The sequence below is a fragment of the Schistocerca gregaria genome, chromosome 5 (assembly GCF_023897955.1).
Source record: "Schistocerca gregaria isolate iqSchGreg1 chromosome 5, iqSchGreg1.2, whole genome shotgun sequence".
NCBI classification, from domain to species: domain Eukaryota; kingdom Metazoa; phylum Arthropoda; class Insecta; order Orthoptera; family Acrididae; genus Schistocerca; species Schistocerca gregaria.
This window is the reverse complement of record NC_064924.1, coordinates 246,552,121-247,128,836: the sequence shown is the minus strand read 5'-3', so window position 1 is coordinate 247,128,836 and position 576,716 is coordinate 246,552,121. Positions and strand designations below refer to the sequence as shown.

The 576,716-nt window shown below is 42.2% G+C and overlaps 1 pseudogene; it reads right to left on the bottom strand.

Annotated features, from left to right (window-relative positions):
* Nucleotides 1-440,973: 440,973 nt before the first annotated feature.
* On the bottom strand, nt 440,974-441,091 carry LOC126274413 (5S ribosomal RNA; annotated as a pseudogene).
* Between the last annotated feature and the right edge of the window lie 135,625 nt (nt 441,092-576,716).

Genomic DNA, 576,716 nt, shown 5'->3' with positions numbered 1-576,716 from the left:
CAATACAGGAGTAGGTTTGATAATGAATAAAAAATAGGAACGCTGATAAGCTACTACGAACAGTATAGTAAACGCATTATTGTAGCGAAGAAAGACACGAGCCCGCCCCTACCACATTAGTACAAGGGTATATGCCAACTAGCTCCACAGATGATGAAGAGATTAAAGAAATGTATGATGAAAGAAATTATTCAGATAGTTAAGGAAGACGAAAATTTAATAGTCATGGGGGACTGGAAGAGTAACAAGTGAATACGACTGGGGATAAGGAATGAAAGAGGAAGCCACCTGGTAGAGTTTTGCACAGAGGATAACTTAATCATAGCTAACACATGGTTTAACAATCATGAGAGAAGGTTGTATACGTGGAAGAGGCGTGGAGACACTGGAAGGTTTCATATGGCTTATATAATGGAAAGACAGTTATTTATAACCCGGGTTTTAAATTGTAAGGCATTTTCAGAGGCAGATGTGGATTCTGACCACAATTTACTGGTTTCGAAGAGTAGAGTAAAACTAAAGAACAGCAAAAAAGTGGGAGTTTAAGGAGATGGGACATGGATAAAATGAAAGAACCAGAGGTTATAGAGGGTTTAAGAGAAAGCATTAGGAAACGATTGATAAGAACAGGGAAAAGAGATACAGCATAAAAAAATGGGAAGCTTTGAGAGATGAAATAGTGAAGGCAACAGATGATCAAGTACGTAAAAGGTGAGGCCTAGTAGAAATCCATGAGTTACGGAAGAGATATTGAATTTAATTGATGAAAGGAGAAAATATCAAATTGCAGTAACTAAAGAAGGCGAAAGGGAATAGAAACGTCTCAAAAATGAGATCGACAGGAAGTGTAAAATGGCTAAGCAGGGATGGCTAGAGGACCTTTGGAGAAAAGAGAACGACTTGTATTAACATCAAGAGCTCAAATGGGAAACTAGTCCTAAGCAAAGAAGGGAAACCAGAAAGGTGAAAGGAGTATATAGAGGGTCTATACAATGGCGATGTATTTGAGGGCAATATTATGAAAATGGAAGAGGACGTAGATGAAGATGAAATGTAGAGATATGGTACTACATGAAGAATCTGACAGAGCTCTGAAAGACCTAAGTCGAAACTAGGCCCAGGGAGTAGGCAACAATCCATTAGAACCACTGCTGGCCTTGTGAAAGCCAGCACTGACACAACTCTTCCATGTGATGAGCAAGATGTATGAGACAAGCGAAATACACTCAAACGTCAAGAAGAATATAATATTTTCAGTCCCAGAGAAAGCAGAATCTGACACGTGCAAAAATTACTGAGCTATCACTTTAATAAGTCACAGTTCTAAAATACTAACACGAACTATTTAGATACGAATAGAGAAACTGGTAGTACGCTACCTCGGGGAAGATCAGTTTGGATTCCGTAGAAATGTTGTATCACGTGAGGTGATACTGACCCTACAACTTATCTTAGAGCATAGGTTACGAAAGGCAAAACTATGTTTATATAATTTGTAGACTTAGCGAAAGCGTTTTACAATGTTGACTGGAATACTCTCTTTCAAATTCTGAAGATGGCAGGGGTAAAATATAGGGAGCGAAAGGCTATTTACAGTTTTTACAGAAATCAGATTGCAATTATAAGACTCGAGGGGCACGAAAGGGAAGCAGTTGTTGGTGGGAGAGAGACAGATTTGTAGCCTATCTCCGATGTTATTCAATCTGTACATCGAGCAGGCAGTAATGGAAACAAAAGAAAAGATTGTAGTAGGAATTAAAACCCATGGAGAAGAAATAAAAACTTTGAGGTTTGCCGACGGCTTTGTAATTTTGTCACAGGCAGCAAAGGACCAGGAAGAGGAGCTAAACGGAAATTACAGTGACTTCAAAGGAGGTTATGAGATGATCACCAAAGAAAGTAAAACGAGGATAATGGAATGTAGTCGAATTAAATGAGATGATGCTGAGGGAAATAGATTAGGAAATGAGACACTTAAACTAGTAAATGATTTTTTTTTGTTTGGGAAGCAAACTAACTGATGACTGTCGAAGTAGAGAGGATATAAAATGTAGACTGGCTGTGCCAAGGAAAGCGTTTCAGTAAAATAGAAATTTGTTGACATTGAGTATAGATTTAAGTGTCAAGAAGTGTTTCTGAAAGTATTTGTATGGAGTGTAGTCATGTATGGAAGTGAAACATGGACGATAACTAATGTAGGCAAGAAGAGAATGGAGGTTATTGAAATGTGCTGCTACAGAAGAATGATGAAGATTTGAAGTGTAGATCATGTAATTTATGATGAGGTACTGAATGGAATTAATGAGAAGAGGAATTTGTGGTGCAACGTGACTAAAAGAAGAGTTCGGTTGGTAGGATACTACCTGAGGCATCAAAGGTTCACCAATTTAATACTGGAGGTAAGGGTGGAGAGTAATAATCGTAGAGAGAGGCTAAGCAGATTCAAAAGGATGTAGGTTGCAATAGTTATTCGGAGATGAAAGGCTTGCACGGGGTAGAGTATCATGGAGAGCTGCAACACACCGTCCCTGGGCTGAAGACCGCTACAGCAAGAACAGTTTTTATGAGACAGGTCCGTGTTCCTTTGTGTTCGAGAATTTATCCTGATTTCCTTAATTTGCGAGTGGGATCCCTTTTGCTACATTAATGTTCTTTTACCGATCTTTTCCTCTGTTTCTTCTCTATTAGTGCCGTTAGCGTGATGAAAATTTCTTTCTCTTGTTCATCAATAACGTAACTGTAATCATAACGATTGGGCTCCATGATTCTTATCTCGTTACATTTTCTTGTCCACTACGGACAAATCAGGCTACTGAGACACTTGTTTCTCCCACTAAATATCATGTCGTATTCCAGTAGAACAGCCGTGAGTACCGAGATATTTCTGTGTTTGCCTAAGATCATGTTTCCTTTGTAGTAGAATAGGTCTGAGTACGAAGATTCTCTGTGTTTCTTTCGCAATAAAACGTAATGTCGTTTTACATACTTCTTTTATTGAAATCTACTACAGCAAAAGAAAAGTTTTTCAAGACTCCTGTAATGTTTTTTGCTAGGAAGCGGAATTAATAAGTGATTTAATTACGTAGTCAGTTTTCTGGTCGTTGTACAGATCTCGCATTTCCGTTTGCTAGAGCTCAATGAATTTCCTCAGATCCCTTCCGACTTACGGAAACGCTGACACTCATATTAAATACTTCCCATCCGCATATTGAAAATGTGTATAAGACTGTCACCGCTGTGAAATCTTCTTTATTTGCGCGTTTCGCCCTTCATAGGTATCATCAGATTGGAGTAAAAATTAATACTGAATGCCATTAATTTTTACGTCAATGTTATAATGCCACAAAGGGGAAAAGCGCGTCAATTACTGTCAATGAAAAAGATTTTGCAACCGAGACTGCCATCTTTCAATAAATTAATAACTGTTTGCTGTACCAGGCCGCCAGTATGGAACGGATCCAATTTTTTGGAAAACTGTGTGGGTTTCCTCAAGTCACGAGTAAAATTTTCACTCGACCTGATGAAAGCTAGTTGTTTTCTCTTTTTTGAAGTCTGTAATTAATGTTAGAACTATAGATGTATGAACTTTTATAGAGGCGATTTCGTTAAGTCAGATGTATAAAACCTCAGATGATAATAAAGCTCCAATACCGAAATAGCTCTAGCGCGTCAATTCATCCTATCTGTTGCGAAATATATCCAGACTGTACAACGACCAGAAAACTGACTACGTAATTAATTCACTTATTAAACCACATGAAAGCGCCTTTAAAAGTCAGACCTTAACGTCCCGACGGTTACCCGGTTACTAGAGATGGAGCAGAAACTGAGATTAGGAAAGGATTGGGGAAGACATGGTCCTTGCACTTCTAAAAATAATCATCGCAGCAGTTTCTTTCAGAGATTAGGGAAATCTGGAAAACCTGCATTTGGATGATCTGATGGGGAGCCTAAGTTCCATCCAATCTTTTACGACTGCGCCATTTGTTTCAGTCGGACTGAGTGAAAGTGTACATTAAATGTGCTCGCAATTGTGAATAAGGAGTACCATCAGCTGTAGAATGAAATGTCGACAATGAAAATTTGTGCCAGTCCAGGCCTCGAACCCGGATTTCCCGCTTATAGCGAGTGATCTCCTTATCGTTTTTTGGCTACTGAGTGAAACCCGCAACCCCGTGATCCAGAGGCAGCAATGCTAGCTACTTTTTTATATTATTTTTTATCAGAATGACTTAGCACTGTCATGATACTTCAGTAGACAATAGTCAAATGGGTTCAAATGGTCTCTGAGCACTATGGGACTTAACATCTGTGGTCATAAGTCCCCTAGAAATTAGAACTACTCAAACCTAACTAACCTAAGGACATCACACACATCCACACCCGAGGCAGCATTCAGACCAGCGACCGTAGCGGTCGCTCGGTTCTAGACTGAAGGGCCTAGAACCGCACGGCTACTACGGCCGGCAGACGACAGTCAAATCAATATCCAATAAAGGCTGCAAAAGCGAGATAAATCTATTTATGACAACAGAATAAGAAATAAAAGAAAAAAACCGAGAACGATACCGACAAACCATCACCAAACTCACAAGATATGTATGAACAATTTTTTTTGTTTGGCTTTTTAGTTATTATTTTAGTTTACTTTTTATTTTTTTATTTTATGTTTTTTATATATTATTATAGTCCGTTATTGAATCTAAAAGTAGAAAGAAAAAGAAAGAAGATTACATTCGAAATATGCAAACTAAGTAACATTCCAAGTAGAGTCTAAGGATTGTATACGCTTACGTGTATCTAAACTTCATCGATACACATTTGACAGTAGAACTGGACCGATTCTGAGTCAAAACACAAAACGAACAGGGAAATCAAGACAGGGCAAGCCGGAGCGGATCAGATGGATATATACGTAACGAAGAAAAACACAGAAATAATGTAAATTAACCAACACCTAGCCGACGGAATGCAAGATTCAACATGTTGACAAAGGGATCTCGATATCGAGGCATTCACAAGCATGTCCAATAGGCCGTTATCATGTAGTGCATGAAGTTTATATGATCTTCCCCCTCGCCTTCTACAACATAATGAACGAAGTGTCGAAGAAATCGCATAACGGTATGGGTTTTCGACCGCGGAAAGAAAGAACAATCTTGGCGCATTATGATGTCCGTAGTATAGGCAGTCTCGATCGAGTAAGGAAGGCCAATTGTGTCCTGATCCAAGACCAGTTTGCCATATGAACACACGTAAAGCGATGTCGTATCGTATCGGGAGGCGTACAACGACTTCATAAATCTGTGCCACTTAGCCCATTACGAAAAAGTCGCTCGTTCGTTGCAATCCTGTTATTTACTACCTTATACCACGAGGACGCTAAGCACATTGGCCAACTCGTAAGACATTTTGAACCAAACTGTCGTCCAGGTTGTTTGCCACGAGTCTCTTTCAAAGAGGTTCGGGCAAGATACTGTTTCCACACGAGTCTGTAGGAATTTCATGGTAAGGACAGGTCTCCATAAGATGTCAGCCCCGAAATAGCTCACCGCAAGGTAGAGGTCACGAATGTGTTTTAACTTATAATTTATGCGACCAACATGAATAGGGAGTTCAAGACTAGCAGGATGGAAATAGAGATATTAATGAGACGTGAATGTGTGAGTTTCTTGAGTCATCGTCAATATTGTATGACGCACATATAGCATCTGTGACTTCCTTCGTATATGTCAGGTCTAGCCCTCCCCCCCCCTCCCCCCAAAGGAGCGAGGCTTTGTGATCACCTCATACCGTAAGCGAAAGATATGTCTTTTCCATAAGAAACGGCCAGACAATTGTAGTTTCTTCGCCATCATCGAGAGTAGCAGATAAACTTGGGCCACGAAATAAGTTTTGCTTAAAACATATGTATCCAGTATGCGGACTTTCTGGAGCAGAGTAAGAGAATGCCTTTCATGCTCTAATATCGCCCCCTGAATTTTTTCCGTAACAGACTTCCAGATGAGCGCCACGATTTTGAGTGGACAACGATGAGCGATGATACCGAGAGAAGTATGCCGACCTACCGCAGTAGCCCATGGAAGAACAGCGTCATCTAAATCTCACAAGGGAAGAAGCTTGCATTAACCCTGATTACGTTTAGCACCTGAACTCTTACAAAAATCATCGATGACAGCCTTCAATCGAGACATCCCACCAGGATTGCGAAGTAGAGCCATGACGTCATCCGCGTATGCACGAACAGCTACAGTCCGTCCGAAGAGGGTCCAACCTGTCAGTTGGGATGCTAGCATCCGAAGTAGGAGCTCCAGAGACAACGCAAACAGCGGGCTTTCGTGAGGCGCCCTCCTACGGATATTTATTGGGGGCGTCAGTTGGCCAATAACAACCACCGAAGCCGAAATATCCGTAAACATATTTGAGAGCACTCGCGAAGTGTCAACAGTGAAACCAACTGCCTCCACAATCCGAAGTAGAAATTCATGATTAACACGATCAAATGCCCTATCGAAATGTAGAATAGCAAGGGCACAAGGGATGGACGTTACAGCAGCAACAGAAACCACGTCACGACACTCGACTCTAGGGGTAAGAATGGTACGAGCAGGTTTTGATGTTTTGCAACAACCGCATCCATCAGAGCCGACATCTTTCTATTAGCTGCCCTCGCGACAGTCTTATAATCAAAGCTTAACAAAGTAAGTGGGTGAAGGTGACCAGGAGCATCCGGTCCAACAGCAGGTCCCACTTTGGATGAGGGCGGCACTACTCTACCCTGTAACACTTCATTCAAAAGGAAGGTAAAAGTAGCACCCAACAACAGCTAAAAGCGCACCTAAAACTCCTTTGGAAGGCCATCTAAACCCGGGGACTTTTGAGAAGGCGATCCCAAAATAATGTTGTAAACTTCCGCAGGCTTAAAGGCAGCTAAGAGCGTTTCATTATGTTCAGGTGTAAGTGTCGTATCCAAGATACTGTCAAATGGGTCGTAAAAGGTTTCACTGGACTCATCGATATTGTAGATGTCTACATAGTACTGGTGTAAAGAACACACTATAACAGCTTGCGCCATTACGATACGTCCATCATGTGTCGTGAGAGAATAAGTATAAGCGCGTCGGCGACGGGGCTGATGCCGAAGCAAATGATATAAGGAAGTCAGTTCTTCCGTCACCAAGGAACGCGGCTTCGGTCGTATTTTAAAACCTTCCATCCGTATTCTATTCAAGGTTAAGAATTTGCCTTTACACGCCTAATATCCGCAATTCGCAAAGGGGCGTAATCCGAAGCAGTATAAAGTTCACGCAGCATGGAATAGTAATATTCATAAATTCTTTGAGAGTCTTGCTCTTTGGCAGCACAAAAACGTATCAAAGTTTGCCTGAGTTTCCGTTTGGCAAGCTGTGTCCACCAGTCAAGGGTGGAAGAGTATTTCTCAGTGAACCATAGAGTACGCTCCCACAGGACTCGCATCACGTCATGGAGATAGGGATCAGCAAGGTGAGCGACGTTTAGCTGAAATAACTTCAACATTAGGAATACTAGGGTATTTACATATCCAGACGTCTTTCAGGCGTAAGGAGCGGACTAATTCATATACTTTGCGACAGAAATCAAAATTTTGAGTGTGCCGCAGGACGCAATACACAGTTAAAAACACCACCCAACAGGATACCCCAGGTACTCTTACGCATGAGATAAAGAATATCCTCTTTATAAAAACGCGAACGATCCACTGCCCGACAAGTTAGGTTTAAGTAGTTCTAAGTTCTAGGGGACTAATGGCCACAGCAGTTGAGTCCCATAGTGCTCAGAGCCATTTGAACCATTTTTTGAACTTGGTTCTTAGTTGTCCACTCTAGGCTAGCGTACATATCGTATATTACCCGTCTTTCCCTACAGCTTACCCCTATTTTTCTCAGAATTTCGAACATATTCGACAGTTGCAATGTTTCTCACATGAGAAACGGAGGAGTCGCCAGCACCACCCATAGGGGCCCAAAAAGTCCGAGGAGGGCTTTCACGTAAGCCACAATCGCTAATATTGAGCAGATGTTATTGCGATCTCGGCTGCTTTAGTCAAAGTTAGCACCTGATCGCACCACTCCATAGACAATGTTATCTTAATTTATGAACCGATGCATTTTATCCTACTTTTCATTTACGTTGTAAATGTAAATCTTTGTCTGCTACCGGTTGATGCTGATGTTCGACATTTTCTTTATCTTTGGAAATGTGTATGTAGAGCATAAATAATATGGCTACATGTTCACATTTCTACAATACTGTTGTCCCTGTGTTGTTAAGAAGAACACTCCTTCGCACACTATTCATGTCAGAAGAACAGACACTGCGACTACTACTGCCATTATACGTCCTCGATCCAGTGCCACAACCTGTACTAGGTCACAAATACGGTAATTTTTGTACAGCGTAGGACATTTTAACAGGAAGCCACTGCCTGATATTGGAGAATAAGTACGATATTGCAGCACCTGCTTAGTTAAGACTTCAATGCTTTTATGACGGGAGCATGAATTGGCCCAGATCTTCTGTGGAGGGAACTGTCAACGTGTTGACGTGCGCCATCCCTATTTTGCTGGACCACAAAGGAATTCGTGCCGATCCAGTTCCGCACACGTGATGCGGCGCAGGAAATAGGTCTCTGGTGGCTCTTTACCCCTGAGGAGGCAACGCCTGGTGTATATGTAGCCCCGTGATGCTTCCGTGTCTGAAGGGTTACCTATGCCTGTAAGCGGACCTCTGGTACACGGCAAAATGATGTTCAATGTTGTTGAGCTCTTCTGTCAGAAGAGTGGCTTCATACGCCTCATCACGCTAGTGAATTCTTAGCAGCTTATTTCCTCATAGGTGTGCATAACTGCTCCAACCTTCATGCATTTGAATCTGCTCATTATTTTCAAGAAGTGGTCTCCCTCTTAAGATTTTACTCCCCACAACTATCTCTGTTACCATATCGACAACTTGTCTTAAAGCTTTCCCTGTAAATCAACATATTCTTTCAGATAAGTTTGACCATAAAGTTATTTTATCTCTAATTTGATTCAGCACGTGCACATTAGTTACCCAGTGAGAAGAACGCTCCTTCGGACACCATTCATGTCCGAAGAACAGACAGTGCGACTACTACGCCGTTATAAAATAGATGAAATGTATTTGTAGTTGCGAATTCGGACAACCATCACCTGTGTAAGAGAATGACGACAATGAAAACTTGTGATGGACCGGGAACCAAATTCAGATACCAAGGGCTACCCGTTCACGATTCACGGCCAAATTCAAGGTTCCATACGTCCTCGATCCAGCGCCACAACCTGTACTAGGTCACAAATACGGTAATATCTGTACAGCGTAGGACACTTTAACAGGAAGCCGCTGCCTGATATTGGAAGATAAGTACGATATTGCACTTCCTGCATTGTTAAGACTTTTAATACAAATGTCCTCCCCTGTTCGGTAGTGACTTAATGAGTGTACGAGTATAGGTTGTGACGAAAGAACGAAGACGTATGGGTCTGGTCGTGGCCAAAGCGGTTAATGTGACCGCTTCCGTAAAGCAGGATATCCGGCCTTGGGTTCCAGTCCAGCACAGATTTTCATTGGCGTTACTCCCTTTCAGAGCTGATGGTTGTCCGTATTTTCTATTAGGAATACATTTATTTCGAATGCATTTGCTACGAATATATTTACTACCAATATATTTACTGCAAACACATTTCATGCATTTACATTTCTAGCAAGTAAGGTGTTTATTTGGTAACAGAATTTTCTGTTCACTAAAGAGTTTACTGTGGCGAGTCCCCAAACCATCGGTATGCTAGATTTCGGTTGCCACCCTCGACTGATTTCAGTGCGTGTTTCCATCCATCCACCGTAATTGTCGCACTGGCCGCTACGCGGCTACCGGCGGTATAAAAAGCCCCAACAACTGCAAGGAGGTAAAATTTCCATGAAGTTATAGTGACAGGCGCATCTGCCATGGATGCTAACTGAAATTAAATATCCCAATGGTGAGACGCAAGGGTACTCCCCGAAATCAAGAACCTCAATGATGGCAAGCAAGGGTACTCATCGATATCAAGCATCCGATTGAGAATAGAAAAATATTACACCCACACCGTTGTTCCCGGCTCACGCTAAACGTTGTTTCTAACTAGACACTGAAATGGTTCACAATGCTTTACTATGCAATCAAATTAGCAGCACTAAAGGAACTTTCGAAAGAGGCTATCAAACGATAGAACACAAAGTTTTACATTTAAATTTAAATAAAATGTAGAATAAAGTGCGTCGGTTCTTAACTGCAAACACAGACACACTTGATATGTGTCAATTAAAGCGCCACCTACCACGAATGCAATACAGTGGTTTGAGTAAACCGTACGTTTTTTTTTTTTTTTTTTTTTTTTTTTTTGTAGAATCCGAATAGACGGTAAAATGGGGACTTTCCATTTGAAAATACGAAGTTAACCCCGGCACGCATGAGTAGTGGGTAGGAGGTGGCAAGTTGTAACACAGATATGTACCTCCATTACCAACATTAACTGAAACCTACAATATTATTCCCCCCCCATGAACCATGGACCTTGCCGTTGGTGGGAAGGCTTGCGTGCCTCAGCGATACAGATGGCCGTACCGTAGGTGCAGCCACAACGGAGCGGTATCTGTTGAGAGGCCAGACAAACATGTGGTTCCTCAAGAGGGGCAGCAGCCTTTTCAGTAGTTGCATGGGCAACAGTCTGCATGATTGACTGATCTGGCCTTGCAACATTAACCAAAACGGCCTTGCTGTACTGGTACTGCGAACGGCTGAAAGCAAGGGGAAACTAAAGCCATAATTTTCCCGAGGACATGCAGCTTTCAAAACTCTACCAGCTGGTGAGCAAGATGTATGAGACAGGCGAAATACCCTCAGACTTCAAGAAAAATATAATAATTCCAATCCCAAAGGAAGCAGGTGCTGACAGATGTGAAAATTACACAACTATCAGTTCAATAAGTCACAGCTGCAAAATACTAACACGAATTCTTTACAGACGAATGGAAAAACTGGTAGATGCGGACCTCGGGGAGGATCAGTTTGGATTCCGTAGAAATGTTGGAACACTTGAGGCAATACTGACCTTACGACTTATCTTAGAAGAAAGTTTAAGAAAAGGCAAACCTGCGTTTCTAGCATTTGTAGACTTAGAGAAAGCTTTTGACAATGTTGACTGGAATACTCTCTTTCAAATTCTGAAAGTGGCAGGGGTAAAATACAGGGAGCGAAAGGCTATTTACAATTTGTACAGAAACCAGATGGCAGTTATTTGAGTCGAGGAGCATGAAAGGGAAGCAATGGTTGCGAAAGGAGTGAGACCGGGTTGTAGCCTCTCCCCGATGTTATTCAATCTGTATATTGAGCAAGCAGTAAAGGAAACAAAAGAAAAATTTGGAGTAGGTATTAAAATTCATGGAGAAGAAGTAAAAACTTTGAGGTTCGCCGATGACATTGTCATTCTGTCAGAGACGGCAAAAGACTTGGAAGAGCAGTTGAACGGTATGGACAGTGTCTTGAAAGGAGGATATAAGATGAACATCAACAAAACCAAAACGAGGATAATGGAATTTAGTCAAATTAAATCGGGTGATGCTGAGGGAATTAGATTAGGAAATGAGACACTTAAAGTAGTAAAGGAGTATTGCTATTTGGGAAGTAAAATAACTGATGATGGTCGAAGTAGAGAGGATATAATATGTACACTGGCAATGGCCAGGAAAGCGTTTCTGAAGAAGAGAAATTTGTTAACATCGAATATAGATTTATGTATCAGGAAGTCGTTTCTGAAAGTATTTGTTTGGAGTGTAGCCATGTATGGAAGTGAAACATGGACGATAACTAGTTTGGACAAGAAGAGAATAGAAGATTTCGAAATGTGGTGCTACAGAAGAATGCTGAAGATAAGGTGGATAGATCACGTAACTAATGAGGAGGTATTGAATAGGATTGGTCAGAAGAGAAATTTGTGGCACAACTTGACTAGAAGAAGGGATCGGTTAGTAGGACATGTTTTGATGCATCAAGGGATTACAAATTTAGCATTGGAGGGCAGCGTGGAGGGTTAAAATCGTAGAGGGAGACCAAGAGATAAATACACTAAGCAGATTCTGAAGGATGTAGGTTGTAGTAGGCACTGGGAGATGAAGAAGCTTGCACAGGATAGAGTAGCATGGAGAGCTGCATCAAACCAGTCTCAGGACTGAAGAAAACAACAACAATATTATTTTCACACTATGTGTTGCTTTCGTGATATTTATAAGTTCCCATTTAAAGAAACGCCATATACAGTGGATTTGTGTCAAGTCTTTACAATTCTGCATTATACTTTTGGGTATCTTAAGAAGTGCGATATCATTGATGGCTACAGTTGGTACTTAGTTCATTAATTCCATTAATCCATTAACTTGGTCCGAACAGGCCTTGGAAGGCCCAACGGCACCGATCGGCCACCGTGTCATCCTCAGCCCACAGGCGTCACTGGATTCGGAAGTGGAGGGGGATGTGGTCAGCATACCGCTCTCCCGAGAGAGTTTAAGAGACCAGAGCCGCTACTTCTCAATCAAGTAGCTCCTCAGTTTGCCTCAAAGGGGTGAGAGCAGCCCGCTTGCCAACAGAACTCGGCAGATCGGACGGTCACTCATCCAAACAATAACCTACACTCCTGGAAATTGAAATAAGAACACCGTGAATTCATTGTCCCAGGAAGGGGAAACTTTATTGACACATTCCTGGGGTCAGATACAACACATGATCACACTGACAGAACCACAGGCACATAGACACAGGCAACAGAGCATGCACAATGTCGGCACTAGTACAGTGTATATCCACCTTTCGCAGCAATGCAGGCTGCTATTCTCCCATGGAGACGATCGTAGAGATGCTGGATGTAGTCCTGTGGAACGGCTTGCCATGCCATTTCCACCTGGCACCTCAGTTGGACCAGCGTTCGTGCTGGGCATGCAGACCGCGTGAGACGACGCTTCATCCACTCCCAAACATGCTCAATGGGGCACAGATCCGGAGATCTTGCTGGCCAGGGTAGTTGACTTACACCTTCTAGAGCACGTTGGGTGGCACGGGATACATGCGGACGTGCATTGTCCTGTTGGAACAGCAAGTTCCCTTGCCGGTCTAGGAATGGTAGAACGATGGGTTCGATGACGGTTTGGATGTACCGTGCACTATTCAGTGTCCCCTCGACCATCACCAGAGGTGTACGGCCAGTGTAGGAGATCGTTCGCCACACCATGATGCCGAGTGTTGGCCCTGTGTGCCTCGGTCGTATGCAGTCCTGATTGTGGCGCTCACCTGCACCGCGCCAAACACGCATACGACCATCATTGGCACCAAGGCAGAAGCGACTCTCATCGCTGAAGACGACACGTCTCCATACGTCCCTCCATTCACGCCTGTCGCGACACCACTGGAGGCGGGCTGCACGATGTTGGGGCGTGAGCGGAAGACGGCCTAACGGTGTGCGGGACCGGAGCCCAGCTTCATGGAGACGGTTGCGAATGGTCCTCGCCGATACCCCAGGAGCAACAGTGTCCCTAATTTGCTGGGAAGTGGCGATGCGGTCCCCTACGGCACTGTGTAGGATCCTACGGTCTTGGCGTGCATCCGTGCGTCGCTGCGGTCCGGCTGGCGACAACATCGATGTACTGTGGAGACCTCACGCCCCACGTGTTGAGCAATTCGGCATTACGTCCACCCGGCCTCCCGCATGCCCACTATACGCCCTCGCTCAATGTCCGTCAACTGCACATTCGGTTCACGTCCACGCTGTCGCGGCATGCCACCAGTGTTAAAGACTGCGATGGAGCTCCGTATGCCACGGCAAACTGCTGACACTGACGGCGGCGGTGCACAAATGCTGCGCAGCTAGCGTCATTCGACGGCCAACACCGCGGTTCCTGGTGTGTCGGCTGTGCCGTGCGTGTGATCATTGCTTGCACAGCCCTCTCGCAGTGTCCGGAGCAAGTATGGTGGGTCTGACACACCGGTGTCAATGTGTTCTTTTTTCCATTTCCAGGGGTGTATGTAATCGCCAGAATGTTGAATTCAAGCATGCAAAGGTGCATGCATTGTGTTGTGTAGGTGCCGGATGTCAGTTTGTGGGATGGAGTTCCATGCCACATGCACTTCTTCGGTAAGACACGGTTAAGATTGTTTGTGGGTGGTGGAGCTGTCGTCAAATGGTATACCATATGTGTATTGGATACAGATGTGGTGATCGAGCTGGCCAAGGCAATCTGTCAACACTCTATAGTGCATATTGGGTTATAACAGCGGTATGTGGACGAGCCTATCCAATTGGAAAGCACGCTCTGTAATGTTGTTCAAGAGTCACAGAGCAAAAGGTCTAATCACCAGACTGACGTACAGATTTTCAGTTGGATAATCGCAAGAGTGCTCCCATTGTCATACGAAACGGTACCGAGACCATAACTCCAGATGCAGATACAGTATGTGTAGCACTCAGGCAGATTGTTTGAAGGTCTTCAATTCCCTTCCTTCCAACATTACATACGGCCACCGCTGGCGCCGAGTCAGAACCAGTATTCATCAGAACACACAACAGATCTCCACTTTGCTCTCCAAGAAGCTCTCGGTTGATACCACTGGAGTCGCAAATGACAGTGGAATTATCGCTGCAGGGTGTCTGCATGGAGGTGGCCTTGAAGTAACCATTTTTAATAGTTTGTTGTGTCACTGTGGTGCCAACTGCTTCTCAGATTGCTGCTGCAGGTGCAGTAGCATACGCCGTATGGTGACGCCATCTGCCGAACACAGTGGTCTTCCGTCTCTGTAGTGCCGCGTGGTCGTCCGGAGCCCGGTCTTCTCGTGATCGTAGATTCTCGTGACCACCGTTGCCGGCAATCATGTACAGTGGGTACTTTCCCGCCACGTCTTTCAGGAATATCGTATAAAGGACATCGGCTCTCGTAGCCCAATTACACGACCTCGTTCAAACTCAGTGAGGTGTTAATAATGACGTCTTTGTCACCTTAAAGCATTTTCGAGTAACATCAACTCACAACTTCCAATCTCAAAGTTAAATGACGCTGAATTTAAAGCAAGCCTGATTTGCTTCGTCACAGTCGCTCAACTAATGCCAGTCTTATGAGACTGGCGCTAAATTTGAATACATATCATCTCTCAGATGTAGAAAGACGACTTTCTACTTTCACTTATGACGCACGGCTCCTTCTTGGTACTGCGATTTTCTTCCTTCTGTGTATTTAGCAAATGCTGCGGAGATATTGGAGACAGATAAGACATGTCACGAAGCAAAGGGCGAGGTGAAACGTTTAAGAAGGGAGACATCTGTGAGTATCAATGTTCAAATGGTTCAAATGGCTCTGAGCACTATGGGACTTAACATCTATGGTCATCGGTCCCCTAGAACTGAGAACTATTTAAACCTAACTAACCTAAGGACATCACACAACACCCAGCCATCACGAGGCAGAGAAAATCCCTGACCCCGCCGGGAATCGAACCCGGGAACCCGGGCGTGGGAAGCGATAACGCTACCGCAGAGTATGAATGTAATTAGCGTTTCCCATCGTACGGAAAGCTGGAGGTTCAGTTCAGTAACTCTTACCACCGAACAGTATTTCTAATATGTATCTACACGTCTATGAACTTTTGTGGATACTGATATAAATTTCATACTGAGTATGACATTTGTAGCTGTCAGTAAGAACATACAGTCCCACTGACTGCTGTTCGCGCGTTACTCATACACCTACGGCAGTCTCCGTCGTACATACTGGAAGGGCGCGAGGCACCGTCAGCACTCCAAATGTGCACTAAGCTCCCTCTACTTCACCGTCCGACCGCCACTTTGCATAGTGCACTGCTGTGGTCAGTGTTAATGCAGCGTGCAGCTGTCAATGAAATCTTCTCCAACACTGAGAACTTTCTGAGTTGCTTAATGAACTAAGTGCCAACGGCCTTGGCGCAGTGGTAACATCGGTTCCCGTTAGATCAACGAAGTTCAGTGCTGTCGGACTGGGCTAGTATGCAATTTTAAATATATTTATGTATCTGCCTTGCGCACTGAAAATGCTCGAAGACAAAGTGCCTTATTTCCCATGGGGAATCGCTTGATGAGTAATAATGAGACACGGGTAAACAAAAACAAGGGTATATATACGTTCATAGTAGGAAGAGTTACTAACAAAGGAAAAATTCTCCTCAGTAATAAATAATACAATTTCTCAGACACTAACATGTATGCGCCTGACACGCTCAGTGAATGAGTGAATTAACGAAATAACCCGTGAAGACTATGCCACAGACAATCCCTAACGATAGAGGCTGAGCGTTCGGCGTAGTTGGCAGACAGGTACGTCTAGGGAAAGTCGTGCGTACAGCTGCGGTGGCTTCCGACCGGGCTCTGACTGACGGGCTACTAAGAGTGGGAGCACGAATTGGCCCAGATCTTCTGTTATTAATGTTGACGTGTTATTAGTGTTGATGTGCGCCACCGTATGAAGCCGGAGCGCGGAGGAATTCTTGCCGTTTCAGTCCCGCAGCCGTGATGCGGCGCAGAAAATAGGTCGCTGGCACGGAAGACCTTTTGTGGCGCTTTTCCTCTGAGGAGGCAACGCCTGGTGCTTATGTAGCCTCGTGAAGCTTCGGTGACTGAGGGGTTACCGTTCCCTAAGCGAACTTCGGGTACACTGCACAGTGATAATGTTCAATGTTGTTGTTGAACTCTTCAGTCCGAAGAGTGGCTTGATACACCTCACTAAGCTAGTGATTCCTTTGCACCCTATTTACTTTTACCTGTGCATAACTGCTCCAACCTTCATGCATTTGAATCTTCTCATTGTATATTACGCCCCACGATTAGCTCTATTACAATACTGACAACTTGTCTTATAACGGGTCCTGTGAATAAACACGTTATTTCATATACGTTGGGCCATAAAGTTCCTCTATCTCTAATCCGATTCAGTACCTGCACATTAGTTACCCAGTCAAGACATCGAATTTCCAGAATTCTTCTGTAGTACCAAAAAAACTTCTATTCTCTTTTTGTATGAATTTCTTATTCATCAAGTTCCACTTTCTTGCACTACAATCCAGACAAATACTTACAGAATAATTTTTCCAACACATAATTTCATATTCGGTGCTAACAATTTGTTTTTTTAACAAATTCTTTCCTTTCTGTTGTCCGTGTGTTTTTAGTATCCTCTCTAATTTGGTCATTAAAGGCAAAAGAAATTTTTCTTCACAGATCACTATAGATTACAGAATAATTTCTGAATATTTAGTCTGTATGTGGTTAGTTAGATTTATTAAAGTTTGCCGCAGATTTAGTTAAAAACCAATCCGTTAGGTAAATGGCCAGTCAGTAACTGTATAGACAGAAAAAAGTCTGTTAAATGTATACCTACTATTTTGCCGTAATTCTATTGTCATCCAGGTCTTCCGCCATGTTTTCACTCCTTGACTGGTCCGTGTCACAGGAGCATACTTTAGCTCAACTCTGTATGTGAACTCTGGTACTAACTCAATCATTTTATTTTCAACAACAGCGTTTTTTCTCTGATTGACTGCTTGGTTTTGTTTCTACATGGGTATTTTCATATTTATTATATGTAGTGTTTACATTGTTTCACTTACACATTGGATCCTGTAGCTCACCTGAACTAAGCAATGTTTGTATTCCCATTGAGAGTTAATTATTAAAAATATTTACTAATGGAACTGATGAGAACAACAATATCATACGGAAAAACGACACGTTTCAGTAAAGAAAATGAAATGAATAAAACACATTTCAACTGGACTTCGTAAATCATAAAAAGATATTGAAGGCAGGTTCTATGATTAATCAAGCAAATTTACTCATAGTCTGCTGCTACGGCGACCAATAAATTGCATCAGCTTATCAAGATTTCCACTACATTCGTCTCAGATTAATGCTGACACAGTCAAATACGCACTTGGACGTAGACGCAGCGATTCATTTTAAACAAGAGCATTTGAGAGTTTAACCGATATAGTGACAAAAAATACGCAACCGTTAAAAATACCACCCTTCCTATCACAGTATGCGTGTGCGTCGTAAGCTAAGACAGAAGAGAGGGAGACGAGATCCCTCACTAAAGAAACTAGAATGAATTTTTTTCGACGGTCATCATTTCACATTTCAATAGCCGCAGATTACGTTTACATAAGTTTCTTAGTGTGTCGCTTCGTTCCATCTGTGGGGCGGTCGATTATCCAATTAATATTTAAAAAAAAGGGATATCATAACTAGCAGAGATTAGCTAGTGATCCACCGAGGATTTTCTCTTCAGGACAGGAAGATTTCCAAAATTGATTTGGCACATTGTAGTATCAAAGATACTCAGACACCTTTCAGTGGACATTAATCTGTGGTGTTTCATAAAGTTGCCTTTGTAACGACTTAAACTCTGCTGGAATACTTTCAATGAGGTGTTTGAAAGTCAACGGAGGAATGACAGCCCATTCCCACGCAAGTGCGGAACCAGGGGAGGTAGTGATGCTGGATGCTGGAGCCTGGAGCGAAGTCGACGTTCTGTCTCATCCAATAGGTAGGTCGTTGACTTCAGGTAGAAAATCTGGACAGGCCAGTGCGTTTCGGGATTGTTACTGTACACAAAACAGTGGCTCTGAAGCACAATAGGTACTACACCATAAATACAAAAATTACCCCTATACCATAGATTATCATGGGAGGTAAAGTTCTCCAGGTTTTCGCAAAACTCAAAGTCTTCCATCGGATTTACACAGGGCAAGGCGTGATTAACCACTCCATATGACTCGTTGCCAGTTATTCACTGTGCAGTGTCTGCACTCTTTATACTGCCTGAAGCGACAGCGCTGACCACACAAATGTGTGGCGTATTAGGAACTGCTCGATCATTACAACTCATTACTATTAACACCATACCCTCAGTCATTATGGTAGCTGGATTGCCGGTAGTATCTTGTAACTCACAGGTAATTCCTTCCGCAGATTTCATTCGATTTTTTACAGCAACTCCCCATAGGCTGCCGGCAGATGTTATGATTATAACATCTTCTGAAACTTGTTGGTGATCAGGAACAGATATTCACCACTATCCTGAACCTTACTTTTGTATCCCGACTGGTAGGCGGTGCGTGGGTCTGCTCCTGTAAACTGAAGGGTAGGCCGAATGTAGAATGTGAGTAGGAGCAGGAATAGGTGAAATACTGCGGTACTGCGTATCAGTTAAAACTCTTTTACTGGTGTTTTTTTTCTTTCTATTTATAGAGTTTCGTTTCCCCGAAGGGGGCGGGCTGGCAGCAGCTTACTATGCCGCTCTTCAGCCTACAGAATCTGTTTTAAAAAGAGGAAGATAATAAACAATAAAAACAAGCGATAAAATCGGAGACATACACGGTAACATGACGGAGAAAATCGTGGAACTTAAAACATAGAAACAAAGTGATAATTATTCTAATAAAATACATATGAAGGAATCAGTCAAAGTAATAGACAGACAAGTAAATAACACGGCGACAGTCTGGTTTCTGTTCGCAAGAGACATATAATTCACACGCAGCGACAGCATGATTTCTCTTCGCAACACTTTGGAAAGACGGAGAACACTGAACATTCATTTGATCACTGCACTAAAAAGCTGGCAAATATGACATACCACAGCCGAGGGCAGGTGGGGGGAACCTGGACAGATGATGGTTGAAGGAGAGGAAAAACGAGGGGGAGGGGGGGGGGGGGTAAGGAGCCGATGGAGGACGAGGACCTATAAGAGGGGGGGGGGGGGGTTGCTGGGCACATGCAACAGTGAGTGGGGAAGGCAGAGGACGGGAATACAAAAGGACTTGGGGTTACTGGTGGTGTATGAACATGTATAAATTATAATGTTATTTAACTCTGGCTGAGATGAGCACATAAGAGCGAAGCGGTACAGGTATCAACGTTAACAGCTACTAGTAGTTGGATAAACTATCACTGAAGTAACTGAAATAAGAAAGTCTGTAATGGCTAGCCCCCTATGAAGTAGAACCTAACTTGTTTGGTCGTCGGCTCGGAATCAAATGGGCTGAATCCGGAGCGGCGCTCGTAGAGGTGCACAGCGCCATTAGAGGGCGTTGTCCTCGGTGTCGGTGTCGTAGTGCCAACCTAGTAGAGCACACCTATGTTGTGGCATCGTAGCTATCGATACCGCACTTACTTTATTCTCTATTCTTTCACTAATTAGATACGCTATCTGGTGAAATATATCTAGGCAGCTCTACGTAGTGCTAAATTGACCACGAGAGGCGGGCGCGCCATGACAAAAGAGGGCCGGGGTATCGACTGTAGAGAAGCAGTAAGAGCAGAGTGGGTTGGTCTGAAGAGCTCAGTGACGTGGAACGTGGTCTAGTAATTAGATATCTCCTGAATAACAGAGCCATCGGGGACATTTCAACTCTTCTAAATCTGGGTAAGTGGACCGTTGGGGATCTGACTATGAAGTAGAGACGAGAAGGAAAGATCACAGCTAAACCAAGACCAGTCAGACCTCATATACTGACGGAGAGGGGTGGTCAGGCACTGCGGATAGTGATAGTAAAAACTGATATGAAATTAACGGAAAGAATTAATCGTGGCCGGCCGGAGTGACCGTGAGGTTTTATGCGCTACAGTCTGTAGCGGAGCGACAGCTACGGTCGCAGGTTCGAATCCTGCCTCGGGCATAGATGTGTGTGGTGTCCTTAGGTTAGTATGATTTAATTAGTTCTAAGTTCTAGGCGACTGATGACATCAGATGTTAAGTCGCATAGTGCTCAGAGCCGTTTTATTTTTAATTAATAATGGGTTCCGACACCCTACCAGTACTCCAATAAGCACAGTAGCTTATGGCAGAGTGTCAAAAGTAATGGGGTACAATGATAGAGCACCTCCTCGTAACTCACATATTTTGGCAGTCAGTGCTAAGCGACGATTGAGGTCGTCTAAAGAGCGACGTCAGTGGATGATCAAAGACCGGAAAACAATCTTTCGGAGTAGTTGAAAACGCTGTACCTGTGACAATGCGATAAAATTTAACCTGGGATTACCAAGAGTGAAGTACGGAAGAGGTATATGGGTGTTTTGCGGGGTGACCGTGTTGTCCTGTTATTGCGGTTAAGAAAGCGCTAAAGGCAAATGGATATGAACATATTTTGCAGCTTTATTAACATATTTCTCGTGCTGTAGAGGAACTCTTTCGAGACGTTGACTGTTTCATCAAGAAAATGCACCGTATCGCAAAGCAGCATCTGAGGACCAATGATTTGTGGACATTAACATTTATGAAGTAGACAGTCCTCGTCGGAGTTAACATATTAGAGATAACTTAGAACGTCTCATTCGCTCCAGATCTAGGAATACTATGTCACTGACAGCTCTGGTTGAGGCTCTTGATGAACAACGAGCTGCCATTCCTCCACAGACATTCAGATTTGCCATTAAATAATCCCATAGACCAGTTCAAGCAGTCATGAAAACGAATGGTCGACGTACCCGTATTAATGTCCACTAATTGGTATCCGGATACTCCAGTTTACATAATCTGTATTACCATTCACAAATAATTAAGTGAGGATTTTGATTGAGCTTCACATGATTTCATTCATTGGCTGCAATATTAATATTTGCAACATTTGTTTAACATTGACTGCTGCAGTGTGAACGAGGCTAGTATATACAATTCGCAACACAGAGGACCGCAACTTAATGGTCTCCTATTGCGACGCATAAGTTATAAATTTGGCTCACAGGTGCCTGCGACATTCATCTGTAAAGATGCGACATCGCGGCTCATTGCGAAGCCACTCGGGCTCGCCGACGCTTCAAACGCCAACGTGTCGACACTTGCAAAACTAGGCCAGAGCTCAGAAGTTCATGTGAGGTGCCAGGTGGGTTAATGATGTCACCCTGGCACCATAACTCTGTTCAACGCAATCATAGATCTGTAACAAAATGGGAAGTTCGTCACGCTCCTCCTTACGTTTAATCCCTTTTTTCGGCCTTTCTTCTGTGAAGCGGGAACCGCGACGCGCAGCCCTGAAGGAGACCTCCGACAAGCGCCGACGAAAACATCTCAGGCACACCTCCGCTCATAGAAGACATGAAAAATCTTAGGTGGTGTCAGAAAGGGCATCATTGAAACAATCTCTTTCCTTGGGGCGTTCATTCCTATATATGTCGCGGTCGCAAACGACAGTTCGCAGTACGGTAAGCCTCAGGACAACGTTCTTGACAGCTGACACCCACTGGACGATTTAGCTCGCTCCCTAGGAACGTTGCGGGCCAACAACTCCACTGAAGGTAATGAAATGCAACGTAACCGCTATGCTGTGTCCACGATGACAATGGGCTACATGATGAATTCTTCTCGGATTATTAGCCGAGTGGTGGCGTCGTCTTGTCACAACGTTTCGATGACTTTGCCAGAAGACGATGGGTACGAAACTCACCGAAACGTAGCGACAAGACGACGCCACCACTCAGCTGATAACCCAAAAGAATTCATCATTGGAGTAGGCCGAGAAAGACTGCAATTGCACATGTTTCACATTTTCGGTAGCATATTGGCGAGGCATTCGTCTTCATCGACGACAATTCGCACCGCCGTCGAGCACTTCTTGTGAATGACTTTCTTCAGGATAACGACATCGCTCGAGTGGCCAGCATGTTCTCCAGCCATGAACCCTATCGAACACGCCAGGGATAGTTTGAAAAGGCTGTTTATGGCTGACGTGACCCACCAATAACTCTGAGGGATCTACGGCGTATCGCCATTGAGAAGGGAGACAATCTGGACCAACAGTGCCTTGATGAACTTGTGGATAGTACGCCACAACGATTACAGGCATGCATCAATGTAAGAGGACGTGCTACTGGATATTAGAGGTATCGGCGTGTACAGCGATCTAGATCACCACTTCTGAAGGTCTTTCTGTATGGTGGTACAAAATGCAATTTGTGGTTTTCATGGGCAATGAAAAGGGCGGAAATTATGTTTATGTTGATCTCTATTCCAGTTTTCTGTACAGTTCCCGGAACTCTAGGAACCGTGGCGATGTTAAACTTTAATTAATGTGTGTATTTTAATCGCTATTCATCTAAATATTAAACATAAATAATTTACATTGAAAGTGTTTATGAGGCACACAATAACCTAACAATAACGTGGAAATTACCAATGAGTAATAGAGCAGCCGCACGTCACGCACATCCCCACACTGCACATCAGACCCCAGACGTAGACCTCAGGGACCCAGTCCCACGACAACGAGCCAAGACAGAATAACTAGTGCACTAAAATATAAACAGCAAGGCTCCCTCAAGCAGTGAACGGGTTAAATAAAACCAATGTCTCTTCTTCTGCCACACAATGTTAACTCACCTCACGGTGCTAGGTGAAGTTAACATGTTGTAATGAGGTACAAAATTCAGGCTGGAATTGCTGCAGAACAAGAACTAAAAATTAGCAGTATCTTAATTTACAACAAATATCAACACAATCATAATAAATTCAGAAGCAGCTTCCGAACTATTATCCACAACAAAATGTATGCAAAGGGCCTTTATTACGTTAATAAGGTTCTCAGCAGCTTCAACTGTCCGTATGAAATTGTTTTCAACTCACTTTCATATATAATTTAACAGAGGCAAGCATCATTTAAGTATCATGATAAAAATCCACATATTTCTCCTAAACGTTGATGTGGCATCTAACGGAGAAAGAAAAATTGGCTGCAAGAAACAAGTTAGTGCCACATAATAAAGCAGATCTGTTTTGGTAAGACTAACATCGTGACAAAATGTGGCTTAGAAAAGGACACTGTCCTGTAGAAGTTAAAATTAAATCACCAAAACTGCAGTCTGGACTTTACTTAAAATTGGTGAACAATATTTTTAAAAAACGTCTAATGTCAACATCAGCAATTTACCCAATTTGGCACCAGCCCTGCAAAATCACATTAAAAGGAAAATTGACGAGCGCAACACAATTTTAAAAAAATTTAAACCTGAGCGGAAGAATAGCGACAAGCTGCTTCAAACGCAACCAACAGGCAAGGGATACAAGAATCTCGAGGACATAAAATGAAGCTCATTGTAAGCATAAGGAAGCAGAAGGTGTTGACTCAGTGGCCGCCAAAATCTTGTGGTGAAGAAGTTACGAGCGTCTAGTCCGTTAGGAACACAACCGGTGTGCTTCTCTGAGTCGCACCAAATTCTGCAGTAGGAATCTGGGTACTCGGCCAACAAGTTCAAGTAGCGAAGGTCTAACCTGCCTTAATTCAGCACGTCAAAAGCGGCACTGCCCTGCACAGAGAATGTCGACCGCTGACGCTTACATCAGGGAAACGGTGCGCTGGCTATGCTGACCAATTGCTGTCCAGGAAAGCACTACGTTCCACCAGACATACCATCCACCGCAATAACACAGTTCCAACTGCTCCTCTGCTTCCCCCCACAATCCACTTCCTCTCTTCCACCACAGACTAATGAAAAGATCTTCTACCCGGCAAAGAAAGTGCTGAACTCGTCGAGTGTGAGGTACCACACCAGTCGCACGACTCTGCCTCCTCACCCTGAAGTGGATTCTAGAAAGCAGGTAAGTAAGAGAAGCTATAGCGCACGGCTTTACGGGCGGGAAGGAGCGACTGGTCCCCGGCACGAATCCGCCCGGCGGATTTGTGTCGAAGTCCGATGACCCAGCAAGTCTATGGATGTTTTCAGGCAGTTTTCCATCTGCCTCGGCGAATGCGGGCTGGTTCAGCTTATTCCTCCTCAGTTACACTCTGTCGGCGATTGCTGTGCAAGCAAGTACTCCACGTACGCGTACACCAACTTTACTGAATCACGCAACCATAGGAGGTATACTCGTCTGGATTGAGACGTTCCATGGAGGAGGGGGGGGGGGGGGCTCAAACGGAAGCCGAATCGCACAATAACGCTGGGTTCGGTCTGGGGCGGCGGAGGGGTGGAGTGGACTGTGGTAGTCGTCGTAGGGTTGTGGACCACTGCGGCTGCGGCGGGGACAGAGCCTCTGCGTCTTTTCTAGGTACCCGGTTAACATACAATACATGAGAAGCTAAAACAATCAGTGAATATGAGCAGGTTTAACCTGACTGACGTGTGCCCTACGCACACGGTCGGAAACCTCGCCATTTACTCGCAGTGTCACCGGAGTGGGGACGTCCAGGAAGCACAATAAACCCACGAAATCATGGCATGAACTAACTGGATAGCTTGCCCTTTTGGGCTCATCTCCTAAGATGCGAATCTATACTATGTTACCTACCTTAAAACTGACAGCCCGGTATCTACAGTAGTTGCACGTTGATTCCCTTGGACAGGCGCTTGCAGTTTTGCTCTCGCCCACCACCAGTTATTCCTAAGGATTTGGGAAGCGGCCTGTTCAGGAATGAGAAAACCGGTTGCATAGTAGCGAATATATAGCACGTTACTCTGCTGGAACACTCCTCTCACCCTCTAGGGATTTTCGATCATATTGTAAGGCGCTTATCTTACATTCCAACGGGCATCGACAACCAATAATTCATCTCTCTAGCCTAAAAGAGGACACTGAAAACTATAGATCTAAAGTCCTCCACTCTGTTGGAGAGATACAATATCTGAGCTTGCAAACGGTAAATTTGCGCGCGAGAAGGAATAGTGTCAGACAAGAATTTGACAAATTTGTCTAAGTCGACCAGGATAGCGGAGCAACTCGCTGGTGTGTAACTAACCCTGCCTACATGCTCCTCTGTTACGTGAATGGGAAGCTTAATCACAGTATGGAGACACTTTCATAACTCACTAACATCACCATCCACGCTTTGGCCCGATGCTAGTAACTCATACTCGAGCTGCTCTTTACTGATCATGGCACCAGCTCCTGTGTTGTGTGGAGTACCTGAAACAACCATCAGGAGTGAACACTTCCACACAATACCAAACATTACACAATTAACGAGGAAATACATAAAATTACAAGAAAATAAACTTTGTTCGTTCAAAATAGTGTAAGACTGGAATGTAACACTGCTCAGCTACCATAGTGCTACAGCCAACGACCCGTTGCAACTTAGGAAGACGCCTACCAACACGTCCTAAATGAGGGTCTGGGAAAAGCAAGTGAACATCAAAACTTTTTAAAAGTTTTTATTGATCAACAACAACTTCTTTTCCTCAACAGCAACGAGATATGCGGCTCAACTTAAAATGCATATTAAAGATTAAACATGGCCTTTCACCTTTCAGGTAAGGCTTAAACATGATATACTAGAAGTGAGTTTAGATATTCTTTAAAGTTTTTTCATAAAAATTCACCAAAACATTAAATACTAAAAATTTATATTGAAAACATACTGAGGATCCCCATGACTTAAACATTTCAATTGAGTGATAGTGCAACCCCATGTCCCACGAGGACACAAACCGGCAAGCAACGCTACAGACCCCAGACGTAAAACCCAGGACCAATCCCCCTGGCGATAACAAGCTAATAGAGGATATTTAGTTCACTACAACGTATTTCCAGCAAAGCTCTTTCAGGCAGTGAACAGATCAAACAAAACAAAAGCCTTTGTCCTGGCTCCAAAGAAATTATAAAACAGATATTAAGACAAAAACGCTCTTGATATTTAATCCATGTCACTGTGTTAAATAATGTTCACAAGTTCGAGTGAGATACATAGAACTGAGATTGCTGGCAGACAAGGATAAAAAATTATTGGTATCTTAAGTTAGAACAAATATCACCACAATCTCAATAAATGCAGGACTAGCCTTCAAACTATTACCGACAACCCAACGTACACATATGGCTTTTTATTACTTTGATGTTCAAATCCGAGGTTCTAAAGAACTTGAATTGTCTTCGAAGAATTTTTTCAGCACAGCTCCCAAATAATTTAACATAGGCCAGCATTACATACGCACGAAATAAAATATTTCTCTTATTACTTCAGATGGTTGTTGTCGTTTCTAAAGGGGAGAAAAAGAGTTACTGGCTATAAGGAAAAAGTCAGTGCCACAAAATGAAGTGGATCTATTTTCTTAAGACCAATTGGGCACTGGACTTTAGTGGTTAAAATTAAATCACTAAACTACAGCTTGCAGTGTACTTAAAAGTGGGCCCCCAATAATTTATTTAAAACATGTACTCTACCCACGGAGGGAGTTGATCATGTGGCACAAGCCCTATCTAAATCACTTGAAACTGAAAATTGGGGAGCGCAACACAATCAATCTAATTTAGAGCCCATCACAAGGCGAGCGCCAAGTTGCTTCATACACAACCAACAGCAGGCAAGGGAGACAAGTATCTTGAGGATATAAAAACGAGGCTTGTCATAAATGTAAGGAAGCAGAACCACGCTCTTTCCAAAAGCAAGGAACTCGAAGAATGCATTGACTCAGTAGCCGGCAAAAATCTATGGTGAAGTCGTTCCATCGTCCAGTCTAGTAGGGGACACGACCGGTGTGCTTCTCTGAGACGCGCCAAATTCCTCAGGAGGAACCTGGGCACTCGGCGAAATACTCCAGGTAGCACACGACTAAGCTGGCTTAGCTCGTCAACAGCGGCACCGCACCGCACAAAGAACGTCGGCCGCTAGCACTAACACCAAGGAAACGGTGCGCTGGCTTTGCTGACCAGTTGCTCTCCAGGAAGCCCCTACGTTCCACCAGACATACCATCAACCGTAACAGCACAGTCCCAACTGCTACTCTGCCTCCCCCCACAATCCACATCCTCTCTTCCACCGGAGACAAAACCGGCAAAAGATGTGCTCAACTCGCCGAGTGCGAGCTATCAAACCTGCAGCATGACTCTGCCTCCTCCCCGTAAGTTGAATTGGCGGGAGATGAGTAAGGAGATCAGAAAGAGAAACTAAAACAAATCAGTCAATATGAGCATGTTTAACCTGACTTACGTTTGCCCTATGCACATAGTAGGAGGCCAGCAGCAAGATGCTCCGACACAGCCAACAGTAGCCAATGCAGACAAGTTTCTAGAGAAGATGCAAATGACGCTCTCCATAAACCCAAGGAAGCGGAATCTGGCTCATTCCTCGACCGAGGAACCCGAGTATATTTTAACTTGGTGCTGCAGTGAAGGCGTTACTACAATCGAATTGAAACATGGTTCAAATGGCTCTGAGAACTATGGGACTAAACATCTGAGGTCATTAGTCCCCTAGAACTTAGAATTACTTAAACTAACCTAAGGACATCACATACATCAATGCCCGAGGCAGGATTGGAAGTTACGACCATAGCGGTAGCGCGGTTCCAGACTGAAGCGCCTAGAGCTGCACGGCCACAACGGTCGGCTTCAATCAAGTGCTGAAACGGACGTGACCTGTGGACCTCGACGAACTGCCAAACCTGGGTACTCCGCGAACATGTTCAGCCAGGGCAGGACTAGGCTGGTTCAGCACGGAACGTCCTGTATGGAGAACAACGTCCTGTACGGAGAACAACAACTACCAAAGCCCACGTCCGAGAAACGGTGCACCGGTAACGCTGACCAGCCGCCCTCCTAGAAACCCCTATTCACCACAGGACACACCATCCACCATAACTGCCCAGCCCCGACTTCTCACAAAACCCACCTCCGCTCTTCCACCACAAAGAAAACCAAAAGACCATCTAACTGGCAAAGGACGTACTCAAATCCCCAGGTGGAAGCTATCGTTTTCGCCAAGTGCTACACTGACTTTCGTGACTGGGTTGCTTTTCGAAATAATGTGTCTCGTAATTGTGACCAAAGTTGTGCTAAATATGCTGTTTGTGGTGCCCATAAAGACTTGGACTGCGTTTCTGATACCAAGTTCGAGGCAAATTACAAGCCTCAGAATGCTGACGTACGTTCTGCAACAAACAGTAGCTGTACGCTCAATAAATGAAGCCTGACGAACTATACAGCAACACATAATTTATATTGAGAAAACACAATAATAAGTAGATGTCACCTCATATATAAAGGTGGTAATGTTCTTTCCTTGACCATAACATAAATGCGAATTGACTATGAATTATTTTCTTATTGCTTTATATTTGAGCTTGATGAAAAGGGGGGGGGGGATAGAGAAAATGGATAGAAATTGCCAGGGATAAATTTAGTTTGCCAGGAATATCGCACAACCGTTTTTTTTTATTTCAGTCCTCTATCACAATATGAATTATTTAGAGTATGACTAGCTTCAGTCTGTAATGACCATCCTCAGATCTTTTTTACACACCATGCCCTAAAGTGATAAGGCCATAATGACATCGTCAAAACATATAAATATAATCAGCACAAAGTTTTACTGATAATTGTTGAACACGCAATTAGGAAAACTTTAAACCAGAAATTCAACGAATAGCCTTTTCAACGTTATTAAAGGTAATTCCAAATTGATAACAGGAAACGCAAAAGGCGCTTTACGAAACAGGTACCAAAAAAGTACCAAGCTAATCTTTTCAAAATTATTTCAGAAACTTCAAAAACAGGGAGTTCGCGGAAGGCGATCACGAACCAAAAGACAATGCAACTTATATACAATCAGTCTTTGGCTCAAGATAGCGGAGAAGGAGACTTCTTGCATTTAGAGAAAAATACACTTATAAAAAGTTCAGTCCAAGTGAATTCACAGTAAGAAAAGAATTTAACAAACATACAAGCAAATTAACAGGAAATACCAGGACTTATCAGCTGAAGGCTCTTAATGTAGTGGAGTACAGTGTTATTCAATAACAACATTGCAACGAATACTATTTTAAAGCAAATACTCATGCAAGGCAACTCCGCTGAATGGCGAGATTATTATTCGAATTGCGCAGAAGCCAGCTTACAGCTTGTCGAAATTGTGTTATGAACATAAGAAGTATCGAAGCTAAGGAAAAGTCAGGCTTCACCGACGTGGATGTTAAATGCGTTACATAAACAGGGGCAGATAGTAAAAATAATTTTATTTCTACTGCAAGGAGGTTCAGGATCCAGTCACCATAGACTGCTTCGCTTATTGTGGACAATTCAAAATTTACAGTAGACTACTCGACTCCCTGACAGTAGCTTTCGTGAGCTTATCCGCTCTAGTAGCACTAGATTAATATCGGTTGAATGGCCGACCAGCCAAAGCCTCAGAACAACAGTAATTACGTGTCAAATAACAGTGACCAGTACTATAGGGGATGAAACACGCAATTAAACACAGGCTTAAAATATACGCAAATATTTTGTGTAGAATTGAGACAGGAATCTGGAGAAGCACATTCAGACTGGCTCTCCTAAAATTCGTCGAACGTATTTTTTCTGGTGGTTCAGCAGGTGTTTGCAGTTTCGTCTTTCCACTGTGTAACTATAATCAGCACAAACAAATACTGTTTATGGCGCATTTCATTCGACGCCCATTGTAGACGGAAAGGAACGAATTTTAAAGCGGAATTTTACATACCAATTCGATGGAGCGATCCCACATTAGTATTCGATTTATATGCTTTAACAGGGATATGACATATGTTACATTGGTAAGTGTTCTTGTACGTCTTTCAGTCATATGCTGTTATTTAAGTCATGGGAGGGGGGCATCGACGTTTTAGTACTTTGGACTGTCTATAAGTCGGAAAATGTGATAATTTTTGGAATTAATGCTGTTGTAATTAAGTGTTCTTGAAGTTAAAAGTATAGTTTTCTTACATGAAGGAGGACGGTAAAATACGGCTGAAACGAGATTCCTGAGCAATTGTCGCCATCACCCTTGCACTTGTATGTCAGATACGGAAATATGTCTCAGACGTGAGGCGAATGCTGCAATTGGTAATCAGCCACATCCTCCATTAATAGGTAAGGTGTAACTTTTGTTTTTGGTGATGTAGGTTACCTCCCTGCATTCTCTACTGAACGCACTTCGTTGCATCAATTTCAAAATGTCATCGGTCTCATCATTCACTGTCGCAGAGGATAAGCCGCAGCTTTAATTGAACAACACGCAATTACCAGATGCGTTTAAACCACAGCCCTTGTTCAATCGGGTTAGCCGTTGAGTGAAAAAAACTGAACACTGTTAATTAAAACTGTGTAATTTGCGATACTCTTGTGACTGTGCTGGATACATATCATTATGCATGTTTTCCAGAATGAATTTTTCACTCTGCAGTGGAGCGTGCCCTGCCACACTAAAACTGTCTGCCGGAGCATGATTAGACCTCAAAAAGTTGTCCTACAGACAGTGCACTTATATGCTGAAAAATCTTCCTTTACAGCACTCTTTTCACTAACCAATCATCGTGTTGACCCCCATTTCTTAATGCAATTAGTCTTCTTGTGAAAAATTCTTATTACCGGTAGTAAAAAATTCCTGGGAAAAATTAGTTCTTTGTGAAAAAACCTATGACTGATGCCTAAACTTAGTTCGTGGAGAAACACTAATTTTTCATGTAACTAGTCCTTACGGCCGCAGAATCTTATCCGCAAGTAAAATGATTTTGGAGAAAATACTTTATTGGAAACAACCAGAAATTCAACTGGGGTATAAAATTTGTGTCAAAACAGTTAAACCAATACAATCTTCTTTACTTATTACCGATAATCGTTCACAGAATAGGAGGTGGTTGTTAAATTGCTGAATCCACTGTCGTTACAAGCGATTCAGTGCTCACAACCCAGTACTTGTTTTCCTACATAGCATCCGTTCTTTGGTTAGATTATTATTTTCCAATGTTAAATTACCTTTTTAGAAAAGCTGTAAGATTATGAAGTCGGATTATTGTATGGGTATAACTTGTATATAGTCTAAGTACAGTTTGCTTTCTATTGTACACCGCACGAATTGCCCTAGTACCCAGTTATTTCTGCTTGTATGGCCCCCTTATCAACCCACTTAGACGTAATTAATGAAAGGTTCGTGTCAACAGTAGTAGACACATTTATTCTATTCCTGTAATACGTTTTGAATTGTGCACTGCAAATTAACTTGTGGAATTGGAGTCCGTAATTTGACCTTCGTTGCATGAGGGTGTTTGTGACAGATGTATACTACGAAATTTTCCTTTTGACGGTATGGTATCGCAAACCACATCGTACCATATTGCCAGCACACGGTTAATGTCCCGCAAACTTTTTCTTTCAGTGCTCGCGTGTTTTTTGTTTAATACATTTGAATGGCGTGTCTTTCATTAATTCCGTAAAAAATTTTCTCTTAGAATTTTGTTTCACTTAGTTCTGTTGGTAACTACAGTCCACTGCCTTGCGTAAAATGAAACCTGGTGTATGAGTTACATAACGATTGGTAGCAAGCAGCTTGTCAACTGAAGTTTCTTCAAAAGCCATTTATTTAAGGCTTCATCGTTTCTTTGTAATGTCTTGCAGGCATCTTGATGAGTAAGCCCGTTGTTTGTGATGTATTATATTTAGTGCCAACACCCAATCGACTTCTTCTAGCGACTTTACCTTGAAATTTATTTCAAAAATACTGCCGCCCCACACTGTTTTACTTCTTTTGTGGTTGTCAGCCTTCTTCGAATTCCTCTCTTGAGCTATCAGCCTCCCTCCAATTCCTGTCTTGTGCCAACTTCTTCATCTTAAAGTAGCGTCCTCAGTTGTTGTGGGAATTATTCCAATCTCTGCATTCCCGTGCCACTTTTACCTTTTAAAGCTCCGTCATATCTTTGTAAATAATCTGCAATCCTTTTCCTCCTTCCTTTAAGAGATTTTCATATGTTTTTTCTTTGCCGATTCTGCAGAGAAACTCCTGATCGCTTATGCTATCAGTCCACCCAATTTTCCATATAATTCAAACCTCTGCTAACAATCTCCTCATTCCTTGTCAGTACACCTAATTTTCATCATATTCCTATACTATCAAATATGAAACACTTCAATTTCCTTAATTTCCGGTTTAGAACAGCTCATAATTCAGTCCCATACACGGCTGTGATGCAAAAGTACATCAGAAATTTCTTCATCGATTAAGGGAACTGTTTGATAATCGTAGAGATTTCCAGGCCGGAAATGCACTCTTTGCCTGTACTAATCGTTTTATGTGCTCTTTGTTCGGCCTGTTGTGTGCCATTTTGCCCCAAAGTAGCACAGTTTCTTAAGTTCGACTGATTATTTTACTAGGTTGTACGAAATGAGTCACGAAAGACATAACAACCCTTTAATGTCGTGAGCAGTTACACGTATCGAATAGTGGTTTACGACGAATTTGTTTAACGTGTCTATCGTGGCTACCAACAGAGGTATTGAAGAAAGTACGTTTTTTTTCGATGGAACCCTGTATTTTTTACAACAGCATTCGATAGCTCTCGAGAAGACAATTACTGTGATATTTGTATAACGTTTGTTGATACTGATATTGAAACTTGTCGTACAAAAACTCGAAAAAAGTCTTAGAATGTCGGAGCACAGTGGCCGGAAACGGCATTTGCAACGTAAACACTGCGGAAATAGGTGTATTAGACAAGCTGCGTGGTTATATACCGTAAGGTATGTCTGCGCTACGATAACATAGCTTTCTTTCCCCTTGAACCAACTTACGACCTAGATACCGGTTCACCTATGAATTTAGTATCCAGACATACGACCTATGCAAGAATCTGGCGTATCACAAAGGGCTTAGGAAAATTATTTGACACTTGTGTATTGAGATTTACTTGTGATGAAACACAGATATCATCTGTTCATTCTTACAAAATAAGATATTATTCGCTGCAAAAAGCAACTGCTGTATTAAATATCTAAATCTTAGAAGGCTGTGTGCTTCTGAGAGGTGAAATACATGCTGTCAGACAACTGGCTATACCTACACTGCACTGAATTGTATCTTGCGGAATACATTCACTGAATTAAACATTTTATTAAAAGTACTATTATCACCAATATACATAACATAAATATTCCTCTTAACAAAACGTCGTTTCATGTTGAACGTAAACTTGTAGTGACTGTGCTGCCAGCTAAGTGCAATACAAGCTGTCGACTTAGTCGACATAACAATCCAATATTGTATACACATAAATGAAATAAACAATTTATTAATAATGATTTGGTAACCACCTAAATCATATGACATAACGTTTTATTAAAAAATCTTTATACTTAATTTCAGTGTGTGTTTAAACTGTTGACCAAGTACTGAAAGAAACATTTGCAAACGTTACTCGAAAGAACAATGAACAGATCTAACTACAGTGGATAATACGGTACAGCACGCACTAGCGACTCTACGACACACATTGTCTGGCACAGTTGAGATTTCGTCATAGACTACATCTATGATAGCTCTCCAAAGAAAGAAATTGAACGGAGTCAAATCGGGGGACCTCGCAAGCCATATGACAACACAAGTTCGTCCTAACCAACGTGCAGGAAAGTTCTCATTCAGTATTTTCGCTGCATAACAGGGCAAAATGGTTGAAATGGCTCTGAGCACTATGGGACTTAACATCCGAGGTCTACTAGAACTTAGAACTACTTAAACCTAACTAACCAAAGGACTTCACACACATCCATGCCCGAGGCAGGATTCGAACCTGCCACCATAGCGGTCGCGCGGTTCCAGACTGAAGCGCCTAGAACCGCTCTGCCACACCAGCCGTCATAACTTGTCAAATGAGGTGAACAGCTGTTATGTTGCAACCATACACGCTGTCTAATATCGTGTGGTACCACTTCCAGAACAAACGGCTGAATATTCGTCACAAAGTGTGAATACGAATGTACATTCAGAGAGCCTTAGATGAAGTAACTTCTTATGATGCCGCGCCATACGTTTATGTTGCAAGGCCGTTGATGTTGCCACTGACGAAGTCAGTAGGGATTTTCGGCTGCCCTTAGTGCATGTTATCCAAATTTACATTATAATGGTTAGTAAACGTTACTTATCTGTTTACAAAACACATCGAAAAGACGAAGGGTCGTCTCTCAGTTGCCAAAGAGCAACCCGATAAAATTCTGTACGACGTTCGAAATCACGGTTGTCGATTACCTGATGCAGTGACAGATGATAGAGGATGTGAACTGCACTCGTCTGGTGGTTTCCATATTCCTTGGCAATATGTCTCGTGCCAATGTGCGGATTCATTAGTGTAGTAGCCAGAAGAGCTCCTTCGTGACCTCTGTCATCTGCAGTCCTCTGTCTTGTCCTCTTTATGAAGTTCAAGCAGGCTGTCATCACTAGCGTCGTAGAAATTCGTGCAGTTGTATGGCTCGTCGTACGTTGGCGATCCGGATAGATAGCCCTATACCGCTATACTCTTTTTACTGTATTTCAGTTACATTCACCGTACAAAAGTAGCATACCCAACTTCCTCTCACTGGTTTACATGTCCGCAGGCAACGAATGATGAAGTAGAAATCAGCGGCCTGCAGTGCAGAGAAGTTAACAGCCAAATGTGTTGGCATTCTGACACAGTGTAGCCCAAGAGCTCTGCTTGGCGTTGTTTGCACCGCTAATGCTGATTCCAGCAACTGTGCTCTTACATTCTAGGGTATATCTCGAATTTTCTTACGACAGGTTCCAACATCAACATTAACAGACGCTATATCACTGTAATTGTCGTCTCGAGAGCTATCGAATACAGTTATAAAAAAGTATACGGTTCCGTTTAGAAAAACATAATTGCTTCAGTATCTCCATTAATACCAGGGCTAAAAACATTAATCAAAAAACGCGTGCCCGTCTGCGTTCTAACATTTGCCAAAAACCGTTCTTCGGTGTGTGTAATCGTTCACGAAATAAAAGGGGAGTTAAGTGTTACGTGACTCACCATGTACAGATTCTGAATTTTGAATGTGATTTTGAAATGTATCTCTCAAATGTTATAGAAGCCCATTTCTGTGGGATTTGCAGGGACTTATAATCCAGATTTTTCCTTTTGCTCCGTATTCATAATCCAATTTTACTGGAATGCTCTGGTTATGTCCAGTTCCAGCAATGAGGTTTCCTGAGAATAATTTTCAGCTTCTGTTTCACTAATATGTCTAATAACTCTCTGTCTGGCTTTATATCATTTGTGTTGTTAACTATGTAACTGAAGTCGTCCGTATACGCCTGGCAAGCAGTTTCGGTGCCACAAATTAATAAACCTGGAAAACATTATGCTGATAACTAACATCTTCGTGTCGAGAAAGTGTCCGATGGACTATAAACACATGAGATGTTCTTTCTTTCGGTTTCAGATGCGGCCTTAGGAAAGACTGTGTTGATTGTTAGGATAAAATGAGAGCCATCTCTCATGGTGCTGTAAAAAAAATCTTTCAAATTATAAATTATTTTATTATCGACAGAAATCTTGCCCAGGTGGACTCCATGTATCGCAGACAGATGAACACTGTCTGTTTATCCGTTTGATATACCTATCATGTAGCGCCTTGTGATTCCTTTCGAGTGATTTCAGCCACAGAAATTTTTAACCTTGTGTTTACAAGAGGCCAGCAGATTATAAAGTCAGCGTTTAGTAAAGTTAGCGACCGATATTCTTTCAGAAACTTGAGCCTTCGTTACTCAGGTTTTAGTACCTAAAGACCTTCAATAATACCCTTTGTAGACTTGAACAGTTCGGTGCACATGTTGGTGAATTCAGTGATTTTTATACCCCATGCCGAGGCGTAGAATTTGATTGGTAGCCTGACTTCGACGTTTTATTTTTCGGTGTTATATTAATGGTGTCACTTATCTTTTGTTTGGTGAAAGGGTCTAACAAAGGTACGAAACGGCAATAGGATTATTTGTAAATTTTTTTTGTTAATGCTAAATGTTCAGAGCAAAAATGTGTATCCATCGAAGCAGTTCAATGTTACAATCAAAAATCCTCGAGGAAATCATCTTAAGTTTTCTCAGCTTGGTATCATGCTTGCCTGCCCTGTCAGTGCCCCAGGTTCCATTCAAAGAGAATGAAAATTAATAATCAGGTGTGCATTCTGCAAGCATTTGTACGCAGCGTAACATATATAAACAAGAACAAATCGATAGCGCTCAAGACTGATAATTGCTGTCTCTCGTTATGTCCATTAATTTATTCGTTCAGTTACAATACCTACGTCATTAAAACACAAAATTAATCAAGTATATACTAATTAAAAGTTATCTAATTTCATGAAAAATAATGATTTAACTTCAAGTTAAATATCACATGCACATTCTAGTTTTCATTATAAATATAATTTAATAAATACGAAACTTTTATGAAATATTTGTATAGAAAATAATTAAATTTAGAAAAAATTATAAATTTTATTTTTGGGGCAAAAATCAGATAATGGTCTTGAACGATAGTGATTTTCTGTTAATTCATCTTCGAGTATTTAACATTTCACGGAAATTCTGGTAGAACAGAAAATTTGCTTAAAAATTGATCCCTCGGAAATAGAACCAGAGCAACTTGCGCAACAGGCACGCATTCTACCACAGTGCCATGTGACTAATCGAAGAACTACGTTGTTTCAGTGAATTAAGAACGCGTGGAGAAAAGTTATATTGACCTGCTTCGGCTGACGTATCTGGGCTCTGAACGTTGCGTACCATCAATATAAAAAAAAAAAAAAAAAAAAAAATTACAAAAATGCGACTACCGTATGGTCACCCTGTAAGAGCGTTTTCCCGTCTTATGGATGAAAATGGTTGTTTATTAATCGAAGGATCTCACTTCCCAGTTCAGTATTCAATTGTATCTCTTCGCACAATGAACAATATGTAGGTATCATACACTGTAGGAAACACTGCAGCCAGCTACTTGTTTCTTCGAATTATTTTATTGTCCCATTACCAGTTTCGGGCCTGAACCCATGATCTGATGCTAGCGTTGACTTCTTTACAAGTTTTTCTTTTGCCTCTTCCTAAAAAGAAGTCAACTCTACAGTCTGACGACGGGTTCACACCGGAAGCTAGTATTGGTACAATAAAATCATTCGGTAAAGTTTGTGGTTGGTTGCAGCAGTTTCTACACTACAATTTACGGAAACAGCTGCGATGTTCTCTAACCAAAATGTTTAAAATAATGTTGGTATCTAGTTCTTTATGTCCGGCTATACCTTTTGCGAAACTCATTGTTTTTCAATTAGTTCTGGATCAATATTTATTTGGCACGTTTGTATTGTTGCGTTATATGGAAAAGAAAGTATGTTCATCAGTTAGTTCGTAATAATTATGATCTCTTCTTCGTCTATCCTGCATAGTTTGTAGAGCTAGGAAGTTCTAATGGTAGCATTATGGTTTCCGAAAGTACGTGAAGTTGTATTCACTAATGCTCTTACTCCAAGCGCCATCGCTGCTTTATATTTCCTTTCTTATTATTAGTTTTGATATTATAAATGTAGGTTTAACGCGCTGTAACCACCAGTATAGTGATACAGATTCATTCAACTGGTAAATTAAGGCTTCTTTTAATTTTGTCTATGGCATCGACGTATTCTATGGTTGAGACATAGTCCTTCATTGGTAATATCATCCAGCGTTGCCTTTTTACCACATACGGTAAGCACAGCCATACCTGACACTATTCATGATTTGGCACCTACAATTTAAGTAAGGGTTATTAATTATACACAATCAGCATGCCGACGTATGCTTTACGAAGGTAACGGCTTGGTCGTTTTTGTCGCAATACTGTTCATGCATCTTCCATATCCAGTCTCTTCACTCAGTTATTTAGAACTTCGATGAAACTGAAATCTTTGACTTAATCCTTTTTATACATTAACCTGTTAAACCTTCTTCTCACAAAAATTAAGAGCTGTGTGGTTGCTAGAACCGGAACTATCATTTCCCCAAAAATTGTCCCCCCCCCCCCCCGTGTTCTATTTTCAGAGCACGATGGCGCGTATATGTTAATAACGTTTCTTATAATTCTGCTATTAACCTCCATTAGTGTTTTTTTTTTTTTTTTTTTTTTTTTTTTTTTTTTTTTTTTTTTTTTTTTTTTTTTTTTACTCTTCTCACTGGTTTGATACGACCCACTACGAATTCCTCTCCAGTGCCGAACTCTTTATCTCAGAGTACCATTTGGCACCTACGTCCTCCATTATTTGCAGGTTGTACTCCAATCTCTGTCTTCCTCTACAATGTTTCCCTCTACAGCTCTCTATAGTACCATGGAAGCCATTCCCTGATGTCTTATCAGATGTCCTATCATCCGGTTCCTTCTCCATGTCAGAGTTTTTCATACATTTCTTTTCTCCCGATTCTCCACAGCCTCCTCATTTCTTATCTTATCAGTGCACGTAATTTTCAACATTCGTCTATAGCACCACATCTGAAATGCTTCGATTCTCTTCTGTTCCTGTTTTCCCACTGTCCATGTTTCACTACCATACAATACTGTGATACAAAAGCACATGCCTACCGCATTCCCGAACTGTTCACAGTACACATTCTCTGCCCTACCTTCCTATTCACAACGGATCCTACTCCCGTTATGCCACGTTCTGTTGCTTTTGATATTACAGTGTAGTCATTGACCAGAAATCCTCTCTTATCATTTCACTTCACTGTCCCTTACTGTAGCCTTTGCATTTCCCTTTATAGATTTTCTAGCTTTCCTACCACCTTCAAGCTTCTGACATTCCTCATCCCGACACTTAGAACATTATCTTTTCGTACGTTATTCAATCTTTTTCTCATGGTCACCTCCTGCTTGGCAATCCTCTCTCGGAGATCTGAATGGGGGTCAATTCCGGAATCTTTTACCGATGTGGAGACGTCATGACACTTTCCCTATTACGGGACACATGTCGTGTGGAGAAACGTTATTTGACTTTAATGTAGCTGTTTCCATTGCCTTTTGCATCCTCATGCCACTGATCGTTGCTGATTGTACTGCCTTTAGGGGAAGTTTCCCACCCTGAGGACAAGAGAGTGCTCTGAACCTCTGTCCACTCCTCCGTCCTCTTTGACACGGCCGTTGACAGAGTGAGGGTGACTTGTTATGCCGACAGTCTTGGGAAGCCAATGTTGTTTATTAATCAAAATTTAAGTAGTGGGGGTTTCGAACCAAGAATCGATGTTTTGATTACTTATCTCTGAAGCTACCCCTAGACCACTCGATCACCGCTGCTTTTCTTTTCTTTTCTCTTTTTTAATTGATTACTCCTGACACCTGGTGTACATTAAATAGTTCTTTGTACCTGAATGTTTCATTAATGTGAGTGAACTTTCTAGTAAGGGAGCTATGTCTATTTCTGCTGCAAATACGTGGCATGGCAATGATGTTGAGTGCTTCTATTTTATAATGTTGAATTTTTATTAATGTAACAGTCACACTATCGATCGAACCATGCATGTGGTTGTGTCCCATCGACTGTGCCAGTGTATGAGGTATCTAACTATTAAACAAAATAAATTGGTGAAGTACAAGACCACTTATTTACCGTAATTCGAAAACACCTCAACATCCAACTCTGAATTGCAAAACTGATAGTCACTTTCAGTAATAAACACCTACCCAGCGATTAAGTCCATAGCCACATCAATGCAGTACGGAGTGTGGTGTTTCTAAACCTTCTAGGTTATTTACAGTACAGAAATTTTCCAATATGGTGGTCCCTAACTCCACACTAACACTGCCAAGGACCGCTTCAAAGACCACTCAAAATTAACCATGGACTGAAGTAGCTGAAGAACAAAGATTGTTCCTCGAAGATTGGACGCTGAAGACTGTTCACCGAATTCTGCTCGCCGAAGACTATCGTGTAATATTCCGGGCAGCAGATTATAGCGCTGTGAATATTGCTACAACGAATCCGAGTGATTGACTGCACGTACTGAAGATCACACACTCCTCAGCCATTGTTTCACAATCTGGTTGGCGATGTTAATGGGCACGACAAAGTTGTCCACCCACTGCACGCGGCCTCTGTGTTTAACCACTGAAGCTAGCGCTGCTCCTGGCTCCGCTGCGATAGATGCTACGTAAACGGCGCTAAGATGGTTGGGAGGCCTACGTGCCAGGGGTAGTAGCGTGGCACCCCACATTTAATATTTTACAGTGAAATGAATACCCTTAGCTGCATACAGGCGTTGATAGAAGTCAACGGGGACAGTTGACCTGGATTCGAACCCGCGATCTCCTGCTTACATGGCAAACGCTCTATCCATCTGAGCCACCGAGGACAAAGAGGATAGTGCTTCTGCAGGGACTTATCTCTGGCACGTCTCCCACATTCGCAACATATTGTCCCGCTCTATACCCGTAGCGCACCTGCCCATCATACTCATTACTCGCGGCTTTACCGCCGATTCCCGTAAGAGTTTGGGCACTGTTTGTGCATCCCGACAGAAGAAGATGGTCAACTGGCCGAAGAGTCTGAACTACATGTATATATGAAGATGGTATCTGTTCTGTCCGAATACATGTATATATAATTAATATTTTGCAGAATCTTTGAATAATATAACTAATTACTACAGAATGTCTTTGTATAATACTAGTAAACTAGTGCTCCTAGCGGTTGGATGTCACGTTCTTCCAGTGTCGTCTGTGTTGGTTGCTGTTGACATTATTGCATCCCTGTCTCTGGCTCCTGCTTCATCTTCCCTTCATTCTCTAACTTATCTCCTGAATCACCTTCTTCAGTAATTTCCTCGTGTTCAATACTCTTTTTTCATGCTCAAGTGGATCTTACTCTGTTTCCTGTGGCCTTCCTAGGTCTTTTGTCTTTTCTCCCAGTTTCTGAGTGTGTGTATGTATGTATGTGTGTGTGTGTGTGTGTGTGTGTGTGTGTGTGTGTGTGTGTGTGTGTGAGTGTTAACGTTTTTGTTTTTATCAGTATCTATTTCTATAATTAGAGAATCTGTGGCTTGCTTCTAGTGAATGTTTTTCGACTTTGGTTTCGAAAAACGTCTTTTGAAATTGCATAAAATTCTTCTGCTGTCCGCATTTATCGCAAAAGTTTTGCATTTCATCGTGATACCGTCGACCTGCTGTAGCAAGAAACGTGATCTATCCGCCCGGATGATACCTGTCGGCTGATCCACGATCTTTCTTGATGATCTCTTTCGCATTGGCCATCGTAATCGGCGATGAAGCAGCATCGACACGAGAACACGTATGGGCCCTCTACTGCTGAGCCTGTTGCCTAGTGGTGTGCTCCAAAATCTTGGAGGCTGCACAAGTGTTGCATTGTATTCAATCGTCACTTTTGTATCCCGCCTGGATAGGCGGCGCGTGGATCTGCCAATGCGAACTGCTTCTACAAAATAGGCTGACAGAGCAGGACTCGAGTAGGAGCAGGAAAAGTTGAAGAACTTGAGTACTGCCTGTAGATTTTACAAGTTTACTATAGTCAAAATTATGAATAAGTGAATGGTTAGTTAACTTTGGCTGAGATGAACACGTAGGTGCGAAGCAGTACAGGCATCAAAGCTAACAGCTACTGGAAGTTACACAGGCAAATTCTTTAGTGGCTCGCCCACTATGTAATAGAAACAGGGTTGCTTGGTCGTCTACTCGTGATCAAATGGGCTGAATGTGGAGCGATGCTGGTACAGATGCACAGCGCCAGCTAAAGGGCGCTGTCGTCGGCGAAGATCTTCTGCCCTCGTAGTGCCAACCTGTGGCATCGTAGTTATCGATACCACAGTCACATCCACCACTAACAGCATTCTGTCATGATTTACAGTACGCTGAAGCCTCCGATCTCCATATTCTGTCATGAGGCTGCACGTCGACATGCGAACAGCTTTGTCGTTTCCGAGACGCTCGTTCCCATCTGCAGGGCTATAAACACATGCCCTTTTCCAAAGATGTTTATGTCATTTTCAGATCGAATTGTCGCTAGAAAGAATCTCCATTCGTCTATACTCCCGTAATGTACGTGGGGACTAAATAACTAACGCAACATATTTTTTTCCTGAAAGCAGGTTGGTTTTATTCAGAATTTCAATATACCATATTGTTTCCCACTCTTTTGGCTTCAAAACACTGTTATTCATCATTCTCTCTTTTCAGTGCGACGGCCCTACGCTACCTTACTCGAAAGGCCTGTATGCCCGCATGGTACCCCTCTACCGGTCGATGTCGCAGCCAACGTCTTTCTGCATCAACAACCTCCCCATCATGTACGATCTGTTTCCCGCGGAGTGCACCCTCCATTGAGCTGAACAGGAGGAACGTCTTTATCGCCTTGCATTACGTGACGTGGAACCCACAGGGCACACACCTTTCGCCCACCGACTCACGGTGCTTTTGTTTATTGCCAGATCTCCGTAGATATTCTGCAGGCGCCTCTGTATATCCGCGATGCCTTGGTTTGCGGCTAAAGGTCTAGTTGTAGCGCGCCTCCGTTGCAGATGCCATTTTGAAGGCTAAGGATAGCGCCGCACCTATCGGAACTACATGAAACTGTAGGGGCTGAAGCGGGAGTATTCCACGATATCCCAGAACAAATACCGATTTTTTTCACCCGAATTTAGCAGCGAAAAAAATTTGTTCTGTGTTTACTGAACGCCCCTTGCATTTCCCTTAAAGCATCACGTGACCACAGCTCGCCGTGGAAGGTAGTCAAATTATATTGGCGTATCTGCACACTTTAATATATTTGACGCTCCGTGACTTCTCCATTTCAAATCTGTTTTGTACGGCAGCTAAATACGTTTGTCATCAAAAGTGAGAGAAGAGAGAAAATTTAAAATGGTCTCCATTACTGTCAATACAAGGTAATTAAAAGCTCAGCTCCCATTGCAAGGAAAAACAAAAATTTCTGAATTTTAATTCTAAAACCAAGTGTATTTGTCCATTTCTCCAGCTTCCGATTGTTGATTTTGACGTATAGTCGGTGGAATAAGCGACTATGGTTTGCCGTACGAGGTAGTCACAGTTATTTCTATTCACTGATTTTCTATTTCTGTCATTTAACTATCATCAGTCCCTCAGATGCGATCATCATGAAGTAAAGGCAAACTAGTAGGTTAACGTCACTTGGAAGGAGGTATCTCATAAATGAACTTTATGGAGGCTATAAGGTACTTAATGGCCACTGAGGTGAACATACATAGTTGCTAAATTGCCTTCAGCGCGAGCTGGACCCATGAATGGGTTTGATTCTGGTTAAATAATCGAAATCGAATGCAAGTGAATAAAACTAACAATTGTGACGAGATATTTAACTACCCTGTAGCCTAATTCTTAGCTTTTTCTACCTGTAGGCGTGGAAGGCGAGCTATAGCTCTAGATGATGTCTACCTATAGGGAGTACTGGATGGGGTCTACTACCGTGTATTTATCGTGTATATAACAGCAACTGCTGGCACAGTCACACCTGAGACACTACCTTGTGGCACATCGTTCTCACTGTCAAACCGATCGACCGTGTATTGTAAACATTATGTTTTAATGAAGTTTAGCAAGGAAGGACCGCAGGACTAGTTAAAGTCCAAAACTGTGCCATTCATGGAGCTGTTCGATGACCTTATGCTTCGAAGTGGTACTCTTTTTCAGGGTCTAAGAAACCATCTATTAAGTGACGCCTGAGCTAGAAAATCTCAAGGAGGGTAAAATCACCGATGACCGACCGATATCTCCGCAACACCTCTCTAATAAACTATCTCGATTCCAAAATCTAGATAACGTGGCTCCAAAGTCTTTCCTACGCCTTCATAATTTTAGGTGACATTAATAAGAATACAAATCTGTCACTTAATTAAATTTCGCTCTATTTAACCCGTGGCTACTCAGCCACCAGCAACATTCTTACTACTGGGGTGAGCACAGCTGTTCCAAACGTTATCGATGACAGCATTATGGACATTCTTTTTAATGTTTTCTGATTTCGCTATGTAATTCAACACTTTTAATTTTTATCTTTACAGTGCGTTATCTGAAGACGGACTACTACAGCAGGCCGGAACCAGACGTTCTTTTAAGAAATGACTGTGCGAGCGATACTATTTTTTTACTAAGTTTTTTAAATATTACTTCCCAGCGCAGTTAGAGACGGCTGTACTACGATACCTATTCGACTATGTGCAGCCCCGCCCAGGCTTACAAGAGAGAGTTAACAAGGCTGTCATTAACAAGTAGGTAAACTGCCCAAATTCCCTGATAAAAACGGTAAGGGCAAGAGGAATTCCTGTCCAGTTCCCTGTGAGGTGTCATAACACGCTTTATCACGAAAAACTATCACGAGCCGCAGACGCTGCTCAATAGATCTTCAACATACATCGCTATATAGTTCGCCATTGGTCGAATTCAAAATTCAACAATTCTTCAATGAGTACTTTCCAATTTAAATTTTAGTGACACTAGTGATCTGGTTCGCATTTCCTCTGATATACGTAATACTATGCTTCAATGGTGAATGCCGAATTGTCACAACAAGTCAGTTCCGTTCAGCCGCGCTAGCGGGTGGACTTTGTTTACTGCTGCACTGCCCTTCCGTTTTTACATCGTTGTACTTGCGCTTCGCTGAGTACTGTCCGTCCGTTAATCTCCGTGTCCGTTCATATTCCCTGTGATCTGATCGCTCCTTTTGGTAGTGCTCCTGCTAATTGGTATTTCGGTTGTTTAACCGAAATTTCGTCGCTGGATTGACCATGGCTACACACCTCAGGAAGAATACTCTGGTATTTGCTTTTGTAAAGCAATCCCGTCCTTTTCCGCCGACATCCCTGAAAATAGATGACTGGATTAAACAGGTAATTGGTCTCAATTCTGAAACCGTCAACACCTGGAAAATGAATCAGGGAAAGTACTGTGCTTTTGTCACGTTATTTAATGCTGCGGCTCCCCTCTGTGGCTGAGCGGTTCTAGGCGCTTCAGTCTGGAACCGCGCGACCGCTCCGGTCACGAGAGTGGAGGTAAGAAGTAGATTTTGTGCATAGAAGGCGTTATAAAAGTAAGGTTTCCATCTACAGAGCTGAAGTTGATTGCCGAACCGTTCGTGTCTTGAATCTTCCCACTGAAACTGAAAATGATAATATTAATGGAGCTGTTTCTAATTACGGGGACGTTAAATCAATTGCAAATGGAAGATGGTCGCCTCGCTTTAAACTGCAATGTTTCAATTGTGTCCGCTGTTAAGACAAATATTCCGACTCACATAACTGTTTGTGGTATAAGGTACAAATCGTTTATACAGGTCAGGAAGCTACATGTAATACGAGGGTTGAATGAAAAGTAATGCCTCCACCTTCGTTATTTGGGTTTGGACTGGCATATATTAATAAATCAAACGCAGAAATAATCTTTACAATGTGTTCTTTGATTACCAATATTCACTTTTCCACATAATCACCAGCCATTTGGATACATTTCTGCCAACGATGAACAAGTTTCCTGAAGGTGTCATGGAAGAAGTCGACACTCTGTTTTTGCAAACACAGTATCCCAGTTCTCTAATAGCCTTCATCAGAAGCAAATTGATGTCCGCGCAGATCGGTAATAGATGGAAGTCAGACGGTGCTATATCTGGGTCCGTGGTGAGCTTCAGTCTCTGAAGTTCCGCTGTGGTGGCACGTGATGTGTGTGGTATGGCATTGTCACGCTGCAGGAAAACATTTCCCTTTTCCTTTCGGACACTTATTAGATATTGTTTCACAGTTCGCAGCGGTGTGATGTAACGCTCTGAGCTTATTGTTGTTCCACGGTCAAGGAAATGAACATGGTTTGGATAACACCATCTGCGTCGCTGTGGCCATAGTTTTTCCAGCCGAGGGCTGCGTCTTGAATTTCTTTTTCTGGGACGAGTCTTTGTGTCGATATTCCATTGACTGACGTTTCGACTCTGGGTCGTAATGTTGTACCCACGTTTCGTATCCTGTCACAACTGAATGGAGAAACGTGTCACCTTCATTATCGTAAGGCGAGAGGAGTTCCTGGCAAATTTAAAGTCTGTGTGCTTTCATTACAGGAGTCAGCATCCGGGTACCCATCGTGGACAGATCTTCCAATAGCCAAGCAAAGCAATAATGTGACACACACACGTCTTTGTGAAATGCCGATTGTGCTTGCAGTTTCTCTCTGAGTAATACGACGATCGTCCTGAATGAGTCAACATTTTACTTCTGAAACTCTGCGTTTGCTGTCACAGGATGTCCAACTCTTTTTTTGTCACGCAGGTCACATGTTCCCACCTCAACAACACAATCACCTTAAAACAGCTTTCATTCTCTGATGTATATCGTTTCGGGTGACAGCTTCTGCTGTCAAGAATTCAGTGACTGCACGTTGCTTAAATCGCATTGACCGACCGTCTGCTCAGGGTTCCACACTTTACACTGTAACAATACAACCGCTCAATGCTAAGGCTTCCCCCCAACTGGAGCTGTAGAGAAGAGGCTACGGAACAAGCCAGTACCTGCCGCATACTAATGCTGTCAACTGTTGAAGAGCTACGAAGATGGAGGCATTACTTTTCAGTCAACCCTCGTATATGTAACAAAAAATGCCCACTTCAGACAGGAATTTCTGCAGCGAACTGTTGTTCTTAAAAGTAATTTGATACAGCGTCAGAAACTTCCCTTAAATAATTTGTTACCAAAGAATAGCCCGGATCAACTGGTTGCGGATGTTAACGCACCCGGCCAAGGTTATGCCCTCTTCACGATAACAGTCAATTCCCCCGTTAACAAAAAAGGGAAATCCTGTTACCACTACTAGTGAAACTGAAATGCAGCCGAAAAAGCGACCCTTGGAGACAACTGATTGTTGTTCAGAGGATGAGCTATCCTGTACAACTCCCTCAGTCCTCAGTCAAAAACAGTGCGATGAACAGGTAGAGGAACCGGAGGTCAGAATGCGAATGGAAACTAATGAACAGAAAGGTAATAAGATCTGTAAGAAAGATAAAACACATACGGTAGCAGAAAATGAAGGGAGAGTAATCAGTGTTAACTTGCCAGAAATGATAGGTGAAGTAGCTGATTGCAAAGATCAGCAGCTATCTGTTAGTAAACAAGTACAGGGAGAGGTTGCACATCTACCGTCTCAATTTGTTTCCCTCGATCAGGAAGTAAGTGATATTAATAAAGAACGAGGAAGCGGTGGCCAAAATGAAATCACGGTCAACACCGCAGGACAGCGCCAACAACAGAAATTGTGAAAGGGTCTGCCGCTGCTTCATATAAACCCAACCAAATGTAAATGTAGCTCGTAACCAAGGGAAGGACGACCCAAGCCCAAAGAATGTTCCGTACGAAACGGTCCTACACGAATCACTGGAGGAAAAATCAGAAAATTTTGCAAGGAAATCCGTCTGCTAGCGGTACAAAAAAAAAAAAAAAAAAAACCTCAGAAGTAGAAGAAATAAACTGACTGAAGTGTTATTCCATATTCGGCCTTCCGAGAAAACTGTTAATAGTTTAACTGAACCCTGAACCACAGGAAACTAAATTAGTTCATCAAAACAACTACATAGTGCCAGTGCAATGAAGCAGTCTTATTATGCCACCACTATTAACATAAATAAAATTACGTCCGGTTCGAAATTATCCGCACGTAAGGAATTTTTCTACAAATTCGCAAATGGTATTGCCCTGTTACAAGAAGTTCTAATGTTGGATTTAGTAGTTCCCGGTTATGTCAGTTACATAAATGTTTCTCACGAAACAAGTGTTGGAACAGCTGTTTTGGTGAGGGAAGGAATTCCAGTAAGTCAGGTGGAGCGACTGGAATCCGGAAGAGGAATAGTACTAAATACCTATGATGTGACAATCATCAACTTGTATGCCCCTTCAGGAAGTTCTCACCGAGCTGACAGGGCACGTTTCTTCAAAGAAGAACTGATATATTTGTTAAGGAAAAATCAAAGACAGTTATTACTTGGAGGTTTTTAAATCGACAAGATCAGTTACGTAATTTTAATTTCTCAAGTGAACTGAAACAACTAGTTAGTGGTTTAGAATGAAAGAATACATGGGAAATCATATATCCCTCCATTATTGAGTTCACTTATGTCACGGCAACATCTCGTAGCAGGATTGATAGATTACATGTTTCTAAAAATCTCGAAACTTTCGTGACAAAAGTAGAACCCATTCCTCATTACTTTCCAGACCATTCTAGTGTCTCAGCTTGCATAAATCTAACAAGACAACCAGTTCGCCGATTCAAGAATCAGTGGAATTATAACGCTTCCTTGTTAGTGCATTATGATTTTAGAAGACCTGATTAGAGAAACATGGGAGATATGCCTGCGTGCTCGTAGTACATATGCCACTGCTATCGACTGGTGGGTTAAAATGGCGAAGCCAAAACTGAGGAAGGTTCTTATTCAATACGTGCCCACAGTCCAAGAGAAACGAAATGCACTGTAGAATATTACTATTCCGTTTTGAGAGATCTGTACGATCAGGTCTCAGCAGGTCCCTCACTTTGAATAGCAGTCATCAACAACGTCAAAGCCAAGTTACTAAATATTAAGAGAAATCAAATGGAAGAGAAAATAAAATAGAAGCCAAATTCAATTTCAGAATGCGAAAATACTTCCCTGTATCGTTTAGTCAAGCATACAAAAAATGGAAGAAGGACTTTTATTGATGAAATTCGAACAAAGAAAGTTACGTTTCTCAGAACCGAGCAGGATATCACGGACGAGATTTATCGCTATTAACGCGAGCTACATCCTGTAAATCAAAGTAGTGATGTATCCTTGGAATAATTACTTGACATCCTTGCTCCACAGCTGACAGAAGATGACAACGAAAACTTTCTCGAGGTAGCCAGTGAAGAGGACGTGTATGAGACTCTGTACGCCTCATCAGCAAAATCCTCCCCACGACCGGATGGTCTCCCAGCAGAGTTTTACGTCCGCTACTGCCCAATAGTGAGTGCAAAAATTAGGACATTGTAGATGAGTTTACGAGGGGAAAAATGATTCCCGCTGAGTTTAGGATGAGTAAATTTTTTCTTGTGCCAAAAAGTAATGGAAATAAAGATTTAAATAATTTTCGACCAATTTCACTGCTGATTTCTGATTATAAATTAATAGCTACAATAATAAAGAAGAGAATTTTTTGCCTTGGAGATAAAATTATTAGTTAATATCAGAACTGCGGACAAAGCAGAATTCAGGGATATCATTGCAACAACTTCTGTAACAAAAATAAAGTGTGCTTTATCTTTTTTAGATTTTTATAAATCCTTAGATGTATTAAATGATGAATACCTCATACAGACTTTGAAGAAATTGTTCTTCAGTGGTAGGGTCATACAGTTTATAAAGAACATAGCAACTGGAATAAATGCAAAAATAGCGGTGAAATGCCAACAATCCAGGCCGATACAAATAAAACGAGGTATTCCTCAAGCAAGTCCTCTGCCCATGGCGCTCTTTGCCATTCAATAGAACTTTTCCTCCGACATGTCCATGCTAGATTACAAGGCTTAATATTAGCAGGAAAGAAAGCAGTTATATAGCCGGCCGCGGTGGTCTCGCGGTTCTAGGCGCGCAGTCCGGAACCGTGCTACTGATACGGTCGCAGGTTCGAATCCTGCCTCGGGCATGGATGTGTGTGATGTCCTTAGGTTAGTTAGGTTTAAGTAGTTCTAAGTTCTAGGGGACTGATGACCACAGCAGTTGAGTCCCATAGTGCTCAGAGCCATTTGAACCATTTTTGAAAGCAGTTATAGGAGCCTATGCTGACGATATGGGGGTCATTATAAGGAATTAAGAGGTAACCACGCTAGCGACAGGGATTGATACATACTGTAGAACATTTGGAGCCTATGCAAACGAGAAAAAGTAAGATGTTAAACCTCAGAGGTTTTGATAATATCAACGTCGAGAAGGCAAAATTAGTCAGACAACATAAAACGCTTGACATCACCCTGACTGCGAGACCCATGGAAATGACGGCTTTAAAGTGGAAAGTTTCAGCAGATAGGGTGCAAGGAGCCATTACAGAGAATTTAACTCGATATATGAACCAAATTCAAAGAACAAAGTATACAAACTGACGCATCCTTGCTACTGTCCAGCTGTTTCCAATACCGAGAATGATAGCGAGGCGAATAATGTCCAAAACTACTAACTTTTTGTGGAAAGGAGAAGTGTTCAGAGTACCTGCTAAGGTACTGACTTTAGATCCTAAAATTGGTGGCTAGGATTAACCGATATAACAGATAAAGTCTCTGCACTTTTTAGCAAAAGGCAATTTAATTTAATAAGAGACTCGGGAGAAAGCATAACCAGTCAACTTTTCGGGATCATTAAGCCTTGAAGCCTGCTTCCCCCGATTGACGAGCAGAATATCACCAGTCGCTTACAGTCTGAGAGTATTTTATATGTTGAGTTCAGTTATGTAAGTGCCGAAATCAGACAGTCACAACAACATCAAAAGCCATAAAGCGGGACCGAAAGAAAAGCGAAGGAAGGTACAAAATAGAACGACAGTTTTCAAACATTGATTGGACTGAGATTTCGAAAAACATTTGTTCTAATGTGCTCACATCTAAATAAAAACGTCATGGTACAAGACAGTTAACCACATAGTTAGCACCAAAGGGAGACTGTACGAAATCAGACTCTGTGAAAGAAATGTATGTCAACAATGCCATTTAGTTGACACAATAAATCATAGCTACACTTGCAGTGGTCACATTAATATCTGGTGGTGGATCCGAAAGCAAATAGCTGCGATTGCATGGTCATCCCCTGAGAGTATTTCGCTGTAATTGATACACAGGCCTGAAACACGCTATTTCCCAGAGGAAAAAATATAACGCTGTGTACTGCTTGCCGGTAAATATTATTAATTATGTCATTAACAAATTAGGATCCGAAAGCACCATAGATTTCAAGGTACACATGCTTCGTGAATACCACAAACTTAGAACGTATTCGAATCACAAGAAAAAGTTCGGTAATATGTTAAAAATTATATTTGAAAGAATGGGCATTCGTTAATTTAAAAAATAAGACTGTATTGACAGAGATGTATTGTAGATACCTTAAGGTTATTATTTAAATCTTTACAGTAAATTTTTGATGTGTGCTTTTTCTACTTCATAAAGTTGCTTTTGAAATTTTATAAGCTAATGCACACAACTTATGTAACAGTCATACTACGTGTCTAATAGTGTCAAAACACAAAACATTAAAGCGGCATTTTGTGGTTACACAGTAAATATTAAAATTCACAGTTAAAAAACATCACCGGCAAAGGGTTGGAAACCCACTACTGCTCCATTTTTTATTAACAATTATCTTTGGTGGCCGACGGTTTCCGGCACAAGAAATCACCACCATTCTACTAACGGCAGTTGCCAAAGAGGGCATATTTGGGGGGGAGGGGGGGGGGCAGAGGTTCAGGGCACTCTCTTGTCCGTGGAGTGTATTAAAGACTGCATTTATGACACATAACGTGTATCCACAGGACATGTGGCCTATAATTAAAAAAGTGTCACGGTGATATGTCCATTGGCAAAATCCTTCTGTATAGGCCCTTTTCGAACCTCCAGGAGGTGACTGCAAAGGGAGATGTTACCGTGAGAAAAAGATTGATTAACCAACGAAAGGATAACCTTCTATTAGTCGGGGCGTGGAATGACAGAAGTTTTAACCTGGTAGGGAAGCTAGAAAATGAGAAAAGGGAAATGAAAAGGCACAGTCTAGATATAACAGGAGTCAGTGAAATGAAACTGAATGAAGTCAACGATTTCTGGTCAGATGAATAAGGGTTATATAAAATCAGCAGACAATGCAATCACGGGAGTAGTATTCGTTGTAGACAGGGTAGGGCAGAGACAGTGTTACTGTGAACATTTCAGTGATAGGGAAGTTCTTATCAGAAAACGATAGATCAGCTATAAATAACGACATCGCAAGCTGAAAATGAAGAGATAAAGTATATGAAGATATTGAGAGAATAATACAGTACGTAAAGGTAGATGAAAATCTAATAGCCGTCGGGGACTTGAATGCAATTGTAGGGGAAGGAGTAGAAGAAATGATTGCAGGAGGTAAGAGGCTTGGGACACGCAAGGAATGAGAGATGACAAGACTAATAGGGTTATGTAATAAATTTGAGCTAGTAGTAACGAATACTCTGTTTAAGAACCAATAGAGGAAGAGGTGTATTTGGAAAAGGACGGTTGATACGGGAAGATTTCAGTTATAGTACATCATGGTCAGACAGAGATTTCGAATACATATGTTTTTGGATGGGATCTACCTTTAGCAAAACGCAATTTTGTTTTATACCCCAAAAATGTTTGACTGCAGTTGCAACATCATCAGTGGGCTTTTACTTTATGGCTGTTAATAACAAAGAATGTTCTTTACTGTTTGTATTCATGTAAATATTAGTTTTTAAATCTTAATTACAAATTTTTGAATAACATATAAAGTTATGTAATCATACCTTTTTACCAAATGGTGTGGTTTTCCTGAGGTATTATGTTTTTATAGTGCCTGTTAGTTTGTCATGTGCATCCATATATAACTTAATGTAGACAAATTATTTAAGCGAAAATTACCACATTCAAACTGTTATGGCTATGCCTGAAGTTAATTAATTCTATGTGGTAGGTCCGAAATCAGATACTGGATAGTAGGGCGTACCCAGGAGCAGGTAGAGGTTCATATTACAACGTTCTAATGATGAAGAATAAGGTGAAGTTTGAGACATTGGTCAGGAAGAATCAATACCCAAAGAAGTGGGATATAAAAGTACTAAGGAATGACTACATATCCTTGAGGCTCTCTAAGACTAATAATGCAGCATTAAGGAATAGCTCAGTAGCCAGTGCAGTTGTAGAGGAATGGACATCTCTAGAAAAGATACTCACAGAAGTTGGAAAGGTACAAAGAAGGTAACTTCCAAGAAACCATAGGTAAGAGATGAAATAATTCAGTTGATCAATGAAAGAAGGAAGTACAAAAATTCTCATGGAAATACAGGAATACAGAAATACCGGTCATTGAGGAGTGTAAGAAATATTAAGTGCAGAGAAGCTAAGACGAAATGGTTGCATGAGAAATGTAAAGAAATCAAAACGAAATGATTGTCGGAAGAGCTCATTCAGCACACGGGAATGTCAAAACTCATTCCGTGGAAAAAAAAAAGGAACATTAAGAGTGGTAACAGTAGGATTGCCACGGGAATTCCACTGTTAAATTCAAAAGAGAGAGCGATGGGTGGGAGGAGTACATTGAAGGCCTCTATAACGGGGAATTGTGTGATGTGATTGAGGAAGAAGCAGGAGTCGATTTAGAAGAGATAGGGGATCCGCCCTTAGAATCAGAATTTAAAAGAGCTTTGGAGGAGTTAAGATCAAATAAGGCAGAATCGATCGATAATATTTCATCAGAGTTTCTAAAATCATAATGGGAAGAGGAAAAAAAAGCTAGTTCACGTTGGTGTGTAGAATGTTTGAGTCTGCGGCATACCATCTGAATTTCGAAAAAAAAGCTTCCACACAGTTCCGAAGACTGCAAGAGGTGCAAGTGCAAGAATTATCGCACAATCAGCTTAACAGGTCATGCATCCTAGTCGCTGACAAGGATAACATACAGACGCATGGAAAATAAAATTGTGGATGCATTATATAACGGTTGCTTCGGATTTAGGTAAGGTAAAGGCAGCAGAGAAACAGTTATGACGTTGCGGTTGAGGATGGAAGCAATAGTAACGAAATAGAAGACACGTTTCCTGTCTTACACCATTTTCAATCCGATCACTTCGTTCTGGGTCGTCCACTCTTCTTATAAACTCTTGGCTCTTGTGCGTATCGTATATTACCCGTCTCTCCCTATATCTTACTCCTATTTCTCTCAGATTGTATATCTTGCACCGTCTAATGTCGTTTTATCATTTTTTAAATATTTGTGGTAAGTTCCTCGGGACCAAACGGCTGAGGTCATCCTTATCTAGGCTTACACAGTATTTAACCAAACTTAACTTACACTATGGGCAACACATACATCCATGCCCGAGGGAGGATTCGAACGTCCGACGACGGGCGTCGTGCGAACCGTGGCAATGCGCCTGAGACCGCGCGGATACTATGCGCGGCTGTGACGTTGTCGATAGCTTTTTACATCTATCACAAAGCGAAAACCGTGGTCTAACTAAAACATTCATATTTCTTTACGTATTACACGAATATGTAATAAAATGGGGGTTACTATTTTTAAAAAACGCAGTTGCTATCCGTTTGATCTATGGCAGCGCCCTCTAGAGGGCCAACCATAACGCCATCTGATTTCCCCCTTCAAGCTAGACAAGTTTCGTTCTTTTTAGTTTTTTCGTTCGACGCTTATTTCGTGAGATATTTGGCACGGTCACAATCGATGAACCACCTCGTATTAACACCAACAAAGCGCAAGCGTAATAGTTATACACTTAAGAATACACCCGACCCTTACAACGTGATAGTTATACATTTAAGTCCCGACGTAACAGTTACAATATTATTGCAATATGAAGAGTTTGAAAACAGATACATAATATTTTCAGCGCTTTGCAAAGGTGCAAGTTACGTTTCTTCTTTTTTGGAGGCAAATGTTAACAGATACTCTTTCGAAGTAGAATTTTATAGAAGTGTCGTTAGTAACATATGGGACAAGAGAGGATCGTGTTAATGACGGGCCTTAGTAGAAAATAATCTCATGTGTGTATTAATGTCCACTTTTTGTTTTATCTTCAGGGAGATGTACTTGGGTTATCGACAGCTAAACATTCTAAAACGATATTAGTAATTTTGTACTACACATAAGCAGAAACTTCAAGTGACGGGAACTCTGTTGCTGACTGGCTACAGATGTCTTCCCTTCCACAACTGAGAAACTTTCCTCACATAATCAGGTCCTTTTGCCGATGTAGTGCAGCAGTTTGACTTGTCATGGACCCAAAAAGATCTTTTTTTTTAAAGTCCCCTGCAGAAATATCGACCCATGCTGCCTCTAAAGCCGTCCATAAATGCGAACGAGTTGCCATTACAGAAATTTGTGCACGAACTCAATTCTTGATTATCTCCGGACAATGTTCTATGGAACTTATGTTGTGTGATCTTGGTAACCAAATTATTCACTCAAATTGTCCAGAATGATCTTCCGACCAATTGAGAATAATTGGGACCGGTGAGCTGACTCATGGTTATATGTAAACATTCTTGTTGTTTGGAATCATGAAGGCCATGAATGGCTGCAAATGGTTTCGAAGCAGCCGAGCATAACCATTTGATCGGCTCAGTTTCATGTAAACATAGCACGCCTCAGAGTGTTATGGATCCATCACTATGTTGCACAGTGCCTTGTTGACTAACTATGTCCTTGCTTTCGTGGGTTCTACGCCACACTCGAACCCTACCATCATCTCTTAGCAGCTGACACCGAGACTCATCCGACCACGCCACGGTTTCCCAATTGTCTAGGGTCCATCCGATATGGTCACGAGCTTTCCACCCAGCATATGCATCAAGTACGAAGAAGAGCAGATAGAAGAGGTTGACAGTCTTAAATTCCTGGGATTACAACTTGATAATAAATTCAGTTGGGAGGAACACGCCACAGAACTGCAGAAACACCTTAACAAATCTGTATTTGCAATTAGAGTGTTAGCAGACATAGGCGACATAAAAGTGAAAAAGCTTGGATACTTTGCCTGCTTTCATTCCATAATGTCATATGGTATAATATTTTGGGGTAACTCTTCAAGTCAAACAAAAGTTGTCAGAGTCCAAAAGCGTGTAGTACGTATTATTTGTGGAGTAAACTCACGGACGTCTTGTAGAAACCACTTCAAAGAACTGGGTATACTAACTACTGCCTCTCAGTATATTTACTCCTTAATGAAATTTGTCCTAAATAATATATCTCTTTTTGCAACAAAGAGCTCAGTTCATACATACAATACCAGGAACAAAAATGATCTGCACAAGGACTTAAAAGCACTTACTTTAGTTCAAAAAGGGTCCGCTACTCAGAAACACTCATCTTCAATAATTTGCCAGCAAACATAAAAAATTTAGTTACAAATAGAGATCAGTTTAAAAGGAGCCTGAAAGACTTACTAGTGGCCAACTCCTACTCCATTGACGAATTTTTTAATAGAAACAAATGGTGTGTTGTATCTATTTATACTATTAGTATTGTTATTTCAGCTTAAAAAAGTAAAAATAAAAAATAAAGTAAAGGTGACATGTTCCACATCCACGAGGAACTCCTCAACACGGATCTATGGAACGAAAACTAATTTAATCTAATCTAATCTAGGTAAAGTCATACTGTTGCCAAAGGCACTCGCGTCGGTCGTCTGCTCCCATATCCCATTAGAGACAAATTTCGCCGTACTGTCATAAAGGATACGTTTGTCGCACGTTCCACATTGATATCTGTTGTTATTTCACGTAGTGTTGCTAGTCTGTTAGCACAACTCTATGGAAACGCCGTTTCCATCTGCCGTCAAGTGAAGACTGCCGGCCACTGTGTTGTCCGTAGTCAAAGTTAATTCCTGAATTCTGACATTCTCTGCACACTGTTGACACTTAGATGTCAGAATACAGAATTCGCTAACATGGAATGGCCCATTCGTCTAGCTCCAACTACTCTTCTGTGTCCAAAGTCTGTTAATTGCCGTCGTGCAGCAGTAATTATGACGCTAATTTTTCGCTTGAATCACCTGAACAAAAATGACAGCCCCGCCTTTGCAACACCCTTTTATGCTTTACGTACGCCATACTACCGTCATCGCTATCCATTGACATTTGTCCCTCGCTGTGTGTTGTATTACTTTGGTTCAAAAAATGTTAAAATGTGTGTGAAATCTTATGGGACTTAACTGCTAAGGTCATCAGTCCTTAAGCTTAAACCTAAATTATCCTAAGGACAAACAAAGAACAAACACATGGTCGAGGGAGGACTCGAACCACCGGGACCAGCCGCACAGTCCATGAATGCTGCGACTTAAGACCGCTCGGCTAATCCCGCGCGGCTTCCTTTGGTTAACCTTTCACTCAACTTACCTAGCAAATTCTGCAATGCGATAAGAATCGCTCGCTTTATCCTGGAAGACTTTGTGATTTGCGGAGACTTTCTTCTCTATGCTGCCAAATTCAAATACAATGTATAAATTTGTGGACAGTTACTCTAGGACGAGCTAAGTATGTCATCTGGCGTCTCATGAAATAAAGATATTAAAGACGCCCTGGAATATGACTTAGTCTTTCTGAGAACTCATTTCTTTCGAGGCTTTTTAATGGCCCGAGAGACCGCGTGATAAAATGTATATGGCTGCATCAGGCTGATGAGCTGCCATAACACCTTCACGACTTTAATCCCATTAAAGCACTAAACAGACGTACTACATCGAGGCCTTAACCCTTGATTCTCAGAGATATCCAACGTTAGTCGTAACTTATATTTTAAAATGAGATCTAATAATTGGACCGCAGTTAAATTATTCGTCAGAATAAGTACGATTCCACGTTTATTTCTTATCCCGTCAATATAATACATTTACAGTAGCACACGTAGATTTTAAGTTGCATTTTCCCATACCAAGACGTTCTGCCATTTGTTTTCTTCTGCAAAGTGCATTAATGCATCCCCAAACCCCGAAAAATAAGTGAAAAATATACATGTTTTAAAAAGCAGATAAAGATTCACTTGACGCCTTCCTGAGAGACAGTCTCCTCTCATTCCAAATAAATAATATAAGTGTAGACCAGATGTGGCTTAAATTCAAAGAAATAGTAACGGCAACAATTGAGAGATTTATACCAAATAAATTAACAAACGACTCTGCTGATCCTTCTTGGTACACAAAACGGGTTAGAACCCTATTGCAGAAACAACGAAACAAACATGGTAAATTCAAACAGACGCAAAATCTTTTACAGAACCTCGAAATTAAGTGCGGACTTCAATGCGAGATGCCTATAACAGTTTCCACAACGAAACAATGTCTCGAAACCTCCTTCGGAGTGGAGTTTCGAACCATCTCATACCAGACGATCCTACAGTGCAAGGTCAGCTTCCACCTCAGATTTCAAATTTCAGTCCCTAGCTGTTTGAACAGGGCAATGATTAGTCAGTGAATCAGTAGGGTTATCTTTATATCCGCTTACGTGTTTAATAAAAAAAAATAAAAAAACTGAAACATGTTACTTTTTATTTCTGACTGAGAATACAAACACTTATTTTTATACATTTAGCTTCGAAAACGCTTTCATGATGAAATACTTTATTAAAAGCTTTCATCCTCAGGTTCACCCCGTTAGTGGTTCAGTTTCCAAAAAACACTGAGACACTTTCTTTATTTCCAGCCGAGAAATCAAATACCAGTTTTCATAGATATAATTTAAAAAATGCTTTTAGCAGTTGTATAAAAATGATGTGTTTTCAAAATAAATTTCACCAATGCACCCCCTCCCCTTAGGAGTTAAATGTCCAGAACTACATTTAATCCGCTAATTCACCCTCTTAGGCGTGGAATTTCGAAAAATCCATTCTTTAACGATACTTACAGTACAAGATCAACACGTTGAAGAATTCATTAATGTTCATGCCACCTTGTATAAGCAATCCGAAACAATTTGAATGTCAAATAAATTTGCGCATCTTTTGTGCAGTAACAAGTAATATGCAACAAGTGATGTAACCGCTTACCGTTTCGTGATTTTTGATTGGGATTCTTGCATTTCAAGGTATATGTAGGTACATGTTTATGACAACATTGCTCTTATTATTCGTTCCATGAATTTCACTTTGTTAACGTACTTTACCGGCTGTCGGATTCTAGCTGCACTGAGAAACATGATTCGTTATTAATAACTTGACCAAGTGTCTCATACGAACACGCGCCTCTTATACTTTGCAAATGTTCGCTTCTTAATTAAAAGATGAACACACTTCCCTAACAATGTCTAGTTTCTATCATTTTACATAAGCAGTTAAGTTTGTTTCACATTCATGCAAAAATAACCATTAATGTGTTTCCGTTTGACATTAATTTAGCAGTTTATCACTGATCACGGAAGCAATGTTTTCGACTAACAAAATTGCTAATCAAAGAAACAATGCTGTTTCGTCTACTACTTTTATAAAATAGCTCCGATCGTCTTTCCGAAAATAAACTGTATTAAACAAACATACTGAGGTTCCAGGTCAGAGGGGTGTTCTTGAACACAATTTCTACACAAAGCAGCTCAATAGGCTGTGGAGTGGAAGGGGTAGGATAGCAATAGAACAGTGCATCACCATCGACTAGACACTCACTTATTGAACACATAAGTCAGGTATTACCCAAAAGGAACAATCAGTACAAATTACAAAATAATATTCTTTTCCTATAAGTCACTGAAACATTTAAATAGGCAAATAGCAATCATTTAACTGAAAGCCTTTTAAGAAAGCAGGACTAGAAAATTTGAATGATGAGTTAAAATCATATTTAAATAGGCTTTGACCGAGCACATATTTTAAAACAAAATACTTCCTTTAAGGAACCAGTGATCAAAATTAATTACATAATCCTCAACAGCCATATTACATCCAAGACATTTAAGATTAAACAGTAATATATAACATCAGAGAGCGGCAGTCCCAAGTTTTAAGCAGCACGTTTGAGATGGACTGTACAGCAATAGTATAATTCAAGTCCCTCAGAGGATCTGCCCCGACTCAGGAAGTTATTGCCGCAATCGACAAAGTATCAACATCATTCCATGTACAGACATAAAACAAACTAAAAGCTCTCTTAACTTTGGTACAGTTAATTCCCTTTCAACATAACATACATCACAAGTGTAGCCCTAGGACGGCACCGATACCCCACAATTTAGCACGCGAAAGACTACAGCGATGCACTCATCACGTATCCTTATAAAATCCGAGAACAGAGAGCCGGCTCCCCTATAGTGGAACATTCGACAACGCGCAGCGTGCGGGTTTGCGGGATGCTGATCTCGCCTTTACCCTCAACACCAGTTCAAATACCAGTCAGCCTACAATCTTGAACCACCATACACATTCCTTCAGTTACTGCATAGGAAGCCAATGTGATAGGCAAACAGACCAGCATATAATAAGAGCTTAAGCAATTTCCTTACTAGACAACCCTTATGAATCGTAGCCGTAATTTTTTTTAAACATGAGCACACACACAATCAAAAGACAAACAACGCCAATCATAAGGACAGTAGCACATAAGCAAGTAGCAATGGTAACTTATGCTTAGATTGGGTACAAATCAGCGCTGATTTAATACACCAGAGAACAGTCTTTACAACATAACCATCAATGCAATAGCAAATTACTCACACGTGTACTCCCCCACGATTTCGATTCACAAAGCCATAGAGAAAACGTGGAGAACGTATCACTTAGACCAACATAATGGTGCCCCTTCAGTTACCCCAAATAACTGACTCCCTTAGTTGCACAGCAAAGAACCAGACCTAATTAAACCACCACAGTTTTCGCCTCTAAATTGTCACAGTACAAGTGAGACTCAATCACAAATGTAATTTTACATCACCAGTTCCCGTATAGTCAATACAAGCGCCTGATTTTCACCCGTACCTTTCTGAGATCGCTGTTATGTACTTGTGCCTGATTTCCTTATCCTGAAGTTTCTCCACTCTTATCCTCCTACATATCGACCTGACCTCCTGCACTTTCGGCCTCACAATCCCAATTTCACTGCAGATTAAATAATGATCAGTGTCATCAAAGAATCCCCTGAATACACGTGTGTCCTTCACAGCCTTCCTGAATTCCTGATATGATATTATATAGTCAATGGCAGATCTGGTTCCCCTGCCTTCCCAAGTATACCGGTGAATATTCCTATTGAACGGACTGAAATTCTTCATAACAGTAGATGAACAGGATGCAGTTTACGTCACCTGACCTTGATTCTCCTTTATGTACTGGATGCTCTTTGGACTGGCCCGATTTTACAGGGAGGAGGTGGTCCGTCTGCAGAATATTTTGATAGGTGGTGATTTTAATTTGTTGTGCCCTGTAGATCAGTCTCCCAGTTTTAATTTCTGTCGGGATTTGGAAGATTTCGTTCGTTCCCTGAAACTGCAAGGTCTTTGGGTCTGCAAGTATCCGACTCCTCCTAGTCCTAGCAATAGAAAAAAAGAAAACAGGTAAAATGCGTACTTGGTAATGAAAACCTTGTGGGATAGAATTCTAGATAGATCGTGAATTCTTTTACCTTTCGTTTTTAACCTTACAATCACCTCTCAGTTTTATAAGGATTCGCCACAATCATTATGTCATTCAGTTCCAACGTTAAAGTGTTGGCCGCCTATTCGCAGTGGGATAACTGGCTAGTGAGATGCAGTTCCCTGAAGTGACTTCCAATTGAAACACATTAGGACACAGAGCCACACGAAAGAATCAATAAATATAGACATACACTCTCATTCTACATCTGTTATAAATTACAGTCCACCACCGCCATTATCTGCTTATATGTGAAGGTTACTCCAGGAAACCGTGTAGAGATGATTACAGATGATGATATAGTTTTCACTTATTGATTCATCGATACATAAGGAAAGTTTGTGTGTACTTTTTTTTTTATTTTATTTTAATATTTGGTGCAACCTTGCTGAACTGTGATGAATTACAGTCCACCACCGGGTTTTTCTGTCTGCACGGGTATATGAAGGCTACTCTGAGCAATTACTGTGCAGATTTTGATGCGACCACCCCATCGACAACTGAGCGGCCGCACAGAGTTTGATGGAAGGCGCAATTGTGAGCGGGTTGCGCTCGGGCAGTCCGCTTGCACATTTAGGCGCCACAGTACGCTATCTACTGGAATGCGTGGCTTAAATTGTTTAGTTTATTTGATAGTAGTGATCTTCTGTTATGTAACATCTGCCTCTGATTTTTAAGCAGTGCCCCTGAAACAAATTTATCGCTACACCAGACCAGCTGCCCAGTTGTAGAGACTCAGTGATACCTGAGCAAAAGCAGGGCGGGAAGCTGGTGTGAACTTAAAGAAGTCTGGACATTCTGGGACAGTGCGCGCATTCGTTGTGTGTTACAGGACAGTTTTTCAAAACCATCATGAAATATACGTAAATTCACATAAAAACGGTAGTAAAGAACCTCATTGGATCTCAATAATGAAGACCTCAATAATTAACTAAAATAAGGGAAATGAAGTGACATTAAATGTATTGTCAGTAATTCGCAGTTTTCGTTCCAATCGAAGACATAACAACATCCTGATTGGAAATAGGGGAATGTTTTGGAAGCACCCCGAGCGACACTGGCCAGAACCGTTCCCCAGACCAATCAGGGACCGTGCTAGTCGTCCTCAGAAGGCAGTGAAGAAAAGCGGTCATTGCTATGTAACGACCCCGCAAGCTACTATGACACCCCTTGGCGTTGCCATATAGTTAGAATGTGAGGATGTGTGAGGAGGAATGGAGGACACTGTTGTCACCCGAACGTGAAAAGCTGACTTTTGGGATGGACGCTGAAGATCACTATCTTGTAGGTGAAAACAGCACTCCAAATTAACACTCTGAACACCATTAGACAACACGCTTGCAAAAACCTCTGCTCAAAACCATAAGATCTTTGGGCATTTTTTCATCTAAACTTTTTCCATTGTGACAGAAGCACAACAGTGTTGGATGGAAGCTGTCATATTGACGACGGAAAGGAACAATAATAGCGAGAAATGACGTTTTTTAGAGGAGGATGGTAGAAAAGAATTCATTAGTTTACTAAGTAAATTATGGCCCAGAGAAGGACCTGCACTCCATTAGCATATTTATGGGTCAGAGCCTGGAAGACTTAGACATCCAGTCATATTAATAATGCATCGAAAAACACGCACAGGAGAGGTTTCATTGTCACACGCTCTTGCAAAGGAATCACTTCATTTCACTTTTTCTTCTTCTTTTTCTTCTTACTTCTGAGTGAACTTGAGAGCTTGTCGCCTCCTCTCTCAGGCAGTGCTGCGACTCCCTCATCTTTGTAAGCCTGAGCCACCAGCTGATCAGATGCATTTGGAAAACTCAGAAAACCAACACGTAGCCCAGGAGTGCGCAACTGACACTGCCGTTGTTTGACGTTGCAGTACTTCAGTCACCAACATCTCACTGAGTTGCTACCATGTGTGATGTAGGTATGCCATGGTGAAACTGAGCCGCTACCATGTGTGATGTAGATAATTTTAAGTCAAATTATAAATTTGCAAACCCATATCCTCACTCTGACGATTTGAGTTTCATAGTCATGTACAGTTTGTTTTTCAAATCCACAACAGGTGTTCACTAATTCTACGTACTACCTCCAATTTCTCTGAGTGTTACCATCAGTAACTCTGTTCTGTGACAACCAGTTTCACGACAGTCATTCGGTACTTGCATTACTTATCCTCAATTTCCATCTGACTCTCGTCTTAAATACATCATATTTACATTGTTGCCAATACTAAATGTGTATTAAGAAGTTTTCACAAGTTCCCATTATTGCGTGAAGAGTTAAATACCAGTAAGACTATTTGAATATGATTTTGCATTAATTGTAAATCGTCTAACGTTAAATAGGCAAATAAATCGTAGTAATTAGAATACATGTATCACTTAACATGTATCGACACCCCCGCAACAACGTACATTACTTGTGCCATAACGATATTATCAGCATCATTGCATGTGGTTTGGCTTGAGTACAACAGTAATATTTCAACACCTGTTGAACATGGTGCTAAAAGTATTACTAGACCTACACAATATCAGTGCATATTTGCAGAATGAGAATTTCACTCTGCAGCAGAATGGGCGCTGATATGAAACTTCCTGGCAGATCAAAACTTTGTGCCCGACCGAGACTCGAACTCGGGACCTTTACCTTTCACAGGCAAGTGCTCTACCATCTGAGCTACCGAAGAACGACTCACGGCCGGTACTCACAACTTTACATCTGCCAGTATCTCGTCTCCTACCTTCCAAACTTTGCAGAAGCTCCACATATTTTATTTGGATGACACCATTAATTTCTGCAAACACTTTAAGAATCGGTTGAATAATGTACTGGACTCAATAAAAGCAACACACCTTATGTAGAGCCAAGGAAAATATCATTTAGTCTTCTCAAATGTAGTGTCGTACCTCAGCTACGTTACAAGCTGAGGTGGAGCAGAATCCGTCTACTGCATCATGCAAAGCAAGCAGAATAGGTTAAATGATGTGACCTTCATTGTACCAGATCAGTTACCATCTGTTGTTTGCGCCTAACTTCAACAAATTCTCAAAGTCACTAACTCATCTGCATAAGGAAGGATCGTTACATACCTTGGGAAGTGAAAAGTGCTGCAGAATAAATAGTTGTCGTCCTGTCATGTGCTCCCATATCTGTCTTATCAATAGCCTTATATTTTGTCATGTCATTCTATTCACATTTGCTATTGGGTACGACTTATCCCAGAAAATAAACGACCAGGAATATCCAGTATCTTAAATATTCAAACAAATTACTAAATGTCATTCCTACTTGTAATGTATCTACGCTGTAGAGACTCAGTGTTACCCGTGCAAAAGCAGGGCTTCATTCAGTTTGAAACATTCCACGAAATATCGCACGAAAGTAATGTTATAGCTCAGTGAATTTAGTTAAAAATTGCAGGAGAAGAGCATAGTTATAACGTGGGTGGGGTGAGTCCATAGGTTTACACAGTGTAACAGAGATTGGTGTGCCCCACAGAACAATACAGGGGCTTGTCAACAGTTTCCATAACGGCCTGGGCTCTGTGCTGACGCCTCAATGTTCCAGCGATAGAAACGTGAAGTAAGACACATGATTCGATACAGCCGGACACAACAGGCAGTGTCCAGTAGTGGTAGAGCAATGGAGAACTGGGGTACTGCGATAACTTACGTACAGCGAACAGACTTTTTCATTGAAAGGCATTGCTACAGAGAATGACTGAAGTTAGTAGACATTTTGCAAATTTTTGATTACGTATTTGTAGACAATTACCCCAGAATATCATCTGGATTAAGTAAGTCGTTACGTTATTGCCAATATTTGTGGTCACCTAGCAATGTCAGCAATTCAGGGCTAACATTCAGATAATGGTGCAGACGAGATGGCAGCTAACTGACTGTTGATGTTTTCAGGCTCTCGAAACCTTTCGTATGCGTCTCAGTATCCTGGGAATCCATAGTTAACTGTTCTTGGCAAATAGAGACCATTCATCAAACAGAAAAGAGTAAGAAAAACAGTCTTTGTAAAAGCTGCTTTACTTCTAATATCCATTATATTAAGGTTGTTTCACTTTCCTCCTCATGAAAGAAATCTTCATCATGAGAAAGTATTTCTTCAGGATGCGTCTTGACTAAACGACAGGAAACCTGAAAGCAGGCCCAGAGAGTTATTGAAGTACTTTGAACAACGTTAAGGAGCGGTTGCATATAAGATGCTACTTAAATTCCACAGGGAGCAAGATTTGCTACTAAAGAAACCACGCGCCCTCAAAGGGAAGATGTAGAATTCCCCAAGTATGGCAGCCCCTGTTAGACGTGGGCCACATACACGACATACAGCAGCTCATACCCTATAGGTTTACATTAGTATGATGTATTTCAATGTTTTATAACATATTTTATTCATTTCTTGCTTGTTTTTTCACGGAATATAGCACTTTACACTTTATACGCCGAAGAACTATCTGAGATGGCATGGCCCATTTCCTGACTGTACGCGGTCCTTACCCAATGAATTTACCCCACATGCATCACAGTGAAAGGGAAGAATGTACTTATGGGGATAGAGGTTGCCCAGAGCACATCATTATTGACTGCACACTTCTCACAATGGCTAGATGAATAAAATACACAAATGACAAACTGGTACAACGCAATTAGAGACGAAAGGACACGGAAATAAATCAACATCACGTAGACTAGTCTCAAAGGCCTTGAACCTTCAGTATGTAAATGAACGACAAGCCAGACATGACATGAAACCAAGGAACAGGGGCAAACATGGAAGATGTTTCAGTGGAAGATGGCGAAACTGACCCAAGAAACAATACAGACGATGATAACAACTTCCTTGACGAAATCATCTAATATTTAAGCAATGACAGTTTATTGTACATAGTCCATTTAAATTTTTACTGCACATATTAGCACATATTTTAGTTACAACAAGAACATCTTCCGCCGTTTATTTTTCAGATTGGCAAATACTATGAACATATCTTGATTTTTCTTTAGTCTTGCTTCCACTACCAACCACAACGTGAGGAATGCCTCTCGAGTGTCTCTACCTTTGGTAAAGTGAAACTGATCTTCATCTAGCACATCCTCGGTTTTCTTTCCATTCCCTGGAAGCATGAGGTGTTAAGCTGACTGTGCAATAATTCTCGCACTTGTCAGCTCTTGCAGTCTTCGGCATTGTGGGAATGGTGATTTTTCGGAAGTCAGATGCTTTGACTCATAATTTCTATACACCATCATGAATTGTCATTTTGTTGCCACTTCCCTCAATGATTTTAGACATTCCGGTGGAATGTTATCTTTCCCTCCTGCCATACTTGATCTTAAGTCCTCCAAAGCTCTCTTAAATTCTGATTCTAATACTAGATTCACTATCCTCCCCTATCGACTCCTGTTTCTTCTTCTATCCGTCAGACAAATCTTTCCCTTCGTAGAGGCCATAATGAACAATGTACAATTCCCGTCGCACTCTCAATGTTCCCACCCTTGCTTTTAATTCCGCCGAAAGTTGTTTTAACTTTATTATGTGCTGAGTTAGTCCTTTCACTAAACATTTCTTTTTCGATTTCTTCACATTTTTCTTGCAGCTACTTCGTCTTAGCTTCCCTGCACTTCCTGTTTATTTTATTCTTCAGCGACTTTAATTTTTGTATTCCTGAATTCCCCTGAACATTTATGCACTCCGTTCTTTCATCGACCAGCTGAAGTATTTCTTCTGTTACCCATAATTTCTTCGCAGTTATCTTTTTTGTACCTGTGTTTCACTTTCCTATTTCTGTGATTGCCATTTTAGATATGTCCATTCCTCCCCCATTGTAATGCCTACTGAGTTATTCCATACTGCTCTATCTATAGCCTTAGAGAACTTCAAGCGTATCTCATCATTCGATAGTACTTCGGTAGCCCTCTTCTTAGCGTATTGATTCTTCCTGACTAACCTCTTAAACTTCAGCCTATTATTCATCACTATAGATTGAGATCAGAGTCTATATCTGCTCCTAGGTACGCCTTATAATCGAGTATCCGAGATCGGATTCTTTGTCTGACCATGATGTAATCTAACTCAAATTGTCTCCTATCAATAACCAGGCCTGTTCCAAATATACTTCTTCTTATAGTGATTTTTTAACAGATTATTCGCTGTTAGTATCTGAAATTTATTTCAAAACTCAATTACCCTTTCTCTATATCATTCCTTGCCCGAAGCTCATATTCTCTCGTAACTCTTCTTCTATTCCTTCCCCTACAACTGCATTTCAGTCCCCACATTAGTATTCCATTTTAATCTGCTTTTACATACTGTATTACCCTTTCAATATCCTTATAACCTCTACCTCTTCATCCTCTTCTGGCAACTTCGGCGTATACACTTGTCGATGTTGGTTTACTGTCGTTTCTAATGAGAAGAGGCGTAACACTTTACTGTTCACAATGACTCACTCTCTGCCCTACCTTTCTGTTCATAATGCATCCTATTCCCGTTATTCCATCATTTGCTGCTGTTCATATTACCCGACACTCATCTAAAAAAATCCTTGTCTTCTTCCCATTTTACTTCACCGGACCATACCGCATCTAGATTGAGCCTTCGCATTTCTCTTTTCAGATTTTCTAGCTTCCTGACGTTCAGCTCCACGACTCGTGGAACGTTATCTTTTTTCTAGTCATTCACTCTTTTTCTCATGGTGACCTCCCCCTTAGCAGCCCCCTACCGGAATCTGAATGTGGACTATTCCGGACTCATTTGCCTATAAATAGGTCAGCACGATTTTTTTTTCAATTACAGGCCACATGGCCTGTGGGTGCATATTGTGTGTCTTTAATGTAGTGATTTTCATCGCCTTCTGAATTCTCATGGCGGTGATTATTGCTGAGTCTTCCGCCTTTAGGGGTAGTTGTCTATCCCAAGGACAAGAGTGTGCTTTGAAACTCTTTCCGCTGCTCCGCCCTATATGACAAGGCCGTTGGCAGAATGAGGGTGACTTCTTATGTCGGAAGTCTTCGGCCACCAATATTGATTATTAATCATAATTTAAGCGCTGGCGTGTTTACAACCCGGGGCCGAACACACGGAGGTCACGATGGTGACGACAACCCTAGTCCACTCCTCACAGTAGACCACAAAGGCTAAAAAATATTGACTTGGGGTGACTGTGGTGACGACGGGAGACGCGACAGTATGTTGTCGTGCTCACAAAACCAACCCTGGACGATGTGAGCTTCGTGTGCGCAGCATCACCATTGGAAACGTGTTATATCGTGGGAAGGACCTGCTCAGTCAAAATCCACGCAATCTTTAGCACTAAAGCGCCGTTGCAGAATCGCTATGGCGCCAAGGAAATACCGCGTTTTTGAGCCATCAGCCCTCTGGACTGGTTTGGGGGAAGAGACCAAACAGCGAGGTCATCGATTAGGAAAGAAGTCGGCCGTGACCTGTCAAAGGAACCATCCCGGAATTTGCCTGAAGCTATTTAGGGAAATCAGGATGGCCGGACGCGGGATTGAACCGTCGTCCTCCCGAATGCGTGTCTAGTGTGCTATCCACTGCGCCACCTCGCTCGGTCATCATCAGTCCTCTGACAGGTTTGATGTGGCCCTCCACGAATTCGTCGACTGTGTCAGCCTTTTCATCTCACAGTAGTACTTGCAATCCACGTGATAAATTATTTGCTGGATATACCCCAGTTCTTTACTTCCTACCACTCCCTCTAGTACCACCGCTCACTCTAGTACCATGATGCCTTAACAGATGTACTATCGCCATGGCCCATCTTCTCGACAGTGCTCTCCATGTATTCCTTACCTCGATGATCTCCTGTGAAACTCCTCCTTCCTTACCTTATCAGTCCACCAAATTTTCAACAGTCGTCGTGCTCACAAAACCAACCCTGGACGATGTGAACTTCTTGTGCGTAGCATCAGCACACCTCAAAAGCTTCGATTCTGTTATTTTCCGAATTTTCCACAGTCCATGCCTCAAAATGTTCAAATGTGTGTGAAATCTTCTGGGACTTAACTGCTAAGGTCATCAGTCCCCAAGTTTACACACTACTTAACCTAAATTATCCTAAGGACAAACACACACACCCATGCCCGAGGGAGGACTCGAACCTCCACCGGAACCAGCCGCACAGTCCACGACTGCAGCGTCTGAGACCGCTCGGCCAATATCGCGTGGCATTCCATGCCTCATTGACATACAGTCGTTTGCTCCAAACGCACAGCGCATATTTCCCGTCTTTCCCTATAGCTTACCACTATTTTCCTCAGAATTTCGAACATCTTGCACCATTTGGCATTCTCTAACACTTTTCCCAGGTCAACAAATTCTTTGAATGTGCCTTTATTTTTCTTCAGATTTGCTTCCGTGATAAGTCACATAGTCGGATCTGCCTCCTTGGTGCCTTTACCTTTCTAAAGCCAGACTGATCGTCATCTAACACATCCTTCATTTTCTTTATCGTCCCTCTGTATATTATTCTTGTCAGCCACTTGGATGCATGAGGAGTTAAGCTTCACGATAATTCTTCCACTTGTCTGTTCTTGCAATCTTGGGAATTTTGTCGATGATGTTCTTCCGAACGTTTGATGGTACATCGCAGTTATCATACATTCTAGATACCAATGTTAATAATCGTTTCGTTGGAACTTTCATAAAATATTACTAGAAATTCCAGTGGAATGTTTTCTATCCCTTCCGCCTTGTTTGATTTCAAGTCTTCCGAAGATCTTCTAAATTCTGATTCGAACACTATATCCCCTATCTCATCCATATCCTGTTTCTTCTTCTTCTATCATGTCATTAAGAAAGTCCTCTCTCTGACACAGGCATTCAGTGTACATTTTCGTCTATCCGGTCTCTCCCCAATATTTTGCGGTAAATCTCCCTTTGCACTCTTAATATTAACCCCCTTGCTTTTAGTTACTCTGAAGGCTGCTTTGACTTTTCTGTACGCTGAGGAAGTCCTTCGACTCCCGATTCTATTTCGATTTCTGTTTCTTTTCGCAATAACTACCCTGCACTTCCAATTCATTTCACTTCTAAGAGAAAGATATTTCTGTATTTTCCTGAATATTTTTCTGCTTTCCTCTTGCGTCGATCACCTGAGGAATTTATACTGTTACTAACGGTTTTTCACAGCTATCTCCCTCGCACCTAAGTTTTTCGCTCCAACGTTTGTGACTGCCCTTTGGAGAAGACCATTCCTCTTCAGTTGAACTGCCTATTGAGTATTCATGATAGCAGTATACATACCCTAAGATAATTTCAAGTATATATCATCATACTTTAGTACTTCGGTATTCCGTTTCATTGCACATTGATTTTTCTTGAATAATCTCGGAAACTTCAGCCTACTCTTCGTCATCACGAAACTGTGACATAAATCGGTTTCTGCCTCAGCATGATTTAATTTGAAATCTTCGTGCCTCTCGCGGCCTTTTTCAAGTATACTTCCCCGTCTTGTGTTTACTGAAGAGATTACTTGCTATTACTAGCTCAAATTTATTGCAGAACTCAATTAGCCTTCCTCCTCTGTCATTTCTACTTTTTTTTAGTCATCAGACTTGTGACTGGTATAATGCAGCCCGCCAAGAATTGCTCTCCTGCCCAAGTCTCTTTATCTCTGAATTGCACTTCCATCCGTCGTCCTCAATTATTTACTGGTGATGGTGCAGCCAACTCCTGGCTCCTCCGTTCCTGATTTCAGCATATCCATTTATGATACACCCTTGGAACAAGTGGACCTTTTCCTCTACCTAGGAAGTATACTGTCATCTAACTGCTCATCTGGAAAAGATGTTGAGAATAGATTACGTGCTGCCCGTGTATCATTTGGAAGTCTTAAAAAGCGTGTCTTCCTGAATAAAGACTTAACACTGTACACCAAACTGATGGTGTACAAAGCTGTAGTCATTTCCAACCTGCTATGTGGTTGCGAATCCTGGAAGTTATATTGCTGTGATCTGAAGAAACTAGAACGCTTCAACAAACAGTAGATATATCATGAACCTGAAATGGGATGACTTCATATCCAACAAGGCTGTTCTTGAGAAAGCAAAAATGTATAACATGGAAGCTCTTATCATTGGGCATCAACTCAGATGGGTCGGACATGTCCAGCGGATGAAAAATGACAGACTTACACGCCAAATGCTGTACAGCGAAGTGAGCACAGGCAAAAGGCCACGAGGTGCCCCCTCAAACGTCGCTATAAGGATAAGTACAAGTAAAATCTGAAAAACTTGAACATCGATCTGAGTAACTGGTTCACAATAGCAGAAGATCGAAGTCGCTGGCGCTCAGTTACCTCAAATGCTCTTCAAAACTTTGACCGGGAACGTCGAAGAATGGAGAATGACAAACGCCGGAGGCGTAAATTCCTCCAGGCTCAGCCAGGTCCTCCACCTTCCATCAGCTGTAATGTCTGTGGCCGCCTGTTCCACGCTAGGATTGGATTGATAAGCCATCAACGACACTTCCACGCCTGAACCGTGACAAAGGAAATCTCAGGAGAGAAATGAAAACTCGGAAACGAGTATCAGCCGATGACGACTATCATTACCAGTCCCAACACCATAACTGCCTCTGTTTACCTGTCCTAAAGCCAAACAGTTCATCATTTAACACATTCTTACCTTCCATTCTTCTGTAGATTATTACTGTCAGCAACTTGAAGCTGTGATTGTGAAAAAATTCTCGCACTTGTCGGCTCTTTAAGTCTATAGAGTAATGTATGATCCTTTTCAGAAAGTCAGGTGGTATATTGCGTGACTCATACATTCTCCACGTCAACATTAATAGTCGTTCTGTTGCCACTTTCCCTAATGATTTTAGAAAGTCTGATACATGCTATCAATCCCTTCTGCCTTCGATATTAGGCTTCCATATCTCTTTTAAATTATGATCATACTGGATTCCATGGCTCTTGTATATCGACTACTGTTTTGTCTGCCCTCACACCATGAGACAGGACCTGCACTCATAGAGGCAATCAATGTGTTCTTTCCATCTATCCGCTCTCTTCCCTGCATTGAAAAGTGGTATTCTCACTGCCTTATTAAAGATATCATGCATGCTTCTTTTTTTAAAATTTGACCTATGGTTTTTTGACATTTTTATATGCTAAGTCAGTCCATGCGACAATGATATCAATCTCTTCACATCTTTCATGTAGCCATTTCGCCTTAGGTTCCCTGCAATTTGTATGTATTTCATTCCTATGCGAATTGTATTTCTCTATTCCGGAATTCCACTGAATATTTTTGTACTTCCTCCCTTTATCGATCAATTGAAGTATTTCTTGTGTTAGCCATGATTTCTTCGCAGTTAGTTTCTTTGTACCCATGTTACTTTATCCAACTTTTCTAATTGCCCATTTTAGAGATGTCCATCCCTCTTCAACTGAACTACCTTCTGAGCTACTCTTTATTAAATCAGTTATAGCGTCAGAGAACTGCAAGCTTATCTGCTCAATCGTTACTGCCTCCGTATCCCACTTCTCCGCGCATTGCTTCGTCTTGATCAGTCTCTTAAACTTCAGACTACTTTTCATCACCACTACACTTTGATCTGAGTCTATATCTGCTTAGGACGTGATTCACAATCCAGTACCGGATTTCGAAATCTCTGTCTGACCATGACGTAATCTAACTTCGTGTGTCTCTCGCCCTTTTCCTAGTATACCTCTTCCTCTTGCGATTCTTGGACAGAATTCATTATTACTAACTGATATTTACTGCAGACGTCAACAAGTCGTCCTCTTCTCTCATTCCTTGTTTCAACACTCATATTCTACCGTTACCCTCACTTTTACTCTTTCCCTTACAACCGCATTCCAATTCCCCTTAACTATTACATTTTCGTCTCGTTTTACGTATTGAATTACCCGTTCAGCGTAATCATACACTTTCACCGTCTTCTGCTTGCTACGTTGGCTTGTACACCTGAACTACTATTGCTACTATTGCTATTATTTTTGTCGGTTCTAATGAAAAGAGCCGTCTCACTGAACTATTCATAGTGACTCACTATCTGTGCTACCTTCCTATACTTAACGAATACACCCGTTACACTGTTTCCTACAGCTGTTGATAATACCTGTCCTGAAATCCTTACCGTCTTTCCATTTCACTTCACTGACTCCTACTATACAGTATCGGGATTGAGAATTTGAATTTCCCTTTTCTGATTTTCTAGTTTCCCTACCGTGTTCAAACTTCTGACATCCACGCCCAGACTCGTAGAACATTATCTTTTCTTTGACTATTCATTCTTTTTCTCATGGTTACCTCCCGCTTGTCAGTCCCCTACAGGAGACCCGACTGGGGGAATATTCCTGATTATTTTGTGAATGGAGAGACTGTCATGACACTTTTTCAATTACAGGCCACATGTACTGTCGATACGCGTTAAGTGTCTTTAATAAAGTCGTTTCCATTTCATTATTCATCCTCACGGCGTTTATCATTGCTGATTCTTCCGTCTCACAAATGCAATTTCCCATCCAACTACAAGAGAGTGTCTGTCCGTTCCTAGGCCCTCTTTGACGAGGCCATTGAGAAAATGAGGGCGACGTCTTTTGCCGGAAGTCTTCGGCCACCTTTGTTGATCAGTTTTATTCAAGACCGAGGCTTTTGTTAGCAACCGGAACCATTTGTTGCAGGTCGTGGTTGACGTTTCACATGTGGCTGAACGCTTCCCGTTTCATTAAATAACGTAACTATCCAGCGCACGGTCCGGAAACTTGGATAATGTCGTTCAGGATACCGAGTAGCATACGTAGCACACTCCCATTGGGCAGTTTGATCACAATAGCCCTACACCGAGAGAATACAGACCTTTTCCGCAATTGGTAAACGGTTCATTTGAACGGGGGTAATGTATCACGAAGCAAATACCGTCAGAACTGGCGGAATTTTACGCGATGCCACGTATTTGTACGCTTGTGACTATTACAGCGCCATCTATCACAAAGCAAAGAAAGTGGTCCAACTAAAACATTTATATTTCTTTACGTACTACACAAATAGTAATAAAAATTTGTGTTCATATTTAAAAAAAAACGCAGCTGATATGCGTTTGACCTAGGGCAGCGCCATCTTGGGGGACAACCATAGCTTCATTTGGTTTCCCCTTCAAGCTAGACAACTTCCGTTCTTAGAAATTTTTTCGTTTGACGCTTATTTCGTGAGATATTTTCACGATCAATGGACCACCCTGTATATGAAGATGGTATCTGTTCTTTCGTGAAGACATTCCTATGCTGAGGTGGAAATGATGGTATCTAGCAGGAGCATAGGTTGTCAACGTTTTAATCTTACTTTGGTTCTTATATATGCCCCTTCTGGCACTGGTCGCGCAGTGGATCGTTCGCATTTTTATGAAGAGGATATTATTTACCTGTTGCTAACAGTCTTCCGAGTATTCTGTTGGGTGTGATTTTAACTGCATATTGCGTCCTGCAGATGAATCTCCCAATTTTAATTTCTGTCGTGGATTATATGAATTGGTCCGCTCCTTACCCCTAAAAGACTTCTGGATATGTAAATACCCGACGTTATTTAAAATTACCCAGTTAAATTTGCCGACTTTACTATGACTTGTAGTAGCAGGTTAGATAGATTTTACTTATCGGACTGCCTAAGTGATAGTATTCCTAATGTTGAAGTTATCCCGGCTTCCTTTACGGATCACTGTGCTGTGGCCACAACTGTCAAATTCTTTCGCCGTTCGTGGATGCTAAACGTCGCTCACCTGGCTGATCCTTGTCTCAATGACATGCGAGTCCTGTGGGAACTACTCTACGGTCCACTGGGAAATAGTCTTCCACGCTTGACTGGTGGACACAGCTAGACAGACCGATGCTCAGTCGTCACAAACGAATAAGTACGTGGTATCACATAACATTCCGCCAGTGCGGACGGTATTTGCTTCGTGATACGTTACCCGTGTTAAAACGGTATCGTGTTGATATATGGCTATTGTGATCAAAATGCTCAACGGGCATGTGCTATTTATACTGCTCGGTGTCCTGGACGACATCATCCAAGTGTGCCAACCGTTCGCCTGATAGTTACTTTATTTAAGGAACAGGAGTTGTTCAGCCACATGTGAAACGTCAACCACGACTTGCAACAAATGATGATACCTAAGTATTTGCTTTAGCTGCTGTCGCGACTAATCAGCGCACCTGTAGCAGGCAAACTGAGCGAGAATCGGGAATCTCAAAAACGACGGTGTTGAGAATGCTACATCAACATCGATGGCACCTGTACCATATTTCTATGCACCAGGAATTGCAAGGCGACGACTCTGAACGTCGTGTGCAGTTCTGCCGCTGGGCACAAATTACGGGACGATGACAGATATTTTGCACGCGTTCTATTTAACGACAAAGCGTCATTCCCCAACAGCGGTAGCGTCAACCGACATAATACGCCCTATTGGGGAACGGAAAATCCACGATGGAACGTCAGCGACCTTAGCGGGTTAATGTAAGGTGCGGCATTATTGGAGGAAGGATAACTGGTTCCCATTTAATCGATGGCAATAATAAATGGTGCAATGTATAATGATTTCCTACGTAATTTTCTACCAATGTTACTACCAGATGTTTCACAGCATGACAGAATGGCGATGTACTTCCAACATGATGGATGTTCCGCACATAGCTCGCTTGCGACTGAAGCGGTTTTGAGTAGCATATTTCATGACAGAGGGATTGGTCGTCGTAGCACCATATCATGGCCCGCACGTTCACCGGATCTGACGTCCCTGGATTTCTTTCTGTGCGGAAAGTTGAGGATATCGTGATCTACAGACAACGCCTAACAACATGTGTCAATGCGTGTGCGAAAATTACGGAAGGCAAATTACTCGCTGTTGAGAGGAATGTCATTACGTATATTGTCAAATGCATTGAGGTTGACGGACATCATTTTGAGCATTTATTGCATTAATGTTGTATTTACAGGTAATCACGCTGCAACAGCATGCGTTCTCACAAAGGTACTCATCATCATGATCATCACAAAGGTACATTTATCACATTGGAAAAACCGAAATAAAATGTTCAAACGTACCTACGGTCTGTATTTTAATTTAAAAAACCTCCCTGTTACCAACCGTTCGCCTAGCTTGATGGGGGAAACCAGATGGCTTTACGGTTGGCCCGCTAGATGGCGCTGCCATAGATCAAACGGATATCAACTGCGTTTTTTTTTAAAATAGGAACGCCCATTTTTTATTACATGTATGCGTTTATTACGTAAAGAAATATGAATGTTCTAGTAGGAGCGCTTTTTTCACTCTGTATTAGATGGCGCTGTAATAGTCACAAACGTATAAGTACGTGGTATCACGCAACATTCCGCCTGTGCGGACGGTATTTGCTTCGTGATACATTACCCGTGTTAAAATGGACCGTTTACCAATTGCGGGAAAGTTCGAATCGTGATGATGTATGGCTATTGCTATCAAAATGCACAACGGGCAGTGTTATGTTTGCTGCTCGGTATCCTGGACGACAGCATCCAAGTCTCCGGGCCGTTTGTCGGATAGTTACGTTATTTAAGGAAACGGGAATTATTCAGCCACATGTGAAACGTCAACCACAACCTGCAATAAATGATGATACCCAAGGATTTACTTTAGCTACTGTCGCGGCTAATCCACACATCAGTAACAGACAAATAGCGCGAGCATCGGGAATCTCAAAAACATCGGCATTGAGAATGCTATACTAACACCGATTGCACCCGTACCATATTTCTATGAATTGAGGATTTGCAAGGCGACGACTTTGAATTTCGTGTACACATCAGCCACTGGCAACAAGAGAAATTACGGGACGATGACAGATACTTTGCATGCGTTCTATTTATCGACCAAGTGTCATTCACCAACAACGGTAACATAAACCGGCATAATATGCACTATTGGGCAACGGAAAATCCACGATGGTTGCGACAAGTGGAACGTCAGCGACCTTGGTGGCTTAATGTATGGTGCGGCATTATGGGAGGAAGGATAATTGGCTCCCATTTTCTCGATGGCAACCTAAATGGTGCAATGTATGCTGATTTGCTACGTAATGTTCTAACGACGTTACTACAAGATGTTTCATGCATGACAGAATGACGATGAACTTCTAACATGATGGATGTCCGGTACATAGCCCCCGTGCGGTTGAACCGGTATTGAAAATCATATTTCATGACAGGTGGATTGGTCGTCGAAGCACCGTACCACTGACGTCCCCGGATTTCATCCTGTGGGGAAAGTTGGATATTTGCTATAGTGATCCTCCGGCAACGCCTGACAACATGCGTCAGCGCATTGTCAATGCATGTTCGAACATTACGGAAGGCGAACTACTCACTGTTGAGAGGAATGTCGTTACACGTATTGCCAAATGCATTGAGGTTGACGGACATCATTTTGAGCATTTACTGCATTAATGTGGTATTTACAGGTAATCACGCTGTAACAGCACCAGTTCTCAGAAATGATGAGTTCATAAAGGTACGTGTATCACATTGGAACAACCGAAATAAAATGTGCAAACGTACGTACGTTCTGTATTTTAACTTGAAAAACCTACCTGTTACCAACTGTTCGTCTAAAACTGTGAGCCATGTGTTTGTGAGTATTACAGCGCCATCTATCACAAAGCGAAAAAAGTGGTCCAAGTAAAACATCCATATTTCTTTACGTAGTACACGAATATGTATTAAAAAGGGGGGTTCCTATTTAAAAAGACGTAGTTGATAACCGTTTGACCTATGCGAGCACAGTCTAGCGGGCCAACCATAACACCATCTTGTTTCCCCCTTCAAGCTAGACAAGTTACGTTCTTTGTAGTTTTTTCGTTTGACGCTTATTTCGTGAGATATTTGGCCAGGACACGAACAATGGACCACCCATAGAATGTAAAAATTAAATTATTTAATTTTTGTTCTGATTGGCATCAAAACCTAGGTAAACTAGAAAATTTTACCTTTCAACTGAAGGCTGAATTTCTTATTGTCTGAACAATTCACGGAGGCTGAAGCGTTGCATTATGTTAAAGATTTGTAAATTCTCTAGTCCAGATGTTGCTACTCTCCGACCAATTGTGTGAGAAGACACAGAATGTCACAGGGAGTCCATTACTTGTTCACAGATGGAAAGTACCGATATGAAGGTGGCTAAATCGTCGTCACATGGGCTGTGCCATTCAACGAACAACACACCGACTTGATCTCTATCGCTCTCCTGAACGCGCAGAAACGACTCGGCCTGACGCATACAGTACCTCTGTGCTCAAGTGCTATGTGCAACCGCAGCAGGCTTCAGCGTCCATTCGCGATGTCAACTGTTCAGTAGACACGAGTTCTCGTAGTGGACAAGCGACAACAAGGCTATCCCGTGGTAGTAGTCGGCTGTATTTGAATGGTAAATCAGACAGCTTGTTCACGAAAACTGACGGGCGTAAAATTCCTATATCATCTATATTAAAACGCAATTTTGTCCCTTGTCCATATGTTAGGTATGTTGGTATAGCCGTATTAAACATAAAAGAAAACTTCAGTATCCATGAACACGTTATAAGGCTAAATGAGTGTTCCATCTCGAATCAGTAAGGACATCAGCTTTTAAATACAAAGTTACAGAAGTCTTCCTTATAAGAAAAATATTATTTTTTAATTCACACTTTTTCGGAAAACCCTAAGATAATTCTTACTTGATTATTGTTTTCACTGAGTAGCATACCTGAAAGAGGAAAATGCAAAATAGCTAACTGTAAGTAGTGCAAACTCTTTTGTAGGTAGTCAATCGAAACAAACTCAGTACTGAGAGTAAATAATATTGAATGTCACAGAACATGATGTTATTAAATTAATAAGAAGGCCCGAAAATCTTCTAGATTTATTTTATAATTCACACTTTTTCGGAAAACCCTAAGATAATTCTTACTTGATTATTGTTTTCACTGAGTAGCATACCTGAAAGAGGAAAATGCAAAATAGCTAACTGTAAGTAGTGCAAACTCTTTTGTAGGTAGTCAATCGAAACAAACTCAGTACTGAGAGTAAATAATATTGAATATCACAGAACATGATGTTATTAAATTAATAAGAAGGCCCGAGAATCTTCTAGAAAAAAGCATTTTAATAAAAGAAATTAGTAAGACGCAAATCAGCTACATACCGCTTCATGATTTCACACCTCCGTAGGTGAACATCCGCAACATTTGGCCTTTTTTTTTAACTTTCATGAAGGCTTCAGTTGATGAAATGGCAGTAAGCTATATTTCATTATAGCTAATCGTATGATAAACAAGCTTTTCTCATGGATCTTGAACGTGACATTGACTGGAACACTCTTAACACATAAGCTGTACTACGGAGATTCTTTAACTACAAATTTGACGTTTGTGGTTATTTTATTACAACTTAAAAATAACAAACCTCAAAGTTCTGATGCTTTGAAACAGTGTGTATACATAGGCTTCAGTTGTAACACATACATCAAAAAAGTTTCGCATCACCTCGGTTCCAAGAGTTCCGGAACCTCTACAGGAAATTGGAATAGACATCTACATAAACATCACTTGTGCCCTTTTTATCCTCATGAAAACCACACATTGCATGTTGTACCACTGAGGTGGTGGTCCATACTGCTGTACACAACGGTACCTCTAACACCCAGTAGCAAGTCCTCTTGCACTTATATGCATGAGTTATGTTATTACATTAATCAGAAGGCCCCAGAATCTTGTAGAAAACAAGCATTTTAATAAAAGAAACTTGTGAGACGCAAATCAGCTATATACCTCCGTAGCTCTATCTGCTACGCTAGGCTGAACATGTCAGCAAGGCACTGTTAGTCCAGATTGTCCCACTCCTCAACGGCGATTCGGCGTAGATCCCACAGAGTGGTTGGTGGGTCACGTCATCCATAAATAGCCTTTTTCAATGTATCCCAGGCGTGTTCGGTAGGCTTCATGTCTGGAGACCATGCGGCCATTCTAGTCGAGCGATGTCGTTATACTGAAGGAAGTGATTCACAAGATGTGCACGATGGGGGCGCGAATTGTCGTCCATGAAGACGAATGCCTTGCCAATATGCTGCCGATATGGTTGCACTATCAGTCAGAGGATAGCAGTCGCCTATCGTACTTCCGTTACCGTACCTTCCATGACCATTAACGGCGTACGTCGACCCCACATAATGCCAACCCAAAACAGCAGGGAACCTCCACCTTGCTGCCCGTACTGGGCGTTCAAGCTGACCAGGTTGCCTCCAAACAAGTATCCGACAATCGTCTGGTTGATGGTATGTGCGAAATTCATCGGTGAAGAAAACGTAATGGTAATCCTGAGCGATCGATTCGGCATGTTATAAGGCCCATCTGTACGGCACCACATAGTGTCGTGTTTGCAACGTTGGACCTCGCCATAGACGTCAGGAATGACGCTGTTCATCATGCAACCTATTGCGCACAATTTGAGTCGTAACACGACATCCTGTGGCTGCACGAAAAGCATTATTCAAATGGTGGCGTTGCTGCATGCTTCCTCCGAGCCATAAAAAATAATTCGTAGCTATCGGCCATCCGCTGCAGTAGAGGTCCTTGGGCGTCCTAAGCGAGGCATGTCATCGACGATTCCTATCTCTCTGTATCTCCTCCATGTCCGAAAAACATCGCTTTGGTTCCCTCAGAGACACCTGGGCACTTCCCTTTTAGAGAGACCTTCCTGACACAAAGTAACACTGCAGACGCGATCGACCGTCTAGGCATGGTTGAACTACAGACAACACGAACCGTGTACCTCCTTCGTGGTGGAATGCTCGAACTGATCGGCTGTCGGACCCCTTCCGTCTAACAGGCGCTGCTCATGCTTGGTTGTTTACATCCTTGGGCAGGTTTAGTAACATCTCTGAAACGTCAAAGGGATTGTGTCTGTGATACAATATCCACAGTCAACGTCGTCTGTCTTCAGGGGTTCTGGGGAACGGGGTGATGCAAAACTTTTTTTGATGTGCGTATGAAACCTACGGAAAATGGATGATAGGCTCCCACTGAAATCCAATACGATGTCTCACAATTCTCTACTGAAAACAGAAGAGGCCCACAAGAGAAGTGGCCAGCGTTATTCATCTCGTTGGTCTACGCTCTAGTGCACTTTCAGAATTACTAACGAACTTGATACGCTGCACACGTTCTCGAAAACTCATCAGCGTGCTTTTTACACGTTATGGTGTCATAAATAGGCAAGCTCAACAATGACGTTCGAATGCATGGCGTGACGACTGACGCATTTGAATGCCCCACAAATCTGGTTATTGTATCATTCGAAAAGCCGGCCGAATGGGTACCCGCAACGAGGAAGCATTCTAACAGCGTTAAATGGTTAGTCTCACTCGAGTGCTTGGGATTTGGTGCCCTTGGCCGTAATCAGTCAACATCTGACGCTGATCACACTCCTTATAAACACTACGAGGCATGGTAACAAGACTAAATACGAACAGCACTAATGCATACTTGTGGCCTTTCTACCAGTCATAGTGAATTGGAACTCGATTATTTTGCCTACCCGCGAGTGGTGTGTATGTGTACGAAGCGACTATTACTTCCTACCATGTGTTCTAGATGTTTCGTTTTCTTGCAAGGCATTGAAGAGTAAGGTGCGATTTAGAGATTAAAATTAACGAATGGTAAAAATGGCTCTGAGCACTATGGGACTTAAATACTGATATCATCAGTCCCCTACAACTTAGAACTATTTAAACCTAACTAACCTAAGGACATCACACACATCCACGCCCGAGGCAGGTTTGGAACCTGCGACCATAGTGGTCGCGCGGTTCCAGACTGTAGCCACACCGGCCGGCTAAAATTAACACCTAACTGATATTTCAGTAGTAAATCACGAGGTCAATATCCTTTTGTATTATTACACTTACCCTTGAATCTCAGCAGCTCTTTCATCAAAGACACGAATTAAATCTTATTGGTGCCCCTCATATCTTTACGTAACTTGTGCTATGTCATATTTATGTGCAGCAACCATTACCATTACTACAAAATACTGTGTATCTGCCTTAAAGGAAAGGGGCTGTGTTAGCATTGGGTAGGAATCACATTTTCTACATAAAACAAAATTAATGTAGCAGTTCACTACATAAACAACATACTTGCTCCACTTCCTCCACTTTCTCCATACTTGCTCCACAGTCCGCTCATTTGCATTGCCTCAGTTCCGTAAAGCCCGTAACCCTAACTGTAAGTAAGGGAGGAGTCAGCGGCTTTAAAAGTGGATTTTGCAATGCTCGCTACTAGTCTGGTGTAATTGCTATAAATTTAAATCAGCCGGGTGCTCCAACGCCCAGATTTTTACTGCTAAAGCTTTGTATATCATGACATGCCATTATCGACGATTTATAACCGTTGGTGAGCCGCATTTCATCAGAATGAAATATTTACATTACAGAATGTTTGAACTTATTGGATAAATTATGAAGCAAGAGTTTCCATTTTATAAATAACCGCTCATTGAGATGAATGTCAATGATTAGAGAAAATGCATTGCAGCATACGTGATGTAAACACTGTTGTATTTACGCTAGATTGTTCATAAATCACATTTGCCGCCATAATATATATCTTGATTCTCTTTCAGAATGTAGCAATCGTTATTCTCCTGACAGCTAATGAAACGAGACGTCTTAGCCCAAAAAGAAGAAAGAAACAGAAAGAAGAAGAATACTGGCTAAATAGAAAGCGGATGTGCAAAGTCTTCCTGAGATAAAAACACGTGATAGGTACTGGGAGCCCAACCTCCGTTTGGAATACGTGTCACTGAAAGCTTCTTTCCAAAAAACACGCAGCCTTTGTGACTTATCGTATCTGTTTCCGGTTCTAGAGATCATTGTTTACTATAATGAACCGTGTTCTCATTGTGTTCATCAAATACCCTGTTGTGGGGCTGTACGCCCTAATTCTCTTGCACAAAATGAGCTGAAGTAGCACTTTATGGAGTGCCACCTGGACGTTTATGTGCCGAATAGCTAGCGAAGTTAGCGTCGATGCAGCAATTCCACTAATAGACTCACATCGTTTCAAAAATCGACGTTAGGGACATGCGGTTCTGTGTTAGCTTCGAGCAGCTGCATTTGTAGCTCATGTTTTCCCTTACAATGGCCTCGGTGACAATTTACTTCCCCTGTCACCTGTAGCTGTGTAGCATTATAACAGGCAGTGCTAAGTTCCGCGTCGCTACACTTACGTTATTGTCTGAGGTATGTAGACAACACGTTCGTCGTATGGCCGCATGAGGAAGCAAAGCTAGGCATATTTCATCAGCACAACAGTTCACATAAAAAACATACAGTTCACGTTACCAACTGAAAGTAACTGAGCAGCGCAAACTAGGACATAAAAGGTACGAGTAAACGGCGCAGAGCAGCACATATCTGCATCAGGAGTCACACCATCATCCATCACAAAAGAATGCTGTGCTGTGTATGCTGACAGCCAGAGCTACGAGGATTAGCAAAGTTGACAACCTCCACTGAGATCTGGAAGATCTCTGGACAACATTTCGTACGAATAGAAAGACAAATACCCATGACAAAGGAACAGAATACCCTCTACCTGTTGCTCGCTTATGTGAGAGGCTTTAGCGACTGTGTACACGAGGTGATGCGCCGCTGAGAAATTAAACCAATATTCTATAGTGCCAGCAGCATCTGAGATATTCTGAGGACCACGAAGTCTTGTGCAGATGTCCTCCACCCTGCAGGCATCTTCCAACTTCAATGTGAGTGAAATGAATTCTACGTTGGTGAGGCAGATCAACATTCACGTGTCGGAGCATGAACGCTGCTTACCATTGGGGGAATTCTAAAAATCATTTTTGTCTGAACACCACCAGGTCTCTTGCCGATCCATTAAATTCATAAGAATCTCGAATGCTCACTCCATCGCCGTGGATGTATCAGCGAAAAATAAAAGAGGACACCGAATTAATCAAACTTCCTGCAAACATTAACAGGGAGGGTAGCTATAACTTATGGTAGACACAGGTGCCAGCTGTATCAGTATAGCGAACAGTGTGCGTTCACCAACCAGCAGCTCCACATGACCCTGGTTCAACAAAATAAACAAGGTGTTACGAGAGACCTGCCGAGCAGCATCAATAACTTGCTTCAGGAACACGCTCACTGCGTACATGCTACCGACTAGCTGTTGCTTACCAACCACCTGCAAGTGTATCACGGGCAATAAGCTACCGTACAACCACCCCTTCTCAACAATTTTTATTCTGAGTTGTTCAATAGCGTCTCAGAGAGTGACGTTTGTAGCCACCTAAAACAGAAAGAAGACAATATATAGATGAAGAATGAAACAGTCACCCTGAATAGGACCGCTGCAAGATCAGTCGAAACTTGGTGGGATTAGTTGCTTTAATGTATCGTAATAACACCGTATTCAAACATTATACCGTATTCGAGAGCATTCCAAGACATACCTGAATGTTTCGGAATGCACCACAATGATACGGGATGTTCTGGATTGTTCGGGAATAGTCTGGAACATTGGGGAACATTCAACAGTGTTCAGGAACATCCCGGAACATCCCACTGGCTATGGAAGTCTACGAACTTACATTTTCTTTATCATTCTGTTCAATATTTTTTACCGTATCATTAAGGTGATTTTGTCCAATGCAAAACTTACTTTTAAAGTTTTCTGCAGCCTTAGGTTCGACCAATTTACCTAACTTTATATTATGCCTTCTTTCGATTTTTTCAGCATTACTTATTTGAACTCCCTTGCCAGGCAAGTTGAATCTGAATGCTAAAACGTACGTTACTTAGCTACAAATATAATTCAGAAGTTTTTCTACTTAATAGTATCTACGTTTGTATGGGCTTCAATCCAGTCAATCTCACAATCTTAAGCTATATACTTCTGCCTTCCTTTCAGTAGCCATTTTATTATTGTTGTGCTTGGATATATTAAAATTACCGCAAGATTGTTTCGGAATCTCACGAAGCCAGTTAATCATTGCCTCATTAATAATTTTAAATTTAATTACTATTCGTTTTTAATATATTTCCTTTGTTTGCGTAAAAACTTATAACACCTTGCAATTCTAGAACATTTTCGTACAGTTACACATTTTTAGTTAACTGCATTTTGTGAAAGTCCCTGGCGACTGCTACTTTGGTCTTGTCTTTTTGTGCTCTAAGCCTAACATTTTCCTTTAGTTTGCGAAAAGGTTCAGCTAGCTTTAAGCGTAATTTTTTTTTGGTAGTAGTTCCTTTAGTTCATGGTTGGGTTTTGAAACGTCACTGTGGGTAGTAGTAGTAGTAGGTAGGCTTAGTTTCGAATGAACAGATTCTATTTTCACAGTAATGTTGTCACGGGTGCTACAGATGTCACACCTTGGACACAAAAGTCAAACTAAATTTGGTGTTAAATATTTCTCTGTAATTTTCCGACGAACAATCCAGAACATCCCGTATATTTTTGAAATACACAGTAGCGACATGTAATTGGTTTAAGACAGAAAAAAACACTTTTTTTTTATCTGTACCCCGGCTTGTTGTGAACAGCAGGTTCACGTTTTGATTCTACCTTCACTGCAGCCTATTGCGTGCCCATCTCTTAAACGATGCACACTGAATTTATTGCACGATAATTTTCAAATAGGTAGGCTTCGTCACATTTGAAGCGAATATATTCTGTATGTGTGAAAGTAACACATTTCATTGTATCATAATTTATAGGTAAAAGATGTACCCTGTTCGTTAATTGTATCTGGCTTCATCTGAATCTACATCTACATGGAGACTTCTCAACAAACTGTACGGTGAGGGACAGAGGGTATGACCCCTAATTTCTCGTACCTTATTTTCGTGATCGTTACTTGCAATATACACTACTGACCATTAAAATTGCTACTCCAAGAAGAAATTCAGATGGTAAACGGGTATTCATTGGACAAATATATTATATTAGAACTGACATGTGATTACATTTTCACACAATTTGGGTGCATAGATCCTGAGAAATCAGGATCAGAACAACCACCTCTGGCCGTAATAACGGCCTTGATACGCGTGGGCATTGAGTCAAACAGAGCTTGGATGGTGTGTGCAGCTTCAACACGATACCACAGTTCATCAAGAGTAGTGACTGGCGTATTGTGACGAGGCAGTTGCTCGGCCACCATTGACCAGACGTGCTCAGTTGGTGAGAGATGTGGAGAACGTGCTGGCCTGGGCAGCAGTCGAACATTTTCTGTATCCAGAAAGGCCCGTACAGGACCTCCAACATGCTGTCGTACATTATCCTGCTGAAATGTAGGGTTTCACAGGGATCGAATGACGGGTAGAGCCACGGGTCATAGGACATCTGAAATGTAACGTCCACTGATGAAAGTGTCGTCAATGCGAACAAGAGGTGACCAAGAAGTGTAACCAAAGGCACCCCATACCATCACGCCGGGTGATACGGCAGTAGGGCGATGACGAATACACGCTTCCAGTCTGCGTTCACCGCGATGTCGCCAAACACGGATGCCACCATCATGATGCTGTAAACAGAACCTGGGTTCATCCGAAAAATGACGTTTTGTCATTCGTGCACCAAGGTTCGTCGTTGAGTACACCATCCCAGGGGCACCTACCTGTGATGCAGCGTCAAGGGTAACCGCAGCCATGGTCTCCGAGCTGAACTGTTCGTACAGATGGTTGTTATCTTGCAAACGTCCCCATCTGTTGACTCAGGGATTGAGACGTGGCTGCTCGATCCGTTACAGCCACGCGGATAAAATGCCTGTCATCTCGACTGCTAGTGATACGAGACCGTAGGGATCCAGCAAGGCGTTCCGTATTACCCTCCTGAAACCTGCCGATACCATATTCTGCTAACAGTCATTCGATCTCGACCAACGAGAGCAGTAATGTCGCGATACGATAAACCGCATCGCGATAGGCTACAATCCGATCTTTATCAAAGACGGAAACGTGATGGTACGCATTTCTCCTCCTTACACAAGGCATCACAACAACGTTTCACCAGGCAACGCCGGTCAACTGCTGTCTGTGTATGAGAAATCGGTAGGAAACTTTCCTCATGTAGGTGTCGCCACCGAAGCCAACCTTGCGTGAATGAGCTGAAAAGCTAATCATTTGCATATCACAGCATCTTCTTACTGTCGGTTAAATTTCGCGTATGTAGCACGTCATCTTCGTGGTTTAGCAATTTCAATGGCCAGTAGTGTATGCTGGCGGCAGTAGAAACGTTCGACTTCTACTGCCGATTCTCTAAATTTTCTCAGTAGTGTAGTTCGAAAAGAACGTCGTTTTCCCTCCTTGGATTCCCATTTGAGTTCCCCAAGCTTCTCCATAACACTTACGTGTTGTTTGAAACTACCGGTAACAAACTTAGCAGCCCGCCTCTGTATTGCTTCGATGTCTTACTTCAGTTCGACCTGGTACGGATCCCAAACACTCGACCAGTGCTCAAGATTAGGTCTCACCAGCGTTCTACATGCGACTTCCTTTCTTGGTGGACCAGTCTTTTCTAAACTTCCTCCAATAGACCGAAGTCGACCATTCACTTTGCCTACCACACCTCTGACATGTTCGTTCCACCTCACATCGCTTTGCAACACTACGTTCAGATGTTTAAACGACTTACTGTATCAACATTACAGGTTCGACCCTCCTGGTCATCGGCATTAACTTACATTGTTCCTTATCTCATTAAGAGCTGGCTGCCATTTATCATACCAACTTGTATAATCTCACAATCATTCAACTTTGACACCTTACCGTACACCACGGCATCATCAGCAAACAACAATAAATAGCTGTCCATCTTTCCCACCAAATCATTTATGTATGTTAAGGACTACAGTCGTTCTATCACACTTCCCTGGGGCACAATAGACTGCTTAATGCTCAACTTCACCCCCGATGTCCATGGCGAGGTCCATCCTTGCAATCACGGCTTCATGCAGCGCAGCACAGATGGGCCCAACAACATGCCGAATGGACTGCTCGGGATTCTCATCACGTTCTCTTCACCGATGAGTGTCGCATACTCCTCGAACCAGACAATCGTCGGAGACGTATTTGGAGACAACCGGCCAAGCTTAAGGCCTTAGACACACTGATCCAAGTGCAGTAAGGTGGAGGTTCCCTGATGCTTTGGGGTGGCATTATGTCGGGCTGACGTACGCCGCTGGTGGCCATAGAAGGCGCCGTAACGGCTCTACGATACGTAAATGCTATCTTCCGACCGATAATGGAACCATATCGGCATCGTATTGCGAAGGCATTCGTCTTCATGGATGACAATGCGCGCCCCCATCGTGCACATCTTGTGAATGACTTCCTTTGGGATAACGACATCGCTCGACTAGAGTGTCCCGTATCGTCTCCAGGCATGAGCCCTATCTAACATGCCTGGGATAGACTGCAAAAGGCTGTTTATGGGCCACGTGACCCACGAAACACTCTGAAGGATCTACGCCGAATCGACGTTGAGGAGTGAGACAATCTGGACCAACAGTGCCTTGATGACTTTGCGTAAAGTGTTTCGCGACGAATACAGGCATGCATGAATACAAGAGGACGTGCAGCTGGGTGTTGGAGGTACCGGTGTGTACAACAATCTGGAACACCTCCTCTGAATGTCTCGCTGTATCGTGCTAAACCATGCAATTAGTGGTTTTCATGGGCAATAAATAGGTGGAAATGATGTTTAGCTCTTTTCCTATTTTCTGTACAGTTTCCGGAATTCTCCGAACCGAGCTGATGCACAAGTTTTCTTGGTGTGTGTATATTCCGAGACATTCGTGTTACCACGATAAGCGGCTTTCTGTCACTATATATTATAGAAGTAAGTGTACAATGTGCGTGCAGCTAAAACTCAGAAAAAAATCTCGGATCATCAAGGAAGTTATTTGGTGTGGTATTCCTCTGCCCCCATCCATGAAAAAGGTTCCAGTTTTCACCTGAAGGGCGTGGTTTTGAAGATATAAGGGCTGGGGAGTTATACTGTCAAGAAATTTTTAGAATATTCCTGAACATTCTAGAGTATTCGAGAACATGTCAGAACATTCTACAGTGTTGGAGAGCATTCCACAATATTCCTGAATGTTCAGGAATGTTCCACAATGATCCGGGATGTTCTGCAATGTAGGCAATAGTTTGGAAAATTCTAGAACATTCCACAATGTTCAGGAAAATCCTGAAACATCCCAGATCATTTTCGAACATGGTGTCCTCAAAAAGCCAGTAATATTTAAAGAGCCAGGGAAAAAAGGATGAGGGTCCTCTTTTTATGAAAAATGAGCTTGCAGCGAATTTGTATAGTTTAACCCCAACAAAACATGTTGAACCACTCCCAGAAGCCTAAAAAGATGAAAGTCTGTGGATACACAGGCAACAAAATATGTGTTTTAGGCAAGAAAGATGAGGGTGCCACTTTATGTGTGCTACAAGGATGAGGATCCACTTAGTTGGCTGTGCTGACTGCAGAGTGCTGTGCCTTCAGTTCACCCAGATGTTGGTGGTTTAATTTATGTTAACCGCTGAAGTGGGCTACCCTAGTGTTAGTTTATTGGTTGGTGTGCCTTGTTTGGTCTGTAACATATTAATGAAAATGTGTGAACATGAAGAGGATACAACCTTGAAAGTAGTTCAAGAAAAAGATAATCCTTTGGCGATATACAAGATGTAATGAAAAAGTTGTGGTTAAGTAGCCATGATACAGAACCAGACTGTAAGTGCTTAAAACTAGAGTGTTTAAATACATAAGTGAGAGTGAAAGAAGTGATATTATTCCAGAGTTTAATCAGATTGAATCACATGAAAAACAGTCGATGCATCTTTGTGGATTAATACAGTGCTCTCCTGTCACTCGTCATCGGTCTACGAAACCAAAATCTGAGGCTGACTTTCACATATATCCATGTAAGGTGAGAGTGATAAGGAATGAACAGCTTTGTGAGACCCCTGTATGTTACAAATCATTCTTTTCCCTTCATGGCATTACAGCTAAAAGCAAAATCTACAACACACTCTTAAAACAAAAAGTTCACCACCATTGGATATGCGAGGAAAACACGGCTCCAGGCCTAATAAGCTTCCTGATGATGTTGTAAGTTCTGTAACTGAACACATTCAGTCCCTTAAAAGCAGGAATCCTCATTATGGTTTAGCTAAGTCTCAAAACCGCTGCTTACAAGAAGAACATAACGTGAATAAAGTGTTTTGTCTCTACAAAGAGCTTTCGCAGACAATAAAATATCACTGGAAAATTACAGAGAAATATCTAAAACCAAATTTAGTTTGACTTTTGGCTGTCCAAGGTGTGGCATCTGTAGCACCCGTGACGACTTTACTGTGAAAATAGAATCTGTTCTTTGAAAACTAAGCCTGCCTACTACTACTACCCAGAGTGAAGTTTCAAAACCTAACCATGAACTAAAGAATCTACTACAAAAAAATTACGATCAAAGTGAGCTGAATCTTTTTACAAACTAAAAAAAATGTTAGGCTTAAAGCACAAAAAGACAAGACCAAAGTAGCAGTCGTCAGAGACTTTCACAAATACCTTCCTCTTCCAAATATCAGCACAAAAGATGTTTACTATTGACGGTAAATATCGTTATACGTGTTTAACGTACACAAATTATCAAATTCTGAATCTATTTTCTACACGTACCCTCAAACCTCAGGTAAAAAGGAGGAGATAAGGTTTGTTCCACGCCGTGGGATTTCATTTTTCATATTGTTAACTCTGAAGTAAAGTAATTTTCAATTGTTTGCGATAGTGTAGTGTTCAAAACGAGAACTACTCTGTGTTTACAATGGTACACTACATTGTACGTAACATCAAACGACTAGATAAAATCAAATGATTTTCTCAATAAGAGGAAATTCGTATTGCGAATGCGAGAAAAACATGGGTTTATTTAATCAGAAGTCTGTGGTTGAATTTCCGTCTGAAACTAGAGAAACACACAAAGACCATTTAAAGTCAATTCTTTTGACAATCAAGAAATATTTAGATCGTAGACCACTTTTCTTTCTCCACTATATTTAAAACAACGTCCCTTTAAAGCACGTCCAGTGAGGAACCTGAAGAGCATCCTTCACAATCCTAGAATGATCTTACATCGGCAAACCTACAACGGCATGTATGATGAAAGTGCTGTCATCATACCGAGGAGGAAAATCTTATCTTTACGTTATGGCAGCTTTCAACTTCCTGAATTAGCATATGATGAACCTATAGCTATTCCAAAAGGAAAGTTTTGTGACTTCCAGCACCTGAAAAAATTTTGTTTTGCCAAAGCCCAAAAATTATATGCAACACTCCCTCATTTGTAAAGTGTGCTGTGTGTTTAAGAAACCTAATATTAGTTTCAGCGGTTCTAGGCGCTCAGTCCAGAGCCTCGCGACTGCTACGTTCGCAGGTTCAAATCCTGCCTCGGGCATGGATGCGTGTGATGTCCTTAGGTTATTTAGGTTTAAGTAGTTCTAAGTTCTAGGGGACTGATAACCACAGATTTTAAGTCCCATAGTGCTCAGAGCCATTTATTAGTTTCAGGTAATGATGTAGGCTAATTGGTATTAAGTGTTTCAAAAACTACCTCACAAACAATATATTCATAGATTTCTGTACAAATGAATGGACAGTCATCCTTTTAGCCTTCATTTTTGTGACTTGAATCAATTACAATGTTATTTTTACATTAATGCAAAAAGTCCATCTACATAATAAAAACGTGCTGGATATGTTATTTATTAGTGTAACATCATAATAATTATTGATTCTTCCTTTAGCATTTAGTAATTTCATTTTAAAATTAAAACTGCTGTTTTCTCAAAACTTTGTTTACTGGACTCTCATCATATTTTCCCTGGATTCTTCATCTCTCCTTTGAGAAGGCGGATATCATTTCATTGTGAAAGAAATCCAACGTGAAACAGGCGTAGAAACAAACAAAAAAATCACTTCCAAGGAGTTCTACGCTCATCGCTTAATGATCAGAGACAATGAAACATAGAATCATATTCTCCTACTATTATTCCGACAACTCTTGGTAGAAATGTATGCAAAAGCAGAATTGAAACAGATGTTTTACATAGACTGAATGAGACGAAATTACACACTGAAGAATGCATGGACCTTCGAGATGCAGTCACAAACGAAGGAAACATTGACGACAATGGAACAATTGTGATCTTATTCTCGTTATACGTAGGAAGTCCGAGACACATGCACAAATACACTCAAGATGCTATGGCCTACATAAGAAAGAATTGACGACCTGACCTCTTCACAACATTAACATGCAACTCGTCGTGGCTAGAAATCAAAGAACAACTGTAATACGGACAAGCCCCCATGCATCGACCGACATTGTAGCCCGAGTTTTCCGACAAAGCCGCGAAGGATCAGCCGAGCGGTCTATGGCGCTGCAGTCATGGACTGTGCGGCTCGTCCCGGTGGAGGTTCGAGTCCTCCCTCGGGCGTGTGTGTGTGTGTGTGTGTGTGTGTGTGTGTGTGTGTGAGTGTGTGTGTGTGTGTGTGTGTGTGTGTGTTTGTCCTTAGGATAATTTAGGTTAAGTAGTGTGTAAGCTTAGGGACTGATGACCTTAGCAGTTAAGTCCCACAAGATTTCACACACATATGAACTTTTTTTTCACGACAAAAACAAATTAAATTTATTGAAACAGTCAGACAATACCACATCTTTGGAACAGTTAGGTGCTGAATGTACACAATCGAATGGCAAAATCATAGGATTGCCTCACTCACACGATCTCATATGGCTACGCGACAGAACTCATCCCATGGTAATGACAAAATCATCCAAGCTGAATTTCCCAGTCTACAAGAATATCCGTCGCTGTACGTCACAGTAGTATAAAACCTATTCACGGACCATGCGGGACATTAAACCCCAATTCCCCTAGTAGGAGTGATGGAAAATGTAGAAAAAATACCCAAAATCATACTTGGATGACACACGTACCAGAGTTGATGGCTATTCCAAATACAGAAGTCGATCATCTAAAAACGGTGGCTTCACAGCTAAAATATGAATACGGGGTAGCTACAAACTGAAAACAGATAATCTGTGTGTAGTACTGTATAAAACCCTGGGCCGGAGGGGGGGGGGGGGGGGGTTGGCGTCGCCTTTAGTATTCCTGGCGCCACTAGCTAGATCTCCTGTGGTGTGATGTCCCACTGGTTCGTGGCCACTACAATTTCTGCTCGAGGTTGTTGATGGGGACGGGGTGTGTGTGGCGTGATATGTTGGGGAGTGGTGACGGAACAAGAATGACGGTATGACAGGTCTGCCCGGCAAGTAAGGTGAGCACTTGCGCAAGCGTCTACGACGTGGAGTCCGGCAAGTGATTGCTGCGCATATTTGCATAAAACAGCCTAGCGGGTTTTCGGTTTCCCAAACACGAACCAACTGTGCTTCATCTAGCAGTAGATGTGCAGAATGTACAGAGATTTTACATCCGAAGAGACACCGCCAGAAAAACTGGAAGCCAACTACTTCAGGAAACAACATTAACAGCTTTTTATCAACGGTGCAAACGGATCTATTGGCGGAAACATTAGTATATTTGTCGACGTCCATACTTATTGTAAGTGAAGCACAGCAAGAAAAATCTTTCAACTACGAAAACAAGGAATTCCAGTTTAAGACCATCCAGAAATCATGAAAAGTTGCTTTTATGCAGAGTACACATTGTGCATCCGAACAACGACGAATGTTTCTCCCTTCGGATATTGCTACATAAAATTGGGGGTACCAACAAGTTTAACAGATCTCAAGACTGTTGACTGTTAGCTATGGCAGAAGTACAGAAAAGCATGCCAATACTTTCAAATACTGAAAAACGACATACACCGGGTATTAACTCTACAAAAAACCTAACTCACAGCCTTAGCTGAACAAATGGGAGACTTATTCGCCATAATTACAAAAATATGTAACCCATCGAATCAAAAACAGCTGTGGGACTCCTTGAAAGAGAGTATCAGTCATGACGTACTGTATCAAGTCCGACAAGCTCATCCTGAACTGACCATCGAATTCAGTGACAACATCTTCAGTGAAACCCTCATTCGTCTAGAAGATAAATGTTTGCCAATAAACAAAGAGACCATCGTAAAACGTGGGATGCAAGCACCACGAAAACGTTTCTTCAGTGTGCCCAACTTGAAATTACAAAGGCAAAAAGCTACAACATTAACTAACTACTTCAATACATTGCTAGCACAGACCATGACTCAATGACAATCAGAGGGAAATTTACAAGCTTACAATGGACTGGATCGAAAAAAGCACTTGAGGAATTATTTATACACTAGGTAGCAACGGGATAACGTTTCTAATAAATCTGTTCATGGCGAAAATACCTGCTAAACAAAACATTTGACTTGCACTGGCATCATCCAGCATTGCAGCACACTTCTGAAAGGAAGACGAACTACCCAGTCCGCCCCGTAACTACCGCTGAATATAGCCGAAGAACAATTCCCAGTTTGTAAAGTCTCAAAAGCAACTGGACGGAGTAAGCTTCTAAAGCAAGCTAAAATTGACCTCTGGGTCTAATGCACAATGGCACATAAAAATCATTCAAAGGCGTGGATCGGACATTACAAGACTTGCGAGGAAACTCTGAAATGATGAGAGGAGCTCTACTCATAATCTCAGAAGACATTCGAAATACACTTCCAGTTACCTCCAAGTCAACATTGGCAGACAAGATCAATGCGTGCTTACCAAATCCTATCTCTGGCCACAAGTACAAATACAGCGCCTAACAAAAAATATGAGACCGAACAAAAGCAGATTTTTCTCAATCAGTTTTACAAATAGGCGAAGGTACGTATCCTACTGACCAGACAACCGGCCTCACTAAACTCAACAGTGATTTCTGCAGCACATCCACTGTTAAAAAACGAGCTCATCGGCCAAATTGATCCAAAAGGTTTTCGAAACTACACTGATCCGGACTGGCTACTGGAAAAGGCAATTTTGGCAGCTAAAAATAATATAAGCTACACAATAAATAAGATCATAAGGGCGGCTGTTGGCGTTTCATTTTCTTACAATACAGGAAAAGGAGTAAATATGGACACCTTCTTTGGTTTTTGACTTAAAGGTACCTTCTTTTGTAACAATTCTAGATTTTATACCTTCATCAACAACTATAACAATTTTAAGAAAGGATGAGAGGCGAAACAGTGATTAGTATCCATTATTTCTATTCGAAAACAAAGATTTACAGAAATCTTGTAAAATGGAACTTGAAGAAATGGAGTACAAAGACCGACATCCTCAAAAAGGTATAAAAAATCTTTTGAAATATTTTAATGAAATGGGTTGAAACAGTATAAATTGGTAGGATCGACTAGAAAAAGTAATTTTCGTACATTTATGAGTGAGATCAAAAAGTATCTACAGCAATGCAAATGTATGTAACTCCTTCAGCGCCACCACAAACACAGTGTGCCCACATTTGGCTCATAACACATTTAATCCACACCTCTCCTGTCTCGAGACAACTTTTCATCACAAATGATACATCTTGCATCACTTGCGTCTGGTGTATCCCCATCGCTCACATCAAGGTCGTGAACGCTGTCCACAAGTTGAGGGCTGCAGGAGCCTGAAGAGTCCGATGATGAATAAGATAGTTTTGTGGAACAATTTTTTTAAGGCCTTTCGATTTTGCACCCTTGTTCGCAGGGCAGCCTCTAACACCAGAGAAACTCAAAGACCTCTTCTTGACAGCAGTCTTGCCAAGCGACTTTTTCAGCTGGTTTTGTATGTCGTTCCATTGTTGTGGCTGCAGTTTGCTGCTTTTCGTCCCAGCGTTGAGGATCTCTTCTTAATGTTGAGGAAAGGAGATATGTCGAATTGGGAAACTGCATTTGTTGAAGTTCCTGAAGAAATTGCTGGTGTTTAATGGTTTGATCAACTGGCACAAGCAGAGCTTCGTGTGACTGTACACCAGGAGAACTCGAAGAGGAAGCAGATGATGTCGATCGTCCAAAGATAACAAGTAGAGGAGCATGCGATACAGAAACATTAGATCTGTGTTCCTCAATGGAGCAAGTTTTTCCTGCAACCAACTCAGCAGCTATGAAATCAGCGTCGGTGAAGGTGTAACGGTTCATAGGGTATAGCCCGATTACATCGAATCCGTTTACTGCTATCTCAGCTGATTGGATACGAACCCTCCATAACGTTGTAAGGTGTGAGGGGACGCCCACTGTGATGCAACCGTACTCTCACTGCTCGCTGCCTCGCAGTTGCACACTTTAAGAGATCCCACGAACGTGTTATCTAGGGGCTGCAGTTTGTGGGTACCATGTGGAGGAAGTAAGACTACAGTCACGTCGTGTTCTTTCGCCAAGTCAGTCACATCTGAATTTCGAACGTGGCTATAATGACCAATCAAGATGAGGAGACAGGACTTTATTCAGTCGGACGTGTTTTCCCAATGAAGTGAAGTAACCATTCGGTGAACAAATTGTTTTGGACCCATCATGGGGCTCTATAAATTGCAGTGTGGCGGGGGTGGGGGGCAGACTTTCGTTAGAGCATGGGGCATGCTGGTGCTAGGGAAAATTATCGTTGATGGGACATAATATACCGAATCGCTCATACATGTGATATCTGTGATTGTAGCCCCTCTTTCTGCAGACGTTAGAGCTGTAATTTGTTTCTTACTTTTCATCATATCACTTTTGGAATTTTGCTTTGGACAATGGGCAGGCCTGTCTCGTCCACGTTATACACTCGATCTACTGGATATGAGTGTTTGTTGAAAGCGGCTGCCAACAAATAAAAGGAAACCATTACATTCTCTGTAGTCAAGTCTAAGGCTGTGGCATATGAAGTTCGACAAGGTTTGCGAATTGACAGATGATCCTTGTGTCCCTGAGAGAAAGGTCACCACAAGTTCCTCCTGCTTTTCCTTCATTGAACAGGATTGTCAAACTAGTTTTCTGAGCAACTGAAAGTGCCATTCTTCTCAGATCCATCAAAGTTCACCCACAGAATTTTTGCTCCATTTCAAGGATATAAGAAACTGTTTTTGGAGGTCTGCATTTAAAATCGATTTCCTTCCAAGTTTTGTCACTTGAACCGCTTACTCAGCGATTTTTTCAACATTAAAAAAACTCTGCGAAGTGGTACGAGGCACTTCAAATGTTCTTGCAGCACCTTTCGCAGAAGCCTACTTTGCTATCACTGCTGCTATGGCACGTACCGTCTGAAATTTATGCCACTGATGCCTCTGGTTCTTACATTCATAGCGCTTCTTTGTTGTCGGCATTCTGGGAGGACGAACAAAACCACTAGTGTCTCTAATCGCAATTTTTAAATTCTATTTGTTTGTTTGTTGCTATTTGAGCTGTAAATATGAACTTTAAACAAAATTTGAGTAACCATATCCCCATAAACTTATTTAAATGTTTAACGTTGTTTAAGAGAACAGATGGTGTAATTATGGGCCCTTACGCCAACCCAACGGGCTCATATTTACATCAAACATTCTTAAGCAACATGGCCACTATCACGTCTAATCTAAAAGCGAGTGTAACGTAAAACGTGCTTCTATAATTATGATTCCGTTATTCCTGACAACACTGAGAAATGGTTTTAAAGCTATCAGAAGGACGTAAAAATAAAAATATTTCACATACCTGCCAGACGTTTGCAGCCCTGAACAAACAGCAATTCACACAATAGCCGACGCTGTAACTATACTGCTTCAAGCAATGCTTCCAACTGTTCACTGCTGCCGTCTGTCAACAACAGGCACCGTTTTCAGTCCCGGTCGCCAGACTGCAGCACTTACCACACCCTCTTCGTGAGGGGTGCCCATAATTACACCTGTGCCCAGTTTTATATGTTAACATTAATATTCAGACGGAGATTCCCAGTGAAAAGAGTATACAAATCGATCGACACTAAGGTAAAAGTTGAAGAACGTGATAACTTTCCTACAGAATTTCTATGCTCGTTGAAAGTACGAGGAACGCCATTAGACTGAAAATTGGATCTCCGATCATACTACCCAGAAATCTCAACTCATTAAATGTATATAATAGGACAAGGATGATCGTCAAACATCTATGGAATAACATCATCGAAGTTGAACTTACGGAACTTATGACTAGAAACTACAAAGCATACACTCTATTTATCCCCAGAATGCCACTAATCTCTGTGAACTCTCATTTGCAATTTAAAGGACTGCAATTTCCAATAACCTTGGGCTACAGTTTTACAATTAACAAAGACCAAGGACAAACTTTAAAATATTGTGGAATGACATCGAAGACTCCTGCTTATCTCACAGTCAACTGTATGTAGCTTGTTATCGAGTAGTAAATTCGAAGAATTATGTATATCCCTAATAAGAAAACGAAAACTGTTGTTTATGAACAAGTTTTGCAAATAATTAAAATATGTTTTCAATAATTTTTTACTTCTTAGACATTAAAGTTTATCCTTCTATTCCAACTGCGACATATCTTATATCAACTCTCTGAGCGATGCCACGTACCTCAGATAGGGATCAATACGCTTTATTGACGATTAGTTCAGTTTGCAGTATCGTTATCAACGCCACATAAAATAAAATTTAAAAATTTTGGTGGAATAAGTTAAATCCCAACCAGAAGCCTTTTCATAGAGCCCACTCTGAGACCAATTCGCATCAAAATCTGTAGAATAATGTATGGTGATCAGTCAGGTAGAGCTCTGACAATTAAGTCAGCGTTGTATGAAAGAAGCTGGAGACTAGGAACGAATGATGCTGCATTTGAAGAACACCTTTTAAAACAAATCGGCCCTTACAATATAGATTTTTAAGTTTTACATACCGTTGAGAAATGGAGAAAGATGACGCTGCTGGAAATACTCGAAAATGTCACAGAACACCAACTTAGTTGAACTACCGAAGAAAATAGTACACCTGGAAAGAGGACGTTGATTTTAATCTGGTGACGTCATGAACATCCTGGAGTTACCAGATGTACTGATAGTGATTTCAAAGTCGTCCACCAAGAGATACCGTAGTGTCATAGCTACCAGAGCGCCATATGTGTCTCCGCTTTAATACGGAATGCTCATAGCCGGAAGGAGTTGCACGTGCTGCGTCAGATGGATAATGATGCCGACAGCAGTGGTCACATGAACATTCTCATACCTGTAACGAGGTTCTGGACATCCACGCAACAAAGACGCCCTCCCCGCTCGTCATATTGTAAGGGCAGTACTAGCAGATCGTACAGATACCACATCACAGGTGAGAGTATTTGTGAGCACAGAGGCGTCAACATGAACTGTTGAGAACCGGTTATTAGCAGTGGGACTACGGACATGCACGCGCATAGGCCGTCTTCCACTCACGCTACAGCATCGACGTTCATGGCTTGACTGGTGCCTCCAGCAGATCACTTGGCACATATGTTGACGAGCCCGATCTTTAGCGATGAAAGCAGATTCTACCTGCTCGCAAGTGGTGGTCATTTGCAGATACGACGTAGACCTGGTGAGTGCTGTCAAGTAGAATGCATTACTACAAGACACACTGGCCCCCTATCAGGCAATATCGTCTGTGGCACTATGAATAGTTACAGCACTCGTTCACCTCTCCTGTTTCTGGATAGGTTGCTAAGCAGCGCTCTGTGCGTCTAGAATTTTGTTAGTCCGTCCCTTCGCCGTTCTTGCAGCAGGAAGGGGTGAGTTGTTTCAGCAGGATAATATTCGCTCACATACAGTCCGTGAAAGTCAATGGGCAGCGATTTCTCTCTCCAGAACGACCTCTGTACTTGTCTCCAACTGAGCCGTTGTGGGATGCGATGGGACTGGAAGTGACTCGTGCGACTCGTTACCCAATCAACTCTTAGAGAACTACGTGAAGAGGTCCAGCGGGCGTAGCGTAACGTATCCCAGGACAGTATTCGCCATCTGTACGATTGACTCAGTGCCACAGTCAGTGGCTGCATTGCCGCCGGTGTACCTGTTGTGGTTGGCAGGAGAGCCTAACGTGTTAGTAAAGGAGGCCCAAATGCACGCGTTTTAGCTCACGCAGGCTAGCGTGAAGTCTGGAACATGACAAGGGAATTAGAATTGAGAAAAACGGACGTAGCTGGTGGAATACTTAACTTTAATCCATTAATGATGGACGTCGCTGTTTATGGTACATGATTCACAATATCCATAGTACGGATACTGGCGCCTCGCTAGGTCGTAGCAAATAACTTAGCTGAAGGCTATGCTAACTATCGCCTCGGCAAATGAGAGCGTAGAGGTCAGTGAACCATCGCCAGCAAAGTCGGATGCACAACTGGGGCGAGTGCTAGGAAGTCTCTCTAGACCTGCCGTGTGGCGGCGCTCGGTCTGCAATGACTGATAGGGGCGACACGCGGGTCCGACGTCTACTACCGGACCGCGGCCGATTTAAAGGCTACCACCTAGCAAGTGTGGTGTCTGGCGGTGACACCACAGTACCATTATGGGCATTTCAGCCTGGGTCGATAATCAGTACCGAAGAACCGCCTGTCCTATTGATCTGTAAGTGTTATGTACTCTACATGAACCGCAGCAAATGGTTCAAATGGCTCTGAGCACTATGCGACTTAACTTCTGAGGTCATCAGTCGCCTTGAACTTAGAACTAATTAAAACTAGCTAAGCTAAGGACATCAGACACATCCATGCCAGAGGCAGGATTCGAACCTGCGACCGTAGCGGTTCCTCGGTTCCAGACTGTAGTGCGTAGAACCGCTGCAGCCGTAAAAGTTGAATGAATTCAATACCTCTGAAAGGGTATACAAATTTTTTTTTGTACTGCGTAAATTAAAAGAAAAGATTCATTTTTTTTATATAAAGTTTCACTTATGCAAATAATAAATGGCAACTCTAAATTCAATTTTATTTTCCATGTCTCGTTAAATGTATCATTAACTACAACAATGTGTTGTTTTTAGTTATATTTAACTCTTCCAGTATGGCACTAAAATGTAATAAATTCCTTTGTAAAAACAATATGACATCATTTTTAGTATCTTTTATATAAGTAATATTTTTGTATGTCAGGTGTGATTTTCTGCATCTGAAACATTCAGCTGTTGTCTGGCGCTGTCCTAAGAAGCCGATAGCACTTTCGTTCCCAAATAAATAACATTTGGCCAGACACTCGGAATGTCTTTCTTATTTAGAATTGTGGTCATAGTCTGTCATGCACTTGCGGACTAACCAGTTATTACTGAAAATTAATTCCGTTGTATGTCAATACATTAAATTCATAAATCCCTTAACAAGCTCCATAGTTTTCAGTTCTGTGAGCTACCTCTTTCAATACGAGCTAATTAGTTTATTTCAGCACAGAGAGATCGATATGCAAATGCGTGATTACGTAATTCAAAATGTTTCTTCACATTTCATTTTAAGTGCCGTGCGTTAAGTTTTCATAGCAAAGAAACATGTCCATAAGGCTACAGTAAAATAATTTTTCGAAATGACCCCATTTCGTCACCGGAAATGGCAGTTATCTAGTTTTAGGGTTCTATTATATTATAAATAACTTCACCTGATAATGCCTTGCGTTTTGGAAATTGGTTGTAAAATTTATATAAAACGCAATTTAGTTTATTTTCTTCATTAAATAATGTTTCATTACTTTGTTCAGACACCATAATTGAAATTTTATGGTCTCGGATGTGATCTGGAGCTGGATGGCCAGCACGCTGACATTAAAACTGTCTTAACTGCCCTGCTCCTATTTCTGGCTACTACCTGACTGTGTCGCGGTAACTTTAACTGTAATTACCAGGAATGAACGATATCGGCAGTCTCCCTACGCCGTATGTAATGCACTGACATCACTAAAACACTTTGCCATTGTAAATACCTACTATTGGCGGGGATCCTTCAAATTATCTACCTTGGCAGGGAAAGCTAGTGTGGGTACATAAGATGAACGGAAATTTATGCAACTGATTTCTTGAAAATGAAATACCGCATACACAATTAAGGCTGATATCTCTTATTAATCTATAGTCAAAGAGTGACAGAGTTCACTAACTACCGCAATAATATTGAAAGGAATGCAGAGCTGCACATTTATTTCACAATAATCCTTACACATAGAGAAAAACTAGTTAGAACGTATGTCTTTCTTTCACAATAATCTACACATGGGACAAACTAATCAGGACGTAAGTCTTGTTTCAAAACAACAAAAGGTAAACGAAGCATTAAAATGCCTCAGTTACACTTAACACAAACTACTGCCAGCAAGGTAGTGCGAAACATAATCGAAAGGAGACGTTAGCTCCAGAGGAGACTGAATCAACATCAAACAATGTGGGAGAAGTAAATGATTTACCCATGGTTAGAGTAGCAGATATTTTCGGGCATGCACAGGAGCTAATACGTGCACTTGGTAAATAAACGTGCTAGTAATAGTATTTACATCTGCATACATACTTAGCAAGTGCGTGACGGAGAGTACCCTACACAAATGGTTATCATTTCCTTTCGTGTTCCACTAGAAAAAAAAAGAGCGACGTAAGGACGACTGCCTATATGCCTTCGTACGAGCCCTAGTTTCTCATGTTTTACTTTCGTGCTCCTTAGGTGAAATGTTTGTGGGCGGTAGTTGAACATGAAACTTCCTGGCAGATTAAAACTGTGTGCCGGATAGCTATTCCAACTCAGGACCTTCGCCTTTCACGGGGAAGCGCTCTACCATCTGAGATACTCAAGCATGACTCACGACCCGCCCTCACAGCTTCACTTTCGTCAGTACACCGTCTCTTACTTTCCAAACTTCACAGAAGCTCTCCCGCGAACCTTGAAAGACTAGAACTTTTGGAAGTAAGGATATAACGGAGAGATGGTTTAGCCACAGCCTGCCCAAAGTTTCCAGAATTTTATTCTGGCAGTAGAATAGTTCTCTATTCAGCTTCAAAATGGCGGATCTCTAAATTTTGTCAGTATCATTCCAGGAAAAGAATGTAACCTACCCGCCAGCTCCCCCCCCCCCCCCTTTTTGTCGTTCGTACCTACCAGTAAAAATTCTAGCAGTTCCCATCTGAATTGCTTCAATGTCTTCCTTCAATCCGACCTGGCAGGGCTCTCAAACACTCGAGCATAGCAGTCGAGCATATTCAAGAATAGGTCGCACTAGGGTCTTGTATGCCGTCCCCTTTATAGATAACCACACTTCCCCAAAATTCTCTCAGCAAACCAAAGCAAAAAACCCAAGATTCACTGTAATGAACATCTACTCGTGAAACGCGAAAGATTCAAATAGCTAAAATAAGAGTTATGAATACGGCTTTACATAATATTATCGCTTTATGGGGGTTTTAAAATTCACACGGTGCCATTCTCTGTTAAATCCAAACGAGAACACTTACAGCCAGGACCGGACCCCGTCCATGCTGCTCCACCCTCGGACCACGAATCCTGTCTCAACTTTTGCGTGTCTCCAACTCCCTCGTCCCACGGGAAAGAAGACCACCACAACCAGCGTCAGCCAACCAAGGAAGCCTAGAGGTAATTAATGAACCACAAGTTCGACAATGGCAAATTAACAGGGAAGGTAAACGTTAACTTGATGGGAGTGGAACTATAAGATTCATATACGGTAGTGTTCATAGTAATTCCACTTGATCTGCAAATTCACATGGCAATGATCAAAGCTCTCCGCTATGGAAAGTTGGAGGTAATACCATTGGTGATAACAAGGGATATGGCACTGTCAAAACAAATGCACTTAAAAAAGTTGATCGAATGGCTCTGAGCACTATGAGACTTAACGTCTGTGATCATCAGTCCCCTAGAACTTAGAACTACTTAAACCTAACTAACCTAAGGACATCATACACATCCATACCAGAGGCAGGATTCGAACCTGCGACCGTAGCGGTCGCGAGGTTCCAGACTGAAGCGCCTAGAACCGCTCGGCCACATCGGTCGGCTCAGTATTAACATTGTTGTTGTTGTTGTCTTCAGTCCTGAGACTGGTTTGATGCAACTCTCCATGCTACTCTATCCTGTGCAAGCTGCTTCATCTCCCAGTACCTACTGCAACCTACATCCTTCTGAATCTGCTTAGTGTACTCATCTCTCGGTCTCCCTCTACGATTTTTACCCTCCACGCTGCCCTCCAATGCTAAATTTGTGATCCCTTGATGCCTCAAAACATGTCCTACCAACCGATCCCTTCTTCTAGTCAAGTTGTGCCACAAACGTCTCTTCTCCCCAATCCTATTCAATACCTCCTCATTAGTTACGTGATCTATCCACCTTATCTTCAGTATTCTTCTGTAGCACCACATTTCGAAAGCTTCTATTCTCTTCTTGTCCAAACTAGTTATCGTCCATGTTTCACTTCCATACATGGCTACACTCCAAGCAAATACTTTCAGAAACGACTTCCTGATACATAAATCTATATTCGATGTTAACAAATTTCTCTTCTTCAGAAACGCTTTCCTTGCCATTGCCAGTCTACATTTTATATCCTCTCTACTTCGACCATCATCAGTTATTTTACTTCCTAAATAGCAAAACACCTTTACTACTTTAAGTGTCTCATTTCCTAATCTAATTCCCTCAGCATCACCCGATTTAATTTGACTACATTCCATTATCCTCGTTTTGCTTTTGTTAATGTTCATCTTATATCCTCCTTTCAAGACACTGTCCGTTCCGTTCAACTGCTCTTACAAGTCCTTTGCCGTCTCTGACAGAATTACAGTGTCATCGGCGAACCTCAAAGTTTTTACTTCGTCTCCATGAATTTTAATACCTACTCCAAATTTTTCTTTTGTTTCCTTTACTGCTTGCTCAATATGCAGATTGAATAACATCGGGGAGAGGCTACAACCCTGTCTCACTCCTTTCCCAACCACTGCTTCCCTTTCATGCCCCTCGACTCTTATTACTGCCATCTGGTTTCTGTACAAATTATAAATAGCCTTTCGCTCCCTGTATTTTACCCCTGCCACCTTTAGAATTTGAAAAAGAGTATTCCAGTCAACATTGTCAAAAGCTTTCTCTAAGTCTACAAATGCTAGAAACGTAGGTTTGCCTTTTCTTAATCTTTCTTCTAAGATAAGTCGTAAGGTCAGTATTGCCTCACGTGTTCCAACATTTCGACGGAATCCAAACTGATCCTCCCCGAGGTCTGCATCTACCAGTTTTTCCATTCGTCTGTAAAGAATTCGCGTTAGTATTTTGCAGCCGTGGCTTATTAAACTGATAGTTCGGTAATTTTCACATCTGTCAGCACCTGCTTTCTTTGGGAGTGGAATTACTATATTCTTCTTGAAGTCTGAGGGTATTTCGCCTGTCTCATACATCTTGCACACCAGCTGGTAGAGTTTTGTCATGACTGGCTCTCCCAAGGCCGTCAGTAGTTCTAATGGAATGTTGTCTACTCCGGGGGCCTTGTTTCGACTCAGGTCTTTCAGTGCTCTGTCAAACTCTTCACGCAGTATCGTATCTCCCATTTCGTCTTCATCTACATCCTCTTCTATTTCCATAATATTGTCCTCAAGTACATCGCCCTTGTATAAACCTTCTATATACTCCTTCCACCTTTCTGCCTTCCCTTCTTTGCTTAGAACTGGGCTGCCATCTGAGCTCTTGATATTCATACACGTGGTTTTCTTCTCTCCAAAGGTCTCTTTAGTTTTCCTGTAGGCAGTATCTATCTTACCCCTAGTGAGATAAGCTTCTACATCCTTACATTTGTCCTCTAGCCATCCCTGTTTAGCCATTTTGCACTTCCTGTCGATCTCATTTTTGAAACGTTTGTTTTCCTTTTTGCCTGCTTCATTTACTACATTTTTATATTTTCTCCTGTCATCAATTAAATTCAATATTTCTTCTGTTACCCAAGGATTTCTAGCAGCCCTCGTCTTTGTACCTATTTTATCCTCTGCTGCCTTCACTACTACATCCCTCAGAGCTACCCATTCTTCTTCTACTGTATTTCTTTACCCTATTCCTGTCAATAGTCCCCTTATGCTCTCCCTGAAACTCTGTACAACCTCTGGTTCTTTCAGTTTATCCAGGTCCCATCTCCTTAATTTCCCACATTTTTGCAGTTTCTTCAGTTTTAATCTACAGGTCATAACCAATAGATTGTGGTCAGAGTCCACATCTGCCCCTGGAAATGTCTTACAACTTAAAACCTGGTTCCTAAATCTCTGTCTTACCATTATATAATCTATCTGATACCTTTTAGTATCTCCGGGGTTCTTCCACGTGTACAACCTTCTTTCATGATTCTTAAACCAAGTGTTAGCTATGGTTAAGTTGTGCTCTGTGCAAAATTCTACTAGGCGGCTTCCTCTTTCATTTCTTAGCCCCAATCCATATTCACCTATTATGTTTCCTTCTCTCCCTTTTCCTACACTCGAATTCCAGTCACCCATTACTATTAAATTTTCGTCTCCCTTCACTATCTGAATAATTTCTTTTATTTCATCGTACATTTCTTCAATTTCTTCATCATCTGCAGAGCTAGTTGGCAAATAAACTTGTACTACTGTAGTAGGTGTGGGCTTCGTATCTATCTTGGCCACAATAATGCGTTCACTATGCTGTTTGTAGTAGCTTACCCGCATTCCTATTTTCCTATTCATTATTAAACCTACTCCTGCATTACCCCTATTTGATTTTGTGTTTATAACCCTGTAGTCACCTGACCAGAAGTCTTGTTCCTCCTGCGACCGAACTTCACTAATTCCCACTATATCTAACTTTAACCTATCCATTTCCCTTTTTAAATTTTCTAACCTAGCTGCCCGATTAAGGGATCTGACATTCCACGCTCCGATCCGTAGAACGCCAGTTTTCTTTCTCCTGATAACGACATCCTCCTGAGTAGTCCCCGCCCGGAGATCCGAATGGGGGACTATTTTACCTCCGCAATATTTTACCCAAGAGGATGCCATCATCATTTAATCATACAGTAAAGGTGCATGTCCTCGGGAAAAATTACGGCTGTAGTTTCCCCTTTCTTTCAGTCGTTCGCAGTACCAGCATAGCAAGGCCGTTTTGGTTAATGTTGCAAGGCCAGATCAGTCAATCATCCAGACTGTTGCCCCTGCAACTACTGAAAAGGCTGTTGCCCCTCTTCAGGAACCACACGTTTGTCTGGCCTCTCAACAGATACCCCTCCGTTGTGGTTGCACCTACGGTACGGCCATCTGTATCGCTGAGGCACGCAAGCCTCCCCACCAACGGCAAGGTCCATGGTTCATGGGGGGAGGGTATTAACATTTAGGTCTTTAATTTTCTTATGTATGACTATAGGAAAATTAAAGACCTAAATGTTAATACCCTCCCCCCATGAACCATGGACCTTGCCGTTGGTGGGGAGGCTTGCGTGCCTCAGCGATACAGATGGCCGTACCGTAGGTGCAACCACAACGGAGGGGTATCTGTATTAACATTTAGGTCTTTAATTTTCTTATGTATGACTATAGTGAGTGCCCTGCCAAAAGTAATTAAAGTCCCGGGATACAAAAGCTGGCGCATTTTACATAACCAAAACTCTTTGGATCCCAAAAATTGGAAAAATGTGACTTAGATGTTTAACAGTTTCGATAGAGGTACCTGACCTGCTTGGCAACAGCCAAATGAACCGTAATAGAATCTGCATCTCTAACGAGCACCTGTTTTCTGATTTATTGCGGGATAGCTGACCGAGGTAATCTACGAAAAGCTTGTTCATTTCACTGAGTGCTCCAACCTATCAAAGCCAAATTTAGCTAAACGGGGATGGAAGTTGTGCATACCTCTCATGCATTATTCTCACTGACCAAAAAATTTTTGGACATCCCCAGTTAACGTAGGCCGGATAAGATGTTCCCTTAAACCTTTATCCATTATGGAGGAGGAACACTGCGTCTGTGATGGATAAGAACTTCCTGAAATTATTGCAACACTGCTGCAGACAATTAATAAATATGCACCATCTTATAATAAATCGCTATGCAGATCGGAACCAGTAGTGGAGCAATAAAAAATTGAAAAACAAAACAAAAGGCGACTGGTTGCAATAATTTCAAGAAATCTTTGGATGTTCCCTAACCTTGATCCGTAAGCAAAGTATTCCACTGTATATTATCGGTCATCCCAAACCCATTGGTCAAACACTCACCTTGAACGGCTTCTGTCGATGGAAGTGAGTGGCTCCAGTATGGAATGCAAACGACGCAGCACCATTGATCAGTAAGCGAAGTAAAATTAAGAAGAAGAGTACTTCCCCTAATAATACGCAGTTGTATAATACGGTTTCCTGTGTAGCCATGCACTTTATGGTGCTTCATGCAAAATTTTGTTTTCATTACTTTAATATTGGACGAGATAAAGATACGTAAATGTGAGGACGTTGATAACAGGAAACGTAAATTAAATATTTGTAAGTCATTCTCCTTTCTATGATAACGTTTGAAACCATTCTAGGTCCAAAACATTGTTGATTCAGAGCGTCCTTTTCGCCTTCTTTGATATTCTTTCTTTTGTTTGTCATTCTGGCCTTCTTTCTAGTACTTTCAACAGCTTTTTCAGATTTAAGTACACGTTGCCTGTCCAATCGTAAAAGCTCGTTTCTCATGTTGACCCCAGTTTTCATACATGGTCTGTGCGTGGTTTTTAACCTGCTCGTTAGCCCATCATTAAAAACTATTATGGAATCCACTACATCAGTCTCAAAACCTGCCATGCCAACAAAAACAGTTTTTCCTAAGCTCTCTCAAATGCAATTATTAAAACTTCCACTTAGATTCAGCGTTTTCCCAAATAAACGTTTTTCGAAGAGTTTACGTCCATCCTAAAAATCTGTGGCATTGGGCTTGTATATCAATGTTTCTGTCCATTTCTTAAACGAAGATTTGGTGTGTCGCAAGTAACGTGACAGCTAGGCATTTAAAAAACACGTGTTACAGCTGCTATACTAAGGCATTTAAACAACAAGAAAACGATGAGGTAATAAATATAAAATACATATGTTTACACACAAGAACAATCACAGAATTTTATTAAATTTAAATACAATTTCCATGTTTTGAGCCCACTTGACGTCCACGATGCCCTTGAGATAAGAGGGCAGATACAGCTTAAAGCAACAAAAATTTGGCAACATTCCAACATCTTTTTCGTTCTACCACAGCAGAGTTACAAGAATAAAAGTTGACGCTTTCAAAGACCTGGCCTTTTTATACAGAGTAAAAATATAATGTCGCATAAAGAATCTATTTTTACTTCGTTTTAAATTGTTTGAATGTGTTGCCTTTGAATAGTACTATTACAGCATACTCTTCATATCTGGTGTAGTCTTAAAGCTTTTAAAATTGTACATAGTTTACTTTATTAGCGAAATACACAATGCAAAACAGAGATATTTTAATTACTTACCATATTGAATAATATTTCTAACTGTTTTTCAAAGTATGAATTGAGCATTTCAAACTTTTTTAAACATTGTAATTTATATTTCGGTTAGAGTAGTATACGACGGAATGACGTGATATAGCTGAATTTTGTTGATAATTCACTCCTGGAAATTGAAATAAGAAGACAGTGAATTCATTGTCCCAGGAAGGGGAAACTTTATTGACACATTCCTGGGGTTAGATACATCACATGATCACACTGACAGAACCACAGGCACATAGACACAGGCAACAGAGCATGCACAATGTCGGCACTAGTACAGTGTATATCCACCTTCCGCAGCAATGCAGGCTGCTATTCTCCCATGGAGACGATCGTAGAGATGCTGGATGTAGTCCTGTGGAACGGCTTGCCATGCCATTTCCACCTGGCGCCTCAGTTGGACCAGCGTTCGTGCTGGACGTGCAGACCGCGTGAGACGACGCTTCATCCAGTCCCAAACATGCTCAATGGGGGACAGATCCGGAGATCTTGCTGGCCAGGGTAGTTAACTTACACCTTTTAGAGCACGTTGGGTGGCACGGGATACATGCGGACGTGCATTGTCCTGTTGGAACAGCAAGTTCCCTTGCCGGTCTAGGAATGGTAGAACGATGGGTTCGATGACGGTTTGGATGTACCGTGCACTATTCAGTGTCCCCTCGACGATCACCAGAGGTGTACGGCCAGTGTAGGAGATCGCTCCCCACACCATGATGCCGGGTTTGGACCCTGTGTGCCTCGGTCGTATGCAGTCCTGATTGTGGCGCTCACCAACACGGCGCCAAACACGCATACGACCATCATTGGCACCAAGGCAGAAACGACTCTCATCGCTGAAGACGACACGTCTCCATTCGTCCCTCCAATCACGCCTTTCGCGACACCACCGGAGGCGGGCTGCACGATGTTGGGGCGTGAGCGGAAGACGGCCTAACGGTGTGCGGGACCGTAGCCCAGCTTCATGGAGACGGTTGCGAATGGTCCTCGCCGATACCCCAGGAGCAACAGTGTCTCTAATTTGCTGGGAAGTGGCGGTGCGGTCCCCTACGGCACTGCGTAGGATCCTACGGTCTTGGCGTGCATCCGTGCGTCGCTGCGGTCCGGTCCCAGGTCGACGGGCACGTGCACCTTCCGCCGACCACTGGCGACAACATCGATATACTGTGGAGCCCTCATGCCCCACGTGTTGAGCAATTCGGCGGAACGTCCACCTGGCCTCCCGGATGCCCACTATACGCCCTCGCTCAAAGTCCGTCAACTGCTCATACGGTTCACGTCCACGCTGTCGCGACATGCTACCAGTGTTAAAGACTGCGATGGAGCTCTGTATGCCACGGAAAACTGGCTGACACTGACGGCGGCGGTGCACAAATGCTGCGCAGCTAGCGCCATTCGACGGCCAACACCGCGGTTCCTGGTGTGTCCGCTGTGCCGTGCGTGTGATCATTGCTTGTACAGCCTTCTCGCAGTGTCCGGAGCAAGTATGGTGGGTCTGACATACCGGTGTCAATGTGTTCTTTTTTCAATTTCCAGGAGTGTATATACTTACTTGCTTTACGTTATTTAGTTTTTGAGGTATGAGAGAAAAGGTTCAGGACAACACGAAGTGCTGGGAACTAGCGATAAACATGGCCAATGCATTTTTCGTACATTTGATATAGCATTAATGTAAATCAAAAGCCATCAGCAGAGCAGGTTGTTCCTGCTAATGATGACTGGTGGTCTACCTTCGTTCTTTTTGTAGCTTTTCCGTTGTTCCTAGCTTTCTTTTCTGGATTGACTTTATATGCATTGTATCCACTTGGGCCAATGCAAGCTTATAAAACTTTCCAGGCTCAATTCCTAACTGCTTAATTGCTTCAAATCTAGCTTTCAAGCCTTATTTGACTGTAAATAATTCATCATTACTTGAAATTTAAGTAATAATTTTCCCACAAAATCCGGTTTTGGTGTAGCCCAAATTTTGCTGTTCGGTGACTCATTAACATGTCTTACTTCAGACACTGCAGGTTGATATGGACATCATTGCTCTTTTCTCTTGGAGCAACACATCAAAATGGCGTCATATCAGTATTTGTGATCGCAAATAGCCCGTATAACTCCCCTCATGATCATCACAGAATCAGAATTTTCTCTCACTGCATTCTCACAATATGAGTTTCTTTCGTTTATGGAAGCGTCTGCAGTCTCGTTTTCCACATACCTATTTCAAAACCGACCTGTTTAAAACCATAAGCATATGTTTTCAATTTTTTCACACAAGATGTCTACATTTATGAACTTTCCAGCTTCCAAACTAATGGCTATATGTATAAGAAATTTGGTTTCGAAACTGTTCGCAATAATATAAGAAACTACATTAAATTCAAATCCGAACATGCAGACGTAATCATTTCCAGTCAATGATCTGTTCAGTCTGATCAGAGGACCCGGAAAATTAGAAGTGGCTGTCGACGGGAAAAAACCGGAGGACACTGCTTTACTATTTAATCGACAATTCTAAAACTAATACAGATATTGCAATAATTCTTACACCAAATGTTCCTAAACATTTTCAATATGAAAAATGGACTCTTTGAAGGTTTTAAGCGCCATCTGTGCCCTGCCCTTCCATAATATGGAAAAAATATGTGCCCCTTGATAATACGTAATGATTTTTTAAATTCCAGTGTAAAAACGTTTACATAAAATTGGATTTTGACATTTCGTCCAAAAATAAAACATCACACTTAGGAAGGTTCTTATTTTTGATTTTGGTTATTGTGGTATCCCTACTTCGATCTCTTTGGACAAATAAATGAGTTGAGCGTTTCCTCGTCTCAGTATGAAAAGGGGAAACGGCGTCCCTCCATTTTAACAATCCGAGAATCATTTACAATTATGTTCACTTTCCATATCAGAAATGTTATTCAGAAGTAGCTATTAAACGAAATATTTTGTTACTTTTACCTTAAATTGTTAATACCGAATTCTTGCATTAGCTTTAATAATACAACTTATAAACTTATTATTATCCAAGCGTGTGGCAAACATAACAAGAAAATCGAATTTTACTTTAAGAAAACTTTCATGAAGTCTGTATTTTTGCTCAGGAAGCATATGAGAACACGCAGACTCAGCTTAACATGCACATAGCTTTTCTTCATCGTTTTTAATTATTTCCTAAATTATTTGTTACAGTGTGCAGTGAGCCTGACGCCCATCACAGTCGGATAATCTACTACTTTTAGTTTAGCCACTAGGTGTACAGTCATGCCACTGTGTCCAATCTGTCTCAAGGAAATTGTCACTTAAATCAAATCTGTTTACAGATACTTTCATTTTATTAGAAACGAACTTCTCAGTCCATTTAGTCATGATTTTTGGGATTCGATCAATTCCCACTTGAATCCTTATATTTTCTTCTGTCGGTTCTGCTTCTCGATGCAGTGTATTGACTGTTCACCAGAACATTAAATACAGAGACTAGGCCCCGGGAACCATAAATGATCTCTTAGTTTTGGAAAGTCCCAAACTGGGTATTTGAGTACATATACAAGTATTAAATGAGTTTTTGAATATAAGAGTGTTTTCATTGTCGTCTGTTGATGGTTGCCTGTGTTCGTTCTGAAGCTCTTTATCACAAGCGATTGGTGATTAAATCCACGCACGAACATTGAGACCCCTTTCAACAAACTACTGATCAGAAACTGGTTATTTTTTCGACTGCATAGGTTTCAGAACAATGATGAGTGAGTTTCCTTTAATTTACGTCTATGGTCACAATCTTTTAACAGAAGAGATTGTGACCTTAGACGTAAATTAAAGGGAACTTATTACATATACGGGTCACTGTGTTTATTCGCGATGATGTTGCAGCTTGTGAAAATGATGAGTGATTTGTCTACAAATTTTCGAAAGATGCCTTGTTTCTTTTCGCTTGTGAAATTCCGACTATCTCGCTGCTCATCTATGTAATTACCCCCGTTGCTGATAAAAAGCTTATAATTTTAAAACGCGGTTTCCCGTGTCTTGTTTAGGAAGTCGTGATTTATCCAAATAAATCTTTATTTCCCAGACAGACTGTATGGCACTCTGATGCGTAGTTAGTTTTTACATCGGTACATTGTAAAAGAAAACGATACTGTTGATTTGACGGATGACAATTTACTTTTAGTGTTTTCGAGCTAGTAATGTACGTGCAAATACGTATTATTCTTTAGAAGAAAACGGAAAACGAAGACTTGTGTTTGACGTCTTTACGACTTTCACTCGGAAGCACAAACCGCAAGTGCATGACAACTTTTGCGGTCTATGCTATGTGGAAAACAGGTTTCGTAATCCATACTTCCGAGCAGCCTGCTCTGGCGTTATCCTGCCTGTCACTGGGCGATCATGTCAGCCGACTAATGCGAAGCTTCCTGAGAGGGCATTCGACTAAGGTAATCGAAACAAACGACCTGTCTACATTAGATAATGATTTATCATGCAAAAGTAATACCTGTGTGTAGGGCTACTTGACATTTTTCAGGAAATTTATCTAAAATCCATGGAACGTTCACAATTTGATAAACAAGGACTTGCGAACGAGTAAAAATGAACTGTTCGGAAATAAGGAACGATCACCGATGAACTATCTCCAAAAGATAAACGAGTTTGTCCAGCTCTGAAGTTGATATCTTCTGTTGTTTACAGTGACTACATTTCTACTACTTAATGATTGTAATAATTCCGGCTATTCGAATGTATTGAAACATTTTGAGTGGCCTGAGTTCGGCGTATCACAGGGTTTCCTTTGTTTACTTATTTTTGTCAGAACATTTAGGTTTTATTGAGAGAGGACAAGTTACCCTCTTACCTATTTTTCAGAAAGATTTTGTTACAACGTTACGCAACTTGAGTCAGAATCTAGAAAGTTAACGGCTTAGGCAGGCGCTATAAGCATAAGGTATTTTTGTGGTTCTTCGTTCTCAGAAACGGCATGTTGGAAGTTCAAAACAAGTGGCGGCGAGCCCATCCCTCACTAAATCTTGCTGGACAGGCCAACGGCCGTACAGGGCAGACAGAGCACCCCCTAGCCGAGACAGGTCTCCATCAAGACAATGCACAGCTATACCTGCATTGGCGACTGCATTGAGAGACAGAATCTTTATGAAAATTCACAGCTAGGACTAACATGCTCCAAGACACAGGCGATTTAGATAATGATCTTTAAAATTGTATCTGTTCGCTTGTTGCCGTGGGAAATGATGCGACTTCGGAGAGAAACTTCTTCTCCCTCTGCGAAAATTTAAAAAGGCCAGTAATTGGCGGTTTCTTTTTTTTTTCAGAGACGCAGATTTTTTTACTCTTGCGCTGTTTCGACATGACTTTGTGCTGTCGTATAGGAGGGGAGATTTAGCGCCTCTAAGGCCCTGTGATTAGCACTTTGCGGGAAAACGGATTTTTTTCCTCTGGGACAGGTGCGAGGCACTCGGGTTCTGGACTGCGGTCTGGAAGCATTTTCTGGTCGAAGCTCTGGCATGTGTGGTAGGTCCTGACTTCACTTGCGAGTAGTCAGACTGGTGATCCTTTGGTGAAGTTCTTACTGAACCGAGGGCGCACTTAATGGTCTTTTTTTTTAACCAGTCATGACATTTGGCATCCTTGTCTGGGCGTACAAATACCAATCGCCACTTGCTCTCAGCTGCACTTATCGAGTCTTTTGTAGATCATCGATTAAGGTCGCTCAGCGTCTGAACAATTCAGATTGCGCTGTACAGATTTTTTGGGCCAGAGTACTTGATTCATTTTTGCCACCCAGGATCCTGGTCCATTTTGGTCTTAAACCGCCTGTTAGTTGTTTACAATATTCTACTAGAATTTGTTTAACTTTAATTATGTCTCTCTTTGTTTTTATTTTTGGGAAAATAAATGTTGACAGTAAACTAAATTTTGCTTACATTCTCAATCAAATCTACAATTTTATATAGTCATCCCTAGAGTTAACTTTCATTGTGGTGCCAAATGCCAGGATAATTTTCGTTCTGTACTATCTTGCTAGGATAACTTTCATTGTGTACGACCCTGTCAAGGTAACTTTTATTGTGTACGACCCTATCAGGTTCTCAATCAATCATTTCCTATACAGCCCACAAACGTGTTAACTTTCATGGTTTCTGTGTTATTTTTCTTCTTCTCTCTAAATTACATTATTTGGTTTGGATATTTCTTATCCCTGACAACCAAAACCTCCTATCGGGAAGAACATAGAAAGTTACCTCCCTCACAGCCAAGCACACTGCTTCCTTCATTCTTAAAGGCTTTCTCTAAGAAAAACACGGAGTAATATGATGACATAGAAGTCCGTTAGAAACTGAGATTTTCTGTATTGCTATCAAAATGTGTCAAATTTTGCTGTACACGTTTAATATCCGTGTTGGATGAACCTGAACGTAAGAAGTATGTCCACAATCAGTGTTTGTGGAATTGTTTCATATGCCCAAACACTAAGTGGAGCATTGTTCGTTCACTAGGTGTGATTATTTAAGTTTCTGTAAGGTGAATTTACAGGCTATGGACTGATACCCTGACCAACATCAGTTCTGCTGTTATTTTGAAACAGTTCAATATGTGCACCAGATTGAGAACTATTACAAGCGCGATCTTTTAAAACCGCACGAATATAGTAATATTGTCTGCATACTCGGAACAGCATTTGCCACACAGCTTCTATACTGAAGAAATTGCTCTGCACAGACATGCATATATCGCAGACTCAACCAAAAAGCAAGTATAGTTTTCTAATTCAGTGGGAAGGGGATTGTTATTGACGAGGTTGTAGATACTGTAATGGGACACGGACATTTGACTTGCCTCAGTTAAACAACAAAGTCCAGATCTCTTACCTTTAATTAGTATCAATAATATTCACGTACAACAACGACAGTTCATCTCTAAATATTTCACAGAGAATAAGGTTATAGTGTTCTCATCGGTGGAACAGAGCAAAGCAACTTTTGCATAGGCAAGTTAATCGATAACATGGAAGCTAAAATGAATGTAGTTCATTAAATCACAGACACGCATTAGCGTGTACACTACACAAAGCACATGTAAGTATTAACACTGCAGTAAATTTTAGCAGAACAGCGCTTTCAATAGAAGCTAATGAACTGACCACAGTTGTGCAATATAACTACATTTAACCACGGATAACTGTACGAAACGTTCTGTAAGTGCAACGCCGCAATTGCATTACTATTCCGATGGTAGATTCTGACACGTGCATTAACAAACCGTATTTGGTTATAGAGTAATTTACGACATCAGTAATTGCTAAAATTAGTTATTCAACAATAGAGGACAGTATAATGGTTTCTCAATTAATGGAAATAATTTCCATGTGAAAATATTCCGTAATAATAAAGAGATTAAATGGGAGGTTATAGAAATTGATAGAAATTGTAATGATGCTGTGTCTTTAACAGCTGGAACGACGTTGGAATTAGTCAACATCACACAGTCGTCTTCTCTTATTAACCCAACAAATGAGTACAACTGTTCAGTTGTCTTCATCATCATCAGGCATCTATCAACTTCACAATACTTTACGATCTTCTTCTTACCGGACCCAAGTTAGTGCTGCTTCTTTACATTGTCGATTCATACACTACATTATCTTCTCAATTCTTAAGGTTGGGAATATAACAAACTCCTATGCCCCTTCTCCCATCATTTGGCCTCTCTATGTTGCCGACAAATTTCTCTGAAAGTTCCTACAATGTCGAGATCATGTTATTTCTGTTAATGCTTTATTTAGTTTCGTCTTATTTCTTGTAAACTTAACATGCATATTTACATTCCATTGCGTATTCCTCAGTTTCGAACATCTTTCTCATTTAATATCGATTTCAGTATTTCATAAATTAGAACCCGCATACTCTTATAGTATATTTTCCGTTTAAACCAAACTGTGCATGTAGTTTCGAATATAGTGTTGAGGTTGCCACATGAACTCAAAATTTTTTCTCCCTCTCTAATACTTAATGTATCCATCCACCTGTTGTTTCCATTTGGACGTGTGCCTCATCTGTTTCTGCAGCTTCATCACTAATCTTCACATTTCTCGTAGTGTCATATTTAATGTACAACGATAGGCATAGAGATTGGCAGGCTCGAATGATTTAGAGTCCTGGAACAGAGCGCTGCGCATGCCCAAGCTCAGAAGTACCCATGTTCACAACTCTGGCGGGCTGTTGAGTTCCAGATTAGAGTTTACATCGTCAAATAGAAGAGTTATAGCAGTTAAGACACAGTATACGTCGAGATTCATTGCAGTTTAACTCATCGTATCATTTTGTTTGCAATTCATTACTCGACAACGTAGAAACGATAGAAATGTAAGAACTGCACGTCGGTAAAACTACTACACCGTGTAGCTTTTCACATTTGTGTCAATGGATGAGTGGATGTGCTGACGGTTCACGAACGTAACAGACGAGCGTTCGAATCTAACTATAGTCATTTTTTTTAATTTAGTCATGTGCACGTAATATTTTAAACCATAATTCGCTAAAAGTTGTGCAGTTGTAGGATTATCTAAGTTCCACATTCTTTCAAAAGATTGCATTTTATAATAGCCCAGTCATTAAACACACAGGAAAACCTCATAATAAATGTACTCAAAATGATGGTATTAATTTGTAATTACATCGACCGTCACCAGATGTTTCTATAGTTTTAAGCTAGAAGAAACGTATCAGCTGACTGGTATACGTCATAGTTGTGCATCAAAATGGCTGATGTGAATGTTCGCGAGCGAACTCCTTTGAAAACGGTTGTGATGTAGATGCTTCCACTGCAAGGAGATGGATTAAACGATTTAGAGATAATGGTGAGATAGTTAGACGTGCAATGCCTGGAAAACCATGAGTCTACACACAGACTACATGAAGAATTGATCAGGACGTCCCAGAATGCTCATTTGTCATTCATCCGTAAACAAAAGACAGATTCACATTTCCCGTTAACGTCGCGAATTGCTCTCAGAGTATTGAAGGTCAATGGACTCAGGTCCCGTTGTTGTCTTGTCAAAGAACCGTTATCAAACGAACAAGCCGTGCATAGACTAGCGATTGTGAGTTCCTGGGAAGATGTAGATTGGAGGAAAGCCATTTTCTCCGACGAGTGCTAAATTGATTCCACGAGTTTACCGAACAGATGGGCAACGATATGGCGCAGGCTTCGTGGCTACACGTGCTAGAAGCGGACACATAAGTGTGAAACATTGGGGCTCAATGTCTTACGTGGGTGCCAGGAACTTAGAACGTAACCAAGGAGAGCTCAATTCAGTACGCTATGAATATTTCCTTGAAAATGTAATCATCCCTGGAGCTCGACTTCGGTACCCCGAAGCACGTCTCATTTACCAGGGTAATAACCATCCGTCACACACTAGCATTAGGATCCAGAGCTGGATTTAAATGAAACAGAATATTATTCAGTGCCTTCCATGACCTCCAAAGTCACCCCATTTCAATCCCTTAGAGCGTTTATGGGCTCAACCTAAGAAGACACTGAGGGACAATTGGCAGAACTGTGAATGCCCTAAGGGATTACGTTCATTCTTCATGAGAGAGAGCTGCCATGGATAAGGACTTTTTCCATAGACTTGTCAATTCATTGCCTCAAAGATCCAAGCAGTTATGGATGCAATGGAAAATGGACAAAATACAGAAGCTATATGTACCCTGATCTTCATTTCATTTCATTTTCCTATACAGCCCGTACATAGTTATTAGCCATACAAAACTAATTTTATAATACAAACCTACTTGCTAGTAAAATATTTACGACTATCACCCTCCAAGAAAATTTTTGTGTTTTCATGGGAGGTTAGGTGAATATAACCATCCTACGATGATTAGTTTCATAGGAGGTCAGACAAATATTACCTTCCAAGGGATATTATTTTTAGACATCAATTTCACAAACAATAATGGGTTACTTACTAAAGACAATACTGAATAAAGTAATAAAAGAAAATATTATTTAATAATAAAAACTAAATAAAGTACGAAACATTTGCAACGCGATTAAAAAGAAAAATAGAGGCTAATGAGAGATTCTATCCGACACATAATACAGCTACCAGTATACTGCGTTGAAGCGCTACCAAAGAGCTACCGACCTCTTCCTTTGAGTATAATAGTAGAATACAGCTTCCGTATCTGAAAAATGAATATTAAAATGGAAAGAAGCGATACTGAAAAGCACATCCGCTCGCTCGTATAAACTCCGCCTAAGGACTTCGAAAAATGTGCCACTCAGCTGATACGTTTCTCTTAGCTGAAAACTGTGGAGACACCACGTAGCGGTCGAGGTAATTACAAATAAATACTTCCATTTTCAGCATGTTTCTACGATCATTTGTCAGTTTCTTTAAAGATTAGACTATTATGAAATTGAATCTTTTGATAGGACATGGAACCTAGAAATTTTTGCGAAGTAAGGTTTAAAATATTACCTCCACAGGACTAAACGATAAAAATGGCAATTGACTCCACTCATATTCGAACGCTCGTCCATTGCGTTGGTAAACCATCAGTCTAACCACTTAAAAGTTGAAACAGATGTAAAATTCTCATCGTTGTAGTAATTCTACCGACATGGTGCTCTTAATTTCAACAGTTTCTACGTGCTCTAATAATGATTTTCGAAAAAAATTATACGATGAGTTGAATTGAAACGAATCTTCACATTTAATGTGTCCTAACTATTATATTGCTTTTATTTGACCATGTAAACACCAGTTTGAAGCTCCACATACCGCTGGACCTGTGAACACTGGCACTTCCTAACTTGGGCATTCGCACTGCTGTGTTCTTGGACTCTACATTGTTTGGTCAAAACAATCTTTTTGCCTCTCATTGTACATTGCTTTCGTGCTGCAGTAACTGATATTCAGGCTTACTGTCGTACTTACTGCATTCCACTGTGTTCCTTTGCTTAATTTCTTCTAGATACGCTCTACATCTTCATCAGGATGCGATGTTGCTGAAGAGTGACTCATAATCTTTCCTATGAATATATTTTATGTATCACTTATCTTGCATTTCTTCTAAGATTACTTTAGTATTAACACTTAGATCTTTAATTTTCTTACCTATGACCCTAGTGAGTGCACGTTGAGGGCTTTTCACTATAGTAAAAGTATCCTGGCTATGGTGCTATCTGATTATCTACCTTCTTCGCACGGCTCGATGTTATTCCATGTCACTTGCAGTTCCAGTACCTATTTCCGATTCTAAGAATCCTACATAAAAACAGCAGGTAGCTCCTGAAAGACTTAGAAACTGATGTGTAAGAACAAACTAGCAATACCTGCCAACGCGACGGTCTATATGTTACTACAAGGGACTTTACGAAGAGATAGAAATCCCACAAGCAGAATAAATGACCAACTGTGAATAAAAAAGAAGTATATAGCTACCTTGGAATTAACATCGACGAAAAGCAAACCTTCCACATAGATATAGAAATCGTATTAAAATCCTAAATAAAATTGCAACAGTTGGCCATAAAGTCTTCCATTTGCTACTAAGTGCAGTAAGGCAACGGCCTTTCCGCAGTGGATACACCGGTTCCCGCTTCCCGTGAGTTCACCGAAGTTAAGCGCTGTTGACGGTGGCAGGCACTTGTATGGGTGACCATCCAGCCGTCATGAGCTGTTGCCATATTTCGGGGTGCACTTAGCCTTGTGATGCCAATTGAGGAGCTACTCGACCAAATAGTAGCGACTTCGGTTAAGAATACCATCATAACGACCGAGAGAGCGGTATGCTGACCCCACGCCCCTCTTATCCGCATCCTCCTCGGAGGATGACACGGCGGTCAGATGGTCCCGGTAGACCACTCGCGGCCTGAAGACGCAGCGCTTTTTTTCAACTAAGTGCAGTAAGAACGTAGCACAATGCAATCTCACTCGCTGTTGTAGGCCACGGGTTCGGCACTTGGGTTTCTAGAGAACAACAGCGACTGAGGCATTACTGGTGACATTAGGCTTACTACCTCTAGACCTAGCAGTAAGAAATATAGGTGCTCAATAATGGCTCAAAAAGTGCGAATATGTTGAGGCAAAGGAGATCCTGGGAAGAAGAGCTGCAATGAATACGGAAACAAAAGCATGCATTGATAGAGAATGGCAAGGAATCTGGAACAGAGCAGAAACAGGGAGGAGAACCCACCAGTTTCTTCCTAATATAAATAAATGAATGATAATCAAATCGAAACCCTAAGCTGCCGTTGGTTTTGTTGATGTACATGAATGCGGACAGCTGAAAATGTGTGCCCAGACCGGGAAACGGACCCAGGGTCTCCTGTTTACATGACAGACACTCTATCCATGTGAGCCACCGAGAATCAAAGAATTGTGTGACTGCAGGACTTTTCCCTTGCATGCTTCGCATGAGACCCACATTCCCAACTGTCCAAAACCTACATTTGTAGTGTTCCTAACAAATATTTGCCCATTCACTCATTACTCGCACAAGACTAAGCTGACGAGTCCTGGGCAAAGCCTTCGCATTCGCACAGAAGAAGGTCAAAGGAATTTTTTCCAAGAGTGACCCTACCACCACCACCACCACCCACTACACTGTCACCTATAAGCTTAGCCAGCTTCCCCTACCCATACCTAATGAGATGCGGGCCATGCCTAGTGAAACCGGATCTACTGACAGACCCAGCTAGCACCACTGGGATGTGACCCATGTCCTCTGCCATCAGCGCCTTCCCCAGCCCCATGTTAACGCGCCTAACAGCCGCATTAAGGTGAGGCCGATCATGACGCTGAAATAGTTGCATGAAATGCACGTTATTGCCAGCAATTTCAGTAGCTGTCGTTACCAGGTCACCACCTACATCATATTCCATGTCTCTGTCAAGTCTGTTCCATGTTCCACCCATTCGTAAAATTCCTACTTAACTGTCCTATGCTGTCAGTCACTCCACCCAACCGTGCACTAGGCTTCACAATGCTGGTGACCTGGTACTCTCTCCCCAACACTTCCTGCAACTGCCTGTCCACACCTCTACCGTGAGAACTACCTAGCTTCAGAACCTTCTTCTTTCTGTTAGACCTGACAACTAACCTAGGCCTCCTAATTGCTAAGGACTGCTGCATGTTTCTTACATCTACAGCTACACGAGCCTCTTCTCCACTCAACTCTGGCAGTTGGTCAAATCTTTTACATATACGCAAAGTAAAACTGTGTGAATACCCCCTCTTCCTAGCTATCTTGTTGCCAACTGCCAGTTCCCATTCACCACCACCTTTCTCCCTCCTCAACCTATCTACTTCCTCCTTTGCGCATTGTAACTGCACCTGAAGGGCACAGTTCTTACGCTCCTGCTCCTCTATCAACTTATCTCTACTATAGACTCTGTATTCCCAGGAGAGGATCTCACTAGAATGCCCACTGGCTTTTCCACTGCATTCCCCCCAATGAAAATAGAATGAACAACTTACACCGTAACCCACTACTCACAAACCTACTACATCGCCCACACTTCACACTCATGGTAAAATTTTACATTTACTGAAAAAAACTATACGTCTACGTTATCAAAGTTCAGTTATACTAGTAGAACTGTTCATGGAACTAACAACATTGGTCGTGAAATACTCTCTCTACTAAGAAAGCAACTATTTGTATTAATACTACTACATGACAGCTAATACCAATACCAACCAAACTTCACAAAATTATTATTGTTCAAATGGCCATTGGAACACCAAACGAAATTAAACAGGAATGAAAATTTTACTGAAATATTTCACTAGAAACAATAAGAAACGTCAGTTGGAAACTAAAACACGAAATTTACTAAACGACTTCAACAGAATACTCTAGAAAACACAGCGGGCGTATGTTTCCAAAAGTTTATTAAATCGGTCTTTCGCCACAAACGGCACGAAACACCGCTGAAAACAATTAAATTTAATAACTGTATAACATTGCACAAATACGTTTGTCACAACTTAGCATTATAACCGCTACAGCTGCAGTGCACTACGCAAAATGTAGACAGACTACTGAGGCGTGAGGCTTAGACGAACGACGTAGGCCCATTGACGAATAATAGATCACTGGAGTCAATAACACACGAAGAAAGACTGAGATTAAGACACTGCTTTCCGGATGGGAAGGCGTGCCGGTCTCCGGCACGAATCCGCCCAACGGAAGAGTGTCGAAGTCTGGTGTACCGACCACTCTGTGAATGGTTCTTAAGGCGGTTGTCCATTTGCCTCGGTGAAAGCGGGCTGGTTCCCCTTATTCCGCCTCAGTTCCAATACGTCGGCGATTACTGAGCAAACACTTTCTCCACGTAGGCGTACACCCTAATTGCTCTACCAAGCAAACAATGGGGTTACATTCGTCTGGTGTGAGACGCTCCCGGGGGGGTTCCTTGGGGGCCGAACGACAGAATAACCCTGGGTTCGGTGTGGGGCAGCTGTGGGGTGAGTGGACTGCTGCAGCCTGTTGTGGTGTTGTGAACTAGATAGTAGGTAACAGGTAACTATAGACATGCCCAGAAATAAGGTAGCTAAATTCAACAGATTTCAATGACTATAAAGTACAATCCCTAAATCAGAAGAATGAAATCTGCATACTATACCCTTAGGTTCTAAAATCATTTTGGGACAGTGACAGCCACAAGCCCACACACATTGACACAACTGGACTCACGTAGTGCCAGGCAAAAAGTTCATAAATAACACATTGAGCTACATAACACCGGTCAACCAGGATACAGACTCAAAATAGCTACCACACGACACCATGTGACGTGCAAACTAATCGCCGAGAGAAGGATGTAACGAAAATTACTGGTAGTCGAAAACCCACGGGTATCATACAGCACAGGCCACTGCGACCAGTACACTCAAAGGTCACATCGGCACCACTATACGTCCTGCCAATGTAGCTTTTAAAGTGCCATGTTCACGACGGCGACCAACACCCGACCCCGCCAAACCCGCCGTCAGCAAAGTCGCCACTCCTGCCAACGGACCAAGGAAGTCGCTTGGCCTCACCAGCAGGCCACCTGACTTGCGGTCTTCGTCGCCCGTGTCAAACTCCCCTTTCCTTCAGGACGCCGCGGCCCTTAAGTACATGATTCTCCGACATGCACTCTACCGGCGACAGTAATGCTCCACACGCTCTTGCGGCCAGAGGGATTCCAAATCCGCGGGAATTTCGGGAAATTAAAGGCGGACACACGGCACAGTCGGCACAGCAACACAGCCTTTGTGAATCCTGAGTTGCACACCTGCGTGTCAGGGCTGGTCTTCCACACAGATGAGACACCCAGCTTCGTTCTAATACAAGTACCGTAATGTAGTATAGCGTTGTGTAATGTAGGTCTGTGTAGTATAGTGTTGTAGTAGTTAAGTCCAGAATTATGAATTACAAAATTTGTGCTGCATAGTGTAACAGAGCAGCAGTGCGTGCCTTCTGGATTCCGGATAAATATATCACTGCGCCAGACGGCTAGATGCTTCTTTTTATTATGATAATGATTTTTAGGTTTTAATGCAGTTATTGTATGTAGATTTTGCCCCCTTAAACAACGTCATGCCCCGTTATTACTAACACATCTGAAACAGAAATCATGTTGAAATACACTCCAGGAAATTGAAATAAGAACACCGTGAATTCATTGTCCCAGGAAGGGGAAACTTTATTGACACATTCCTGGGGTCAGATACATCACATGATCACACTGAGAGAACCACAGGCACATAGACACAGGCAACAGAGCATGCACAATGTCGGCACTAGTACAGTGTATATCCACCTTTCGCAGCAATGCAGGCTGCTATTCTCCCATGGAGACGATCGTAGAGATGCTGGATGTAGTCCTGTGGAACGGCTTGCCATGCCATTTCCACCTGGCGCCTCAGTTGGACCAGCGTTCGTGCTGGACGTGCAGACCGTGAGAGACGACGCTTCATCCAGTCCCAAACATGCTCAATGGGGGACAGATCCGGAGATCTTGCTGGCCAGCGTAGTTGACTTACACCTTCTAGAGCACGTTGGGTGGCACGGGATACATGCGGACGTGCATTGTCCTGTTGGAACTGCAAGTTCCTTGCCGGTCTAGGAATGGTAGAACGATGGGATCGAAGACGGTTTGGATGTAACGTGCACTATTCAGTGCCCCCTCGACGATCACCAGAGGTGTACGGCCAGTGTAGGAGATCGCTCCCTACACCATGAAGCCGGGTGTTGGCCCTGTGTGCCTCGGTCGTATGCTGTCCTGATTGTGGCGCTCACCTGCACGGCGCCAAACACGCATACGACCATTGGCACCAAGGCAGAAGCGACTCTCATCGCTGAAGACGACACGTCTCCATTCGTCCCTCCATTCACGCCTGTCGCGACACCACTGGAGGCGGGCTGCACGATGTTGGGGCGTGAGCGGAAGACGGCCTAACGGTGTGCGGGACCGTAGCCCAGCTTCATGGAGACGGTTGCGAATGGTCCTCGCCGATACCCCAGGAGCAACAGTTTGTCTAATTTGATGGGAAGTGGCGGTGCGGTCCCCTACGGCACTGCGTAGGATCCTACGGTCTTGGCGTGCATCCGTGCGTCGCTGCGGTCCGGTCCCAGGTCGACGGGCACGTGCACCTTCGCCGACCACTGGCGACAACATCGATGTACTGTGGAGACCTCACGCCCCACGTATTGAGCATTTCGGCGGTACGTCCACCCGGCCTCCCGCATGCCCACTATACGCCCTCGCTCAAAGTCCGTCAACTGCACATACGGTTCACGTCCACGCTGTCGCGGCATGCTACCAGTGTTGAAGACTGCGATGGAGATCCGTATGCCACGGCAAACTGGCTGACACTGACGGCGGCAGTGCACAAATGCCGCGCAGCTAGCGCCATTCGACGGCCAACACCGCGGTTCCTGGTGTGTCCGCTGTGCTGTGCGTGTGATCATTGCTTGTACAGCCCTCTCGCAGTGTCCGCAGCAAGTATGGTGGGTCTGACACACCGGTGTCAATGTGTTCTTTTTGCCATTTCCAGGAGTGTATTATGTGCGTTATTCGTGCCAATTCATGTGCAACATTCTGTCTGTTTTTTATGTAGATAAGAGACTGAAAGACAATTGCAAATAAAGAAATATAATCTTACAATTTATGGTCCCTACATTCTAGTGTCGAACACGTTTGTGTAGCAAGGCGCGGTTGTGTAAAGGAAATGCCCCTTGTTATGCATAGCTACACTTCCCCATTTCCTGCAGTCCACAGTTTACAGAACGTTTTAAACCAGGACGAGAATTCACACTGTGAGTGAGTGTGAAACCAAGAGCAGCTAAATACTATGTACGTGTGTGTATAGCCTCCATATTGGGAATTTATGAGAACGGACATGGGTAGCACGAAGCAGTGCAGTGGTCCACGACCACACTGTCTACCTCCATACGAAAAGATAATATACGTCTAAATTTTTTTTATGATAAGGCGGCAGTTGCTTTAAAACTAATTAATGGCACAACAAAATAAATCTCATCAATAATATAAAAAAGCGACTGGTTAAACATTATACCCAATGTATTTCAGCAAATGTTGCGGGTCTCTATCCACAACTCACATAGTGAAATCAAACCCCGGAAAGTTTTTCTCAGTGTTCCATTGCCAGTATGGAAGTCGAGTTCTGTATAACAGAAGCTGTGAAGTTTTAGGAAAGTTGGTATTTCATGACAGTGTTCATAACTGTGGTATCGTCCAGAGATCACAGCACAAGTCGGCTACTCGAATCGATACCACGGACATTAGCGTCGTCTCGCAGCAGCACGCAAAAACCAGTGGAAGGCGTTGGAGGAAACTAGGCCTTCTTTTCAGCACAGCAGCGCCCTCACATTGAGATCAATATAGTGTCGAGTATGAAAGAGCTTTGCTCCAATTCGAGACTTCAGCTACGGCAATCAGCTTAATTGTATAGGACAGTGACAGTTACAGTTTCTGATGAAATGTACTTTCGCATATCTGTGTGTCAAGTTCCGCCGGGGCGATTCCTTTCATCCATTACCTGCACCTCCCCGTGAACTCGTTGCAGCAGATCGCTGGTAGGAAAACCGAACGGAAAACTACAGTACTGCAACTTGCACCAGGATGCGTACAGTGTAACTATTCAATGAATGGGGAAAGGTCTTAATTTTCAATGAATGGTGGAACTACTGGCAAAAGTTTGGTTTACTCTGAACATTGATTTTGAACACGTTCACTGCCAAGCCCGTGCTGATTTTAACACAGTCATGCACAAACCCTCTCATTCACGTTAATAAGATTGTGGCAACGTATTTCCCGAAACCTGAACAGCTACTAAACACTGATTCGTCTTAAATGAAAATGCTGGCCATACTATTAAGTTTATCGGTGTCGAATGCACTCAAGTTTCTAGTCACCGATCTGCTCAATATAAAACAAAAGCACTCCGTCTTCAAGGCACGAGTGGCCTACCGGGCCATCCGACCGCTGTGTCATCCTCAGTGGAGGATGGGGATAGGAGGGGCATGGGGTCAGCACACCGCTCTCCCGGTCGTTATGATGGTATTCTTGACCGAAGCCGCTGCTATTCGGTCGAGTAGCTCCACAATTGGCATCACGAGGCTGAGTGCACCCCGAAAAATGGCAACAGCTCATGGCGGCCTGGATGGTCACCCATCCAAGTGCCGACCACGGCCGACAGCGTTTAACTTTGGTGATCTCACGGCAACCGGTGTTTCCCCCGTCGGCAATGCCATTGCCGATCTGCTCCATATGCCACCGAAATTACTGTCTTTTCTCATACACAAAATTATTTAAAAATCCGTAATTTCTAAAAAAAAATACCGGAATGGATATGCCTCCATTCAGTTTTCTTTAAGGCGAATAGATAAACATTATTCTCCTGCGTTAGTCCGCGCTTTTCATGATTAACCGTTCAACAACTAACACACTTTCGAAATGACTTTTTCCCGAAGTAAATATTTAACATTCTGATATTTTGTTTATACTTTACGTCATTAACTACTTTCATTTGCACTCGAATTACCTTTCCTTTTACCATAAAATTACTTAACATATCGTGATACAAAATTCCCCGTCGTTCAACGTTCATCAGTAGAACAATGATCTACATTTTTACTTTAGACCACATTCACACATCATTCATACTACTTAAATCATATACAAAACTGTACAAACATAAATAAACAAAAAAGACTTCAAAAATAATCAGAACAATTCAGAAAAACATTCTCTTGACCAGTTTCTTGAATATCTCTCTGCACTACTGTCCGCTAGCAGGTGAAAATTAGAACTACGTACTCGACTGAACCCACTTCAGACCATCTATCACTGTGCATGCATGAGTCATTCTCCCGATACACAGGCTCTAGGCAGGAGCGATATGAGGCGCCACGCCTCAGAGTGATGCTTTCATAGTTAATGACTGTTGTAAATTATCAAGCAACCCTGTGTCAAGGTTACGTCGATCGTCACTGATCTATGTAACAAAGTGAACAAGTTTTTCTGGTCTCCTAGTTTGATGAGTCGTTCAGCAGAGCAATAAAAGAACTGAACGAACGTGCATTCTTCTGGACACAACAGTAATAACACTGATATTGGTGTCTAATAATACATTTACCTACATCATCAGCAAAATACTAATTGTGTTTATCTCACTTATTCTGCTTTGAGGCAAGAACTCGAATCCGTAATTTGCACTTATGTTTTTCTTGTCAACATTTGCTTGCACCTTCCTTCATCTTCACTGTTGTCCCTATCACATGCTTCTCGTTCCTATCGTCAGTAAATTAATGACGCTAACAGCAAGCTGTGACAGCTTACCGCACAGTTATTTTTCGTGATCACTTTCATTCCCGCCTTACAGGCTGTCATCACTTGCTACTTTAAAATCGGACTTGACTTTAATTAGTTACCTGCCCAAGTCAATTCCCCTACGACATGGTAATCAGTTCGTCTTGCCTACTAATAATTCACTCGTAGACACTTACATCTATTTTACAAGAAGGCTAAAATGAACGCTGAGTCACCTGCTCATAATTGCTGGTTGCCTCTCTAAGGGTTTTCATGGACAACCACAATTCGATTTTCAGTCTCTCGTATAATTATTAACTACATTTAGTAATTTAAAATGATTCCATAATCTACAATTCACGAACGTTTATTCACGAAATGCTGTCCATAGCATCTGAAGATGGCCACTGTCGGCCGAAACCACATATAACTGTGAAATAAAAATGGACTGTCAAGCCGGCCGCGGTGGTCTCGAGGTTCTAGGCGCGCAGTCCGGAACCGTGCGACTGCTACGGTCGCAGGTTCGAATCCTGCCTCGGGCATGGATGTGTGCGATGTCCTTAGGTCAGTTAGGTTTAAGTAGTTCTAAGTTCTAGGGGACTAATGACCACAGCAGTTGAGTCCCATAGCGCTCAGAGCCATTTGATTTGTACTGTCAAAATAAATAAATGCTTATATTCGACTTATTATAGGTTTATCAGAAGTCAGCTTTTTCAAGTTAGAAGCTATATAAACATGACGAAGCAGTGCAGTGGCCAGGAAATTACCCCAACTATGTGCATCCAGTATTGGAGAAAGAGAGCTTTTAGCAACTTTGAACAAACTTTGCACCTAACTTGAAATCTTATTGAAGTTTTTATCGGTGACATGCCTCAAAAAAAGATCAAAGGAGAAAAGATTATCATTTAATGCATTTTTATTCTTCACGTAGTAGAATTTCAGCATCACGTGTGACGTTTCAACTTATGTTTTGTTCTTAAAATGGCATGTTCGACTCTGTAAAGAATTGGGAGTAGTGTTACTGGTTGTCATCTGAAATATGATATCGGCGTGTATCGGACGTCCGCAGCAGGGAAGTGCCGTCAGAGAGAGCGCAGTGCGGTCGAGCAGGCGGCCGTGCATCATTATCAGCTGACCCTCCCATGGGAGGCGACCCCTATCCAGCGCTGCGGCACCGCGCCGCGCCGCTCCAGCCGCCACGGTGGGGTATACTTTGTGACTGTAAATCAGTACTGCCAACACCCGCAGGTGTGTCGATCACAGCTGAGCGGAATTTACCGTTCGAGTACATTAGTTGTGTTGCATGAATTGTATCTACATAAAAGAAAATCCAGTCATGGGAAAAGAAACCTTATGGAGGATGAAGAAAAGATGTTGTCTCCTACATCAGGTTAATGACAAATGTGGAAAATACTCAAATGGAATATTATCGTGGAACATCAAACACAATAAAACACTGGGGTTTAAACAACTCAGAGATGTCGTGCAAGAAAAATTCAGGTAATTTCCGTCTCCACCACGGCACACCAAATAATACAGCCCATAGGCAGGCTGTGATCACAGCTCCTGCCTACTGCTTGGATAGTATTGTGATCAGGGAGGTTGGCCGCTATAGTGGGTGACGGAACTGGGTAATTGGAGGATACCTCTAGACCGTCACCTCGGCGTGAAAACAGTGAGGCAGTAGTGAATGCCTAATAGACATCCGACGTGTCACTAATATAACAGTATCGTTTTGTTATTAAGAGTTATTACTATTACATGCCTGATGAAAGTTTTATTATCAAAATATAATATTATTATTGCGACAGACATACGGAAATCTGTTTTTGATAGTATAATATTATCTCGGAACTCTTCCATTTGGTCCGAGTTTGCATAAAAAAACAGTAATATCACAAATTGAGTCCACCTTTATGCCAAACACTGTGTTATTTGTTTATTTCAAGGCGGACTCAATTTGTGATATTACTGTTTTTCTAGGCAAACAAATGGAAGAGTTCCAAGATAATCCACATCCACAGGCAGTGTTATCCACAGCTCATCGAACCACCTGACAGTGCACAAATATGACAGTTTCACACATACATGCTCAACACGATTAACAGAATACCTCTTAAACCAGGAAACTACACCCAGGAACTAAACATAATCAAACAAATTGCTGTTGAAAACGACTACAAAACAGACTTCATAAACAAACTCAACAATAAGGTAAAACGGAAACATGCAGCACACACGGACAACACAGCAGACCTCACCACTTCATAAAAAAAGAGAGAAATGGTACATAATAACATACAATAACAAAATATCACATAGAATAGGAAACATCTTAAAAAAGCTAGGGATCCCAATAACATTCAGAACAAACAAAACAGACCAGTCAGAAGAAACTCCGACAAATTCAGCAACGCTGGAATATATCAACTCACTTGCAACTCTTGTCAGGCCCACTACATAGGACAAACAAGCAGAAATTTCCGATCGAGGTACACAAAGCACATGAGAGCTCTAAGAAGTGACAGCACACATTTACCTTTTGCAGAAAATCTAATGAACAAAAACCATAACTCCGTTAATATCGAAAACGATCTATGCATTATGAGAAACGACAATCGTCTATAACGACAACCAACGATAGAAGAAAATTATGATATACAAAAGGCTGTAGTCTAAGGGGAAAATGTAATAAATGAAAACACAACACTCTGCAACAACACAATCTTTACCGGTCTGAGAGAACTGACCAAAGACACGGAACAGAAGGCACACACACGCAAAAGAACCACTTCCCCATCACACACAGAGACATAAATAATGAACAGAAGTCGTCGTAATTCGCACTACAGTTTCTCATAGCCTTTCTCGCCACTTGAAGTACGCCTCTCGCGACACACGCGAACAGCAAGATGGCGCAATATTCCGGATCAGAAACTAAAGTGCATAAGTTTCTTTTTCTGTGTAAAAAGCAGCCACACACCATCCAACGAACGTGAGTACACGAATAGCTAATCAACAGCTAAATACACACCAAAATAACTGTTTTCCACAACACTACCATTACCGGAAGTATATACTGGTGACCTTTCAGTATTTGTTTACTACCAGTCTCTCACAGGGTTGCTGATGACATGATGTTCGTTAAGTAAAAAGACGGCAACAGAAAAAAGAGCACAGAAAATATGTCACAAACAGCGCCAATAATAGCTTAAAATATGATATAGCATACAATAAATATGGTAGTATGAAAGTATCAATATAAAACTATATTTCAAAAGACGATTTGTAAAAATGTAATATTGTTTTACTGTGTTTGTACAACCATACCATTTTCTTTATGTTTTAGATTAATAAACCCCACTGAAGATTTTGATATTTGTCGCCGAAACTAGTTTGGGATAATAAAGAAATAAACAAACAACAAAGTGTTTTGCATCATGGCGGACTCAATTTGTGATATTACTGTTGTAATATACCATGATGTATACTTTTCTCTCAAAATTTCTAGTGAAACTATATTATTCCTATCATAAAATCTTATACGTAACTGTACAACTTGCGTTGCAAAGACCCTTACTCTGATATTCTAGTTTTCAAAAACTTCTGGAACTTCCTAATATCGGAAATATCGGTATTCTATTACAGAACAAAATACAGAAATTAATTACCCTTTGTATAAATCATGAATATTGATCTGACTGTGATTTTTAAAATATTCTCTCACATCTCCTAATAATTATATTGAAATGCTCCTGCATGCAACAGACAACATACCTCGTCCTGCCACTGCATCTACATGAACATTCTTCATCCAGAAGCACGTTAAAATAATTCTAAAGAATGTTCCAGAGAGGAATGCATGGTAATAACTACTGATGCGACTACTCCCCTCTTCCCTTTTTTATAGAAATTAAATAATCAGGAGGGGTTTAGTCCACAAGCCTTAAACGGTGTGTAAAGTGGAAGGAAGCAATAAATCCTTTTAATTTTCTATATTCTTAAGACTGTCCATTCACACATTGACAAACTTTACTCAGACTTTCCTTTTCCTTGGACAATTTGATTAGCACAAACTTCAGTTACTCCAGAATCTCTTTAATCAATAATCCCATATCTAGTCACAACTTTCAGTGTATGCATGCAAGAATCTGACAAAATCCGTCCAGTGTGCAAGCAAGCAATAGCTCCATGCAGCAAAAGGGCAAATTACCAAAATTCCTCGATTAATACAAAACTCTCCTTTGTCACTACTAGCACATTCAGCTCAGGCTGTGACTTCTCCTCACACATGGCTTCTCTCCACGTCAGGCTGTATTTGCCTACTCTCCAAACTGTTCGCCTTTTACCACTCGTGGTAATAACACTCAGAATTTGTGTATGCACGAAACAGCAGAATAAGTAGCAACTGTCCAAAAGAAAGGTACGAACGTCTAATTATCATAATTTCCTCCCAAAATTTTTAAGAAATTTGTGGGGTTCATCCTTGCCCAACATGTTGGCAAGCAGCAAACACAAAATTCTTATGTAACAAAACTGAGAAGAATAGCATCAGATGTCTTACAAAAGCGGTAAAATTCATAAAGAGAATGTACATAACAGGAAAATGATAATCCGCACAATGTAGTGAGGAAAATAATATACAAGTATTATGCTGTGTATGCAAGCACTCACATGCACATGACATTAGCGATGGTTCATGGCAACAAAAAAATTTATTTATAATTCGTCAAGAGTATAAACATCATCCGGCTGGTAAACAAAGACATATTTTACGTGCAGCAGTCTCAGAGACAATTTTCATTAAGTCCACTGAAATCCACATCGAAAATCTAAAACATTTAGGTGAGGATACGCGAGTTTGAGGTGCAAGAAGACTCAGGGATTAATTACATACACCATGTCCACTCTCAACCACATCATAATGATAATATATTCATCTGAGGACACACAAGTTTGAGGTATAAGCAGACTGAGGGAACAGCTGCGTATGCTATGTCCACTGACTGCCACACCCAAATGTTTAAGTGTGTCACTCCTTTTCATATTCTGATAAAGATGGTTCAAATAGTTAAAATGGCTCTAACCACTATGGGACTTAACATCTGAGGTCATCAGTCCCCTGATAAAGATACTGCACAGAATCAGTACTGATTGTATAAAGCACAAGTATACCTTGTTAAGCACCAAAAAATCATTATAAGATCATAAAAGCACTGAAGTATCTCTTTGAGGAAGCAGGCTCTCGTAACTGACAAAGAAGTTCAAAAGTCTTATGTATGAGAAAATAACAGAAATGAATTGTAGTGAATAAATGAATAATAGTAAGTTACATACATTTGAATATAAGATCTGTGTCACTTGAGTAGACACATAAGCACAGTGCTCAGTAAAGGCTCAAAATATGTGTGGCCACAGATGATTACATAAGTATGACAAGTTTCTTGAAATACATTTGAAAACATCTTGTCCATCATACAGTGGCAAACTTCTATGCAAATACATTTTCTGATGGTACAGCATACAGATACCATGAACAACATGTGTCGATCCAGGGCATGCTAAACTATGTCACTGGGTGTGGGGAAGTGCATGTTATTATAGGACAAATATTTAATATTTTTTTAAATTCATAGTAATGTTTATTACTATCATCGAACAGAAAACATCGAACAGAAAACAGCAGGTAGTATCACTAAGTCTATACCGTCAGATGTCAAATGTCAACTTGTCTCTGTGTCGAGTCACAGCTGTATAGCCATACATAGTCATAAAAGCAAAATAAATACAACATTCACAAGACATATCTTGTAAAGCAACTGATGATGGCATAATTTATTTTAAGGTGCAACACAAAAAACTCATTCTAGAACTGCCCAGTAGTAGCTGAAAGAAATGGTTTGTTTTTGGGTCATCGGCCTTCTGACTGGTTTGATTCAACCCGACACGAATTCCTCTCCTGTGCCAATCTCTTCATCTCAGAATAGCACTTCCAAACTATCTCCTCAATTATTTGCTGAATGCACTCCAATCTCTCTCTTCATCAACAATTGTTGCCCTCATCTGTTCTGTATTCCTCACAGTCCATTTTCCACTACCATACCATTCTGTAGTCCAGACATATGTATTAGAAATTTCTTCCTCAAATTAAGGACTATGTGTGACACTAGTAGACTTTTGTTGGCCAGGAATGCCCTTGCCGCTGCTAGACTGCTTTTGATGTTATCCTTGCTCCATCCATCATTGGTTATTTTACTGCCTAGGTAGCAGAATTCTTTAAGTTCCGCCGCGCGGGACACGTGATCTGTGGTGTCTTGCAGAGTTCGGGAGGCTCCACCCGTCGGAGGTTCGAGTCCTCTCTCGGGAACGTGTGTGTGTGGATTGTCCTTAGCGTAAGTTAGTTTAAGATAGATTAAGTAGTGTGTAAGCCTAGAGACCGATGACCTCAGCAACTTGGTCCCATAGGAACTTCCCACCTACCTACCTTAACTTCAGCTATTTTGTGACCATCACTCCTGATGTTAGGTTTCTTGCTCTTCTCATTTCTGCTACTTCTCATTACTTTCGTTTTCTTTGATTTACTCTTAATCCATATTCTGCCCTCATCATCACATTGTTCGTTCCATTCATCACATCTTGTAATTCTTCTTCACTTTCACTCAGGATAGCAATGTCTTCAGCGAATCGTATCCTTGATATCCTTCCACTTTGAATCTTGATGCCACTACTGAAGAGTTCTTTTATTTCCATCATTGCTTCTTCGATGTACAGATTGAACAGTAGAGGTGAAAGACTACATCCCTTACAACGGTTTCAAACCGAGCACTCCACTCTCATTATTCCCTCTAGGCCCTTGTACACATTGTATATTACCCGTCGCTATCTTATAGCTTACCCCTATTTTCCTTAGAATTTATAACGTCTTCCACCATCTTACATTGTCGAGCGCTTTTAGCAGGTCGACAAATCCTATGAACGTGTCTTTATTTTTCTTGTTTAGTCCTACTTCCATTATCAACCACAATGTCAGACTTGCTTCTCTAGTGCCTTTGCCTTTTCTAAAGCTAAATTGAACGTCATCTAGCACATCCTCAATTTTCTTTTCCATATTATTTTCATCGTACAACTTGGATTCATGAGCTGTTAAGCTTATTGTGCGATAATTCTTGCACTTTTCTGCTCTTGCAGTATTTGGAAATGTGTGTATGATATTTTTCTGAAAGTTAGATGATATGTCATGAAACTCATACGTTCAACACTCCAACGTTAATAACGATTTTGCTGCCACTTCCTCCAATGATTTTAGAAATTCTGATGAAATGTTACCTGTCCATGTTGCCTTATATAATCTTAAGTTCTCCAAAGCTGTCTCAAACTCTGATTCTAGTACTGGGTCTCCTATCTCTTTTATATCGTCTCATGTTTCTTCTTCTATCTCATCAGACAAATCTTCTGCCTCATACAGACTTTCAGTTTACTCTTTCCTCCTATCTGCTCTCTCCTCTGTCTTTACAGGTAACACTGGAATTCCTATTACACCGTCAATTGTCCCACCCTTGCTTTTAGTGTCACCGAAGGTTGTTTTGACTTTCCTTTTATGCTGAGTGTATCTTCCCAAAAGTCATTTCTTTTTTGATTTCTTCACATTTTTCATGCAGTCATTTCGTCTTAGCTTCCCAGCACTTCCTATTTATTTCGTTCGTCAGCGACTTGTATTTCTGTAGTCCAGACTTTCATGGAACATTTTTGTACTTCCTTCTTTCATTCATCAACTAAAGTATTTGTTCTATTACCCATAGTTTCTTTGCGGTTTCTTTCTTTGTGGCTGTGTTCTTCTTTCCAACATGTGTGATGGCCTTTTTCAGATATGCCCATTCCTCTTCAACTGTACTGCCTGCTGAGCTACTCCTTTTTGCTGTATGTGTAGCCTTAGAGAACTTCAATCTTGTCATGTCTTAGTACTTCTGTATACCATTTCTTTGCTTATCGATTATTCCTGACTAATGTCTTAAACTTCAGCGTACACTTCATCAGTACTGTATTGTGATGTGAGTCTAAATATGCTCCTGGGTACGCTTTACAATCCAGTGTCTGATTTGGAAATCTCTGTCTGGCCATAATGTAATGCATCTGAAATCTCCTGCATCAACTGGCCTTTTCCCAGTATTCCTCCTCCTCTTGCGATACTTGAACATTCGCCATTACTTGCTGAAATTTTATATAGAACTCAATTAGTCTTACTGCTCTCTCATTCCTTGTCACAAGCCCATACACTCCTGTAACCTTTTCTTCTGCTCCTTCCCCTACAACTGCATTCCAGTCCCCCACAACTATTAGATTTTCATCTCCCTTTAGATAATGTAATACTCTTTTAATATGCTGATATACTTTTTCTATCTCTTCTTCTTCAGCTTGCTTCTTAGGCGTGTATAACTGCACTATTGTTGTCGTTGTTGGTTTGCTGTCGATTCTGATTAGAACAACCCAATCACTGACCTGTAGACCGTAACGCACTCTCTCACCTACCTTTATTAACCCAAGACGAAAGAAATAATTTCTGTTGAGCTTCAGAATTACTGAATGACAAGAAAAAATTATCATGTTATAATCAATAACTTGACGTACTAGAATCGGCACTGTATCACTACTGTAGGAGAACCTGCATCTTCATTCGTCACTATAGTATTAATTCTGAAATAAAATGGTTTCAATAGAAAGACACAAAAATACTAAAGTAATAGCCTTTACACGAATATTTACATCATGCATAAAGATGTAGTAGATAAACTTTCATCAAGGTGCAAAAGTACTACAAGCTGAAAATAACATATTTATATGCAAGTCATGGGTCAATGTTTTTAACACAACCGGGTACTTCTGGAATGTCTAGTTCTCTGTAACAGACCATAGTAAGATTCGCATTGTTACAATATATCTTGCTCGTTACGTATATCACACTCCGATCTGAAAATATTATTAAATTCCTACAGATGCTTACAGGTCTGAAATAGAGAAAAATTCTATTATTGCCATGACTTACACGAAAAATAGAGTACTGTAAGTGTAAACAGCAATAAGTAGAGAAACAAAGTTTTTGACTATGACAGTTCCATTCCACAACATCGCGAAGCTTGAAAATTAATCGCGCACGTACATCACGTAATTCAGCAGTAGAGAGAAAAAAATCTTGATGACACCATTCATGCTCACTACTCGATAGATAAATCGACGTATTCACTCTCGTCTCCAAATAGTAGAAAAGAAAATGGGTCATCTGCAAGCGCAGGTGTTTCATATAAGTAAAAATTTCGTATTTTCTGTAGCTTACAAAGTATATAGGGGTACGACTGGTAGCTCAAACTGTAATTCGTATACTTTCCATCATAGCTCTTACGTCTCATAATACTTCCCGTCAGCAGCAACAAAACTTCAGTAGTACAGTCCTTTCAGATATTCTGACATGACAAAATAAATCTCTCTTTAAAACATCACTGTGATTATACTTTCGAACAAGGTGTGTACAAACAACACGTACATATATATTCAAAGGCTGCAGGTTGATTGGTTTAAAGAGTGTACATTCCTTACCCTTCCTTGTTCCATAAACAGCCCCAAAAAATGTTTCCTTACGAGATCTTATATAATGTTTTGTGTATCTTCCTCAGAAGAACATATTTCATTAACCTTCGGCACAGTCTGCCACAGATTATAATTCACTTCATGTAATATGCCCATAGTTGCATCACAAGGCAATTAATTAAACTACCGCATCATATTCCACTCTACATCGCTCAGTATTTCCAGATCAATCATGTATATGCATACAGCTCTGAAGTTATCTCTCTTCAAGATACTTCCTAGATAGCAGAACAAGTATCAGTCAGAAATGTTCCTAGTAAAATTACTGCCCACCATAAATACCTTTCTCAATTCAGAACCACACAAACACAATTTCTCTGTCAAAATAAAGTGAGTAGTTACGTATACTTTTACAACTGATGACCTATTTCACAAAAGTATACCTACAAAAAAGGTCACCACGTGCACTTTCCTCAAACACAGCGCCGTATTCTGTACGGGTAAAGTAAAACTAAAAATCCACAACTTACTGAAAGCCACAAGAAGCTTCATTAAATGTGCAAACCATCTTCGTGAAAAGTCATATGATTATCTTAGAGCCTCAAACCAAGTCTGCTCTGCTATACCAAGATCTCGAAAGGAAACTTCCAAACTCATGAAATGAGACAAAAGTGTTTCATTTCAATCAGATACTTCTCCAGCATACTTAGAATAATTCAAGCTTAATACAAATTGTTCATTAATGGTTCAGCATTCCATATTGTCATATTGGAAATACAGATGCAAGGAAAAAAGTCTGCTTCCGCTTTATAATCACCTTGCAAGAGTATGCTTAACAAATTCAGAGTACTTTCCTTCAGACAGCACAAATCGTTGGCAGTCACTATTTACTATTACTTCCCACCAAACAGATTGAGAGTAGAAGATATATTAACAGATTTACACTTTAGCTCAAGCCGGTTTGGCAGTGCTGAAAGCTAAAGTAAGCAAATGCACTACAAAAGGTGGGGCACCTATGCTCGCCACTGCATACGTTTATTACAGAATTGTAAGTGAAACTTTATTACCGTTATCATAAAATGAGAAATGCAGCCATAAAACTTGTGTTATGAAACCCCTTATTCCGACATGTTAGTATTCCTACTATCGGACATGCCAGTACTCTGATAGAGAATAAAAAACCGAAATTAATTACTCTTCATATAAAACATGAAGAATCAGTGTATATGACGCAATTTTTAAAATATTCTTTAACATCTCCCAACAATTATACTGTAATGCAACTTACTTCATATTTCCACTGCAGCTGCTTGAATATTCTTCACCCAGCAACATGCTAAAATAATTCTAAAGAAATGTAGCGATAGATGCAGAGTGCAATGCACGCTCACAACTACTGATACAACTAATCCCTTTTTCCTTTTTTACAGAAATTAAATGATCGGGACGGGTTTATCAACAGGGCTTAAGTGAGGTAAAAAATGAAAGGAGTCAATAAAAATTTTTGATTGACTATATTCTGAAAGCTGACGAGTGGTACAGTGACAAACCTTATTCAGACCTTTCTTTTCCTTCTGCAGTTTGATTAGCAAACATATCACGTATGAGGTCACGAGAACGATACGAATATTACTTTCAGTGTATGCATACACAAATCTGACAAAATTCCTCCAGTGCGCAAGCAAGCAATAACTATGCGTAGCAAAAAGGAAAACTACCAAAAACCTTCGGTTAATACAAAACTCTCCTCTGGAGCCACTAGCACAGTCAGGGGAGGCTGCCAATTCTCCTGACTCGCGGCTTCTCTCCACGTCAGACTGCGTCCGACCACTCTCAACAACATTTCGCTCGCTACCACTCGCGATAATCATATCTCAAACTCAAAGTTGGTGTAAGCACACAACAGCGGGATCAATAGCTAACTTTCCAACCAACTTCCAATAAAAGGTGAACATTCGTGGGATCGTACGCTGCGCACAGCCGACGGGGAGGCACTATGGTCACCCCAAGACACGGCGGTGTCCTGCAGGGGAGGAAGAGATGACGCCACCGGTAAGGCGAAGCCGCTAACACCACCAAGCCAACGTCCCACTGCCTGGAGGCGAACAATTAACTCCAGACGAGGCGCTTCGTGGATCAGGTGTAGAGAGGGAAGAGTACCACAACTATGTATTCCCAGAACAGCCAGGAATTTACACGCGCAAGCGGCAGCGGATGAGCGGCGGCAAGGCTGTGCATGTTTGTGTGTTAGGGGCACTTAACAACGATTTTATCAGCACCCGTACGAATTCAGCAGAAACAAATATGGTTAAAATGAAGAAAATGCGAGAAAATAGATTAAAATAAATCTAAGATAATATCGCAACGCCTCTCATCCATTCTCACTAATAATCAACCGCGCATTGACACTAGCTCACAATACGAAAAATAGAGTTAAAATTGTTCATAAGTTGTAACACTGTAAGGAACTCGAATTAAAGCAAGAGGAAAACCGAAAAGATCCAGACGAATATGTGGCTGGTTGATCACACAAGTGGCACGGATGAGTTAGCCACCAAGATACACCAAGAACGTTGCCCTAAAACTTTACAAAACAAGTCGGTCAGTTCTCTTAATCTAGTCATACTACATTCACTTGTCAATTGAAACAGAGGCCAACTCTGTCGGAAGCGAGATGATGCCCTTAGGTTCGAATATGAAACACCGTCCCCAAAAATGTGGCGTACTGTGATCTCTACGCCTCAAGCACCACACATGGAAGGGCCCTCTCGCCGGTGCAAGAAACCATGCGTCATAGGGCTGTGACCGATGAGAAGACGAGTGTGTAGGACCTCATTCTGCCTGTGTGCCTTGCAGGAACAACGCGACATTCTTTCTTTTTTTCAGGCATCAGTCTCCTGACAGGTGTGATGCGGCCCGCCACGAATTCCTCACCTGTGCCAAATTTTTATGTCAGAGTAGCACTCGCAACCTATGTCCACAATTATCTGCTCACGGTATTCTATATTCTGTCTTCCTCTACAGGTTTTACCCTCTAAAACTCTCTCTAGTACCACAGAAATTATTCCCCAATGCCTTAATAGGTGGCCCGTCATCCAGTACTTTCTTCTTCTCAACGTTTTCCACATATTTCTTTCTTCGACGATTCTGCGGAGAACCTCCTCATTCGCTATCGGTCTATCTACTTTTCAATTTTCTTCTATATCACGACATCTAAAAAGCTTCGACTCTCTTCCAGTATTCTCAAGGTCCGTTTTTCACTGCCACACAATGCTGGGCTCTAGACGTATAATTTTTAGAAGTTTCTTCCTTAAGTGGTGGCCTATGTCTGATACTAATAGGCTTGTCTTACCAGGAATGTTCTTCCTGCCAGTGGTAGTACATTATTTCGCATTTTACGGGCAGTTTCCCACCGGATACAAGGGTGTGCACCTAACCTCTGTCCGATCCTCTGCCCTATTTCACAAGGACAAGGATGACTTCGTATGCCATAAGTCTTCCAGCACTATTGCTGATGATTTTTATTCAAAATTTAAGCACATGCGAGGTTCGAACTCAGGACGTTTTGAATGCTAGTCAAAAACGCCAACTCTAGACCAGAGATGCAACTTGGACTTTTGTAGACGCAGGATATTGTCACTTCCAGCACACCTCCAATGTGGGCATCAGCAGCAGGACGGCAGCCGGCAGCGCTAAAGTGTGTGTGTGCGTGTGGGGGGGGGGGGGGGGGGGGGAGGCGGGGTTATCTATTAGAGCCACGTAGGCTCGTAGACTCATGGCTTGTAGACTCATGGACCGGTGGGGCGACGTAGGTGCCTTCTCGGTACTGGCAGACTGCGATACATGTGACTAAAAATTACGAGTATTTATGCGGTCTTTGCCCATCCTCTTTTTGTTGCAGCGTCGGTTTTTATCTACTAATTCCCAACACTCTCTTGGCTCAGGTATGAAGTAACTGGGCCACTGACACTGTAATAGCTCTGCCTTCCTGCTGCGTTTCCAATTTGGCACTCGCATGTCACTAGCTCTGAAGGTGACATAGTGACTCATTACTATAGGGCCTTAGGCCACGTTTTATATTTAAATATCGGTTTTGTACAAATCTTTAGAGTGGCATACTATACGTTGTTGTATCCTGCGTCAGATTTGTGGTATTTGAAAAAAATAATGTCTTAAGACAAGGCCCTACAGGAGACAGCTACTGTTTTATATATTTACATGGCGATTAGGGGGATGACATGCGCTGGAGCCAACTATTCCCTCTTCTAAAGAAGGCGGATTTAAGACCGTCGAAACCACGGTTATGTTCTAATAAATCTGTATTCTGCTAATGCTCTTCTGTTACTGCCAACGAATTGGAGTCTCCGAAGTCCTTCTAAGAAGGCTTATTCTGTGAACAGCTGACTGCACTGTGCTGGTGCAGGATATATAAAAAGAGGAACTGCCTGCAGGAGAAGCAGAACTGCTGCCTCGAATGCTTCCCACATAGAGCGGTTGTCAGATAAACTTGGTGCATGTCCTTCGCATTGTCTACACTCAAGGACAGACGCATGACATTATTATGGCCTAATCCTCTCCTAAGCCAGCCCCTTTTGCCACACCCCTCTCCCGTTATCTATTTAATTTCTTCGAAAGAGGCTAATTCGAGAGCTTGTAAGGCAGTTCCGTTACAATAAAACATAGACAGCTCTCTCTGACACACCTCAGTTTGCACTCATGACATACCATGTCAGTTAAGGAATCCAGTACTTATACTTTCCGGGTATATAGCTTTTAATTCCATTTTCGTTGTCTTCGTTTTGAGACCTAGTTGAGGATTTTTTTAAAACTTCCTCTTTGGGGAAGGAGATTATAATGCGCCACATACAATGTTAGCAAAACTGTAAATGTTGTTTCCTGGCAAATATGGGTTGTTGTTCCCCTGTTTTCGGTACATTCCTCTCCCCAAACTGAAATGAAAAAACTTCTTCTGTTAACGTGTACACATTAATCTGTATATTCAGTCATTTGTTCATTCTCCAGTTTTATTGTGTAAAGTATCCTTGTGTACACTGAGGGAAAAAGAATCGCAATACAGAGAAGGAGTAGTGCTATATAAACGAAAGTCGTTAGACAGGTTTCTAGATCTGAAATATGACGTCTGTTCATATATATCCTTCTAGTGCCATAAAAGTGGCGAGACCACGCAAATCAGGTTTACTTTAAATTCACGGAGCGATGGTCGTGAGAGTTAGTCACCTTTGAGAATGGACATGGTGAGTTGATGTTAGTCAAGAATGCCTTTAAGGCGACAAGGGTGACGTCGAATAAGATCGTGCAATAGGGCTACAAGACGCTGGTTGTTCCTTGTGCGATAATGCAGGAGACGTGGCAACAGTGTAGCCGATGTATGTGATTGCTGTTAGCGGTGGTCACAAGAACGTACGGTCGCAAGGAAAACGGGCTCGGGGAGGTCATATGACACTGCCAAGAGGAAAGACCTGCACGTTCGGCACTTGGTTCTGGCGCACTATAAGGCATCTGCAGGACCAATTTTTGCAGTAGTTGCACCACAGTGACACAAAGAACTGTTACTAATCGGTCACTTGAAGTGCAGCTCCGAACCAGATGCCTTGTACCGTGCCTTCCACTGACCCCAAGCCACCGCCATTGGCGACGTCAGTGGCGTCAAGCGAGAGCTCATTGGAGGGCAGGGTGGAGGTCTGTTTTGTTATCTGATGACAGCAGGTTCTATCTCGGTTCCGGTGATGGCAGTGTCTTTGTTAGAAGGAGGCCATTTGAGGGCCTACAACCAACCTGTATGTGAGTAGACACACTGGACCTAAACGTGTAGTTATTGTCTGGAATGCGATTTTGTATGACAGCAGGAGCACTATCGTGGTAATTCCATGCACCCTGACTGCAGATTTGTACCTCACCTGTTGTGCTGCCATTCATGAACAACATTCCGGGGAGTGTTTCCCAACAGGGTAATTTTCGAGCCCATAGCGTTGTTGAAACCCAACATGCTCACCAAATCTGTCTCCAATCGAACACGTATAGGACATCATGGGATGAATGCTCTGGCGTCATCCCCAAGCAGCATTATCCTTCCCCATATTGACCGACCGAGCGCAACAGGCATGGAACTCCATCCCACAAGCTGGCATCCGGTACCTATACAACACAACGCATGCACGTTACTATGCTTGCATTCAACATTCTTGCAGCTACACCCGTTATTAATGTACCAGCATTTCACTTTGCAGTGGTTTATCTCGCGCCTACATTATTCCGTGCTCTTACAATGTTAATCACATATGTTACCTACGCGAAGTTATTTCCATAATATCATTACTCTACATTAATAATTTTTTGGTGTTTGACCCGTGTGTGGCTCGTGTTCCTGCCGTTCATAACTTGGCCCCTTGTAATAGAGGTAGTGGCGTCTTGTTTCCTTCTTGTTTCAATGGCGACACTGAGTCTGCTGGTATTGTTTGTCCGCGAGTGGCACCAGCACCGGTTATCGATAGCCAGTACTGTAGTACTTTCTTTGGGGAGACCGTTTGTATTTCCAGGTCGTGGTGTGTGTCAGGCAGTTCGGCTTCTGACGGAGCAGAGAGGAGGTCCGCATCGCGAGGGCAGGCCAGGACCGCTGGCAGCGTGCAGCACTGTCGGATTGAGGGGCTGTAGCCGACGACCGAGCCCAGGATGTTTGATGTTGAGTGAGCCTTATCCAGCAGTGAAACCTCCACTGTTTGAGATCTCGCTGTTGTTTGCGTGTTGCTGCTCCCAGGGTCGGTGAGACCAACCACAACAAGTGAAGTCTGTGAGGTTGGCGGAAGCTATTAGCCGCCTTCTACTGCTTGATATTGGTTTGAAATTGGTGTTATTGGTAAAGTGCAACCAGTGGTATGTTACTGCCTAGTGGCCACTAACGCCCAAGTTACCTGCCCTGGAGGTTAGCGTATTTTGCAGCTGTGTACTTTTCCTCACCTTGCTGATGCTGTCCGCATGGCGTGTAATTTGACAGCTTCCTTGATTGGAATATGGATAATTGTTTTCTTTGTCTACCATGGTTATAGTGGTTCCTTCTGCCTTTTGGTTCTTTAAATACCAGATTCTGGAGCCTCAGTGCTATCTGTCACTTCGGCCTCCTCTGAACTATTCTATCGTTGTGCTGGTTATCTGGCGTTGGTTGGATTTCGTAAGAGGGTTGATCGGCGTTCAAACCGTCTCTAGTTTGAGCTTCTCTCGTTACGTAAACATTACTCTTGGCTGCCAGTCTCACCACTTTTGTAGTGACCTTCCTCAGGTCCATCGGTGGAGCTCTGTCTGTGGATACTCCGCCTTACTTGGTGAAGTTGTCATAATGGTTCAACATTTACCTTAATGTCTTAACGTGTAATTGCCTTCCTCACTTGTAATTCAGGCCTTCAGCCGTTAATTGTTTATGACATTGCTTGTGGCCTTCAGCCGACAAATAATTTTCAATTCTGTCTTAATAAGGCCTTCAGCCGTCACTATGGGTTGTTACGGTTTGTTAATATTGTTTAAAAAGGTTTCAGTATTTTTAACATGTGATTGCCATCCTTACTTGTAATTCACGCCTACAGTCGTTGAGTATTCTAAAATTGCTTGTGGCCTTCAGCCGACAAATAATTTTGAATTCTTTCTTGGTAAGGTCTTCAGTCCTCACTGTAGTAAATTTCTTAAAATCACTGATGAAAATTCTTTCCTCAAATAAAGTTTATCTGTTTACTGTAGCCAACGGTAGCTGCGAACTTAGGTGGTGGGTTACTCACTTCTGACACAACTATAAAATTTATCGCGTGGCTTTGGCTGTATCAGGTGTATGTGCGGGTATATGCCGACGTGCTACGTGAATAGTTTGATTTGACGGAGATTTTTTGGTACAATATTTAAGCTTGTACTGTGAGTAATTTCGGAATTGGTTCCGCTAAGACCATGTGACTGTACTTGGCTGACTAAGGTTCGACCTGCAAGCTGTGGAATAATAATTTTATACACCATATTATTATACAAATGGAGGTTACTTCTGTGTTGAAGCTGAAGATTGTAAGATCACATTCGTGGAATTTGAATTCTGTGGGAGGGTTAAGTTTAATAAGTGATAAATCCTCATGAGAATTGTGCAGAGAATTGAGTGCAGAGTGCTCACCGACTGTATGGGTCATTAGCGCATTTCGTGTGTTATTTTGTTTTGGTTTTAATGTAAATGTCCACACTCTGGTAAAATAAATTTGGAATGGGCGTATACTGTTTGTATTAGCAATGTTTCACCGGTCTCAGCATACTTCCATAACTGCTGAGACAGAACTTCAAAACCCTGAAATTTTATCTACTGTTTGCTAATGTAAAACTTTGGAGGTACGCAGTAATCAATATCGTCTGTTTTCCCTTGTAACGGCGGTCGCTCATTTTTTTGCGGCGTCAACGGAGCCACGTCATTCCACAGCGTGTTTTCTATATCTCTCATGTTTCTCATTGGTGACAAATAAAGACAATGAAGTTACTAAGTGCCTTGAACGTCAAAGTTTATTTAGTAGCATAAATATTGCAACAACTAAAGTAGAATCAAAATTTAAGTTAGTAAAAGAGAGAAAGTTAACTAATTTCGCGAAAGATTTACAAAAAATTAAACCTAAGGTGAGGAAAATGTGTTAAGTGTTCAAGTTTATTAGCTTACGTACTGAAATTAATCTAATTTTGCAACGAAGGTGTTATTTGATTCTCAGCTTGGCAGTAGCATTCCGCAAACTTCTGAACCTAAGGCCATTGATATTTAAGATATTATTTCACACAAGTAACTAAAACACAACAGGAATCAATTAATGTTCAAGAAATGATTATTAGACAGATGGACCAGAACAGCTACTTATAATTATTAAACTTTATTAACGACGGACTGTATATGCATTTATCGCCATTGTCAAGCAAGTCTAGATTACGTCATTAGTGAACTGTTTTATAATTGTCAATTTTATAACTACATGGTAAATGACATAAATGTATGGAAAAGATGCCAATAACTGACATGTTATGCTGATGGCCCCAAAGAAAAAAATTGTTTATCAAGCGGTTCTGACTCCCAGATTCTGACTGTCCAATGGAATTCCTTCTCGCAGTTGATTGGCACCGTGTGTCAGTAATGCAACCATCTTTTCTATCACGTCAGGTTTTTTCGCAAAAAAGTATTTTTGGGTATAATTACAAAATACAAGCAACTTATCACCTTTTTTACAACGTCATAAGTCATGTTCTAAACTACATATCCAGTACACTTCAATTTCCCTTTAAGCCCGCTATTGCTTATAATAACGCTTTTGCTTTCTGTTGAAGCTTCTCTTATTGCTTTTCTGGCTGTGAACACGTTGACGATCATCTCGTTTTATCATCCAGCAGTAGTCCGCTATCATCTTGACGTTCCATCTTCCTTGATATCTTCTTTCCATTTCTTCGATGTCTTGTTGAAATCTTTCGCCCTGCTCTTCATTTACATCACCAAGGTTTGCAGGGAAATAGTGAACGTGTGACTGGGAAAAATGAACTTTAATGCTCATGATACAGCCCAGCTTCTTAATGTTGTCGAGCATGTGTGCGACGATTGTCTTGTAGTTTGGATCTCTTTTGTTTCCTAGGAAACCGGTAACAACTAATGTCCATACTGCCTTTTCTTTTGTTTCCATTTTGTCCACAAAATTGGGACTTGTCATTAGTTTTCTAATGTCTGTGCCAACAAAGACTCCATTCTTTAGCTTTACCTCGGATAAACCAGGAAACTGTCCACAAAGGTATTTGAAACACTCCCCTTTCTTTGGCAAAGCCTTAAAAAATTGTCTCATCAGCGCCAACTTAACGTGAAGTGGTGGAAGTGACACCTTTTCGGGATCCACAAGGCTTTTCCTCTCAACATTTTTAACCCCTGCCTGTTAGAGTTTTCTCAAGGGCCAAGCTTTTATGTAGTGTTGCTTTCTGTCTCTACTGTCCCATTCACAGAGAAATCAAGGGAACTATATATAGTCACTTTGTTGACCAAGGAGCATTAAAATCATTTTTAAATCACCACATAGTGTCCGGTTGTGGTCTGAGTAGCAGAGTTTGCTTGAAACCAGTTAAAGGTTTCGTAACATTGTTTTAAGTGAACCGAGTGTCCAACTAGTACAGAAGCATACTTATTGCCATTGTGTACAAATACTGCTTTAAGGCTTCGTTTTGAAGAATCAGTAAAAAGTCTCCACTTATCAGGAGCATATTATAATTTGAAACGTGCCATATGTACAGGAACATCACTGCAAAACACCAGGTCACCTTCTTGAGAGAAGAAAGATACAAACTCCTTTTCCCTCGATCGATACCAAGAAAAGGATGTACCCGGAGCCAACATATATTTATCTTTCAATCTAGATCCTAAAACCTCTGCCGATTCTTTAGAAAGGCTTAGGTCTCCAACTAAATCATTCAGTTCAGATTGTGAGAATGGAATGGGATGCGTTGTGCCAGGATCGTAGAAACCTCTGTCTTCTTCACTATCACCTTAATGAGCCGATGGCTCATGATCATCTATAGCATCCAAAGAATCTGGAGGAGAGGGTATTGGTACTTCAGGTCCATAAGGAACAGGGTGAATGGCTGATTGAATGTTAGGTTAAGAAATATCCTTTTTGTTTCTGAGATTGAAACCTCGTGCGTTGCAAGAACAAAAATAGGAGTCATCACTATGCTTTTTGGGCTCCCTCCAAACCATTGGTATTCCAAACGTAAGGACTGCTTTTTACGTTGAAACCATTGTCTCAGTTCTTCAACACACACTGAACGAACTTTATGTGGGTCCCAATATTTATCTTGATCACCTAAATTTGTACCAAAACAGACAAAATAAACTTTTTCAACAAAATCGGAAATGTGTCTTTGCTGCTTTTTAACGATACAGTTATCACAAATGTAGCAGAAGCAATCTGGCGATTTTATACATCCTCTGGTAGCATTTGCCCATTGTCCACGAAACAACTTCACAACACAAGAAAACAGTCACTACTTTAAAACTCCAGTAACAAAAACCCGTGAACAGCACAAAGTGAAGAGGTACTGCGAACTGAAGGACAACATCAGATGTTGACTACTTGGTGATGGCGGGGGGAAGGGCAGCGCGACAGGCAGACATGAAAATACTGTTGGTTTCTCCTAATTACTCTTTGTTTTACGTACTTCTAGTATAAAAACGGCTGAATAACAGTTTATGGAGATCCTAAAAACTAAAATTCAAACTCACTAGACTGCTTGACTGCTGAAATATTGAAAAAAGCTAAAACTAGACTAGCAATTTATGAAATAAATGTACGTGATGGCATTTTTTTCTCTATTTTTCCCGAAAGCAGTGTTGAAGACATTATAAAAATCACTCAATAAATTCGATACAGTTTTTATGTCGCAGACCTGTGTTATCAGACACTCCACTTTATTTCCAATAAGGAACGCTTCTGCCTCGCCACTGGCTGCTCTGGTAGTAGAAAGAATAGATCCGCGACTCTATAGTGAGCCGGATACAAAAATACCCTCTTCTACTGCTAAAAATGGAACGACACGTGAAGGGAAGGAAAAGAAAACTTCATTGCTATGACCTCTGTACATTTTATTTAGTCATTTACTGTGCATTAGTCGAATATTTGTCACACCGTCTCGACAGTTATTTTGTACACTTTTACTTGAGCTCAAAATAGGGCTTTCTGAAATTCCCCTTACGAAGCTCTAGGATATGTAGATGGGAGTGAGTACTCAATATATTGAATAGGAACCCACGTACACAAATGTGACGTTTCCGATAGACAGCTTCAATTCATATGTGTAACACTTCCACTTTTGCCGAGGGAAAGAAAAGTCTCACAGTTGCTTGCCCTGGTGTGCAATACGATATTCAGAATGAAGTGGTGACTTCTTGGAGGGTCGTACGCAAAGTTTAATTTACGAGACACCTGTAGAAACAGAGGTATGTGTGCTGGAACCAATTCTGACCGCTGCACTAGAAATTGTATAGATACCTGGTGGGATGGAGAGTGTGTACCCAAACATGCTTCATGGGTAAAATGTCCGTAACAACGAGCCGCTGTTATAACGCATCAGTACTGTTTTGTAAGTACAATATGGTGGGTTCCTTTTTTATTTTGGAATACTTTAAACAGTTTGTGGTTCAGTGTTAATACAAACAATTGTGCTTAGGTGATAAATGATGTGTCATTGCGCTTCCTTTCGAATTGTTACCTAATAATTCCACTGCGTCAGGACTAGTTCAGTTCACCAACTAGGAGTGGATGAGTTAAACATGTGACCTGAAACCGTCATGGAATGGAAACGGTGTGTTTTCAGACATGTGTTAGTATTCAAAATATTAAGGACTCTCCTCTCTAGCAGTCCTGTAACGGAAACTTCCGAACACCATCTATACTTACATCCTATTCTTAATGTATCTTTTACTTACAAACCGTGAAATGCTAGTTGAACTCATTTTTGCGTAGCATGATTTAGAGCTTATATGTGTATGGCGTGTGTGTTTGTGTGTGTCTGTATGTGTGTGGGTGTAAGTTACGTTCTACGATTGCCTACGACAGAGAGTGAATCCACAAGTTTTGCTGAAAAGTCGCTAATATAGCATTCTGTAATCCAAGGAAAGGTTAGTCAACTGTCATAACAAACTAGACAGTATAGCAAATACATTCGGGAGATGGGATCGAAAGATTAATTTCTCTCCACACAGCCTTCGTGTCCGTTAAGCACATAATATTGTCAGGTTTCGTGCTCAGTAACTGCCTTAACCATCTTCCACCTACTTTCTTTGCGCGGAATGTTCTCTTACAGAAAATGTACTTTACAAATAGCAATGTGAAACCCTTATTCACGCGAACGTATCGTCCTGTCTTTTTTGTAGCCCACCACATGTGCCGTTCAAATGACTAAGGTACCTCAGGTAGCAGTTAACAGAGACAGCTGTGAGCGAGATTAGCTGCCGCCAATGTAGCTGTTGTGATTTCTTTCCACACAGTGATCTGTTTCCTTTTACTTTCTAATGTGACGCTTCTTCATTAACTGAGCTCGGCGAAGCTCTAAGAAGTTTTCTTCGATTAGGGATAGTGCCTCTGCTCTAAGAACATGTCATCTCTATGAAATCTTAATGTCTCTAGTACCTTAACATTGTTGATACAATCTTCTACACATTACACGACTGAACATTAATTCGATCTTCTTTATGCGGGTATGCAATTTCCATCAGGTTTAGGAAAACTTGCTTATTTATAATAGTGACCACTTAAATGGAAACACTATGAAAGCTTCATGCACCATGGTAATAAACAGTGGCTGATGCAATGAGTTAAAATTTGCACCACGATCAGTATCTGAAATTAGGTCCCTGGGTCAACCACAAAGCAACCCTGTCACTGAGACTAACAGCTGCACAGGTTACCCTAGTACGTCTCTCTCACTGATAAAAATTCCAATTCACGCCTGAGACCACCTTAATGTTCCTCTTCTTAACTCCTATCAGTATTGCAGAGGCTCTTCAAAATTGGAGTAGCACCTGAGCACTGAACGACATTGGCATAATCCTTATGGACCACTGGTGTAGTTGATATATTAGTCATATGAACTTACTTGTTCCAGAGACAAATTAAATCTATATCTGCGATAAAGAATTCAGACATATTCAATGTTGGAAAGCCTTTGCAATAATGCTACAGTGAAGAACGGGAACATCAAGAAGACTTATGTATGAAATGGAATTTGTGTTAGGGAAGGAGTTTACAAGGGTAATGCGTGCAGCTGTGTTAGCTGAGGTGCCAGGACGGTGCAATGACGTATGCCAAATGATAAAGAGAAATAGGTTTGATTCCTGGGCTTGAAACAAATTTTCATTCACTGATTCAGCGTATATTGGTTATCATAGACACATTTGAGACTTAATATGACTCTGTGACAAATAATTTCAAATAGTTAATACTGTTCAGCCCAATTGTACCAAGAAAGTAGGAATAACGTCATTTACATTCAGTACATAAGGAAAGATATCATAGTGTATTTCTCAGAACACGAAGAAGAAGACGGAGAACGAGGAGGAACGGAAACGTCTACCAGTATGCGTACGTAAGGCTCAAATGGCTCAAATGGCTCTGAGCACTATGGGACTTAACATCTGAAGTCATCATTCGCCTAGAACTTAGAACTACTTAAGGGGGTAGGTCATCAAACGGGCTCACTTGGACCACAAGAGTCACCACAGGACATTTTAGTTTTTACTGTCTATACTTTTACATATAAATTCATAAAACTTTGTCACAATGACCAGAAAGGATTGAGGACTCACATTCATCGCAGTGGAAGTTCAAAAATGAAGCAAAATACCTTTTTTTTATACATGTGAAATTTCATAATTTTTTCACTTTTTACTGGCTGCATTTGTTGCTATAGGGACACTTTTCTTCCTAAGTAAGAGAGATTCTTCGATGAGATTTCATAGCATACAAACAGTAGTTACTGGTGTATAAAACTCTAGAATTTTTCGAATCTATTCAAAACTGTGGAAAAGATTGAGGTAATCAACTATAAAACTTGAATTTTTTCTAAACATGAAGTTTAAAATGTAACAGTTCATTCACTTTTTCATAAATTAAATAACTTCTAGAGTTTCATACACCTGTAACTATGGTTTTTATGTTGTGCAAAAGTCATCGAAGAATCTCTCCTACTTAGGAAGAAGAGTGTACCTATAGCAACAAATGCAGTGAAAAAAATGATGAAATTTCTCATGTAACAAAAATGTGTTTTGTTACGTTTTTGTGCTTCCACTATTATGAGTATGAATCCTGAATCCTTCCTGGTCATGCTGTTAAAGTTTAATGGATGTATTTGCATAAGTATTGACAGTGGAAATTATAATGTCTTGTGGTGCCTCTCCTTCTCCAAGTCGGCCCGTTTGACGTCCCACCCCCCTTAATCCTAACTAACCTACAGACATCACACATATCTATGCCCGAGGCAGGATTCGAACTTTATGAAGTACCTCCAAGAAAATGATTTATTGAAACATAGTCAGCACGGTTTCAGAAAATTTCGTTCTTGTGAAACACATCTAGCTCTTTATACTCATGAAGCAATAAGTGCTACGACAGGGGATGTCAAATTGATTCCATATTTTTAAATATCCAGAAGGCTTTCGACACCGTTCCTCACAAGCCTCTTCCACCGGAAAACGCCTCAGTTGTGATACTGGATTCGTGATCTCCTGTCAGAAATGTCACTATTCGTAGTAATAGACGGAAAGTCATCGAGTAAAACAGAAATAATATCCGGCCTTACCCAAGGAAGTGTTACAGTCTCTCTATTGTCCTGATCTATATTAACGACATAGGAGACAATCTGAGTAGCCGTCTTAAAATGTTTGCAGATGATGCTGTCATTTACCGTCTTTTAAAGTCATCAGATGATCAAAACGACTTGCAAAATGATATAGATAAGATATCTGTAAGATGCAAAAAGTGGCAATTGACCCTGAATGGAGAAAGTGTGAAGTTATTCACTCGAGTACTAAAAGAAGTCAGCTAAATTTCTATTACACGATAAGTCACACAAATCTGAGTGCTGTAAATTCAACTAAATTCTTGGGGATGAAAGTTACAAGTAACTTAAATAGGAACGATCACATAGATAATGTTGTGTATAGAGCAAACCGAAACCTGCGACTCATTGGCAGAACACTTAAAAAGGTGCAACAGGTCTACTAAAGAGACTGCTTACACCACACTTGTCCGCCCTGTTCTGGAGTATTGCTGTGCGTTGTGGGATCCGCATCAGGTCGGACTGACGGATGACATCGAAAGAGTACAAATAAGGGCAACCCCTTTTGTACTATCGCGAAATAGGGGAGACAATGTCACTGACATGATACGTGGATTGGAGTGGCAATCATTAAAACAAAGGCGTTTTTCCTTGCGACGGGATCTTCTAATGAAATTTCAGTTGCCAGTTTTCTCCTCCGATTGCGGAAACATTTTGTTGACACCTACCTACATAGGGAGAGATTATAATCGCGATAAAATAAGAGAAATCAGGGCTCGCACAGAAAAATTTAAGTGCTCGTTTTTCCTGCGTGCCGTTCGTGAGTGGAACTGTAGAGAGACAGCTTGAAGGTGGTTCATTGAACCCTGTGCCGGGCACTTTATTGTGAATAGCAAAGCAATCACGTAGAGACCGTATCAATCGATCGGTTCCGGACTGAAGCGCCTAGAACCGCTCGGCCACCGCGACCGGCTACATAAGACTGTGGATAGTAGTATTACCTACGGAGGATAAGGTTTATGATAACGAAATATTGGTGCTCACATTAGTCGGGATTCTACATCTCTCACACGGGTGTGGAATCGGTACAAGAGGGCCATACTCCGCATCATGCAAGATTTCAACAGCACAACTGAGTCTATAACCATGGGAAACATCCATATTGGTAGTTCAATTGTGCAGGATCGTAGAGCCACATCAGGTACATCGAGTCAGCAATTAGCATTTCTCAGCACGTTTATCCACACGGACACTGCGACATCATATGTTGCAAGACGGACTATCCGCGCTGCGATCGTCGGAGCGTCATCGCTGGATATGGTGACAGCGAGATCTGCACCGACAGAGGCATTCTTAAAGGCTACACTGTATACGGAAGTGGATCAACGTAGTCTTTTCAGTCGCATTCTCGCTCTGCTACCGTATCATAATGAGCGCAGCCATTTGTGGAGAGTGAGGAGAACCTAACTAACCTAAAGACATCAAACACATCCATGCCCAATTCAGGATTCGAACCTGCAACCGTAGCGGTCGCGCAGTTCCAGACTGTAGCGCCTAGAACCGCTAGGCCACACAGGCCGGCAACGAAGTTTACCAGATTGCATTCGTTGTTTACTATCCTTAACAAAACCTACAACAACGTATTAAGACAGCATCTAATGATGTTACAGACATTTGTCTGAAAACAGAAAGCCAGTAAATTAGAAAGCGGGCTGCGCTCAGTGCAATGCGGTCCAGGTGTAGGAACTTGTAGCTTGTTACGTAGGCTTAGAACCTTGTGCGGACTGTATGCTGCACTCTCGACCGCGGTGTTCAATCTTCTCACACTTCATAATGGTGTACTGCAATGTCTTACGGAAGATTTCTAAATTAAAGAATAAAACCATTCCAGGCGACTCACCATCCCTTTCGTGAAGACAGCTTTTACTAGTATATTCACCATATTCCACAGTATTATTGCGTCACTTCATATAAACATACTGCATTTCTTATGAATAAATACACGTTTCCAGAATGAGATAATCACTCTGCAGTGGAGTGTGCGCTGATATGAAACTTCCTGGCACATTAAAACTGTGTGCCGGACCGAGACTCGAACTCGGGACCTATGCCTTTCGCGGGCAAGTGTTCTGCCACGAAGTTTCATACCAACGCACACTCCGCTGAAGAGTGAAAATCTCATTCTGGAAACATTCCCCAGGCTGTGCTAAGGCATGTCTCAGCAACATTCTTTCTTTCAGGAGTGCTGGTTCTGCAAGGTTTGCAGGTGAGCTTCTGTAAAGTTTGGAGGTAGGAGCGAGGTACTGGCAGTACAGCTGTGATGACAGTGTGTGAGTCTTGCTTGGGTAGCTCTGGGTAGCTCAGTGGTCTACCACTTTTTTTTTTAAAAAATTCTCATTTTGTTCGTTTTCGTTGGTTGTTCTGCTTGGGGCGGACGTCGTGCGACATCCGTTTAAGTTCGTTGTTGATCGACGAACTCAATAAAAAAATCTGAGTTCATCGATCAACAACGAACTTAATCGTATGTCTCACGACGTCCACTCCAAGCAGAACAACCAACAAAACAAAAAAAAAAAAAAAAAAAAAAAAAAGCGTGGTACAGCACTTGTCCGCGAAAGTCAAAGTTCGGGTATCGGTCCGGCATACAGTTTTAATCTGGCAGGAAGTTTCAAATACACGTTTATTGCTCAGTTAACGGAACAAGAAGGGCTTACAGATTTCGTCTTCTTATGATAACAGACACCGTCTCATCTCAAGGAATAAAACAAGGTATATGGTGCGTATACCACAACTACATCACATTCACATAGCGTCTTTCGTCTGTACAGTAGCGTACTTCCAAATCAGTAAACTGTAGACCATTTACTTTATCATACTAAAGTCTAATATTCTGTTAACTCATAAATATGATATTATAATTGTCGTCATAAGCATCTCTCACAATAGCGTCGGTTGCCATTGGGTTCAAACACTACGATCCCCTCTGATACACATAACTAATTGTTTGAAGATCAACCGATAAATTTCTGACATGTTACGAGTGAAGGCTGTGCCACATTTTCGGGGTGTCCTTTATCTTTCTCAAGACGATGCAAAACCGAGTGTTGCTCTTGGCGGCCTGGAGGAGGGTGTGTATCTATAACCTTGACTATCACGCTCTCCCGATTTCTCACTCACAGAAAACACCTGGTCACGGGTTGCCGAGACACTAATAATCGCTGGCCCGGGGCTCAAGCTACGTTACGCGGCGTACAAGGCTCTGTCAACTACGCGGGTTAGGGCTTTTGTTGCTGCAGAAGTGCATCTACGAGTACAGATTTTCACAACCTGTACACCTCCAAATCGTCTGCTGCTATAATAACGTATTCTTCCTACTATTTTGTATATGAAAAATATGTAAAATTTCATTAGTGCCTCTTTTTCTCGATGTTGCAGTTTTAAGGGTCAGTAATTAAAAATGACATTTCTTCCAATAGTTTGTAATTCAAACTTGCAAAATATGAATTACCTAACGGTTAAATAGACGGTTATTGTTATGTTTCTGTTGGTGATACCATCGTATTAAGTAATTACCATTGTTCAACATTATTTAGCACTTCACAGCGCTGAGTCGGAGTATGGATGGTACCACTGCAGATGTCAGAAGAGGAACCTTCTTTTTACGAGAAATTACCTTTACTTTCTTATTCTCACAAACGATTTAATACGCATAAGGTGTCCCATCCATACATACAGATATTAGTAGTGTTGCGAACCTCCGATGTGAACACTTGAACTGGTTCCCGAGGTAATAAAATTTGTAAGATTTTAAGTTCGTGCGGACCTCAAGTCTTATACAGAAGGAAGCCACTTGAGTGGCAGTCACAGCAGCGCGTGGAAGGCAAAACAGCTGTCAGGAAGAAATCCATTTACATAGGAGAGAATAAAGGAAGAGACCATGCATTCAGTGGTATTGTGTCGGACATATGAAACGATTAAGTCCTGGTTATCGAGACTATTAACTACTACTGTTGTGGTCGCAGATATGTAGAGGCATTCCATTCAAATTTTTTGGAGCTCTGCAAAAGACGCCCATTTCATTGTCAACATCCATCACTACAGTAAAAGACAGAGGAAGTTTTATAAATTTATATAAAATTGGAAGACAGCAATTCTCCAACCAAACCATTAATAAAATTATTTTTACTACCAGGAAGAATTTGAAAAGGCTTATACTCCTGCTCCTAACTGAAAAAGTTTTGTAGCGTTAAGACAAACTTTTGCTTTCGTGTGAATCGTTAACATTACTGGTACAAAATTTAATTTCACGCCGGCATGCACTTTTAGAAGCAATCATTTCATCTTCTGCACACTCTTTTTAAAGAACACTTTCCGGCCTTATCTAAAACCGAGCAGCGAATATTAAGAAACACCCGGGTGGCTGGGGCAGACAGTTTGCGGGATATACAGGGACATTAAATGCACATTATGTGGAAAGCAATATGAAACCAGAAATTAAATGCTATTCAAGTCTTGTAACGGCGTTCTTTTTACGATCTAAGTTTAAAGTGCTAACCGTTAAAGTACACCACGGTTTTCCTGAGTCTTTACTGTGTTTCTGCGCCTAATAACTGGATTTTTTTTCGTTCCTACTATAGTCATAAATTAAAGAAATCACCAGAACTCTAGAAAGTTAACAAATCAACTGAATCGGTTCTATAACTCATTTACAATCTTAACCTTGATTCTTTACTTTCTCAAGACGCTGGGATTAAATTGAAAGAAAATGCTGGAGAAACACCTGTGTAATTCATGGCACTCAGGCACTTCGGGCGAATGCGATCAATTTAAGAGGACTTCTCTACATTTTGTACGCACTTCCCCTTCTTTTTCTTTTGCTGGATGTGTACAAGGAAGTCATGGTGGTGACTTGGGGTTATATCTCCCCTACATTACTAATGTATACTGCGTAACAATTTTGTGTTGTTACGTCTGCGCATGTCTCTTACTGAAATATGTCGTATGTGGTGGTATTGTCTAAAACTGTATCTGCAATTCTCACAAAGATTAAGCATTGATGAACAAAAAAGCGACTTCATAAATACTTTTTGGGTTGTCAGATGTTTGACACACGCCAGAAGACCATTTCAGACTTCATGTAAAACTGGCAATTAAATTTTGTTCCCAGCACGTGGAAATAAATGGATGGCTCCAGGTGGGTACGAAGGACACTGAATGTCTGCCGCCCACAGGTAAGTGTCCCTCTGAGAAGGTGCCATCACATGATCCCTAAAGAATAATCTTTCGCAGGTTGATCGGGCTCATTTATTCAGTGGGATTTTTCTTCTTAGGAATGGCCTCGACTTAGAGCCTCCTCAGAGCTGAATTCTTGTCACAGTTTTAGTTGCCGTGCTAGAAGAGGCAGCTGTATTAATTTCTTCACATAAAGCGACTGAAATGGAACGTGGCGAAACCCGTCATTCTTTAAACGCTGGTAGGCACTTCACAATGTTTCGCAAGTTATAGAATTACAGATGCTGTCAGTTGAACACTGATGCAAATACTGACGCAATACCTGTACACTGCAGTCGTTTTGAGGTCCACGCAGCGGAACACGTTCAATAATTGCTCTTAAATGCACTAGGCAATTTCCGCGCTGTTGCAGTTTTAAAGGTATTCATTGTATACATTCGAAATTATTTTGATCGCATGCCGTTGTACATGTAAAGCTCGTCATATTTATTAATAGATATTACAGGCATCGAATAAACAATGAAACATTCGTTCTTTGTGGCTGATAGCTGGGAATCACTCTTACTGAAATTAGACACTGCCCCTTTCCGTGGGCTTGGTGCACAACTTATGTGCATTAACATATTATTGATAAAAGCTCTGAAATGAATGGAAGCGATCACTCACTAACCATTAGAGCAACGGAATCTTTGTCCCGTGCCTCTTACAGGGACGAACTTGCTTCATTCGCTGAAAGGCAAGAAATAAGTAGTTACTTGAGCATGGGACATAAGTCAGTCTGTTACAAAAAGGCGAAATTATCGACATGGGAATGATAGGTCAAGGATTACGCAATATAAAGCATAGAACATTTAAAAGTCATTGACAACAGTTACGAATGAATCTTTATTGAGACCGATGTATCAGGCGCAACGGGGGCTCCAATTACATTTTGAGGATGCACACGACTAATTACTAAAGACATACAATGTGTGTCCATGTTTTACTGAAAGTTATAGCTTGACGATACGGAGATGAGGCCCTATTGGCAGAGGATGATTAGTAAAAAGCGTGGACACACAACCAAGGGTCCACCAACTTATTGAAAAAGACTAATGTGTCATTTATTCTTTTGTAACATAGTAACTCTTGCAGAATTTACCGTAGCAACCATACCACTTCGAAGAATATATCACATTAACAATTACACTCCAGTCCATTTTAGAAAGACAAGGCAGTCGTTGAAACTTTCCCGGTTATGTTATGATCTTAATAACCAGAAACTGTATGGGCCTCTATACCTCGTATAAGGTGGGCTGAGTGGCCGTACGGTTCTAGGCGCTACAGTCTGGAACCGCGTGACCGCTACGGTCGCAGGATCAAATCCTGCCTCGGGCATGGATGTGTGTGATGTCCTTAGGTTAGTTAGGTTTATGTAGTTCTAAGTTCTAGGGGACTGATGACCACAGCAGTTAAGTCCCATAGTGCTCAGAGCCATTTGAACCATTTACAACCTCGTATAGATGCATATACAGCCAATATAATCAAGAGATTACTTATGCTAACTTTAAATCACATTTTAATTAAATCTCATAACCTCCAAACGGAATAAATAAGTTACGCGAGTTAGAATACAATACACTGAAGGGTCGATCAAATCCAGCGAATCCATTGTAACTTTCTATTCATGAAATTACTCCGAATTCACTTACGAAAGCTCTGCTAGTCTGGATGTATTAACTTGGATTATCCACATTTATAAAAATCGAGTCCTAGATCATGTCACAAACAATAACAAGATTATTTTCTGACATAAGGGCAGAGCGTTTACTTAAACATAAATAATTCAAATGATTGACTTACACATCCAGAGACCACTGTTTCGAGACAATACTCTGAAACAAGATACCATGGTCCAATAATTTCTCGCAGTTACTGGAGAAAAGTCGGAAAGACTGTCACGAAAGTGTCGCACATGATCGGTAGTTAGTCTAGACTAACAAGTTGACATACATGTAGGAAGAATCTACAACTTGCACTGCCCTGCACACAACAATAAAATGCAATCAGTGCATAATATACAGTTGGCTAGGTGACAATTCGCACTCATGTCAAGTCCACTTCATCATAACGTGCGGAGATATGGAGCGAACCAACGAACATGCAACCACATCCTCAACATGACTATGGACGCGTCTGTTATGCTCGACCGAGCTCCTATGGATCCGCTCAGGTACAGACGCGCCTTTACAGGTGTCTGTCACACTGCTTCCACCCAGAAGAAAAGGCACTCCCTACCACACAGTCTCTTCTGAAACATAGGCGACTCATTCAAACAACTGCGATGCCCCTGCAGTAGAGGGAGTAAAATATACATCCTGACTGCCCGAAAGCCAATGCTTTTCTGCTCACTAAGCACTCGCGTACTCTCGAGTCGCATGATCCACTCCACATCTCTGCTTCAGCGGTACTAGTCAGCGATGGTTTCAACGTTTCCAACATTTGACAAAAAAGACGGTGAAAAATCCATTCAGAATCGGCGAAAGACAACACAATGAACGAACATGAGAAGGCAGAATGCCCATGTGAACCAGAACATGACCCAAATAACTAATCGAAATCCTTCTCTTACACTTGGGTCATAATTTAATGAAGTAAGTAGTTTTCTCATGAAGTGTCACAGCCAAGTAACAAAGTTCAATGAAAGTTGGACTATACAGGGTGGTCCATTGATCGTGACCGGGCGGAATATTTCACGAAATAAGCGTCAAACGAAAACCCTACAAAGAACGAAACTTGTCTAGCTTGAAGGGGGAAATCAGAGGGCGCTATGTTTGGCCCACTAGAGGGCGCTACTATAGGCCAAACGGATATCAACTGCGTTATCTTAAATAGGAACCCCAATTTGTATTATATATTCGTGTAGTACGTAAAGAAATATGAATGTTTTAATTGCACCACATTTTTCGCTTTGTGGTGCATGGCACTGTAATAGTCACAAACATATGGCTCACAATTTTAGACGAGCAGTTGGTAATAGGTAGGTTTTTTTAATTAAAATACAGAACGTAGGTGCGTTTGAACATTTTATTTCGGTTGTTCCAATGTGACACATGTATTTTTGTGAACTTATCATTTCTGAGAACGAATGCTGTTACAGCATGATTACCTATAAATACCACATTAAAGCAATAAATGCTCAAAATGAGGTCCGTCAAACTCAATGCATCTGTCAGTAAGTTTAATGACATTAATCTCAACAACTAGTCGTTCGCCTTCGGTAATGTTCGCACATACATTTAGAATGGGCTGACGGACATTTTGAGGCGTTGTCGGTGAATCACGATGGCAAATATCCTTCAACTTTCCCCACAGAAAGAAATCCGGGAACGTCAAAACAAATGGTTCAAATGGCTCTGAGCGCTATGAGACTTAATATCTGTGGTCATCAGTCCCCTAGAACTTATAACTACTTAAACCTAACTAATCTAAGGACATCACACACATCCATACCCGAGGCAGGATTCGAACCTGCGACCGAAGCGGTCACGCGGTTCCAGACTGAAGCACCTAGAGCCGCATTGCCACAACGGCCGGCCTGGAACGTCAGATTCGGTGAACGTTCTGGCCATGGTATGGTGCTTCGACGACCAGTCCACCTGTCATGAAATATGTTATTCAATACCACTTCAACCGTACGTGAGCTATGTGCCGGACATACATCATGCTGGAAGTACATCGCCATTCTGTCATGCAGTGAAACATCTTGCAGTAACATCAGTGGAACATTTCGTAGGAAATCAGCAAACATTACGCTATTTAGATTGCCATCGATAAAATTGGGGCCAGTTATCCTTCCTCCCTTAATGCCGCCCCATACATTAACCCGCTAAGGTCGCTGATGTTCCACCTGTCGCACTCATCGTGGATTTTCCGTTGCCCAATAGTGCACAATATGCCGGTTTACGTTAGCGCTGTTGGTGAAAGACGCTTAGAACGCGTGCAAAAGATCTGTCATCGTCCCATAATTTCTCTTGTGCCCAGTGGCAGAACTGTACACGACGTTCACAGTCGTCGCCATGCAATTCCTGCTGCATGGAAATATGGTACGAGTGCAATCGATGTTGATGTAGCATTCTCAATACCGACGTTTTTGAGATTCCCGATTCTCGCGTAATTTGCCTGCGCCGCGACAGCACCTAAAACACCTACTTGGGCATCATCATTTGTTGCAGGTCGTGGCTGACGTTTCACATGTGGCAGAAAACTTCCTGTTTCCTTAAATAACGTAACTATCCGGCGGACGGTCCGGACACTTGGATGATGTCATCCAGGACAACGAGCAGCATACATAGCACACGCCCGTTGGGTATTTTGATCACAATAGCCATACATCGAAACGATATCGACCTTTTCCGCAATTGGTAAACGGTCCATTTTAACACGGGTAATGTATCACGAAGCAAATACCGTCCGCACTCGTGGAATGTTATGTGATTCCACGTACTTCTACGCTTGTGACTATTACAGTGCCATCTATCACATAGCGAAAAAGTGGTCCAACTAAAACATTAATATTTCTTTACGTACTACAACAACATATAATAAAAATGGGGTTCCTACCTAAAAAAAAATAACGCTGTTGATATCCGTTTGACCTATGGCAGCGCCATCTACCGGGCGAACCATAGCGCCATCTGGTTTCTCCCTTCAAGCTAGACGAGTTTCGTTCTTTGTAGTTCTTTCGTTTGATGCTTCTTTAGTGAGATATTTGGCCCGGTCACTATCAATGGACCACTCTGCATATAGTAGGAACAGAGTATTTCACTGTTTTTCGGAAATCTCTTAAATTGTTAATTATGTCATTTTATACTCATTACATGACTTTGTCTTTCTTGAATTTCAGTATTCTCTTACAAAAACGATAATTAAATTGAAATAATCTCAATAAAATCATGTTATGCCTGTGACGTCACTGGGTAACTCGCTGCTCCTTCTGTCATAAAGATAATTTACAGTAATGTCTTGTTTCAAAATTTACATTTCGAAAAATGGATTACAAATGGTATGTAGTACCAAACTTCATAAACATATCCACAAAAACTCTTGAAAAACTGTTTTTGAATGTTTCAGGGAACGAGAAGGTTGCACTCTGCCGACAAAATACCACCATGTTGATGCCTAAAGCCCTTATTTCATTAAAATGTTTGCACTCTCAAGTTAACATCAATTTACTTCCGAGATACGCTTTACCTCTCTCACAAAGGATAGCCTCGGTCGACGAAATTAAACTCCGAGTAAAAACTATCGTTATAATATGTACTCTGCTTCCCAGTGGTAGCTCGGTTTGTAAAGCGGTAGCTTGTCGAATATTAAAAGATGATATCTATAGGTCTCTGGTTAGAATCAAGCCGGCAACAGTATTTTAACATATTTATAAAGCAAATCGAGGTACTTCGTATGAAAACCAAATCACAATTTCAAAACGTCACTGCACCGATTAGAAACAGAGTATTATTAAGTTATCCGTGGTGCTTACATGCACTTAAATTTGCAGTAGCCTTTACACATGCCATGTTGTTGTTGATGATGATGATTATGCATTAGAGTTACTAAACTACTAGGTCATCAGTTCCTCCTTATCATGAGAGAAACACGTAAAACGGTAAAAAAGAAAAAAAACAGACTTTGCTGCTTCAATATACAAGCAAGTCAAAGAGATTAAAGGGGCGTGAAAGTAGTTGTAACGCGATAGTTAAAAGAAAACAGAGATAACTCAGGGAGCACAACACCTCATGTTGATAAAGATGTTTTGTAACTAACGTGTCCACCAAGTTTTTACTGTATTAGAAACAATCTTTTTTATCTTCGTAATGTTCAACTAGAATCCTTATTGTTTAAGCTTTTGAAGTTTCTTCTGCTTCAGACACTGACGTTAGTGTACTCTCACAAACAGCACAGCCCTTAAGTTTGTGTTACCTGCTCGTTTCATATGCTTTATCTCGCTCCGCATACAAAACCTCATCGTCCTACACCTCTTAGTAGTGTGGGAGCATGGTCTTCTCTTCAACATTAGCAATGCTTTCCAAAAAAAGATAATTGCTTTTAAGTTGTTGTTGTTGTGGTCTTCAGTCCCGAGACTGGTTTGATGCAGCTCTCCATGCTACTCTATCCTGTGCAAGCCTCTTCATCTTCCAGGATCTGCTGCAGCCTACATACTTCTGAATCTGAACAGTGTATTCATCTCTTGGCCTCCCTATACGATTTTTACCCTCCACGCTGCCATCCAATACTAAATTGGTGATCCCTTGATGCCTCAGAACATGTCCTACCAACCGGTCCCTTCTTCTAGTCAAGTTGTCCCACAAACTCCTCTTCTCCCCAATTCTATTCAATACCTCCTCATTAGTTATGTGATCTACTCATCTAATCTTCAGCATTCTTCTGTAGCACCACATCTGGAAAGCCCCTATTCTCTTCTTGTCTAAACTATTTATCGTCCATGTTTCACTTCCATACATGGCTACACTCCATACAAATACTTTCAGAAACGGCTTCCTGACATTTAAATCTTTACTCGATGTTAAGAACTTTTTCTTCTTCCGAAACGCTTTTCTTGCCATTGCCAGTCTACATTTTATATCCTCTCTACTTCGATCATCGTCAGTTATTTTGCTCCCCAACTAGGAAAACTCCTTTACTGCTTTAAGTATCTCATTTCCTAATCTAATTCCCTCAGCATCACCCGACTTAATTCGACTACTACCCGTTTTGCTTTTGTTGATGTTCATCTTATATCCTCCTCTCAAGACACTGTCCATTCCGTTCCACTGCTCTTACTAGTCCTTTGCTGTCTCTGACAGAATTACAATGTTATCGGCGAACCCCAAAATTTTTATTTCTTTTCCATGGGATTTAATACCTACTCCGAGCTTTTCTTTTGTTTTTTTACAGCTTACAGATTGAATAACATCGGGGATAGGCTACAACCCTGCCTCACTCCCTTCCCAACCATTGCTTCCCTTTCATGTCCCTCGACTCTTATAACTGCCATCTGGTTTCTGTACAAATTGTAAATAGCCTTTCACTCCCTGTATTTTACTTCTCCCACCTCAAGAATTTGAAAGAAAGTATTCCAGTCAACATTGTCAGAGTCTACAAATGCCAGAAACGTAGGTTTTCCTTTCCTTAATCTTTCTTCTAGGATATGTCTTAGGGCCAGTATTGCCTCACGTGTTCCAACATTTCTACGGAATCCAAACTGATCTTGCCCGAGGTCGGCTTCTACCAGTTTTTCCATTCGTCTGTAAATAATGCGCGTTAGTATTTTGCAGCTGTGACTTGTTAAACTGATAGTTCAGTGATTTTCACATCTGTCAACACCTGCTTTCTTTGGGATTGGAATTACTATATTCTTCTTGAAGTCTGGGGGTATTGCGCCTGTCTCACACATCTTGCTCACCAGATGGTACAGTTTGGTCAGGACCGGCTATGCCAAGGCTGTCAGTAGTTCTAAATGAATGTTGACTACTCCCTTAGACATATTTATCTTCAGGTGGCCATTTCTCAGACTAAAATTAATGGAAAGCTGTATACAATACATCCCGGCACCGGAACAACTGTAACAATGAGTTGTTGCTAACGCTATTTTCCATGTTTGTAACTTTTCTAGAATTCGAACCTGCGTTTCTCCGAAATGCAGTTACGTGCGCTACTGCTGCACCACAGCGTCCGTGCTATTGGGCGTCACTGTGTTGAGTGTCTTATATATAGGAAAGCAGGACTAAGGTCTGGCTGGTTATTGGTTGATTTGGAGGAAGGGATCAAACAGTGAGGTTGTCGGTCCCGTCGGAATAGGGAAGGATGGGGAAGGAAGCCAGCCGTGCCCTTTCAAAGGAACCATCCCGGAATTTGCCTGCAGCGACCTGGGGAAATCACAGGAAACCTACATTACGATGACCGGGACGCAGGTTTGAACCGTCGGCCTTCCGAATTCGAGTCCAATGTGTTAACTGGTGCGCCACCTCGCTCGGTCACTAGGATTTACCAAGAATAATTTTATTGCGTTTTGGGCCGTATTTATGACATGGTCAACAATTTAGATATAGGGTACGGACCCACTAACACAGTTCCTTACTTTTCTGCAAATTTATAGTTGCAGCAAAGAGCATCGAAAAGCATGTCCGTCCTTGCACATACCGCCGCACTAAATGGGTGGAACATAAACGCATCAATTAGAGTAAGGTTTCCACTATCAGCGTTCACAATATCCATTTCTACTGTTATTTAAAAGTTGTAAACGCGTTTTCCATCACAAAACAGCTACAATATTTGAAAAAAAGTACCTAGAAACCCAGTAACAGCGACTAACATTCCTGTAACATACGTGTAGTTTCGTCTTGCTCCTATTCTGTGACGTCACCAGAGCGTCAGCCAATAACAGAGCGTCCCAATCACGTGATCAAATGGTGATATGTAATGATTGTTTTAAGTTTTAAATACTCAAAAATAAGAGATATTTTGTGAGAATATTGCCCGTCAATGCTATTTGAATTTTATAATCACTCCAAATAACAACAAACTGAACCATTTGTTTAACATAGAAAAATAGCCTATTGCTACAGTACAGTACAGTACAGGCCACTTAACGAAATACGGAAGGAGACGAACATAAATAATGATTCTATTTTAAAAATTGCTTTGCTGTTTATGGAGATCCCCTAGACATTATACGAAAGAAGGGACATTGTTCTAAACAGGTGCCTAATCACCACCGATGGCTGTGCTTGCTCTGTAACGCGCTGACACACTAGCCACAATGTTTGTAAGGAGCTCTTGTGGCAGGGCGTTCCATTGTTCCACCAACACTGCTGATAACCACAGAATGGTCGTTGGTCCAACGCATGCGGAATGTGATCAACGGGACTGAGTATCCTCCGTTCCAAGAGTTGTTCCACGTGCTCTGTTCGGTGCGATGCCCACTGCTGTCCATAAAAATGAAGTTAGGACCAAATCCACACCTGAAGAGACGCAAAGGGGGAAGGAGTACAGCGTTACAGTAACTCTGACAGGTGAGTGTACCGTGTTCAACGATTCGGAGGACAGTACCCAGATGCAACATTACGCCTCCTCACATCGTAACGCCTGAACCACCAAACGATTGTGTTCAACAATGTTCCGACGTGTTCCCATCTCTCTCCATACGAGGGTGGGAAAAATGGGGAGATCTCCTGAAGTAAGGAACTTTGGCTAGAGGCAGATTATTAGGGGAGATTGTTACTGCCCGACGCCTGGGAACGAGCATATCGGAAATGGTGATGCTGTCAGCTGCTGTTATCATTAAACCACTACTAGGCGACAAGACGTCGGCGCCTTGCCAGTTAGTCTCAAGACGAAGGGCTTGTCCATTCTGTGAGGCAGGATAGACGCTTCTGCAACCGCAAGTGTACCGGAAATCACCTTTCGGCGCACAGAATTAGAATATTGGGATCCACAGCAACATCCCTTACGTGTTCCCATGTTGATCCAACGACGTATTCACATACGACTGCAATGGAAACGGAATCATAAATATTAGACCGTGGACAAATGGTGAGGCGTCACGTCGTCGAATGAAGTACACTTCTTGTTATGCAAGATGGATTGTTGTATCCAAATACAAAATTGTACAGCGGGACAACTGGTCGAAACAAGTATCACGCTGCGGACATGCATCGTTGGGGGGCAGAATTATGTTGTAGGGGGCATTCACGTGAGCTTCAATGAGAGCTGTGTTAGTAATCGGACCAGCTGTGAAATACGAGAATGTTGTTCCTAATTAAATGCATTACTTCTTTCTTCAAGTCTTCCATGACGGCTATGGCATTTACCAGTAGTGTAGCTGCCCAGTCTGAAGGACAGCGTGTTACAGTCATTTGATGAGGACGATATAAAATTCATTTTGATATCCAGGCCACTAAATTCGTTCTTTCTGAACCGATGGAACACATCTGGGTTGTTAACGAATACCATATCCGCGCCTACAAACCACCGGTTAACGATTTGTGTTGGTAGATTCTTGGTGCAACGTACCTCCAGAAATCAAGCAAGAACTTGTGGGATCTATCACAGGCAAACCTGCTCTTGTATGATGTACCAGAAGTGGACCGATACGGTATAAAACAGGTGGTCATAGATATTTGGATCTTTGGAGATCAGTATTACCGAATTAGCTTTTTAGCGCGGACTCTGGATTCCCTGCCTTACCATTCGGCTGGAAAATGAGTGACGTAGCTGGGTATGGAATATGACTTTTTTTACAAACATCTGGCTTTTTTTGTGTCATTCTTGTTTTTGACTATAGGAAACAATTAAAAATCAACGTTGGTTAAAAGAAAATTATTTGTATTGATCTAAGTTTTCAAAAAGCGTATCGAGGTCTCATAAAAACTCAGCATCACACCGAATTAAAAATGAAAACATAGCAAACTACAGCTGTTCAGTGTGCGTTCAGGGGAGTGTCTAGCATAGACATACACAAGAAGAAAATCATAACTGCGAAAAAGAATCTGTTACTGAAAACGCTGTTGTAGCGTAACTAACATCAGCGACATATGCAACTTCACAGTAATGAAGGGAGCTGTTCCAAGCGAAGCAGACTTCGATTTATGCATGATGAATCAGACGTGGTACGCTTCACAGTTGAAATAAACAATGTACAAGCGACTGAGCTGAGGAGAGGAACAGCGAATTTCTATTCAGTACTGTACTTCACTAAGTTATCGATCACACTGCAATGCACAGATGATTCGGATGAAGCAATAGGCTCTACTAAATACACATTTCCTGGATGTACGTTAATGTATAAAATAACACGTATATTGCTGCATGTCATCCGTTTGAAACTATTTAAAAATGCAGGACTATTATTTCCGTATTATCAAAAGTATCTAACATAACTATACACTTTGACTTTTAATTGTTTGTATTACTGTCAAGTCCTGCAGATTCCAAATTCTGAAAATAAATATAAATTAATTCTTGATTCCATACGTTCTCCAGGAGCGATGTGGCTAGTTTAGATGTGAAATTTTATTGTTTTTGTGTATTGTAACATTGACGAATAGCTGCTGACTTCATTAATTAGAAAATGCTAAGCAATACAATAATTGTAAAATTAAAGTTGCGCAGTAACAGGCCTTCGTTTATTAGTTTCTTAGCCTCATTTTTCCATAATTAGAAACTGTTAAGCAACACAATTATTGCAGAAGCTAAGTTGCGCAGTAATAGGCCTTTTAAATTAGTTTTTGACCAGATTTTGTCGACACATTTAGCATATCTCGTTACGAAGAGTTGACAACACAGACGGGATGACATGCCATGGAATTGACTTTTCACATTTGGTACTTCATTGTATAACATTTTCTACTACCAAAACACCCACGTCAACATTACATGAAAAGATAAATGAACCTTGACCAAATGGCAAATGGTAAAATATGATATTGACGTTTCAAATGAAGTACAGAGAATTTCTAGTACTCTCTCGATTAAGTGGCTGCGAGATATCTCCGCTTCCTGGTAACGTTCCATGTTTCGCTTGCATTCCCAAGGAATATTTGTTCCTGAGTAGGTAATTAAATCTCTGACTTCCCCCCCCCCCCCCCCAGATGATGCATTTCCATCTGTATGGTTGCTGGTACATCTTGTTTCCATTCGATCCGGCATTGAAACTGCGGTATCAGCGACATGATCATATAAAGTTGATCGTTGGTAAAGCAGATGCCAGACAGATTCATTGGAAGAATCCTAAGGAAATGCAATCCTAAAACAAAGGAAGTAGGTTACAGTACACTACTTCGCCCACTGCTTGAAAACTGCTCAGAAGTGTGAGATCCGTACCAGATAGGGTTGATACAAGAGATAGAGAAGATCCAGCGGAGAGCTGCGCGCAACGTTACAGGATCATCTAGTAATTGCAAAAGCGTTACGGAGATGATAGATAAACTGCAATGGAAGACGCAGGAGAGACGCTCAGTACCTCGGTTCGGGCTTTTGTTAAAGTTTCGAGAACATACCTTCATCGAAGAGTCAAGTAGTATATTGCACCCTCCTACGTATATCTCGCGAAGAGACCATGAGGATAAAATCAGAGAGATTAGAGCCCACACAGAAACATACTGACAATCCTTCTTTCCACGAACAATACGAGACTGGAATAGAAGAGTGAATTGTTAGAGGTACTCAGGATATCCTCCGCCACACACTGTCAGGTGGCTTGCGGAGTATGGATGTAGACGTAGATTCTTAGAAATTTAAATAAAGCGTTTTGCTGGTACTATTTTCTCATTGCGTATGTCTTCGACATTTCAGCGTCACTTCTTAAATGTCAGACACAAAACCTCTCTCATTCACCGTCTTTTTCTATTTTATTGACTTCATTCAACTAAATCCCTATCAGTATTTTATCTGCTCTGAACATTTCGCTGGAAACAAATCTAATGGCATCAGATCTAAAATCAATGCGTGTCAGTTGCTATGACGACTGTATCATAAAGTAAAGTACGCGAAAGAAGCGGTAGGACCTAATTTTAAAGATAGATTCTTCGCAGTCTCCGGCGAGTACGCCACAAAACATCAGGTTATCTTATACAGAAGCGCCTTTATATGTCGTCGTTTCTGTGATATTTCACTTCCTGTACTTTTAATTGACATATTATTGCGTCTTCACGACAGCCTGGTTGAAATGTGCATAGTAACGCTCTTTCAGCCCCCGCCTTATACTCATAATGAATAATATTCCTTTTACACCAACATCTGATGCCGCTGATTTTAAATTGTATTCGTCTGATCTATGTAATCAGTAGGAAGAATCAACACAAAACTAAATGATGATGGTATGCACTCTTAAGTTCCCTGAGGCAGTGGCCAACGAGATAAGGAATGCTACAGTAGAAATATTAATTACTCTGAAAATTACAATCACAGAAATAAGATAACACTATTGGTGACAGCAGAGCATTTGCAGTTGGCGGTAGAAATACATCAACATCAGCTGAATTTTTTGACGTTGCTTGACTGAACATGCCAAGCGTCGACGGAAATTTCAGTTAATGTTATGAAGTGTATTAATAAAGTGCTGTTAATAGTCATGTAGAAGAGATTATGGAACAAAGACTAGTATCTTCTGTACAAATAATATCTAAGCCGCATTTCATGTTGATGTCACTTGAAGACGGCCTGAGAAGCCGAAAGCTAGTTCGTAACGAAATAAATACAGGGGAATAGCGGCTAGTATGGACCAGCGGGTTATATGGGCCAGGTGATATTTCAGCTATTCACATCTAGGTAGGAGTCCGGTTCACAGCGTAATTCTTGCCGCTAGCCCCTTTCCGTCATGTGCAGAGACTGATTGCCAGTGTCGTATCGTCTGTGAGTGATTATTGTTTGACTGTGCTGCTACAAGTTGTTATCTCGAATATTTTTTAACATCGCCTTGAATCATTACAGGTAAGAATACATTTATGAAACTAGAGCTGTTTTTACTTAACTCTATTAATATAAGACACTGACAACTGCATTTCGTTAGCTCTAACAATGTTTCCCTTACTACTGTGTTTTCATATCAGCATGAGTCGGGTAGTATAGGCCGTGTGACATTCGGGTGGTATGGGCCACGGAACTCATTTCTCTTTTTTTAGGGTACTATGCAAACAAATAAGAAAAAGCCAGTAGGCGAAGATCGGGGAGAATGCTCAGAGAATGATATCAAAAATGCTGCAGCAAGTGTAGTAGAAAAGAAATTCTCCGAAAGAGCCACGTCTGACTGATAACATGTACCTAGAAGCACTAAGCAGAGAAAGTTAAAAGCTATAGTAAACAGTGAGCCAACTGATATGAACCACAAATTGGGTCTTTTAAGGACACCTTTGATGAAAGATGTGAAGAACTATTAGTAGCTGACTTGATGAATTTAGATTAGAGACTATTGCCCCTATACAAAGTAGTTTTTGAAACAGGCCTATCACCTGGTAGAAAAATTAAGATTCAGTCATAGGTTCAGTGAAAGCACAAAAACGGATGGAAAAGATTTTTATGCCAGTTTTATGAAGAAACACCCAAATCTGACCTACATAAAACTACTATCAACCAGTCTGATGCGGTGCGTAGGGTTTAATAAGCCACAGCTTGAAAGATTCTCCAACCAGTTTGAAATTCTCTTAAAAAAGCATCACTTTCGACCATCTCGAATTTTTAGCGAGGACGAGACTGGAATATTAAGTACACATGAAAATGACAAGGTCATTACAGTGAAAGGCAAACGCCAAGTGAGGAAAATTACTTCTTGAGAAAGAGGTCGTAATATTACACTTCTCTTTTGAATGAGTGCAACCGGATAATACACTCCTGGAAATTGAAATAAGAACACCGTGAATTCATTGTCCCAGGAAGGGGAAACTTTATTGACACATTCCTGGCGTCATATACATCACATGATCACACTGACAGCACCACAGGCACATAGACACAGGCAACAGAGCATGCACAATGTCGGCACTAGTACAGTGTATATCCACCTTTCGCAGCAACGCAGGCTGCTATTCTCCCATGGAGACGATCGTAGAGATGCTGGATGTAGTCCTGTGGAACGGCTTGCCATACCATTTCAACCTGGCGCCTCAGTTGGACCAGCGTTCCTGCTGGACGTGCAGACCGCGTGAGACGACGCTTCATCCAGTCCCAAACATGCTCAAGGGGGGACAGATCCGGAGATCTTGCTGGCCAGGGTAGTTGACTTACACCTTCTAGAGCACGTTGGGTGGCACGGGATACATGCGGACGTGCATTGTCCTGTTGGAACAGCAAGTTCCCTTGCCGGTCTAGGAATGGTAGAACGATGGGTTCGATGACGATTTGGATGTACCGTGCACTATTAAGTGTCCCCTCGACGATCACCAGAGGTGTACGGCCAGTGTGGGAGATCGCTCCCCACACCATGATGCCGGGTGTTGGCCCTGTGTGCCTCGGTCGTATGCAGTCCTGCACGGCGCCAAACGCGCATACGACCATCATTGGCACCAAGGCAGAAGCGACTCTCATCGCTGAAGACGACACGTTTCTATTCGTCTCTCCATTCACGCCTGTCGCGACACCACTGGAGGCGGGCTGCTCGATGTTGGGGCGTGAGCGGAAGACGGCCTAACGGTGTGCGGGACCGTAGCCCAGCTTCATGGAGACGGTTGAGAATGGTCCTCGCCGATACCCCAGGAGCAACAGTGTCCCTAATTTGCTGGGAAGTGGCGGTGCGGTCCCCTACGGCACTGCGTAGGATCCTACGGTCTTGGCGTGCATCCGTGCGTCGCTGCGGTCCGGTCCCAGGTCGACGGGCACGTGCACCTTCCGCCGACCACTGGCGACAACATCGATGTACTGTGGAGACCTCACGCCCCACGTGTTGAGCAATTCGGCGGTACGTCCACCCGGCCTCCCGCATGCCCACTATTCGCCCTCGCTCGAAGTCCGTCATCTGCAAATACGGTTCACGTCCACGCTGTGGCGGCATGCTACCAGTGTTAAAGACTGCGATGGAGCTCCGTATGCCACGGCAAACTGGCTGACACTGACGGCGGCGGTGCACAAATGCTGCGCAGCTAGCGCCATTCGACGGCCAACACCGCGGTTCCTGGTGTGTCCGCTGTGCCGTGCGTGTAATCATTGCTTGTACAGCCCTCTCGCAGTGTCCGGAGCAAGTATGGTGGGTCTGACACACCGGTGTCAATGTGTTCTTTTTTCCATTTCCAGGAGTGTATATTCCACCGCTTTTTATTTTCCAAAGGAAAGAAATGAATGATCACCTCATGATTGGTGCTCCAATCAAAAGCATTAGTTTTCCAACTTCTAGCGGTTGGATGACAGCTGAGGCTTTCCTTAAGTATCTCCTGAAACCGGTATTAGATCGGCGTATTATAAAACGCCCGAAGGACTAAGCGGAACTACTGGAAATTAGGTCTACATCTATATGACTAATCTGCAATTCACATTTAAGTGTTTGGCAGAGGGTTCATCGAACCACAATCATACTATCTCTCTACCATTCCACTCCCTAACAGCGCGCGGGAAAACGAACACTTAAACCTTTCTGTTCGAGTTCTGATTACTCGTATTTTATTTTAATGATCATTCCTACCTATGTAGGTTGCGCTCAACAAAATATTTTCGCATTCGGGAGAGAAAGTTGGTGACTGAAACTTCGTAAAAAGATCTCGCTGCGACGAAAAACGTCTTTGCTGTAATGACTTCCACCCCTTTTTTGCACCCTTTAGATGTCCTCCGTCAATCCCACCTGGTTAGGGTCCCACACCGCGCAGCAATATTCTACCAGAGGACGAACGAGTGTAGTGTAAGCTGTCTCTTTAGTGGACTTGTTGCATAAGTGTCCTGCCAATGAAACGCAACCTTTGGCTCGCCTTCCCCACAATATTATCTATGTGGTCTTTCCACCTGAAGTTGTTCGTAATTTTAACACCCAGGTACTTAGTTGAACTGACAGCCTTGAGAATTGTATTGTTTATCGAGTAATCGAATTCCTACGGATTTCTTGTGGAACTCATGTTGATCACCTCACACTTTTCGTTATTTAGCGTCAACTGCCACCTGCCACACCATACAGCAATCTTTTCTAAATCGCTTTGCAACTGATACTGGTCTTCGGATGACCTTACTAGACGGTAAATTACAGCATCATCTGCGAACAACCTAAGAGAACTGCTCAGATTGTCACCCAGGTCATTTATATAGACCAGGAACAGCAGAGGTCCCAGGACGCTTCCCTGGGGAACACCTGATATCACTTCAGTTTTACTCGATGATTTGCCGTCTATTACTACGAACTGCGACCTTCCCGACAGGAAATAACGAATCCAGTCGCACAACTGAGACGATACCCCATAGGCCCGCAGCTTGATTAGAAGTCGCTTGTGAGGAACGGTGTCAAAAGCTTTCCGGAAATCTAGAAATACGGAATCAACTTGAGATTCCCTGTCGATAACGGCCATTACTTCATGCGAATAAAGAGCTAGCGGCGTTGCACAAGAGCGATGTTTTCTGAAACCATGCTGATTACATATCAATAGATCGTTTCCTTCGAGGTGATTCATAATGTTTGAATTCAGTGTATGCTCCAAAACCCTAATGCAAACCGACGTCAATGATATAGGTCTGTAGTTACATGTATTACTCCTACTACCCTTCTTAAACACTTTCATTCATTTTATTAAAGTCAAACAACAGAGAACAATGGTCAAAGCCCGCATCTCGTGGTCGTGCGGTAGCGTTCTCGTTTCCCACGCCCGGGTTCCCAGGTTCGATTCCCGGTGGGGTCAGGGATTTTCTCTGCCTGGTGATGGCTGGGTGTTGTGTGATGTCCTTAGGTTAGATAGGTTTAAGTAGTTCCAAGTTCTAGGGGATTGATCACCACAGATGTTAAGTCCCATAGTGCTCAGAGCCATTTGAACCATTTTTTGAACAATGGTCAAAGTTCAAGTGAGAAAATTTCTACATGAAACCCATCAGATAACTTTCAATTTCAAGACAACTTTTCAGATGAGAGAGTTAATACGTTTTTAATATTAAAAAAATGAACACTGAACTCCTAAAAGGCTACACTAAGTTCAATAACAGTTTTAAAACCTTGCCCATGTATACTCCTTTAAAAGAAAGAGTAACTTTACACATGGTAAAGAACTATTTTGCATTTAAAAATAGTGAAGAAATAACATTTATAATAATGTACTCCCAGTCAGAACATTTATGCATGAAGCCTAACAGTTGGCTTTAGGTATTAACAAATGTATAACAACTTTTCAATTGAGACAGGTAATGCCTTTTTATAAAAAGTACAAAAGATTGCACCCCCAAAGGGCTAACGTAAGTACACTTACAGATAGTTTTGAAACCTCCCAACTAGACAGGCAAGCGAGAACCTCAAGGTGAGACATTTTAAGTAACAGATTGAGGTCACTTCTACACGTGGTGCTCCCAAAAAACACCAAATTACATTTTATCTTTACGATAATGGATGCCGACATTCAAACCCCCTCACAAGCCTCCCATGCATTTAGGGTACTTTGATATATCATACAGTTAAAAGATACAGCCTGTTGTCTGAAACAAACTAGACGCTCGGTTTTAAAACATTATGCACAATAACACCCACGTCTTGGATGGCAAGGCAGAATGCCAACGCTACTAGACATCAATCAAAAAATACACTCCTGGAAATGGAAAAAAGAACACATTGAAACCGGTGTGTCAGACCCACCATACTTGCTCCGGACACTGCGAGAGGGCTGTACAAGCAATGATCACACGCACGGCACAGCGGACACACCAGGAACCGCGGTGTTGGCCGTCGAATGGCGCTAGCTGCGCAGCATTTGTGCACCGCCGCCGTCAGTGTCAGCCAGTTTGCCGTGGCATACGGAGCTCCATCGCAATCTTTAACACTGGTAGCATGCCGCGACAGCGTGGACGTGAACCGTATGTGCAGTTGACGGACTTTGGGCGAGGGCGTATAGTGGGCATGCGGGAGGCCGGGTGGACGTACCGCAGAATTGATCAACACGTGGGGCGTGAGGTCTCCACAGTACATCGATGTTGTCGCCAGTGGTCGGCGGAAGGTGCACGTGCCCGTCGACCTGGGACCGGACCGCAGCGACGCACGGATGCACGCCAAGACCGTAGGATCCTACGCAGTGCCTTAGGGGACCGCACCGCCACTTCCCAGCAAATTAGGGACACTGTTGCTCCTGGGGTATCGGCCAGGACCATTCGCAACCGTCTCCATGAAGCTGGGCTACGAACCCGCACACCGTTAGGCCGTCTTCCGCTCACGCCCCAACATCGAGCAGCCCGCCTCCAGTGGTGTCGCGACAGGCGGGAATGGAGGGACGAATGGAGACGTGTCTTCTTCAGCGATGAGAGTCGCTTCTGCCTTGGTGCCAATGATGGTCGTATGCGTGTTTGGCGCCGTGCAGGTGAGCGCCACAATCAGGACTGCATACGACCGAGGCACACAGGGCCAACACCCGGCATCATTTTGTGGGGAGCGATCTCCTACACTGGCCGTACACCTCTGGTGATCGTCGAGGGGACACTTAATAGTGCACGGTACATCCAAACCGTCATCGAACCCATCGTTCTACCATTCCTAGACCGGCAAGGGAACTTGGTGTTCCAACAGGACAATGCACGTCCGCATGTATCCCGTGCCACCCAACGTGCTCTAGAAGGTATAAGTCAACTACCCTGGCCAGCAAGATCTCCGGATCTGTCCCCCATTGAGCATGTTTGGGACTGGATGAAGCGTCGTCTCACGCGGTCTGCACGTCCAGCACGAACGCTGGTCCAACTGAGGCGCCAGGTGGAAATGGCATGGCAAGCCGTTCCACAGGACTATATCCAGCATCTCTACGATCGTCTCCATGGGAGAATAGCAGCCTGCATTGCTGCGAAAGGTGGATATACACTGTACTAGTGTCGACATTGTGTATGCTCTGTTGCCTGTGTCTATGTGCCTGTGGTTCTGTCAGTGTGATCATGTGATGTATCTGACCCCAGGAATGTGTCAATAAAGTTTCCCCTTCCTGGGACAATGAATTTACGGTGTTCTTATTTCAATTTCCAAGAGTGTAGGTGCATCAAAATGGTGCAACCGCAACATGGATTACTAACAGATGTTCATAACTCAGTACTCGCTAATAGTTTGTCTCAGGTGAGTTCCACTTGCAATTAGGAAGGCAGAACGTGCTTGGCCAGTAAAGAAAAAACATAACTAGAATCAAATCTTCCAATAAGATGTAATCGGTTAAAGGCCACCAACTGCTCGGCAGCGCATACCATATCAAGACAGCCGTTACAACTGTCGCCTGTAGAGTACCTCTTCAAAACACCTAGTCGACGACCAGGTTACCTCCACTCCTTGGTCACTCACACCGTCTTCTCTCCAACTCCCAAATCACTCGCCCTCGCCTGTCGAAACGCCCCCTGCCGCGCCACATCGCGATAGGCTTACAAGCCCAGAATGGTTACCATTGCTGAACACATATCGATAGCCGCAAAGCCAGCATGGCCCAACATCCTCCACCAAAGCCACTCGCCGTCCAAGCGAAACAAAAAGAAAAAAAAATTAACCACCTTCCTTAACCTGGCTAAGATGCCACTTTTTTCGCGTGGTCAGGTTGCGCACTAGAGTATTCACAGGACTCAGGTATTTAAGCACCCGCCACTGTCCCACAAATCGGGGGCGTAGTTTCCCTGACAAATCATCCTCTTGCTTTGTCCGAGTATCAAAATTCCGCACAGACACACAATCACCAACTTACCTCCTAAAAGGTCGCCTATCGTGATTATACCGATGAGTCTGCCTTCTATGCCCTCGGTCGATCTTCCGTTTCGCCCGTTTCCAATTACCGTGGATACTGTTGGACAGATCTTGTCAGGTAGGATTTCGTCCAATGACCACAAATTAGTCAGTGGAGAGTTAAGCGGATACGCGAACACTAAAGACGCTGGCGTCGCCTTCATGGCTTGATGTTGAACTAAATGCGAAATCTAGCAATGGCACTAAAGCATCCCGTCGTTTTAGTGTTTTGCATGATAAATGATCAACGCGGATTTGAGGTTTCGGCTGACTATTTCAGCAAATGAGGGCTCAGAATAATACGGGGTGGTGGCTATATGGTGCACGACGTTTCCAAAGCAAAATTTCTAAAATTCCCTGGAAGCAAACGCCGCGACGTTGTTGCTCACCAACGACTTAGGCGGACCGAATCCCGAAAATATATCCGTGAGATGTTTAATCGACAAGGCAGCGGTAACCGCGCGGCTGGGAAACAACCAGGTAAAACTAGAGAAAGCATGTGTCGACAAAAAGGACCAAGTATCTCATTACGTACCATGCATGGAACTGCGTGCGTTGATTACCGAAATTGCGCTTCTGGATACCTGGGAACTGCAGCATGGCGACAGACCGGGTTACACGTTTGTAACGGGACACTCGGCGAGTAGACTTGATAGAGTGTATGTGACACGAGCTCTACGGACGGCGATAGTGCATGCCGAAACCTGGCCGGCGGCTTTTACGGATCATATGGCGTACGTCTGTACGATTTCACTAACGCGTCAGAAGATATGGCGGAGTAAGGGTCCCTGGAAAATGAATTGTTCACTTGTACGTGACCTGCGTTCGCCGCCAACGAGCATACACCTCGGTTGTCCAGTGGTGGATCAAATGCGCAAAACCAAAGTTACGGAGAACGTTGATACGATACGGGCAGGAGAAATCGCAGTGGAACCGCACGACGGCTGATTTTTATTTTACAGCCCTGAGGGAGCTGATGACCCAACAACCATCACCGGAAAGGCACACGGCCATGCGTAGGATAAAAGCCAAGTTATTACAGCTGACGAGACAAAGAATGGAAGGTATAATCGTCCAAGCGAGATTGTCGGACACAGTTACTACCGAAACGCCCTCTATGCACCACGTAGTACGTGAACGCCAACGAAGACGCAGGATATTGATCAGGGAACTAATCTCTGAAACTGGGCAGCAAGTTGTGAACCAGCGTGATATTGCTCATGTGTTTACTATTTCCGCCAGTTATATGGACCTGTACAAGTGAACCACGAGACACTACATGATGTCATCTTGGAAATGCCAGATAGAGGACCACCACTGGGTGCAGAGACTTTGATCACAGCGATAACAGAGGACGAGCTGACAGATGCAATTGCCAGGGGGGCTCCGAACAAGTCCCTAGGACAGGACGGCTTCCCAATTGAATTTTACCGCGCTTTGCATACCTCATGGGACGAACCTGGATTCAGATGTACAACGAACTCCTGTTACCACAGACTAAGATGCCTGCCGAATTCACGGAGGGTATCATCATCCCAATACCCAAACCACGTGGTGGCAGGAGGCCAGGAGATTATAGACCACTGACTCTCTTGAACTGCGACTATAATATTTTCCCGCGCATCCTTGGGGCTCGCCTACGGTCTTCAATTTCTGATAGACTCCTCATGGATCAAACTTGCCTCGGCGGTAAGAGTAACGTACATACGGCACTCGGTGACTACCGAGATATCATCGCGTTAGCAGCGGCATGCCGAATGCATGGAGCACTCGTCGCTATTGACTTCGATCATGCGTTCGACAGAGTGGATCACACCTTTTTGCATGCGGTGATGGACAGATTGGGAATCCCACAGACCTTCGTTCTAGTGATCATGCGACCGTTACACGCCGTGCGATCAAAGGTCTCGGTGAATGGGCGGGGCACTGACTACATTGTTATTTCAAGGTCAGTTCGTCAAGGCTGCCCCCTTTCGATATTTTTATATGTAATGGCTTTGGAACCCTGTCTATATGGTCTAAGAAGACGGTTGGAGGGAGTGCCATTGCCACAACTGACCTTTCATTGCCGCGCTTATGCTGACGATGTGATGCTGGTGGCAAGGACAGGCGACGAAGTACGTTCGGCGTTGGCATGGATACAGCGATACGGGATGGCGGCAGGAAGAGTGCTTAATCTACAGAAATCACGCTGCATGAATGTCGGTCGAGGATTACAACCGGGGGAGGAAGGCCCGCTCATTTTAGTTAAGACCATAAAATGTCTAGGTGTTACGTTCCACACGGATGTACAGCGCACAGCAGCGGATAACTACCGACGCATATTGAAGCTGATGCGGACAATGGTGCTGTTACAGAAATTAAGAGCTTTGGATATGATTCAGAGGGTGACCCATGTTAACGTATACCTAGCACCGACACTCACTCACGTAGCGCATGTCCTGCCTTTAACGCGCACAATGGCATCACGGATACAAGCAACTTTCGGAACCTACGTGAGTGTGGGACACCTGTCTACGATCCAATACACAACGCTTACGCTACCACCTGGAGAGGGTGGACTTGGTCTAGTGAACGTCTATGAAAAGGCAAGGGCGTTAGTCGTCAGTACGATTTTCCGACAGTGGCGCGGTCAATTTCGCAATATCTCGGGTGCGTTGGCCGATGTACTAGCGCCCACTTCAATGCTGCCCCCAGTCAATGTGGGTCACATCTCACCCAAAATGTCACATTGCAAGCCTTTTTTTTTATCTTAGCTATGTCAGAGATTCCTTCCCAACAATACGACTACCGACGACGCGAGATGTATACCAACTCTTACTGCGCCGGTGCCCCAGGAATACCCTGGAAAAGAAGTACCCAGACAAGAACTGGCGACAGATATGGCGCGTTATACGGAATGTTTACCTCCCACCGTCGGTACGCTCAACATGGTATGTGGTGGTAAATAGGAAGTTCGCAACGAATCAACGGTGGCACGCTATTCATTTGGCAGACACTCCACTATGTTTAGGCTGCGCAACAGTGGACACTGATCAACATCGTTTAGCATGTAGTGGGACGGCTCCAGTGTGGCACTTGGCGCAACAGATATTGGCGTTCCTGTTACGCTCCGCCCCTCACACAATTTCGTCAGACACACTTTGTTTCCCCCAAGAATCTTATTTTCCGGTCCAAAAAACCAATGCAGTGACATGAGTACGAGGAATGGTGGTAAGCTACGTGTATAACGAATCGGAAAAGGACAAAATTGATTTTTGGCATTTTCTCCTGGATGGACACACGAAGTTGCCACAGCATGAGAGATATGGGCAAGACTTCGCTAATTACTTGCGACTTACATTTACCGACCCGCCGGCCAGAATGGGTGTGAGGGTGTGAGATGGAGATAGACGAAGAAGCCGAGATAGACATCGATCACACTTACGGACCCTTAGTTAATTTCGAGAAGACGACCCAGTCTTACACCAACGTCTGGAGAACGAGTCGATAGATGGCTCTCTTGCTCTATCGAACGTCGGGTCGTGAGCAGATGACGCCCCGACACGAATTTCATTTCATTTCATTGCTACAGGAGCATGTTTCTTTTGTATCTGTACTATCCGCAATGTCTTCCTGCCTTTCATTTGGGCTTTATCAGTTTTCTTCATTTCCTTAATTACTTAATTTTCTAATTAGCTACTATTTGTCAACATATGGACATTGTAGACACCATTTATGCGGTAGTACAACAAAATGTATGTGAGCAAAGGTGGTAAGCCTGATATTGAAGAAAAAAGATCGATAAAAAAATTGTAGAACACTTGCCCGCGAAAGACAAAGGTCCCGATTTCGAGTCTCGGTCGGGCAAACAGTTTTAATCTACTAGGAAGTTTTATATCAGCGCACACTCCGCTGCAGAATGAAAATCTCATTCTAGAAAGTGTAATATGTTGTTTAATTTAGCCCGACATGTATAAGCACTCAGTATACTAGCTCAGTTCTCAGGGTAGTTACGTAATCATCGATAATTAATTGCCCTATACTTATTTACCAAACACTACAGATATTATTTCAGGCTCGTGAGAAGTCGTGTCCTTATTGCAGCAGAGAATATATGCCAAGTGTGTTCGATGTACACTACTGCAATACGTAACTTAACATCGTGGTTTCGCCTCGATTCCCCAATATAACAAGAGTAGCATCTACAAGTGAAATCGTATAACGGAACTGGAATCCAGTGGCCAGACCTTTTCTGCCTGGGATGTCATCTCGTTATATAAAGAAAATCTGTAAGTAAAATTGTTAAATTATTAGTAGCTGCCTCCGGTCTCGTGGGATTTGAAATTAGGTTAATTGTCCGAACAGACGGCACGTCTCGTAGATGAGCAAAAAGAAAAATGTTAAAGATTTTTCTAAGTTGGCGCCTAACAATGAAAATTCTTTGTTAAGGCCCATATCTACTTAAGACAATCTAGGTATCAATCTGCCAATTGATTGACCAAATATACAAATTCTCTTGCCAAAATAACCATTATATTTATCGGGTTTTGATTACAACTTACATTATCACCTGGTACAGCAAAATGAGCTTTACACAAGAACGTCCTCTTAGACCTGAATTCAAGGAAATGAGATAAGCGAAAGACAAAGGCAAGGTAGTTCATGCATATAAGCCAAATTGTCCATTGTAGTTCTCTCTCTTTTTCTTTAGCGTACTTTTTTTTATAAAATTTATCGTAATATTTAGTTCACATTTTTTTTAAATCGAAGTCCACCCAGGAGAAACAGTACATCATGAATAGATATTAATATATCAATGTACGTCACCAAGAATGAAATTAATAGGAAATATCTAAGGGTGCTAAAACGAAATGGATGCAGCAACGTCATGACTTGCATAGTTTCTTTTTAATTTTAAACAGTAATATTTTACTACACTATTTTGTCGAAGGAAATGCTTAATAATGCAGCGTATGTAATAGAGTAAAAAGTCAACCTACAGAAAATGCTCTGAACAGTTTATCACTCGCGACCAGGAAATTGCGGCTTGTTAAATCATTTTTTCGAGACAACTGCGACGGCTGCGTCTACCCAGACACTGCTCAGCCGTCTCTGGGAGTTAACTTTGTCCTCCAGGTGTCTATTGCAGCAAACAGTACAAGAATCTCAGCAGAATGGTGAGTGGGGCTGGTAGACAATGGAACACCCAGATGGGACCAGTATCAGTCGACATCACGTCCTCTTCAATAACGAAAGCAGGGTTCATCTGACACTGGACGATCATAATAATGTAGGAATGGTAGGAATTCTCATGTTTTGAGTGGGTAACATGTACAGGTGAGGAACCACTCTCATCCACGCTAATTTAAGGCAAATGCAGGGCAGGATCCTTCGACTTACCATCGGACGGATGTGCTCGGTTTTCAGGACGGTAATGCTTAATCGCAAAACGCCCAATTCATGGCCATCTTCCTCCAGGAGGCAGGATTTAACAAAATGTAATGGCCTCCGAATCGCGATGAGAGGAACCTGACGTAACATGACTTGAGACCTACCGTAACTGGCAGTGTACCATTACAGGAAGCCATCTCACTTACTGGGTGGTCTCAGGAGGGTAATCACCGAAGAGTGGGGTAGGTCTGAGGAGCAACGACTTGATCTACATGTGTGTAGCGTTACATTAAACTTCAAAGGACATCACAGTACACGGTCTTGAGGAAGATGGTGTGGCCTAGTGCTTAGCAGCAGATTTTGACCACAGACACCATAAAAATTCTGCATCACCTCGGTTCCACCGGAACCTGTGCAGAAAATTGGAGTAGAGATCAACATAAACATAATTTCCGCCCTTTTATTGCTCATGAAAACCACAAATTGCATGTTGTACTACCATACAGCGAGACCTTGAGAGGTGGTCGTCTAGATTGCTGTACACACAGATACCTCCAATACCCAGTAGCACGTCCTCTTGCATTGATGCATGCCTGTATTCGTCGTGGCATACTATCCATAAGTTCGTCAAGGCGCTGTTGGTCCAGATTGTCCCACTCCTCAACAGCGATTCGGGGTAGGTCCCTCAGAGTGGTTGGTGGGCCACGTCGTCCATAAACAGCTCTTTTCAATCTATCCCTTGTGTTCGATAGGGTTCATGTCTGAAGAATACGGTGGTCACTCTACTCGAGCGATGTCGTTATACTGAAGGAAGTAACTCACATGATGTGCACGATGGGGGCGAGGACGAATACCTCGACAATATGCTGCCGATATGGTTGCACTATCGTTGTGTACCGACTTCCCTCCATCTCCACACACTCCACTTCCAGCACCAGCAACGTCGGCCCCACATAAAGCCACCCCAAAACAGCTGGGAATCTCCACCTTGCGGCACCCGATGGACTGTGTGTCTAAGGCGTTCAGTCTGACGGCGTTGCCTCCAAACACGTCTCCGACGATTGCCTGGTTGAAAGCATATGCGACACTCATCGGTGAAGAGAACGGTACATTCGGCATGTATTTGGGCCCAACTGTACCGCGCTCTACGGTGACGTGGTTGCAATGATAGACTTTCCCATGGACGGCGGGTGTGCAGTTGCACACAGTTTGAGTCGTAAAGCGACGTCTTGTGGCTGCACGAAATGCATTATTCAACATAGTGGCGTTGCTGTCAGGGTTTCTCCCAGCCATAATCCTTAGGTAGCGGTCATTCACTGCAGTAGTAGCCCTTGGGTGGCTTGAGCGAGGCATGTCATAAACAGTTCCTTTCTCTTTATATCTCTCCATGTTCGAGCAACATCGCTTTGGTTCACTCCGAGTCTCTTGGACACTTCCATTGTTGAGAGCCCAACCTGGCACAAAGTAACAATGCGGACGCGATCGATGACGGTATTGACAGTCTAGGAGTGGTTGAAATACAAACAACGCGAGCCGTGTACCTCCTTCCTAGTGGAATGACTGGAACTGATCGGCCCTCCGTCCAATAGGAGCTGCTCATGCATTGTTGTTTACGTCTTTGGGCTGGTTTAATTACATCTCTTAACAGTCAAATGGACTTTTTGTTTGGTACAGTATCCACAGTCAACGTCAATGATTATGAATTTTGGGAACCAGGGTGATGCAAGACTTTTTTTGGTGTGTGTACAAAGCCTTGCACTTTCAAACAAACTTAATGTTCGTTACTTCTGTTTTTATTCCTTAATCATTTTTATAAGAGTTTCACGAAGCCTATACTTCCACTCCCTTTAAGCATAACTTATACATGGTTTTGGATATGCATGTAGTGCTAAAATTTAGTTTAGGAGAGTTTACCTCGTTCAGTGTATGCTGCAGCGCAGACTTACAGGCAACGATACTGGCAACATGCAGTATGCGAGCAATGAGCGACATGCATAGAGATTCTAGGTGCTGTTTAAAGAAAATTCCAAATGGTAACATGCGGGAGATAGGATGTATCTAACCGCGCATGTGCCTATATGTGTGCCACATTGACATTTGCATGTTGCTATTCTGCAGTCGGTTAGTGGTGTTGCGCGTGAGGGCGGGACGTCCAGTGGAATTAGGTTCCATTATTCGTCAGTGGGGTCTCGCCTCGGAATCTGCTTGTGCTGCGAATTCTCTGCGGTTGCAGCGCATCAGGAGTTACAGTCTGCACGTGGTACGAACTTGGAGGATTGTAAATCAAGGGTACGGTAAATTACTCCCTGGATACTACTTACTGCCATTTGCATCTGCAGAAAGCCTTGTTTTAGAATGCAACCAAAGTTAGTTTTCTATACAAAACCGGGTTACTATGAAATCATTTATTGCTTGGTACATAATTTATGCTGAGCAGCCCAGGGAATTACTGTAGGACAGTCTTTATGGGAATAATGTCCAGGAATACTACTGTTAGTGGCTTTTGATGTTGTAGTGAAAGAGCATCGAGAATACATCGTACTCGGGACTTCAGATTCAAGAGAAATTGTGAAAAATCAATTGCTAAAACATTGTCCAAAATGCTCTAACCAGTTATCATAGAAATTCGTGTTTTTTATCCTTTTTACTTAGAAAGAAATATGATCAGGTCTACCACATTTCTCTTTGATAGACAGTGTGAATCACTTAATACTTACACCGGCAATGGAAAGTGCTGCTGATGTGCTGTTTTCACAGACTGGATTGACGGCCACCTTGTTAGCCAGTACACTAACTGTAATAATACTAAGAATGTTTATTTTCTGTGCAAACACACACGGTTTTAAATGGAACAATATCTATTGACCTTAACAAACTAAAAGCAGGGTAAATTAGAAGATCAGTGGTTTTCTTTGCAGGATTCTAGCGCTAGTCGTTTACCAGATATCGTATTCTGAAAAGATTCCACACCGACACTTGGTACTGCCATTTAGCTTGCGTAGTTGCTAGGCAAATAGATGTCATGTGACTACGGCCTCCCGTCTAGTAGGCCGTTACTAGGTACACCGTTGTTATTGTTGCTTACAGTGTGCTTGTGTGTTCCCTCAGTGCATTGCGACTTGCTAGTCAGTTAGTGTGTGACAGTCCAAGCAGTAGCTCATGAGTGGACGATGGGATTTAACAGTGCAGAAAAAGCCGACAGGCTCGTGGTGTATGGAGAGTGTAGGAAGAATGCAGTTCGTTTCTGTACTGTGTATGCAGCAATATATCCCAACAGACGTCAACCATTTCGCCAATTATTTATCAACCTCTTCAACCGCTCACGTATAAATGGCAGTGTTACACACAGACGACGTTGCAGAAGGAAATAATTGATTATCTAAGTGGGGGGAATTAGTGTTTTTGCTGCTGTTGCAGTTGTTCTGTACGTTACATCCCACGCAATCTAACGAGGAAGTGGCACGAGTCAGTTAAGCGTCATGTGCATTCTATATCGACATAAGCGCCATCACTATTATATCTCTCTCCATCAACAGCTGCATGGAAACGATTATGAGAATCGGGTAAACTTTTTTTTTTATGGAGGTGGAGCCCCTCCACGAACACACCGGCATGATGGCCAACTCAAAATGTCTACTGCCATCTCTGCATAAGGGTTAGTATTCACTAATGTGAGGTGTCGCAAGATGTGGGTACTGCGATGTGTGCGTACGTCTGGTTATGGTTAACCATTAATACGCGCTCATCTGGAGATAGATCGGGTCGAAAAGCGAACGAAGGGTAGCGGTTTGAAGGGCACAGGAAAAAAAGTGCCAAGGCAAGAGCCATGGGAAAAAAACCTCTGCGATAGTTAGGTCGGGTGGTAAGAGCAGTAGCGGATGTCTTGCTGCCTGCGATAGGTCGTGCAAGGGTAGGCTTTGTTAATAGTGGGTATCATGCTTGTCGATACCTTTACGTAGTGCGTTGCTGCTGCTCGGCGGCTGCCGCTGGTGGCTGCGTTGGGCCCTTGCTCAGCGTCAGCAACCTGCAACAGTTAGGTTTGTCATCATTTTGTGTCCAAAAGGGCATATATCGGAAGCACAGTGTTGGGTGATGTTGGCGATTGTTTGTGCGTCAGTGGGCGAGCTCGTCGGTTTCCCTGCGATATCCTGTTTACCGGCTTTGATAGCATCTGGTACTTCCAGTCAATGTTGCTGATAAACAGGGGCTTACCGAAGTTTTGTTGCTTGTTAGTGTAGGTTATCTTGCCATAGGTGGTTATGCCCTACCTAGGAGTGTTTTTGGCCGTTTATGCTTCCACCTATGGTTGTGATCGTAGTTACCCAGAGTAAGGATGAAAGGATTGTTCGAGTGTCTCGAGTTCCTGTATAGTCGTGTGGCGTGTTTTTTGAATACTTCCTTGAGAGTTTCAAGGCGGTATTCATTGTGAAGGTCCACGTTGCGTGTGTAGCGTGGAGCGTTGCTAATGATTCGTAGTACTTTGTTCTGTATGATCTGCAGGCGGCGCAGTCGTGTAGGAGCCGCATATCCCCAGACGGGAGCTGCGTACGTCATCAGAGGTCTAATCAGTGTCATGTAGATGGACCTCGACACCCTCCTATTCAGTGTGCTTTCCTTGTTGAACATTGGATAGAGCTGTTTGAGCCTCGCGTGCGCTCTGTTGGCAACGTATTCAATGTGGTCCCCCCATGTAAGTTTCCGGTCCAGCCAGACACCGAGATATCTGACCTTCTCTCGGAAACGTATTGGGCGTGCATGTAGTGTTATTTGTCTACTGTCGGCACTAGTACAGTGTATATCCACCTTTCGCAGCAATGCAGGCTGCTATTCTCCCATGGAGACGATCGTACAGATGCTGGATGTAGTCCTGTGGAACGGCTTGTCATGCCATTTCCACCTGGCGCCTCAGTTGGACCAGCGTTCGTGCTGGACGTGCAGACCGCGTGAGACGACGCTTCATCCAGTCCCAAACATGCTCAATGGGGGACAGATCCGGAGATATTGCTGGACAGGGTAGTTGACTTACACCTTCTAGAGCACGTTGGGTGGCACGGGATACATGCGGACGTGCATTGTCCTGTTGAAACAGCAAGTTCCCTTGCCGGTCTAGGAACAGTAGAACGATGGGTTCGATGACGGTTTGGATGTACCGTGCACTATTCAGTGTCCCATCGACGGTCACCAGAGGTGTACGGCCAGTGTAGGACATCGCACCCCACACCATGATGCCGGGTGTTGGCCCTGTGTGCCTCGGTCGTATGCAGTCCTGATTGTGGCGCTCACCTGCACGGCGCCAAACTCGCATACGACCATCATCGGCACCAAGGCAGAAGCGATTCTCACCGCTGAAGACGACACGTCTCCATTCGTCCCTCCATTCACGCCTGTCGCGACACCACTGGAGGCGGGCTGCACGATGTTGGGGCGTGAGTGGAAGACGGCCTAACGGTGTGCGGGACCGTAGCCCAGCTTCATGGAGATAGTTGCGAATGGTCCTGGCCGATACCCCAGGAGCAACAGTGTCCCTAATTTGCTGGGAAGTGGCGGTGCGGTCCCCTACGGCACTGCGTAGGATCCTACGGTCTTGGCGTGAATCCGTGCGTCGCTGTGGTCCGGTCCCAGGTCGACGGGCACGTGCACCTTCCATTTCCAGGAGTGTATATCTAGATTCAGCCTTTGCATTTCCTTTTTCCAATTTTATAGCTTCCCTACCACGTTCAAGCTTCTGACATTCCACGCCCCGACTCGTAGAACATTATCCTTTCGTTGATTATTCAATCTTTATCTCATGGTAACCTCCCTCTTGGCAGTCCCCTCCCGGAGATCCGAATGGGGGACTATTCCGGAATCTTTTGCCAATGGAGAGATCATCATGACACTTCTTCAACTACAGGCCACATGTCCTGTGGATACACGTTACGTGTCTTTAATGCAGTGGTTTCCATTGCCTTCTGCATCCTCATGTCGTTGATCATTGCTGATTCTTCCGCCTTTAGGGGCAATTTCCCACCCCTAGGGCAAGAGAGTGCCCTGAATATCTATCCGCTCCTCCGCCCTCTGTGAAAAGGCCGTTGGCAGAATGAGGCTGACTTCTTATGCCGGAAGTCTTCGGCTGCCAATGCTGATTATTTATCAAAATTTAGGCAGTGGCGGAGATCGAACCCGGGACCGAAGATGCTTTTGATTATGAATCAAAGACGCTACCCCCCTTTTTTTTAAAATCTCATTTTGTTCGCTTTTGTTCGTTGCATTGGCTCGAGGATGACTCCGTAAGACATCCATTCCAGTTCGTTGTTGATCGGTGAACTCAGTTTTTTTATTACAGAGGGCAGTTAAACCCCTAGACCACGGGTCTACATCCAAAAATTCGGTAGAAAGACTATTTATATGCCTCCATATGAGTGCATGAACCACGAACGATGGACCTTGCCATTGGTGGGGCGACTTGCGTGCCTCAGTGATACAGATACCATAGGTGTAGCCACAATGGAGTGGTGTATGTTGAAATGCCACACAAACACGTGGTTCCTGAAGAGGGGCAGCGTTCTTTTCAGTAGTTGCAGTAGCAACAGTCTAGATGATTGACTGATCTGTCCTTGTAACACCAATGAAAACTGTTTCGAATGTCAGATCCCTTAATCCGCAGGAGGGTTAGAAAATTTAATACGCCGAAGTTGGATATAGTGGGAATTAGTGGCTAGTGGCAGGAGGAATAGAACTTCTGGCCAGGTGAATATAGTGTTATAAATACAAAATTCAAAGATGGGTAATGCTGTGGTATGTTTAGTAATGAATGAAAATAGGGACGCAGATTAGCTATTACAAACAGCAGAGTGAATGCATTATTGTACCTCAAGATGAAATGAAGCTCCCCTCCACCACAGTAGTACAACTAGTTTTGCAGATGAGGAGTTGATATTCTTAAGGGGGCCGAAATTTAATAGTCATGGGGGACTGGAATTCTACAGTAGGAAAAGTAGTAGGGGGATATGGACTGGGGGAAACAAATGAAAGAAGAAAATGCTTAGTAGAATTTTGCACAGGGTTCAACTTAATCACAGCTAACACTTATTTTAAGAATCATGAGAGAAGTTTGTAAATGTGGAAGAGACCTGGAGACGCAAGAAGGTTTCAGTCTGTATAATCGTTACACAGAGATTTAGGAATCATATTTTAATTTGTACGACATTTCCAGTGGCAGATGTGAATTCTGACCTCAATTTATTGGTTAAGAACTGCAGATTAAAAAAGGAGAAACTGCAAAAATGGAAGAATTTTAGGAGATAGGACCTGGATAACCTGAAGGAACCAGAGGTTTAAGAGGGTTTCAGAGGGAGAATTAGGAAACGACTTACAAGAATAGGGGAAGGAATACAACTGAAGAAGAGTGGGTAGCATTGAGAGATGAAATAGTGAAGGCAGCAGAGGATCAAGAGGGTAAAAGGACGAAGGCTAGTAGAAATCCTTGGGTAACGCCAGAGATACTGAATTTAATCGAGGGAAGGAGATAATATAAAAATGCAATAAATGAAGCAGGCAAAAGGGAGTCCAAACGTCTAAAAAATGAGGTAGACACGAAGTGCTAAATCGCTAAGCAGGAATGGGTAGAGGACAAATGTAAGGATGTAGAGGTATATACCTCTAGGGGTGAGACAGATTCTGCCTACAGGAAAATTAAAGAGAACTTCAGAGAAAAAAAGAAACATCTGTATGAGTATCAAGAGCTCAAAGGGAAAACCAGCCTTAAGCAATGAAGGGAAAGCAGAAAGGTGGAAGGAATGTATAGAGGGGCCATGCAAGGGAGATGTACTTGAAGGCAATGTTACAGAAATGGAAGAGGACGTCGAGGAAGATGAGAAGAGAGATATGAAACTGCATTAAGAATCTGATAAAGCACTGAAAGGCTGAAGTTCATACAAGGGAGTAAACAACATTCCGTTAGAGCTACTGACAGCTTTGGGAGAGCCAGCCATGACAAAACTCTTGTGTTTGATGAGCAAGATGAATCAGACAGGTGAAATACGCTAAGACTTCAAGAAGAATATAATAATCCGAATTCCAAAGAAATCAGGGGGTGACAAGTGTTAAAATTAGCGAGCTATCAGGTTAGTAAGTCATGGCTGCGAGATACTAACATAAATCCGTTACAAAGGAATGTAAAAACTGGTAGAAGCCGACTTTGGGGAGTATCCAGAGAAATGTATTAACATGTGAGGCTATAATGACCCTACAATTCCTCATAAAAGGTAGGTTAAGGAAACACTAGCCTACTTATACAGCATTTGTAGACCTAAAGAAAGCTTTTGACAGTGTTGACTAGAATACTCTCTTTCAAATTCTAAAGGTGTCAGGGGTAAAATACAGGGAGTGCGAGGCAATCTACGACTTGTACAGAAATTACATGGCAGTTACAACAGTCGAGGGGCCTGAAAGTAAAGCAGTGGTAGAGAAGGGACTGAGACAAGGTTGTAGCCTATCCCTGACGTTATTCAGTATATATACTGAGCAAGCAGAAAAAGGAAGCAAAAGAAAACTAGGAGTAGAAATTAAAGTCCAGGAAAAAGAAATAAAAACTGGGTTTTGCTGATGACATCGTAATTGTCAGAGACAGCAAACGTCTTGGAAGAGCAGCTGAATGGAACGGACAGTACCTTAAAAAGAGGATACAAGATGAACATCAACAGAACCAAAACGAGGATAATGGAATGTAGTCGAACTGAATTAGGAGAAGCTGAGGGGATTAGATTAGGAAATGAGACATTTAAAGTAGTAAATGAGCTCTGCTATTTGGGAAGCAAAATAACAGATGATGGTCGAAGTAGGGGGGATATAAAATGTAGACTGGCTGTGGCAAGGAAGGCTTTCCTGAAGAAGAGAAATTTGTTAGCATCACGTACAGATTTAAGTGTCAAGAAGTCCTTCCTTAAAGTATTTGAACTGAGTGTGGCTATGTATGAAAGTAAGGTGAGGACGTTAGTTTAGACGAGAAGAGAATAAGAGTTTTTGAAATATGGTGCTACAGAAGAATGCTGAAGGTTAGATGGGTAGCTCACATAACTAAGAGTAGGTACTGAATAGAATTGGGGAGAAGAGAAACTTGTGGCAGAACTTGACTAGAAGAAGGGATTGGTTGATAGGGCATGTCCTGGGGCATCAAGGGATAACCAATTTAGTACTGGTAGAAGGTTAAAATCATAGAGGCAGACCAAAAGATTAATACACTAAGCATATTCAGAATGATGGCGGTAGCAGTTGTTATTTGGAGACGAAGAGGCTTGCACAGGGTTCAGTAGCATGGAGAGCTGCATGAAACTAGTGTTTGGACTGAAAACCACAACAAGAACATGTATGAAAATTTCTCGTCTCTGGTCTTTGTGGCCCTTAAGTGACATATATGTTGGCTGCAGTAGAAACGTTCTGGAGTCAGCTTCAGATATCGATTCTCTACATTTTCTCAATAGCGTTCCTGAAAAGGAACCTCCCCTTATCTACAGGGATTCCAATTTGAGCTAACTGGCAAGTGAAATCCATGGATATGATCAATGAGTTTTAGCATGATCTTTCAATCTCGTACCTACACAGGGAGAGATAATAATCATAACATTATCAGCTGTATTACTGAATTTATAAAGTGATATGTAGTATTAATGTAATATTTACAACTCCTCTGTGTAGCTACCTTAAAAGACTTCATAGCCAATGAGGCGTCGGGCTAAAAAGAGTTCGAAAGTGACAAGGCATCCTGGGACAGAGGTAGAGCATATTATTCGCATAGTTTTATGCACCAAAATTGAATTTACTCTTCTAGTCCTATGATGCAGGACGTAACTTTAACTAAGCTGACAAGGACAGATGTTTTTTCCTTGATGAGAAGATACTTAGAGGAATTATAGCCTATGATGTACTTTCGTACACGATTTTCACAACAAATGACCATACATTAGCGGTGTGAAAATTCAAGTATTCCTTAATTTCTTCTGTAATAGAAATTAACTTGTATGAAAGGTAGAAGACTGAATTTCGTGTGAGAAATTCTGAGAAATTCGAGGCTTATGGATAGCAACATCCCTGTCCCGGACTGGGTAAAGCGCATTTTTTGAGCTGAGGAAAGTCTGTGTCAGGAGTTGAGCTCCAGTTTGAGCTATAGTCTGAAGCTGCACCTGCTTGTTTTGCAATATGAGCGTATTCTGCGATTTTTACATGAAAATTTGAGAGGACTATTTGTGATAAGTATTCGTGCTGGACGATGATTCCCTCACATAAAATGATTGGTTGACTGCTTGGTGACAGTTTCTGCAGCCTCTGAACAGAGCGTGGATACTTGGAGATGGTGTTGACGTTGCCAGTATGACCATCAGTCTCTAGTCCTCAACTGATAGGCGCGGACGCAGCTACCCAGGAGTCTGCAAATGGTGCATGCTTTGCGATCGTAAGTGTTGGCAATTGGAAGGCTTTTTCGCCAGATATGTTTAGTGTGTGGAGGAAATGTTGTGGTGGAGGAGGATGCTTGTGTTCTCACACATCAGTGCATAAAATATTTCAGATACATTTAGCACTATGATCTGTTGTGGCGGCAATGTGATTACTTGAATTGTAAGATATTGAAAATGTGTTTTGTTATGAAGAGAAATCATCATAAGGTGGTGGTGAGTGTTCTAAGCGATCTATATGACTCCTGTAAATTGCTAAACAATTAATTTGGTTGGGTAGTGCAAGTGAGCTCTCTCCCTCCATATTTAATATCGCAATTGTTCCAGTTCTCCTTTTGTGCCCAACGTTAGGCAATAGGAGCACATGTTCTGAGGGAGGATGTGTTTGGACGTGTTGGTTGATGCGTATTTTCATACAAACAGGAAGTAACCACTAGGGAGATAGACAGATGCAAGTCTGGAACAAATTAATGCTATCTCCTGATGCTTTATTTGGGGGCAGTGAGAACAAATGGAGGTCACGTAGGCAGGTTGGGGTGTCAACTTGTTCTAGAGGGTGAGGCATAGGTGTAACATACTTGAGGTAGCTACCTGAGAGAGGGAGGAAGTAGTTCTCCCGTTACTGATTATCAAAGGGCACTGACTTCCAATCAGTGTTCACTGGTGTTTGGTATAGAAATCTGTAATTAGGAAATGGGGCGGTTTCGACGGAAAACAGTGGCTAACATGCCGCATATCATTCCAGTCCTTGCTACTTACGGTTATTACACCTTGGAAACTGGGGGTAGGGGTGCAGACAGGAGCTCTACTCAACTGGGAGGGCACTGGTTCATGCAAAGTGATTAAATAAAAAATATAGAAATTGAAATGAACACTATATTGCTGACATTGATTTGAATTTTGTGTAGGGAGACTCTTCTTCTCTAGCACAGAGGGAGTCTTTTTCCTTGCTAGTTTCCAGATGGTGGATGGGAGGGAGATGTGGCAGGAGGGCTGAGGGATTTCCCAGGAGGGAGAAAATAGGCTCAAAACTGATCTTGGAAGTGGTGACAACGAAGGTGTTCCTTTTCTCAGGAGCGTGGGGTGAGAACGAGTGGGAGGGGGTGTGGTGGGGAATTCTCAGAACGACCAATTATCCACAGGGGATCGAAAATCAAGTCTAAGTGGTCATAAATCAATCCCAGGGGTCAAAAATCAGTTAGCAGAACAGTAGGTTAAGTGGGTGGAGGAAGGATTGGAGGTGGTTTAATTGATCAGTTTAATTAATTAACATATCAGTTTGATGTCAAAAGTGTGCCAGAACCAAATTTGTGCCACTACTGACTACTGTATACCATTCAAACACTATCTCATTTGCGGACGAGTCCTGTTTAGAAGAAGGAGATAGGGATATTCCGACTAGAGAATTTCTTGGCCCGAAAAGTGAGTGAATAAATTAAGAAAGCCAATATTCCTTAGTTCCAATCATTTTGGAGCTCTGAATTCCTTCGTAGAAATACAAGAAACTGTCATTTCAGCGATATGAGTAGGAGCACAAACTGACGTGACCATGATAATGAAGATAGCAGATTTGCAAAATCTGCAAAGTAATAAATTTATTGTAACAGGGGAATAATAATGCTAGATTGGGACTCGGTTCATATTTAACTGTTTGTTGCAAGTAGCTTTCGTATATCATAGGTGGAAACATCAGTGTGCACGAAGCCGTTATTCAGCCTGGAAGTGTGTTCAAACACTCCGACGCTTGAGGGGACCGTCGATGAATCTCACCACTTGTACGTAATCCTAAACAGTAAGCGTTTCTGGCCGACAAGTAAGGTTCAAGAGTCGGTTGAGTAATATTTTTATTATTTATTTCTTTTTCACCGTAAAATCTATTGAGTATAAGTCCACAACGTGCTCTCGTTTCAGTTTAAGTCACTCCAGATGGAAAATCCCAAATAATTTCATGTTTTTATTTTCAGTGTTTGATCGCCACCAGACAATCTAATTCTGATGGAACAGTTCATGCGCAGTGAGCTTCGTTTATTAATGTTAAAGTTAACCGCCTGCACCAGCACTGAGCCTTCTTGCAAGTATTTCTAGAGTTTTCTAGGAATTTAAGCCACCAATCAAAATCTAGCATATCATTTCTATGTATCGTGAACAGCAAGAGCTCTGTATCATTCCTTTGCAGTAATCCTGAAATTACATACGTAAACCAGAAAGCAAGATACCGATGTGGTCCCAAACTAAGTAATGGAATCAATTTGTGCTCAAAGGTGGACACGTTGGGAAAATTGCGGGGTAGATCTGCATTTTTCCGTTCTTTATTTTTTTCTGTAGCGCTGTATCAGGATCTGAGGCTTCATGAGGAAACATTGAAGAAAAGCTTAAAAAGGTAAAAATTTCTCAACTTTTTGGTAGTTTTCTGCTTCTAACTTGAAAACTATAAACTTCTGTTATATAATTCCCCATTAAGGTACATAAAATTTCCTACATATTTCACTCTTTGCTTTATTGTCTCCAGCGAATCGTTTGTGCTCATGCGCTAATTGTAAATTTCCAATTTTCCCACGTCAAAACTATAATGTTATTCAAGACCTTACTTTAATGAAGTTTTTCTAGTTTCCAGTTGAATAGACTGTAGACTGATTTTATTTGCAACGCCATTGCGTAATTCCCTTTGTATTTAAATTCTGTGGAAATATAATTCCGTCTCCTACACCTTTTCGTGTTATTCACATTTGGGAGTATTCGAGGACATTCTAAAACTTTCCAGAATATTCTGTACCAAAAAGAACATCGAAAAGTGTTGTTTATAAACAAGTATTTTAAATAGTACATGTTAGGATAAAACATTTTTACCTCTTACACTTTAACAAGTATTGTAAATTATTAGAATATGTTTCCAATAAAATGTTTTATATCTTATTTTTAAAAGATTATACTTTTGATTACAACTACCCCACAATCTCATGTCAATTCACTGAGCAAAGCCAGTTACCCCTGCTAGTCTAATAAAACAATGTGCAATAATTTTTCAAGTTTTTTCTTACTAATTTCTACTTTTGTGTTGCTAAATTTGTACAATTTCGGACTACATTAAATAACTTGAACATTATCTAGTTTTTAAAAATATAACTTGTACCTTAATACTTGGGATCTAAATAAGGTATGTGTGGAGATTTGGTCATAATTCACTCATAGCCTGCCAATTTAAATTACAGATTTTCATGGGAAAGATGTGTGGTTTTATGGAGACAGCCGACATTCGCTAGTTTTCAATAAGCGCTTCAACCCCAACGATTCGTGAGCAAAGAAAAGCCTTAACTGAAATTCGTAGGAAACTTTATTTGCTTTCATTTAGAATGAGGTAGTTATTTATGAAAAGTTGATTGTTTACGAATTATAACAAAAAAAATAAGATTTTACCTTTATCGCAATTTTTCCAGTATTTGTAACGAAATTTTGTTGGCAAACCTCAGATCCGTATTCAGCCCCCCAGAAAAAACTCAGATGGAAGAAATGAGACGACCCAACAACTTACCTAGCAAAACCACGTTTTAGCTGCCGAGAATTCTTCCGGGTTGTATGGCCGTGGTCCATAGAACTCTTCTATCCCTGACGTATTGTCCAAAGCTACGTTGGACATCGTCGGAGGTGCTCCTGGTTGTGTTGAGTCTTTGACTCGAGTAAAGATCATTGGGCAATAGGAGTGGCGAAATGAAAGAAGAAAGTAAATGTTGTGCGGTGGTACGAATAAACGGTGTATTACACTGCGCGACTTTATTGGCACTACAACTGGAAACTACTCCAAAGATGAGGTGCGTAGGACGATACAGTCTGGTGATTTGTGAAACTTAGGCAATGTCCCGTTCAGCCATTATGTAATGGTGCGAAAACTTCGGGCAAGCCTGCTGAACGGAACATCTAGATCATGCATCATGTTGTCATAAGCAGTGCACGCCTAGTGGTACACGAATGATATATATGGAGTTCCGGCAAGAGCAAGACGTTATCAGAGCGTTGCAACTCAAGTTGCCGAGAAACGAGTGGCAGCTGTCACCTACCCTGCTGACTTCTTTTGTAGTAATTTTTATCCGGTCGTTCTGTGCTAGAGTTTTCATCAGAGAAGTTTCCATCCGCAACAACTTTTTCAAGTTATCTCAGTTTCTCCCTCCATCAGATGTCTTCCATCTTCATAAAAGACCAAGTAAATGCTACCTGTGAAGTTTCACCGGAAAAGCTGGCAAAAAACAGAAAGACTAATTTAGTTTAAAACTTGGCGTGAAACATCAAATTAGTACTAAAAATTGGGTGGTGGCCTTTGTTTATCAGACTTTGTCATGATTCTACGAGCGTTATGGAGAAGTAACATGCATATATAGTGGACTTCAGCGGAAAATGGAAAGTGTAAACGGACCTGAAAGGGGGATTTATTTACCACTGACGTCTGTAAGATGAATGGAAAAGTTTCATTATCTCTCTATGGAAATATTTTCTTCAAGAAAGACTTAATAAAATTATGAACAATACTAAAAACAAAACAAAAGAAAAAGATATAGTCTGTAGATGTATCATGTTGTGTTCTTTTAATGTTGGTTCTTTTCACATGAATCGTGTGCTGTCTTTGGAATATGTACAGTGTCATGCTTCGCAAAATATTCTTTACTCGGGATTTCAAACTGAAAATTATTTTTATTTAGTCAGTTTATGTGCTAATTATTCGAAAATTAAATACCTTCAAAGGGTACTCTTTTTTCTACTTTTATTTTCGATTTCCATTCTACTTATACAATAATTTAAATTTTCATTAGAATATTGCGTCAGAGTATTTTATGGACTATAGTTGATGCAATGTCTTACGCCAAGTTTCACTGTAATAGGATCCTGCGATAGAAAATATCATCCAAAACTTTGAAGAAACTTTCTTCCGTTAATGGATCTATACATATGGAGAGAAAAGGTTACTTTTGTAGATTAATATTAGAAATTTACTACTAATTTACTGTTCCCTGAACACAGTGAGAACTGAAATAACAAAACTGCCATCTATTCGACGATGCTGAAAATGCTCTTTAAAGACTCTAACTTAATAGAAGGCTCTTGCATACACGCTTCTTTCGCCCTTTTCTACTGTCTGATGCCTTAAAAGAAGGTTATATCCTTTTACGGGCTACCTAGAGCTCTATAAAACGTTAAGCTGCAATTGTGGACCTAGGCCATCATCTACATGTCACAGTTGCATAGTATTTAAGCAGCAAACATAGTTTCGTTGCTTTACTGCTTTAAAATAGAAAATCTTCATGAAGAAATTATGAAAAATCGAGAACATTAGTTACATCCACGAAGTTTTGCCTGTTACGATTTCCAGCATATTCATTATATTTTATATAATACCATGAATAAATCTATTTCAGATTCTGCTTTACGAATAGTGACTAAACATAAGTACTTCGCTTCCTCAGCAACCATGTTCACACTTCCCTCCCAGATTAGGTTCAATATCATAAGCGAAAATGTCTTCTCATTATCTGCACAAAATACATGACGTACTACAGTGCCACGGAGAGATCTACAGTATCAGATCGTTAAGATGACTCTCTGGAACTAAACGCCCATTAAATAAAAGTTCATTTTCAGTAATGACTTACCAAATATTCTTAGGCCATCCCCGCATAACAAATTAATATTTTGATAAATCTGATGAACGCTGCTCCATCTGTACTTTGAAGCAATTTATAATTTAAACTCGGGAAAGATTAGTTCTAGCATACCTTTAGATACTAATATCTGTTAGTGTCAGTGTTGGAATGGTTACATGTTGTAATGGCCGAAAATTTAACAATATGTTATTAAACTAGCGAAGCCAGCACTGCTTCGCAGATGCTAAATATGTATGGGAGTTGGATGTACGTCTTAATCCTGTTGCTCCTCCCACTCTCTACACCTCTCCTCGTTCTCTGCCCTTTGTCCGTTTGCTCCTCCTCCCCCTTGTCTCTGTTCATCACTTCCTTCCGCTCCCTGTACATCTGCTTTCCCACACACTCTCTCTATGCATTCCCTCCTCCATCCATCTTCCTGACCGTATTCTCTTTCCCTTTATTTATACCTATTTCCTTCCCCCTTCTCTGTTCATCTCCTCCTCCCCCTCTCTCTGATTTTATGTACTGTTATTGCATACGGAACATTGACTGGAAATAGAAGGCAAAATAAACGGCAAATCGATTGGAATCACAAGAACACAAGATATGAGAGAAGCCTTTGAAGCTGCTGGATATGTGAGGACAGTAGCTTTATTAGTGCATGATCTTCATCTACAAACAGGTAGGATTATCAAGTTGACCATAAACACAAGTTCCCTGTAATTGACTCTCCGATCGTGTCTGAACGCCAGACATTCAGTTCAGACTGTCACAATTGACCATCGGTTTTGTCGACGTTCCAAGTTATTTTCTGCCAAGCTCCAATTGAGTGAGTATAGCTCCACCATAACCGTTGTTCCGGACTCATAATGGATCGTGCTTGAGACATTTTCAGTCGATTTGTCCCCAAACGCCGTATATGCGGTTAGTCTGTCTCACAGACTCGAAAATCGTGTAGTTGGCTTGCGTTACATGTAGGTCGACGCCTCACTGGTGGCATTTTTTCCAAAGAAATTAATCACGAACTGAAATAAATCGAATTTTTGCATCACACCGAATCACCAGGAACCCGCATCAATTCAGTATTTGTAATACACCAAACATATAATCCCCACCGATAAGAAGCCGAAATATCGCTTTCAATTCTATCTTTTTTTCTTGCGAAATAACATTATTAAGTGCGGAACTCGTGATTGTTATTGTTATTACATGAGACAGCAAAGGTGTCAAACTGAGCACCATATTAAAAAAAAAAATGAAAACGTGTGGAAACAGAACCGCCAAACTGACCGTCAAATTCTTTCTTTGAGTTGGTCATACAGAGATACATTACAAATTTTCGACTTCTCCGGTGAATATTTTAAAAAGTTTCTTTCATTCAAACTTATCCTGACAATTACGAACACACGCGCACATAAAAAAAAAGATCATCCAAATCAGTCGTGAGCTGAGGCGGGCGGGCGAGTAGCATCTCTGACATGAGTACGATCGATTTCCTAGTACAGAAGTTAGTCTTTTGGCTTGGGCCGGCTCGGGATATAAGCGAGTGCCGACCGCGAGTAAAGGGAGAGAAAAACGTACAACGCTTTGAGAACGGAACGCGGCGGTACGCGAGTCGGCGATTGGTTGGCGGACAGAAGCGAAGACGGCGTGCCTGAGGCCGAGGGGCGGTTGTCACGTGATTGTACTGGAGTTGGCGGGAGTTGGCCGGCGCTGTGCATTCTCTAGCAACCTCGTGAGCTGTGGATGTGCCCGCTTCCTTGGAGAGACACACTGTTATGGTCTTGCGAAGTGATGGTCTGACATCGTCGTAAAATCGCCCCAGCATCAAGACACCCAGGTAAGTTCGTTAATTACTAAGAGTGCTTAGTTAACTGTGATTGTGATAGCTCTTGGTAGTGTAAAAATGGTTCAAATGGCTCTGAGGACTGTGGGACTTAACATCTGAGAACTTAGAACTACTTAAACCTAACTAACCTAAGGACATCACACATATCCATGCCCGAGGCAGGATTCGAACCTGCGACCGTAGCAGTAGCGCGGTTCCGGACTTCTTCTTCTTCCGTATCCGGATGCACCAATTATATCTTCCCTTCCCAGTAATTAGCAACGTAGTTTGCTTTGTCATTGACTTTCAAAATATCATCTTTAGTGCATGTTATAGACATATCAGGGCAAATCAGTAGGTGGTCCAAGTCCTGTATTGCTCCGCATTCACACCTATCGCTATCACTGTAACCCCATTTAAATAGGTTTGATTTGCACCCAGTTACTCCAGTATGCAACCGGTTTAATGACCTCCAAGTTGTAAAAGGTAGTTGAAATCCTGCAGATCCCTCGTCAAGTAGTTCCATTGTGGAGTGTAGCACCATTTCTTCCCAAAGAGATAGCAGCCTTGCGGCGGGCTTGGTGGCGAGCTCTTCAGTAGTTTCAATGAAACTCCTGCGGGATTTCAGACGGACACGTTGTTTTCGGTGCATATGCAATGGGTGTCGGGGATCATTCATTTGTTTTGATCTTTCTATCTCGGCGGCTATTTGTCTGTGGATAGTGGGTGGTGCTATGCCTATGATGGGATAAATGATGTCTGTGGGAGTTAGTTTGAGGCATCCTGTGGCAATACGTACAGTTTCGTTGACGGCGACGTCAACTTGCTTAGTGTGAGCAGAGTTCCTCCAAACTGGCGCCGCAAATTCCGCTGCTGAGATACTCAGCACCAGACCCGTGGTGCGCAAAACATGTGGTTGAGCTCCCTACGATGAACCTGTTAGCTTCCGCAGTATGTTGTTCCTGGAACAGACCTTTTTTTTAGTGTTGTGACAGTGCTGCTTAAAAGTAAGTGCTCTGTCCAATGTTACTCCCAGGTATTTTGGGCTGTTTGTATGTTTCAGCTCTTCCCCTTGCCACATGACTCGGAGTTTCCGTTTGGCTTGTTTGTTCCTAAGATGGAAGGCGGGTACTTGAGATTTACTAGGGTTTGGTTTGAGATTATTGCCGTCGTAATAGGTAGAAAGTTCTGTTAAGGCTCCTGTGAGATTCTCCTCCACTTGTTCAAAGGTTTTATCCTGTGTGGCCACTGCTGTATCATCAGCATATATGAACATTCGTGTCTGATGGCTGATGGGAAGATCATTGGTATAGATGTTAAATAATATTGGAGCCAAGACACTACCCTGTGCAAGTCCATTTTTCTGTGTCCTCCATCGGCTGTTTTTAGATTGTAAGGTTACATAGTAGCGTCTGTTCTCTAGCATGCATTTCACGAACATAGAAAAGGTGTAGTCCTTAGTGACATTATACACTTTCTGGATAAGCAACTTATGGTTAACTGTGTCATATGCAGCACTGAGATCCAGGAATGCGACCCCAGTTACTTCTCCTCTCTGACAGCCGTCTTCGATGTACTGTGTGAGATTAAGGATATGGCCACAGCATGATTTTCCTTGTCGAAATCCAGCTTGTTCGTTAATGAGGGCTTTGTCCACATAATCGGCTATGCGTTTGAGGATCATTCGCTCCAGCACTTTAAATAAATGACAAAGCAGTGAGACAGTCCGAAAATTTTTAACTTCAGCTGGGTCTTTCCCTGGTTTTAGTAACGCAATAACCCGAGCTTTCCTCCACAGTTAGGAATTTGCATTGTTGTAATACAGTGATTCATTAGCTCTAGGATCCATGTTTGTACTCCCGGTCCAAAATGTTTAAGTTGCTCAGGTCTCAGATCATCGAGGCCAGCGGCCTTATTGTTTTTCAAATCGTTGATGGCATCTTGTAGCTCCTGAATGAAGAACGGGCGAGCTAGGAAGCTAATCTCCTCGTTCAGTTTTCTTTTAATTTTGCCATTCCTGATCTTCCTTTTAGTTTTTCCGTTCATGAGTAGTTGGTGAGCTATCTGATCAGGTGTAACTTCACTGTAATTTAGTTGTGGTTCTCTTGGGTCGTTGCTGAGACTTTTGACCAGTTTCCATGCCTTCCTACTGCTGTGCTTCATGTCCGTCTCTTGTAGGAGGTTACACCACTTTTCCTTTCTCGCTTCGGATATACCAGAAATCTGTTCCTGGATCGTTTCCTCTGAGAAGGGGTCCTTATTGTACAGTTCTTCATACTTTTTCAGAGCTTCCTTGCTGCTACCATTGAGTCCAGCGATATACTGGGTGCGGCACCCTCTAGGTATGGGCCGTCGAGAGATTTTCTTGACAAGGTCTATAAAAGTTTCATATGATTGTATCTCTGGTTTAATTTCCAAGATCTCCTTATCAAGGTCCTCTGTGAAAAGTTCCCAATGAGCGTTTTTTAAATTGAAGAGTCTCTTGAAGGGCATTACATCTGATTTGATTAGTGCAGTAATGCAGCAAGTTATTGCTCTGTGTTGCGATCTTGGAATTGGGTCCTCGATTTGCTTTACAGTTTGCAGGGATACCTTTTGGGAGATAAAGATGTTATCTGGATTACATCCTCGTTTCCATCTTCCGCTGTTAAATGATGCAGGCAACTTTGGGTCATGTATCAATTTCAGTTTAGCCTGGTCTGCCCATATCTCCAGCATTTCGCCTTCGTCATTAGTATCTTTATAACCGCATGCGAGAGCGGGACAGTTAAAATCTCCTACTACAACTTTAATGTTTTTTGAATGGAAATTTCCAGGCTCCATAAATTTGAACCTCGCACTGGGTGGTTTGTACACGGATGTTACAGTACATGAATGTACCTCAATAGTTAAAATTTCTATATTTTTTTCGCAGGTCAGAGCACAGGAGCATATGTCTAAGTTCAGTTTCACAAATATAGCACTTCCGTACCTTTCGTGTGGTCTCTCAAGAACTAATTTCATGCCCTGTATTTTTAGTCTATGGTTAGTTGGTGCCCTGTGTGTTTCTTGTAACACTAAAACATCACAGTTGTTTCCTTTGCACATGTCAGATAATAAAATTTCTTTATTTACAGATAAGCCTTCAATATTGCAGGAAGTGGTCACTAGTGATGGTCTTGATAAAGACCTTTTTTGAGTCTCTTCGGAGAGTTGTTTTGTCATCTTTGGTTTTGGTGCTCCGTTATTTGCAGGATTGGCCGACTAGGTCGTTTCCAGGGGACGCCCGATTGCTTGTTGTCCGAGTGGTGAACGCAATCTTCATCGAGGCTCCTGCAGTGTTCCGGACTGAAGCGCCTAGAACCGGTCGGCCACCGCGGCCGGCTTCGGTACTGCAGTGTCGCGGAATACTAAAGAGTTGGAAACGTGGAATATTGTCAAAGTTTCGTTGCCTAAGCCGAGAGCCAGAGGCAGTAGGGTAGCCTAGTGGTAAGAGCATTGCACAAATATCGGAATGTGTCGTCGCGCAGGGGCAATGGCCTGGTTACACACAACAGGCGAAAGAGAATTGCTTAGCACGCGGGTTTGTGTTAGACGGAGACTTTCGTAGAGTGTATGACAGAGGAATAGCGTCAACTGTACTGCATTTCACAACTTCGCGTAAGTCTGCCGTAACGGCACGTAATTCTGTCGCAAGAACAGCTAAGGGGCGAGTACGACAGATGAACCAGCAGTATAAGTGGAACGAATGCAGTCATTACAAACGAGCATGACGTCAGGACGTCGCTCATGCTTCCTTTAAATATGCCAGCTCTGATAGCAACAAGGCACTCGCAGTTAGATGTGTACTGGGTGGCGGCGTAGCGCTCAGCTCGGTGATCGACATGTTAATCCTATTAAGGACATGTTGCAGTAAGGGCGGCCCATCCAGCAGCAGACGTGAGGGGACAGTACCAGCTCTGGTCCTCTGTGCTGCCGCTGTCAATCATCAACCCAGGATTAGCAGAGATCGCGGCAGACTGGCTCGCCGCCAATGCTAACCACATCAGTGAGCCGTCGTCGAGATCGTGCGGGGCCTAGGCCCTGTGCATCAGCCGTCACAACCGGGTGAGCCGACGACGCTGGGGGACTGCAGCCTGTTTCGCCCATCCACCACAGACGATCAACCAGGAGGAGCAGGGAAGAAGGCGGGGTGGGATAGAGTACACTCCGTACTACGAGAACGCCTCTCGTGCCGACAGCGTCGGGACTCCAACCCAGAGCCTCCACGCGCAGCAGCTTGCTTTCCGCAGCCGAGCTGGCCGCCCAGCCGGGCGCCGTCAGCCACGCGCGGCCGAAGTAAAGACATTCCACCGCTACGGCACAGCACGCGGCGCTGCGCTAGAAAGACGTGCGGCCCGGAGCTGGTGTCATCGCTACGGCCGGACGCGGTGGTCTCGCGGTAAAGGCGCTCAGTCCGGAACCGCGTGACTGCTACGGTCGCAGATTCGAATCCTGCCTCGGGCGTGGATGTGTGTGATGTCCTTAGGTTAGTTAGGTTTAAGTAGTTCTAAGTTCTAGGGGACTGATGACCACAGATGTTAAGTCCCATAGTGCTCCGAGCCATTTGAACGATCATCGCTATGAGTCAGCGAGAACTCGGGGAAGGTCGTTGATATCACCAAGCTCAGCCGGCCTGTGTTAGGCAGGCCACATTGTACTCGGCAGGAATAAAGGTGTTATGAAATTAATAATGTTTTTTTGGCATTTCTGACGCGTCCACAGTCATTTCCTAGCATCCTGACAACTGGAGAGGTCACCGCTCGGCCTCCAGTCCATCGTAGGCGACCGGGACCACCCGTTCTCATTTATAGATTAAAAAGAGAATTCAGTCTTTCTTTTCTAGCCAAATGCAGATACGTGCTCTTTTCGTGACGCCAAAGACACTAGTTTACGTGCCAGTCAGGAGCGAATTCTTACAAATGCCATTGAGAAATCTCTAGAATTTCATTAACGCCAGACGGAAGCTGCTCAATGCTGCATGTCGAGTGGTTGTAGTTCAAACCTGAGCGATCTCTCATTTGAATTACAGCAACAGATATACATAACCCATCCCAGTGCAATCTCAAATGTATTATAGTGGAAACTATCATTTATGAATGGAGACATGGACTACACTACATGCACGTTTGGAAAGAAAGCGAAATGGGTCGAGGTTCTAATGAAATACTTAGCATTCCGACTTTATCATGAAAGACCTTAACAGTAATAAAAAGAGCCTTGTGCCATGGTGTGACATCTGTAGGTGTCAAAATAAAAGCCAATTTATTTTGTAAATGCTGCTAATTGAAGTTGTAAAAGGAATATGAGAGAAAATGTAATGAGATTTCTGATATCTGGTTTTATCTACCTGTCATGAGAGAAAGACACCAAGACACCAAACGGAAATTATAGGCATATCAGAAATCGATTTCATATCGTTCTTGGAAATGATTTTTTGATTGGAAAAGTATTTCTAAAGACTTTGCCAACATTAAGTAAGCATTTGCGTTGTGGGCGACTCCTTTTCTTACACTGGGGTGGTACTCTTCGTAGTATCCAATTTTGCATCCTATCTTCATTTATGCTATTGACATGGCCAAACCAAATGAGCTGTTTTTGTAGGATGTAATCACAGATATACCTATCCATTTTAAACCTTTGTCTGATTACGTCATTCTTTAAGTAAGTGACAACGATAAAGATATCAAAACCGGCGTGTGGTCTACTATACGAGAAAAGAGGGCACTCTCACGCCATGACATGGACAATGATCATCATTTAGCAGACCGACAAAACCATCGAATACTTTAAATACATTCATACTGAATTTAACATTCACTAATTCCATTGTCATAGTAGAAGAAGAAGGACATCAAAGGCATGTTTGCTAAATCTCTCTTTGACAAACCGTTGTCTAACCATCAACCTATGTATTATTAAATTTATCTATTTTGAACAATATACTATCTTAAATTACACTCCTGGAAATTGAAATAAGAACACCCTGAATTCATTGTCCCAGGAAGGGGAAACTTTATTGACACATTCCTGGGGTCAGATACATTACATGATCACACTAACAGAACCACAGGCACATAGACACAGGCAACAGAGCATGCACAATGTCGGCACTAGTACAGCTATTCTCCCATGGAGACGATCGTAGAGATGCTGGACCAGCGTTCGTGCTGGACGTGCAGACCGCGTGAGACGACGCTTCATCCAGTCCCAAACATGCTCAATGGGGGACAGATCCGGAGATCTTGCTGGCCAGGGTAGTTGACTTACACCTTCTAGAGCACGTTGGGTGGCACGGGATACATGCGGACGTGCATTGTCCTGTTGGAACAGCAAGTTCCCTTGCAGGTCTGGGAATGGTAGAACGATGGGTTCGATGACGGTTTGGGCGTACCGTGCACTATTCAGTGTCCCCTCGACGATCACCAGAGGTGTACGGCCAGTGTAGGAGATCGCTCCCCACACCATGATGCCGGGTGTTGGCCCTGTGTGCCTCGGTCGTATGCAGTCCTGATTGTGGCGCTCACCTGCACGGCGCCAAACACGCATACGACCATCATTGGCACCAAGGCAGAAGCGACTCTCATCGCTGAAGACGACACGTCTCCATTCGTCCCTCCATGCACGCCTGTCGCGACACCACTGGAGGCGGGCTGCACGATGTTCGGGCGTGAGAGGAAGATGGCCTAACGGTGTGCAGGACCGTAACCCAGCTTCATGGAGACGGTTGCGAATGGTCCTCGCCGATACCCCAGGAGCAACAGTGTCCCTAATTTGCTGGGAAGTGGCGGTGCGGTCCCCTACGGCACTGCGTAGGATCCTACGGTCTTGGCGTGCATCCGTGCGTCGCTGCGGTCCGGTCCCAGGTCGACGGGCACGTGCACCTTCCGCCGACCACTGGCGACAACTTCGATGTACTGTGGAGACCTCACGCCCCACGTGTTGAGCAATTCGGCGGTACGTCCACCCGGCCTCCCGCATGCCCACTATACGCCCTCGCTCAAAGTCCGTCAACTGCACATACGGTTCACGTCCACGCTTTCGCGGCATGCTACCAGTGTTGAAGACTGCGATGGAGCTCCGTATGCCACGGCAAACTGGCTGACACTGACGGCGGCGGTGCACAAATGCTCCGCAGCTAGCGCCATTCGACGGCCAACACCGCGGTTCCTAGTATGTCCGCTGTGCCGTGCGTGTGATCATTGCTTGTACAGCCCTCTCGCAGTGTCCGGAGCAAGTATGGCGGGTCTGACACACCGGTGTCAATGTGTTCTTTTTTTCATTTCCAGGAGTCTATATGTTTATACTGCTACAGTAATGTTATGAACAGTTAGCTTCAAAATATTGTGTTTCTTTTCAGTAAACATGTCAATTATGGCTTAGTGTGTTATGCTCTGTTTACTAACTTCAATCTCATGTGCAATTTCATTTGGACTAATCTTTCACCTTTGGTGTGGTGTTAGAAAACGACTGTTTCAGGTTATTAATATCAGCATGGTCAGCATGATATTCAGGTAATAGGTGAAAGTACGTTAATATGATTCCATGTCTTCCAGTTTTTGGCACGCAGAAATGTTTTTTCTCCTGAAAAATATACTTCATAGAACCTCCATTTCTAAGTCTACGACACCCAGCTTCGCTTGAGCGTCACCTTGAAAGTTATCTATAGTCCCAACATCTATAAGAATAACCATCTGACTACAACGTTAAGATGGCCGCACAATATGAAGCCTAATCTAAATACCAAAAGTCTCAAGAAATTTAAGAGTCTCATGAAAAACTGTTTCCTTTTGTATTCCACGAACATTTACCCCCTATTATTTCCGACGGTATGCCAGTAACGTATCAGAAATCTGCCAAGTCCTTTGGATGAGCATATCAGGTGAGCAATAATTAATCATACCACCTACTCGTACAAGAAGAATTGTTCTTGTTTGTGTGCCTTCCATGAAGTTGGGAACCTATTCCTGAGCGATGTGAAGCTTACGCAATCACTCGCGTTGCTGAACCTCAATTATAGCAATGTAATGTAACACGGCACCAGGAATGAAGCCATTACATACTTATAATTGCCAGTTAGTCCTTAATATACAATGTCTTCTTCTTCGTCTTGCGGATTATCTACTACTAGTGCCGCTTCTCCGCCCCCAGTGGTCGCTCATTTTCCTTGCCTGTATCGCCTCCTCCACATCATTTTGCAGTTGAATGGTGGGCGACTCCTTTTCTTACTCTGAGATGGTATCCATCGTAGTAGCCAATTTGGTATCCTATCTTGATTCATCATATTCACATGTTCAAACCAGATCAGCTGCTTTTACTGGATGTCATCACACATATACCTATCCATTCTCATTCTTTGTCGAATTACGTCATTTCTTCCCCTCTATCCTAGTGGAGCTTGAGTTTCGTCTTAAGAAATCCATCTCAGTGGCAAGCAGATACTTTCATTTTTTCTGACTCCCTGGCTCCCGTTCCGTACAAAACTATACTCTTCTTCGTTGTTCTTCCTATTTTTTTGTTCCGCAGCACAAGGTGCCCTCTTACAGCTATTCCTCTATTAATATACTAAGATATTTTGCCTATGACACACCTACAATTAATTCTCCATGTACGCCCAAATTATTATTTTTTCCATTGCAACAACCAAGTACACTTCTTCATGTTCAGTTTCAGGCCAGCCCTACTGTATTTCTCTTCAAGCTTTCTTATCATATAGCACCGATCACCTTCTGCCAGTACAATGTGGTCATCTGTAAAATCCAGATTACATATCTTGCTGTCCTCTACTTTGTCTGATCAGGCCTGCTTGGCTGAGTAGCAACGTGTTTTCCTATCATCCAGCGGGCCCGGCTTCGATTCCCGGCTGGGATGGAGATTCTCTCCGCTAGTGGACTGGGTGTTGTGCTATCTTCGTCATCATTTCATCATCAACGACACACCACTCGCCTAATGTCACGTCACCTGAAATGACTTGCGACCTGGCCGCCGAACTTGCCCTGATGAGGCCTCCGGGCCATCTGTGCCACACGATTATTTCAATTCTATTTTTTTCTTCTTTCCGTCCCATAATCTGACTTATCTGTGGAAAGTCAGTAGGATTGCTGCTAGACACAGCTTAAAGGGGGTCGATGACAACTCATCTCTCTGTCGCAGACCGTTGTTCGTAGACCCTATTAGCATAGAATTCGTCAGTCCGACTATTCCCAATCCTCACACTCGCTGTGCTTTTTTATATAATTTCATAATAATTTTCAGAAATCTTTGATTTAACTCTGTATGTCTCACCTTTTTCCTCAGTTTATTGGTAGGTACATTATAGCGAGATTTCTCTAGGTCAGTGTAACATGTGTCTCCAGTCCAACCTGTGTGCGTTTTTCAAATATTAGTTTCATGATGAAGATGTTGTCCATTACCAATCTTCCAGCTTAGAATCCTGCTCTCTCTTCATGCCGTTTGTGAATTTTTTCTTTCGTATCAGAGCTTTCAGTATTTTAGAGTACAGATAGAGTACGAAAGGAATAACTACCAATCCGCTATAATTATGCGGATCATTACGCCACCCTTTCGTATGCACTGGCCTTATGTAACACGTTTCTCGTTCCGACGGAAATCCTCTCTATTTAATATTCTTTCAAACATCCTTCTTAGCATCTCCTACAATTTAGGGGGATCAAACTTTATCAGCTCTGGATATATTGATTCGTATCCTGCTTCCTTCTTCATCTTACAGTTCCTCACAGCCTGTGGAAGAACTTTTGTATCTGAATCTCATAAATCTTCTTGTTGCATCTTCAACTCATTTTTGTGGGAACAATCAGTCTGATTTTCCTGGAGAAAATCCTTAACAGACGTTGTCCATTGACCATTATTAACATTACTACACAATTTATTCACTATAAAATATAGTGCTGAAATATTTTACCATTGCTTTTTGATTTAATAACATAAAATGACTATAAAGAAAGGTTTATAGCCGAAATCGTGCTCAAAACTATTTTTACTGACCAGTTTTGATAGGCACAACTGTCGTCTTCAGACCTCATGCCCCTTGAGCGTTATTTAACGTTTTAATGGACAGTATATATCATATACCCACAGGTTTGTCAAAAATAAAATTACAAGTAGATCTGTCATAATTACAAGTACACACACCTAAACTGCACCTTGTGGAGCTTGATATGTTTACATGTGTCGCATATTCTTCATGCTTGTCAATTTTTGAAATCCAAAATGGTTAGTAAAAGTAGGCGTTTGTGGCATTTTTAACGTGTACATAACTTGTGAAGCACGTTCTGGAATTTCCTCACTCGAAATTCTTATTGCAACTTACTCCTTCTCGTTTTTCTTTATGAGAAACTTCCATGAAACTGACTATATTAGCACTTAAAATAACTGGTCGTCTAGTGAGTACAGCCTGGGTGAATGGCATTGAAATGAAAGAAAGACGCGATACTTAAATTAGACTCTGTCTTATAACAGTGACGCCCCATATTTCATATGTAATAGTATCACATACTTCACACTGGGCAAATATTTTAGAGTGAGTACGGAAACAAGTAAGGGACTTACATTATTAGGTAATAGGACTTTTAGGAAACCGCCGGGATGGTAATATGCCAAGATGAGATTATATTCGTAAAACTGGAGATATTAAAGCTTCCATTCCAGAGCTATAAACACAAACCACAATCTGCAACGACTTGAAGATGTTTTAAAATATAAGGAAGGTTCCATATATGGACCGAAGAAGTAGTAAATGCAGTTTATAAAATGATAATCCATGGAAATTTACACACTTTAGGTAAGCGTATGCCTCACATAATACAAACACTTGTCAAAATTAGATTACTAAAGAAAATAACTGGATCACTACAAGTTTCTTTTTTGTGATCAGTTCATCTGAAATACAGGTCATCTTCAGGTCAAGAACCGAAAGACACGCTTTGTCCAAGAATATATCTCGCGCGTACTCAACTTACGCCTATATTTGAATCTGACATAAAATGCAAAAGATTAACTTTCATGTAGGAGAATTCTGTGTCTGTACTTCTAGACCTCAATATTATCTGCATCTCAGGAATATCAATTTTCAAAAATTAATACTGTTGTGATACAGAACGTAAATTTGCAGATGAATTAGTAATGTTCACGATTCCTTAAGACACCTGGTTTCTATTTATGGATGACAGTTTGTTGTAAGCAGCGAGAGCAACTTGGTAATGGGTGGAATGGCCAGATGAATGGTAAAAGTCACTATTCATAATTAAGGAATTAGGCAGGAGAAAACGCAAAATTTGGATTGGGCTAACAAGGGGACAGCGCAATCTTGTCATAACACATTTCGACATAATTTAGTCAAAATTTATGGTAGATTAGGGCATGACCAAAAATGTAATTGACAGAAGTGGGAGTTTCAGATGGCGAAGCGTTCACAAGTAGTATTTTCGGTGTGGATAAGGCGAGGTGAGAGAGACTGTTTCCAGGCACCGTTCGGCGCATCAGAAAGAGTGCTGAACAGTTGTTCTAGTTTCGTGGGGTGGTGTCCCAAGTTGGAACTGATTTATTTCAATATTTTCAACATTCCGTTTCTTAAATTGCCAATAAACTGAAATAATGCTCCTTATACAGCCTTAGTTAATATTTTCATAAAGTGCACGAAAAGGAAAGTGAAAGGAAAGTGTGAGATTGTGAAAAATTCCCAAGATGGAATTGTACTTATAGGGTACATGTGGACTTAGCAAATAACTTTATAAGAAGTAAATAGAGCACATAGGACTTCGTATTCCGTTAATTCCATTTGGCTCTTCGAGTAGCCCTCAGTAGCTTCACAGGAAGAACAGGTTTATGGTGCAGGTAACTACGGCCTACGGTTACAGAACTTATTCTGTTGCTAGGTCTCAACCCAATAACGTGAATACCACGAGAATATTGTGAGAAAATAATGAGAATTTTGTCAAAAACTATCGACTCGATCTAAAATATCTAATAGTACAGGTGGAAAAACTGAAATGACTGGAACAGCAGTAGAAGAAGGCCACGAAACGCACGATGCGTGGAAGCCAAACGGCGCTGGATTATGGTTCTAATCTCTCGGCGGAAGCCGATCTGATCACATCAGAAAGCGCCAGGTAAATAAGAGAAGAACACATGCAACATGGAAGCGAAATAGACAACAAAGAAGTGGATGTTTCATCGGAGTGTGTGCGATGATGAGGTGTTTAGGTCGAAAGAAGTTGACAATCGAGAGAATTGTGAGCAAGTGGAAACTGATTCTTCGCGTAACGTAAAAATTAAAAACAGAAAAAAGGCAAAAATAAAAATGTTTGTTGATGATCGAGAGGAATATGAAGAAGTGGAAAAATTAAAAACAGAGAAATATGGAAATATCTTTCGGCGTATGGCTTCGACCCCTTGATCCTCGGGTTCCCGATCTACACTCTCTCCTCTGTACCAAATAGTACCTGGAAATACAAATAGATTTCCCTCCCTAAAACCGCTATTTCTTCTAAACACTTAGCCATCTGGAGCTTGCATTTCTGTCACTTTCGTTTCTGAACATTCTGTGCATACGACAAAAATTTGGACGAAAGGGAGCCCCTTGTAGCAGCGTTTGCAAACAGAGTAAAGGAATGAATAGATTCAGTAACAAAATGTTGATTTCCTGCGAGACAGAAGTCTTCATGGTCACAAAATCAACAACTGGTGTCAAATTTCTGTTCAGTTTTATAGTAGACAAAAAGAAAAGAGTACGATAATCAATCATAATCAAACACAACTTACATGTCTAGAAATAGAAAAAGTTTTTGGCAGAGTTCGTCGACGAAAGATTCGGCAAATAATGTATCCCTGTCATCTGATGAATGTGATAAACAGTATAGGAGGACGACTGTTTACTAGGATAGTGAAGAGACTGAATATTAAGGCAAGGCAACAGTGCGTCCAACTGAACTTGAATACGCTGCAGCACGCTCACGAATATGTTGCAATGCGAAAAATAGAGAAGGGTAGTTAAACAAGTTTTTTTTATTACAGGAGTTATTGGTGGAGTTTTATGTGCAGATTTTGGAATGCAAGACTAACGTCAAGGATGAAGATCATTATCCAGAATAACGCATTAGAGTAACTCATATATGTTCAATATTTTATATTTAAAGTGACAGATACAGGGAAGTAAAAAAATATCCCTAAACTTCTTTATGTTTGAGTATAATTCTATCTCGAGAGATTGGTGTCACATAACAAAAGTAGGAATAGGGCAGTGAGTTATTTTTCCATAGAGAAAAGGACATATCACTTCGGTTAAATACAACTGTGGAGAGATAACAGGGGATTAAACAGCAATATATCGGTAGACCCAAGTTCATAAAAACGTCTGAGCTGACATAATTAATTACACTAGCCGGCCACTGAGAATTAAATTAAACCCCAAGGAGAGATGTATTTGACATTGCTTGTAATGAGAGAAGTTCATAACTGTTCAATGATTGTGACACTCCACATAATAGCAGTGCGAGCTGGAACCGCAGACAACGCGGTTTCAAAAGGTGGCCAATCTCTTCGTTTCATAAGAGACCTCAAAGTCCTCAATAATCTGTTCGGTGTACACCAGTCTATGTTGTTATGTACCGTTTTTATATTCTACACCGACCTGATCTTAACTCATGCCCTGCCACCATGTCCTTTATTCTTATAGACGTTTTCCACATGTTCCTTTGCTCACCGATTCCGCAAAATTTCTTCTCATTCTATATCAGTCCACTATATTTTCAACGGCGTTCTATAGACACACATCTCAAACACTTTAACTCACTTGTGTTCCGGTTTTCCCATAATCCATGATTCGCTTTCATACAATGCTGAACTCCAAACGTACGTTCTCAGTGCACAGGAGTGCCCTCTTTGCCTGTTCTAACATTCTTTTAATGTCGATGCTTCTTCGTCGGTAACGATTTATTTTGTTTCCAGGGTATGATAATTCTTTAACTTCGTCTACTTTGTGGTCAGCAATTTTAATATTAAGTTTACTATTCCCACTTCTGCTACTACTCTTTACTTCCGTCTTTCTCCGATTTAGTTTCAGTCTGCAAATCGCACTCAATAGGTCATTTCATTTAAAAGGTCCTGCAATTATTCCTCATTTTCAGCGACCATAATAACGTATTCTGCGAATCTTGTCAGTGATATCCTTTGGTCGTGAATTTTAATTCCATTCCGCAACTTTCATTTAATTTCTTTTGATGTTCTTTCGATATGTGGATTAGAAGTACAAACTTGTAGTATACAAGCAAACGACATGTTTACAGGGTGGCAGCCCAATAGTGGGAAGGTGCAAGTAAGACGTAAGGAGGAGGCCGTAACTTAACGTATAAGAGGAAGAGTTAATATGATACATATATCCTAGGCAGGGAAGATGGTTGTTCGGTCGTCTAAAGCGAATCCAGAAAGACGGGAATTAGCGCACTAGTGTGCATAATTTTATTGCTATCATTATTAAAAGAAAAAAAGTGGATCAATGAAGGTACAGAGGAGAAGGTGATGCCATGTGGAAGGCCTGAGAGAGGCCATTAAGAGTAGATTACTGTAGGGGTAATAGTCTACTATCTATAGGTACCAAATTTGTCGTATAATCAACAGAATTAAAAATATTCTAACTTCTAAACAAGTTACGTGATTTCAATTAGATATATGTGTTATACGTCAGTGCAGGGAATGAAATTGAAACGTACTTAAAGTTACACGTGCTATCACTGAAAACCTCGTAGAATATAATGTTGTGCATCTGAGTACATATAACCTTATTTGAATATGAGTCGAGCCCCCCTCCACTCCCTTCGGCTCCTCTCCCCTTGCTCCATACCATGATGAAGATGACTTTACCACCATACGCCAATCATGTTTAGTATTCGATATTTTACGATGGGTACAAATCTTACAATGGACTGGAATACACTGAAGACGCAAGAACAATTAAAAAACTGCTGCAGTTTTCGCACATAGCCCGCTACTGCTAGAAGCATATACCGCATCCGATTCTATGTTATGAAAATTTGCATTAGGAATGACACATTCAATAATTTTTTTTCGTTGTTGTTATTTTCACACCTGATACGGGTAGACCAGCAGCGCCATACTACGTCCCTCTTCGACCACAGATATGACTAATGATACAAAAGGAGACAATCGAAGAACAGACATGGTGGATATACAAACGTAGACATACAAAATTAAAACACACGGAGCCGTTCACGGGTGCAGTGTTCAAAATAAAAACGTTCAAAAACGCAGTCAACACAGTGGATCCATTCCTATGTAGTAATGTTCTGACAGTATACCAAACGAGTACAAATGGTATAAACGAAAATCTAAGCCTTCTTTTCAGCATTTATAGGTGTTGTATTTGGGCAATATAGTTTTTAACAACCTTGTATTCGATTTATGTTGTTGAATATTGATTTACAGAGATCTCATGAACATTTTACTGCATGTCACATTCGCTGTGCAGCTAAGACACCTGTTTCAAACTTTCATCAAATAGTGTCTAGATATACGAACAGTGGCGATTGTGGTTTGCATTTAGACTATACAATTCAAGAAAGAATGGAAGATTAAACTTTTTACATTCTTTTGTTAATCATAGCTCAATTTTTCGTTAGATCAAGGTTTAACATTCCGTTATATTTAATGGAAAGTGATTCAGTGTAGTGTAAGAATTTTTGTTATGTTTTTTTGAATTTATATGCCTCCAAACAAACCTTTTTTTGTATTATGAATGTTATTTGAATTTCCTATTTTAATGTATATAGATTTTTTATCTTAACCCATTCTTTTACAGATGTGCACTAATAATAGTGTACTCTACCTATGACGTGATGTAAAATTTATCATAACAATTATTTGAATTTATTACAATTGCTGTTTGAATTCCCTGTATTTTTATATAGAAGTTCTTCTTCACGAATTATTTTAGATATGAGCAACAAAAGTATAGGACGTTGTCTATCTAGTACGACGTAATTTAACAGCTGTCATGATGATTTTTTAAAATTTGCGTGTATAATCTTTCTTGCTTTGAACCAATCTATTACACATGTGCAATAGACAGAGGGCGTTGTCTATCCAGTATGACGTAAGTCAATGGCCTAATTTGGACTAATGCTTTTACATGACGGAATCAAACTGGAAAATGTTTGGTTATAATTACGTAGAGACTACACGACTACTTAAAGCGGTATGTAATTGTGGAACTACAATTGTGTAAAACTGTGACATGATGTTTGATCAATGTGCTGACTGCGTGTCTGATTCTTGTGTTATTTGTATTTATAGTAGCGATGGCAGATGCACTGTCAGCTGAAATCTACATCTGCAATGCAATAAAAAAAGATAAACGACATTACGACCAATGCAGACCTACCTTCTGCTTTGGATTATATCATGATCATCGGGCACTATCATTCATATAGAATCGAACATAGCATTAATACTTACTTACACACACCTTACGATAAACCTACAATCGAAATCAGCTATTTTCAATGACCAGCACAGAGGACACAAAAACAGTCTCTCTATTAGATGGACCTCTGATAAATAAGGCGCTCAGCGGAGAGATAAAAAGTAACGCATTAGCGATTGTCAGTGACGAACCGCCGACGCACGGCCGTAACGTACTATGATGTACTTGGGTACTCATCGTTTCGTGGGTGCCGTGTTCAGCCGCTGATCAAGCGTTAAATCGGGTGTTCGGCACCGTGAGTGGCCGCTCGATCTCTCTAGCTTTGACGAGCCCGATGACAGCGTACTAGGCTCCGTTAAAGGCCGGAATGGCAGTGCACGTCAGCCACCTACGTTGAAGTTAAATTCGTTATCACTTTCAGCGGCGAAGTTCGCCGCGTAGGCACTGTTGGCGTAAGCTCTCATCTGCAGTGCTGGCGGCAAAATCACACACACACACACACACAAACACAGACACAAACACACACACACTCACATGTACAGCTACCATGTTTACACGTACAACGGATAAAGTTCTGCCATCTTCCGCGCTTATGAACGTGAATTTGCAGCGGAGGTAAGGTCTGTAGTCTCTTCGTTCTCCATGTTAGTGAATTCAGACAGCCTGAGCACGTCTCTCGTAACGTAAAAAACACCGGCCAGTTAATTTCAAAACTTAAGGCCAACCGAAATGTTACTACCACAGTCTAGCGTATTAATTATGGGAAACCTAGTTACTACAGAACACCTTCATATAGACCAAGGATTTGTTGATCTAGCCAAAGCCTTCGACAACGTTGAATTGTGCAACATATTTAACGTTATCAGAATAATATGTGAAAGCTTTATACACAGTACTGCACCATGTTCACCAGGAGGGAACTATAAGAATAGAAAATCAAGGCAGAACTGCTCGGCTTAAGAAGAGTTTAAGCTTAGCATGTAATCTTTCTCCTATGCTGTTAAAACTGTTAATCTAAGAATCAGTCACGGGAATGAAACAGAGATTCCGGGAAACAGATTAAATTATTTGTGAGATGATGTCAATAAAATGATTCGCTGTTGACATTGTTATCCGTGGTGAAACAGTAGAAGAATTATAGGACCTGTTGATGGACATGAACAGTCCATGAGTGCAGAATAAGGACTTAAAGTAAACGAAATAATTGCGGAAGCTGGGAGCGACAGCGGAAATGAAACTAACAATAAACTTATCAAATTAGGGAACTACATAGCAGAAATGACAATTTGAAACCATGTAGTAAATGAAGTGATGGAATTCTAATGACTTTGAAGGAAATAGCAAACGACACACGGAGCAAGGCGTCCGTAATAAGCAGACTAGCGCTGGCAAAGAAGAAATTGGCTGCTGAAGTAAGTCTTCAAGCATCTAATACAGCCATTGATTTCAGAAAAGTATTTGTGAGACTATATACCTGGATTACTACGTGGTAAGAAAGTGAATTACGCACTATTGGAATACCAGAAATGAGGAGAATCAAGGTGTAGGATCTGTGATGTTACAACAGGATGCTGAATATTATGTGGGTTGATACTATAAGGAGTGTGATTGTCTCCCGCATATCGCAGAATAAACGAATACGAAGAAATCACCGATAAAGGAGAGACGGGATGACACCACACTTTTAATGGTTCCAGGCGCCTCAAGCAGGAATGTAAGATAAAAACCTAAGAGGCTAACTAAAATGGGAAACACTGATGTTAGCATCCTTTTATTTTTCCTGTCTTGTTATATGCTTCTTTGTACACTGATATTATACTGATCATGAACAACAGCTCAGCTTTTGTAGCTAAACAGCCTATATCAGTGACTTATGATTTACTTTGATTTTGAAGAGTATGAGCTAATTTTATCACAAATGTTTGGGAAAGCTGTTTCCAGGGAAATTTAACTCCTTGAGCCACACAGAGTACACACACGACTTGCGGACTGCTATGGACGATGCAACCAGTTTCCCCTACTTTTTACATTAACGGATTTTCGCAATTATCATTGGACTTCCTCTTTCTGTCGGCTCCAGTATGAAAAGAACATCGTTAATAATGACGCCTAACACCTATGTAACAGTGTTGTTAAGTGTATTATATAAAGCATATTATGATGTGAAGTGCAATAGTGGATTTCGAAGGAAAACGTGTGTGTGTTTTGCACTTCTTCACAGTTGCTCAGATCTCGAGAATCTAAGAGAGTTCAGTCTGTTTTGATGATTACAAAAGACTCTAGAAAACATTAGAAGAAACTTGTTTTGATGTAAGAGGGTTATTGGGAGAGTAAGGAACGATAGGTCGCGAAGTGGAAACCACAGAGAAAATCAAAACCGTTTTACCTCCAACTGTTACCAACCCCTTCCAGCTACTTCTCTATATAGTCGCCGCTCTGACTTGGACATTTGTCGTACGGTTGTAGCAACCTTCCAATACCCTGCTCCTAGAAGGCAGTCTGCTCTACTTTCCGACAATTTTCTAAGCTGGACCGCAGCTTCTTAACTGTGCCAAAATGTTGACTTCATTGCCAGCGGTTCATCTGAGCAGATATGAATATCAGAGGGAACCAAGTCCGACAGGTGTGGTGGGTGATCAAAGACATGCCATCCAAGCCGCTGCAGGAGCGTCCTGATTGCCCCTCCAGTGTGCGGTCGAGAATTGTGATGAAGGAAATCCATGAGGGTTACGTTAAATGGGCCTGCTTCACATCAGACGAAATCTTACCAACGCACTTTATAGGAATCTTTACGTGCTCATTACCCGCTCACAGCTGAGAAGAGCTACGTGACGCTATCTACGAGCATACTGGAGACACTACCCAACATATCTCATCAGAGCTTCATCGAATTTCCACTGTGGATTCCATTTCGCGTCAGATGATTCCTTATACTCCGAGAAACTCTCGTGTATTAACAAGGCAAGGCATAAGAGGAAATATAAAATATCAATAAAGTCATAATGTACAAGCAAGTGTATAAGAAAAAGAATAGATATTACTGGTATTACTAAGACGTATCAAATATTTGCTCCTCTGCAACTGTCTGTTTAACTTTATTTGTTAAAGGCGGGATGCACGCATTTAAACAGTTTACCAGAGCTATGGTCCCAAATTCTATAAAAACCATATACCAAGGAATATGACCAACTCAGCTCTGTTAAATGTAAACTTAAGTCTTGCATCACTCTCATAACTTGTCCGGACAGTGTTCTTTTTCAAAAATGGTTCAAATAGCTCTGAGCACTATGGGACTTAATATCTGAGGTCGTCAGTCCCCTAGAATTTAGAACTACTTAAACCAAACTAATCTAAGGACATCACACACATCCATGTCCGTGGCAAGATTTGAACTTGCGACCGTAACGGACCCGCGATTCCTGACTGAAGTGATATTTTTATCAGTTACTTAAAACAAATGAAACAGCACGTAAATTATATAATATAGTTGTAGTACTATTGGTGCTAAATTAGAGTGAGAACATCTGTACAAGTTAAACAAATACAAGCCACGAAATTTATCCGTCTGATACATGTTGGGTTATTCCTGGGCGACTATAAAGTTTTGCCCTCAGGCAAGGGAATAGTTGGGAGCTGATAGGGGAAGATTGATGAAATAATGGTACTGCTTGCATCACATGCAACGTAGGAGAGCAAAACAACTTTGAAGTAAGAACCAGTAGGTTTACTGAGACAGGGATGCATCTAGGAAAGCAGGAGAAGTAGTACCGCTAAGCAGCCGTGGCAAGTGTAAACGTCTAAAACCTGATTTAGAGATGTTTATTAACGAAGTAAAATGCAAATTTCAAGTCAAAGATAAATTAAAAAGGAGACGCTAATTGTTGTAAAAGAGTACTGGAAAATGGAAATGCGTGTCAAAACGCAGCTACCTCAAACTAATAAAACAGGCAAAGATCACAATTGTTATCATGATCTATAGATCACAAACAGAAAATGTTCAGGACCGATTTGACTGGACGTAGACGTTACTTAGTAGCTGTGCTTATGGCGGGATGTTAACCATTTTAACTCACCACGTCGTGGAATCATCAGGGTATGAAGGTGTAAGTGGTTGGTGTTCTGTCAGAAGAATGTTCCTTTGAGTCAAAGTATTGTTGCCCGACCGTTGGCCGGCCTTTGTTGCCGAGTGGTTCTAGGCGCTTCTGTTTGGAACCACGCGAACGCTACGGTCGCAGGTTCGAATCCTGCCTCGGGCATGGATGTGCGTAATGTCCTTAGGTTAGTTAGGTTGAAGTCGTTCTGAGTTCTACGAGACAGATGGCCTCAGATGTTAAGTCCCATAGTGCTCGGGGCCATTCCAATCTGACCGTTGATTGACAGGTAGCGAATATTTTCTCCAGATGAAATTTTCTGCGTAGTTAAATACTATGAGACAGTTTAGTGACCATTGTCAAGGAATATAAATGATTTTTATGTCAGTTGGTTTAGTAGTATTATGATAGTTGACACAAAACTTAAACTGCGGATTGGCGAAGTGAAATACAGATTTTCGAAAAAGAATATGGAAATAATACACACTCAACAAAGTGTCCCAGTCGTCCAGGGATAGATGAACGTCGGTTCGGTATGGTTTTCGAGAGAATCTACCATTCTTCATGCAAAATAGTGACCAGTTCAGGTAACGATAAATATGATGTTAATCTCCTGGAAATTGAAATAAGAACACCGTGAATTCATTGTCCCAGGAAGGGGAAACTTTATTGACACATTCCTGGGGTCAGATACATCACATGATCACACTGACAGAACCACAGGCACATAGACATAGGCAACAGAGCATGCACAATGTCGGCACCAGTACAGTGTATATACACCTTTCGCAGCAATGCAGGCTGCTATTCTCCCATGGAGACGATCGTAGAGATGCTGGATGTAGTTCTGTGGGACGGCTTGCCATGCCATTTACACCTGGCGCCTCAGTTGGACCAGCGTTCGTGCTGGACGTGCAGACCGCGTGAGACGACGCTTCATCCAGTCTCAAACATGCTCAATGGGGGACAGATCCGGAGATCTTGCTGGCCAGGGTAGTTGACTTACACCTTCTAGAGCACGTTGGGAGGCACGGGATACATGCGGACGTGCATTGTCCTGCTGGAACAGCAAGTTCCCTTGCCGGTCTAGGAATGGTAGAACGATGGGTTCGATGACGGTTTGGATGTACCGTGCACTATTCAGTGTCCCCTCGACGATCACCAGAGGTGTACGGCAGGTGTATGAGATCGCTCCCCACACCATGATGCCAGGTGTTGGCCCTGTGTGCCTCGGTCGTATGCAGTCCTGATTGTGGCGCTCACCTGCACGGCGCCAAACACGCATACGACCATCCTTGGCACCAAGGCAGAAGCGACTCTCATCGCTGAAGAGGACACGTCTCCATTCGTCCCTCCATTCACGCCTGTCGCGACACCACTGGAGGCGGGCTGCACGACGTTGGGGCGTGAGCGGAAGACGGCCTAACGGTGTGCGGGACCGTAGCCCAGCTTCATGGAGACGGTTGCGAGTGGTTCTTGACGATACCCCAGGAGCAACAGTGTCCTTAATTTGCTGGGAAGTGGCGGTGCGGTCCCCTACGGCACTGCGTAGGATCCTACGGTCTTGGCGTGCATCCGTGCGTCGCTGCGGTCCGGTCCCAGGTCGACAGGCACGTGCACCTTCCGCCGACCACTGGCGACAACATCGATGTACTGTGGAGACCTCACGCTCCACGTGTTGAGCAATTCGGCGGCACTTCCACCCGGCCTCCCGCATGCCCACTATACGCCCTCGCTCAAAGTCCGTCAACTGCACATATGGTTCACGTCCACGCTGTCGCGGCATGCTACCAGAGTTAAAGACTGCGATGGAGCTCCGTATGCCACGGCAAACTGGCTGACACTGACGGCGGCGGTGCACAAATGCTGCGCAGCTAGCGCCATTCGACGGCCAACACCGCGGTTCCTGGTGTGTCCGCTGTGCCGTGCGTGTGATCATTGCTTGTACAGCCATCTCTCAGTGTCCGGAGCAAGTATGGTGGGTCTGACACACCGGTGTCAATGTGTTCTTTTTTCCATTTCCAGGAGTGTATATGGCATGAGCGACTGAGAGGCCCTGAAGGGTAGGTGCAGCTGCCTAATTGGGAAGGTTTTATCTGTCCTTCGCGCCCGCAGGCAGCTTTCCTTCGCTATGAGAACTGTGTGCGTAAGTGTGTCTATTAAGTGTAGGTAACTGTAACGATTGTGTGCGAAGTGTAGTGCCATTTTCGTGCAGGGGGTGGTGAGGGAATGGGGAGAGTGTGAAACCCGGTGCCGGCAGCTAGACTGGTCCTCTGAAAGAACACCAAAGGGGTCGCCGAGCTTCACGATCTCATCCGACGGACGTATCACCATCAGTGTCACAAGCCCCCACTTTACAAGACACTACGGAGGGGTTTGGGATTTAATGCAAGACATTTGGTTCTTAGATTGCTAATCAGGACTCCACGCCACCATCCCGCCTGAATCAGGTAACGGTGATAGAGGAGGATAGCGAGCATGCAATAACATTGAGATCTGGTGACTGTGGGGCCTGGGATGATTCATCAATGTCCTCATCAACTAGCCCTGGACGATGCGGGCTGTGTGAATAGGGTCCCTGTCGTCTTATAACACATCACTATTGAGGAATAGAAGTTCAGATAAAGATGATGGAAGTGCGTACCAATCACGCACCCTTCTGTTCCAGACCATAAAGGCTTAATACAAGACTTGCAAATAATGTCTCTATCACCTAAACTTTCTAGTCCAGGTACGTTAGAAACTCCAGTACCTCCACGTGCAATAGCTACAGTGAGCCCACCATTACCATGATCAAAGGTATTATTAATGTTAATTCTAAAATTAAGTCTACAACCATTACCATGATCAAAGGTATCATTAATTTCAATACTAAAATTAAGTTTACAACCACAGAAAACACAAGGTCCATCGACAAGTGCAGTAGCAGCAACACTCTTAACTCGTATGCGGTTCTTCTTGTCTCCAGCTGTGGTGACGAACTCGATGTTCTCGATGGTTTTATAAACTGTCTGTTTAGAACGGCGACGAATTCTCCTGTAAGGCATCGTGGTGGCGTTCAATGCAGTTGCCTGTGCAGCAGCAACAGCCACCACAGCTGGAGACAAGAAGAACCGCATACCAGTTAAGAGTGTTGCTGCTACTGCACTTGTGCACGGACCTTATGTTTTCTGTGGTTGTGGACTTAATTTTAGTATTGACATTAATGATACCTTTGATCAGGGTAATGGTTGGCTCACTGTAGTTATTGTACGTGGTGGTACTGGAGTTTCTAACGTACCTGGACTTGAAAGTTTTGTTGATAGAGACATTATTACCTATCATACCTGTCATATGGCAGAACTTGCAAATTACACTCCTGGAAATTGTAATAAGAACACCGTGAATTCATTGTCCCAGGAAGGGAAAACTTTATTGACACATTCCTGGGGTCAGATACATCACATGATCACACTGACACAACCACAGGCACATAGACACAGGCAACAGAGCATGCACAATGTCGGCACTAGTACAGTGTATATCCACCTTTCGCAGCAATGCAGGCTGCTATTCTCCCATGGAGACGACCGTAGAGATGCTGGATGTAGTCCTGTGGAATGGCTTGCCATGCCATTTCCACCTGGCGCCTCAGTTGGACCAGCGTTCGTGCTGGACGTGCAGACCGCGTGAGACGACGCTTCATCCAGTCCCAAACATGCTCAATGGGGGCAGATCCGGAGATCTTGCTGGCCAGGGTAATTGACTTACACCTTCTAGAGCACGTTGGGTGGCACGGGATACATGTGGTCGTGCATTGTCCTGTTGGAACAGCAAGTTCCCTTGCAGGTCTAGGAATGGTAGAACGATGGGTTCGATGAGGGTTTGGATGTACTGTGCACTATTCAGTGTCCCCTCGACGATCACCAGAGGTGTACGGCCAGTGTAGGAGATCGCTCCCCACACCATGATGCCGGGTGTTGGCCCTGTGTGCCTCGGTCGTATGCAGTCCTGATTGTGGCGCTCACCTGCACGGCGCCAAACATGCATACGACCATCATTGGCACCAAGGCAGAAGCGAATCTCATCGCTGAAGACGACACGTCTCCATTCGTCCCTCCATTCATGCCTGTCGCGTCACCACTGGAGGCGGGCTGCACGATGTTGGGGCGTGAGCGGAAGACGGCCTAACGGTGTGCGGGACCATAGCCTAGCTTCATGGAGACGGTTGCGAATGGTCATCGCCAATACCCCAGGAGCAACAGTGCCCCTAATTTGCTGGGAAGTGGCGGTGCGGTCCCCTACGGCACTGCGTAGGATCCTACGGTCTTGGCGTGCATCCGTGCGTCGCTGCGGTCCGGTCCCAGGTCGACGGGCACGTGCACCTTCCGCCGACCACTGGCGACAACATCGATTTACTGTGGAGACCTCACGCCCCACGTGTTGAGCAATTCGGCGGTACGTCCACCCGGCCTCCTGCATGCCCACTATACGCCCTCGCTCAAAGTCCGTCAACTGCACTTATGGTTCACGTCCACGCTGTCGCGGCATGCTACCAGTGTTAAAGACTGCGATAGAGCTCCGTATGCCACGGCAAACTGGCTGACACTGACGGCGGCGGTGCACAAATGCTGCGCAGCTAGCGCCATTCGACGGCCAACACCGCGGTTCCTGGTGTGTCCGCTGTGCCGTGCGTGTGATCATTGCTTGTACAGCCATCTCGCAGTGTCCGGAGCAAGTATGGTGGGTCTGACACACCGGTGTCAATGTGTTCTTTTTTCCATTTCCAGGAGTGTAGATCTGGCGGGGGCAATTCATCCCCGCACTCACAATACAAGCCCTTGATGGGGCTTCGTGGAAAAGAGCATCATTATGAGGTGGACCTGATCAACCATAATGGTCACATAATCATTGACACTATTGCGGCCTTGTAAAGTACCTATGGGGCCTATGGAATGCCACAATATGACTGCCCAAACCATCACCAATCCCCAGTCATGTTACACACTTGGGACGGAAATTCATCCAGATCTTGAAAGTGTGAAACGAAACTCATTCAACGGAATAATTACCTTCCAGTTCTCTCAAGTCCAGGTTTTAAGGCTTCGGAACTAAGTTTTTCTATTACGGGCATTTACATAAAAGATGAGTGGCTTTGGAATTCCAGCTCGGCCTGTATTTACCTGCTTATGGAACTTCCTTCGCGTTCTTTTGGTGTTGAGAAGGTTCGCGAAAGCGACAATCAATTCTACAGTGACTTTGCAGCTCTTGTTTCCTAATTTTGCATCGAAATTCTCTTCAGTGACCGTTCGTAGCGATCACTCAATTGACACTTTCGTTCGCGTTGTTATATAGCAGATGATGTTTTTTTCGCTTTTCCTGTATGCGCTATAAATCTTCGACCCGGTACCTCTTGAAGCACTAACTCGAGACACACTTAACAATCCTATCATCCTTACTCTGGGAAACTACGACCACAATCATAGGTGGAAGCATTAGCGGTACAAGGCACTAATAGCTAGGGCATAACCAACTATGGCAAGCTAACATACACCAACAAGCAACATACTTCGGCATGCCCCGGCATATCAGCAACGTTGAGTGGAAATACCAGCTGCGATTAAAGCCGATCAACAGGCTACAGCAGGGAAACCGACGAACTCGCCCACTGACGCACAAACAAATCGCCCACATGACCCAACACTGTGCATCTGATATATGACCTATCGGACACAAAAAGATGATAAACCTAACTGTTGCAGGTTGCTAACACTGACCGAGAGTTCCACACCGTGACCCAGCTGCAGTCGCCGGGCAACAGCACAGCACAACGTCAAAGGTATCGACATGCATGGTACCCACTACTAACAAAGTCTACCCTTCCATGACCTATCGCAGTCAGCAAGACATCCGCTGCTGCTCATACCACCCGACCTATCTATCGCAGAGGATTGTTTTTCCCTTGGCTCTTGCCTTTGCACTGTTTTCCCTCTGCCCTTTGGCCTCTGCCTTCGTTCGACTTTCGACCCAATCTATCAAATGGTTCAAATGGCTCTGATCACCATGGGACTTAACATCTGACGTCGTCAGTCCCCTAGAACTTTGATCTACTTAAACATAACTAACCTAAGGTCATCACACACGTCCAGGCCCGAGGCTGGATTCGATCCTGCGACCATAGCGGTCGCGCGGTTCCAGACTGAAGCGCCTAGATCCGCTCGGCCACAACGGCCGGGCCCCAATCTATCTCCAGATCAGCGCATATTAACGGTTAACCTTAACAAGACGTACGCAAAAACTTCGCACAGGTACCGTTAGTATTCTAAAACTATACTAAAATTGAATATTGGATAACATCCATATTTATGGTCAAGCACGCATTTCTCACGGTGTTTCCATATTTTTGTTCAGATCCTATGTATAGGGGAGAGTGCTCTACATCGTAATACTTGTCAGACTTCCGCCGCTAGTCAGACTGGCAATACAGTCTTTAATATATATCCTTATTGTGGTTTGAAACTGAACCATTCACTTTACCTGCGCTGTGGTCTTTTTCTAAATGTACAAAAACCACTCCATGAAAGTAAGATATCCCAGATATGTGACTAATGTTTCTGAGGTACAGCATGTACCTATGAACAACGATTCGACTAAAATTTAAAAATGTTGCAAACGAAAAAATTGTGTATCCACTAGTCCATATGTTGCATTACTACATGAACCGTGATTTATTTTCATAGAATATTCTTAAGAATTTATTTTATTTACTAGCGATTCATCAAGAACATTAACACATTTAATCACACTATGTAAGCATGGAAGTAGTTGCCAGAGAGTAACTGATGAAATCATAACCAAATTCCTTTTAACAAATGGGAATTTTATTCACTTTAATAGCACCCAAAAGCATTTTTAAAAAATTTTAAAATTATAATCAGTATGCACCCTCTAAAAGTGAAAGTTACAATTTATTCAGAGGCAGAAAAAAACGAGTTTTGACTGTATGAGCTTTCGGGCAGAGAACCTTGCCGCTCCATTTTGACACGACCGCTCACAACAGCCTCTGAAAGACTACACTGGTGCAAATCTGCAACACACCAGAAACATTAAATAAAGATGGTTCAAATGGCTGTGAGCACTATGGGACTTAACATCTGCGGTCATCAGTCCCCTAGAACTTAGAACTACTTAAACCTAACTAACCTACGGATATCACACACATCCATGCCCGAGTCAGAATTCGAACCTGCCACCGTAGCAGTCGCGCGGTTCCGGACTGTGCGCCTAGAACCGCTAGACCACCGCGGCCAGCATTAAATTAAGAGTTTTAACAATTTACTCAAGCACACAAACTTTGCACGCCCCCAAACAAGGGATGGAAATGGTACAAAACACAATTAAAATATTAACCTTGCCACCGAAGGTGCAACTTGATTCTAACTTCTAACAATAGTGAAAGGGTGGCAACTTTATATACTAAAATGATCATTTGTATAAAAACCCATGAAATGCAATCTTATATAAAATTCTACAAGGTTGGCCAAACAATAGTTAAGATGTTCTACAGTACACACATACCGCCTCTCAAGATCATAGGCAAAAATATCAAAGTTTCGAAAGATCAAAACATGCTGCAGGTATTAGGCCGTTACACTCCAAGCAATAAATTCGTTAACACACCAAACCCGACAAACATGACAAAGGCAGCTACTAACGTACGGTAGAATGATAGGGAGATTATCGAACAAACCGAACCGCAGGTTGCTCTAACCCGCCCCTACTCCACAAGGGAAAAACGGAGCACCCAATTAACAAATAACCACATTCCCGCGGGTGGACAAACGGAGAAGAGTGGTGGGACGACTTCAAAGGAAAACGGCTGGTGACCTCACCAGGAAAACAAGTAGAATTATCATGAGTAATTCAAAAAACATATCACCAAACACTTAACTTCTAACAAACGGCGATTCCTTGAGAAGACCTGGCGAAGCGCCCCCAAATCGCTCTCCCGAACCGTCCGCTGCCAGCCGCTTCAACGGACGCAGGAAGGCGCGCCGTCCTGCCGTCTCACGGTGTCGCAGCTCGCGCCGGCCTGACTAATGTCGTGGGTTTACTCCTGTTGCCCTCGTGTCGACCACGAAGTCGACACCCCTCCCTATACGCCGCGGCCCACTGGACTCACGTGGCGACCTCACATGCGCCGACGCTCAAAAAGGACAAATCATCTTGTGTCTCAGTGCGCGACCGACCAACCGATCGATTCAATCGCCAATGACCATTGCCTGAGCAAACTCGAGCAGACTGGCGGCCTAACGCGCAGACTCAGATGCAAGAACTAACCCCCGACCGGGCGACCACTCGCTGAGTTCTGTTACTGGCGGAGTGGAGAGACTCATTTTGCCTGCTTTAAAGGTCGATCCGAACGACAGACATATTAGCACTCTGAACGACAGACTGCCAAACAAATACGGACGAGAGACAGACTAGCAAGCAGGGGACGAGAGGCTGACCCAGACTGACCCCTGGCGAGTTTTTTTTCTTTTACTGTCATTTAAACATCTAACATAAGGTGGGCTGGCAGCAGCTTACTACGCTGCTCTTCAGCCACAAGTTTTGCAATGAAAATACAAAGGCGACACAGAAGATACTGAACAAAGTGGGGGCAAAAGACCGTAGACACAGAAACAAATAACACGAAGCCATTCACACTTGACGAAAAAGTACTGAAAACACTAGGCACTGCGCACAAACACTGATGACTTAGACGGTAAAGGTGAACGAAGGAGCGTGACGGCGAAGAACACTAAACCACAAACATGATGGCACACACAGGAAAACTGATGGCGATGATCTCCGGAGCGCAAAGGTCCACTTAATGTGTGCGAGTCCGGGGACCTGCCAAGAAGGGCGTGGGGGAGGTAGAAGGGAGAACAAAGATGCCAATGGAAGAGGAGATGGTAGGAAGAATGAAGGTATGAGGGTAGGGGAACCCAGGGGGAGGAGTGTGGAGAAAGGGAGGAGGGAGGGAAGGGGGAGAGGAGGGAAAGAGGGTGCCCATAGGAACAAACACAGGAAGAGGGAGGGAGGATCAAAGTTGATAGGAGGGGTAGATGGAGGGGAGGAGGGCACCATCAGGGAGGGGGAGCAAGCGGAAGCCATCTTGGGAAAGGGTATGGAGAGTGAAGAGATGGAGAGCAGGTGGGACGTAGAAAATACAGGCGCAGAAGTGGACAGGGACGGGAGAAGATGGGAGAGACAAGCAGGTGAGGAGGATCGAGTTTACGGGAGGTGTTGAGGATCCGTATCCTTTCGAGGAAAAGGAGGAGGTGGGGAAACAGAATAAGGTCGTACAGGATCTTCGTGGGGGAGGGGAGACGGATGCGATAGGCGAGGCGAAGAGCATGGCATTCTAGGATCTGAAAGGATTTGTAAAAGGTAGGGGGAGCGGAGATACAGGCAGGGTGGGCGTAGCAGAAGATCCAGCCGATGATGGATTTATAGGGAGAGGGTGGAGGGGTCCAGGCCCCATGTACGGCCAGAAAGGAGCTTCAGGAGACGGAGTCGGTAGCGTGCCTAGGCTTGGATTGTCCGGAGGTGGGGGTTCCAGGAGAGGCGACGGTCAAGGGTGACGCCAAGGTACTTAAGGGTGGGGGTGAGGGCGATAGGACGGCCATAGATGGTGACATAGAAATCGAGGAGGCGGAAGGAAGGGGTGGTTTTGTCTACTATGATCGCCTGGGTTTTGGAAGAATTGACCATAAGCAACCACTGGTGGCACCAAGTGGTGAATCGGTCAATATGGGACTGGAGAAGGTGTTGGGAGCGCTGCAGGGCGGGGACGAGGGCAAGGAAGGCGGCATCATCGGCGTACTGAAGAAGGTCGATGGTGGGGTGAAAGCGGGGGCATATCCGCAGTATACAAGAGATACAGATGAGGGGAAAGGACGGAACATTGGGGCACACCGGCGGAGGGGAAGAAGGTGTAGGAATCAGTGTTATGGATGATGATGTAAGAAGGACGTTGGGAAAGAAAGGATCCGATCAGACGGACGTAGCTAATAGTACGGGAGAAGGTTTGGAGCTCGAAGAGGAGAACAGAATGCCACAAACGGTCATAGGCGCGCTCGAGGTCGAGGGAGAGGAAGATAGCGGAGCGACGGGTATTAAGTTGTTCGAAGAGGAGGTGAGTGAGGTGAAGGAGAAGGTCATCGGTAGAGAAGGACGGCCGAAAGCCACACTGGGTAACGCGAAGGAGGCAGTGCTGGCGGAGACGCTGGTGGGTGCGTCAGGTATGGATGGATGCTGAAGATCGAGATAAGGCGGATGGGACGGTAGGAGGAGACAGCGGACGGCGGTTTGATGGGTTTGAGGAACATCAGGATGCGGGAGGTTTTCCACAGGTCGGGTAGTAGCCGGTGGACAGGACCACATTATAGAGCCTGGCCAGACTGGAGAGGAAGGAGGCAGGAGCTTCACGGAGGTGGCGATAGGTGACACGATTGCGACCAGGAGTGGTGTTGCGTTTCGTGTGGAGTGTAGCGAGGAGATCTTGACCAGTGGTGGGAGCATTGATTCGGTGTTTGCAATGTTGTCCAAGTACTGAAAACCAGAGGCTAGGGGAGGGACAGAGGTGTCAGTTCGATCGCGGACATTCGGGAAGAGGGAGTAATCGAACTGGGGATCGTTGGAGATGGTAAAGACATCGGGAATGTAGGAGGCAATGTGATTGGCCTTACTAAGATTGTTAGGGAAGGGTTGATCGTCATGACGGAGAGGGTAGTAGGGATGGGGCTTAGATCCGGTAATGCGGCGGAAGGGTGACCAGTACTTGGACGAGTTGATAGGAAGTGTAGCATTAAGACGGGTGCATGTCTGTCGCCAGTCCCTGCGTTTCTTAGCCGCCCACTGGCGAGCTCATAGCACCGCTTAAATGCACGTGGACAGGCAACCTTTCCACTTTGCAGGCGACCTTTCCGCTTTCCCACCAGAGGGAGACACTAAAGCTGCCATTACCACAGCGGCGCCACCGCCAGAAACGGAGGGCGACTGCTTCACACTAGACGCTGCGGCGCGCTCTTCAAAACAGCAAATTTTACCATGGCTGACTACTCCGGTACACGCTAATACTAAAGAAGTCGAATTAAAAAGTATTGTTAATAATCAGTTAGAAGTTTAAAATATTTTGAAACAGAAACAATTGATCACTAACAAACTTTAGCGTTTTCAAGGCAATTAAAATTGTTAAGATGTTTTCTACTGTGACGTATAATTCGTGGTAGAAGACCCTCAGTTTCAAGGTACAAGAAAGTGCATTCCTGTAGAAAGTATAATGTACCAGTCTCCACGTAAATGTAATTAGTTTGAAGAATACATAATTTTACAAAATACAACACTCTGTATAAAGAATTAACAGTACATTCCAAGTAGCTTTCATATACACTGACGGAAAAAATCGCATCACCAAGAAGAATTATGTGACATAAATTAAAGTTGGTAGGTGCACATCTATATCTGAAAGATGATATCTGTTCATATTTCGTGCCAGTCGCGTAGGAGTGGCGCTGGTAGCGCCCTTATGAGGATGCAAATCAGGTTTGCTTCAAATACACTCTGCAGCCATCATGAGCGTTAGTTACCTTTGAGAACGGAGTTGATGTTAGTCAAGAATGCTTTTGAGGTGACAAAGAACTAATATCAACTGAGTTTTAATAGGATCGTGTAATAGGACTACGAGAAACTGGATGTTCCTTCAGCGCTGCTGCAGAATAACTCGGCAGGAATATAACCACTCACTGTAAATGACAGCTTTCAGAGGTGGTCACGAGAAGGAATGGTCGTAAGAAAACCGGACTCCGGACGGCCTGGTGGCGCTACGAGAGAGATGTCCATCTTGTTCGCCGTGTGGCTCTGGTGCACCGTAGCGGATCTGCAGCAGCAATTTGAGCAGCAGTTGGCACCACAGTTACACACGAACTATTACCACTCGCTTACTGCAAGGACAGCTGCTAGCCAAAAACTGTGTAGCGTGCATTCCACTGACCCCAAACCATCGTCATTTGTGACTTCAGTAGTGTCCAGCGAGAGATCTTTGGAGTGCTGAATGGAAGTCTGTTGTATTTTCTATTGTAATCTAATTCTGCCTCGGTGCTAGTAATGGCTGCGAGTTGGTTACAAGGTGGTTAGTTGAGGGCTTGTGGCCAACCTGTCTGCGTGCTCGACACACTGGACTTTCACCTGGAGTTATGGTCTTACATGCGATTTCGTATGACACCAGGGACACTCTCGTGATTACCCACGCACCCTGACTGCAAATTCAGCACTCTCGTGATTACCCACGCACCCTGACTGAAAATTGGTACGTCAGTCTGGTGATTCGACCTTTTCTGCTGCCATTCACGAGCGGATTTCCAGGGGGTGTTTTCCAACAGGGTAACGCACGTCCGCATAGCGTTGTTAGAGCTCAATATCGCCTACAGTGTATCGACATATTGCCTTTTCCAACTCGATCACTACATCTCTCTCCAGTGGAGCACATATGGGACATCATTAGATGACTACTCAACATCCTCAACCATAATTAACCATGCCTGTATTGACCGACGCAATAGGCATGGAATACCGTCATATAAACTGAAAGCATATTTGCATTGTGAGGGCTACACTGGTTATTAATGTACCAAAATTTCACATATGCAATGCGTTATCAAGCGCTTACATTAAGGTCTGATATTGCAATGCTAATCACATAAATATATTATCTAGACAAATGTATTCTCGGAATCTAATTACTCTACATTCATTATTTTTTGGTGTCATTATAGTTTTTCCGTCAGAGTACTGTGCAGCACGTACAGATATAGAACTCTTACTACTTACAAATAGTGCACAAAGCACAGCCTCATGTCCCACTATAACAAAAAGAGTAACAAATGCTGGGAAGAGCTTATAGTGGCCTCTAATGCATGTTCATCTATGTTTCATTAAACGGTCACAGAGTAGAACACCAAACAAACGTAATATCTCTGAAAGTACACTATTCTGCAGGTACAGTAATGAAGACTGAATTAAGAACGGTGTGATAAGTGTCTTAGTCGCACTGCACACGTGTGGTTGACAGAGTTGTATTTGGCAAAGTATCTGGATTGCTGGCAGTTTAGTTGTCGGCATGGGTGAGGTAAAGGTGGTTACGTTTGTGGTTCTAATGAAAATAATTTACTGATTTCGAGAGGATGTCGCTCGAAGTGCAAGTATCTCAAGGCGGGTTAATTGAAAGAGAATTAGTTCATCAATTTCAGCTATCCATAGTAACATAATCGCTTGCCAGAGTATTCCGTTTGGTCTCTAAGAGTGTGGATAAAAAATTATCACATCCCTTACTACGCCATTTCCCTACTCGCTATTTGTGCTTGTTCTAAAATTTTACTAGTTATAAATTATTTGTGGACCCTGGATATGAATTATGGTATCGCTACCGTCATAGTTATGCAATTCACATAGGCGAGGAAATTCCGATTACGTGAGTTGGACATCGCAGCATGAGACAACATTAAGAAATTGTTTATACATCTAAAGTCTACTTCCAGTGACTCTCTCGTAAATTTAAAGTTTTTGCAGAGGTCTGTGACGACTTGATGATGGTACGAGTGTCATTCAATAATTAAAGAGACCAATTGGTCTGAGAAAAAAGCTGTTAGTATGGCAAGTTTGGTACTTTTATGACTTTAATTTGGCATCTCTGGGATGAGCCCTGATCAGCTAATGTATCAACATAGTTCTTTTTATAACCTCAAAAGAACAGGTACATTTCAAGATGGCGAGTCCACTTGAAACATTCACATTAGTTGAACAATGTTCTGTTATTTGTTTTTTACTTAGTGAAGGGGAGAAACCAGTGAATATATACTGTAAAATGTCGTAAGTTAATGGTGAAGGTTGTATGAATCGCGCAAATTTTTACAAGTGGGTAGATCAGTTCAAAAATGGTCGCGCCTCAGTGACTGACGAGCACCGTTTTGGCCGACCAGTTGCAATTACAGCTGCCCTACTTGAAAGTCGAATCGATGACATTATTCGTATCGGCCGCAGTGTGGCTGTGGAAATGATAGTTGATGAGGTTCAAATTAGTACTGGTATAACTCATAACATTATCTGTAACAACCTGAAGTACCGCGAAACATATATAAGATGGGTCCCAAAGGAAGCAAAGTTAAGAGTGTGCACAGAACTAAAGGAAGGTTATGAAAGAGGAGGTGAGCAGTCCTCGACAAAATTTTAAGTGCTGATGAAACTTGGGTTCACTATTATGGAACAGAATCAAAAAGACAGAGCATGAAAAGGAAGCACACCAACTTACTTTTTAAGAAACAATTCAAAACCCAAGCATCATGAAGCAAGTCATGTTGACTGTGTTTTGGGATGCTAAAGGTCCAGGTTTTTGTGATTATCTCGAAGAGCAGCGTACAATGAACAGCCAATACTACTCGGATTTGCTTATAAACAAGGGAAGCCAGAAGGGAAGAGAGAGAGAGAGAGAGAGAGAGAGAGAGAGAGAGAGAGAGAGAGAGAGAGAGAGAGAGACGTCGTGGATCTCAGAGGAAAGGTGTGATTCTCCAGTAAGACAACGCACTTCCTCATATTGCTGAACTGACAAATGAAACCATCGACAAAGTGGACTGGGAAGCACTGTCTCATCTCCCTTACAGTCCTGATTTAGCACTTAGTGATTTCCAGTTGTGTGGTGCACTGAAGGAGGCATTACGTGAGAAGAGGTTCCAGGACAACGAGAACGTGAAAAGGATTTTGGGAAATTGGTTCAGACATATAAAGAGTTCTTTGCAGCCGAAATATACAAAGCTTGGTAGCCCGTTGGAACAAGTGCATAAATGTTCAAGGGGATTATGTTGAAAATCAGAAAAGTATTGTTTTGTAAAATTTAACGTTTTTTTTTTTTTTTTCTTCTTCAGACCAATTTCTCTCTCTAATTATTGATTGACTCTCGTATAACTTTGCATCCTTCGAGGACATATATTGACAGTGAGTTGCAAACTCCGGTTAGCCTTGCTGACAGTTCGTCCGAATGCTGACACAAGTTGCTGAAGAACAGTGCAGTGTTCCCTGCACTGGGTGGGCGCCCGCTGCTGTGCGGCGGAGCGCCACTTCAAAGGGAAGTCAAGCTGCGCGGCAGGCACGCAGCGCGTTGCTGACGTCACAGCGACTTTTGGCATCGCATGACGCAACAGGGTGGCGCCAGTGCGCAGCCCTGAGTCTATAATCCACGATCTGACACAAACATCAGCAAAAATCAGTTTCCAATTTTTCACGTGACGTGATGTGCACCCAGTTGCATCTGAAATAAATTTCATAATTTGACGCCACACAATACCTCAGCGAACTTGATGAATTAAGGGAAGTTTACACTCTGTTGGTTAAAAATATCAGTATTTTTTTCAAATTGAATTATTGGATCGATAAAAATGTTTAGAATCCACACCTGAAACGGTTTTTCCGAATACGGAACATAAATGTTTGTTATACGCGGTTGAACAAAAAAATGAACGTGCCTGAAATCGGCCTTTTTCACGCACCAGGTTTTTTTTTGCGGAATTTCGACATTGTAGCCGCGAAAAATTATTCTATGTGCTTGCCCATGACTAAAACTGATTAAGTTATCAAGGAGCTTACAACGTACTACGTCTTGGCAATCCGACGGTATTCCAGTTTGGTGGAACAGATAAAGAAGGCAATTTGGGCAACGTATTTCCACAAGTGTTCGACGGATTACCACCCACAACACCAAAATTGTCCGGACACCTGAACGAATATGAACACGACCTTCGCCCTCCAAAGAAGTTCGAAAAGTGATCCAGCCGATCTATGAGGCTCTTTCGGAGGACGAGTTATTGTACTGGTACTTGGGAGGATACACAAAAAATTCAAATTAAAACTTGAACGTGAGTGTTTGGCAGTTAGCCCCCAAGCATTTTCATTCTGGTGCGATGACTGTGGAGATTGCGACTTTACTGACAGTGAGCAGTTTCAACGAAGGGTATTCAGCAGTTCTGAAGACCATGGCAACGATAGACGTCATCCTGGGACTCAATTCGACGCAGTTCGCCAAGCATTCGGACGACCACCGGATTCAAGCGGCCGGAAAACGCTTGTCACCGGCTCTGGAGCAGCGCAGGATGGCCATCTATCAGGAAGAGGAAGGACTAGTTTATGGACCCGGAATAGCTGATTGAACGTAAGTTTCATAACATTGCATTTGTATGTAGCAAAATCTTCAAAGGCGTTTTTCTCTAAATGACATTTCTTTTGTCGCTCGGTATGGTAACTTCAAATCTACTAAACCGATTGGCATGATTCTTTGTTTCAGACGAAGCTAACTAAATTTTCTAGTAGTTGTACCACTTTTTTGAGATCCATCGACTATAAATATTTTTACTTGGCCGACGCAGTCGAAAAATCGATGAAATTTATTCCTATTTTTTTTTTAAAAAAATGGCCTCCATTTTGTTTCCTATGGCCCAAATAACTTAAGCGAGGTACAACTCCTAAAGAATCTTATATAATTCGCTAACTTCAACTCAATTTTGATTTCAGATGAGCCGGATGACCCGTGACCGCGCGTGGAGGTCTACTTAGAAATTTTGTTTCGTTCCGACAGCATTTCCACCTTTGTCTTCGACATTTCCGACAGAAAGAATTCCAGTTTCTAGAGAAATATCAATAAACATTTTGACCAAATTTGACATTCATATCTATAACACATTCCGAGAAAAAATTTCTCAAAGAACATGCTTTCTTCAGGCGAAAGATAGTAAACCTACCCTTAAGTAATGTGACAGTATCGCACATATCAATAGTTACACATAAAAAATCTGAGATAATTACACAGGAAATATCATTCAACTTTTGTTCCTCTGCTTGATCGTTGAAAAATTTCCTTGAATTTGGCGATATAATATTTATTTTAATTTTACATAGTACATGTAAAGATAGTCAACTGCTATTGGTGTTGTTGTGTTCTTCATACTGAAGATGGTTAGACGCATCTCCACAGGCGAGTGCGTCCCGTGCAGGTCTTGTAGTAACTTGTGCTTAAGTGCTTCAATCTACGGACCAACCCAACATCCGTATCATCATCTGCAAAGGGGATCTTCGGGTGCGCTATGGAGGGGCACGTGGTCAGTACGGCAGTCTTGCGGGAAGTCGTTGGGTTCCTTCACCTTGTAACAGCTATTAATCACTCAAGTAGCTACTCATTTTGTCTCACAAGGCTGAGCGCACTGCGTACCAAACCTCCCACCAAGGAAACATCCCTATCACTACCGGGAATCGAATTCGGGTACCTCACCTGGTGTTAGCAGTGATGACCCTTTAGCTACCTACCAAGACGGATCCTTCATTTACAGCGGTTGGACAAAAATACCGAATGACTGGGAGCAACGCATGCTTGAGAATACTGTATATTCAGATGTTAGCTGAGTCTGCAAGTTGCGCTGTTGTACTTGACCACGAACGGCACATTTGCAATGTCCCCAATAGGTTACAAGTGTCAGCTGTGGTGAGAAGAGTGTCCTGTGTAGGTGTGAGTGCATTATGTCGAAGCCTAGTGAATTCCATGTAGTTGTGAGGGAATTGTGCCGGAGTCAAGTTAATTGAGACTTGGGAAAATTGTTGATGCTATTATTTTGAGTACTTCCATACCAAAGGTAGCCGAGGTGTTTGATGTTTCAAGAGTTTGCTGAGTTATCGTGACTGGCGGTCATTGAATAGGACTGTGACAAGATTATAAGACGACAGTTGCTTCAAATGCCACTGCAGAACTGAATGTCTCGAACCATGTCAGTACCAAAAGAAGACGAACCGAGCTCCATAAGCTGAAAATTACATCAGTAACAGAAAAAGTGGTACCAAAGCCATAAAACCTGCAAAGTGGAGCAGTGGAAAGGTCATAATGTGAAATAAGTCTTGTTCCACGCTGGATCCAAATTCTGGCAGAAAATGGCGGTGACGATTTGGGCAGCCATATTTTTGTATTCGGTAGGCCGCATGGTTACTCTGCAACGTCACGTTAATGCCAAGGATTATGTGGCCATTTTGGATGAAAGGGTCCATCCCATGGTACAATTTTTGTTCCCCGATGCTGAAGCTGTGTTACAAGGCGACGCGCCCCATGTTCGCACAACTCTCTTGCGACGTCCAGTACATGTAAAGTGAGCACAAAAATGAATCGTCCTTTCTTCCCTGGCCATCACAATCACCATACCTCAATATCAGTCAGCGATATGACCGTCTCTTGAGAGGAGGATGAGTGATCGCTCTCCACGTCCTCCATCATAATTATCTCAACTTGCCATTATTTTGCGGAAGGATAGTACTAAATTCCCTTGAAAACCATACAGAACCCGTATTTATTCATTCAGGGACGAGTGGAAGCACTTTTGGATGCGAAGAGATGTACTACACTCTATTACGTAAGGTACTGATTTGTATTTCAGTGTTATCATATTTTTGTTCACCGCCTGTCCATGCAGCTGAGTGTACTTGATCTCTCTCTCCAATTCTCGCTCCCCATTATTATCTCGATTACCAAATTAGTTATTCCTTGATACCTCAAGGTATCACAGTGATATGGAGGTAGTTTCTCTTCTATACGATTCAGCTTCTCTTGTCTAGTTATCCGATATAATCTTCTAAACTTCAGTGTAGCGCTGCATATCAGCAGCTGTTATTCTCTTCTAGTCTCTAGTGTATGTTGTCCAGTTTCCCCTTACATCAACCGCAGATAAATAAACTGAGAAAAGTTTTCCTAAAAGCTAAATTTTCATTCGGCGATGTTAAATCTCACTCTTGCCTGTATTACCATCCAAAAACATATTTTTCGAATAAAGATTCTGCCTTGAGCAAACACAGTTCTCTTTAACTTCAGCCATAGATGTAGAACTTTTCATAAGGTGAGGTTCAACATCCATAATGTATTCCGCTAAAGTTGTTTTATGTTGTTATCCTCTTGATTACTAAACTGCTCCTTTGGTGATAATCACACCATTCAGCATAATAAGTGTTGCTTTAAAAAACAAAAGTAATTGGGAAGAGTGTTTCATAGGCACTTTGCCTGCTAACTTGACAGTCTACACAAGTAGATATGGTTTAATTCCGCATTACGGAGTTAGTTATGTGTGCAGTGGCCTAGTACCTAATGTTTGGTATTGGGTGGTAGTTCAGTGACTTAGTGTTTCTGCAGAATAATCAGGTCAAAAATGGGTCAAATGGCTCTAAGCACTATGGGACTTCACATCTAAGGTCATCAGTCCCCTATACTTAGAACTACTTAAACCTAAATAACCTAAGGACATAACACACATCCATCGGCAAGGCCGGATTAGAACCTGCGACCGAAGCAGCAGCAAGGTTCCAGCACAAGCGCCGAGATCCGCTCGGCCACAACGGCCGGCTTCAGGTCGTTACAGATAATCGATTTTATATGTTTGTTTTTACAGGTTTCTTTTAAATGCGTTTATGAAACAGAAATGATCGTTTGGCATAATTGGTTGGGAGACACCTTCTGGAGTCATTTGGCTGCCTGATGCAACTCTTTTTATTCCACGCCACTTCACCAACTTGCGCGCAAGTGGATATGAGACGAGATGATTACGAAAACATAGACATCGAAGCCCAAGCGAACAAAATGGGGATACGACTGAGAATGGAACCCGACACCCTGCGATCTAGAAGCAGCGTTGCTACCCCCCCCCCTTTTCTTACACCAACCGCTATGATATTCTCATGTCAGGCCTCCAATCTCTCCTTAGAGCCGATCCGGTCTCTCTCTAGAAATACATTCTTTGACTATGTTCAAAGTACTTACGGGCATTCAGCCAGGTTGAATTTTCGACAACTGCCGATATTTCGGCGGATGCACACTCCGCCATTTTCAAGGCTTAACTGCAACGACCAGACGAAGTGCAGAAAACACGAGAGCTCGGTTCTGCGAGTCTAACAGAAAAGATAACACACACCTAAACAAAAGCCACCAAAGATGAACGAAGTCAGAGCTATCGATAGTAAGAAACTATGGACTGGTAGTTGAGGAAACGTTAACTCTGTCCCTATGTTTTTTAACAAGTGAAAGAGCAGGATTCCAGGCCGAGTTTAAACAAAAGCCTCCATCCCTATTCACAAGGTTGCTAGCCAATTTAATTTCAACAGACTCCTTAATCACACTATCCCAATAGCCGGACGTGCATGCTAATATCTCGGTATTATTATACCACATGGGGTGACCAGTGTCCAAACAATGTTCGGCAATAGCAGATTTGCTAGGCTGCTGTAGTCGCGTGTGCCGTTTATGTTCAATACACCGGTCCTCCACGGTCCTGATGGTCTGACCAATGTATGCCATGCCACAGCTACAAGGAATGCGATAAACACCTGCCTTACGTAAACCAAGATCATCCTTAACAGACCGCAAAAGCGCTTTAATCTTAGATGGAGGTCGGAAAACACATTTCACATTGTATTTCCGTAAAATACGACCTATCTTGTTTGAAGTGCTTCCTATGTAGGGCAAAATGGCAATAGATTTAGGAGTCAACTGAGAATTATCATCAGTCACCTGGCGCACAGTTGGTTGATATCGCAACGCCCGTTCAATCTGTCTTTCACTATACCCATTGTGGCGGAAGGTAGCCTCAAGATGGGCCAGCTCCGCAGGCAAAGTCTCAACGTCGGAGATGACATGTGCCCTGTGTACCAGGGTACGAAGTACCCCTTCACGTTGGGCCGGATGATGACAACTGTCCGCCTGCAGATACAAGTCAGTGCGGAGCTGGCCCATCTTGAGGCTACCTTCCGCCACAATGGGTATAGTGAAAGACAGATTGAACGGGCGTTGCGATATCAACCAACTGTGCGCCAGGTGACTGATGATAATTCTCAGTTGACTCCTAAATCTATTGCCATTTTGCCCTACATAGGAAGCACTTCAAACAAGATAGGTCGTATTTTACGGAAATACAATGTGAAATGTGTTTTCCGACCTCCATCTAAGATTAAAGCGCTTTTGCGGTCTGTTAAGGATGATCTTGGTTTACGTAAGGCAGGTGTTTATCGCATTCCTTGTAGCTGTGGCATGGCATACATTGGTCAGACCATCAGGACCGTGGAGGACCGGTGTATTGAACATAAACGGCACACGCGACTACAGCAGCCTAGCAAATCTGCTATTGCCGAACATTGTTTGGACACTGGTCACCCCATGTGGTATAATAATACCGAGATATTAGCATGCACGTCCGGCTATTGGGATAGTGTGATTAAGGAGTCTGTTGAAATTAAATTGGCTAGCAACCTTGTGAATAGGGATGGAGGCTTTTGTTTAAACTCGGCCTGGAATCCTGCTCTTTCACTTGTTAAAAAACATAGGGACAGAGTTAACGTTTCCTCAACTACCAGTCCATAGTTTCTTACTATCGATAGCTCTGACTTCGTTCATCTTTGGTGGCTTTTGTTTAGGTGTGTGTTATCTTTTCTGTTAGACTCGCAGAACCGAGCTCTCGTGTTTTCTGCACTTCGTCTGGTCGTTGCAGTTAAGCCTTGAAAATGGCGGAGTGTGCATCCGCCGAAATATCGGCAGTTGTCGAAAATTCAACCTGGCTGAATGCCCGTAAGTACTTTGAACATAGTTTACGCCAGGAGAAGCTCAGGTATCACATTGTTTACCTCTACGGGGAGGAAATGTATCGGTGTTTACGTAAGTTGGATAAACTTCGTAACTGTCGTGTCAGACTGCAATGTGTCTTGTCGTTCTTATTGAGGTGTCGTGCTGAGAATCGTGTCCCAACTTTTGCTAAAATTGTACATCATATTAATTCTCCCGCCGCCAGTCGCATTAAACAACGTGCTGGCTTGGCGCTTGTCCGTGAAAGGATTCGTTTTACTCGTCGACGGTGGGATCTGTTTCCAAAGAATTGTTTCGTTTCCATTTATTGATGGCTAGTAAACTGTCTGAATTTACATGGGATTGGTTGGACGGTGCCTCATGGACTCAGGCTGATTGTGAATATCGTTCTGTCACTGCTCGGCATCTGGCTAAGTTTGAACGTTTCCGTGGCTCGGAGGCTGATCCTATCTCCCGACGTTCTGTGATAAATCTCACAGAGAAATCCCTTGACGACGCAGCGTTATCCGTGCTAGGGAAGGGTTTAAATTTTGCACCAACACCGAAGAGTTTGCCGGTAGTGGATTTTATCAGTTCGATTGAACAGGCAGTTTACAAACTACCTCCTGTTGATGCAGAGGATGTCAGGAGGGAGACATGTCGTGTTTTGACTAGGGCTCGTACACCCAAGAGCAATGTGACATCAGCGGAGAGGGCTGCTTTACGCTCTCTCAGAGCTGATCCAGACATTGTCATTTTACCTGCGGACAAGGGCAATGCCACCGTTGTTTTGAACAAACATGACTATGTACAAAAGATGAATTGTTTATTATCTGACTCAGCGTATCGCAGGATCGATGCTGACCCCACGAAAAGCGTTGAGAGGAAGACCAACAACCTCCTGAAGAAAAGTGGTTTGCCACAGGACACTATCAAGAGTCTTAACACCTATAGTGCTGTTCCCCCCAGGTTATATGGCCTTCCGAAACTGCATAAGGAGGGGGTCCCTCTCCGCCCCATAGTCAGCAATATCGGTGCTCCAACATATCGTGTGGCTAAGCACCTTGCTTCAATGTTAAGCCCACAAGTTGGACGTTGTGAACATCATATTAAGAACTCAGCTGACTTCTTACGGCGTTTGGAGGGAATGCAGTTGAATGACTCTGATATGTTAGTAAGTTTTGATGTGGTCTCGCTCTTTACTCGTGTTCCTTTGTCTGATTCGTTGCGGTTAATTGAAGTGAAGTTTGGAGTGGAACTAACTAATTTGTTTCGACATGTGTTGACGTCCACGTATTTCTTATTCAATGACCAGTATTACGAGCAGACAGATGGAGTTGCGATGGGTAGCCCGTTATCTCCTGTGATTGCAAATCTGTTCATGGAAGACTTCGAGGAGCGTGCATTGGAGTCGGCGCCATTGAAACCTGCCTGTTTTTTCAGATACGTTGACGATACTTTTGTTGTTTGGCCGCATGGCAGGGAGCATTTGAATGCCTTTTTAGAACATCTAAACTCGATCCACCCCAACATTCGTTTTACCATGGAGGTGGAAGAGGATGGTTGCCTTCGATTTCTTGACGTTTTGGTTAGGAGGAAGGTGGATGGATCGTTGGGACATGCGGTTTATAGGAAGCGTACTCACACTGACTTGTATCTGCAGGCGGACAGTTGTCATCATCCGGCCCAACGTGAAGGGGTACTTCGTACCCTGGTACACAGGGCACATGTCATCTCCGACGTTGAGACTTTGCCTGCGGAGCTGGCCCATCTTGAGGCTACCTTCCGCCACAATGGGTATAGTGAAAGACAGATTGAACGGGCGTTGCGATATCAACCAACTGTGCGCCAGGTGACTGATGATAATTCTCAGTTGACTCCTAAATCTATTGCCATTTTGCCCTACATAGGAAGCACTTCAAACAAGATAGGTCGTATTTTACGGAAATACAATGTGAAATGTGTTTTCCGACCTCCATCTAAGATTAAAGCGCTTTTGCGGTCTGTTAAAGATGATCTTGGTTTACGTAAGGCAGGTGTTTATCGCATTCCTTGTAGCTGTGGCATGGCATACATTGGTCAGACCATCAGGACCGTGGAGGACCGGTGTATTGAACATAAACGGCACACGCGACTACAGCAGCCTAGCAAATCTGCTATTGCCGAACATTGTTTGGACACTGGTCACCCCATGTGGTATAATAATACCGAGATATTAGCATGCACGTCCGGCTATTGGGATAGTGTGATTAAGGAGTCTGTTGAAATTAAATTGGCTAGCAACCTTGTGAATAGGGATGGAGGCTTTTGTTTAAACTCGGCCTGGAATCCTGCTCTTTCACTTGTTAAAAAACATAGGGACAGAGTTAACGTTTCCTCAACTACCAGTCCATAGTTTCTTACTATCGATAGCTCTGACTTCGTTCATCTTTGGTGGCTTTTGTTTAGGTGTGTGTTATCTTTTCTGTTAGACTCGCAGAACCGAGCTCTCGTGTTTTCTGCACTTCGTCTGGTCGTTGCAGTTAAGCCTTGAAAATGGCGGAGTGTGCATCCGCCGAAATATCGGCAGTTGTCGAAAATTCAACCTGGCTGAATGCCCGTAAGTACTTTGAACATAGTTTACGCCAGGAGAAGCTCAGGTATCACACATTCCTTGACTAGCTCTCATGCTACTTTCTCCGTTTGTTTCTTTTTCTTTCATTTCTTTCTTATTTAATCTTAATTCTTATACGTAAATTAAATGTTGAAAATTGAATAAAAATTAAGAAAAGAGTCTCTTCTTCGGGATTCTTATACTGGCTCAGGCCCGATGAGGACCATCAGGACCCTAATTGATTGCGTCTCGTATTTTTCGCCGTTGCACAATAGGAGAAGCGATTAATTAATTTGAATCCACTCAACGTATTTTCTGACCCACCTTTGTCGCATGATCCAACGTTGCTGCTGAAGATAAGATTAATCGTGTAATATGTCTGTGGTAATCGAATAGTGAGTGAAGGGAGCAATTAATAAGTATACGAGCGGTGTTATGACCCTGGGAACATGAGCCAGGCGGGTTCAAATATGACGCTTATGTCGACTCTTGTAGGACTCATTCTGGTAATAAAGGCCAGTTTCTCCCTTGTCCATGTAGAAATTGCATTTTGGTCTGAACAAATGAATCTATATGCGAGGGTATCCTGTAACTGGTTGTAGATTGATATGTTGCAACTTCACTCTTATAGCAACCTTCCAATAGAGTACATCGGACCAAGTGGAGTTGACATTTGACGGTAGGAATTTTTGATGAACGTTTCACCAATTTCAGCTCCTGTCTGTCGACATGTAACTTTTGCGAAGTGGATGTACTGTAAAGCGGGTGTACAGTTTAAAAGAGACTTAGCCCAGTGGAGGGATTCCTCCTCCAAGTAAGTTGCCAAAATGAAATGTAATTGCACATAAAGTTGCTGGTGTTCATTTTCACACCTGAATATTGGCGGGGGGCCTGTCCACTAGTTTAGAGGCTTAGTTAAGAAATTTATAGTAGCTGATAACAAACTGGGAAAAATCTGTGGTAAGTAATGTCAGATGATTGCACACCCCAAAACCAGCTTAGGAAATGACAGTGGCTGATGTTTTAGAGGGTGACATAGAAATGTTAGACTACCATTTTGTCAAAGCACCGGCTGTCAGAAATCTGTTTCGCTACGTTGAACTGAATAGGATACACCAATGCCACGTGGCAGAGCTTCGATAAACTATAGATGTTATCCAAAAGGATTGCAATTTGTTCATCCAGTTCTTGTGTAACGCATCTGAAATCGGATATTGCCAAGCCCAGGGACATGACATGGAAGGACTAGACGTCTTTAACTAACATCATTTATCTTTTGGCAACAAACATTAATTTATTTTTAAAGTAGCAGTAGGTCCACTTAAATAAAAACAGATAGAAAAATTAGAAGATAATTTGCCTAGCTGTATTTATAGACTTCAAAGTGTTCGAAATTGTGAAATACAATAATAATGGCCACAAAAATGATGCAAGAAAGTAAGACTTTAACAATAATGGCTTTTGAAAAATTTAAATTAAAAAATGTAAATAAATCAGCCAACAAAAGTAATTAAAACTTAGTTCTATATAAATTTCTTATCCGACTGGAACGAAGTTGGTTGTGTCGGTGTCTCGTTTGGCTGTGCGCTCAGATGTTCGTCTATGGGCATGGGGTGGATGTCCTAACTTTTCTTCGCTTATGTATGCTGTTGTTTGTTTTGTGGTTTCTTGTTGTAATGTGCTGATTGGCGGATTTACTACTTGGATTGATTTGGTAGTCGCGGCAGGATGTGTTAACTTCTTTATAATTTTGTGGATGTCTTCCATGCTTCTGCCTGATGGTAGTTGAAGGGGTCCATTAAAGCGAGTTCTTAGCGCCCTACGTTATCTTCTTTTCCACAAAAAGTACACGTTTTTTGTTGACATTCATACACGGCCAGAGCCTGAAACTCATTCACATTAATGTAGGGCGGGACGTGTTTTCTAAATCACTGCACGCTATTCGAACACGGTTATAAACATTGAAGTTGATATTCGTTGTGCAATATTCTTGACTGATTAGCAGATCCCTGCCATAAGCCATTCCTACCGACTGAAAGTGATCAATTCAAGGGGAACGTTCCATATACTAACGGTGTCAAATCCAAACTTGCCTGCAACATGCATATCTTAATTTTGTCTAAGGGGGTCGTAAAGTAATCAGCTTCTTTAGTCTTGTACATGAGTTGTTAGCACGTTAGTTCTTTTTTGACTATTTAATTCTACGTTTTTAAGTAAAAGAAATTGAAACTTATGTACTGTGTGTCTTCGGAAGGTAAACATAGTTCCACAGTAAGCCAATCTTCAATCTCGGCTAATCGCGACTTAGGTCAACCATATATGGGAAGCTAAATCTGATAGTATTCTCCTGAAGTTCTTCCATGTTCACTGTGTGTTCGCAGGCACTTGGTTATAGTTGCTGTCGTCAAACTACTTAGCCTTAGCATGCCCTGCCGTGTGTCTGCCTAACCCGACCACTGCTTTTCCGCTGGGACGTATACGGTGCATGTCCTCGCGTGACGACCTCCACAGGCCGGCGTCATTTGTTTGTAGGAAATACGTTCAGAGATCACGGTGTATAAACCGGGAACTTGCTCAGAGTGCAGTGCCAGCGATAGCCGATTGTTAGAAGAGATAATACGTAGAGTTCCTGTTTTTTGTTGCCAGTAAACAAACGATACCAAAGATTCTTTTCCTTCGCGTTTGTGTGTAGAGCCTTGATGTAACTTCTGAAAGATGAAACCATTTTAGAAAGCATCGTCGGCTGCCAGTATACTAAAATTTTATGTTGGTTTTAAAATGGCTTCATTATCTGTCATTTTAACGAATAACCACGCTACAGCCATGGCGTAACTCGCTTAATTGGTAGTGTAATGGTCCAGAAAGCACCGTTAGAATATTTCGGTTTCCTTCTAGGGCTGTAGCAGATGTGTATGCTCTGGTAGTGTACAGTGATCGTGAGTGTACAACTTCCATCATTTTCTTCAGTTCTGGACTTGATGAATTGAAAGTGCTTACCATAGGTAAAAAAATAGTTGCTGTAAGCGGAGGCTTCCGATGTTGTTGTCACAGTCAGTAAAATTCTTCTGAGTACGTGTATGGACAGATATATTGTGTGGTTTGGGCGCAGGCGAGCAAGATCTTTAAAGTTCAGGCGAAAATATTAAGGGACGAGTCACACCTAAATACACTAAACTGGAGTAGAAATCAACAACGGAAATTAAATGTAACTAAACTGCACCAAGCCAAGTGGGCACCAACAATGAATCACGGAATTATGTCAGAATGTAAACGTGACTGAAAAGGACAATGTGGTAGAAGGAGTTTAAAACAATATTGCAGACAGCTGTGGCTGACCGCTCACAGCAAGGAGGAGGATGAGCCAGCCACTCTGCAACACTCTAAATCCTCCAGCCTAAAAGCTTAGACCAAAACTTAAAATCTTTGACCACACTCACCTCATCATCAACTGAAATAGAGGGCAGATCGGCAAGGAAATTCTATCCTGCCCTCTCTTCACGATAGAAAATGCACTCAGTTAAAATATGACATACAGTGAATTCCGCACCACAGGCACAGTACTGTAATGAGAAGCCACGTATAAGGACACAGCACCCAATTCGGGCCATGCAATGCCCACTGCATTACGTCTGAGCGACCGCCAGGAGTGGTCAGCGCGACTTTATGTAACTCGTAAGGGACCGGGATCGATTCCCGGCGGGGTCGGAGATTTTCTCTGCTCTGAGACTGAGTATTATGTTGTCCTTATCATCATCATTTCATCCCTATAGACACGCAAGTCGCCGTAGTGGCGTCAAATTGAAAGACTTGCAACCGGCGAACGCTCTGCCCTTCGGAAGGCCCTAGTCACACGACATTTATTTACCGGTACGAGAAACGCCATGGCCGGATATTTGACTCCACCAATTCTAGCTTATCGTACATTCATGCCAATCATTCCTCGCCCCTTAATTCCATGGACCTCTGGCATAACGCAGAGGCAACAGCCTGTAGTGGAATAGCTCAGTGTGTAATGTCTGCTTCAATTCCCTGTGGCAGCCCGATCACCTTGTTCATTGCCCTGAGTCCACACAATGCTCTGCAACCCAGCACGATGGCACCACCTTCTTCCTCCACTGGAGGAAGTACAGTTGGTTATGTATCAGATGCACCAACTGTTCGGCTGTATGCAGGTTCTTCAACAGTTGTGGTGCACCGAGGGAATCGGAGCAGATGCGAAACCATGTGCTCTGAATGTGCCGTACCTGCTTCAGTGCCTTCAGGGTCTCAAGAGGCCCTACTGAAAGAAGGGGTAAGCATGGGGGATCCTGATGGCACGGTCAAAGAACACTGTGAAACAGCCAAGGGTTTTTTTTAGTTTGGAGACATCAGTGTATACCGCTGTAAAACCGTAAAAAAATCATGAAAAGACAAAGACTGAATGCAAAATATAGGGTGCAATCTTTCCTAAAATTCGTCAAGTCTAAAATCAATCTGGGCTTTTGGAGGTGCCATGGCTGAAGTCTGCTCCAAACCCGATGTAAAACTATAAATCCAGCCACACCCATCCCTAAAAGGGAGTCCTACATGTGAATCCCATAGGTCTGTGTCACTCATTGCTGGTTGCGATAAATCCTTTCCATTGGAGCCATACCAACGACATCGTATGCAGTGGTATGTGACGTTTACAGCGTTACATACGCGACGCACCATGAGCAAACCTCGGATGATATGGAGCATCACATTAGCAGCCTCAGCAAAGAGAATCGGTATGTTGCTCGTTCAGTGTCCAGCCAAAACCATTTCATGCAACGTCTTTAAATAAGAGAATCATGTACACCATATGATGCGCGCATAATCAAGGCGAAGTCGCACGAAGGCTTTGTAAAACCGGAAAACGGGAGCACACTAGTCATGTACGCTACCAGTGAAAGTCTCAGCGCCTAGAGGGAATGTGTTTTCTAATCCTTGATGTATGGTAAGCACGTAAATTTTGAGGCCCTAAAATCTCATGTCTTTAAAATACCCAGAAGGTATTGGCGTATACCCATAAGCATGAAGGTCTGGTTAGCGAAGATGGAGCCATATCTCCTAAACCCAAACTGAAAACGAATGAGGACATGCATGTATTCCAAGGTACAGACAAAGCGCTCGTTGACAAGCCACTCCCTGCCCACGTGGCTATTGATGGCAAGACTACGATAACAACAAGGGTGTGTGGAGTCGTTTCCAGGTTTTAAAAGAGGAACTAAAATTGCCTCTCGCCGAAAATCGGGAAAGTGACCAAATATTCAAATGACATTAAAAAGCGCGAGGAAGTTTTTTTTGTTTTGCCCTGTGAGCTGCTAAAGCATACTATAGTGGATCATTTCCTGACCAGAGAACATGTCACTAGACGCAGACAACGCAGAATCTAGCTGCCACTTGCAAAAGGGGCAGCAGTGGACGGAAGTCCCAAATGCTCCTCTCTGCAGCCAATCTGTGGCCCAAAAAATCTGAATGATGACCGATGGTGATAATAACTATGGCAAAGTAAACGACCATAGTGCAGGAAAGGTCTTTTGGTCTGACTGGGAGAGTGCCATTCCCCAGTGCAGAAGCCGATGGGCACCTCTCTGCTCTCCCATAAATCCTGCTGATTGTCTCCCTTACAGTAGTGGTCTTTGTGGAATGTTTAATGATGGTTAGGAAGTGTTGCCACTATCATTTATTTCCCTCTTGGATAGTCTGGCAACATTAAGCACTTGCCATCTAAAATGCCGCAAGGTTCTTTTCAGTTGGCTCACACCAGAACCTTTCCAGAGCCTCCCACCTGGTTCTCCTGGCAGAAGGCTTTAGTTGCTCCATGAAGGTATAGGCTGCCTTTTCAGTTCTCCTGAAAACTGTAAAATGGGTACTTCAGCTGCACAAAGTATCATTTGGGTTAGTATGATCTAACCATTCATGTTCAAATTAGGCAAATCGGCTGTACATTTGTTCAGCCTGTTACACCGAGCATCTATCACTTACGTTTCCTGTCTGGCACTAGTCCATTTGGCAGGCGAATCCACATCATGAAGTAATCACGTCCATGAAGCTCACTGACACCGTCCCAAGGGCTGGAGAGCAAAGCAAGAGATCGACAGCAGAGAGAGACCCTGTAGCAATGTAGTAATGCCTGCTCTGTACTATGCATAGCAAATATGCACACGAGTACAAGGGAAGCCTCCCAATTGCTCTATCCCTGGCTTAAGGTGTTTCAGAGCCTCAAGACACATTATGTCCAATAAAATCACCACAAATAATGAAAAGGTGGGAGATGAATAAGGAGATCATGGAGAGTTATTTCTTAGTGGGCCTCATACAGAAAAAAGGAAAGATATATTTTTTTATGTTATGGAACTTAACTGCTAAGGTCATCAGTCGCTAAGCTTACACACTACTTAACCTAAATTATCCTAAGGACAAACACACACACACTCATGCCCAAGGGAGGACTCGAACCTCTGCCGGGATCAGCTGCACAGTCCATGACTGCAGCGCCTTAGACCACTCTGCTAACATCACACGGCGGGAATGAAAGAGAGCATATAGTCAATGAATGATCGTTGTGCATGGATAATGAGGCAGCTTGTATGCTAGTCATGTAGTGGAGGCTACAACTTAGGGGTTTGAGAATAATTTAATTGCCATCGACATATAGGCACCATGCAAAGCAGGTCGATAAAGCAGGCCCATTTTACTCCAAGACATCATTCTTCTCTTGCAAGTCAGCCTATGGGTTGGCGACCAGTAAACGGTTTCTTACTCCTGACGTGTGGCTTCCTTGCAACACAGGTTCATTTGTTAGGCCGATATTACTTCCACAAGACATTGCTGTCATGCAGGGCAGCCTATACCCCAGGGGCTGTTAAAAATACGTTTCTGCCCGTATCTCCACTTGTATTGGATGTAGTAGTTCATAAATACCAAATGGATGATACTTGTAATACATGCTGTTTCTGTGCCAAATTTGGTTGAAAGTGATTGAGACGTTTTGGAGGAGATCCAGGACACACAGAGATAAACTTTGCTTTATTTACATAACAGATTAGTAGAGGAATATTACAAATTTGGCACATAGATTCCTGTGATGGCAAATAATCAAATCATCCTCATACTAAACTGAGGCATATATCAAGAAACTGGTCCTTACTGTACCATTTGTTGTCTGCCTCTCACTCCACATCTTAAATCACACTTCAGCTGCTGCAATATGAGAATGGAATCTTATGGTGTCAAAGTCAAAAATGTCACTTCATACTGTTGCTTCCTTCCATTCTCTAGGTACTTTCCTTTGCTAAAAGCCTTCATTGAAAAGCATCTTAAAACCTGTTCTTAGCTTCTTCTGGTAGAAATTTAAAAATTTCTTTCTATAGAAGGCTGTAAAAACAGAAAAGCTCATACAAGAAGGATGTTGGGGAACTTTCCGGTTTTTACAGGCTTATTGAATCGATTCTTGACAGACATCTGTTTGTTTCTTCCAGTTCTTGCGGAACTACATCTAGTCCTCTCTATTTATAAGATCTAAATGTGTCACATCTTTCTCATCTTTGTGTAGGTGTCTCAATATTTGCAGTACAGTGTGAGCCATGGCGCTCGTTATTGGCGCGCCAGTCTCTTGGATGTCCGTTATCGGTCCTTCGATGTTTCTTATCTCTGCTTGCCTTGTTGTTTTCCGCATTCGAGTGGCGAGTGGCAGTTGACGTTTGCTCGGGCTACCTGCTGAGATGCCGCGAGGCAACCACGTATATGTGGAGTTGGTTGTACGCGGTCTGCCGGTTGAGCATGGATGGTATGTGTTGGCTGCCTGCCTGTGTGCTCTCCTGATTTTGCTCGCCGTGCCTTGCGACCGCCTTGCCCGGGTTGCTGCCTGGTGTATCCTACACGAGCCATACCGGACGTCCATCAGAAGCCAGCAGAAGTTAAGCAGCCTTGTGTTTCTTTAAGTAAAAGGAGCAAATGTATAATACCTTTTGTAACCATTTTTGTGGCCTCTTAAGCCTTCGTGTTTACACTGCCTTTGGGCAGAGCTAATTCTTTTAAATTTAAATAGTTGGTGTTCCCTGTCTTTTATAATATTTTGGGGGTTTTATTTGAATTTTCCCTTTGGGGTTCCTTCATTGTGCTTGGTTAAATGTTTACTTGTATAGCGAGAAGTGACTCCAGGTTAAAACTCGGAGAAGGTGTTTGATGTTATTGCCACTTCCGGCATTTGTCTTCTCAATTAAGTGTTGTCAACCCTTCGAGCGACCTGGTGTCACTCCTCGTTAATTAATGCTGGTTTATGTGTAATTAATTTTGAATTGGCCATTTGAATTAATATTTTGAAGGGCAAATAGCACTAAGGCAACCTCATTGTTTACCACCTTGTGCCCCAGTCTAGTACCTTAATTTTCAGTGACACGAGTTAGCTCCACTACCAGTTTTACTGATGTGCTCCCTTCCAAATCTTGTCTTGTATAAGTTTGCCCCATGTGTGTCTGGGAACACAGAGATGAGCATTAGTGTGACTTCAGTGCTAGTCAGTTAATGGAATCTTCATTTTGGCTTGGCTTCCACTGAAAAGTTTGAGTGGAGCGTAGTGTGTTTGATCTGTTATTCATTTAATTACTGTAAGTTTGTTTATTTAATGGGGAGCTAGACGTTTAAAGACTGTTATGTTAACTCCCCTAGTTGCGGGATGTTGCTAATTCGTTCCAAATGGCCTACTACTTATTCAATGGCAAGGCTGTTGATTAATTGGTTATTGTGAGTACAAATTCACGCTATTTATTTGTTATCGAAATTGTTGCGGTGTCTGTGTCGTGATTTAATCACTAGCTACGTGTCTGAGCTAAACTGATATAAACCTTACATTGCCCCCTTAAAATATGTTGCCAGCAGAAATACTTAAGACAACTAAGTTTTGTAACTGCTTATGTTAACCTTTACTGGGAGCAATATTTCATGTAGTTAAATTTTGTCTTAAAATGTGTATTTCTCTGATTTAATAAACGAGTGATAAAAGAAGAAGCAAAGCGGTCTAGGCCTTCCCACTGTGTTCGGTTCGTAACACGTAGCACAATGTATGAGTCGCTTAGATGCAAAACTGTCCATGTCCACTTTTTAAAAAAATTGAGTTGGGAACTCTGGATTTCACACATGCTTGAAATGCTATTTATGCTCAAAGCTCCTCATATCCTATGGACAACAGCTCATGAAAAGTGTCGTTACATTCAAACTGTCCATGTCCATCAGTAAGTTGGGTGCAAAACTTGCCTTGTCCCTTTTGACAAATCGCATTGAAGGCTAGGGTCATGTGACTGTAATGCAAGATGGCTACCATAAGCATGTAAACATTGTACTGTGTGGCCTCTTACAGCTGTTTATTCTGAAAATTATACACATTCTCAGAATGCTATAAAAGTCCAAGGGAAGCCTAATTATAATTCTGAAATCAACCTACCAGTGTCCGTATGAAAACGTGGGAAACACTTAGGACACACACTCGAGCTGCATTACGAACACGGTTGTTCCTATTAATGAAAAGAAACTGGAGGATGTTTCAAAACCCCTCGAGAAAAACTATGGTAAGTCCTGGAGGGAACATGAATCCCTGTCGTGGCACATGACATTACTAGGTTCCAGCGGGTCAGGGGTATCAGTTGAATCAGAATGCCTAGCAGGAGAATATGTCCAGATATGATGTATTAAGTGGATTGCAGTTTGTCAGTTGTTACACCGTGAACCACAGTTTTATGTTCACCCCATATCCTCTCCTCATGTAAGACTAGTAAGGTTCAAAACTGTCCATGTCCATTTCAGTTGCATGCAAAAGAGGCCATCTGCAAAGTCAGATGCAAAACTGTCCAAGTCTATTTTTATTTTGCTTATATCTTACGTGCACTGTGTCCTGATTTTTTTTTTTCGATAGCCCAAATGGTTTTGTACTAATCCATACTTATGTATACAACATACAGTGTAGGGGAGTTTGTATTTACCCAGTGAAAACAGTTTTTCCACTTTTTCTCAAAAGCGGGTACGAAGGACATGGACAGTTTTGCATCTAGGCGACTCGTATGTATTAATAAGCGTGTACATATCTTTTTGTCTTCAATATCTTTCTCAAGCTTTTATGATGTAAGTTTTGATATTACTTGCTCTTGTTGGCTACCTGCAGAAGCCACGGTAAGCGTCAGAGTTTGGGACGCCTTGGATTCCGCTCGGATACAGCAAAAAGAAAAGCGACAGAGTCGAGCAGATAGGTCGTGTCATAGCGCAGGCGGCTGTCGGCGCGTTCTGCTGGGACGCAGGCGCTACCAGACCGCCTGTCGACGCATCGGGGCGGCAACGTCTGCATAATGCACGCCCTGTCGGGCGGTGAGGCGAGCCGCGGCTCCGAGCCGATAGCGCCGGATTTATGTTGTGCCGCGGGACGCTGATGGTTTGGCGCGCGCCCAGGCAGCAGGAGCGATGTTGCCGGATTACGCTGCCAGGCCTCAAGGTGACAGCCGGAGATAGCGCCAAACATTCTCGTCGACGGAAGCAAAACGGCACTCTGCAAGGCAAATTACACAGCCAACTGTCAGCGTCAGATTACGTTCTCGACATTCCAACGGAAATTGATGTGTGGAATGTCTTGTAGGATGGCACAGATGAAATCTCATTATACTTGACATATAAGAAGGGTAGTCTTGTAGCATTTTAAAACCAAACAGGAACATTTCAGTGTATTTCCCCACTCTACGACCCATGTCATGATCACCCGTTCATTCCTATTCCACTTATACAGCGCTACTTGCCTCCATCGCCACTGGGCGGTGTCAGGTGTAGCGGCTGGTGCTGGTCACAATGTTTTGACTCATCAGTGTATCTTTTAAAAAGGCATTAACGGAAACAGGCTTTCACATGTGTGTATGGGTATTCGAAAGCGTATGCAGAAAAACCACAAAGGCTGTAGGAGAGAGAACTCAGAGCAAGGTAGCTTTCAACCAACAACAATAACAATACAAAAAAGTGGTTGCAATGGCTCTGAGCAATGTGGGACTTAATATCTAAGGTCATCAGTCCCCTAGAACGTAGAACTACTTAAACCTAACTAACCTAAAGACATCACACACGAATACTTATTCGGACTGGGCGCCTTCCGCTTACTCGGATTTTCCATTGTGGACGATGTGCACCTAGTGTCTCAGCACATTCCTTTTCCTGACATTGATGCTCTCTGTAATGAATTCCAGGACCTATTTTCACCAGCCATAGGCTGCACCAAGGACTTTGAGGCCAACTCCGTCCCTCCGCTTGGCCCCGCTACTTCCGGGCACGCCAGACACCAGTGGCACTACAACAGCCGCTGAAAGAATTACTCCAACGTCTTCAAGATTAAGGGGTTCTCCAGCCCGTGCGGTTCAGTTTGTGGTTCACGCCTTTAGTCATTGTGCAAAAGCCAGGCAACCGCCTTCGCCTCTGTGGTTACTTTAAGTCTACAGTCAACCCTCAGCTCCTCGTTGACGACTGTCCCCTTCCACGACCGGAGATTCTTTTTCGCAAATTGGCAGGGGGCTTCTACTTTACCAAAATCGACCTACCACAAGCATATCTCCAAATTCCTCTTGATGTTTCCTCCCGACAGTACACTTTTATAAATACGCCTTTCGGCTTCTTCCAACTAAACCGACTCATGTTCGGTTTAGACAGTGATCCTGCAATCTTTCAAGGAAACTTTGAACAACTTCTCGCTGATATTCTGGGCTGTATAAATTACTTAGACGGCATATTCGTCACGCAGTTCTCCAAAGAGCATATGGCCATCCTCACCGCCTCCTCGGGATCAACGCCACCTCCAGTTGTACCATTCCATCCAACACCAGTTTTGTGTGGTGGATGGAGTCCTCCTTTGCTTACATTCAGTAGAACCGAGGTTCATCGTTCCAAGATCACTGCAGCCGACGATCCTCCACATTCTACACCAGGGGCATTGGAGGATGGTTCGTACCAAATACCTCACAAGAAGGCATGTTTTTTCGATCGGCCTCACGTAGGAACGCATCCAGCTTCATGGGCCCATTTCTGGGCCACCAATGGCTCCTAGTCACAGATGCATTTTCCCATTTCCCGTACATCGTTCGGTGTTCAGCAATAACCACACACGTTACCTTATAAGCCCTTGCAGAAAATATTTTGCTTGGAAGGATTACCGAAAGCCATAGTCACAGACAATGGACCACAATTTCGAAGCCAGGAATTCCTCTGCTTTTGCAACGACAATATCATCACGCATCTTCTCACCCCGCCCTTACATCCGCAATCCAATGAGGAAGCGGAACGCCTGGTCAGAACTTTCAAGACGCAAATGCTCAACCATACCAAAGACCACTTCCTTGAAGATGCTTTGACGTTATTCCTCAGTTCCTATCGAGCCACTCTAATAGGTGACAAAAGCCCAGCGGAACCACTCCACGACCGCCAATCCAGGACCGTCCTACATCTTCTCTTGCCCTGACCACGAATTCAGATTCCTCCTGGACAGTCTCGGTTCTTCCCTGGAATAACGCTGAAAATCCCTACTTTTGATCAACATTTTTTGGGAGGTTTCCGTTGGTTATTATGCAGCTATCCGAATTTGAACTCGTCTTTCAGATATTCCCTATTGCGATTCCCTGCCCGCCGTCATCCAGCGTTCCCGGGGTCGCCAACTTTTTGATGTCATCTTGGATGGCCACTTAGTTCGTCGCCATCGAAATCAATTGCGTCCTCGCTACCCTGAGATACCTACACCACACCATACGATGACCATCTACTCGTTGCATGGGTGACGTTTCAGGCATCAGTCACCGCCACCGGCACCACCAACACAGCAGCCACAGCCGACGGACCAGCTGTCCGGACCCTCCTCGGCGTTGATGGCCACCGATGAAGACAAACCGATGCCACTGGCCCCACCCATGCCCCCTTCACAACCAGTACGCAGGTCGGCCCGCATCGCAGGACGTTCAGCACCATATCCTCCAAAAGGCCGCCTCCACAGCCTCCTCCGGGGAGACGCAGCGGAGGATCTCGACGACGTAGCAGCTATCGATCTTTCATGCAACTCCCCCACCCCCCTCCCACCTCACCCCCGAAAGGGTGGTGTTTTACGTTTGCAACAGACGGCCCCTTTCACGCAGACTACACTCCAGACACCCCTCTGTACCATATAACATACACAAGCACTTGCAGGCACAACCAAGAGGAAAACACTTCTTCGAAACAAACAGAATTTTCTAGAGAATAATGCGAACCTTTTTCTGCAGAGTTCGCCTCACAGATACAGGGAAAGATGGAGTACTCCGCCGGCTTTATAAAGCCAGCGCAGCAGCAGTACAGGCAGTTCCTCGCCGAGCTAGGACCTGTTCCGACGGATCTCACCAACGCTCTACAAGTTATTTGTTTTGTGTGTATACAGTGATTATTCGAGAAGTGTAGTTCAGTTTCAACAAAAGACATAATACTGAGTGTTCTACAATAATGAGTATTCTTCAGAACACATATTTAGGACGATCAGACGGTAAATAAACCTGTAAGAACAGGGCTACGAGCACACGACGACAGGTTTTCCCAACAGGGAATACATGCTGTTCCACAACTCAGAAGTAAGGCCACCGAACATGACGGAGACTGTGTACAAAAATAGTGCAGAAATGTTAACTTCTTGAATAATCAAATTCTAACCGTTAAGAACAAAGAAGACATGAGTAAGCGATAATGGGATTATTTACTGAACGACCCATGTAAATACTCCGGAGAAAAATTCCTGAAATTGGTCGTTTAACATTTTACTAAAGAGTGTAATTTTTCTCACGGAAACTACACACGCCAAAAAAAAGTTTTGCAGCACCTCTGTTCCGGGAGTTCCGGAACCAGTACAGAAAAATGGAATAGAGATCACCATAAACATCATTTCCGTCATCTTTATTGCTCATGAAAACCACACATTACATGTTGTACCACCATACAGCGAGACCATCAGAGGAGGTAATTCAGACTGCTGTACACACCGGTACATCTAATAACCAGTAGCACTTCATCTTGCATTGATGAATGCCTGTACTCGTCATGGCATACTATCCACAGGTTCAACAAGGCACTGTTGTTCCAGATTGTTCCACTCCTCAACGGCGATTCGGCGTAGAGTGGTTGGTGGGACACGTCATCGATAAACAGCAATTTTCAATCTATCACAGGCATGCTCGTTAAGATTCATGCCTGGAGAACATGCTGGCCACTCTAGTCGCGCAATGTCGTTATCCTGAAGGAAGTCATTAAGAAGATTTGGTCGAGCAGAACGCGGATTGTCGTCCATGAAGACGAATGCCTTGTCAATATGCTGCCGATGTGGTTGCACTGTCAGTCGGAGGATTGCATTCAGCCATTACGGCGCCTTCCATAACCACCAGCGGCGTACGCCCCCACATAATGCCACCCCAAGACAGCAGGGAACCTCCTCCTTGCTGCACTCGATGTGCAGTGTGCCTAAGGCGTTCAGACTGACCGGGTGGCCTGAAACATGTCTTCGACGATTGCTTGGTTGAATGCATATGCGACACTTACCGGTGAAAAGAACGTGATGCCAATCCTGAGTGGTACATTCGCCATATTTGTTGGGCTCTTCTGTGCCGCGTTACATGGTGTCGTGGTTGCAAAGATGGACCTCGCCATAGACGTCGGGAGTGAAGTTGCGCATCATGCAGCCTATTTCGCACAGTTTGTGTCGTAACACGACGTCCTGTGGCTGCACGAGTGCATTATTCAACATGGTGGTTTTGCTGTCAGGGTCCCTCTGATCCATAATTCGTAGGTAGCGGTCATCCAATGCAGTAGTAGCCCTTGGACGGCCTGAGCGAGGCATGTCATCGACAGTTCCTGTCTCTCTGTATCTCCTCCATGTCCAAAAGACATAACTTGGGTTCACTCCGTTACGTCTGGACACTACCTTTGTTGAGGGCCCTTCCTGGCACAAAGTAGCAATGTGAACGCGATCGAACCGCAGTACTGACTGTCTAGGCATGGTTCCATTACAGACGAGCGGTGTACTTCCTTCCTAATGCAATGACTGTAACTGACCGGCTGTCGGGCCCCCTCCGTCTAATAGGCGCTTCTCATGTGTAGTTGTTTACATCTTTGAGTCGGTTTAGTGACATTTCTGAAAAGTGAGACGGACAGTGTCTGTGATACAGTACCCACAGTCTTCAGGAGTTCTGGTAACCGGGATGATGAAAAACTTTTTTTGATGTGTGTTTAATACCTCTTCTCACCTACTTTTTGTGATTCAAGAGTAGCGTCTGTGATACAAAACTGTTTTGTTCTGAGCACGTGCAGTTGGGCATTTTGTGGGAATCTTATTTTAACACGAAGCTTCGAACTATTCTCTAGAACTTAGAACTGTTAAGCTATTCATTACTTACATTATTCCATACTTATTGGATTCGGCGTTCATATGCGGAAGGACATCGACCTTTTTTCAGAAATAACTGCTCATCCACATTTAGGAATTCGTATGGTTTATGACAAAAACGCGGTTATCTATAAACCTCTGCCATATTTCTTATGCTAAACAACGGGTGTTGCTTTCGTACGCTTCTGAGAGTAACTCTGATGTCAAATCGAAAAAAGCGCTTAATATCTAAGAGGATTTTCTCGCTAGTATTTCAATAAAACTGCAGGGCCTCACTCATGACTACATAAATCAAATTCCTCATACACAGATTCCGCTCCCCTCCAGCGTAAAATGTAAGTGTAAACACCTCCAGGTCCTCCAAACTCGAGTTACAGAAATTATTATTGGGTGCTCCGGTTTCAGTGAATTTTTTTTTACCAGACACGAATTATTTTCACCACTAAACACGCAAACTGCATTATCAAGTGATTTTCCCATAACTGCACGCCTTCGATGTCCTGTAGGTCCAGTAGAATCTTGAGTAACGTTTTGGTGACTCTTCCGTCCTGCACATTTTGTAGGTGCAATGCGCATCCTTGATCTTCCATCAACCCAAAATCTTTGTGACAAATATCACCTCTCATCCAGAATTTTGTACTGTAGCACCTGCAAAAGTTATATGTTATGAGAAACACCTACGTAAACAACATATAAATTAATACATATTAATAATATAAAAGTAAATTTTTGTTTGTTTGTGTTATATTAATTGTAATATTTTACTCACCTCTTCCTCTCTCTCTAGCACAAGGAAGGTCAGAAACTGATGCCAGATCTACCTACACAAGTTACATCAGCAGTCAGAAGAAACACGTGGTTGGTCATTTACATCATTGCTTTCCAATGTGGCTGTGCTTGAGTCTCCAAGATGATTGTATTTATTGCCCGATGTGTCACTTTGGTTGCGTTCTCTCTGAAACTCTTATACTGCGGATTGATTTGAAGATACTCGGAGAACTTCTATAATATCAGATTCAGAAAGGCCGTGACTGCGACAACCATCCATTATAGTTACCATTCGAACTGTTAGTGACAACAAACAGATGTCCAAAAACTGCTACACGCAACATTGTATGTTCATCATTGATGGCTAACAAAAGCGCCAAATAAGTCACGTAAAATATAAGTCTGTGAGAAACGATCAGTAAATCGCCGAAGGGAACCAATGGCAAATGCGTAATTACCTTAAAAGTTTACCTGTAAAACAAGTCACATAGATAAACCTACTCTAGAACAATTAAAAGCAAAAAATCATAGGAGCAGACTACTTTACATATTGTAGAAATTTGTATCTAAAAATAAAAAAGAAGACAGTTGCCAGATACGAGTTGGACGCATGCACTGAGAGATCCATACAAAAGTAAAAAGTTTGTAGACAGTTCATTCATATCAGAAATCAAGAACCTCGACGATTTTTGCCTTTCATCGACATTGATCCTGCCAAAATATCGGTCCCGGAAATTCCCAAACTTTTAAGAATATTTTGATTTTAATTTTGAAGTCTAAAACAGATGATAAAAGACCAAGACTTTTCTAGAATCTTTGGATTTTAATTTTGAAGTAGAGTGATGAAAGGCGTGATATAATTACAAATTAACTTTTTTCAGGTTTTTTTTCTTTACATTGTGGAACTTTCTTTTTGGCCGGCCGCGGTGGTCTCGCGGTTAAGGCGCTCAGTCCGGAACCGCGTGACTGCTACGGTCGCAGGTTCGGATCCTGCCTCGGGCATGGATGTGTGTGATGTCCTTAGGTTAGTTAGGTTTAAGTAGTTCTAAGTTCTAAGGGACTGATGACCACATATGTTACGTCCAATAGTGCTCAGAGCCATTTGAACCATTTTTTGAACTTTCTTTTTGACATATATGACGCCTATTGGTCAGCAGCACGCATCCTACAGGTTGGCCGTATCTTTTCATTGCATTGACTTAGAAGCTTAGCTTATTACATCGTGAAGGGAATGTAAATCTCATTGTTTAACGTAAGTTTGAACTTGGTAACTTTATCGGTTCCTGAAAGAAAAAGACGTCTTAACAGTATGTGACACAAATGTCAACCCATACCTCTACCTGTTCTTGAGAAAAAGGTTTCACCAGTCGAACTGACAGACTGACAAACAGACGAACAACGAAGTTGTCCCATGACGGTTCCGTTTTTGCTGACTGAGATATGGAACCCGAAAAATGTTTAATTGACCTCCGCCAGGTGTTCTGGTATAGAGGTGTCTCTAAGGTCGATTTTACTGGTTCATATTTGTATATAAATTAGATACCACAGATGAATGATTCCTATTTGTGGAATCAGCACATTTTAATTCAAGGGGTGAGCGTACGTAATGGGTCGACAGGAAAACTTCCTATTTACAGCTGCAAACGGAGCAAAAACTGTAAGACTGTTCACAAAAACACAAGGGAGCACGGGTGCACAGTGCGCATTGTTGCTTTTGCAGGGTGACAACTCCTGTTATGAATGTTTCCGTGTCACTGACACTGTGGCGCCATTTGCGTGTGTCATCCTTCTCCGGCGGAGGAGAGCCGTTAGTGGCGCGAAATTCCATCTTTGTGGCGCACGAGATAAACAAAGAGCGGTCGTTTAGCGGCTGCTATCTGTGTCGCGGCACCGTGCTGGCGCACAAAAAACCTTAATTAAAGTCGTCGGCTACTCGGCGAGTGAGCTGCCTTATCTGTGGCGTCGCGCGGGGCTGCGGCCGCCCCTAAACTACTGTCGACGTTTCAGCCAGCGCCACTGCCACACCACTGCCCTTTAATCGCCCGTGAGGAGTGCATCGGCCTCCTGCTGCAGGTTATACAGTGGGCCACCACCTACCAAAGACATTAGATACGAATACGGATAGATTTTCTTGGCCGGTTCGAATTCCACCTGCTAGCTGATAGATCTACTGTAGAACTTCTTAGATTACCACTGAGCAGCAACCTGGCTCCAACCAGTTGTCAGTCAAGTGATCACCGTCATAAAATAAACAGCAATGATTTGCTATTTGGAGAAAATGTGCGCCATCGGTGAAGTAAGGAATGAAGAAATACCACGTTTTATCTTCCCCTTGAAGATAATGTAACTGGAGGCAGAGGATAAGTTCAGGATAGTGAAGGATGGAGCAGCAGAAATCGACAATGCCATTTCCGGGGAACTATACCGTAAGTAACGGGTGCAGTCAGTGAGGCTGAATAAAGTTGTCTCCACACTTCTGAATCTTCGTCGGCCGTACTTTGAGACTGGGTATCGTAAAAGATGTTGCTCACTTATAGTATTTCGTCATAAATGTACAAAGTCGGAAGTGTCTGCAGCAGGATCAGCTGCAGTCACGTACGGGTATTATACATTACAAAATACAACACTGTACTGCAAGACAACTCATAAACAAAATCTATGAAACTGTAGAATTTCCTGAAGACATTTTGGACGCCACAATGGTTACTCTTGAGAAGAAAAAGCAAGCCAAGAAGTGTAGTGATTATAGAACAATTAGTCTGATATCGCATGTGGCAAAGATCATTGTAAGAATACTAAATAGACGGTTGGAGACAAAATTGAAGAAGTGTTGGGAGAAGACCAGTTTGGCTTCAGGAAAGGAAAAGGGACCAGAGACGCCACTGGCATGATGAGGATGCTGTCAGAGAGATTTTTAGCCGTTAACGAAGAAGTTTGCGCTTGTTTTATAGACTGGCAGAAGGAGTTCGACAGAGGCAATTGGAATTTATTGATGAACATCCTTATGGAAATAGGAATCAGCTGGAGAGGAGACTTATAAGTAACTTGTACGTGGGACAAAGGGTAAAGGTACCACGGAACTATGGAGAAACGAACAGCGTGGAAATAGGAAGGGGAGTGAGACAAGGATGTTGTCTTCGCCAAGTCTCTTCAACTTGTATGGAGAAATGCTGGCGAGAGAAGCGCTGAAAGGATGCGGAAACTTCAAAGTAGGAGGACGCCTCATCAACGCCATCAAGTATTCCGACGACCTGGTAGTGCTCGCCACAAATCAGAGGCAGCTGCAACACATGATGAACAATTTGGTGGAAACGGTAAGAAAATACGGCGTGAAAATCAACATCGAAAAATCGAAAGTGATGCGCATATCAAAAGGCGAGAAACACTTGAAGATATCTGTCGACAATCGGGAACTGGAAAATGTGAATCAGTTCAAGTACTTGGGAAGTTTTATCACAAAGGATGCCCACTGCACCAACGAAATCCGAGCAAGAATAGCCATGGCCTAAGCTGCTTACAACAAGAAGAGGACTCTGCTGACCAGCGAGTTGAGTTTGGCACTGAGAAAATAACTGATAAAGTGCTACATTTGGAGCATTGCACTGTATGGAGCACAGACATGGACCATGAGAAATAAGGAGAAAAAATACTTAGAGAGCTTTGAAATGTGGTGCTGGAGGAGAATGGAAAAGATCAAGTGGACAGATGGCATAAAAAATGACGATGCACTGCGAAGAGTAGGAGAAAAGAGAAGTAGTCTGCGTACAATTCTTCAGACATGTACTTAGACACTTACATGATGTCATCGAAGGGAAACTCAGAGGAAACGCAGGAAGAAGAATTCAACATCTGGACGACATCAAAGATGGAAGGAGATACAACAGACTGAAGGAAGAAGCTGAAGGGAACAGTGGAATCAGAAATTCTCCGTACAAAGACATGGGCCTGCCACGAAGCAGAATACTACATGATAATAATAATAATAATACTGCAAGGTGAGACAGACTGGCAGGATGTGGAAGCTACACAGCAGTAGATGAATAATAAGTGTCAAAGGCTTTTCCCACCGACGCCCACCGAAATGTTTTGTATAAATGCAGCAAGGCATAGCAACGAATAACAAAGTACAGCTCAAGAATGTATAAATACCTATCCATTTACACAAACGTCATTTCCGCAGTTTCATAGTTCTGCCACCACAGGGCAGCGTCACTTGAGCCTCATTTGGAACGCTGTCTGTAGACCACAGCTCACACTTCATCTGGGGAGTCTGTTGTGGCTGGCAGGAGAGCCAACCACTTGGTACTAAAGGAGGCCGAGATGCACGCGTTTTAGCTCACGCAGGCTGGCGTGAGGTCAGGAACACGACAAGGGAATTAGAATTGAGAATAACGGAAGTAGCTGGTGGAATACTTAACTTTCATCCATTAATGACTAAAGTCGCTCTTTATGATACATGATTCACAATATCAATAGCACTGACTATGGCGCCTTGCTAGGTCGTAGCAAATAACGTAGCTGAAGGCTATGCTAACTATCGTCTCGGCAAATGAGAGCTTAGAAGTCAGTGAACCATCGCTAGCAAAGTCGGCTGTACAACTGGGGCGAGTGCTAGGAAGTCTCTCTAGACCTTTCGTGTGGCGGCGCTCGGTCTGCAATCACTGATAGTGGCGACACACGGGTCCGACGTATACTACCGGACAGCGGCCGATTTAAAGACTACCACCTAGCAAGTGTGGTGTCTGGCGGTGACACCACAGAGTCCACTCGGAAACCATGGGATCTAGAGCCGCTGCCACTATGGGACAGCGCTAGTCCTGGGAAGCAGCTTGCTGGACACCGAGTCAGGGTCAGTGGGTCATTGCCACTACATAACATGTCTGCCGCATTCTGAAGAGCGCACCCTGCAATGGTTGTGCGGGACCACACATGGTCACAACTAGCCAAGGCTGCTCTCAGCTTGAGTCACCGCTGACGGAAGCACTTGCATCAGGAGCACTGCCCATCCCACGCTGTGCTCTGTCAGCATCGCGGGACGACAAAACACAGGAGGCGAGTGAATGCCGCCTCCAAGCTGTTGCTTTCTGAACTGAGCTACGGCGAGGCGCCATAATGAGGCAACAATGAATTACAAGCTGTGTAATCGGCTCTGCACGGCATCACCCTAAACCGTCTCCACCAGTCGTCGTAAAACAACTGATGTCGGAATACTGGCGTCCCCTTTTCACTGCGGTCCATGAACCCGTATCCTACGTTATGTTCAGACGATAAATTAAGTTGTTGCGGTCAGAGTGTATCTGTCAAGGATAGCAAGCTTGACCGCGATGCTTTTCGTTAAAAGTAAGGGGTCTATGGATTTTTCACACTTCGGTGGTACTGGGGGCTCGATTCGCTACCACCTGTCGAATGTATGCAGTGTAACTTAGAACGTCATTAAGCGTCAAGTACGGAATCAATAGCAGTAGTGTGTGTCACACATAAGCATTACAAATGGCTAGACAGGAATCAAAATGGCTAAGACTAAGTATAAGAACGAAGTTGGTACAATTTATTTTCTGTGTTTTGTAGTTTTTGATATTCTAAAGCTAATGCCAAGAACGGCAAGACTTTGGCAGTAGCAGGGGCACAAGGTTTATGAGAACCAGAGGCAGTATTTATACAGTCATAACAGGTAGCGCAATTGATAGCATCTAATAATGAGTTATGTGATCTATTTAAGGTGAAGACACACACCGAAATTTAGATTTATCGGCTGGAAATTTAGTTGCTTCTTTCTCTGTTAAGTCAATTGAATGTGCAAGCGTTTCTGGAGGATCTTTGGAATTTTTCAGAGAAGGAAGGATGGTCTGACATGTAGCTCTTGTGTGTACAAAATGGAGGTTAACTGGAGAAGCAATGAGACTCTCGAGGGAGCCGAAAAATTTTAATACTTTAAAAGGGGGCTAGTCGAAATTTATAGGAGGCGGAACAGTGCCAGATGTTTTACGACACATTTGGGGATGATAACAAAGAAACGTTGAGAATCTATAAGCGGATTTGCATACTGGATAAGGAAGGTCAATTGTTGTAAGTATGAGTTGGAGCAGAAGGTGTGATTAATGAAGTAATTTAGTTGGAGGCTGAGCAGAGGGCACGGAGTTTGGCAAATTACACCTCAAAGAATTTCTAGGAAAACACTTACTTCGAACAGCTTGACCCCAGACCTATTCAGCATTCACCATTTAATTCCACACACACGTTATATATTAATTATAGCCATTCAGATGACAACCAATATAGCTAAACAATTAATAAGTAAGAGGAGAATGCCTTAAGTCATCAGTTAATTCAGAATTTGTTTTACCATTTTCAAAACGTTGTAATGTGACTAATTAACAACATCTAAATCAAGATTTACACATTGGTTAATTCATAGCAGTAAAGGAAAACAAATCAAATTCGTTAACCACAAGGAATCAGGACTTTGGCAAAACTAGAGACATAAGAAAGTTTCACCCTTTAAGAAATGTTTGAAGTTTATAAGGGTAACTAACATTTGACTAACAATATTGCCTTAGAAAAGTACGACCCAGAACAGCATATTATCAAGGAAAGACCAGGTGCATAAAACTTAAACAACACTGTTACAGACACGCAGGAACTTTTAACAGTACAGTAAGCAACTTCATTAAGTATTGAAGGCACCAGGCCAGCCTCAAACTACAACGAAGAAAAACTTAGCTTAGCCCATAACTTCCGTGGACTAATAGTGAAAGAAGCGCGAGCCTCTCATTGACCCAAGCATCACAAGCAAGGTAGGCCCACAGAAGCAAGTACATACACCTAGGATGGGAGGCAGACCTAGGATAGCAAATATTTATTACACGAGATAAATGTAGCAGGAATCAATTAGAATGTTTAGACCCAGACTTCAGAACAGTAGTACCATCACTTCCAGAAGATCAGCTTCATGTAGCTTCATGCTCCGGAAACACAGGTTTAATGGGCAAACGGAACGCCCCCCCCCCCCCCCCCCAGGATCCAGAATCAGTTCTGCCTGTCGACTATTGTGCAACCAAAATGTGGCACAACCCATTAGGATAGTTACCAAGTTAGCACTGCCTAATTGTCATGCCCTACCACGCATGGAGCTACCACTGGCGTGCAACACACCCAATAGCACATACTTCCTTACAAGTGGTCTTGCCTTACTGCCCCTGCACCAACTCTCCTACGCTTTGCTCGCCTTTAGCCCTGGAGAGACAACTAGCTACACTGTGCAACAATGAACCAAAGACAAGCAAGCAGCGATGGGATGACTCAAGACAAACCGCCATGGCTCATCCTCCCTCACCAAAACCAGTAATTCCCTCCACCTTGGCCTGATAAATAAGGACCCTGAACCTCTGCCTGTATGTAAGTTACGAACTAACAGATTGCCTGGACTCAAGTAGATTAATATCTGACATGGGCCTAAAAAGCAGAGAACCAACTGTCTAGAGACAACAGCCCTGAATTCCGTGCCAATAGTGAAGTTACGAAGAAAAACATGATCACCAATCTTGACCTTAAATTCGTGCCACCCTTGATAGCAATGGCCTGCGAGCTTGCGATGCGCCAACTCGATGTTGCATGTGGCTCTTCTCCAATTACGATTGATAACCTGAAGAGTCACCCTATCAGGAAGTATCTCATTTATGGACCATAAATTAGCCAAAGGAATATTGACTGTGGAAGCAAACCTTAGAGAGGCAGACATTGCCTTAATCCGCTTCATCCTGAGCGGAATTAAAGGCGAAGTTGATCCAAGGAACTAATATGTCCCATTTCTCCAGCAAAAACAGAGATTTAAGGTTTCGGGTCAACCTCTCTGTAAAGGACTCCTGTGAATAATAAGAGATACTGGTAATGTATTGGACAGTGGTATAGAAACAAACACTCTTAAAGTCCTTAGAAATAAACATAGGAGCACTGTCGCTCACCAGAAACTGGACGGACCAAATATAAAAAAAAGTCTTAGAAATATGAGAAACAGACCTTTCTCCAACTGCGTTTGATAAATTGAGGAGTCACAGTGCAGTGACACAATTGAACTTAAACTTAGAAGTCCACAGGACCAGTACTACAACACAGCAAGAGTTCCATTTGTTTCAGTACAAATAAATATACGTAAGAAAATCTCTCACATGCCAGTTTAACCATGTCACATTGAAGACCGTAGGGGCCAAAGTAGGTGAAGACAGTCTTTTAAAATACAGTCTCTATCAGGCTCTCAGCCGTGTTGGTAATACACATGAAACAGGAATTAACTTCATTGCTTGACGGAACGATCACCTCAGATAGGTCGAAGTTGGTCGGCTGGCGGGGTCGAACTGTCCTGCGGAAAGACCGTGGAACAGCCGGTTGGCTAGAACGTGGTGCACGTGCAGGCCTCATCACAGGACGTGGAGATTCGCGGCTTGCCCAGTCTGTGAAGCAGTACAGACGGCGATCTGTGGCAGATCCGACTACGGAGTACAATGTTTGTGCAGGCACAAGTGTTTCAGAGAACACCTTAGGTGTACGTTGTTGAATATGTGAATTCGTAGAAAACAGACTATACTTGTTCCAACGTTTACCCAGCGATGTTATGAAAATTTCTGTCTCCATGGGATCACCGTGTACCGATGGTAACGTGTCACCTTTCAATATGAATCACATTTATTGCTGAACCAGACCGTTGGTCGTATCAGAATACTCCACCATTCTGCTGAACGTCTCCTCGAAACACTCTAAACATGTTCAACGTGGCAGATGAAGGGCGGTGGTGGCAGTGATACAAAGGGTGACCAGAAAACCCGTTAACATTTGAAAATTCTCTGAATAAGGTTGGTAGAGGCGTAAAAATTTACACACGTGCTTCAAATGAAATAGGGTTTTATCAAACGGGTCGTAACACATCTGAAATGTAAGGTCCGCTGTTCAAAAAGCCGTCAATGCGAGCAAGAGGTGACGAGACTTGTAACCAATGGAACCTCATACCATCACGCCAAGTGATACGCCAGTATGGCGACGACGAATAAACGCTTCCAATGTGCGTTCTCAGCGATGTCGCCAAACACGGATGCGACCATCATGATGTTGTAAAAAGAATTTGGATTCACCCAAAAAAAATGACATTTGGCCATTCGTGCGCTCAGGTACGTCGTTGATTACACCATCGGACACGCTCCTGTCTGTGATGCATCGTCAAGGGTAACCGCAGCCATGGTCTCCGAGCTGATAGTCCATGCTGCTGCAAACGTCGTCCAACTGTTCGTGAAGATGGTTGATGTCTTGCAAACGTCCCCATCTGTTGACTCAGGGATCGAGACGTGGCTGCACGATCCGTTAAGCTATACGGATAAGATTCCTGTCATATCGACTGCTAGTGATACGAGGCAGTTGGGATCCAGCACGGCGTCCGTATTACCCTCTTGAACCCTCCGATTCCATAATTTGCTAACAGTCATTGGATCTCGACCAACGCGAGCAGCAATGTCGTGATGCGGTAAACTGCAATCGTTTTAGGCTACAATCCGACCTTTATCAAAGTCGGAAACGTGATGGTACGCATTTCTCCTCCTTACATGAGACATCACAACAACGTTTCACCAGGCAACTGGAGTTTGTGTATGAGAAATCGATTGGAAACTTTCCTCATGTCAGTACGTTGTAAGTGTCGCGACCGGCGCCAACCTTGTGTTAATGCTCTGAAAAGCTAATCATTTGCATATAACAGCATCAACTTCCTGTCGGTTGAAATTTGGGTCTGTAGCACCTCATCTTCGTGGTGTAGCAATTTTAAGGGCCTGTAGTATATGTTTGTATTTAATGCCACCCCGCACATGTCTACGCTATTCTTATATTGGTATCTTAATTTTCATGTTTCACTACAACAAAACAGAACAGGTGCGTACTTGCTATGAAACATCAAGTTTCTTATGTAACTCCTGGAAGTTGAAATAAGAACACCGTGAATTCATTGTCCCACGAAGGGGAAACTTTATTGACACATTCCTGGGGTCAGATACATCACATGATCACACTAACAGAACCACAGGCACATAGGCACAGGCAACAGAGCATGCACAATGTCGGCACTAGTACAGTGTATATCCACCTTTCGTAGCAATGCAGGCTGCTATTCTCCCATGGAGAAGATCGTAGAGATGCTGGATGTAGTCCTGTGGAACGGCTTGCCATGCCATTTCCTCAGTTGGACCAGCGTTCGTGCTGGACGTGCAGACCGCGTGAGACAACGCTTCATCCAGTCCCAAACATTCTCAATGGGGGACAGATCCGGAGATCTTGCTGGCCAGGGTAGTTGACTTACACCTTCTAGAGCACGTTGGGTGGCACGGGATACATGCGGACGTGCATTGTCCTGTTGGAACAGCAAGTTCCCTTGCCGGTCTAGGAACGGTAGAACGATGGGTTCGATGACGGTTTGGATGTACCGTGCACTATTCAGTGTCCCCTCGACGATCACCAGAGGTGTACGGCCAGTGTAGGAGATCGCTCCCCACACCATGATGCCGGGTGTTGGCCCTGTGTGCCTCGGTCGTATGCAGTCCTGATTGTGGCGCTCACCTGCACGGCGCCAAACACGCATACGACCATCATTGGCACCAAGGCAGAAGCGACTCTCATCGCTGAAGACGACACGTCTCCATTCGTCCCTCCATTCACGCCTGTCGCGACACCACTTGAGGCGGGCTGCACGATGTTGGGGCATGAGCGGAAGACGGCCTAACGGTGTGCGGGACCGTAGCCCAGCTTCATGGAGACGGTTGCGAATGGTCCTCGCCGATAGCCCAGGAGCAACAGTGTCCCTAATTTGCTGGGAAGTAACGGTGCGGTCCCCTACGGCTTTGCGTAGGATCCTCCGGTCTTGGCGTGCATCCGTGCGTCGCTGCGGTCCGGTCCCAGGTCGACGGGCACGTGCACCTTCCGCCGACCACTGGCGACAACATCGATGTACTGTGGAGACCTCACGCCCCACGTGTTGAGCAATTCGGCGGTACGTCCACCCGGCCTCCCGCATGCCCACTATACGCCCTCGCTCAAAGTCCGTCAACTGCACATACGGTTCACGTCCACGCTGTCGCGGCATGTACCAGTGTTAAAGACTGCGATGGAGCTCCGTATGCCACGGCAAACTGGCTGACACTGACGGCGGCGGTGCACAAATGCTGCGCAGCTAGCGCCATTGGACGGCCAACACCGCGGTTCCTGGTGTGTCCGCTGTGCCGTTCGTGTGATCATTGCTTGAACAGCCCTCTCGCAGTGTCCGGAGCAAGTATGGTGGGTCTGACACACCGGTGTCAATGTGTTCTTTTTTCTATTTCCAGGAGTGTATTTCGAGGGCCTGTTGATGCATCCATAAAGCTAACTGTTGTCACACAGATATAATGAAACCTATTCACTTAAACGAAATTACTACCACTTCCCATTGACCACTATTTTCTGACTCCCTCCCTCTTACTGTCTCTTCTCATCTTTTATGATAGTTTAAAATCCTGTACACATAATTTTCAAAATCCGCTGACAATCCCTGTTATTTATGGTCAGACTTATCGTGTATCCTAACGTACGCCTTTTCAATTCATCGCTTTCCAATCATGTCCTTTCTACGTGCATGTAAAACCTTGAAAGTTTATAGATTGCATTCCAGTGTAAGTGTACAAAGCATCTAAAAATAAAATTTAGAATGAATGAAAGAGACTCCTGAAGTTCATAAGAAACTGAAGCATGCTATTCGCTATCCTAATAGAACATATTTGGTTAGTACCCACAGTGCCATGCAACACACCATTGAGTGGTCTCGAACATTTAAAATAAGTTATGGAATGGCAGATATCTACCGAAAAACGTTCTTGCTTTTGCACCGTATTGTCTGCTAGAAGGTGCTAAGCTACGATCACGGTCCTGTTTTGTGTGGGTTGCTGATACAAAAAGTGCCTTCAGTAGCTAGATTACACGTGTCCGGCGAACTCAGAAAGCTGAGCCTCGCTTCGCAGTATTGAGTCCTCCCGCGAATCGGAAGCCATTAAGTTAATGACTGGGCTACTAATTGCTGTAGCCCAGAACGTTGTCGCTAACTGCCAACATCGAACTCCCCCTTACCCCATTCCCCGTGCTGCCACCCTCGGGCCAACTGTCCCCAAGGGGTACAAACATCTTCCGCTTATGGTGTCGGTGGCCTCGCATCTTCATCCGAAGGCAGTCAAATAGCTTTTGTCTAACTGTGTTTCGGCCGTTTCCCACCGTCAGACTGGAACTGTAATGCAGCTGCCAATTCAATCCAGAAAGTTTCGGGAGGCGTCTGACCTGTACGTGCGCCGACTATCTACAAAGTCGCCGAAGGCCGAAACACGAAAGCATCGTTTTTCCGCCGCCGTTACCTGTAAACTCTACAGCATAGCCGTTTAGCGCAATATCGCGTTCCTTCACACTTACTGACATTACCCCTATTATCTATACGCTTTATATGGAAGAGGCAATTAGAAAAGAGAAGTCTCAAAGACATCTACATCAAAGCATACATTAAGATATGCCAATGATATTGCTGTCCTAACTGAAAGTATACGAGATCTTGAGGCCATGTAAATTAAAATGAATCTGGTTTGAGGTGAATATAACATGAAAAGCAATACCTCAACTGATAGTGATAGTTCAAAGAAAAGAAATCCAAAGTCGGAATTGACGTATGTAACGAGCTACTTGAGCAAGCTCAGTCATTTACTTATTTAGGAAGTAAGATCTGTAAGGCTGGACGAAGCAAAGTAGATTGTATTAGTAGAACAGCTCGAACAATAAATGCCTTTAAAACGAAGATGATTTTAACTTACGAGAGAAACACTCTTGTAATCAAGAAACGGTATCTGAAATCCTTTGTTATGGCTGTGAAACTTGGTCTCTGGCGATTGAGAAACTGCAAAACAAAATTCTTCCGAAATATGGTGCTATAGAAGCATGCTCAAAATAAAGTAGAAAGGCTTGGTAACAAAAGCGGTCTCTAAAAAAGGTGTCAGAAGAGAAGTCTGTCGAATTCAGTAGCCAAAAAAGAGTGCAAATTATTGGACATCTGACAAAATGTAATGGACTCCTGAACAAAGTAATAGAGCGATATGTTAATGAAACAAAAACCTAGAACTTGATCACATTAAAGCCCATTAAACAGGTTATGATGGATGCTAATTGTAGAACTTAAGAATATATTTATAGGACATCGAAAAGACACGAATTAACGTAAAAACGCTCCTATAGGAGCACAAAAATTGTGATATTTTCCTCTTTATTTAAAAGACTTAGACCAAAAACAGTAGTAACAACTGCCCCATTCTAACTTCCTCAACACCTCTAACAATTTTCCAAAAAAATTTGGCCTTCGAACATATTCACTGTCTTTCTAACATGGAACTCACTTCTAACTCGCACAAGTTATCTTCTGTAGATCGCACACACGCTTTAGTCCAACGCTGTAAGTCATACCCATCCACTATCCCTTGCCCTTTGTCATTAACTCATTCAGCCTAACTGATTCATCTGTGTCTCTCTAACTGTCACTGTCTCCTGTATCACGGCCACAGCCCCCTTCATCCTGTCCTACTACTACAGTCTCCTCTGACAGTCTCCTCTAGCTCTCTTTTGGTGTTACCACCTCATTCATTTCTTCCTACTACTGCTGTCTCTTCCCACTGTCACTAGCTCCCTCTTCCTTTTGGTCTTTCTCATAGAATCTGTCCCTCATAATCACTGGCTCTCAAACACAACCACTTTCTCCTCTTTATAACTCTGCCACTCGCGCTATCTTTTCCTAGCACTGTTCTGTCACTGGCAACACCATTCCACTGCCACAGTGCCTGTGTCTTTCTCTCACATTGCCATTGTCTTCTAAGTTCTGTGTATAGTATCTTCGAATGTTTATTACTTTTCCGTCTGTGGATACGAAATTTAGCTGTAGGATATGAAAAAAAATAGTTCTCTTAAAAACTGTTTTCAGTTACAGCTTAGTTTTGTGTCATTACGCACTGCATCGAATTTCTTGTTGGTTATTTTGTGAAGCATTTCACGTTTATAGCAGTTGGTGTATAAATGCGAATTTCTGATAATAATTTTTGTCACTATTATTTTAATTCATCCATAGCTGGAATCTCACAGTTCTCACCGCTGCCCCGCAGGAAACAGTCACTGCAGGCCCAGTGTGAGTATTGGGATTTGTAGCTTCTTAGTAGTCACAGTACGAACTGTAAGGAAACATCTATAATAGTTCGAAAATAAGCAAAACTAATCTATTCAAAGACATGTATTGTTAATGCAAAGACATAAAACATCAAGTGAGCCAGGACTGATTTTAAACGAAGTACTGTAAGAGAATAAGGATATTACCAGTTACTTCTGCGTTTTAGATGAGATTTCAAGAGGAGATTCGTTGGCTCTGTGATCGATAACTGGTATTTCATATTTACTAGAGCTTAATGTTTCTAAATGAAGGAATCTTAGTATTTGAAGTCGCGTCGATGTGAATTTTATTAGAGATAGAATACTTCCTCGAAATATATGTAGATGAATAAAGAATTAAATCATGGTCTTATGTACTGAACCACCGATTCGCCTGAATATTTAGACACAAACCATGGGAGGCATATATTATTATGGCGTTACTGCAACGGGATCGCAGCTCTTCTGTATTACATGTAGGCATTGCATTATGTTTGTTACACAACCATACGCTCTTCAATATTGGTGGTTACAAATTTCTATAGTTTGGAGACTTCAGCTGAATTCATTTTTTGGTAGACGCATGACTAAACACTTAATGCCCCACTACACGCTAGTAAAACTACAAGAAATTAAGTACCAAAACAACAACTACAAATATTAATCCCATACTGGCCCGGAAGGGGGCATTAGTGAAATAGCATCTCGTGCCTATGTAATAATTACCTGCGCTCTACATACGTGAAAGAAATGAAGCAGTAATAAGATGAACTTTCTGCCACCCACTTATTACGGATTCGTAGAGATTAAAGTGTATGTCAGGTGTAGTACTAAATACTTAAGGAGGTGGTAGTGTACACTAATTCAAACAAAACTTTTGTATAACATGTGCCAGTTTTTATTGGCTACAGAGATTCAGCTGTTACAATATAATCTAAACGCACACGCAGAGAAGATGGTAGGAAAGAAGTTGATATTTTAATAAATTAATCCTGCCAATCAACCTTCCGCGATAACGCTAGTTTTAGATGCTGTGTCACCTGACGAATAGAGCGGCATTGGCTCCACCGTACTGAAAGGACGTATTCAGAGCACTTTCGAATGCCTTTCACAACACCACATGTAACTCACTTGACGTCGTTTTGGTGTTCGTTCATTGATGAAGCCATATTCATAATTTAATATTTATTTGGAAATGTCCGCCCTAAACGTCTTGGTGGCCGAGAAACGTAGACATTTCTGCCGATCTATCTTCCGGGGCATCGCTAGTTTTAGATGATGTGTCATCTGTGTACTAGCATGTGCAGAGGTTCCATCACACTGAAAGAACGTATTCATTCATGTAACTGTACCACATGGGGTAAAAATGTGCGGAATAACAATTTGATACATTTATTAACAACAATACACACACCAGAACAAGAATTAAAATTTTTAAAGTGAAGAAATTGTGCACATATTCCAAGTAACGCTCGACCAGCCAACTGTACAGCTGGTTAATATGTAATTAAAAAAATAAAACAACCATAAAGATTTACTTCTTTAAGAAATAACATTAGAAAAACTGAAATATGATAAAAGGTTTACTTCAACGGCCACTCGTTTAAAGCGTAATTAGTGAGGACATATAAGCTTAATGCTTTGCTACAATCCAAATATAACGAGTATATAAGAATGAAATCAAATAAGAAACAATAGCCTAATCTTAAATTAGGAGAGACTGCTACTCAGTGACTTATAGTTTATGCAAACACAACAAAGCACGATTTAATAAATGACTAAGTCCAACTCGCAACTGAACTAATGAGCTGAAATATCCATATGCACCAGATGTATCTGGCAAATACAATGCACGAATCATTTAGAAAAATTCTAGCAAACAGTGAGTCTATTGCGTCCATCTAGAGGACACCTGGCCAACTGTTACCACACGGTACGTAATATTAGTAACTGGAGAGAATTTTAGGCCATACAGTTGAACGCACAACTGGCCTGGCTACATAGTTATTTACGCAACAAAAGTATCTCAGGTACCCTGAAAAAAAAATCTCTGTGTTCACCAATAATCGCTATAATTGTTTTGTACCAATCTGGGTTGGCTTTATGATGTTTACCCTGAAAGAACCACAACGCTTAGCAATAACCAACAGGAAAAGACAAGTGTTCTTATATTTAAAAGACCAAGTTCATTTAACTCTTCGTGAATTGTTATAGCCTGTAGTATACACTGATCAGTCAGAACGTTATGACGACCTGTCTAATAGCCAGTATGCACATTTGGCGCGGGAAATAACGGCGACGCGTCGTGGCATGGAATTAGTGAGACCTTGATCGACTGCTGGAGGGTGTTGGCACCATATCTGCACACACAGGTCACCTAACTCTCAGATGTGTTCGATCGGGCTCAGATCTGGAGGTTTGAGGGGACAGCACATCATTTGAAACTCGCCACTGTGTTCCTTGAACCACTCCATAACATCTCTGCCCTTGTGACATGGTGCATTATCTTGTCGAAAAAATTATGGTCACGCAGGGGTGTAAGGAACCTAAAAGCCAGTTAGAATAATCAGTAAGATGTGTAAATCAAATATAATAAACAAAAGATGCCAATTACGAAAACAATTCCCATCGAAGAAAGATTGTGGTACCCAGTCCGGAAAGGTAAAAGGAACAACCAACGATTGGCATTTGTCCTAGGGGGGCAGGCACAACGGTGGAGAACGGGTCGCTAGACAAGAGGTAACTATGATGAATGGCGGGCGCATTGGGTCCTGGGCAAGATTGTGTTTGCCTCTTAATATGAACTTTTCTTAGCAGTTACAGATTGTTTGCGTATCATAACATCAGCGGGAGTTCGGAGGTGCAATTGTGCGCTCTTTCGAAAGCAAATTACATCGCATGAAATGTTCGCAGTAAGTTGCACACATGCTTCGCAACACTGTGAACTAATTCGTAGTGGTAGTATGAAGCCTGTAATATGCTAAGGACTTTATCGAAAACATCACATGCGGTTCGCTTCAACTATGGGTATTAGTTTATGTATCTACAGGGGATGTCCCTTTTGATTTGACATAGACCATTTTTAAACTGATTATAAATATTGCCATCGGTCCGGTTGAAGCTATCCCACTTGGTTTTCCGCCTGCAAACATATCTTAAAGTGACTTTGCAGTATACAGATGAAATAATTCCTGTTATGGTTTAATGGAAAGGCAGAGAGGTGGTGGGAATGAGGTAGACGACAGTCACTGTGGGCGAGGGTGTTGCGTCATTGAAACGTCTAGCGTCATCAAGCTAGCTGTTCTATGACGTTTCGACGGATATGCTGTTGACCTGAAGTGTTTTGTGGAAGTTTTTTTAAGAATCTGAGGCGCAACATTCAGGGAGAAGCTGTGTGTAAAATGAGTGCGGATTCATCTAGACAAACTCAGTGGTTAACTTCATTTTTTCCTTGTAAAAGACAAGGACACGTTCTTTGAAACCAATTTTGTTACTTTAGTGCCGGCTGCGTTAGGCGTAACTATCTTTCTTGTAGTACCTCAACAATCTTTAGAAGCTTTGTACGTTCTTCGTCATCTATTTCTTCAGTGACGTTCCTCATATATTCCAACAGGTAAGTGTAGACAACAATTCACCTACTCCGTAAGCCTAGTCTGCTACTATGAATTTAGGTTCATACGTTCAAACAGAAGGATTGGTACTAGTTAATCGTGTATACGTTGTAGTGTATTCCTCAGCTATGCTTTGACTTTTAGAGGTGGTAAGTATAATATATGATAATAGTGCAAGACTTTGGGCAATGAATATCGAAACGTTGCGTACAAATAGCGTCCTCTACAGTCTGAAAAGAAGCAGACGTATTCTGTAACGTTAGAATTAGCCCTTCTATCTCATCGCTGCACACTATCACTGTCAGAACAATTCCAAAACAAGTATTTAGTCAGTGTACGAGACTGAGAAAACAAGTTAGTTAAATGATTTGATCTCTAACTTATGCATTTATAACGAAAAAAACACTGAGATATCTAAAAATCGAACATAAAACTTTCTTCTGAATAAGTATGTGCTGAATAATGCAGCGACTAGCTGCATCATGATATTCAAGCAGCTTATGGGACTGGTCGCTGTTTTTATTCAGATCCTGCAAGTTTTTTAATAGACACTGTGTATCAGAATCCCTAATAATCATGTATAAATCACTTATTATTAACAGGAGAACATGTTACCTCCGGAAATGCCTGTTTGCAGCAGCAATTGTACACAAAATTGTGCTACAGAAATTCCTTCTGGCACTTCGTTGTAACGTTTGTCATACACTGCCAGTCCTTTGTACAGAATCTAGTTTCGAATATTGGCTCATCATTTCTTGGTGTATGCCCTCTGCATTAATGAACCAACCATCCACTACAGTCAAGACAGCACACATCACTACAGTAAGTGAAAGCCTACATTTTGTTAGGGCGCTCCTTTCAATTATTTATCTTCCAGTGCTGGTTGCTTTCAGCAGGCTGTCGTGTCATCGTACAGCGAAGAACGTGTCTCGTCTGGTGTCTGTTGTTGTAAAGTGCTACCTGCACATGTGCTACTAGCTCTCACCCCTCTGCCCCTCTGCCTCCCTTCTGTCCTACTCTCTGACGTCAGAGAGGCTATTACAGAAGCACCTCTACTGTGGTATACCTGAACTGAGCATGCGAACCGCCTGACATCTGCTATCTAATGGAAACTGGAGCGGAGCCAGGGACAATGGTACAGAGAGGCTTCCTCGTTGAATAATTGTGTTACTCTGTGATGGGATGCAGGTAATGTAGGGCACGCATAGGGAGATGGGCAGTATATTGGCGGGCTCATGCTTTCCGAAATTCAAGCGCTGACACCTCGAATGGCGTCAAGCACAAACACTAATATCAATAAACTGTTGAACCCAAATCGATTACAGAATCAATAGTGTACATACTATTAGCCAGTTAGATTTTTAAGCGACGTATAACTCTGTGGTTAGTGTGATGAGATCTGAGTTAAATAGTACTAAAATTGATTACATTATAAGTTAGAACAATTGTGAAAGAGAAGCTGGAACCGACTGCTGAAACTGGCGACCATGGCAGAAGCGTATAGTAATTAAACTGTTTACCTGTAGAAACTTTTTGCATACGTTATACACTTACAATTGTTCATGAAATGTTAGGGAGCCTGGGTCTAACAGTGGTACGGTGCTGGTGTACAAAAGTCAAACAAATTATACCACTTTTAGTTCCAACTTTTATTAAATACGAATTTTTAAATCTGAAAAATTGTTTAGAATAATATTTTACAATGGGACATAAAAAAAAATTGCGGAATTGAGAAGGCATTTAATTCAAACTATACATTAACTCGTGTAATCGTAAGAAACTGAGGATTAAAACGAAAATTCACAATTCGACATCTCTGAAAGAGAATTACAAGGAGGTCGAAATGAAAGGATTGAGCAACGTAAAGTTATCTGCCTGAGCTCAGCCTAAGCAAAATGCAGTTACTGGGCTCAGCTAGTACTAATAAAAACATGGAAGAAACATTAAAATTATGTAACAGAAATAAATTGTGGTTCAGATACGGATCTTGGCAGATGTATAATAAACTGAAGACAAATAGACTATGCCCCTTTGACACACACCATGTTTAATGTAAGCTGATAATTGAATACGCCAACAATTGAAGGATTTGAACTAATCTGAACACTTGAATATTAAGAATAAAATATACGCACTATTTTAAACTTTAAGTGCATGAGTGCTTTAAATACAAGAGAGTTTGTAGGAATTAGAGTACATGACCATGATAAGGCACATTTACAGTTTTAAATATTCAATCTCTGTGCTTAAACAGGTGATAATAGAACTAGAACTGGCCAAAATGTCTGCCCATTTATAACTATCATAGGAATGTCTTTGGTTTGTTCCAATTGGAAGTGATGCTGATGCGCATCAAAGACTCAGATCAAAATAACGATCTCTAGCGAAAGGTACACTAAAATATCATTGAAAACCTGAAAACTATAAATAAATTTTAGTGTCAATGGCTCAACAAAAATCAGGTGTTTACCTTAATCGCTTCCAACATTTTATTACACGTAAAACAAAGCATTCACAATTATTTTTAAGCCAGACCTTTGTGAACTGACGAACGCTAACGGTACCACATCCTCCAATAAAAGGAAAAAAAAGGGAACTGCGCAAACCAAAGATGGAACCCATGGTCATAAAAGTAGAGGGACGCTGTCATTCTTTAAATTGTGTACTCACACGCTTTGTGGTAAACGACCACCAACCACAATTTGGCTACCAGACCACCGTCCTCAGACAACGAACCTGAACAGAAGACAACCCCTAGCAGAGAGCCATGCAGTGAAATGCCTTAAAAACACAGCCAGGCTGCCTATCAATGAGAAACGAAGAACAAAGAGGATAGAATGCCTAGAATCTTTATGAACACAAGCACGTCTAAGTTCTGCAGAGGTTTAGTGCAATTTAAATCCAATATTACTTCAAGATTATAATGGAAACTAAAAGATATGAAATTTGTTACAACAATTGTTGGAAGCTATGAACTTAGACTCAGAATCTTCGAAATCAGAAACGAATACATAAATTCAGTCTTTCCAATCTATGATACCAAACAATGGTTATCTGAAATAATAAATAGATTAGTTGAAATCAGATGAGACTCTGAAACCAGAAATGGGATCAGAATATAATAACTCCCTGAGATCAGAAATGAAATCGAAATTACACTCCTGGAAATAGAAAAAAGAACACATTGACACCGGTGTGTCAGACCCACCATACTTGCTCCGGACACTACGAGAGGGCTGTACAAGCAATGATCACACGAACGGCACAGCGGACACACCAGGAACCGCGGTGTTGGCCGTCGAATGGAGCTAGCTGCGCAGCATTTGTGCACCGCCGCCGTCAGTGTCAGCCAGTTTGCCGTGGCATACGGAGCTCCATCGCAGTCTTTAACACTGGTAGCATGCCGCGAAAGCGTGGACGTGAACCGTATGTGCAGTTGACGGACTTTGAGCGAGGGCGTATAGTGGGCATGCGGGAGGCCGGGTGGACGTACCGCCGAATTGCTCAACACGTGGGGCGTGAGGTCTCCACAGTACATCGATGTTGTCGCCAGTGGTCGACAGAAGGTGCACGTGCCCGTCTACCTGGGACGGGACCGCAGCGACGCACGGATGCACGCCGAGACCGTAGGATCCTACGCAGTGCTGTAGGGGACCGCACCGCCACTTCCCAGCAAATTAGGGACACTGTTGCTCCTGGGGTATCGGCGAGGACCATTCGCTACCGTCTCCATGAAGCTGGGCTACGGTCCCGCACACCGTTAGGCCGTCTTCCGCTCACGCCCCAACATCGTGCAGCCCGCCTCAAGTGGTGTCGCGACAGGCGTGAATGAAGGGACGAATGGAGACGTGTCCTCTTAAGCGATCAGAGTCGCTTCTGCCTTGGTGCCAATGATGGTCGTATGCGTGTTTGGCGCCGTGCAGGTGAGCGCCACAATCAGGACTGCATACGACCGAGGCACACTGGGCCAACACCCGGCATCATGGTGTGGGGAGCGATCTCCTACACTGGCCGTACACCTCTGGTGATCGTCGAGGGGACACTGAATAGTGCACGGTACATCCAAACCGTCATCGAACCCATCGTTCCACAATTCCTAAACCGGCAACGGAACTTGCTGTTCCAACAGGACAATGCACGTCCGCATGTATCCCGTGCCACCCAACGTGCTGTAGAAGGTGTAAGTCAACTACCCTGGCCAGCAAGAACTCCGGATCCGTCCCCCATTGAGCATGTTTGGGACTGGATGAAGCGTCGTCTCACGCGGTCTGCACGTCCAGCACGAACGCTGGTCCAACTGAGGCGCCAGGTGGAAATAGTATATCAAGCCGTTCCACAGGACTACATCCAGCATCTCTACGACCTTCTCCATGGGAGAATAGCAGCCTGCATTGCTACGAAAGGTGGATATACACTGTACTAGTGCCGACATTGTGCATGCTCTGTTGTCTGTGCCTATGTGCCTGTGGTTCTGTTAGTGTGATCATGTGGTGTATCTGACCCCAGGAATGTGTCAATAAAGTTTCCCCTTCCTGGGACAATTAATTCACGGTGTTCTTATTTCAATTTCCAGGAGTGTATGTTGTCGGACCGCAACTTCAGAAAAATGGAATGAAAAAAGAAAAAAAAAGTGTACGAGTAATATCATTGATTTACTGAGGAAGTGCGTAAGAGATACGAGAACCGATTTAGGTTCTAAAATAATGCCAGTTATGAAGGGGACTAACCCTAATAAGGATATCAATAAATGCACTGCGACGGCGGTAATTGAATAGGAAGGAGAAACAAGCAAAACAGGTTTTGACGACCTCATTAGGTCAAAAATATCGCGAAAGAAAGGGAAAAGAATATGATCAAACGATGGCAAGAAGTGTAGTGCTAGATGAAAATGAAAAAGGCAATAAAGTTGATAGTAGAAACGAGTCAGATGAACGATTCACACGAGGATTTCAGCAAAGACTGAAAAGTGGAGTACTGATGGGGTCAAAATTAACGAAACGAACAAAGGAGTATGAACCAATGTCACTGAGTGAAATGTGGAAAATAAGACTAGAATATTGTATAAAAGGAAGGACACAATAGGATCTGCAACAGATTCAGTCTGAGAGGCGAAAAGTTACCGAATAACACCAAGACTGGACGGTATTGAATGAGAAACTATGGAGGAAGAAAAACCAACAAATAGTCGTAGTAGTGGTATTGGAGAGGTGATAGGCATGAGAATTAAATGGGGCGAGGCATTTAACAAACTAGTGGACATGTGGGCGGCTTGCGCCATCTTCTGAAGCTGTTTGCAATTTCTTTCTTTTTCGCGTCCCAAACTGTCATCGCTTAACTCTATTACTATTCGCGAAATCTGTTAGTAATCCTTTATTATGGAAACTGACAGAAGAGTTAGCAGTTGGGGAATAATTGTCATCTTCAGCCAATCCAGGGTTAGGTCTTCTTCTCTTCTCCAGCAACACCACCTTTTCCTCTACATTTCCTTATTTCTTCATTTCTTATCCTGTGCAGCAATTCATGACCTATGAAACTTTGTTTTTAGAGTTTAAAGTTATCTTAGGATGTTTGATCTTAATTCCCAACTTTCGGCTCGTTGTACTGTTGTGAGTAGTGCCACGACTATATAAGATTTTCTCTGGATTACTCTTATCATTGCACTCTTCCAAGGTTTCGTTATCAAGCCAAAGGTAAGTTGCTAGGTATAAATTAATATTTTTGTTTGTGTCTTTCTAATCATCAAACGTTAAGTCAAATCAGAGATACTGCAAACGGGTAACGTATTCTGTTATTATAGTAGAGATGATTATCGTGGTCCTTACGACAAATTACCTTATAATTTCCATTGTTTTTGTTTCAGTTGTTAGTATTTTAAAGTTATAGTTTTGGTACACATTGTTTAATCAATGTACCAGTGTTTGTAGTATGTCTTCATTGTCTTGTATAATTACCTGGTCGTCGAAAAATAGTTGTATTATTTAGATATTTATTTGTCCCAGTTCCTGTAGCTGGGGCTAATCTGTATTTCATCCATCCTCTGATAATGTTTAATAACGTAAATTAAATACGGCACCCTTTCCTAGCTCCTAGATTTATCTCTGTTTCTGGTGTCGGCTCTTGGTCGATTTTTATTTTGGTATTTTTGTATAATCTTTGTCATAGCCTCATTACGTGCCTGTGAAAATGTCTTTTCTTCATTATTGACAAGAGTTTTTTCTACGGATGGTGTCAAATGATTTTACTTACACAAAAATATCGGGCCTTGTACCCATTACAACGTTGTTTACAGGTACATAAAAGATGATTAGAAAGTAACAGCACACTCTTCATGGGTGTAGTGTATGCATAAAAACTCGAATGTTACATAAAATTTTGTTTGGAATTGCTTTATTTCCGAGTTACGTTACATTGCGTTACTGGTGAACGGCAGTCAGTAAGGCATTTACCGCATTGTGTTCGCCTGAATTAGAATGATTTTGCTTTGTACACCCCTGTACACACCTTAATTGCTTCTCGCATGAAATGTCTTTGGTTACTTCGGTGTTGTCCATAGTACTCTACAGTGCTTGTGTAGCGGCACGAGATATACTGCATACATTTATTCTGTCGGTAGTTCATAGACTGCAGTCATTGTGTAAGGTGTGATGCGTACTCGGACGGTGGATATGTGGATATGTACCTACTTTATGACACAGCAGAAGGCAATGTACGATCAGCAAGACGACGTTATATGGAAATGTTTTCCGAACAGAAGAGTGCCGTCGGCATCAAAGGATGGAGTGGGTATTGATAACACTTTGGAAATAGTGGAATTAACCAGATCACAGGTACCCGCCATGTAAGTGCAACTATATGAGTTCCTCAACCGTATGGCCCTTTCGTCGGAGACACTGTTGGACTCATTTCACTTGCAGAGTACACCTGTAGGCTGCCCTATACGTCAAAATTTTTGTTAATTCTTGCTCGAGCGCCATTCTGCTGATCAGCTGTTCGGTAGTTGGGTATTATCTACATCCTCACACCGTCAATCATTGATGCTTCTTCCACCATTTAGGGGCAGTTATCCACCCTAAGGGCAAGCGATTGTCCTGAACCTCTGTCCGCTCCTCGGCCCTCTTTGAGAAGCTCGTCGGAGAACGAGGATGACTTCTTTCGCCAGAAGTCTTCGACTGGCTTAGCTGGTGATTTTTATTCGAAATTTAAGCAGTGGAGGGGTCTGAATCCAGTAAGGAGGACGCTTAAATTACAAATCAAAGACGCTACCCCTATACCACGGGTAGGGGCATTAGGAGCATCAGACGCTTTAAAATATGTTTCTTGGAAACGCAAGCGCAGGGGCCATTCTTACACATCTGTCCAGAAAACGTTGATGTTCCACTGTAATATAATAGCCAATTATCATGGGGATCACCCTTTCTTCCAGGCATCACAGCACATAGTGGGTGGAGGCTTGGTCTTAGGGTGAGAAGAGTGCCCAGGCCAACACCAAGGTCCATGATCTCTGAAGATACATCAGGGACAGCGATGTGGACATCGACAACAGGCGGGTCTTCAGTCGTGCTTGGGTAGCTCAGCCGGTAAAATACCTGTCTGCGAAAGACAAGTCCCGAGTTCGTGTCTCGAGGCGGAATACCGCTTTAATCTGCCAGGAAATTTTAGTGTCAGACTGCTTACTTTCCGCCTCCTTCAGCACTTGATTATTTGATTTCGACTTAATTTGTTTTTGCTTGGGGACGTTTCGTAGTCACACCTACGGAAGTGACCGCGTCAGTGCTGGACGGTGGACCAACATAAACTTTTGTAGAGGCAACAATCAACACAAGATTGGTAACCACAGCCTTTTTTATGTTCTGGTGGTAGGTATGGGGTTCAAAATAACTGCAGCAGCACAAATGCATTGAAATTCACATACTAGTGCTTACTCTAGCATTGTCCTTTTGTGTGGCAGCATCGGTTTTCTGAACTGGTTGCTGAAGAACTTCAGCAAAGGCGGTAGCGAACGTGAGGGCTGTGTGGCCTTTTGGATCCTTCTGGACTCACTACACTGGATTGTTGTAATCTCCTGTACCTTTCTTCAAGGAAGAAACTGCAATCCCTACTCCAGATAGAGTGATCCCCACAGCAATTTACACATTTCGAAGGAGATGAAAAACCGACGCCTTCGTGGGCAATGCCACACTCGTCACAAGTAGCTTCGTCTTTAAATCCTATGGCGGAGTGTGCGGAGTGTTTGTGTGTGTCTGCATTCTTAAGTGAAGGAAACCTGCCTTCATGCTCTGTAAGTCTTATGCAATTGAAAGTAAGGATAAATACGTCTGATTTGACCATTCATTTTTATTATGTTCTGGTCATCCTCCTTCGTCCTATTTAGCCTTTAGCTACTCCTTGGGGATATCCACAAGTTGCCTGCATGAATGTGCCTTTGCTACAGTTCAAGGTAGGCCTACTACATAGTTCTGTTCCAATACCATATCCCTGAGGCATCCAGCTTCTTGCATTATCGTTACTTGCTCGGAATGAGAAGTTTCCACTAACAGTGTCCCATTGTGCAAAAGTGCAAAAATGCCACTGATTCCTTCTAAACCATTCTGGATACAGAAAGGCGAAACCTTCTCAAAACTGCCCTCTTACAGTACGAGTTAAAAAAAATCATTCTGGCCGGCAGCATGCCGCACTCTGGCATGGCGTCACTCTGGATAATTGCAGAATCAGGACCAGTGGTTTCAGGAGACCTCTTGTAAGACTAGGTGTTGATATCTACCAGTGCTACTAGTCGCCCCTTCCTTCCGCTGGGAGGTGGAGGAGATAATTTCGAAGCTTTCATCTTGGACCCATGAGCACCTAGGTAAACAAGGTCCACTAAGAAAGAGCCCCATTTGTTTCCGTAAGCTTCATACATCTGAGATGCGTCCGTTTCCTCGGAAATTGCGCAGTAACGACTGTCCCACCTGAAAAGCCATCGATGTCATTGGATCGCAACACACGTTGTCATTGTGGCTTTTTTAATGAGGGTCCTACCATCCTCGTGACCCAGTCAAGCCGAGATCCTTCTTCCCTGTGGCATACAACATTCTTCTGCTGCGCTATATAGTAGCTGCTGATACATGTCCAGAGATTAGTGTGACAGAGGTCTAGCACATCTTATTAATCCGCAGCCTAGAGATCTCTGGGATCACCAAGCCGATACCCAGCAAACGAATGCCGATCTCCAGACCAAATGAAAGACTCCCTCATACCTTGCGACCTAATACCATTGTGTTTGAATATTCAAGATGGCCAAGAGGTGTCGAATGGACTGAAAACAGGGGAAGTCTCGCACAAGTCTTACAGCTTCTAAGCTCAAGTTATGATATCGTAGCTGTGATTAGTAGTGTAGAAGGTCCGAAAATTGCTCATTTTATTTTCCATTGCCTGCACTGTCTTGAATGGAGAATGAATGGTATAAGGGCTTCGTTTTAAACTGTTATGTTAGTGTTTTTTACTCGTATTTGCTTATGAAGGGAGACATTGGTATCAGATATTGGTCAGAGAAAGCAGATAGTAGCCAAGCAAAAGTCTGACATTCTGCACCCGCATGAGTTTCAGACAGAGGTTTCCGACCGCCATAGCGTGTGACCTGAGGTACGGTTTATATGAGGCGGGAGGATCGTTACCGCCAGCCTTAGCTACCGCAGAGACTCAGACTACTGCCTGCAGAGTAGCGAAGGGATTTTGGGACGGGGGAAGGGGGCAGGTAGTTAAGTGCCTCCTGGGCCTCCTAAGCCTGCCCGAAGGTGCCCACCGTGGTCAACTCCATTGATCTCCTGTGGGAGAGCTGTTACAGGTGGCGACTGTTTCAGTTTGTGGCCCGCAGATGATACGTTGGGCTTCCGAATCATTTCAGTATCTTCCACAGTACCGCTTTAGCTCTACCGAAGCTGTGAGATAGACGGACTATGTGGCTGAACTGTGAAGCATTGCTGTTCGTGAGCTCAAAGGCACATTACAGAGCCATCAAGCGTGTGTGATGCAGTCAACGTGTCATAATGATGTCAGGTAGAGATGAAAGTGCATGTACGGTGTTGCTGTTATCCGACCGCTTCTTAAAGGAGTCAGCTTTTTAATGGAGTTCAAAAAATTATCTCCCTTAAGATGGTTCTGAAGTCACTCGCTTTCCCAACCATTTCCTCACGTGACAGAGCAGTGAACGTAGAATACATCGCCTGCTTGCTCCATCCTTTTTTCTACTCCCTTTTGTAACCAGTCAGTGACTTCTTAAAGGAGTCACCTTTTTAATGGAGTTCAAAAAATTATCTCCCTTAAGATGGTTCTGAAGTCACTCGCTTTCCCAACCATTTCCTCACGTGACAGAGCAGTGGACGTAGAATACATCGCCTGCTTGCTCCATCCTTTTTTCTACTCCCTTTTGTAACCAGTCAGTGGATATAATGATTGCCAATAATCCTTTGTACTGTCCTAAGTTTCTGTACTTTTCCTGTCATTTTCTGACAGGACAAAGTGAGGACCTTGATTGGAAGCCATTTTAAGGGAGAAGTTTGTTCTATGAAATTGAACAATAAAGCTTCAATAGGATTTCATAAATAGGATATTTGAAGTTTCCAGGCATATGAAATGTGATTTTATATTCACGCAGTCATTATTTTCAAACGTATCTACCCAACAAGTAACATATAGTCTAACATTATCCCTCCCCTCACCGTAAAAACCTAGACCATCACATCATATTTGAAAATGCTAGACGTACCCTATATAGCGAGCTAAGTGGAGACACATAATACACCCAGGAACATAGTAAAAAGTGATCGTTCTGGAAGTCCAGTCATTTTGATGTCTTATTGCAGTACGTGTGCATGCTTCAACAACCATCTAGCAGCTGCTGTAAACCGCGCTAGCGGAGGAATGAAACGACCCACAGCAAGAAGTAGTTACCATCCTCGCTGCCAAAGTGGGAGAACATTGCAGAGCGTGCATTGCCGCCTGTGGTGACCACTCACTCTGTTAAGAACTATGTCCCACCTTTCGTAATGTCCAGGAGACCATCACAACTCTCGGTGACTTCAGTGTAATTATTGTCGTAGGATGAAAATGTCATTTCTTTTCGTCTCATTGTGTCATTCCTTCAGTTACTTTCCGTACTATACAGAGACAGTGCTTTCTATGTTCCGTCTCACTGTCACAACTCACGAAAGTTAGTTTGGACGATGCCATTAACTGTGCACATTCTGTATTTTATTATTGTGTTCTATTTAAAGTAGTGTGGTATGCGCGAAGTTCCAATACGTTAACATTCTTTGGTTACTTGGTTCACATCATAACGCAGCTGGAAATGATTCTTGGGAATGTGCTGCTAATAATCTAATAGATATCTTGCACATCAAAACATGTTTTATGTAGAACTGCAAGAGAGGGGATCTCTCCTTCCTACATCGTTATAAAGAAGTCGGCCACAGACACAAAATACTCCACCAAACAATAAGTTAATCTTGAAGCGAGTAATTATGAACCCTATTCAAGTGCGTAGTACGTCATGAAACCACTAACTATCTTGCAACATATGATCGTTCATATTTTGCGTGGTAAAGGGATGAATCCCTGTCATTATTCACTAACTCAGAAGCGTCCTGAAGGTAGTCTTCTAAGGATGCAGTTCTGTACAAATAGTTGTTATGAAATTTAATTACCAGCTACAAAAAATGAAATAATGAAATCAGATTTTTTGGTTAGGGCTAACAAGTTTTTTTCCACGGTAAGCATTGAGATCCCTACGTCACAGTACCGTACTAAATGGTGCAAACCATAGTAAAGCGAGGTGCCGTACAGTAGCCCATTTTCCCCATTTGAAGGGCAACAGTGTTGCAATAATACATCCTTATTTTTTGTGGAGGTGAACATTACGCCAACATTTGACATGTGTTGGCGCTTCCTGTGTGCTCAAAAAAGTTTGAATGATGAAGGACGAAATGCCATACCATTTCACTATGGGGAATCAGAAGCCGCCAGAAGACTCGCTGTATCACCGTCTGGACAACAGTGGGAAAAGAATCATCTATAGATTAATTTTGAACTTACACCATCTTTTAAATATGGGAAATGTAGCCGACAGATCAGTAGCGCTCCTGCTCACTCCAATTTAAAATGCCCTCCGAACCGTGGAAAGCATTTCCCCAGTCGAGACCTGACCTTCAAAGAGAAAGTCCCACTAACAACCGAAGCGCAGTCTTTTACCACCCAAGGTGGCTGCAATGCTGTTCATCGTTAGGAAGAGTAAGTCATGCTGAAGTGTAAATATGAAGACACGAAGTTTCATGGTCGCAGCTTGATTTATTCGAGTCCATAAATGGGGTGGTCGAGCGGTTTCTTGGCGCTACAGTCTGGAACTGCGCGACCGCTACAGTCGCAGGTTCGAATCCTGCCTCGGGCATGGATGTGTGTGATATCCGTAGGTTAGTTAGGTTTAAGTAGTTCTAAGTTCTAGGGGACTGATGACCTCAGAAGTTAAGTCCCATAGTGCTCAGAGCCATTTGAACCTTTTTTTTTTTTGAGTCCATAAGTAGAATTTTATGAGTAGCTCTCTTAATTCTTACAAACGACAGGCCTATGAGGTTTAAGAAAAATTCTGATATCATGTGATGAAGCTGCGTGCATTCGAGAAGGCACAGTGCTTACCATAAATGTGAAGATAACTGAGGACCACAAATATCAAGCCAATCGTACATTCTAGAAGGCATAATGCTTAACATAATGAGAAGATAACTGAGGACCACAAATATCAAGCCAATCGTGCATTCTAGAAGGCATAATGCTTAGCATAATGTGAAGATAACTGAGGACCACAAATATCAAGCCCAACGTAGCATCGAAGTATGTGCCGAACCACTGGTAGAACGAATTTTCGGTAGTTATTTGATACTCAATAGCTTGACTGTATGAAGACATTGTGAAAAGCAGGTACAAGTTTATGTGGCATACTTCTGCTGATTTATTAGCTGCTTTATTAGCAAAGACAATCGTTCCAACACGATGATGTACCTCCACAGTTTGGAAGGAATTTAAAATAGTATTTAAATGGTGCTCATTCTGGACATAGCGAAGTTCTGTTTTTGTAGCCTGAAAGTTCACCTGACCTGAATCGCTATTTCATACTGCACATTAAACTGTACGCAAGATGCGTGTAACTACTTTGTCACGTCTTATGGTACTTGACGCAAGTCGATTAACCCTTCTGCTCCTGCACAACTCTAACACTATTTACGTAATCTTAAGAACATAGACACCAAAGTACCTCTCAAGTAGAAATTGCGTACGCCAGCTTTCTCACTACAATTCTGGCATCTGTGCGTCATTATTTTGATTTATAATACAGATGTTTTTTTCTGTTAATTATGTTGATTAATCTTTATTTCCTGGGACTCTCCTACAACACTTTATGTAATCTTATGAATGTACACATTTGACTACATCTCACCTACGCTCTGTGCTAAGGCTCATATTTCTAAGGTATTTATATCTGCATTACTCACTAAGTAAGGCTCTAATGATTTGTGTTCCAGCGTTCGGTAATTACTTGTACCCTAGCGTTCTCGGATTTTCAATGGCATGAGGATCTAATAAATCTGTATTCAAATTTTCACTGATTTTGTTTGTATTGCTGAATGAACGAGGCTAAACTGACGGAGGAACGTTGTGTACGACATACCTTGACTATTTACTACGGATTAACTATTGAATGCACTACGTCGGAAGAACCAAGTCTCTCTACTACGAATGTCCATTGATCGAACGTTGTTTGTACTTGTTATGGATATTTTTGCTTATGTCTGATGTCGTACGTGCCTTCTTCCTTGGGGTTACAAGATACAATACGGATATTACAATCACTCATCTCATCTAGTCAGTTTTATCTTGTGTGTCTTTAGGTAACAAGGCAGCACCGAGCGAGGTGAAGCAGTAGTTAGCACACTGAACTCGAATTCGGGAGGTCGACGGTTCAAACCCGCGTCCACCCATCCAGATTTAGATTTTCCGCGATTTTCCTAAATCGCTCCAGCCACATTGTTCCTTTGAAAGGACACGGCCAACTTCTTTCCTCATTCTTGCCAAATCCGAGCTTGTGCTCCGTCTCTACGGACCTTGATGTTGATGGGACGTTAAACCCAATCTTCCTTCCTTCCCTTTGCTACCTAGTTTTTATGCTAAACGAAAATTTTCACGAAATAATCGTACTGTCATAAACTTCATTTGGGCTTCCAATTATGCGGCATCTACCAGCATCTAGAACCCCACAGAAGACGAGCACTTACTGCTGGTAAGGTTGTACATTGAGTTAAGAAGTTATTTGCCTCCTAGGTCTGTTATTACCATATATAGTTTAATTTCGCTTAATATGTGAGACGTAAACATAATAGACTTTATTTAAAGTATGCTTAACACAGGACACCTAGTTGTTCTGTGACGCCGAGCGCGTAATATCAGTCACCGTGCTCGCTGCTCTGGGCTGGGCACACGTCACTGTTAATGGCTGATGATACGTTACAGCTGCAAGTCTGTTCAGTGCTCTGTGCTGGGTAGATGACCCGCCATTATGTTGCATAGTGTTACTCCTTAGTGAGTGTGCTGTTTTACGTATTACAATAAGAAAGGCTTGTCTTCTTGAAATTAAACTGGTGTAATAACGCTTTATATTACGGCTTTTATTACTTGTTATATGTACATTTTTATTTATACTTTTTGTGACCTTTCAAAGAGAAATAAAATGCAAATGTTTTCCTGTGTACCATTACGTGCACAAGCATATATTGTATTGATTACAGTGTGTCTTCACGCAATCTTCGACGAGACACTACACTCCAACTGGTATGTATTTGCTTTCATTTACCCCTTGTTAAATTTGATAGCGTGTTCTACACTACTTTCACCTTTAATAGCAGTTTTTTGTAATGTTTCAGATCTTAAACTGGTTTACTGTTCATATAAATCCAGTTACCAGTGACTGTTAAATGATTGCGATCTGGGCTACTAAAGGATCCTTCATAAAGAAAATATTTAACGCTTTATCTAATTTCGCAAACAGTTCATCCCGTGGACGCAACTGAACGATTAGATTACTTTATAATTTCCCTAATAGTATGGCAGACCTATTGCTATCCTTCACAATAACGATTTTTATTTCTTGGAATAGTCAATTTTCTTTAACCTTTCCATATTCATAAATTTTAGATTCATTTCGGTCCTACTACTCTTCATAAATATTTACAATTACACTGACAATTTCTTATGTTAGTCATTCAAAATAAAGTAACTCTTAATCACCACAGAAACTAAGACGCAGTCTGTAAGACAGTATTATTTGGACAAAAGCAGAGTAGCGTAGAACTAAATTTGAATTCATGTTTCTAACCAGCCAATCTAGCCACTGTTCTACATCTTCTCACAATTTTCATTTATTACACAATAATGAAACATACCTTGATAATATGAGGAGTTTTATGAAGTTTTAATCACTTCCAAAATGAATCAGAGTGTACACTGCTCTGAATCGTTCCAGCAGATTAAGGCTGTGTACCAGACTAGGATTCGAACTCAGAATCTGGTTTTCGTCGACTGTGCCCTTACCGACAACCCTATCCAATGCATGTAAATGTTAGAATATTTCTTAAGGACTGTAGAAACATTTTCAGTCTGGGGTTACAGATTTATATTGAGGACATGAAGACTAAATTTTCCTCTGACTGCAAAAGTGATTTTCAATTCGTTTTTATTGTGTCTTGATTGATTTCGGGAATACCAGCCGCATTCTCAGATGTACCCGGTACACACACGTCTCATAGGTACGAGGTATGGTTTCCTAGGATTACGGCTTGCTCTCATCACCGTCCGAGGAAGCTATAATCTAAGGAAAAATATACATCCTGTCGACTAGACGTGTATATACCAGGTACATCTGAGGATATGGCTGGTATTCCCGAAATCAATGAAGGCACAATAAAAAAATCTGAAAAGTATTTTTGCAGTCAGAGGCTAATTCATTCCTAATCCGTGCTTATTAAAGGACTAGGAGGAACGATGGAAAGTTTAAATATACAAATATATTTCATTGTTAAAAATTATGTAAAGGATGGTACATTCGTGAGTAAATAAGTGTTAATTTCTGTGACTTTAGACTTACCTGAAATGAGTTTGTTAATCGGATATTTCTCTCACAAAACCATTACAGCTAGTGCCCTATATTGGTGTGGCAGGGTCACATCCACTTTCTTAATGAGCGATTGTTGGTGTCTGTGTAATCTGTTTCACAAAATGACCGATTTAAGTACCGAGGTAAGTCTATTGAGAAGCAGACTTGATTCCCGGCTTCGATGAACCGTGGAAATCCACATAAAGTACCTCACATTTTGCGCAGTTTCCAGAAACTCGTCCACTTGCTATATGTGTATGATTTTGCAGCCGACTACCTCCGTTCATCCAGCAACACAACCGCAATCTTGTCAGTTTCCGTAGTGCTGTTCCATTAACTGAATGAATATTGAAATTTTCTTTATTTTTACAAGTTCAAAGTATTCAAAAATGTGGTACTAGCATTAGTATAGGAACATTATGCTTATAACTGAACTACGTTTGAACAAATTATGGGACAAATACACCAAGTGTGAACCATTCAATTTAAATATTATGAATACAAAAGGAGAAAGAAATCTATGAGAGGCGGGTAAAGAACGCTAATGCAAACTTTATAGTTAGCAGCGCTGATGGGAAGTGATTATGTAAGACAACTTTGGACCACTACTTAGATACTTTTTTTATGTACCTCTGCTCTGTAGCTAAGGTAAGTGTGGCGTTCGCTGTGTTATTAAGTGGTTTGGTATTTAACAGATTTGTAAATGAAAATGATATCATTACAGTGAGTAATTAGTAAATAATTTATCTCCCGGCTAAGATTTGGTCAAGTTGCTAAAGAACTCTAAGTTAAAGTTGTGTTAAAGTGTTGTCTGTAAGCTGTGTAAGTGTCACTAAATCACAGTTCATACAACAGATTCTATACAACTATTGATTATGATGGAAACAGTTATCTTCAAAATGATCGTTAAAACCACCGAATATCACCCGCGCACAACACTGACGTATGTTACCTGAAACAATATTCTTCGCAGCTCGTGCGTAATTAACTTCGGCTCGATACATCTGCAAGAAAAGTATGTTATATGGATCGTGCTATGGGCACTGTTTTTAAAGAACCAATCTGATTCGAATTAGTTTCATTAAAACGAGTTCGGGATCACCGGTGAAAATTTATTTTTACAGATTTTTATTACCTTCGGCATTTATGTCTGCAGAGTAGCAGAATTTGAATTTGCCGCTGAGATAATTGTTAAGATGGCGGCAGACAATTGATAGAGACTTTCTATTGTTAGAGCAAATTTCCTTTTAACAAGATAAGTACTTGGAATGCTTATTAAACTTTCATACTGTGCACTATTTAGACTAATTTTCAAAAAGCAAACCTTCGATACCTTCGTAAGAAACACAGATAAGAACGCAATACAAATCGCTAGCACCAACGGCTGCGCTCCTTGCAGCGGAAAGAAATAATTAACACAGATAATGCTTTTTGAGAGAAGAATTAAAGTTGCAAATAATTATTCAGTCATGTTTATAATAATAATGAACTCTGTTTCCAAGTAATAATTAACAAATAATTACAATTTCTTAACAGACCTCAGTTTGATAAGGGTCTTGCGTCCTCAGACTACAAAAGCCAACCAACAAAAGGTAAAAAAAAAGGAAGACAAACGCAGGTCATAAAATGAATCTACAATTATCATTGTCTATGAACGATACACATCGTTATGTTCAATTATATCATAAAATATTAAATAATAATTAATATCTACCATCGTTTTATTTCACTGTTTTTCCATATGTTGGATAGATAATGTTTATATCCGTTACAGGCATAATTTCCTCTCATCGCACTGTAGCTAAAATTTATCTCGTGGATGTTACGGTAGTCGTTTATCAGAAACATGTTTGTTATTTACGGATAGCAATGCAGAGGTTTGGAATAGGTGATTCAAATCCACTGCGATACAGCACCCTTGGTGATGTACTGTTATTGGTCCGTCTGAGACAGGTGTTTACGGTTGTGAAGTACGGACTCGTGTGCACGACAGGCAATCTACGATGCGTGCTTGCCATACGCATATGTCGCACCGCAGTGTCCTCGTGTGAGACTTTACGGGTTTCGCTGAAAATGACAGACAGCTTCTAACTGCACTGAAACGGATCAATATAGGCAGACATGCTTCTGTGTCATTGTCGGTCAGCTTTATGTCTTCCTGTGTCGCAGCAGAACTGGAGGAATTTTTTAGTTAATGACATAAAAATATCGTAACCCTTTGCAGGTCCATAAAGGAATCGAGAACACGATGAAATGAAAGTCAGAAAGTTTGTGAAATTTCGTGAAGCTTCAATCTGGGAGTGATAAGATGCTAATAAGGTAATTATTTTCAGCATATTTATTTCATCAGAAATTATGAGTAATATTTATTTTCCGCAGAACGAAATTTAACATAAGACATGATGAGCAGTGAAAAGGAAACACCAAAATATGTTAGTAAAACTTTAAATTGGAATATTTCAGAGAATTCCCTTTTTTAATTCGTAGCATAGCAAAACCTTAAAACATAATAAAAATTAGATTATCATCCTGAGGGGCACTCAGTGGTTTTAGCAACTATGTTGACTGCTTGAAAATCGATATTTCAATAATCACATACAAATGACACTTTATGCATTAAAATCATTCAGGATAGCGGAACATGTGACTTATATATTGTCTTTAAAACACGGAGAGAGAGCACTGACAATTCAAGAAGCAGGAGAATTTCTTCACAAAAGAAACCAAAGACAGATTATAAGCATATTAAAAGGCTGAAACATGTGGATTAGCCATAGCATGATTACTGGCTTGAGCTTGACCGATGCGCCACAATGTTGCTCAGTTCAGTAGAAATTCTAAAATACGCGCATAAAATATACATTTGATTTAATTAACAAATAAATGGTAAATAACACAAGGCCTCCCACCACAACATAGGAAATGAGGGGAGGCGAACGAATCGCTTGACCCGCAATTGCTTAAGGTTCCCAGAGTAATATTTACATTTGAAGCGAAACGACAACATGTAAATGGGCCATTTCATCCTAACTAAGGAACCCAAAGCAAATAACTGAGCCCATTTTACCCGCAATTACTTGAAGTTAACTGACAATGAAAAATATTGAAGTTACCTACGACTAGAAAGCACACGCACCAGTAGTACACGTAAAAGCATATCTTTCTAGATCAGTTACACAAAAAAACGACAAAAAATACAAACCGTTTTACAATTGAATCAACGTTTAACCAGCGCCATTCTTATTACCAGGATGCTGATCCACATCAGTTGCTCCGGTCAAAATAACGGCCAGCTTACAGCAGGAACATCAAACAAATCTCAGCAGCAAAAGCAGAGTTGTTTCCAAGGTGCTCACAACGTATTACTGCAACAAGCCTGGGATAATTAATGACAGTGTGTTTGGCCAAGATACAACAGTGAAATTAAATTCAAGATCAATGGATGAAAATGATAAATTTCCTGATTAGATTGCTATCCTTAGTGAAAGTGAAGAAGAATTGCATGATCTGTTGAATGGAATGAACAATCTAATGAGTGAATGATTGAGTGAAGAATACGGGTCAAGAGTAAATCGAAGAAAAGTGAAAGCGACGAGAAGTTAGACAATGAGGACAACGAGAATCTTAAAATCGCAGTTGGTGATCGCGAAGTAGATGAAGATAAGCAATTCGGCTACCTAGGCACCAAAATAACCTATGACGGACGGAGGAAGGAGGACAAAAGATGCAGACTAGCACTGCCATACAGGGCATTCCTGTCCAAGGGAAATCTACTAGTGTCAACCACAGGCGTTTCTCTGAGGGAGAAATTTCTGGGAATGAACGTTAGGAGCTCGGCATTTTATGGTAGTGTAACACAGACTGTGACAAAACTGAAGAGAACCGAAACATTTAGGATGTGATGCTACAGACAAATGTTAAAAATTTGGTGGACTGATGAGGGAAGGAATTAGTAGGTTCTGCACAGACTGGTTGAAGAAGGGAATATTTTGACAAGTCTGAGAATGAAAACGGACAGAATAATAGGTCATTTGTTAAGACATAAGATAAAATCTTCCATGGTATTACGCAGAGATGTAGAGGGTAAAATCTGTAGATAAAGAGAGAGATTGGAATACATTCAGTAAATAATTGAGGACATTGGTTGCAAGTGCTTTTCTGAGATGAGGAGTTTGTCACTGGAGAGGAATTGTGGCGAGCCACAACAAAACCGTCAGAATGTGATTAAAAATAGTGGCCACGTCTACTAACTAAGGCAGCAAGAAAGAGGCCTAGTCTAACTCCAAAGTACGACACGCCATCACAAACTCTTGGGGAAGCGACGAGTGGGCAGTAGGTGGGGGCATGCTGCACAACATTTGCAATACCAATGCGGCAAAGAACCAGCATGTTTACCACATTCAGGCTGCAATACAGACAGACAACTTCACTGAAAGTCAACAAACGACAGATTCGACGGTGGGCTGCGCATGCCCTTAAATCACTTGGTAGGCACGGAAAGGCCCCCACCTACCGAGAAGGCAGTGAAGTCGTATCTAGGTAACGAAACCAAAAGAAGACCTGCGTGACCGAAAAGCTCATATTGATAGGCGGTTTGAAACCTTTGTATTATGCAACCCAACTGTCATTTTCTCTACACACGGTATTTTGACTAAGTCTCTATTTGTCTTCGACAAGATCCAGGCGAAAATTACTTTTCTGGTTTTTTGGACTCCAACCACACTGTGAATGGGAAACGCCGAGTGTCGCCCAGCGCTGTGAAACAACGAAGCTGTCAACATAATGTGTAAGCCAAGAGGAAGGCTTTTCCAAAATGCAAACATATGTAAGGTGGAGGAGGAGAGGGGCGCGGGGGGGGGGGGGGGGGGGGGGGGGGAAGGTAGGAAACTGCTCTACGGAAGCTGAAACTGCAACCAAAGACTTGTCATTCAGCATATTAAAAGGGATCGCAAGGTATATGAAGGACAGTGAGCCATGGAGGAGTCGGTGGCGCCAGTGACTCTCTTATATAGCACGGGCAGTAATCTGGCTCGTTCTCACATGCGCGTTTTCTCTCTGGTTTTCGTCTTACGGCAGCCATTTTCTCGTTTTTCCGCTATGTAGCCCTAGTGGTCGTGATTGCCGGTGGCTTGGGCATACGTTGTGTTGGTGTCTTGGAGTGACCGTTACGGTGGAGCGCTGGTTGCTCGCGGCACTGTGTTATGGTTTGAGGAGTGTGTCGGCGGCGGGCTGGTGGTGATGGCCTTCAATCCACAAGCAAGTGTGCATACTGTACTACCCAATGTTGGGTGCCTATGTACGCTATGTGGATCCTCGTCGTCTGCTGCTACTAACGGTGGGCATTTGCTATTTCTGTTGTGATCAATCTGATCGTAATTTGTGTTCACAGCGGGAATCAGTTACATTTATGCGATTATCCCCGCCGTGGTGGGGATAAGGAATGTTGAGCAGTAGTGTTAAAGACTGTAAAACACTGCTCAGTGATGGGAGCACTAAGCGTGAGTAGTATGAATGCTGCATGAGTCATTCCAGGATAGTGCGCAAGCCATGTTTAGTGTTAAGACAGTGCTCTTGTAATGTTTGTTTGAGTATCTTGCGATTTATTCTGTGGTCTCCTTTTGAACGGGCTGTAATTTGGAGTCTGGTATTATGGGTTTTCATGCTCTTGGTTCGGCAGGCCGTTAACTTCTCCAGACGTTATGCCTGTTACTGGGGTCTGCCTGTATGAGTAAAGAAGTATCAGCTGTAAGAAGTGAATGATTTTCATGCTATCTGTTTGTTGCATGTGTTAAGGGTATTAAATTTAAAGGTGGGGAAGGGAGGAGGGCATAACTAGGAAATAAGAGGGTTTCTGTTGTGTCCTTTGGTTTGCTTGTCTGTCTTTTTTTTAATGTTACACTGTACAACTTGCGGCAGGCACAATCAGTTCCGGACTGACCAATACATGGGGCGGAGCCTTGATTGAAATATGTTTGTACGCCGTTAGCTCGGACAGCTGCGTTTTGGTGACGCTCGGCGGTACTTGGCTGTTTCCCGTCAGAGTCGCTGCAGCTGACAGAAGTTGAGTATTATCTCTTGTAATAATTTCGAGATTCCTCTCGTTAATGTGTTCGGGCTGCGCCAAGGTGCGTCCGCTGATCCCAGTAGTTTGGTCACTCTTGTGTTAGGGTGGATCACCCGTTGGGATGTGCCCGCTGTTGCGTGGAACTTAAACTGACTATTAAGGTAACTGTCTTTTCTGCTTAAATATTGTTGTTATACTTGAAAGGGATTTCTCGGGTGAGTACAGTGGAATACGTCACTATATAACTGATGGGATTCCGTTGTTCTATAATCTGTTTATTGGTCTAAGGTTCCTGTTGGGGAATTTGTTCTTTCAATTAAAATTTGTTATTTAATATTCTGCACTGTTGCTTGTTTTATCAACTGGGATCTAGTCCCAGCGAATTCCTGTTAAATTAGTGGGCAATTATGCTTGTCAACTGTATTTATCTGGAGCTACTTGATATTATGATAAAACGAAGAATCATTACATTACTTAACTTGATACATTCCATGTACTCCTGTAAAGAACTTGTAATTATTGTAATTTGTTATTGGTGGCTATTGGAAGGCCGGATTTGCAAAAGATTTTCTAAAACTGTTGTGGGGATATGCAATAAATCTTTGTGAATTACAAGCCTGTGTTGGCGTTTTCTTGTAATTGCCGTTTGTGACTGGTTTGAGAATTATCACGTTTCCCGTCTCAGACAGAAATCCGATGCTTCTTCATCTCAAAAAGTGCGTAATTCACAGTGAGATGAATGATGAGCCAATGGGAAAAGCTAGCAATATCTCACCAAAATTAAGAACGAATTTGGGTTAATTTTTTCATTTCACTAACGAAAGACAAAGCAATTAGATTGTTTTATGTTAACTTAAGGCTGATGAGGGAGAAGGAACTACTGACATCACCAGCATAGGTACTTCATGGAGAATCAGTGAAGCCGAGAAAAAATGCGTGCTCTACGGGGATTTCAACCCGAGATTTCCTCCTCACTACCCTCTCCATTAACCACTGTGCCACGTGGACACTGTTAATCGCAACTGCTCCTCGTATCTCGGCACGCCTCGCGGCCTACCCAGATTATCACCTAGCGTCACCTACCCTGTCCCAATCCATGTCCTCCACGCTCCAACTATCAGGATTCCACAGGAGGCTGAATGTAATTGTGCACCGGCACTGAAGGTGGTGGATTCATTATCCACCGAGGTGAATCAGTTACATGAACGCACAGTGCCTGGTCTTTCGGACAAATATTCGCATAACATGTAAAACTACATTGTAGCGGATTTGCTGTAAGACGACACTTCTCAGAAGAAACTTCGTACTTGGCATTTATCTATGATCAGAAATAAAGGGGAGGTGTTTCGTTGCTTGATTCCTTTTGAAAAAAGAACCAGTGCCATTCTGTATGCTGAGGACTAGCGAGAAGGAGATCCCAAGCTCTAATCCCAGTATGTGCGAGGACAGAGTCCATAGCATACAAAACATCACACAATTTCTTCTTAAAAAAGCGAGAAAGAAACCACTTCAACTTTTTCTGATCACAGAAAACTGCCCATTATATAATTTTTCGGGAGAAGCATTATATTCCTGCAATTCCAGAGTAATCACGTTTTACATTTTATGCAAATGTTGGTGTGTTTTCTCGGATGTATCTAAAGGACAGACACCATGTTTTCATGTAATTGAATGCACCATCTTCAGCGCGGGCGCACAATTATGTACGACCTCCTGTGGATAGGTGGAGCTAGATGGGAACGTGGGTCAGCCGAGAGGTGGGCCGAAATTGTCCGCACAGTTGCGACAAACACTTCCGCTAGATGGGCAATAGTCAACAGAACTGCCTAGCGAGGAGGAGATCCCGGGTTCGAACCCAAACCGAGTATATCTTTTCGCTCGTCATCACTGATTCTGCATGAATTTTTTCTATGCTGAGGACTCTGTCCTTGTTTACTAAGTTACCTGCCTCATTTATCATGATGCCCCAGGTGTTAGAGCTATTAGCAGAAGTTACACATTATGTTGGCAGACCAAGTAAGCTTTACTGAATTCTGCACTGCTCTTCCGAGTGGTACAGTTACAACACCATTTCCTGCTTAGTCACCTAGTCACTACAAACAATGGTTGGAACGTTTTACCAATCAATTAATTACTCGAATACATAAATTATCTCCCCCGTTGTTGTAAAACCTCTTTCAAATTCCAGATGTTCTTCCTCCACTGTCTTGAAACGGTTGCCTTCCCGGTCAGCGTCACCATGTACGTGCGGCTTTGGCCAAATTTTTCACACCATTAAACAGTGTTTGGACTAGTCACAGCACATGGTCCGCATACTACCAAAATTTCAGGGTGAATATGTGTAATTTAGACGTTTTTCCTCACAACAGTCATGCTGCCCTACTTACTTCAACTTCTGAGTTGCCGCAGCGTTTGACTCGCACACGTTGTGCACCTGATATCCGTTGATCAGCAGAAATGAGAAACTTCCTGGCAGATTCAAACTGTATGCCGGACTGAGACTCGAACTCGGGACCTTTGCCTTTCGCGGGAAAGTGCTTTACCATCTGGGCTACCCAAGCACGACTCACGCCCCGTCCTCACAGTTGTACTTCCGCCAGTATCTCGTCTCCTAATTACCAAACTTCACAGAATCCCTCCTGCTAACCATCTGCGAGGAAGTTTCATATCAGAGCACACTCCGCTGCAAGGTGAAAATCTCATTCTGGCTCCAGCAGAACTGTGTCTACAAGATATTTGGAAAACTCTTTCCACAGTAGGACACTGTGTTGTGTAATGGTCGTAGCGTGGGATGACATGTGTCTGAAATCTTTACGTATCACCGAATTTAATTTCGTGTTCACGGGTGAGGAAATGTTAGACTAAGAGGATTTATCTGACCTCTTTAGTTGGATTGTAATACTAGGATTCTTTACATAATTGTTCAACAGCTTTTTAACATTGACCCTTACTTGTAATTCTATATTCACACATAGACAAAATTCAACGAGTTTCTTTAACGTTATTGTTTAGACGTAACGAAAAGTGGCGGCACGAAGATGAAGGACGCAGGAACAGAGAAGGCAGCGAGACGACGTCAGCCAATAGCACGCTGACTGGGACATCACCACGACAGGAACAGCCTCTACCCGAAGACAATATAAGCGCCGCTCCTGCCAGCCTAGGCCGGGCGATAGAAGACGGACACTAGCAGAGGCATTTGCAGAGAGGCCTAGAATACCAGTGATATTAACGACAGCAGTGACTTATGAGAGCGTGTGAATGGCTTGTAAGGCCACTGATTACAGCGAAGGACACTGATTATCTGATTGTCGCCCATTGCTTGCGACAACTCATTGTAAACCAAAGTTATGTATGATATTATAATTAAATGAAGACCCTAAGCTGACGGCAGGTGTTGATTTACATCAACAGGGACAGATGGAAATGTGTGCCCCGACAGGGACTGGAGCTCCTGCTTACTCGAGCTGCTCTATCCATCTGAGCTACCGAGAGCAAAAAGGACACTGCGACTACAGGGGTTTATCTCTCGCACGCTCCCCGTGGGACCCACATTCCCAACTTAATGTTCACGCATTACATTCGTAGTCGCCCTGTCCATTACACTCATTACTCGTGGCAATGCGTGTGCATCCAGCACAGAAGAAGAAGGTCAATGGCCAGTTAGCCTTAACTGTATGAAGATATTATATCTGCTCTTTCGGACATGTCCGGGGAGCGTGCAAGAAATTAATCCCTGCAGTCGCACTATCCTCTGTGCCCTCGGTGGCTCAGATGGATGGAGCGTCTCCCATGTAAGCAAGAGCTTCCGAGTTAGAATCCCGGAAAGATTAGCACTGGAGAAGAATGCGTGGTGAACCATTTGTAGCGGTTAAGACGATGACACAAAAACAATTCAGCTGGTGCATATCCGAAGACCATGATCCAGTTTTCAGACGCTTAGTTATTTCAGACGTCTATCACACTCATATTCCTATTATTGCCCCAGATACGGAATTAGTAGGTTTTTGCTTTTTCCCATACCTAAAATCTCCCTTGAAAGACATGCGACCTAGATCCTTTAGTGACATTCAGAAGGATATTACCGCCTACTTAAACATTAATCTCTAAGACCTTCGTTGTTGCCTTAAATTTTCTCGAAACATAACAATACGAGATAAATTAATCGCAAATTTCTCGTTTTCATTTAATTATTCTGCGTTCTCTTCAAATTATTGAGAAGTCGACAGGTGTCGTAACGAAGTGTAAAGAAAACGTGCAACATAAGAGACTAAGAGATGTAAAGGAAACTGTGTACTGGAAGACTTGTCTGAGATTACATTGTGTAATAGTACTGATGTGTTCTCTATTCAATCCACCGTTCCAAGCGAAGCTAATGATAGGGTATGAATTACAATGTACAAAATACCGTGATTGCCTTCCACAGGCTCTAGGCGGGACATGATCACATGGAGTCAGCTTAGTAGTGTTACTCGAGATATGTCGAACCAGGCACCATATTCAGCGATTTTCGTCATCTCATTCAATCAGATCTTAGTTACTGGTGACATCAGTTCCTCATAGGAACTGCCATGCTGTTTGTGTTCCTCAAAAGTAACAATGACGCTGATTTCATGTGCTGTTGTGCCATTACATGCTAATAAATCTTTATGATAATAGGCAGCTTAAACACATGAAGACAATTGTGGGTCCTTCCCACCCGTCTCTTATAGTTTGCATTAAAGATGCTGCTTTCTCGGATAGCTACACAATGATTCAAGCAATTCACGTTAATGAGCTTTATTACAATAAAGTAGATTGGCAATACTTAACTTTATGAAGATGATATCTGTTCTTTCGGACAAATGGTTCACCACGCATTCTTCTCCAGTGCTAATCTTTCCAGGACATAGTAAAATCTGCCAACAACATCCTCGTTTATTTGTTGTAATCTCTAACTCCTTCTACAACTTTGGTTCTATTTGGCACCCTCTAGTAGCAGAACTATCATCATGTCCTTTCTTCTAGCTGGCCGTGGTGGCCGAGCGGTTCTAGGCGCTACAGTCTGGAACCGCGCGACCGCTACGGTCGCAGGTTCGAATTCTGCCTAGGGCATGGATGTGTGTGATGTCCTTAGGTTAGTTAAGTTTAAGTAGTTCTTAGTTCTAGGGGACTGATGACCTCAGAAGTTAAGTCCCATAGTGCTCAGAGCCATTTGAACCATTTTGACCCCAGCCCCCTGAAGGTGAGGAGGGAGGCAATTTTAAAATTTCAAATGGGAACCATCGTTTTTTATTGCAGAATCAGGTACTGCATAAAAAATGCATACATTTTGTCATAAACATTTGTTTTCATTCTTGGTAGTTGGCGCTGTAATTCAAGAAAATCAGTGTCCTCATTTTTGCGTGGAAAATGGTTACGGATGAAAAAAAACACTTATTTTCTTCGTAAATTTTGATTCGCTAAAACTAAACCTCTCCCTCATTCCCCATAGAGTGGAGTTTGGGAGAGAGGAATTAGAGTTTTACCACGAAACAAACAAAACTTATTCGAATCTGCAGAAAAAATTAAAATTTGGGTAAACATTTGTAAAGCTGTAATTTATCTCTCTCAAACAACTCCCTTTGGGGAGGGAGGGAGAGTTTTAGATTTAGCGAATCAAAATTTACAAAGCAAATAAGTATTTTTATGTATCCATAACCGGCTTCCACGCAGAAATGAGAACACCAATTTTCTTGAATTACAGCGCCAACTACCAAGAACCAAAATAAATGGTTATTACAAAATATACGTAGATTTTTATGTAGAATCTGATTCTGCAATAAAAAATAGAGGTGCCCGTTTGAAATTTTTAAATTGCACCATGGAGAAGGGGTGGCGGGCTAATTTTAGCACCAGCAGATGTCCCCCTTGAAAATAATCAGCTTTGGATTCTACACATCTTTTTGTGTGAAGCTTACTTTTCGAGTTATTCTGGTTTATCAACTTAAAATCTACACCCTGCATATCACATCAGTTGCCAGCATAACTGGATACGCAGATAGTGTGTCAGCACTCCAACTATCAACTGCCAACTGATTGAAGAAACATGTTTCTGTAGCCAGTTGGCAGCTGATGGTTGGACCGCTGACACATTATCTGCGTATCTAGTTATGGTGGCAACTGATGTAATATATGTACGGATCATATCAAACCGTACCATATCAACAACAGCCTGAAGATGACCCATTGAAGCCGGCCGTAGTTGCCGTGCGGTTCTAGGCGCTACAGTCTGGAACCCCGAGACCGCTACTATCGCAGTTTCGAATCCTGCTTCGGGCATGGATGTGTGTGATGTCGTTAGGTCAGTTAGGTTTAAGTAGTTCTAAGTTTTAGGGAACTAATGACTTCAGAAGTTGTGTCCCATAGTGCTCAGAGCCATTTGAACCATGGCCCACTGAACCGTTGAAACTGGTTGCATCAAAATAAAATAGAATCATAAGGACGGCTGTAGGTGTTTTATTTTGTGACAACAGTAAACGTCCGTCTTCCCAAACACCTCCTGCCAATACGATGGACATACAAAAACAGTATTCCGTATGTCGTCAGCCATGTGTCTGCATCCTGTACACGTACAACCATTATTTATAATCGCGTACGTTGGACACATTTTTCTTTAAACTCGCTTGCCCAGTGTCGGCGGATAAATATGATAGTAGAGTGCCTGTGTTATTTCGAATTACAGTGAAAAATTCCTTCGGACATGCATGCGTGTCCTAAGAAACAGGTGTTTCGACAACTGCAGCCATTATGAAATACAAGAAATTTATTCACAGTTGCGTATATGGACGACCACCAGCTGTATAATAGAATTACGACATTGAAAATCTCTGCCTGAACGGAACTCAAAGCCGTACTTCACGCTTATCGCGAGCGGTCGCTTTATCATTTGGCTATCCAAGCACGACTCATGGCCAGGCCCGAACTTCCATACATCGTCAGCCACATGTCTAAATACTGTACTCGTCCGTCCGCTATGTACGAGGGTCATTCAGTAATTAAAGATACAAATTGATCTGCGGACAAACTGTTAGTAGGGCAAGTTAGATACTTTTTTGGCTTTAAGTTGGCATCACTGGGATGAGCCTTCATCAGCCGATGTATCAACAGTGTTTGGTTTGTAACCTCAAAAACACATTTCAAGATGGCGAGTCCGCTTGAAACGTCCACATTAGTTGAACAACGTTCTGTTGTTCGTTTTTTGCTTGCTGAAGTCGAGAAACCAGTGAATGTGTACTGTAGAATGAAGTTTATGATGAAGGTTACATAAATAGTACAAAATTTTACAAATGGGTAGAGCAGTTAAAAAATGGTCGCGACTCAGTGACTGATGAACACTGTTCTAGTCGACCTGTTGCAGTTTCAGCTCCGTCACTTGAAAGTCGAATAGATCTCATTATTCGTGCCGACCGCAGTGTGACTGTGGAAATGACAGTTGAAATGGTTCAAATTAGTACTGGTACTGTTCAAAACATTATCTGTAACAAGCTGAAGTGCAGCAAAACATGTGCAAGATGAGTCTCAATGGAGTTGACGAGGCTACAAGGAAACAGGGTTTATAATGTCCACAGAGATAAAGCGACTTTATGAAAGAGAAGGTGAGCACGTCTTCAACAAAATTTTAACTTTTGATTAAACTAGGGTTCACTATTACAATCCAGAATCAAAACGACAAAGCATAGAGTGGAAGAACACCGACTCACCCGTCAAGAAAGAATTCAAATCGAAGCGTCAGCAAGAAAAGTCCAGTTGACGGTGTCTTGGGATAGTCAAGGTCTAGTTTTTTGTGATTATCTCGAAGAGCAGCGTAGAATGAACAACCAGTATTACTCGTATGTGCTTTTAAACGAGGTGAAACCAGCCATGAGAGAGAGACGTCGTGGATCTGAGAGGAGAGGTGTGATTCTCCAGCAAGACAACGCAAGCCCTCATATCGCTAATCTAACCTGTGAAACCATCGATAAAATGTGCTAGGAATTACTGCCTCATCCCCCTTACAATCCTGACTTAGCACCTAGTGATTTTTATTTGTTTAGTGCTCTGAAGGAGGCGTTACGTGGGATGAGGTTTCAGACAACGAGGACGTGAAAAAGTTTGTGGGAGATTGGTTCAAACATCAAGATAAAGAGTTATTTGCAGCCGGAATAAAAAAGCTTGTATCCCGTTAGAATAAGTGCATAAATGTTCAAGGGGATTATGTTGAAAAGTAGAAAAATATTGTTTTTTTTTAAATCAGTTGTTTTTCTTCAGACCGTTTTGACTCTTTAATTATTCAATGACCCTCGACTATTCCCATACAAGGAGACATTTTCCTTGAAAGTCAGTGGCTCGGTTCCGGCGTATAAATAAGATATTGCAGTGCCTGGATGCCTGGATGCACGCATCCATGTCCGAAGATACACGATCTGCGGGGACTACAGCCGTTATGAAATACATGAAATATATTCGCAGTGTATTCTCGACAACAAATATGTTCAGTGGCTGTCTGGAACGTCAAGATGTACTCACATCAAATACTCGTTTCTTTATTGTAGCTTTACAGAGAATTACAGCCAGGTAGCGACGATCGCTAATTCGGAACAGCATTAAGACCTAAATTGTAAGAACGTATCGGACTGTTGGTAATAAGCTCCTGATATGGCTACATAGCTAGCGACAATAGAAATGATCGAAGTATATCCATGGCACAGACAACGATAGACAGGAGATGCCATCTACTTGAGTATCACTGGACCCACGTCATCCCACCATTCGACAGCAGTTTATAAACCACAAAATAGTCGGCGCAATATGAGGGAAGAACTTACTTCTACATCTGCCAGTAAGCTACATTATGTTGTGCGGCAGTGGGTGCATATGGTACATACATAACGTTTTAGCGGTGATCACTTCGAGAGGCTTCTCTAAGAGAAAATTATATGACGCCCGGCTCTTCTTGGAAGTACATACTCTAAATTTAAACAGTGAACCTCTTTGCGATGCACGACACCCCTCTTGTAGCTCCTGCCAGTGGAGTTTGTTGGCTATTACGGTAACGCTGCCGCTTACCAACGACCCTTGGTGAATCGCGTCGTTCTTCATCGAATGATCTGTACTTCTTCTAATAATCCTACCTGATAATGGTCCGACTTCTCTGCTTCTCTGCGACAATTTTTAGTTGGTCTTGACTCTTTAGTCCTTATAGGATAGCTATTCTGAGGTATTATCCGGTTGTTCTTGTATCCAATGTCTTACGGCCAAACTCTTCACCTATGCACGTGCAGTACGATACATATAATTACGTGTAGTGTCAACTAAGCCAATCGTGAACTGTTTGCATGTCTTCCTGCATTTCGATACGGTTGTCTGACGTTTCAACTTCCCTGTAGACAACAGCATCGTCTCAGAACCCCCCCCCCCCCCCCCCCCCCTCCCGTGGAACTTACGACGTTATCCACTACGTCACTTACATACGGGGTATTGCATTTATTAATTGCCCCGTACAGCTCCCCTGGGCTACGTGTATCGATTTTTGCCCTTGAGTTAAACCATTCTACAAGTCACTGTTTTCATACACAACTTTCACAGTTCTTGATTTAAAATTCCACCTTGAGTAGGAAACATGGCAGAATTTCCTGCTCAGTATATCAGACACTGTGAAGAACATGAGTAAAAACTAAGAATCTCACTGAGGTCAAAGCAATATCTTCTGACGTCCCTATTCCGACTCTCTGCACAGGTTAAAATCAGATCTTGCGTTTGGACATAAAAATAAACTACACAGGCATGTTCAAAATGTACAACACAAGAGTCTGTGCATCTAAAAGACGACCCTCATGACACCCGTGAAATTGTAGCTCTGAGAATTAACTATATTTCGATATCTCTAAGCGATTATCCTAAAGTTTTTGGGCCCTGTTCTCGTGGTGTCACGAATGTCAAAGACCTTGCTACAGAATTCCCCTTAGAGGTAACACATCTGAATATTATGATAAACAGTGAAATTGTTGAAATGTCATTGTCTTATCTGCGACAACTGGTACAGAATGAGTGACAGTAATTTTCTTTTCTACTCTGCCATAGTAAACCTGCATCATACAAGAAAGAATAAAATTTTGAACATGTTTACATGTGCTTTTGAAAACAGCAACCTTAAAAAGATGATCATTAAATACAGTATCAGATCCAGCAACGAAACCTGAATTAAATCTAGAAGATGTTGGGAAATTCCTGGATTTGATGAGTTGCTACATCCATACTTTCCACGAATTGAAAGCTCAGAAACACTACAAACTTCAACAGATTACTCAGTTTTAGAGAGTGTGTAACGATATTGGCGAATCTGATCATTGTATCTAGAACCTGTGTATCGGAAGAATGACTCATGTATGCACAGTGACAGATGGTCTGAACCTGGTTCATTTGATTACGTAGTTCTAATTTTCAGTAACCAGAGTGCAGTAGTGCACAGAGACATTCAATTAACAGGTCAAGAGCATGTTTCAGCGAATTGTTCTCTTTATTTCATGAAGGATTTTTTGTTTATTTATCTCCGTACAATTTTGTAAATGCCCTTAGCAGTGTGAATGATGAGTGAATGTGGTCTAAATTAAATATGTAGGTCATTGTTCTACTGATGAACGTTGTGAGACGTGGAATTTTGTAACGTAATATGTTAAGTACGTGTATGGTAAAAAGAAAGCTAATTCGAGTGCAAATGAAAATAGTTAATAACGTAAAGTATAAGCAAAATTCGTAATGCTAATAATTTGTTTAATGAAAAGTACAGTTCGAAACCATGTTATTTGTTGATTGAATGGTCATAAAAAGCGCGTACTAACAAGTGAGAATAATGTTTTTCTATTGGCCTTAAAGAAAACTGACCAAACAGGACGGAATATTCTTCGTGCGTCTTTTCTCTTGGAGATAGAGCAAGCTTACAGCTGTCTAGAGTAGTCGGAGCCCAGCCTTTCAATGAAACAGTCGTGTTTAGTATGAGCTCCGAAGAAAGTTATAATTTGCTTGTTTGCGTTGTGCTACAAGTCTCAAAATTTCTTTAAACTGAAGGCAGTGTTTTTTTTTTTTTTTTTTGGAAGTCCCCCTTTTTTAAGCAACTTTGTGTATGAGAAAAGACAGCAATTACTCGTGGTTAATTGAGCATATCGGTGAATAACACCTCGAGCGCATTAGACACCGAAAGCTTAATAGCATGGCTAGCATATTACCATAAAATTGCTAACGTGCATGAAAGCGTCTGTGCATACCCTGTTGAGATTACCACGGGTTTGGACGTGAACGTGTAAAATATCAAGGTTAAGAATATAGCCAAGTTTTTCCAGTACTTACACCTCTCATTCAAAATTAAGACCTTTTCCCGACTTTTGGAATAGTTACGTTGTATGCAGCCTGGTGCGAGTTGCAGTACGGTAGGTTTCTGCACAGCTGCAGCGAGTTCACTGGTAGCTGCAGATAAAGGACGGAAGGAGCCGCACCGCTGCAGTGTCTTCCCATTGGATGCCTACAAGCTCTATCCAGTTGTTGTGTAAAACCCCTTTCCCTAAAAATTGAGATCTGGACCAATCCGTTTTTGTTTTTTTGGTCGTCTATGATAAATGACTGACATCATCAATGACTTCGTAGCATCCGAATCGTTTCTCGCTCAGCATTTTCTTTTGCAAACGACAGTTACGAGAAACAATAAAAAATTTTTGTGATTCCACAACCAGATACCCAATTTACTTTCCTGTAACTGTCCGGTCTGATAATCCTTCTTTTTAATAATTGTTAATTTTCTTGCCTAACTTGATTTTCGTCGTCATTCTCCATAAGTCCTTGATACAGAAGTTATATTCAAGAAACTGGAGAAACAGTTCTGTACCCTAAATCTCTGCCCTTGAAAAGTACAAATATGGATTTACTGTTGTAGACGCTGCACGTCTGAGAACTGATATCTTCAGACTTACACATGGAATCTTCCCGCGTGACAAACAGTAAAACCTGGTCACAGTACTGATATATTAACTGTTGCAAACAAGAGAAATTTCCTACCTGCCGTAGCTGAATTGAATCCTATTGTTACTTCAGTTTCAAAACCATCATTTTCGACAGTGTTCTGAGACACAACAGGCATCATAAGTTACAGTATAGCGGAGACATGATTTAGATAGAAAATCTGCTATTTATGTGTCACATCGGTGGAACGACTGGGTCGGAAGAGGAACCACTCTTCGGCGAGGTTCAACTGTAGGAGGGTCCTGGTGCACACACGGCGGAGCGTTGCTCCAGTGCTTAGGACAGGAGACACCTGCTGCCCTCACTCCCTTATCCGCCCCTAGCAGACCAACTCAGTTGCTGGAATGTGGTCTTCGGTGTTGCAGAATCGGATTTTGCGCATGCGTCGAACCGAGCACATGAGAGCTGACCACTAGTTTCAAGAAAGACTGGGGACGTCGTCGAAGAGGTTCATTATATAGCTAAATATTTATTTGTCATAGAGGCAGGAGAATGGATTAATTTAAATTTAAAATTTTTACGCACTTAAAAGTTCAGTCAGGTGAGTATCTCTGTGGGATCCACTGTTCCGCTCGCCACACGACGAACCGCCGTTGCTTGTAATTTTTTCTCTAAACGAGAGTGCGACAGTGCGAAGTCAATGAAAATAGCATTAACCTGGCTGTCGATCTCTTCTGCTCTAAATCTTTTCGACCATGAAATTGAAGTGAATGTAGCTGAATGTCTGTTTGTGGAATCCATAATGATTTTTGTAGAAAATCTTCCTCGATCGTAATGCGTGATCATTAAACATGTTCCACATTTCTAGAACCTAACGGAGTCAGTGATATGGGTCAATAACTATGTGTGTTTTGTTGAAAACGTGGGTGACCTGACCATTTTTCCAGCCGCTTAGTGCCTTTCGTTGCGCCACCTACCTACGAGAAGGTGCTGTTAAAAGAGCAGCTATGACCACTGCTTCTTTCTTCGGCTGAGATTATTCCTGTGTGTGATTTCTATTCTAGAAGTACTAGAAATCTGCATACAGGAAAGTTATCCCTTGGCTCATCAAATGTAAGTTCTCATCGCTCTTCACGTTGGTAAGGAATTGGTGCCATTGAAATTTGGCATTTATCTTAGACTGGAAAAGATACTTTGGCTACTGCTTCTTGAAGTATTCACTTGTTAGTAAGTTCGCGACACCAGGAATCGTTGCACGAACAGCAGAATTTTGCACAAAAGCAACAAAATTCAGATCTTAGCGCTGCGTGGTGAATAGAGAAACTAGATTAAGCGCATAGCATCTTCCGACAACTTGAACCAAAAGCGAAAACTTTGGGAACGACAAAACTGCATAAGTCTCGGCGGGACACGTTTTCCTCAACAGATGCCTCCCGTATTACAAGCATGGAGATGTCTAACGAAACAGGAGGAAACGGAAAAGTGTATCAACTGCAGTGACTGGTGGTTATTTCAGCAGACAACATTCTGTCTGCACGAGACAGTCATCCCCAGTGACTGCAGTGCTTAGTTGCAATATTATGGCGTAAATTTAACAAGTAAAATAAACTGACTTGGGAAAGAGAGAATGCAAGTGATATGACAAAATAGTAATTGCCTCACACTGAAACTTCGATATCGCCTGTCACGCTTGAGCTGTAAAGTATTGGTGTTGCGGCGGGTGACGTCATACGTGTGCGGAACGTTGGTTTGTTTGACTTAGGGGCGCTTGTATTGTAACCGTATGCTGCTTTTGTAGTTTGTATTGGATATATACTGGGTGTCCCAAAATAATGTATACATCGCGCTGCAAATTTTAATGGAGTGGGCATGTTACTGAATCCATGAAATTAGTTACTTAAGAAAAAGACGAGTTTGGGCTATACTCCGCTTACACTCCAAATGAACAAGAGTTTAATCGTTATCTTTGGTTGTCTTGGTAACGTGAGTACACAATGATTACAAAATATGTGACCTTCTACACATATTTGTTTCAAAGGTGAGCCGGTAATGTCCAAGGATTATTACGTCTCATAGTCGCGGGGTCCAAACGATACGAATGGAATGTGCGATCCTAAATCGATCACGCGACTCTGGTGGCGGGCGTTATGAGTATATTTACGGTGGTCACTACAGCAACGACAAAAGCAGAGCGTTACAAAAATACTTGTAATTACAAAGGAGACGACTTACCTTACTCGTAGTCGGTATTGTAATCATGTGAAAGACCTTGATATGTGTACGCTACGCGAACAATTCCATTTTTGCTATAAGTTCGCGCAGTTGTGTTACTTAGAGCAACTAAGGGAACGACGGAAAACAGATTAAAATAACAATCACAAATAATTGATCATAACGCCCGCCAACAGTGTCGCGTGATCGATTTATGATCGCACATTCAAAATGTATCGTTTAGACTCCGAGACTTCAAGAGACTATCTTTCTTGGGAATTACCATCTATCGAAGCTGCGGGCTCCAAACGATAGATATCGAACGTGTGATTCTAAATCGATCAAGCGACTGTGGTGCCGGGCGTTATGATAAACTATTTGTGACTTTCTAGGTAAACCCAAACGATTTAAGTTGATAGTGAGTGGGATCTATGGTATTGTAGACGTTTGTTCAGCCGATTGTCTCAGGGGAAGAATCTAATTCCATGCTTTGTAGAAAATTCATTGAATTTGTCGAAGTATGGACAAATACCAGATGACAAAAGAAGGGACTGCGTAGACTGTGTTGGGGCGAAGTCTATAAAAGTTCGCAAGGAGATATCTAATAGTGAAATACCTTTACAATTTCCTTGCGGAAACTGTAGTAAACGAACGACTAACAGGGAGAGTACATAGTATGACTATTCCAAATTATCAATCCAGACCAGCATAATTCTTGTAGCTTGCTGGACTAGGGACCACACCCTGCAAGCATCAGTACCGGAATCTGACTTATCTACCAATACCGTGTTGCGATTATTTCGGGTTTTGCAGAGAAGTGTGTCATGTAATAGTAACGAACGACCGTGTACCGATCGGTGTACCAAATAAAGTTGTTTAAGTAGATGAGTCGCGCATAGCAACGAGGAAAAACGAGAGAGGACTCCCTTTAAGGAATGAAGTCAAATACATTTTGGTATTCGGTGGTACAGAACGAGAGACCCGAAAGTGCTTGGAGGTAAAAGTGTTGCCCAGAGACAAGGTAACTTTAGTCGGTTTAAGAAAGAACTTTATACTACCCGGTAGCAAAGTGATTACAGGCGGCTTTAAGTCCTACAAGACACTGAAAACAGAAGGATTCAACCACGAGTTGGTCAACCACGCTGTAGATTTCGTGTCTTCCGATGTCGCCAGTGTGCGCACGCAGAACATCGAGCGGCTGTGGAAATGAGTGAAATCTTCCATTAAAATAGAAGGACGTCCAGGAGGAAGAGACGAACTCAACTTCTTTCAGTATCTGTATTTCCATAACTTGCGGTTGCAAGGCAAACTTGAGGTGCGTCACACTATAGAAATAATTTTGTGTGACACTGGTAGAGTCTAGCCACATTACGGCAAAAAAACAAATGCTTCCCGTAGCATACTCATCAAATGGACTTTCTCTTGACGACAAGGTCGACGACGGGTGAGGTAAGTCGTTGCCTTTGTAATTTTAAGTATTTTAGTAACGCTCTTCCTTTGTCGTTGCAGTGGCGACCATTATAAAACGCTCATAACGCCCGCCACCACAGTAGCGTGACCGATTTAGACTCGCATGTTCGATATCTATCGTTTGGAGTTGGAGCCCAGGGCTTCGATAGGCAAGTATTCTTGGAGATTACCTTTAAATTCTACGTCTTCGTGTGCTGTGTTATATTAACGTCGCCAGTTTCAACTTTTGATTTAACATATCAGAGTCCTCCGGATGGGTTAGTGTCTTCCCAGATAGTGTTTGCAAACTGAGGGGATCGTTGAAGTTTTATTCCTAGCAGACGTGAATATCTTGTGGCCGCAACATGTTTCTAGTGGGGCGTATTAAATTCTATGAGTATCGAATGAAGAATATGTAAAGATGCATCCGTTTATTTGTTGTGGTGGTAATATATTTAGAAAAATATGAAAATGGTACATGCTGAACGAAATCAGAAGAATAAATAAATTTAGGATCTGTATACCTAACTTTTTCATAGCTATGTAGAAGAGAGTTATTGAAGTGTACTAGTCATGGTGCTGCTCAAGGAAAAAAAAGGAGACTATGTTTGTTTGTATTCAGCAGTAGACGGATTTGCTATCGCATTATTCTGGAAAAAAAGATATTGCGCTGTGGCCGACCTTAAGCAAAGTGTAAAAAAGAACAATTTGAAAGTTATTTGGAAAATTGTGATGAATACAATTCACATTACTATTCCATTACTATTCCATTACCGTACTGCATAACACCGACACAATTTAGGAAGAAAAATTACTTGTTTAATATTACTTTTTTCCATATCTATAAACTATCAAGGTCATTACTGAATTACCTAGTAATTTTATATTATGTTGACTTATCCTAATTTTTTGTGATGTAGGTCGGGAGTTATTAACTGCCATTTCGATTTCTTGCATATTCCTTCTATTGTAAGCATTAACTAAAATGTCTACCTCTATGTCTACGTCAACTTGATAACTCTGCCATTCACAATAAAGAGCCTGGCAGATGGTTCAATGAACCACTAGTTTCTCTACCGTTCCACTCTCGAACGGTGCGCGGGAAATTTTCTGTGCGAGCCCTGATTTCTCTTATTTTTATCGTGATGATCATTTTTCCCCATGTACGTGGGTGCAAACAGAACCTTACCGCAATCGGAGGAGGGAACTGGGGATTGAAATTTCATGAGAACATTCCCTCGCCACGAGAAACGCCTTTGTTTTAATGATTACCACTTCAATTCACGTATCATTTCTGTGTCACTATCTCCCCTGTTTCTCGACAGTACAAAACGGGCCGAACGTCTTTGAACTTTTTCGATGTCATCCGCCAGTCCTACCTGATGCGGATCCCACACTGCACAGCAATACCCCAGAATAGGGCGAAAGAGCGTGGTGTAAGCAGTCTCTTTAGTAGCCCTGTTGCACCTTGCGAGTGGTCTGCCAGTGAATCACAGTCTTTGGTTTGCTCTACCCACAACATTATCTATTTGATCCTATCAATTTAGGTTATCTGTAATTGTAATTCCTAAGTATTTAGCTGAATTTGCAGCCTTCAGATTTGTGTGACTTACTGCGAAATCGAAATTTAGCGGATTACTTTTAGTAATCAAGTGAATAACCTCAGGGTCAGTAGCAACTTTTCGCAGCATACAGATATCTTATTTAAATCAATTTGCAATTCGTTTTGGTCATCTGATGACTTTAGAAGACGGTAAATGACAGCATCGTCTGCAAACAACCTAATTGTGCCTTATCATAGTGATAAGAGAATTTTCCGTCCGTTACAAATGAATTTACGTGGGTGTACGAAACTTTTTCACCTAATCGTGCTAGGCACTTCAGAGGTCTATAATATACAGTATATCTGTAATTGGTTTTTGTCGATATAATAAAGCAAAAGCACAAATCCTTATATCTTCATATTAACTATGCAACAAACCATCACTATATTACGTTTGCTCCTTTTGCGTTTGCGTTATTGTTCCATGTAAAGTCCTTAGGAAGTTGGGAAGTAAATTATTTATCATTGTTACCTAACGAAATATCCTAAAATTCCCAAAATAGTCTTATTCTTTTTCATTACTTTTTATGGCACAAAATTTTTTTCATTTTGAAGTTACCAATACAGCCTTGAACGTTACAGAATACTCCAAAGAGTGGCAAAATCTTATCGTCAAGATGATCCAGACGTATATTCCACGCATCTGACTCATCATAGTCCCTACATATCTCCCAAAAGGCTTTTCTGTACTTTTTGAGAAATAGAATTTATTTTTAAATAAATAAGTACCTCCTGTGATAACATATTCCTCTCTAACATTGCTATAGAACTGAAAGTAAAAATTAACTTTACAAGAAATCGCAGGGGATAGTGCCCACGATATAATCAGCAGTGGGCATGAACTCTCTCTGAATTCTGAGTAGTTCTCAAGGTTGAGCTTACGTTCGTAGCATTAATTCCTTCATTTACTGGTATGACGTTGCATCCACTTGATAATCAACCCTTATTCGCCCAATGGAGTTCAATGACATGAAGCATCACTGTTATAACACTAAGAGTCTTTAGTTTATGTGTGGCACTTGCAAAGCAACTCGTCACGCTCCTGTTACTAGCAGATGCTGTGTCCACGTACCTATCATATCATATTCACGTATGCTGATCAGCCAGACTATTATGACCACCGACCTACTGTCGATCAGTTCTGGCACAGGAGGGGAACACAGAGCTGAGTTCGAGTTGATGTGTTGGCCGTCCCATCTCGCCACAGCTGAACCCGATCGAATAAATCTGGGATGTGTTTCAACGTGGTGTCAAGCTCATTGCCCCCCACCAAGGAATATCCTGGAATTAGGCGATACATTTGTGCGTAAGTGGTACCAAGTCTCTCCAGTGACCTACTAAGGCCCAATTGTAGCCATGCCGTGACACGTCAACGCTGTTATCCGTGCCAAAGGCTGACGTAATGGCTGTTAGGTAGGTGACCATAATGTTCTGGTTGATCAGTGTAGTGCAAGTATAGACAGTCGTTAATGAGAACACTATCCAACTGCTGATTGCGTCAAATGTTGATTACGTTTTAGTTCCTGTGTTATGTAGCGCTATATTACATGTGGTCAGTGAGGTGAATTTACAGAAACTAATTTGTTATTCTTGAAAGCAGCGATTTTTAGTCACTCTAGTCTTTTAAGTATTACCCTTAGTGCTAATGATATTGCAGGTAAACTTAACAAATTTTTAAAGGGTAGTCTGTGGGCTCCAAATGTTTCCAGTGGTGAACCGTCAGCACAAAGGTCCTAGATTTTGTTTATTCTTTGTTTTTTTTTTTTTTAGTTAATGTTGCTGAGATCAGTTTCCTGGTCAAATAAGGATAAGAAGAAAGAATTATTAAGGACTAAACCACCTCCATCGACGGAGGAGTAATGACAGATGGAGCTCGCATTGGGGACAAAATCGATCGAGTTTCAATCCGAAGGAATCATCCTTGTGTTTGCCTTAATCTATTAAGAGAAACCAACGGGGTCTAGATCTTGGTGGTCGGAAGAGAACTTAAGCCACAGTCCCCTACATTACCACAACGGCGCCACTCCAAATAATACTAATAACGAGACAATGTTATCTCAATAAGCCGAAGGTTTATTGGATTGGTAACTGTGGTTACAGGTGGTATTGGCCGCGGTATCGCGGTCGACCAGTTTGGCAGCCGTACGGTTCTCTCCAGACGTCGCGTTGATGGCGACGCCTCCACACGTCCAGCGTCTGACATGGCGGCTCTCAAGGGCTGCTCCGTGTGAAGTACAGACCTCCATGGATGGCGCGGAGGACACTGGGGTGATCTGATGACAGATATAAATTTCAAAATTAAAAACGTCACCCTATTATGGTGGGTTGATATAAGATCTTTAAAGAAAAGTTCATTATCGTAGGACCGAATGCTAAAAATTGGTTTTCTGTATCTATAGAAGATATGTTACTGTCGCCCCAACTCGTCAGCACTAGGATACTAACTATCGCAAACACTAATTTATCGGTGAAAATTACCAGAAATATCGCAAACACCAATTTATCGGTGAATTACCAGAAATGAATGTATGTCTTCCTGAGTGTGGTCTATTGTGGTGAAATAGTCTACAAAACTGTTGTATCTTGATGGTAGATAGTTGTTACAAGTGTCAGAATATTGTTTTTTTAAAAGTTTCTGCAACATTTTAGGATAAAATTGTTCGTGTGAAAATATATAAATTTAACACTGAAGCGTTATTTTCAACTTCTGCTTTCTGAGGTAGTCGATATCTCACGCAGACTGATGTATTATCCTGAACTGAGTTATACTCATTAAGGAACGGAGAGAACAGTGGCTGTTGGTATATGCATCCATACCAAAATAGTACAGTTTCTTAAAACAAGTTGTGGAAATGTTCAGTTTAAATTCGGAGAGATTCGTGGATAATTACGTGACAGAAAAATAATCGATCGTGCAACATAAAAAATGGGTTCAAAATACCAAGTATAATCGTAGAACACCGAACGTGATATTGTGATGAGAACTTAACTATTTTATTTGCAGGAGGGGACATAGAAGAATGTCTTCTGAAAGGCTCTCCATGATATGAAAGTGTAGCAACCATATTGCACTGCTGATTCTTGAGTTTTAGTGTATCCTACCAATATTAGAACGAAAAGAAATGTATGTCGTGAAACGACTACGTATCTGAACACAGTTCACAACTGGTATAAAAGAAGAGCAGATTATGGGTACCGACAACATTTTTGGGGCTACCAAGAATTTTGTAGCTATGGTGACGTACCTAAGCTGACAGCATTTCAGTTATATTAAAAATCGTAAATCTGTACACTAGAAAAAATTATGATTATTCTGTTTCTGAAGGGAGCTACCATGTGGTCATGAAACGAGAAATACACTTAGAAGCCAAAATCTGTTGTTGTCTGCAGAGATCGAAGTACCACTCACCGAAACAGCACGACTTTAATCCTCTTCCTGCAGCCGTTGCTGCAGCAACTCCACGAAAAAGGCATCCAGCGTGAACTGACGCTCCTGTTGGAAAAGAACTTATTAGTTTTATGTTATCCAACATGTGGAGTAATTCAAAATTTTTGCTATTTCCTGTCACATCAAAGCGTTAAGATGTGTTAAATTTATCACAAATTTAGCAGAGTATATATATCGAAATTAAGTACGTAGTAATTCATTTTAGTATGGAAGTAACACAATTCGTTTCACGTCTTAGAAATTATTAACACTAACAGATAACTAATATCCCATTATCTATAACATTTTCTGGGGACGACTGGTTAATGATGTGCTTCTGAAGTTGAGCCGTGTTGTTCTTTTTTATTCCCAACATTTCAATAACTGACCGAGACATTTTCTTTAGGTAGTGTGACGTTTCCCGACTGGTTTGAATCCAAGCAGCAAGTACCATTACCGCAGAGTACGCAGCAGATGAACTTTATGGCTGGTATGTCCGTCAAATTATTGTGCTCAAAATGAACACAACAATACGGCGTAACAGCCGGAAGCAGACCATCACAAGCATAATATTCGAGAGTTAGTTATGGTGTACTGACAAAACGAAAAATTCACAGTGAAATCAAGTGCTACTATTTCTTACACTGTTCGAATTGATACTAACCGGAGCAGGACGGACCTCTTTCTCTTCCTGCAGGCGCTTCTGCAGCAACCCCTCGAAAAACGCGTCCAAAGTGAACTGACGCTCCTGTTGGAAAAGAACTTAATACTTTTATGTTATCCAACATGTGTAGTAATTCAAAATTTTAGCAAGTTCCTATCACATAAAAGTGTTACGATGTGTTTCATTTATCAGAAATTTAGTAGTATCCAGGAATCAATATCAAACATATAATAATTCACCTTAGTATCCAAGGAACACCAGTCGTGTGATGTCTCAGCAACAATTAATACTAACAAATAACTAATATCCCATTAAATTTAACATTTTATGGGTGCGACTGGTTATTGATGTGCTTCTGAGGCTATGCCGTGTTGTTGTTCCTGCTTTATAATTAACATTTCAGCAACTGACCGATTCATCTTCTTCAGGTCGTGTTACGTTCCCTGACTGGTTTGAGTACAAGCACCGAATACACATTACCGCAAAGGTCGCAGCACATGAAGTTGATCGCTGGTACGTCCGTCGAAGTATTGTGCATAAAATGAACACAGTAATTCGGCCTAATACCCGGAAGCAGACCAGTAACTAGTATCATATTCGAGAGTAGGTTATCATGTAGTGAGAATACGAAAAATTCACTTTGAAACCAAATGCTACTATTCCATAATACTGCTCCAATTTACACTAACCGAAACAGAAAGGACTTCTTTCTCTTCCTGCAGCCGCTTCTGCAGTATCTCCTCAAAAAATGAGTCCAGGGTGAACTGACGTTCCTGTTGGAAAAGACTTTATCAGTTTGATGATGTAGAGCATGTTTAGCATATTAGAGGTGGCGCTAGTTCTTTACATTTACACGTGTTACAAATTATTATATTTATTTCGAATTTTTGGCCTAGAGTTACTGATAGTGAGTATTCACTGATTGGCTGTAGTTCTTCCGACATTCACTACCATTATCCTACGTACGATGAGTTAAACTGGTACGAGAGAGGGCTACAATGGAACTACCTGGGCCACGATATTTTTATTACAACTTACTCCTTGTTCTTTCTCAGGAAACGAAAGTAAGTGGGACTGTAACAGGTTTTGCTAACAGTTCCTGTTTCTCTGCTCTCTGACTCAGCCGTACAATTAGTTAATCTCATATTCCCCCCGTCAGCAGGTAACTGGCTGGGCAACCAGATGGTCTGCAATGTCGTCTTCAACCAGTCGTTCGTGTTGGACGCATTATAAGTAAAGCTCTGGTCCTAGAATATTGTTCAACATAATTCTCTACTAGTTGACAGCGATGTTTCTATTGTCAAGCTCCTCACATTATTTGTTTAGTGTTAACAAACACCACACCCAATTTCCTGCCATGGTAAATCATTTGGTTAGAATCAACTGTCTATGTCTTACATCAATGTTAAATTTAATGGCCCTGAATAACAGTTGTTAGAATTGTTTATTCAGCGTTCGGTGTAGATTATCAACATTATCTTGCCTGATGCGAATATAATGTGCTAATAACACGTATGAGAGGAGCTAGGGCCAGTGGGATCTGGGGGAAAGAGCGAGTAAATAATGTAGCCAAGGAGGCCTGTAGGGAACAGCGAGACACAGAGAACATACGAGTTTGGAAGTTGGTATGAATGGTCAAGCATGCGGCAAAGTCTCATACACGTCGCTTTGACACGCTGAAGTCACCCTGTCACCATCCGAATAGGACACATTTTTGATGGCTTCATACGCATGTTAAACGACCACTAGATCTGTGACGCATGTAGTATTAGAATTCTTATACTCCAAATTTTACGGCGCCTCTGTGAGGCAAAAGTAAATTTAAGAGGACTCCAGCTCTTTGTTTTACTTGAAGTCGAAACGACTATGGCAAATTTTTAAAAAAAAAATGTAGGTCTGGACCAAGTTCAAGTTTTAGGATGAAGACGTTAATGAGCTCCAGTGATCAACAAAACCATCCATCCACCAGTGACATTCGTAGCTGCCGGTATTTATATCTGATCACGTAAACTGACAACGCCCGGAAGAGCAGTATGCTGACCACATGTTCCTCCATACAGCGCCGTCTGTCGGCTGACTATGTAGAGGCGGTCGACCGGTACCTTTGGAACTTCAGAGGCCTGTTTGGACGGAGTTAGATAGTTAGCTGGTATTTTATATAATCGTCACGATCATCACTCGAGCAGAGATGCCTATCTAAGACGTGTTATTTACTATCTCTAGACACATGGGATGTTGCTAGCAAATCAAATATTCATTTACAGTAAATCGTGACAGTCTGCAGTATCTACTGACCATGTTATGTACAATCAGGTAGCTCTCAGACTTGACTGCTTTCCATGTTACGTCACCAGTGAGGAAACGTGACGTGACTCACCTGTACAGTACCCCGGACAGCGACCAAGTTCTTCTCCCCTCCCACACACCGGGAGAAAAACTTCTTCATGCGTCGGAACATTGCTGTAACGATAACAAACAGTACGTTAGATATGGCCAGACAGTGTCCATGAGTAAGTTTTACAGCAGTTTCTCACAACTCTATCGCAAGAAAAACCTGGGTCCGTGACGACACCTCTGTAATCTTAACTTTTGTGACATAAGCAGCTGTCAGTGAAATAACCGACATATACAGTCCATATATTTGATTAAGCCTATACATTGGGTACTAGTAGAGATTTAGTTATTTTAATTCTTTTTTCAAAAATACGTTCTGGATGAATCAAAATATTAGGTCTACATTTTTGCTTCTGCCGTTCTTCAATAGGCGGCAGTAGCGGCAAGTGGGTTTCGGGTGCTTGGTCATAGGTGTAATACAATGAGTTTAGACATATGTAAACATAATGGCATAAAAATATTAGTCAATTTGTGATTGCATCATAAAGTTATTCTCGATTAAGAACGTCAACTTACGTATTCATTTCTCGCCATTTGCGGGAAGTCTTAATTTTCTACTTTAACATGAAGAAATATGCGGCTGTGGCTCTTAAAATGCTATGGTGAGGGAACTATTAGTGGAAGAACGTGCAGAGAATGATTTCAACGACTTAAAAACATTGATTTTGATGTCAAAGACCGGCATGTCGGTGGAAGACAGGACGCTTCCGTAGCTACTGAAACAGACGAAGGCAGTCACAGCACATCATTATCGAAAGCAATTGATGCGTTCCAGCCCAGCACTGAAACACAAACGGCCACAATACAGCGACAGACACGTAAAGGGAATTTTGCAGCAGGTCAGTGCTCGACCCCATGTCGCAAAACCCGTTGAAACGAGAAGTCCTACCCCTCTCTCCGTATTCTCAATACATTGCTGTCTGTGACTACCACCTTTTTCGATCAGTGGCATACAGTCTGGCGGACAAGCACTTCTGATCGTATGAAATAGTGCAAAATTGAATCGATTCATGTAACCCCAGAAAAACTCCTAGTTCTTCCGTCACTGGATTGGTATGCCATCCGAAAGACGTGGGAATGTAGTGGCCAGGGATGGGCAACTTAAGAATCATAATTTATTGTAAAGCTTTCACAACAAAGCACCGAACTTCGTGAAAAAAAACGGTGGCAGCAGATTTGTAGACCTGTAACAGTTCTTCTCAGTAATGCAAAGGCGTTCTCATTACGCGGTACTTTTATTTGGAGAGGTTAAATTTCTTTTCATAGCACCTATCTGAAAGCATAGATATTAGACGGAACAGTAAATAGCCAGAAGTACAACACTCCATTAGTCTCAGATATACACCTAGTTCAGTTTTTACAACTTTGGATTTGCTCACTTGTTACAGTTTGACTTCATAACTATCTGACTCTGAGGAAGGAACATAAATTTGTTTTACATGTATGTACCTCATTGTGTTGGTCTTGGAATAAAGTCACTAATTAATAAACTACGCTACAATCTCGTGGATTGAATCAAAAACTCTTTCGCGGTTTATGACGAGAATACGATTTTTACGGCTATCCATGTTACCGAGTCAATGAATCCTCACCTTGCTGCACTGATCCTTCTTTCTGTCAGTCATCAACTACTTATGTGTAACCCTAAAATATTTTTGCTATACTGCCATGTCAACTCAGTATAATCCTACGCAACTGGAACCTATTTACGAGCTTTCTTTTTCACAGACGGCACGAACCAACAATGACAAAAACCATGTGCATATGTAACAGAAAACGAGAGAGAAGTGACGCGGTTCTCATTTTGAAACTAAGCTATAAATTTGAGAATACACTATTCTAGCACTTGAACTTTGTCAACAACTCAATAGAGAGATCATCCTCTAAAAGTCAAGCATTATAGGAACCTTTTGAAGCTGCATGACATATTGAAACAAGTCCTGAAATGTAAATTGGAGAATGTTTCCCTTTTCAAAGGCAGCACTGTTACTAATAACATGTTGCGAAATCAGATCACTCTACATCGTTATGCTTCAATTTCCCAGTACTTCTCCACTACATACTCATTCGACAAAAAATTATTCGATATTCTAAGTGAAGAGGTATACGGTAAATAAGTAGGTGACATATAAACCAATGGCTCTTGCCCCTCGGCGAGTACATTGTACCTCACTTTTGAAGCAGGGAATTCGCTCTGTTCAAAGCTTCTAAAGCATCTCAAGAACTTCAAAATATTTCGTCAATTATTCTAGAAACACAAAATCCAACACTATAACGCTTCAGTCAAAATTAAAAGTCCCTTTACTCAATAAATTACAAAACGAATTCGTTTCGAAACTTTAAGTACTCGGGAGAATATGATAGTAACTGTTACGCAACGGTTCACCACGGTTAAGGTGTCATAGGAAGGTTGTCGGAAAACCCTGTAGTCAGCCTTAAACACGACCTCCGTAACGGCAGAGCGCATCATTGTACGGTAACGTCGATATCAATAGTTAAACAAGAACTGCAATAAAACTGTAAGTAATTTAAATCCAAACAGTTGGAATCAGTATACAAAGTGTGTTCTTCTTCGTAGACGGAAGAAATTCCAGCAATATGACCCTAAAAAGATCACAGGCAGTATGTATGTGTAATCGACAACACAGGAAATTCTGTTACACCGTGCTCATTGCGAAAGTATGTAATAAAAGGAAACAGAGTCTACCATGACAACCACAGATAACATTTAATAATAGTCCGATTATATTCATGAAAAGAAGATCACAAGATAGACCATTACGGTTGAAAACAATCATCAAAAAATATTTTATAGGGGAGTCGTTGTGCACATTCCAATAGAGACCATCGATTTCGGTCTAGAATGAGGCCGTCATCTGGTTCGAAATTCGTCTCAGCTATGCCTTCGCGTAATTCCAATAGCAGTTATCAAAGGTACATAATTATTGATATTATTCGCATATACATAACACTAGGAAAAAGGTCTATGATATTAAATTAACGTAATGTAACGTACATACAGTTAATATCAACGATGGAACAATGTAAATCCGAAACCGCTATTTCAGTTACGTAAATTCATAGCTGAAATCGTTTTTGGGCTTGATGGCGGTCTGATCCCCACCGGTATCGATACTTTCTAATAAAATGTACTGCTACAGTTGCGTATTGCATAATGCAGTTCTTTACAAACATAAAAAAGCACTCGAATTTATTAGAAGAGCACATAAAATCAAAATAACGGGACAGTTACAGGAATGAGAGAGTTCTGGACAGCAACAAACTAAAAAACGGAGTTTGACAACGCTAAGATCATTCTAACCAAAAAATCTAATAATATCTCACACGAATTCATCTAGAATAAGCCCAACGAAAACATAAGGAAAACACAAAATTGGATTCGAATAATTCGCTTGATCTACGCAGAACAAACGAAGTCAGGGATGCCAGACACACATCCACAAAACAAGAACATAATACAAAAAACACACACACTAATTTTTTTCAGAAAAGATACTACTTATTCCACAACAAACATACAAAAATACTAAAAAATATCACACAAGTGGTATCACAGTGTACAATGGACCTATATAAAAGGTGAATCACGAAGACATGCAAATTAAAGAAAGAAGTTTATCATAGGTCCGCAGACGTTTAGTTACGGAGTTACGTCTAATAAAAAATTGTGACTGAAATTTAGCAATTTTGCTGATATGAAGGCATCGTAAAACAGTATGAGGTTAAAGTAAAGCACTATTTCCATTTATTTTTTTGTTGTTGGTCTGGTGAATCTAATAAAACATTTCCCAGACGTGCATGTGCAATAGTTTGCCAGAACATGCAGAGAAGCAACGATTATTATACAAGTAAATTTGTTTACTTTTCATTAAGAATGTAGAAAAGTTTGCCATTATTGGCAACCGTTAGTGAGTTTTTTCTGTCGTTTCCTAACCTTGTACGTACACTGTAGAACTTCCTTAACACTAAGCTTTGTTTTTGCCAGTTTAACATAAATTCACGTGTGCTATGGTATTAACGAAATCAGATTATCTGAAAATTTAATACTGTTCTAGTTAACATTATTACCATCATTTTTCCAAAATTCACTACTACTTCATTTGGAAACTTCGTGCAATTGTCTGGAATTAAAAAAAAAAGAAATTTGGTCAAGTAATTAAAGAATTAAAAATCTTATGGAATTACTCCTGTGCTTCTCTGCTGGATGTTCTGGAAAACTACTGCAGATACATGTCTGGGACATGTTTCATTACATTCACCGTATCAATAACGACAAAATAAATGGAAATCGTGCTATACCTTTAACCTTGTACAGTTTGCAATGGCTTTATATTAGCGAAGTTGCTAAATTTCAGGCAAAAACTTGTTTTAGCCGTTTAACTCCATAACTAGACATCTGCGGACCTATGTTTACATAAACATTTTTCTTTAGTTTTACTTGTACAATAATATATCAAAATATTTGCATATCTTCGTGAATCACCTTGTATATCAACGGAGAACAGCAATACCACACACACACACATACACGCACACACACACACACGCACACACACACACACACAAAGAACAAGACGCACATGAATTTATTCAGAAAAAGCCGAAAAAAGCGAAAGAGAAAGTAAATTTCAAGTAAATTCTATTGCTTATGCGAGAACAGTGATACAAGAGAAAACTCCACGTTACAATGACTTAATAGAAAAGTAACCAACACAAATTCTTCCAGAATAAACAGAGAGAAAATAAACACTAAAATTTGGAATCACACTATAAACGAAAATAAACAGGTGAAAAGCCGAAAACATGTAAGTGACTAATAAATACCAAAGACTCGATCCCATTCACCTAAACAATTACTATGTACCACAGCACCAAAACAATAATACACCCAGCCAGCGGTAACAATAAAATGAACCCTATAAAAGAGTCGACTCCATACACGCAGATCCTCAGCGAAGTCATAGTCGAAGAAAAAAACCGGCCAATTATTAATAAGTTAAAGACTACGAATAGCATTACCACTCGTTCATCTCAAGACGACTTCAGCAATGAACTTATGTTCCTTGCTAACCTATTCACACACAAGTCTCCGACATACAGCTAAATAATTGAAACGACCAGCATGGTAATAATTATATCTAATCACTTCAGTTGCAAAGATTGTCTTCCGCTCTTAAGGTAATGCCGACCCTCACACTCGTAAATCGTGCGGAATACAGAGAGAAACAAGTAAATCTTTGTCAGCAATCAAAACAAAAATATAATCGCAACTAATTGCTCCATTGACAATTTAACCTGTCGCAACTAATTTTTCCATCGACAGTTTAACCTGTGGTCTCAAGTTGCTCCTCCGCCCTGCCCCCGCCCCCCCCCCCCTCCCCCACCAACAAACAACACATTCGTATACCAAGACATATTTGGAATAAAAAGCATATTTTACAAACTTTGTAAATTACACTAGTAACTAATACAAACGCAGATAACATTTAATAACAGGCCGCTTACACCTTTCGCAGCGTAAAGTCATCACGTCACACACGACGTCTAGGATAAAACTAGACGAATAGAATCGGACAGAGCACTTGATATTCTTGTCATTGTTAAACTAAGCAATTAATTTGGGAATACCCAACGAAATCTCATGAACTTTAAGAAAAATTTGGTATAAATGTCTACCTCTATAAGTAACCACATGTCGTCTGAAACTCCATGAAAATTTGAAACAAAGGCTATTTCACGTTATATACCATTAATAACTGCATTTTCTGAATTAATACTACTTTCCTCCACACGCTTCAATTTTCCAGTACTTCTCCACTACATACTCAATCATTTATAAGGTCTTACGATATTCTGAATCCAGATGATTGTGTATAGTCAATAAATATACAGCAGTTAAGTCAATAGCTTATACCTCTTGCGGGTACGACGCACCTCGCCTCTGAAGCTGGGCGTTCGCTTCGCTGAAAGCTTCTTAAGCTCCTCAAGAACTTTAAAATGTTCCGCTAGATGTGCTCGAAACACAAAATAAAACCAAGCAGTACTTAATTCACAACTAAAGCTTCTTACACTCAATAAGTCGCAGAACGAATTCGTATGAACACTTCGAGTACTCCAGAGAATACGGAAGTAATTGCTAGGCAACGGTTCTCAACGGTTTACATGACATGGCATTGTTCTTAGCATACCCTGTGATCAACATTAAGCAGCAACCCCGGTAACTGCAGAGCGCATCATTGTTTAGGGTCGTCGATAACGATAGTCAAACAAGCACTGGAGTTAAATTAAAAAAGAAATTTAATCTATGTAAGACGAAATATATTTTTTGGGATTGAAAGATAGCTAGATGTATCTAAATAATGAAAACGCCCAAACAGCCGATAAACTCCCAAAGGATTTAATAGTTAACGACGTGAAGCACATGAGAAAAGTAATGAGACTGACAAAACACCGAGCGATCTGGCATCGCCTTATTCTTAGACTTGTGTAGAGCTGTTTGTCATCTCTTCTATGTGCTTAGTACGGGTTTCAGATCAGTACAGCCGTCACGTGATTTTTGAAAGTGACATCAGGGAAGTTGTGATTGTTTTTTTGTTTGAGTGTTACGAAAGTGATTTAGTGTGTTACAAATTAGGAAGACCAGAATACAGAGCAACGTTACGGCATCGAGTGTGAGGTCTGAAAAGCTGAAACAATTCCATGGGGAACATTCCTTATTAACAGCCCAAGTTTCCTGGTGGCACAAATCATTTCTGGAAGGCCGAGAACACTTTGAGATGAACCTCGTTCAGGGCGACCTTCAGCTACTAAAACCGACGAATATGACTATCATGGATGTTCTCTTGTGAGATCAGACTGACGTGTAACACTAAAGACGATGAATGACATGTTAAACACTTCCATTATACATCAAACGTAGACAATACCCTTGCATGTATGACAGATTTGTGCCAAATGGTGCTGAGAGACCTCACAACTGAGCAGGAGGACGATCCCAAAAACGAGTTCGTTGATCCTCTTGAGAGGAGTGCCAGTGCCCACGAATGGTTCAGTCGTGTAATCACAGTTAATGAATCCTGGATTTCTGAGTACGGTCCTGAGACAAGGCGGCAAAGTAAGGAGTTCTACATTGAGACACATCCTCCACCGAAAAAAGCTCGAATGAGCAAATCAAAGATCAAAGAAAAATTGATTTGCGTTTTTGACATATTTGCTTTTTTGCATAAAGAATTTGTTCATCCAGGATAAACCGTCAAACAGCTGTGTTACAGCGATGTCGTTGATAAGCTCAGGAAAGAAGTGAATCGAGTGAGACCGGACATTGCAGATTGCATGCTACATCAGGATAGCGCCCCATGCCACACGACCATTCCACCACCGAGTGTTTGACCTCAAAAGGCATTCCTGTCTCCCACAGTCCCACCCTCTATTCACGTAATCTTGGTCGTTGTGACATTTGTTTTCCATTATTGAAAAATGTCTTAAAAGTACCTCGTTTGAGGACTCTGGAGAACACTTAAGAGCATTTGACCGAAATGGTAAAGGCCCCACCAGTTGTAGGCTTTTATCACTTCTACCGATACCAAAGACTTAGCCGGCCTATTGCTGCCCAATCGCACTACTTTGCAGGGGACATTATTGTCAAAAAATGGTACAAATGGCTCTGAGCACTATGCGGCTTAACATCTGAGGTCATCAGTCGCCTAGAACTTAGAACTAATTAAACCTAACTAACCTAAGGACACCACACACATCCATGCCCGAGGCAGGATTCGAACCTGCGACCGTAGCAGTCGCGCGGTTCCGGACTGCGCGCCTAGAACCGCTAGACCACCGCAGCCAGCACATTATTGTCGATTGAAAGAAATAAAACCTTGGTATATTAGAAATCAGGCTCATTGCCTTTCTCACACACCTCTTACGCCAAGATATTAATTCATATGTCTTGTGCAACAGAAGAGAAAAACTGTTTTGTTATGGTGCCAGCTTTACTCAGTACGATGCAGTCGACTTGGTACGAGTTCCAAAATAAATTCTTCTTCGCGCACGCAAAAATTCCAGTATATCTAACCTCCAACATCGCAGAGAGTACGTGTGAATAATCCGTGAAGGAGAAGGATTGATTACACCGTTATCATTGTGGAACTAAGCAATTAATTTGATAGCCGGCCGACGTGGCCGAGCGGTTCTAGGGGCTACAGTCTGGAACCGCTTGACGCTACGGTCGCAGGTTCGAATCCTGCCTCGGTTATCAATGTGTTTGATGTTCTTAGGTTACTTAGGTTTAAATAGTTCTGCGTTCTAGGGGACTGATGACCTCAGAAGTTAAGTCCCATAGTGCTCAGAGTCATTTGAACCAATTAATTTAATAATACATGATGCAAGACCATGAACATCGACAAAAACTAAGTACAGAAATCTGCCTCTACAAGTAAACATCCACCCTTTGAAACCGCATAAAGAAGTAAGACAATAAGCTATTCACGGTATCGTTAACAACTACATCTTCTGAAATCGTACCAATCTCCACCACACGCATCAATTTGCCAGTTCTTCTCCACTACATAGTCAGTCATTTACAAGCTTATACGATATTCTAACAGCAAGCGTTTCTTTACTATAAATAAATAGGTGGTACTTAAATTAATGTCTCATACCTCTTGCTGGCACAACGCTCCTCGCCTCTGAAGCTTGGCGTTCGCTTCGCTGAAAGCTTCTAAAGCTCCTCAAGAACTTTAAAACGTTTCGCTAGATGTTCTCGAAACACAAAATTCAACACTTCAATACTTAGATCACAACTAAAGCTTCTGACACTCAATAACTCAGAGAGCGAATTCGTATAGGCACTACCGGTACTCCAGAGAATACGGAAGTAATTGCTAGGCAACGGTATATGACGGATTTGGTGAGATGGCATTGTTGTTAGCATACACTGTGATCTGTATTAAACAGCAACCCCAGTAAATGTACAGCAGCCATTATTTGGCAACGTCCATATTAATGGTTAAACGACCACGGACATAAAATATTACAAATGTTTAAGCTATACTTCAGGTTTTCGGAGAATGGCATCAAATCATAACGACATCGAATGCTCATGCCTTCGATCCCACACTTAGTCATATGTTGAATTGTTTGTGCACGCAGAGAAACTGATTCCCTCAGCGCATGTGACTTCCATCTGACTTAGATGTCTGTTTGTTTGATACCACTAACCTGTATCACGGTTTATAAATTTCCTATATCTTTCGATTAATGTCTTCATCGTAAAAATCGAAGACTTGAAAATGCGACGGATCAAATGAGCGATAAGTGCTTGTATTGGCCTCATCCGTATATTTTATTGCTTTATCAATACATAAAAATACTGTGTAATGCCTTTTATAACATTTAATTGGTGTTCTCTTGAAAAGAACCATTATAGACCGTAAACTCATTGTGCAACTAAGCTAAGCTGGCTTAGAGAATAAATGGCTAATAAATCGCTCTGAAATGGCCTCTTGGGTCTTGGAACTTTTCCTTGGATTCTCCGTAAGGTCACCTCTCTGATGTCGAGCCAGGTGTCTCAACATTCTTACCGTCACATGATCAGTTCCATAGACGCATGGCAAATGCTACGAAATAATTCAAAAAAGCGAAAAATTCAGTTATGTAGGAATAACGTCATATAAATGTGCTCCTTATAAGTCCCATAATGAATGCCCTTGTACAGCACTGTGAAGTAGATAATTAGTAGCATTCATCCAAAATCCATAGAAAAATTTCTTCGTCATGTCTAAGATAATAAGACGATTTTGTAACTATCAAACAAAGAAATTACAAAAAACTGAAATTATCTAGTCAGCTGATGCAAATCTTACCTGTAGTCGATAAGAATAGAAAAGTCTACATCTCAACAACATTGGTATATAGCAAAATATTACAGTTAGTTAAGCTCCAATTATCCTGCTCCCTCTCCATTGCCACCGTACGCCTATCATCCTATCACCAACTTACCCGGGGACGCTCTAAAGAAAACTGCCGTGCAGTGAAGAGCGTCGCTATGATCATAAAAATACCATGCATATATCAGTTTGGAAAGGCAACAAATAATTTCTAACATTATTAATATTAGACGGTCTCTTTACGTAACTAATGAAAGTGTAAATAATTTTATCGTTTCAAATTTGTTCGGCAGTTCAGGGGGTAAGTATGAGCCTATACATCTTAAAGGCACAGGATTCAACCAGGGGTTGGGCTAGAGACTTTTTTTTACACTTATCACTACTTTCAAGTTCGACAATAATTTTTTAATGTGAGAAATGTGAGGGCAGTCCATGGTTTGTATTCTACGTTAAACTGCAGGGCCACTTGTAACAGACTCGCTAAATCAGTTATAAGGGCGAGAAAGCAACAAGACCATGCGTAGTAAATTACTGCCGTGTTAGAACCAACTTTCTTGTTGATGACAGTTTCATAATTACATTTATACATTACATAGATTTCCCTTGTGCACTTCGGAAATATTTTTAAATACATTTGAATGATTAGCGGAAAGTAAATTCCTTTCAACCCAACCGCACCCGTCAGAGCAAAGGAATAAAATTACACTAAACAAACATTTCTCATTTTTATGGAGACAGTGGTACAATAATAGAACGGGATTGTGCGTTGGATAATACTGTGGAAAGCATACATAAAAAATTTACTCTTTAGTCTCCTTCGCCTAAAGCTATTAAATCTGCCACACAAGAAATATTGTTGTCGTTCTTGTTGCTGTTACGCTCTTCAGTCCAAAGACTGTTTTGATGCTGCTCTCCCCGCTATTCTAGCCGAGTCATAGTTACAAAACTGCTGCAACCCACATTCAGAGGAAGCTGTTGTTGTCACATGATGGGTCCTATCAACAAATTCAAGATAAATAACGATAAAAATATGAAAATTAAGGGACAATAACATTCTTTTCTCAGCTATAGATGTTCGAAAAAACATGTTATAGCTCCTATGAGGAGGCAGTGTTTCACGTCGCAATGACTGCACCAGTTTCTTTTCATTAAAGATTCAATATATTAAGTACACTAGGACAAAAAAAAGGAAAAACGGAGCACGACGACGAATTTATCCGAAAGAGACGGAAATTGGTAGATTTGATGCACATGTACAGACAAGCGGAGTACAATTTCAGAAAATTGGATGGTTTATTCACGGGAAACAAATAGAGCAAGTCTATACGGAATTGGTCTATGTCCGGCCCCTATGCAAGGAAATGCCATCCCTCTCTATCACCTGTGGTTGTCGGGCCGTATTGTGGCCAAGAGTCACGTTGGTAGCCAAATGCTGTCTTGGGCGTTTCCAGACATATCTTCGCTGTTATCGGAGCCCCGTTCGAACACAGAATCATGACTGAAGACAATTTCACTCCAGCCAATGCAATCCCAGACCGAATGTAGCCAACACCGCTGAAAACAGTCTTAATGTTCTATACTGACAGTCAGCGCAAGGGGCGCAATAAGCTCAGTCCTCTTCGTCTCTCTAGGTCACCCTTCCTTATTGACGATGTGTTCGTCCATGGTCCACCCATTCTTGCCAGCATCGTGGAATAGCTGCGTAGTTCCTATTCTAATGTAGCGCGACTGGTCGATTACTCCAACAGGCTTCTCTGAACTAAACCACACTTCTTCATTCAAATGCTGACATCTGCTGATATTGTTCACTAACGAAATTCTCAAATACTTTATGCCCTGCGATCACCATGACCCATGTTTGCTATCATTGCCAGCTGTGAGGTGAAATTGTTCTCCAGCGTCACACATTCATCCATCGGTCGCCAAAGTTTTCAAGTTTTCATTTTCCATCGAGACCTGTACAAATACCAATTTTTGATCAATTTGAATCGTTGTTTGTGTCTGTGAGCGTATTTTAGATGCTAAAAACGAAAGAGAAGCAAAGTTCTTATAATAATCAGAAATGTGTGGTAGTCACCATCTCCGAATCACTGAAAATAGTTACTTTTAAAGCATTCAATTAGGCTCGTTTTCAGCCGTGTCAGAATGAGAATGTCATCATTGTGTACATGGAATACACATTACCGTATCACCTTTTGGTGGACGATACTATGACGTGTGTCCATCCCTCACCTTTATGACGACTTGAACTCTGATGAGATCACTTTCAATAAGCTGTCTGAATTTCTGTGTAGGAACAGCTGCCTGTTCTCCATCTGGGGACGAAACCATATGGAGAAGTGATGTTGGCTGCTAAAGTGTGGGTCAAAGTTGACTTTCTAACTCATCCCAACGGTGATACATTGGGTGGAGGTGGGACAGAGACGAATCAGTTTCTGCGATGTTATATGAAACAGCTAAAAAGACAAGGAATAGTATAAAACCTTGGATATCACAGGAGATAATGGAGTTACTTGATGAAACGAAAAAATATGAAAAATGAGAAAATGGAGTTGGCAAAAGGGAATACAGATGCCAAACGAATGAGATGGACAGGAAGTGTGAAATGGTTAAGCAGGCATGACTAAAGTACAAATATAAGCCCGTAGAAATTAGGGGAATGGTAGATAACGCCTATAGGAAAATTAAAGAGAGCTTTGAAGATCAGAATATCAGGTGTTTGAAACTAGTAGCTCAGATGGGAAAACAAGGAAGCGAAAGCTGAAAAGTGGATGTAACACATAGAGTTGGCTTATACAAGGGAAATGAACTTGAAGGCAATATTGTAGAACGAGAGGAGGAAATATGTGAATATGAGATGGGAGATACGATATGGCGAAGAATTTGAAACAACACTGAAAGATCTAAATCGACACACAGACAATGGAGTTGACGACATTCCGTGTGTGTTACTAACATCCTCCGGAGAGTCAGCCATGACAAAACTATTCCATCTCCTAAGCAAGATGTACGAGTCGGGAAATAATTTCACACTACAAGAACAATCTAATAATTCCAGTTCCAAAGACTGCGGATGCTGAAAAGTGTGAATGTTACCGTATAATCAACATAACATCTCATGCTTGCAAACTACTTACGCGAATTATTTACAGAAGAATGGAGAAACTGGTATATGCAGACCTCTGGGAATATCAATTTCATTTCCGGAGAAATCTAGGAACGCGCGAGGCACTACTTACCCTACGACGTATCTTACATTACAGGTTAAGGTAAGGACAACTTACGTTTATAGCATCTGTATAGTTTTCAAAAAAAAAAAACTTTTGACAGTGTTGGCTGTCATACACTCTTTGAAATTCTGCAGGTAATGGAGGTAAAATAGAGAGAGCCAGAGGTTACATACAACTTGCACAGAAACAAAATGGCAGTTACAGGGGTAGATGTGTATGAAACGGAAGCAGTGCTTGAGAAGGACTATTTCGATGATTTCTTTTAAGTCTGGCAGGTGACTTTCCTAAACACTCTAGCAGTACTCAACAACTCGTCACACTTCTACGTGCTCCAACGGCGGGGTAAGGAGGTGTCCTTCAGCTGGGTGCCTGGTCATGTAGGAATATGGGGCAATGAACAGGTCGATAGGGCTGACAAGGAAGCCTGCAGAGAGCAGGATGTGGTCCAGTGTCCTATTCCCTTGCAGTCTGTCATTTCTGCACGCCACAAGAAGTGCATGGAGTTGTGGGAGGAATAATGGCTGGCGCTGACGGCCAATAAACTGCGGTTGGTGAAGTCAACAACTCGGCCGTGGCCTTCCTCCTGTCGGCTGCTCAGGCGGCAAGAAGTGACCCTCACGCGTCTTCGGGTTGGGCACTGTCCTCTCACACATAGGATCCCCCGTTTTATGATGCTTGTGGTTTGCACATCTCTGTCCACCACATTTTAACAGACTGCATTTTATACCGTGATGCAAGGGCAGAAGCACAAGTTGCTGGGGATCTGCCCTGTGTTTTAGCTAACGATGAGACGTGAGTGTCTAGGGTCTTAATGTTTTATGATATGTCTGGACTCTGGCCTAAACTTTTAGGCTGGAGGTTTTAGTGTATTGCACAGTGGCTGGCTCCTCCCTTTTTCCTTGCAGTCAGTCAGCCACTTCCATCTGCTACTTTGTTTTACCTCCCTCTACCACTTTCTTCCTATGTTGTCCATGTTTTACTGCTGGCGGCATGCTTCGTCCCACGCTTCGGTGTGGGTAGGACCATATTTTTCCCAGCTTGTTACTTGTGTTTTACGCTCCGTTTTATCTTAGTGTTCTCAGTCTTTTCTTGACACCCGCCCATACAAACCTCACCATCATCATAATCATGTTCTATATGCAATATCCTTTGTAGATGAACTACACTATTCCAATATTCTCCCAGTAAAGTGAAGCCTTTCCTGCTACAGTTCTTATACGCTTGTTCTATTCCATACCCCTTTGCAACGTTACGCCTAGATATACAATCAAATCTCGAATCTACACCTACTGTGTGGGTGATCATAGCATCCTTTCTCTTCTTTTCTATTTCTATTCTTTTCTTATATGTACGTACAAGATCAGCCGAACCTTTCTCTCCGAATTCACAGATTGCAGATATCGATTCAGATGGTTGTGATTCAGATCGCGACCTGTTAACAGCTGCTCCATACTTCGAGTAGGAGCAGCGTCACGCGGGTTGATCCTGTTCCTGCTTGGGAATACGGTGTTAATACACAATGGCGCAGAAGATAGCTTCGTAATATGACCGCTCCACATGAAACGGTAATTTGTAATCAGCGGTCTCAGCACAGGCAATATTGTGCATTATTTTGGCCGATTTCTGAGTAACAGATTTTACATGTTCTAGGAAACTTCTTTTGTCGTCTAGAAAATGCATAGAAATCTACAAACAGTGCTGCGTTTTACAGGTATTCAGCCAAGCCTCAGGAAACGATCTCTGGTAAAAGAAAGTCTTCCCTTCAGAAGTATGTATGTGGTTTTATAAATAACTATAAGCAGTTTGTTTCTCTTGCAACAGTGCTGCATCTGAGGAAGCGCAATTTTCATCTTTTTGCTACAGTCTCGCCCTGTAGTCTGGAGACACAACTACTAGGATGTCATGTGCGTATGCAACAACTTCTTCAATAGTAACTGCTCCGTTTAATATATTTAATGCGGGTTCAGTACTAAGATCCCAGAACAGTGAACCACTTAAGGAGCTTTGAGGAGGGGAGGGGGCCTTGGTAACCGTTTTGATTACCTTGCACAGCCTCGCAAGCCACATGACGCTACGTCCACTACAATAATCTACAACGCTCTTAGACAGACATTTGGGGTCACTGACATCTCGAGGGCGTGCCAATATTGTAGGCTACCAAAATTTGTCAAATGCGCCTGCGATGTCAGTCATGAGGGTGACTGCATACTTTGCTGTCGAATTTTCTACAACCTGAGGAGCTCTATTAACCACACCGTCTACAGATTTCCCTTTTCTAAATCTATATTGACACTGGTTTAGACCCAAGGGCAGACGTTCGTGAGCTTTGGCCAAGATGTGTAATAAGTAAATAAGCCTATCGCTTTTCGGTGATGCCGGGTTTTTATCCTTTCTCTTTTTAATCATTACTGCTCTAGCTGTTTTCCATATCGCCGGAGTCCTACCTAGTTTCAATGCCTCTATGTAACACTGGCAAATCTAGCGCTGTCAGTGGACCTACTATCCGCGCACCATACAGACGAGGGGCCTTAATAATTTCGAGTTTGGAAATTGCAACAGTAACTTCTTCTTGAGCGAAAAGTATCAGCAATGAATGATTGTCGTATACGTTATCTAAATCACTTCTAAGTCGTGCACCTATTTCAGTATCCGTATCTGTTTTATCATCAGGAAGAAGGACAGGTAGCAGATAATCTGCTAAATCTCTCGGTGAAGCGCCATGGAGCCAACCTCTTTAAGAATTGGACATTACAGTGGGTCCATTAAGGTTTTCAGTCAGTAGATAATATGGTCTTCCGCTTATGTCAGATTGCAATTGCCTTCGTAGCAATTGTCCCAGTGTACTCTTTTAATTTCCTACAGCAAAGTTTCGCAGCGCATCTTAATTGACCTGTTTTCTTGGAGCCTAGCACTTCCCTTTGGTGCCCTACAGCACGTTGATAAGCTCTGCTTCTCGATCTTACCCTTCTTCTCAGCGTGGAAAGTTCTGGGCTCCAAGGGACTGTAGCCTGACTGTTTACTTTCTTCTTAAGGCCATAATATCCTGCGCCTTTTGGAAGAGATAGTATCTGCGCACCCAAGTATACATGTACCGGAAGCGAAGGACTTGTAATAGCTGCAAAGTAGGCAACTAAGCTATCCCAATGCGTCTTCTTGATGCCTAACGCAATTCTGCTTTCCTCTGCTTGTTTTCTGTGTTATTTTAATTTACTCCTTTGCTGACAATCCCTGAATGTTAGGTACTGGAGCAATTTCCAAGCGGTTTGCTAAAGTGACATATCTGTTAATCGCTACATGTGCTTGTCCTTCGAATGTACTCGGCTGGCCTTTTAGATATAAAACATTAAGGTGTAGTTCCTGCATTGAATTCTCTCGTATCTCACCTCATCTCTCAGTTTTCGTACTGTGCCACTGAAAGGATTTTGCAGTCACTTCTGTTGCCACAAGGAGGCACGCACGTCAGGTACAGCAGGGTGAGAATACTGCATATACGAGTATATGGTTACTACAACTCGCTTTGTCAGCAGCGCTTCATTTCTGTTGTGACCATGTGCTTGTCGCATTGATTTTCCTACTTGTAACGACAATGGAAGGCATTTCCTTATCGTGGCCAATAGCTGTTACTATATCCGTTGGAAAATGTGGGAGCTTATTGTTTCTACAAGATGTTTCCTGCAAACAGAACATATCAACACATGTCGAGAGTTCGTTTTCGTCTTTCAGCCAGTTTTCTTCGAACAGCATTTACCTATAAGAAGTTTATCCTGTTACGTATCCCGAATGTCAACAAAGCACTTCGAAAAGGGGTGTGCTGGGTCAAAGAAAAGGCGACCATATGCTTTTACAAAGTTCATTGATAAATTCTGAATGTAGAATGGTTGCTTTCTTCCCGTTAACGCCTGCCGGGGTAGGTCACCTAATGCTTCAAACTCAAAGGTATTCTGTCTAGTGCCTCGGGTGTAGGGTACGTAATAAATGTGGCTTTACCATGCCCAACTCTGATAATACGTCTACGAACAACCTGCAGTAGACTGGTATCCTCCAAAAGTACTTAACTGCTCATTAACTTCTAAATTATTATAAATTTTGTTTTTTGTGCAATTAAAAATCATTTCTATCAGTATTCGAAATGTTAGAAATATGTTTTGTATTTGACAGAAGGACCCGATATTCACTGCACTTCTCTGTTTGCGACTCTTGTATTCATCAGTATTATCACGGTCACTTGACGCGGAAATAGGGAAGCCCTGCAAATGATTTCGAAGCTGCGTAGTTGCCAACTGCTACTGAACATGTGATGTCGATGTAATCATGACCGTCATCACGTTATTTATCAAACCCTTCGGCAGGTGTTCCATGTAGATCCGATTTAGGATTGCACGATGAAAAGTCGAGAAACCTCCCGTTGCTGGTTTTTCTGCACCAAAAGCATCTTACTGTCAGCAGCCGACGCAGCTACGGTTGATCCCGTTGTTTCCCACTCATCTCCCCTTGAACGAGGTTCACAAACTTGCTCTGGTGTAATTTCACACGTGATCAGGAAGTTCCTTCTTGTCTTGAGGGTAGTGCTTCGTGATTTATACTGTCTCTCTTAAAGCTTTCTGAATATTCAGCTTCACTTGCACAAAATTGCTGCAGCTCAAGTTCATTTATCATGGAACACATCTTTGCCTGAGTTATTACGCACTTAAGACACTGAATCATTAGCACCTTCTTAACTGCTGTCTCTAATCTCTTGTGCAGTATCATTTAGTCACGGTGTTGCATCTCAGTATACTCTATAGTAACTGGCGCTGGAATGTCGACAAAATGTGACACTCCGCTCCAGGCTGCTGTTGCAAGACGCCAATTCCTTCCTACTATCGACTGCAACTTGGCCTTCCGTTCCTGTGCATCATATCTTCTGTTTCTTGACTCACGTAGATTTGATATGGAATTGACCACTCTACGTTTGCTGTTATTTTTTCTACTCATCTGCACTAACTTAAATTTTTATACATTTAGAGCACACCGCCTTAGATCAAATAAAAATACATTTTGTCTTAGTGATTCAGTATCAATCGACAGTCACTCAGCGAAGATACACTCCACTCTTATTAAAATCTCATCAGCAAACAGCCGCAGATTGACGTCAGTCGTATACGTTGTTGCCCATATACTATTGTCTAACAGATTCTGCTTTATGAAAGGGTACATTGTCATGCTGATATAATCGTCTCTGAAACGTTCCTCTGCTTTAGGCAGTACACGATGCTGTAAATGTGTTCATATGCTTCAGAATCTTATCTTAGTGCAATAATAGTAACACACCTTGTCCAAGGAAAACACACCTGTACGTTAACACCACGTCATCTGTTCTTCATTGTTGGCACTACACATGACGGCAGGTAGCGTTCACGAGGCAGCCACTTCCATCGGATTGCCATCGGGTAAATCCTGTGTCATCTGTACAAATCATTCCTCTCCAATCGTCCACTGTCGTTCCCTGCACCACTTCAACCATCGCTTACCACTGATTACAAAAAATGTGTCGCTAATGCACGCATTCTTTTTAACCCTACGTTTGCTACTTTCCTGGTAGCAGTTTCAAACTCGAGAGTGATGCCCTCCGCTCATTTCATGCCATTTTCTACAACCACCCTCCGCAATGCTCAAAGTTACCTGTTAGTCAGTTAATAAGTTCTGCCTGATCTTGGTTTGTAGTGGTTGTTACTTCGCATTTCCACTTCAAATTAACTAACAGTCGGTTTGGGGAGCTGTAAGCGGGTTGAGACGTCCCTGATAGATTTGTAACTCCAGTGACATACAGTGACTAGTCCTCGTTCTGTATCACAGAGTACTCAAGAGTGAACCACTATACTGCTACTACTGTTCTTCCGACAACTGACCTCTTAGACTGATGTCACATCCAGCCGTGAGTTCCGCATTACACACAGTCTGTGTACAATTTTTATCAGATCGTGTACGTTTAAAACAGCGCAACTTCGTTTACACAATGAGATTTTCACTCTGCAGTGAAGTGTGCGCTGATATGAAACTTCCTGGCAGATTAAAACTGTGTGCCGGAGCGAGTCTCGAACTCGAGAACTTTGCCTTTCGCATGCAAGTGCTCTACCAACTGAGCTAACCAAGCACGACTTATGCCCCGTTCTCACAACTTTATTTCTGCCAGTATCTCCTCTCCTACCTTCCAAACTTTGCAGAAGCTCTCCTGGAAGGTATGAGACGAAATATTGGCAGAATATGAAATCCTACTTCGTGCAAAATTTGGTAGTTGTAGATCAACGGTAAGAACCCTGTGGTTTTCGATGAGTCAGTCTGGTAGTATCAAAAAATGTTACATGTATGGCCATACTTTATGACTGTACTGAGCCAAAGTTAACGTTTATTATACTGCCATTAGGCCACAGATCTTAGTATTGTGCATACATTGCAACTTGATGATCTAGGCACTCCTGGGACAAGTGCCTTAACAGACCAACAAACTGTGTCATGTAATTACAAATTTCCAGTTTTGGAGTTTTTCTTTCCTGTTTTTATAGGTCCAGAAAAGGTCTCAGGTGGTAGTCGCAGGATAGTAAATAGATTACCAAATACGGAATAGAAATTATTTTTATTTTCCTTCTCAGATCCACAAAACATCCGTCGTGTCAGTTATTAATTTCTCTGAAGGCCACTTGCCACAATTATACTATACATTCTCCACAATAATCTCTCCATACCCTTGCGGCCTGCTAGCAAATGTGGAGAACCTCTCACACAAACGTCCAAACAGCAATCCACTCTCGTACTCGTAACACAAAAACAGCTGCTTGGTGGCGCCCTTCCAACTGGGCTCATTGTTGAGGTCACAAGAAAACTGGAATGGCACACAGCGGTATGTAATTTAGAAACATTATGGCAACTCACGTTTATACAGAGCGTCCCAGAAATATTAAGATAAACTTAGAGGGCATGTAGAGTGTGTCTTGAGTCACAATTCGAGGGTGTGAACCTTGTCTCGAAACATAATCCAAAGACGCTACAGTGTGCGGAAGTTACAGACGCCAGCACCTGAAACCATACAACCCCATCGGCAGGAAAAGTGACTTTGTCAGCAGGCAGATAGTAGGAGGAACGTCTCGCAATGTTGTTTGTTATTCGGTGATCGCGACCGATTGCCCCATCACCAGTGGAGAAGATTTTGCTAGCCACTGCGTAGCAAGGCCCTGTTCTTTTGAATTGAATGCTCTGTTACCTCGATGGGTGACCGTTTCGAACACCAATTTCCATCTTTAATGTATTTTTCTCCTGGAATACTCCAAAATTTCCAATGTTTTGCACGATACAGAATAAAAATAAACTGCAGAAGGAAAACCATTGAATATATTGTGACTATAGTCAGTAGACTGCAGAAATGTACCGACCAATACAGTATAGCGTTGTGGGCCAAGTGACGTCACTACTTACGTACACATGTAAAATGACTACGCCTTCTAGTATACACGACATATGTGCACCGTAGAGCGAAAGAGACTGGTATAGGCACGCCTATTCAAATAAAGAGATACGAAAACAGGCAGAATGCGGTGATGCGTTCGGCAACGCCTACATAATACAACTATCTAGCGCAGTTGTTAGATCGATTACTGCCACTACAATGGCAGGTTATCAGGACTGAAGAAAGTTTGAACGTTATAGTTGGCGCACGAGCGATGGGATGCGACATCTCTGAGGCAGCGATGAGGTGGGCATTTTCCCGTACGACCATTTCACGAGTGTACCGTGAATATCAGGAATCCGATAAAACATCAAATCCTCGACATCGCTGCGGCCGGAAAAGATCCTGCAAGAATGGGACCATCAACGATAAAACAAAATCGTTCAAGTTGACAGAAGTGCCGCCCATCCGCCAATTGCTGCAGATTTCAGTAGTGGGCCATCAACAAGTGTCAGGTGCGAACCATTCAATGAAACATCGTCGATATGGGCTTTCTGAGCCGAAAGCCCACTCGTGTATCCTTGTTGACTGCGAGAAACGAAGCATTATGACTCACTTGGGCATGTCAACACCGACATTGGACTGTTGATCACTGGAATCATTTTGCGTGGTCGGACGAGTCTCGTTTCAATTGTACCAAGAAGCTGGACGTGTACGGGTCTGGAGACAACCTCAAGAATCCATGGACCATGCATGTCAGCAGGGACTATTCAAGCTGGTGGAGGCTCTGTAACTGCGTGGGGCATGTGCATTTGGAGTTATGTACGACACATGATAGTCTAAATACGGCTCTGACATGTGACACGTATATCAGCATCTTGTCTGATCACCTGCATCTAGTCATGCCCATTATACATTCCGACAGATTTGGACAATTCCAACAGGACAGCCCGACACTTCACACGTACATAATTGTTATAGAGTGGTTCCAGGAACATTCTTTCAGTTAAAACACTTCCCTTGGCCACGAAAATACCCGGACATGAACATTGTTGAGCATATACTGTGATATCAGCGTTCTATACCACCCTTGTTAGGGGTCGCAGTTATCACCCGCGGTCCGCATTAGTATCGCTGGAACCGCGAGTCGCGTCCAGCACCGCTAGCGCAGCTCCGCAGCTTGTAACAAGTCTCTAGCGAGAGCTCGTCCACTCTTACTTAGAAAGTAGTATAGCTTTCACGTGATAGGAAGCAACCTCTAACAAGGCACTTAGTCAAAGTACGGCCTATGTGATGCCTCTATAGCTCTCCGTTTGTAATTATATTCCTCCTAACTATGAAGACTCCTGTTCCACCAGTTAAGTACAATATATTATTTGTTACCAACGACATCTAATTATTTTAGTACTTGTAGATCCAGACCATGCAGCCAGCTCCTTATCGACTTCTCTGATAAACCTGCTGTATATGCAAAGAAGAGATTTGTATGTTTCTATTTAGCAATGGGCACCAGTCATTCACATTATCGACGATTCGTTCGTCGTCATCGTAATACTTACTCTTACAAATTTATGGACAGCCCTGCAGGATTCATGGTGTCTGTTCCTTTCAGTTTTAATTCGGACATTAGTCCACGCCACGTCGCGTTGCGGCACTTCTGCGTGCTCTTGGGGACCCTACACGATATTAGGCAGGTGTACCTGTTTCTTTGGCTCTTCAGTGTATAACATGCCACTTACTATTTGGATTATGTGTAACGTACCAAATCACAGAAACCCTGCAAGTGTATTTCGGGACTCCATCGTTGGATGTGTTCCGTCATTGGATATAATAAAATTTCACTTATAGGGCATTGCGGTTGCTTGATTCTGGTTTCTGGACGTCATTATGCGTGACATTCCTTTTCTGTATATGTCTGTATGACGTATATTGATATATTTTCAGCTTGTGCAGATGGCTATGAACGCAGGGTTGACCACCTCGAATTAATTTATCTGTTCTCTTCTTCACTGTCGCTATTTCCTTCTTTACGATAACTATGAGAATGATAATGTGGTATATGATTTGTTTGATTTACAGTTATAATGCTCGTATCACTAAAGCGGAGCCCGCATCTCGTGGTCGTGCGGTAGTGTTCTCGCTTCCCACGCCCGGGTTCCCGCTTCCGATTGCCGGCGGGGTCAGGAATTTTCTCTGCCTTCTGATGGCTGGGTGTTGTGTGATGTCCTTAGGTTACTTAGGTTTAAGGAGTTATAAATTCTAGGGGACTGATGATCTAAGATGTTAAGTCCCATAGTGCTCAGAGCCATTTGAACCACTAAAGCGGAACGCTATCCAAAAATTCTCTACAGATTGGCAGTTTAGCTACACTAAAGTCTCCGGCAGCTCTAATACGTTCGTATTATGACACAAGTGCGGAAAAAACTCATCGGTTGGATTACACCGTGCCGTTTTTCCGCGATTCGTGGACGTCTGAGACCCAATTTTTTAAATTACACTTCTAATGATGAGCCAAAACTCGCACTCACCTGCTTAAAATCGTGTTTCTTCACGTTTGTAACGCCGCACAGCAGTGAATTTGCGTTTCGTAGATTCCACACACCCTTACTAGTCTTCCCTGAGGTATATGACACCAGCTCTCGTTGTGCAGGTAGGGCAATTCCCGTAAGTCACGGGCCGGTGGTTTGTTGACATGCGTTCAATGGGGTTCATTTTAGGCGAATGCGACGCCAAGAGATTGGCGTAAGTTTACCATGATGCTACTCAATCCGGTAGTAGTAGCTTGGCTTTGTGACACGGACAATTACTGTGATAGAAGACGCCATCACTGTCAGGGAAGAAATCAAACTTGAAGGTGTTAAGTTCCTACAGGACCAAACGGCTGAGGTCATCGGTCCCTAGGCTTACACACTACTTAATCTAACTCAAACTAACTTATTCTAAGGACAACTAACACACACCTGGCCGAGGGAGGACTCCGACCGCAGACGGGGCGAGCCGCGAGAACTGTGACAACACGCCTCAGACCGCACGTCTACCCAGTGCGCACAACTTGAAGGGAGGTAGGTGGCCCACAATAATGTTTACATAGGCCAGCGCTCTCATGGAGCCTTCTTCCACAAACAACGGCCCATTGGAAGCCTATTTGAAAGTCTTCCATAGGAAAGAAGTGTATACCTAACTGCACATGATAAAATATGCCGTTTTCTGAGAAGTGGTCGTGTTTTCATTTATGGTTATTTTGTAGTTGTTTACGTACTGTTCCCCACTTTTACAATAAGAGGTGTCAAGATACGGCAAGGCACCGTCACAAGAGGCTGTTGTCGGCTGCTGAAGTCTTTCGGTGTATTTAACTCTGTGCAGTCCTGGCAGAAAGGGTTCCCATTTTCCGTATTCAGAGACGTCATGGCTGACTCACAGGAGGCCGTCCTTCACGCCGTAAGCATCTACTGAGACGAACTGACGTCCGTATGTCACACGCTTGTGGCCGTGCTGTGCGGAGATTTACGCTTGTAGTAACGTTGTCTCTGAGGTATTGAGGGCCCAGCTTTATTACTGTTGGCCTAAGAAATCCTAGTTCTTTCTAATTTCCGATACGTTGTGAGACACGTTCAAAGTTAGTTAACTTGCGAACGGCTGTCATGTTCCAACACATCTACTCACTCTGCTTCCGGCCGGGGTGGCCGAGCGGTTCTAGGCGCTACAGTCTGCAACCTCGCGACCGCTACAGTCGCAGGTTCGAATCCTGCCTCGGACTTGGATGTGTGTGATGTCCTTAGGTTAGTTAGGTTTAAGAAGTTCTAAGTTCTAGGGGACTGATGACCTTAGAAGTTAAGTCCTATAGTGCTCAGATTCATTTGAACCATTTGAACCACTCTGCTCTGTAAGTGATGGTTTGTACCGAAACAACATACCTGATGTCTGTTTCCTTTGCGTTTATTGCTTACAATTTCCTGAAAAGTCAGTGTGACAATATTACATTCAGTACGTACGGCAGTAACACCATCACCACCACGTACCATGATGCCAATACAGAGAATGAGAGAAGAAAAGCAAACGAAAGCTTTCTTCTTTACGTGTGTGAGCCCCGTATGATATACAGTGAGATCTCTTGCACATTTTCTTAATGCCACGCGTGACGGACCCCCAGGCTGTAATCGTTGACTGATAAGTTGCCTGACTGTAGAGTTTTCCTTTTAGACTCATTGAGTGCTACCTGCCGGTCAGGTACATTGCTCTGCACCAACGTAGTCATCAATTGCTTCTGATCGTCGGCACTTGAGGTGTGCCATTCTGCCACCGAACAACTTGCAGCACACCTCACATCACGTAGTAGCTTAGGCAGACGAGCTGCCCATCCCCGCCACCTGGTTGCCAACAGCCTCGTGCGCCCTGGAGGAGACTTAACGACCATACTAGCTCCTGTCATAGAGGCTGGAAGAGATAACCAACAACCGTTAGCGTGCGCAGATTCACCGCACAAATCCCACAGCGAAAGAACTTTGTTAGAGAATATGTACATGAAGTGAATTTCTTGTTGTAGTGTGATTTAACAGTTCTAGATTATACAGTACGATTACCATTTGATGAATTACCGAGCCAACAGTCGTTTTGTTACATAAAACAAAATTTTATGAAACAGAACGATTACCATTTGATGAATTACCGAGCCAACATTCATTTTGTTCCATAAAACAAAGTTTTATGAAACACGTTGTTTTCCTCAGCAGACGTTTATGGCGTTGCAGCATCTCTGTTGTCCTCCACCCCCTAACACGCCAGGAGACACGTGTCTCCGAGATCTAACAGCTCGTCGCTTTATTTGCTCGTCGCGTAAGGCCGGTGTCACAGTAAATGTGACAAGACGCGGGAATTTATTCATTCCATGTGTAGATAACGGAAAAAAGGAGAACTTTTAGGGATGTGGAACAAGACAGGGCACACATAAATAAAACAAAAACAATAAATAAAAACATCAACCGTCCACGGTATTAGCAAAACTATATAACTGGAAATTAGAAACAATGCTGCTACTATGAAAAAGAATCTGTTGTTGTTGGAATTATAGCAAATAGGTATCCTTATTTTCTTTTTGGAAGCTTCGCATTTATTTGAATACGTTGCTATTATTTAAAGAAATTTATTATCAACAAAAAAAGTTCACATGTGTGAAATCTTATGGGACTTAACTGCTAAGGTCATTAGTCCCTAAGCTTACACACTACTTAACCTAAATTATCCTAAGGACAAACACACACACCCATGCCCGAGGGAGTACTCGAACCTCTGCCGGGACCAGCCGCACAGTCCATTACTGTAGCACACAGACCGCTCGGCTAAACACGTGCGACCTTGGCGAGCCGTGATGCCTTTGCCATCAAGTCAGAGGGAATGTAACTGGTATTACAGGGAGACAGTAGTTCCTGTGTGAAGCACCTTCAGTGCGAAGAGATAGGAAGCGGCGGGTGTAGGTGATGTCGGTCTACGCGTCAGACTCCATCAACGTACACGCGGCCAACGGCATCGGTGTATCTTCAGGGTCCTGAAACGCACCCTGCGTCTCTACCTCCTGCACCCGATCTCCCAGGGAGTTAGACAACACTGGACCTCGAGAAGCAGACGTAGTCGTGGCTGCATCCCCGGGAGCGGGGCTTCTGTGATCTCCTGCATCCCCACAGTGTGTCGTCTCGCCGTTACCACCGGAAGACATAGAACCATGTGGTACGTTAGGATCGGCCGTGTCGGATCGGTGCACCGGCCGACGCATTTCATAATATTTCCTCGGGTAGTTCTACTGCCTCGGTCGTTACATGCGGTTTCTTATGGCACCTCAGCAATTCCTGTTTGCGCTCTCTCGTCACTGCGTCCGCCGCAGGGCAGTGGGTGGATGCGGCATGCTGTTCTTCAACTTTCACCGCAAAGTCGTCTTGTCGCTGCAGCGGTGTATACCTCCCGTCTGGGCTCGACGAGAGTGCAACACAGGCATCGGCGGTAGAGGACGCTGGGGGCTCCTGAAGAACTGTTGCAGAGACCTCCAAACCCTGCGCCAACAAAGAAGGGTTGTCACTCACAGCTGTCGTCTCCCGTCTCGCAACCGCAACATACATAATCGGCATAGAGGTCACAGTCGAAGGTCGAATCCGATCGTCAGAGGGCGTCTGCACGAGACGGCTTTTCAGGTATTCTGTACGTACCATGTCCGACCTATCCACATCCGGGGCAGGTCCTCGGTTGACCATCGTAAGTAATTATCGCTCGGCAACCAGCGATCGTGAGATACGAAGGTATATGTCAGTGCCGCTCAATAAGGGCGTGTCGCCCATCGTTAAGGAGAGGGTAAGATTTGAAAGTCTTTCGCATGTGACATAGGGCGAAGTGCAATGGTGAGCAAATCCGCTGAAACTTGAAATGGTAGCTCAAACACGCTCACATTTTGTATTCTCAGAACAGTACTTTGAAGTATTACCACATCCGTGTTTCCGACAGAGTGGCAGAATCTGTAACTTAGCTACGAGCGCCTGAAAAGATTGACACAAGGCTCATTATCACTGAACTTAATATACACAACGCTGGAAAACACAGACAAGTGGATACCCAGCAGTTCTTTCGGATTAATATGTATTACGTCTGGTAAAAATCTCTCTGTTTCGTGAGACATCAGTCAAAATTATGTTGCGTCAAAATAGAGCTGTATCGTGGCTTTCCGATACGGAAGACCCATCGGACGTCAGAAACGTAACTCTGACACTCAACACTAAGCGGTGACGCGGCAAACAACAGACACGGAAATGCGACACGAAGCTAAAAGGCCGACTGATGTCCGACCATGACTCATGGCCAGACGCAATATTCCGTATTGTGACAAAATAAAACACCTATAGCCGTCCTCACGATTTTGTTTATTTATTAATTTTTTTGCATCCAGTCTCAACGATTCAATGTGCTATATTCAGACTATTGTTGATGTGGTATTGGTTGATATAATCCCTACATACTAGGTGTAAATTTGACAAACCAGTGTAACTAAAAAAATAAGCTTCACACGAAAAAATCTATGGAATTCAAAGTTGATTATTTTCGAGGGGGACATCTGCTGGTCCTAAAATTAGCCAGCCACCCCAGCCAAGTCGCCCTGTGCGGCCGAGAGGCTCCAGCCGCTACAGTCTGGAACCGTGCAACCACTACGGTCGCAGATTCGAATCCTGCCTTGGGCATGGATGTGTGTGATGTTCTTAGGTTAGTTAGGTTTAAGTCGTTTCAAGCTCTAGGGGACTGATGATCTCAGCCTCTCTGGGGTGGGGAGGAAGGCAACTTTAAAATTTCAAATGAGAACCCTCGTATTTTACTGCAGATTCAGATTCTATATAAAATATTCGTACATTTTGTCATAAACATTTGATTTGATTCTTGGTATTTTGCGCTTTAATTCCAGAAAATCCGTGTCCTCATTTTTGCGTAGAAAATGGTTATGCATAATTAAAAAATACATATTTTCTTCGTAAATTTTGATTCATTTAAACTAAAAATCTCCCTCTCTCCCCATACAGTGGAGTTTGAGAGAGAGGAATTAAAGTTTTACAAACAAAAATTATCCGAATCAGAGGAAATAATTAATATTTGGGTAAATATTTGTAAAACTCTAATTCCTCATTCTCAAACTCCACCCTATGGTGAGGGAGGGAAAATTTTAGTTTTAGCGAATCAAGTAAATAAGTATTTTTTATTTATCCGTAATCGATTCCCACGCAGAAATGAGTACACCGATTGACTTGAATTACAGCGCCAGCTGCCAGGAATAAAATTAAATGGTTTTGAAAAAATGTACGCAGATTTATATGTAGATTCTGATTGTGCACTAAAAAAATGGGGGTTCCGATCTGAAATATTTAAGTAGCTTCTCACCCCTCCCCCTAGGGAGCTAGTTTGGCGGGCTAATATTAGCACCAGCAGATGTCCCCCTCGAAAATAATCAACTTTGGTTTCTACACATTTTTTTGTGTGAAGCTTATTTTTCGACTTATTCTGGTTTATCAATTTAAAATCTACACTCTGTATATCACATCAGTTCGCATCATAACTGGATACGCAGATAATGTGTCAGCTTTCCAATCATCAACTACCAACTGACTGGAGAAACATGTTTCTCCAGTCAGTTGGCAGTTGATGGTTGGAGCGCTGACACTTTATCAGCGTATCTAGTAATGCTGCCAACTGATGTCATATATATACCGATCATATCAACCCGTACCACATCAACAACAGCCTGAAGATGGAGCATTGAAACGTTGCATCAAAATAAAATAAAATCATAAGGCGGGCTGTAGGTGTTTTCTTTTGTCACAATAGTAAACGTCCGTCGTCCAAAAGACCTCCTGCCAATAGGATGGACATACAAAAATAACATACCTTATGTCGTCAGCCATGTGTCTACATCCTGTACCCGCACATCCACTACGTATATTCGCGTAAGTTGGACACTTTTTACTTTAAACTCGCTTGCCCGATGTCGGCGGATAAATACGATACCACAGAGCCTGCGTTATTCGGAATTAGAGTGTAAAATTCCTTCGGACATGCATGCATGTCCTAAGGAACAGGCGTTTCGAAAACTACAGCCGTTATGAAATACAAGAAATTTATTCACAGTTGTGTATATGGACGACCATCTACTGTATAATAGAATTACCACAGTGAAAATCTCTGCTTGAACGTAACTCAAACCCGTACTTCACGCTTATCGCTGGCGGTCGCCTCTTCATTTGGCTATCCGAGCACGACTCATGGCCAGGCCCGAATTCCACACATCGTCTGCCTCATGTCTAAATCCTGTACCCGTACGTAGGGACATTCAGTAATTAAAGAAACAAATTGGTCTGGGGACAAACCGTTAGTAGGGCAAGTTAGATACTTTTTTGGCTTTAAGTTGACATCACTAGGATGAAACCTCATCAGCTGATGTATCAACACTGTATGGTTTATAATCTCAAAAATACATTTCAAGATGACGAGTCCTCTCGAAACGTCAACATTACTTGAACAATGTTCTATTATTCGTTTTTTACTTGCTGAAGTCGAGAAACCAATGAATGTATACTGTAGAATGTCTAAGTTTATGATGGGGTTGTATAAAATCTTACAAATTTATACAAGTGGGTAGAGCAGTTAAAAAAAATGGTCGCGACTCAGTGACTGATGAACACCGTACTGGCCGACCAATTGCAATTTCACCTCCCTCACTTGAAAGTCGAATTGATCACATTATTCGTTCCGACCGCAGTGTGACTGTGGAAATGACAGTTGGAAAGTTTCAAGTTAGTACTGGTACTGTTCAAAATACTATCTGTAACAAGCTGAAATACCGCAAAACATGTGGAAGGTGTGTCCCAAAGGAGTTGACGAAGCTACACAAGGAAACTGGGTTGATAGTGTGCACAGGATACAGCAACGTTATGAAAGAGAAAGTGAGCGCTTCATCAACAAAATTTTAACTTGCGATGACACTTGGGTTCACTATTATGATCCAGAATCAAAAAGACAAAGCATTGAGTGGAAATACACCAACTCACCTGTCAAGAAAGAATTCAAATCCAAGCGTCAGCTGGAAAAGTCATGTTGACGGTGTTTTGCGCTGTTGAAGGTCTAGTTTTTTGTGATTAACTAGAAGAGCAGCCAAGAATGAACAGCCAATATTACTCGTATTTGCTTTTAAACAAGGTGAAACCAGCCACGAGAGAGAGTGGTCGTGGATCTGAGAGGAGAAGTGTGATTCTCCAGCAAGACAACGCAAGACCTCATATTGCTCATCTAACCTGTGAAACCATCGATAAAATGTGCTAGAAATTACTGCCTCATCCCCACTACAGTACTGATTTAGTACCTAGTGATTTCCATTTGTTTAGTGCTCTGAAGGAGGCGTTACGTGGGATGAGGTTCCAGGACAACGAGGACGTGAAAAAGTTTGTGGGAAATTGGTTCAAACATCAGGATAAAGAGTTCTTTGCAGCCGGAATAAAAAAGCTTGTAGCCCGTTGGAATAAGTGCATAAATATTCAAGGGGATCATGTTGAAATGTAGAAAAAATTTTGTTTTGTAAAAATAAGTGCTTTGTCTTAAGACAGTTTTGACTCTTTAATTATTCAATGACCCTCGACTATTCCCATACCAGGGAGACATTTTCCATGAAAGTCAGTGGCTCGGTGCTGGAGGATAAATAAGATATTGCAGTGCCTGTGTCATTCGCAACTACACTCCTGGAAATTGAAATAAGAACACCGTGAATGCATTGTCCCAGGAAGGGGAAACTTTATTGACACATTCCTGGGGTCAGATACATCACATGATCACACTGACAGATCCACAGGCACATAGACACAGGCAACAGAGCGGGCACAATGTCGGCACTAGTACAGTGTATATCCACCTTTCGCAGCAATGCAGGCTGCTATTCTCCCATGGAGACGATCGTAGAAATGCTGGATGTAGTCCTGTGGAACGGCTTGCCATGCCATTTCCACATGGCGCCTCAGTTGGACCAGCGTTCGTGCTGGACGTGCAGACCGCGTGAGACGACGCTTCATCCAGTCCCAAACATGCTCAATGTGGGACAGATCCGGAGATCTTGCTGGCCAGGATAGTTGACTTACACCTTCTAGTGCACGTTGGGTGGCACGGGATACATGCGGACGTGCATTGTCCTGTTGGAACAGCAAGTTCCCTTGCCGGTCTAGGAATGGTAGAACGATGGGTTCGATGACAGTTTGGATGTACCGTGCACTATTCAGTGTCCCCTCGACGATCACCAGAGGTGTACGGCCAGTGTAGGAGATCGCTCCCCACACCATGATGCCGGGTGTTGGCCCTGTGTGCCTCGGTCGTATGCAGTCCTGATTGTGGCGCTCACCTGCACGGCGCCAAACACGCATACGACCATCATTGGCACCAAGGCAGAAGCGACTCTCATCGCTGAAGACGACACGTCTCCATTCGTCCCTCCATTCACGCCTGTCTCGACACCACTGGAGGCGGGCTGCACGATGTTGGGGCGTGAGCGGAAGACGGCCTAACGGTGTGCGGGACCGTAGCCCAGCTTCATGGAGACGGTTGCGAATGGTCCTCGCCGATACCCCAGGAGCAACAGTGTCCCTAATTTGCTTGGAAGTGGCGGTGCGGTCCCCTACGGCCCTGCGTAAGATCCTACGGTCTTGGCGTGCATCCGTGCGTCGCTGCGGTCCGGTCCCAGGTCGACGGGCACGTGCACCTTCCGCCGACCACTGGCGACAACATCGATGTACTGTGGAGACCTCACGCCCCACGTGTTGAGCAATTCGGCGGTACGTCCACCCGGCCTCCCGCATGCCCACTATACGCCCTCGCTCAAAGTCCGTCAACTGCACATACGGTTCACGTCCACGCTTTCGCGGCATGCTACCAGTGTTAAAGACTGCGATGGAGCTCCGTATGCCAATGCAAACTGGCTGACACTGACGGCGGCGGTGCACAAATGCTGCGCAGCTAGCGCCATTCGACGGCCAACACCGCGGTTCCTGGTGTGTCCGCTGTGCCGTTCGTGTGATCATTGCTTGTACAGCCCTCTCGCAGTGTCCGGAGCAAGTATGGTGGGTCTGACACACCGGTGTCAATGTGTTCTTTTTTCCATTTCCAGGAGTGTATGATGCAGAGTTCCTTCGGACAAGCACGCACCCATGTCCGAAGATACACGAACTGCGGCGATTACATCTGTTATGAAATACATGAAATATATTCGCAGTGTATTCTCGACAGCAAATATGTTCAGTGGCTGTCTGGAACGTCAAGATGTATTCACATCAAATACTCGTTTCTGTATTAAAGCTTTACAGAGAGTTATAGCCAGGTAGCCACGATCGCTAATGCGGAACAGCATTAAGACCTAAATAGTAAGAACGTAACGGACTGTTGGTAATAAGCTCCTGATATGGCTATATAGCTAGCGACAATAGAAATGATCGAAGTAGATCCATGGCACAGACAACGATAGACAGGAGATGCCATCTACTACTGGGCCCACGGCATCCCACCATTCGACAGCAGTTTATAAACCACGAAATAGTCGCCGCAATATGAGGGAAACACTTACTTCTACATCTGCCATTAAGTTACATTATGTTGTGTGGCAGAGGGTGCTTGTGGTACATACATAACTTTCTAGTTGTGATCACTTCGAGAGGCTTCTCTAAGAGAAAATTATATGACGCTCGGCTCTTCTTGGAAGTATATACTCTAAATTAGAACAGTGAACCTCTTCGCAATGCACGACACCCCTCTTGTAGCACCTGCCAGTGGAGTTTGCTGGGTATTTCGGTAACGCTGCCGCTTACCAACGACCCCTTGATAAAACGCGTCGTTCTTCATCGAATGATCTGTACTTCTTCTAATAATCCTACCTGATAATGGTCCGACTTCTCTGCTTCTCTGCGACAATTTTTAGTTCGTCTTGACTCTTTAGTCCTTTTAGGATAGCTATTCTGAGGTATTATCCAGTTGTTCTTGTATCCAATGTCTTACGGCCAAACTCTTCACCTATGCACGTGCAGTACGATACATTTAATTACGTGCAGTGTCAACTAGGCCAATCGTGAACTGTTTGCATGTCTTCCGGCATTTCGATACGGTTGTCTGATGTTTCAACTTGCCTGTAGACAACAGCATCGTCTTAGAACCCCCCCCGTGGAACTTACGACGTTATCCACTACGTCACTTACATACGAGGTATTGCATTTATTAAGCCCCGTAGAGCTCCCCTGGGATACGTGTATCGATTTTCCCCCTTGACTTAAACCTCGCATTTCTGCTTTCTAGAATGTCCTGAAACCAGCCGTTTGGTCTGCTACTCAGTAAGCTTGTACCAGTGGCGGTTCTCGCAGATTTTTCTGCGAGTTCACTGGATGATGGTCTACAAAGTTTCAAATGACTAAAGTACATGTTTTAATAACAATAAAAAATAACTACTCTACGGGATTACACTTACCTTACGATGGATGTTTGCACGAATAATTCGTTCTCCGCTCATTAAGAACAGAGATTCGGTCAATGAAGCATTCATTCAATTCATTGAATTCTGCATTGCTGCGGACAATGTCTTTATCGATTCAGTGTGCTGCTACTGCTGTTAACAGTTGCTGACTCATTGCACGTCGCAGAAACCCTTCAGGATAAAGATAGATCGGTCCGCGTCAGACGATGTCACCGGTATGGCAACAGTCACTTTCAGGAGTTTCGTTGTTATGACTACAATGTTTCTGCAAATTATTTTCTGTTCACAATTTATTGCCTTCAAGGACGGGATTTATTTTGCAAGACGCCTGTAGCAATGTCTGCAGAAAGTGAACTGCCTACAACACACACTTTTAAGAATTAAATAAATTTGCACGTACGAGATATTCTTTAAATTCAAAGGTTTCAACAGCTTTTATTTCACACTTCATTTGGAAGAACCGTTTTTTAATTTATTTTCCTGTCTCTAACCCTGCGCAACATGCAGCACCCCTCTACACGTGGAAATTATGCCAGATACGTTAGCTCGAATACATTTTTGCAGTGTTCTACCTCTTGTTGTACACGCAGTGGGGCAACAACTCATTTTTGTAATTGGCTGTACAGACAGCAATGTTGGCACAGTGTGGTTGTAAATACAGACAACGAAAATTGAAATGCTGTGTACCTTCATTTCAGACGGTGCACTGTTGCTTAAATAATTGTAGTCGTTTGTCGAGATGAAATTTCAGTTTTCTCCAGACATTCTACAAGACACTGTTTTCATACACAACTTGCACAGTTCTTGATTTAAAATTCCACCCTGAGTAGGAAACATGGCAGAATTTCCTGCTCAGTATGTCAATTACACCCTGTGAAGAACATGAGTAAAAACTAAGAATCTCACTAAGGTCAACGCAATATCTTCTGACGTCCCTATTCCTACTCTCTGCACAGGTTAAAATCAGATCCTGTGTTTCGACATAAAAAATAAACTACACAGGCATGTTCAAAATGTTCAACACAAGGATCTGTGCACCTAAAAGACGACCACTCATGACACCTTTGCACTTGTAGCTCTGAGAAATAACTGTATTTCGATTTCTCTAAGTGATTATTCTAAAGTCTGTGGGCCCTGTTCTCGTGGTGTCAGGAATGTCAAATTCATTGCTACAGAATTCGCCTTAGAGGAAACATATCTGACTATTATGACAAACAGTGAAATTGTTGAAATGTCATTGTCGTATCTGCGATAATTGGTACAGAATCAGTGACAGGAATTTTCTTTTCTACTCTGCCATAGTAAACCTGCATCATACAAGAAAGAATAAAATTTTGAATATGTTTACATGTGCTTTTGAAAACAGCAATCTTCCAAAGATGATAATTAAATACAGTATCAGATCCAGCAATGAAACCTAAATTAAATCTAGAAGATGTTGGGAAATTCCTGGATTTGATGAGTTGCTACACCCATACTTTCCACGAATTGCAAGCTCAGACACACTACAAACTTCAACAGATGACTCACTTTTAGAGAGTGTGTAACGATATTGGCGAATCTAATCATTGTGTCAAGAACCTGTGTATCAGAAGAATGACTCATGTATGCACAGTGACAGATGGTGTGAAGTTGGTTCATTTGAGTACGTAGTTCTAATTTTCTTTAAGCAGAGTGCAGTAGTGCACAGAGACATTCAATTAACAGGTCAAGAGCATGTTTCAGTGAATTGTTCTGTTTATTTCATGAAGGATTCTTTGTTTATTTATCTCTGTACAATTTTGTAAACTCATTTAGCAGTGTGAATGATGAGTGAATGTGGTCTAAATTAAATATGTAGGTCATTGTTCTACTGATGAACGTTGTGCGAGGTGGCATTTTGTAACGTAATATGTTAAGTACGTGTATGGTAAAAGGACAGCTAATTCGAGTGCAAATGAAAATAGTTAATAACGTAAAGTATAAACAAAATATCGTAATGCTAATAATTTATTTAATGAAAAGTACAGTACGAAACCATGTTCTTTGTTGATTGGTTGCTCATCAAAAGCGCTTACTAACAAACGAGAATAATGTTTCTCTATTGGCCTTAAAGAAAACAGACCAATCAGGACGGAGTATTCTTCGCGGCTCTTTTCTCTTGGAGATAGAGCAAGCTTACAGCTGTCTAGAGTAGTCGGCGCCCAATCTTTCAATGAAACGGTCGTGTTTAGTATGAGCTCAGAAGGAAGTTATAATTTGCTTGTTTTCGTTGTGCTACATGCCTCAAAATTTCTTTAAAGTGAAGGCAATGTGTTTTTTTGGAAGTCCCCTTTCTTTAAGCAATTTTGTCTATGAGAAAAGACAGCAATTCCGCGTGGTTAATTGAGCAGATCGGTGAATAAAACCTTGAGCGCATTAGACACCGAAAACTTAATAGCATGGCTAGCATATTACCATAAAATTGCTAATGTGCATGAAAGCGTCTGTGCATACTCTGTTGACATTACCACGGGCTTGGACGTGAACGTGTAAAATATCAAGATTAAGAATATAGCAAAGTTTTTCCAGTACTTACACCTTTCGTTCAAAATTAAGACCTTTTCCCGACTTTTGGAATTGTTACGTTGTATGCAGCCTGGTGCAAGTTGCAGTACTGTAGGTTTCTGCACAGCTGCAACGAGTTCAATTGTAGTTGCAGATAAAGAAAGGAAGGAGCCGCGCCGCCGCAGTGTCTTCCCATTGGATGCCTACAAGCTCTATCCAGTTGTTGTGTAATACCCCTTTCCCTAAAAATTGAGATCTGGACAAAGTCGTTTTTTTGTTTTTGGTCGTCTATGATAAATGACTGGCATCATCAACGACTTCGTAGCATCCCAATCGTTTCTAGCACAGCATTTTCTTTTGCAAACGACAATTACGAGAAACAATAAAATATTTTTGTGATTCTACAGCCAGATGCCCAATTTACTTTCCTGTAACTGTCCGGTCTGATAATCCTTACGATTTCTTTTTTTTTATTGTTAATTTTCTTGCCTAACTTGATTTTCGTCATCAGTCTCCATAAGTCCTTGATACAGAACTTATATTCAAGAAACTGGAAAAACAGTTCTGTACCCTAAATCTCTGCCCTTGAAAAGTACAAATATGGATTTATTGTTGTAGTCGCTTCCCGTCTGAGAACTGATATCTTCAGACTTACACATGGAATCTTCCCGCGTGACAAACAATAAAACCTGGTCAGAGTACTGATATATTAATTGTTGCAAACAAGAGAAATTTCCTACCTGCCGTAGCTGACTTGAATCCTATTGTTACTTCAGTTTCAAAACTATCATTTTCGACAGTGTTCTGAGACACAACAGGCATCATAAGTTACAGTATAGCGGAGACATGATTTAGATAGAAAATCTGCTATTTATGTGTCACATCGGTGGAACGACTGGGTCGGAAGAGGAACCACTCTTCGGCGAGGTTCAACTGTAGGAGGGTCCTGGTGCACACACGGCGGAGCGTTGCTCCAGTGCTTAGGACAGGAGACACCTGCTGCCCTCACTCCCTTATCCGCCGCTAGCAGACCAACTCAGTTGCTGGAATGTGGTCTTCGGTGTTGCAGAATCGGATTTTGCGCATGCGTCAAACCAAGCACATGAGAGCTGACCACTAGTTTCAAGAAAGACTGTGGACGTCGAAGAGGTTCATTATATAGCAAAATACACTCCTGGAAATTGAAATAAGAACACCGTGAATTCATTGTCCCAGGAAGGGGAAACTTTATTGACACATTCCTGGGGTCAGATACATCACATGATCGCACTGACAGAATCACAGGCACATAGACACAGGCAACAGACCATGCACAATGTCGGCACTAGTACAGTGTATATCCACCTTTCGCAGCAATGCAGGCTGCTATTCTCCCATGGAGACGATCGTAGAGATGCTGGATGTAGTCCTGTGGAACGGCTTGCCATGCCATTTCCACCTAGCGCCTCATATGGACCAGCGTTCGTGCTGGACGTGCAAACCGCGTGAGACGACGCTTCATCCAGTCCCAAACATGCTCAATGGGGGACAGATCCGGAGATCTTTCTGGCCAGGGTAGTTGACTTACACCTTCTAGAGCACGTTGGGTGGCACGGGATACATGCGGACGTGCATTGTCCAGTTGGAACAGCAAGTTCCCTTGCCGGTCTAGGAATGGTAGAACGATGGGTTCGATGACGGTTTGGATGTACCGTGCACTATTCAGTGTCCCCTCGACGATCACCAGAGGTGTACGGCCAGTGTAGGAGATCGCTCCCCACACCATGATGCCGGGTGTTGGCCCTGTGTGCCTCGGTCGTATCCAGTCCTGATTGTGGCGCTCACCTGCACGGCGCCAAACACGCATACGACCATCATTGGCACCAAGGCAGAAGCGACTCTCATCGCTGAAGACGACACGTCTCCATTCGACCCTCCATTCACGCCTGTCGCGACACCACTGGAGGCGGGCTGCACGATGTTGGGACGTGAGCGGAAGACGGCCTAACGGTGTGCAGGACCGTAGCCCAGCTTCATGGAGACGGTTGCGAATGGTCCTCGCCGATACCTCAGGAGCAACAGTGTCCCTAATTTGCTGGGAAGTGGCGGTGCGGTCCCCTACGGCACTGCGTAGGATCCTACGGTCTTGGCGTGCATCCGTGCGTCGCTGCGGTCCAGTCCCATGTCGACGGGCACGTGCACCTTCCGCCGACCACTGGCGACGCCCCACGTGTTGAGCAATTCGGCGGTACGTCCACCCGGCCTCCCGCATGCCCACTATACGCCCTCGCTCAAAGTCCGTCAACTGCACATACGGTTCACGTCCACGCTGTCGCGGCATGCTACCAGTGTTAAAGACTGCGATGGAGCTCCGTATGTCACGGCAAATTGGCTGACACTGACGGCGGCGGTGCACAAATGCTGCGCAGCTAGCGCCATTCGACGGCCAACACCGCGGTTCCTGGTGTGTCCGCTGTGCCGTGCGTGTGATCATTGCTTGTACAGCCCTCTCGCAGTGTCCGGAGCAAATATGGTGGGTCTGATACACCGGTGTCAATGTGTTCTTTTTTCCATTTCCAGGAGTGGATTTATTTGTCATAGAGGAAGGAGAATGGATTAATTTAATTTTAAAATTTTTACGCACTTTAAAATTCTGTCAGGTGAATATTTTTGTGGGATCCACTGTTCCACTCGCCACACGACGAACCGCCGTTGCTCGTAATTTTTTTCTCTAAACGAGAGTGCGACAGTGCGAAGTCAACGAAAACAGCATTAACCTGGGTCTCGTTCTCTTCTGCTCTAGATCTTTTCGACCATGAAATTGAAGAGAATGTAGCTGGATGTCTGTTTGTGGAATCCATAATGATTTTTGTAGAAAATCTTCCTCGATCGTAAGGCGTGATCATTAAACATGTTCCACATTTCTTGAACCTAACGGAGTCAGTGATACGGTCAATAAGTATGTGTGTTTTATTGAAAACGTGGGTGACCTCACCATTTCTCCATCCGCTTACTGCCTTTCGTTGCGCCAACTACCTACGAGAAGGTGCTGTTAAAAGAGGAGCTATGACCAGTGCTTCTTTCTTCGGCTGAGTATATTACTGTGTGTGATTTCTATTCTAGAAGTACTAGAAATCTGCATACAGGAAAGTTATCCCATGGCTCATCAAATGTAAGTTCTCATCGCTCTTCACGATGGTAAGGAATTGGTGCCATTGAAAATTGGCATTTATGTTAGACTGGAAAAGATAATTTTGGCTACTGCTTCTTGAAGTATTCACTTGTTAGTAAGTTAGCGAAAGCAGGAATCGTTGCAGAAACAGCAGCATTTTGCACAAAAGCAACAAAATCCAGATCTTAGCGCTGTGTGGTGAATAGAGGAACTAGATTATCCGCGTAGCATCTTTCGCCAACATGAACCCAAAGCGAAAACTATGGGAACGACAAAACTGCATGAGTCTCGGTGGGACACGTTTTCCTCAACAGATGCCTCCCGTATTACGAGCATGGAGAGGTCCACCGCAACAGGATGAAACGGAAAAGTGTATCAACTGCAGAGACTGGTGGTTATTTCAGCAGACAACATTCGGTCTGCACGAGACAGTCATCCCCAGAGACAGCAGTGCTTAGTTGCAATATTATGTCGTAAATTGAACAAGTAAAATAAACTGACTTGGGAAAGAGAGAATGCAAGTGATATGACAAAATAGTAATTGGCTCAAACTGAAACTTCGATATCGCCTGTCAAGCTTGAGCTGTAAAGTATTGGTGTTGCGGTGGGTGACGTATACGTGTGCGGAACGTTGGTTTGTTTGCCTTAGGGGCGTTTATATTGTAACCTTATGCTGCTTTTGTAGTTTGTATTGGATATATACTGGGTGTCCCAAAATAATGTATACATCGCGCTGCAAATTTTAATGGAGTGGGCATGTTACTGAATCCATAAACTTAGTTACTTAAGAAAAAGACGAGTTTGCGCTTACACTCCAAATGAGCAAGAGTTTAATCGTTATCTTTGGTTGTATTGGTGACGTGAGTACACCGTGATTACAAAATATGTGACCTTCTGCACATATTTGTTTCAAAGGTGAGCCAGTAATGTCGAAGGGTTATTACGTCTCATAGTCTCGGGGTCCAAACGATACGATTCGAATGTGCGATCCTAAATCGATCACGCGACTCTGGTGGCGGGCGTTATGAATATATTTACGGTGGTAACAACAGCAACGACAAAAGCAGAGCGTTACAAAAATACTTGTAATTACAAAGGAGACGACTTACCTTACTCGTTGTAGGTATTGTAATCATGTGAAAGACCTTGATATGTGTACGCTACGCGAACAATTCCATTTTTGCTATAAGTTCGCGCAGTTGTGTAACTTAGAGCAACTAAGGGAACGACGGAAAACAGATTAAAATAACAATCACAAATAATTGATCATAACGCCCGCCAACAGTGTCGCGTGACCGATTTATGATTGCACATTCAAAATGTATCGTTTAGACTCCGAGACTTCAAGAGACTATCTTTCTTGGGAATTACCATCTATCGAAGCTGCGGGCTCCAAACGATAGATATCGAACGTGTGATTCAAAATCGATCAAGCGACTGTGGTGCCGGGCGTTATGATAAACTATTTGTGACTTTCTAGGTAAACCCAAACGATTTAAGTTGATAGCGAGTGGGATGTACGTTATAGTAGACGTTTCTTCAGCCGATTGTCTCAGGTGGAAGAATCTAATTGCATTCTTTGTAGAAAATTGTTTGAATTTGTCAAAATATGGACAAATGCCAGATGACAAAAGAAGGGACTGTGTAGACTGTGGTGGGGCGAAGTCTATAGAAGTTCGCAAGGTGAGTTCCAATAGTGAAATACCTTCACAATTTCCTTGCGGAAACTGTAGTAAATGAACGACTAACAGGGAGAGTACACTGTTTGACTATTCCAAATTATCAATCCAGACCAGCATAATTCTTGTAGCTTGTTGGACTAGGGACTACACCCTGCAAGCAACAGTACCGGAATCTGACTTATCTACTAACACCGTGTTGCGATTATTTCGGGTTATGCAGAGAAGTGTGTTATGTAATAGTAACGAACGACCGTGTACCGATCGGTGTACCAAATAAAGTTGTTTAGGTAGACGAGTCGCGCATAGCAACGAGGACTACCTTTAAAGAATGAAGTCAAATACATTTTGGTATTCGGTGGTACAGAACGAGAGTCCCGAATGTGTTGGAGGTAAAAGTCCTGCCCCGAGACAAGGTAACTTTAGTCGGTTTAAGAAAGAACTTTATACTACCCGGTAGCAAAGTGATTACAGGGGGCTTTAAGACCTACAAGACACTGAAAGCAGAAGGATTCAACCACGAGTTGGTCAACTACTCTGTAGATTTCGTGTCTTCCGATGTCGCCAGTGTGCGCACGCAGAACATCGAGCGGCTGTGGAAATCAGTGAAATCTTCCATTAAAATAGAAGGACGTCCAGGAGGAAGAGACGATCTCAACTTCTTTCAGTATCTGTATTTCCATACCTTGCGGTTGCAAGGCAAACTTTACGCATATCACACTATAGACGTACTTTTGTGTGACACTGGCAGAGTCTAGCCATGTTACGGTAGCAAAACAAATGATTCCCGTAGCATACTCATAAAATGGACTTTCTCATGACGACGAGTAAGGTAAGTCGTTGCCTTTGTAATTACAAGTATTTTAGTAACGCTCTTCCTTTGTCGTTGCAGTGGCGACCATTATAAACATGCTCATAACGCCCGCCACCACAGTCGCGTGACCAATTTAGACTCGCATGTTCGATATCTATCGTTTGGAGTTGGAGCCCCCGGCTTCGATAGGCAAATATTCTTGGAAATTACCTTTAAATTCTACGTTTTCGTGTGCTGTGTTATATTAACGTCGCCAGTTTCAACTTTTGATTTAACATATCAGAGTCCTCCGGATTGGTTAGTGTCTTCCCAGATAATGTTTGCAAACTGAGGGGATCGTTGAAGTTTTATTCCAGCGGACCTGAATATCTTGTGGCCGCAACATGTTTCTAGTGGGGCGTATTAAATTCTAAGAGTATCGAATTGAGAATATGTTAAAATGCATCCGTTTATTTGATGTGGTGGTAATATATTTAGAAAAATCTTAAAATGGTACATACTGAACTGAATCGCAAGAATAAATACATTTAGGAGCTGTATACCTAACGTTTTCATAACTGTGTGGAAGAGAGCTATTGAAGTGTAGAAGTAATGGTGCTGCTCAAGCTAAAATCAAAAAGTGTGTGGAGTAGGAGACTATGTTTGTTTGTATTCAGCGGTAGACGGATTTTCTATCGCATTATTCTGGAAAAAAATATATTGCGGTGTGGCCGACCTTAAGCAAAGTGTAAAAAAGAACAATTTGAAAGTTGTGACTTCTGAAATTTTCCCGGCGTATTTGTTCTTCTAATAATTTCCGGGTATGCAGCCGGATCCCGTCGACATTCTGCCACGATATTTCGGCCCAGAGACGTCCGGCCATCATCAGGTGAGTACACAACTACTGAAGAGCCCAGGTGCAGTCGCGGTATTTATACCGATTCTCGTGCACGTGTTGACATGCGCGGCATAGCCGAGTTGTACGTGCTGCCCTCGGTGGTGAAAGTAAAAGATCATCTAGTCATTGAGTATCGAATGACGCTGTCTATTCCGCTGTGAATGTATAATTTTAATAACAGGATTCCAAGTTTTATCCAGTTGAAAGCCGTTGTCACGATTTATAAGATTATCGGCAAGACGTATTTCCACTGATTCCTTGATTACGGAATCCCAAAATCCGGAAACCGGAGCTAAAATTTTTGTTCCATTGTATTCCATTGAATGTCCCATTGAAATACAGTGCTCTGCTACTGCCGATTTTGACGGTTGCCGCAGACGGGTGTATCTTTCATGTTCTGTACATCGTTCATGGACAGTTCTTGTCGTCTGGCCAATATATGCAGAGCCACATTCACAGGGAATTTTGTAGACGCCTGCTTTCTTCAGTTGTAAATCGTCTTTAACGGATCCAACCAGGGCCCGGTTCTTTGCTGGCAAAGAACCGGGCCCTGGTTGGATCCGTTAAAGACGATTTACAACTGAAGAAAGCAGGCGTCTACAAAATTCCCTGTGAATGTGGCTCTGCATATATTGGCCAGACGACAAGAACTGTCCATGAACGATGTACAGAACATGAAAGATACACCCGTCTGCGGCAACCGTCAAAATCGGCAGTAGCAGAGCACTGTATTTCAATGGGACATTCAATGGAATACAATGGAACAAAAATTTTAGCTCCGGTTTCCGGATTTTGGGATTCCGTAATCAAGGAATCAGTGGAAATACGTCTTGCCGATAATCTTATAAATCGTGACAACGGCTTTCAACTGGATAAAACTTGGAATCCTGTTATTAAAATTATACATTCACAGCGGAATAGACAGCGTCATTCGATACTCAATGACTAGATGATCTTTTACTTTCACCACCGAGGGCAGCACGTACAACTCGGCTATGCCGCGCATGTCAACACGTGCACGAGAATCGGTATAAATACCGCGACTGCACCTGGGCTCTTCAGTAGTTGTGTACTCACCTGATGATGGCCGGACGTCTCTGGGCCGAAATATCGTGGCAGAATGTCGACGGGATCCGGCTGCATACCCGGAAATTATTAGAAGAATTTGAAAGTTATTTAGAAAATTGTGATGAATACAATTCACATTACTATTCCATTACTGTTCCATTATCGTACTGCATAACACCGACACATTTTAGGAAGAAAAAGTACTTGTTTAACATTACTTCCATATCTATAAACTATCAAGGTCATTACTGAACTACCTAGTAATTTTATGTTATGTAGCCTTATCCTAATCTTTTGTGATGTAGGTCGGGAGTAATTACCTGCCATTTCGATTTCTTGTATATTCCTTCTATTGTAAGCATTAACTAACTGCCTCTATATCTACGTCAACGTGATAACTCTGCCATTCACAATAAAGAGCCTGGCAGATGGTTCAATGAACCACTAGTTTCTCTACCATTCCACTCTCGAACGGTGCGCGGGAAAACGAGCAGTTAAATTTTCTGTGCGAGTCCTGATTTCTCTTATTTTTATCGTAATGATGATTTCTCCCCATGTAGGTGGGTGCCAACAGAACATTTCCGCAACTGGAGGAGAGAACTGGGGATAGAAATTTCATGAGAACATTCCCTCTCCAGGAGAAACGCCTTTGTTTTAAAGATTACCACTCCAATTCACGTATTACTTCTGTGTCACTATCTCCCCTGTTTCTCGACAGTACAAAACGAGTCGACCTTCTTTGAACTTTTTCGATGTCATGCGCCAGTCCTACCTGATGCTGATCCCACACTGCAGAGCAATACCCCAGAATACTGCGGAAGAGCGTGGTGTAAGCAGTCTCTTTAGTAGCCCTGTTGCACCTTGCGAGTGGTCTGCCAGTGAATCACAGCCTTTGGTTTGCTCTACCCACAACATATCTATGTGATCCTTTCAATTTAGGTTATCTGTAATTATAATTCCTAAGTATTTACCAGAATCTGCAGCCTTCAGATTTGTGTGACTTACCGCGCAATCGAAATTTAGCGGATTACTTTTAGTATTCAAGTGAATAACCTCAGGGTCAGTTGCAACTTTTCGCAGCATACAGATATCTTATTTAAATCAATTTGCAATTCGTTTTGGTCATCTGATGACTTTACAAGACGGTAAATGACAGCGTCGTCTGCAAACAACCTAATTGTGCCTTATCATAGTGATAAGAGAATATTCCGCCCGTTACAAATGAATTTATGTGTGTGCACGGAACTATTTCACCTAATCGTGCTAGGCATTTCAGAGGTCTATAATATACAGTATAACTGTAATTTGTTTTTATTGATATCTTCATATTAACTATGCAACAATCCATCACTATATGACGTTTGCTCTTTTGTGTTTGCGTTAGTGTTCCGTGTAAAGTCCTTAATAAGTTGGGAAGTAAATTATTTATCATAGTTACCTAACGAAATATCCTAAAATTACGAAAATAAGCTTTTTCATTATTTTTATGGGACAATTATTTTTCATTTTGAAGTTACCAATACAGCCTTGAACGTTACGGAATACTCCAAAGAGTGGCAAAATCCTAACGTCAAGATGATCCAGACGTATATTCCACGCATCTGACTCATCATAGTCCCCACATATCTCCCAAAAGGCTTTTCTGTACTTTTTGAGAACTAGAATTTTTTTTAAAATAAGTAAGTACCTCCTGTGATAACATATTCCTCTCTAACATTGCTATAGAACTGAAAGTAAAATTTAACTTTAAAACAAATCGCAGGGGATAGTGCCCACGATATAATCAGCAGTATTCATGAACTCTCTCTGAATTCTGAGTAGTTCTCAAAGTTGAGCTTACGTTCGTAGCATTAATTCCTTCGTTTACTGGTATGACGTTGCATCCACATGATAATCAACCCTTATTCGCCCAATGGAGTTCAATGTAACGAAGCATCACTGTTATAACACTAAGAGTCTTCAGATTATGTGTGGCACTTGCAAAGCAACTCGTCAAGCTCCTGTTACTAACAGATGCTGTGTCCACGTACCTATCATATCATATTCACGTATTCTGATCAGCCAGACTATTATGACCACCCACCTACTGTCGATCAGTTCAGGCACAGGAGGGGAACACAGAGCTGAGTTCGAGTTGATGTGTTGGCCGTCCCATCTCGCCACAGCTGAACCCGATCGAATAAATCTGGGATGTGTTTCAACGTGGTGTCAAGCTCATTGCCCCCCACCAAGGAATATCCTGGAATTAGGTGATATATTTGTGCATAAGTGGTACCAAGTCTCTCCAGTGACCTACTAAGACCCCACTGCAGCCATTCCGTGACACGTCAACGCTGTTATCCGTGCCAAAGGCTGAGGTAATGGCTGTTAGGTAGGTGGCCATAATGTTCTGGCTGATCAGTGTAGTACAAGTATAGACAGTCGTTAATGAGAACACTATCCAACTGCTGATTGCGTCAAATGTTGATTACGTTTTAGTTCCTGTGTTATGTAGCGCTATATTACATGTGGCTCAGTGAGGTGAATTTACAGAAACTAATTTGTTATTCTTGAAAGCAGCGATTTTTAGTCACTCTAGTCTTATAAGTATTATCCTTAGTGCTAATGATATTGCAGGTAAACTTAACAAATTTTTAAAGGGTAGTCTGTGGGCTCCAAATGTTTCCAGTGGTGAGCCGTCAGCACATAGGTCCTGGATTTTTATAATTTTTATCTTTTTTTTAGTTAATGTTGCTCAGATCAGTTTCCTGGTCAAATAAGGATAAGAAGAAACAATTATTAAGGACAAACCCATCGACGGAGGAGAGCTCGCATTGGGGACAAAATCGATCGAGTTTCAATCCGAAGGAATCATCCTTGTGTTTGCCTTAATCTATTAAGAGAAACCAACGGGGTCTAGATCGTGGTGGTCGGAAGAGAACTTAAGCCACAGTCCCCTACATTACCACAACGGCGCCACTCCAAATAATACTAATAACGAGACAATGTTATCTCAATAAGCCGAAGGTTTATTGGATTGGTAACTGTGGTTGCAGGTGGTATTGGCCGCGGTATCGCGGTCGACCAGTTTGGCAGCCGTACGGTTCTCTCCAGACGTCGCGTTGATGGCGACGCCTCCACACGTTCAGCGTCTGACATGGCGGCTGTGAAGGGCTGCTCCGTGTGAAGTACAGACCTCCATGGTGGGCGTGGAGGACACTGGGGTGATCTGATGACAGATATAAATTTCAAAATTAAAAACGTCACCCTATTATGGTGGGTTGATATGAGATCTTTCAAGAAAAGTTCATTATCGTAGGACCGAGTGCTAAAAATTGGTTTTCTGTATCTGTAGAAGAGATGTTTCTGTTGCCCCAACTCATCAGCACTAGGATACTAACTATCGCAAATACTAATTTATCGGTGAAAATTACCAGAAATGAATGTTTGTCTCCCTGTGTGTGGTCTATTATGGTGAAATGGTCTACAAAACTGTTGTATCTTGATGGTAGATAGTTGTTACAAGTGTCAGAATATTGTTTTTTAAAAGTTTCTGCAACATTTTAGGAAAAAATTGTTCGTGTGAAAATAAATAAGTTTAACACTGAAGCGTTATTTTCAACCTCTGCTTTCTTAGATAGTCGATATCTCACGCAGACTGATGTATTATCCTGAACTGAGTTATACTCATTAAGGAACGGAGAGAACAGTGGCTGTTGGTATATGCATCCATACCAAAATAGTACAGACTCTTAAAACAAGTTGTGGAAATGTTCAGTTTAAATTCGGAGAGATTCGTGGATAATTACGTGACAGAAAAATAATCGATCGTGCAACATAAAAAATGGGATCAAAATACCAAGTATAATCGTAGAACACCGAACGTGAAACTGTGATGAAAACTTAACTATTTTATTTGCAGGAGGGGACATAGAAGAATGTTTTCTGAAAGGCTCTCCATGATATGAAAGTGTAGCAACCATATTGCACTGCTGATTCTTGAGTTTAAGTGTATCCTACCAATACTAGAACGAAAAGAAAAATATGTCGTGAAGCGACTACGTATCTGAACATAGTTCATAACTGGTATAAAAGAAGAGCAAACTATGGGTACTGACAACATTTTTGTGGGTACCAAGAATTTTGTAGCTATGGCGATGTACCTAAGCTGACAGCATTTCAGTTATATTAAAAATCGTAAAACTAGAAAAAAAAATTATGAAAGTTCTGCTTCTGAAGGGAGCTACCATGCGACCATGAAACGAGATATACACTTAGAAACCAAAATCTGTCGTTCTCTGCAGAGATCGAAGTACCACTCACCGTAACAGCACGACTTTAATCCTCTTTCTGCAGCCGTTGCTTCAGCAACTCCACGAAAAAGGCGTCCAGTGTGAACTGACGCTCCTGTTGGAAAAGAACTTATTACTTTTATGTTATCCAACATGTGGAGTAATTCAAAATTTTTTGCTAGTTCCTATCACATAAAAGCGTTACAATGTGTTAAATTTATCACAAATTTGGCAGAGTATATATATCGAAATTAAGTACGTAGTAATTCAATTTAGTATGGAAGTAACACAACTCGTTTCACGTCTTAGCAATTATTAATACTAACAGATAACTAATATCCCATTACCTAAAACATTTTCTGGAGACGTCTGGTTAATGATGTGCTTCTGCAGTTATGCCGTGTTGTTCTTTTTTTATGCCCAACATTCCAATAACTGACCGAGACATTTTCTTTAGGTAGTGTGACGTTCCCCGACTGGTTTGAATCCAAGCAGCAAGTACCATAACTGCAAAGTACGCAGCACAGGAACTTTATGGCTGGTATGTCCGTCAAAGTATTGTGCACAAAATGAACACAACAATACGGCGTAACAGCCGGAAGCAGACCATCACAAGCATAATATTCGAGAGTTAGTTATGGTGTACTGACAAAACGAAAAATTCACAGTGAAATCAAGGGCTACTATTTCTTACACTGTTCGAATTGATACTAACCGGAGCAGGACGGACCTCTTTCTCTTCCTGCAGGCGATTCTGCAGCAACCCCTCGAAAAACGCGTCCAAAGTGAACTGACGCTCCTGTTGGAAAAGAACTTAATACTTTTATGTTATCCAACATGTGGAGCAATTCAAAATTTTAGCAAGTTCCTATCACATAAAAGTGTTACGATGTGTTTCCTTTATTAGAAATTTAGCAGTCTCCAGGAATCAATATCAAACATATAATAATTCACCTTAGTATCCAAGGAACACCAGTCGTGTGATGTCTCAGCAACAATTAATACGAACAAATGACCAATAACCCGTTATATTTAACATTTTATGGGTGCGACTGGTTATTGATGTGCTTCTGAGGCTATGCCGTGTTGTTGCTCCTGCTTTATAATCAACATTTCAGCAACTGACCGATTCATCTTCTCCAGGTCGTGTTACGTTCCCTGACTGGTTTGAGTCCAAGCACCGAATACACATTACCACAAAGTTCGCAGCACATGAAGTTGATCGCTGGTACGTCCGTCGAAGTATTGTGCATAAAATGAACACAACAATTCGGCCTAATACCCGGAAGCAGACCAGTAACTAGTATCATATTCGAGAGTAAGTTATCATGTAGTGAGAATACGAAAAATTCACATTGAAACCAAATGCTACTATTCCTAATACTGCTGCAATTTACACTAACCGAAATAGAAAGGACTTCTTTCTCTTCCTGCAGCCGCTTCTGCAGTATCTCCTCAAAAAACGAGTCCAGGGTGAACTGACGCTCCTGTTGGAAAAGACGTGATCAGTTTGATGATGTAGAGCATGTTTAGCATATTAGAGATGGCGCTAGTTCTTTACATTCACATGTGTTACAAATTATTATATTTATTTCGAATTTTTGGCCTAGAGTTGGTGCTAGTGAGTATTCACTGATTGGCTGTAGTATCAGCTAGAATTCTGTTCTTCCGACATTCACTACCATTATCCTACGTACGCTGAGTTAAACTGGTACGAGAGAGGGCTACAGTGGAACCACCTGAGGCACGGTATTTTTATTACAAGTTCCTCCATGTTCTTTCTCAGGAAACGAAAGTAAGTGGGACTGTAACAGGTTTTGCTAACAGTTCCTGTTTCTCTGCTCTCTGACTCCGCCGTACAATTAGTTTTGTCAATCTCATATTAAACTCGGTCAGCAGGTAACTGGCTGGCCAACCAATGTCGTCTTCAACCGGTCGTTCGTGTTGGACGCATTATAAGTAAAGCTCTGCCCCTAGAATATTGTTCAACGTAATTCTCTACAAGTTGCCAGGGATGTTTCTATTGTCAAGCTCCTCACATTATTTTTTTAGTGTTAACAAACACCACACCCAATTTCCCGGCATGATAAATCATTTGGTTAGAATCAACTGTCTATGTCTTAGATCAGTGTTAAAATTAATGGCCCTAAATAACAGTTGTTAGAATTGTTTATTCAGCATTCGGTGTAGATTATCAACATTATCTTACCTGATGCGAATATAATGTGCTATTAACACGTATGAGAGGAGCTAGGGCCAGTGGGATCTGGGGGAAAGAGCAAGTAGATAATGTAGCTAAGGTGGCCTGTAGGGAACACAGCGAGACACAGAGAACATACGAGTTTGGAAGATGGTATGAATGGTCAAGCATGCGGCAAAGTCTCATACACGTCGCTTTGACACGCTGAAGTCACCCTGTCACCATCCGAATAGGACACATTTTTAATGGCTTCATACTCATGTTAAACGACCACTAGATCTGTGACGCATGTAGTATTAGAATTCTTATACTTCATATTTTACTGCCCTTCTGCGAGGCAAAAGTAAATTTAAGAGGACTCCAGCTCTTTGTTTTACTTGAAGTCGAAAGGCTATGGTATATTAAAAAAAAAAAAGTTCAAGTTTTAGGATGAAGACGTTAATGAGCTCCAGTGATCAACAAAACCATCCATCCACCAGTGACATTCATAGCTGCCGGTATTTATATCTGATCAGGAAAACTGACAACGCCCGGTAGAGCAGTATGCTGACCACATGTTCCTCCATACAGTGACGTCCATCGGCTGACTATGTAGAGGCGGTCGACCGGTACCTTTGGAACTTCAGAGGCCTGTTTGGACGGAGTTAGGTAGTTAGCTGGTATTTTATATAATCGTCACGATCATCACTCGAGCAGAGATGCCTATCTAAGACGTGTTATTTACTATCTCGTGACACATGGGATGTTTCTAGCAAATCAAATATTCATTTACAGTAAATCGTGACAGTCTGCAGTATCTACTGACCATGTTACGTACAATCAGGTAGCTCTCAGACTTTACTGCTTTCCATGTTACGTCACCAGTGAGGAAATGTGACGTGGCTCACCTGTACAGTACCCCGGACAGCGACCAAGTACTTCTCCCCTCCCACACACCGGGAGAAAAACTTCTTCATGCGTCGGAACATTGCTGTAACGATAACAAACAGTACGTTAGATATGGCCAGACAGTGTCCATGAGTAAGTTTTACAGCAGTCTCCCAGAACTCTATCGCAAGAAAAACCTGGGTCCGTGACGACACCTCTGTAATCTTAACTTTTGTGACATAAGCAGCTGTCAGTGAAATAACCGACATATACAGTCCATATATTTGATTAAGCCTATACATTGGGTACTATTCGAGTATTAGTTATTTTAATTCATTTTTCAAAAATACGTTGTGGATGAATCAATATATTAGGTCTACAACTTTGCTTCTGCCGTTCTTCAATAGGCGGCAGTAGCGGCAAGTGGGGTTCGGGTGCTTGGTCATAGGTGTAATACAATGAGTTTAGACATATGTAAACATAATGGCATAAAAATATTAGTCGATTTGTGATTGCATCATAAAGTTATTCTCGATTAAGAACGTCAACTTACGTACTCATTTCTCGCCATTTGCGGGAAGTCAACATGAAGAAATCTGCGGCTGTGGCTCTTAAATTGCTATGGTGAGGGAACTATTAGTGGAAGAACGTGCAGAGAATGTTTTCAACGACTTAAAAACATTGATTTTGATGTCAAAGACAGGCATGTCGGTGGAAGAGAGGACGCTTCCGTAGCTACTGAAATAGACGAAGGCAGTCACAGCACATTATTATCGAAAGCAATTGATGCGTTCCAGGCCATCACTGAACACAAACGGCCACAATACAGCGATAGACACGTAAAGGTAATTTTGCAGCAGGTCAGTTCTCGACCCCATGTCGCAAAACCCGCTGAAACGAGAAGTCCTACCCCTCTCCCCGTATTCTCCATACATTGCTGTCTCTGACTACCACCTTTTTCGATCAGTGGCATACAGTCTGGCGGACAAGCACTTCTGATCGTATGAACTAGTGCAAAATTGAATCGATTCATGTTACCCCAGAAAAAACTCCTAGTTCTTCCGTCACTGGATTGGTATGCCATCCGAAAGACGTGGGAATGTAGTGGCCAGGGATGGGCAACTTAAGAATCATAATTTATTGTAAAGCTTTCACAACAAAGCACCGAACTTCGTGAAAAAAAAAAAAACGGTGGCAGCAGAGTTGTAGACCTGTAACAGTTCTTCTCAGTAATGCAAAGGCGTGCTCATTACGCGGTACTTTTATTTGGAGAGGATAAATTTCTTTTCATAGCAACTATCTGAAAGCATAGATATTAGACGGAACAATAAATAGCCAGAAGTACAACACTCCATTAGTTTCAGATATACACCTAGTTCAGTTTTTACAACTTTGGACTTGCTCAGTTGTTACAGTTTGATTTCATACCTATCTGACTCTGAGGAAGGAATATAAATTTGTTTTACGTGTATGTACCTCATTGTGTTGGCCGTGGAATAAAGTCACTAATTAATAAACGACGCTACAATGTCATGGCTTAAATCAAACACTCTTCTGCTGTTAATGACGGGAATACGATTTTTACGGCTATCCATGTTACCGAGTCAATGAATCCTCACCTTGCTGCACTGATCTTTCTTTTTGTCAGTCATCAACTACTTATGTGTAACCCTAAATAAAAAGCATTCTTTATCATCATGTGAGCTAAACAATAATCTGTATTACATTTGAAGAACTTTTGCGACTGAAAACTGCTACGAAACGGTGACTTCAAAAGGAAGATAACAGGAGAATTGCTTATAAGCACCTAATAGCTTTAATGTTTAACAGTCCTCAAAGATATTCATGCTATTTCCTTGAGTAAGAAGAAAAGATAATATTTTTGCTATACTGCCATGTCAACTCAGTATAATCCTACGCAACTGGAACCTATTTACGAGTTTTCTTTTTCACAGACGGCACGAACCAACAATGACAAATACCATGTGCATATGTAACAGAAAACGAGAGAGAGGTGACGCCGATCTCATTGTGAAACTAAGCTATAAATTTGAGAAAACACTATTCTAGCACTTGAACATTGTCAAAAACTCAATACAGAAATCATCCTCTAAAAGTCAAGCTTTATAGGAATCTTTTGAAGCTGAATGACATATTGAAACAACTCCTGGAATGTAAATCGAAGAATGTTTCCCTTTTCAAAGGCAGCACTGTTACTAATAACATGTTGCGAAATCAGATCACTCTACACCGTTATGCTTCAATTTCCCAGTACTTCTCCACTACATACTCATTCGATAAAAAATTATTCGATATTCTAAGTGAAGAGGTATACGGTAAATAAGTAGGTGACATATAAACCAATGGCTCTTGCCCCTCGGCGAGTACATTGTACCTCGCTTTTGAAGCAGGGAATTCGCTCCGTCCAAAGCTTCTAAGGCATCTCAAGAACTTCAAAATATTTCGTCAGTTATTCTAGAAACACAAAATCCAACACTATAACGCTTCAGTCAAAATTAAAAGTCCCTTTACTCAATAAATTACAAAACGAATTCGTTTCGAAACTTTAAGTACTCGGCAGAATAGGTAGTAACTGTTACGCAACGGTCCAACACGGTTAAGGTGTCAAAGGAAGGTTGTTAGCAAACACTGTAGTCAGCCATAAACACGACCTCCGTAACGGCAGAGCACATCATTGTACAGGAACGTCGATATCAATAGTTAAACAAGAACTGCAATAAAACTGTAAGTAATTTAAATCCAAACAGTTGGAATCAGTATACAAAGTGTGTTCTTCTTCGTAGACGGAAGAAATTCCAGCAATATGACCCTAAAATGATCACAGGCAGTATGTATGTGTAATCGACAACACAGAAAATTCTGTTACACCGTGCTCATTGTGAAAGTATGTAATTCAGGGAAACAGAGTCTACCACTACAACCACAGATAACATTTAATAATAGTCAGATGATATTCTTGAAAAGACGATCAAAAGATAGACCATTAGCGTCGAAAACAACCATAAAAAAATATTTTATAGGGGAGTCGTTGTGCACATTCCATTAGAGACCATCGATTTCGGTCTAGAATGAGGCCGTCATCTGGTTCGAAATTCGTCTCAGCTATGCCTTCGCGTAATTCCAATATTAGTTATCAAAGGTACATAACTATTGATATTATTCGCATATACATAACAATAGGAAAAAGGTCTATGATGTTAAATTGACGTAATGTAACGTACATACAGTTAATATCAACGATGGAACAATGTAAATCCGAAACCGCTATTATAGTTGCGTATGTTCATAGCTGAAGTCGTTTCTGGGCTTGATGGCGGTCTGATCCCCACCGGTATCGATACTTTCTAATAAAATGTACTGCTACAGTTGCGTGTTGCATAATGCAGTTCTTTAAAAACATAAAAAAGCACTCGAAGTTATTAGAAGAGCACATAAAATCAAAGTAACGGGACAGCTACAGGAATGAGAGAGTTCTGGACAGCAACAAACTAAAAAACGGAGTTTGACAACGCTAAGATCATTCTAACAAAAAAATCTAATAATATCTCACACGAATTCATCTAGAATAAGCCCAACGAAAACGTAAGGAAAACACAAAATTGGATTCGAGTAATTTGCTTGATCTACGCAGAACAAACGAAGTCAGGGATGCCAGACACACATCCACAAAACAAGAACTTAATACAAAAAACACTTACACTAATTATTTCAGAAAAGACAGTACTTATTCCATAACAAACCTACAAAAATACTAAAAAATATCACACAAGTGGCATCACAGTGTACAATGGACCTATATAAAAGGTGCATCACGAAGACATACAGATTAAAGAAAGCAGTTTATCATAGGTCCGCAGACGTTTAGTTACGGAGTTACGGCTAACAAAGGATTTTGTCTGAAATTTAGCAACTTTGCTTATATGAAGACATGGTAAAACAGTATGAGGTTAAAGTAAAGCACTATTTCCATTTATTTTCTTGTTGTTGCTCTGGTGAATCTAATAAAACATTTCCCAGACGTGCATGTGCAATAGTTTGCCAGAACATGCAGAGAAGCAACGATTATTATACAAGTAAATTTGTTTACTTTTCGTTAAGAATGTAGAAAAGTTTGTCATTATTGGCAACCGTTAGTGAGTTTTTTTTGTCGTTTCCTAACCTTGTACGTACACTGTAGAACTTCCTTAACACTGAGCTTTGTTTATGCCAGTTTAACATAAATTCATGTGTGCTATGGTATCAACAAAATCAGATTATCTGAAAAATTAATACCGTTCCATTTAACATTATTACCATCATTTTTCCAAAATTCACTACTACTTCATTTGGAAACTTCGTGCAATTGTCTGGAATTAAAAAAAAAAATTGGTCAAGTAATTAAAGAATTAAAAATGTTATGAAATTACTCCTGTGCTTCTCTGCTGGATGTTCTGGAAAACTACTGCAGATACATGTCTGGGACATGTTTCATTACATTCACCGTATCAATAACGACAAAATAAATGGAAATCGTGCTTTACCTTTAACCTCGTACAGTTTGCAATGGCTTCATATTAGCGAAGTTGCTAAATTTCAGGCAAAATCTGTTTTTAGCCGTTTAACTTCATAACTAGACGTCTGCGGAATAAGTTTACACAAACATGTTTCTTTAGTTTTACTTGTAGAATAATATATCAAAATATTTTCATATCTTCGTAAATCACCTTGTATATCAACGGAGAACAGTAATACCACACACACACACACACATACACACACACACACACACACACACACACACACACACACACACACACACACACACAAAGAACAAGACGCACATGAATTTATTCAGAATAAGCCGAAAAAAGCACACACACACACACACACAAAGAACAAGACGCACATGAATTTATTCAGAACAAGCCGAAAAAAGCGAAAGAGAAAGTAAATTTCGAGTAAATTCTATTGCTTATGCGAGAACAGTGATACAAGAGAAAACTCCACGTTACAACCCACACAAATTGTTCCAGAATAAACAGAGAGAAAATAAACACTTAAATTTGGAATCACACTATAAACGAAAATAATCAGGTGAAAAACCGAAAACATGTAAGTGACTAATAACTACCAAAGACTCGATTCCATTCACCTAAGCAATTACTATATACCACAGCACCAAAACAATAATACACCCAAAGGATGAGCCAGCGGTAACGATAAAATGAACCCTATAAAAGAGTCGACTCTATATACGCAGACCATCAGCGACGTCATATTCGAAGTAAAAGCCGGCCAATTACTACTAAGTTAAAAACTACGAATAACATTACCACTCGTTCATCTCAAGACGATTTCAGCAATGAACTTAGGTTCCTTGCTAACCTATTCACACACAAGTCTCCGACATACAGTTACATAAATTAAACGACCAGCATGGTGATAATCATATCTAATCACTTCAGTTGCAAAAGATTGTCTTCCGCTCTTAAGGTAATGCCTACCCTCACACTCGTAAATCGTGCGGAATACAGAGAGAAACAATAAATATTTGTCAGCAATCAAAACAAAAATATAATCGCAACTAATTTCTCCATTGACAATTTAACCTGTCGCAACTAATTTTTCCATCGACAGTTTAACCTGTGGTCTCAAGTTGCCCCTCCCCCCTCCGCCCTGCCCCCCACCCACCAACAAACAACACAGTCGTATACCAAGACATATTTGGAATAAAAAGCATGTTTTACAAACTTCGTAGATTACTCTAGTAACTAATACAAACGCAGATAACATTTAATAACAGGCCGCTTACACCTTTCGATACGTAAAGTCATGACGTCACACACGGCGTCTAGTATAAAACTAGACGAATAGAATCGGACAGAGCACTTGATATTGTTGTCATTGTTAAACTAAGCAATTAATTTGCGAATACACAACGAAATATCATGAACTTTAAGAAAAATTTGGTATAAATGTCTACCTCTACAAGTAACCACATGACGTCTGAAACTCCATGAAAATTTGAGACAAAGGCTATTTCACGTTATATACTATTAATAACTGCATGTTCTGAAGTAATACTACTTTCCTCCACACGCTTCAATTTTCCAGTACCTCTCCACTACATACTCAGTCATTTATAAGCTTTTACGATATTCTGACTCCAGATGATTGTGTATGGTCAATAAATATGCAGCAGTTAAGTCAATAGCTTATACCTCTTGCGGGTACGGCGCACCTCGCCTCTGAAGCTGGGCGTTCGCTTCGCTGAAAGCTTCTAAAGCTCCTCAAGAACTTTAAAATGTTCCGCTAGATGTGCTCGAAACACAAAATAAAACCAAGCAGTACTTAATTCACAACTAAAGCTTCTTACACTCAATAAGTCGCAGAACGAATTCGTATGAACACTTCGAGTACTCCAGAGAATACGGAAGTAATTGCTAGGCAACGGTTCTCAACGGTTTACATGACATGGCATTGTTGTTAGCATACCCTGTGATCAACATTAAGCAGCAACCCCGGTAACTGCAGAGCGCATCATTGTTTAGGGTCGTCGATAACGATAGTCAAACAAGCACTGGAGTTAAATTTAAAAAAAAAATTAATCTATATAAGACGAAATATATTTTTTTGGAATTGAAAGATAGCCAGATGTATCTAAATAATGAAAACGCCCAAATAGCCGATAAAATCCCAAGGGATTTAATAGTTAACAACGCGAAGCACGTGAGAAAAGTATCTCTTACTTTCTCCTCTCCATCACAGCTTCGAATTTTACCGTTCTATTTCTCTTCCTCTGACCTATCTACCTCTTATATATCTCTTTCACCCCATTCTATCGTCTTATGTCTCTGCTCGATGAGAATAACTCACAACCTGCAAGAACATAACGAGAAAATTCCCAACTAACAATGAGACTGACATTCAGAAAAGAAAAATATGTTTACTTTCATATACATAGTCATTATTATTATTATTATTATTACTATTATTATTATTATTATTATTATTATTATTAATATTACTATTACTATTATTATTATTATTATTATTATTGATTGTTATAATTATTTTTTATTGTTATAATTATCATTGTACTACTGTTATAATATCAATTTTTTTCTTTAACATCAATACTGCATAATAGGCTATATATCCTTAATGTTCAGTAGAAACTGTAACTCGTTCAATCTGAGTATGCCTGGTTAGGTGTAAGAGAGGGCCTGAAGGCCCTAATCTTGCCAGGTAAAATAAATGCATAAATAAATAAAATAAATAAATAAAAGTAATGAAACTGACAACACACCGAGCGATCTGGGTTTCAGATCAGTACAGCCGTCACGTGATTTTTGAAAGCGCCAACAGGAAAGTTGTGATTGTTTTTTTGTTTGAGTGTTACGAAAGTGATTTAGTGTGTTACAAATTAGGAAGACCAGAATTCAGAGCAATGTTACGTCATCGAGTGTGAGGTTTGAAAAGCTGAAACAATTCCATGGGGAACATTCCTTATTAACAGCCCAAGTTTCCTGGTGGCACAAATCATTTCTGGAAGGCCGAGAACACTTTGAGATGAACCTCGTTCAGGGAGACCTTCAGTTACTGAACCGACGAATATGACTATCATGTATGTTCTCTTGTGAGATCAGACTGACGTGTAACACTAAAGACGATGGATGACATGTTAAACACTTCCACCATACATCCAACGTAGACAATACTCTTGCACGTATGAAAGATTTGTGCCAAATGGTGCTGAGAGACCTCACAACTGAGCAGAAGGACGGTCCCAAAAACGAGATCGTTGACCCTCTTGAGAGGACTGGCGGTGACCACGAAATGTGCAATCGTGTAATCACAGGTCATGAATCCTGGATTTCTGAGTACGGTTCTGAGACAAAGCGGCAAAGTAAGGAGTTCTACATTGAGACACATCCTCCACCGAAAAAACCTTGAATGAGCAACTCAAAGATCAAAGAAAAACTGATTGGCGTTTTTGACATATTTGCTTTTTTTACATTAAGAATTTGTTCATCCAAGATAAACCGTCAAACAGCTTTGTTACAATGATGTCCTTGAAAAGCTCAGAAAAGAGGTGAATCGAGTGAGACCGGACATTGCATATTGCGTGCTATATCAGGATATCGCCCCATGCCACAAGACCATTCCATCACCGAGTGCTTGACCTCAAAAGGCATTCCTGTCTCCCACAGCCCCACCCTCTATTCACGTAATCTTGGTCGTTGTGACATTTCTTTTCCCATTATTGAAAAATGTCTTAAAAGTACCTCGTTTGAGGACTCTGGAGAACATTTAAGAGCATTTGACCGACATGGTAAAGGCCACACCAGTTGTAGGCTTTCATCACTTCTACCGATACCAACGACTTCGCCGGCCTATTGCTGCCCAATCGCACTACTTTGCAGGGGATATTATTGTCGATTGAAAGAAATAAAACCCTGGTATATTAGAAATCAGGCTCATTGCTTTCTCACACACCTCGTACGCCAAGATATTAATTTATATGTCTTGTGCAACAGAAGAGAAAAACTGTTTTGTTATGGTGCCAACCTTACTCAGTACGATGCAGTCACTTGGTACGAGTTCCAAAATAAATTCTTCTTCGCGCACGCAAAAAATTCCAGTATCACAAACCTCCAACATCGCAGGGAGTACGTGTGAATAATCCGCGAGGGAGAAAGATTGATTACACCGTTATCATTGTGGAACTAAGCAATTAATTTGACAGCCGGCCGACGTGGCCGAGCGGTTCTAGGGGCTACAATTAGGAACCGCGTGACGCTATGGTCGCAGGTTCGAATCCTGCCTCGGGCATCAATGTGTTTGATGTTCTTAGGTTACTTAGGTTTAAATAGTTCTACGTTCTAGAGGACTGATGACCTCAGAAGTTAAGTCCCATAGCGCTCAGGGTCATTTGAACCAGTTAATTTAATAATACATGATGCAAGACCATGAACATCGACAAAAACTGAGTAGAGAAATCTGCCTCTACAAGTAAACATCCACCCTTTGAAACCGCATACAGAAGTAAGACAATAAGCTATTCACGTTATCGTTAACAACTACATCTTCTGAAATCGTACCAATCTCCACCACACGCATCAATTTGCCAGTTCTTCTCCACTACATAGTCAGCCATTTACAAGCTTATACGATATTCTAACAGCAAGCGTTTCTTTATGATAAATAAATAGGTGATACTAAAATTAATGTCTCATACCTCTTGCTGGCACAACGCTCCTCGCCTCTGAAGCTTGGCGTTCGCTTCGCTGAAAGCTTCTAAAGCTCCAGAAGAACTTTAAAATGTTTCGCTAGATGTTCTCGAAACACAAAGTTCAACACTTCAACACTTAGCTCACAACTAAAGCTTCTGACACTCAATAACTCAGACAGCGAATTCGTATAGGCACTTCTGGTACTCCAGAGAATACGGAAGTAATTGCTAGGCAACGGTATATGACGGTTTTGGTGCGATAGCATTGTTGTTAGCATCCACTGTGATCTGTATTAAACAGCATCCCCAGTAAATGTACAGCAGCCATTATTTGGCAACGTCCATATTAATGGTTAAACCACGGACATAAAATATTACAAAAGTTTAAGTTAAATAACGATAAAAATATGAAAATTAAGGGACAATAACATTTTTTTCTCAGCTATAGATGTTCGAAAAAACATGTTATAGCTCCTATGAGGAGGCAGTGTTTCACGTCGCAATGACTGCACCAGTTTCTTTTCATTAAAAATTCAATATATTAAGTACACTACGACAAAAAAAGGAAAAACGGAGTACGACGACGAAGTTATCCGAAAGAGACGGAAATTGGTAGATGTGATGCTCATGTACAGACAAGCTTAGTACAATTTCAGAAAACTCGATGGTTTATTCACGGGAAACAAATAGAGCAAGTCTATACGGAATTGGTCTATGTCCGGCTCCTATGCATGGAAATGCCATCCCTGTCTATCACCTGTCGTTGTCGGGCCGTATTGTGGCCAAGAGTCACGTTGGTAGCCAAATGCTGTCTTGGGCGTTTCCAGACATATCTTCGGTGTTATCGGGGCCCCGATCGAAGCCAGAATCATGACTGAAGACAATTTCACTCCAGCCAATGCAATCCCAGACCGAATGTAGCCAACACCGCTGAAAACAGTCTTAATGTTCTATACTGACAGTCAGCGCAAGGGGCGCAATAAGCTCAGTCCTCTTCGTCTCTCTAGGTCACCCTTCCTTATTGACGATGTGTTCGTCCATGGTCCACCCATTCTTGCCAGCATCGTTGAATAGCTGCGTAGTTCCTATTCTAATGTAGCGCGACTGGTCGATTACTCCAACAGGCTTCTCTGAACTAAACCACACTTCTTCATTAAAATGCTGACATCTGCTGATACTGTTCACTAACGAAACTCTCAAATACTTTATGCCCTGAGATCACCATGACCCGTGTTTGCTATCATTGCCAGCTGTGAGGTGAAATTGTTCTCCAGCGTCACACATTCATCCATCGGTCGCCAAAGTTTCCAAGTTTTCATTTTCCATCGAGACCTGTACAAATATCAATTATTGATCAATTTGAATCGTTGTTTGTGTCTGAGACCGTATATTACATGCTAAAAACGAAAGAGAAGGAAAGTTCTTATAATAATGAGAAATTTGTGGTAGTCACCATCTCCGAATCACTGAAAATGGTTACTTTTAAAGCATACAATTAGGCTCGTTTTCAGCCGTGTCAGAATGAGAATGTCATCATTGTGTACATGGAATACACACTACCTATCACCTGTTGGTGGACGTTAACATGTCGTGTGTCCATCCCTCACCTTTATGACGACTTGAACTCTGATGAGATCACTTTCAATAAGCTGTCTCAATTTCTGTGTAGGAACAGCTGCCTGTTCTCCATCAACAGACGAAACCAGATGGAGAAGTGATGTTGGCTGCTAAAGTGTGGGTCAAAGTTGACTTTCTAACTCATCCCAACGGTGATACATTGGCTGGAGGTGGGACATAGACGAATGAGATGGACAGAAAGTGTGAAGTGGTTAAGCAGGAATGACTAAAGGACAAATATAAGACCGTAGAAATTAGGGAAATGGTAGATAACGCCTATAGGAAAATTAAAGAGAGCTTTAAAGGTAAGAATATCAGATGTTTGAAACTAGTAGCTCAGATGGGAAAACAAGGAAGCAAAAGCTGAAAAGTGTATGGAACATATACAAATGGCTTATACAAGGGAAATGAACTTGAAGGCAGTATTGTAGAGAGAGAGAGGAGGAAATATGTGATTATGAGATGGGAGATATGATATGGCGAAGAAGTGCTTGAGAAGGACTACTTCGATAATTTCGTTTAAGTCTAGCAGGTGACTTTCCCAAACACTCTAGCAGTACTCAACAACTGGTCACACTTCTACGTGCTCCAACGGCGGGGTAAGGAGGTGTCCTTCAGCTGGTTGCCTGGTCATGTAGGAATATGGGGCAATGAACAGGTCGATCGGGCAGCCAAGGAAGCCTGCAGAGAGCATGATATGGTCCAGTGTCCTATTCCCTTGCAGTCTGTCATTTCTGCAAGCCACAAGAAGTGCTTGGAGTTGTGGGAGGAATAATGGCTGGCGCTGACGGCCAATAAACTGCGGTTGCTGAAGTCAACAACTCGGCCGTGGCCTTCCTCCTGTCGGCTGCTCAGGCGGCAAGAAGTGACCCTCACGCGTCTTCGGGTTGGGCACTGTCCTCTCACACATAGGATCCCCCGTTTTATGATGCTTGTGGTTTGCACTTCTCTGTCCACCACATTTTAACAGACTGCATTTTGTACCGTGATGCAAAGGAAGAAGCACAAGTAGGTGGGGGTCTGCCCTGTGTTTTAGCTAACGATGAGACGTGAGTGTCTAGGGTCTTAAAGTTTCATGATATGTCTGGACTCTGGCCTAAACCTTTAGGCTGGAGGTTTTAGTGCACTGCACAGTGGCTGGCTCCTCCATTTTTCCTTGCAGTCAGTCAGCCACTTCCATCTGCCACTTTGTTTTACCTCCCTCTACCACTTTCTTCCTATGTTGTCCATGTTTTACTGCTGGCGGCATGCTTCGTCCCACGCTTCGGTGTGGGTAGGTCCATATTTTTTCCAGCTTGTTACCTGTGTTTTACGTTCCGTTTTATCTTAGTGTTCTAAGTCTTTTCTTGACACCCGCCCATACAAACCTCACCATCATCATAATCATGTTCTATATGCAATATCCTTTGTAGATGAACTACACTATTCCAATATTCTCCCAGTAAAGTGAAGCCTTTCCTGCTACAGTTCTTATACGCTTGTTCTATTCCATACCCCTTTGCAACGTTACGCCTAGATATGCAATCAAATCTCGAATCTACACCTACTGTGTGGGTGATCATAGCATCCTTTCTCTTCTTTTCTATTTCTATTCTTTTCTTATATGTACTTACAAGATCAGCCGAACCTTTCTCTCCGAATTCACAGATTGCAGATATCGATTCAGATGGTTGTGATTCAGATCGCGACCTGTTAACAGCTGCTCCATACTTCGAGTAGGAGCAGCGTCACGCGGGTTGATCCTGTTCCTGCTTGGGAATACGCTGTTAATACGCCTTGCTGTGCTCCTAGTGTCCCAGTCAGACTGCCATTCGTGAAACATCTAGGCTTTTAGATGTCCTTTATCAGCAATATGTGTTCCTGTGATTTCATACACATGATCATATTGCTCACGGCGCAAGCAATACGGTGCAGCGCTGTAACGTATCACGATATCCACCGGACATAACCTGAGGATTACCAGTAAACCCTCAACAAATGTTATGCGAAAGACAACCGTGAACATCAGAAGTACGCTCCGCTGAATTGGTCACAGTATTCTACTGTAGCAGCCTAGCCTAAGGCGATGGCTCCAGACGCTGTCAGTGAACTTCACAGTGGCGCAAAATATTCGTAATATGACCGCTCCACATGAAACAGTAATTTGTAATCAGCGGTCTCAGCACAGGCAATACTGTGCATTATTTTGGCCGCTTTCTGAGTAACAGATTTTACATGTTCTAGAAAACTTCTTTTGTCGTCTAGAAAATGCATAGAAATCTACAAACAGTGCTGCGTTTTACAGGTATTCAGCCAAGCCTCAGGAAACGATCTCTGGTAAAAGAAAGTCTTCCCTTCAGAAGTATGTATGTGGTTTTATAAATAACTATAAGCAGTTTGTTTCTCTTGCAACAGTGCTGCATCTGAGGAAGCGCAATTTTCATCTTTTTGCTACAGTCTCGCCCTGTACTCAGGAGACACAACTTCTAGGATGTCATCTGCGTATGCAACAACTTCTTCAATAGTAACTGCTCCGTCTAATAGATTTAGGGCGGGTTCAGTACTAGGATCCCAGAACAGTGAACCACTTAAGGAGCTTTGAGGAGGGGAGGGGACCTTGGTAACCGTTTTGATTACCTTGAACTGCCTCGCAAGCCACTTGACGCTACGTCCACTACAATAATCTACAAAGCTATTAAACAGATATTTGGGGTCACTGAGATCTCGAGGGGGTGCCAATATTGTAGGCTAGCAAAATTTGTCAAATGCGCCTGCGATGTCAGTTATGACGATGACTGCATACTTCGTTGTCGAATTTTCTACAACCTGAGGAGCTCTATTAACCACACCGTCTGCAGATTTCCCTTTTCTGAATCTATATTGACACTGGTTTAGACCCAAGGGCAGACGTTCGTGAGCTTTGGCCAAGATGTGTAATAAGTAAATAAGCCTATCGCTTTTCGGTGATGCCGGGTTTTTATCCATTCTCTTTTTAATCATTACTGCTCTAGCTGTTTTCCATATCCCCGGAGTCCTACCTAGTCTCAATGCCTCGTATGTAACACTGGCAAATCTAGCGCTGTCAGTGGACCTACCATCCGCGCACCATACAGACAAGGGGCCCTAATAATTTCGAGTTTGGAAATTGCAACAGTAACTTCTTCTTGAGCGAAAAGTATCACCAAGGTATGATTGTCGTATACGTTATCTAAATCACTTCTAAGTCGTGCACCTATTTCAGTATCCGTATCTGTGTTATCATCAGGAAGAAGGACAGGTAGCAGATAATCTGCTAAATCTCTCGGTGAAGCGCCATGGAGCCAACGTCTTTAAGAATTGGACATTATAGTGGGTCCATTAAAGTTTTCAGTCAGTAGATAATATGGTCTTCCGCTTATGTCAGATTGCAATTGCCTTCGTAGCAATTGTCCCAGTGTACTCTTTTAATTTCCTACAGCAAAGTTTTGCAGCGCATCTTAATTGACCTGTTTTCTTGGAGCCTAGCACTTCGCTCTGGTGCCCTACAGCACTTTTATAAGCTTTGCTTCTCGATCTTACCCTTCTTCTCAGCGTGGAAAGTTCTGGGCTCCAAGGAACTGTAGCCTGACTTTTTACTTTCTTCTTAAGGCCATAATATCCTGCGCCTTTTGGAAGAGATCAATTAGTAACTGCGCACCAAAGTATACATGTACCGAAAGCGAAGGAATTGTAATAGCTCCAAAGTAGGCAACTAAGCTATCCCAATGCGTCTTCTTGATGGCCAACGCAATTCTGCTTTCCTTTGCTTGTTTCCTGTGTTATTTTAATTAATCCTTCGCTGACAATCCCTGAATGTTAGGTACTGGAGCACTTTCCAAGCGGTTTGCTAAAGTGACATATCTGTTAATGGCTACATGTGCTTGTCCTTCGAATGTACTCGGCTGGCCTCTTAGATATAAAACATTAAGGTGTAGTTCCTGCATTGAGTCCTCTAGTATCTCACCTCATCTCTCAGTTTGCGTACTGTGCCACTGAAAGGATTTTGCAGTCACTTCTGTTGCCACAAGGAGGCACGCACGTCAGGTACAGTAGGGTGAGAATATTGCATATATATGATTACTACAACTCTCGTTGTCTGCACCGCTTAACTTCTATTGTGACCATGTGCTTGTCGCATTGATTTTCCCACTTGTAACGACAATGGAAGGCATTTCCTCATCGTGGCCAATAGCTCTTACTATATCCGTTGGAAAATGTGGGAGCTTATTGTTTCTACAGGATGTTTCCTGCAAACAGAACATATCAACACATCTCGGCAGTTCGTTTTCGTCTTTCAGCCAGGTTTCTTCGAACTGCATTTACCTGTAAGATGTTTATCCTGTTACGTATCCCATCCCGAATGTCAATAAAGCACTTCGGAAAGGGGAGCGCTGGGTCAAAGAAAAGGCGACCATATGCTTTTACAAAGTTCATTGATAAATTCTGAATGTAGAATGGTTGCTTTCTTCCCGTTAACGCCTGCCGGGGTAGGTCACCTAATGCTTCAAACTCAAAGGTATCCTGTCTAGTGCCTCGGGTGTAGGGTACGTAATAAATGTGGCTTTAGCATGACCAACTCTGATAATACGTCTACAAACAACATGCAGTAGACTGGTATTCTCCAAAACGACTTAACTGCTCATTAACTTCTAAATTACTATAAATTTTGTTTGTGTGCAATTAAAAATCATTTCTATCAGTATTCGAAATGTTAGAAATATGTTTTGTATTTGACAGAAGGACCCGATATTCACTGCACTTCTCTGTTTGCGACTCTTGTATTCATCAGCATTATCACGGTCACTTGACGCGGAAATAGGGAAGCCCTGCAAATGATTTCGAAGCTGCGTAGTTGCCAACTGCTACTGAACATGTGATGTCGATGTAATCATGACCGTCATCACGTTATTTATCAAACCCTTCGGCAGGTGTTCCATGTAGATCCGATTTAGGATTGCACGATGAAAAGTCGAGAAACCTCCCGTTGCTGGTGTTTCTGCACCAAAAGCATCTTACTGTCAGCAGCCGACGCAGCTACGGTTGATCCCGTTGTTTCCCACTCATCTCCGCTTGAACGAGGTTCACAAACTTGCTCTGGTGTAATTTCACACGTGATCAGGAAGTTCCTTCTTGTCTTGAGGGTAGTGCTTCGTGATTTATACAGTCTCTCTTAAAGCTTTCTGAATATTCAGCTTCACTTGCACAAAATTGCTGCAGCTCAAGTTCATTCATCATGGAACACATCTTTGCCTGAGTTATTACGCACTTAAGACACTGAATCATTAGCACCTTCTTAACTGCTGTCTCTAATCTCTTGTGCAGTATCATTTAGTCACGGTGTTGCATCTCAGTATACTCTATAGAAACTGGCGCTGGAATGTCGACAAAATGTGACACTCCGCTCCAGGCTGCTGTTGCTACGCTACGGCAAGACGCCAATTCCTTCCTACTATCGACTGGGACTTGGCCTTCCGTTTCCTGTGCATCATATCTTCTGTTTCTTGACTCACGTAGATTTGATATGGAATTGACCACTCTACGTTTGCTGGTATTTTTTCTACTCATCTGCACTAACTTAAATTTTTTTACATTTAGAGCACACCGCCTTAGATCAAATAAAAATACATTTTGTCTTAGTGATTCAGTATCAATCGACAGTCACTCAACGAAGATACACTCCACTCATATTAAAATCTCATCAGCAAACAGCCGCAGATTGACGTCAGTCGTATACGTTGTTGCCCATATACCATTGTCTAACAGATTCTGCTTTATGAAAGGGTACATTGTCATGCTGATACAATCGTCTCTGAAACGCTCCTCTGCTTTAGGCAGTACACGATGCTGTAAATGTGTTCATATGCTTCAGAATCTTATCTTAGTGCAATAATAGTAACACACCTTGTCCAAGGAAAACACACCTGTACGTTAACACCACGTCATCTGTTCTTCATTGTTGGCACTACACATGACGGCAGGTAGCGTTCATGAGGCAGCCACTTCCATCGGATTGCCATCGGGTAAATCCTGTGTCATCTGTACAAATCATTCCTCTCCAATCGTCCACTGTCGTTCCCTGCACCACTTCAACCATCGCTTACCACTGATTACAAAAAATGTGTCGCTAATGCACGCATTCTTTTTAACCCTACGTTTGCTACTTTCCTGGTAGCAGTTTCAAACTCAAGAGTGATGCCCTCCGCTCATTTCATGCCATTTTCTACAACCACCCTCCGCAATGCTCAAAGTTACCTGTTAGTCAGTTAATAAGTTCTGCCTGATCTTGGTTTGTAGTGGTTGTTTCTTCGCATTTCCACTTCAAATTAACTAACAATCGGGTTGGGGAGCTGTAAGCGGGTTGAGACGTCCCTGATAGATTTGTAACTCCAGTGACATACAGTGACTAGTCCTCGTTCTATATCACAGAGTACTCAAGAGTGAACCACTATACTGCTACTTCTGTTCTTCCGACAACTGACCTCTTAGACTGGTGTCACATCCAGCCGTGAGTTCCGCATTACACACAGTCTGTGTACAATTTTATCAGATCGTGTACGTTTAAAACAGCGCAACTTCGTTTACACAATGAGATTTTCACTCTGCAGTGAAGTGTGCGCTGATATGAAACTTCCTGGCAGATTAAAACTGTGTGCCGGAGTGAGACTCGAACTCTAGAACTTTGCTTTTCGCATGCTAGTGCGCTACCAACTGAGCTAGCCAAGCACGACTCATGTCCCGTTCTCACAACTTTACTTCTGCCAGTATCTCCTCTCCTACCTTCTAAACTTTGCAGAAGCTCTCCTGGAAGGTAGGAGACGAAATATTGGCAGAATATGAAATCCTACTTCGTGCAAAATTTGGTAGTTGTAGATCAACGGGAAGAACCCTGTGGTTTTCGATGAGTGAGTCTGGTAGTATCAAAAAATGTTACATGTATGGCCATACTTTCTGACTGCACTGAGCCAGAAGTTATCGTTTATATACTGCCATTAGGCCACAGATCTTAGTATTGGGCATACATTACAACTTGATGATCTACGCACTCCTCGGGAAAGTGCCTTAACAGACCAACAAAATGTATCATGTAATTACAGATTTCCAGTTTTGGAATTTTTCTTTCCTGTTTTCATAGGCCCAGAAAAGGTCTCAGGTGGTAGTCGCAGGATAGCAAACAGATTACCAAATACGGAATAGAAATTATTTTTATTTTCCTTCTCAGATCCACAAAACATCCGTCGTGTCAGTTATTAATTTCTCTGAAGGCCACTTGCCACAATTATACTATACATTCTCCACAATAATCTCTCCATACCCTTGCGGCCTGCTAGCAAATGTGGAGAACCTCCCACACATACGTCCCAACAGCAACCCACTCTCGTACTCGTAACACATAAACAGCTGCTAGGTGGCGCCCTTCCAACTGGGCTCACTGTTGAGGTCAGAAGAAAACTGGAATGGAACACAGCGGTATGTAATTTAGAAACCTTATGGCAACTTCACGTTTATACAGAGTGTCCCAGGGATATTAAGATAAACTTAGAGTGCATGTAGAGTGTGTCTTGAGTCACAATTCGAGGGTGTGAACCGTGTCTTGAAACATAGTCCAAAGACGCTACAGAGTGCGGAAGTTACAGACGCCTGCACCTGAAACCATACAACCCCATCGGCTGGAAAAGTGACTTTGTCAGCAGGCAGATAGTAGGAGGAACGTCTCGCAATGTTGTTTGTTATTCGGTGATCGCGACCGATTGCCCCATCACCAGTGGAGAAGATTTTGCTAGCCACTGCGTAGCAAGGCCCTGTTGTTTTGAATGGAATGCCCTGTTACCTCGAAGGGTGACCGTTTCGAACAGCAATTTCCATCTGTAGTGTATTTTTCTCCTGGAATACTCCAAAATTTCCAATGTTTTGCGGGATACAGAAGAAAAATAAACTGCAGAAGGAAAACTATTGAATATATTGTGACTATAGTCAGTAGACTGCAGAAACGTACCGTGCAATACAGTATAGCGTTGTGGGCCAAGTGACGTCACTACTTACGTACATATGTAAAATGACTAGGCCTTCTAGTATACACGACATATGTGCACCGAAGAGCGAAAGAGACTGGTATAGGCACGCCTATTCAAATAAAGAGATACGAAAACAGGCAGAATACGGTGATGCGTTCGGCAACGTCTACATAAAACAACTATCTAGCGCAGTTGTTAGATCGATTACTGCCACTACAATGGCAGGTTATCAGGACTGAAGAAAGTTTGAACGTTATAGTTGGCGCACGAGCGATGGGATGCGACATCTCTGAGGCAGCGATGAAGTGGGCATTTTCCCGTACGACCATTTCACGAGTGTACCGCAAATATCAGGAATCCGATAAAACATCAAATCCACGACATCGCTGCGGCCGGAAAAGATCCTGCAAGAATGGGACCATCAACGATAAAACAAAATCGTTCAAGTTGACAGAAGTGCCGCCCATCCGCCAATTGCTGCAGATTTCAGTAGTGGGCCATCAACAAGTGTCAGGTGCGAACCATTCAATGAAACATCGTCGATATGGGCTTTCTGAGCCGAAAGCCCACTCGTGTATCCTTGTTGACTGCGAGAAACGAAGCATTATGACTCACTTGGGCATGTCAACACCGACATTGGACTGTTGATTACTGGAAACATTTTGCGTGGTCGGACGAGTCTCGTTTCAATTGTACCGAGATGCTGGACGTGTACGGGTCTGGAGACAACCTCAAGAATCCATGGACCATGCATGTCAGCAGGGACTATTCAAGCTGGTGGAGGCTCTGTAACTGCGTGGGGCATGTGCATTTGGAGTTATATACGACACATGATAGTCTAAATACGACTCTAACATGTGACACGTATATCAGCATCTTGTCTGATCACCTGCATCTAGTCATGCCCATTATACATTCCGACAGATTTGGACAATTCCAACAGGACTGCCCGACACTTCACACGTACATAATTGTTATAGAGTGGTTCCAGGAACACCCTTTCAGTTAAAACACTTCCCTTGGCCACGAAAATACCCGGACATGAACATTGTTGAGGATATCTGGGATGCTTTGCAACGTGCTCATACTGTGATATCAGCGTTCTATACCAGCCTTGTTAGGGGTCGCAGTTATCACCCGCGGTCGGCATTAGTATCGCTGAAACCGCGAGTCGCGTCCAGCACCACTAGCGCAGCTCCGCAGCTTGTAACAAGTCTCTAGCGAGAGCTCGTCCACTCTTGCTTAGAAAGTAGTATAGTTTTCACGTGATAGGAAGCAACCTCTAACAAGGCACGTAGTCAAAGTACGGCCTATGTGATGCCTCTATAGCTCTCCGTTTGTAATTATATTCCTCCTAACTATGAAGACTCCTGTTCCACCAGTTAAGTACAATATATTATTTGTTACCAACGACTTCTCATTATTTTAGTCGTTGTAGACCCAGTCCATGCAGCCAGCTCCTTATCGACTTCTCTGATAAACCTGCTGTATATGCAATGAAGAGATTTGTATGTTTCTATTTAGCATTGGCCACCAGTCATTCACGTTATCGACGATTCGTTCGCTGTCATCATAATACATACTCTTACAAATTTATGGACAGCCCTGCAGGATTCATGGTGTCTGTTCCCTTCAGCTTAAATTGGGACATTAGTCCACGCCACGTTGCGTTGCGGCACTTCTGCGTGCTCTTGGGGACCCTACACGATATTAATTAGGTGTACTTGTTTCTTTGGCTCTTCAGTGCATAACATGCCACTTACAACATGCATTATGTGTAACGTACCAAATCACAGAAACCCTGCAACTGTATTTCGGGACTCCATCGTTGGATATGTTCCCTCATTGGGTATAATAAAATTTCACTTAAAGGGCATTGCGGTTGCTTGATTCTGGTTTCTGGACGTCATTATGCGTGACATTCCTTTTCTGTATATGTCTGTATGACGTATATTAAAATCTTTTCAGCTTGTGCAGATGACTATGAAAGCAGGGTTGACCACCTCGAGTTAATTTATCTCTTCTCTTCTTCACTGTCGCTATTCCCTTCTTTACGATCGCTATGAGAATGATAATGTGGTATATGATTCGTTTGATTTACAGTCATAATGCTCGGAACACTAAAGCGGAACGCTAACCTAAAATTCTCTACAGATTGGCAGGTTAGCTACACTAAAGTCTCCGGCAGCTCTAATACGTTCCTATTATGACACGAGTGTGGAAAAAACTCATCGGTTGGATTACACCGTGCCGTTTTTCCGCGATTCATGCACGTCTGCGACCCAATGTTTTAAATTACACTTCTAATGATGAGCCAAAGCTCGCACTCACCTGCTTAAAAGCGTGTATGTGCACCTTTGTAACGTCGCACAGCAGTGAATTAGCGTTTTGTAGATGCCACACGCCCTTACTAGTCTTCCCTGAGATATATGGCACCAGCGCTTTTTGTGTAGGTAGGGCAATTCCCGTAAGTCACGGGCCGGTGGTTTGTTGACATGCGTTCAATGGGGTTCATTTTAGGCGAATGCGACGCCAAGACATTGGCGTAAGTTTACCATGATGCTACTCAATCAGGTAGTAGTAGCCTGGCTTTGTGACACGGACAATTACGGTGCTAGAAGACGCCATCACTGTCAGGGAAGAAATCAAACTTGAAGGTCTTAAGTTCCTACGGGACCAAACGGCTGAGGTCATCGGTCCCTAGGCTTACTAACTCAAACTAACTTATTCTAAGGACAAATAACACACACCTGGCCGAGGGAGGACTCCGACCGCAGACGGAGCGAGCCGCGAGAACTGTGACAACACGCCTGAGACCGGACGTCTACCCAGTGCGCACAACTTGAAGGGAGGCAGGTGGCCCACAATAATGTTTACATAGTCTAGCGCTCTCATGGAGCCTTCTTCCACAAACACCGGTCCATTGGAAGCCGATGTGAAAGTCTTCCATAGGAAAGAAGTATATACCTAACTGCACATGATAAAATATGCCGTTTTCTGAGAAGTGGTCGTGTTTTCATTGATGGTTATTTTGCAGTCGTTTACGTACTGTTCTCCACTTTTACAATAAGAGGTGTCAAGATACGGCAAGGCACAGTCGCAAGAGGCTGTTGTCGGCTACTGAAGTCTTTCGGTGTATTTAACTCTGTGCAGTCCTGGCAGAAAGGGTTCCCGTTTTCCGTATTCAGAGACGTCATGACTGACTCACAGGAGGCCGTCCTTCACGCCGTAAGCACCTACGGAGACGAACTGACGTCCGTATGTCACACGCTTGTGGCCGTGTTGTGCGGAGATTTACGCTTGTAGTAACGTTGTCTCTGAGGTATTGAGGGCCCAGCTTTATTACTGCTGACCTAAGAAATCCTAGTTCTTTGTAATTTCCGATACGTTGTGAGAGACGTTCAAAGTTAGTTAACTTGCGAGCGGCTGTCATGTTCCAACACATCTACTCACTCTGCTGCCCGCCGGGGTGGCCGAGCGGTTCTAGGCGCTACAGTCTGGAACCTCGCGATCGCTACGGTCGCAGGTTCGAATCCTGCCTCGGGCATGGATGTGTGTGATGTCCTTAGGTTAGTTAGGTTTAAGTAGTTCTAAGTTCTAGGGGACTGATGACCTTAGAAATGAAGGCCTATAGTGCTCAATTTATTTGAACCATTTGAACCACTCTGCTCTGTAAGTGATGGTTTGTACCGAAACAACATACCTGATTTCTGTTTCCTTTTCGCTTATTGCTTACAACTTTCCTGATAAGTCAGTGTGACAACAATACATTCAGTACGTACGACAGTAACACCATCACCACCACGTACCCTGATGCCAATACAGAAAATGAGAGAAGAAAAGCCAACGAAAGCTTTCTTCTTTACGTGTGCGAGCTCCGTATGATATACAGTGAGATCTGTTGTACATTTTCTTAATGCCACGCGTGACGGACCCCCAGGCTGTAATCGTTGACTGATAAGCTGCCTGACTGTAGAGTTTTCCTTTTAGACTCTGAGTGCTACCTGCCGGTCAGGTACATTGCTCTGCACCAACGTAGTCATCAATTGCTTCTGATCGTCGGCACTTGAGGTGTGCCATTCTGCCACCGAACAACTTGCAGCACACCTCACACCACGTCGTAGCTTAGGCAGACGAGCTGCCCATCCCCGTCACCTGGTTGCCAACTGCCACGGGCGCCCTGGAGGAGACTTAACGGCCATACTAGCTCCTGTCATAGAGGCTGGAAGAGATAACCAACAACCGTTAGCGTGCGCAGATTCACCGCACAAATCCCACAGCGAAAGAACTTTGTTAGAGAATATGTACATGAAGTGAATTTCTTGTTGTAGTGTGATTTAACAGTTCTAGATTATACAGTACGATTACCATTTGATGAATTACCGAGCCAACAGTCATTTTTTTTCCATAAAACAAAGTTTTATGAAACACGTTGTTTTCCTCAGCAGACGTTTATGGCGTTGCAGCATCTCTGTTGTCCTCCACCCCCTAACACGCCAGGAGACACGTGTCTTGGAGACCTAACAGCTCGTCGCTTTATTTGCTCGTCGCGTAAGGCCGGTGTCACAGTAAATTTGACAAGACGCGGGAATTTATTCATTCCATGTGCACATAACGGAAAAAAGAAGAACATTTAGGGATGTGGAACAAGACAGGGCACACATAAATAAAACAAAAACAATAAATAAAAACATCAACCGTCCACGGTATTAGCAAAACTATATAACTGGAAATTAGAAACAATGCTGCTACTATGAAAAAGAATCTGTTGTTGTTGGAATTATAGCAAATAGGTATCCTTATTTTCTTTTTGGAAGCTTCGCATTTATTTGAATACGTTGCTATTATTTAAAGAAATTTATTATCAACAAAAAAATGTTCACATGTGTGAAATCTTATGGGACTTAACTGCTAAGGTCATTAGTCCCTAAGCTTACACACTACTTAACCTAAATTATCCTAACGACAAACACACACACCCATGCCCGAGGGAGTACTCGAACCTCTGCCGGGACCAGCCGCAAAGTCCATGACTGCAGCACACAGACCGCTCGCTAAACACGCGCGACCTTGACGAGCCGTGATGCCTTTGCCATCAAGTCAGAGGGGATGTAACTGGTATTACAGGGTGACAGTAGTTCCTGTGTGAAGCGCCTTCAGTGCGAAGAGATAGGAAGCGGTGGGTGTGGGTGATGCCGGCCTAGGCGTCTGACTCCATCAACGTACACGCGGCCAACGGCATCGGTGTATCTTCAGGGTCCTGAAACGCACCCTGCGTCTCTACCTCCTGCACCCGATCTCCCAGGGAGTTAGATAACACTGGACCTCGAGAAGCAGACGTAGTCGTGGCTGCATCCCCGGGGGCGCGGCTTCGGTGACCTCCTGCATCCCCACAGTGGGTCGTCTCGCCGTTACCACTGGAAGACATACAACCATGTTGTACGTTATGATCGGCCGTGTCGGATCGGTGCACCGGCCGACGCATTTCATCATACTTCCTTGGGTAGTCCTACTGCCTTGGTCGTTACATGCGGTTTCTTATGGCACCTCAGGAATTCCTGTTTGCGCTCTCTCGTCTCTGCGTCCGGCGCAGGGCAGTGGGTGGATGCGGCATGTTGTTCTTCAACTTTCACCGCAAAGTCGTCTTGTGGCTGCAGCGGTGTATACCTCCCGTCTGGGCTCGACGAGAGTGCAGCACAGGCATCGGCGGTAGAGGACGCTGGGGGCTCCTCAAGAACTGTTGCAGAGACCACCAAACCCTGCGCCAACAAAGAAGGGTTGTCACTCACAGCTGTCGTCTCCCGTCTCGCAACCGCAACATACATAATCGGCATAGAGGTCACAGTCGAAGGTCGAATCCGATCGTCAGAGGGCGTCTGCACGAGACGGCTTTTCAGGTATTCTGTACGTACCATGTCCGACCTATCCACATCCGGGGAAGGTCCTCGGTTGACCATCGTAAGTAATTATCGCTCGGCAACCAGCGATTGTCAGATACGAAGCTATATGTCAGTGCCGCTCAATAAGGGCGAGTCGCCCATCGTTAAGGACAGGGTAAGATTTGAAAGTCTTTCGCATGTGACATAGGGCGAAGTGCAATGGTGAGCAAATCCGTTGGAACTTGAAATGGTAGCTCAAACACGCGCACATTTTGTATTCTCAGAACAGTACTTTGAAGTATTACCACATCCGTGTTTCCGACAGAGTGGCAGAATCTGTAACTTAGCAACGATCGCCTGAGAAGTTTGACACAAGGCTCATTATCACTGACCTTAATATACACAACACTGGAAACCACAGACAAGTGGATACCCAGCAGTTCTTTCGGATTAATGTGTATTACGTCTGGTAAAAATCTCTCTGTTTCGTGAGACTTCAGTCTAAATTATGTTGCGTCAAAATAGAGCTTTATCGTGGCTTTCCGATACGGAAGACCAATCGGGCGTCAGGAACTTAACTCTGACACTCAACACTACCGCGGTGACGCGGCAAACAACAAACACGGAAATGCGACACGAAGCCAAAGGCCGACTGCTGTTCGACCATGACTCATGGCCAGACGCAATATGCCGTATTGAGACAAAATAAAACACCTATAGCCATCCTTACGATTCTGTTTATTTATTAATTTTTTTGCATACAGTATCAACGATTCAATGCGCTATCTTCAGACTATTGTTGATGTGGTATAGGTTGATATAATCCCTACATACAAGGTGTAAATTTTGACAAACCAGTGTAACTAAAAAAATAAACTTCACACGAAAAAATCTATGGAATACAAAGTTGATTATTTTCGAGGGGGACATCCTAAAATTAGCCAGCCACCCCAGCCAAGTCGTCCTTTGCGGCCGAGAGGTTCTAGCCGCTACAGTCTGGAACCGCGCGACCACTACGGTCCCATATTCGAATCCTGCCTTGGGCATGGATGTGTGTGATGTCCTTAGGTTAGTTAGGTTTAAGTCGTTTCAAGTTCTAGGGGACTGATGACCTCAGAAGTTAAGTCCCATAGTGGTTAGAGCCATTTGAAGCATTTTGACCCCAGCCCCTCTGGGGTGGGGAGGGAGGCAACTTTAAAATTTCAAATGAGAACCCTCGTTTTTTATTGCAGATTCAGATTCTATATAAAAATACCTACATTTTGTAATAAACATTTGATTTGATTCTTGGTATTTGGCGCTTTAATTCCAGAAAATCCGTGTCCTCCTTTTTGCGTAGAAAATGGTTATGCATAAATAAAAAATACATATTTTCTTCGTAAATTTTGATTCACTTGAACTAAAACTCTCCCTCTCTCCCCATAGAGTTTGAGAGAGAGGAATTAGAGTTTTACCACGAAACAAAAAAAAATTATCCGAATCAGAGGAACTAATTAATATTTGGGTATATATCTGTAAAACTCTAATTCCTCTTTCTCAACCCCACCCTATGGTGAGAGAGGGAAAGTTTTAGTTTTGGCGAATCAAAATTTACAAAGTAAATAAGTATTTTTTATTTATCCGTAATCGATTCCCACGCAGAAATGAGTACACCGATTGTCTTGAATTACAGCGCCAGCTACCAGGAATCAAATTAAATGGTTTTGAATAAATGTATGAAGATTTTTATGTAGATTCTGATTCTGCACTAAAAAAATGGAGGTTCCGATTTGAAATTTTTAAGTTGTTCCCACCCCACCCCCTAGGGAGCTAGTTCGGCTGGCTAATATTAGCACCAGCAGATGTCCCCCTCGAAAATAATCAACTTTGGATTCTACACTTTTTTTGTGTGAAGCTTATTTTTCGACTTATTCTGGTTTATCAATTTAAAATCTACACTCTGTATATCACATCAGTTCCCATCATAACTGGATACGCAGATAATGTGTCAGCATTCCAATCATCAACTGCCAACTGACTGGAGAAACATGTTTCTCCAGTCAGTTGGCAGTTGATGGTTGGAGCGCTGAAACTTTATCTGCGTATCTAGTGATGCTGGCAACTGATGTCATATATATACCGATCATATCAACCCGTACCACATCAACAACAGCCTGAAGATGGCGCATTGAAACGTTGCATCAAAATAAAATAATATCATAAGGAAGGCTGTAGGTGTTTTCTTTTGTCACAACAGTAAACGTCCGTCGTCCAAAAGACCTCCGGCCAATAGGATGGACATACAAAAATAACATTCCTTATGTCGTCAGACATGTGTCTACATCCTGTACATGCACATCCACTATGTATATTCGCGTACGTTGGACACATTTTACTTTAAACTCGCTTGCCCGATGTCGGCGGATAAATACGATACCACAGAGCATGCGTTATTCGGAATTAGAGTGTAAAATTCCTTCGGACATGCATGCATGTCCTAAAGAACAGGCGTTTTGACAACTACAGCCGTTATGAAATACAAGAAATTTATTCACAGTTGTGTATATGGACGACCATCAGCTGTATAGTAGAATTACGACAGTGAAAATCTCTGCCTGAACAGAACTCAAACCCGTACTTCACACTTATCGCGAGCGGTCGCCTTATCATTTGGCTATCCGAGCACGACTCATGGCCAGGCCCGAACTTCCACACATCGTCTGCCACATGTCTAAATCCTGTACCCGTACGTAGGGACATTCAGTAATTAAAGAAACAAATTGGTCTGGGGACAAACCGTTAGTAGGGCAAGTTAGATACTTTTTTGGCTTTAAGTTGACATCACTAGGATGAGGCCTGATCAGCTGATGGATCAACACTGTATGGTTTATAACCTCAAAAATACATTTCAAGAAGACGAGTCCTCTCGAAACGTCCACATTACTTGAACAACGTTCTATTATTCGTTTTTTACATGCTGAAATCGAGAAACCAGTGAATGTATACTGTAGAATGTCTAAGTTTATGATAAAGGTTGTATAAAATCGTACAAATTTATACAAGTGGGTAGAGCAGTTAAAAAAATGGTCGCGACTCAGTGACTGATGAACACCGTTCTGGCCGACCACTTGCAGTTTCACCTCCCTCACTTGAAAGTCGAATTCATCACATTATTCGTGCCGACCGCCGTGTGGCTGTGGAAATGACAGTTGAAAAGGTTCAAGTTAGTACTTGTACTGTTAAAAATACTATCTGTAACAAGCTGAAGTACCGCAAAACATATGGAAGGTGTGTCCCAAAGGAGTTGACGAAGCTACACAAGGAAACTGGGTTGATAGTGTGCACAGGATACTGCAACGTTATGAAAGAGAAAGTGAGCGCTTCATCAACAAAATTTTAACTTGCGATGAAACTTGGGTTCACTATTATGATCTTGAATCAAAAAGACAAAGCATAGAGTGGAAAAACACCAACTCACCTGTCAAGAAAGAATTCAAATCCAAGCGTCAGATGGAAAAGTCATGTTGACGGTGTTTTGCGCTGTTGAAGGTCTAGTTTTTTGTGATTACCTTGGAGAGCAGCCAAGAATGAACATCCACGAGAGAGAGAGTTCGTGGATCTGAGAGGAGAGGTGTGATTCTCCAGCAATACAACGCAAGCCCTCATATTGCTCATCTAACCTGTGAAACCATCGATAAAATGCGCTAGGAATTACTGCCTCATCCCCCTTACAATCCTGACTTAGTACCTAGTGATTTCCATTTGTTTGGTGCTCTGAAGGAGGCGTTACGTGGGATGAGGTTCCAGGACAACGAGGGCGTGAAAAAGTTTGTGGGAAATTGGTTCAAACATAAAAATAAAGGGTTCTTTGCAGCCGGAAAAAAAAGCTTGTAACCCGTTGGAAAAAGTGCATAAATGTTCATGGGGATTATGTTGAAATGTAGAAAAAATTTTGTTTTGTAAAAATAAGTGCTTTGTCTTCAGACCGTTTTGACTCTTTAATTATTCAATGACCCTCGACTAGTCCCATACAAGGGAGACATTTTCCTTGAAAGTTAGTGACTCGGTGCCTTATTGAAGGTTTACAGAGAATTACAGGCAGGTAGCCACGATCGCTAATTCGGAACAGCATTAAGACCCAAATAGTAAGAACGTAACGGACTGTTGGTAATAAGCTCCTGATATATCTACATAGCTAGCGACAGTAGAAATGATCGAAATAGATCCATTGCACAGACAACGATAGACAGAAGATGCCATCTACTTGCGTAGCACTGGGTCCACGTCATCCCACCATTCGACAGCAGTATATAAACCACGAAATAGTGGGCGCAATTTGAGGGAAACACTTACTTCTACATCTGCCATTAAGCTACATTATGTTGTGTGGCAGTGGGTGCTTATGGTACATACATAACTTTCTAGTTGTGATCACTTCGAAAGGCTTCTCTAAGAGAAAATTATATGACGCCCGGCTCTTCTTGGAAGTACATACTCTAAATTTGAAGAGTGAACCTCTTCGCGATGCACGACACTCCTCTTGTAGCTCCTGCCAGTGGAGTTTGTTGGCTATTACGGTAACGCTGCCGCTTACCAACGACCCCTTGATGAAACGCGTCGTTCTTCATCGAATGATATGTAATTCTTCTAATAATCCTACCTGATAATGGTGACTTACATAGGGGGTATTGCATTTATTAATTGCCCCGTACAGCTCCCCTGGGCTACGTGTATCGATTTTTCCCCTTAAGTTAAACCTCTCATTTCTGTTTTCTAGAATGTCCTGAAACCAGCCGTTTGGTCTGCTACTCAGTAAGCTTGTACCAGTGGCGGTTCACGCAGATTTTTCTGCGAGTTCACTGGATGGTGGTCTACAAAGTTTCAAATGACTAACATACATGTTTTAATAACAATAAAAAATAACTACTCTACGGAATTACACTTACCTTACGATGGATGTTTGCACGAATAATCTCTTCTCCTCTCCTTAAGAGCAGAGACTCTGTCAATGAAGCATTTATTCAATTCATTGATTTCTACATTGCTGCGGACAATATCTTTCTCGATTGAGTGTGCTGCTACTGCTGTTAACAGTAGCTCACTCATTGCACGTCGCAGAAAACCTTCAGGATAGAGAAAGATCGGTACGCGTCAGACGATGTCACCGCTATGGTAACAGTGACTTCCAGGAGTTTCGTTGTTATGACTACAATGTTTCTGCAAATTATTTTCGAATAGGATTTGCAGAAATTTCTAAACTCATTCCTCGTGTTTAATATCTGAACTTCTCTTCACAGTTTATTGCCTTCAAGAATGGGATTTATTTTGCAAGACGCCTGTAGCAATGTTTGCAGAAAGTGACCTGCCTACAACACACACTTTTCAGGATTAAATAAATTTGCAGCTACTAGATATCCGGTAAATTCAACGGTTTCAACAACTTTTATTTCACACTTCATTTGAAAGAACCGTTTTTTAATTTATATTCCTGTCCCTAACTCTGCGCAACATGCAGCACCCCTCTACACGTGGAAATCATGTCAGACACGTTAGGTCGAATATATTTTTGCAGTGTTCTACCCCTTGTTGTACACGCAGTGGGGCAACAACTCATTTTTGTAAATGGCTGTACAATGCAGCAATGTTGTCACAGTGTGGTTGTAAATACAGACAACGAAAATAGAAATGCTGTGTACCTTCATTTCAGACGGTGCACTGTTGGTTAAATAACTGTAGTGTTTTGTCGAGATGTAATTTCAGTTTTCTCCAGGCATTCTAGAAGTCATATTTACATACACAACTTACACAGTACTTGATTTAGAATTTCACCTTGAGTAGGAAACATGGCAGAATTTCCTGCTCAATATATCAATTACACACTGTGAAGAACGTGAGTAAAAACTAAGAATCTCGCTAAGGTCAACGCAATATCTTCTGACGTCGCTATTCCGACACTCTACACAGGTTAAAATCAGATCTTGCGTTTCGACATAAAAAAGACGACCCTCATGACACCCGTGAAATTGTAGCTCTGAGAATTAACTATATTTCGATTTCTCTAAGCGATTATTCTAAAGTCTTTGGGCCCAGTTCTCGTGGTGTCAGGAATGTCAAAGTCATTGCTACAGAATTCGCCTTAGAGGAAACATATCTGACTATTATGACAAACCGTGAAATTGTTGAAATGTCATTGTCGTATCTGCGATAATTGGTACAGAATCAGTGACAGTAATTTTCTTTTCTTCTCTGCCATAGTAAACCTGCATCATACAAGAAAGAATAAAATTTTGAATATGTTTACATGTGCTTTTGAAAACAGCAATCTTCCAAAGATGATAATTAAATACAGTATCAGATCCAGCAATGAAACCTAACTTAAATCTAGAAGATGTTGGCAAATTCCTGGATTTGATGAGTTGCAGCATCCATAATTTCCACGAATTGCAAGCTCAGAAACACTACAAACGTCTACAGATGACTCAGTTTTAGAGAGTGTGTAACGATATTGGCGAATCTGATCATTGTGTCTAGAACCTGTGTATCGGGAGAAGGACTCATGTATGCACAGTGGCAAATGGTCTGAAACGGGTTCATTTGAGTACGCAGTTCTAATTTTCAACCACCAGAGTCCATTATTGCACAGAGACGTTCAATAAACAGGTCAAGAGCATGTTTCTGCGAATTGTTCTGTTTATTTCTTGAAGGATTTTTTGTTTATTTATCTCTGTACAATTTTATAAATGCCTTTAGCAGTGTGAATGATGCGTGAATGTGGTCTAAATTAAATATGTATGTCATTGTTCTACTGATGAACGTTGTGCGAGGTGGCATTTTGTAACGTAATATGTTAAGTACGTGTATGGTAAAAGGAAAGCTAATTCGAGTGCCAATGAAAATAGTTAATAACGTAAAGTATAAACAAAATATCGTAATGCTAATAATTTATTTAATGAAAAGTACAGTTCGAAACCATGTTATTTGTTGACTGATTGGTCATAAAAAGCGCGTACTACCAAGTGAGAATAATGTTTTCCTATTGGCCTTAAAGAAAACTGACCAATCAGGACGCAGTATTCTTCGTGCGTCTTTTCTCTTGGAGACAGAGCAAGCTTACAACTGCCTAGAGTAGTAGGAGACCAACCTTTAAATAAAACGATCGTGTGTAGTATGAGCTCTGAAGGAAGTTATAATTTGCTTGTTTTCGTTATGTTACATGCCTCAAAACTGCCCTAAAGTGAGGTCAATGTGTCTTTTTACAAAGTAGGCATTTTTAAGCAGTCTTATATATGAGAAAAGACACCAATTCCGAGTGGTTTATTGAGCAGATCGATGACTAAAAAATTGAGTGCACCGAAAACTTAATAGCATGGCTAGCATATTCATTTAAGATCAATCCCTGCTTAGTAGCAGTTCAGATTTCGGGAAATACGATACCGCAAAATTGCTAACGTGCATGAAAGCGTTTATGCATACTCTGTTGTGATTAGCACGGGCTTGGACGTGAACGTGTAAAATATCAAGGTTAAGAATATAGAAAAGTTTTTTCCAGTACTTACACCTTTCATTCAAAATTAAGACCTTGTCCCGACTTTTGGAATAGTTACGTTGTATGCAGCCTGGTGCGAGTTGCAGTACGGTAGGTTTCTGCTCTGCTGCAGCGAGTTCAACGGTAGCTGCAGATAAAGAACGGAAGGAGCCGCGCCGCTGCAGTGTCTTTCCATTGGATGCCTACAAGCTCTATCCAGTTGTTGTGTAAAACCCCTTTCCCTAAAAATTGAGATCTGGACAAATCATCAACTCCTTCGTAGCATCCGAATCGTTTCTCGCTCAGCATTTTCTTTTGCAAACAACAAACACGAAAAACAATAAAATTTGTTTTTAATTCCACAACCAGATACCCAATTTACTTTCTCGTAACTGTCCGGTCTGAAAATCCTTACTATTTCATTATTTTTATAGTAAGTTTTCTTGCCTAACTTGATTTTCGTCGTCAGTCTCCATAAGTCGTAGATACAGAACTTATATTCCAGAAACTGGAAAACCACTTCTGTACCAAAAATCTCTACCCTTCAAAAAGTACAAATATGGATACATTATTGTAGACGCTGCACGTCTGAGAAGTGGCATCTTCAAACTTGCAACTCCACAGCGAATCTTCCCTCGTGACACACAGTACAACCTGGTTTCGGTACTGACATATTAACTGCAGCAAACAGAGAAATTTCCTACCTTTCGTAGCTGACTTGAATCCCGTTGTTATTTTGCGCATGCGCCGAACCGAACACATGAGAGCTGACCACTAGTTTCAAGCAAGACTGCGGACATTGTCGAAGAGGTTCATTATATAGCAAAATATTTATTTGTCATAGAGGCAGGAGAATGGATTATTTAAATTTAAAATTTTTACGCACTTAAAATTCTGTCAGGTGAATGTCTCTGTGGGATTCACTGTTCCGCTCGCCACACGACGAACCACCGTTGCTCGTAATTTTTTCTCTAAAAGAGGGTGCGACAGTGCGAAGTCAACGAAAACAGCATTAACCTGGGTCTCGTGCTCTTCTGCTCTAGATCTTTTCGACCATGAAATTGAAGTGAATGTAGCTGGATGTCTGTTTGTGGAATCCATAATGATGTTTCTAGAAAATCTTCCTCGATCGTAATGCGTATTCAATAAACATGTCCCACATTTCTAGAACGTAACGGAGTCAGTGATATGGGCCAATAACTATGTGTGTTTTGTTGAAAAAGTGGGTGAGCTGACCTTTTTTCCAGCCGCTCAGTGCCACCTACCTACGAGAAGGTGCTGTTAAAAGAGGAGCTATGACCAGTGCTTCTTTCTTCGGCTGAGTGATTTCTATTCTAGAAGTACTAGAAATCTGCATACAGGAAAGTTATCCCATGGCTCACGAAATGTAAGTTCTCATGGCTCTTCACGATGGTAAGGTACTGGTGCCATTGAAAATTGGCATTTATGTTAGAATGGAAAAGATAATTTTGGCTACTGCTTCTTGAAGTATTCACTTGTTAGTAAGTTAGCGACAGCAGGAATCGTTGCAGAAACAGCAACGTTTTGCACAAAAGCAACAAAATTCAGATCTTAGCGTTGTGTGGTGAATAGAGAAACTAGATTATGTGCATAGCATCTTCCGACAACTTGAACCAAAAGCGAAAACTTTGGGAACGACAAAACTGCATAAGTCTCGGCGGGACACGTTTTCCTCAACAGATGCCTTCCGTATTACAAGCATGGAGATGTCTAACGCAACAGGATGAAACGGAAAAGTGTATCAACTGCAGAGACTGGTGGTTATTTCAGCAGACAACATTCTGTCTGCACGAGTCATCCCCAGTGACAGCAGTGCTTAGTTGCAATATTATGGCGTTAATTTAACAAGTAAAATAAACTGACTTGGGAAAGAGAGAATGGAAGCGATATGACAAAATAGTAATTGGCTCAAACTGAAACTTCGATATCGCCTGTCGAGCTTGAGCTGTAAAGTATTGGTGTTGCGGCGGGTGACGTCATACGTGTGCCGAACGTTGGTTCGTTTTCCTTTGGGGCTCTTGTATTGTCACCTTATGCTGCTTTTGTAGTTTATATTGGATATATAATGGGTGTCAGAAAATAATGTATACATAGCGCTGCAAATTTTGATGGACTGGGCATGATACTGAATCCATAAATTGAGTTACTTAAGAAAAAGACGAGTTTGCGCTGAACTCCGCTTACACTCCTAATGAACAAGAGTTTAATCGTTATCTTTGGTTGTCTTGGTAACGTGAGTACACAGTGATTACAAATCATGTGACCTTCTACACCTATTTGTTTCAAAGGTGAGCCGGTAATGTCCAAGGATTATTACGTCTCGTAGTCGCGGCGTCTAAGCGATACGAATCGAATGTGCGATCCTAAATCGATCACGCGTCTGTGGTGTCGGGCGTTATAATAAATTGTTTGTGACTTTCTAGGGAAACCCAAATGATTTAAGTCGATAGTGAGTGGGATGTATGGTATTGTAGACGTTTGTTCAGCCGATTGTCTCAGGTGGAAGAATCTAATTGCATTCTTTGTAGAAAATTGTTTGAATTTGTCAAAATATGGACAAATGCCAGATGACAAAAGAAGGGACTGTGTAGACTGTGGTGGTGCGAAGTCTATAAAAGTTCGTAAGAAAAGTTCTAACAGTGAAATACCTTTACAATTTCCTTGCGGAAACTGTAGTAAACGAACGACTAACCGTAAGAGTACATAGTTTGACTATTCCAAATTATCAATCCAGACCAGCATAATTCTTGTAGCTCGTTGGACTAGGGACTACACCCTGCAAGCAACAGTACTGGAAACTGACTTATCTACTAAAACCGTGCTGCGATTATTTCGGGTTTTGCAGAGAAGTGTGTTATGTAATAGTAAAGAACAACCGTGTACCGATCGGTGGACTAAATAAAGTTGTTGAAGTGTACGAGTCGCACATAGCAAGGAGGAAAAACGAGAGTGGACGAACTTTAAAGGATGAAGTCAAATATATTTTGGTATTCGGTGGTACAGAACGAGAGTCCCGAAAGTGCTTGAAAGTAAAAGTGTTGCCCAGCGACTAGGTAACTTTAGTCGGTTTAAGAAAGAACTTTATACTACCCTGTAGCAAAGTGATTACAGACGGCTTTAAGTCCTACAAGGCACTGAAAGCAGGAGGATTCAACCACGAGTGGGTCAGACACTCTGTAGATTTTGTGTCTTCCGATGTCGCCAGTGTGCGCACGCAGAACATCGAGCGGCTGTGGAAATGAGTGAAATCTTCCATTAAAATAGAAGGACGTCCAGGAGGAAGAGACGAACTCAACTTTTTTCAGTATCTGTATTTCCATAACATGTGGTTGCAAGGCAAACTTGAGGTACGTCACACTATAGACATATTTTTGTGTGACACTGGCAGAGTCTACTCATGTTGCGGCAAAAAAACAAATGCTTCCCGTAGCATACTCATAAAATGTACTTTCTCATGACGACGAGTGAGGTAAGTCGTTGCCTTTGTAATTACAAGTATTTTAGTAACGCTCTTCTTTTGTCGTTGCAGTGGCGACCATTATAAACATGCTCATAACGCCCGCCACCACAGTCGCGTGACGTATTTAGAATCGCACGTTCGATACCTATCGTTTGAAGTTGGAGCCCCGGCTTCGATAGGCAGATATTCTTGGAAATTACCGGTATTGGAGTATTCGGTCGAGTTATGTAGGTAAGTGATGTGCTTTTTACCGTATTCCACTAACTTTCGTGACATTGGCTACCTGTACAGGTATTACTTCGTCGCTTTCTGTACTGATATTTTTGTTTGTTTTTTGTACTGGTGTCTGGCTTTTGAGTTAAGTTATATTCGTGGAGTGATGTTATCGATACCAGTTGAATTTCTGTAATTTGATGCTGTATTTCTGTATTTTCGATGCCAACCTCTTCATCCTATTCTTCATCGTATTCTTCTGGTTGTTTTGTTTTGTACACTTCAGTATTTTTGTGATTCTGTGGTTTTATTTGAGAATATATCTTCGAAAATTGCCGCAGTTTCCCTCTCAGGTGCAATATTTGTTATTCAGAATTTTTACATTTCGGAATTTGATTTTTATATTTTGGTTTTATAGGAACTGGTGATTATGACGTCCTAATCGCCATTTTTAAATCAAACTTGTGTTGCATTTTGAGGCTTGTGATGACGTCATTGGTCAAAGTGGACAGGTGTTATCGAAGGCTCTTGTTCACTCCCAATGATTCACCATACTTGAAACACAGTGCCGTACATCTGGCCGGGACGGTACGCCCCTATTTAGCCTTAGGGGGAGGGTTTGGTTTCGTTTTCTTTGCTTAGGTGCAGAAAACGTCTGGAGTCGTACCGGCCAAATGAAAAACTATAGAATACGAAGACAGAGATTAGTTAAAAAACGACTGTGCTTCAGTCGCAAATGGCATAATAGAGAGAGCTAAAACCAGGGGAGAGGCGCACACAGCGCCCGCTGTCACCTCCAGATGAGATCACCACCGGTCACACCTGCTAATCAGTTTAGTAAGACGTGATGCGTTTTTACGTCGCAGGCTGATAGTTATTGGACTGGTGAGTTAAATGTATCGTTTGAAACGCTCAAGCGATGTGCTGTGGTGCTATAAAGACATAGCAGCTCATAAAAATGGTACAAATGGCTGTGAGCACTATGCGACTTAACTTCTGAGGTCATCAGTCGCCTAGAACTTAGAACTAAGTAAATATAATTAACCTAAGGACATCACACACATCCATGCTCGAGGCAGTATTCGAACCTGCGACCGTAGCGGCCTCTCGGTTCCAGACTGTAGCGCCTAGAACCACATGGCCACTCCGGCCGGCAGCGGCAAATAGTTTTCGCCCCAGATGTAAGCATTGCTGTTACACAGCAGCAGCCAAACATCAGTTCACTACATTCTGTATTATCTAGTGCGCTATTTCCATGGCAAACATGTTTGATTCTGTTTAGAGCGATGATAACTGAATACCTTGCAATAGTGAATTCTGTGGTGTTCTGCATATGAGCGAGATGAAACCATAGCATTATCGACTTGGACTACTCTTACCTGGGCTGATTTACTTACGAGAGTGTGTACTGTGAAATGTTATTTAGATTTCTTATGGGAATTTCGTGGATTGTCAGCGGAAGACGTGTGTGAAAGACTCTTTTAAAAACGACCAATGTTGATTTCCCGTTTTAGCTATATCGTACGAAATGTACGAAACCAGTACGATCAGGAAAAACACGTAGTTCGTTACATGTCAACTGACGATACAACAGAGTATTATTTTGTTCCCCTGCTGGGTTAAAGATCATACATTAGTAGTCACTGCTGCAGAAAGCTGTATAACTACAATTACTGTTGGCGATTATTTTGATTTTTGCTGTGAGATGTGTAATGTGATTGTTGTGAATATTACTAAATGCAGTGTCTGTATTTTCATAGTTTGGCTTAGGAAGCCAAAATTTTCCTTGTGAGTCGCTCACAGTTTCTGTGAGAGATAGCAAATGGCCACAGTAACACTCTCATGCAATTTAAACTTTCGATTAAGTTTTCTTCAGATTTCATTTTCATTTCGTTTCATTATACATAAGTTAAAGTAAATCAACCGATCACAAATTTGATAAACTTTTACATCTTCGGAATATGACATATTTATGTTCGTCCTTCCATTGAACAAATGGGGCGTCCAGTACCTTCAAATTCTACGTCTTCGTGTGCTGTGTTTTATTAACGTCACCAATTTCCACTCTTGATTAAACAGATCAGAGTACTGCGGATGGGTTAGTGTCTTCCCAGGTAATGTTTGCAAACTGAGGGGATCGGTGAAGTTTTATTCCTAGCAGACCTGAATATCTTGTGGCCGGCACATGTTTCTAGTGGGGCGTATTAAATTTTAAAACTATCGAATTAAGAATGTGTTAAAATGTATCAGTTTATTTGTTGTGGTGATAATATATTTAGAAAAATCTTAAAATGGTACATACTGAACGAAATCGCAAGAATAAATACATTTATGAGCTGTATACCTAACTTTTTCATAACTATGTGGAAGAGAGCTATTGAAGTGTACGAGTCATGGTGCTGCTCAAGCTAAAATAAAAAATGTGTGGAGTAGGAGACTATGTTTGTTTGTACTCAGCAGTAGACGGATTTGCTATCGCATTATTCTGAAAAAAAAAAAAAGATATGGCGGTGTGGCCTACCTTAAGCAAAGTGTAAAAAAGAACTTTCTGAAAGTTATTTAGAAAATTGTGATGAATACAATTCACATTACTATTCCATTATCGTACTGCATAAGACCGACACATTTTAGGAAGAAAAATTACTTGTTTAACCTTACTTTGTTCCATATCTATCAACTGTCAAGGGCATTACTGAATTACCTAGTAATTTATTGTTATGTCGCCTTATCCTAATCTGTTGTGTTGTAGGTCGGGCGTTATTACCTCCCATTTCGATTTCTTGTTTATTCCTTCTATTGTAAGCATTAACTAAATTGTCTACCTCTACGTCAAAGTGATAACTCTGCCATTCACAATAAAGAGCTCGGCAGATGGTTCAATGAACCACCTTCAAGCAGTTTCTCTACCGTTCCACTCTCGAAAGGTGCACGGGAAAACGAGCAGTTAAATTTTTCTGTGCGAGCCCTGATTTCTCTTATTTTATCACGATGATCATTTCTCCCTATGTGCGTGGGTGCCAACAGAACGTTTCCGCAATTGGAGGAGGTAACTGGGGATTGAAATTTCATGAGAAGATTCCCACGTAATGAGAAACGCCTTTGTTTTAATGATTACCACTCCAATTCACGTATTATTTCTGTGTCACTATCTCCCCTGTTTCTCGACGGTACAAAACGGGCCGCCCTTCTTTGAACTTTTTCGATGTCATCCGCCAGTCCACACTGCACAGCAATACTCCAGAATAGGGCGGAGGAGCGTGATGTAAGCAGTCTCTTTAGTAGCCCAGTTGCATCTTGCGAGTGGTCTGCCAGTGAATCACAGTGTTTGGTTTGCTCTACCCACAACATTATCTATGTGATCTTTTGAATTTAGGTTATCTGTAATTGTAATCCCTAAGTATTTAGCTGAATTTGCAGTCTTCAGATTTGTGTGACTTACCGCGCAATCGAAATTTAGCGGATTACTTTTAGTATTCTAGTGAATAACTTCACACTTTTCTTTATTCAGGGTCAGTTGCAACTTTTCGCAGCATACAGATATCTCCTGCCCGAGGCAGGATTCGAACCTGCGACCGTAGCAGTCACGCGGAACCGCACGGCCTCCTGTTGGACAAGATCTCATTACTTCCATGTTATGTAACATGTTAAGTAATTCAGGATTTGTACTAGTTTCTCTCATAGAAAAGTGTAACGAATTGTAACATTTATCCTAAGTTAGCAGGATACAGATATCGATATTAAGAATATAATAATTCAATTTACTATCCAACTAAATTAATTCGTTTCACTTCTCAGCAACTATTCATACTTACAAATAACCAATATCACATTATCCTTAACACTATTTTGGTGCGACTAGTTAATGCTGTGCTTCTGAGGTTATCCCGTGTCGACGTTCCTGCTTTATGGTCAACATTTCAACAAGTGACCGAGCCATATCCTTCAGGTCTTGTGACGATCCCTGACTGGTTTCAGTCCAAGCACCGAATACACATTACCGCAAAGTTCGCCGCACGTGAAGTTAATCGCTGGGACGTCCGTGGAAGTATTGAGCACAAAATTAACATAATAATTCGGCCTAAGAAACGGAAGCAGACCAGCACTATTATTATATTCGAGAGTAAGTTATCATATAGTGACAAAACGAAAAACTCACATTGTTCGAATTTATACTAACCGGAGCAGGACGGACCTCTTTCTCTTCATGCACCCGCTTCTGCAGTATCTCCTCAAAAAACGCGTCCAAAGTGAACTGACGCTCCTGTTGGAAAAGAATTTATTACGTTTATGTTATCCAACATGTGCAGTAATCCAAAATTTATGCTAATACCTATCATAAAAGAGTGTTACGAGGTGTTACATTTGTCACAAATTTAGCAGTGTAAAGGTATCGGTGTTAAATATATAGTAAATCACCTTAGTATGTAAGTAACATCAGTCGTGTGATGTCTCAGCAACAATTAAAACTAACAACTAACTAACTAATATCCCATTATCTTTAACATTTTCTGTGCACGACTGGTTAATGATGTGCTTCTGAGATTAAACCTGCTTTATGGTCAACATTTCAGCAACTGACCGAGCCATCTACTTCAGGTCGTTTGACGTTCCCTGGCTGGTTTGAGTCCAAGCAGCTAGTACACATTACCGCTAAGTTCGCAGCACATGACGTTGGTCACTGGGACATCCGTGGAAGTATTGAACACAAAATAAACACAACAATTCAGCATAACACCCGGATGCAGACCAGTAACTAGTATCATATTCGAGAGTAAGTTATCATGTGGTGGGAAAAAGAATAGTTCACTTTGAAACGAAATGCTAGTATTCCTTCTATTATTGTAATTTACACTCACCATAACTGAAAGAACTTCTTTCTCTTCCTGCAGACGCTTCTGCAGTATCTCCTCAAAATACGAGGCCAGGGTGAACTGACATTCCTGTTGGAAAAGAACTTATTAGTTCGATGAGTGGTAGAGTATGTTTAGTAATTCAGAGATAGCACTAGTTCTTTACATATATATGTGGTAGAAATTATTATATTTATTTCGAATTTTTAGCCTAGAGATGGTGATTGTGAGAATTCACTTATAGCCTGTAGTATCAGTAAGAATTCTGTTCTTCCGACATTCACTACCATTGTCCTACGTACGATGAGTGAATCTGGAATGACAGAGGTCTACATTGTAACTACTTAAGCCACCGTCTTTTATTACGAGCTCCTCCTTGTTCTTCCTCTGGAAAGGAAGGTAAATGGGACTATAAAAAGTTTTGCTAACCGTTCCTGTTCTCTGTTCTCTGACTCCACATGTCCTTTGGTCAGTCTCATATTAACCATTTTCAACAACTAACTGGATGAGCAAGTAGATGGTCTACAACGTCGTCTTCAACCAGTCGCTCGTGTTTGTAACATATAAAGTGAAGCTCTGCTCCTAAAATATTTTTTAGCATAATTCTCTACCACTTGAGAGAGGTGTTACCATTCTGAAGCCTTTCACATTGTTATTTGTTCAGTTTACAAATAGCACACCTAATTTCCCGGAATGATAAATGATTTGGTTGGAATCAACTGTCCATGTCTTACGTCAGTGTTACATTTAATAGGCCGCAATAAACTTGCCAGAATTGTTTACTCAGCATTCAGGTTCGATTATCAACATCGTCTTACGTTATGCAACAAGTCCGGATATTATGTGGTGATAACACGGAGGATAGGAGTTAGGGCCAGTGGGATCTGGGGGAAAGTTGCCAGCAGACATGTAGCGCAGGAGGCCTACAGGAACACGGCGGTACACAGTGTTAAATTATCCTGAAGTCAGAGAACATACGACTGTGGAAGATGATGTGAATGGCCAAGCATCCGGCAAAGTCTCTTTCATACACATCGCTTTTACACGGTGAAGTCAACCTGCGGGTCAGAGAATATACGACTTTGACATGTTGAAGTCACCCTGTCTCTCACCTTAATGGGACACATTTCTAATGGCCTCATACTCATGTTAAACGACCACTAGGTCGGTGACACATGTGGTTTCAGAATTCTTATACTCCATGAGTTATGACACTTTATCTTTCGATGCGAAGGCAGAAGTAAATTTATGAGGGCTCCAGCGCTTTGTTTTCCTCGTAGTCGAGACGACTGACATAACACTGGTAAGCTAGAAAGCAATATTCTAGTCGTTGTACTATGTCTCTCACCAGAGGTCAAATGTAACGTATATCCACACCTTCTAATACCAATTTTGCCTTGTATTTTGTAGCCTTTGATAACGACGGAAAGTCGACATTCTCTATTAGAATGCTGTAAGTAATCTAATATCAATCACATTTCTACCACTTCATGATGCAAAAACCAAACCAGTCTTTCCTGTACCACAACGCCGCGCTTTGAATTAAAATATCGGTTAATTTTAACTGCATCGTTCACTATTTGCATTTTCACCAATATGAGTTTGTAACTATTAGCGCCAGCTTAACTAATTCCTTGTGTAATTTGGTGGTGTCGACAATCATGATTTAATGTGTCATTGACGGTATTGTGACATATATTCATTAAAAAAACTGCGTCAGTTTATTTAAATGTTTTATAGTTTTGCTACGCTTATTTGCCTGAGAACAGTGATCTTATTTTGAAGTGGTTCACTCGTGCATCAATTTCCTGACTAGGTAAGTTTAGTAAAAATCATTTAGAAATTCATTAAAGTCAGCGAATGTGTGTCATGAACTGGTTAGAATCCCGGAGCTCTCAGATTACAACTGTGGTTCGTTAAGTCCGGAAGTGGTAACAATACATTCGCCACACCATTCACTGTATTACTCTTATTCTTCAAAAATATGGAACCAGATTTCCATGCATGGTCGGAGTAATTGCATATCTTTTCGCTGATGTCATAAAGTCTTATTTCAGGCTCTGTATCAAGAGCTTGCACGCCACAAAGCGCCTCAGTTACATCAGTCGCATTGTCACTGCATTGTCATTTTACTGAAGCAACTTCTAAATTGGGTTGTAAAGTTAAATTAAAAATTTCAACCGCAGATTTTTGACACTGCATCTCTGTTCATCGAACTGCTTTTCTGTTTCGTGATTTCGCTCTCTAGTTTATCGCTTTTAGCCTGAAAATCTTCCGCCACTGCATCATTTTTTCGTGGTATTAAATCAGGTAGCTTAGGTTTTGTATGTCTTAATTAATCCTCTACAACCTGAAGGAGATTATTTTCTGTGCCGATTTTTTAAATTTAATCTTTGAAGGAAATCGAATAATGTCTGTATTAGTGGTCTCCTAATACCACTTAGCACAAGAAGGTTACATAACCGTAAATATTACGACCAAATCACAAAACTGTTTCGATTAATTTATCTAATTCCAAATGTTTCTGCAGTTACCACCAGTTTATAGTTGTTAATTATTCTTACCACTAATTTAGATTCAGTGTTCACCATACAATTTTTCATTCTCCACCCAGTTCATAAAAGTTCAACACACAACACTTGTAACCATCTTCAAAGAAGTTTGGAATTCACTGTCTATTTTTCCCATATCTCTATCCAACTTTGAAATTTGAGTTTCTTTGATATTTTGCGAACAGGCGTACTGTATAGCTGCTGTAATCTGTATCAGTTGGATATGATTAGTAAGCTCCACCCCTTTTATCACTGCTGAATATGATTCTGATATTCTCTTCTTAATGTGCGGGCTGCATAGGCAACGAGTGATCAAACCTAAGATGAAGGTAGGATACTGTTTCCTGGATTCAGAAAAGGTCTGTGATGGCGGACTGTTGACAATCATGCCGGTAGTTACCGAAAAAAGGCTATATTTCAACGGTTCTATCTTATTTCCACAAGACATACAACCTGAAAATTATTATTATTATTTTTTTTTTAAATATGTGCCACTAATATTCTAAGAGTTATACACGGATACATACACAGACGCGACAAAAGTCATTTCATACCTCCTAATACCGTGTCGCAGCTTCTTTTGCCTGGTGTAGTGGAGTAACTCCACGTGGCATGGACTCAATAAGTCGTTGGAAGTCCATTGCAGAGGTATTGAGCCATGCTGCCTCTATAGCCGTTCGTAACAGCAGAAGTTACCATTGTAGGATTGCGTGCGCGTAGTCTCTCGATTATGTCCCACAAATGTTCGATTGGATTTATGTCGAGCAATTTGGACGCCCAATAAATCGCCCTAACTGTTCAGAACGTTCCTCAAACCAATCGCCTCCTGTTGCATCAACATTACGTTTTAAAGTAAGATCTTGCGTTACTATCGATGACGTTTTCGCTACTGACGAAGAGATTGTTGTATAAGAAGGCTGCAAGAGAAGATTAGATACACTATGTAGTCTCAACTTCAGCAAAAAGTTTCAAATGGTTCTGAGCACTATGGGACTTGACTTCTCAGGTCATCAGCTCGCTAGAGCTTAGAACTACTTAAACGTAACTAACCTAAGGACATCACACACATCCATGCCCGAGGCAGGATTCGAACCTGCAACCGTAGCAGTCGCTCGGTTCCGGACTGAAGCACCTAGAACCACTCGGTCACCTCGGCCGGCACTCTAATACTGAGCCACCACCAGCTTCCACTGTACCTTGTTGCAAACTTGGGTCCATGAACTCGTGGGGTCTGCGCCACACTCGAACCCTAGCATCTGCTCTTACCAACCGAAATCGGGACTCATCTGACCAGCCCACGGTTTTCCAGTCATCTAGGATCCAACAATATGGTCAAGAACACAGGCGAAGCGCTGTAGGCAATGCCGTCGCGTCGGTCTGGCGCCACAGCCCATTAACACCAAATTTCGCAGCACTGTCCTAATGTATACGTTCACACACTGATTTTTACTGTTATTTCGCAAAGTGTTGCTTGTCTCTTAGCACTGACAGCTCTACGCAAACGCCTTTGTTCTGGGTTATCAATTGTGAGATGTAGTGACTGAAGTTTAGTCTTCTCAGCACACTCTTGACACTTTAGATCTCGCAATGTTGAATTCCCTAATGATATCCGAAATATAATTTTCAGTGCGTCTAGCACCAACTACCACTCCACGTTCAAAGTATGTTAATTCCCGCAGTGGAGCCATAAGTTCGTCAGAAACCTTTTCACATTTGTTAATTGAGTACCAATGACAGCTCTGCCCGTGCAGTGCCGTTTTATATCTTGTGTATGCGATGCTACCACCATCTGCATCTATATGCATGTCCTTATCTATGTCTCTGACACCTCAGTCCAACATACTATTATATTCTACACAGCAAATGTGCCATACCAGTTCGGCCTGCTGCCAAACACGAACAGCCTCCAAGGGATGTATCTAAATGTTACTCCCTCTCACTCTAATACAACCACTGTTACACAAAGTCGAGCTCAAAACCAAGTCCATTGTTATGTTCAAAAGAGAAAGAGATGTGTTATTTCAAGTAACTCAACGATATATGATTTACAAAACTTACAGAAAGTCCATAGACCTCTTTTTTTCAATCCAGTCTCGAAACTTCTTGGACTGAGGCGATAGTTTGCGAGACGGAATGAACAGATGCGAATCGTCTACGCTAAATATTTCTTTTTAGATCGTTTCGAACACTGACAATGGGTTGATATATTTTTGTGCAATGTACATTCATACGCGCTGCTTAGGTTATCCATCAGGCACGTTGACAGTGGTGAATGTCATGTCACAACTGCTTACCACTCTGTCTGCTTGTCACTTTAAGTATAGGCTGCTGGCCGCAGCGAAGACTTCAAACCAGCGTAGTGAAATAACGTAACGATGAGACTCATATGAGGGACTGAGGTCTGGGGCAAGTTTGATCCAGGCATATCAAAATCACTTCGGTTAGTAGCGCAGGAATAATTTCACGACGGGTTGGAGTGTGCTTTATTTCTCAGTTTGATTGCTTCATATACAGACGATGTCTCCGTAGTTGTGTAGGTTTCTAATGGTCATGATAAATCCAAATTTAGAAGCCGATAGTAACGCTTAAGTTATAAAACGCCTCTCTTAAAGTACAACATAATTTCATACATCTTATTTATTGGTAAACTGTTGATATTAGCAGCTGTGTCCTAGTAAGTAATCGTGAAAAGAACTAAAAGAGGTTAGGTGGATAAATACATCTACTCATTCTATAAGAAATGACTGCTTCTAAAACTACATACGTGAGAGTTTTTTATGACTCGTCCGAGAATCACTGTGGCAGCATATTCATTTAGCAGGCACCACAGTAGCATGGATTTCACCATATTTATTTGATGTCGAGACGAAATAAGAGAGAAAGCTTTGTTCTTAACGTCTAGAAAGCCCTTGTCACCTGGAGTGAGATCTGCAGTAGCTTTTCTTGATGGTACGCACTATAGCTCCCAACATGGCGTAGCTGACTGATAAGCTGCCTGTCTTCACGTAGTTTCGCACGGTTTCGGATGACAATTTCGTTGTTGTTTCCCTTTTAATAACCCTTGAAGAATACTACCAGCACAGGTCAGTCATATGCATCTCTCAACAGCAAAGAAGACAGTACAGCTAATTCGTTCTGAACATTAGGACTTGAAGCAGAGCAAGTCACCAAACAGATTTCCGCATAACACCTGTGTAGGGTTTACTGGTAATCCTCGGGATATGTCCGATAGATATCGTGATACGTTACTGGGCAGCACCGATTAGCCTGAGCCGTGAGCTGTATGATCGTGTGCATGAAATCATAGGAACACATATTACTGATAAACGACATTTAGAGCCTAGAAGTTAGTTGATTGGCAGTCCGACTGGGACACTACGAACACAGCAAGGTGTGTTAACACCATATTCCAAAGCAGGAACAGGTATGATGCAGGTATTAACAGGTTGCGAACCGTATCATAATCATCTGAATCGGGATCTGCAATCTGTGAATGCGGAGAAAAAGGATCGTTGATTACTGATTGAGTGTTTGGGAAACTCACCAGCTGGAATTAAACGAAATCATCGATGTAGTCCCGAGGCTTGCTGCTAGGTTTGTTATTGGTAGCTTCGATCAACAAAGAAGTGTTACGGAGATACCTTGTAAAGGCCGTGGGAATTCCTGGAGGAAGGACGACGTTCTTTTCGCCAAACACTGTTGTGACAACTTAGAGAACAGGTATTTTCAACTGACTTCAGAACGATTCAACTGCCACAAATGTGCATTTCGCGTAAGGACTCATACAGAGCCATACAGATAGCCTTTTTCCCGCAGCTCAGTTTGCGAATGGAACAGGAAGGGAAATACTTAGCAGTCGCGCACGGTATTTTCCACCAAACGAGTGCATGTGGTGTACCTGTGTGAATGTACGTAAATGTATATGCAAAAAATTTCTGTTGCAGTCTTGAGTCCAGAGACCACTCTGATGCAGTTTTCCTGCTACGCCATCGTGGGCAAGCATCTCTGAAGAACCACTGCAACTTACTTACGTTGAACTTGCTTACTATATTCATCTCTTTGTTTCCTTCTGTAATGTTACTTGATTTTTAGTTCATGTCTCGAAGTGTGTCCTGTCAACCGATCCCTCCTTTTAGTCAAGTTACGGCACGAATATCTTTTCACCCAATTTCGGTTCAGTACTTCCTCATTAGCTACGTGATCTACCCATTGAATTCTCAGCATTCTTCTAAAGCGACACATTTTAAAGGCTCTACTCTCTTCTTTTCCTAATTGTTTATCGCCCACAGTTCATTTTCGTACAAGGCTACATTCCAGATAGATACCATCAGAACAGACTTTCTAACACTTAAATCTACATGGGATGTTAACAAATTTGTCTTCTTCACACACGCCTTTATTACCATTGCGAGTATACATTTAAATCCTTCCTTTTTCGGTCATCATCAGTTATGTCACAGCCCTAATAGCAAAGGTCATATACTATTTTTCGTAAAGCAGTCGGTAATTCCCTAAGCGTGGCTGATTTAATTCGCCTGCGTTTCATTAAACTTGTTTTGTTTTTCTTGACGTTCATCTTAAATCCACTTTTTGACACATTGTCCATTCCAAACAATGGCTCTGCGCACTATGGGACTTAACATCTGAGGTCATCAGTCCCCTATAACTTAGAACTACTTAAACCTAACTAACCTAAGGGCATCACATATATCCATGTCCGAGGCAGGATTCGAGCCTGCTACCGTAGCAGTCGCACGGTTCCGGACTGAGCGCCTAGAACCGCTCGACCACCGCGGCTGGCTGCCCATTCCATTCAGTTACGTTTCCAAGAAATTCGCCGTCTCCGAGAAATTTCTTCGCCATACCATGTCTCATGTGGTATATGTGGAAACCTCAGTGAGATAGGGGAAAATTTCAGTTACATTACGTCACGGTCACCCAAATGTTCAGAAATTAGATGCTGGATTGTAAGATGTACCCAGGAGCAGATTCAGACTCGGATCGCAATTTAGTAATGATGAAGAGCAGGGTGAAGTTTGAAAGAGTTATCAAGAAAAACCTACTCCCATAGAAGGGGGGTAAAGATGCCAAAGGAATGAGGAGATATGCCATAAGTTCTGTCAGGCTATAGACACAGACAGTGAATAGCTCAGCTGGTAGTTCAGTCGGAGAGGACTGGACATCTCTAAAAAAAGTAATCGCAGGAGATGGAACGACAGACAAAGTACAAGGAATTTAACTCCAAAGAAACCATGGGTAACACAAGAAACGCAATTTTGTCTTATATAAACATATTCGGAGACCGTGGTTGTGATGTAAAATAAAGTGTATTAATAATTGTATAAGCAGTTTTCTTGCAATTAAATATATTCTAAAGGATGTTTGTATTTGCACAGTCACAAACATCGCACTGCCTTATGAAAATACAAAAGTCCCTGAGAATATGTTTTATTGCAAGAAAACTGCTAATATAAATGCGTCAGATGGACATTTCATGTAAGCTGCAGTACAACACAAATATTTAGCGTAACCATCTTGGTTACACGTTTCTAATTTGCAAATTATTGTTTCTCCTAGGGCAACTCATAGGAAACTAGTCTATAATCTGTATTAATGAAAGCATGAGAAAAACCATCTGATGATGAGATGATAAAAATTCGAAAACAGTAACCGTAGTTTTTGAATAAAGTAACCTCAAACCAGTTTATGTCTGCTTACTGAACACAATTACCAATTTTTATAACACAAGAAATATTCCAATTAATCGATGATAGAAGGAAGTAAGAAAATATTCACGATGACATAAAAGTTACTTTGGAATAAACTAAATGAGAAGTGCAGGGGAGCTAAGGCGAAATCGCAGGATGGAAAACTTGAAGAAATCGACAAAGAAATGATAGTCGGAAAGACTGAACCAGTATATAGAAGACGCAGAAAAAACTCAGAAGAAATTAAAAACAAGGAAGGTAACTTTCAGGCATCAATAGGAATTCAAGAGATAAATACAGAGGAGAGATCAAGTAAGTTGGAACGAATTTACTGAAGGCCTGTCTGACGACATGACAGGATAAGAAATAGGTGTCTGTACGGAAGAGATGAGGAATGAAGCGTTATAATGAGAATTTATGAGAGCTTAGGAAGGAATAGGAACGAAAAAGGTAGAAGGGATGGATAACAATACATTTGAATTTCTAAAATAATTGGCGGAAGTGGAAACAAAGCGACTATTCACATTGGTGTGTAGAATGTATGAGTCTGGTGATACACCATTTGATTTTTGGAGAAAAATCTTCCATAAAATTCACTAGACTACATGAGCCGACAAGTGCGAGAACTATCGCACAATAAGCTCTACAGCTTATGCATCGAAGTTACTGAAAAAAAAAACATAAGAATGGAAAAGAAAACTGAGGACCTGCTGGATGACGATCATTTTGGCTTCAGGAATGATAGACGCACCAGCGAGGCAATTCTGACGTTGCGGTTGACACTGGAAGCAAGACTGAAGAAAAATCAAGGCACATTCATTGGATTACTCGACCTGGAAAAACAGTGCGACAACGTAAAATGGTGCAAGGGGAAATTCTGGGGAAAATAGGGGTTTTCTATAGGGTAAGGCGAGTAATATTCAACACGTACAACAACCAAGTGGGAACAAGAGTGGGGGACGAGGAACGAAGTGCTTGAATGAACAGAGTTTAATACGGTATGTAGTACTTCGCCCCTACCGTTCAATCTAATCATCAAAGCAATGATGGAAATAAACGAGAATTTCAGGAGTAGAATTAACATTAAAGCTGAAAGTATATATGTAATAAGGTTCGCTAATGACTTTACTATATTCCATTAAAGTGAAGAAGAGTTACAGGATTTGCTGAATGGAACGAACAGTCTAATGAGTACTCATTGAATGAAATAAGGGTAGTGTCCTTGATTAGTAATCAAAATGTTCTTGGTCCTGGATTTGAAACCCACATCCGTTTAAATACTGATTAATAATCAGCATTGACGGCCTAAGACTTCCGGCACAAGAAGTCTTAGTCAAAGAGGGCAGAGGAATGAACGGAAATTGAGGGCACTCTCTTGTCCTTGGGATGGGAAACCGCCCCTAAATGTGGAAGAATCAGCAAAGATGGACGGCATGAGGATGCAGAAGCCAATTGAAGGCACTGCAGTAAATACACATACCTTGTATCCACAGGACATGAAGCGTGTAAATGAGAAAATGTCGTGATCTCTTCATTGGCAAAACATTCCGGGATAGTTCCCCGTTCGGATCTCCGGAAGGGGACAGCTAAGCGGCAGGTGACCATCAGAAAAAGACTGAATAACCAACGAAAGAACAACATTCCACGAGTCGGGGCGAAGAGTGTCAGAAGCCTGAAAGTGCTAGAGAAGCCAGAAAACCGGCAAAGGGAAAAGCGGAGGCTCCATCAAGATACAGTAGGGAGTCAGTGAAGTGGAATGGAAAGAAGATAAGGATTTCTGGCCAGATGAGTGGAGGGTAATATCAACAGGAGCAGAAAATAGCATAAAGGGAGTAGGATTCGTTGTGAACAGGAAGGTAGGGAAGAGAGTGTGTTACTGTGTACAGTCCAGCGATATGTGTGTTCTTATCAGAGCCGACAGCAAAGAAACGCCAACAACGATAGTAAATGTGTTCATACTGACGTTGCAAGCTGAAGACGAAGAGATAAAGTATATGACGATATTGAAAGCTTAGCACAGTACGTGAAGGGAGATGGAAATCTAATAACCACGTGGGACTGGAATGCAGTTGTAGGGGAAGGAGTAGAAGAAAAGGTTACAAGAGAATATGGGCTTGAAACAAAGAATGAGAAAGGAGAAATACTAACTGAGTGCCGTAATAAGTTAAGCTGGTAACAGCGAATACTCTGTTCAAGAATCACAAGAGGAGGAGATGTACTTGAAAAAGCCGTGTGATAACGAGAAAATTCATTTAGGCTACATCATGGTCAGACCGAGAATCCGAAATCAGATACTGGATTGTACGGCGTACCCCGGAGCAAGATAGAGACTCGGATCACAATGTGACAATGATTAAGAGCAAGCTGTAGTTCAAGTGATTAGTCAAGATAAATTAATACGCAAAGAACCGAGATTTGGAAGTGTTAAAGAAGTTCTCGAAGGCTGTAGATACACCTAGAAGGAATATCTCAGTATGAAGTACAGTTTAAGAGGAATGGACATCTCTCAAAAGGGAAATCACAAAACATGGAAAGAAAAACACGTCGATAAAAAAGGTAATTGCGAAGAAACCATGGGTAGCAGAAGAAATACCTCAGCTGATCAATGAAAGAAGAAAGTACAAAAATATTCAGGAAAATTCAGGAATACACAAACAGAAGTCGCTGATGAATTTAACAAATAGGAAGTGAAGCGAAGCTAAGACGAAATGGCTGCACGAAAAGTGCGAAGAAATCGAAATGATTATCAAAAAGTTTCACTCAGTATACAGGAACACTAAATAACTTTCGGTGAAATTAAAAGCAAGATTGGTAACATAAAGAGAGCAATGAGAATTCCATTTTTAAATGCTGGCGAGAGAGCGGATTGGTGGAAAAAGTACACTGAAGGTAACTAAGAGACAGAAGATTTGTCCGAAGAAATAGAAGAACAAGCAGGAGTCGTTTTGAGAGAGACAGGGGCTCCAGTATTAGAATCAGAACTTATGAGAACTTTGGAGTACTTAACGCCAAATAAGGCAGAAGGGATAGATATCATTGAATTGGAATTTCTAAAATTACTGGGGGAACTGGCAACAAAATGGCTATTCAACTTGGTGTCTAGAATGCATGAGTCTGGGAACATACCATCAGATTTTCGGAAATATGTCATCCACAAAATTCCGAAGACGACAAGAGCTGACAAGTGCAAGAGCCATCGCAAAATCAGCTTAAGTACTCCAAGTTGCTTATAATATACATACGAATGGAAAATTGATGCTAGATGACGATGAGTTTGGCTTTAGAAACGGTAAAGTCACGAGAGAGGCAGTTGTGACGTTGCTGTTGATAAAGGAAGCAAGACCACCGAAAATTCAAGACACGTTCGTAGGATTCGTCGACTTGTAAAAAGCATTAGACAGTGTAAAATGGTGGAAGATGTTCGAAATTCTGAGGAAAATAGGGGTAAGTAACAGGGTAATGTACAATATGTACGAGAGCCAAGAAGGAATAATAAGAGTGGACGGCCAAGAATGAAGGGGTCGGATTAAAAAAGGTGTAAAACGACAACGTAGTCTATCCCCTTTACTGTTGAATCTGTACATCGAAGAAGCAATGATGGAAATATAGTGAAAGTACCAGAGTGGAATTAAAATCAAGGTGAAACGACATCAGTGATACGATTCGGTGATGGCTTTATTGTACTGGGCGAAATTGAAGAACATTTGCATGATGTGCTGAATTGAGTGGATAGTCTATTGAGTACACTAATTGGATTGAAAGTAAATTGAAGGAAGACGAAAGTAACGAGAAGTCGGGAAAACGAGGACATCGAGATACGTAATATCAGGATTGGTGATCACGAAGCAGATGAAGTTAAGGAATTCTGCTACCTAGGCAGCAAAATACCCCATGGCGGTTGAAACAAGGAGAATATAAAAAGCAGATTTTCATGGGCGAAAAGGGCATTGTCGGCTATCAGAAGTCTACTAGTATCGAACAAAGGCCTTACCTTCAGGAAGTAATTTCTGGATATGAACGTTTAGAGCACAGCATTGTATGGTAGTTAAACACAGAGAGTGGGAAAACTAGAAGAAAAGAGAATCGTAGCATTTGAGATGTGTTTCTACGGCCGAATGTTGAAAAGTAGGAGGACTGATAAGGTAAGGAATGAGGAAGTTCTCCAGAGAATGTGCGAGGAAGGGAATAAAGGGATAACACTGCCAAAGAGGAAAGACAGGATCGCAGGCCATCTGTCAGATATCACAGAATATCTTCCTTCATATTACAGGGAACTGCAGAGGGTAAAACTAAAGGAAGAGCGAAACTGAAATACATGCAGCAGATAATTAAGGACGTATGTCACAAGTGTTTTGTGAGATGAAGAGTTTGGCACACGAGATGAACTGGTGGTGGACCTCCCCAAACTCCACCTCCGTCAGGAGTCGTACCCAGGCGGCAGTCGCAGATGAGCCACTTGTCAACGCCCCAGTTCTTCATTGGTGCGCCAGTTTTGCATCGAGCCCTTCCCATGCAATGACTCACGCAACTACACTCCTGGAAATGAAAAAAAGAACACATTGACACCGGTGTGTCAGACCCACCATACTTGCTCCGGACACTGCGAGAGGGCTGTACAAGCAATGATCACACGCACGCCACAGCGGACACACCAGGAACCGCGGTGTTGGCCGTCGAATGGCGCTAGCTGCGCAGCATTTGTGCACCGCCGCCGTCAGTGTCAGCCAGTTTGCCGTGGCATACGGAGCTCGATCGCAGTCTTTAACACTGGTAGCATGCCGCGACAGCGTGGACGTGACCGTATATGCAGTTGACGGACTTTGAGCGAGGGCGTATAGTGGGCATGCGGGAGGCCGGATGGACGTACCGCCGAATTGCTCAACACGTGGGGCGTCAGGTCTCCACAGTACATCGATGTTGTCGCCAGTGGTCGGCGGAAGGTGCACGTGCCCGTCGACCTGGAACCGGACCGCAGCGACGCACGGATGCACGCCAAGACCGTAGGATCCTACACAGTGCCTTAGGGGACCGCACCTCCACTTCCCAGCAAATTAGGGACACTGTTGCTCCTGTGGTATCGGCGAGGACCATTCGCAACCGTCTCCATGAAGCTGGGCTACGGTCCCGCACTCCCTTACGCCGTCTTCCGCTCACGCCCCAACATCGTGCAGCCCGCCTACAGTGGTGTCGCGACAGGCGTGAATGGAGGGACAAATGGAGACGTGTCGTCTTCAGCGGTGAGAGTCGCTTCTGCCTTGGTGCCAATGATGGTCGTATGCGTGTTTGGCGCCGTGCAGGTGAGCGCCACAATCAGGACTGCATACGACCGAGGCACACAGGGCCAACACCCGGCATCATGGTGTGGGGAGCGATCTCCTACACTGACCGTACACCTCTTGTGATCGTCGAGGGGACACTGAATAGTGCACGGTACATCCAAACCGTCATCGAACCCATCGTTCTACCATTCCTAGACCGGCAACGGAACTTGCTGTTCCAACAGGCAAATGCACGTCCGCATGTATCCCGTTCCACCCAACGTGCTCTAGAAGGTGTAGGTCAACTACCCTGGCCAGCACAATCTCTGGATCTGTCCCCCATTGAGCATGTTTGGGACTGGATGAAGCGTCGTCTCACGCGGTCTGCACGTCCAGCACGAACGCTGGTCCAACTGAGGTGCCAGGTGGAAATGGCATGGCAAGCCGTTCCACAGGACTACATCCAGCATCTCTACGATCGTCTCCATGGGAGAATATCATCCTGCATTGCTGCGAAAGGTGGATGTACACTGTACTAGTGTCGACATTGTGCATGCTCTGTAGCCTGTGTCTATGTGCCGGTGGTTCTGTCAGTGTGATCATGTGATGTATCTGACCCCAGGAATGTGTCAATAAAGTTTCCCCTTCCTGGGACAATGAATTCACGGTGTTCTTATTTCAATTTCCAGGAGTGTATATTTATGACAGAATCAACATTTAATTCGTGTCTAATATCGGCATTTTGGTGGGTGATGACCCTCGCGAAAGAGCGCACTGCTACAGAAGCGCTGTACATGGGCGACTGTGTACAGTTTTTTTTGAAAAAATTATGAAGGGCAGCTGACGGCTAAGTCAGAAGGGGGAAATCATCGCAACGAACGGTGGCCTGGGACATGCAGGCTCTCGAAGCTAGACTGTCCAGGGGTTCAACACCGACCTGAGTCGGCTGGTCCTCACTTCATCCCTGACTGCTAGCAGCCCAGTTGGTCAATCGGCGATCAGCGCTTCGTATTACTGCTAGCAGCCCAGTCGGTCAATCAGTGATCAGCGCTTCGTGTTCCGGCGACAGCGGTGGCATTGTGGGCTACATCTTGAATACAGCGCCGACTCTGACAGCATTACAAGATCTAGAACTTCCGAAGATCACAAAAGGGTCTTGGGGGTTTAAATAACGACGTCCGTGGCCAACCATTACGAAGAAAAAGTGTTTTTATGTCATACTGAAACGTCCCCGAGGTACCAGTATTCTACACTCCTGGAAATTGAAATAAGAACACCGTGAATTCATTGTCCCAGGGAGGGGAAACTTTATTGACACATTCCTGGGGTCAGATACATCACATGATCACACTGACAGAACCACAGGCACATAGACACAGGCAACAGAGCATGCACAATGTTGGCACTAGTACAGTGTATATCCACCTTTCGCAGCAATGCAGGCTGCTATTCTCCCATGGAGACGATCGTAGAGATACTGGATGTAGTCCTGTGGAACGGCTTGCCATGCCATTTCCAACTGGCGCCTCAGTTGGACCAGCGTTCGTGCTGGACGTGCAGACCGCGTAAGACGCCGCTTCATCCAGTTTGGATGTACCGTGCACTATTCAGTGTCCCCTCGACGACCACCAGAGGTGTACGGCCAGTGTAGGAGATCGCTCCCCACACCATGATGCCGGGTGTTGGCCCTGTGTGCCTCGGTCGTATGCAGTCCTGATTGTGGCGCTCACCTGCACGGCGCCAAACACGCATACGACCATCATTGGCACCAAGGCAGAAGCGACTCTCATCGCTGAAGACGACACGTCTCCATTCGTCCCTCCATTCACGCCTGTCGCGACACCACTGGAGGCGGGCTGCACGATGTTGGGGCGTGAGCGGAAGACGGCCTAACGGTGTGCGGGACCGTAGCCCAGCTTCATGGAGACGGTTGCGAATGGTCCTCGCCGATACCACAGGAGCAACAGTGTCCCTAATTTGCTGGGAAGTGGAGGTGCGGTCCCCTACGGCACTGCGTAGGATCCTACGGTCTTGGCGTGCATCCGTGCGTCGCTGCGGTCCGGTTCCAGGTCGACGGGCACGTGCACCTTCCGCCGACCACTAGCGACGACATCGATGTACTGTTGAGACCTCACGCCCCACGTGTTGAGCAATTCGGCGGTACGTCCACCCGGCCTCCCGCATGCCCACTATACGCCCTCGCTCAAAGTCTGTCAATTGCACATACGGTTCACGTCCACGCTGCCGCGGCATGCTACCAGTGTTAAAGACTGCGATGGAGCTCCGTATGCCACGGCAAACTGGCTGACACTGACGGCGGCGGTGCACAAATGCTGCGCAGCTAGCGCCATTCGACGGCCAACACCGCGGTTCCTGGTGTGTCCACTGTGCCGTGCGTGTGATCATTGCTTGTACAGCCCCCTCGCAGTGTCCGGAGCAAGTATGGTCAATGTGTTCTTTTTTCCATTTCCAGGAGTGTAATTCAGAAAAACCAATTGGACTGTAATGACCACGTTCTACGTATGTCTAATGTAAAGACCACGTCTTACAATATAACTCAACCACCAAGAGAAACGTTGGATGGACATCCCTAAAGAAATGTTATGAACAATTCTGAGGCAAAAAAGTTTAAAAGGGCTAATCCTTGAGGACGATGACGATGATGAAAATGAGGAACTACAATGAAAATAACAGCCCCTTTGTGGGACTCAAGTGCGGCTAACACAGGTCTGGAATACCCCTGATGTGAAACACAAAGCAATAAGCCTCAGTATAGCCGACACACTGTACAATAACTATTACGTCAGATTTGTGACAGCTTAACTAGACATCAATAGAGTAAATTATAACTTCCTCTATTTGGCACTGGCAGCAGTGTGCGTAAAATGAATTTCAGTGAGACAATCTTTAAAGTGTCGTAATTATCTAGGCAGCACAGGACTCAAGCTAGAAAAATTCATTTTTGAATTTCCATACACCAAAGTGCTTATAAGAAACTGCTCTTTATTATAGGCGCAAAGCGTGTTTTAAAAGACGACAGAAGCCGCGACTTTAGGAACAAGAAAGTGCTCAAAGAATTTATACCGACGCCAGGACCAAGAAATATCAGTAAGACCGCGCATAAAAGAACAAATTGATGAACGCAGACCAAGAACTATACATCAGTGCATATACACAGAATATTTCAAGGCACCTTAACGGCTGTCTGATAACGGAATTCTGCCCTATTCCAAAATGAAAACAAACCAGTGTCGACATGCTTAACACAGCGTTGCTAAAGCAGTAATACTAGTTCAAGGTAAACAACCAGACGAAGCGTAACACAAATCTTTATACAGAAAGTGACTTACATGAAGATTAAAATAATTAAAGCTAAATTAATTCGATCTGTTCCTTGAAATACCATCATTTTTGTTCTTTCTGTAGATATTCTGATTCCGTATTTAGCGGCAATTCGACTCAATTTGTGTAATGAAGTTTGCACCTTTTCTTAGAATTCTCCTATTATAATCCAAACAATAGCGTCATAAAATTAAAATTATAACTTCTTAAAGTTTCTTTTCATAAATTCAACCACGTACGAGTGATGTCACCAATTTCTATGCTAGAACTGCTAGAAGAACCTAAAATAAGCCAAAAAACAGGATGTGGTACGAAGAGAGGAAATACCAAAGAATCACTAGATACTGAGAATGAAAAGGCGCCCACAAACAAATTTGTACGCGGAGAATGCAAAAACGAATGCACAGCAAAAAGAAGCAATTCGTACGTTTATCGCACACAAATTATCGATGAAATTACGCAGCAAAACTAAAGTCTAATAAACATAATAGCAGTGGCGAACAAAGACAGGCAACAAATATGGAAAGGAAATACACAACTAAAAGTATATAAATAATGGAATACGACACAGATTTATGAAGATCATAAAAACGTACTGCGTGTCTCGTTTAAAACCTGGTTATTATTTCGGAAGACGTGCCAACCAAAGCAAGTAGTATCTCTGTACCCTGATATAGTAAAACTTTGCCTTGTTTTAAACGAATTATTGACCCAATGAACAATTTCATAACGAAATCTAAGTTTGAAAAAGAATAAGAAATTGGCTGAGTGGCTTACACTTACAAAAATTGCGCAAATAATTGAATGCACGCATAGCCTCGGTTACTGAAAATGAGACACTGAGAAGTAGCTTGTTTCATCGTACAAAATTTACAATGGAGGCCAATCTATAGTTCAAAAATCTGCAATGGGAATCTTCACTCCTGTTTGTAATACTATGCTTTGTGGAAATGACAAATTGGTGATAAACCTTCTGGCCGTCATCTGAATAATGAAGTGATTCGGAAGGACTGAATTTCTAACTATTACGAAATGGTTAACAGACCAGTCCACTGTGCCGTGCAAGGTATTTTATGCAAAACCTGCCACGGAAATTCTGCAGTGAGCAGTCACACCAGGAAATTTGTGTGCAGACAATTGATTTTTTATGTCTGTTAAACTGGTAAAAGTATTTTAAATTCGAATTATTTCATCATCGGCACTATTTCAGTCATTGCCTGACAAAAAGGGGATCTTTAGAAAATGTTAGCACAAAATGGTAAAGTCAAAATCTGCACCAAAAATGTACTAATATAGTCATTGAATGATTTGAGAAAGTAAAAAATGAGAAATAACAAATGGGAGCAAATGATGTATGTCAACTTCAAACCAACCTATGCATAGGACTTCAGCCCCTTGATTTTCGACACACTCGTGAAACGTAAGTCACTATTTCAGTTATGACACAGTTAGACTTACGCGCTCGAGTTCTAGCAACAAACAGAATGCCCTAAATTGTAGCAGAGAATAACGGAATCTATTGCATAATGCTTCCAACTGAGTGTGCAGAACCCAATCCTCTAGCCGTCATTAAGCTCATGAGAAACTTTAGGGCACCTTGCGCCTAATTAACAGCTGACCTTCGCAAAATATCCCAGGTGTACCGCACGTAACAATTGAAAATAAACCATAAAACACGGAACACCACACTAATGGATTGACTGCAACACGCTGCTAATTAGAAGCCACACCGAATAAATGAAAAGTTAGCACCAAATGTGACTGCTGCTACCGTCTCCGACCAGCGTATATTCATCACTCGACTCCCGAAACCAACTGTGATAAAAAGTTATACTCAAGCATGGAGCAACTAACTGTTAGTTATATTAACAGCTGGGAGCACGTGGAACCACGAAGGTAATACATGTCCGTCGGAATGTCGCAGAGAGGTACAGACCAAAGACCAGGTACTGCATGCCGATACTAGTTAGTAACACCATTGAAAATATTAGTAAACATGACTTCGGCAGTTACTGAAGGAAAAACTGTATAGGGACTGTGGGCGTTGTTCAACATGCGACTTTCAGTGCGGTGTTGTATGTAGGTGCAGTAAATTCTGTGGTTTGGTTATAAGGTGATTCTTTAAGAGCTTTGTTACTTATTGCTTCTTTCATTTTGAGAACCATTCATTCATTATTTCGAGATATGTTTATTTAAAACTTGGTTCGAAGTTAACATTACAATGCATGTCGCTTTGCAACTGGCTGATAGGTCAGTTAAGTGGTTCAAATGGCTCTGAGCACTATGGGACTCAACTGCTGTGGTCATTAGTCCCCTAGAACTTAGAACTACTTAAACCTAACTAACCTAAGGACATCACACACATCCATGCCCGAGGCAGGATTTGAACCTGCGACCGTAGCAGTCGTACGATTCCGGACTGCGCGCCTAGAACCGCGAGACCACCGCGGCCGGCTCAGTTAAGTGGTCAGATGGTGGCAGGCCACATGCCCTGCAATAAGGCCGTCCCTAATAAAGTACTGGGATATTCACACCAATTTTCGTTTGAGGAAAACATTACTTACTTTTTTTAAAAAATACATTGAACAACAATGTAAGAGAAATACTGCTTAACTGAGATCCACCCAAAAACATTGATGGAGACACGAAACTACTTGACAGAAGGTTGCCCGCTTTCCATGCAGCCCACCGCTATTGCAATAGAACCGGTACCTGTCATGGTGGTAGAAAAGAAAATTTTACTCATCAGTGGTAAATAATGTGTGCAATGCACACGTTGCTGACATAATGTGCTTGGCCAAAAGGGTTCAAATGGCTCCGAGCACTGTGTGACTTAACTGCTGTGGTCATCAGTCCCCTAGAACTTAGAAGTATTTAAATCTAACGAATCGAAGGACGTCACACACATCAGTGGCTGAGGCAGGACTCGAACCTGCGACTGTAGCGGTCGCGCGGTTCCAGACTGTGGCGCCTACAACCGCACGTCCACCACGGACGGCTGGCCAAAAGCACTCAGTCTTCAGGCCACAAGTGGCTGACCGGGACCATCTGACGCCGTGTCATCCTCAGTCGAGGATGCGGATAGGAGGGATGTGTGGTCATCAGACCGCTCTCCCGGTCGTTATGATGGTTTTCTTTGATCGGAGCCGCTACTATTCGGTCGAGTAGCTCCTCAGTTGGCATCACGAGGCTGAGTGCACCCCGAAAAATGGCAACAGCGCATGGCGGCCCGGATGGTCACCCATCAAAGTGCCGGCCACGCCCGACAGCGCTTAACTGTGGTGATCTAACGGGAACCGGTGTATCCACTGCGGCAAGGCCGTTGCCTCGGCTGGCCAAAAGGGAAGAGGAAATAGATGAAATATACAGATCGTACACACGCTACGAAAAAAAAGAAAGAAAAAGACGCAGCAAGAATGGGTTATCTGAATGGGATAAAAATCGGTACATGTTATTAAATGTGGACGACAATCGACAGATGTGATGTGTATGTACGGCCAGGTAAATGATTATAATTTAAGAAAAATTGAATGAATTTTTTCAAGAGGAAGAGCTTCTCAAAATGAGAAGGTAAACATTACATTGGTCCTCTTCAGGGCCTTATACAAGTAGTTATTTGTCTTGGTACTGATGAAGTTCTTCTGGATGTAATCCTCAGGAATGTAGTCAAATTATGTCCAAATGTCGTGTTAGCTCGTCATAATCCCTAGCTGGTTAGAGGGACCTTCCCATAATGCTCCAGACGTTCTGAACTGGGGTGAGAGTCGGTAACCTCGTTGGACATTGTCAGCTTTGGCAAGCACGAAGACAAGCAGTAGAAATTCTCACCGTGTGCGGGCGGGCATTACTCTCATGAAATGTAAGCACGGGATGGTGTGGCATTAAGGGTAAAGGAAGGTGGCGTAGAATATCGCCGACATACTGCTGCGCTGTAACAGGGCCACGGATGACAACTAAATGGGTCCTGAAATCAAACGAATGGCACCATCAGTCCTGGATGTCGTTCCGTAGGCAGGAGACAGTAACGTTGATGTACCACTGCTGTCTGGGCCGTCAACAGACAGAAATCGTTTGATCTTCAGGACTCATTTCGAAGTGGGACTCACCACTAAAGACAATTCTGCTCCATAATATGAGATTCCAGGACGAAAACGTGTCTCGAGACGCCATGGACACTGGTGATAGCCCGTCACTTTGACCGTCAACAGGGAGTCTAGAGGACTATTACTTTTCAAAGTAGGACCCTTGTCATCCTTGGCACCCTTACAATACAACGGTATGGCGACGATACCCTACGCCCCGTTTTATTGCCCTGTACGGCAAGCATTCCTGGACTTACATTTGAGCATGATAATACCCGACCAGACACGCCGAGAATCTCTACTGCTGGTCTTCGTGCTTGTCAAACCCTATCTTTTCCTGCAAGGTGACTGAATCTCCCACCTACTGAGAATGTCTGGAGAATTATGGGCAGGGTCGTCCAACCAGATTTGGATTTTTGATGATCTAACGCATCAACTGGACAGAATTTGACATGGTCCTCAGGAAGACACCCAACAACTCTGTGACTCAATGCCAAGCCCAACAAGTGCTTGCCTAAGGGCCAGAGGTGGACCAGCTTGCTACTGAGGTGTTCAATTTGCGACGCTCTTTCTTGCTTCAGTATTTCTCAAAGTGTAATCATTTGTTTGTCTGTAGATGAACATGACTTATACCGATTTCCGTCCCACTCGGATAATTCCTCCATGGCGTGTCTCTTTTTATTTTGGCTGATAGCGTAAATGTAAATGGAAACTGAAGATATAATAAAGGACGATAGTATAAATACAGGATCAGCAGCAGTTAACAGCAACACGGAAAATGAAATGGCTTACCATAGAGTTTAGAAGTACCGTACAACACACCATTACTTTATAAAAGATGCGTCATGTAAGGAGCATATAGAAGGCTAAAGTGACAGACGAATAAATGAAAAACGTATTACCTTCCAAAAATAATTAGTTTGTACAAGCTTTGCCGTAACCCCAAAAAAGAAAAGAATCGAGTTTTTGATCGATTTCAACGAAGATGTACTCCAGCCACAGAAAATCCACGCCTAAAGACTATCTTGTTGTTCTCGTTCACAACCTGCAACTCGTGGTTGTCGACATCAGTGTACAAGTTTCAGACTGCGAACTTCCTTAAAGCTAACTGACTAACCACCAGTGGTAAGAATAGCAGCGAAGTCTAAAGGAGTGGTGGTTTGATGGCAAAGACGAAGCTGAAAGGAATGAATCACATTCGCTGGAAACAGAGACAAAAATGCAATTGCTCGGCAACCCATCGCCGAAGACTACGTGTTTCTAGTAGCAGCCGAAACATGGAAAGTTTCTCCGGTATAAATATATGCAAAATGTATAACAGGTAGTTGCTTCAGCTGCATTAGGCCTTTACTTACAGGGGGAAGATAATCAGCTTTCTGGTCACCACACGTCAGATACGAGAGTCTTCAGAGGCTGCATCAGTGTCTTAGCAAGCAATATCGGGCTAAGTTGTGGGGCCCAGCTCTGACTACAAGACTTTCCACTCCCGACCTGTCGCCCCCTTGCAGTCGTGCAGCGCCTCTAGCGGGACGTCTGCCCACTTCCGGCCATTCGAATCTTCATCCTTGCACTCTTCACACTCCGACTTCTTCCGGGCAATCCATTTACCGCCCAGAGGGCTCGTTTCTTTTTTTTCCTAACTCACAACCCTCTGATCGATGGAACTCACCGTCCCGAGCGTTATCAGCTAAGAAGGACTTAAGAACGCAGAAGTTGTAGTACGTGAGAATTGTGATGGAAACATTGTTTCAATCAGAAGCCGACACACATTTCTCGGCGCAATGTTTGTACGGCTCTAAAACGAAGACCTCATAAACAATAGATGTGCTAAAGTGATACACAGTAATCCAGTGGCTTGTACGGTGACTGTCGTAAACGGCATATGAAACTCAAATATTCCTTATCTTAACTCAGTACCGACGTGTACTACAGTGCAGCCTATTTTTAATCGTTTCACGACACCGTATTTTTAACTCTTAACACTAGTATGACTTTTATGTAATTCTCTATATTGCAGCAATTGAACATTATCCTTCAGATGCTTGCAACTCAAACTCAGGCACTTACTTTCTTCTGCACCCTCGTCAGCATAGATATAGGAATCGTCTACTTACTCTCATACTCAATTAGAAGAATGGCTCACTATATTGTAAAGATTAAATACGCCAATGAAACTTATATATACAGTTATAGCAAAATAAATAATAGTGCTGACACCGTCCGGTGGCTTGCGGAGTATGGATGTAGATGTAGAATGGTAACTGATGCAGTGGTCGTCGTAGAAAAGAATATTGACCATCATGGAAAAGGAGATGCAATATGTACAATGTCAAACGTGAGTATTGTATATTTTGTTTCCCTAAGATGAGCACCGTTACCAAATTAGTTTCTTGCTTGGAAATGTATGTATTGTCACAGACGTTTTTAGTTACTATCCCCCTCCCACATAAAATGCACGGAGTAGCGGAATATATTTTTTTACATGTTCATACCGGGTTATGAAATGAACACAAAATATATTTCCTACATTTTAGGGTACAACTCAGGGTTTCTCAAACCTATTGATTCTTGATTATGATGTAGCTCACAGTAGCCCTGTGTTACGAAATTTTACAACTTTTCCCTTCTTTAAGAGGTTCAAATGGTTCAAATGGCTCTGAGCAGTATGGGACTTATCTGGGGTCATCTCTCCCCTAGAACTTAGAACTACTTAAACCTAACTAACCTAAGGACATCACACACATCCATGCCCGAGGCAGGATTCGAACCTGCGACCGTAGGAGTCACGCGGTTCCGGACTGAGCGCCTTAACCGCGAGACCACCGCGGCCGGCTTCTTTGAAAGGAGACGGCGGCGGACTTGCACTGGTATTTTTGTAAATCCATATCTTTGCCATTTTGTATTCAATCTCAGTGAAATTTTGCACATTTATGTATAGAGGAATTCTTAATAACAATCTAATGCAGTGAGGTAATTTTGAATTTTTTTTTGCATTACTATTTTAAGGTACAGTTTTTCATAATTTCGACTCAAATTTATTTAATGGTAAAATAATCTACACTAATAGGTGTACAATTAAGTGCAGTAACCTTTTGGTAAATTAATGCCATTATTTTCTGTGATATTTTGGATTTGAACATTTTTTACAAGCAAAATTTCAATATACTACCAACCACAAAACTGCGTATAATATCTCGATTAAAATTTTCTTCTACTTAAATATTGCTTCAAAATAAAACAATAGGTGTGCCAAATTTCATTGCAATCTTCCCAGTAGTTTCTGATATATGTGTTTCTGAAAGCAGAAAACCTTGTTTCAGAAAAATCATTTTAAAGTTTGGATGAAATCTATCAAACATTAACTAAAACTGCCCATATCCATATTGCATTTCTTCCTCGTCATCCTCCACAGCACTTTTAGCTTCTCTGCTCCGTTGCCTAGCAATTTTTTGTAGTTTCTGGACTGAAGTCCCCGCCTTCACGATTCTTTGCTTATCGATGATCTGCAGTGTCTGCTCAGTGGAAACTTCAGGTGTAAAGCCCAAGTTGCTGAGGATGATAATTCTTGCCACATTCTCATCATTAAACACTGCTTCGGCTTCCAAAGCAGAAATTTTCCCCACCAAATTGGAAACAAACACAGTCTTTGGACATATTTTCCAAATAAGAGCATTGAAACTTTCATTTGGGTTCTGTGTTTTCCCATGCAGACATTTTTCTAGCAGTTCTGGTGAAGCAAGTACTCTAAAAGTTGGTTTAATGGCCATTGAAACCTCATAAGGAAGATTATTTTTATGGGTATAAGCTTCCCCACTTTCCTTACTTTTCAAAAATTTGCACCGTTCATTAGAACAGAGGCCATGTCTCCATCTCCTAAATGCTGTACGTATCTTACTCCATACTTTCACAAAGATCTATGGTAAATACCTGCAGCTTCCATCCCAACACTGGAGCCTGCATAATTTCTGCTACAAACAGCTTTATGAGCTTCTTTCCATTCTGTTTCTTTACCTGCATCAATATATTTCTTGTGCAAGGAACACGCTGAACAATATTTAGACATCACCTCTAAGTCTAATAGTTTTAAATTGTCGGCACTAATGATTGTTGAAACTCCATGCAGTGAAGTAAGCCCCCTCTTCATCCACGAACTATCACAGGAAACTGCTATATCGTTGCTATTAGTAGCTTCACAATTTTCTTGAATTGCCCCCAGGACTGCCATTTTCATGCTCTCTTCACATACTTCTACAACTGCATTGAGGAGAACAGTATTCGTTAGAGAAAATTTTAGGGGAGAACCAGGCATGTTCATAATACCACATAAAAGGTTTCCACCATCTCTTCCAATCCCTATACATATTAGTACATAAGGAAATGTCATATAGGCTTCATAGATTCTATAACTGACCTTTGATGTCTTGAATGGTCTGTCAGCACCACAGTGTTGACACAAAATGTGCAATGTGCAAACCAAACCTTCTCTCTTTCCATCATCAACCAAATCCACATTTCCTCCACAAACAGAGCCTTTGCAGGCTTTTCTAAGAGCTCTTGCCACGATTTCTAGATCCACAATTCTGATTCTGTAACTTGTATTTCTGTCACGATTTGTTTCTTCTGACACAAACCCTGTCCCAAGTTTTATTTTAGATACACTTGGAGACAAATTATTGTTTGCATCTGCAGGCCAAACCCTAACCTCAACGTCAGTTTTTCGCATTATAATGGAAATATGGGACATACTATATTTTTTAATACTTTACCAGGCCTAGGCATTTTAGAAAGGGATCAACAGATTCAACCTTGCACAAAGAATGGCTCAATAAATCAAGTGTCACTCGAATTCCACTGAACAGCACAAAACTTGTTTACAACACTCCACAGCCTCCTATACCACACTGACTGAACCAGAAAATTGCTCCACAGCCTTCTTTACAACACTGCTGTTATGTATACAAAAAATTACAGTCTTCTAAAACTATATTTTCTAGGTTCACAGGCCAAATTGTGCAATAAAATTTCTCCTCCATTTGGTACATTGATTAGCGGGCTTGGTGCATTACACAACTTAGGATTTTAATTTTTTATGCCATTTGTAGTTCGAATTTCAAGGTAAAAATTTTGGGATTATGATCTCAATTATATTTACTATCAAACAAGCAAATAAAAATAATTTCTAAATTTTTCATTATTTCTCCCACCGTCTCCCTTTAATGTATTCCACATTCAGGAACTGCTCTCAACGGAATCAATTGCAAGAATTCGTGTTATTCAGCGTGACGTTATAGAACAGTGTGAGAAACTGTGCATATATTTCGTGCAGTTATGTACAAAACGAGTCCTAAATGATTTTCAGATTTTTTTTTTTTGTTAATAGCAGTTCTTTTAATTCTTAGGATTAAACATGAAAATTATATTGAAATGTTACAAGTCGACTTAATATTACTCTTCAACCCATGGAAATTAAGCAATTGAATTCTCTTAAAAAAAATCTGCAAGCCATTTAGGACTTCTTCTTGTATACAACTGCACCAAATACAGGTTGTAAAGTGCTTAAGTTCAGATACTTTTGTTGGTGACTGAGGACAGTGTATTGAATGACATTAAAGAAGTATTGACTTTACTTGAAAACAAAAAATTATTGGTATTGATTGTTTAGTATCTCCAAGTATATATAGCAAAAGCATGCCACTATGCTTATTTTTCCTGGGCAGCACGTCAGATGTTGAAGTATGGATGCATGGACGCAACATGTGTAGTCTATAGTGACAGGGGTCCACTTAGTGGTGAAGTTATGACCGTGCAGAAAACATCAGGTCGTAAACTTTCCGACGTATTTGCTGGTAGACTGTTCGATACAGAAAAAACACCCAAAACACTTATGTGTGTACATATTAAGGTATCACATACAAAAGTACTTTTACTTATAACCGTTACACCATGTACATGCACATTTTTTTCACACTGTCGTCTAACACCACCTTCAATTGCTCGAACTAGTTACTACATATACTAGTGAGAGTAGGTCTTGAATGTGGATTATAATGGAGTGATCAAATGCTCTAACATATCATTATGTACTAGTGTTAAATTGAACTGCATTATAATTCAACATCAACAGCTATGACATATCTTCCACACGTATGGAAGGAGTTCGCTCTGAGAAAGTCGCCCTTAACTCAGTTACATACGGCATTTACAATCTTCTTCAGCAGTCACAGTGAGCGAATACTTGAGGGGATTGTGAGACAATTCTTTATGTTTTTCAGTATGTTGTCAAGTTACATTCCACATGCTACATCAAACTACTTGTGTACGTAGCTAAACCACCGCAGATGCAATAAGAAGCTAATTTGTTTAGGTATGTAGCAACAGATGGCACCTTGTGTGACTCACTTTAACTGGATGGGATGTAAACGTACAGGACCTGTTACGACATTGAGGGTTGAATAACACTTAGGCGGGTTTTTGTTCTAATGATTTTTACTTGTATGAAGTAGTTTTCGGCTTATTAGGTCATCTTAAGATAACTACTGGTTATTGTATACAAGGACCTTGTGTTCTTACGAACCAAACATTCTAGATTTAGATACAACGCACTTACATACGATCTATAGTTGTGGTATTGTCTTTGGAATTGTCAAATGGGTATTTGACATTTTGTTCTGTAAAACTGTTCTTTAACATAATAAATCACATTGTATGGTTTGTCAGTAACATATATGCCAACAATCAGAATTATTTAGAATACACATATTACAAAATTACAATTTTTGGTATTTGTTGTGAACAGTTGCACTGGACACTTATTGTTGGTTGTACAACAGCGATGTTTTCTTTAAGGTTTACATTTCGTTTTTAGAAAAATTGTGCATTAATAAATACCAAATTTTACATTTTTATAGTTGAGTTACAGTTAGAAATGTAAACACATAAGGGGTATTACATTATATTGGGGTGTGAATTTGCCTAAGTCTTATTCAACCAACAATATGGAAATGTGCTGTTAAGAAGCGACGGAAGAATGCATAAATAAGACCTATTACAGAGTTCAGAAAGTGCAATCAGTAACGAATTTTACGACCAGGGAAGTAACTGGCCGCATGTGGGACGCAGTGCTTGATTCCTATCAACATGGGAGCCACATGTATTTCTCGTATTGTCGCGCAAATATAGGCGTGAAGGAACAAACTAGCATCAGAGTAACTTTTAAACAGACAGTGACAATTGCACAAAATATCTGCGGCAGCAAACATGTTCTTGAAACAGATCCAGTGGCGCAATTCATTGTAAGAAGAGGGCTATCCCGTCGTGTGCGGTCACTTCTATGTCTGGGAATAATATGCATGTGAAGGATAATACGAATCTGTGGCATATTTTACATTACTACGCCCATACGACCAGTATCATGTAGAGAACAAGAATCATTTCCCCTCTTAGTACTTCAACGTTGGATGGTACGCATATAGAGAGACTATTCCTTTCAGTATTCTTCCGTATTCCTCTAGTTTTGCTGACGTGGTCATTACGCAGGATATGCATTGATGAGGCAAAACATTACGACCAGTGGTAACCACGACACTGAATGCCTCCAGTGGCGTTACTGACACCTGACAAAGTAAGGAAATTTTATAAGCGAAACAGTTTCTAAGAGTATTCATGATACACGAGTCTCATACAATGTCCCATACAGCACATTATGAGTAATTTTGTGACACTGTCGAAGAGACAAAGATAGCTCTCCCTTGAATCTTTCCCGCTTTTTTCAATGATTTAAGGCCCACTAACAATTTTTAAGAATGAATCTGTCAAGCGATAACCTTTATGCATACATTACATATACTTAAGGTCACTTCGGAAATGGTAGGAGCGGAAGGGGAGTGGTAAGGTGCCAAGACACCTGAGAAACATATCTTAAAAGCCGATTAGTTGTCAGTCCCTGCAAACACTTGAAAACAGATGGTCAGTTCATAAAACCGGCATTGAAGAACATTATTAGCTTTACAGCTTTTATTGCTTACAGTTAAGTAATATCGACAGTAACTAATGTGTACAAAGAGTTCCAAGAACCTTCAAGTATAACTTTTCCCCTTAAAACAATGACAACTCATAGTTTCACAAACTGCTGGCTAGAGAAATCACTCAAGACACAGAATTAAACAACAGATACAATCTTAGCTAATCCATTGTTCAAATGGTTCAAATGGCTCTGAGCACTATGCGACTTAACTTCTGAGGTCATCAGTCGCCTAGAACTAAGAACTAATTAAACCTAACTAACCGAAGGACATCACACACATCCATGCCCGAGGCAGGATTCGAACCTGCGACCGTAGCGTTCACGCGGTTCCAGACTGAAGCGCCTAGAACCGCACGGCCACATCGGCCGGTGCTAATCCATTGTAAACAAATTGGTGAGCAAGAGCACTAAACTTGTGAGGGGAAGGAGAGGCTATGGAACATAGTATTGGTTCCAAATTAAACGTATTCACAATTGCGAATAACAACCATCAGCTGTAGAATGCAAATGACGACACTTAAAATTTGTGCCGGACCGGGAATCGAAGCAGTCCGGCAGAAATTTTCAGTGACGTCATTACACCCGGCAGCTGATGACTGTCCTTATTAGCAATTGCGAATAAAATGAATGCATTTCATAACGGCTGTAGTCGCTGCAGTGCCTGTTCCTTTGGATATGCAAGCACGTCCAAATTACATCTGCATCGGAATCGGAATAAAACAGGTAGTGCAATAACGTACTGGTATTAGTTTTACAAATGGTTAGGTGAACTTGCTGGCCTTTCTTTTTACAAATAGTGTGCCGCTTGGCCCTTCTGCCTAGAATAACGTATGGGACCTGTAATAAACTATTAGCGCCATGCATAGACAAGAAGTCACAGCTATTAATTAAGATGTTTAGTAACGGAAATAAATGAATGTAACCATCTCCCCCCCCCCCCCCACCCACATACAAACACAATTTGGAATGAAAAACAGAAATACTAGAGTTATCCATGGGCGTCAAAAGGTACAAAGCCATTTTCTTTTAACCCTTTCGTTTAACCGTTTGTCAACTAAGACAATAGATTATTGCTATCTCTCTTACCAACTTAACAAACCAAAATTCTGAATTACTTCCAAATGCTTCAAGTAAAAAGTAACTGTTTGACCAATGCAACCATCAACAGCAGTTCAAACATTTTAAGCCAGTTATTCGTATTCCAAACGTACTCAGTAGGTGAACAGCTTCTTCACGAGCACCTCCTCGGTTTACGAGAAGAGACAGGGTCAGTCCACTCAAACATACTAGAATTATAAACAATTCAGTGTTCATCCACCCAGCTAATCTTTACATAATGGCTGAGAATAAGGAACTCCCTTTAAGACACAAAATACGAGTATCTGAAGTTCGGTAAGACAAAAACTATAGAATATGATAGTTCTTTAAATATGAACTTAGTACTAAATAACAGCGAACAGAAGTTATTTTCTAAGGGGCGAAAGGAATTTGAACAGTACAACATGGACAAATTACCAACATCAAATTACTTAGACCAACCAGCTGTTTCATAACATATACGCTGAGTAGTGCACTCTAGTCACAGAGTAGTGTATACTGGCGTAACAGTAATTACACGTTTCCTGTAAACAGGCTGTGGGACGCACTAATGCTTTAATCAGCCTTATAGCCACCAAAGCACAAAAAACAAAAAACCGTCACCGCTGTTTGTGAACAGCGGTGGAATTTGGCCCCTCAGACTGGAGTGCAGTACTCTCGTCCACCTCGCACTCAGCGACCGAGGCGGCTCCGCACAACCACAGAGGACAACACGCCCCTCACTGCAGCGCCCGTTCGCTCTCTCACTCTACCAGCATCTGCGGGGCCCGCCACCTCGCGGAGTATCCTCGCTCCATTGCGGAAAAGAACTTTGAGGGCTCGAGAGCAAGCAACACGCTGCACGCAGCCAGTCAAAGACCATCAGACAAGCGTCTCTTATCGGAAGACCATCGAAAACCAGAGAGGCACTACTCAGGCCGTGGATCCAGCGTACACGGATGACCTTAGATGAATATGAGGAGTTCAGCACAATCAAGGGGTCATTTCACCTAAAAATCTGACACAAAGTATATCAACAACGTCTTTTTGTCTTTTTATGCTCAGTACATTACATTTTCTTGTGTTCAGAATCAGCTCCCAAACTTTGGACCACATCGCAATCATTTACATCTCTGTCTGTATTCCGTAGCAAGTCACCTCGGGTACGACTACTAGTATCGATGTTAGATTCCACCCACTAGGATACTTCTCTGGCTGTCTTTTCCACATGTTCACTACGATGCTGACCGATCACACCATATCTCTATCATATGATTGAGTGATTGATTGATTGGTTCAAATGACTGTGAGCACTATGGGACTTAACTTCCCCTAGAACTCAGAAGTATTTAAACCTAACTAACCTAAGGACACCACACACATCCATGCCCGAGGCAGCATTAGAACCTGCGACCGCAGCGGTCTCTCGGTTCCAAACTGTAGCGCCTAGAACCGCAAGGCCACTCCGGCCGGCCGATTGATTGATTAAGGCTGTATGGGGCTAAACGGCGAGGTCAGCAGTCCCGCAATTCGAAGTTACTAGCCAAGATAGACGGTCGGCTAAAAGTGGGCGGACCCACTCAAGAGCGGTCAAACTAGCAAAAGCAAAGAAGTTAAAACGCGCACTGCAGAAAACCTAAAAGAGCAGGTCAAATCCAAAAATTGGAAATACTGAGGGATAAAATAGCGGTCGTTGCACTGGGAGTCCATTTGTATCAAAGAGCATCATTATCTTCCCTAAATCGAAAGTTTAACAAATGCTTTTATCCACTCTAAACCTGTCGCTAATCGTTAACACCAATTTGGATTCAATTTGCGTGGCGGAGAAAACCTACAATTCCCATATTCTTCAGGAACACATGGCCCATACTGCTCGAAAATTGCCCCCTAGCAGTTTGCCACACCATGTCGTTGATGTATGGTGGGATCCTCCAGTACACTACAATTTCAATGTGCTCAACATTTTACACAATGTCCTGCAAAGGCAATTGATCGACCATCGAAGTACAGTGTTCTCCTCGGTCTCTTGACCTTAATCCATCAGCCGTTTGGCTGTATCAACACGGGAACAGTCGACTGTGCACTGTTCTTGTAAATGAGGACAACAATGTGAAACAGTGTATCCGTATCGAGAGCATTGCTCTGGTTAATGAGGACAACAGTGTGAAACGATGTATGCATGTGATGATAAAGCTAACAGGAAGATATTTGAAGATCAGAGTGCATTGGAGAAAGTACGTATAGCATGTGGTAATAAAATGGGTGCTTTTGATGTGAACCCTCAGAAGGCATCCAGTGTACCTTGGCGTAAATATACCAGAAGGAATAGGTTTAAATTTGTAACTTATTCTAAGACCGAGCAAAGTGCAGATATAACGAAAGTTAAATCTTTGACTGATCCTGAGAAACAGTGTAAAGTTAAAAACAGGTTGTTTCAAGGGACAAATCCTTTTTATATTGACTGATTGCTGGTGATGAGCCTGAAAGGAATGAAGTTAAGGAGTGAAGTTAAATATGTCACATTTATTGTAAGAAATAGAGATTATATGATATTCTGTAAGAGGAAAGGTAATGTAACGTTCTGAATAAAAGTATTTGTTTAGAGCTAATGTCTGCGTTGGAGTTTTTTATGGCAACTGGGACCATATTCGTAATTACCCGGACGACCTACGCCTCGCCTTCCTTGTTCCTAATAGTCAACAGAGGATTGATGAACTTGCAATAAGCTTTTATGACAACAAGATTAATTATTCAGCAGCTGTCTTAGTGTTAGATGATCTGTGGCATTATAAGTCTAATTTCGAACAATTTGTGCCTCACTTTAGGGACGCTTATAGAGAATATGTATTAATGCCAAATGGTATAAGGTGTGCAAACAGGTATTATGATTTTAGGCAAGGCCCTTATAGGCCATTGTGGTACAATTATTAGAACTTGACTACGTCGACTGAATCGACTTGTCAGTAACTTCCTCGCTGATCCTTATACATAAGGATTGTAGTGCCATTATGAGATCTTTTCACACAGCCATTTTTGATCGCTATGGACTACTGTAATATGACCGCTGTGCGTCATGCAGTGATGTAGCACGTAGCTCAGTCACAATACTCATGTCTTCATGGGACCGTTTTGTCTTGTTTGTATACTGAGAATAAAGGCCTCACTCCCACTTCCCTCTGTCCAAAGTATGCTGCAAATGTTAAAAATCACTTATACAATAAGAAATTCCGCCTTCAGTTGCCAGGTAAAATTTATTTAGTTTTCTAGGTTTCGATGCAAATAATGTTATCTTCTTTCGAACATATAAATTAATTCATACCGACATATATTAAACACTGAAACACATCATCAATCTAATTATTTCATAATACGGAAAACCGTGATTCTTACAAAAATTAAATTATATTGAGGGCCAAACGTTGGCCATGTCACAGAATAAAACTAATACAGAATAAAGAGGCATAATCATAAGATTATATCTGCCAATACCACAAACAATATGAAAAACTTAGATGGAGCTACACCTGGCCAGGAATAAGGGTCACACTTAAGCAGCAAGGAAACAGGGCTTCTCGACCAGGTCCGCGGCGAGGCTCAGCGAGCGGCCAAATGCGTGATCAAGCGCCAGAGACAAGCTGTCTCAAAATTACTTAGCCAAACGTAAATTGTAAACAAAATGTGACAGGAAACAGTCCTTCAAATGGACAAATGCCTACCTTTGGTACAGTACATTAAACAATTTTCCTAAGAACTACCTACTAAGCCAGGGCAAGAAAATTTACATTCGAATATTATAATAAGAGGGCACAATCCCACTACAGTAACTAATAAATGAGTGTGGCAGACACAGGTGTGCCAGGCATGAAATATCTCTAACATGAAACAGACAAATTAAGAAACACCTTTGCAACTGGTGTTATTAGCAGTATAATACAAAGTATATGGAGACACAATGTACAAACGTACTAAAATAATGGGGCAAAGCAGATAGGAAACAGCATACTCGAGTGAAAGTAGGCTATTTTATGGGCCTGGGAATGGGTGGAACCAGCTGGGATGACGTTGTCGGAATAGGTTGCATTTCAAAAAATGTTGAAGTTTATTTAGTTGCCAGTAATGGACAGAGTCAGGTCGAGGTAGTCTAAGGTCCTATGAGCTGTCTCATTTTCTTGCGTGAAGCTGATTTTTTCATGGAGGTTATTGAAAGTGGTAAACAACTAGGACTTCATGGGAACCTTCAAACACAAACAGCAAGTCATCTACATATCTCGCATAGAAAATTATAGTATTTGCGAGATCCGAATAATTCCGAAAAAGCATTAATCCGTGCTGCGCCTGGCGTTGGTGCTGTGTGTAGGTTTATGTCAGACCGTATCGTTCAGTTGGCATGGCTGCTTTGTTTGTCTTCTTCTCGTGTTCACTGGCGCCACTCGGTTTTGTAAGTGTTGCTTGTCAGCTAGTGGCAGCAGCGGCGCTTATCGATAGGTAGTTCTATTCGGTTGGGGACGCAGGAGCAGTGAGGTCCGCGCAGAGCAACTAGACACTGGGACCGCTGGCGGCTTGTAAGGACTGCTGGATCCAAGGGCAGTGGTCACAAAGGTGCACGACCTGGTCAAAACCGGTTACTGCTTGCTGAAGTTGAGTGCATTGCAATTGGGGTAGAGAAACCTCCACCATTGTGACTTTGGTTCGTGTCGCTGCTCGCAGTGTCGCGGAGGCGAAAAGTAGCGAGTGGGGTACCTGAGTAAGGCAGATCTGATTAGCCTTCCTGGGCTTCTAATTGTCATTTACTATATTCAGCTTTTTACATTGTTAAGTTCAACCAGTGGTATATTTCTGTCTTGTGGCTGCTAACGCCCTAGTTACCTTCCCCGGGCGTTGGTGTATGTAACAAGGGAGTACATTTCCTCTCCTTGCCGCCGCTGTCCGGTGAGGCGTGTAAGTTTGACAGTTTCTTGTTCGTAGGTTGGATGGCGTTCTTCTAACTTAGTGGTAGTCATTCCTTCTTATTACGGGCGCTCTGAGCACAATATTCTGCGTTCCGGTTTTGACGTAAATTTACATCTTGCATTTGTTTTGTTGGAAGTCAGGTAGTCTCACCAACATTATCGCTAGTCGCTCGTTAGACTGCCACTAGTCCGAGTTACCATCTTGTGATCTTGCATCGTGAAGATGTATTTTTCACATCATTTTACAATTCGTTACCCTCTTCTGAGGACTTTACTAAACGGCAACATTCCGGCTGCCTGCTAAATAGTTTAAACACATGGAAACAGCAGAAGGTCTACATCACATTATCTGTGGAATCACACTATCACGTCCGTTGAAGTAGCTGATGAACTGTCACTCACTGTGAACTGTGACCTTTCAGACAGGAAATCACGAATAAAATAGCACTGCTGATACGACAGTCTACAGGCAAGCAGTGTGACTGGAATCCACTTATGAAGAGTGAAGTCAAAAGTTTTTTTGGAACACTATAATTACGAGATCAGCTTGAGAGCCCCTGTACAGAGCACATTGTGTAAAGTGCCAGATGTGTCTCACAAGAGGGACGCTTTTCAAAACCACGACGATTAGATGGCAATAAGTGATATATTTCGGGATACTGCATAACATTGGAAAGAAATATTTGTTCACACGACCTGTTACAGGCACTTGCAGAATGTCTACGGCGACCTGTCTGAACAAAAGCTTCCTGGGTAGATGGCCGAGGTGTCTGTCATCATCGCTTCATTGTGTCGAAAACCTCGCCAGTCTCCAGCTGGTCCGCCGGCCGCTCGTAGCTGTGATTCATGCAGTGATGGAATGTGGGGACACTGTCATTCGAGGTGGTCGAAGGATCACAAACACCTAGCTTCTCAACCAAACGTCCTTGTTGGTACTGCTGGCGCCGTTTCGGATAGTCAAAAGAGTATGCCTCGCAGCCTAACAAAAGGTCATACTGGGCAGCAAAGGACCATCTGTGCAGAATTGCTTGCGCTTTACGAAGCTTACCGTGACAATTATTTGTTTCCATTTCGGAGGTGCTTGAAGAAACGATTTCAGCTTGTTTGTCGTCACAATGATTCAAACAAATTTTTCCTCCATGGCAAGGCAAGGTCTCACAAGTCTGTGCACCTGAGCGGCGCACACAAAGCTTCATTAGAGTCTTCTTCCTCATCCAACCTTGAGCCCGGATCTTGCACCTTTCGACTTCCGCTGGAAGCAGTACTTGGATGACAGAGGATGCAAACAACACGTTGGCTCCGACATTGGCGGGTGGAGTGGTACCATGCGGATACACAGGCCATCCCAGTAAGTTGGCATAAGGTCATCACTCTGTATGTAGCTTAAACTGTGGGGAATAATGTGGTGAATTGGAATCCTGAATGACATTAACCTGCTTTCTGAAAAAAATGTGTTGTATTAGTTACTGAACGTGCCTTTTATACTCCTGCAAAGCAACAGACCCATCCGCAGCTAGTGATGTCTGTCACTACGGAGAAATGCCTCAAGTAATTCCTTTCATGTTGCACAAAGTAGTGCGTAGCATGGATTCATTCGACCGGTAGCAGATATATGGTGGCTTTTCGCGTACACTAGTACATCTGCAGAGCCAGTTCACAGCTCGTGCAGCTCTAGTAGACATCTATATTCAGCCGAGACAGATCGACTGTTGCCGCTGTAACAGCAAGCACCCGTTTAGGAGCGTTCATAGAGGAGTTTAACACCCACTGTCTATTGAAATTCAAATACTGAAGTGTCATAGGCGGCAGTCGAACCGAATTCTATATATTAGATAGTTCCTTTCAGTGTGTTAAGTCAGTTACGGCACGAGACTCGGAATCAAATGCCACGAATCTTCCAGCACTCTAAGCTGTGAATTCTATTACATTCTTTCAAGAAATGTTTATTAGCTGCTTCATATTGTGCTACCTGTATTAACTGTTTTAGCGGTAAAGCCAATTGAACACATTCCAAGCGTCGAAAACAGTTTATTTCCACAGCGATTAATCTGTGGTAGAGGTTTCTCCTCTAGCTACATTGGATACTCGGCGTTGGACGTGCTTTACCGAATACAACAGTACGCTCTCTTCATGTGCTACGAAAGTTGAAAAAAAAGCTACATTTTATCACCAGTATCCACCAACATTACTCTCTAACGCAACGACTATTTATAGTTTCATTCCAAAGTGAGACATGAGCTTTTGTTTTAGCAAAACCAAGGAATACTCTTTGTCACAATTCTACATTCTACGTATAAGTCACAAACATCTAGAGAGGGTTCTCATAAAAAGCTGAAAGCCTTACTTCTCTCATTTAATGATGTGTTCCTTAGAGTAATTTATTCCACAAACCTCTGAAAAACTTCATGGTGATTATCGAAAAAAATTATATTTTCACGGTTTTTCTCAGGGTGAACTTCCAGTTTTGTGCAAGACAGGTTTAAGCATAGTTCTTACTTATTTCTTGACTGAGTACTGTTTTTTAATGCGAATTTGTCAACTGCGATAAATACTTAATTTGCATTTATATGCTTTTATTCCGCAAGACTTTCCAGTTGACTGACCGCTAGACTTTACGCAGTCACAGTATTTATCGTTATTGTGATAGTAGTTTCTTTCTGTCCATCGCATTAAAATCTTTCCAGTAACCTTTATAAGTTCCACGACCGTATGGCGATGTCGGAGTGATTCAACGTCTTAAATAAGTAACTTCATCAGAAATTGTGGTTTGTATGAGACAAATTGGGGGCGCTAGAGTAGCTGCTACACTAAGAGCGGCCGGCTAGCGAAACGAACAGGTAGGTACGACGTCCGGTGTCTACCTGCTCCCTAGGCCTGGGCCTCTGCTGTTAGCAGACTGAGCGTTAATTGAAGCAGGGTGCACTGAAGCGGTTAAGCTATTTATCTCAGAGGCCGCAAGGTAATTGTCGCCAAACTTGTAGTGCGGTTATGCTGCCGATGCAGATCGCTAGCTTGTTACGAGACCATCAGCAGCGTGAGGAAAAGGAAAACGCAGTGATAATTAACATCGCGCTAACGATTGACCTGCGCCGTCCCCTTAATGATTTTAACAGAAAATGATTAAGTAGCTGGTACTTGTTGCGTTTACTTATTCGCTATCCACTTCTTTCAAAACAAGCTATAAGCTAGATCCCCGATTCCCTTATCCTTAAAAAATCACCTTCCACATTGTTTCACAGAATACTGTACAACATCAGTTTTGAGACCAATGGGCAAGCCGGGATATTGACGATGTGAGACTGAAGTTTGTTCCAGCGGACATCTTTGCTGAATAATTCTCTGATAATACGTCGTGAGTGTTAAACTGGCACTATATTCCGACGTCAGATCGTGACAGCATCTTCATGTGATCTAATGTGTTGATGTGTTAATGTCAGCGTCGCCAACACCGCAGACAATATGAAAAATCTTGTTGCCCAGTCTGAAAAATTACAGTAGAGGTTTGCTGGTATATCACAAAAGAATAAAATTTTAACATAGACTACTCTGAAAATCGTAAGGGCAGATAAAGTAAACGCTGAGTGGAGATACGTTAACCGAACTGAGCAAGCCTGTTGGCAGAGGCTTCCCACTCAAGTACAGAAAGCAGTCTCACGCTCCACATTGGCATGACTAGTGCATCGGAATGATATCTTTGCCCGACGAGCAATACGCTGTGCTCCGTTGACAACCGCAAAAGTGGGATAGTTTGCGATGGATCCTATAGAATAGGTACTTGATCAACGAGAAGTGAGGTAGCGTGCTCTTCTTGGATGAGAACAGATTGTCTGAGTAGTGATTCAGGACGCGCTAAGGGTCACAAATATTTTAAGGAAGAAAACAGTAGTAGCTTACGAAATTCTTATCATTTGGAGGAGTGTAAAAGCTTATCTGGCAGAAAACACGAAACAAAGAAATATGAGAGAGGACAGTCAAACAAATAAATAAACAAAAAATAGTTATCAGATAATGAGAATATTACCAGTACAAATGTAAACTATTCGAGATTACATAAGAAAAATTTGTGAGAAAAATAAACAAGAATGTAACTTCCTGGCAGATTTTTACAGTTCCCATAAAGATAGCACGCCCAAAACATTTTCTAAGCTCGGGTCCCGTGACGTCGAAAAATTTGGCACTTCTTTTATCCAGTTCCCTTCTGTTGCAACTTTGACTGTAGAACTTGTTGCTTTCGTTGCTAATGTATTCAAATAGACCGTTCCCAACATATAATTCTACGATATCCTCAACGCTCTGTGTGTCCTTGGGAAATATGTTTGGACCCGGAGATCACTCAAATTTATTCTTCGTCTTCGGTAAATCAAAGTCTGACCACTGTGAACTGTCTTCTTCGTCTGATTCACTCTGCACCGGTGTGTGCGCTGATATGAAACTTCCTGGCAGATTGTAACTGTGTGCCGGACCGAGACTAGAGCTCGGGACCTTTGCCTTTCGCCGGCTTTGTTCGCAGAAGAGCTTCTATGAAGGTAGGAGACGAGGTACTGGCAGAAGTGAAGCTGTGAGGACGGGGTGTGAGTCGTGCTTAGGTACTTCAGATTGTAGAGCACTTGCCCGCGAAAGGCAAAGGTCACGAGTTCGAATCTCGGTCCGGCACACAGTTGTAATTTGCCAGGAAGTTTCATCTCAGCGCACACTCCACTGCAGAGCGAAAATCTTATTCTGGAGACAAGAATGTGTTCAAAAACGTATGTGCGTTATCGGTTGTAGGAGACTGGTAAAAATGAAAATATTGGCAGGAAAAATGAAGGGATGGAGGACACTATTGGTAGCTTAAAAACAAGACAGTTAAATACTCTTTTTGTTTTTAACACTCCTACTACCAGAATTTTTTTATTATACTGAGCACCACTGGGGTCAATATGACCCCAAGTAATTTACGAGGGATATATTGGCAGTATTTTATTTATTTTAATCAACTGGCATAAAAGCATACATTACTGAATAAATCCAGGTAAACAATGTATACAAGCACTTACAAATCTCGTCTTAATCCTTGATCTTATAGATCGTTACATTTAAAACGAAGCAACTCTTTACAAGAATCTGTGAATGTTGTTTGCAGGCAAAAGAAAAGCATCTTCTGCAAGTTTCTGAATGACTTCTATCACTGGACGTTTGCATAGGGAACACCGTCCACGTTTTGCGCCCTTATGCACTTCTGCTGAAGGAGGAGAACGAGGAAGACAAGCTTACCTACGCCGACTTCTGTTTTTCTGTACTAGACTTGTTCCCAGTTCCAGAAGAATTTCTCGTCTTTTGTAGTTGGTTTTTTAATTACAGCCAGGATTTAGTCCAGCCAAATTATGAAACCATTTAGGGCACTAATATCCAAAATATTTAAAAAATAGCCATGGACCATCTTCTTGTCATGCATTTTGTGGTGTAGGTTCCGACACCTGACTAAAGTTGCATTACAGTCTAGGGATATAATTGGTTTTGCTGCTCCTCCGTCACCTGTTTCCTACTCTTTTTTTTTGGTGGAGGGGGGGGGGGGCACTAGAGACTACTGTCGCTGATTCCTGGCATCCGAAGAGACATGAAGCTGCGGTTCTGCCCCTTTCTTCGATGAATTCTGCAGGTATTTCACGGCGACTTTTTCTTAGTTTTCCTAGCAGACTCATTTGATTTCGTTCTTGTTCCTTTGCCACCTCGAAACTTGTAAGGAAATGATCTGTAGTGATATTTCCACCAGTACCGGATAAATGTCCTGTCAATTCTAACACTACTCTTTTTCCCTGATTTATTCCTCTAGGCTGGCCTTCGCCCTTTCCTGCAGGTGTGTGACATAGTAATTAGTGTTGTCACATGTAGACCATTTCTTTACGCCATACTTTCCAGGTTTTGATGGGATGTACTGTCGAAATGGACACCTACCTCTGAAAGTTACCAGTTGTACATCACCTGTAATATTCACGTGTGGTTCGTATACATCACGTAACATGCTTACCCACTGTTCAAATAAATCCCTTACAGGAGCCAATTTAGCAGGACTACGATTCTGTCGCTGGTGCTGGGCATCATCAAACCGAATACAGCGTGATATTTCTGCAAAGTGGTTCCTAGCCATAGAACTACTGAAAATAGTTCAGACATGCCCTTCGATCCATAAATTCACTATGCCCTTATCGTGACCTTCGTAGACTCGCGCAAGAATAAACAGACCAACAAAGCATTCAAATTCTTCTCTATTGAGATCTGTCCATTTGTTACCGAAAGTGATGTTACCTTCTTGTTGGGCCACATCAAGATATTCTGGAAAACGCTGAGCTTAATAAATAATTCAAATGCTGACTGCACAGTATTTACGCTCCTTACAGTATGCCTCGTGGGACCTGGAGCCGTCTTCTATGTATTTCCTGTTGGCTGTCTTTGATGTAACCTAACAGGATTTCTCCCATGTTTGATTTCCATTTCTCGATCTGAAAAAAAAAATGGGATTACTATTTTACATATGTACTTACATATTATTAGTAGTAGTAGTACTATCATTAAAGTTTTTGCTAACATATGGTAGATTATATATACTTACTTGAAAACATTGTAATACGAGATGTTGGCAACTACAGGAAGTAGAGTTTCCAAATCTATGACATCTTCATCAAAATTTTCAGTTGATTCACTACCTCCAGAAATCATATCAATCTCTTCATTGTCATCAGATGGTATATCTACTACCGCTTCTTCATTAAAAATTGCTTTTATTTCAGCACTACTCAAACGTTTTCTAGTCATAATGTAGTTCTTGCACACGCTGAGGCGAAACACTAGCAACAAGTGAGGCAATACACAACGGCTGAGGTAAGAAACGGCAACAATGGGTATAAGTATTAAGTGGGAAATGTTAGTTCCATTGTTGCGTGTAAAACTGAACAATATGTCATTACATACAATCAATTTACATAAACAAAGCCATAAATTTCGAAAATTTTCAAAACAAGGGAGATATGTATTTCAAATGAGCTTATGGGGTCCTATTGACCCCTGTGGTACTATAAGGGTTATTTGACGACCGGTATCCCTTAAGCACCTATTTTCAGACCGAAATGCAGACAGTGAGGTTGCAGCGTTTTTGAAGTTACAGTTTACGCTAGGTCCCAACAAATTGTGAAACGAGCTGACTTGAAGTGTACTAAAATCAATTTCTGGCAACCTGTTACTCTGGGTAATAGTAGTTATCATTAAAATTATTAATTTCGTAACGTTCTTAGCATATTTTTTCATATCTGACTAAAAAAAATTACTTCTTCAGTGCTGCCAAGGCTGATATCTCATAATGGAAATAAAATTCACGGATTGGTTATCTATCTAAACCGAACACCAAGTATAAAGCTATCACTTTTTTGATAATCATTCGCTGTAGTTTCGTGGAGGCTATGTCAAGAAATTACATGTAAAAGTTACCTGGAAATACGAAAACCTATGTCTTCACATTAATCGAAAAAAATAGTGCAAATAAGAAAATATTAATAGAAATATATTCCATTTGTCTGATGAAGCCTTCCATTTTTAAGCTATAGGATACTCCAGACTTGGAATGTCGTAATTCTGTGAAAACGCCATGATGTCTAAAACTTTATGTATTACGCTTTTCGAGTGATCATCATAACATGAAGTATGCTTACAAAAGCTCATGTAGTACCTGAGCTATATGAGAAAAAGGTACAGTCTCATACGCAACTGCCTTTAGGCAATATTTTCAAAAGATGGGACTTCACATGTCAGATATATTTTCACGAATATATTCGTTAACTCATAGAAATGTGATTGATGTACACGAATTACGACATGAAAGTGAAATGTAATGACATTGCTATTAAAACCTCTCTTGTTTTCTTTAAATCATGGTGCTGACGGCAGAAACTGCACATTAATAAAAACTGTAGTTCCTAACACTTGAAACAGTTGGCAATTTCAAGGATCTGAGTTAAACCGACGAGAAACGAAGTACCTTGTCTCCTGCTGTCATACTTTGTAAAGAAACTGCAACTTCAGACGTTATGACCGATGGCCTGGCGTTATTTCAGGCTCAAAAAATACGTTTTCCTGACTCTGGACAGGAGCCAAGACTCCGCCCTGCTTGCAGGCACCCTCTAACATTAGACGATGATCTATTACCAGCGGCTTTCATGCAGAAAAATAGGTTTGCTCACTTGAGTATACAAATTTACAGCAAATTGTGCTGCAAATTGTGTGTAATGCTATAAACGGTGCTAACGTTCACAAAGACCATCACATTATAATAGACTCTGCAGACATATTTGTTTCCGTATTTGCATATTAATGACGCGAGACGGGCGCTTCGAAATGAAATGTGTTCAACAATTTTTACATTATCTCAAACAGAGCTACATTTTCGTTACTGCGTACATAACGTACGGAAGGAGTGAAATGCGAAGATACTGGAGAAAGTTATATGCGTTTGATATGTATTGCAGTTGAGTGCTGTAAAACCATCATACGAAATATCGAAATTATTATCTTGAACGGGCCACTGTAAGATCTTTCAGTAAATTCTAGATTCACAAACAATGTTCGTCTTAGAGAAAAATTATTCTGTATACATTTGAAAAAATACAGCTCTTGGAAACGTAGCTCATACTTACCATACACGATATCTTGCTAACCTTGATACATGTTAATGACTATAGTCTATAATCCTAATGTCCGGAGAGAGTTCTACTCTGGGTCAGAGTGTGCACTGTTAACAAGGATTATAAACTAAGTGACTGGCGTGAATACTGTTTGAGTACTAAAAGCCTGTACATTGCTGTTAATAATTAGTGTTAATGAGAGACAAGGGTTACGTCAAGAGTGTCGCATGTATCATAGAAGTGCTCCCATTCTCCATTAACATGAAGTATCTGTCCAACAGTATTGACAAGAATCCGACTACTAGCTGATGATGTTGTGTACGAAAGTAGGTGGTCGGTGAGAAATTGCCGAGGGTTTCAAGATTCCTTGGACCAAATTTCTATTTGGTGTGACTAGTCGCAGCTTGCTTTATATGTAGGTATATATACACTATTTGATAGAAAGTATCCGGAAACTTATTAGTGACATTTTGAGATATGTGCATCCCTCACCCTAAGAACACTTGAACTCTGCTGGGGACACTTACAGTGAAGTGTCTGAAAGTCCGTGAAGGAATGGTAGCCCATTCTTTTCAAGAGCCCAAACAAGATAGGGCAAATTTTGAACCCTATGGTCTAAAACGAAAGCGACGTTCTAATTGATGCCAAAGATGTTCCATTGAGGTCAAGTTGGAAGCTTGGATAGGAAAATTAATTTACAGAATGTTATGGTCGAGAAGCATTTGTCTCATAGATGCTGATTTATGGCAGGGAGCATTGTCATGCTGATACAGGAATCGTCTCGAAAATGTGTCTCTACTGTAAGCAGTATACAATAGCGTGAAATGTGTTCATATCCTTTGAGCGGGCGTGCCGTTTTTCAGAACACGAGCGAGCGCATGGCGCACTATGTACACATGAAAAGTATAGGTTTATTTGTGTTACCGAGGTACGTCATGTATGATCAGAATCAAAGTTTAATCTTAGTTTATTTATACAAGAGAAAATAAATTAGCATAATATGAGTCAAACTTATGTCTTATTAAACAATAATGAAATAAATTTCCACTATAACTCTCTGTTGCCAAGAACAGGTGTTAAACAGACAGTAATGACGCATTCGAAGCATTAAGCAATGCATTTGCATCATCTCTGGGTCAGCTGCTCACTCGATCACTAACTATCTCTTACACAACTGCCTCAATGTGGCGTTATGTTGCTAGTTCGTAACTGGGATAATTTTTTTGAACTGATCGTAAATTTTTTATCGCCTAGCTCACTTTGTATTTTGTGTAACTGCTGTTCACTTGGACATACGATAACACAATTTATAGCTGTGTTACCTGAAGCAATACTGAAGGAATAGGTATAAGTCTGCAATTGCGAAATAAAAAATGGAACCGCATAAAATCATTTAAGTCGGGAGAGTGCAGTAGGTGGTATAGCACTTAACAGCCCAATCAGTAATTGTCCTGCAAAATGATGATCAGGCCCTGCAGAAAGAGTCATCACTTCTGTCTCTAAGCTGGTCGTAGGTTGTGTTCCAAAAATTAACAGCATAGAGACAGAAGTGATGACACTTTTTGCAGGACCTGACCATCACTTGCAGGACAATGCTCAAGCAAGTACAGTGCAATCTGTTACTGATTTGTTTGACTGATGGCGCTGCTAAGTGCTACACCACCTACTGCACTCCCCTGACTTAAGCCATCGTGAGTTCAACTCTATTTCGAAACTGAAGGAAACACTTCACGGCATTCAGAACTGCTACAAATTCGTCGGGGAACAGACGGCGCCGTTCGAACTGTTAACACAACTGGCACTGCTAAGAGTATCCTACGATTCCACATCGCTCGCAATGGGTTATACACAATACTGGTGACTACATTCAAGGTCAATAAACCTTTGAAACACTTATCTATTTTGTAACAGCTGTAACTAAGAAGTTGCCACCATTAAAGTTCCAATCCACGTATATGTGACTTTACATACATGTTTTTTTTTTAGGAAACTGTTGTATTTTAATTCCTAATGAAATATTTATTGTTTGATCACTCTTAGTAAAATTAGTCTCTTAAGCTAAATATCCCGCCAGTAAGGCCTTGTCTTCTATATGCACGAACAAATATGTCATTACCAAAAACATCGAGATTTTCAATGTTTTATCATATCGTTGCTTTTTCTGTTACGTCGCCCATTTAAACTTCCTAGTCGACATGGGCGATTTAGGTGACATGGAAACTACAGCATAAAGTATCACCCTTCACTATCTTTTGTTCTATTGGCCATTCGACTTGCGTTGCGCGAATAGTACGGTTACCAAATCAACAACATGGAATTTAAGGTGTGCAGCGAATCACTCCACCATTAAAAATGGAAGATAAAATCCAGATTAATCGAGGTACAATTTGGGGTTTCATAGGTACACTTAAGGGACGTGATCTCCACGATTCCATGATAGTAAATCATAGATTTTTCTTTGTAGTGCGCCATTAAATCAGTTGTCAGAACCACAGCTCTGAATCTCGTGAATGTCAGTACACTGAGGCAAGCATCATTGGTCTTGAAACTCCAGTCCGATGTTCTAATCGCTAGCCAACCAATGTGGCCGAGTGGTTCTAGGTGCTTCAGTGTGGAACCGCGTGACCGCTACAGTCGGAAGTTCGAATCCTGTCTCTGGCGTGGATGTGTGTGATGTCCTTAGGTTAGTTAGGTATACGTAGTTCTAAGCTCTTGGGACCTGATGATCTTAGATGTTAAGTCCCATGTGCTCAGAGCCATTTGAACCATTTTTTCCAATCGTTAAGTTGAAATGACGTTCTTTTCTACCTCAGATATCACTGCTTTTTTGAACCTACCCACACATATATTAACAACGTAGGTGTCCCTCTAAACAAGAGGAGACAACTAGCAAGGCAGTAGAATCTGGCGCTTTATAGCCTCTCTGGTCCAGAAAGTGTCTGAGTGCTGAAATGTAAGGCTAAGTTCCAGCCGATTCTCAACTTTCCAAGTATCTTGATCCTATACGACTCGTCCTTCTTAGCTTCTTACGACAGGTGGCGAAAAAATCCAACTTAAAATAATGCTTGTGTTAATAGTGAGTGTTTTTCTCAAAGTACATGACTAATCTCTTCGGGAAGGTGAGGGGAGCATATCATGCTAACTACAAAATGTTAGATGCTGTGATGTTATAACTCCTCTTTGTACTGCTGTGTTACTCCAAAGTGACAATGAAAATAATATAGGATTACCTGCATCATTCATTTTACTGAATTTGGTTTCACAACCGAATGTGCACCATATGCACTGATCAGTCGGAACATTACGACCACCGACCTACCGTCGATATAGGCCCGTTCAGGCGATAGCAGCGTCAACTAGCGACAAATGACTGCTAGTCAGACATACGGAGTGTACTGCTTGTGTAGAATGGGGAAGGCTCCCCATGTATCTGAGTTTGGTCCAGGGCAGATCGTCACGGCCCAGAGGCTCGGTACGAGCGTTTCGTAAACTCCACGACTTGGGTGTTCGAGGAGTGCTGTGGTAAGTGTCTTCAAACCATGGAAAAACGAAGGTGAAACCATGTCCAGACGTCATGGTGTTGGGTGTCAACCTCGTTACAAATGTCGGACGTAGTAGGCTGGGCAGACGGATAAAACAGCACAGCAAGCGAACAGTGGCAGAAATAACAATAGATTTTAATGCTGGGCAGTGTACGAGGTGGCTCGAACACACAGTGCAACGAACACTTCATGACGGGCCTCCGCAGCGGACGACCCATGAAAGTTACAATGAATACACCACGACACCGGCAACTGCGACTGAAGGGACACCTGACCATCGGCACTGGACTTGTCGATGGGAGGGCGCGCATCCATCGTCTTATAGGGGACCAAATTCTTGACACCTGTGCTGCTGGACGGGAACAAGCTGGAGGCGGCTCCATTATTCTCTAGGGAGCATTCACTTAGGCATACATGGGTCCACTGGAGCAAGGGCAAGGCGTAATGACGGCCAAGGAGTATCGTATATTGGTTGCAGACCACGTACATATCTTGATGACGATCATGTGGCTTTTTCAAAAGATTCCAGGCGATGGAGTGGTTCGAGGAACACAGTGGCGAGTTCCAGATCTGAACCTGATCGAACAAACACATCTAGGATGTGAATGAACGTGGTGTCAGAGCTCATAGCCCACCTCCCCGGAATTTAAAGGAATTTGTCTCTCCAGCGATCTACGAAGGCCCCATTGCTTCCATGCCATGGCATTGTTATCCGTCTGAGAGACTATTAGCCGGGCTGATCATGTACACAGACGTGTAGCAGCATGATTAAGTCCTTACCCTGAGCATGGGGAAGGCCTCACGGTCAATGAAAGGAAAGCTCACACCTCTTATGACAATAAGATTTTTCTATTTGACACTAATGTCCATTTATTCCTTGTATTACGGATGTCTTATCTTAAAATATTCTCTTATAAGAATATTTGTTGAATACTCAAAAAATAAACGGCAAGGATTACCAACGTAGTGGCATCAGAAAGTAAGTTAGGCATGTCATACCACACCAAGAACGTTGTTGCAGAAGAGAGTAAATGTTCCGGGTTTCCTGGAGGCACAGTTTCGCTGCAGTACGGATAACAGGTGCGTCTCAGTGTGCTTATGAAATGACGCTACAAGAGAAGATGTGCTTCGAAATTGAGGTAGGCAGAAAAGTGAAGTAAAATGTCTAAACTGCACACAGATTCTCCTTTATGTTCTGGCAGAGTATAGACCTGATGCAATGTCGCATGCCGCCTCAGTAAAATGCCGTCGATATTTTGAACGAGGCCGCTCAGATGTGGGCAATGCTGATATAGAAGTCTGGTTCATGCAATCTCCGATATGTGATATCAATCTTTTAGGCAACCTGAACGAACATCTAGTAGAAAGAGGTTCGCTAACGATGAAGACGCTGACAGAGCGATTATCGAATGACTGCGTGACCAAGGAACGGATTCCTAATGTCGAGGAACTGAACGTTTGATAGAACACTCCGATCTTGGTTTGCCCAGACTTGGTGACTATGTTGTATCCGTGTCACTCTGAAGTGTAATGCTGCATTCTGTACTGGTTGCTTGGCCTACTGTAATAATGTGTAGCTCCATTTTTGCCTCTGATGCATGTATTACTCACAGTAATGGGTAGGACACTACGTGACCATTATATACAAGGGGTAGTCTTACAGATCTGGTACCTCGAAGCGCTGCTGGAAATTGTACGAACAGGTGTTCTTGCTCCATGACAATGCCACAGCTCGTTGTGCCCAAAATGTAGTCACAATGCTGCTTCTTTGAGCTTTTTCATTCACCACGTTCCCCGGAAATGGTAACCAGTTAACTGATTCTCTTTCCTCGAATGAAGATACCGTTTAGTAAGCTTTTCCGAGATGACGAAGAACTGGTTATCGAGGTGGAACGGTTCTTGAACGGCCAAAATGCAGGACTTTACAACCAAGGTCTCCTGCACGTCACCCATTTTTAGGGCAATTAGGGAGCATTGAAGGGTGAATTTTCAACAAAGTACTAACGCCATCATTAAGTTTCCTGGCCTTATCTTGAGCTTTTCGAGGGGATAATTAAAACTTTATGACTCAGCATTGTAATTATGAGGTCTCTGAACATCCACAATAAACCGTTATTGGATGTCATAATAATCCTCCCGTCTGTTAAGCATGTTATTTTCCGATCAATGTAAGCGACACGCAAACGATTGGAAACAGTTTCAAATTATATCCGCTAAATCAATATATCCAAGCACTGACTGAGCGCTGAAGCTTAATTACCACTTCAGTAAATTAATTTTAACGTAATTAACCATTTTTACTTCATGTAAGAGGATCATACTCTATACTACAGGTACACATGTACAAACAATTGCTTATGGAAAACGTAAACTGCCTGTGGCATCGACTGGCCTTACATTTGATAATGATACTAAAAACCCTTATGCTCAAACGCTGTGTTATTAAAATTTAAACTCTTTGTACAGAACAGTAATACAAATGTTCAAATTGTCCACCTCAGAGGTGTCATAAATGTTATTGCTGTCATTTCACTGTTTCTTGTAATGAAATTCACTACAGTCTGCGCTTCCGTTATCGATGTCGTCGCTCAGTCGCTCCACTGGTGCAGCTACCAATATCAGTGGGCACTGTGCATTGGGATCACGTGCCATATGGTCTCAAATGTAGTCTTGATGCATCGGACAGTCTAACTGAGATACTATGAGCCACCGAGACGTTTAGTGACATCAAGCGCCCATAATCAGACGTCGGAGGCCAGTTTTCGCACTCCAGATGACCTGTTCGGCGCGTGTCGCTGCCGGGAATGTTGTCCGCACCACCCACACACCATGTAGCCGTGAAATATGGCTGTGAAGCCAGCACTGCAGTCTACGGCTACGTCTGGTGTCCTGACGGTGTACCACCGTGTAGCATCTGGAAATTGAGATCTGGATAGAACATTTACGTACCTTGTACAAGATTAATTCATCTCGATGCAACACAGTCGTTGTCCAATTTTCCTCCTGATCCCCACTAGTAAACGTACTCATTTGTGGCAAGCAGCCTATAACTGCTTCCCCACATTCCAGCAGCGTGCCAACACTGCCTAAAGCTACCGACACTGTTATACAAAATTAGTCATTTGGAAGAAATTCAACGCCACTATTTTAGCGTTTTTATTATACTAATTTTAACACTTTCCGATTCTTCTTATTTAGTCTTTCCATCCTTTCTTGAGCTTTAACAGTGATATAGTTTAACACTACAATGTTTTCCACACATCAAAGGCGGAGCAGTTAGTTTCCATTAAAAAGAATAGTTTATTCTTTTTCTCAAAAAAGGAACCGCAAGTTTCCTAATTGTCAGGTGAGAGTAGGGTTTGCAATACTGAATCTCCATGCCTAACTCAGTATTCTGTTTTGAATTTCTGTCCTGACGGAAGAGCAGCGCGGAAATTGAGTCGTGCGCCCTGGTACTTACTCACTGATAGAGCGATGGCACATATTTGGTGTCGATAAGCAACCTTCTTCCTGGTGTCTCGCGAGCGGGAGCGTGGTGGCAGACCGCAGTGACGTAACACTGAGTTGCTTTGTCACTTTGTCACTTCGACTTACCGCTGCCCAATTTCAGAAATATTTCTTCACTATGCATATACGCTGAATAAATTACTTGACTTGTTTCTCAAGGTCTGTCAGAACAGATTATTTTGGAACTGAGACACAGGTTAAACATATACTCGTTGTTCTGTTCTAAATACTTTTTGCAGTAGTGACATATTACTAATTGTGCTATACCTATTTCCAAAGCATGATTGGCTTTATTTTACTTCTGGAATGTGGAAATTATATCATAAGAAATATCTAGGAGGAAACTCGCATAAAAGCACTTGAGCCCAATGTTGTTATCCAGCATTCACCGTTTAATTTCAGGTAAATATTTCTCATAACCATTCAGGAAACGACAATTTAATGAAATAGTTAATAAGAAAAGGAGGTCACTTTAAACGATAAATGAACCCAGGATTTGCTGTGCCAATCTATAGACTATGTAACGTGGCTCTAATTAATAATATCAAAATCAGTTTCACAGGTTGGCTAACGTTCAGAATGAAAGAAATCGAATTCAATTACCATCAGGAGCCAGACCCTCAAGCACAACAAGTCGAATGAGAAATTAAACCCGTTAAAAATTAATTACATCAATATTAAAGAATACGTAAAATTTTATCAAAACTATTGCCTCAGGGAAATAAAAGACCGTAAAAGTGGCAAACATTCTCTCACTTTAAATACTCTGTCGGTCCAATTAATATTCATATTTTAGGACATGGTCTGCGCGTTCCCTAATACTAAATTTGGTATGTATGGCTTATGACTCTTTTACATGAGAAAAAATTGTGAGTGGTATCTTCTTATAATTGCATTGTAGCCTGAGGAGGGCTTGTACCCAACGGGCTGTAGTGGAGATGAAGGAGAACAAGGAGAAAGATGGATGTAGACCATAAATGTTGTGTCCAGTGATGTGGCTTTGTGAATAATTTTGGGAAGCAGCGTTCTGTGAATTTTACCTGCAGAAGGACCTCAGGCCATGGAGCTCCACTCTTCCCACTTATGACCTGAGCTCGAGGGAGCCAGCTCGCAAAAACTTATACCTGGACTATCGTGAAGGTAAGCAGATGGTGGAGAGTGGGTTACATTTAAGAGTGACTGCTGTAATCTCAACTTTTGTGCGAATGGCAGGACGGTCGAAAAACTATAAGCATTCTCATGTTAGAAGCTGAGATCATACGATCAGAGTCGCTGGTGCACATGCTTGGTGGAGACAAGACTGAAACTGTCCTAATGCTAGGAAGTGGCCAGATTTTTTTAGCGACCGGAAAGACATGACTGCATGACTGTCTAGGAAGTTTAGCAGCCTTCTTTGTGAAATTAGAAATGGTCGATCATTGAAGATTAGCTCTCTTCGTAAATGAGGCGCTGTGGTTCTTTCCAGGTAAACGTTTATTGCCGAAACAAGGGCCATGCTTAACGAGAGAACGACACAACCCTAGTCTAACATCTTTTTTTTTCCAACAAGAGACATTTTGAGTCACTGATTGGCCCCCCTTGGATTATGCAAAGCAGAGGCTTGTTCCCCCAGCGTGGGAACCCACGGCACCATGTCTGAATTTGCTACCAGGCCAGCAGAACAGGAAGAAGGGAGGTTAAATAAGTGGAGAACAGTTCGATTGGTTTTGTACAACTTCTGATTCGGCTTCTGTACGGGGCTTCGTGGAGAGTGATTGTCATTGTTTGTCGTCTTCAATCTCTAGTCCTCTCCCTGTGGAGAACTTCATAACTTCCACTAATGGTGAGACATGTTGTATGCAGCTTGTGGTGGGCGAAGAGCCAGTGGCAGTTTCCAACCGCACTGACAGTGGAACTGCATATCATCTAGAATGAAGTTACTCTTCCTGAGTCGGCCGTGAGATGACAATTCCAGCTCGCGCCATCATGCCTGTAAGTCAAATTGGTTGGCCAGACCAGTGAACGGGGGCACCTCACACTGAAATCTGCCGACAGGGAAGTTTCCCGCATTCTACTAATACGAACACCAGTCTGCATAGTTTGGAAGTTCTTGTGGACATGTCATAACGTTACAGCTGCTGCCAAGCTCCTCCCCTCGTCCACAGCGTGCCGTTTTCTGCTGCCGCCTGAATCCAGAAGAAAGGGTAAAGTACTGCTGCACCAGCTTAGGATTGTTAAACGATATTCATAGCTTCCTCTTACCCGTGAACCACAATTTGTGGTGTACCTGGTCGTAGCTCATTCCATTTGAACAGAATTTGGCGTCACAATTGATTCATGTAAACGAAGTCTGATTGCTTTCTAAAAGGCATTAATTCACGGTAGAACTTCTATAGATTCCACCTCAGTGAATGCTTTGGCAATTAAGCACCATTAGTTTCCCGATTTGCGATTGTCGTTTCTTTTGAAAGATTACCTAGCTCGGTTGTAGGTATAAGAGAATAAAAAAAGCTTGTCATTATCTTCGTAAACTTAAATGCGCTACTGTTCTCATTCATACGCCCTTAGCCATTCGCTGTTTTTTTATGGTGATACACTTACAATTCAGAATTTAATCGTACTAAATTAGGTAATTTTATGACTAATTTGAGTTCTGAAAGTGACCGCAGACTAAGTCAACAAAAGTGCCACGAGTAAATTCACTGATTTCATATATAAAATTTAAGGATGTAAGTCACGATTTGAAGACTTCTGAGAAGATAATACTTTTCTGTACATAAATATAATAACATAAGCATCACTTGGACATATATTTTTGCTAAAGTAAGTGACCTCTGGCAATTGGTGACCCTCGGCTAGAATCTCGATTCATGGCACGTTTTTTAGGTAGTTAGTGTGTTATCTTGCGGAAGAGGTGGGAATTTTTCTTTTTTACAGATTGAGACTTCGGTGCACTGAGAATATTTAAACTCGGCCTTGACGCTCGGTAATTTATAATATGTTTTAGTCATTCTATTTCAGTGTATGTATTGTTCGAGTCATCTGTTTTCCTTTTCATTCTGTGTTGTCTGTGACTTCTGCGTCACTTCTTGTCCGATACTGCGTCGTTGGTAACCGCATTGTGCAAACTTTTGTGGAGAACATTTGCGTGTGGCGATATGTACGACATTTTAGAGTAAGTTGTTCCATGGAATTAGGCATAAGGCTCTCTGAGCACTATGGGACTCAACTGCTGTGGTCATAAGTCCCCTAGAACTTAGAACTACTTAAACCTAACTAACCTAAGGACATCACACACATCCATGCCCGAGGCAGGATTCGAACCTGCGACCGTAGCAGCCGCACGGTTCCGGACTGCGCGCCAAGAACCGCGAGACCACCGCGGCCGGCAGGCATAAGGCCTGCGGAAGTTGCAATTGATTTGAATGCTTACTAGAAGCAAAGTTCGTGTAGTGATAAAGGCTGCACACAGTTGTATGCAAAAATTGGACACGAGTCACGCACTGAGGCAGAACAAGATAAGACGGCGGAAGAACCTCATTTAAATCACTCTGCAAACGGGGCAGAAATGCTAAATGCAGAATACTCTGACGAATGGTTCAAATGGCTCTGAGCACTATGGGACTCAACTGCTGTGGTCATCAGTCCCCTACAACTTAGAACTACTTAAACCTAACTAACCTAAGGACATCACACACATCCATGCCCGAGGCAGGATTCGAACCTGCGACCGTAGCTGTCGCACGGTTCCGGACTGCGCGCCTAGAACCGCGAGACCACCGAGTCCGGCAATACTCTGACGGATGAGGGTTCAGTTCAATCAGGAAATGAAGGTGGAAACGATGGCGAGGTGGCAGGTCACGAAGGTTCTGTAAATACGGAAAAAGATGAAGTGAGGGAAAGCAACAGTCCGATTTCGCTCGCAATGTGCCGTAATACTGTTGAGTCGCGAGGGTCTGGAACTGAGAAAGTTGTCAGTAGTGCTAAATTACAATCAGCCATTCAATTTATTCAAGAGGCAATGAAAAGATGACAGGAAAGGGAAGAAAAGAGACGCTAGGAAAAAGACCAGAGACAGGAGATCCTCATTAATGAGATTAGGGAAATTCATAAGCGATAAGGCAAGGAGGAAAAGAGACCGGACGAAGTAATGAAACAAATTAAGGAAATTGTAATGAGGGCTGATGAGTTCGTCGAAAACGTAAATCAGATCAGGAATGAAGTTAAGGGTATAAAAGCAGAGGTTGAAGACATTAGGAAACGTCAGATGAAACGCGAGAAAATAACGGTAGATTCCAGACTTGAGACTAGCACAGGCAGATTAGTAGCACGATCAGCGCGAGAATATGCCCAAATTAGCTAGATCATACGGCGCTGGAAAAGGTCGAAATAAGCAAAACCAAGAAGGCTTCCTGCTCTTAAAAAACAGGATAGAGAGTAGCTGAAAAGACATAGGAAGAAATGTTAGAAATCAAAGACGACCAAACGCAACTCACAGAAGAATGAGCTGGCAGACGAGATGACACAAATGTGTGGACGTGCCTCTCGTGTAGAAATTCAGCCAGAAGCAATATCTTGTCCCAGTGAGCTCATTGGTCACCAGAAAAAATTGTCAAAGACAAAATAGTGAAACCCAACCTGGAACCACATCACGGCTCAGGCCGGTATATGGCAAGAGCGCTCGCTTAATGGAGTGCGGCTCTGGGGCGAGCAAAGGCAGTCAGCGGCGCGTAGTACGCAAAGTACAGAGCCGGACCACAATTGCGCTCGACTCTGACGTACGGAAACTTCGCTACACGACTCTGATGATACGAGACGAGGATACAATAGTATACAGGGATCGGTCGGCTATGTCATCTCTACAACAAGCTCGTCATAATTTATAAAATGTCCAGGGGTGCCAAATTACGAGTATTTCACTCAATTCCAAATTATAAGAATTATACAGATTACCACAATTCATTGCACCCAGAGTCATGGATTGCTCAGTATAATAGGGTACTACCTGAGTCATGACCACTACTATACAAACTGGAATGTGTCTGTGGATACCTGGAAGGTTCAATAGCAGAGCACGTGTGTAACATTGTAGCAAACTGTCGCAGTTACGGGAAATCAGAGGGATGTTCCTAAATACCCACTGGTCACAGGACACCCAAGAGAGGATTAAAGAGGCGACTGTGTCAGGGAAGGATTGCTGAACCATCTGCGTGATGCAGTCGGGTAAAGTTTTTCGAGACGCTTGTCAGCAAGAACCGTCACGTGGACCAACCACATAGTGACAAGGTGATGATGCAACACTGCTACCCGAGACAGCCAGTAACTGCTCACTGGCAGATGTGAGTACACAACAGAATCGTTCAAGAGGCTCTACGAGAGTTAGACTTTGTCTAGCAAGCACGAAAGGAGAGGGATCGAATGAGACATAATGAACGAAACTCGCAAGGTGCATCTGGAGGCAATAATATCGAGTATAATACAGATAGAAACAGGGCAACAAGAAACCTCCATCAAGGCCAATGACAGTCGGTAGAATGATAGAAGCAGACGGGGGACGTATGCTGGTAACTTTCATGGAGGTGGAAATAATAACAGTAGGGAAATGAAAAATTCTCACCGTTTCTTGTAGCCGGTCAGGGTAAGCAGGAAATAATGGGGGAAATGGTAGCCGAAGTCCGCAGCGTGATCACCAGAATGACGTAGTGGAAATCAGACCACCTAACCCCTGAAACAGAAACCACAGCAGAGGTCCGTGTATGAACTAACAGTCAGCCGCTGCGGCCTCGTTATATCATTAAGTTAGTGTTGAGAATCATTTGTTTCCACTTCACTTATGTAGTCATTTAGTGTACTTTTTCTTTATTTGTTTGCATTTGCACTTTTTTAATGATTTGTTATTATAAATAGCGGCTAAGAGCTTCTCCTGTGACATCTGATCAATGAGTTTGGTGTTCTTAGTTTACTGTCCAGCATTTTTACTTTGATGGTTTACCGCCAATATGTGACGTAATGTTATCCTCTCATGTTTAACTGGTGGAAATTTATTTTGTGGATACTAATGTGCCGATTCCTTGGCGGCAACATCCCGAGTTTATGACAAAACTGGTTTCATTAACACTTGAACACTGCTGTATTAGTAGCGTGTCACGCCACAGCAACTGTATGGGTTGGAAGAACGTGGAAATTGTATTTTTTTGTTCAGGAAAAGTTGCACAAGTTTTGGAGATACGATTCGTCTCAGAATTCATCTTGGAATCTAGTAATGGTTTCCTTTCTTCCGTTCATATTGTGTGCATTGCGGGGAGGGGGGGGGGGGCATATGCATGCTCTATTCCCCGGTTCGGCGTGAGGAGGCGATAGTGGTGCCGCAGAAGTTGATCTGTCATCCGACAGTGGATATTTGCGTGATTTGGATCATGCCACCGATACTGTAGGGGATATCTTGGTAGATGGACATTAGTTTTCCACGCCAGAGGCGTGTTGACTTTCGAGTACGGTTATTGTTCTCGCTATGGATCGATTAGAGTTATCCCCAGTGGATCGATGTGTTCTCATTTGTGGTTTTCGAGTGCGGTTACACTTATGGATAAACGGCTACGGTGTGCTATTTTTCGCTGGAAGTCTTTTCGATATGCGGTCATCGCTTGTGGATCATCGTCAGGAGTGCAATGATGTTTGTCTTCAGGTCTTTCGTTTGTGGATCGCCAGCGCCAGAGGTGCGTCGTCAGCAAAGATTTGTATAACGTGGCATGAACACGTAGAGTGCAGGTCATGGTAATACGTTTTTAGGTACCTAGGAAGGAAACGGCGGATGGTACCACACGAAAAAGGCAGATTCTAACATTTCTACACAAAAAAATATGAATAAGGCCTAGCATTTTTATGTCATTGCGGCAGCTGTTAACTGATATCTTTATGTCGATTGTAAAGAGTTATTGGTCAGTTTCAGAGGGAAAGGTGAATTTCTGACAATGTCTGAATTGTGCTGATAACACAGAGAGGAGGATGTAGATGATGGTGAAACGTATTAGACCCAGCTTCTGTTCCAGATATCCAGAACTGCGTCACCATCCAATAATTTGGCATCAGGAGAAGTATAAAAGTCCAGAGTAGCGTAAAGTAGAAAGGGTTAGAGGTAGCTAAACTTGGTAATGGACAGAATGACTAGAATTAAGTGTTGCAAGGTGTGTGCTTGAGGTATGAAAGTGCAAGCTGTGACACCCCATTGGGGTGTATAAGGGGTGTTAAGAAACTAACATGACACATAACAGGAACGGCTTCACCACTAGAAAATGATAGTTGAGGTATCTTTTTAAAATTGACTTTTTGTTGTTTGGTTCTTTATTTTAATGAAAGACATCAGCAAAGCACTTTGATTTTTATGTAAGTGTTTTTGTAAACACTTTTTGTATAAACACAGCACCAAAACATATGCTAAAGATTGTGCAGAGGACTAAAGCGTTCCAAACGGCGACCAAGTAGAAGACCGTGGCTGGACATGGCACGGCAAAGTGAAGGCGTCCATATCACAACGTGGCAACCAAGGTTCGTGTGTTGCAGCGTGACGTCACAGGAGGAGCGACGCCCACGACGAGAGACCAGCTGACGTGACGTCACACCACGGGTGCCTCGCCTGCAGCCGGCAGTTAACGGGCGCTCGCCCCTAATGTTATGCGAGTGCTTGCCTGTAGGCGACGGGTCCCCCTATCCTGTGGTGACAGCACAGGCAGTCGGCGGACGTGATGACAATAGGGCAGCTTAAGGGCATTGGAGGTGTAGATGCTATCCTCTTTGATCCTTTCACTCGTGCCAATGGAGAGTGAAGAAGCTGCAGAGGTGTCTCGCTTGCAGCCAGTACAGAGGTTTGTTCCTGATGTGCCGTAACCACCTGGGACATCCACATTCTGGCGCAAGAGGCTGGAGGTACCCGACCTAAATGTAACGTTGCTGCCGACCAAAACTGAGAGACTAGAGAGCGCTGGACCATGCGCCTGGCGTCTCCAGGAACTTGCCACAACAGTGACAAATGCTTCTGGAGGACTGTTGTGAACAAGACCAACCGTTTGTCATCTGCTGCCCCATTTCTGGCCTGTCAATAGTCCAGATGCCTACCTGTTGCTGCAATATACTGGAGGAAGGTCCTGGCCAGACAACGCAGCCACCACTGATGGTGTTAAGTACAGGGGTAACCCTTCTCTTAGCACCAACTCACCGACTACACCAGCCACATCCAACCTATTACATTCTTAAGTGTAGTGCTGTGTTTATATGTCTGTCTAATGTTAAAGTTAATTTTTGGACTCACTAAAGACCCTTCAAAAGGGAGCAATAGGAGACATAAAATTATTGTGTTTTTTAATTGTTATGTCTGTTTACCTTGCTGTATTGATTTTATTACGTTAAAGATAATCTTGTTTGACGTAAGCTGGGGTACAAGGTCACTCTCATGTAAAATCTAAGATTGACAAAAGGTCACACAGAACAAATACACTAACATTCAAACTACCTTTTGAAGTTGATTAATGTGTTTATTTGGTCTTTGTCATTTGTGTTAAGTGTCGTTGTAGTACATATAACATTTACATTGTGCTTATCTTGTGTTAAAACCATGTACTCCATTATATTAAAAGAACAAGTTTTGCTGAATGATTGAATAAAATTTGTTATGTTATTATTTCTATTTAAGAATGAGTTAATGTGAATGCTCGGTTAGGGGTAAAAAATCTTTGCGACAGTTAATGTTCAATGCTTAACGATACTGCACTGAGGTTAGGGAAACCAACTATCTCTTACCTGAGCATGTGTGAATTGGGTAGTTAAAAGCCTGCATAATTTTAGCCATTCAATCATTTTATTTACGATCAGGGATGTGTGCCAAAAGCCTGTAGGTCCAAAGGAACAATTCTGAGAACCAGAAAATCACAAAAGCGTATCAGACATGCTGCAGTCAATATGTGCCTGACTCCTCGTTCATTGAGGACAAGACAGACCATAGTTTACTTTTTCTTTTGCTTTGGTTTACAAAGCTGTCGTGGCCCAGCACGTTAATCTGAAACACCCAGTTAGAGTGTCATAATTTCTTCTGCTCCATGTCACACTAACCATTATATTGAAATGTGACTCTTCCCATGCGGAAATTCTTTGCTAACGGGGATGTTTCGAAAGGTGACAAGCCACTTTCACTTCATGATCTCCGTGTTCCGCTGTACCAGATGTGGTATGAGTGGCTTGTGACTTTTTTACATGAGGAAATTGTGAGCGGAATGTTCTTGTAACTGTATGTGTAGACGGCAGAGAACTTGTACCTGAGGGCCGTAGTGGAGGCAACGGAGAACATGAAGAAAGATGAATTGTGACCTATAAATGTTGTGTCCAGCAACCTAGCTGTGCAAGTAATTCGAGGAAGCAGCGCTCTGTGAATTTGGCCTGCAGAGAGGCCACGGGTTGTGGCACTCCACTCTTCGCAAGTAAAGTTGAAGTAGGAAGGCTTCATCTCTCAAAATATTTTACCTGGGCCATCGTGAAGCCAGCCACATGACGAAGAGTGGGTGGAGGAAGCCATTTAAGAGAGACAGCTGTAATGCGCTTTTGTGAAAATGGTGGAGTGGTCATAAAATTACAAGCATACTCATGTTAGAAACTGGGACGGGACGATCAGAGTGTGTGGTGCACGTGTTCAGTGGAGGCCAGACTGCAACTCCCCTGACGCCAGGAAGTCACCAGATTCTTTTAGCGAGTGGAAAAATATATATTTCCCAGGCACGACTGTCTGGGAAGCTTAACAGCCATCTTTCGGAGACTGAAAATGGTCAGCCTGGAAAAATCAGCTGTCTTCGTAAATGAGGGACTGTGGTCGCGTCTAGGTAGACGGTTCTTGCGAAACATGGCCGTGCTCACAGCGAGAATGACGCCTCCCGTTTCTAAAACCTTCGTTTTCAAACAAGAGAGATTTTGAGTCGCTGATTGGCTCCAGTCAGGATGTGCAAGGCAGAGGATTGCTCCCCCAGCGTGCCAATCCCGGTGCTGTTTCTGGTTTCGCTACCATGCCAGCAGAATAGTCAAGAGGGAGGATTCAGTGAGTGGAAGATAATTTGATTGGTTTGTACAACATGGAAGTGGTTTCTTTCGGCGCCTGTACTTTGTTTGCTGGAAAGTGATTTTGATTCTTTGCCTTCTTTGTCTTCTGATCCTCCTCTGAAGGAGAGCATCAGGTCTTTCTCCAGTGAGTGAGACATTTGGTGTGCAACCTGTGCTAGACTAAGAGCCAGTGGCAGTTTCCAACTTTACCTACAATCGAACTGCAGATCATCTCGGATATATCGTATGTCACGAGGGTGAACATATTTGTCCTGAGTCCGCCGTCTGACGTTTGACAATTCCTACTCACCTCGTGCCTGTGAGTCAAATTGGTTGGCCATACCAGTGAATAGGTGCACTTCACACTAAAATCTGTCGGCATTTCAGGGCTCTGGTAGGGAAGGTCCTCGTATTATAATAACCAGAGCGCCAGTCTTCATAGTTTGCAAATTCTCGTGGACACGTCAGAGCAATGCAGCTGCCGCTGTGCTCCGCCGGTGGCCCACAGCATGCCAACTTCTGCTGCCGGCGGAATCGAGGTAAAAGGGTAAAGTATTGCTGCACCGGCGAAGAGATGTTAAATGATGTTCACAGCTCCCTGCTCTCCGTGAACCATAGTTCGTGGTGTACCTGGCCGTAGGTGATTCCATTTGAGTAGAATATTGTCTTCCGGCTGATTCATGAAAACGAAGTCTGATTGCGTTGTAAAAGGGGTTAAGTCATAGGAGACGTGTGTAGTTACCACACCAAAGAACGCTTTGGCAATCAAGCATAATTCCTTTCGTGATTTACATTTGTAATTTTTTTTTTTGTAAAGTCGTCGGCTCGATTGTAACGTAAAAAGATGAATAAAAACTGTCAATATTCTTGTAAATTTAATTACGCCACTGTTCTCATTCATACTCGACCAGCCATTCATTGTTTTCATGTTTTTGTGGTGCTATATGGATACACCAGCAATACATAATGTAGTTGTTCTAAATTAGTTAATTTGATTATTAATTTCAGTTCTGAAAGTGACAGCAGACTAAGGCAACAGAGTGCCATGAGAAAATTTACTAATTTCACATACAAAGTAATGGTGTATCTCACGATTTGAAGATTGCTGAGAAAATAATACTTTTCTATGGGTAAATATAGTAACATTTAACATCACTTGGACATACATTTTTGAAACAGCAAGCGACCTCTTGGAACAGGACAGTGTGTTATTAAAGGAAGTCTAGCCCGACGGATTGGGAAGCTGTCACGGTAGCTCAGCATGTTTGGTCAGAGCGTTAACTGCCCAATGTAATAAACACTAAGTGAGTCGATCAATAATGAACGAACACGTTTGTCATGGGACGTCCGCCTCGATCAAATGCTAAGAACAATAAGGAACCAAACGGGATCAACAAGAAAAAAAGTGGTAACTTCTTTGGGTAGTAACGTCCTCGGACCCAGATTCGAACACCACCAGCGCCTAAATTTTGAATAAAACATCACCATCAATTGTGGCCAATACTTTACGGCTTAAAAAATCACCTTTGTTCAACCAATAGTTTTGTTGAAGAGGGTGGAGGAACGCAATGAGGTTCAGTCACTCTCCTACCCTCGGGATGGTGAAAATGTCCCAAAGTATGGAAGAATCAGCAGTAATCAACGGCAACGGAAGATGCAAAATGTAATGGAAAACACAGCATTAAAGACAATGTGAAGCCACAGGACATGAGACCTGTAATTGAGAAAACTGTCATGATGAACGGTCCATTAGCAAAAGATTCCACAGTTCGGATATCTGGGACGGGCAGCAATAGGAAGGTGGTGATTTGTTAACATTGAATAACAAGCAAAAAGGTGACGTTGTACGAGTTAGGGACTGGAATGTCAGGAGTTTCAACTTGGTAGCAAAGCTAGAAAATCTGCAAATATAAATACGAGTGCCCAATCTAGATACGTAGGGATCCTCGAAGTGCAGCAGAAGGAAGGCAAGGGTATCTGGTGAGAAGATTATAGGGTAATATCAACAGCAGAAGAAAACGATATAACAGGAGGGATTCGTCAGGAGTAGAAAGATAGGGACGTGACAGGGAGTTACCGTGAACAGTTTAGTGATACGATTGTTGTTATCAAAATTGACTCCAAACCAAACAGGGAACAATAGTTCAGGTACACATGCTGACGACGCCGGCATGGGATGAAGAGACAGAGAAATTATATGAGAATAGTGAACGGTTAATTCAGTACATAAAGGGAGATGGAAATTTATGTCCTGGGGTACTGGAATGCGGTTGTTAGGAAAGGACTGGAAGACATGGTTACGGGAGAATATGGGCTTGCTGCTAGGATTGAGAGAGGAGAGAGAGTAATCGAGTTCTGCAATAAATAAGAGCCATAGAAGGAGGAGGTATACTTGGAAAAGCCCGGAATATACAGAAAAATTGCAGTTAGATCACAACATGGTCATTGAGATACTCAATTGTTAGAATGAAGCAGGAGCAAATGTAGACTCAGATCACAATTTACTGAAGATGAAATTCTCTGAGGCTATAGTTACTGCGATAGTGAAAAGCTCAGTTAACAGTTCAGTTGAAGAGGCGTGAACATCAGTAAAAAGGGCAGTCACAGATGTTGGAAAAAAACCTGTTGGTACAAGGGAGATAACTGCCAAAAAACCTTGGATAACACAAGTGATACTCCAGTTCTTCGATGAAAGAAGGAACTACAAAAAGGTTCAGGGAAATTCAATACTACAGAAACAAAACACACTTAGGAAAGAAACAAATGGGTGGTGTAGGACAGCTAAGGTAAAACGAATGCTTGAGAAAGTCAAAAAAATCATAATGAAATGATTGTCAGAAGGACTGACAGGTTAGCATATAGAAAAGTCAAAACATCTTTCAGTGAAAACCAGGGGCAGTAACACTAAGAGCAAAAGTAGGTTTTCAGTGTTGAGTTGATACGTGAAAATAATATACTGAAGTCGACGGGGAAGACATAGGAGAATCAGTATTTGAATGAAAATTCAAGTCGGCCTTGGACGACTTAAGATCAAATAAGGCCGAAGGGATATGCACATTCTATCGGAATTCTAGAATCATTGGGTAAGTGGCAACAAAACGTCTATCCACGTTAGTATTGAGAATGTATGGAACTAGCGACATACCATCAAACTGAATCTTCCTGGCAGATTAAACCTGTTTGTCGCAACGAGAATCCTACTCGGAAACTTTGCCTTTTGCGGGCAAGTGCTGTACCATCTGATCTACCCAAGCACGACTCACGACCCGTCCTCACAGCTTTAATTCTGCCAGTACCTCGTCTCCTACCTTCCAAACTTCACAGAAACTCTTCTGCGAATCTGGGAGAACTGGCACTCCTGGAAGAAAGGATATTGCGGAGACATGGCTTCGCCATAGCCTGGGGGATATTTCCAGAATGTTTCTCATTTTGGAAACAGCATTGGCCCGAGAAAGGCGAAGATCCCGAGTTCGAGTCCAGTTGCTGGACACAGTTTTAATCTGTAAGGAAGTTTCACATTAGGGTACACTCCGCTGCAGAGTGGAAATCCCATTCTTCCATCAAAGTTTCGGAAAATCATCATCCACAAATTCCGAAGTTTGCAAGACACAACAAGTGTGAGATTACAGCATTATCAGCGTACAGTTCATGGATCCAAGTTGCTGACAAGAATAATGCATTAAACTATCGATAAGATAATTGACGATCTGTTAGATGACAACCAGTTTGACTTTAGATAAGATTAAGGCACCAGACAGGCAGTTCTGACGATGCGGTTGGCAATGGAGGCACGATTGAAGAATAATCAAGACACATTCATTGGATTGTTCGACCTGGAGAAAACATAGGATAATGGAAAATGATGCAAGGTTTTCAATATTCTGAGAAATCTAGAGGTAAGTAATAGGGAAAGGCAGATAACATATAATAGTAGAAGAACCTAGAGGGAACAATAAGTCTCGAAAATCAAGTGCTCGGATTGAAAAGGGTGGGAAGAGTGGAGAGGGGAGGAGTGTAGAGTCCATACTATTCCATTTATAAATCTAATAAGAAATGATGGAGAAAATGCTTCATGAGTGTGATTGAAATTCAGGGTGAAAGGATATCAATGATAAGATTCGTTGATGCTATTGCTATCGTTAGTGGAAGTGAAGAATAATAGCAAGATCTGTTGAGTGGAATAAATTAATGAGTACAGAACATTGCCTGAAAGTAACTCGAAAAAAGACGAACGTAGTGAGAAGTATCAGGAATGACAACAGCGAGAACTTAAGACCACATGACAGATGGACCAAGGAGGACATAAAACCAGAGGTCTACTAGTATCGAACATAGACGTTAATTGAAGGAAGCTACCTGATTGTACAGTTGGAGAGCATCAGGTTATGTAAGTGAGACATGGACTGTGGAAAAACCGTAACTGAAGAGAATGGAAGTCTTTGAGATGTGATGCTATAGAAGAATGTTGAAAATTAGATCGACGATAATGTAAGGAAAATGGTTCAAATGGCTCTAAGCACTATGGGGCTTAACAGCTGAGGCCACCAGTCCCTTAAACTCAGAACTACTTAAACCTAATTAACCTAAGGACATCACACACATCCAGGCCCGGGGCGGGATTCGAACCTACAACCGTAGTACCCGCCTGGTTCCGGACTGAAATGCCTAGAACCGCTGGGCCACCGCAGCCGACGATAAAAGTTAGGAAAGAGAAGGTTCTGCCCTGTCTCGACGAGAAAAGGAGGAAATGGAAAACACTGACAACTAGAAGCGAGAGGATAAATGACATGTAATAAGACATCAGGGAATAACTTCCATAGTACTAGAGAGAGCTCTAGAGTGTTAAAACTGTAGAGGAAGACAAGACTGGAATACATTCACCGTATGTTGCAAATGCTACTCTGAGATGAAAAGTTTGGCACAGCAGAGGAATTCGTGGATGCGCGCATCAACCTATCAGCTGACTGATGACTCAAAGCAGCACATAAAACTATTAATCAACAAAGTTACAGAGCAGATGGAGGAACGTCCAGTAGTACAGTACAGTAAACATATCCTTTTTAACATGAAAAACAAGTGAGTTATTACATGAAATATGAGCCCATTTCCAGCCACAATTAACAGTAATTTTTCTCATTAGTTGTGTGGACTAGTTTCAACTGGCACAACATACGAATGTAGTCCCTGTGGAAGCGTTACACACAACAAAGTGTGTCGCCTGATTTCTAGGTGTCCTTTCCATATCGCAGATTTGCGTACTGGCCGACGTGCGCCTCTCAGCGAACCAAGTGTGAACGATTAGCAAGGTATCCCCAAGCAAGCAAGTACATTAACAGTGAGGTTGGGAGCCAGAACTAAGAAGCAAAAACATATTAGTCGAGATATTAGAGGCAACAGCCGCGTTAACTGCAGGGAGGTTTACGCAGAATTGGAAATACTGCTGGAAATTAAATTTTCTTTAGAAAGACTTTGCACCAGGCCAATAGCTTGGAACTGACGCAGACCTAAGCAATCGCCCGAAATGTCTGGGCCTTACTACCTTGAAACCTCAATAACATTAACAAGCTTACTAACGCAATAAAAACCTATCAATTTCCTGTATAGACAGCACAAGAAATTAACAGAAATCTTAAATAATAATTTGCAATAAAATGTTAGCTAGGGCACAAATTTACATCACCAACACCTGCAATGCTGTGCAGCATGCTACACGTCCTATTCCAAAAGTTAACACAAAGCTTCAATAGCTTTGCCGTTCCAGAATGAGATTTTCACTCTGCAGTAGAGTGTGCGCTGATATGAAACTTCATGACAGATTAAAACTGTGTGCAAGACCGAGACTCAAACTCGGGACCTTTGCCTTTCGCGGGCAAGTCCTCAACCAGCTGAGCTACCCTAGCATGACTCACGACCAGTCCTTATACCCTCAATTCTGCCAGTACCTCGTCTCCTACCTTCCATACTCCGAGTTCGTGTCTCGGTACGGCACACAGTTTTAATCTGTCAGGATGTTTCATATCAGCGCACACTCCGCTGCAGAGTGAAAATCTCATTCTGTAAACATCCCCTAGGGTGTGGTTAAGCCTTGCTTCCGCAATATCCTTTCTTCCAGGATTGCCAGTTCTGAAAGGTTCGCAGATCATCTGTGAAGTTTGGAAGGTAGGAGACGAGGTACTGGCTGAAATGAAGCTGTGAGGAGGGGTCATAAGTCGTGCTTGGGTAGCTCAGTTGGTAGATCACTTGCCCAGGAAATCAAAGGTCCCGAGTTCGAGTCTTCGTGCGGCACATAGTTTTAGTCTGTCAGGAAGTTTCAGCTTTACAGTTTACCACAGTTCCAGCAGTGAGCCCACCAGTAAATAACAGGTCGCATACACCTAGCGGAAAGATCGTCCAGTGACGTAACCGTAATTTAAACTTAGCAGTCCACGTGGGCAGTTTTAGAGCACGCCAAGATTTCCATCAATTTTCAATTCAAGTAAATGCATGAATTTAAAGCAAATAGCTCACATGCAAACATAAACTACGTCATATTACCTATAGCGGGAGCCAAAGCAGGAGAACAGTTATTTAAAGTACAATTTTAAGCCAGCTCTCAGCCACGGTGCATATACAAGGTGTCACAATAAAGTAATGAGACTGATGTGAAAAAAAAGGTTGCTGACCGTTTAAGTCAAGTTTAGTGTGGTCTCCTTCAAAGTAGTTCCCTTCTGATTGCACACACTTTTTCCAGCGCTTCTGATATTGACGGTAACGTTTCTGGAACTCATCTTCTGTAATATCCCTCAAAACCCTCGTCACAGCTTTTTAGACATCTTGTGTTGTTTGAACATTGTGTCCCTTGACCGCCGTTTTGAATCTCGGAAATAGAAAAAAGCCGCACGGAGTGATATCTGGTGAAGAAGGTGGTTGTGGTTGTAGTGAAACTTGTTTTGAGGTTAAAAATTGCTGTACTGACAGCAGAATGGGATGGCGCATTATCGTGATGCAGAATCCAGTTATCAGAAACATTGGCACGGACACGAAGAACTCTTTTACGAAGTCTTTCTAAAATTTCTTGTTAGTAATATTGGTTAACTATTTGTTCAGGAGGCACCCACTCTTTATGAACAATTCCCTTGGAATCAAAGAAGCACACAAGTATGCATGGTCGTCCACTGCGGTCTTCATCTTCGTTATTCGTTCTGCCTTCACTAAACATTTTATGCCAACGAAAAACTTGAGCTCTTGACATAACCTCCTCTCCTGAAGCCTTCTGAAGCTCACCGTAAGTTGTCGTCTTGTTTTCACCCAATTTCATCCACAAAGAAATGGCATACCGTTGAGCAATATTATGCGGTTCTATTTCCGTGACGAGAGACAAACACGTGTTAACTTATTACAGCACAACATACGACTCAGCTCTTGCATCGATGTGCCGCTTGGACTAGAAGCAGCTTATAGACCAAGGTCGAAGATATTGTGCCTACACAAGCCTTCAGGGGTGCCACATCTTGCCAAGAAAATCATTCTCATTACTTTATTTTCGCAGCTCGTACAGATGCAGAAGGAAGCAATTACAATGCTTGGATCCAGAATGCGAAATGAGGGCTTTCTGAATTTACATGAAGCTTAGAGCTAACTAGAAATGCTATACTCACTGCTAGGTTCTCAGAAGCTAAGTACGTCTTAGAAGAAAAACCAGGCGAAGAGAGTTCCGTATCGTCCCACCATTTTCAAAAAAATTTTCAAATGTGTGAGAATTCCTAAAGGACAAAACTGTTAAGGTCATCGGTCCCTAGACTTAAATACTAATTAAACTAACAAAAAGCAACTTACGCTAACAACACACACACACACACACACACACACACACACACACACACACACACACACACACACACACACACACGCCCGAGTTAAGACTCGAACCTCCGACGGGAGAAGCCGCGCAGTCCATGAATGACGCCTTAAACCGCGCGGCCATTCCATGAGGCCCCACCACTTTCAACACCCTGTCTTCGCACCCTAACCCTTTACGCCACATTCCTAACTGAGAGCGATCCACTTAGTATTCTTTCTGTTGTACAGACACAGAAGAGCAGCTCTCTAACCTGGAAGCCAATATCTTGAAGATTTTGCAGCTATTCTGACAGTCCATGTCGCTTGCTCCAATAAAAAAACTGACTGACACTGGCTAATCATTGCAGGAGGGACATTTACCAGCAGATTTCAGAATGTCCATCCCTGATACTCGGATGTGAACGCAGATAGGCTTTAACGCCTGGGGGCCTAGCTCTATCGAGGTGCAGCGCTGGACATGTGTCTCAGCAAACCTTTTGTTCCTCGCTGTATACAATGAGTAACGTTGTCGAAGGCTCTGTTACGACGTTCCAACTGCTGGAAAGTATGTAATGTATTTCTAATACTGATCACGCCATGTAACCTCTACGTACGTACGTTGCTACAAGAAGTTTCTGCCCTTCCCCGGTCAACAGTCTGTTGAACTGCCTGATGAACACCGCCATGACTTCCTTTCCTGTATCAGGTTCCTCTTCTCTACCACGTGTATAATTATTTGTGGGATTTTAAGAATGCTTGTGTTACACCACAACTTAAGACTTTATGCTTTTCCTACTTAGCGACTGTCCAGGATTCATTTCCGTATAATGTTGTGCCCTCAGAGATTTTTTTCATCAAATTAAGGCTTCTCTTTGATATTGATGTACTTTTTCTTACCGAGGATTGCCCCCTTTTGCTGATCTAGTCTTCTTTTATCCTCCTTGATCCATAACGCTTGTTTATTTTTATTCCTAGGGTAAGTATTTCTGTACTTCATCTTCTACGATCCCATTTCCCTGTTAAATTTATCACCAATTTCGTTTGTGCAACCCGTCGTAACTTTCGATTGTCTTTGACTTTCATTACCAATTGAAATTGTTTTCTCAGTTTGTAACAAGTCTGCTCAGTCTGAGTGAAGATAACGATAAGTGACTCTTACCACTGGTATCCTTTCACCCTAAATTTTATTCCTGCTCCTGATGCTACCTTGTATTTCCGTCGTTGTTTCTTCGATGGACAGATACAAGAGAGAGAGAAACAGACTGCGTCCTCTTGTATGGTCTTTATAACCTGATCCCTCTTGGTCATCTGTGCTTATCGCGCCCCATTGGATCTCTTGCATATGTACTGTTTGTTAATCACCTTTACATTCAGAGTAAACCATTTTACGTATTTGAATCCATTTCCTAATACAAAAAATGCTACAGTGTCTCGATTTTTCTCTAATATTACCTTTATTATCAAGCGCTGCCTCAGCGAAGCCTATCGAGGGCACATTTCCTAATGCTTGTGTACATGAGATGTTCAGTCGATGCGATAATCCTTGCATTTATCTGTTCTCTCTATCTGCGTGATTGGGTGGATTATCTTCTCTGCTAATTAAAACAAATACCACGATTCACAAAGATGTGCCTGGTTCTACAACTTTTCGTATAAGGACCATGGAGTATAGGACGCTCAGCACAACAACATCTACGCCATCGGCCGCTTCCAAATTTTATAATGTGCCTTCTGGGGAATCTACCGCCACAGTACCTTTACATAGCGAAGGCCGTCGCTGTTAGCACCAAGTGTGGTATTAAGTCCTCATACAGGAAAACAACTACTGAACTATATGAAAAGAAACGTAAATTAATTACAAACTATTGTGTGCACACACTTTATTCAACGTGTAAACTACAGATATTCGGATTTAAGTTGTGAGATGTTCCATATGCCTGCCATCATTGACAACGATGTGGCGCAAACGAACAACGAAATTCTGCTTGACCCGCTGAAGTGTCGTAACATTGATACTGCCGATTACCTCCTGAATGGCTGTTTTACGCTCAGCAATGGTTTTTGGGTTATTGCTATACATCTTGTCCTTAGCAGGAAATGCAATACTTGGTTTTTATCTTCATCGTGGCGGGCTCGTTTGGCTCCGCTGTTCCTTTGTCTGCTGTATACTCTGCTTGTAGACGACATTCCCAGATTTGCGTGCCCATCTTGAGTCTGCAGGTCCCTAACTGGTCCCTCTAGCTCCTCTTGCAAGGCAAAAGTTGTTCTTTCAACCGGCCTTGACCATCATCGTGATGCGAAGACACCGTCTCGCTCTGCACCTTGCTTGAATTTGCTGTTTTCTTCTGTGCTTTTTGCGTCACCATTATGTAGGTAATACACATATTGTGGTCAAGAAAGCAGACGCTGTGTGATAACTGTTTGCTTTACTGCTTACATCAGCAAATTATCACTTGATAATCGACAAACAGAGAACTAATGCAAGCCCAACCCAGCAAAGAAAAAAATGACTAAACACTACTCTGTTTGTCTGACAAAGAATAATTAAGTACATTCTCTCACAGTCCGTAACAGATCCATCCCACAGGCACCTCGGAAAAGCAGTTTACCCTTACTCTTTTGAGCTTTATCATATACACTCATGGAAATTGAAATAAGAACACCGTGAATTCATTGTCCCAGGAAGGGGAAACTTTATTGACACATTGCTGGAGTCAGATACATCACATGATCACACTGACAGAACCACAGGCACATAGACACAGGCCACTGAGCATGCACAATGTCGGCACTAGTACAGGGTATATCCACCTTTCGCAGCAATGCAGGCTGCTATTCTCCCATGGAGACGATCGTAGAGATGCTGGATGTAGTCCTGTGGAACGGCTTGCCATGCCATTTCCACCTGGCGCCTCAGTTGGACCAGCGTTCGTGCTGGACGTGCAGACCGCGTGAGACGACGCTTCATCCAGTCCCAAACATGCTCAATGGGGGACAGATCCGGAGATTTTGCTTGCCAGGGTAGTTGACTTACACCTTCTAGCGCACGTTGGGTGGCACGGGATACATGCGGACGTGCATTGTCCTGTTGGAACAGCAAGTTCCCTTGCCGGCCTAGGAATGGCAGAACGATGGGTTCGATGACGGTTTGGATCTACCGTGCACTATTCAGTGACCCCTCGACGATCACCAGAGGTGTACGGCCAGTGTAGGAGATCGCTCCCCACACCATGATGCCGGGTGTTGGCCCTGTGTGCCTCGGTCATATGCCGTCCTGATTGTGGCGCTCACCTGCACGGCGCCAAACACGCATACGACCATCATTGGCACCAAGGCAGAAGCGACTCTCATCGCTGAAGACGACACGTCTCCATTCGTCCCTCCATTCACGCCTGTCGCGACACCATTGGAGGCGGGCTGCACGATGTTGGGGCGTGAGCGGAAGACGGCCTAACGGTGTGCGGGACCGTAGCCCAGCTTCATGGAGACGGTGACGAATGGTCCTCGCCGATTCCCCAGGAGCAACAGTGTCCCTAATTTGCTGGGAAGTGGCGGAGCGGGCCCCTACGGCACTGCGTAGGATCCTACTGTCTTGGCGTGCATCCGTGCGTCGCTGCGGTCCGGTCCCAGGTCGACTGCACATACGGTTCACGTCCACGCTGTCGCGGCATGCTACCAGTGTTAAAGACTGCGATGGAGCTCCGTATGCCACGGCAAACTGGCTGACACTGACGGCGGCGGTGCACAAATGCTGCGCAGCTAGCGCCATTCGACGGCCAACACCGCGGTTCCTGGTGTGTCCGCTGTGCTGTGCGTGTGATCATTGCTTGTACAGCCCTCTCGCAGTGTCCGGAGCAAGTATGGTGGGTCTGACACACCGGTGTCAATGTGTTCGTTTTTCCATTTCCAGGAGTGTATGTGAAAATCAGTTTCTTGATTAACGCATGCTACGTGATACGATTCAAGGTAATGACTACAGTTATTATATAATCTTCAAAGTATTTCACCCATATTTGCACACTATTTGTTGCATAATGTAAACGATGTATAATCTATCGCTACTATGAGCAGTCCAGAGTTTGAGAACGAGAGCACTTAGTGACTTACAAATAAACCTTACACATAACTTGAACATCTAAGAAAATTGTCTCGCTTAACACTTCCACAAGATGACAGAATGAAGAAAAACGTTCAAATGTGTGTGAAGTCTTGTGGAACTTAACTGCTAAATCATCAGTCGCTAAGCTTACACACTACTTAACCTGAATTATCCTAAGGACAAACACAGACACCCATGCCCGAGGGAGGACTCGAAACTCCGGCGGGACCAGAATGAAGAAAGTTGGTCGCTTACTACATTTTTGCTGTTCATGCAGTAAAACTATCGCATCAGTCATGTAGTTTTAATTTTTTGCTTCTTTACTACTAACTGAATTCACGAAGCATTTTTCAGACAATGTTCACGTGCATCTGATATACCTGCAAAATTATATCGTTTTACGTAACGTAGTTCAGAGACATGACGTAAGTAATAACGGGAAAAACTACCGCATGATACATGGCTGTAGAATTTATTATTTCCTTGGTATTAAGTCTATTCGCAAAACTTTGAGCAGACAGTATCATTGTGCGACACAGAAAGAAATGGAGGAGGAGCTGAACAGAGAGAGGGGAGGAGATGGGTAGACAGAAGGGGGAGTAGCAGACTGACAGAGAGAGGGGCGGTAGGTAGATGGATAAGGAATAGGGAGTGGAGGAGATGGAGAGCGGGAGAAATGGACGGAGGAGGGGTGACAGAGGAGGTAGACAGAAAGAGGAGGGAGGGAGAAAAGATTCACTAATAGAAATGAGCAACTTAGAATTTATTCCACAGACAGGTAGTACCTGGCTGACACTTGCTGTTGTATGGGGCAACCAAGCAGATTATGGTGGCCTTGAAGCATTTTCAGATGCTAAAATTTTGGCTTGGAGTATTACTGAGACTACAGGAATGTGGGCTAAACAGCCTTATGGTACTCTTGTTCCAAGCAGGTAAAGTTAAGATGGAGTCCGCGAAAAACATTTGGACCTCCAATCAATTGCTGCTTATTAAATTGACCAGCCAAATCAATATCAATAGCCTTAAAACTGCGATACACAGGTACACTGCGCCGCCAGCGAGGACGCCATGCACGTCGCAGAGGCATTGCTGTGGCACGTTGACACAAGTGAACGTGGCATATAAATAGATACCTAGAATGGTAGTTACTGAAATTATATATATATATATATATATATATATATATATATATATATATATAATTCTAGGTATCTATTTATAGTATAACTTTTCTTTCCCACTTTGCCAAAACTCTTTACTTCTCATTACTTTCGTCTTTCCTCGACTTACTCTCAATGCATATTCTGTACTCATTAGACTGTTTATTGCATTCAGCACATTCTATGATTCGTCTTCACTTTCATATGTGATCAGCGAATCTAGTCATTGAAATCTTCTCCTTCAATTTTAATGACACTCTTGAATCTTTCTTTTATTTCCGTCATTCCCGCTCAAAGTATAGATTGTATTGTAGGGGCGAAAGACTACATCCCTGTTTACATCCTTTTTAGCCTGAGCACGTAGACCTTGGTCTTCTAGGCTTAATGTTCCCGCATGGTTCTTGTACACATAGTATATTGCCCGATTTTCGCTATAGCTTACCGCTACTTTTCTCAAACTGTCGAAGGTCTGCACCGTTTTAGATTGTCGAACATTCCCACTGGTTGACCAAACGCATGAGCCTGTATTGAGGTTTGTTCAGTCTTGCTTCCAGTATCAACCGGAACGTTAGACATGCCCCTATGGTGCCCTTACCTTTCCTAAGGCCAGACTGGTCGTCATCTGACAGATCCCCAATGTTCTATTCCATTGTTCTGTAGGTCGTTCTTATCAGCAACTGGGATGCACGGACTGTTAAGTTGATTGTGTGATAATTCTCGAACTTGTCTGCCGTTGCTATCTTCGAAACTGTGTCAGTGACGTTTCTCCGAGAGTCTGATGATATATTGCCACTCTTATACACTCTATGCACGAATATGATTTGTCGTTTTGTTGCCACTTACCCCAGAGATTTTAGACATTCCGATAAAATGGCCTTTTCTGCTTGAGTCCTCAGTCTTTTGACTGGTTTGTTGCGGTTTGTCGTGAGTTCACTTCCCGTCCAAACCACTTAATCTCAGAGCAGCACTTGCAAATTGTAACCTACGCCATCAATTATTTGCTGGATGTATTCAAGATTCTGTCTTCCTCTAGAGCTTTTACCCTCTATAGCTCGCTCTAGTACCCTGGAAATTATTTCCTGATATCTTAACAGATATCCGATCCCTTCTTTCTATTAGCGTTTCCCACACATTCCTTTCCTCTCTGATTCTGCGCAGAACCTCTTCATTCCTTACTTTACCAGTCCCCCAAATTTTCAACATTGGTCTTTTTCAACACATCTGAAATCTCTTCGATTTACTCTCAATCAGTAAACTGTACCCATTGGACCATTCATTCCATTCAGAAGATCTGTAATTCTTCTTCACTTTCTCTGAGGATAGTACTGTGATAATCGAATCTTATCATTGATTTGTATATCCACACACCAATTATTAGATGAACAACTCCAGTCTAATTATTCATCTCTTTGAGGTGATATCACAGCTCCTAGACAGAAGTAAAGCTTTGAGCTTCAATCCATGAGCATATAAAAATTTTAAGCTGGCGCATAACTTTATTCCTAAGTTTCTTAACCATTTTAGTGCAGTTGTTGAATTGTGTAGTTCCATGTGTAGTTTGCCATAAAAAGGTCATTGAAGTAATTTTACATTAAGTCAAGGATCGATACATAAAGAATTTGAGATATATATCTTTCCTCATCATCATGTTTACCTATGCTTTATCGTCGTTGGATTCAGTAGTGTACTTGAAAATGTTCTTATAACACAAAACCTAGTTTGTTCAGTAACCGTAACAAAATTTGTGAAAAAAGCCAGAAAACAATGTTTGTTTTGTTAATTTACAATGTTTCACCAAGAACCCACAGAGTTTGTTTAATTAATTTACCACGTTTCACCAAAAAGCCAGAGTTGATTCAATTAAAATTATACCTTTCACTTCGGATTTTAATTTTGAGCTTGAACTTTCCTTTTATTTCCATCATTGCTTCTTCGATGTCCGATGTATAGATTGAACAGTGTGGTCGAAAGAATACATTCCCGTCTAACACCGTTTTTAATTCGAGCTCTTCGTTCTTGGTCTTGCTACCTCATTACAATCTTTTAGCTGTAGCCCATGTTTCATATTACCCTTTTCTCCATTTAGCTTACGCCCATTTTCGTCAGAATTTTGAAAATCCTGCACGATTTAACATTGTCGAACATTTTTTTCCTGTGACAAACCCCATGAAAGTGTCTGCCTAATTTGATCTTAAATCGTGCAAAGCTGTTTTAAATTCTGACTCTAATACTGGCTCCCCAGTCTCTTCCCTGTCGACGCACCTTTCTTCTGTCACGTCATCAGACAAGTCGTTCCCCCTCATAGAGGCGTTTAACCCACTTTTTACAATCGTCCCCACTCTGCCCGGCATTTGACAGTGGAATTCCCACTGCACCGTAATGATACTGCCCTTGTTTTCAATTTCACAGAAGGTTGTTTTGACTTATCTATTCGCAGAGTAAGTCCTTCCGGCACTCTCCCTCTTATTCTTCTTTTCACATTTAGCTCCCATGCACTTCCTATTTATTTCAATCCTAAGTGACTTGCGTTTCTGTATTCCTGAATTTCCTTCGTGATCTTTATACTTCGTTCCTTCGTTATGAACTGAAGTTCGGCTTCTGTTGTCCCTGGTTTACTCGCAGCTACCTTCCTTGCACTTATGTCTCTCTTTACACCTTTTCTGATTGCCCTTTCAAGAGAAGTCCATTCCAGTTCAAATGTGATGAATAGTGAGACATTCATTACGGCAGTTTCTATAGCCTCAGAGAACTTCAAACGTATCTCTTCACCTTAGTAGTTCCGTGTTGCACTTCTTTGCACACTTCCTCTGCTAGAACTTCTTATAGCAATTCGGAAACACGTACTGTATGAATACCTAAGCCAAGAAGATCGACAGTCACCACCATCCCATTGTTGTCGGCATGACGAAAGCACAGCCCCCGTTTAACCTTTCACAGAATGCATTCAACCACCACGCCATTGATGACTTAACATAGACCGTGCCGTTCACGATCGACATTTGTTCACCAGTGACGTCGGTCACCAGATTCTAGGCTTTATCTTTCAACAAAAAACTGCGAAAGTCATGGATCGTCCACAGTGATCGTGGAAAGTAAATTGGAGTGTAGCAGGTCTCAGTGGATCATAGACGACAAGACGGCACATAAGCAACGGTCGTTTAAATGTAAACAAGCTGCACTCTCGTTCCGAGTGCAGAAACACAACAGTGCTTCTCCAGCATGGCACTGTCAAAGGCAGACCGTTCGCTAGACCACAGCTCACCAACTCTACTTGTCCATACGTCGGCCGCGGTGGCGGAACAGTTCTAGGCGCTACAGTGTGGAACCACGCGACCGCTACGGTCGCAGGTTCGAATTCTGCCCCGGACATCGATGCTTGTGATGTCCTTAGGTTGGTTAGGTTTACGTAGATCTAAGTTCTAGCGGACTGATGACCTCAGAAGTTAAGTCCCATAGTGCTCAGAGCCATTTGAACCATTTTTGAACTTGTCTAGACAACACAAAATAATATTAAGCCGTTTCAAACCAGTTGTGTATTATTCCTTCTGCGTAGTATCTGCGGCTATAATCTTGTGTAAAATCAGTTCTTGTAAAATTGTAGTTGTCGCTTGTTGTCTGTTTCTTGAGAGTAATCAAGGACGACATAACTGAATTAGATATTCTATATATACATTAGAAATTGAGAAACAGCAGATTTTTTAGAGAGTATTTAAAGCACAGATTTTGTGGCTTAGAGTCTCACAATTTCCCATAAAGTGGAAATTGCTTCCATATAGCAAAGCCGTATTTGGATAGAACTACCTAATTTGTAAGGAGGAAAGACGACGAGACGTACTCGGCGAGCACTACGTCAAGCGAAATGACTTGTGACAGTTGGGACAGAAAGCTTTCCATGTTTTTACTGAGTTGATGGCTTAGGTATTTATGCAGACAGCAACAGGAAAAGGCTTCAATGCCACACACGACTGCACAGTACTACGGTCTCACTATTGTCATACATATCAACTCGGAGGAGGAAACTGTGAAAACATTCCCAGTTGTTGTTTTGATGTGATACTTTAACTCCTATAAACCTGGAAAAATGGATTGATCTACAATGTCCTCAAAGACATCACCGAAGTGTATGAAGGTCAGTAAAACGTGCCCCAGCTACCTTTTAGAGAATTGGAGTTTACACTAAACAGTAGTCTACCTACGTAGTGTGTGTCGCAGACGGTAGCGCGCACCTCTCTGACCAGTAGTACCAGTAGTACTAATTCAGCAGACGGCGTCGTGTGGTAGGAAGACGGCGGCGGCGGCGGACTGCGTCCTCGGTTGCTGGGCCTGGCAAAGAGATTGCTTTTTCCTGGGAACCCTTCCGACAATACCACAGGGACGGGAGTGCATTACGCCGGCGCGGCGCCGTGGCCTCCCGTAACAAGGGCTCCTGCAGCCGCGCGCCCCTGGCCCACCCAGGGAGCTGGTGCTTCCGCGGAGGCCAAATTGCCGTTGCCGTCTCAAGGAGTGCCGCCACCTTTATGGCACCGTGGCATCCACTGTTACTCTACAGATTTAAGAATGCGTAAGAAACACACACCGGGAGCATTCAGTTAACTGGGTGAGGAACTAAAACAACGTCGTGAAACTGGACAAAATATCTGGGCCATCAACATTCCCGTTTGTCTTACGCTCATACTTCCTGCTTCCGAACATCTGGGTTCCGTGCTAGACTCACAAGCGCTCCTCCACACTGGTCTAGTATTTTGTCCGATATCTCCGTAGAATAGTTTCTCCTAGGATACCACAGAAGAATTGAAACACACAACTCAAATCGAAGTTGTGGCAGTAGACGACATTGGCTCGGAATTATGGGCATCCTTGCTAAAAACCATTCCATCTGGTGTGCAAGATGTGAGAAACGTAAAATGCTCCCATACTTCAATAGGAAGTCGAAAGAAAACAAGAGAGATGAGAAATCTGTTCATATTTTTACCCCACCGTGAGACAATAAAGTCAACGCCTTCATGGAAAAATGGTTTCGGTTTCCCATGTAGCCGTGATTATACCCAGGTGTGCACCTCTCCGTCCCAAGCAAATCGACGATCACGAATATCTATCTTCAGGGAGTCCGTATTTCCTCATTTCTTCATATTCTGGTGCTTCTCCTGCAATAGCCTGTTTTCAATGCAAGATAGCTCTTTGTATCTCTTTTATTAATTTCTCGAGTTTCTGACCCTCACGTTATAATTAACTCTTTTGCTATTTATTGTCAGTTTTTTTCCATAAGGAAGAATGTAACCATTGTATTGCCTTTCTCCTTCTCCTATTTTGTTTTCTGTTTCTGTTGTGTTTTTTTTCCATTGACAGATAATGTTGGCGCAAGATATTCTGTCCTGTCAACATCAATTTCCAAAACCGTGAGCTCATTATCTGTTACTGCGTGACAATCATTATTGGCAAGATTTATTGATGGAAGGAGACCTAGGCATTAAGACAGTGGGCAGGTCTCAAACTGCTGAGCTTCGCAGTAATTACGTAGGGATGAAGAGGCTTGCGGAAAAAGCTGTATCAACCCACTCTTTGGTTGAAGACGACAAAAACAACATTAAATGTATTCGTAATTGCAAATACGAAAAACTGTCAACTGTTTAAGGAAATGACGAAAATGAAAGTTTATGCCAGACTGTGTTGTTAATTAACAACACAGGTACTGCAATATTGTATACAATAACAACATGTTTCCAGCCTGGTAGACGTTGGATTTTTAGTACAGAAGTATTACGAAACGTGCTGTTTTGTCAAAAATGAAGTGATGAGGCCATGGACAAAGAAGATTCACAATGAAAATCGACATGAGCCATAAGCAATTTTAAACGTGTACAGCCGCCTTACTGAAACGGCCCTAATACTTCTTTGCAAATATCTTTAATAAGAGCGGCTGGTTGCTGTAATAAAAACCAGCCTCGTCTTACCGGACGTAGTGTGGGTGGTATGCAGAATGCTATCGCTGATTTCGTGGATTTCTGTACGACAAACACATTTTCGCTTTATTGTCATCAACGTCAGACGTAACAGCATTCACTGGCATTGAGTTTTATGTATTCTAGCTTGTGTCTTCTACTTCCGTTTACTGGGCGTCTGATTTAATACTATCTTTATTGAGAACCATATTACTTCATTCATCTGCTGTAGCGAAGAGAATGTGGGGAGGGGGTAGGGGATCAGAATAATGCGGATGGTATTTATTTATTTAGTACACCAACACTATATTTCCTAAGGTAGGTCGATGGAGCGTATAAATTACTCCGATGTTACTGGGTTAGATGACCCTTGCAGATAACACCATCTTGGTACCCGTCAACTGTTTCCCAAAAATTGTGGAACACTTCATAAGTGACGAATTGCTGGATTGGCTTGTTAGTAAGGTAGAGGTCGCCTGTGGGCTATGGTCACCACTAGCGGTCGAAGTTGTTCTAACAGGATTCTCGAATATCATTTGCCGATGAATTACGTGCAGGCAGGCAAAGCTTTGTACTATGTGAACATTTAGCTCACAAAACACTTTCACGCATTGCTTGTAGTTTTTGTTGGCCAACGGGAAACATAGCCCCGAGTGATTTTCGACGTAAGCATTGACCACCAGCACGGCGACTAGTCATTCCAATTTTGTACTTCGAGCGCTCAGCGCCAGTCTTCCTGCGTCCACCGTACTTTCTTTCCTGTTACAGGAGGTGGCCTGAGACACACGGATGAGGTGGAGGCTGGAGTACCCCGTAGCACATAACCTGGAAGGAAACTGAACATATAGATTGCTAAACGCTCCAGAGGGTTGGGTGGTAGGTAGACCTGAGTTCGACCCATGGCCCAGTAAGTGAAGGCTGTATTTCCTGACAGGTGGACCTGCCAGGATAACGATGCACTGGTAGCGACCTCATGGTGGAGGAAGACATTATGGTGGTCGCCAACTCAGTAACTCACTGATTAGTAGACGGGCCTAGCCAGACGGCCAGCATTTATACGCGTCAAAGTTGCCTCAGTACCATATGCCACGTTACGAAGTGTCCCTTGTTTGGGGGAAGTAGCTGGCTTCTGACGGGTAGGTAGGCTTTTTTTTTTGTTTTTCTTTTTTTTTGTATACTGACTGGTTTGATGCGGCCCGCCACGAATTCCTTTCCTGTGCTAACCTCTTCATCTCAGAGTATTCCTATCTCTGTCTTCCTCTACAGTTTTTGCGCTCTACAGCTCCCTCTAGTACCATTCAAGTCATTCCCTCATGTCTTAGCAGATGTCCTATCATCCTGTCCCTTCTCCTTATCAGTGTTTCCACATATTCCTTTCCTCTCCGATTCTGCGTAGAACCTCCTCATTCCTTACCTTATCAGTCCACCTAATTTTCAACATTCGTCTATAGCACCACATCTCAAATGCTTCTATTCTCTTCTGTTCCGGTTTTCCCACAGTCCATGTTTCACTACCATACAATGCTGTACTCAAGACGTACATCCTCTGAAATTTCTTCCTCAAATTAAGGCCGGTATTAGATATTAGTAGACTTCTCTTGGCCAGAAATGCCTATTTTGCCATAGCGAGTCTGCCTTTGATGTCCTCCTTTCTCCGTCCGTCAATTGGCTATTTTACTGCCTAGGTAGCTGAATTCCTTAACTTCATTGACTTGGTGACCATCCATCCTGATGTTAAGTTTCTCGCTGTTCTCATTTCTACTACTCCTCATTACCTTCGTCTTTCTCCGATTTACTCTCAAACCATACTGTGTACTCATTAGACTGTTCATTCCGTTCAGCAGATCATTTAATTCTTCTTCACTTTCACTCAGGATAGCAATGTCATCAGCGAATCGTATCATTGATATCCTTTCACCTTGTATTTTAATTCCACTCCTGAACCTTTCTTTTATTTCCATCATTGCTTCCTCGATATTACAGATTGAAGAGTAGGGGCGAAAGGCTACAGCCTTGTCTTACACCCTTCTTAATACGAGCACTTCGTTCTTGATCGTCCACTCTTATTATTCTCTCTTGGTTGTTGTACATATTGTATATGAACCGTCTCTCCCTATAGCTTACCCCTACTTTTTTCCGAATCTTGAACAGCTTGCACCATTTTATACTGTCGAACGCTTTTTCCAGGTCGACAAATCCTATGAATGTGTCTTGATTTTTGTTTAGCCTTGCTTCCATTATTAGCCGTAACGTCAGAATTGCCTTTCTCTTGCCTTTACTTTTCCTAAAGCCAAACTGATCGTCACCTAGCGCATTCACAATTTCCTTTTCCATTCTTCTGTATATTATTCTTGTAAGCAGCTTCGATGCATGAGCTGTTAGGCTGATTGTGCGATAATTCTCGCACTTGTCAGCTCTTGCCGTCTTCGGAATTGTATGGATGATGCTTTTCCAAAAGTCAGATGGTATGTCGCCAGACTCATATATTCTACACACCAACGTGAATAGTCGTTTTGTTGCCACTTCCCCTAATGATTTTAGAAATTCTGATGGAATGTTATCTATCCCTTCTGCCTTATTTGACAGTAAGTCCTCCAAAGCTCTTTTAAATTCCGATTCTAATACTGGATCCCCTATCTCTTCTAAATCGACTCCTGTTTCTTCTTCTATCACATCAGACAATTCTTCACCCTCATAGTGGCTTTCAATGTATTATTTCCACCTATCTGCTCTCTCCTCTGCATTTAACAGTGGGATTCCCGTTGCACTCTTAATGTTACCACCGTTGCTTTTAATGTCACCAAGTTTGTTTTGACTTTCCTGTATGCTGGGTGTGTCCTTCCGACAATCATATCTTTTTCGATGTCTTCACATTTTTCCTGCAGCCATTTCGTCTTAGCTTCCCTGCACTTCCTATTTATTTCATTCCTCAGCGACTTGTATTTCTGTATTCCTGTTTTTCCTGGAACATGTTTGTACTTCCTCCTTTCATCAATCAACTGAAGTATTTCTTCTGTTATCCATGGTTTCTTCGCAGCTACCTTCTTTGTACCTATGTTTTCCTTCCCAACTAGTATGATGCCCTGTTTTAGAGACGTCTATTCCTCTTCAACTGTGTTTCCTACTGCGCTATTCCTTATTGCTGTATCTATAGTGTTGGAGAACTTCAAACGTATCTCGTCATTCCTTAGAACTTCCGTATCCCACTTCTTAGCGTATTGATTCTTCCTGACTAATGTCTTGAACTTCAACCTACTCTTCATCACTACTATATTGTGATCTGAGTCTATATCTGCTCCTGGGTACGCCTTACAATCCAGTATCTACCTTCTTTGTACCTATGTTTTCCTTCGCAACTTCTATGATGCCCTGTTTTAGAGACGTCTATTCCTCTTCAACTGTGTTTCCTACTGCGCTATTCCTTATTGCTGTATCTATAGTGTTGGAGAACTTCAAACGTATCTCGTCATTCCTTAGAACTTCCGTATCCCACTTCTCAGCGTATTGATTCTTCCTGACTAATGTCTTGAACTTCAACCTACTCTTCATCACTACTATGATCTGAGTCTATATCTGCTCCTGGGTACGCCTTACAATCCAGTATCTGATTTCGGAATCTCTGTATGATCATGATGTAATCTAATTGAAATCTTCCCGTATCTCCCGGCCTTTTCCAAGTATACCTCCTCCTCTTGTGATTCTTGAACAGGGTATTCGCTATTACTAGCTCAATTAGTCTTTCTCCTCTTTCATTCCTTGTCCCAAGCCCATATTCTCCTGTAACATTTTCTTCTACTCCTTCCCCTACAACTGCATTCCAGTCGCCCATGACTATTAGATTTTCGTCCCCCTTTACATACTGCATTACCCTTTCAATATCCTCATAAACTTTCTCTATCTGTTCACCTTCAGCTTGCGACGTCGCCATGTATACCTGAACTATCGTTTTCGGTGTTTGTCTGCTATCGATTCTGATTAGAACAACCCGGTCACTGAACTGTTCACAGTAACAGACCCTCTGCCCTACCTTCCTATTCATAACGAATCCTACACCTGTTATACCATTTTCTGCTGCTGTTGATATTACCCGATACTCATCTGACCAGAAATCCTTGTCTTCCTTCCACTTCACTTCACTGACCCCTACTAAATCTAGACTGAGCCTTTGCATTTCCCTTTTCAGATTTACTAGTTTTCCTACCACTTTCAAGCTTCTGACATTCCACGCCCAGACTCGTAGAGCATTATCCTTTCGTTGATTATTCAATTTTTTCTCATGGTAACCTCCCTCTTGGCAGTCCCCTCCCGGAGCCCGAATGGGGGACTATTCCGGAATTTTTTGCCAATGGAGAGATCATCATGACACTTCTTCAACTACAGGCCACGTGTCTTGTGGATGCACGTTACGTGTCTTTAATGTAGTGGTTTCCATTGCCTTCTGCATCCTCATGTCGTTGATCATTGCTGATTCTTCCGCCTTTAGGGGCAATTTCCCACCCCTAGGACAAGAGAGTGCCCTGAACCTCTATCCGCTCCTCCTCCCTCTTTGACAAGGCCGTTGGCAGAATGAGGCTGACTTTTTATGCCGGAAGTCTTCGGCCACCAATGCTGATTATTTATCAAAATTTAGGCAGTGGCGGGGATCGAACCCGGGACCGAAGACGTTTTGATTATAAATCAAAGACGCTACCCTAGCCCACGGGTACAGGCGTCATGCTGTGTTAGACTTATGTATTAACACATTGCTGGACGTGTGTTTTTTTTTTACCGAATTGAGGCCTATGACCTAGGTTGCACCTGACCTAGGTTTCTCCTGAGTAACAAAAGAAACTTAAAGGATACCTCCTGACATCGTTTCTGATCTCCTTTCACTCGGCATAGAACAACAAATCGACCTGGCTAAGGACTCAGCAAGTAGTTGGAAGTAAACCGCAAAAATATTGAGCCACGCTGCCACTATAGAAGTCCATAATTGCGAAAGAATGGCCAGTATCCGATATTTTGCAAGAACTGTCCTGTCTATTACGTCCAATAAATATTCGATGGGATTCATATCGAGCAATTGATTGGACAAACCATTCCCTCAAACTGGCCGTAATGTTTTTCCAACCTGTCACGAACAGTTGTGGCCCGGTGACAATTCCACCTTTGTTTTGTAACATACAGTCTATAAATGGCTCCAGATGGTCTCCAGCTACCTGAACGTAACCATTTCCAGTCATTGGTCGGTTCAGTTGGACCCGAAGGCCCAGTCCATTCCATGTAAACACAGCCTACACCGTTATGGAGTCGCCACCAGCTTGTACAGTGCCTTGTTGAACATGGGCGTCCGTGGCTTCGTCGTGTCTGTGTCACTCTCGAGCCGTTTCATCAGCTCTTACCAACTGAAATTGAGACTCGCCACGGTTTTCCAGTCGCCTAGCATCACGACCGAAATGGTCACGAGCCCAGGAGAGGCGCTGCAGGCGATGTAGTAATTAAAACCAAGCTTCACCGCACTGTCCTAACGCATACGTTCGTCTTACGTCACACATTTTTCAGCAGTTATTTCCCGCAGTGATGCTAGTTTTGAGCACTGACAGCTCTTAGCAAAAGCCAGTGCTCTCAGTCGCTAAGTGAAGGCGTCGGTCACTGCATTTCCCGTTGCGGGAGGAATGCCTGAAATTCGGTAATCTCGTCAAACTGTTGACGCTGTGCACCTCGGAATATTCAATTGCCTAAAGATTTTCGAAGTGGAATGTCCCAAGCGTCTAGCTCCAACTACCATTCTGCGCTCGAAGTCTGTTAATACCCGACATGCTGCCATAACCGCGACCTCCTCACATAAATCGTTAGGGTACAAACAACAGTTTCACCTATGCATTGCCCTCTTGCGCGATACTGACCCCATTTATGTGTGTGCGTATCTGTTTCCTTTGACTTTTGGCGCATGAGTGTAGATTGCGCTTTATTTTTTGGCCAAATTCTTGTTCTGAAGCACTCAGTAACAGTCACACTTATATTTGTCAGTGCATCCTATCGATGTTATACTCTATTTATTTCATTTATTGCAGTCAGTTGTTACCTAATGATTCCTTTGAAACTCTCATTGATCTTTGGTTCCTTCCATTTATGCAGGTCTCGACTCAGCAATTTCCTATTTTCCTGCTGCTTCTTCACCTTTATCAAGCTTTCAGAACAAATTAATTCTGCTCTGAGAGTATTTACGTCTTTAAGATCAAGTTTTGAATCACTGCCAGTTTTATAATGTTATCATATATTTCTCACTGTGCTTGGTGTTTGCTGAGGTAGTATCCCTTGAGCTGTCAATTTATGTCTATGCTAGCTAATGTAATATGTCCACTATGATGTTCATAGTTATTTTCTCACATTCCTATTTTCTCTTTCATTTTAGACCAAATCTTGCTACAGCTCCACTGGTTTTTGTGTTCATAGTATTCTACTCAAACGGCCAATAGTCTTGCTTTTCCTTCCGCTGGCCTCTTTAGTTCTGACGTCATTTACGTTCAACTTCTTCCTTTCTGTTTGAGTGACTTGTCACATAAAGGGACCTAACAAGCCACGTAGTTAGACGTAGACAGCCTGCAGTTTCTTTGCTGATGAAAACTTCCACCTCAATAGCCCTTGCCTCGAGACTGAAATGGGGAACAGATTTGTCTCCTCAATACTCTACCCGAGACGATGGCATCACTATTAAAGCTCACCGTAAAGTGATATGTACTTGGGAAATGTAACGCTTGTAATTTTCCTTCGTTTTGAGATCTGCAGTACCACTAAATAAGGCCATCTTCACCAATTTTACACAACCAGATCCGTCAATCAGACAGCTTGCTCCAAATGAGCGTAATCTCAAGTATGTGATTCGTCTTTGCCTTTGCCAGTATGTACAACACTTCTCCTCGTAAAAATCTATTTATTCGTGTCGTTATTTATTTGTGGTATGTATTGCAATTTCCATCTGTGGTTTGCTAGTCTCCTATCGGGCCCGTCCCCAAGTGGTGGATGGGGGAATGCCTCCCAGAAATGAAATACCCAGGGTGCACCAAAACTGGCAACTTGGGGAGAGAAGCGGCTTCCCAGCAGCGTCTGTTTCCTGGATTAGGAGTAGTACTACATGGGGAGAAAGGCAACGGGAAACAACCTCCGACAGTTATTCCTGAGATAATCACATAAGCCAAAATGCAAGTACATTGAACTCAAAATTTTCCAAACATGTAAATAGTTCCCCAATCGAAGCAAAGGAAGATGAATCTCCGAAACAAAGTAAGAATCGGTATCTCGAACGTTCAGAGATTGTATGAGGCTGGGAAATTAGATATCCTAATACAGAAAATGGAAAGACCGAAGGTAGAATTCCTAGAAGTAATAGAAAAATGGTGGCCAGATTCCGGAACGAGTGAGATTCAGAGATGAACAATGTGTTACTCAGGAAACCAAGATAAGAATCACAGAAAAAGGTATAGGAGTGTTCGTGACGGAAGTAATGTCCAAATCTGTAATAAATTTCTTCCCACATTCACACAAAGTGATTTTACTTAATGTCATTCCAATTGATGTCACCTTTATCCAAGTATAAGAGCCCACAAGAGATTCAACTGAAGATGAAATTGGGGTATTCTACGAGGAAATCAAACAACTAATTTAACTGTTAAAAGACCATCAGATAAACTTCCATTTTTTTGCGATTTTAACTCTAAAATTGAAGATACGATGGACTGCAAGGTCCATATAGACTAAGAACACGAAATGATCGAGGCTAACGGCTTCGTCAGTTTTGTGAAGAGGAGAAGATGAAGGTAACAAACACTTGCTTTAAGTTAAAACATAGACGGCCGTATACATGGAGAGCTCCAGCTGTTCACCCTGACAATATACTACCAAATCAAATAGATTACCTTCTGATTAATAAGCGCTTTGGAACCTCAGTAACGGGGATATGTACCCATCTGGGAGCCGACGTTCCCTCAGATCATGTAGTGCTAGTAGCAGTAATAAAAATAAAAATAAAGATGCCAAAATACGATCGACTTAAGGATGAAGGTATTAAAATCAGTGTAGCAATGAAAGTCGGGGGGAGAATAACAGATACAGTGAAAGCACAACTAGAAAATGGAACAGACATAAACGGCGCATGGGAGGAAGTGGAAAAAATTATGACAGATGTTGCGGAGAGTGAAATGGCTTACAAGCAAAGAACATGAAAGAAAAATTGGATGATAGACGAAATTTTGGCTTTATCTGAAAATAAATAAAATATAAAAGCGAAAGAAACCCGGACAAATATGGAGATACGTAGAAAGTCATAAGAAAGGAGATAACAACAGCAAAAAATAACTGGCTGACACACCAATGTGAAGAGTTGGAACGACTGTAGCAAATACACGACGACTTTAGCTTACACAAAACGATAAAGTAAACAGCTGGTATGTATCTAAAAGAAACTTCTCAAAAACAGAAAATGACCAAAACGAAATAGCACAGAACGATCAGCAAAAGAAAACTGTCTGGGAGACCAATACTAACAGTTGACTAGGGTTTTAAGTCCTGTCATCACAATTCTCGAATGAAGAAGAGCAATAGGCACGGTAAAAGATAGGAAAGCAATCGGTCCAGATCACATACCAGTTGAAATGCTGAAACTACTTGATGACATCAGTTCCTTACTTCTCCAAAAAGTATTAAATCAGATTTATAATACGGGTAAATTTCCTGACAAATGGCTGATGTCACACGTATCTCTTTGCCCAGTAACAGTAATGCAACAAAATGCGGAGATTACAGACCAATTAGCCTAATAATCCACACGCTAAAGGTAATTCTCAAGATCGTTCAGTGCAGGATCACTTTGGAGTGTGATAGAGATTGGAACCTTCTCCATTGGGGGTTTAGACACAGTTTGAAGCATCTGTCGCAATTTAAGTCTCGATTCAAATATGCTACGATCAGAGGAAATATGTAACGCTGTGCTTCATAAATTACAAAAAAGCGTTTGAGAGAGTACAACACTATAAACTTGTAAAAATATTAAGAAGACTTGATAAAGGCTTCTTACTTAAACACTGATGGGAAAAGAATCGCAATACTAAAATACAATTATTGTAGAGTACTGCAAAAAAATTTCTGTAATGCACTTGTATAGGTAAACATTTTAGTGGTTAACGTTGCAAGATCACAGAAAAATGAAGCGTGAATAATCCACTGCAAATGTGAAATGATGGCATGTCCGTAACCGGTGTAACTGCCAGAATGTAGGATGAAGTGGTACAAAAGTGAATGCATTGTGTTGTACAGGTGCCATATAGTTTATGGATGGAATTCTAATCATGTTGCACTTGGTCAGTCAATGCAGAAACGGTTAATGCTAGAAATGTGTGACGATGTCCCATATAACCTAGATTGGAGACAGATATGGAGATCGAGCAGACCAAGACAACATGTTGACACCATGTATAGCATGTTGGGTTACAGCAGCGGTATGTAGGCAAGCGTTGTCCCATTGGAATACAACCCCATGTGGTGCTGCTCATAAATGGCCCCACACCAGATCAAATCACCAGACTGAGGTAGATGGTCGAAATGGGTCTGAGGCTATGGGGCTTAACATCTGAGTTCATCTGTCCCTAGAACTTAGAACTACACTCCTGGAAATTGAAATAAGAACACTGTGAATTCATTGTCCCAGGAAGGGGAAACTTTATTGAGACATTCCTGGGGTCAGATACATCACATGATCACACTGACAGAACCACAGGCACATAGACACAGGCAACAGAGCCTGCACAATGTCGGCGCTGGAACAGTGTATATCCACCTTTCGCAGCAATGCATGCTGCTATTCTCCCATGGAGACGATCGTAGAGATGCTGGTTGTAGTCCTGTGGAACGGCTTGCCATGCCATTTCCATCTGGCGCCTCAGTTGGACCAGCGTTCGTGCTGGACGTGCAGACCGCGTGAGACGACGCTTCATCCAGTCCCAAACATGCTCATTAGGGGACAGATCCGGAGATCTTGCTGGTCAGGGTAGTTGACTTACACCTTCTAGAGAACGTTGGGTTGCAAGGGATACATGCGGACGTGCATTGTCCTGTTGGAACAGCAAGTTCCCTTGCCGGTGTAGGAATGGTAGAACGATGGGTTCGATGACGGTTTAGATGTACCGTGCACTATTCAGTGGCCCCTCGACGATCACCAGAGGTGTACGGCCAGTGTAGGAGATCGCTTCCCACACCATGATGCCGGGTGTTGGCCCTGTGTGCCTCGGTCGTATGCAGTCCTGATTGTGGCGCTCACCTGCACGGCGCCAAACACGCATACTACCATCATTGGCACCAAGGCAGAAGCGACTCTCATCGCTGAAGACGACACGTCTCCATTCGTCCCTCCATTCACGCCTGTCGCGACACCGCCTGTCGCGATACCCCAGGAGCAACAGTGTCCCTAATTTGCTGGCAAGTGGGGGTGCGGTCCCCTACGGCACTGCGTAGGATCCTACGGTCTTGGCGTGCATCCGTGCGTCGCAGCGGTCCGGTCCCAGGTCGACGGGCACGTGCACCTTCCGCCGACCACTGGCGACAACATCGATGTACTGTGGAGACCTCACGCCCCACGTGTTGAGCAATTCGGCGGTACGTCCACCTGGCCTCCCGCATGCCCACTATAGGCCCTCGCTCAAAGTCCGTCAACTGCACATACGGTTCACGTCCACGCTGTCGCGGCATGCTACCAGTGTTAAAGACTGCGATGGAACTTCGTATGCCACGGCAAATTGGCTGACACTGACGGCGGCGGTGCACAAATGCTGCGCAGCTAGCGCCATTCGACGGCCAACACCGCGGTTCCTGGTGTGTCCGCTTTGCTGTGCGTCTGATCATTGCTTGTACAGCCCTCTCGCAGTGTCCGGAGCAAGTATGGTGGGTCTGACACACCGGTGTCAAGGTGTTCTTTTTTCTATTTCCAGGAGTGTACTTAAACCTCACTAACCTAAGGATATCACAAACAATCATGCCTGAGGCAGGATTCGAACCTGTGACCGTAGCGGTCTAGCGGTTCCAGACTGAAGCGCCCAGAACCGCTCGGTCACATCGGCAACTGACGTAGAGATTTGCTGTCAGAGTGCGTGGGACAACCACTGGAATGCTCTGCTGTCATACGAAATCTCCCTATGTAGGTCCAGTGTGTCTAGCAGAAAGACAGGTATTTTGCAAGCCATAAACTAGCCTCCTTCTAAAGATCACACGCCTATTACTGGCACCGAGGCTGAACAAATTTTCTTCAGAAGGGACCACCATCAGTCCCTACAATTAGCTGTTTCCTGAGAGTATTGAAGCAAATGGTGGTGGTTTGGGGTATTGAATTGCACGCAAGGAGGTGTCTGACTCGGAGCCATGCTTCGGGTAACATATTTGTAACAGTTCGTTGTGTCACTGTGGTGCTTACTGCCGCTCTTATTGATGCTGCAGATGCAGTGCGATGCCACAGAGCCATACGCCAAACACAATGGTCTTCCCTCTCGGCTGCGCCAAGTACCCGTCCGGAGCACGATGTTCTTGCTAGCGTACTTTCTCGTGATCACCGCCGACAGCAGTCATGTGCAGTGGCTACACTCCTGCCAAGTCTTTCTGCACTATCGCTGAAGTAACATCATGCTTCTCGTAGCTATATTACATGAACTAGTTCAAAATCAGTGAGAGGTGTTGAGAATGGCGTCTTTCTCGCCTTAAACACATTCTTAACTAATATGAACTTACCACGTCCAGTTTCAAGGGTAAGTAACGCTCATGACCGTTACAGCCTTTAACTGAAACAAACGTGATTTGCATCCTCATAGTTGCGCTGCTGGCCTCACCCTTATGCGACTGGTGCGAAATTTGAATGGATATTATGTTTCAGATGTGGACAGACGCCTACCAACTTCTGTTTAGGCCGCACAGTTTCTTCTTGGTGTTGCCCATTTTTTCCGTCAGTGTATTCTTCAACACTACTTTTTACATTATATTCCTCTTCCCACTGAATTTTGCACTTTCTTATAGCCCTTGATTATCCTACCAACTTCTGCCGCCATCTCTTTTCGTTCAACTGTGGTCAACTTAACCCCATGAATGGATGCGACCGTGTGGATGATCAGCAAACTTAAGTGCTGCGGCATATTGCTGTCATGTACATTGTGTGACAATCCCTTTTCTAACAGACCAATATCACTAAAAACAACATTTGTGTAATTGTACATTCCACGATAAAACCTGTCTTAGCCTCTGACTTCTACCATTTACAGCATTATTATCTAGTTCCTTCAATTTTCTTTGCATAATTTCTGGTTAATATGCCCTTAGCTTAAATTTAATCGGTATATTCTCAAATTCAATCCCACTGCTATATTTTTACAGTCTTGGTAAAACTAAATGTGCAAGGTACATTCCTCAGTTCACTTTGTCCTTTTCGGCATATAATCTACGTTTTCCCATTTTAAAAACTTAACATAACATCATGCAGGATTTATTTTTATTTATTTTTATTTATTTATTTATTTAACCTGAGCAGGCCTCCATGACCACTTGGTTACGTAACTGGGACACATATACCGCTTGTTCATGTCTTATTAAAAGGAATATGTGCTTTCACTTTCATAAACATCTCATTAAAAGTTAACAGTGTACTATTATTTGAAGAGTGATCGTTAGCTTTTCTGTTCATCCCAAACTTTAGGGCTCTTAGGACGAAATTTATGGCCGGCCTCTGTGGCCGAGCGGTTCTAAGCCCTTCATTCCGGAACCGCGAGGCTGCTACGGTGCACGTTCGAATCCTGCCTCAAGTATGAATGTGTGTGATGTCCTTAGGTTAGTTAGGTTTATGTAGTTCTAAGTTCTAGGGGACTGCTGACCTCAGATGTCAAGTCCCATAGTGCTTAGAGCCATTTGAACCATCTGAACGTAATTTATGTGAATATTTGTGTTATTCCTGCCATTTGGGACTGGGGTAATATGCCGTTTTATAATAGATATTCCCCTTTTTTTTGTTCAGATTCCCACCTGAAGATTTGACTTTAAGCTACGAAACTGGTTGTCGTTCCAAATGAAGCCGTTCTCCGTTTTAATTGCGCGAGAATACGTTATCATCCTCTGCACCGACGTGTACGGCACTCTGGATTTCATGAACGAACAGAGGCATCTGACATTCAGAGGATCTGTGTAGAATCCATGTTAATGTTAGAGCAGACTTTCGTTCTCGTATCTGGGAGGAATTTTGTTAATTTCAACAACAGACGGACTCACGAAAGTCCGAATAGAATGTTTGGTTCTAAGAACTTCTTCTGACCAGAACACTCTATGATTAACTGACAATTCTTTAGCCAGTCTGAGTAGATACTATTGAATGTTTCAAGACTACCCCTAATCATGGATACATTAGATGCTATTAAGTCTGCTTCATCAGTTCTTCTGCATTATCTTTCGTAGCTAGGGTGTAGTATCTGTTTCCGCAATATTCTTGTAATGGTTCCGTTAAACTAAGTTAGGTCTTTGTCATCTTTTATGATTTAACTTCTTCACATGGTACACGTAGCTCATAATAATTCTGCCCCTTAACCGGAAGTGATGTTTTCGTTTCGTCGTTTGAGTACCTATTTGAAATTGGTGACCATCGTCTATTTAGCGACATCGTCGAAAAATTCTAGTATGTTTGTAGCTAAAATTGTCTAAAATATTTATTTCCCTTGTGGGAGACGGACTACGTATCAAAACAGTTATCAAGTAATATATTCGTAAGACTGATTGCCCTTACCGCTGACTTCATCCACAAAGTGCCGTCTGAGTATTTCCGTGCTGTCTAGTTTAGGTTATCGTCGAATGACTCGACAACTGATGTGTTTAATCCGACGATCTGTATAAATATTCCGCTATTAATCTAGGTTCTCCGATAATGGTTACTTTTCGCATCTTAGTTCTTAGCCGGGTTCACTCTGGAGTTCACTAGACGTAACGTTTATGTTTGTCACTATGAGGACTTATCCTCCTCGGACGCCTTCTCTGTCGTCCCCGTATACGTTCAGTGTGATATGGAAAGTGGCCTACTCTCCATTCGGGTTCCAGAGCCTGCTTTCTGGGAAAGAGATGTGAGTTCTGGATCTTTGCTGCGAATGCCCCGTCCGTTCACAACTAATATTTCAACAGAATAAAAAGTTCCTGGTTAACTTGCCACCTCGAATTCGGATAATATCTCAAACTTTTGATTAATTTTATTTGATTATTTTATTGCATTTGGTTGCACGGCCTTTGTGGCGGGCTGCACATGTAGAACACGCACTGATCAGACAGAACATTATGACACCGTCTTACTATCCGTATAGACCCGTCCAGGTGACAGCAGCGTCGCCGGGCGAGGAATGACTGCTATACTCACACACCGTGCATGAAGTATCAATGAGCGTGCTGACCGTGTGTAGAATGGGAATGTTGCGCGAACTATCTGAGTTGGACCGATGGCAGATTATGATGGCCTGGAGGCTCGGCACGAGCATTCCGGAAACCGTGTGACTTGTCGAGTGTTCGAGGAGTGCTGCGGTGAGGCGAAACGCAAATGGAACCACGTCGTGACATCTGGGGTTGGGCGACCACCTATCGTTAGAGATTTCGAACGGCTTACGCTGGGCAGCCTGGCAAAATAGGAGGACAGACGGCTAACATTAATTCTGAGTGTAGTACACGTAGGTCTGCACGCAGTGTGCACGGAACACTGCTAAATCAAGAGCCTCTGCAGCTGACAACCCATGCATGTGCCAACATAAAGAGCACGACATTAGCAAGTACTACTGAAATAGACACGTGACGAACGGCACTGGACGTTAGTGCAGTGGCAGAGCATTGAATGGTCTGATGAATCCCGAAACCTTCTCCATCATGCCGATCAGAGGGCACTAATCCGTCGTCTTCCAGGGAAACAGCTCTTTGACAACTGTACTTTGCGACGGAGACAACCATGCGGGAGTTTCATTACGATCTGGAGAACGTTAACGTGGGCATCGATGATTACAGTGAAGGTCTTGGAAGGTACATGGCGATCAAGGAGTATCGTACACAAGTTTCAGATCACGTAAATCTCTTCAAGACGATCATGTTTCCCAGCGACAGTGGCATTTTTAAGCAAGACAGTGCGCCATTTCGCAAGTCCAGGAGCGTGATGGACTGGTTAGAGGAACCCAATGGCGAGATCCGGTTGATGTGCTGGCCCCCCGACTCACCAGATCTGAACCGGATCTAACATTTCTGCGATGTGATTGGACGTGTCCTCAGAGCTCATCGCCCCCTTCCCTGAAATCTACAGGGATTAAGTGACTTGGGTGTAGAGACGTGGTTACAGCTCCCTCCAGGAACCTACCAAAGTCTGACTGCTTCCATACGACGACGTTTCGCCGCCGTTATCCGTACAAAAGGAGGACATAGCCGCTGTTAGGCTCCTGGTCATAATGTTCTGGCTGATCTTTGTATTCATTCCCGTTCAAAGCCTAAACCGTTACATGTATCTCAGCCTACGAATCTTATTATATAAAAAATTGTTTTTTAATAATTTACTTTCTTTACTGGCGATTCATCAAGAACATTTACACATTTAATCACACTGGGTGAGCGTGGAAGTAGTTGCCAGGAAGTAACTGATGGAAAATTACTTTTAACAAAATAGAATTTATTCCTAAAAGCTTTTTGAAAACAGATTTATAATTATAAGCAGAATAGCACACTCGAAATATCAAGTCACAATTTAACAAATGTGAAATTATTCCTAAAAGCCTTTCCAAAACACATTAAAATTATAGCAGAAAAGCACCCTCGAAATATTAAGTTACAGTTTTATTTAGAGGCAAAGAACAATATTAACAGTAGGAGCCTTCGGGCTGAGAAGCTTGCCTGCTCGCTTTCGACACAGCCGTAGTCATCACCACTCACAACAACCTCTGAAAGAATACACTGGTCCATATCTGCAACACACCAGATTACTTTAAACAAAAAATTTTTAACAACTCACACAAACATGTAAACTATGCACCCCGTAAGAGGAATGGAAATGGTACAACCCTCGAATTACTTGCCACCGAAAGTGCATTTTTTAAAGGACTCGTACGGTGGAAGGGTAGAAAGCTTACAACCTAAAATAAATATTTAAATAAAAGCCATAAAATGCACACTTACATAAAATGTACAACATGCTCTACATTACTTACACATATACCACCTCGCAAGATGATAAGCAAGATAGTAACATATTTCAGGCCGGCCGCAGTGGTCTCGCGGTTCTAGGCGCATAGTCCGGAACCGTGCGACTACTACGGTCGCAGGTTCGAATCCTGCCTCGGGCATGGATGTGTGTGATGTCCTTAGGTTAGTTAGGTTTAAGTAGTTCTAAGTTCTAGGGGACAGATGACCACAGCAGTTGAGTCCCATAGTCCTCAGAGCCATTTGCAGTAACATATTTCAAGAATTCGTCCTTTAAGCATTAAATCCGTCAACACCGGATCCGACAAACATGACAGAGGCAGCTATTAACGTACTGCAGACCGCAGACAGTCAGACAGACACTAACTGCCTAGCAAATGCGGACGAGAGACAGACGAGTAGGCTGGGGACGAGAGACTGACCAAGAAAACAAGTAAAATTTAACAAGTAAATGAACAGCATATCTCCAGTCACTTAACACCTAATAAACTGCGATTTCTGGCGAAGACCTGGAGCAGCACTCCAAAAACGCTCTCCAGAACCGTCCGCTGCCAGCCGCTTCAACGGACGCAGAAAGGCGCACCGATCTCCCATCTCAAGGCGTCGCAGCTCGCACCGGCCAGACCGATGTCGTTGGTTCACTCCCGTTGTCATCGTGTCGGCCGCGAAGCCACTACCCCTCGGTATACAGCGCGGCCCACTGAACTGGCGTGGCAACCTCACATGCGCCGAGGCTCCAGGCGGACAAGTCATCGTGTGTCCCAGTGCGTGACCGACCAACCGATTGATCCAACCGCCAATGCCCATTGCCTGAGCAACTCGAGCCCACTGGTGACCTAACGCGCAGACTCAGATGCAGGAACTCAGCCCCGACCGGGTTACCACTACCTGAGTTCTGTTACTGGCGGTGTGGCTTTACTCTCATTTTCTGGCTTTACGATATGATCCAGACATACTAGCACTCCAACGACAGACAGACACTAACTGCCGCACAAATGCAAACGAGAGATATACCAGCAACAGGAGGCTCGAGACTGACCCAGACTCACTCCGACTGACCACCTTAACGTACGGCAGACCGACAGACAGACAGACACTGCGTGCACGACACTGAGCCGGCTAACCAACTGACTAGACTCAGACTGACCGACTGACGAGCTCATAATGCCCCTTAAATGCACGTGAACAAGCAACCTTTCCCCTTTCACATCAGAGGGAGACACCAAAGTTGCGATTGCCACAGCGGCGCCATCGCCAAAAGCTGAGGGCGACTGCTTTACACTACGCGCTGCGGCGCGCTCTTCAAAACAGCAAATTTTGCTCCCGCTCACACAGTCTAAAAGTCAGAATACTACCGCGTTAATGCATGGTTCCACCAAATATAACTTCAACAGAAATTTTATTTACTTTATTTATCACAATTTTATTGCACTGGTGTGGTAGCACACGTTTATACAAAGAAGGCTTTCACTATCGGATGTCTTATCTGCTGGTAGATTTTCCATATTGAATAGTCGTGTTCTATGAATCACTGTCGTTCGCAATGTTTCGTGCAGAGCTGAGCCTTACAGGCTTATGGGTCAGATTTCGGAGAGCGACATGGGTTTTGTGAAAAGGAGCGAGGTAGATGTTTGTACGTGTTCGGCAGAGATAGTCATTGTCGGAGATAAATTTTGGCTGTCGGACTGTCATCTGTGAAAGATTAAACTTCTCTATGGATCTATAGAGCTATTGTCCATTACCACTAAGTTTCATGTCTTTTACTTTCCAGTTAAAATTATCATCAGGTTGATACAGTCTGCTGAATAAGAGCGTGGTCGGGTTTACCCACATGTGGTAAAACATATCACCTCAGTTATTTCACAAAGATGTCGCCTTAGTTCTTTAATAACGCAATAGAGAGAACTTTTGTCCTTGATGCAGCAACCATGAAGCATTTAGTTACTTTGAGTTCTTGCCTGTGATATACAAGAAGAGACATGAGTGCAACTTATGCGCCGCGCTTATCAACAATGTTTGATGACAACTGCCAAACATTGGTAACGTCCACAGAAATGAAGAGTGTATACTGCAGGAGGACCGTCATTCTAGGCACCGCAGTAAGGTTTGCAGCGGGTGGGGAAAGGAGAAATGCGCGCAGGTACTGGATTGGTCTCACAGTCACTTAAAGTTAATCCTGTTGAAAGTGTATGGTCTTGAATGAAACATAAGATCTTCACTTAGAAACAACTGTCAACGCAAATTCGACGCATTTTGACGTTTCTTCCACGTGAATACGTGAAAACGTGGTTTCGAGCCTGTCTCGGAGATGCCAAGCAGTTATCGACGCTTGCATTTATTCTTGTATGACCTATGTATAAGTTTTAGTTTATTGTCAAACACATTTCTTTACTAATAAACCCGACCACGATCTTACCTAACAGACTGTATATTTCGATGGCTTCTCTGTGTAGCCGTGGATAATAGTTCGTCACTATAGATAAAATTTTTGTTTCAGAAAATATCATTTCATTATTCCCGACTGAAGATAATGCTCTTCTGTACACGAATTTTTTTGCTTATGAAAGTGTGATTTGTCTATGCTGCTAAATAAAAGGAAGTTTGTTTTCCATAGGCGTTCCACTTCTTTTATTTGTGAAGCATTTTCAGAGGTTGGTAAAACATACAATAAATGTATTATGTAGTTACAATATGTTACTAAGTTACATTTTTCATGTTTATCTATTGTTTTTCAGATTACAAATAACGTCTGCAGCGCTGTTATCGTGATGGTACATTAGTGTTTGGTGTTACATACGATTTACAGTTTTGTTAGTCCATATTAGTCCATACGTATGATCCTGGATGTGTGTTTTGGGAATGGTTCAAATGGCTCTGAGCACTATGGGACTTAACTTCTGAGGTCATCAGTCCCCTATAACTGCGAACTGCTTAAAGCTAACCTAAGGACATCACACACCCATGCCCGAGGCAGGATTCGAACCTGCGACCGCAGTGGTCGAACTGTTCCAGACCGTACCACCTAGAACCGCTCGGTCACTCTGGACGGGGATTTGGGGATGACAGGCAGGAATTTCCAAACTAGATATACAGAACACATATCAAGCTGCAAGCATGAGAACAGACTGCTGAACACCTGATGAAACATGGACATTAACCATCCAACATGGAACAAGATATGAAAATTATTAGCGTGAACAATCAGAACAAAACGCCTTCAGCCATTAAAAAGATTTTCACGTACAAAGAGCCCTTGCAATGAAAAAGAATGTAATTAATCAGCAGATCAATATAAGCACTAACTCCCCGATCATGTTAGCAACATAAATCTGGAACATAAAACACAAACATACACACACACACACACACACACACACACACACACGAGTATTTACTTATAATTCACTTATATATAAAAAAGACGCTCTCGCAAGGAACATAGCAAAATACACACACACACACACACACACACACACACACACACACACACACACACACACACACACACGCGCATATCAAAATAAAAGTATCCAACCACACGCACAACACAAACAAGCGGAAGATAAACACATAGCAACAGTTGTTACACTACACTCTGTAATCACACACATATAGATCACGAAATGAAAAGGGCAAGTGATGTAGTGTAATAAGTGTGGGTGAAGAAACGGCAGAAGTCGGCCAGCTGTCGCCCGAATGATCACACCTGCAGGACCACACATATGGACTAATGTGGACTAACAACACTGTAAATCGTAAGTAACATCAAACGATAATTTAACATCATGGTAACTGTGCTGCAACAGTTGTTTCTAATCTGAAAAACAAGAGAAAAACGTGACTAAATGTAACGTAGTAACTTATTATAAATACGACACAGTACATTTATTGTATTGTGATATTAAACATGTATTACAAGCCACTAAAGGTGTCTTACAAATAAAAGAAGCGAAACGCGTATGACAGAAACAAACTGCCTCCCATTTAGCTGAATACACAGCAAACACTTCCAAGAGGCTTGTAGCAGTTAAGAACCAACGGAAAGTGAATAAATAACCTTTCTTTAAAAAAATGGTTTTCATAGTTGTGAAAGACATTTAATGTCCTTCAGTCGTATATTGAAGCTTTCCAATGTTGACCATACCATACGTACATGGAACTTTATGTCTCCCTCATGTCGTCAGAGATCCTTAACAGCCCAAATAACTTGACCTGTTTTCTTTATTGGTCTAAGTACAGCTCTGATGTTATGTTCCTGTAAAGTCTTCTCAATCTGATCACAGGCTTTTTCATAAAGCGTAGAAAATCTTTCTTCTTCCCCCGTCATTTGGCATGAAATGAAATGAAATAACCATGCAAAGGTAAGTGAATGAGTTCAGAACAAATCAGTCGCCAGGCTCGGATGTATTCCCAATTCGGTTTTACAGCGCGTACTCAGCGGAATGGCCCCTCACTGAGAGTGCAATTATCACGTAGGTCCAGCCCAGTGCCAAGTCCCAAGTGACTGGAAAACGCGCAGGTGGCTCTTGCATTTAATGAGCGTTAAAGTACGGACCCACTGCATTACTGAGCGACATCCTGAGTACAGGTTTGCTGCACAACTCTTGAACATACTCTGAGTTATAATATAATAAATTTCGTTGCAACAGGAACGATTCTGTCCACAAATCAGCACAGATTGAGAAAGCACCTCTCGTGCCGATCTCTACTTGTCCTTCTCTCCCACGCAAAGACAACAGCGCAAGCTTACTAACCGTACTAGAATATTTTATTTAAAACTTGGCAAGAACCTTTGAGTGCGAGGCAGTAACTTTATTAGCAATATGGCAGGAGAAGTGGAATACAGGCGTTCATTACTCCCGCTTAACTCCGAAGCTGCTCTACGTACGGCAAGCAATCCAGAAGGACTCAGTAATGATGAACTTACGCAACCGACAGATACCAGTAATATCGTTCCACTGTACGATGACGATATGTCCTCAGAAACACTCATTACGCATAAAATCAAAATCTGCTGCTTCCATGGAACATTTAGACGATGCAGGATATACTGCATTTGAAAGGAAACTCTTATTAAGGTTGTGAATTTATTACAATGTTTGATAACCCACGTCGAAGACAAGATGTTCAAAAATGGTTCAAATGGCTCTGAGCACTATGGGACTCAACTGCTGTGGTCATTAGTCCCCTAGAACTTAGAACTACTTAAACCTAACTAACCTAAGGACATCACACACATCCATGCCCGAGGCAGGATTCGAACCTGCGACCGTAGCAGTCGCACGGCTCCGGACTGCGCGCCTAGACAAGATGTAATATTAGACTAACAATAACACTTATATAGTCTTTCAGTTGTAGATATATGGCTAAAAGAAGTTACAAGGGAAAACAATAGCTTGGATGTGCTCAAAAGTAGTTATGTGAAAATCGACAGAAGAAGGGAGAATATTGCCTCGCTAATGTTAAAACAGGCACGTGAAACATAGGCGTAGTAACATAATGAAGTCAAATGTCACACTGAACCAGGAGATGGTAATCAAAATATCCACTGATGTACTGCCGGTCTATAGTGTCCAACGGGCACAATATTTCGGCGATCAAACATGTCGCCATCATCAGGTGAACTGTCGGACTGAGCTCCTGTGAACGCGCAGGCACGGAGATCCGTGCAAACGCATAGTTGTGACGACCACGGCGGACAGAGCCATCACACCGACGTCATCTCAGACGCCGTCGCAATCTGTTACACCGCGCTACCGCGGCGCGTGGCGCGGACGGCGGAGGGCTCGCGCCGCGGGCGGAGTGTATTTAAATCGGCCGTCGCCGCGACCGAACCCAGTTCCCCCTGAGCAGCCATAGCGTACGGATCTCCGTGCCGGCGCGTTCACAGGAGCTCAGTCCGTCAGTTCACCTGATGATGGCTACATGTTTGATGGTCGAAATATTGTGCCCGTTGGACACTATAGACCGGCAGTACACCCATGGATATTTTGATTATCAAATACGCCGGGAGAAACTCAAGAATCACAGAAGATGGTGTTACAAAGAGGATTAAGTTAAACTAAAAGCTTTCGCTCAAAACATGGTAAGTTATTAATTAACAACAGCTTCGTCACGCAATGTAGTTGAAGAAAGTCCTGCTTTTAAATAAACTCAATTCGAATCTCAAGTAAAGAAGCACCAGTGCTGATGGCACATGCTCCATATTCGTATGAACAAAGGAAGAATTCCAATGCAGATCTCACTTACAAGAATCAGTCGAAAACTCCACGATTCGAAATGGAAAACATTCCCGAACAATCAGTGAAATCAAGGGAGCAGTTTCCTGACTAAAGACAAATGTCTGCTCTCACTGCAGAAGCACAAAATGTATCAAAGCATCTTCTGAAGAACCACTTCGGCAACCCATCCAAGATACACTACTGGCCATTACAATTGCTACACCACGAGGATGACGTTCTACAGACCCGAAATTTAACCGGCATGAAGAAGTTGCTGTGATATGCAAATGATTAACTTTTCAGAGCATTCACACAAGGCTGGCGCCTGTGGCGACACCTACAACGTACTGACATTAGGTAAATTTCCAACCGATTTCTCATACAGAAACAGCAGTCGACCGGTGTTTCCTGGTGAAACGTTGCTGTGATGCCTCGAGTATGGAGGAGAAATGCGTACCATCACGTTTCCGACTTTGGTAAAGGTCGGATTGTAGCCTATCACGATTGCGGTTTATCGTATCGCGACATTGCTGCTCGCGTTGGTCGAGATCCAATGACTGTTAGCAGAATATGGAATCGGTGGGTTCAGGAGGGTAATACGGAACGCCGTGCTGGATCCCAAAAGCCTCGTATCACTAGCAGTAAAGATGACAGGCATCTTTTCCGCATGGTTGCAACATCTCGACCCCTGAGTCAACAGATGGGGACGTTTATAAGACAACAACCATCTGTACGAACAGTTCGACGACGTTTCCAGCAGCACGGACTATCAGTTCGGAGACCATGGCTGCGGTTACCCTTGACGCTGCATCACAGGCAGGAGAGCCTGCGATGGTGTACTCAACGACGAACCTGGGTGCACGAATGACAAAACGTCTTTTTTTTCGGATGTATCCAGGTTCTGTTTACATCATCATGATGGTCTCATACGTGTTTGGCGACATCGTGGTGAACGCAGACTGGAAGCGTGTATTCGTCATCGCCATACTGGCGTATCACCCGGCGTGATGGTATGGGGTACCATTGGTTACGCGTCTCGGTCACCTTTTGTTCACATTGACGGAACTTTGAACAGTGGTCGATACATTTCAGATATGTTACGACCCTTGGCTCTACCCTTCATTCGATCTCTAAGAAACCCTACATTTCAGCAGGATAATGCACGACCACATGTTGAAGGTCCTGTACGGGCCTTTCTGGATACAGAAAATGTTCGAATGCTGCCCTGGCCAGCACATTCTCCAGATCTCTCACCAACTGAAATGTCTGTTCAATGTTGGCCGAGCAACTGGCTCGTATCAATACGCCAGTCATTACTCTTGATGAACTGTGGTATTGTGTTGAAGCTGCATGGTCAGCTGTTCCTGTACACGCCATCCAAGCTCTGTTTGACTCAATGCCCAGGCGTATCAAGGCCGTTATTACGGGCAGAGGTGGTTGTTCTGGGTACTGATTTCTCAGTATCTATGCACAAAATTGTGTGGAAATGTAATCACATGTCGATTCTAGTATAATATATTCGTCCAATGAATACCCGTTTATCATCTGCACTTCTTCTTGGTGTAGCATTTTTAATGGCCAGTAGTGTAGATAATCCCAAGACGCCAGCTGGTGGCCGTTACCCTGAGGACCTCTTTATTCTAAGGGATCATGGGTGGAGAGCTAATGGTTCGGGGAGCTGGAAGAGTGGGAAAATCTCTCAATCATCGAAAAACAACTTTGCTTCGCTCTAAAAGGCCAGTGGACGTTTGACCACCAATATTTAGGAGAGATATCTAAGGGGACGCTCTGTCTCGAAATTAAGCTCACTGGAAAGATTTAGCAATGCTGGCGTTAGGTTATCGGCAAGCACAAGTAAGTCTTTGTTTCCCACACCGACGGATTTGAACGACTTTAACCCACACAGTCATACTTGCAGAGATTTTTCTTTGAGAAGGGGTGGATTTTTTGTTTCGTTTTGTTTTGTTTTAGGGCGCAAAGACAACTGGGGTCTTCTCTGCCTCGTGATGATTGGGTGTTGTGTGATGTCCTTAGGTTAGTTAGATTTAATTAGTTCTAAGTTCTAGGGGACTGATGACCACATCTGTTAAGTCCCATAGTGCTCAGAGCCATTTGAACCATTTGAACAACTGGGGTCTTACGAGCCCAAGTGAAAACTCGTAGACAGAGAGAAGTTAAAAAACGACCTAACGTCAATCCCAACTGACATGTTAGAATGGGTGGATGAGGACAGGAATCTGACTATTGTAAAAAGTAAATAAGGTCATATCGTGCGGTGTTCTCATACCAGCAGGATAGAAAAAAACAATCTGTGCTGGAACGGGACATCCTCTTCTAGCATTACTCTTCCTCAACAGTAGTTGTCGATACCAGTATTATTTTTAGAATTTTAGACAGGTCAATATTATGAAAGCTGCTTTCCTAAAAACTTTGATATAATTTTATTCACAATAATATACATTTCAAGATAAAAATTACAACAAAGGAGTTACTTTATTTTCAATGTTATAATCGGTAATTACTAGCTCTGAATGTAGAATTAAATTTATTTTTTTAGAAACATTTGAAATTATGAATTATTTGGCGCACCTAAAATTTCTACTATTAATTACGCTATATACTAATGTTTACTAAGTTTATTTCTGGATTCATTTATGAAATAGTAACCGAAATTAATAGTAATTCATTTGTCAGGAAAAATTGTAAATGCTTTGGAATATGGTTATTACCGCAGAATGAAGTAGTAGTTAAGCAGGCCTCTGATGTGATCGGACATATTTTAGCCGAAAAATGTAATTTCGGCTTTGTTAAAATTAAAATTAAAAAGGCTGTATGATATACTAAAATGTGACAAAATATATTAACATAACAACAAAATGTCTGAAACAACAATCTTCAAATTTATTTTCACCAATTAAACATGGAGGACCTAGAATATGAGAGTTTCAACTTCAAGAGTCAGACACCTAGACAACAAGAGCTGTAGCCAACTCTACACGAAAAGCTAAGTAAACTGAAAAGTTTATTGTTATCTTCACTCCTCTCAAATTTTTCATAAGTCTTTGCTTCTTGTGGACAATATCTGGAATTAGGAAGGAAGGAGGAGATCACAGCGCCTCACATAAACTAGTTAACAGACAACATATACAATAAAAATGAAAATGTGTTTAGACTACCATCTTTGTCGTCAGGAGCGCCGCAGGGAAACATAACAGACAGGTTTTGGTATCTATATACACAAGAAGTATATACAAAATACCGTCGACAATGACTCACTGTGATCCACTCTCTTATAGAGAAGCCATTGAAATACATAAACATTGGAATAAGTCAAACAGAAAAGTAGAAACCATGAAACTTTTCAATATGAAGATAGTAGCTCTAAGGAACCGATAGATATGTTTTATCTTTGGCAGATGGCAGTTTGATAGTACCTTTTTGTGAAGAATTGTCTCTGCCGCTTATGTGCAACCACCTACCAAACCGCTTTCTCACAGTATTTATGTATCTTTCCGGTGTCTAACCAGTCAGTCTACCAGAAAGTGGAACCGGTACCACCTCTGAAGATTTACAGCACACCGCTTGACATAACGTTAGCAACGAAAATGTTTCGTGGACCACGACCATGCAGCCGGTAAGATGTACCAGCAGCCAAGCTACACGTCTACTATTCATCCAAGCTTAAATGTGTATGTCCATATCGTCAAAATGCGTGAAAAAATAAATATTCGTGATTGACGCATTCCTTTCTACTTATTGGAAATGCAAAATGTAACAATACTTCTTCAGCAGAAAAGAAATAGTCAAGGCAAATCTTTGCGCATCACAAACACCAGTAGGACGTCGAATTTTAAAGGATAACGTTAATATTTAATATAAATTTTATTCGCTTTGCTCTTCTGTGTTAGCGTTACGGTTCGTGGTTATAAATAAGAAGAATTAAGCTTGCCGAAGAGGACAGGGCCATGACTGTGCCGCAGATGTCATCCCTCACAGTGCGATGGTGAAATGTACACGGTCGGCACCGAACGCTAGCTAGTCAATGCATTGGGCGGCCTTGCCATAAAAGCGCGCTGTGGTGCTCGTGTTGTGCACACAGCGCCTATTGTCTGCGGAAGGACAGCGATCGTGCCCAGCAGTGTCACTCCAACCAACGTGGACAGAGCACAGCCGGTCCAGTAGTCAATGCTATGGACAGTTAGAGCAGTTGCTGCCGGGATGCTAAAAGGACATCCATGACAGCCAGCAGCTATGTTGCCAGTGTTACTACGCAGGTGTTTCTTGTCACTCTGTGTCGACCGCCCGGCTGCGAATATCACTCCTGAAAATTTTAGAGTCGTTGCAATTCCGTACTAAAGTAGAGTGAAAAAAAAGACCACTAACAACCTCACTGGAACGAAACACAATCTCTTCCTAATTCAGAAGAGAAGGTTTGGGAATACACAAGGTGTAAATTTTAAGTTGACAAACCAGAATAACTCGGAAATTAACCTTCACACGAAAAAAAGTTTAGAATCCAAAGTTGATTATTTTCGAGGGCGACATCTGCTGGTGCTAAAATTAGACCACCACCCCAGCCCCTGCGGGAGGGTAGGGAAGCAACTTTAAAATTTAAAATTGGTACCCCAATTTTTATTACAGAATCAGATTCTATGTACATTTTGTGGTAAACATTTGTTTTGATTCTTGGTAGTTGGCGCTGTAACTCAAGAAAATCCATGTTCTCATTTTTGCGTGGAAAGTGGTTACCGATATGTAAAAAATACTTATTTACTTCGTAAATTTTGACTCGCCGAAATAGTTTGGTTAGTTAGCTAGTCAGATGATTTGTTTGTTAATTAAAAGTTGTGTGGCCTCATGACCATGAAACAAACAAAACTTATCCGAAACTACGGAAAAAAATTATATCTGGGTCAACATTTGTATAACTCCCTCTCTCAAACCTCATCCTATGGGGAGAGGGGGAGAGTTTTATCTTTAGTAAACCAAAATTTACCTAGTAAATAAGTATTTTTTATTTATCCGTAACCATTTTCCACGCAAAAATGGCAACACAGATTTTCTTGAATTACAGTGCCAACTACCAAGAATCAAAACAAATGTTAAAGACAAAATGTACGTAGTTTTTATGTAGAATCTGATTCTGGAATAAAAGTGGAGGTTTCCATGTAAAATTTTAAAGTTATCTCCAGCCACCCGCAGGAGACTGGGGTGGTGGGCTAATCTGAGCATCAGCAGATGTCCCCCTCGAAAATAATCAACTTTGGATTCTACACATTTTTTCGTGTGAAGCTTATTTTTCGAGTTATTCTGGTTTGTCAACTTAAAATTTACACCCTGTATATCGAGGAAAACTAATAAGAAGGTTTTTCGTGCTCTGGCGTGTATTTTAATGCATAGATGCTTCTGTTACCTGCATCTGTTATGGAAGAGGATAGATTGCAAAGAGAGTAGCGTCATCTTCCACATCTCTGTTTTCACTGTCACTGTCACTATCTTCACTGTTGCTGTCATCATACCCTCTTTTTATTACAAGATCGTCCACTCTTTGTTCCATACACTTTTATTCCAGTGCACCTTCTCGTTTCCATGTCTCTTCCTAAGTGTGCCACATATATTTGACAATACTGTTCCATTTTGGGTGGGAGTAGTAATGACCAATGCCTCATGCACTAAAATTTAGATGTCTTTTAATTCGAACTCTTATTTCTGTCCACAGTATATGATTTCACCTGAGCGTCATGAGTTCCGTTACATTTAAATAGCAATGATGCATAGTAAGGCGCAACACACTATGGGAATTTTGCACTGGAACTTGTTCAATATGATCAGTAATGTTACGTGATTAATGCTGCTTCAGGTTTTTTGCTGCTGTCTTACCTTTCTAATTTCTTCGTCAAATGACTAGGTCGCTTTTTTCTATACTGCCCATTACTGCAATCTTCCTGGCGCTACTTGTAGGAGCCTTAATTCAACAGAACGTTATGGTTCGTATATTATCTAATATTGCAGCAGAGTTCATTTCTATGTTTGGAAGCAAATAGTGTGCGAACCACTATTTAACTCTGTTTGTCATTTCCACATGGTTGTCCCCTGATTCAGATTTGGAACAAACCGACTGATTATTCCAGCATGTAAAAAGAGCCAACTGTCTTTTCCAACTGTAGCTTCCATTGTTCATCGTGCATTGTTATCAGCCCACGTAGTCGGTATGCAATGATCAGCAATTACACGCGTTTCGTTTAAACAAATGTTTTTGTGAAGTTTGGACTGACATTCATCTCTCGAACGACATCTCTATGCCACTTCCTCCCATTCTAACAGAACTTTCCATGCAGAAAACGTTTCCCATGGAAACCCTATAGCCTATAGACAACTGTACGACTCCCTACCTCTTAGTGAATAAAGTGGTATAATTTTTCCAAGCGTAACATTCAAGTGTTATATACGTCGCCTTATTCAGTCCCCCTGAAAATTATCGAGTTCTGTTGTTCTAGAAGCACGCACTCCGATTTCACCTTGAGTCGAAAGAGTAGCAGTTGGTTCCTGCATCTTCGGCACACTTAATCCTCATTAGTTTCTTCACAGATATCGTTCCAACTTTGAGAGTAGCAGCTATTCGTTCGAAAACTTCCGACAAAGGTACGCAAGGCCCGCTCGTCGTCCCTGACATCCTAAAAATACCGAAATACTTTATACACGACTTCATGGAACTGAGTCTTTAAGGTAGCGTTTAACTTCCTTTCTAGTCTCTTCAAAAAGAAGGGCATGCTTTCACATATGTTTCTCATTAACAATATCACATGTTATATGGCACCATTAACGCGAAATGAACTGGAAGCTTACGACCCACTACAACGATGAGAACTCACTTGAATTGTGAGGGCCGCTACGCGACACAATTACAACGTTTACAGATTCCAGAGCTCGGATTGGTGTAAGTGTGTCCTTTCCACACAATGTGCTCGACCTGCCTGTAGTGTCAGAGACGCTCCTTCAGCGATCCGAAGGGACATGTTAGCGCTATCGTGTAAAACGCAACGACACACTTCCTAAGAAAAGAAGGACTGTCTCATCTACAACGTATGGTCGACGGTGTTGTTACCAGACTAGGAGATCCATCTCGAAATGGGTAAGACTGAAGAACTATTTTGGCCTTTTCAAACAAACCACTCCTGCATTCTCTTCGATCAATGTGGGGAAACAGCGGAAAAACGTCAGCCGAATGGACGAATGAAGATCTGTATCCTCTCTTACCGCTTCCTCTCTTACCGCTCAGACACACTTCCCTTCCCCAAAACCGATCCCCACTCCTCAAAAAATAAAAGATATACCTGTAAATTAAAGTTCTGTTACCGTTTCTTTCATTGTCGACCACGCTCTGTTGTCTCAATTTCAGAGACGATTTTAGTATTCTGGTCCAAAGATCTAAACATTCAGTCAGCTTCCGTACAAGACGAACGTGGGAAAACAGCACATTGAGAAAAACAAACTTTGAAAATTTACTGTAAAACTAATTATTTCCATAGATTTTAGCAGCATCTCACGTATAGTTGTCCATTGTAGTCAGGCCTCCATTCGTATACAACATAGCTAACAGTTGATACATCAAAACTTTTTCTGTGGTCATTTAAATACACTGTCGGCTGCCCAAGAAAAAAAAGGGATAAGGAAGTGCCCGGAAGGGGAGGAGGATGCAAAATTTCACGAGTTGAGGAGTTGAAGGGGTATCTGGCTTTACTTTAGTGATTACAAAATCCAGTCAAATTTACACAGATCTTGGGAGTATATGCTTACTCTTAAGTATGGCTCTGTAACAAATGCGGATGCAGGACTTATACCGCCACAATCCCCTCAGTCATGACCAACCCTAACCTGAAGACATAACGGACCGCTCTCAATACCTTCACACCAGGGGTAACACCACAGTACCACTCCGAAACATTAGAAGATTGGGACATCAAGCCGACGATGGTGCAGTATCGAGATTCATCACTGAACCCGATACGACGCCATTCCTTACCTATCTGTATTTCTCGGTCAAGCCACAGGTCCAAAAGCTGGCTTTTTTGTTGTTGGTGGGACGGTAACTTCCTAGGCTGTTTGCTGCTTGTCTCTGACCAATGGAGCTAGCTGGCAGAGAACGTAGCAGGAAATTTGTTACTTGTTCCCAGAATGCAACTGCAGATGTGAAGAAGTTACGATGCGACTGTGGGAAAAATGCTGCCCTACCTTGTGGTGGTCAGACGTCGTGGATAAGAAGCTTCTCGTCGTATATGTCTGCAGTCACGTTCCGTTGTGAATTGAATGTTCCTGCTATTGTTGCTGAGATGTTCCAGGGACACTGAACTGGAAGAAACAACTATACAGAAAATAAACAATTTTTTCAACCTTCAGTTGCAAGGTAATTTTTACTCGTTTACTGTAAAAAATTGTTTATTTTCTGTACATTTCACGGTTGCTGTACGCGATGCATTATGTTAAAGATTTGTAGAAACAACTATGATTCAATGGTGCCTAGTCTATAGCAATGTCTCCGAAATTCTCCACGCTCAAGGCTAATGGGCGCCATCAAAACGCCGTCAATTTTATCTTAATATGACTGTTGTTGCGAAAATAGCAAGGCGTGCCTAAACAGCTCGTCACTTTCAAACCTCTGGGAAATTCAGGTTTAAAGAGTTTTTGATAAGTGTATTCGGGAGCGGCGCCACTGGATCAAAACAGCTCTATGAGCTGAACCGCCTACGTAATGTCATCAGGACGGCTACAACGATCACCAAATATAGATCCTTAACAGAGACTTCGACGTGCAGTTCAGCATGGCTTGGGATTCAGAGACCGCGAGACTGAAGTGGGCTCATCGAATGCAGTGTCACTGTATGGCCATGTGTGGCGACATCGTGTGCACCAGTGACGTCACGACCGACAGATTGTTGTGGTTGGCAGGAAAGGCAACCCTTTGGTACTAAAGGAGGCCGAAATGCACGCGTTTTAGCTCACGCAGGCAGGCGTGAGGTCTGGAACATGGCAAGGGAATTAGAATTGAGAAAAATGGACGTAGCTGGTGGAATACTTAATTTTAATCCATTAATGAAAAACGTTGCTCTTTATGGTACATGATTCACAATATCAATAGTACGGATACTGACGACTTGCTAAGTCGTAGCAAATAACGAAGCTGAAGGCTATGCTAACTATCGTTTCGGCAAATGAGAGCGTAGAAGTCAGTGAACCACCGCTAGCAAAGTCGGCTGTACAACTGAGGCGAGTGCTAGGAAGTCTCTCTAGACCTGCCGTGTGGCTGCGCTCGGTCTGCAATCACTGACAGTGGCGACACGCGGGTCCGACGTATACTACCGGACCGCGGCCGATTTAAAGGCTACCACCTAGCAAGTGTGGCGTCTGGTGGTGACACCGCACAGATAGAGTGCATAAGGATTATGGACGTACCACCAGCCCATCAGTAGTCACTCTACTACGTAAGCTGACCTTGGTCAAAACCTCATGGCATTTTTAAACATCTGACATGATTAGAAGTCAGAGAATATTTCATTCACATTTAATGCAGATTTATTGTCGTCATTTAGACGAATTTTATGAAACTTTTATTAGAACATACATCAAAATAAAAAATTATCAAGTCCCAATCCATTAGAATTTTAAATGTGTTTGTTATTGCTATCAGCCCTCCAGTGTAAACCAGGAGTAATAAACTCGATTCTTTGAAGAATCTATCTTCCAGGTATAAAATAGCTTGAAACATCCGATTGCGAGTAAATTAATGTGACGTTACTCACGTAAACACTTTAGTGTTGTAGAAACAAAACCTTAACTATATTCGTTACATTAACATCAAATTATTCACAGGTTGATCAATCAAAAAATCAAATCCAAGGCTGGGATCTTTAAAGTTTATTGGTAGACGCTAAAAGCTCTCATTTTCAAACGTAGGCTTCTTCTTAGGAAAAGCTTGTTCTCCAGGCATCTCAGTTTTATGACATCATATCTCGTGCACTGTGTGTTATTTTTGCACATGCATTTAGTTTTATATGTGGATACTGACTGCAAAATGTGTTGCTACCAGAGTTAGTGCCGTGACGCACCTAAATCGGGACGTGGAAATTACTCAGGCTATATTCTACAGTATTTGAGAATGAGACAACTTAGCGTCTTCCAACACAGTTTACACATTGGGTATCATTTTCGAAACGTTTTATCGTTGATTGCGCTCACCTCCCAAGCTCCCTGCCCTCCTCTCCCCACTCCACTCGTCACAAAAGTTTATCACTTGCTACAGTATCTCTGTTCATTGACTACTATAATAAAAAATACAACGAACAGTAAAAAACCGGTATGATACTGTTCAGTATGTACATAGATGCAGTGATCAGTAAATGGAAAAACTGAACAAAGAGAAGTATGTTGAAGATACCAATACTAGACTAGATGCAATTTTTTCTGTAAATCGATGAACTGTCCCTGCAAAAAATGAAGATGGACCTTATATGGGATTTGTAAGTTGAAGCAGGCAGCTTCAGATTATAACCTAAAAATGTCTGTGAATAAAACGAAAGTGATGGCGTTTTAGGCCGTCCAACATCTAAAATATCTTCGGAAAATTCACTCTTGGAGCATTTTAAATATCTAGGACGCGGCAACAATTACGACTGTAACAATGACTTGACCAAATATTAAATAAATTCGCTTCCCCATACGGTACAATCGTAAAAATTTTGCAGGGTAAGGCCAGGAAAGAAACTCAGGTGAAATTTTGTCTAACTATAGCTGTGCCAAGCCGTTCTAATGAAAGCGGAGTACGGACAACAACAGGACATAAACAGTGGAAGGATGGAACGAGCTAGTAGGATAACAAGAATGTAAGGAAAGCTTTAGGAAAATGTAACATGAACAAAATATTTGGAAATGGAAAGAAAATGTAGATCGTATGAGTGGAGGAAAACTCCAAATTCACTGTAGGAGGAAAAGTAGGAAGAACATACAAGAGATATAGTTCTATATCAGGTAAATTATCTCATACATTAAGTAAGGAAGAAACTGAAAATACAGGGTGGTCCATTGATAGTGACGGGGCAAAATATCTCACGAAATAAGCATCAAACGGAAAAGAACGTAACTTGTCTAGCTTGAAGGGGAAAACCAAATGGCGCTATGTTGGCCCTCTAGATGGCGCTGCCATAGGTCAAACGGATATCAATTGAGTTTTTTTTAAATAGGAACACCCATTTTTATTACATATTCGTGTAGCACGTAACATTCCGCCAGTGCGGACGGTATTTGCTTTCTATTAACATTACCCGTGTTAAAATGGACCGTTTACCAATTGCCGAAAAGGTCAATATCGTGTTGAAATATGGCCATTGTGACAAAATGCCCAACGGGCGTGTGCCATGTATGCTGCTCGGTATCCTGGACGACTTAATCCAAGTTTCCGGACCGTTCGCTAGATAGTTATTTTATGTAAGGAAACAGAAAGTGTTCAGCCACATGTGGAACGTCAACCACGACCTGCAACAAATGATGATGTCCAAGCAGGTGTATTAGCTGCTGTCGTGGCTAATCCGCACATCAGTAGTAGACAAATTGCGCGAGAATCTGGAATCTCAAAAACATGATACATCAACATCGATTGAACCCGTACGCTATTTCTATGTACCAGGAATCGCATGGCGACGACTTTGAACGTCGTGTACAGTTCTACCACTGGGCAGAAGAGAAATTACGAGACGATGAAAGTTTTTTTGGACGCGTCATTCACCAACAGCGGTAATGTAAACCGGCATAATATGCACTATTGGGCAACGGGAAATCCACGATGGCTGCGACTAGTGGAACATCAGCGACCTTCGCGGGTTAATTAATGGTGCTGCATTATGGGAGGAAGGATAATTGTCCCCCATTTTATCGATGGCAGTCTAAGTGGTGCAGTGTATGCTGATTTCGTACGTAATGTTCTACCGATGTTACTACAAGATGTTTCACTGCGTGACAGAATGGCGATGTACTTCCAACATCATGTATGTCCGGCACATAGCTCGCGTGCGGTTCAAGCAGTATTGAATAGCATATTTCATGACAGATGGATTGTTCGTCGAAGCACCATACCATGGTCCGCACGTCCACCAGATCTGAATTCGCCGGATTTCTTTCTGTGGGGAAAGTTGGAGGATATTTGCCATCGTGATACACCGACAACACCTGACAAAATGCGTCAGCGATGGTAAATGCATGTGCGAACATTACAGAAGGTGAACTACTCGCTGTTGAGAGGAATGTCGTTACACGTATTGCCAAATGCATTGAGGTTGATGGACATCATTTTGAGCATTTATTGCATTAATGTGGGATTTACACGTAATCACGCTGTGACAGCTTAAGTTCTCAGAAATGATTTCATAAAGGTACATGTATCACATTGGAACAACCGAAATAAAATTTTCAAACGTACCTACGTTCTGTATTTTAATTTTAAAAACCTATCTGTTTCTAATTGTTCGTCTAAAATTGTGAGCTATATGTCTGTGACTACTACAGCGCCATCTATCACAAAGCATAAAAAGTGGTCCAACTAAATCATTCATATATATTTTAGTACTACATCAATATGTAATAAAAAATGGGGGTTCCTATTTTTAAAAAAAAACGGCGTACATATTCCTTTGACCTATGGCAGCGCCATCTAGCAGTCCAACCATAGCGCCATCTGGTTTCTTCCTTCAAGCTACACAAGTTTCGTTCTTTGTAGCGTTTTCGTTTGACTCTTATTTCGTGAGATATTTTGCCCGGTCACGATCAATGGACCACCCTGTATATACACATTTCCTAACTACAATACTTAACGTTTGGTTAAAACTTTTACACAAGATGATATCTCTTAAAGAGCATATTGTGAAAATATCTTTAATGTTTAAATGCTCTGAGTACGTAATTTATGAAGGCCTCATAGTCACCTTTTTGCTGTTTCTGGAGGCTGTTAGATAGGCAACCAAGTGGCGGTCAGTTGACAGTTTTAGCTGTTTGGTATAAAAATTGGAGGTTTTTACCCACCGCTCGAAGGGTCAATTTCAAAAACGCTGGATCTGCAGTGAACGCATCTTTGACTAAAACACCCCTCTACTTTAGAGATGGCCTCTTCATCAACTTGTTTTTACAAAGAATAGATCTTTTCCTAAAAGGTATGTTCCCGAAGATCTGTTAAAAAACAGTCTCAATTTTAGCAAAGTTCCTCTAAAGACTTCAAATATTTGGAAATAGCGAATCTCTTTAGAAATGAAAATAAATGAAAATAAGAAGGTACTGATGCGTGTGAAAAGAAAATAAAGTACAATAACGAATTTTAAATATGTCTGTTTCGCGATTTCGATGCGTTGTAGACTGATGTTTTATCTTAGAAAATATGATTTAAGAAATCTCCTATCAAATACAACAAGAACTTATGAATTTTGAACAGGCACAAAAACGAACACAGAAACAGAAGATTATGGCAAATTAGTTCTGGAAAATGTTCCACTTGATATCAGGGAGTTTTTTATTTCTTTTCTTCTTTTTAGGGTGGATTGTATGATGGGCGCCGTCACAGTGTTCTGGTTTTTTCATGCCACCCACCACGAAATGCTCTCCTGTTCTAACGTCTTCATCTCAGGGTAGCACTTGCAACAGACTTCAATTACTTGTTGGGTGTATTCCAACCTCTGTCTTCCTCTACAGCTCTTACCCTCCAAAGCTCCCATCAGTACCGTGGAAGTTATTCCCTGGTGTTTTAACACATGTCCTATTATCCTGCTCTTCTTGTCTGTGTTTTTCGTATGTCCCTTTCTTCAATAATACTGCCGAACCGTCTCATTCCTCTCATTATTAGTCGCCCCAATTTTCAACATGCTTTTGCGGCAACATATCTCAAACGCTCCCATTCATTCTACTTCTGGTTTTCCAACAGTCCACTATTAATAAAAGTATAATGGTGTTCAAAAGTAGATGATCAAATCAAGGCCTTTGTTTGATACTAAGGAATCCTTTCTTTGTCTGTGCTGGTCTGATTTTTATGACCTTGTTTCATGCGTCATGGGTTATTTTGCTTCCAAGCTACTAGATCCTTCTACTTCGTGGTAACTGTTTTCGATTTTAAGCTTCTCGCTATTTTGATTTGTGCTACTGTTCATTATTTTCGTCTTTCTGTGGTCACTCTCAATGCAAGTCCTATAACTATTTGGCTTTTCATTCCATTCAACAGCTTCTGTAACTCTTCTTCACTTTCGTTAATGATAGCAATGTCGTCAGCAAATATTATCATTCATATACTACGATCCTGAATTTTAATTTCACTCTTCAACCTTTCTTTTATTTCCGTCATTATTTCTTTTATGTATAGACTGAACAGTAGTGGTGAAAGACTACATCGCTGATCGCTGTCTTATTACACCATTTTAATCAGAGAGCTTCATTCTTAACCCTCTAGTCTCATTGTTCCCTCTTGGTTCTTGGAGATACTGCATATTGCCCGCCGTTCCCACAGCTGACGTCTATTTCTCTCAGAACTTCTATCTTATTCCACGATTTAAGTTGTCGAACTCTTTTCCAGGTCGACGAATCCTGTTAACGATTATATTTCTTCAGCCTTGCTTCCATTATCAAGCGCAAGGTCAGAACCGCCTGTCCGGTAGTTTCTCCTTTCCTAAAGCGAATCTGATCGTCTTACAACAGATTGCAAGTTTTTTCAATCCTTTTGTATAATATTCTTGACAGCAACTTGGATGCATGAGCTGATAAGCCCACGAGGAAACATAAATAATAAATTTCGTTTACAAACCGAATTAAATAAAACAGAAGGTCCTCAAGTAATACTCGTACCACTTGGAGGCGGAAGATTCCCAAGGACCAAGTATGTACTATGATGAAATTGTATATGGTAATATTTGAGACAACTAAAGGCAAATTTTCGAGCCTCTATTTGCCCTGACGCTGTTTTCACTAAATACATGGCCCCACGACAATTAGTTTGTAGCATATCATGTTTTAACTGACATAGCATGTCATCATCGACGGGTAAGGTACAGGATCCTTATGTCTTCACCAAGCGATCAGTAGCTTTGTGACCACATGAGAGTATCACTTCCTAAGAATTTATGCAGTAAAGCAAACGTGCTTCCAACACTCTCGAAGGGCTTTCAGGGATTCGTTCTGTTTGCCAATAGAAGAATGACGTCTCTAAGTACGTCAAAAAATATTGTCGCTTAAATTAATTTATAATTTGATAACTTTCGCTATAATTCCCTTGCAGTGTTATTTCACTCGATAAAGTATTCATTTACATTATCTACGTTCATTTAAAATTTCTACCAAAAAAGGACGAATTTGTTACATTTTGTCTATAAGCCAGAGGATTTGATCATAACTACACACCACACATTGAGATTTGGCACCACTGTGTCAGTAGACTGTTCTGTGTGGCACCACTGGCTCAGTTGTAGTATCGACTATCCCTCTTGCAGCCCAGTTGCCCATATATGATAAAGAGTTGTTATCTGTGAGCTGTGCCCTTAGAAGGTCTTTGCTTGTCGATGTATATATGGGGTTCGCTGGCTTGTGAGAGAGGTACGAAGTTAGGGGATTGGCGGTAGTGTCGCGACAAGATGTGTCACGAAGTCCGAGAGGCCGAAGCCACGAGCTGCGCAAGGAGGGCCTGCGCACAGCGAAGATACCGGAGTACAGGGTGAGCTCAAAATCTTGCCCTGATTATAACAATTTATTACAGAATAACCGTTTGACATAATAATTTACGTTTCATGCCATCACATAGGTTATTGTTACTAGTTTTCTTAAAGACCACTTACGTTAGTAAACCTCAACGTGTGCTCCCTTGGTAGCTCGGAGAATGTCGAGGCGGTATTCCAGTTCCCGCCTGGTGTTTCGTAACGTGTGTTCTGCCACTGTACCCACAGCAGCTTGTATCCTAGCCTTCAGTTCGTCGACGTCAACAACTGGTGTGACGAAGACTCTGTCCTTGATATAGCCCCAGAAGTCGAGGGGCGTAATGTCTGGAGAGCGGGTTGGCCCGGGTGTTGGACCGTTCCTCCCAATCCACCGTTCCGGGAAAGTTTCATCCAGTAAATCACCCCTTATGAAAAGCCCAGTGGGGGGAGGGGGGGCGGTTCCATCTTGCTGGAAAAGTATCCATGATATTCTTCTGTTGGGCAATGAACTACTGCAAAACATCTAAGTAAATGTTAGCGGTAATGGATGTTTCCGCGAAGAAAAACAGTGTAATAACCTTGTTATGCATGAAGCCACACGAAACATTCACTTTTTCGCTGTCTCGCTGTAACTGTACAGCAGCATGTTGGGACTCTGAACCCCATATGTGAACATTATGCCTATTTACCATTACTCTGACATGAAAGGTGGATTCTTTGGTAAAGCATATGAGATTTAAGTAATCGTTAGCGCCATTAATCCTGTTGAGAATCTCAGTTGCAAATTCAGCACGTATCAGCAAATCATTCGGTTGCAGGCCTGCACGATTTGCACTTTTCAAGCATGTAACCTAAGCCTTTGATGAAGAATCTTCACCGAATATGGTGATATCGCTTGCAGGTCATCAATCTCCTAGACTTAGAACTACTTAAATCCAACTAACCTAAGGACACCTCACACATCCATACCCGAGGCAGGATTCGAACCTGCGACCTCAGCAGTCGCGCGGTTCCGGACCGAAGAGCCTAGAACCGCTCGGTCACAGCGGCTGGCTTTTAATAGGTCTTTGGTCGTAAATATAGGCCGTAGTATTGTACTAAGATACTAGTTGTGGTTTGACAATTTGTCCCGCTATTATATTGCCTTTCCTTTCTGGTTTGAACCCTTTCATTAATGTTTTAATCAATCAGCTCTTGGTCGGAAAAACAGCAGCACATTTGTCCTAAGGCAACAGGTTGCCGTTTAACAAAAAGGGACTTCGTAGACGTTAGACGTTAACCCTGTACAATTCTTTGTATGTAATTGAATTTCTCAGTCATTAGTTATAATCTGGAACAACCTGTTGTACTAAGCTGTTCGTTGCTGTGTTTGAAAGACCCGGTTATTAGTGGTGTATTTTAGCTGGATCTTTTGGTTCCGCCGAGTGAGTTTTCTTGTAATAAGTGCCACAAGTAATGTTTGAAGACGTTCCTTGAGAGTGGTATTTCAAATAACAATCAGTTTAACTTTGAAAATATTAACAGCCAACAGTCACCAGGGCTTTAGTCAAAATAAAACTGTCAGATGGTACGGGTTGGGATCCAGTCGCTCCTTTGTTGCCGATTGAAATTAAGGGGTTTGTTGCAAGCCTTATCATTGCCATATTGTTTCCCAATCTGTATAACCTTTAAGCGCAGGTGCGCATCTTAATCCCGAACCCTTAGACATATAGCTTTCAAATTAAGAGTTACGTCATCGGTTTTAAGTAATTGAATCACTCTTATCATCAATGATGCTTATGTAGTTTTCATGTGTTGCAGAGGGGCTGTGTCCAGTGCGGTAGTAAACACCTCTGTTTCACCCGATAACGGACGGGCTGCAGGTCAGACTCACGCGATGCAGTTTCCATATTTTTTTGATGAAAAGTTCCGTCAAAACAGCAGAGGCGATGTGTGTTTAAATGTGTTATGTTCCAAATGTGGGCACACTTAGATTGGGCTGGCGCTTAAGGAGCTACTTACGTTTGCGATTACTGTAAATAATTTCAGATTTCCTGCATTAACGTAGGAAAGTTGCCTTTTGTAGACTAGTTCCTCATTTTATTAAACTATTTCCAAAGATTTCTTTTTGTGGATGCCCGAATTTGCAGCCCCTCTTTGAATCTCCGTTTTGCAAGCTTCCTGTAAATCTTTGTTTTCGAATAGAAATAATAGATACTAATCATTCTTTCGTCTCTCATCAGTTCTTAAACTTCTTACAGTTGTTAATGAAGGTATAAAATCTAGAGCTTTTACAAAAGAAGGTAACTTTAATTCAAAAACAAAAGAGAGTGTCTTTATTTACACCTTTTACTCTATGCTATACTGCTTGCCCGTACAAAATTCCATATCTGGATCAGTGAAAATGAATATCGAGTGTTATTTGATCTGCCGATAATGTGGAATGAACGCACTGATCATACTGATGACTGTCATTTCATTATTGTTTCCTTTATAAATAAGAAAGCCCGGGAACATACAGTAGTGACTCATCATATTTGTGCTGGGATATCAGGACAGGAAATATCCCATGTTATAAAATCGTGAATTGGAAGTGGGATATCCTGCCAACAGGATGTGGTTTACAGAATATATGTTCTTTGTCAGAAAAGAACTTGTAAGTGACATTGGAGTAAAGCCGCCACTCTAAGGAAATTGAATTTTCACCAAACTAGGGTTATCTATAGAAGCTTACCGTTCACGCTTTCTGAATGTTCATATTAAAAGGTTGATGTTGCTGTTGTGGTCTTCAGTCCTGAGACTGGTTTGATGCAGCTCTCCATGCTACTCTATCCTGTGCAAGCTTCTTCATCTCCCAGTACCTACTGCAACCTACATCCTTCTGAATCCCCTTAGTGTACTCATCTCTTGGTTTCCCTCTACGATTTTTACCCTCCTCGCTTCCATCCAATACTAAATTGGTGATCCCTTGATGCCTCAGAACATGTCCTACCAACCGATCCCTTCTTCTGGTCAAGTTGTGCCACAAACTTCTCTTCTCCCCAATCCTATTCAATACTTCCTCATTAGTTACGAGATCTACCCACCTAATCTTCAACATTCTTCTGTAGCACCACATTTCGAAAGCTTCTATTCTCTTCTTGTCCAAACTATTTATCGTCCATGTTTCACTTCCATACATGGCTACACTCCATACAAATACATTCAGAAATGACTTCATGACAATTAAATACTCGATGTTAACAAATTTCTCTTCTTCAGAAACGCTTTACTTGCCATTGCCAGTCTACATTTTATATCCTCTCTACTTCGACCATCATCAGTTATTTTGCTCCCCAAATAGCAAATCTCCTTTACTACTTTAAGTGTCTCATTTCCTAATCTAATTCCTTCAGCATCACGCGACTTAATTCGACTACATTCCATTATCCTCGTTTTGCTTTTGTTGATGTTCATTTTATATCCTCCTTTCAAGACACTATACATTCCGTTCAACTGCTCTTCCAAGTCCTTTGCTGTCTCTGACAGAATTACAATGTCATCGGCGAACCTCAAAGTTTTTATTTCTTCTCCATGGATTTTAATACCTACTCCGAATTTTTCTTTTATTTCCTTTACTGCTTGCTCAATATACAGATTGAATAACATCGGGGAGAGGCTATAACCATGTCTTATTCTCTTCCCAACCACTGCTCCCCTTTCATGTCCCTCGATTCTTAAAAGGTATCACACCAAACATTTGTAGGTAAAAACTAAGATACAGTGTAGGAACTGTAAACATTTTTCTGTAGCCTTATGAAATGGACACTTTTCCCCACCTATGTGGTCATTCCATCGCAATAGGATCCCATGTTTGTTGCTGTGATTTTCGGACATACTTTTTAGGTCTCTCGATGTCCTAGTATCTGAAACAATACCAAGCGGCTGCCACTATCGTTTCCAATCGTATTTCTGCATTAAGACACAGATAATATAACGGAGATCCTTTAAAATAACGTAAATTAATTCAGGAGACAGAATGACAGGCAGTAACTTCTTATATAAAAGGAGTTGGAAGTAAATGTGACCTGAAATATTATGTCTGATATTAGTATGTAACTAACCCTTACTAGCGTAACGGTAACAACGTGGCCACCTTTCCCGACGACTAACGTGGTCACATTATCCGATCGCACACCAACCCCATACTATCGAGTCACAGATGTAACTGTTGTTGTTGTGATCTTCAGTCCTGAGACTGGTTTGATACAGCTCTCCATACTATTCTATCCCAGTACTTACTGCAGCCTACATCCTTCTGAATCTGCTTAGTGTATTCATCTCTTGGCCTCCCTCTTTGATTTTTACCCTTCACGCTGCCCTCCAGTACTAAACTGGTGATTCCTTGATTCCTAAGAACATGTCCTACCAACTGATCGCTTCTTCTAGTCTAGTTGTGCCACAAACACCTCTTCTCCCCAATTATATTCAATTCCTCCTCATCAGTTATGCGATCTACCCATCTAATCTTCGGCATTCTTCTGTGGCACCACACTTCGAAAGCTTCTATTCTCTTCTTGTCCAAACTATTTACCGTCCATGTTTCACTTCCATACATGGCTACACTCCACACAAATACTTTCAGAACGGACTTCCTGACACTTAAATCTATACTTGATGTTAACAAATTTCTCTTCTTGAGAAACGCTTTCCTTGGCATTGCCAGTCTACATTTCATATCCTCTCTACTGTGACCATCATTAGTTACTTTGCTCCGCAAATAGCAAAACTCCTTTACTACTTTAAGTGTCTCATTTCCTAATCTAATTCCCTCAGCATTATCCTCGTTTTGCTTTTGTTGATGTTCATCTTATACCCTCCTTTCAAGACACTGTCCATTCCATTCCACTTTTCTTCTAAGTGCCTTGCTGTCTCTGATAGAATTACAATGTCATCGGTGAACCTTGAAGTTTTTATTTCTTCTCCATGGACTTTAATACCTACTCCGAATTTTTCTCCTGTTTCCTTTACTGCTTCCTCAATATACTGATTGAACAACATTGGGGAGAGGCTACAACACTGTCTCACTCTCTTCCCAAGCACTGCTTCCCTTTCGTGCCCCTAGACTCTTATAACTGCCATCTGCTTTCTGTACAAATTGTAAACAGCCTTTCGCTCTCTATATTTTACCCCTGCCACCTTCCGAATTTGAAACAGGGTATTCTAGTCAACATAGTGAAAAGCTTTCTCTAAGTCTACAAATGCTATAAACGTAGGTTTTCGTTTTCTTAATCTAGCTTGTATGATAAGTCGTAAGGTCAGTATTGCCTCACGTGTTCCAATCTTTCTACGGAATCCCAACTGATCTTCCCCGACATCGGCTTGTACCAGTTTTTCCATTAGTCTGTAAAGAATACGCGTTAGTATTTAGCACCCGTGATTTATTAAACTGATACTTCGGTAATTTTCACATCTGTCAATACCCGCTTCCTTTGGGATTGGAATTATTATATTCTTCTTGAAGTCTGAGGGTACTTCGACTGTCTCATATATTTTGCTCGCCAGATGGTAGAGTTTTGTCAGGAATGGCTCTACCAAGGCTGTCAGTAGTTCTAATGGAATGTTCTCTACTCCCGGGGCCTTGTTTCGACTTAGATAAAACTTGTTTCGACTTAGATGAAACTATGAAATAGAAACAAACAACAAGGAACTACATCGTAGTCTAAAAGAGTTTGTTAAAACATTGATATGGTAAAATATGTTACTTAACGAAGTATTACTTTAAATATCAGTAAAGTAACAATATTAGTCTAACTTACTTACATTACATCACACGACTGAATAACTAAAAGGTTTACACTGAAATATTGCGGAACAAACTTCCTGCGTCAAACACACTGACAACAGTGATGGCCGGTATTAGAACTAGTTTAACCACTTCTCGGTACGCAGCAGCAGTATTCAGGGCAAAAAATATGCACTGGCCAATTTTACCATCCTGGACACTTTACCCTCCTCCGCCCCTCTCCATTTTCTCTTAGTACTAGCACCAAATCTCTTGTGAAACAACTTCTTAGTTCTTTGTAAAAGTACGAACATATGTTCGTTATTAGTACTATGAAATGCTTGTTAGAGATGTATTCAAAATTTATTCAATGCTGTACTCAACTGTATATTTGTTTTATTTCTGTTTAGCATAAAAAAACAGAAGTCCAAACGGTATGTCGTTTGAATGCAAAATTAGCAGAGTTTTTGTATCAACGATCGTTGGGGCAGCTGTTGGCACCAGATTACAATTGACTAGCCCTGTCCATGCAGTATACCGTTTTGGAATCAGCACGGCTACAGAATGTATTATCCGGCTCACTGAATTCAATTTCGTTAGCCACATATAGATGCCGTGAAAACGACAAACACAGTTTTTCGATCGATGAATGAAAAATTTAGCCTGAAAGTAATTCCTCCTCTCTGAAACAAATTTATCTTACGTCTATCACTCCCAAGCGTTGCTCGGCAGGACATGTACGTCAGAATATTGAGGTGCGTGTGCGTGTGTGTGTGTGTGTGTGTGTGTGTGTGTGTGTGTGTGTGTGTGTGTGTGTGTTTGTGTTTCAAAAGGCACTCACAAGCACCAAAGGATGCAAACAAATCTTTTTCTCATTACAGATGCAGAAGGAGTAATATACAGAAGATACCACCGTTGACAGATTATCAGTCTTTAGCCTGCAATTTGGCATCTCAAATGATACTTTTTCGTTTTCTTTATTCCTTAACGACATTCTACCTTGAATCCAACACCTTACTGCCCTTTGTTACGTGAAGAAATCAACTATGTTGTCGACTTGGCAGGTTACCCTTAAAATAAAACTTCCTTTATATCACCAAATCAATCTAGTTTGAACAGTACAGCCACTAACAATTACACAAGGATATCACAGTACGTGTCATTATAAGGATTTATTTATTACAACAGAACAACCGTGTAAAATCTACTCTTCTAGTACGACAAAACTACGCAAGGTGTCCCACAAAAACACCGACAGACCTTATGGACCAATTACTCACAGAAAAACAAGATAGAAACTCTAATAAAGATTAGCTCTGAAGCCCATGCCTTAAGAGATACGAGCACTTGTTCATCTTCGATAATATGAAAATGGTTCAAATGACTCTGAGCACTATGGGACTTAACATCTTAGGTCATCAGTCCCCTAGAACTTAGAACTACTTAAGCCTAACTAACCTAAGGTCGTCACACACAACCATGCCCGAGGCAGAATTCGAACCTGCGACCGTAGCGGTCGCGCGGTTCCAGACTGAAGCGCCTAGAAGCGCTCGGGCCACAACGGCCGGTGATAATATGAAACACATCTCCTCTGGTACAAGCTCTTTGCTATTTTATTCTGGGAAGAGGTGGGATGGATCAAAACAAGAAAAATAAGCCGTGGACTCTAAAATGCATACGTCAAGAGCTATGAGCACTTGTTTGTTAGAAGAGATGTGTTTCACACCACGGAGGAGGAACTAGTGTTAATAACTCTTAAAACGTGCGTTTTAGACCCATGTTTACTAGTCTTTTTTCTTGTTTTGGTTAACATTTTTCCTCTCAAAACATGGAAACCAAAAATCTTGCAGTAGAGGAGATCTGTTTCATATTATCGAAGATGAACAAGTGCTCATACCTCTTAAGGTACGCACTTTAGAGTCCATGGTTTTTAAACTGTTTTTACTTATTTCTGTACAAGAAAGCTGTACTAAAATTTTCGGCTATTTTTTGGGGCACCTTATGTACTTCAACGGTAATCAGCCGAGAACTAAACATTGTGTAATCCCTTGTATTTCGTCACCTCCCATCTAAATACTCAGGGGATATCAATTCCGGAACCGAGTATATCGATTTCTTGTGTCAGTAAAGGCTTCTCCGTGCCATCTGTGAATGAACTCTAAACGAAAGAAGGCAAAATTTGAAACAGACTGTGGTGGAGACGGGCTGTAATAATTAATTTATCGTAGTTTCAGTACAAATAATACATTAAGATGGGATATTAATGTAAACTGGAAAAACAGTTTACATTCTGATACTCAGTAATTTGTTCTGAACTCTCCTTTTATAGGCAAAATCTGAAGAGAAATTTCACTTTCTCTAAACGATAAAAGTTTTAACATAATCACCCCAGCACCACCACTTGCTCGTGTATAGCTCCACAGTACTTTCGTGATATCATCCAAAGATTTTATTTTATTTTCTGCCATTTACAAATCGCCTGCCTCCTAGTTCCCAACACAGGCCATGCTTCCGCAATCTTAACTTGTACAAATACAGAGTTTGAGACTTATTTGACTTCTTCTAATCTAAACAAAGTTTAACAATCTTGCAGATATAAATATTTTTTATCTTAGAACTAACTGCGAAATGGAAATTAACAATTTATGTAATATGAAGATAGAAAATCCGATTGACAGAAAAATTCTTGATTTATAGAATGCTGCCAATAATGCTGCCCAGAAGGCAGTTGCTCAGAAAGACATCGATACTCTAACTAGCAGGCAACAACGGGCTGATCGACTGCTACTCGCTATCCAAGTGCGAGTGCTTCAGTAATACTTTGAGCCTCAACACTCAGATGGCATGATTCTGTGTTCTGCGTTAGGTTACTTTACATAACAGACAGCGCAGTCCTCTATTTCTGCATTTCTCCTGCAATCTTTTATCACTACTTACGAAAACTTGTTTTCGTGACATTTCACTAAGTATTCATTTAGTCGTCATTCTACGCTAGTCTGTCTTCTCCTGTACCGCTGTCCGCTGATGTACTACCTCTATTGCTGCCATCTGCCTCGCCAGTATTGTCTGTGGAATCATTTCCTGCCTGTGTTCGTTGCTTCATTGCTGCTAGTACTCGCTATGCAGTGCTCTAGTAGTTCTCTCTGCACACACATTGAGGTCGATTCAGTCCAGACACAAGGTCTCATCTCCAAGCGACTGTGTTATGCTGTCGTGTGAGTGGTTAGTCATCTTCGTGATCTCAATATCGAGTTGCCCCACACGAGGTGAAACCATGTATCATCTACAATTGAAAGATTAGAACACGGACGCCCACGAGCATTACCCTTGCTGGTCATCAGGTTATACCCCCACAAACGCGGTATGCAACAAACCGCTAAGCTTGCGTACACAAGTGGTTAATGTGCAGAAAGCAGGTGGAAGTAACGCATTTCGGTGTGGAGTAGATTTCTATTTTTAGGAATCGTATTTCCACGTTTGTTGTTTGTCTGAAGATGGTGTTGAATTTCGTGTGAGGTGGAAGATGCCTGGCATACTGAGACAGCAGATTACAAGCAACTCGTGTTGGTCTGAAGTGCCGTAACTGTTATGGAAATATTGAATCTATGGATTCTGGAGGACTGCGCTCAACAGCAAGTAGGATGTCAGTAGTCCAAAGCGACTAACGCTCAAGAGGATGAACATATCTTTCACTTGGCCATTCATGGTCGTTCAGCCACGTAAACTAGTTTCAGTCAAAAAATTGACATCTCTGCTTCAAGACAATTATCTACAATGCCAGGGAGATGAGTTTCCGAGTACCAAGGGCTATCAGCAAAGCAAACATTTCTGTGTCATCGCTTGTCTCAGCACCAGAGGGAATGGCAAGTCAACTGCCGGAAAAAGATCCTGCAAGAACGGGACCAATGACGATTGAAGAGAATCATTCGACGTGACTGAAGTGCAATCCTTCCGCAGATTGCTGCATATGTCAATGCTGTGCCGTCAATAAGTACTAGATTGCAAACCATTCAAGAAAACATCATCGATATGGGCTTTCAGAGCCGAAGGCCCACCCATGTATCCTTGATAACAGCACGACACAAAACTTTACGCATCGCCTGGGCCCGTCGACACCAACATTGGTATGTTGATAACTGGAAACATTTTGCTTCGTCGGACGTCTCGTTTCAAATTATATGGAGCGGATAGGCGTGTACAGTATTGAGACAACTTCCTTAATCCATAGACACAGCTTGTCAGCAGGGGACTGCTCAAGTTGGTGAAGGCTCCATAAAACTGTGGGGCGAGTGCAGTTTGAGTGATGTAGGACCCCAAATACCACTCTGACAGGTGACATGTACGTAAGCATCCTGTCTGATCGCCTGCATCCATTTATGTTCATTCTGCATACCGATGGACTTGCGCGATTCCAGAAGGACAATTTGACATCCAATACGTCCATAATTGCTACAGAATGGCTCCAGGAACACTCTTCTTAGTTTAAACGCTTCCGCTGGCCAGCAAACTCCCCAGAGACGAACACTATTGAGCATACCTCGAATGCCTTGCAAAGTGATGTTCCGAAGAGATGTCCATCCCCTCGTACTCTTATGCATTTATGGACAGCCCTGCAGGACTGATGGTGTCAATTCGCTCCAGCACTACTTCATACATTAGTCGAGTCCATGTAACGTCGTGTTGCGACACTTCTGTGTTCTTCCGGAGGCCCGACACGATATTAGGTAGGTGTACCAGTTTATTTGGTTCTTCAGTGTGTAATAACACGTTCCTGTTATTCTGTTCTGGGGCAACAAATGTATCCCACATTGTCTTCTCGCAGGTTCGAAACCTGCCTCGGGCATGGATGTGTGTGATGTCTTTAGGTTAGTTAGGTTTAAGTAGTTCTAAGTTCTAGGTGACTGATGACCACAGATGTTAAGTCCCATAGTGCTCAGAGCCATTTTGAACCACATTGTCTTCCGGCTTCTTGTGGCTACATGTTTGTCACCTCTATAAGCGAGTATCTACAATGATTTATGAAAGACTAGCACCACCTTCTTCAGAGTATCACTGAAAAGAAGACACACCAGAGCGTGTCATTCGACGTTTAGCGTGTCAGTCATCATTCTTTCCACTCTTATGCTACTTTGTGTCTTGCTCAGTCAGTCTCACTAACCTAAATAATTTTCTAGGCATTCCAAAAACTTCCAGAGCACGATATAATTTCTCTCTACCTACATGGTCGGATGCTTATTGAATGTCCATAAATTTGATGGCCTTCTGTAGGATTTTCCTTAATGTCTGATGCCGGAGATCTGACTTTTTACTGCATTCCTGATAGTCCCGGTACACTCGTGAAAAGCTCGTATGGGAAAATCCCCACTTCATCGCTACATCGGAGATGCTGTGTCCCATCGCTCGTGCGCCGTCTATAACACGATGTTCAAACTCACTTAAAACTTGATAACATGCCATAGGAGCAGCTGCAACGGATCTAACAACTGCACCAGACACAGGTTGTCTTTTGTTGGCGTTGTCGACAGCAGCGCCTTAGTCTACTTCTTTACGTATCTTTGTATCTAAATATGCATGCCTACACCAAGCTGCACGAAAGGCATAATGAATAATGTCCACCTCAGTGGCAATGAGGCACTTCAAGGCAATGAGGCACTTCAAGCATCTATGTTCGACAGTCATCTACTCAAATGATACTTTCTATGATATCAGATGGAGAGTAATACCAGAAATAACGCCTATTTTGCTCTAACAAGACTCATCGACAAGGCCCCTGACCTTACCCACCAAGATATGCATCTAGGATACGTAAGACAAGTGCACATATATGACTCCGAATCTTGTACCCTGAGAGCAAAACAGCATCGAAATGCTGGACTCTTTCAATAGAAAGATTATAATGAGAACTATCCACCCAGTTTTTACAAGAGGAATGTGGAGGAAAAGTTATAATTATGAAATGTACGTCAATTATAAAGACACATATGTCAGAAGAGTAGTAAAGTCATCGAAATTGAGGTGGGCTGAACAGGCACCACGGGTGACCGATGCCTAATTATCGGAAAAGTTATCACAAGGTAGTCTAAGAGTACAGAGAGGGTGTGGTCGGCCGAAAATCAGATGGGAAGATGGAATCATTGAGGGTCTCCGGCAAATGCGTTATAGTGAGTGGGGAACTCTATCAGCGGACCAAGATGAAGAGAGAAAATTGTTGAAGAGGCCGTAGCTCACTATAAGCTGTAGAGCCAAAAAAGAAGAAAAAGAAGAAATATTCCAAGAAGACTTTGGAACGATTATGGCCCCAATGTTGTATATTTCGCTTAGGGACAGTGAGAATAAAATCAGACCAGAGCCAGTACAGAGGCAAACAGACGTATGACCCCGCTCAGTACAGGCGTGGAAAGGACAGGTAGTCGATGACACTCGTGAGATGCACAATTCGTCATGTAAAGTGGCTTGAGGAATGTATGTGTAGATACAGATCAAAGCTAACGTTCAGCTTTCAGAAATCTTACTCTGCATCCATCAGGCGCACGAGAAACATCCAGACGACAGCTAAACCTCGGCCCATACGTTTGCCAGCTCTGATGGGATCCCTCCAATCACTGTGCCTGGTATGGAGTGTCGCAGTTCCCCAAAAGCTGTCGAAAGAGAGGCCCGCAGACGAAGTTCTTTGAAACTTTGAAAATTCTCACAGAAAATTACATACCGAGAGGTCAGGCTAGAAAATAAGTACACAAGTTTTGCCAGATATTCCGTTTCCATCTGAAGATACTCATTAATGTTTGGATGCTCGCAGCCCCATACAGTTCTAGACAATTTCAGTGGAATTAAGGGTGGGTGATGGAACTGATCAGCCGATGAGCGATATGATGCCTGAGAGCTAGTCAAACCAGAAACTTAGGCTTACACCCCCTTCACCCTGTTGTCAACTTTGCAAATAGGAATGGCCACAACAAACTCATCAAGAAGATGTGGAAGAAAGGTAAATGATTCGTCACCGAAAACGTTCGAATAAACACCTTGATTTATTTTCACAGTACAGAGAATTACTGGATCTAAGAATTATTACGGAAAACAGCCACCAATCGTCACAGAACCCATCTGAAATATACCCTTCACAGAATGTGGGTTAAACGTTCCATTGCGCCATCAGAGAACTCGACTGCCCGTATCATTTGTAAAGGGGTAAAGTACGACTCTCTGGATATCTCTACATGTCCCCACTCATCTATTATGCTGTTTCTCCGTTGTTTTGGCCGTTGAAGACAATCAGCCTTACGTATTGCTGCAAGGAATGGGCTTTAGTGGTATACGAGACTGCATATATCCAACTTATACCATTCATGTAATTAATGAGGAGGTACTGAGGTACTGAATATAACTGGGTAGAAGAAGAATTTGTGGCCAAACTTGTCTAGGAGAAGGGATCGGTTGGTAGGACATGTTCTGAGGCATGAAGGGATCACTAATTTGCTATTGGAGGGCAGCGTGGAGAGTAAAAACCGCAGAGGGAGACCAAGAGATGAACTCACTAAGCAGATTAATATGGATGTAGGGTCCAGTAGTTGCTTGGAAATGAATGAGCTTGCTTGGAGAGCTGCATTAAACCAGTCTCTGGACTGAAGGTCACAACAACAACAACATCAACACAATGAGGATCCAAAGAATCTGGCATACACGCTTAAAATCGTGTAGAGCCCCCGTGACAACTGAGAAGTGCCATAAAAAGACGTGGAATGGACTCTATTAGTGCAGTAGAGCTGGAGAGAACTGGCAGTATGAATCCTGCAGGGCTGTCCATAAATCCGTATGAGTACGAGGGTGTGGAGATCTTTTCTGAACATCACCTTGCAAGGCAGATCAGGTACGCTCAATAATGTTCATGTCTGGGGAACTTGGTGGCCAGCGTAAGTGTTTTAACTTAGAATAGTGTTACTGGAGCCACTCTGTGGCAATTATGGACGTATGGAGAGTATCATTCTCGTGCTGGAATTGCCCAAGTCCGTCGGAATTGAAAAAGGACATGAATGGATGCATGTGATTATACAGGATGCTTACGTACGTGTAACCTGTCAGAGTCTTATCTAGACGTGTCACGGGTCCCATGTCACTCCAACTGCACACGCCTCAGACCGTTATGGAGCCTCCACCAGATTGAATAGTCCCCTGTTGACATGCAGGTTCCATTGATTCATGAGGAAGTCTCCACACCGGTAAACGTCCATCCGCTGATACAATTTGAAACCAGACTCGTCCGACCAGGCAACATGTTTCCAGTCATCAACAGTCCAATGTTGATGCTGACGGGTCCAGACGATGAACAGAAACTCGTGTGGGTCTTCAGCTCCGAAAGCCCATTCGTTGAATGGATCACTCGCTGACATTTGTTGACGGCCCAGCATTGATATCTGCAGTAATTTGCGGAAGGGTTGTATTTCCTTCACGTTGACCGGTTCTCTTTAGTCGTCGTTAGTCCCAATTTTGCAGGATCTTTGTCCGGCCGTAGCGAAGTCGGAGTTTTAAAGTTTTATCTGATTCGTGATATTCACATTACACTCGTGAAATGGTCGTATGGAAAAATCCCTTCATCACTACCTCCGAGATGCCGTGACCAATATTTCGTGCGCCGACCGTAACACAACGTTCAGTCTCACTTAAATCTTGAAAACCTGCCATTGTAGCAGCAGTAATATATTTAACATCTGCGCCAGAGACTTGTTTTACATGGGCGTTGCCGACCGCAGCTCTTTATTCTGCCTGTTTACATATTTCTGTGTTTGAATATGCATGCCCATATTAAATTACTAATGATAATGATTTCCCTAAGCTCACCTAAAAGAAAATCAGTAAGCCCAATTGTGCAGATTAGTACCTTATCCTAGGTTTTGTGGTGAATTCAGAAAACACAGGCACTTACCTTGGGCTGGTGGAGTACTCCATAGATCACTCTTACGTCATTCTGGTGTCGCGATGAAGCCATTTTTTGACTGCAGGACTGTGTCTGCGGGATGGGTTCTCTAATAACTACGCAGCTGGGTGCTTGGAAATGCCTGAGTACTTTGAACTTCTTACAGATAACCAGGAACATCTCACTATTCTGAACAAGACGCAGCAGAAGGGTCAAAACTTTGGTCTTTATAAGATGAAACTACAATATTTTCTGCTGCAGCCTTACATGACTTGTGTTTTGTATAATCGTGGTAGCTGCCGGTTTGTATGTGTGTCTCAGGCAACGTGTGACGTCGGACCCTGGCGAAAGGCTGATGGAGCACAACACCTGTACGAGTCACCGTCCTCATCAGGCACGGGCCTGCAAAGCAATAGTGGGCAAGACAAAATGAAAGAAAAAATGCTCAAGGAACTTTTATTAATGCGTACGAGGACAAGGTTGAAAGAGCTTAACCTGACAGACAGAACAAACTGATATGAATAAAAAAAATTAATCTTTTTTTCGAGGTGTTATGTGATACAGTAAGTGCTTAACAAGTTTGTTTGTACGGTATCTTATCGTAGCCGTCTCGTAGGTCATGCATTATTATTTGTAAACTGCAATACCTCGACGCCTCGTACTGTATGATTAGAGAATCCATCGTCAGTTTTGATGAAAGTAGTAAAATATCAGCTGCTTCATTGTAAACTCTTAAGATTAAGCAGCAACATTTAGTCCCAGTCGTTATTCTGATGCAAATGTTACAAACTTTCAATCATTAATGAAGACATAGATGTAACGCACAATGTGGTATTGACCAACTGACAGCTTAAGATATCTTGTGCAAATTTAAGTTCAAAACCAAATAAATTACAGCATTTATATCTAGCAGAGGCTAAATATTTCGTATACTAGTTGCGTACTCCAAGGCCAAAAGTTTAATGAATTGCCTTAGATACTCGATCCGCGTGGGGCAGATGTACTTGCCATTTGTTGTAGATATCACTTATAAATTTTCTATATAGTCGGCTGCAGTGGACCTGAAAGTTACCAAGTCATTACTCCTATCTGCCACTCAGCGACTGCGTCATATTGTCCTTACCCGATTGCTGGAAAATCTTACTGAACATGTTAATTGCGTGTTTTGCAGATATAATAGGTGACTTGCCTTCAGAATGAAAACATAGGATATTTGTTTTGGGTTCCATGTGGCCACCTCGAACCAATATATGGCAATATATGGATGAAGAATCCCACGTAGCTTCCAGGGGGACGGAGGAAAATTGTCTTTTGCAATAAACGCGTGTACGAAAAATCGGTGAAAATGTTTGAAGGATCGTTCAGAAATGGTAGAGCCACTTAAAACACTTCAGATCAGTAATTCACAGACGATGGTACGCCAACCAATGGTGGTACTCAACGATATTTCAGGTGGTACCCGTCCTATTGAACAAGTTAAGTGCTGAAATAAGTGAAATTACTCTCTTCTGTTACTCCATTTTAAATTAAGTAATGCTGAGAAACTGATTGATAAAAGCAGCATCTGTACAATGTTAAGGAAAATGGTTCTACCGCAGATTATTTGTTTCTGACTGTACGCAGGACACAGATAGGTAGGATAGTAGTCGCCCTTCTCTTTATTAAGCGTCTCTGTCTTGGCCGAGCACGATTCGTTTTGTTTTGACGTTGGCGGTGTGTTGATCTGGACTTGTTGCAAGTTATTCCAAAGTTTTCATATCGCTCAGCCAATGCTGCAAACTTAAGCAGTGTACCAACGTACGGTGCTACAATAGTCATTACGCAGTGAACGACTTCTTGTTGCTTTGTCGCTTTGTTGTTAGTTACGTTAAACAGCATCCTTTTACGAAGAAAAATTGCGTCTGGAACCGCAGTGTGCGTATTACAAAGAGATTTTTCTTGAGTACTGTAATGGAGGTGTGGAATTCAGATTGATTGTGTCACTTATACGTGATTGTATTTTAAGTTAAACATGCAGCAATCTTTCAGCCAGGAAGCATCTTTCCAAGGATGCAGTTAACACTAAACCAGTACAAAGCCGCACGTGTGATGGAAGCTAACTACAATTTTCCCTCACAGTAAAGGACGGTACAGAAGCCAGTGATCACCCGTTCCGCAAAGAGTCGTTTGCTTATAAACGCTTCCAAATCAATGCGTGAGGTCTCCTTTAATGAAAGGTTATCAGGGTTCTAGGCTAACCTGAGGTAAACATAATGACTTTTTTTAATGGTAATAAAATTCTTGTGCTCGGGTAATTTTAAAACTATACGTTAAAGACAAATACAGAAACTGACTTTTTGTTGAAGAATACCTCAGAGTTGAGCCCAAGTGAGCCAGACTTTGAAACTCTAATTAAAGATAAACAGCAACAAGCTTCCCAGTGAAACACGTAGGAGTTCTTTCATCAGAATCAAAATTTGAAAACGACTAATTACTGAGTTTTTAAGTCTGATTTTGCGCTAAAGTTTGATTCGATTCTGACTGTTTTGCTTTCTGTATTCTTCATTTATTGTATTTCATGCTCAGTTTGTTACTCTCTTGCGAATCTGTTTTATCTTATCTGTGATACAAAAGTTCAACAAATATTTTAAATGATATGTCTGAATTATTACATAGAAACAGGCATAATTTAATTTCATAGGTTTTATTACAGGTGAGTACCACATGTGAACATGAACGATTCTGTAAGAAGTACTTCCACAAAACCCTATTACGTGCGTGTGCGTGTGTGTGTGCGTGTGTGTGTGTGTGTGTGTGTGTGTGTGTGACTCAAAGAAATGTTCAAATGTGTGTAAAATCTTTTGGGACTTAACTGCGAAGGTCATCAGTCCCTAATCTTACCCACTACTTAAATTAAATTATCCTAAGGACAAACACATACCCATGCCCGAGGGAGGACTCGAACCTCCGCCGGGATCAGCCGCACAACCCACGACTGCAGCGCCAAAGACCGCTCGGTTAATCCCGCGTGGCTGTTTGTCTCACCTTGCTGTTCATAGTTGTTGATCGGTGTGACGCTGAAAACCCTATCCTGCGTGTGTTGTCAGCACAGAACAAATGTGTCCAGGCGGCAGTCGCAGGTGAACCTTCTGCACCCCCTTCCCCCCACACCACACCTCAGGGTTCGGTAAAAAGTGAACAGGCTCTAACAGTGCCTCTAAATTTCCAACAGTGTCAAGTGGTACACAGTGACATTAACAAGGATGCGTGCCGCTGAGTTCTCTGGCTATCGATTCACATCAGCCGTAGTTCCAGCGCTGGACGGGGACTGGGTTTTAAGGAGGAGTGTGGTGCTCGATAGTGAGAGGACGAAGCGCACAGAGCAGCGGACGAGTCAGCATGCAATACCTCACACGCTTCAGCGGAGCTGGATTGAGGACTCGTGGTGGGGCAATGAACCATCGTCGAGAGCAGTAGGGCCTGGCACGATGCGAGGATCAAACAAGCCGCTGCGGCTGGTGTCAGGAAGGTTTGGGAGAGCGGAACGGGAACTACTACTCTTAGATTCGTGGTACCATCATCGTCAAGTATCACTCTGGGAGCATTTATCAGCAATTTGTCATAAAAATCGCGTTGTGGTGTACTGAAAGGTTCAGGTTGAGCGGAATCTGGCATGGGTTTGGCTAGAACTGTGGCAGTCTTGGTGTGTGCTCCTGAGATGTGTCTTAGTGGGCAAATGTACAGCCTTGTGACTAAAATTAGCAGGCTTTTTAGTTGTGAGATAATACTGTTTTGTAGTGAGTGTCATCTCCTACATGTGTTTAATAACATCTAAAACGCAGAGTAGCTACAGATCTCTTAAACAGTCTGTTTTGTAGCTGTAGTGGTAGCCTAGTTGGTGTTGCTTCTGACATTCTTAAGTTAAACATTTAGGACCGTCTTAGGCAGGTGAACTACTTTGGCGAAGAGAATTTTTGCATATGTGCTATGGGTTGATCCACCTAGTACAAATATTCTCTATTATGATTTTTCTCACGGCCATTTTTAATGTATTCTGTCAATACTGGCATGAGAGTTCTTTTAGACTAATTTGTGTCAGTAAAATAGTTCATGTCTAGCCCCCAATCGCACTTCATTGTTTAAACTGTTATCACTGAACACTTTTAAAGCATTCCTCCTGTTATGTTGCAGAATATTAGGGTTTCTAAATGGTTCAGATGTCTCTGAGCACTATGGGACTTAACATCTGAGGTCTTCAGTCCCCTAAACATAGAACTACTTAAACCTAACTAAGGACAGCACACACATCCATGCCCGAGGCAGTATTTGAACTTGCGACCGTTGCAACAGCGCGGTGCCGAACTGAAGCGCCTAGAACCGCTCAGCCACAACGGCCGGCTATTAGGGTTTACTCATTGGCAAGTCGTAACCTTATGTTTGATTAAGAATCAAGCAGCTAGTCCCCATAATATTCCATGTGACTGGTTGGGCCTACTTGTAAGGCTTGTAAGGGCGTGATTACTAAGCGCTGAAGGCACCGGTTAATGCAGCTATCTTTTCATGTACTATGGCGATCTTACCCTGTATTTTAGTACGTCCTGGTAGACGATTAGACTCATTAGTGCTCTGAATTGACACAGCCAAGCACTGTCATTGGTCAGGAAGATTCTAACCTGTTTAGATTAGCTGTGGCTACGGCGGTGAAGCTGTTTTAATTGTGTGTGTGTGTGTGTGTGTGTGTGTGTGTGTGGGTGGGTGGGTGGGTGGGTGTTATGTCAGCCAAGGGTCGGATTTTAAGAAAAAGAATTTGGTATATTCCTGAAGATAAAACTGTTATTGCCGATTCGAACTGGTAAGTTCATCGGAGAATTTAAAGAAGACTAAGCGCCAAGATAAACTTAAAATTAAATGTGTATGAGTAATCTGTTATAACGGTTGGCATCGTGGTGATTTGAATATGTAACTGTTTGTTGAGTTTCAAAATTTAAACTGCTAGCACCTGCCCAACTGATAAATTCGTTTGAGAATTTAAAGGCGCTTAAGTGCCGAGTTAAACTTAAAATTTAATCTGTTTGTTAGATCGAAAATTCAAGGGCTAGTGCCAATTGGAACCGAGAAGCATAAACGATCCTTTTAGATGAGACTGCTTGGAACTGTATGGAATATTAAGGTATTGTTTTCTTGCAATTATTTGGTAACGGAAGGCCAGCTGAATTTGGGTAACTTGTTAGTTTGTCTCATCTGTTTTAAAGGCGGCTTGGGCCGGTTGAAACTTAACAACCCTGACTGCATGGATCTTATTGAATTTCATTGGAAACTGGAATCTGTTACTACATATTGTGGCTAATGCCAGCTGAATGTTTTTTATATCAGTGACTGTGTGTGTGCACTGATCATGTGTCGAAGTACAGTTTTGTCAATAACTTAAGTGTCTGTCCCCTGTAGCTGAAAGTTCAGCGTGACGGATTGTGAATCCTCTGGGCCCGGGCTCGATTCCCGCCTGGGTCGCGGAATTTCTCCGCCCAGGGACTGGATGTTGTGCTGTCCTCATCATCATCCTATCATCCTCATCGACTGCAGGTCGCCGAAGTGGCGTCAGATTGAAAGACCGGCCTGCCCGACGGATGGCCCTAGCAATACGATTAAATAAATAAAAGACTTAACTTTAATTTTTTTTCTCTAGTACCTCTGTCTCCTGAGCTCTGGTGTCCTAGCTATCCCTACTCTACAGGGTGTCCCCATTCCTTGTTTCCGTGGTAGGACAAAGGTGAGGGATTTGGGGGGGGGGGGGTTTCAATCATTACAACTGATGCATAAGTTCAGAAATCACTAAATCATCTGGATAACATCTACACTGAACAGAAAATGTTTCTCACGTCTTTTAGGGAAGAGAGAGAGAAAGGAGTTGTAACCCCCTGCTACTAACCCATGAAACAGCTAGACCTGAATGTCACCACCTGCGTTTGGGAGTAGTTTTAATAGTTCGCTGAGGAATAACGAAGTCCGATAGCAAATCGTCAAACACGCGGTGCGAGAAGTTAATTCGAGCAAGCATTGTTAGAAAATTTACTTGAAACTCGAGAATAGTGAATGGGTCAAGAAGGAGGGGCCTCGCTCGTGCCTGTAACAATTAGTGCTCTTACCCAATAGCGGCTGCAGTGTAACACGTGTTAAGTTCGGCTCGCGAAATTTAGTCGAATTCGAAGGTGTTCTCGCAGGTGGTGTTGTCTAGTACAAGCGGAAATCGTGTAAACATCAGTGTTCTGTGCAGTAGTGCTATTTTTTTCTGTGCTCCGCCAATATCTGCGAGAAAATGGTAAACAGAAGAGTCAACAGCAGCGCGTCCAGCAGCGGGGAAGCAGCAGGTGCGGCGGGCCTGCTCCTGGCGGAAGGTGCGGCCGCGGCTCCCGGTATAGCGGAGCTGGTCCGCTCTGAGGTAAACGCTGCGCTTCGCGATAAAAACAATCTCGATCTGATAGCAGGCACCATATCAGATACTGTAACGGCAGCAGTATTGGCCAAAATGCGTGAAACTATTGAGGCCAATACTGCCGAAATTACAGCACTAAAAAAGTCTGTGTCTGAATACGAGAAAAAGGCACGAGATTTGGAAGTGAAACTATCTGCCGCCACAGACGAGCTAGAACAGTACCAAAGGCTAAATAGTCTACGACTGTTTGGAGTAGCAGAAAATAAAGAAGAAGACACGGACAACCTGCTTATACAGGTTGCACGTGAAAAATTAGGCGTTGAAGTGACCAAGGCAGACATTGACAGGAGCCACCGGGTGGGACGAAAACTACCAGGTGCTACCAAACCTCGTCCAATAATAATTAAATTTGTGTCGTACCGAAAAAGGGCTGAGATCTTTACCCAGAAGAAGAAGTTAGCAAGGACAGGGCTTACAATAAGGGAAGATCTGACACACGAGCGGCTAAAGATTTTAAACAGTGCCATATCCCATTTTGGTCTTCAGAATGTGTGGACTCAGGATGGCAGAGTAATCATTAAGACTGCAGCTGGAAAGAAGACAGTCACAAACATGACAGAACTAAATAGTATTAAGTGAACCTACTCGAGCCAAAAGTCAAACTTAACACCATTTGCAAATTTTAACAGTCCTATACTCAGATATAGTCTTGTAATTATATTAACTTTTTAATTATTTGTACCTTCAACTAATTGTTTTTGTAACTGTATTAACATTTTACTATTTTTTTTGTGTCTTTAGCTGTAGCCATTGCTTAGTTTTAGTTACTGCTAATACTTTTTTTCATTTTCTCAGTTTATTCTGTTCCATTCTGTAATAGTTCTATTGCAATTATTAGTCTCTCCTTTAGTTCATTAGTCAACCATCTCTTCGGTTTAAATCGCTCATAACAAAATCACTATCAGTATCACTTTAGCAAATTTAAATCTAATTGTAGCTTCCTACGATAATCACTACCAGTATCACTCTAGTAAATTTCAATTTAATTCTAGTTTCCTACGATAAACTATTAAATATTAAGCTTACTTCTCTCTGCTGGCAGCATCGGCCTCTTAAATCAGTCCCCTTTCCTTTATTTCCACCCTAAGCCGTTTCAAATACTCTAATTACATCTCTCCTCTTACGACATAGGATACTCAGTGACACACAGCCGTCACCATTTTGGTCATATTCTCCCTGCACCGAATACCACTAATCCATTTTCTATACTTCCGCAACCTCAGGAAATCTCTTGCAGTCGCCTTTCTTTCGGCACTCGCGGAGTCACAAACAGGGCGCGCAAAATCTCGGACACCCCTGTATTATGTCACTCGGCGGAAACACCGGCCAGTGCCCCTCGTGGCAGGTAGTGCCTAACAAAGGGACAAACCAGTCTGCCACCCTACTCCAGGCTGCTCAGCTTTTAGCAGCGCACTGCAACATTCAGTCTTTACCTGCGCATTACAAAGAACTTAGCCTCCTCTTCAACCAACTAAACTACCACGTAATCCTCTTATCCGAAACGTGGTTGAAACCACACATATCCTCTGCATCTATTCATCTCCCAGGTTACACATTTCTTAGGGCAGACAGATCAAAAAAGCGAGGTGGCGGGGTCGGCGCATATATACGGACAGATCTCAAAGCGAAAGTCTTATGTAGGTCAAATCCTGCTGAAGAAAAAGAGGCTGAATTCATGTTCATTGAAATAATTATACAAAGTCGGAAATTCTTGACTGGCGTCGTGTACAAGCCGCCAAAAATAAGCTCAATGAGTTCCTTCCAGTCGGAATTACATTCACTTCAGTGTCAATACGAACATGTCATCGTAATGGGTGACTTGAACATAGACCTGCTAAGAGACACTCCCTCCGCAATAAACCTAAGAAGATTGTTTAGTTGCAATAGCATGAACATTCTTCCATTACAACCTACACACCATACGGCGCACAGTCATACTCTTATAGACGTGATCGCAACGAAACAGACTGACAAAGTAAGAGATGTTGGTCAATCATCGGCCCCTGGCCTCTCAGCACATGATGTAATATTCCTGGCCTACTCTGTGCAGCCCCCAAGGATCAAATCGCGTTACATAACTTGTAGGAACATGAAACGTATTGACCTTGACGCTCTAACAGCCGATTGCTCAGAAATCTCATGGCATCAAATAATCAGAGAACCTACACTCGACGGCAAAATTAATGAACTTGGTGATAAACTCACTGCCCTCTATGACAAACATGCACCTGTGCGCACAGTCCGTGTAAGAAAATCTCCTGCTCCATGGCTGACAGCTGAATTACGTCAAATGATGACTAATAGGGATGCTGCCCATAGGCGTTTCAAGGCAGATCCGAAACCCGAGCGTTTCGAAGAATATAGAAAGCTACGGAACAGAGTGAAACAATGCATTCGCAATGCCAAAATCAGGCACGCTCGCTCCATTGTATGCAGCGATCTGACACCCAAGACTCTATGGAAGAATCTCCGTAGCTTGGGGGTCGGAAAGGCAAAATCGGAAACTACTTTTCATGTGTCAGCTAACGAATTAAATGAATTCTTCTCTGCACATCTGAATACCAGCACGGCTAATAATTACCGTCCACAAGAATCCCCAAACAGGATAACTAACAACGTTACCTTCCATCTAAAACATGTAACAACAAATACGGCAAGAAAAGCAATAATGAGAATCTCTTCTGATGCAATAGGCAACGACAGTATCGGTATAACCATGATTATGAATGTTGCCGATATCTTAGTACCTGTCTTAACTGACATATTTAATTTTTCCCTCGTGAACGGAATATACCCCACTGCATGGAAAAGAAGCATAATTCGACCCATCCCTAAGATCGAAAACCCACAACTGCCTAGTGATTACCGACCAATTAGCATACTGCCTGCTGTTTCCAAAGCACTTGAATATATTGTTCATGACCAAATCACTGAACACTTGCATGAATTCAGTCTATATGACAAATTTCAATCCAGTTTCCGTAAACATCACAGCACAAACACTGCTCTAATTAAAGTAGCTGATGACCTCAAATATGCCATCGACAATCGAAAGGCAACAATATTGACGCTACTGGACTTCAGCAAAGCTTTTGACAATGTTAACTTTCACATATTACTCAGAAAAATGCAACAGCTTAACTTCTCTGATAGTGCAATGAGATGGTTTGAAAGCTACTTAAAAGACAGACAGCAATGTGTTGTCTGCGCAAATGAAAAATCTTCCTGGAAACATGTTTCTTCGGCAGTGCCACAAGGATCAGTCTTAGGACCACTTTTGTTTTCTTTATATGTCAACGATATTTCGTCGGTTTTGTCCTCCTGTAAACATCATTTCTATGCCGACGACCTCCAGCTCTACCTAAGCGTCAGACCTGAAGACGTAAACACTGCAATCGCTCTGATGAATGATGATCTGTCTTCAGTAGTGTCATGGGCGAAAAACCTGGGGCTTAAATTAAATGCAATAAAGACGCAAGTAATCTTAATAGTCCATCAGAAATTAATAAGTTCAGATTTCCGCGAACGGCTACCTCCTATTCTGCTCGAAGGTACTCCAATACCATATCAGAAAACAGTGAAGAACTTGGGTGTAACTTTGGACGAGCATCTCAATTGGGCGGAGAATACAGTCGCAGTGTGCCGAAAGACGTCTTCTTGTCTCTATGCTCTCAAAAAGTTTCGGAACATATTCCCACAGGACTTGAAACGCCAGCTCGTGCAAGCACTCGTTCTACCGAACCTCCACTATTGTGATGTGATTCAACAAGACATGAGTAGTGAAAACAAAAGACGGCTAGAGCTAACCATGAATGCCTGTGTGCGTTACACCTGCAACATTCGCCGATATGATCATGTTAGTGCTTCATACTCCGAGCTAGGGTGGCTGCGGCCGGACAAACTGCGTGACTACCACACTCTATGTCTACTTCACCGACTCCTCGTCGCCCAAGCACCCCAGTACCTAGCTTCAGAGATTAAAAACCTGTCATGCCAACATAATCGAAACACGAGGTCACTCTTATCTGGTATCCTAACTGTGCCCGCTCACAAAACAAAAACTTTTGCAAACTCCTTCTCAGTTGCCGCTGTCCGCCTCTGGAACAAACTGCCCCTTACCTTGAGGAAAATTCAATCTACTGTTGCTTTTAAGAAGAAGTTGAAGCATTTCCTACTATCATCCGCATAAAATTCGCCACAAAATTAATGTGCAAGGCCAATCCTCTCATCTGTCAAATAGCAAAGCTAGCGTCTCCTATCTTGCTCCTGAGATGCCTTCCACTTCATCTATCTCTATTAGCCACACAGTCTTCTTTTCCTTTATATTTTCCTTAATCATGTTTCATCATGTCTCTCTATTCTTCTCCTCCCTTCACCATGAGTCTCCCTCATACTCCCTGCTGCCAGCACTGCTATCTAAAATGTTTCTCTTCAATAATGTATTTTTCGAGGTGTACGTTTCTAATTGTTTGTCTCACTTCTTGTATTAGATGTAGTTTAACATGCCTACTAAAACATATGACTGTAAAATAAGTAGAATGCCTGGTTAGATGTAAGAGAGGGCCTGATGGCCCTAATCTTGCCAGGTTAAATAAATAAATAAATAAATAAATAAATAAATAAATAAATAAATAAATAAATAAATAAATAAATAAATAAATGTACCAGCGAAGGTTCTATCTTTTATGAACATAATCATATAATTGCATATTAATGTTTAACCTGTGGCAATATCATAATGTTTTTCGGAATGAATTTCTTTTTTATGCTTGAAGGTCCATCGCCTGCGTAATTACGTTTTATTCCAGTTTTGAGATGTGCTGAGTTCTCGCAGTTTGTTTTGCATTACATAAATCGCTAATATCGAAATAAATTATTTCCCGGGATCTTTCCTTTTATTTTGTCCCTAATGATTTCATGCATCTCATATGGCATTACTTTCAGAATTTTATCACTCTCACCTAGATTTTTGTTTGTTTGTGATTCATGTCTTGAACGTAACGGTTCACTAAGGAGGGCTTAGAACGCTCGTGTAACATTTTCTCTGTTATTGGTTATCGATCAACCTGCATTCTTATTTTGCGAAATTTTTTGTGCATGCCAACATGTTTCCTTTCCGCTTTCTTCAAACGCTAGTTTTTCTTATCTCCAAGCAAATTAACTCTTCTCCTAAGTATATTTACAATTCCATTACTATCTACATAGGAACATGATTGAATGCAATTATAATCACACTAAATTATTTTGCGTCATTACGAATAGTTTCAGAGGTTAGGAAGTGTCTGTCATTACAGCTGAAATCAGAACGACAGTACTTTTGTAGGACTCTTAACTAATTAAATTTATCAGTGTAATGGTAAATTGGTTTTATGACTTACGTGGGGTCATTTTTAATGTATACTCGTGTCTTGGCATCATGTTGTTGTATGTGATTTTAATGTTATGGAATTAAGTGAATATGAACATACATTTCATGTGAGGTTGATGCCGTGTGGTTGTGGCTGTGGCACGTCTATAAAGTTCGTTGTTTTTGTCGTATGTGTAAGTCCTCTCCTTAGCGTATGTTAACGACAGCACAATAGATTACAAATTTTTATCAGGAAATTTATGCAGACTGTTCCGGGATTACTATTTATTTATTTCAAAATGCCTGTATTTAAACATTATGTACGCCTATTATGGATTGTATTCTGAGAGATGTTCTGATGACTACGAATAAGAGTGTGTTGAACGCCAAGCGAAATAAACATCTTATTCATATTCCTTGTGTTGTCACGCCAAAGATCATGTTGCTCACACACAACTGTTACCCAAATAATAATTACTTGTGTAAATTAATGTCATTGTTTATAACTATATAAGCTTCGTGCCCACCGCAGCACTGTATTGGCCAACATTAGCAGAGCACAGTGATTAAAAAGATTTCTGCTGTGTGTTATGTCAACTGTAATATCTGCTTTTAGTTCTTACAATCATATCTAAAATTCGATGATTCTAATAAGTATATGATCATAGATGTTTTGTAATATTCCGATGATGACATGTCATTTAGACACGACGGATACGTAATGACTGTGTAAGTAATTTGTGTTGGTTTTATGTTATCACATTAAACCTTCCATTATATGACAGATAGGTTTTATTGGTTTCAGTTTCCGCCTTTACACTTGGTAATGCCTATAAAGCGGAAGCCGCTGTTGTGTGAAATACACAAATAATAAAAAAACCTTACAGTCAAGTGGCGGACATTTTATTGAAAAAGCAGATTATGACTGTGGTCCCCAAAGAAGGAAAAAAATCTATAAAAGGACAGCAATTTCGATGGACAGGTACGGTTTTCTTAATCCACTCTCCGAGAACATATTATGTCGCAAATGTAAAAGTCATAATGGGGGCAGGTTGTATCAGGCGCCCCACCGGGACCGGCATTAGTTCCTACACACTTTGTATGTCAATGCGTCATCAGTGTTTTCCAACTTCCAATACCACATGTATGTTGATAGCCTTCAGTGCGAAACTAACAAACATATTTATAATCTTAACACTCACCTGTGCGCACTATCAAATTTCGAGCAGAGTAAAGGATTAAAGTCTCAACCCATCCAAAACCCAAGTGGTAAGAGTTGGTCATTCACGCTCAACAGCCAGAAATATCGAGAATCCGTAGCATATTTAACACTAGATAGGACAAATATCAACTTTCCTCTCTTAGCTAAGTGTCTAGGAGTAATAACGTATAAAAAACTGATTAGGTCAGAGCACACAACTGTAGTGTGCAAGTAGGTGCCAGTATCTCTCCATGTTTCGTGAAAACATAAGAAGCTCCTTGCCCTTGACCTGAAAAAGAAACCTGTACAAACATTTGTATTTCCAGTAGTTGATTACAGCGACGTTGTTCTACCAGGTCTTCTTAAGGAAAGTTCGTGGCACCTGAAACTCGTTAAGAATGATAGTGTTCGTTATAAGTCTGTTATGTTAGACTCTTTGATCATATTTCAGCATGCGCATACAAGTGTAGAGATTCCCATACGCTCTGTCTCCTCTATTGTTTTATCAGTGTACTCGTCACTCACAGCTCTGCTTGACCTTAACGTTCTTGTCTCAACAACATGGTAGAAACACCAGTTCCAATCAGAGCAAGACCCTTTCTGTCCCACTCCACCCTTCAGCCAGTTTATCGAAGTTCTAATCAGTAGCAGGAACCAGACTCTGTAATAACTTCTCACATTATATTAGAAAACTGAATATCTTCCGCTTCAGAAGACAGTTAGGATCATATCTTCTAAAGCAAAAATAATGTTTGCAGACTGAGATTTTCACTCTGCAGCGGAGTGTGCGCTGATATGAAACTTCCTGGTAGTTTAAAACTGGGTGCCGGACCGAGACTCGAACTCGGGACCTTTGCCTTTTCGCGGGCAAGTGCTTTCTTTCAGGAGTGATAGTTGTGCAAGGTGCGCAGGAAAGCTTCTGTAAATTTTTGGAACATAAGAGACGAGGTAATGGCAGAAGTAAAGCTGAGAGGGCGGGGAGTGAGTCGTGCTTGGGTAGCTCAGTTGGTAGAGCGCTTGCCTGCGAAAGGCGAAAGTCCTGAGTTCGAGTCTCGGTCCAGCACATAATTTTAATTTCCCAGGAAGTATCAAAAATAATGATTATGACTGTCACTGTACTGACTCGTTATACTTCCTCATATCCCAGCATTAATAGCTTGTTCAGTCTCCTTAAGTTCCCTGTCGCCAGAATTCACTCTATCAGAAAGCATATATTTTTTACACCTATAATTTATTTTAGATTTTCCACTAGCATTATTGCTATTATTGTCATTATTATTTTCATTATTACTATTATCACTATTAATGAGAGCAGCAGCAGCAGCAGCAGTAGAACTTAGTAAAGGTAAGTTCTATTGCTGCTGCTGTGATAATGAGTTAATAAAGTTAATTCGTAATCACTATTATTTACAGTGTCATTATAGACATTGAAAAATTTGTAATACTGTTTGTCGCACTAAAATTGTGTTTTTCTTAGGCAACTATGATGTAAAAATGCCTGCCCGGTTAGCCGTGCGGTCTAACGTACTGCATCCCGGTCGGGAAGAAGTGCCGGTCCCCGGCACGAATCCGCCCGGGGGATTAGTGTCGAGGTCCGGTATGCCGGCCAGCCTATGGGTGGATTTTTAGGCGGTTATCCATCTACCTCGGCGCATGCGGGTTGGTTCCTGTTACTGCGCCTCAGTTACACTACGTCGGCGAATGCTGCACAAACACCGGTGAGGGGGGGGGGGGGGGAGGGGGGACACTCTTCTCGCGTGGAAGAGGAGATACGATGGCCCTAATCAGATCAAGTGCTATAAATCAGTAAAATAAGAATAAATCTATCGTGTTACAATTTGTAAGTCTCAACATACTCGTCAATCAACAATGAACAGAGTTGGCTGCCTGTTGTATCTGCCTCAGCCGCCGCTGATTCCTCCTGTAGTGTTACAGCTTTCGCCCATTTTAGTGTTAGTGCGTTTGCGACTTCAGCAGCGATGGCTGCGATTATTCATTATTTTGCGCTGCCTCTCTCTCGGCATTCCCTCATAATGAAATTTAATTGAGGACGCGTGAAACGGCTTCAGAAGCAGCAGAGCTGAAACGCGACAGCCGAGAAAGCAATATTGTGCGGGCTGCGACGGCAGCCGTCAACTGCCTCCGTGTCTCGCTGCTAAGCCGGCCGGCCGCAGCTAATGGGGGCCACTGCGGCGCCGCCCACACACCGAGGTGGGTTCGCAATTGCCGCCTGAGTGCACAGCCGATTCTCACTCCGCATTTCCAAGTCTGAGTGAATTTCCATTCCGTAAACACTATGTGCATATGTAAAGAACACAGGAAAGTTACTACAGAAAAGAAAAAAGAAAAGACTTTTCTTTATTGTTCCTCAACAATTTTTAAATGTGTGCTGAACTGTTTCACTGTCGCCATCGTATATGGTTTTATGGATGTATAACGGAAGAAACAAATTTTCCAAATTGAAATTTGATCTTACACACATTTTATGATTCAATTAGCTCTGAGCACTAAAGGACTCAACATCTGAGGTCATCAGTCCCTTAGAACATAGAAGTACTTAAACCTAACTAACCTAAAGAAATCACACACATCCATGCCCAAGGCAGGATTCGAACCTGCGACCGTAGCGGTCGCGCGGTTCCGGACTGAAGCGCCTGGAGCCTCTCGGCCACAATGGCCGACACACACATTTTATGCAGGGCGATTTTTTTTCCATCGTGCTCAAACTCTAGGTACTGATCGATGAGAGGATACGGAACAGAAAATGTCTTGTGAACTTACGTCCGGAAATCCATGCTTTCAGTGTTGAGACCATTTGTTGAATCATACATTGTTACATGGACTGCAGTCTAACACGCACTGTACCACAGTTAGAGCAAGTGTTGAAAATGATTTCCGTGTGCCTCTACGTATGCGTGTACACGACGTAGCATGTTGCCTCACACGTTCACATCGGCTAGGCTGCATCCGGACAGTGTCAAAAGCAGCATGAATACGCTGGTCCATTGTCTCCACTTCTGGAAAGGGCTCTGCTTACATGATACTTTTGAGATGGCCCCATAACCAGAAATCGCACGGGTTGAGATCCGGTAAATGAGCTGGACATGCAACTGGACCCGTCGTCCGATCAGTCGACTAGAGAAGACACGAATGAGACGCGTCCGGGCGGTAATGGCGAAGTGGGCTAGAACACCGGCACGTAATCTTTCGAATCATCAGTGGCAATTCTTCCAGCAAGGAAGACAAAGTAACCCACAAGAAAGTCAATAGTTTCGGCGTGTTAGGCGCATGAACGGAAGACTGGTCCCAAAATGTGATCAGCAATAATCTCGGCCCACACATTCTGGCTGCATTGATGCTGATGATACCATGTCACCATACCGTATGGCATATTATGCCACAGATGGCCTCTTATGAAAGCTGTGAACAAGTTGAATGACGCAAAGCCCGGGATCGTGGTTGCCTGGTGAAGAAACTAGTGTCAAAACAGATTCCGACGTGGAAAACCTGATGCTAGTAAGCCTTACACACGCTCTAAGTGATAAGGGTTGTAGCAATTGTCATGGAGAATGTGCCACACGGTCGTCTCGCTTATCGTGTACTGGCGGGTCAACTAAATGGTACTGACACGGCAGTCGCCTTCCACAGTGTTAATCGCATTTTCCTCCAAGTCCGGTGTCCGAACATATCGGGTAGGTCCTTCATCATTTCCTGCTTTCTCAAACGAAACCTGTCTCAAACAATAAAACACTGTTGCAAACATTCAATGCTGTCGTTGTCATTCGAAGGTAGGTCTTCTGATACAACCTTACTGCCCGCCGCCCACTGTCATTTAGCTTCCATAAGTGAACATCATGTCGGAAAGTTTTCGATTCGTATACGGAACCATTGGGCACAACACTATATAACATTCACTGTAAGGTGAGCCATCAAGAGAAGCGAATTTGACACATTACCAATTACTACGGCAGGAGAAGGCGTAGGGCACGACGTATGAGGAACAATACCACACTCTTAAGAGGAAACCTTGCACACCGTAACGGTGGCTGCCTCGTAAACGAACTTCTTTCTCAGTTCCTTGTCTGTAGATAATCTTGTCTCCAAGATAAGACGTTTCTCTTAATTTAGTGTCGCTTTTTTCACCCCCTGAACGTGAATTCTGCAGTCGCGTTGCTACCAATTTTGACGGAAAGGTCTTTCAAATACCTCTTGGTTCCGACCAGAAAAGTTATGCTGTCATATAAACTTTGCTTGTACACACTGCACTAACATTACTGCACTTGTAACTGCTTTCACATTTCTGTGTTCCTTTCCAAGTTGTATATTCATATTAATGAAACAGAAAACAATTTCCAGAATGAGATTTTCAGTCTGCAGCGGAGTGTGCGCTGACATGAAGCTTCCGGCAGATTAAAAGTGTGTGACGAGCCGAGACTCGAACTCGGGACCTTTTTCTTTCGCGGGCAAGTGCTCTACCAACATTTTTGTCTCCTTCCTCCCCTTCAAGCCGTCCTTTAAGCTCGCCAAGTGTTGCCTTCTCGTTCCGGCTTCTCCGCCTTTAAAGAATGAATGTAACTTGATGATGTGGAAACGCGCTTCTTCTGAACGACAAACGAAGTATGCCCCTTCTGTTGCCTTTGTTTGCAACATGTCTTGAATAAAAATAAATGTAAATTCCATTGAGATGGCAGTCACATAATTGTTATGGAATGTAACTGCGTCTGCAAATTTCGTTCTCCATGCGTGGAAAAACGGAAAGAAGCAAACTCATTATTGCTGATAAGTAAAATCTCGTTATTCAGAAGGTAATGAAGTAAAATGGGCTTCTTCTGCTTGATTTTACACATAATTACCATAAATGTGTCTTCTTGTGAAAATAAAAGGAAAGAAAGACAGAAACTAAATAAAGGGTGTATACCAGTTTCATCACTGTGCTTCCCCGAAAACAAAGTAATAGATAAACATAGGCTGAACTGGTCTATACTGATGATCTTCTCTGATTACTTTCTGTGGGAAATCCTCCTCCTGCTACGTGAAGTACAAATTTTAACCAAAAATCATTCGTCTAATATACGAAATACTTGGATGTGTAATGTAAATTACGCCTTCCTATTGGTAGCAGGATTGTTTTAGTTAATGAATTTGCGTAATTTTATTTGTATTTTTTAGTACACATCAACTTGTGGTGCTCAGTTGTAAGCTATACCCAGAAGTCCTCCCTATTGTTTGATTCTTTTGTTAGTATGTAATGCATCGTTTGGCTTTTCAACCAATTAATTGCATTTCGTTTTGTTTTAGGGTAAGGTATACCGTCAGGGTTTAAAAATTCAGCAGTCGTAACGGCATTGGGCGTAGTTCTGCTGACGCTTGCTATCTTTCATCTTATGGAGAGCCATATTTCTTTTACCCTGTCACACAGCAATATATGCTGTTCGGTATCTGGTATATTACATAATGTACACAGCGGTGACTCGGCCAATCGAATAGAGTGAAGTTTAGAGTTCGTCGTAATTTTTCTGTTTACAGCAAAGTACCAGGTCGATTTGACATACGATGGCAGGTTCCGGCAGTGAATATTTTCCCATATTGTTTCCCAGTTATAACAAGGATACTTTTGTTCTACGTCGTTTCTGGGTTTGTCTTTCATCAAGTTATTGTAAAGTTCTTTTACTTTCATGATGTCTTTTTCAGGAATCCTGGCCTGTATGTAGCTGTATTCTACGATAAAGTATTTCAAGTGGTATAGTCCGCTGGGTATGTGCTGGACATTTATAGGTGCACTGACGTCAGCAGGAACTAATTCGTTTAACAAATCTGCAGCAAGGGGACCACATGGCTCTTTCCATTGTTTGTATGTGGTAGCAAGGTATAAGGCTTGCTCTTTTTTGCTGACATCGGTGAGATTTAGCACACAACATTTCGTAGGGAGCATCAGAATGTCATATTTGACTTTGAAAATACGTCCGCGGCTCACGAAGTGTCCTAGTGCAGATACGACGCTTTTCAACAAAGTCGCAGGTGGTAGCAGAACTTGTGCTACATAATTAACTTTGGATGTGATGTATACATTTGCCACTGTTACTTTTTGAAGTTCATCGAGTTTCGTAATACTATGTGCTTGTACAGAGGCGCGTATAGTGTTAAGTAATTTTCGGTAATTCGCAGCAATAGTGTGCTTGATATTTCTTTTAAAATCTATGCCGAGACCTTTTATGGTTACAAGCTCGCGTAACAGATCCTGCGTTTGCGTCCAAATTCCACGGCCAATGTTGAAAATCCCCGAATTTGTTCTATTAAGTTTTGCATCAGATGCCTGTTCATATTTTCTTACTATTCGTAGTGCGCTCAGTACTTCAGTGCCATTCACGGCTAGGAAGCCAACATCATCAGCGTATGCCTTCCACACGATCTTTTCTCCATGTATTTGTAGTCCTTGTAGATGTTTCATAAGGGAGGCAAGCAGGGGCTCGATGGCGATGGCGAAGAGTGCCATTGACATTGGACACCCTTGCCTAATGGAGCTGGTGACGTCAATCGGGCGGATTGATGAGAAATCTAGCTGAGTTGTTTGTTAATGTATTTCTTACTACCGCAATGAATCGAGGTGGGAAACCCATTGCGCCCATGGTGCAAAGGAGAAAACTATGATTAACTCTGTCGAGGGCTTTACCAAAGTCGAGTGAGATGAGTGCACATTTTATTTTGCAGACGTCGGCCGTTAAGATTAGGTCCCTGTAGTCACAGAGGGTCTGGAGAATTCTTCTGTCTTTGCCCACACTTGTTTGATAAGGGCTAGTGACGCTGGTCATTGTGGTTTTCAGCCTGCGAGCGACGATGCGGCCAAAGATTTTGTAATCGCTGTTTAAAAGCGTAATTGGCCTCAGAGCGCTTGCAGATTTCGTATTGGTAGTTTTTGGCACTAACACGAAATTCTTTCGGGATGTCATTATCAGAGCTTAGCAGTTCGTTGCAAATGAGAGTAAACTTGCCTTTTACGAGGCCACTGAATCTGCGATAAAATTCTGCCGGAGTTCCATCTGCCCCTGCAGCCTTATTTTTCATGCTTCCATATATCGCTTCTTCGACGTTTTCTTCAGTCACTTCCGAGATGAGAGTTTGCGTGGCATACTTTGCCCTGGATGTTGATCATTAAATCGTCTTGAAGCTGTTCTTCAACCAGTTGACTAGACATTAAGGATTCAAAATGCTGCACGATTGCCACTTTAATCTCTCTTTGCTTCGTCAGCTTCCTTCCATCAACAGTTGTTATTTCAGATAATATCTTGCGAGACGCCCTTTTGCTTTCACGAATGACATGATAAATGGAAGTGACCTCGTGCTGTGGTATATTCTGGGCGACCTTATTTGGTAGCCGTCCACTTATTTACGCCGTAGTGCTAAAACTTTTGCTTTCATTTTGTTAATTCCTTCGTAGTTGTCTACAACTGTTGCATCGGACTTGTACAAATCCCTTAGACATTGAAAGTAAAATTCTGTAGTTGATTTGTACCATACGTTTTTGTCTTTGGAGTAGTTTATGAAAAACCTCCGTATTTTAGGTTTGGCATGTTTCAGCCACCAGTCAGTGCCAGAGTTGTACTAGCTAAATTAGTTTCCACAATCTCTCCATACCTTGTAAAATGCCTCCTGACAAGCATAATCGTCCAGATGTGACACGTTGAGCTTCCATGTGCCTCTACCTCGGAAGGTCCCTTGTTTTATCAGATTGATTGTTCATATGTATGTAGCATGATCCGAGAAAACGGTAGGCCATACTTAGGACTGCAAAATGATGTGTTTCAAATTGTGCGATACATATATCCTGTCGAGATGGCTCGCCGAGTGACTTGTGGCGTGAGTGAAGCCAGGGGCTGCACCGTGCATATGTTCCCATGAGTCTATTAGCCTTAAGTCATTAACTATACGTTCCAGTTCAGTACACTTGTTGAAATTGGGAGTTTGGTCTTTGGCGTGCAAAACACAGTTAAAATCTCCTTCCAGGATAAGGTGTTCATATCGAGTTCCAAATAGTGGGACAATTTCTTCTTTAAAGAACTCCGTTCTGCGGTGTCTGTTACTGGATCCTGAAGGGGCATACACGTTAATGAGTCGTGTTTTATTTGTTGCGGCTGCTATGCCTTTACTGTTTGGTAGTTTTACTACATCTTGGACTACTATGCCCTCCTTTGTGAGCAGAGCAGTGCCCATTTCAGCTCCATGCCCTGCGTCTGCAATGGCGTTGAAGCCAGGTACGTTACCAATCTCAATGTCTGTCACTTCTTCTAAAAGTATAATGTCACTGTCAGAAGCATATACACACCTGGAAATTGAAATAAGAACACCGTGAATTCATTGTCCCAGGAAGGGGAAACTTTATTGACACTTTCCTGGGGTCAGATACATCACATGATCACACTGACAGAACCACAGGCGCATAGACACAGGCAACAGAGCATGCACAATGTCGGCACTAGTACAGTGTATATCCACCTTTCGCAGCAATGCAGGCTGCTATTCTCCCATGGAGACGATCGTAGAGATGCTGGATGTAGTCCTGTGGAACGGCTTGCCATGCCATTTCCACCTGGCGCCTCAGTTGGACCAGCGTTCGTGCTGGACGTGCAGACCGCGTGAGACGACGCTTCATCCAGTCCCAAACATGCTCAATGGGGGACAGATCCGGAGATCTTGCTGGCCAGGGTAGTTGACTTACACCTTCTAGAGCACGTTGGGTGGCACTGGATACATGCGGACGTGCATTGTCCTGTTGGAACAGCAAGTTCCCTTGCCGGTCTAGGAATGGCAGAACGATGGGTTCGATGACGGTTTGGATGTACCGTGCACTATTCAGTTGCCCCTCGACGATCACCAAAGGTGTACGGCCAGTGTAGGAGATCGCTCCCCACACCATGATGCCGGGTGTTGGTCCTGTGTGCCTCGGTCGTATGCAGTCCTGATTGTGGCGCTCACCTGCACGGCGCCAAACACGCATACGACCATCATTGGCACCAAGGCAGAAGCGACTCTCTTCGCTCAAGACGACACGTCTCCATTCGTCCCTCCATTCACGCTTGTTGCGACACCACTGGAGGCGGGCTGCACGATGTTGGGGCGTGAGCGGAAGACGGCCTAACGGTGTGCGGGACCGTAGCCCAGCTTCATGGAGACGGTTGCGAATGGTCCTCGCCGATTCCCCAGGAGCAATAGTGTCCCTAATTTGCTGGGAAGTGGCGGTGCGGTCCCCTACTGCACTGCGTAGGATCCTACGGTCTTGGCGTGCATCCGTGCGTCGCTGCGGTCCGGTCCCAGGTCGACGGGCACGTGCACCTTCCGCCGACAACTGGCGACAACATCGATGTACTGTGGAGACCTCACGCCCCACGTGTTGAGCAATTCGGCGGTACGTCCACCCGGCCTCCCGCATGCCCACTATACGCCCTCGCTCAAAGTCCGTCAACTACACATACGGTTCACGTCCATGCTGTCGCGGCATGCTACCAGTGTTAAAGACTGCGATGGAGCTCCGTATGCCACGGCAAACTGGCTGACACTGACGGCGGCGGTGCACAAATGCTGCGCAGCTAGCGCCATTCGACGGCCAACACCACGGTTCCTGGTGTGTCCGCTGTGCCGTGCGTGTGATCATTGCTTGTACAGCCCTCTCGCAGTGTCCGGAGCAAGTATGGTGGGTCTGAGACACTGGTGTCAATGTATTCTTTTTTCCATTTCCAGGAGTGTGTAACATCATTTAGGTTCTGTAGTTTAAAGGAACAATGAATCTTATTAAGGTTTACTGTCGCGATTTTGTATGCTTGTATGTCAGACATTCTTCGTTGTACTTGAGCTAACTTTAAAAAACATTCTTCTGTTTTGTATCGCAAGTGATAGCTTTAAAACGCATTTCACTAATATTCTCCGGTAGCAAATGTTTGAGTGGTGTGTCCTTGTTCTTTAGAATGTTCGTCCGCGGAGACGTCTTCATTGAAGAAATCAGGCCGGACGTGGTGGCCAAGCGGTTCTAGGCGCTTCAATCCGGAACAGCGCGACTACTACGGTCGCAGGTACGAATCCTACCTCGGGCATGGATGTGTGTGATGTCCTTAGGTTAGTTAGGTTTAAGTAGTTGTAAGTTCTAGCGGACTGATGACATCAGATGTTGAGTCCTATAGAGCTCAGAGTAATTTTTTTAAGAAATTAGCCACCTGTGGGGCTAGCTTAGAGTCTGTCTTAGTTTCTGAAACTTGTGTCAC